At 28.8% G+C, this 436,294-nt stretch overlaps 44 protein-coding genes, 10 long non-coding RNA genes, 1 other non-coding gene and 1 pseudogene across 117 annotated transcripts; 29 read left to right on the top strand and 27 right to left on the bottom strand.

Annotated features, from left to right (window-relative positions):
* Nucleotides 1-14,857: 14,857 nt before the first annotated feature.
* On the bottom strand, nt 14,858-18,738 carry LOC147657305 (uncharacterized). Its single transcript, XR_015292692.1, has 3 exons — nt 18,468-18,738; nt 18,155-18,402; nt 14,858-15,961 (listed from the first exon to the last, which is right to left on the bottom strand). It is a non-coding gene; the product is annotated as an uncharacterized LOC147657305 (long non-coding RNA).
* Nucleotides 18,739-52,751: 34,013 nt separating this feature from the next.
* Nucleotides 52,752-55,906, bottom strand: LOC100864041 (TBC1 domain family member 14). Its single transcript, XM_003691595.4, has 2 exons — nt 55,753-55,906; nt 52,752-55,675 (listed from the first exon to the last, which is right to left on the bottom strand). Exon 2 carries the CDS (start codon nt 55,158-55,160, stop codon nt 53,304-53,306), a length of 1,857 nt encoding a protein of 618 aa, XP_003691643.1. The 5' UTR covers nt 55,161-55,675; nt 55,753-55,906; the 3' UTR covers nt 52,752-53,303.
* Nucleotides 55,907-56,428: 522 nt separating this feature from the next.
* On the top strand, nt 56,429-58,630 carry LOC100868402 (lipid droplet-regulating VLDL assembly factor AUP1). The gene is made up of 3 exons (XM_003691627.4): nt 56,429-56,687; nt 57,302-58,206; nt 58,288-58,630. Exons 1-3 carry the CDS (start codon nt 56,647-56,649, stop codon nt 58,518-58,520), a joined length of 1,179 nt encoding a protein of 392 aa, XP_003691675.1. The 5' UTR covers nt 56,429-56,646; the 3' UTR covers nt 58,521-58,630.
* Nucleotides 58,514-61,320, bottom strand: Ssadh (succinic semialdehyde dehydrogenase). The gene is made up of 2 exons (XM_003691629.3): nt 61,080-61,320; nt 58,514-60,846 (listed from the first exon to the last, which is right to left on the bottom strand). The coding sequence occupies exon 2, from the start codon at nt 60,822-60,824 to the stop codon at nt 59,313-59,315; it is 1,512 nt and encodes a 503-aa protein (XP_003691677.1). The 5' UTR covers nt 60,825-60,846; nt 61,080-61,320; the 3' UTR covers nt 58,514-59,312.
* Nucleotide 61,321: 1 nt separating this feature from the next.
* On the top strand, nt 61,322-62,895 carry LOC100868751 (peptidyl-prolyl cis-trans isomerase E). The gene is made up of 4 exons (XM_031915075.2): nt 61,322-61,464; nt 61,553-61,722; nt 62,065-62,424; nt 62,520-62,895. The coding sequence occupies exons 1-4, from the start codon at nt 61,431-61,433 to the stop codon at nt 62,835-62,837; spliced, it is 882 nt and encodes a 293-aa protein (XP_031770935.2). The 5' UTR covers nt 61,322-61,430; the 3' UTR covers nt 62,838-62,895.
* Nucleotides 62,896-63,703: 808 nt separating this feature from the next.
* Nucleotides 63,704-66,618, bottom strand: Dhrs4 (Dehydrogenase/reductase 4). 2 transcript variants are annotated; one of them, XM_003691631.4, is made up of 5 exons: nt 65,026-65,826; nt 64,731-64,908; nt 64,420-64,644; nt 64,153-64,287; nt 63,704-64,080 (listed from the first exon to the last, which is right to left on the bottom strand). In XM_003691631.4, exons 1-5 carry the CDS (start codon nt 65,136-65,138, stop codon nt 63,916-63,918), a joined length of 816 nt encoding a protein of 271 aa, XP_003691679.1. In that variant the 5' UTR covers nt 65,139-65,826; the 3' UTR covers nt 63,704-63,915. The 2 variants fall into 2 exon arrangements, with proteins under 2 accessions (XP_003691679.1, XP_086766661.1); XM_086910535.1 differs by lacking the exon at nt 64,153-64,287 and having other exon boundaries at nt 65,026-66,618.
* LOC100868523 (uncharacterized) lies at nt 66,504-76,018 on the bottom strand. Of its 4 annotated transcripts, none has more exons than XM_086910532.1 (8): nt 75,629-76,018; nt 74,040-74,321; nt 72,854-73,872; nt 72,275-72,768; nt 71,494-71,753; nt 70,923-71,321; nt 70,391-70,771; nt 66,504-70,260 (listed from the first exon to the last, which is right to left on the bottom strand). In XM_086910532.1, exons 3-8 carry the CDS (start codon nt 73,854-73,856, stop codon nt 69,849-69,851), a joined length of 2,949 nt encoding a protein of 982 aa, XP_086766658.1. In that variant the 5' UTR covers nt 73,857-73,872; nt 74,040-74,321; nt 75,629-76,018; the 3' UTR covers nt 66,504-69,848. The 4 variants fall into 4 exon arrangements, with proteins under 4 accessions (XP_086766658.1, XP_086766657.1, XP_086766659.1 ...); XM_086910531.1 differs by having other exon boundaries at nt 74,040-74,343; nt 75,629-75,897; XM_086910533.1 differs by lacking the exon at nt 74,040-74,321 and having other exon boundaries at nt 75,629-75,898.
* On the top strand, nt 67,133-68,838 carry Fitm (acyl-coenzyme A diphosphatase Fitm). Its single transcript, XM_003691557.4, has one exon. It carries the CDS (start codon nt 67,133-67,135, stop codon nt 68,309-68,311), a length of 1,179 nt encoding a protein of 392 aa, XP_003691605.1. The 3' UTR covers nt 68,312-68,838.
* Nucleotides 76,019-76,381: 363 nt separating the features above from the next.
* Nucleotides 76,382-78,067, bottom strand: LOC105734831 (allatotropin). Of its 2 annotated transcripts, none has more exons than XM_012483567.3 (3): nt 77,721-78,067; nt 76,745-76,991; nt 76,382-76,607 (listed from the first exon to the last, which is right to left on the bottom strand). In XM_012483567.3, exons 2-3 carry the CDS (start codon nt 76,984-76,986, stop codon nt 76,463-76,465), a joined length of 387 nt encoding a protein of 128 aa, XP_012339021.2. In that variant the 5' UTR covers nt 76,987-76,991; nt 77,721-78,067; the 3' UTR covers nt 76,382-76,462. The 2 variants fall into 2 exon arrangements, with proteins under 2 accessions (XP_012339021.2, XP_086766656.1); XM_086910530.1 differs by lacking the exon at nt 77,721-78,067 and adding an exon at nt 77,575-77,704.
* Nucleotides 78,068-78,992: 925 nt separating this feature from the next.
* Nucleotides 78,993-84,971, bottom strand: Strump (WASH complex subunit strump). 6 transcript variants are annotated; one of them, XM_086910524.1, is made up of 18 exons: nt 84,838-84,971; nt 84,536-84,638; nt 84,134-84,325; nt 83,443-83,657; nt 83,014-83,380; nt 82,644-82,919; nt 82,492-82,576; nt 82,351-82,434; nt 82,006-82,241; nt 81,619-81,870; nt 81,318-81,500; nt 81,123-81,248; nt 80,867-81,039; nt 80,417-80,679; nt 80,128-80,308; nt 79,832-80,052; nt 79,588-79,741; nt 78,993-79,513 (listed from the first exon to the last, which is right to left on the bottom strand). In XM_086910524.1, the coding sequence occupies exons 1-18, from the start codon at nt 84,957-84,959 to the stop codon at nt 79,360-79,362; spliced, it is 3,387 nt and encodes a 1,128-aa protein (XP_086766650.1). In that variant the 5' UTR covers nt 84,960-84,971; the 3' UTR covers nt 78,993-79,359. The 6 variants fall into 6 exon arrangements, 4 of the variants coding, with proteins under 4 accessions (XP_086766650.1, XP_086766652.1, XP_086766648.1 ...); XM_086910526.1 differs by having other exon boundaries at nt 84,812-84,896; XM_086910522.1 differs by having other exon boundaries at nt 82,351-82,576.
* A 30-nt stretch (nt 84,972-85,001) lies between these two features.
* On the top strand, nt 85,002-87,167 carry LOC100868832 (uncharacterized). The gene is made up of 4 exons (XR_015292683.1): nt 85,002-86,068; nt 86,248-86,519; nt 86,611-86,753; nt 86,919-87,167. It is a non-coding gene; the product is annotated as an uncharacterized LOC100868832 (long non-coding RNA).
* A 3-nt stretch (nt 87,168-87,170) lies between these two features.
* Nucleotides 87,171-90,669, bottom strand: LOC100864273 (uncharacterized). 4 transcript variants are annotated; one of them, XM_086910528.1, is made up of 7 exons: nt 90,072-90,484; nt 89,863-89,910; nt 89,082-89,162; nt 88,714-88,878; nt 88,235-88,449; nt 87,914-88,159; nt 87,171-87,714 (listed from the first exon to the last, which is right to left on the bottom strand). In XM_086910528.1, exons 4-7 carry the CDS (start codon nt 88,849-88,851, stop codon nt 87,456-87,458), a joined length of 858 nt encoding a protein of 285 aa, XP_086766654.1. In that variant the 5' UTR covers nt 88,852-88,878; nt 89,082-89,162; nt 89,863-89,910; nt 90,072-90,484; the 3' UTR covers nt 87,171-87,455. The 4 variants fall into 4 exon arrangements, with proteins under 4 accessions (XP_086766654.1, XP_086766653.1, XP_031770966.1 ...); XM_086910527.1 differs by having other exon boundaries at nt 89,863-90,669; XM_031915106.2 differs by lacking the exon at nt 89,863-89,910 and having other exon boundaries at nt 90,072-90,520.
* Nucleotides 90,653-92,125, top strand: LOC100869063 (microtubule nucleation factor SSNA1). Its single transcript, XM_003691560.4, has 3 exons — nt 90,653-91,341; nt 91,543-91,742; nt 91,850-92,125. The coding sequence occupies exons 1-3, from the start codon at nt 91,290-91,292 to the stop codon at nt 91,952-91,954; spliced, it is 357 nt and encodes a 118-aa protein (XP_003691608.1). The 5' UTR covers nt 90,653-91,289; the 3' UTR covers nt 91,955-92,125.
* Nucleotides 92,126-92,627: 502 nt separating this feature from the next.
* brn (beta-1,3-galactosyltransferase brn) lies at nt 92,628-94,306 on the bottom strand. The gene has a single exon (XM_012483616.3). It carries the CDS (start codon nt 94,304-94,306, stop codon nt 92,921-92,923), a length of 1,386 nt encoding a protein of 461 aa, XP_012339070.1. The 3' UTR covers nt 92,628-92,920.
* A 2,384-nt stretch (nt 94,307-96,690) lies between these two features.
* Cdc27 (cell division cycle protein 27) lies at nt 96,691-102,633 on the top strand. 2 transcript variants are annotated; one of them, XM_086910521.1, is made up of 13 exons: nt 96,691-96,833; nt 97,356-97,431; nt 97,530-97,677; nt 97,744-98,127; nt 98,199-98,493; nt 98,607-98,795; nt 98,905-99,151; nt 99,256-99,436; nt 99,511-99,736; nt 99,861-99,988; nt 100,163-100,484; nt 100,569-100,716; nt 100,850-102,633. In XM_086910521.1, the coding sequence occupies exons 1-13, from the start codon at nt 96,810-96,812 to the stop codon at nt 100,975-100,977; spliced, it is 2,496 nt and encodes an 831-aa protein (XP_086766647.1). In that variant the 5' UTR covers nt 96,691-96,809; the 3' UTR covers nt 100,978-102,633. The 2 variants fall into 2 exon arrangements, with proteins under 2 accessions (XP_086766647.1, XP_003691610.3); XM_003691562.4 differs by having other exon boundaries at nt 98,199-98,520.
* Nucleotides 102,634-103,903: 1,270 nt separating this feature from the next.
* Nucleotides 103,904-106,855, top strand: LOC100869419 (phosphotriesterase-related protein). The gene is made up of 7 exons (XM_031915087.2): nt 103,904-104,195; nt 104,319-104,478; nt 104,668-104,858; nt 105,163-105,315; nt 105,566-105,730; nt 106,273-106,493; nt 106,613-106,855. Exons 1-7 carry the CDS (start codon nt 104,171-104,173, stop codon nt 106,742-106,744), a joined length of 1,047 nt encoding a protein of 348 aa, XP_031770947.2. The 5' UTR covers nt 103,904-104,170; the 3' UTR covers nt 106,745-106,855.
* Nucleotides 106,856-111,064: 4,209 nt separating this feature from the next.
* On the top strand, nt 111,065-115,145 carry LOC105734828 (ras-related protein Rab-38-like). 2 transcript variants are annotated; one of them, XM_012483560.3, is made up of 6 exons: nt 111,065-111,344; nt 112,213-112,245; nt 113,123-113,219; nt 113,695-113,751; nt 113,844-114,088; nt 114,296-115,145. In XM_012483560.3, exons 1-6 carry the CDS (start codon nt 111,242-111,244, stop codon nt 114,415-114,417), a joined length of 657 nt encoding a protein of 218 aa, XP_012339014.2. In that variant the 5' UTR covers nt 111,065-111,241; the 3' UTR covers nt 114,418-115,145. The 2 variants fall into 2 exon arrangements, with proteins under 2 accessions (XP_012339014.2, XP_086766643.1); XM_086910517.1 differs by having other exon boundaries at nt 111,119-111,329.
* Nucleotides 114,146-124,087, bottom strand: moody (G-protein coupled receptor moody). 2 transcript variants are annotated; one of them, XM_003691598.4, is made up of 9 exons: nt 123,638-124,087; nt 119,032-119,166; nt 118,624-118,764; nt 118,187-118,357; nt 117,444-117,571; nt 117,074-117,227; nt 116,743-116,942; nt 116,457-116,645; nt 114,146-115,861 (listed from the first exon to the last, which is right to left on the bottom strand). In XM_003691598.4, the coding sequence occupies exons 2-9, from the start codon at nt 119,103-119,105 to the stop codon at nt 115,776-115,778; spliced, it is 1,143 nt and encodes a 380-aa protein (XP_003691646.1). In that variant the 5' UTR covers nt 119,106-119,166; nt 123,638-124,087; the 3' UTR covers nt 114,146-115,775. The 2 variants fall into 2 exon arrangements, with proteins under 2 accessions (XP_003691646.1, XP_012339071.1); XM_012483617.3 differs by having other exon boundaries at nt 116,376-116,645; nt 123,638-124,078.
* Nucleotides 117,567-119,000, top strand: LOC147657304 (uncharacterized). Its single transcript, XR_015292678.1, has 3 exons — nt 117,567-118,088; nt 118,197-118,392; nt 118,577-119,000. It is a non-coding gene; the product is annotated as an uncharacterized LOC147657304 (long non-coding RNA).
* Nucleotides 124,088-129,463: 5,376 nt separating the features above from the next.
* Nucleotides 129,464-137,693, top strand: LOC100866323 (G protein-coupled receptor moody). The gene is made up of 5 exons (XM_086910519.1): nt 129,464-129,838; nt 131,817-132,055; nt 132,242-132,558; nt 133,033-133,048; nt 136,576-137,693. The coding sequence occupies exons 1-5, from the start codon at nt 129,563-129,565 to the stop codon at nt 137,540-137,542; spliced, it is 1,815 nt and encodes a 604-aa protein (XP_086766645.1). The 5' UTR covers nt 129,464-129,562; the 3' UTR covers nt 137,543-137,693.
* Nucleotides 137,694-137,798: 105 nt separating this feature from the next.
* LOC100869540 (sensory neuron membrane protein 1) lies at nt 137,799-144,177 on the bottom strand. 2 transcript variants are annotated; one of them, XM_086910514.1, is made up of 9 exons: nt 144,026-144,177; nt 142,791-142,904; nt 141,713-141,870; nt 141,274-141,473; nt 140,366-140,568; nt 139,894-140,149; nt 139,451-139,662; nt 139,114-139,340; nt 137,799-139,006 (listed from the first exon to the last, which is right to left on the bottom strand). In XM_086910514.1, exons 2-9 carry the CDS (start codon nt 142,893-142,895, stop codon nt 138,805-138,807), a joined length of 1,563 nt encoding a protein of 520 aa, XP_086766640.1. In that variant the 5' UTR covers nt 142,896-142,904; nt 144,026-144,177; the 3' UTR covers nt 137,799-138,804. The 2 variants fall into 2 exon arrangements, with proteins under 2 accessions (XP_086766640.1, XP_012339100.3); XM_012483646.3 differs by lacking the exon at nt 144,026-144,177 and adding an exon at nt 143,618-143,853.
* Nucleotides 144,178-144,962: 785 nt separating this feature from the next.
* LOC100869777 (uncharacterized) lies at nt 144,963-147,924 on the bottom strand. The gene is made up of 3 exons (XM_012483613.3): nt 147,867-147,924; nt 147,001-147,247; nt 144,963-146,118 (listed from the first exon to the last, which is right to left on the bottom strand). Exons 1-3 carry the CDS (start codon nt 147,879-147,881, stop codon nt 145,619-145,621), a joined length of 762 nt encoding a protein of 253 aa, XP_012339067.1. The 5' UTR covers nt 147,882-147,924; the 3' UTR covers nt 144,963-145,618.
* A 2,311-nt stretch (nt 147,925-150,235) lies between these two features.
* Nucleotides 150,236-153,214, top strand: LOC105734840 (uncharacterized). Its single transcript, XM_012483611.3, has 5 exons — nt 150,236-150,420; nt 151,019-151,215; nt 151,362-151,593; nt 151,894-152,308; nt 153,094-153,214. Exons 1-5 carry the CDS (start codon nt 150,406-150,408, stop codon nt 153,123-153,125), a joined length of 891 nt encoding a protein of 296 aa, XP_012339065.1. The 5' UTR covers nt 150,236-150,405; the 3' UTR covers nt 153,126-153,214.
* LOC147657303 (uncharacterized) lies at nt 150,361-151,043 on the bottom strand. The gene is made up of 3 exons (XR_015292677.1): nt 150,922-151,043; nt 150,643-150,745; nt 150,361-150,494 (listed from the first exon to the last, which is right to left on the bottom strand). It is a non-coding gene; the product is annotated as an uncharacterized LOC147657303 (long non-coding RNA).
* Nucleotides 151,235-151,963, bottom strand: LOC147657302 (uncharacterized). The gene is made up of 2 exons (XR_015292676.1): nt 151,747-151,963; nt 151,235-151,576 (listed from the first exon to the last, which is right to left on the bottom strand). It is a non-coding gene; the product is annotated as an uncharacterized LOC147657302 (long non-coding RNA).
* Nucleotides 153,145-156,229, top strand: LOC100869662 (uncharacterized). The gene is made up of 2 exons (XM_003691565.4): nt 153,145-153,427; nt 153,624-156,229. Exon 2 carries the CDS (start codon nt 153,664-153,666, stop codon nt 155,209-155,211), a length of 1,548 nt encoding a protein of 515 aa, XP_003691613.1. The 5' UTR covers nt 153,145-153,427; nt 153,624-153,663; the 3' UTR covers nt 155,212-156,229.
* Nucleotides 155,671-176,891, bottom strand: Setd3 (SET domain containing 3). The gene is made up of 7 exons (XM_003691571.4): nt 176,087-176,891; nt 175,270-175,761; nt 174,972-175,095; nt 157,660-157,774; nt 157,401-157,553; nt 156,981-157,304; nt 155,671-156,876 (listed from the first exon to the last, which is right to left on the bottom strand). The coding sequence occupies exons 1-7, from the start codon at nt 176,202-176,204 to the stop codon at nt 156,751-156,753; spliced, it is 1,452 nt and encodes a 483-aa protein (XP_003691619.1). The 5' UTR covers nt 176,205-176,891; the 3' UTR covers nt 155,671-156,750.
* On the top strand, nt 167,249-174,764 carry LOC147657301 (uncharacterized). The gene is made up of 2 exons (XM_086910513.1): nt 167,249-168,296; nt 171,444-174,764. Exons 1-2 carry the CDS (start codon nt 168,156-168,158, stop codon nt 174,459-174,461), a joined length of 3,159 nt encoding a protein of 1,052 aa, XP_086766639.1. The 5' UTR covers nt 167,249-168,155; the 3' UTR covers nt 174,462-174,764.
* LOC100870097 (uncharacterized) lies at nt 176,819-186,727 on the bottom strand. 4 transcript variants are annotated; one of them, XM_012483610.3, is made up of 11 exons: nt 186,347-186,727; nt 186,146-186,268; nt 185,168-185,689; nt 184,993-185,096; nt 184,740-184,917; nt 183,975-184,098; nt 183,152-183,299; nt 182,008-182,864; nt 180,308-180,875; nt 179,663-180,224; nt 176,819-179,569 (listed from the first exon to the last, which is right to left on the bottom strand). In XM_012483610.3, the coding sequence occupies exons 1-11, from the start codon at nt 186,510-186,512 to the stop codon at nt 179,400-179,402; spliced, it is 3,522 nt and encodes a 1,173-aa protein (XP_012339064.2). In that variant the 5' UTR covers nt 186,513-186,727; the 3' UTR covers nt 176,819-179,399. The 4 variants fall into 4 exon arrangements, with proteins under 4 accessions (XP_012339064.2, XP_086766638.1, XP_003691617.2 ...); XM_086910512.1 differs by having other exon boundaries at nt 183,975-184,095; XM_003691569.4 differs by having other exon boundaries at nt 186,146-186,727.
* A 200-nt stretch (nt 186,728-186,927) lies between these two features.
* Nucleotides 186,928-190,065, top strand: LOC100870457 (G patch domain-containing protein 2-like). 2 transcript variants are annotated; one of them, XM_031915100.2, is made up of 6 exons: nt 186,928-187,535; nt 188,093-188,268; nt 188,409-188,514; nt 188,587-188,938; nt 189,039-189,241; nt 189,302-190,065. In XM_031915100.2, exons 4-6 carry the CDS (start codon nt 188,598-188,600, stop codon nt 190,009-190,011), a joined length of 1,254 nt encoding a protein of 417 aa, XP_031770960.1. In that variant the 5' UTR covers nt 186,928-187,535; nt 188,093-188,268; nt 188,409-188,514; nt 188,587-188,597; the 3' UTR covers nt 190,012-190,065. The 2 variants fall into 2 exon arrangements, with proteins under 2 accessions (XP_031770960.1, XP_003691620.1); XM_003691572.3 differs by lacking the exon at nt 188,409-188,514 and having other exon boundaries at nt 187,307-187,535.
* Nucleotides 190,066-190,462: 397 nt separating this feature from the next.
* Nucleotides 190,463-194,602, bottom strand: Tim9a (translocase of inner membrane 9). 2 transcript variants are annotated; one of them, XM_086910518.1, is made up of 3 exons: nt 194,547-194,602; nt 190,910-190,976; nt 190,463-190,727 (listed from the first exon to the last, which is right to left on the bottom strand). In XM_086910518.1, the coding sequence occupies exons 2-3, from the start codon at nt 190,955-190,957 to the stop codon at nt 190,494-190,496; spliced, it is 282 nt and encodes a 93-aa protein (XP_086766644.1). In that variant the 5' UTR covers nt 190,958-190,976; nt 194,547-194,602; the 3' UTR covers nt 190,463-190,493. The 2 variants fall into 2 exon arrangements, with proteins under 2 accessions (XP_086766644.1, XP_012339020.1); XM_012483566.3 differs by lacking the exon at nt 194,547-194,602 and adding an exon at nt 191,147-191,698.
* Nucleotides 191,649-255,888, top strand: LOC100864512 (uncharacterized). Of its 2 annotated transcripts, none has more exons than XM_012483608.3 (9): nt 191,649-191,738; nt 192,807-193,259; nt 193,379-193,463; nt 245,757-246,015; nt 246,143-246,309; nt 251,394-254,756; nt 254,955-255,000; nt 255,140-255,331; nt 255,541-255,888. In XM_012483608.3, exons 2-9 carry the CDS (start codon nt 192,857-192,859, stop codon nt 255,568-255,570), a joined length of 4,545 nt encoding a protein of 1,514 aa, XP_012339062.2. In that variant the 5' UTR covers nt 191,649-191,738; nt 192,807-192,856; the 3' UTR covers nt 255,571-255,888. The 2 variants fall into 2 exon arrangements, with proteins under 2 accessions (XP_012339062.2, XP_086766637.1); XM_086910511.1 differs by lacking the exon at nt 191,649-191,738 and adding an exon at nt 192,243-192,573.
* On the top strand, nt 194,445-196,809 carry LOC147657300 (uncharacterized). 2 transcript variants are annotated; one of them, XR_015292679.1, is made up of 2 exons: nt 194,445-194,521; nt 195,984-196,809. It is a non-coding gene; the product is annotated as an uncharacterized LOC147657300 (long non-coding RNA). The 2 variants fall into 2 exon arrangements; XR_015292680.1 differs by lacking the exon at nt 194,445-194,521 and adding an exon at nt 194,672-194,918.
* TRNAT-CGU (transfer RNA threonine (anticodon CGU)) lies at nt 200,809-200,880 on the top strand. The gene has a single exon. It is a non-coding gene; the product is annotated as a tRNA-Thr (tRNA).
* LOC147657299 (uncharacterized) lies at nt 204,086-204,845 on the bottom strand. Its single transcript, XR_015292700.1, has 2 exons — nt 204,580-204,845; nt 204,086-204,492 (listed from the first exon to the last, which is right to left on the bottom strand). It is a non-coding gene; the product is annotated as an uncharacterized LOC147657299 (long non-coding RNA).
* Nucleotides 216,021-217,024, top strand: LOC147657298 (uncharacterized; annotated as a pseudogene).
* Nucleotides 222,404-232,628, top strand: Pits (Protein interacting with Ttk69 and Sin3A). Its single transcript, XM_003691570.4, has 5 exons — nt 222,404-223,803; nt 230,169-230,320; nt 230,614-230,800; nt 231,069-231,313; nt 231,403-232,628. Exons 1-5 carry the CDS (start codon nt 223,092-223,094, stop codon nt 231,541-231,543), a joined length of 1,437 nt encoding a protein of 478 aa, XP_003691618.1. The 5' UTR covers nt 222,404-223,091; the 3' UTR covers nt 231,544-232,628.
* Nucleotides 226,891-227,704, bottom strand: LOC147657297 (uncharacterized). The gene is made up of 2 exons (XR_015292675.1): nt 227,320-227,704; nt 226,891-227,228 (listed from the first exon to the last, which is right to left on the bottom strand). It is a non-coding gene; the product is annotated as an uncharacterized LOC147657297 (long non-coding RNA).
* On the top strand, nt 255,578-258,189 carry LOC100871017 (inositol-tetrakisphosphate 1-kinase). 2 transcript variants are annotated; one of them, XM_086910515.1, is made up of 5 exons: nt 255,578-256,283; nt 256,429-256,527; nt 256,609-256,750; nt 256,893-257,029; nt 257,102-258,189. In XM_086910515.1, exons 1-5 carry the CDS (start codon nt 256,128-256,130, stop codon nt 257,687-257,689), a joined length of 1,122 nt encoding a protein of 373 aa, XP_086766641.1. In that variant the 5' UTR covers nt 255,578-256,127; the 3' UTR covers nt 257,690-258,189. The 2 variants fall into 2 exon arrangements, with proteins under 2 accessions (XP_086766641.1, XP_086766642.1); XM_086910516.1 differs by having other exon boundaries at nt 255,622-255,964.
* On the bottom strand, nt 258,088-262,145 carry crn (pre-mRNA splicing factor crn). Its single transcript, XM_003691574.4, has 14 exons — nt 261,758-262,145; nt 261,555-261,644; nt 261,287-261,447; nt 260,831-261,027; nt 260,456-260,757; nt 260,259-260,373; nt 260,013-260,188; nt 259,822-259,922; nt 259,653-259,764; nt 259,424-259,570; nt 259,255-259,331; nt 259,034-259,151; nt 258,699-258,959; nt 258,088-258,627 (listed from the first exon to the last, which is right to left on the bottom strand). The coding sequence occupies exons 1-14, from the start codon at nt 261,791-261,793 to the stop codon at nt 258,472-258,474; spliced, it is 2,049 nt and encodes a 682-aa protein (XP_003691622.1). The 5' UTR covers nt 261,794-262,145; the 3' UTR covers nt 258,088-258,471.
* A 320-nt stretch (nt 262,146-262,465) lies between these two features.
* On the top strand, nt 262,466-269,905 carry bbx (bobby sox). The gene is made up of 8 exons (XM_012483634.3): nt 262,466-263,132; nt 265,413-265,613; nt 265,860-266,312; nt 266,428-266,615; nt 266,703-266,825; nt 266,908-267,015; nt 267,109-267,446; nt 267,860-269,905. Exons 1-8 carry the CDS (start codon nt 263,106-263,108, stop codon nt 267,946-267,948), a joined length of 1,527 nt encoding a protein of 508 aa, XP_012339088.2. The 5' UTR covers nt 262,466-263,105; the 3' UTR covers nt 267,949-269,905.
* Nucleotides 269,906-270,827: 922 nt separating this feature from the next.
* Nucleotides 270,828-272,586, top strand: Yippee (yippee zinc finger protein). Its single transcript, XM_086910509.1, has 2 exons — nt 270,828-271,264; nt 271,965-272,586. The coding sequence occupies exons 1-2, from the start codon at nt 271,104-271,106 to the stop codon at nt 272,152-272,154; spliced, it is 351 nt and encodes a 116-aa protein (XP_086766635.1). The 5' UTR covers nt 270,828-271,103; the 3' UTR covers nt 272,155-272,586.
* Nucleotides 272,587-273,077: 491 nt separating this feature from the next.
* Nucleotides 273,078-278,387, top strand: smg (sterile alpha motif domain containing protein 4 smaug). The gene is made up of 9 exons (XM_012483572.3): nt 273,078-273,238; nt 274,794-275,129; nt 275,202-275,520; nt 275,587-275,831; nt 275,920-276,030; nt 276,126-276,497; nt 276,589-276,748; nt 276,857-277,109; nt 277,192-278,387. Exons 2-9 carry the CDS (start codon nt 274,916-274,918, stop codon nt 277,357-277,359), a joined length of 1,842 nt encoding a protein of 613 aa, XP_012339026.1. The 5' UTR covers nt 273,078-273,238; nt 274,794-274,915; the 3' UTR covers nt 277,360-278,387.
* A 9,361-nt stretch (nt 278,388-287,748) lies between these two features.
* Nucleotides 287,749-321,268, bottom strand: Asap (ArfGAP domain of ASAP). 10 transcript variants are annotated; one of them, XM_086910480.1, is made up of 18 exons: nt 313,774-313,971; nt 311,267-311,319; nt 299,448-299,520; nt 297,954-298,099; nt 297,570-297,824; nt 297,121-297,206; nt 296,770-296,926; nt 296,425-296,689; nt 295,984-296,211; nt 295,542-295,764; nt 295,258-295,438; nt 294,856-295,131; nt 294,657-294,776; nt 294,362-294,584; nt 293,710-294,272; nt 292,691-292,759; nt 289,455-289,676; nt 288,034-288,155 (listed from the first exon to the last, which is right to left on the bottom strand). In XM_086910480.1, exons 1-17 carry the CDS (start codon nt 313,865-313,867, stop codon nt 289,461-289,463), a joined length of 3,228 nt encoding a protein of 1,075 aa, XP_086766606.1. In that variant the 5' UTR covers nt 313,868-313,971; the 3' UTR covers nt 288,034-288,155; nt 289,455-289,460. The 10 variants fall into 10 exon arrangements, with proteins under 10 accessions (XP_086766611.1, XP_086766615.1, XP_086766606.1 ...); XM_086910481.1 differs by having other exon boundaries at nt 288,069-289,676; nt 293,710-293,876; nt 293,940-294,272; XM_086910484.1 differs by having other exon boundaries at nt 288,069-289,676; nt 293,710-293,876; nt 293,991-294,272.
* Nucleotides 321,269-321,648: 380 nt separating this feature from the next.
* On the bottom strand, nt 321,649-323,238 carry LOC100872000 (small ribosomal subunit protein eS19). Of its 2 annotated transcripts, none has more exons than XM_003691582.4 (4): nt 322,983-323,238; nt 322,505-322,574; nt 322,209-322,279; nt 321,649-322,084 (listed from the first exon to the last, which is right to left on the bottom strand). In XM_003691582.4, the coding sequence occupies exons 3-4, from the start codon at nt 322,277-322,279 to the stop codon at nt 321,691-321,693; spliced, it is 465 nt and encodes a 154-aa protein (XP_003691630.1). In that variant the 5' UTR covers nt 322,505-322,574; nt 322,983-323,238; the 3' UTR covers nt 321,649-321,690. The 2 variants fall into 2 exon arrangements, with proteins under 2 accessions (XP_003691630.1, XP_086766634.1); XM_086910508.1 differs by having other exon boundaries at nt 322,505-322,558.
* LOC100871762 (persulfide dioxygenase ETHE1, mitochondrial) lies at nt 322,846-331,258 on the top strand. Its single transcript, XM_031915103.2, has 6 exons — nt 322,846-323,187; nt 323,890-324,034; nt 328,057-328,242; nt 329,377-329,465; nt 330,699-330,909; nt 331,057-331,258. Exons 1-6 carry the CDS (start codon nt 323,053-323,055, stop codon nt 331,119-331,121), a joined length of 831 nt encoding a protein of 276 aa, XP_031770963.1. The 5' UTR covers nt 322,846-323,052; the 3' UTR covers nt 331,122-331,258.
* A 250-nt stretch (nt 331,259-331,508) lies between these two features.
* Nucleotides 331,509-332,485, bottom strand: LOC147657296 (uncharacterized). Of its 2 annotated transcripts, none has more exons than XR_015292673.1 (2): nt 332,312-332,485; nt 331,509-331,979 (listed from the first exon to the last, which is right to left on the bottom strand). It is a non-coding gene; the product is annotated as an uncharacterized LOC147657296 (long non-coding RNA). The 2 variants fall into 2 exon arrangements; XR_015292672.1 differs by having other exon boundaries at nt 332,216-332,356.
* A 1,132-nt stretch (nt 332,486-333,617) lies between these two features.
* On the top strand, nt 333,618-377,302 carry Appl (amyloid-beta-like protein). Of its 13 annotated transcripts, none has more exons than XM_086910497.1 (16): nt 333,618-333,690; nt 333,772-333,917; nt 355,797-355,850; nt 356,631-356,762; nt 358,672-358,798; nt 362,146-362,236; nt 362,969-363,099; nt 369,504-369,732; nt 370,521-370,731; nt 371,024-371,197; nt 371,968-372,039; nt 372,101-372,291; nt 372,425-372,585; nt 372,644-372,882; nt 372,976-373,122; nt 373,194-375,195. In XM_086910497.1, the coding sequence occupies exons 2-16, from the start codon at nt 333,861-333,863 to the stop codon at nt 373,302-373,304; spliced, it is 2,127 nt and encodes a 708-aa protein (XP_086766623.1). In that variant the 5' UTR covers nt 333,618-333,690; nt 333,772-333,860; the 3' UTR covers nt 373,305-375,195. The 13 variants fall into 13 exon arrangements, with proteins under 13 accessions (XP_086766623.1, XP_086766629.1, XP_086766620.1 ...); XM_086910503.1 differs by having other exon boundaries at nt 371,015-371,197; nt 372,485-372,585; XM_086910494.1 differs by having other exon boundaries at nt 371,015-371,197.
* Nucleotides 363,505-364,790, bottom strand: LOC147657295 (uncharacterized). The gene is made up of 3 exons (XR_015292674.1): nt 364,204-364,790; nt 363,734-364,008; nt 363,505-363,668 (listed from the first exon to the last, which is right to left on the bottom strand). It is a non-coding gene; the product is annotated as an uncharacterized LOC147657295 (long non-coding RNA).
* A 387-nt stretch (nt 377,303-377,689) lies between the features above and the next one.
* Hsl (hormone-sensitive lipase) lies at nt 377,690-382,673 on the top strand. 3 transcript variants are annotated; one of them, XM_086910492.1, is made up of 12 exons: nt 377,690-377,863; nt 378,304-378,563; nt 378,714-379,145; nt 379,227-379,428; nt 379,527-379,740; nt 379,855-380,045; nt 380,188-380,470; nt 380,582-380,804; nt 380,878-381,062; nt 381,214-381,539; nt 381,613-381,738; nt 381,811-382,673. In XM_086910492.1, the coding sequence occupies exons 3-12, from the start codon at nt 378,763-378,765 to the stop codon at nt 381,877-381,879; spliced, it is 2,202 nt and encodes a 733-aa protein (XP_086766618.1). In that variant the 5' UTR covers nt 377,690-377,863; nt 378,304-378,563; nt 378,714-378,762; the 3' UTR covers nt 381,880-382,673. The 3 variants fall into 3 exon arrangements, with proteins under 3 accessions (XP_086766618.1, XP_031770961.2, XP_086766617.1); XM_031915101.2 differs by lacking the exon at nt 378,304-378,563 and having other exon boundaries at nt 377,708-377,863; XM_086910491.1 differs by lacking the exon at nt 377,690-377,863 and having other exon boundaries at nt 378,207-378,563.
* Nucleotides 382,565-385,015, bottom strand: san (Probable N-acetyltransferase san). Its single transcript, XM_003691581.4, has 4 exons — nt 383,932-385,015; nt 383,266-383,422; nt 383,002-383,168; nt 382,565-382,888 (listed from the first exon to the last, which is right to left on the bottom strand). Exons 1-4 carry the CDS (start codon nt 383,937-383,939, stop codon nt 382,714-382,716), a joined length of 507 nt encoding a protein of 168 aa, XP_003691629.1. The 5' UTR covers nt 383,940-385,015; the 3' UTR covers nt 382,565-382,713.
* Nucleotides 385,016-385,912: 897 nt separating this feature from the next.
* On the top strand, nt 385,913-388,916 carry LOC100864869 (peptidylprolyl isomerase domain and WD repeat-containing protein 1). Of its 2 annotated transcripts, XM_012483571.3 has the most exons (8): nt 385,913-386,159; nt 386,524-386,626; nt 386,714-386,910; nt 386,991-387,184; nt 387,269-387,606; nt 387,684-387,873; nt 387,940-388,515; nt 388,652-388,916. In XM_012483571.3, exons 1-8 carry the CDS (start codon nt 386,057-386,059, stop codon nt 388,793-388,795), a joined length of 1,845 nt encoding a protein of 614 aa, XP_012339025.1. In that variant the 5' UTR covers nt 385,913-386,056; the 3' UTR covers nt 388,796-388,916. The 2 variants fall into 2 exon arrangements, with proteins under 2 accessions (XP_012339025.1, XP_031770962.1); XM_031915102.2 differs by lacking the exon at nt 385,913-386,159 and having other exon boundaries at nt 386,524-386,618.
* On the bottom strand, nt 388,806-390,070 carry LOC100864984 (uncharacterized). Its single transcript, XM_086910478.1, has 3 exons — nt 389,374-390,070; nt 389,163-389,304; nt 388,806-389,073 (listed from the first exon to the last, which is right to left on the bottom strand). The coding sequence occupies exons 1-3, from the start codon at nt 389,477-389,479 to the stop codon at nt 388,950-388,952; spliced, it is 372 nt and encodes a 123-aa protein (XP_086766604.1). The 5' UTR covers nt 389,480-390,070; the 3' UTR covers nt 388,806-388,949.
* An 11-nt stretch (nt 390,071-390,081) lies between these two features.
* LOC147657294 (uncharacterized) lies at nt 390,082-397,479 on the top strand. 10 transcript variants are annotated; one of them, XR_015292671.1, is made up of 6 exons: nt 390,113-390,294; nt 390,361-390,416; nt 390,921-390,948; nt 391,009-391,228; nt 391,491-391,555; nt 397,159-397,479. XR_015292671.1 is itself a non-coding variant. In XM_086910476.1 (4 exons), exons 2-4 carry the CDS (start codon nt 390,385-390,387, stop codon nt 391,499-391,501), a joined length of 351 nt encoding a protein of 116 aa, XP_086766602.1. In that variant the 5' UTR covers nt 390,082-390,294; nt 390,361-390,384; the 3' UTR covers nt 391,502-391,549. The 10 variants fall into 10 exon arrangements, 4 of the variants coding, with proteins under 4 accessions (XP_086766602.1, XP_086766603.1, XP_086766600.1 ...); XR_015292670.1 differs by having other exon boundaries at nt 390,115-390,277; XR_015292668.1 differs by having other exon boundaries at nt 390,921-391,228.
* LOC100871528 (uncharacterized) lies at nt 394,800-435,779 on the bottom strand. 2 transcript variants are annotated; one of them, XM_031915086.2, is made up of 9 exons: nt 435,042-435,479; nt 426,266-426,478; nt 425,943-425,981; nt 425,003-425,237; nt 408,652-408,863; nt 405,060-405,223; nt 397,899-397,990; nt 397,128-397,320; nt 394,800-396,047 (listed from the first exon to the last, which is right to left on the bottom strand). In XM_031915086.2, the coding sequence occupies exons 1-9, from the start codon at nt 435,227-435,229 to the stop codon at nt 395,812-395,814; spliced, it is 1,572 nt and encodes a 523-aa protein (XP_031770946.1). In that variant the 5' UTR covers nt 435,230-435,479; the 3' UTR covers nt 394,800-395,811. The 2 variants fall into 2 exon arrangements, with proteins under 2 accessions (XP_031770946.1, XP_003691626.1); XM_003691578.4 differs by lacking the exon at nt 425,943-425,981 and having other exon boundaries at nt 435,042-435,779.
* On the top strand, nt 413,381-423,137 carry LOC105734832 (non-selective voltage-gated ion channel VDAC1-like). 2 transcript variants are annotated; one of them, XM_012483574.3, is made up of 5 exons: nt 413,381-413,629; nt 414,099-414,310; nt 414,919-415,141; nt 417,149-417,358; nt 422,691-423,137. In XM_012483574.3, exons 2-5 carry the CDS (start codon nt 414,152-414,154, stop codon nt 422,954-422,956), a joined length of 858 nt encoding a protein of 285 aa, XP_012339028.1. In that variant the 5' UTR covers nt 413,381-413,629; nt 414,099-414,151; the 3' UTR covers nt 422,957-423,137. The 2 variants fall into 2 exon arrangements, with proteins under 2 accessions (XP_012339028.1, XP_086766599.1); XM_086910473.1 differs by having other exon boundaries at nt 413,422-413,718.
* Nucleotides 435,780-436,294: the final 515 nt, after the last annotated feature.

Raw genomic sequence — 436,294 nt, 5'->3', positions numbered from 1 at the left:
GAAAAATGCAAGATGCATCGCACTCGCGAATAAATCTAACATCCGATTTGTTCACGAAAAGAACAAATTCGTGGGGAGCATCGAAGATAAAGAGGCGAAGAAGAAGAAGATCGGTCCTCTCCAGAACCTTCGAATCGAAATGAGAATGACACGTGAGCAGAGTCGGCAACATTTCTCATGATCGATCTCGAGATGTCCAAGCTTTTATACACCGCGGAAAAAGGGGATCGTAATCCGCGACATTTCGTAACGTCCACCATTTCGCCTCGTTCGTGAAACGCGTCGCGGCGCAGAAATTAAAACGATCGAGCAAATTTTATTGCACAGCCAGGCTGTCAAACGTTTACAACGAGATCGACGCACGTATCCCTCGATATATTTTTACGATTTGGTACAACGATTTGGAAAATAGTCGGTTTTTGTTTATCCACGAGATTGTATAAATAGATCGATCGTGCACGATTTCTATCGCTGTTTGTACACATCTATCCGGGCTCTCCGTTTGCGCGACGCAACGAATACAAAGATGGAATTCGATGGATTCGATTCATCACCGATAAAGAATAATCGATCGAAACCAAAAATCGAGGAACCAAGAAACCAAAAATAAACGAGTAGAAAAAAAAAAGAAAGAAAGAAAAAGATAAAATCCTGGTGATTCTATTACCGAAAAAGTCGATCTATTCTAAACAGATTCGGTCCGGCGAATCCTTTGACAGGAGAAAAAGAGGGGAAAAAAAAGAGACACTGCGCGCACACGTACAAAGGAGATGAGAAGGCGAGAAGCCATAATCGATCCGGCGCGCGTTAAAAGAAAGGAGGCACGAGGTATCTCGCGAGAGGAGAGGAGAGAAGGAGGACGTGCAAGGGATGGTGTTGCGGCCTCTCTCGCAGCGGGAAGTCCGCAGAGATTCGTGCACCAGGGACTATACGTTCGTCGTTCTTGGTTAACTAGATGCCAGCCGAGATTCCACGGGCTGAAGGGTTGGACGGACCGAGGTTGGTGGAGTTGGTAATCATAAAGCTACGAGGAAGAATCGAAACGAAGGAGGAGGAGGATGTGGAAGAGTGCGAGAAAGAAGTGGGAGGGGAGAAGAGGGAGTCGAGAAGATGGCCGCAGGGCTGGCAATGCGGCCTGGAAGCGTGTCAGTAAATTTAACCTAACCGAATGCCAGGGCATAAAGCGCTTCCTTTTTCTCTCTCTTTCGCCCTCTTCCTCTTCCTCCTCTTCTTCGTATCTTCCCGCTCGCTCGTTCGTCTCGCACGTCGATCGCCAATACGAAATACGTTACCGGCGGATTACGGATTCTGAAATTTTTCTGGCAAATACGAAGATGTAGATAAGAAACGATGCTCCGTGTTCCGTGAAAAAGATCGAGATAATTTTGCGTAATCGTTCCACCGAACGATATTCCCGATATTCCGAGGAAACAAACTTCGATACTTCCTTGCCATATATATATATATATATATATTACGAAGAATGTGATCGTGGTCACGATTCAAGAAAACAGGAAGAAAATGATTCGAGTGATGTTCCGCACTCGAAGAAGATTTACAGACTAAACAAATTTAACAAAGGTCCATTGTTGATTCATTCCCTTGGCTGCCCTCTCTCTCTCTCTCTCTCTCTCTCTCTCTCTCTCTCTCTCTCTTTTCTTTACGATTCCCTCCCCGGTCGAAGGATAATTTATTCGGGTAATCGGAATTCAACCGAAACAAGAAGAATCCACGCACACTACTGCCTACTACCAGTAGTGGCGGCTACATACCACCTTCGTCTCCTTTAACCGCCTCCCTTTCTATATAACTTTTAGTAGCCACGCTCGTCTGCCGCCATCTCCAACCATCTCTCTCCCCCCCTAATGTTCTGCCTCGGCATCTCGTGTATAGATACCTCGTATATAGAAGCGCGAACGACAACGACGACCCGAATTACACGGGAGGAGAGACGACGATTCGAGGCTGCCTCGATCTCGCTCCTTGGTGGAGATCGTTATCGGCCGAGCCTGGATACTTCATCGACGACGGAGGAGGAGCGCAGGAGTCGAGGGTCGGAGGTTGAACGTTGCTCGATCGACAGCTGCCACCAAGTCACTGCCTCCTCCTCCTCCTCCTCCTCCTCCTCCTCCTCTGCGTGGGTGAGATTCCTTCGACGGGCAACATTCGTTCGATTTCGTTGGCCACAACCGGTAGAAAAACATATCCACCACCTCGTGGTCGTCGAGGTATGCGAGGTACATCGAGATCCCCCTTTCTGGCTTGGAAAATTTCTCACGGGAGACAGAAACGACGCTTTCGATTCCTCCCTTCTCGTGTAAATTATAAAAGTCTACGAGCCTTTTATCCGTTGATTCGCGTATGGAAGAGGTATTTGTATATATATATTCATATATATATATATATGATACAAAAGGTGCGTTACGCGTTAAACCCCGAATAACAAGAGAGTCCAGAGTGAATTTGAATCCACAGTTACGCGGTGATCGAGAAAGCGCGAGGACGATGTAACAAACGACCACGAGTTTTAATGAAGACGGAGCCCAAGGGTTGGTTTCGCCTCGACGACAGACCGGAAATAATTAATATAGAACGCGCCGTTTCCCCGAGCGAATAATCCGTGTATCATAGAAGAGGAGGAGTCTAGTGGACGCGTATTGTAAAAAAGAAAAGAAAGGAAAAGAAAAAGTCCCGTTTTCATTTCAATCGGTATCGATAAATATCAACAATGAGAGGAAGAGGAAGGGAGGAAGGGAGGAGGAAGAGTGAAAAGAAACGTGGCCACAAATTTCGCGCGCTTTTAATTACTTCCCGTCACAGCTCGAAAAAGCCCTATCGATTTCCGTCCTGACCGGTAATTGAGCCACCCCTCTTTCTCACCTCTTCGCCACCCTCCCCTCCTTCTCTCCCCTCTCCCTTTCTCCTCCTAACCTTCCTTCTTTCGTCCCTCCCTCGCCTCAGCCCGTTTTTTAATCCCTTTAAACCGGGCGAAGAGATAGGGTTTGCGGTTTGGCGTGTTTGCCAAATAAACGGGGCGCCCCTCCCGCCTCTTTTGATGGTCCCCGCGGGGAGGCAGCGTACGTTCCCGGCCCGTACATCGCGGTCCATTAAGCGGCTAATAAGTGGACAGAGCCGAGTTCACCGGTTACACGCGCTCGACCTTCCCTTTTGTCCCTTTCTCTCATCCCCTTTCTCACTCTCTCTCTCTCTCCACGTCCCTTTTGCAAAGCGTGCCTACCCTTTTTCTTTTTCTTTTTTTTTTCTTTTTTACACAATTTCTTCCATTCTACCTCCCTCCGTATGTTTCCAAGACGATATATCCTTCCTTTTTTTTTTTTGCTGCATACACGCGTGCATGTATTCTCGATTCCCTCTCTTCTCTTTCGGGTCAACCCCTCTTCGAACTCCTCTCCTCTCCTCGTCGGTCAACTCCACGGTGTTCCCTCTCCTTTCTTTTTCGTCCTTGTACACTCATTCTCGACTCATTCTCCGTCCTCTTCTTCTCTCTCTCTCTCTCTCTTTTCTCGTTTTAACCCTCCTCGTCGATTATTACCACCCTTCCCTCTTCGTCGAGCCAATTGTTTGCCAACCTCTCTGTCTTCCTCTTCTTCCCTTGAACAAAGTCGATATCCTCTTCGAACGGACGAATACAACGATATATATACACTCTCTCTCTCTCTCTCTCTCTCGAGCGTGCAACCTGCGTTATTTGTACACGGTGCCACGGAGGATTAGGGTGAACGTAAAAGGGGGGAGGGAAGAGAAGGGAACAGGTCGAACGAAAGCGAGACTGTAAACAGAGGGGGCGAGAAAGAGGGTGGGGAACGAGGGATTTTCGTGAGATCGTGTTTTGTTCGAGGACCCCTTCGATCCCTTCCAGAACTTTGTAACTCCTTTTGCATCCAATTAAGTCTCGCGCAATAACTTAGGCTACGCCAGCCGATACGGGCACCGGCTTCCACACAGGGCTAATATACAGGGGTCCGTGTATATCCTGATTTCGAATTTCGGCCGTACAATTGGAACTTTGCACGGTGTTAATTCCACGATTGAAAACTTTCGACTAGGCCGTTCGTATTCGTGACAGATTGGATCTCGAGGTAGGGGTGGAAAGGAATTTTTAAATTTAAAAAGTAATAATCACGTGTTCACGTGGTCGTGGGTGATTTTTTTTGTCGAAACTTTGTTCATTTTGTAAACGTTTCCGAGGTCGAGTTATTATTTTCGGGGATGGGAAAGGGATGAAGTCAAAAGGGGCGACGGCCAATATCAGGGAAGCCCGCATTTCGCACGCCCGGATAACAGATTTCAGTTCAGGCAAAAGCCGATACACAATATTCGCAAGGAAGTTAGTAGGCCAGTTATCGACACTGCCCATTATTATCGCCGTTCGATCGAAAATTCATGAATCCGAGGAAATTTCCCCTCCAACTTTCCGACAGGCTTCGAAGATCCGCTATACGCCATTCCCTTTTTCTATTCTTTTTTTTTTTCGATGGTGTTTCCACGGTGGTTCGATCGTCTGCGCGAAGAAATTATTCTGGCTTGAATTGGATACGTTTTTATTTCGATATCTTTTATTTCGATCAATACTTCGACAATCCGCACGATCTCGACACCAAACTATTCCACTTTAAATCTTTGGAATATTCGATTCCAAAGATTCCCACGAAATTGAAATTTTCGATAGACTTTTCAAAAACCCGCTTCTTTTTTTCGTTACTACGGTAGATTTCGATCAATCCATGCACGAGGAAAATTGGCGTCAAAATTCATCGAATACGCCGAATACATTCGTCCAGATGATGTATCGCAAACTTTCACTCAAACCTCGATTGCAAAGATTCCCACGAAATTGAAATTTTCGATAGACTTTTCCAAAATCCGCTTCTTTTCGTTATTACGATAGATTTCGATCAATCCACGCGCGAGGAAAATTAATTCGTCTCTTCAAAATTCACGAATTCGTCTAGTTGTGTATCGTAAACTTTTACTCAAAATTCGATTGCAAAGATTCTCAGAAAATTCAAATTTTCGATAGACTTTTCCAAAATCCGCTTCTTTTCGTTATTACGACAGATTTCGATCAATTCATGCGCGAGGAAAATTAATTCGTCTCTTCAAAATTCACGAATTCGTCTAGTTGTGTATCGTAAACTTTTACTCAAAATTCGATTGCAAAGATTCTCAGAAAATTCAAATTTTCGATAGACTTTTCCATAATCCGCTTCTTTTCGTTATTACGACAGATTTCGATCAATTCATGCGCGAGGAAAATTAATGTTACCTGATATTCGCCTCTTCAAAATTCACGAATTCTTCTAGATGGTGTATCGTAAACTTTTGCTCAAAATTCGATTGCAAAGATTTGATTTCGATCAATCCACGCAGGAGGAAAATTGTCTCGTCAAAATTCACGAATACATCGAATATATTCGTCTAGATAATGTATCGTAAATTCTCACTCAAAATTCGATTGCAAAGATTCTCAGGAAATTTAAATTTTCGACAGATTTTTTCCAAAATCCGCTTCTTTTTTTCGCAAACAGAGATGTTCGTCTGTTCAAAATTCACCGAATAGGCCGAATACATTTGATCTGAAAGTTGCGGGGAAAGCCCCCGTTCCAATCTCCGGATCGGATGAAAACTCGCTTTTCGACGTCTCCTTCGGTATTTCAATAATCCACGCAACGAGGCGGGGCCCGAACTATTCGGCCGGGCCCCGGCCGCATCGTCTTAAGATCGAAGCATTCTAAGGTTGATCGTACGGATCGGAAGTGGAGGATAGTAGGTCAATTATCGGCACCTCTGGACCGCTGTTACTACAAGCTACGGGCATAGTTGCGAGAACCTCTCGTGCTGCAGTCAAGTCTCGTGCAATAATTTAGGATACGCCGGATACCGATACTAAGAAGGGACTAACTCACTCACTCGCTCTTCCTCTCCCTCTCTCTCTCTCTCTCTTCTCGACTCCAAGAACAATATACGCTAACCGCCTCGAATCTTATCCTTAATACCGTGGCTTAATGTACGCCGGTGTACATATATCGATCTTGCTGATCGGCCAGTGGATGGTATGCGCCAGCAATCTCGTAAATTCGTGAGAAAGTTAATTAAACGACCCTCTGACCACGGGGCTACCGTAAACGGTACAGAGTCGTTCGGCTATGTGTGAAAGATTAATGACGTGTAAAGCAAGCCGTGGTGGGGGTGGAGGGGGCCAGTTGCTTGGAATCGAGCCGTTTTAGAATAAAAATGAAGTCCCAATGAGGAAGGAATTATTAAAACTCTCTCTCTCTCTTCTTGTTTTGTGAATATATAATATTCGTAAAATTGGTTTTTCATAAAACGGGATTCCCCAAAATTCTCTTGATTTAATCCAATTTACGTGGTATTTAGTTACATATCGTTTTAACGCATGAGCGGTGTATATATTTCGTTAATTAACCCTTCAACGATATTCGACGAGATTCAATGTAATTTCACTTTTGGTTATTATAAGATTAAATACGAGGATACTGTTAACATTGCTGCGGCAAGAATCCAAAACGTCAAAGATAATATCTCGAATGAATGAAAGTTAACAATCGTAAAACATATAAAAACGAACCATCCGCTCAAATGTCTAACACACACTGATTCTAACTTTTATTGAACTATTCTTTTAATATACGCTAAAGTATACCAATTTCAACCGAAAAGATTCTTCGCTTTATAACATATCAAACGCTCCCTTCCCAAAAATAGAAAATTTTACAACAATTTTACATTTGGAAAAAAAAAAAAAAATATCCACTCGACAAAGCCTCAATTTCTGGGATCCAAAAATAATCTTGTACTCGGAACACGTGTCGTATCACTCACGTTAATACATCGCGACAATTCCTCGATGTATGACGAAAGAAATCGAAGAAATTAAAAACATTGGACGAGACTCGAACGCGAGAAACACTTGTCCCAATTACTCCACCCCACACGTTTTAATCCCGGCTCCTCCACGCCCAGATTGGCGCATAATCGCCTTGCTTTTAATTATCATTGCACACGAGAGCTAAATATAGCGCGATGGAGGAGGTGGTGCAACGATGCTGGCCGCATCGCGAGGGTATGAATTCGTACGGGCAATAGGAATCGCTATTAAAGCTGATGAACGGACAACGGCTTAGCCCCGATTCTTTTTTGCTGTCAATAAAGTTGGCCGGCTGACAATGAGAGGCAACGAACCCATATAGCTGCTAACTGACCGCGAAATTAACCTCACTTTAGAAGAAGTATGCGTGCCCTGCCCGCCACCGCCCCTCCGTGTTATTTATTAACTGCAACAGCGTCCATGAAACTTGTTTAAATTGGGACAGATTAGCGTGACGTTCCTTGGAAATACAAATAAACGATTCGTGATAACGTCGTGATCCATGGGACACGCGTGTGTTTCTCCTTCTCTCTCTCTCTCTTTCGGTTTGGTCGTTTTTCTTTCTTTAAAAACGCCACGAATCGCACCATCATCGAACGAGATTGCGACGAAGATTAGGAGAAGACGAGACTCAATTTTGTTAAAGCTAAGAGATCGAAATTTTCCGATTCTAGTTTCGATAGGTAGGAAATAATAATAAGAAAAAAATTTTGTAATTTCGTTTTGCAAAAGAAAAAGTTGCAAAAGAACGTTATCGAAATAATTAATATTACCACGGAATGACATATATGCGTTAATATAATTTCGCAACAGTTTCTCGCGAAATAAAGAAGAAATTAACGAATATTGAAAGAAAGTACAAATTATTTCCCCAAAATTCACAAATTCAAACTATCATCCACCGAGTTTATCTATCCTTCTTCTCCGAAAATTAAAGGAGAAAAAGAAAAGAGAAGAGAAAGAGGTGCGCAAAAATTAAATTAAAACGGCAACGATCCTTTTTCACGGAAATTAAACCTCTCGTTTCGTTGCAAGATGCAAGAAAATCGGGACGTAAGTCATTACGTTACGTCGAACAGTATATAAATTGACAACGAAATTAATGCAGTCAGGCCCAATTTATTTGCCACTTACTCGTGAAAGCTCCTGCTGACACTGGCCGGTTGCATTCGTTATTAGAGAGGTACACACGATAATGATTAATGCGAGAACCGGTTCCACGTAACACACCTAGGAAAAAGCGGCCGAATATGGCCACTTTATACACACACACACACACACACAAAGTAATTCGAATTATACCCGCGCCCCACGGGAGCCCACCTTCCGTATCATCTTCTTTTAAGGATGAATTTTGCAGCTCGGTTAATTACTTTCACAGACGGATCAGAACCGGGTTGCACGTAACCGGATTTACCATCAAATTCGCGAATTTGTCCGGTTATTTTAATACCACAGAGGGAACTGTTTAAATCAACGCATTCCTTTCTCGTTGGATCCTCGATTAACGACTACAATTGGCTACGTATGCAGCACGTTAAAAATTTTAACTTTTATGGAATTTCACGGAATCGAGCGATATACTACGACTCGTTTGGAGTTAAGATCATCGAAATAAACGGTGTTTTCTCTTCGAGACTATCGTATCCTATTTTTCACGAAGTTGAAACACTTTTGAGAGATCGATGATCGTTTCATTTCTCACCGCCGAAAATTGCGAAATTTTAAAAATCTTATCGTTTCGTAAATTGTCTATTTATTTCGAATTATACCAATTTCGAACGTGATCAATCGCGCTTGTATTTGTATAATCTCCAAAAAAAAAAAGGAAAAAATACAAGATATGCATAGAAAAGTGGCAAAACGAGAATTGTTGCAGAATTGAAGTGATTCATCACTTCACGCCACGTCAGCCTCCCACATTCGGACAAACATAATCCGGTATACGGTATAATTCAATAATCCGCTGGTAAGATAGAACAGACGTTGTTTCTGCGTTAATTAGAAAGGCCATTTCTCCACGAGGATCTTTGATACGATCGTAATGCATGGGTGTCAGAGATGGAAACGTCAGATGGTGGACGACGTCCAATCCATCAACCGGCCATTTAACATCCGCACGATCGGATTTGTGAATCGTGAAAATTCATGGAAAAAAGATAGAAGGTGAAGAGGGATCGGTTCTCTGGCTGTTGTTGTAATTGAAGAGGGAGAGAGAGAGAGAGAGAGAGCTATTTTCCCGGTTCATATGCATAACGAGGTCATTTGGTTAAATACAGACAAAACAAAGCCCGAATGGCCGCTTTTCCTTACGAACCGCTTAACAAGAAACCACCCACTGCTTTGCATCGAAATTGTCTCCACCGTCCGTGCTTACCATTCGCCTCCTATTGGAATCCGAGGAAATCGCGCAAAATAATTCCCTCTCTTTTTTTCCTATACTTTCCTCCCCTTTTCCTTTTATCCTTTCGTTAATCCTACCATCGAGACGCGAGAGTTAGATGGTTAACGTTCTCTTATTTTCAAAAACCATTATTTATTATTTGTTCGTTTTAAAATTGGCACCGAGCGATATGATACGCGTTTTTAAGAGTAAAATTTTCCTCGAAAATGAAGAGCAAACGGTTGTTCTGAGCAACTTTCACCCTCAACGTCGCTATTCAATCAGATCCTAATCTCGTTTCGACAAGAAAATAAAATCAAAATCGAGTCGAGCAATTACAATTTCGAAATCAATATCGGGAAAAGAATGATTCCTACATGCTGAGGATGAATACGTAAACCAGTTTCCAGCAATCTCAACGCGAGAATTCCAGCCGGCTTTCGTCGTCGTCGTCTCGACCGTTCCCCCATCCTGGCAAAGTGCGCCACGGAGCATAAACGGATTAAGAAGAAGAAGTTTTGCCGCGTAAACAAGGAGATTTCATTTCACCTAACCGTTCCACCAACCATAATAACCAACACTCGTATATATATATATATATATTGTATACAGCATAAGTAGAAGAACTCGATCTCTCCACCCCGACGATCGAGGGCCTCAAACTTGTGGCTGTTCACAAATTTCCTCGCCAGCCCTGGTGGATCGTCGAGCAAAGGTCGGGTTTCCTTTCGCCAAACAGCAATGCATTTTGATAGGCCATTGTTAAAGGAACGGCGGAGGGGAAGGCAGCATCGAAAAGTTTCGTGAGAGGGCGTTTCGAAATGGAGACATAACGGTGGAGTTTGCCTTATTCATGAGCCCGAACCATGGTATCCAACCATCGTGGTTATAACTGATGGAAGACACGGGGTTGTAAGGCCACGGATGGCCGTGTACCAAAGTTGTATCAACTGAACGGCCTCAGTCCTCACCGCGTAACGATGATAATATGCTACGTGCCTCGTGTCTGAAACGACGACTACCCGAACTGAATACACCGCGCTCTCCTGTAATCATATACCCCCCCTTCCACTCCCCGCCACTCCTGCCTCTCCTCGTCCGGCCACACAGCCACCCAGTAGATATCTCGACACCCACTTCGTACGAATCTTCACCGTCTTCACCCACGACCTTTTTACGAGGCCACCATCTCTCTCTCTCCCTCTTTCTCCATCCTGCAACCAGACCAAGATGACCAGAGGTGTGCGCATGTACTCGAAGGGCGAACCAAGAAACTCGTTCGGTGATCCGTTCGTTCGTTCGTTCGTTCGTTCGTTCGTTAGCGCTCGAGAGGGAACGGTATATTACCCACGGTGGAGTTGGCCGATCGATCGACGCCGATTAGACCGAGAAATTGCTCTCGTCGTTATGCGATTCTTCTCACTCTCCACGATGCACGTCCGTTCTCTCGCCCCTCGTATCGATGCAATTACACGCGCGTGATTTTTAATGAATTGAATCCCTTGGTAACGTAACGACGAACCTTTCGAATCGAAGGTACGATCGATACGAGGAGGATCGATCTTGAGAGGCGTGTACGTATATACGTGTATATATATACACACGGTGACTTATGGTCAGAAATTAATGTAGAATTCAATGAATTTCTTTTATTATTACTGGATCTAGATTTGGCCGCGCTTGTTTAATACGGGGGAGGGGGAGAAGGATAGAGTTACGCTTAAACTATGCGCGGACTAAGCGCGGGTTAGATTAGATTGGATCCGAATTAGGACTAGGTTACTCCTTGAGCGAGATTGCACGTGTTTTAGACGTGGGAGAGGGGGAGCTTTTGACTTACAAATTAGATTAGGCTCGATTTAAATCAAGCGCGAGATAATGTCTCGTTTTATTTCTGTACCCTCTTTCCTTCCTCTTTTTCTTTTTTCAATTGTTCAACGAAATCAATGCTAGATATTCTCGATACGTTTCTATATTTCTTCCACGTCTTTCATCGTAACCTTCCATTTTTCCAATTGAACCATTCCACAGTGATTCAATAGGGAAAAATTTAAAAGTTACTTTCGATTCGATTTATCGTTCAAAAGAGCAAACGTTAATCCAACCGAGTAATTGCTACGATATAATTAAAATCCATCCCCTTTTCTTTTCTCTCCTGTAAATTTGCTCGATGGAAACGAGGATAGAAGCTGCGCGTGATAAATATGACGAAACCGCATTCGTCGAATAACGTATCGGCCCCTCCTTTGATCGCATAAAATTTTCCCAACCTCCTCCCGTGAAAAATCGTTCCGGCCACCGACGAGGCCGAGAGTCGTGCCGAAAGCCAACATCTACACAGGGAATAACAGCGTTTAGCGATTCGTATTCCAGGCCCATCTCTAAGGATTTTTAGGACGGCTCTCGGAGGTGGCTCGTTCTCAGTCACACGTCGGTAAGGGAATCGGTACGTGACATTAAGCAGTAATGCCACACGTGGCGCAGGACGACCGTCCACAGACGGCACGGGAACTTGAAATAGTATTACGATGGTTACGGCTCCCCCCTCCGCCGCCCACCACGTCACGCCACTACCGCTTTTCCTCCTCTCTTATCCTGTCCACCTTCGAACACACGGCGGCCTCATCCCGAATGTACAGTGTAATATGTCACGGGCCGCGTGACAAAGAAGGGGTGGGGAAGGGTTGCGGAACAGAAAGGGAATGTAAAAAGAAAACGAATGAATTTTTTCCTTCGCGTGAATTTTAATTGTTCGACTTGGAAAACGAGAGAACGAGTGGAGATGTATGTGTGTGTGTGTATGTGTATATATATATATATATATAGGAGATGATGGAAGAAAGAATGGAATAAGGATGGAAGAAGGAAGAATAAATGAAATAATAGAAAGGAGGAAAAAAAAAAAAGAACGTATGGCGACAAAACTGTCGATACCGGACGCGATATCCCTCCGCAATAAATTTTTTTTACCTCCCTCCTTTTTCTTTTTTCCCTCCCCCTCTTTTTTCGTTTGTTTGTTTCCATTTCACAGTTTAATTTATAGAGTGGATAACTCGAGCCTCTCGGACATACAATGACAAGTCCGAAACGTTGCAGAGAAGGGTGAGAAAGAGAGAGAGAGAGAGAGAGAGAGAGAGAGAGAGAGAGAGAGAGAGAGAGGGAGAGGGAGAGAGGGAGAGAGTGGAAGTTGTTTACTATGAAACGGGTTGACCAACCTGTGTTTACTTTCGACTACCAAGAGGGGAGGGAAGGGAGAGGAAGGGAGGAAAAAGAGTGAAAAATGGTTTTTCCAATATCGTTGAATGATCGCGTGTACAGGGAGCATCGCGTGAAATTTATCTCGTACCGCGGTGCGTCCGCAGCCTCGATAAATAGATCTCTCGATATTTCGCTCGATTTTATACGTAAATAGACCAAAAATCACGAACGCTCGACATTCTCCCTTTGGCCGAGGAAACGCGCGCGCACTCATACACGAAAATAGACGCAGCTCGCGACCTAAATAGAGGTGTACACTCATACACGCACGCACACACACAGATACTCCGTCGGCCTGGTGTACCTTGCCTAATTCCCTAGCGACAGACAAATATGTACTTCTAATTACCATCGATATTAATTACGTGTTTGCCAACGCGAATCATTTTATCAGCGTTCGGGAACTCAAGTTGAATTTTCGAAAACAAGGAGAATCGAGAGGTAGAAGAAGAAAGGGAGGATTTGAAACGATCGCCTATTTCAACTTTGATAAATGTATCTTATTATCGGTATTTATTCGTCGAGTAAATATTCGAAGTATCGCGATTCTTGTTCGTCGTTTCAAACGATTGGCCGAATTTTAAAGGGAAGAGCGTGGAAAAATTCGCGATAAACTTGGAATGGAATGGATTTGAATTCGTATGAATTGTATGTGATGTAAAAATTTATTAAAAATGTTCCATCCGTCGAAGGAAATACCTAATAAATATGCCAACCTCGTTTTTTTTTTCCTTTCCTCCGAAAATGAAAAATGGAGGGAAATAAAAAAAAAAAGAAAAAAAGAAAAAATCCGCGGTCGGCTGACGTTTTCGCAATTTGTCAGGAATTCATTCCAATTTTCGTTCTCAAAGAGACACACGGAGAAAAGATTAAAATTTTTACAGAAAGAGAAAGGGAGAGGGAGAGGGAGGGAGTGAGGGAGGGAGGGAGAGAGAGAGAGAGAGAGAGAGAGAGAGAGAGAGAGAGAGAGAGAGAGAAATTGTGAATATATATATATATATATGGATCGTGAATATTGCGTGTGCATTGATAGGGGAGCAAAAAGGAAACGACCGAATGTTGCCATCCTTTGTGAAGACAAATTCAAAAGATGCGGTTTCGAGGTTTCGCATCACTTCATAAACCGTGAGCAACGTGAAATCTACCTTTTACCTATTGAATTGTAAATAATAATCTTCCTTTCGAAATGGATAAAACCGCGATAAATTTACGTTAAAATTTACGTTTTATTTGAAAATTGTCATTTAATGTGCAAAAGAAGAGAAGAGATCGATACAGATTGAAATTGTCTCTATTCCGTCGACAATTTTAAATTTCAATCAATTATTTAACACTATTAGAATTATTAGCTTATATAATTCTGCGTATCTAAATATTAGATTATTGCACGTGATCGATTTCACAAATATGGAAAATTATTCGGAATTTAGTAATTAAATGTATCGTTAAATAATATTTGTCGCGCATCATCAGCCTGTTTGGACCTTGATTAAATATACACGATAAAGAATTCGCTCGTTTCATTATGCATAATTATACACGATACGTATTATTATAACATTTACATTATAAAAGGTACATTTTTTAACGATTTTAAACGAAAAACAAACTTTCTTCGATCTTCCAAACTTTTATCTTAAATATCCCCCACTCTGTGTTCCATCCGCATCGATATTCATAACGTTCTCCGCGCGATTACATCCATTGAATTGAATCCTGTTCAACAAGCAGCGAACACACGAGAAATGCGAGTTAAGCGACAACAGGTTCCTTCTGCAACGATTCGAGATCACCGGTTCAAGACCGATTCCATTGTGTTTTTTCGTGGTTTTGACCAAAGGTTTATTGCATGTGCCAACTTTGACAGAGGTCTTTATCCAACGGGGAGCACGCGGGGCATTTATCGCGTTCGCCCTCCGACAGTGAACAGTCTCTCCTTTTTAACAATGTCCCGGCCGACTTACGGCCCGGCCAGCTTTAACTTACAATCAGTATTCGCTTTGAAGTAGCCCGCATACTTATCGCTTTGATTGACGTCCCCCTTTTCGTGGTGCTACTAAGCGAGAAGTATATTTACATGAAAATAAATGCACCTTGCCTGTCCAGGCCGAGGTAACGACGAGGTAAAGAGGGGAGGGAATCGAATCCGTCTCGAAAATTAAAGGCAAACAACGAAAACGAAATATCGTCCCTTTCTTCGATCGACCATCTGGCGAGAATTATTTCGACTTTTTTCCAAGATGCGATCATTTCTTCTTTTATCAAATTATCGTTATCTCTTCCACCAGACCGATGAAAATACGAAGAATTTTTAAATAATTTATTTAAGAAGAAAGGTAATTTCACAAACTTTTTTTCTATTATCGTTGTACATTATAATAACGAGTAACGTTTTCATTATATGAATCTTGTATTACGTTATATTTACATTATTCTGGCACGCGTACAATAAAATAATGTTAACGTTGCAGTGTGTTGTGATTTATTTTTCACTGTTATTAAGATATACCGTTTGAACCCGACGACATAATGCTCGAAGACATAATACGAACGTCTGAAATAGAGCGTCGCAATGACTGATCATCTTTTTATCAAGATCGATCTTCGATTCGAGTCTCGAATGAATAATACGCCTCATCTTTCATTCCATCCAATCGTATTGGCCCAACCAATTATGGATCGAAAGAAATGGATTTTTGAATTTTTCATCCTATCCACGATAATCGATTCGAGTGCATCTGTTGATTTGAATTGTTAATTCGAATCCCGTATTTAATTTAATCCACATCGAGTTTTAAATCGCCGTTGAAATACATTGTGTGGTTATACAGGTGACTACACGACTCTGAACGAAGACGTTCCAGAACCCGTTATGCGGTCAGCACTTTTATCTGGCGTGCAGAATCACGCGACGAATCGATTAAACGCGTTTAACAAAGTGAAATCTACATTTCGAAAAAAAAAAAGACGTCGACAGCTTAAAAAAAAAAAAAAAAAAAATGACACAACGTGTTATCCGCTGTGTCACAAAGAATATAAGAGAAATAATAAATACAGATAAGGTAAAACGGAATTCTTCTTAACGAATGATAATTTCGAATCATCGTAGAGCAATCGTAGACCGTAAACTTAAAATATTTTGTTTCGAATAAAAAGAATTTTAAATTAATTACATTAAATATAAAATGTAAAGATTTTTTATGAATCGCTTATACCTATAAAAAATAAAAAATAAAAACACAAGAGTAAAAACTTGCGTAACGAAGAAAAAAAAACAAAAAGAATTTTTAGGAAGAGAGGATAAAAATTAATTCATTACCCTCCTGTTGTTACCCAACAATCCCAACAAATCCTCCACGCAATTGTCCCATCTCCCGCCAAGAAAAAGAAACTCGTCCAATCTAAAAACCCTGGAACCGAAAAGAAGAGATGTTGAATAAACGGTGTTGTCCTATCGCGAGATGAAGAACAAACATCACGGTTATTACGATAGCCGTGGAGGTTTCGATCCGAGTAAATAACCGGCAAACAAACTTATCGTGAAATCGTGATCGCGTTTTGCACATAATAGCGAGTCGTACGGTACGGCACTGGAAATAACGCGGAAAACCGCGTCGTATTGTCCTACAAATATAGCCGGCCGGCCCAACTTATATATATTTACATATCATTCTCGTCGATTGCATCGCGCGATACGGGGACCACGTGGTGTTCCGATGTTAATTTACGAGCGTTGATTTTACGATCGAAGTTACGCGGCAGAAAGAACGTCTAATCCAAGCAACGATGCGTGTCGCGACGGATATTTATTCCGATTGAAACGTTGGCCCGGATAACGGGACGCAGGATTTACTCGAAACGGCGCCCTCCATATATCGCGGACGGTTGTACAACTATTATAGCCGAGCGCCGTCGTTCGTTACGCGAATCGAGTTCCGCGAAATTTTAATTATCGCCGAGCATCGATTGGGCTGGCGTGAAAAAAAAGAAAGAAAAAAAAATTAGAGATACGTGCTTTACGCGTAAAATGTAAAATGACACGTAGAATTTTCGTTGCCCGGATATTCGATTAACCGACGAACTTTTTTCGACTGGGTATTTGCAATGATGCGAAGATAGACGTGTAATGCAGTAATAGGATGCGTTAGTTATTGGATTAACGAAATTGGAAATGTTTAAGAAAGTTTTAAGAAGGATAGGATGGAAATTTTAATTACTGCGGAGTATCGATCGATGTTAAAAATTAAAAGATACGTGCTTTGCGCGTAAAATGTAAAATGACACGTAGAATTTTCGTTATCCGGATATTCGATTAACCGAACTTCCCCCGTTATCTGAATTGTACACTATCTGTGGAATAGATACCTTTACTTGCCGCGGTGGAAATAAAATTTAATTTGAAATTGATATTGGATATGTCAATGTAGTACATGTAGATATAACTATTGGAATGAAATTGGAAATATTTATATTAAAAAAAAGAGAGAGAGAGAGAGAGAGAGAGGAGATTGGGCAACGTATGACGTTCGATGGAATTAAAGGGACTCGATACACACTGGTGACACACGCATAGCGGCGTTTATCAATCGAAAAATCAAATGGATGCATCGAATTAAAAAAAACGCGGATCGAAAGCTCGTGAAATCCGATGACACAGCCATTAGTCACGGTCCTTCCGAGAGGCATTAGCCACGGGCCTTGCACCACCACGGATGCGAATTTCGGAAAGGTTCGACCGGTTTCGAAACGTAAGCTCATGAAACGTCGTGACGGAGACGCATAAGTGTACCGTATGTGTGGGTGTAACTAGTGATGGGATCAAGCATATCACAAGATAGACAAGATTCGAATCTTTCGTAAATTTGTCGAAAAGAGAAGCCTTAAAGAAGATTCGAATTAATTCGAACGTACTCGAAAACGTAGTAAGAAGCTTCACTAAAAATTTCCTATTTATTTTAATAAATTAATATTGTAACGTAAAATCTGATCATATCGTAAAAATATTATTTATCAAATAGATTGCAAATAGAAGAAGATAAAATAGAAGAAGGGATTAAAATTATATAATATTCATTTTAGTCTACTACTAATAAACTTCTTACTATAAAGATAATATTCAATTCTTACGAAACAAAAGTTTTGCGTTCGATTTCACTTGGATTTATAAATACATATTGTACTTGATCCCATCGCTAGATATAACACGTGCTGACACATGCGTGCACACGAGTTGCACACACACACACACACACACACTATACATACACTAAAAGACAGAACACGACGCGAAGCTATCTAGGCTGAACCTTTCGAGGTTGACTTCTTGAGACACTGGAGCGGAAACACGAGACGTATAGCATGGGTTCCACGAGGCGAGTTAATCCCTTGAGACAACTGGGAGCTACGGTATGGAATGGGAATGCCGAGGGAAACCTGGTGGTGTATTCTCACTCGCTACTCGACAATGTTATTATTACGCTCCCCCGTCCGCATTACGCGGATAATTTATGTCGGTCTTTACGTATAGCGTAACGCGCCCAACTTGTCCTTTTCACGTGTATATGCGCATCCGTGCGCGCGTAATAAATGCATATAATACTCACCCATCGTTGTAATCATTCACTCGACGTGATAAACACTCGGATGTTTGAGCAACACTCTTTCCCTCTCTCTCTCCTTGCTATGCTTTCGTCCGCTTCCATCGGTAGCGCCACGAGCCTCTTTCTTCCATGAGCATCCGCATCGTGGAATAATTCGCATTAGAACCGTATTTCTCTTGCTAATTCGACGCAGAGGTTTACACGTGTTGCATTTTGAACGAACCCTCGCCGAGTGCAACGCTGGTCTGAAACTTAATAAGAGAAGAAAGAAAGAGGTTAATAATTTTTTAGAATATGCGCAGTAATAATATCTTACGATCGGTGGTGTAAACACGTCTGCCTCGCTCGACGATCCGCGTAAGAAAGAGAATTTCGAATTAACGACGCCTAGCGGTCACGGCACGATAATAATAATAACGGATATAACAATAGGTGTCGTAGTAACTTTCGTGCGTATTTTAAATTTTGGAATATATTTCACGCTTGGATATGCACGCTTGTATTGTTCGATAGTTAGCATATAAAAAGAAGGAAGAATATATTACACTGTCTGATGGTCACAGTATAATAATATTAAATTTTTTTCATTATTTCATTCTTATTTTAAAAAAAGTATAATTTCCATGAAAAAATAATAATACTTATTTGTATATATTTTTATATCGATTAATTTGTTATTATTTGCAAGAATTATTGTTTATAATTCGAACAAATTTTTAATTCCTTTCCCAAGAAACTTCTTTTTTCAATTAATAAAAAGACAAGAATGTTTATTTTTTGACCTGCATTCATGCAAAAAATTTGCTATACTTAAGTATTTAAAAAATTTTGTACAAAAAGAAAAAAATAAAATGATCACTTTTTGATATTGGATTAGAAAAATATAGCGGATCTAATATATATATTCGTATCAATATTAATTACATTGTTTAATTTTTCTTTTATCTGTTTCTTTGCAATTTTCCAATATATTTATTTCATTCTTGCATTCTCATTCAATGCTATTTTAAAAACTTACATAATATAAATAACTCTTTGCAATTGCAACTGCAATTCTAAAACATTCCCTTGTTCCAAATATCAAGCGTATTATTTAAAATTTTCATAAATGCACGAAATATAAAAACAAAAAAAAAAGGACAATAGATGTCGCGATTAAACACACTCGACCAACGGAAGAAACGAAACGGTCAAAATTTCTGAGAAAAAGAGAGATATTTACCGGAAAAGGGGGAGCACGGAAGAAATTCATTGTTATTCGGGGCCGTATTCCTAGTTTACCTATCATTACCCCGAATCATGCACGTACTGCGACCACGAGGCACGGATAATTAAAATTCCTCCACCGTGGCGGACTCGTGGAACTCGCATTTTCTCCATCTTTTCGTTTATTTCCTCTCTCTCCCTTTGATCCACCCCGCGCTGGCGAATTCATTCTACCATTCCACCACCACGTATAATAAGTACACTTATACACGGGTCTATTTGTGGCCGCCATAATAATTCTTATCCGAGGAGCAGCCGCCGGCTGGCACCACGCGATATTATTTCATGTGCTCAGGCGTCAACAGGATCGTAAATAGCAACGTCAGACGTACGACAACCCGCCCTCGTCGTTTTCATCGACTGTTCCCTCCTCGCGAGCGAGCGAGCAGGATCGAGGAGGCCGATGGCGAATCGACTGTTTCCCATTTCCATTCATAACCTGTGAAAAAAAAATTCGTTTTATTTCAATCTCGCGTTACACGCGGCTACAAAATTTAGGAGAGATTAATCTTCTTTGTGTCACGCGAACGAGGAATTTCGTGACAATGAAGGGAGAATTCTTTTTTTTCTTTTTTCTTTTTTTTTTTTTTGCAATTTAATCTTCCAGTTGATATACGTAATTCGCGTAAAGTAGACGTTTAATTTTTTAGGATACTTTGAGGATAATTTATGCTATACCATTACATTCTACGACGAAGATTGTTAATAGATTGTTAATTGAATAAATTTTAAATTGAGGAAGATCGAGCTTAACGTACGTTTTCTTAATAATCAGGAACGGAGAAAAATTTGCAAGGTACACGCAAATTCGTTAAAAGGAATCGATGCGGAAATTATTAACACTTTGAAATTACTCAAGTTTCAAATTTCGAAAATTAAATTTGCACATTTCTAAACAGAACTGTTCGTTCGATATTTAATAAAATATCCATTTCCCCATTCCCGATCGAAACAAATCGCAACAACAATCGTCCGTGACAATTTGATCATCCAAATCGAAGAAGAAGAAGAAGAAGAAGCGACCATCAAACGATTCATCCCCTCCTCAAGAATCGCGAAAGTTAAACCGGCCTCTTTTCGTGGCCGTATAATTCGCCCGTGTTGAAATGCAAATTTATCCACCCCCAGGGGTTACGGTGTCTACGGCACTGCGCTCGCGTGACTATGACCACGGCCACGAGCGAATTTATACCGAAACCACCAAAACGTGACAACGAGCGGGAAACGTTGCTGACGACCGGCCGAAGGAGACGGCGAAGGGGGTACCGCGGGAACGAGTCTTAAATTCACATTAAACATTCATCGGGATAGAGGTCGCTGACAGGAGGCCGATGGAACGGAGATAGGGGCATTCCTGATCGAGCTAATGCGATACTGAAAACTGGTCGAGGTGTCTAGCTTTTTTTTTCCCATCTTTCGTCCACGCTTCCCGACATTTTCACGTGGCTCGATTGAGAAATTCGGATGGAGGGTACTACTTGCTACTTTTCTCGAGCGTTTGTACATTCGTGGAACATCTTTGAAGGATCGATCGATATATCGAAAAGATCGAGGCGAATATAAAAGAATAACATATTCCAAAAGGTAAGAAAAGATAATTATTCACGGTCTGTTAAAGTTATCAGTGAACAAATATTTGTGAAACGGGGACGTTGAATTTGAGGATTGAATGAAAAGAGTGTTGCTTCAGGAAAATTGGTGCAGAAAAAGAAAAACCACCCCTTCGCGAATTTATATCCGCGTAGAACGTAAACGCGGATGAATTTCGCGGTCTGTAATTAATGCCCATCGTTGTTTCGTCGAAAATGGTAAATACGTAGCAAATCTCTTTGGATACTCGCATATTCGAAGCCATTGAACGTTGATTCGATACTGCTTTCCACCTCTAAAGTCACTCGAAACGCACACGATTCCCATCGATATTCGGGGCTACAAATATTTCCTCGAAATCAACTAAACGTTACTGTATCACACTCAATGACAAAGTGATCCCACATTCTCTGTTTTCTATGGAATAATAAAATTTAATAGCTGCGCATCTAGCAGCAAAGAAAAATTCCGCCAAATTCGGACTCGTCACGCGAAAAAAACAAAATTGCCTATTTTCATCATTCTTTTACGACCATCGAAAATGGCAAATAGCTAGCAAATCCCTTTCGATACTCGCATATTCGATACACCATTTTCCCCCTGCGAGCAGGTCAGATTGAATGAAATCGATCGATCAAAAAATAACATATAAACCGCGATTAATTTTCTTCTTATATGCGCTGCATATAAAATTCGATTGCATTACAAACGACTTGAGAATCACAAAGGACGTTCTCTCTCTCTCTCTCTCTCTCTCTCTCTCTCTCTCTCTCTCTCTCTCTCTCTCAGCGTGAAAAAAAAATCTCGCGCGATTATTTCGTCGAATCGTTTCATTCACACGTTTCATTCGCGAAAACGATACACGCGGGTAAGTCGCGATAAAAACGTTCTCATGGCAACCATCTCGAAATTAAAACCCGCGAGATAGCTTCAAAGCGATTACGCTTGGTCGCAATAAAGGAGTGAGGCGAATCTTGAGAGAAAGTAATTCTTTCGAATATAACCGAACACGATTTGAAGGAACGCGGTTCACATGCATTTTTTTGTGTGTGTGTATGTGTGCATATACGTAGCATTGTAAACTCGAAAACGATCCAAGCGGTGTTTGCAACGCCTCGCGACGATCGAGGCGTGTAATGACGAGAAGGAATCGCAAGAGCGGTGTATACAGAGGCGACAAATATCAGAGAGAGAGAGAGAGAGAGAGAGAGAGAGAGCAGAAAAAACGAGGGGCGAAACGGGCCGGTTTTCAAGCGGATAAACTCGTTGCACAGATCGTTTAGCCATCGCCCGCGGCTTTTTCTGATTGCTTCTCTCTGCCTTCTTCACCCGTGATATTATACCGAGCAATTGAATTTCTTACACCCCACTAAGTACTCCACGCTTCCATTCTTCTCTGTCCTCTTTCCTCCTCCTTTCGATATATCTCTCTTATATCCTTGTAATTTCTCTCTCCTCTTTCCCTCTTTCGCGAGTGAACGAATTTGAGGGATCGAAATTTCTCGAGAGCCGATAATATCGATATCAAAACGAGAGTTGGATGTAATTTCGAAAAAGAAGGAGAATAAAAGTCCCGCTTTTACTCGAGCCTCCTCGACGTTATTATTACTCGTTTTTTAAGCACTGATCCACCGACGTGAGATGAACTTGGTTACGAAATAATTGTTTGTTCTTTTTTTTCTTTTTTTTTTGTTTCTTTCAATCGTTTATTAACGCCTTCGTTACGAGTCTGCTATTCAACAGAATCTCGTAACAAAAGAAACGTTTTCTACTCGATGAATCGGTAGACGAATCTTAAGTAAAAGATTATTCTTGCCGATTCCTTTAGAAAGAATTCTCTTACATTTTAAAAAAGAGGATTGAAAATATACTCGTTAAACTCTTCGTTGAAGCGAACGAATGAATTTTATTTTTACAAATTAAAAATATTTTCCACTCAAAATCCTCATACTCGTGTAGTATAAATTCCTCGAGTATATGACAAAGACTCTATAATCTCTCTATCTATTTTCTACTCGTTAAATTCTTGTTCTTATTCGATACAACGGAATAAGCTTTCTGCTTTAAGCCATAAAAAAAAAAAAAAAAAAAAATAACCTCATGAAACCAAATTTCCAATTACACAATTAAAACCGCACCAAATCGTTTGCCGTTTAACCGAGCTGAAGGAACAACTGTACGCGCGTGACACGTACAGTATAATAGCTCCGTTGTAAAAATTCATCCCTGTGTGAATACATGACGAGCCGGTGTATAGCCTTCCTTCCTCTGGAAGCGTTAATCGCGGCGAGAGGATCGTATCCCATGGAAGAACGCACAAAAATAGTAACGGCCGTTCTCTTCGGGGACCATGGCGATGTTTCTTCGCGCTGGAACGCCGACAAATCGCTCGCAACGTGTTGTTAATCGCGCGAAGAGCGGGCCTCGTTCGAGATTTAGGGCCGATCCGAAAATATCCCAAGATTTCGGTGCGATCGCCACGTTATTAAGGAATTTAATCGGCCGATCGATCAATAATCCCTTTGGTAATTAACACGGTGAAGAGAACTTTTGAAATTTTTTTTTTTTATCGTTAAATTAATGGCTCGATGATTTGAATTCTTGAGGTCGAAAAAAATGTACATGTTGCAAAATCAATTCAATTTTCATAAAGGAATAAGATGAATTAAAGGGATATTAAGAGCTTGTGAAAAATAAAACTTCAGAAGAGTTAAAAAAGTTATGTTAAAATAAAGACAGTTAAGATAAAAATTTTTATCTTTGTTTTGTAAAGTACAAATTCAATGGTACAGTCCTTTGCGAATGAAACGGAATTTGGACAAAGTAAAATATTGAGGATAATTAAACATTGTTAAATACAAAAATAAGAAATAAGAGATATCGAGTTTTGCCTGGTACACTAACGAATGTGTCTAAAATTGTCCGTGTTTCTAATTTAAGTTTAATTTTTCAAAAAGAAAAAGAAAAAAAAAAGCGCAAATTAGCACTAGAAAAATCCGAAAATATCCCATTAAACCCCGCCGATAAATTTTCATCCACGTCGTTCCAAGAATCCGATGCCAAGGATCGTTTTCGAAAAGGGATTCGAAAGAAGGATCAGCACGTGTGTCACTTCCTTTACGGCTTTTTAATTAGCTTTTTCCTCGAAGCTAACGACCGTACCTATAAGCCCATCAGGTCCCTGGATACACGTCCAAAGTATGTCCGTGGAATCGTCCTGTGACTATTTTTAAATACGTTCCCTTGCACAACATGGCGCCTATTTATTTTCCCGCTAAAAGTAGTCGCCTTTCTCCCCCAGGCCCCGAGCACGTCCGTCATTTCGATCCTCTTTTCCCCTCCATCACTCTCCCCCTCCTCTCCCTCCCTTAAGTTCAAGGTAATCGAGCCTGTACGCGTATTTACGCCTCACGTCATAATTTATCGATTTGCAGGTTTTCGATCAAAGGGTGAATCCCTTTCGAACTCCATAGAAACTCCATGAGACGTTTCTTCTATTTGAATACGCTCTCTCCACTGGCTTTGATGTCACGGTGTACGCATCAAGCCAGACAAGTCGCAGTCGGGTTTATGCGGGCATTGCTATTTTGCTAACCGCGACGCTACGATAACAAACTGTGACGAGCGAATGGTTTACCGTTTCCTTCGTTACTTGGCGCCATTTCCCTTGCATAGATATTTGGAGATGTTTCAAAGGAAACAATGATCAAATGGAAAAATAACTGCTTGGAATCGTAATGATGGCGAGGTGATGACGTGTAGATGAAATATAAAATAATTTTTTATCATTTCCTTCCGAATATATATATATATATTTTGAATAGTATCGAATAGTGGCTTTCTTCCATCAGTTTAAATTTCGTATATATTCTTGTAATACGTGCAACGACGCTTTTAATTGACAAACAACGTATTGGGAAAGAAAGTAAAAATATTAAGAAAAACATGCGCAAAATTGTATACTACAATCCTTACGAATGATAGTTGAACGTTGGTTCAAATTTTCTCTATCAGAAATTCTGTTGTACTTGTCTCGTGCAAAAAGTTTGGGAAATATAATTAATTTAACCCGAATAATTTTCTATATTTATCTCGACTAAATTATATTACATTGAATTACTTACGTCTAATCGTATCATTCAACCCAGAAGCAACACCAGACCATCAATTTCTAACTAATATTGTTCCAATTGTTAACTCAATCGTACGGCAAAATTTATCGTTCGTCCGATCATTTTTAACGCCCCACTCCCCCCATCTGGACAACGTAGTCGGACAATGTAGTGACGTTGCGTCGTCAAAGTTTCAACGCCACTGCGAAGAAGAAGAAGCCCCTGCGTGCTCCTATTCTGATCGGCTTACCTCGTCACAAGGTCGCCTCTCCGTAATAATCGAAAGTTTTAGGTGCGATATGGCTTTCATCGCAAAGAAGCTAGAGTGATAGAGTCGACACAACCGCCGGCTGACAAATGAGAACGTGAAGAGAGCGACGTAGCCGCACACGTTCGAGCACACCTGCTAATTGGACGCGGTATTATCAACGAGATGCGAAAACGTAAAACGCCTCCGCCAAGACGCGGACACGTCACCCTAATTACATCCCCCCCCTCTCACCCCTCCCTTGCCTTTTACAGGCGGTGAAGGGACCGCCTGTTAAACCGCATCCATTCGCGATAAATCACCGCCGCTTCACCGCCGCTCGATAACAATCAGAGACGAACCTTTACGATGTTGCATTGAATTTATTATGATCGCGATAGGGGACGACATAGTGGGCACCTGTACGCGACGAAACTCGTACAACTTTTCGGGACTGAGGGGGGGAGGGTAAAGAGGTCGGGTTTTTAAAATCCTGTATTCTATAAAGAATTCTAACGAGCGTGTAAATAAAACTACGTACGAACTAATTTCTTTCTGGGAAGGAAAGAGGGAGAAATCGATAAAATCAGGGAGGGAAAAGGGAAGAGAATGGAGAATTGGAGGGATTGTTATATGGAAACGAAATTAATATTCGTAAAAGTCGATGGACAGATTTGTCGAAATTTTTGAAGAACGATCTTCTAAGAGAGGCAATATTTGTTTCTTTGCTTATTTGAATCTTTTTGACAAATATGCGAAGAGAATGTTTATGATCGTGTTTGAAGAGGCAAAGGAAAATCCTTTTGGTCATCGTGACTAATAAACGTTCGACTATCGTGTATTCCTGGCATTCCGCTCGACGAAGTCGAGGGAATTCCCGGATTCCGCGTGTAACCCTCTACGAGGTCGTGAAAAAAAGATGGAGTGCAGACACGAACCGAGAAAAATCAATTTTGTATTTTTCGTGTGACGATTTCACGAATGTTTGCGATCTTTAACGATTTTTCGCTTCAACTAAAAGATGTCGTGTGCACGATCCTTTGCAAATAATCTCCACTTTTTCTCGAAATGCTTATTTACTTAAATAAAAAAATGTTGTTGAAATTCACGAGAAAGATCGGTATATGTAATATTCATCGACTTGAAACAGGAAGATGAAGAGGAGATTTCTTAAAGCGCGCCGACCGGGGATCGTCTCAAGTCTTTCGAAGAGGAGGAGGCTGATTCGTGTCGGTCATTCAGGGTGTGAAAGTAAAGATAAGGCCCGGCTTCGGACCTGGACCGTAAATTTTTACGACGACCGCTCCATGTGTCAATGTTTCACGAAATTCCTGAACCCACCGGGCAAAAAAAAAAAAAAAAAGAAAGAATCGAACGAGCCAGAGAGCTGAGAGATTTCCAAAAAACTTCTCCTCGAGACCCCTTTACCCTCGATGCTTATCGAGGGTATTCCGCGATTATCTCGTTTATTAAGCAAACGGTACGTTTAATTTCGTTTCGACTCGAATCGACGGACGAACGAGGAAGGGGAACTCGAGATCGAGCCAGTGGATCTCTGCAACCGATTAAAAACTCGTGGCCGATCGATAAACCGATAATGCGTGTATATATAATTTTATATACGAGTGATGTACATCGGATGGTAATTACTCGAGAGATGAGATCGAGTTCAATATGTACAAATCCGAGTCAATTTCAACATCCATGTATCCAATAATATTCCAACTAATATTTCAACGATTATACTTGAAATATATCAAATTGATATCGAATCTTGAAACGAAAAAGTAATATTAAAGATTGGTAGTAATTTAATCGTAATTCCCAGCGTAAAAAAGTTCAAATCTACTCGCGAGACACTCGATTCCATCCCTGAGCACGTAATTAAACGTATTCAGAAATAAGATGGTTCGCGAACGATTCGAGGAAAATTCGAACGATACCGACAAGGGGGATAGGCAAAAAACGGAAGCGTCGATTATCGTTATTATTTGAACCCGATGAAAATCTCATTTTCGACGTTTACCTTTTTCTAGTGGTCCCCCCGGTAGATTTTCGGTCGGAGGGATTGCGCCATCTCGATGCTGGAAATATCAGGAGCGGCCAGTATTATTGGGCAAGATGAAGTTATTTGGGTTAGGTCGGGTTGGGTTGCGTTATTGTCTGTCCGGCTCGAACTAGTTCACGTAATCATAGAGCAAAGCTTCTGATCCTCCTACTATATATATATATATATATATATATACACACGTAAGACGCAAAATGGTACGTTTCCTTGCTCGAGGTGGCTTTTCCTTCCACGAGGCCGGATGAAATTGAAAAATGAAATTGATTCCGCCAGAGCCTTTGCAATGCCCCGTACACCGTCTTATTAGATCTATTTTCCAGACTGTATATAGTCGTAAAGTTAAAGCGATTAAGGGGCGCGCGGTGATAGGACGCGTTTAACTTCTAATTTCCACAATTTTTCGACGAATACACCAGAAAGAGAGAGAGAGAGAGAGAGAGAGAGGGAGAAAGGAATGGAAATATACCGTTACGGGAAGAGTCTATATAATAAATAATACTTAGTTAGATCTTCAAAACTTAATGATAAGGTTAAATTGAAATTAAAAAATTAAAAAATTAATATTGCGATAAGATTTTAATTTTTAGGGTCTTATTTGATCCTATCCTAGATCAACTTGATATTATAATTAAGGTAAAAGATTAATCGAAGGATTGCTTAAAATCGAGCAATAAATCACACTGTGAATTATACGTGAAATGAAAATAAAAATAATTCTTAAAGAGATATGTTTTATGTTATATTTTGATCGACATTTTCGTGAAATAGAAACTTTTGTATTTATTTGCATTTTCGATCTCTAGAAGATAATCCACGAATATATCAACATCCTGTGCACGCAAACATTTAACGATTATTCAATACTCGAGGCCGTACAAATACCTTCCTTCGTAACTGAAAGCTTAAACGGTTTAACTCGCGGTAAGTGGATACTTACCGCTAACTTACGATCGACTAAGGGGGAGAGGAAAAAAAAAAAAAGAAAAAAAGAATTTAAGGCACTCGAAACACACCGTTGATACTCGATCAATCCGTCCGAAAAGTCGAAAGTTAATAAGGGTCGATCAAGAGCGAGGAGGAGGAGGAGGACGAGAAGAAGGACTCGTCGTCAGGTGTAAAAAATAAAGGAAAAGGGGCATCGTCGTGGGACCCCGTGTAAAAAAAGCGAGAACACCGACGCGAGCGTACAAAACAATACCCTTCGAGCCAAAAGTCGAAACGTCGCGACCACCACCATCGTTCAAGAAAAAAAAAAAAAAAAAAGAAAAAAAGAAAGAAAAAAATAAAAAAAGAAAGGAAGGAAGATTGCGGTTGGCGAACATGGCAACAATTTATTAAGGTATCCTTTTCCACCGGGGCTGACATGTCTTGGACAAATTGACCGTGCGTTAACTCGATGGATGAATACATCCCTGTTGATGCGCCCTGAAGAAGAACTTCAGTGACTCTCAGCCCTGCATTAATATGCCGGTTATCTGCTCGAAGCGTGACTATCGAAACGGGATAATGATGAATTAGTGAAACGTAACACGATCGTGCTCTCGCGTCAGACACCTGTAATTGATGAGAGAGTTTCGAACGATGAAACGAGCGAAATTATGTCGGATCACCGTGTGATAATTGTCGAGGAATGAAGATGGAGAGTGTTAATTATGCGCGAATCCACACACTTTGCCGCAATTTCGATAATCAAAACATAATCTATTATCAGGGGAGAAAATCTTCGAATTGAATTTTGCGTAACGGTACGTAATTATGTGTAAAATTTTAAATAATCATTCCGATTTGAATTTTGAACACGTTTAAAAGTATCCCTTCTTCTAAATTAATATATAATATAAATTATAACTTTATTTATGATCCTGGATGACAGTGATTACAGTAGAATAAAATAATTATACTACAATCGAATAAATAAATCGTCTTTTCTTCTTTTCACTTTTCTTCGTTCGAATAATTGATAATCGAATGGAATTCATTTAATCCTCCTTTCAACAACACCGATCGACTTTGGAACTGGACTTTCCCGATTGGGATAGTAAGTAACCAAGGTGGAGAGAACACGGGTATATCATAAATCCCGGATCGTTTAGGGACAAGGAGGGACGGTGGATGGAAAAATGGGTCGCGCACGGTAGGTTTACAAGGCGCCAACGAGAAGTCGATCTCTTCCCAACGACATGTGCACCAACCCGACTCCGAATTCGAGCACCGAATCCGCTCCCGTGCAACCATCTGTCCTCCCCGTCCAGAAATCCAACGATCGCGAACAGCCGATATTTATTTCGGCGATTCCCTTTCGACTTGGAAGCCCCTTCAAAATTGAATGCCTTTATAAATCATCCCCGATAAGGGAACGAGTTCTTAATGCGAGGACATCACCGCTACCAAGACGCAAGCCGAGCATCTCCACCTCTCCACCCTCTTTCCCTACAACCCCTTTCCCGGATCTTTCCTCCTTCTTATTTCACCTCCCTCTCCCTTCATCCTCCCCCCCCCCCGTTTTTAACCGACTCTATCTGCACGCAGGATCTACCACACCTTCTATGCCCAGCGCCGGTCTTCCTTCTGTATCCTGTATCCTTCGCCGCGAGATCAGATAAAAAAAAAGGGTGGGAAACGGGAGGAGGAGGATGAGGAAGAGAAGGAGGAGGAGGAGAAGGAAGGGCGACGAGGTTTAGTTTGTCACCATCGTTTAAAAGGGAAGGGAGCGTGGCCGGCTAGGGGGGAACCGGCGAGGATTTATTGGACTTGTCTGGGAGAAGAATCAAGACTCGTTGCGCTTGCCACGAGACGCAGTCCTCCGCCAAGGAAGCCAATTAAATCGGTCGACAGTCCCAAAAGATTCTGAGCTCCCTCGAGCCTCCTCTGCGTCTTTCCACGAGCCTCCGCCGTTTTACCACCACCTCTCTCCTCCTTCTCCTCTTCCTTTTCTTCATCTTCTTCTTTCTTTACTTCTCCTCCTTCTTCTGACCTTTAATCCTCCTCGCGCTTTCTCGCGAACTTAAATCGGACGTCTTATCTCCCGACCCGATACGACATGCCTCGCGACTAATGTCCAGCCAGCCGGCACCGAAGAGGATTTCGTACAGGCGAAAGACGTCGAGAAAGGCTGGATAACTGTCCGTATTTTCGAGAGATTGATCGGTACCTCGGCAAAAAGACGAGCTTCTTCTCTCTTTCTCGTCGTTTCTCCCTCTCTCTCTCTCTCTCTATCTCCCTCGAACTTTCTCTGGTTCTCGTTTGGGCAAGAAGGCGGAGTTCCCATGGAACGAGTGCATTTCGAATGCTCGCCGGTCGAAAGAAAATGATGGGGTTCGCTCCTAATATCTCGAGAAATATATCTTTATTTTTTAGCGACCCGTCGATGGGGGTAAATTATTCGAGGAACGGTTGTTTCTTCTCCACGGAGGAACGCCGAGGCTTCGATCAACGATACCGTTTTGCGTTATAAGTGTGCTGCTAGAAAGCGGGTACTAAGCGGATAATGATTATTCGCTGTTGCATAAATCGCGGTTGGATTAAATTTATATTAAACGGAGTTGTGCAAAAGAATAAATCTGTTATAATAACGTTATATTCAACCGTCATATCATAATTCAGAAAATATACTATTTTAAAAAATTATATTTGACGTTCAATGTCAAAATCGGAATTAATAACAAGACCCTTCTCCACCACGTGTAATAATAATCAACCACCCGGAGAAGAAGAATTTTCAGAAAATTTTCCAAACGATAAATTTTTCTCTCTTTCTGTAAAAATCCGTTCGAGTAAAAAAGGGCGTTTTTCTCGAGGCGCTGTATCCTCCTCCAGTATCATCCCAGCCATTAGTACTAGGTGGTAGAGGGATACTACCTTTCGAAATCCGTTCCAGGGACAAGTTTCTCAATTTTTCATCGGTGGAACGGTGGCTCAAAGAGGCAGCCTCTTTTCACGGAACGGTAGACACTTTGCAGAAAAGGTGCGTAGATTTTTTTTCGCGAGGTCGTCGTTTTGGCGCATTCCTTTGCGTAGGCGAGAGGAGAAGGGAAGGGAGGCGTAGGGAAGAGGCCAGCAGAGAGGAGAGTCTTTGAATGCGAGACCGCGGAATAATTTATATGGAAAGTGAGAGAGAGAGAGAGAGAGAGACGCTTCTTGAGGAAGCATTGTGCTTGGACTTGAATTAAACATCACCCTCCCCTCCCCCCTTGACTGTGAGGTTCTGGCTGTGCCTCTTGGCGATGTCGTGACTAGCGAGCACCGGGATAAAGGGGGATCAATAGGGGCGGCAGGAAGTAGGGCTCTGCTACTATACAAACCGGCAAGGTATTCCTATACCTCCAACTACGTATCCCGTGGGACGTACCTGCGTAACGAGACAGAAACTACGACTTGCTTCGCTATCAGAGACCGATTTATTGATATTAGCCTCGTGGCCGTTTCCAGCCACCCTTTGGAAACAGTGTGAAGAAATATATCTCGTCTCGCCGGGAATGGGGAGAGTGAGCCTCCTCGCGTGTATCGATGGAAAAAGATTCTCGCGTAATGTTAAAATTGTTGTGGAGGTAGGATTATAAGAGAAAATACGAAGAATCGTTTCTTTTTTCGATCAAAAATTTCGAGGTGCTCGAATTTTGGAAAAGAGGTTTTTTTATATCGTGTCTTGTGTTGAGCGATTGAGGTTTCCAAGTTAAAAATAGATTCCTTCAAAAAAGAAGAGAGATCATTTAGAATAGAGATTCGTCTGAAAAACAAATTTTCCACGTATCGTTCGAATCGAAATCTCTCTATGAGAGATTACACGTTATCTTGAAAATTTTTCTTCCGAGTACAACAACAAGCGTAATCGTTCGCGGAATATCCGTAATATCAAAACAGATTTAAATAATTTCGCTCCACTTATCAAGCGATCCAACGAGCGAACTTGTATAATTCAAAGAGGTAGACCGATTCTCGTTTCCTCCAAGAGTCAAAGTCGGTCGTTCACTCCTTGTAAGCGTAATTGCATCGCTGAAAGCGTCGGTTTTATTGAAACAAAACAACGGCGAATTAAAAACCGTTCCAACAAGATTTACGTCTTTCCTTCACTTTTATTACTTGCTGAACATGAGGGCAGGATATGTGGTAAACACGATAAAACGCGAGAAAATTTCCCTCTCTCTCTCTCTCTCTCTCTCTCTCTCTCTCTCTTTCTCTCTCATTGTCGGCGCATAAAATAAATGCGCTTGATGAACCGCGCACACAATGCGCCTCGCACGAAAGATGCATTTTTCACGTTAATAAGAGATAACTCGAGTAGCGCACGTGTTTGATTTGCATTCCGCACACTTTCTTCGCTCGAAATGCTCTTATCAATGTATAAAACACGAAGCCAGTAACCGGTTGGATACTTATCGTTGACCCGAATAACAATGGATTTACGTCGCACGGCTGGCCGCAATAACGGCGCACAGGTTCGGACACGACTTTCCTCGCGCGGAACTTGTAGTCTCTTCGATTCAACAAATTCAAAAGTTCAACGTGTTCCGACATTTTTTTTATCGTTACCATCGTATTCCATAACATTTTTAACGGAGAAGCGCGTTTTTTTCTTTTTCGATCGAAACATAAATTATCATTCTTCATCGTTAAAATTAAATTCTCGGAGAAACGTAATGGAAATAATAGGAATATGGGGGAGAATTTTGATATCGTCAGGAAGAGAAAGGCACGTGGCAATCTGTAACGAAGTATCCTCGTCATATGGCGACCGATAGGCCACCGAAATAATGGGCGCGCAACATGCGCCCTCGAAATCGGCAAGTGCTCGAAAACATCGTAAATTCCTTGACCGATCGAACGGCCATCTGCCATGCCGAAAGGGGGAAAAAAAAAGGAAAGAAAAAAACAAGACACAGGTTGCCTCTTAAATTTCATTCTCCTTCGGTACAAGTGAAAAAAATAAATTTAAAGCGTGCTCACTCGTGGATCTGATCTTTTTTCGCGTGCTTCGAAAGCGACACTCCTCGATCAAACCGCCTACCTTTTACGCATAACTATGAAGGCACGAGTGCGACGCTTGACCAGACATTTCTTAAAAAAAAAAAAAAAAAGAAAAAGCGAGAGAGACAGAAAAAATATGACGCTTGGACGAAATGAACCGTGTCTCTCGAACAGAAGTTTGGAATCGTGTATCGTTGAACGGATACAGCTTTATAAATCGCTCAATATGGGTTCCTTTAGATTTACGAGACTCGAGGATTGCATTTTTTATGAAAGAAACAACCAATTCCGTTTTTATTACCATTTTTTCCTCCCTCTCCCCAAACTCAATAACGCTCCTGTCCCCCATTTACGATCCTCAACTTTTTAACGAGCAGACAGTCTCCATTTTTTGACACAGATCTAATAAGTCTAACGAAATACCAACAGCCTTCCCCCCATTCCCGAACCCTCGTGAGGATTTTCGTGAGAGCGGCGTGAAAGCGGTGTTCATCCCCGTGGCGGGATCCCTCTCCTTTATGGGTTGTTGTCGTCGGCAACCTGTTCAAATATACCCGGAGAAGGAAAGTTGACGGGGTATGACGCGTCCTCGTGGTTCTTTCCAACGAAACTAATCCATTATTCCCGCAGAGGCGAAAAAAGGCGCCAGGATTGTCGTGCGCATCCCATTGAAACACGAGTGAACAAGAGTGGTGGAAACGAAAGAAACGTCCTGAAATAATATTTGAGATGCCCGATGTTCGGAAATATTCTCTTGGATCCATTTGAGTTGGTAGGAACAAATGACCGACAAATATGTATACAACTCGAACGCATTCGGACAGGAGAGAAAGATCCGCAGCTGTCACTCCGCCAGGATTCGCATCCAGCTTTTGTATCGTGTTGCGTTTTTCGAGGAATCGCCCGGGCGCGATCGAATGGAAATAACAAAGAGCAGGTGACTTCGGGTTTAATTAAATTAAACCCGCTCGACACCCTCGACAATCTCGAAATTTTTTTCCACCATGTGTCTTGGCACGTGATATTTTTTTTTTTTTTTATTTCACCGGCATTCTCCGGTCACCATTTTTCTCCAACCACGATAGATCGAAGCAGAGTATGGTATATAGCGGTAGTTCCATCAATACTTGTTGCGAAGGATCGTGTCCACGATATATTTCAAGAATCGTCACACGAGAATTGTCCTTTTTTTAATTCTATTTCTATTGCTTTTCGTTGCGAATGAAATATTATTATCATTACACCCATACCTAGATACGTTCCGGAAAAGTTGGCGAAAAGCCGTACAACGAATCAATTATTTTGATACAAACCCGTACAAATTCAATTGGATCTGTTCCAATATTTTATAAAATAATATAGTTTTTAGTGCATTTTTTTTTTTTTGGCCGTGCAACGAAACATTGTGGGCCGTAAATCGAAAAAGTGCCATAATTAAAAAAAGAGCGTATATATAGCGAAATGACGGCCCTATAGCTATAGTATTTGTATTCGATATCCAGTTCCGATTGGAAAATTTTGATTAATTCGTCTTGATTTCATGATTTTCGTGAGCTCGTTTACTCGCTCCTCGGTCGGAGGAAAAATAAAGAATTTCCAAGATATCGTCGGATCCAATTCGAATAAGCTCCTTTTCCCCTTCGATTGATATTCTCTTTTTTTTTTTTTTATTCGCTCCTCGCGATTGCATTCGACGAACGACGCGCGATACTTGGAAAGAGCAACACACGAGCCCCGCTAGTCGAGGGGGGTTAAATCGCTCGAACAACACGAGGGGATGGAAGAATCGCGAAGTCACTGCTCGAGCACCCCCTCCCCCCTCGCGTATCCCGCGCACGGAACACGGTGGAATATAAATTTATGGAAGATAAAGTTTGACGAGGGCGATGGGAAACGGAGGGGGCGGGCAATGGTTTCAATGCGCCCCAAGGCGTTTTACTTTTCCAGGAGAACTTTGTTTTCTCACCGAAATTCCGGCTGGCAGCTGCAACAACAGCAACGAGGCTATATGCCTATCCTTTCACTCCAACTTTACCTTTATAAACCTCGGCCCCGAACTCTTCGAGGACAAAGTCCGCGGCAGAGGAATAACAGGAGGATGCAGTTTCCCACTCGTATATGGACGATTTTTCCCCCTCCCTCTTCTCTCTCTCTTTCTTTCGGATAAAAACGCACTTTCGGAAGAAATTTCGAAAGTTTACTTTCGCTAACGCGGTGCCGTGAGCGATATCGAAACGAGGGGAAACGTTGGCTAATAAGATGGAAGATTTCAAAAGAACGAAAGATTCCTCCGTCTCGAAACGTCCTTTTATTTATTTTTCTTTCTTCCTTCCCCTTCTCCCGAAGCGCAACTCGATCGATCGTAATGATCGTAATAATCGGCGAGAGAACGAATAACCGTTTAAACGGTTTGCGAAAGCGTGAAATTTCGTTAACGTTTATTAAACGTCGTCCCCCGTCGTCTCGTTCGCTCGATACATGGTATTATTATTTGAAAAGCTCTTCTCGTAATGTCGAGAACATTTGCTTTCCCGACTAAATATTTGCCGCGAGCCTCGGGACGATTTTAACATCTCAAAGCACACACACTCGCCGCCGCGCTATGACGAGGAGACTGTCTTTTTTTTTCTTTCCCTTTTTTACAATTTTTCTTTCTCGCTCCTCCTTTTTTCCCTCTTCCTTTCCTTTCTCCCTTTTCTCTTCTTTCTTCCTTTCTTTCTCTCTCTCTCTCTCTCTCTTTTTTTTTATTCGGGAAACCCTATAGCCATTGTGCGCTCAAGAATGGGTCCCCACCACGCACACGACCGGCGTACAATGCACAGGACCAACGAGCATCCATTGTTTCTATTGTTTGTCTATACGCCGCTCCGCGTTGTCTACGGATCTTTAATTTAAAACACGAATTTCCATACGGTCATTTCGTGGTTCCCGAGCTACGCATCCTATCCTTCCTTTCCCATCCTTTCCTTATATATACACACACACACACGAAGAAAGAACGAAACTGTTCATCTCCACGCTCCGTTTTCCCTCTCCCCTTTGCCCACCAGTTCCCTTCTTTCACACCCCCTATCTACGACGAATCATCCCTAAACGTAAACGAATTCCACCATTTACCGTATCGTTAAACACCTATTCTCCCCGCGTCTATGGGCGACAATCAAACCGGCAATTCGTAAACCGGGCATAAACCGGGAAATATCCATCGTCGGGCGTGTACCACGTGGCAGACGACAAAGGAGGACGAATCGAACAATCGCCACAATCAACCGGCCAAACCCCTCCTCCCCTGCTGCTGGCCACGCCGCGACGAGTCTGGGCCGCCGATTTTCCCTCCGCAGCGACCATTCTCTCTCTCTCTCTCTCTCTCGAGAAGTGCGAAAAGTTTCACCCGGCCGTGAATTATCGCCGCGGGGATCACGCCCGCGATAAAGGAAGAGGACAGATAATAAAGGGGGGGAGGGGGAGGGGAAGAAGGGGTGGCGGGTCGTAAATTATGGAGCGGCAACAATGAGACGAAGGAGGAATCTTCTCCATCTATGCGTGGCCGGCAAGGGCAAATATTTACCCCGGCAAAACTCGGAGAGTAATAGATTCGAGATGACTTTTCGTTTAAACCTGGCACAAAAGGTGGAGGGCGCGTTTAGGGCCGGAAAACTCGGAGCCACCCGCCGCGGGGACAATGCGTCTTTCCCGTGGACGATTTCCATTCAACGTTCGGAGGAAGGGGCGTGAAATGTGGGTTCGCCGTTTGTCAACTGGACGCTAATTGTTATTGCCCGCTAATTTCCTTGGATATCGCCCCCCCGTCTGAAAATGCGCGTGCCCTATCCAACGTCGCGCTGCTGTATCGATGTACGGATCGTATTGTGCCCTTTTTATTACGATAGTGAAGAAATTAATTCCTCGATAAATGAGGCATCGATTTCTTTTTTTTATTCGTTCGAAGTATTATCATCGTTTTCGGTATCGAAGCCTCGATTAATAGCAATTTTTCGGTTTCTTTCCCGTATACTCGATGTTGCTTTAACCGTTTGCACTCGTATTTATATTTAAGAAGGTCGGCACCAATCAACTCGGAATTTTTGTTCATATTCGATGGAAATGTTTTTAAATAATAAAATAAATTTTATCTGCATTTCGATCCCTTAATCGGAAAATCTATATATATATATATATATGTGTGTATCTTTTATTATCTTTATTATCTATTTATTTATTTATTTTATTGTATATATACACACACACACATTTAAGCAGAAAGTAAAAGAAAACGTAACAAGAGAATGTAATACTAATGTAAATACACGTATTTATAACAATAAAATGTAGGGTAATGACGAATGCAAAGGGTTAAAAAATAATCGATAAATGCAATTCTCGGGCAAATTGATAATTTCTCGAGGATCGATTCGTCCACGTGGACAAATAGACGTATTAAGAGGTTGTTCGTCTTGATAACGTTAATAAAGTTAATCGTGAACCGGAGAGCGGTGTTCAAAGTGATAACAAGTGTAAGGCGGTCTCCATCTACAAACACGGGGATCAAAGGGCCCGGGCAAAGGACGAGAGAACGCGTACGATATCCACTCTAAGCCACGATCCAACGCTAGCAAAGACGACGCTTTGTGAACTCCATCGCTCGTTTGTGCGAAAGAGAAACGTTAATTATTATCTCTCGCTAATTTCCCAGATGTCGTGGACATCATTGAGAGACCAATTATCAAAGGCCACGCCGCAAGAATCGACCCCAAGAAGCGCGAATTCAACCCTCGAATAAATGGCCCGTGTTTCTTTTCTGAAAAAGAAGCAACATCTCTCTCTCTCTCTCTCTCTCTCTCTCTTTCTCTCGCTTTAATTGCTGGATCACCGCCAATTTCTTAATACGTGTTACCATATTGGATGTAGCCGAGCAGATACAAAACCATCCTGATATCTATGGTGGATTAATATTTATTGGAATGTTAACAACTTCTTTTTCAATTCAGATATTGATAATTTCATGATAGATCACGAGGGAGGGGAGGAAAAAAGAATTCGTAAGGGAAAGAAAAAGAAAGGCAACGATAATGGTGAAACGAAACTTTGTCATTTATCCGTTCCGTTTCGATGAAAAGTTTCGCGATGAAAGTTCCATTTTGTCTCGCTTGAAATTATTACTTTGATTCATCGAGTATTATTATTGAAGCGGGAAAAAATCTCAAAGGATGGATGAGAATTTGTGAGGTGATGTTTTTTTTAATTGTATGCCGTTCGATGCAATTTTCGAGATTTTCGTAAGAGTTATTCCATAAAAAAAAAAAAGGAAAACGCACTTTTTTTCTTTGTCTTTCAATGCAATAACTTTTAACTAAAACTCAGAGTATCGTCTACGACGCAAATCTAAAAAAGAAACCATACATCTCTTCCATCCGAGTTCAAATTCTCCCTAACAAATAATAATAATAGTAAGAAAAAAATCGAGACGATAATCTCAACTATAAAACACCCTGTATAGACACCCTGTACAGCAAATGGCACTCGTTAATCGTTCAGAATCGCTCTTTTCCGTTCGAATCCCCCGTCGAAGGTGCACGCCACTCGTGATACATTACGACTTCCTCGAAAACCGATCGAGACTCTGACACGTGACACACGAACGTGCACGAGTACAGCGCGAGAAGAAGAGAGAGAGAGAGAGAGAGAGAGAGAGAGAGAGAGAGAGAGAGAGAGAGAGAGAGATGAAGGAAATCGGTTTCGAAGACGCGGTGGTGGAACAGCTGTCCTTGACATTGAACACACTGCGGTATGCGCTCTCCACTTCCGGTCGAGATCGAGGCCGCCACGTGGTCGCGGAGGTGGCGTGGACAGCTGTGAACTTTTAAAGGTCGAAAAAAGTGGAGGCGTCGGTGTCGATACTTTTTGCACTCGCAGCGGGGGGAGAAACATCGTCGACGACATCCTGACATTTGCCAGCCCACCGGCTTTTGTCCCTGGATTTATAGAGCCCTGGATTCTCTCTCTATCTCTCTTTCTCCCCGTTTCGTGTTCTTTTTCAGACGCTTCATACTTGACCGGCTTCCCTATCGTTGTCGCTCGATATCGTTATTGCGATTCCCCCGACGCATCATCGGCGTTGGTCTAAATTCTTAAGCCAATTACGGGAAGCTCTATCCCAGTTGGCGAAACTTCGCCAAGTTGCACGCGATTGCACGGGAGAAATTTTTATCGATAGGGATGGATTTCGAGACGATCGATACCTTCTCGAACAGAATATTTATGTTTCGAAACGGACAGACGGAGAAGGGGTTATACCGGAGAGCATAAGAAATGCTCGTAAAAAGAAATTAAATCACTCGATTTATCGATACAATCCTTCGCATAAGTCCATTTCCATAATTCGAGCCGAATAAAAAATCCTGCAAACTCACTGCCCCCATTCTGCTTCCAATTTATCCCACATCTTCCCTCGAAAATGGATCCGCGAACGGAAGTTTCGTGGTAGGAGATATCGAGGGAAAATATCGGTTGACCCATCGTGTCGTCTCGAGCGAGAAAATCCGTGTACTTGGCCTGCATAGATCCAGAAGAACAGATGGATCGAATTCCTACAGGGAGGAAGTGTTTGAACAGGACATGCCTATACAACCCCTTCCTCCCCCTTGACGTTGCTAATGGGTGCGCATGCCAGATCCGAGAAACACATACACACAGACCTTAGTCACCGTCCTCCCCGAGCATTAATGCGATAACTAACAATAACAAGGTGAACCACCCCTCCTCTCGATGGAACCCCAAGCTACGCGGCGAGAAACCATGTCTGTGTATTTTCGTGATTTCCGCGATGCCTCCGGCGCGCGGTGGATCCCTTTATAGATCGGCGGATCCCACAACGAGACGCAACGAGAACTTTGATCGTCGCGTTACACTGTGGCAAACCACCGATACGAGTCGGGGCTGGATAATCCTTTTTCGAGTAGGGGCCGAAGGGTACTTTACCTCAAGCCAGGTTTGCCCTCGTTCAACAATCCCTTCTCGACGTTCTTTCTCGCCTTAGGACACTTAGGGATACTCGCTGTTTTACTCGGGGATTTCGGTTCTCGTTACGGTAATAGACCGTCGTCCCACGAAAGCGTGGATAGCGTGACGTTTAATGGAAATTCGTAGATTTTTTTTTTCTTTCTTTCTTTCTTTAATAATAAAGTTATTATGTTATGTCCTATCGACGATTATAGATTTTTGGCAGAAGTGAAATTATCGACGGATCAAGAGAAATATCGTATGATTGGCCGCGGAATTTCAATTCTTTAGTTATCAGACGAAAATAGCGCGTTTCTCCATCCAGAATGTGAAAATAAAATCTCTGGACGAGTTTATCGCGGTTGAAACTCGACGAACGATAACGGGCGTTCAAAGTTCAAGAGTAGTGAAATCGCCAGAGATTTTTCGTAATAAGATTATTTAATTCCCGCGAAGAAAAAAAACTTTCCTTATCGTGCACGTTAATCGCACGATGGCGGGAAACTTTCGGACGCGCGTTTGCATGAAAATTCCTCCACACGGAAGAATCTCGTGCTTTGGCCTCGTGTTAGCACGCACACAATTTAATCCCCAAATGGGGGGGGGAAAAATTCCTTCCCCTCGAAGGAGGGGAGGAGAGAATCGGTCAGGAAAGAAACGTTTGATCGTCCTGTTACACTTTGGCTAACCACGACGTCAGTGAAAGGGAGAACAGAAGAAGGATAATCCCTCTTTTCGAGATTTCGAGAGAGAGAGAATCTCGACGAGGTCTTACCTCGAGGCAGGCAGGTGCTGCACGAACGCACCCCTTTTTCGGCATTCTTCGACAATCAACCACGGGGAAGACGCTCGCTCTGTGACATTGTTGACCCTCTGCCACATGGCGCATTTCGCATATGGCGCACGTTCTCCGTTATTTTTATACGGTTCTCGTTACGTTGTGAAATTCGGCACGCGGTGGAGGAGGTGGATAACACACGATGACAGATTGGAGGCTGGCCCGTTTAGAGAGAAGATTACAGCTGCGTTCAATCGGTTCGTTAAAAATGCGGAAGGAATCGTGCGCGGTGAAAAAAAGGAAAAAAGGAGACGGGACGCGTGCACGCCTAGCTACGAGGATATCGTGTATCGTCTGTAGAGATTACTAATCGAAGATGATGAGACGAAGTGAAAAGTGAAGCGAATTATTTTTTGGAATCAAGAAAAAAAAAGAAATCTCTCCTCTCGATCGTTAAATTAGAACATCGCGTTCTAAAATTTTCGCGATTTCCCTTCCGATCCGATTGATAATAATTCATTTCGATTGGACAATCATCCTTGAAAACAAATGAATAAAACGAAATTTCCCCGAACGTTACTCATCGTACAGAATTAAGAGATCCATTAAGAGATTAAAACGAATCAATCCGTTGTGTTCGGCGAAAATTCCATTACGTATACGCCGACGTATACGATCCCTCGATGCATCCTCCATTCGTTCGTTCCTTCGGAAACTGCGGGTGGAAAGGATTAATATAGGCGATGAAGAGCGTAAAGTCAATCGTGTGAAGTCTCGCGTGCTTTCGTTCATGGAAATCGAGGTAGTTTAATCAGAAAACTGCAGGGAGCGGGGCTACAACGCGTAGTGTGGTAAGTACCCTCTCCATCGGTGGAATGTAGGGGCATTTAAGTAGATGGAGGGTATAGACCCCTGTCTACTCCATTTGCTTCCAGCCCGAGGGACTTCCCCGATATATATCCCAATATTCCTGGTAACAATGATGAATCACTGCAGAGCACCTCTTGCGCAAGAAGTTGCACATCCAACGCGCTCTGCAACGTCTCTTCGTTCCCCCTCCACCACCGTCTCCTTCCATCCATTCTTCCCCGTCTCACTTTTTCCTCGCCGCGATACTTTCAAATAACCCGGTTTAATACCGTAATAATACCGTGTATCTCCAATATCCAGCGGCGGTTATGTAAAAAGGCGGTGATGTAACCAGCCGGATAAATATAAATGCATTAATGCTTACTTGAATGAAAACTTTTGCATTAGTTCCTTTCGAGAGTAAGGGGAAAAGGGGGAACGAGTGAGCGGGGAATGATTCCAAAAAATATCGAGCGACGATTCCTTAGATTTACGTGTTCGAGAACGATACGGTGGTTTTCGTTACATTATTATTATTATTATTATTATACGAATAATATTGGTATGGATTTAAAAGAAATCGTATATCGCTAGGATATGCATTTCGATAAACGTAGCTGAATAATTTCAATCTATCGAAATCTGAATTTCACTCTCGTAATGGGCACACGCGCGTCGCTTGTAATATTTGACGAGTTAATTTCTAGTTTCGATAACTGTGTATACAAACTTGGTATTGGCGCGAAAGGCGACGATCATCCGTAATAACGAAAGCAAAATAACATCTTAATCTATTCGACTCGTATAAAACAGTGTGAACATTTATATAACGCATGACAAATTCGTTCTTCCCTTTGTTTGCGAACCGTGTAATCATACACACGTATGCAATCGTTGTACCTACTAATTTCTTCCGTTTATTCCGTCCATTTTATCAGCATTTCGTTAGATCTTCGTTTAATAGCCGCAAACAGTTCATCCGACCACGCGAGAGAAACAAGGAGAAAAAGCGAAAGAGGAACGCGGCTATTTATTGGCATGATAAATCAACAGCTGAAACGCGTTCACGGCGACCAATTAGCGTTGGATGTTAAGATGGTTGGGTCAGAACCCATGTAATAATGACGAATCAGTTCGGAGCCGGTCTGGTGGCATGGCTGACTGCCTCTTATTAATAAATTCGCTTCCCATGCGACGTCCTATGAATCATTCGATAGGCAACAGGGGAGATTCTATTAAACTGATTGGTTTATGCCTCTACGGTTCAACTCGTATCTATTCGTCTTCGTTCTTAGGGCCAATAAACACATTTATACCCAATCCATCTATATTCCTGTTACCGATCCTGAGACCGATTCGAATATCGACAAGTAGGCAGCCAGATATTTGTTTAAAGTATAAGACGTCGGTTTATAATTTATTAGGAAAACAATTTATATACGCTTGCCTCTCTTTTTGATAATGGAAGAAAAGAGTGGAGACACGAAATTCAAAATATGGAGTATCGATAAACGTAATAATGTATTTTCAAGGCTCAATAAAAACTGGCGACAAGATAAACGCTATTTTTTTCTTTTTTTTTTCTTCTTGATCAATGATCGAATTTCCGTGAAAATTTATACGTATTTTTGATAAGATTTAATTGAATTATCATTACGATACATATATTTTATAACCGTAAATATACAATGATCGTTTGGAAATTAATTTAAAAATTATTAAACAAATCTATCACGATGCTTAAATTTTACAACGTACCATTTGATCGATCTAGTATAAAATTCGAGCATATTAATTCCGAAAACATTCGCTATCGATAGAACTTTAAGACAAAAAGAGGAGGCAAATAAAGAAAGGGAATTCCACAGGTCTGTTTAACGTTTGCATATAATTAACGTGCCATTCACACTTGTGATGTATGGAAATAAATAAGGTGCATTACGTTAAATCATACACCATTCTGGATAGGATTAATTCCCCTAATTTATTGACTTCGTTTCTAACTAGGGTGGCTCAAATCTTCATGACTTGGAGTTAACGTTGTTTCGGGGTAAATCTCATATGGGGATACTACGCTAAATCATCTTGTGATTAAAGCGCAAATGATATGTATACACCGTATATTTATAATTGTTAGAGACAAGATATTTTATATATACTTTGTATATATTGTCACAGAAAGAATAATAAATAAATTACTGTATCGAGAGATAATTGAAAATATATCTTACGATATGACATATTACATTAATGAATAATATAACATCGAATATATATTATATACTATATATATATATATATATATATATATATACTATGAATTGAATGCTATGAATAACCTACGATATATTTAATAAGTATATAATAGTATAAATATATATAAATATATATATATGTGTGTGTGTGTGTGTAACTTACATATAATGCTGTCCTATACCGAAGATAGGGATATCAAGGTTGAAAAATCAGATCCATTGTGTAGATAACAAACAATTAACAAGTATGAATCTTCTCCTTTTCTTAATCCTTTCTTTATTATGAATTTTCCATGAAACCTGTCAAAGATAAATTATATAAATTAATACTTTAAGAAAGGAAACTGATATAATTTGATATAACTTAAATTTATCTCTAATCGATTACTACAATTATAGGTTATAATTTAAACTCATAAGACGCGATATAATGAAATTGAAATGACGCATTGCAACACATAAATATTTAAATGCAAATATATACAATAAACATCAATCACAAAATTAGTATTTATATAATATTCGTACACTTATATAAAAAAGAAGCAAATGACTATTCTTTTAGAATTAACTATCATTTATTAACAAAAACACAATTAAAATTAAAAACTGAACACTACGAGAATATACCGGTGCACAATAACGACTGATTCGTGCGACCGTACAGCACCTACTGCCATCTATTGGATAATTTCTAAAACTTTTCGTTTCGCATTCTTTTCAATTTGACGGTACAAATTATTAAACCTGATGATACGTACAACAGGATAAATATTTGACTAAGATTTAAAATATTTTAAAAAATTATAAGCCTATTAATTACGATATATGTAAAAAAAAGTTCGAGTTAGTTATTATTTAAGACAAATTTCTATTGTATACTTTTGAAATTTTAAAATTTTCTCACTATATTTAATATATTTTCAATATTATCAAACGAAAAAATTATTAGCATTAAAATTAAATGAAATTAAAAATATGATAGAAAATATAGAATTTTAAATTATATTCCTTTAATAAAAAATTTATATAACAAAACATGTTTGGTAATAGATATTGAATAAAATTTTTTTGAATAATGAAATTGAAATGATACATAAACATATAATATCAATGTTTAAATGCAAATATACTATGAATATCAATCAGAAAATTAGTATTTATATAAAATTCGTACACTTACATAAAAAAGAAGCAAATGACCATTCTTTTAGAATTAACTATCATTTATTAACAAAAACACAATTAAAATTAAAAACTGAACACTACGAGAATATACCCGTGCACAATAACGACTGATTCGTGCGACCGTACAGCACCTACTGCCATCTATTGGATAATTTCTAAAACTTTTCGTTTCGCATTCTTTTCAATTTGACGGTACAAATTATTAAACCTGATGATACGTACAACAGGATAAATATTTGACTAAGATTTAAAATATTTTAAAAAATTATAAGCCTATTAATTACGATATATGTAAAAAAAAGTTCGAGTTAGTTATTATTTAAGACAAATTTCTATTGTATACTTTTGAAATTTTAAAATTTTCTCACTATATTTAATATATTTTCAATATTATCAAACGGAAAAAATTATTAGCATTAAAATTAAATGAAATTAAAAATATGATAGAAAATATAGAATTCTAAATTATATTCCTTTAATAAAAAATTTATATAACAAAACATTTTTGGTAATAGATATTGAATAAAATTTTTTTGAATAATGAAATTGAAATGATACATAAACATATAATATCAATGTTTAAATGCAAATATACTATGAATATCAATCAGAAAATTAGTATTTATATAAAATTCGTACACTTACATAAAAAAGAAGCAAATGACCATTCTTTTAGAATTAACTATCATTTATTAACAAAAACACAATTAAAATTAAAAACTGAACACTACGAGAGTATACCCGTGCACAATAACGACTGATTCGTGCGACCGTACAGCACCTACTGCCATCTATTGGATAATTTCTAAAACTTTTCGTTTCGCATTCTTTTCAATTTGACGGTACAAATTATTAAACCTGATGATACGTACAACAGGATAAATATTTGACTAAGATTTAAAATATTTTAAAAAATTATAAGCCTATTAATTACGATATATGTAAAAAAAAGTTCGAGTTAGTTATTATTTAAGACAAATTTCTATTGTATACTTTTGAAATTTTAAAATTTTCTCACTATATTTAATATATTTTCAATATTATCAAACGAAAAAATTATTAGCATTAAAATTAAATGAAATTAAAAATATGATAGAAAATATAGAATTTTAAATTATATTCCTTTAATAAAAAATTTATATAACAAAACATTTTTGGTAATAGATATTGAATAAAATTTTTTTGAATAATGAAATTGAAATGATACATAAACATATAATATCAATGTTTAAATGCAAATATACTATGAATATCAATCAGAAAATTAGTATTTATATAAAATTCGTACACTTACATAAAAAAGAAGCAAATGACCATTCTTTTAGAATTAACTATCATTTATTAACAAAAACACAATTAAAATTAAAAACTGAACACTACGAGAATATACCCGTGCACAATAACGACTGATTCGTGCGACCGTACAGCACCTACTGCCATCTATTGGATAATTCCTAAAACTTTTCGTTTCGCATTCTTTTCAATTTGACGGTACAAATTATTAAACCTGATAATACGTACAAGAGGATAAATATTTGACTAAGATTTAGAATATTTTAAAAAATTATAAGCCTATTAATTACGATATATGTAAAAAAAAGTTCGAGTTAGTTATTATTTAAGACAAATTTCTATTGTATACTTTTGAAATTTTAAAATTTTCTCACTATATTTAATATATTTTCAATATTATCAAACGGAAAAAATTATTAGCATTAAAATTAAATGAAATTAAAAATATAATAGAAAATATAGAATTCTAAATTATATTCCTTTAATAAAAAATTTATATAACAAAATATTTTTGGTAATAGATATTGAATAAAATTTTTTTGAATAATGAAATTGAAATGATACATAAACATATAATATCAATGTTTAAATGCAAATATATTATGAATATCAATCAGAAAATTAGTATTTATATAAAATTCGTACACTTACATAAAAAAGAAGCAAATGACCATTCTTTTAGAATTAACTATCATTTATTAACAAAAACACAATTAAAATTAAAAACTGAACACTACGAGAATATACCCGTGCACAATAACGACTGATTCGTGCGACCGTACAGCACCTACTGCCATCTATTGGATAATTTCTAAAACTTTTCGTTTCGCATTCTTTTCAATTTGACGGTACAAATTATTAAACCTGATAATACGTACAACAGGATAAATATTTGACTAAGATTTAAAATATTTTAAAAAATTATAAGCCTATTAATTACGATATATGTAAAAAAAAGTTCGAGTTAGTTATTATTTAAGACAAATTTCTATTGTATACTTTTGAAATTTTAAAATTTTCTCACTATATTTAATATATTTTCAATATTATCAAACGGAAAAAATTATTAGCATTAAAATTAAATGAAATTAAAAATATGATAGAAAATATAGAATTCTAAATTATATTCCTTTAATAAAAAATTTATATAACAAAATATTTTTGGTAATAGATATTGAATAAAATTTTTTTGAATGATGAAATTGAAATGATACATAAACATATAATATCAATGTTTAAATGCAAATATATTATGAATATCAATCAGAAAATTAGTATTTATATAAAATTCGTACACTTACATAAAAAAGAAGCAAATGACCATTCTTTTAGAATTAACTATCATTTATTAACAAAAACACAATTAAAATTAAAAACTGAACACTACGAGAATATACCCGTGCACAATAACGACTGATTCGTGCGACCGTACAGCACCTACTGCCATCTATTGGATAGTTTCTAAAACTTTTCGTTTCGCATTCTTTTCAATTTGGCGGTACAAATTATTAAAACTGATAATACGTACAACAGAATAAATATTTGACTAAGATTTATAATATTTTAAAAAATTATAAGCCTATTAATTACGATATATGTAAAAAAAAGTTCGAGTTAGTTATTATTTAAGAGAAATTTCTATTGTATACTTTTGAAATTTTAAAATTTTCTCACTATATTTAATATATTTTCAATATTATCAAACGGAAAAAATTATTAGCATTAAAATTAAATGAGATTAAAAATATGATAGAAAATATAGAACTCTAAATTATATTCCTTTAATAAAAAATTTATATAAAAAATTTATATAACAAAATATTATTGATAAGATATTGAATAAAGTTTTTTTTAAAATGTTTTATTCATCAGAATTATAATTTCCTTATAATTTTATATTACGTAAAATATTATCAATTCACTAAAATAATATCTACAAAGATAGCAAAATCTCTATTCATCAAAAAATTTATAATCATAAATAATATACATATTATGATAAAAAAAAAAATAGAGAAATAATAAATATAAATATTATATTTTAAAATGTAATTTTATTCGTATGCAAACAAAAATGATCCATATGTTGCTGGCATCATTTAGAGTATAATAACATACACGCACATTTATATAATTTCACATGTTGTCCATTATAAAAACTGTTATTACATCATTGCAATAAATAGAATTAAGTTTTATCTCTCATTTTTTAAGTTTCGAAGCAAGCACGCTCTTATATACAAAATATTTTTCATAGTATTAATACTAGATATATTCGAAGAGATATGAGTATGAAAATTCAAGAAAAATTTTAAAATATGTAATTTGTTCATTTTCGGGAAAATTAAATTCCCACAAAAGTTTCACTATGCGCACTTTTGAGTAAAAATTTCATGACAGTTCCTTAATATGTTGATACCACTAATTATAATTATAATTTTATATCATTATTGATGTTCACAATTCACAAAATAAATACTGAGTTCGATTTTTTACAAAATATATATTAGGATATCGCACTTAAGGTAAAGGTACACGATAAAACGCGTAAAAAATATACAATGAGTTCCTCTATTGAGAGGCACTAATGACAAGGAACACAGAATTGTCGCATATAGATCATACATAATTATTCGTTCATTCTCGTATAGGTATCAAATTTTGCATTCAGAAAATTTTTCTTTATCATTTATCACTTGTTAGGCATTTTAATATTAATTTTTGTTAAATAATGAAATTGAGAGCATAAGATATGTGTAAGTATAAGGATATTCTCTTTCGTATAAATATAATAATTATATGTCAATTTTTAATATATTTCAACATTTATCTACTAACAAAATTTAATTATATCAGATACATAATTTTTTTAAATATTCGATAAGACATCGAATCATTTATTTCGTTGAATTATTTTTAATACTGATAAATTACACTAAAATTGCACACACTTAAAATGATATTTAATAATTTCACTTTTGATGTTATTAAGATAAATATAATATGTGACACATTAAAGATTTTATGATTCTTCATAAAAGTTTATGATATTACATAACAAAGTTATGATATTTACATAACATTTGTAGATTCTCTTACATTATCTCAATATAATTCATACAAGCTTACAACACATTTACTTACAATACACATACATTCAATTTCTTTAAGTTAATTTAATTATTTTATTCTATAATTATAGAACATATGATTAAGAAGATATAAAAAAATAAGATTCTAAAAAAAGATTCTATAGCTTGATAATTATGATCATAGAAATTAAAAAAAAAAAAGTATAGATTATAATACAACATGTACATATTCTTTTGTTCTTTATTAATACAACCACTAAATGGTTGGCACATAATTAAATGTTTTTATAGAAATAGAAACACGCACTTATATGTTGTATTATATATTAATTTATGAATAAGAAAAAAAGAAAATATAAGAGAAGAATGTGAAAAATTACAAATAGATTAATACGAATATATTCTACATATATTTGACATATATTATAAATTTATTATTAATTTAAAATTTTAAAATATTAATATATGGCATTAATATCGAAGAAAAAATAAAATTTAAGTAAAATCAATATTAAACCATAATTTCTAGCAAAAAATAATTAAAATTAAACATTTCTTACTGTATGTCCTATATATTTTAATAACATTATATTTCAATAATAGAATTTATCAATTATATGAACGTAAATATGTGAACATATTCTTATACATAGAGACAAAAAGCAAATATAAATATGTTCATTTATAATTTCATATTACATTATTATTTTTGAAGCTTAATAATTTATTTATATATAATTGTATTTATTAATGTAAATATCTATTAGGAAAAAGGCTAAATCGTTGAGTAATCAATTAATTCGAATAGTGGATGGAATAAGAGTATTGTCAATTAAAAATTAGATTATCACGAATTTTCAAGAGATTCCGAGTTCATATATTTAATTCTCCACTATTCTTTATATTCGAATAGTGGATGGAATAAGAATATTGTCAATTAAAAATTAGATTATCACGAATTTTTAAGAGATTCCGAGCTCGTACATTTAATTCTCCACTATTCTTTATATTGTTCATTAAAATTTTCTTAAAAAAAAAAAAAAAAAAAAAAGAATATCAAATTCAAATATAATTTTATATTTTACATTGTTATTAACTATTATATATTTTATATATATAATTATTTAAATTTATGTATATATTAAGATAATTAGAGCATAAAATGTTTAAGATTTATTAAAGCATTAAGCCATGCTATAAGCAAAGTTATTGCAATGTGCTTGTACTTGGAAATATTTTTATATATAGTATTCAACACTGACATTAACTGTATAATATTCTATATAATATTGTTTTCAAATTATTATTAGTTTATAAAGTTTATAACAAAATTATTTTGTTAATATTATTTATTTAACAAAATTATGAAAATTATTTTTTGAATATTTAATGAAGTAAATATTATACAACAAGCACATACAATAAGCTTACAATAGCTAAATTATAAAAAAATATGTTTATAATAAAACTTAATAATTAGAAAAATTATAATTTCTTGAATTAGAATATATTCCTTTTATGGCTAAAGATCATTCAAATAGAAAAGATTTTATTTTATATTTTATTATATTTTTATATAAGAGCTTAACAAATAAAATATTATATGTCAATTAATGGCAAAAAAATTTATTCATATCATTTGATGATAATTGATATTAATATTGTAATTTTTAAACATTCCGTTTTTTGTGCATATAATAAAATAATCTTTAAAATATTACTTATATTATTAATTTTTATACATATATAAATAGATAAAATATAATTTGTTATAATAACAAATAATAAAAGAAAATATTGCAAATAAGATGATAATAAATAGATATTATTTAACTTTACAATTAATTTTTGAAATAATATTTATAAATAAATAACAAAGCTTTAATAAAATTTTATATTATTTAGTAAATTAATAAATTAGATATTTCAGAGATTTTATATTATTTACTTTCAGAGATTTCTGAATTCATCACATAATTTACATCACGAAAAAATTAAATTTCTTTAAAATCATAATCATTTAATAATAAAGTTTATTATTAATTATTAATTATTAATTATTAATTATTATTATTATTAATTGAATTGAAATGATTTTACATATGATAAACAAATGTTTTATATTGATAATACATAAATATTGTTAAAAATTTTTTGGAAATTTATTAATATAATTATAAATGAAATCATATATTTCTCAAAAAATATTTTAATTATTTTTTTTTTAATAATTCTATTTGCACTAGTCATTTTTTAAATTAAAAATTAAAGTTAAAATTGTATTTTTTTTGAATATATATACTACAATGTGGCACATGATTTTATATTTATTTTATATTTATTATTTTATTATTTTATATTTATGTCACATTTTTTAAATATATTTATTATTAATCTAATAAATATTTGGATATTTTCAAATAAAATTTTACTTGTTTATAATAATATAAGAATTTGACTGGTAAATATATTTAAGCATATAGAGCATTTTTATTCTGAGTATTTTTTTGAGATATACATTACAGTTAAGATAGTAAAAAGATATCTCAAAATATGTTAAGATATATTACAATATCTATATATTATAACATATTTTCATAAATGTATTATTATTTGTAAAATATATTCAATAATGAAATTGTGAAAATATTTTTAAATTGCAATTATTAAAAAAAAATCAAAAATATTTAAATTTAATTTCTGAATGAAATAAAAATTTCATAAATAAAAAAAAATAAGTTAAATTTAGTAATATAGATATTAATAATTTTATTCTTTATTAACTTTTATAAAAAGTATTTCAGAAATTACATATCTTAATTTTTAAATATAAAATATAATAAATATATATATATTATATTTAAAAATTATATATATATATTTATCAAATTTTATCCAATTATATCTTTCTTTTATTTCTTCTTTCTCATTCAAGATAGAATATAGCAGAATATATGCCTTATTGTTACATAACTTATTAAAATATGTCCATAATTTTAAGGGAAGCTCTTGCTTTTTTTGTGTTTTAAATGTACGGAACAGTACATTTTTGGTTTCATCAAATTAGTAGCATTATGTAATTTATATAGTAAAATTTAATATAAATTAATTTTTTTTTAATACAATATTCTTTTCTATATATAGATTAAAAAATCAAATTATCTCAAAAATTTCAATTATTTATTGAGTTTTTTTAGGCAGATTTTTAATATTCATTTAGAAAAACAAAATATTTATTTAAAAAGGCAGAATAAAGTTGTAAAATTGTTATGAATTTATATAAATCTTTAATCTTTAAAATTTATATAAATAATATTTAAATTTTTTTCATTGTATGTGAAAATATCTTTTATAAATGACAATAATAAAAATAGTACTTGAGATTCGTTCTTTCTTTTTTATTTTTTTGCATATGATTATTTTTCTATATTCTTCATCATAATTCACAAAATTACAATGAAGAAAATTGAACTAACATTTGTTGGAACGTTATTGTTCCAACAGTTGTAGACATTTGACTAATACTGTTGAATAAAGCTTCTGCCTGTAAAGTTTCTGGCAACCTTGTAAGAAATTGTGCTCCATGCACAAAGTCCATTTTTAATAATTCTTCTTGATATAGATGTAATACACCAAGAGCTGTTCTAAAAAGGAACTCATCTCCATCTCTAAGAAACACATCCCAGATCCTACATGCCACATCTAGAGGCATTGCCTTAGCATATATAGTATATAACCAATCTAATAAATATAAATCTGGACTAAGACCAGCTACTGTAAAATGAGAAAAAATTTTTGGTAATTTATGTGCAAGTGCACTAGAATATACTTTATAGTAAATATCCATTTGTTTCTGGTTTAATGTAAAAGCAGCTCTATGACAAGGATGATTTAATAAATTAGCAAAGCATGTAAAGGCATCTGGAGCTTCCATATTTAATGATAATACTGCTCCCACAAAACTCATACCTTGTACATAACCTACATCAGGTCTATAAACAGCATAAGCTGCTAAAATACCTTGAAGACTATTAGATAGTGGTCCACCTTCTTGAAAAACACATAAAGTAGGAAAAGTACGAGATACATCTAATTTAATTGCAGCTAATGTTTCACTTATAGGACTTGATATTGCTCTTTCCAAACATATATTATAAAGATGTGTTGTTATATTTAAATTATTTGGAATTGCTAATTTCCACACTTTACCACGGACACTAGGTGGAAGACCACGCCACCACAATTCACGTACTTTTTTTGTATTTTTAACATTTTCAAATTTAGAAAGAATATGTACATTCCAAGTATGGGAATCTTCTGCTAATCTTTCTTCTTCCTTAAGTTGTAATTCTCTTTGATGCTTACGTTCTTTTTCTTCTCGTAACTCGCGTTTTCTTGCTGCTTCTAGAATAGCACTATATTGTTTGCGATGACGTTCCTCTTCAATTGCATTTTTAGCTGGTAGATTAGCAGGTCTTGGTTGTTGAATTAAAGCTAAACTTCCGCCTACTTTATCTATGTTTCTTGATGGGCTACTAGTAGGTGTAGATTGTTGAGAATCTTTATTTTTCCATGAAAATACATTTTTTGAAAAAAGAGTATTTAATCCCCAACGCTTAGATTTCTCAGTCCTTTCTATAACTTGTTGATCATCAGAACCCAAAAAACTTCCAGAAGGAGAAACTTCACTAAGGGAAGACACTGTACTGCTACAAGAACGTGGTAAACTATTTCTTGGACTACTGTTTGCACTACCACTTTCCAATCTTATATATTTATCTTCATCAACTTTAAAGTTATCATTTAAAGAATCTTCTTTATAATCACAAGAGGAATCTAAATATTGAGATTTATAATCCGATTGTGATTCATTAGATTCTTCCAAAGAATATATTTGCTTTGTAGTGGGATTATAAGCTAAAGACATACTTTCCAATGCATGATTTAAACTAGTTCCAGCAACACCTACAGATACTACATTGCCAGCATCATACCATTTATTTTCTCGAATATGGACACATAATGCTTTAGTTTTTACAGCAGGTATTGAAGCTACATCACATGCCAAAGCTTCATTGATATTCACACTGTTACAGGATATAGAACTTCCATTCAATGACACTAATTGTTGTTTACCAATTTTTGGAATAATATTATTTGCAATGTAGCAATTAGAATCTCGTCCAGCAACTTTTAATATTTGATAATTGTTAGACATATTTCCATAACGAGATACAATACATGGAGATACATTTTGTGAAATAGAATGATTATTTCCACTTAAATGGTTAGATATAGGATTCTTCATGATTGATATCTGTTTTCTAACCTTATCAATATATTAAATACTTCTTTAATAAGAAACCAACAAGTATTCAATTTCTTATGTATATTTATGGATTTGAATTTATACATATTTTCTCATTAATTTTTAATAATATTGTATATATACATCATCAATATTCGTAAAGATAACGATGTTACGAAACAACACCCATGTACAAAATCTCATTATTTTCGTATAGCTTTTATAACATAGGAATTTTTATGGATAGATATTAATTATCTTATTAATTCTATCCTGTCATAATATTAACAAACAAATAAATTCCACTCATATATTTTCATCAAATAAATTGATTATAATGAAAAAAATATTTTCAATTTTTACATAACTTTTTTGGTTGTCTCACAAAGAATTAAAGATCAGATCTAATTTTTATACAATAATAATAACATGCATGATTATAAAATGATGTAATTCAATTGATAAATATTTATAATTAATACTGTGACGTTGTATGGATAATTTATATACACTGCCTAAAATTAACAATTATGTGTATCTACGTTCAATAATATATGTTCATGGAATACAAAATTTATATTTTTGTTCTTACTTATTTATGCAATAAAAATAATCAATATTTTCAATTGATGTTTTAGTTTTAGAATAAAAATATTTTTTTAATAATTTTAATTACTTTTAATAATTTTACAAATTATGAAGAAAATTTATCCCGTACACGATCACTGATCTTTACTATTATGACTAACGAATCACGTGATTGTATTACTTCCCATTGTTAAATTAATATTAGTAATTTATTTATTTTATTCATGAATTTATTAATATATAATATTATCTCATTATTGCATATATAATTTAATTCCTATTTATTATTTAATATAAAATAAATAAAAAAAATATTACATATATCTAATATATTTAGTGTTCAAGTTGAAATATTTTTTGTTAATGCAAATATATTACAAAAAGTAATATAAAAATAGAATATAAAATAAAAATATATATTTCTTTTAAAAATATTAAATATTTAAAAAGATGCAATTTTAATCAAATTTTGATAATCAAGCTATCTTAACTATTATTAAATATTAATTATTTTTAAGTAGTATGTATCTATACTAAATATTTTTTTTATTTCATATTTAAACAATCAAAATTAATTTTAGATATTTATAACTAGTCACATTATAAAATATATAATAAATATCATATAAAAATAAACACGTTATATATGATTTTCGTAATTGAAAATTGTACTTTAATTTAAAATAAAAATCCCTAGAACATTATGTCAAAACAGCTGATTACAGAAACTGATGAAAACGAAAATTCATATTAATTGAAAAGCGACTGAAAAGTAGGTTAAAAAAGGTCAAATATCAGTCGTGTCATTGTCAAGTTTCAATAAACGATTATAATTATTTCAGTGAAATACAATTGTCAAGCGTGAATTTTTCAACTTAACAGATGTTTATTGTAAGAAATGTCACAAATTGATATTCAGGATTTATTTGATAAAAGCAGGTAAAAATTTAAATCATTTGTAAACAATAAATTTAAATATTGTTTTATAAATAATTATAACATTTCATAACTTTTTTTAACAATAAATATAATTTAATTTTTAATAATGATATCGAAGTAAATTTAAAAAATTTTGAATAATTTATTTTTTGTAATTAACATATGGTTCCTCTATAAAAATATTTTAAATATTATTTAAACTTAATATCTTAAAATTGAAAAATATAATTTCCATGTAATATCTTAATTAATATCATAATTAATAAAAAATATAATGTTATCTTATAAACTATATGAGAAATTAATTTATACATAACATTATATTGCATAAGAATATAATTATATATTATTTCATAATAACATAGATATAAAAAGATATTTAATATTGACATTTATAAATTATACTTATTATAAATTAATGCATTAATAAAATAATGCATATAATAATTATTACATAATGCAAATAATTATTATTAATTGAAATATTTTTTTATACGTACTTACAAATATTATGTTTTTTTTCAAATATAATTAATTATTAATATATTAATAATTATATATTTATTTTATTATTTAAATATTATTATGACATTAAAATTAAATGTATTATTTAGATTTCCCAGTGGTTGGCGGCTTGTATTTATATTTTTATATACTCCAGTGGGTATTTTACTTGTATTACTACGGTTGTTAATTGCTTTACAACTTTGGCTTGTTGCAATATTATTACCTGATTGTAATACTCTTCGAACATTCTTAAGTCATGGATTTAGTTTTGCTTTTGGTATCTTGGTGAAGATTCCTGAAGGTGACGTAAAAGATAAACAATCAAGAATTATAATTAGTAATAATGTTTCTGTCTTGGATCATTTTGCTTTGTATAAAGCTACACAAGCATTAACTCCTACTATGTGGGAGATACCTACTGCCATGAACAATGCACTAGGTTTACAAGTGATGGATATGAGTAGCAAAGAAGTTCTAATTGCCAATATGAAACAATTTCTTTCTACATCAAATTGCAGCATTGCAATTCAACCTGAATTTGGTATAACCAATAGTCGTGTAGCTTTGTTAAAATTTAATTCTTGGCCATTTACCATAAAAGCATCTGTTCAACCAGTTGCAATTAAAGCATGGAGACCAGAATTTACATCTATCCATCTTACCTCATTAACATCTAGATGGTGGATAGATGTATTTTGGTTTATGTTTGTTCCTTATACAGTCTTCACATTTAAGTACCTGAAAATCAAGCAAAATCCAGATTGTGAAGTACTAGTACGAGAAGTAGAGAAAGATATAGCTACTAGTCTTGGACTTCAAACATGTTCTCATACTGTATCAGATAAAATAGAATTTGAAAAGCGCTATATTCTGGAAAGAACACAAAATAGAAGATTTGATAGAAATTCTCCAAATTCACAAGTTATACATAGTATTGAAATACAGAGAATGGTTCGACAAGTCAGTGAAGTGCTTCCATTAGTCCCTCATAATGTGATTTTAAGAGATCTTTGTATGTAAATAATTATTAATTCATATATTGTATTAATAACATTTAATCTTCAACATTCTAATTTATTAATATTTATTTTAGTGAAAACACGCAATGTTGATATTACAATTGCCAATATATTGGATGGCATAGTTACTTATACTCCAGATTCATCTCAAACTATTTCGCGATCAGCACCATTAAATCAATTACAAAAAAGCACAGTTAAAGATAACAGTAATTTAGGATCTTCTTCCTTTCAGGAAAGAAAAGCTAAAATGATAAGAGAAGCTAGGGAAAGGTATATTCAAAAACATGGACTTCAAAATTGCTGACATTCTCATTACATTTTATTCTGGTTATTATATCTTAATTATAAATATCTAACATTTTGCCGTATGTATATTTACTATTACATACTGTGAATATAATTTTATTTCAAAAATATACTTGTATATCTTTACAATTTCCTATCCTTTGTATGTATTATAAAATCTAAATTTTGGAAGACAATATTTTCAATTAATAATATATTTCATTTTATTCATTTCAAATTATTAATAATATAAAAAACAATTTTTATATAAATTCTTATATAAGAAAAATAAAACTTATTAATTATATATCAGAATGAAAATATATATCATCATATATATCAATATATCATTTTATAAATTTAAAAAAACTTTTTTTTTTTTTAATTTAATTTTTTCTTAAATCTTGATATATGAATACTTAATATATGAAAAACTAATAAATTAAAAAGAAATTACAAAAAATATGTAGAAAAATATACTATATATCACATAATAATAAAAATATACTATATATTACATATCATTACTTATAATATATTATATACAATATTTGTATATAATATAATATTATAACTTACAAACTATTGGAAGACATTCAATTTTATAAAAAAATTACTATGTTTAATTATTCTAAATTATCATATAACATAAAAGATGTTCAAAATTTTTATCTATTTTAATATTCATAAAAATAAATTGAACTAATATTTAGTATGTAATATTCTTTAAAATATTATTATACTAAATAAATTAAACAAATTGTTCTATGAAATATATATTGTATAATATATATAAAATTGTATATCTGCATTAATTCTTAAGATTTCCAATACATACATATTTTATCTCAAGAAAATCTTCAATACCATGCTTAGAACCTTCTCTTCCTAAACCTGATTCTTTTACACCTCCAAAAGCAGCTTCTGCAGTAGAAATTAATCCTTCATTTACACCAATCATTCCAACTTCTAATTTTTTTGCTACCCTAAATATTTGTGATAAATCTTGAGAGTAAAAATATCCAGCTAAACCAACAGATACATTATTAGATTTTTGTATAACTTCATCTTCAGTGTCAAATTTATATATAACAGCTACTGGACCAAAAATTTCTCGATTATATATTTCCATTTCTTTAGTAACTCCTGTTATAAGTGTAGGAGCATAAAATAATGGCCCTAATTCAGGCAATGGTGTACCACCGCAATGTAATTTTGCTCCTTTTTTTACAGCATCAGTAACTAATGCATGTACTAAATCTAATTGACTTTTTTTAGTTAGAGGACCATGTGTAATGTCTTTCTTACTACCATCACCCATTCTAATTTCAGTTTTAATTTTTGATAGTAACATTTCTACAAATTGATCAAATTTGCTATTCTGTACAAAAAATCTATTTGCAGATACACATGTCTGACCACAATTACGAAATTTGCTTGCCATAGCACCTTTTATAGCTAAATCTATGTCTGCAGAATCAAAAACAATAAATGATGCATTACCTCCTAATTCAAGGCAAAGCCGCTTTACATTTGAAGCACATTGTTGATATAAAATTTTTCCAACATTTGTTGAACCAGTAAATGATAAAACTCTTGTATTAAAATTTTCACATAATTCTTTACCAACAATAGGAGAATTTTTTTGACTTGTTGTAATTACATTTATTGTTCCTTGAGGAAAACCTGCTTTTTCTGCAAGATCAACTAATGCTAAAGCAATAAGAGGTGTATCTTCTGATGGTTTAATTATACAGGTACATCCAACAGCAAGAGCAGCAGCTGCTTTACGTGTAATCATAGCAAATGGAAAATTCCATGGTGTAATTAAAGCAGCAACGCCAATTGGTTCTTTCCATAATAAAAGATTTCTATTAGATATTGGTGCTTGCAATATTTCTCCTTCAATTCTTCTAGCTTCTTCTGAAAACCATTCAATATATGAATTTCCATATCTGATTTCATCTTTAGATTCAGCAATAGACTTTCCATTTTCTTTGGTTAAAATTTTTGCTAAATCTTCTGAATGTTCCACAATTAGATTGTACCAATTTCTAAGTAAATTACTTCGTTCCTTTGCTGTTGTTTTCTTAAATGATTTAAAAGCTTCAAATGCTGAATTAATTGCTAGTTTTGTATCTTCAACATCCATATCAGGAACATTTCTAATAATAGATTTATCAATTGGATTATAAACAGGAAATGTTTGTTGTTTTACTGCTGATACCCATTTTCCATTTATATATGCTAAATCTTTTAAAAGATGCATTGATCGATTTAATGAAGGAATATAATGTAAAATATTTCTTTGTAATATATGCATACTTAAAAATTGGAATGGTAATCTGTAATCAAATTATTTTTAAAAGTTTAAAAATAATAAAAAAAATATATATTATGCATTAATAAAAAAACATTATATAATAACATTATATATTATCTTATTAATTAAGATATGACATTATTGATACAATATATATTTTTTAACTAAATATAACATTATATTATAAAAGTAATTAATGATTTATAATTTATATATTAAAATGTTGTAGTACATGAATACTGACAAAATAGTTACCTTTAAATAAAATGGATATAATAAAAAGACAATTTATATATTTATTATTTTTGATATAACGTTCTTTTACAAATAACTAAACTTTTAAATAATGATACCAATTCATGCTATCAATTTTGTCGCTACTGATTTACTTATATAACTTACCACTACTTTATTCCGATTAAAGCTATATATGTAGTATATATACATAAGTACTTGCTTATATATTCAGTTTATTCTTTAACATGTAATAGTATGTGTACCCGGCGCGTCGACGTCCTTCAGTCAATAAAATTGTTATCAGATTTAATTGTTTATTACAATAATCACATTCAGCAAAGCAAAAAATATATAAGCATTTTATACATTATGAGTACAAATACAAAGAGAACAATTTACGTAGGTAAGTAAAAAACTATTATTATTAATTTTAATTTTAAATAAGATATAACCTAATTTTAATGCAATATTTTTTTATTATTGTTATTTAGGAGGTTTAGCTGAAGAAGTTGATGAAAAAGTATTACATGCAGCATTTATACCTTTTGGAGAAATTGTTGATGTACAAATACCATTAGATTATGAATCAGAAAAACATAGAGGATTTGCTTTTATTGAATTTGAAAGTGCAGAAGATGCAGCAGCAGCAATTGATAATATGGTACATATATAAAACAACATTATCTGTGTGAGTTATTTAATATAGTTTTATAATAATAAATTGTCATTCATTCTTTTTATTTAAATATATTATTCATATTTCATATATAATATTTTATTTTTATAAAATTTTTATAAAATATAAAATGCCTTTGCAATAATAATTATAAAAAAAATGTATTCTATAATTTTCTATTTTTTTAAAATAAAACAATTGTTATTATAAAATATATACGAATATAAATTAAAAGTTAATTTTATTTATCTAAATATTTAAATATTAATTATTTTCACACAATTTTATCCATTTTTAAATTTATTAAACTTTATCTTGAATAAACAGAATGATTCTGAGTTGTTTGGACGAACAATCAGAGTAAATATTGCAAAACCACAGAAAATAAAGGAAGGTTCATCGAAACCTGTTTGGGCTGATGATGTATGGTTACAAGAACATGCAGGTGAAACACTTAAAAATGATGATAACGCAAAATCAAATGATATAGTACAACCTAAAAAAGGAAAACAAAATCCTCAAGTATATTTTGATATTAGTATTGGAAAACAAGAATTAGGTAGGATTATTATGATGTTAAGAGCTGATATTGTACCAAAAACTGCTGAAAATTTTCGTGCTCTTTGTACTCATGAAAAAGGATATGGTTATCAAGGAAGTACTTTTCATAGAATTATCCCAGAATTTGTATCCTTTTTTTTAAGAAACTTATAAAATTATAATTATTTTATGTACTTTTTGTATTATATCAACAGATAAATAAGTTCCTTATAAAAATATAGATGTGCCAAGGAGGAGATTTTACAAATCATAATGGCACAGGAGGAAAATCAATTTATGGAAATAAATTTGATGATGAAAATTTTGAATTGAAACATACAGGACCTGGTACATTGTCAATGGCAAATTCTGGTCCAAATACAAATGGATCACAATTTTTTATATGTACAGCACGTACAGATTGGTTAGATGGAAAACATGTAGTATTTGGTCATGTTCTTAGTGGTTTGGATGTTTTAAAAAAAATAGAAAAATGTGGAACAAAATCAGGCATCCCTATTCAAAAAGTTATTGTAACAGCTTGTGGAGAATTAACTTAAACAATTTAAAAAAAATTATAAATTTTTAATAAATAAAATTATAAAAAGAAACGTAAAATGGATGATGTATTATATCATTAACATATTAAATAATATTATTAATATATTAAATAAATTTTTTTAAAAAATACAATAATTTTAATGAAATGATTAAGAAAAATTAATAATGTTAAAGATAGTTAAGATTATAATAAAAAATGTGAAAAATCTATAATTATTTATTTTATAATAAAATATTTTTTTTTATTATCAGTTTTAAAAGTAAGAAGTTTTGTTCAAAAAATCTAACCATTTCATTGTATTTAAAAATTCATATTATGATTGATCTATTTTAAATGTGCAAATATTTTTGTTGTTAGTTGTGAATAATAAATCTTTTATAAAAAAATATTATTTTGTGCACTTCTTGATAAGATTAAATAAATTAACAGATTAAATTTTACCGAATCAACAAGAATAATATATTTTTTTCATCTTCTGATAATATTTAACGAATAAAGTATAAAAATAATAATTTCGATTTTAATAATCTATAGAATTAAGAAATTACGCGAATTATATTTCACAGGTTACTTTAATTGATATAATGATTTCATTCACGATTTATCCAATTAATCCAAAAAAGAACTATTATCTTCATGATTCAATTTTCTTTTAATTGTATTGTATTTTAACTATATTTACCAATAAATACCATTATTATCATAGAAAACATAAAACATAAATAGAATTTTGATTATATAGATAATAAATAATAACTTCAATAATGCATTCTATAATTATAATAATTTTTATACTATAAATAATATATTACATATAACTTTTAAATAAAGTATATTTTTTAATTATATTCAAATTTAAATAAATTGTAATTTAAAATTGTTTTTTTTATTAATCGTTCTTTATTATTACAAATTTTAAATATATATATTTAATTAAAATATTAAATTTTAAAATATATATAAACATTTTAAGAAATAACATGTTTCAATTGTAAAATTTTTGAAAATATTTAACATCTATTTATTAAAAAATAATATAATTTTAATAGTGTGTAAAAGTTTCATATAAAATATATTTAAAGTCTACTTTGCATTCCACCAGCAGCAACAATAGTTTCACCAGTAATATATGAAGCATCATCACTTGCTAAAAATGCAGCAACACTTGCTATATTATCTGATATTCCAAATTTATTCATTGGTATTTTTGATATCATTTCCTCTGTTTCATTTTCATAAAGCTATGAAATACATATATTATATTAATATTATTAAATAATAGACTACTTATAAAAAATTACAAATATACACACTGTTTGTGAAAATTTAGTCTTTATGATACCAGGTGCTATACAATTAACACGAATTCCTTCAGGTGCAAGAATATTAGCAGCTACATGATTCATTCCTAATATTGCAGTTTTGCTAATAGAATATACACCTAACATCTTTAATATAAATTTTCATATGTAAAAAAAAAAAATTAATAAATAAATAAATAAATAATTTATGAAATTATATATAGAAATTATTTTACATTATACAAAATAAGAGACATTTTTTTAAATATAATTACTTACACCAAGTGGTAAATATCCTACTATTGAGGACATAAGTATTACTGATGCTGATTTGCTCTTTCTCAAAAATGATAAGGAATCTCTTAATAAAAGAAATGTACTTTTAACATTGACATCAAAAATTTTATCCCATGCTGATTCTGAAGTTTCAAAAAAAGTAGAAAAACTTGGATTTATACCTGCATTCAGTACTAGAATATCCAAGCCATGATATTCTTGTATGGTCTATTTACATTATTAAATTATGTTTTTATAAAAAAATATATTATAAATTCATATTATTTATAAAATAAAATAAATAAAAAATTTACTTTTTCAAGAAGAGATTTTCTATCTTCATTTTTGCCAACATGACATGTCATACCACAGACATTTAAATTTTTAGACTTAAGTTCCTTTAAAGCATTTTGTACATTTGATTCCTTACGGCTACTAATCATTACTTTAGCACCTTCTTCAGCTAAACGTTTTGCTATTGCAAAACCAATGCTATAATAAATTACATTTTATTAAATAATATAATTATTAATATAACTATGGAATAAATTTTATTCTATATTTATTTAACGAAAAAAATTGAATGTATAATTTCTATAAAAGAATTACCCTTGTGTTGATGCTGTAACAATTGCTACTTTTCCTTCTAGCCGTTTACATTTTATTTCTGATAAATTGCGATTAATTTGTTGCATAGATCGATTTATTGAAGAGCGTAACATTATAATAAATTATTTTAAAAGTATAAATATAATTTTATATAAAACCTATTTCGATTTACTGCGTCTACTTTATTTGATGATATATATTGATATATATTAATACATATATTCATATATCATTATCATTTTCATGCTTTATGGAAATATAAAAACAACAAATAAAAAGAGATAATTTTCTTTAAAGAATTATGTTTCTAAAAGCACTCAAGAGATGGCGTAAATCTTTAATTTTTATTCTGATTTATTTTACTTTTGGAGAGATATTCTTTGTATCCAAGAGATAATGTTGAATCATCTATTTTTATCTTTTTTTTTTTTTTATTTGCTTTCTTTACTTATATCAGTTTCATTTGTGGTATTTTAATGATGATTCTTCAATTTTTATTTTATTTCTATTCTACTTTAATTATTTTTTTTATCTATATTTATTTTTGGCGCGTAATCAACATAACAAATGTTGTTTTTCAAAATTATAATGATATCTTTTAATCTTTAATGTAACATGTAAATATTATATCATTGGTTTTATAGTGTATCTTTAAGAAAATTATTTCGTAAGATATAATATACTGATATATGACACAAATGATTTAATGCAAAATATCATTCGAAAAGCGATAGAATTTAAACAAATAAACAAAAAGATAGGAATGAATTTTGAAATATTCTATTAGAAAATGACACTATCACTATATTTATTGAATCTATTTTTTGCTATTTGTAATCTTCAAAATAGTTAACCATTATAAATACAAATATAAAAACTGTTATCAAATATGAATATAATTTTAATAAAAAATTATAAACAAAATATTAATTTACAGATTATTTTATAATTTATGATTTAAAATGTACAATACAAAACATACATTTTATTTTGTAATTTATTTTGTTATTTCATATATAAATTTTTTATAAATATTTGAAAAAAATTTATGTTATAAATATTATTTTAAAAAACATTGAATTCAGATATTTTGATTCAAATATTTTGATTTTAGATTAAAAAAAAAATATGATTTTATTTTTGAAAATATAATCTTCAATATCTTAATTTTTATCACGGAACTAATTTATGAAATAATATCACATCGATAATTGATGGAAATTTTTGATTTTTAAAAATATTTTATATAATAAAATGTTTAAAATAATAGTAAAATAATTAAAGTTTGTATTATTTTAATAATACAAGAATAAGAATTAAAAAAATTTGCATTATTTTCTAATATTACAATCTTATTCTGAGCCAAATCAATATTATTATTGAAAATAATACTAAAGTAATAAAAAAATCTTAATCTTAGATCTCCTGTTTTCGAGGTTATTTTTGAGAAACAAAAAAAATGCATTGTATATTAGTAGTATTGTTTAAATAAAGTTTATTTTAATAATATTTAGTTAAATTTATTAAAATCTATTAAAATTATACGATCTATTTTCATTTTTCTCCCACCACTTAGAATTTTAAATCTTAAGCTTCTTTCACATGGCAATGAAAATATCAATATTATATGATAATACAATATGATATGAATACTGATCGTATATGAGACGATCGCTAACTAAACAGTTTTATTGAATTTATAATTAAATACATATTATCAATATTCATAAAGCAATATGATAATATTTATATTGTCATGTGAAAGAGGTCTAATTGTAGACTTAATGGAGGAATATGTAGTTTTTTATAATAGTGTGAGAGAAAGGCTATTGGATGACAGAGCAAATCGATGTAATCAAAGCATACAGTGTAATAAAATACAATGTAATACTATTTTCAATAACGGGTATCTTATATCTATTGATAATACCTAAATTAGTTAATTTATTTAACACACAAGAGTTTCAGCTGCATGTAAAAGAAACGGATACAAACAGCTAAAAGCTAACCTTGACTGTGTAAAAGGAATTAATTTACCATGCAGCAATATAACGTAACTTTTAAATATTAATAACGTACGTATGATAACTCCCAAATTGATAATACGATGGCTACAGGAAAACGAAGAGGCATGCATTCATCATCCGGTAACTCCGCGATGTTCGGATCATCAACTAATAATTTAAGGTCGAGTCGTCTAAATTTTCGTCCAAATTCAAGCCAAGAAGACAGAGGCGGAACTCGACCAACAGCTGCTCCAAGCTCCATAGGTCTCATACTTGTAACGATGTTTTTACATGTTTGTAAAAAATCTCTACTCTTCGATACAAGGCTCAAAGTTACTATATATTGTGGTGCGATATTTGTAGTATCACTAATAGCAGATTTTATTGCTATGCCAAGAACTTATTTTTCGCGTTCAGATAATGCTCTTAATCAATATTTTGTGAAGTGGGGATGGGGATGGTTGCTGAGCGTAACTGTTCCATGGGTTGCATTAACTGCACATACAATTGGCTGTGGTCGTAGATCAATTTTATTAAAACATCTTGCTAGATTGGGATTAGCTACGATTGCGTGGATATTATGGATAAAATTATTTAATTATATTGAAACTAATTATGGTCGATGTCTTAGTACAAAAGATATACAATTACAGACAAAAGCAAAATGTCTTCAATCTGGTAAATTTTGGAGTGGTTTTGATATATCTGGTCATACATTTATTCTTATGTACTCAAGCTTAATTCTAGCAGAAGAAGGTTCTTCATTAGTTGGATGGGAGGGTATAAAGGATTTAATTATGCGCGAAGAACATTCGCGAATTACCCCGAATGAACCTAATACTGGACCGCTTCGAAATCTTTCGAATTCTGATTTAGAATTTTTAAAAAAAGCACATAAAGCACTTACGCCCTATTTAAGAGGTCTTTTTGTTGCAATGACGTTACAACAATTACTTTGGGATACCATGTTAATATCTACAATGCTCTATTATCATATTATGATAGAAAAATTTCTTGGAGGTGTAGCCGCCGTTTTAACATGGTACATTACGTATCAATGGTGGTATAAATCTTCAAAAAGCACATTGCCTGCACCTGGCGATGGTTTATTTAAATATAATGAGGTAAAAACCCACGACAATAGTTTAATACGATCGAGACGTAGTACATTAAATGGTACTAATAGATTTATGGGACTTCCTATTCGTACGAGTCAAGAAAATATCGATAGCGGTATTAATAGGCAATCAGATTCCGAAATAACTGTTCTGAGAACATAACAAAAATTCTAGTTTTCATATTTAATAATAGAATTGATCAATAATTCTAATACTTACGTAATTTTTTTACATGTATATATATTAAATATAAAAATGTAATATCCTGAGATGATTATATTTATTTAAAATAATTCTATAATTATTCTTTTAATTCATGCAACAGTTTAAAAATCAATAAAAATGAAATGCAGTGCTAATAAAATAATATTTTAAATATCATATATGCAACATTTTAATATAAATATTTTGAACTTTAGATAAATTGTATTTATTATTAAATAATTTTTTTGAATGAAAATTATATTTTTTTTCTCTTAATCAAAATCTAAATAAGTATATATTATTCATTGTGTAATTTATTGTTAATTTATATATAAAATATCAAACAAAATAATTGTTCTATCTTTTTATGGACTGTTCAATTAATTAGTATGTATGTGTATATAATTACTATTATGCACATTTTGTAATCTTGTTTTGTAATTTATAACTTAATAAATTATTTAACAAAATGTTATTTAACAAAATGTTTGTTTCATTAGTCGATAAAATATTTGTAATAAAAATTTTTTCTTTATTTTTCCCAAATTTTATTTTATTATTGTTATATGTATTATATATTATTTTGCAGAAAGTTTTATTCTATTAGAACTTATATGAAATAAAATATTTTTTTAACAAACGTCTCTAAATTTGTTCACTAAATTTATTTATGGTAAAATTATTTAACCATTATATATTCCATCTTTTATAATGAAAAATTTTTGTGATTTTTATAATTACATATGTAACATAAAAATAGTTATATAAAATATACACACTCTTTAATATTTTTTTTTCCTTAGATAAAAATATTAAAATTAATGAATTATTTCTCTTAACAGTCTGAATAAACTAATGATGCTAATGTTATAATAATAAATTTAATTTGTTCAAGATAAATTGTCCAAGATAAAAAAAAAGATATTGTAAAATATTTATACTAGTGCGACATTTTATTGTCGTTGATTATCATCAAACTTGTTTGTATCTATTTAAAAATGTTAAGTTTATTATGATTGTAGACATATTGTATATTTCAACAGAATTTTTTTTCATATATAAATAAATTACACGTTTTATTTACGTGTATTTGGCAGTTTTAAGACGTCGTTTTGTAGTTTATTTTTATCTTATTTCTACAAATTACTATGACCATTTAACTTTTAAAGAAACTCGAAGTTTTTACATTCACATACATGTATGTGTACATGCGTAACGAAACACGAATAGTTTTTAATCTTCAATAACGAAGAAATTATAGTAATATAATATATTTGTTCGATTTGTGTTTACATGTTAGCGAAAAAAAATTCAAAAGTTAAATATTAATATTGTGATTAGAAAAATTTGTGAAATTAGAAATTTTTATCCTGATATGAAATATCTTTTTTTTATCTCATGCTACTATATAGCAGCTAATTATATGTAGGAAATATTTGTGTTTGCGTTTGTGTATACATACATATTTCTAAAATAATTAATATATGTTGTATTATTAAACTTTTGATCGCTTACGCGCAATTGCATCTTCTACTGCTTTAAGTTGTTTTAACAATTCTTCTCGTCGTGAACTTGCTTTTTTTGCAGCTTTGGCTGCAGCTGCAGCAACGCTCGCTTTACTGTCAATTAATGGTGGTGATTCTAAGCCTCTTTTTTTTCCAGCCATTAAAGCAGATCGATCAACTTTTTTCACAGCTGTAGTATTGCTTGTTGGCTTTAATGTAAGCTTGATTTGTTGTTTAGTACCACTAAGTTTCAAAGCATCAATACCCTTGGAATCTTTTCGTGTTACCGGTGGAGTGGAACCTTTTCTACGACGTGTTTCACTGGAAGAAGAGGAATAACTCGACTCACTAGAGTCACTACTGCTACCACTGCTTTCTGAACCTGAACTACTATGCGATGACCTAAAAACACATTTTTTTTACATATATATTAAATATGTATATTATGTTTTTGTCAGTTTTATGTACTTCAATATTTTAAAACAAATATCTGTATATTTTATTCAATTGATGAATGATTTTTATATATTACCTCGATCTTGATCGACTTTTAATAACTTTTGCTACTGCAGCTGCTGCTATCGCTGCTTTGTCTCTTGCTTTTTCGTGATGACGTTGATGAGAAGAAAGTGGACTCGGTGCAGGTGGATTAAGACCAGCACGTCGATGAAGTGTACCAGTTGTAGGAGAAATGGAACCCTTAGGTGGACGAGGAGAAGGAGCAGGTGGATTCATTAACATGGCACCTCGCTGAGGTGCAGTAGCTGCGACCGTTGGAGGATTAGAAGGTGGCGACGTCACCACTGCTTTCCCTTTGCCAGCACCACGGGTTCTAGAGGGAGGGGATGGTGAACGGGACCTGGATAGGGAGTCGTAAGAACTGTAGCTAGAGCGGCTCGAGCTACGGCTAGAACTAAAAACAGCATACAGTACACTTGTTTTTCACATATAAATATTAAAAAAAAAAAAAAATTAAAAAATTCGATTACAATTTAAATAATCTTTCAATTAACGGTATAAAATATTTATTAATATTATTAATTAAAATTAAAAATAAAAATTACCTTGTTGACGAATATGAGGAGCCTGAAGAGTATGACTGTCTTCGAGATCGTCGAGATGATGTATTTCGACGTACTGTACTTGGAGACTTCCGGCGCATCCAGGGATCTGCCCATTCATCTCCTCTACTCCTTTCCTCTGGTGGTGGTTCTTCTTCCCGCCAAGGTTTTGTTGGCGGAATACGTTCTACAATAACTTCTCTTGATGGACGTTTATGTTTCTTCTCATATTTTTCATAATATTCTCGTTCTCTATCACGTTCGCGCTCTCTTTCTCTTTCTCTTTCTCTGGTATGTGGTGGTGGAGAAACAGAGTGAGGTGTTCCACGAGGTATTGCATGATAATCTATACGTTCTCTATATTCAGTAGTAACTCGAGAATCTGTTTTATAATGTACTCTCCTTAAAAAAAAAAAAATATTTAAATATTTGTTTTAGGATATTGTGAAATATATGATAAATATTTAAATGAAAACAGCAAATAGATTCCTATTTGTCCTAAATACCTTATTTCAAATAAATACTTTCAAATTATTTTATGAATTTGATGAATAATAAATATTGTAATTATTACCTATAATATTCTGGAGGAGCTGCAGGTGGTGCATAATAAGGATCAGGGTCGTCGATATATCTTTCTGGTGTAAGTCTTGGTGGTGGTATTCTTCTAGGTGCCTCTCTGGGTGGCCATCTTTCAACAGGTGGTTCTGGACTAGCTGCTCTTACATAATATCCTGCTTCTCTATCTAATTCATCTTGTCCTAAGCTTAAATTCATTTTCTTTTCCTCAAAGTCCATATCTGATTCTTTACGCTTATTTGCTTTACGCATCATCTATATGAAAATAGATAAATAAAAAATATTTTTATATATTATGTTATAATTACTTTAAATAGTGTTTTATTTTTTAATAATAAAAATATTTTTATTAATTGTGACAATATGAAAAACATATTAAGCTTTAAAGAATATATGCACTGTGAAAAAAATAATTTTTCTAATATCATTTTCTTTTGAGCTTTTACTATTTTTTTTAAAACTCCAAAATCATTTCAAAATTAAATTAATTATTAAATTATTATAAAAATTAATTATTAAATTATTATAAAAAAATTATAATTAAATAAAATAAATTATATAAGAAATATATTTGATAACTAAAAACTTAAAAAGAAAAGAAAAAATATTTTGCACAAATAATTTTTATTATAATATATATTATAACATATTCATTTTTTAAAATTGCTTATATATAAAATGTTTTTTATACAACTATATATAATAAATATTGAAAAAACAATAAATGATTTCTTTAAAAATAGAGCAAATCAAAGATAAATAAAATATAAACTTACTTCTTTAGCATGTCGTAATCCACGTTCCCATGCAGATTCTGTAGGAAGATCTTCTATTTTTGGTGTATGTGGTGGTGCTCCATATCCAGGTAATGGTCTTACTATATTTGGTCTATCAATATGTGGTCTAAATTCATGTGGAGCAGCCACTGTATGTGGTGGGTATGCCATTGGCCTTACCATATCAAACATGGTATAATTACCCTTATCAGTTACGCCTGGATGTAAAAATCTACAACTAACTCCCCATGTACATTGACCTCGATTATAAAAACGGCAAACAGGTCTTGGTTCTGTTTCTTCTGGTCGAGCATCATCGCCATCGCTAAGTTCTCCTTCTTCTAATTCAGATTCTACTTTTTCCCCATCTTCTTCTCCTTCTTCTTTATCATTTACATCACTATCTTTTAATTTCATTTTATCCTTATCTTTATCTTTTCCATCTTTTTCATCTTTGTCTTTATTTTCTTTAATAATAGATCCTTCTGCTTCACCTAAACACAATTTTTTAATTATAAATTTAATTATAATTTTTTAATTATATTTTATTTGAATTCAAGTGATTTATAAATTATTTACCTTCATCTCGTTCATCTTTCCATTGGCCATCAGCTTCAAAATCTAACTGTTCACTTTCTTCTGTTAATCCAACAGGTGCATGTTTATCTTCTTTTTCTATTTTCTCAGTAATTAAGTGTTTTTCTTCATTTTGTTGATTTTCCTTGAGTATTGATTCATGTTCAGTACCATCGACTCCATCTATACTTTCTAAATCAGAAACATCGGATAAATCTTCACCATGTGTAATTGGCGTTGGTTTTGATTTAGTTATTGATTCAGGTTCATCTTCAATATCTCCATCAGAAATTTGTTCTCCATCCAATTCATTAAATGAAGTTTTTGTTGGTGGGGAATGAGGTGGTGAATGTTTTTCTGATTCTTGATCATCCATAGGAGATGCTGGACCTGATTTTGGAGAACTTCTTCCAGACATTAATGATTTTGCTGAACTACGTCCGGATCTCGGAGATTTTGGTGAACTTTGTCTTGATTCACTATTTTTATAAGAATAGGATTTAAGAGAATTATCTCCAGATCTCTGTGCATCTACTTCCAGTTCAAATTGTTTAGGTTCTGTATCATCAAGATGTAGAGATTTAGAATCATGAGGAGTAGATGGGCATGATCTTTCATCTTGTATAGGAGAATGAGATAAACTCTGATCACTTCTTGGTGAATCCAAAGAATTATTTCCTGAATGATATGATTTTGGTGAAGTAGGTGGTGATTTTGATAAACTACGAGTCGATCTTGGAGAACCCACTTCACTAGGAGATACTAATCCAGATCTTTGAGATTTTGGAGATATTGGCGTATATCTTGGAGATTTTGAATCTCTTTCTGATAAAACAGATTCAGGTGACTTTTCTCTTGAAGAAATGGAACTTGCTCTAGATTTATGTCCAGATACAGATGAATGATGTGAAAAGTTTGGTGATGCCACATTGTCAGCAGATGTAACACGATCTCTCCTTCCATCATAACCCTCCGAAGAGGAACTTTCTGAACCAGAGTCTGACATGATGAATTATTCTAACCTGTAAATAAGTTATTTTTTTACAATATGTACAATAATGATTTGACAAAAAATGGGACCACTGCTTAAACAAATTATTAATTTCCCTTACTTGAGAAGTGAATTTTTTAGCCGAACCGACCAAATGTAGCACTGAAAAATCTGCATCTGTAGCATCGCAGGGCTTACCTGTATCAATAAGAGCCTGTGCAGTACTTGCTCTTGAAGGCACAACGCGAGCAATCCATACCGTGTCGAACATACTTTTTATATCACGTTGATAACTTTTTTACTAATAACTTTTTTACTTTATACTTAAACTGAACTTTTTTCACATTTACAAGACATACTGTTAATTTTCAAGATTTCTTGCCCCGAACTTTTTGTTTTACGTTTTAAACTTTCAACTCGAACACAACACAAACTAAGAAATACCGGTAAACCGCAAACTGTTATGTACTGCACTAGAAACTATAACGAACGGACTTTCAACCTGTAAGAATGTCTTTTGGGCATGGAAAAAGAAAGAACAAAAGGAAAAGGAAAAATTTAGGAAAAGAAAAACTAAAGCATTGTACTTATCATCATATATAAATGAAACCATATAAAACAAAAATCATTTAACTTAATATTATAAACAAATTATATAAAAAATAATAATAAACCAAATAGCAGTAGTCAGTAATAAGAAAATTAACATAATTTGATATTAATAAATATATATAAAATAATGTAAAACAAAACATTGATTATAAATTAAATATTTATATAAGTTTCTTAACTAGGAAATAGTTCTCTGGTAATATAAAATAAAAATATTTAATATCTATAAATATACTAATCCAATAGCATATATAAATTACTATCAATACAATACAGATTGCAGTAATAATATTTAAAAACTAAATTAAAGTTTATTTCATGAGAATTATCAATGTTTTATCAATATTTTATAAATTATAATCAAATTAATCTCATTTAGTGTTAATAAATTTATATATAATATTCATTTCTAAACTTAATAGTTTCTAATAATAAAATTTTAAAATCATATTTAAAAGAATTTTTTAAAGATTTTAACATTAAATTTAATACCTATTAATTATGAATAATATGATATATTGAAAATGTTAAAAAAAGAATTGGAATATAGTCCCACGTAAATGAGTGAATGTATACGCATATAGCGCGAGCATCCGTGTATGTATGTGAGTAAGCGAGTGAGTGAGTGAGCAAGAGAGAGAGAGAGAGAGAGAGGGAGGGAGGGAGGAAGGAAAGGAGGGAATAGTAATAGTAATAGTAATAATAATAATAGTAGCAATAATAATGGTGGTGGTAATTTTATACTATAAATAGTTTTCACATAACATTCATGAATTATATTTTTTATTTTATAGAATATACAAGCAATTGCTTATGATCCGTAATAAAATTTCAAATCAACACATTCACATAGGACTATATGTATACTATGCACAAATATAATTTTGAACATTATCAAATACAAAAGTAATGAAGAAAATTAAAATTAATATATATTAAAATAAAAATTTTTAATTATTTTAAAAAGCGGTTATAATCCTATAATACGCATTAGTTATTAAACTATTAAAATTCCAAGTTCCTTTAAATATTGTAAATATTTTTGAGGTTAACAATGTAATATTATTAAATATTATTGCAAACCAATCTGTAGAATTTTAAACGAGGAATGTCATAAAATTTCATATATAAATTATAAAAAATATATTGTTGAAAATATCTCGTGGAATTCTTACCTTTTGCACGTATGTCTGTGGGCCTTTCGAGACTTTAAGACTCCGAGGCTTAAGGTGGCCGGCGTCACTCAAGTATTACGAAATAAAGTTTTCGTTTTTATTATTCTTTTATTCTTTTTCTGATTTATTATTAATTTTATTCCAAAATTAAATGTTTTTACGTCTCGAATCAATTATTTATCGTAGGCTTTTAAACAGGACAATGCACAAACGAAAAATCTCATAAAGCGCAAAAACCGAAAGACCTTCTGGATTGTAAACCATTGATTATTCTTAAGATAGATAGTAGTCACACCCTGAAATATATTTTTTGTTCTTCTGCTTATTTTTGAGATTTTATTAGTTGGCAACAATGATTTAACAATATAAGTTTACATAAAATTTATGATTAAAAATTATTGAAATGTGTTGAATAGAATTTTATTTATATAAAAAATTTAACAATATAATAAATATTTACTATTTTCATTATTCATATTTCATATTTCATAACTTATATAAAATCTTTAGTTAATTTTAAATCACGAATTAGTTATTTATTAACACAATCATTGGTTGTCAAAACTTAACCAATTACATTCTAATTTTTAAATTGAATTTTTTAAATTAATTAAAAAAAAGAAAAATATTTATAAATTATTAATATTTATAAATAATACAATATATGAAAGGATCATTATTTAATTAATATTTCTTTTATTGTGTAAATTAAATTATATAAATTTTTAAAAAATAATATTAACGAGATTAAAATAGACTTTTGAATATCGCATATTTATTAAACTAGAAGATATAGCTAGAAATTGTACATAATTTGATCATATAATAAAAGATTTAATATAACCAAGTTATTCTTTCTGAATTAGAGCGATCCATCATTGACATAAAATCAGTACGTTCATTCATTAATACTTGTGTTAATTTTGCAGCAAAGGTTGGATTTGTTTTTATTTGTTGAAGTAACCATTCTATAGGAATTCTGAAATTAAATCATTTTATAATAATTATATTAAACAATTCGGTACAATTTATTATTTTTAATTATATTCATATTTTTTCATTGATATACGAAGATAATTTGATATAGTTAAATTAATAAAATAATTAAATATGTACCCCTGTGGAAAATAACGTAGAAGTATGGATAAAATTCGCTCATTTTTATTAATTTTTGGGACATCAATAATATTTTGTCTTTTTCCAAAACCATATGCTGTAGATATATATTCAGGTTTAAAACCTCGAATTACTCGTGGTCCTGCATGATGCTTTATGAAATGAGAATAATTATGATTTCTTGATGTAGCTATAACAGTCCCAATAGCAAAAGCCAAAACAATGATGATGCTCGTTCGCATATTTCCTGTATTAAAAAAAATTTATATTTATATTTATATATATATTTTATATTATTTATATTTGTAAAAATTATATAATAATTCTTATTTATTTTTTATTTCTTAAATATATAATTTATATATTTTTATTTATATATAAAATTTAAAATTATATACAAAATTTTTTTATAAAAGAAACAAATGGATTTAATAAAAACATAATTAATATAAAATAATTAATATGAAAATATAAATAATGGTTATACAAATATGATTTTATTAATTGAATTGAATAATTATAATATAATTATAATATAATATAATTATAATATTATCCATATGTTTCTTTTTCTTTTTTTTTTATTATTAAATTATAGGAACGAAATATTAAATTATATAAATTATATAAGTCAATAATTTTAAATTTAAGATTATAAAATGATTATAAGATTATAATAATATCAAAGAAGAGTACAAATTTAATATTAATATAATTTCATTCCTATTTTGTAATATTTAAAGCATAAATTATATCATTATAGATACGATGAACTTCTTATGAAATATATTAAATTGCAAAACTGAATTAAAATTCAAATTTATACATACCACGATTATAGATGAAACATAAAAATTATAATATAAATTATACTTATATGCATTTATATTTTCTAATTACTTACATCGAGTACATAATATTATTTCAAATATATATTTATATCTTTTAATAAGATTTTTTTTATTATTATACTTACATTGAAATATATATATACACATATTAAAATAGAAATAATATATTATGCAAAATAATATATATAATATATACACATATTAAAATAGAAATAATATATTATGCAAAATAATTACTAAAAGTATAATATGAAAATACATTATTATTCTCAATATTATTAAAGATATAATAAAGTATGTATGTATTTTTATATCACAACATTTATTTAAAATTTAAAAAATAAAATTTTAATTTTTTTATTATAAATAATAATATGTAACTGCACGTATGAGCAAGAAAGACTGAGCTCGAAATTTATCGCAGTCTCTTTTGTAGCGAATCACCAGCATCGCCGTTACAGCCGCCGCTGACGGCGTCAACAGCGTTCAAGCCGCCCATGTAACTATTAAACATATTATATAATTTTTTCGTTAAAGAATTTAATAAAATTTAAAATAATTTATAATATATTAGAAGAAAAATATTTTAATTTTATAAACTTTCTAATAATTACATAAATATTTTATTAAATATTTAAAATTTTGTTTTCTTTTAATTTACAAAGAAGAAAAGCGGCCGTCAACGTTTCTATTTGTAGTAACGGCCGTTTTAGCCGGCAAAAATCATTCAGATTATAACCGTTTATATTATTTATTTTATAAATAAGAAATATAATATAACATAGAATATATTATAAGATAATCATAAGTTTAGTTTGAATTTAAAAACAAATATTTTATAATATTTTAAAATAAAAATAAAGTAAAAATCATTTAATAAGCGCCGTAACGCCGCCGCTTGTAGCATGTTCAGCCGCCAATGCGTATATAAATTCTTATTGCAGATATGAGCATCTATACAATTTCATATTTGCATTTATTTGAATTTTGATGAAATTTATATTATAAGATTATATTAATATTAATAATATATGATAAATAATATTTCTATGATAAGAATTTTTCATAATTTTTCATTTAATTAATATCATTAATAATTTTTTATCTTCATTTTATTTTTAATAAAATATATGATAAAATATAAATAATTTGTTAATTATTATAATCTATTTAGAATATAATATATAAAATAATCGTAAATATTTTAATTGAAAATAACATATAATTTTATTTTAAAAATTAAAATGAAAATTAAAAAAAAATAAAAAAACTTAAAGAATTTCTTATTTTTGTACCTTAATGTTGCCAATTATAAAAGGATTATTGGAAAAATAATAATATTTAATAATTAATTTATATAAATAATATATTCAAATAAATTAAAAAATAATTATAGATTTTTATAATAATAGTAAAATTTTATTTTCCATTTTTAACAAAAACTAGTACAATTATCTATATGTAAAATACATTTACGTACAAAATATGAATCCACATGTGTATAGAAAATATATATAGAAAATAAATGACATTTATTTTTTTATTCTAATGTAATGTAAATTATTTTTAGTTAAAAAATTATATTACACTTTGTAAAATATATATATAAAATGTAAATACATGTACATGTAATTGTACATGTATGTACAAAATATAGATCCACATGTGAATATATGTACAAATTAAATGATATTTATTTTTTTATTCTAACGTAATGTAATTACGTTTTAATTAAAAAATTATATTATATTTAATTTTTATATTTTATTTAGATGTTTTCGCTTGGAAATGATCCATGATAATAATAGGAATTTCTTTAAGAATAAGTGATCGTGATATACCAGAATATTTTGTAAACAATTCTAAAATATGTAAAGTATTAGATACCTCTGATTCTCCATCACTTCCTGCTTTTACACTGTAATATGCAATAATATTAATATAATGATAATGAATATTTTTTATATTTTATATTATATGAAATTTATATACCTATCTGAAGTAACACACGAAAGAACGTATATACAAAGATATTTAACATAACGCGTCATTGCAGAAAAAGTACATTGACGTAAAACAGTTAATATTCCAATAACGAAAATTACAGCATCAAGAGGATCTTGAGATTTTTTACTCAAAAGACTTCCTGTGATCATTTTATAATTAGCATATAATTAATTTATGTTCTTTATATATTTATATAAATTAAAATTTTATGAATATTTAAATTTTTTACCTGTGTTTTTACAATAGTAAAGTTTAGGTAATTGTAATATAGTAAGTAAAAACATAATGAGAGCAATATTATTTATATTTGGCGATTTAATATAAATATTATTATGGGGATTACTTATACCAGCCCAATCTAATCTGATATTAAGTTCGCGTAGTAATTCTTTTTTTTCAATTTCACTGTGTTCATTATTATTTTGTTTATTAATTTCAAATAATATAGCTCTATAAATTATAAAAATATGAAGAATAAGAAGATTAATATAAGAAAAAAGTACTTTTTTAAGTATTTACGCATACATGTTTAATGTTTGTAGTGCTGCTTCCATATGCTTTGCTTCAAATTTACAAGCAGTGTTTAATTCATATGCTATTTTTTTCTTAAGAAGTTGATAATGCCCAATTTTTAATATCCATTCAAGTAATTGAGGACAAAATTTACTTGTTTGAGTAATAGAACTATGAAATTTTGATATATTACCTAAATACAAATATTTAATAAATGTTATTATTATTAAATGTTTATTATTATTATTATTATTATTATTTATAAGTAATGTAAATAATATATATTATAAAATAACAGTACCTTTAGGACCATCCACAGAATTCAATATTGTATCAAAATAATCAATTGTAGATGACCACGTTTTATTACGAATATTTTTTTCTATATAATGTATCATACTGTTTAGTTCAGTTATAATATAAAATGAAATAAGTTTGTCAAGACCTGTTAAACCGGGTGTACCAATTGCTTCCAATGTTTTTGAAAAAATTTTATAATTTAATACTTCTGTTTGCGTTTTAAGATCATACCAGGCAAGAGAATGTTCAATATAGATAGTTGTTCTAAAAATAATGATTATATATGATTATAATATTATTTAATAATTTTTTCGGATTATAGCTAAATTATAAATTTATATATTTAAAAAAACAAATAATTTATATTAAAAGATAAATGAAAATAATGATATTGAATGATATTGATATTGAGAAAAGATTACAATTTAAATATCTTTAAAAAAAAATATACCTAGGATCTGTAATTCGAAGTAATTCACGAGCAAGTCTACCGATAAAAGTAGTAATATTATTGTCTGAAATAGAAATATGTTTTTCTTCTTGGAAATATCTCCATGATTTTTCTGAAATCCAGGAAGAACCAATACATTCCTCTTCCACTGCATTATTTATAATATATGTTATCTAGAAATACAAAAGAATAAATCGTATATTATACATGAATTTATAATAGCATAAATGTATTAAATTTTTAAAAATTTACATACTTCTTCATGCCATATTTTTAAACTATTAATGTTTATATAATCTTGAATATACTGAAACGATTTGCGATAACCATCTATTATTGCTGCTAAATTATGAAGTTTTTGTAACAATGATATCTGGAATGACTTATTCTTAATTAATCATACATATTAGTAAAATATTTTAATAATAATCAGATTTAAATTAAAATTTACTTTTGATTTTGGTTCAAAAATAAGACCATTATCTAAAGCCAATGTTACTTTTTTCACAAGTTCTTGTCGTATTCCATCTTCCAAAAGACGATGAGAATCAACTCTTAACACACCTAATGGAACACTTCTTAAAGACAATACTCCCTTTGTAAATACTGATACAGCATATGTTAATTTAGCCATCTAAAATAATTCTTTATTATTATATATGAAAATATAATAACAAATTTAAATTCATTTTGAATTTCATTTAATTTATATTTTTAGGAAAAAGAAAATTAAAAAATATATATATATATACTTTTAATCTATCATCTAATTGTGCATAATCTTTTAATTTATCTTTTGGCAGTTTAGTAGGAATTTCTTTAAAAGCATTAGTCTCAAGATACACTATTTCAGCAAGTAAACCGAATACAGTTTCGGGTATTATTTGAAGAACGCGTCTCGCATATTTTTCTAATTCTCTGCTATAATATTGCGATACTGATGATAAATCTGCACTCCGTGCTTGATTTACTCTTAACAAAGGAGTTTCTAAAGCTGAAGCCATCTGAAATAAATTAAGCATAAATATTTGAATTTACAACAAAAAAAAGATAAAAAAAAATATACTAATATATAAATAAAATTAATTAAAAAAATATAAATAAATAAAATTTAATTAAAAACTGAAGTTAAAATTTACTTTTAAAAAAAGTGCTTTTAATTTTATCACAGTAGGAGGATTTTCTTTTATGCTAGCTTGCATAGTATCAATAAATGATTCCATTATATTCCATGCATAACAACAATCTGTCACTATATTCAAACTTATCATAGTATCTTCTGTTATGTTTCCTGTGCGTAACATATTATGCAATATTTCCCGTGTATCAGCTAAATATTGCGATATATGTAAATTATTTTCTAATTGATGAAATTCTGGAATCATTATATTTAAAATTCAATATAATGTCAACATATTATAATATGTTATTATAAATTAAAATTTAATTCAAAATAAAAAATTAAATCAATTTACAATATTTACCTTGTACTTCTTCTAATGCTTGCACCAACTGCACTATTTTTCTTGCATCTTCTTGTTGTAATGAATCAATATGTTTACTTATCTCTAAAAACCAAGCATGCAGATTTTGATTTCTTTCAATACCATCAAGTGATTTATTACCTCCAAATATTTGTGCAAGATCTGTTATACGTTCAACACATGTTTCTTTATCTCTGAGCCACTTAGTTTCTTTACCAAATAATAACTAGAAATTAAAAACAAATTTAATAAAACTTTTCCATATAATACAATGCAAAAACTATTAATCATACTTGTTTATATAAATGTTTAACACTTTGTTCAATCTGAGCAGTACTTAATAACAATTGAAGACAATGGGATATATTATATTTGCTTTCAGTTATTATCAATTGTTTAAGCATACGTGAACGTTTTGAATCTTCTAATGATATAGTTGACATTGTTGTATGTAAAAGTATCCAATGTAATGTTACATTGCATTCCCTTACTAATTTTACCAGAGAACCTATTGCATTCTCATCTAATGTCACTGCTAACTGTACTTCTTCTGTTTCAGATATTAATTTCTAAAATAAATTTTTAATATAATTATTAATATATATATATAAATCTATTTAATTATTTATTTATTAATTTATTATTTACAATCTATCTAATTACCTTCATTTTTTGACCATAGTTTTGTGCAATTACTTTTACATTTGATGATTCTAAAGTATTATTGAGAGCTGTTCTTGCTGCTTTATATGGTAACCACCAATCACATAAATTTATTACAATTCCCATATAAATACTGATTACCCAGTTATCAGGAAAAAATCTATCTACTATTTCCCTCATTATAGCTGTGTGAGTATGTAATATAATTGGTTTAAATGATAAAATTATAACTAACATTGATGCTTGATTAGAGAGAGCAGTACTACGATGTTCTGGATGTGGAAAAGCAAGGCTTTGATTATATATTTCATCAGAACGTAAACGTCCAATAATATGTTCAATTAAAGAATCATTTAATGATACTCTTCTGTAAAATTTTTTAAAGTAATATTGATATCATTATGAAATGAAAAAATTTTAAAAACTTACTTGAAATAGTCTTCAGGATAATTTACAGGTCGTTTATTAGAAATTTTAGAAAATCCTGTTGATCGCAATAACATACATACATCATCTACTCTTGTAGAAGATGAACGTTGAGCATTGTATCGATAATAGGATACAAGTAATCTCTCTCTTATACATCCTTCGAAATGATAATCAACCAAAAGTAACATAACTCCATATAAATATACTGCTTCACACTATTAACATAACAATAGCTTTTATTTTTTAAATTTAAACATAATTATTTTAATAAACTAATAAATATTTCAAAAATTTTGATATAAATAATATATAATAATTACAATATGATTATTATTAAATTTGTAATATTTTATAATATTAATTATTTATAATTTTTATTAATATTTTTTTATTAATTGTTTTAAATAAAACAAACTACTATTATCAAACTATTAAATAAAAAGATTTAATACTTAATATAAGATTAATAAAAAAAATATAATAAAAAAATATAAAAGTATAAAAAATAAAATTTATAATATATTGAAAAAGATTATATATTCTATTTTCAATTATTTATTATTTAATTTAGATTATTTAATTAATAAATAATAAGAAGTAGTATAATACAAATTCTATTCATTTCTAATTAAAAAAATAAAAATATAAAAATATAAAAAATATAAAAAATACTTAAACTATATAATAATACCATTAATTGTCTTCCTTCTTCATTAAGCATAATAGTATCTATAGATTGGTGAATATACATTCCATCTCCTAATTCATCTACATAAAGATTCAAATCTGTTATATATTTGTGCACACTTTCAAAAGCTAAATAAAATCTTGAAATTATATCAGAAAAATTGTTTCGTAATTCTTCATCTGTTTCTTGAAGTATCTACAAAATATGTTTTGTAATTAAAAGAATTTCAAATAAAAAACTTTATAATAGAAATAAAAATAAATTATATAAAAAAAATAAAATATATAAAAAAATAGATTATTATTATTAAACTTATGTTCAATTAAATTTCATTCAAAAATAAAAGTAAATATTAAATTACATATTTATAGTCAATCATATTTTTAAGATTTAATTTGTACTTACTGGATCATTTTCTATTTTTTGTTCATAAGTACTAACAGATTTAAAATATATAAAATCAATTATAATAGATCCATATTTTTGTACAATTGGTTTTGAATCCAAACTGTAAAATAAAAAAAAACGTAAAATACTTGTATAATATATTTATAATTACATACAATGCCTATATAATGTCTATATAGGCAATACTATATCATTTTAAAATTATTAAAATAATTATTATTAACATTTCTATGAATAATAATATTTATTTTATCAATAAAATATATTTTATACTTAGGTATAAATAGGGTATAAATAACCTAAATACAGGTGGTACATAGTCCTTTAATCTCATTAATTCTGCTATAATAGCATTTCCACGAGATACCAATCGTAATAAATTTTGCGCACAAATATTATTAGATGTCAAAAAATCACTCATTTTGCATTTATTTATTTTAATAAAAGCAATTGATAATTCATAGACATCGTTCTAGCAGTAAATGTCAACAATCTCGTTATGAAAGGATTAAGAAAAACTATCAATAAATTGATATAAAATATATTTAAATTTAATGCAAATTAATTAAATTATAAATTATTAATAAAAAAATAATTTCATTGAAATATTTTTAAAAAACTCTATTGATAATATATATTTCATGAATTCAAAAAATATCTAACATCGATAACATAACGTAAAAAAACAGTTTAAAATGCATAAAAATAAAAAATATTTTATTAAATATTAAATATCATTTATTAAATAAATAAATAAGTGTTTTATGTTTAATATTATACTATTATACTAAAGGATTATTAGTTTTATCAATATAAAAATATTATATTTTTAAAATGTAAAATATACTTTTTTTTTTAATTCTATTAACTTTTATAATTTTATTTAAACTTTTATAATTATTTTATGTTATATTTTTTATGATGAAAAGTACTTTATATTGTTGTATTCTATTTTCTATATCATTATAGCAAAACTTTTACATTTTATTTATTATATATATTTAAAATATATTAATTTTTTAATTCAATATATATTCTAATTTATTATTAAAATGATATAATATTATGTATTTCAAAACATATTATTATATAAAGAATAAATATTTTTGTAATTATAAATTATGTTACCATATAAATAGAATACTTAGTTTATGATATAAGGATCAATAATAATATAACCTAAAATATAAACAATATATAAGTGTACTATTTATTTACAAATTAAATTAATTTTATTTCATGAAATAAATATAATTCAAACATCCAAACAAAATAAAAGAAATATAAATTGCAAAATATAATTAAAAAAAATATATTAAAATTGTTTAAAAAAATTTGATTCGATAACTATATTTAATTATATGATTATAATTTTTTAAATATGTTTTATAGAAATGTATCAAATTCTATTTGTAAATTACGAAAATTTGTTTATCAATCATTGATACAAAATTCTAAATATAAAAATCCTATTTTTTGTAAATCTTTTCATTCTTCAACCAAATATCTATTTCAAATAAAAAATACAAGGTATAACTTTATATTAAATATTTATATAAAAAGTACTAGTTTTCAAATTATTTTGTTATAAAATGTTTAAATACTATTTCAATATATATATATACACATAATGATATTAAATTTTTAATATATTTTTTTATATTATATATATAATAAAATATAAAATAATATTATTATATTTGTTTTAGATATAGACAAAACGAAAAACAAAAAAATATAAATATATCAAATATAAATACAAATATACAAAATAATGTAATATTGTATAAGAATAATTCCAAGAAAGATTTTATTTTATTAAAAATGATTTTTTATGGATGGTGTATTTGTAATATAGTATTGATATTAAATACTTATAACCCAAAATATATGTCAACATTATTTGAAAATATATCTTGGATTGAATATATTGAAAAAAATGGACTAAATATTATATATTTTGCATATTCTATAATTTTTGGTAATTAATATTTATAACACATAAATTTCTTATGTTTAAAATTTATTGTAATGTATTAAAAATTTATTTATATGTCTATTTTAATAATCAGGGCCTCTTGCTGCTATATTAATCTATATATTAAATCATAGATTTATAAAATACATTATTTTACATAAAGGTGGTAATAATGTATCGATAATTACTAATCATATATTAAAAAATAATTATACTATGACACTTCCTATTAATAAGGTATATATTTTTATTTAAATTTATTATTAATAAAAATAATATTATTTTTATTATATTTTAGATTATTTTTATAACTCAAAATATTTTATATTTTTTTATTTTTTTATACAATATATATTTCATTAAATAAATACAGTTTCTATATTATATTTTTTTATTTTCAAGATAAAAGTTAAATTTGCAAGAGATGAAATGATAAGTTATTTACCTATGAAAATTCAAGGCACAATGTTTTATTATATTATTGATAGCAAAGGAAAGTTTTTAAATGAAAAATTATTTGATTACACAGTTGGAAAAGCAAAAGATTGGTAGAAGTATTGTATTATATATATTGTATATATGTTATAAATAAATTATTATGAATTAAATATGTATTATATGAATTAAATAAATGAATTGAATATATAATAATTATTTAATTTATACATTTTTTTATTTTTATTATTTCATATATAATAAAAAATTGTTGGAATATGGTTTTAAAAATATGGTTTTTAAAATAATGATATAAATCTTATAAATTTATAATATGTATATAAAATAAATAATAATTATTATTCTATACATATAATTAAATTTTCATTATGTTAATACAGTAGATATATATATATATATATAAATATACATTTTTTGTTTTGAAATTTATGAATTATGTATACAATATTATATAAACACATTTACATTATATATATATTGCTTTCAATATCTTTGTTTGTCATAATATTTACATGAGTATTTGCTTAAACGATCACTATATCCATCATCATGATATTTATCTTCTGCTTTATAATATACTTCAGGTGTGGATCCTACATGTCCTTGCCAATATTTTGTCCAATAAAAATCTTCTGGATTAATATCATGTGGATGTTTTGCATTTCGAAATACATGTACACAATATATAAGACTTCCTATCAATGTTAAGAATCCAAACACAAGAAACACTATTCCCAAAATCCTAAAAAAAAATCCAAAATTTTTTTGTATCATATTAATATAGTATTTTTTGATATTATATATTAATATTATATTATTAATTTTTTTTATATATGTATATATATATATATAATTAAACATTATTCAAATTTATAATACTATTTTACATAAATTGGAGAAATAGTAAAAGAAATAAATTACTTTTTTAAACATATACTTACCAAACTATCAATGGTTGAAAAAATTGAATGACTATAACAAAACCTAATGTAACAAGAATCAAACCAAGATTAAGAAGTAACATGAGACAGCAAATTCCTTTAGTATTTGGACAAAAAGGATTTGGTGTTGACATGGTTTCTATAATAATACCATCTTTTCTGTGTGTGTGAGATTTTGTAGAACCATAACTACAATGACTAGGTGCACGATGTCCTAATCTTGAACTTGGTGTTAGACTGTGGTGGCTATTGATTAAATAATAAGTTTTATAATAAATATATATACATAAAACATTACACTTTATAAATCACATTTATAACCTTATATCTGAAGTTGCTCTATATGCAGCACTTGTAACATATATATCTGAGCCATTGTCGTATATGCTACTATGTGAAGTACTTTTTCTAAGAGGATGAAGACTGTGTCTTGAAGATCCTGATAATATTGAACCACGGTTGTTATGTATATTTTGTGAATGTCTTCCTTCTTCTTTTTCATATTTTTCTGAATGATTCTTCTTCATTGATTTTACCTATAAAATTTAATTATATATATCTATTTAATGTTATAGTATATAATAAATAATATGAAATTTATATATATATATATTATAAATTAAATAAATTATTATATAGATACATATTATATATTAATAATACATATATGTATATTAAAACAAATTATATTTTTATATATAACAAAATATTTATATCAATATATTATTAAAATTAATTAATATATTAATAAAATTATATATTTACAATTAAAGATATAAATTATATATTGTAAATATTACCATTGTAGTATGATCAGCAGATACAACATATTCAGATACTGTATGATCTGATGAAGCACGATGGCTATCATTTTCATCTGTTAAATATTCTTTATTTATATTACTATGATATCCTAAACATCTTGAACTATTTGTCATTGTGATATTTATGTTTGTACAATTTAACTAAAAAAAAAAAAATCTTAAGAAATGATTTAGTATATTACTTTATTATTAATAAATAAAAATAAGTACAAAATTAATTATATTAATTAAAAAAAATATATAAAAAATTAAAAAATACATGTATTAATAAGCAGGTACACAATGCTTAAAGTCTTTGAAAATTAAATATTAAAGGAAATAGAATTTACAAAATTAAAACTTACTTAATAAATAATAAGTAATATAAAATAATATAAATTTCAAATAATCTTGATTTTATATTTAGATATTATGTGTAGCATTACCTGTAAAAATTATTATATGATAAAAAATGTTTATTAAAAACGTTTTTTCAAAATTATTATATTATCTCATTTTTTTATTAATATGTATCATGGAATAATATATTATAATTATTATTGATACAATGATACAATTATATTGATATAATGAATGTAAATATTGAATTTTTTAAAAATAATATAATGATGATAATATAGAAGTATTCTTCCTTACATATATAATATATAATATAATATAATAAATATATAATATATAAAATCACTTAATTGTAAGAATTAGAATTTTAGAATTTTTTAATTATTTGTTTCAATTCATTTGTTACGGTATTGAAATCCTAATTTAGTAACATGATGTCATTTGACAAGATCATATGCATTTTCAATCAATAATATAATGATTTAAAATGCAATTTTTATTTTTGCTCTAAATATTTTTTCATTCTTTAATTTACAATTTTTTTGATGATTAATATATACTTTTAATACTTTATATCAATGTTTAAATTTCTATAATTCGAAAATAATTTTAATTAAATAGATAAAATTAAAAAAATTAAAATTAAATAAAAAATATATTTTTATTATATTAGAGAAATATATATATTTCAAAATTTTAATATATATATTATTTATTAAGTGTAACGAATCATATGGTGCAATTTTGTATATTACGAAAATTTTGAAGGATAATATTAAAATTTACCTGCGCAAGCGCCATAAATCGTGTCATCTTAGAACCAAACGCATATTGCTAATATTCAATAATTTATTTAACATATATAAAGATAAGAATTATATTTAATTAAAAAATACATATAGAAAAACAATATAATTATTATAATATAATTATTATATAAATTACATATTTTAATAAATCGTATTTAGTAAAACTGATCTTTATAAATATCATACCTGAAGTATTCATGACGAACAAGCTTGTTAAAGATTAAAAATTTTATGTATAGAATCAAAATTTAGATTTCATGTAATTATTGTATAATTATAAATTTTTATTTATATAAAAATTTTTTGTTTCATTAAAAAATATTAATCAAATATAAAATAATATTGATACATAGTGATTTTAGAAATAGTATGATATTAATAATATTATTTAATATATTATAACAAAACACTTTATTAAAAAATTTAAGTATTAAAATATATATATGAAATGATTTTAAATGATCTAATTTAAAAGTTACTGATTTATTCACTTTCGATAAGTATAGATAAAATATAACTGTGCACGTTACTGTAGCTTTCACATTAGTGTGAAGATTCTGAGCGAAAGGTGTATTTATTGCACCTTGGTAAATGAAAACACTTCGTGACGCCTTTAAAAGGCAAGGCAAAAAGCCGTCTTGTTTTTCTTCAATATTATTTTTTATTATTACAAAACATGTTTTATATTTCAATTAATAAATGATTTTTTAAGTTCTACTTTTTTTATCGTAAAAATTAATTATTATAGATGATATTAAGGTAACAATATTTTATTATTTTATTTATTAAATAATACACATATATATACATGTCTGCGTATACATATTTTTACTATAATTTCAATTTTTATAACATATTCGATTTATTATATATTATATAATTATTTTATTAAAACATTTTTGTAAATTATAATGAGTATTAATTAATATGAATAATATTTATTAATTTATATAATTTCTTGTATTATATATTACTAATTTATATATATGATTATAATATTATAAAACGATAATCTATAATTTATTTAAAAAAATATTTATATGAAATATTTATATTTTATAGATTATTAGATATCTATAAATAATATATCAAAATTTCTAGATATTTGATAATATTCTATATAACTTTAGATCTCTTGGTGTTAGATTTATCATTAATATTTATAAATAAATTTCAATTAGGATTTTTAAATTATAATCAGTTACATATCATATCACTTGCGCATGCGTTAAAAATAATGTCTTATAAACTCCGCGCCAAAACTAAAATCTTTGTTTGGATTTATACATGTTACTAGATGTATGATTTGGAGTAAATTATTGGCGAATTTTTTAAATAGATAAATAATTTCTTATTAATTATAAAAATATTACAACTCTATTATTTGTACATGGAGGGTTTGAAATGTCCCAACACGGTGCTGCTTTACAAGCATATAATCAAGAACTTGTAAAGTGTAAGAAATATTTATATAACCTAACATTTATTTATTTATAATTGATATCACTATAAAAGATTTTTATTTATTATTAATAATTTTATAATATTTTTAAATATATTTAAATATAAAATATAAATTTTCATTAGTGTTTATAAATTTATAGGTTATGAATTTATATATTTGAATATTATTTTGTTAACTATTAACTTTGTTTAGGTTTAGAAGAAATGAAATTAAGACGTACAGAATTACAAGCAGAAATTGAATCTCAAGAAGAAGAAAAAAATTATTTGCAAAGAGAAATAGAAAAATTATCTTATAAATTAACACGCTTAAATGACAGTTTAACTAAAAGAATAGCTGTCAGAAATGAATATGATAGAACTATTGCAGATACAGAAACAGCATATATAAAGGTATATTTTTTTATATTTTAAGGAAAAACTAGATTTATAATTTGTTATATATATATATGTAATAATTTATTATCATAAAAATTTTTATGAATTTATTACAATTGCAGATTTTGGAAAGTTCACAACTTCTATTAAATATGATCAAGAGAGAAGCTACAAATTTAGATCAAACATTACTTAAAACTAATATGGATAAACAACAAAGTCAGTAATAAATGCAAAATAAAAATTAAAATGGGTAATATTGAATTTATAAATTAAAAAAAAAAATTTTTAATCATATATTTAAGGTCACATATATCTTATTAAGTTTATAGTTGTAAACAGAGGAAGTTATTATAACAATTTTATAATAATAAATATAAAATTGTAAATATTTTAAACATTTGCAATATAGTTTCTAAAATTTTAAAATTTTTTATTTATATAATACTATGTTTTATTTCTTTATAATCTATAATTTTATAATTATATTTTCCTTTTTCACATAAGGATGGTCTTATAAATAATTTTTTCTTGTTAATGAAATATATGAGATAATTTTTATATATTATTACATATTTGTTTATGTATTATATATTACATAAATAATTATTGAATTATTCAAATATTAATAATAAATTTTATAGTGTTTATATAAAAACATAATTGATTATTTATCACATAATAACTTATTGTGTACATAAAGACTGATTGTGTACATGAAGACTCTATGTATATCTATTTTCGAAACTATTTTTAAATATATTTTATAATAAATTAATTTTATAGAAGAATATATATATTAGAATTTATTTAATTAATTTTCCAATATTTTTTAATATATAAATTCATTATTAATTCTTTTCAAAGTTTATAATATAGTTTTAAAATAATTTGTACACATTTAACATTAAATATTAAGTATTATTTTCAAACATATATGTATTTTTACTGATGATGATGATAACAGTAACTTGCATAATAACAATAATAATATTTTAAATTACTAATTAAAGATTATACAAATATTAAATAAATATTATAGAAAATAAAAATAAATAAGATCTTAATTCCATTATTTAATAATATTTTAAATATCATTTCAAATATCACTTTATTACTTATTTTTTATGTATTTAAACTTTTAACTCATATTTAAAGCATTTAATAAAAATATTTTGAATACAATTAAAAATTTAGGCATTACCAAGAGCTTTTTGTTCATTCCATACATTTAATAATTCAGTTGAATTACCATATCCATGGGAAGTTATTACATATTTATAATTAAATTTTGTATAATCTTTTTTGTAAAAATGAAATTCTTCACAATGAAAAGGTTCTATATTTGCTTTTTTTGCAACTAAGCCTAAAAAAATATCATCAAATTTGAAATGCTTAGTATAAAAACTAGTATAGTACATATCTAAAAGAGCTTCTTTAGACAGTATATATGCACCAGCTGTAACATATGGTGGCCATAAATGGTATGGGTATTCACTAAGAGAAACATACCACTTAGAAGATTTATGACGATGAGGTGAAGATATAAATACAAATCCTGCATATAATCTAATATCTTCTGGAAGTTCAAAATCAAAAATTTGTTTTTTTATTCTATTCAATGTAAATTTTTTGTCATTTTTTAAATTATTTTCCTGAATAAATTTTAATTTTGTATCATTTTCGTTACTATAATTAATTTTTAAAGTTTTATTATAAGTATCTTGTTTTAATCCATATACAATATGATCTCTGAAAACTGTCTTTTTTAATTTTTCATAAACAAATAAATCCTTTTTATTAAGAATATGTATATTTTTTTGTGTAATTATATCATTTAATTCTTTTTTTTCATCATTACTTTTAATTTCTCTTTTATGAACATCAAATTTTTTAGGTTCTTTTAAATAATCAGGATAATTAGTTGGATTTCTTATAAATCTCAAAACATTTTTTACAGAAACATATATATCATCATCAACAAACATATAAAATTTTGAATTAGAGCAATATTTTACTAACCATTTAAAACTCATCATGGTTTTATATGTATTATTGTAATATGATTCTATAAAATCTGCTTGTATAATATCTTTATATTTTGCAGCTTCAATTTTTACCTTTGCTTGAATTTCATCATTATGTGGATATATACCTAACATAAAAATTGTTCTCGAAGGTACATCAAAAAATCTTTTCTCAAAACCCCAAGAATTTCTAATTGCTGATCTTCTTTCAAAATTTTCTATTGCAGATTTTACTATGTACACAACATGAAAAATTTTATGTGCAGCATCTATACATTTTTGTTGATTATTCAGTAAAAATTTATATTTATATTCATTTATAGGTTCAATAGTAGGTTTTTCATTATGTCGTAATGCATTTACAAATTCATGTACATCACCTTCATATGGATAAACAAAATTTGAGTCATATGTAATTTCAAATAAATGTGTGAATGCTCCAAAAAAATCAAGCACTGTAATAAGACCAATACAAATGCAAACATATTTTAATTTGATTTTTGACATCAAACGAAGAATTGTTTCAAAACAAGGACATAATAAATAATACATCTTTATAAAATAATTTTACATAATTTTTGTTTTATAAAAATCTGTAAAATAATATTTATATTATCTTTTTATATCCTTTTTATCTTCCTTTTTATATGAAAATAAAAAGTACTTACATAATTATTATATATATAAATTGCAAAAAAATTATTAAAATATACTTTAGTGTGACAAATTTATTAATATTTTATGCAATATTTTTTTCTTCCAAAATATATATAATTTCAAAGATGTATTTATATAAAATGTTTATTAAATACTCTTTGTTTATAATATTATTCTGGTAAATAAAATATTGCAAAATATACAATTTCGTTTATTGCTCAAATTAGTAACTTATACACAAATATATTGCTTTGAATTCATTGATTTACTAATGTTTATTAAATATTAGCGTATAAATTTTTAAATTTTAAAATAGAGATATAACATTGTTATGTTTTCTAACGTATTTTAAAATTAATATTTTATTTTATATTTTTTCAGTAAATTTTTTTCTTCAAATTTTGATTTATTACCAACCAAATATAACATAAGATTATTTAAATTTTCAAAATTTTGTTTGTTTTATATTATATCATGTCGATATGAAAAAACATAAGAATAAAGTAAATATATTAGAATATATAATGAATATATATTATAATAAATATAAACATTTTCTGTTGATATTAATATTAATAATTTTATAATTTTATTCTAAAAATTTGCATAAATATGTATATAACATGTATATAATAAATGATAAATGATGAAAACTTTATTATTTTTTTGTGTCTTTAATAAATAAATTTTAAATAATATAATTTTAAATAAACAAAACATATGAATTATATTCTTTATATGTAATATGCATTATATTGATAATGAAAATTTAATTTTTCTTTTTTGTGATTTTATATAGTTCATTGAAGAAATGAAATATTATTATATTAAAATTTATATTTTAATATAAAAATGAATATATATTTACGTTGGTAATGAAATCTGGCGGGAAAATAAATATGAATATTAAAAATTATTAAAAATAAAAATAAATACAATGTATATTATATTCGTATATTTTAATGATCAATTAATAGAAAAAAATTTTAAAATAAGATGAAATATTTTTTTATATTTAATTAAAAGTATTAAAATATAATTATTTTTCTGATATAAAAAATTGAATATATACGTTGATATTATATGTATTATATATATTTAATATATTAATGTATTTATATTTAATTGCAAAAAAGTATTCTTTTTTTCCTTCGTAGTTACATTTGAATAATATTTTATAGTTTTTTGTTCATAAATTTCATGAATTTATTTTTTTAATTGTATATTATTTCTATAAGAGTAAATAAGCTCTATTATTTCGTCATACATAATATTGTAATATTATAATGATTCATATTAAAGTTTTTTAAATAATTTATTTTTTCTTATTTAAATAAATTTATTTTCATTTCATCATTTTTTCATTGCATAAATTAAATTCATTTAATAAATTATGGATTTTTTTTATATTTCTAAGATGTATTTTTTCAGTTTTTTCTACCGTAATTTTTATATTTTATGTCAATTTAAAATGGAATTTTAATTTTACATTTATTTGTAGATTATTTTATCTTATCTAAATCATTTATTTTTATATTTTCATTTTCTTTTACAACAATTTCTTCAAATTCATAAAATTTGTCACGATGAATTAATTTTTCGGATCGAATTTTTTTTGTATTGTTGTTATTTTGTATTCTATCAAATATTTTCTGAGATTCATTTTATGAGATTTTTTTCAACTTTCAATTAATAAATAACAAATAATCATTTGTTTATATTTTTTTTGCAATCAAAAAATCGGAATTTAGATTTGAATACTATTATTTAATTTATGCTTAATTATTTATAATTTAAAAAATTATATATTTATGTATAATTTAAAAATTAATTTAATTTTACATTAATAAAACAAAATAAAAAAATATTTTTATTTTATTTATTTTCAGTTAATATAAATAAATATTTCATTTTAATTTTAAATTTTAGCTTTAAATCTTTTTATTTATAATTATTTATGAAATATATAAATGTACTAAATATTATATTTTTATTCTTAAATATGTATATTCGTATTCATCTTGAAATTTTTATTACCAACATAAATATTCTCAATTTTGTGATTAATTATATGTTATTAATTTCGTTTTAATTTTGATATTGACTATTATTTTTGACTTATAATACCGTTTGCTTTTTTGATATTTAAAATAATTTTACAATATCAAAGAAGATAATAACTCTTCTATGAATATGTCAATTTTTATACAATTGGCATCTCTTTAATGTTGGTAAACCTTTGTTGTGAAGTTAGATATTCACTTCAAAAGAATCGGAGCAAAGATGGACTCCTAAGAAATTTTTATACATAGCGGTCATTCGACTTTGGATTTTCTTCATTAAATTTTCTTGAAACGTTCGAGATTATTCTTATATGACCAAGTTTGCTGTGTAAACAATGATTGTACAGGAGCCAGTGCAGGTAAAGTTAATAGAGTTCGAAAAAAAGTTGCCACTGACGTGTGATTTTCTGTTCAAATGTATCCACACTTACTGATACTGACATAAGAAATTAAAACCATTTACGCGTATATTTATTATACAACAGATAATTGATTTTGAATTTATGTATTATTTTATAATATATTATCGATTTTATGCAATCATAACATTTATCAGGTTATCACAGTTCTTATTCATTTTATATTAAATATATTTTTCTCAAGGATTGTTTCTTTAGGGTTGTTTGCTTTTACAAAATGGACATAAATAGGTGGAGATATGATTATAAATAAGTATAAGTCTTCAGAACATTTATGAATTTTTTATATTTTGCATTTAAGTGAAGCAATTTTTATGAGTGTTAACATGTAACTTTGTATATCAATTGTTAACAATAACAAATATGAGTTACACATTTTTTTATTTGTCAAGATATAACTAAATATTTTAATTAAATATGTATACATATTATATCAATATATTGTAACATATATGATTACAGGCGGCCATATGGCATTGTTTAAATCATTATGCTTATCCAGATGCAATATTTTTAGCGGAAAGGTTGTGTGCAGAAGGTAAGTTTCTTAATTATTTCTTATAACATTTAATTTTTTTTCTATCTAATTTTTATATTTAATCATAATATTATATTATTATTTAAAATATTTTATAGTTGATACAGAAGAAACTTTATTTCTTTTGGCAACATGTTATTATCGATCAGGACGAATTAGACAAGCTTATGCATTACTTTCCAAAAAAGCACCAAATTCTGCACAATGCAGGTTTCTTTTAGCCAAATGTTGTTATGATTTAGAGAAGTAAGTATAAAATTGATCCATTTTGCCATTTTAATGTAATTATATAATTTTAAATTTTAATCTCAGATATGCAGAAGCAGAAGCAGCAATAATTGGAGGATATTATAAGCAGTTAAAAAATTTGGAAGAAATAGCAACTCAATTTGGAGAACATGCATGTTTCTCACTTCAGATTATAGCGAAGATTTATTACAAGATGATGCGTACAGCAAAAGGAAATGATGCACATAAATTGGCTTTGAAATTAAATCCATTTCTTTGGCATTCATTTGAAGAATTATGTAATGTTGGTGAAGTAGTAGATCCTACAAAAATTTTTCAGTTAGATAAGCTAGATAATTTTGCAATGTGCCATGGTAGTACACCTCCACCTACTTATACAACTGAATCTGATCTCATCGTACCTACTAATAATTCTAATAGTACACCTACTACAAATGGTACTAGTATGTAAGTATGTAATTTTTAAAGCATATAAAGATATAAATATTTAATATAAATATGTTATATATATTTTACAGTACTCCTGCACAAATGACAACGGCATCAACTATAATCAATGGTGTGGGACCTGGTATACGATTATATTCTACAGATGAAAGTCCACAAACTTTGTCTACACATTATACTAACTGTTCTTCAATATCACCAAGAGCTAAGCTTCCACGGTATCGTAGTATGTTCAATAATACAATGAGCCCTCTTACTCCAACTTTTGGCATTTTACCGTTGGAAAGTAATACACCTGAACCAACAGTTTTACCTTCACATACTACTCTTACAGAAGCTAATGATCAAAAAAGTTTAGCAAAACGTGTTAGTAGTTTAAGGGCTCATGTAGGGGTAAGATTTGAGAGTAGTAATTGTTAAATTTTTAAAAGCATATTGTATAATATACTAAATTATACATAAAATATTTTAATTTATAGCAATTAATGTCAAGAAAAGAAACTCCTTTACAGCAAGGGAAACCAGTATTTTCACAATCAGGAAATACGAGTAATAGCGCAAATATAGTAACAGTTACACCTACTACCCCAACACCAGCAGCACCAACACTACAAGGAACCAATGTTAGACGTTCATCAAGACTCTTCAGTCATAGCTATTCAGTCAAGGTAGATTTCTTTGTTTTATTGCAATTTTTCATTTTTAATTTATATTATATTATAAATGTATTAGATGTATTATAAATGCATCTAAAAGTAATCTTTTTTTTTTTGTTAGGAAAATAATAAATCTCCAAATAGAAATAAATTTGCTACTCCAAAGTCTCCATCTCGTAAAACAAAAGCTAGACTTTCAAAAACTAATTTAAATAAAGCTAATTTTAATGAGTTAAATGAAAGAAATCGAAATGAAAAAGAAAAAACTGAAACAATTACATCAGAAAAAGCTGTATCTAGCGTAAATATATTAAATAATCAAGGTAGTACTAATATCTGTGCAGTAACACTTCAAAAACAATGTGCTGGTATGTTTTTAATATAATTTTTAATATAACAATTTTGTTTTGGAAAAATTTTTTTTATGAATGTAATTTTTATACACAGTATATATAAATGTAAATTTTTTCAGAAGGTTTAATGTCATTATTACAAGAATTAGGATTGGCATATCAACATTTAAGTCAATTTAATTGTACTCAAGCTGTTGAAATATTAAGCGTTCTTCCAGCACAACATTATAATACAGGATGGGTATTATCTATGCTAGCTCGTGCACATTTTGAAATGATAGATTATAAGAAAGCTGCTAGGTTAGTTTTATTAAAACTATAAAATTTGAAATTAAATTATTGATAAGAAATTTTAATTTAATATTCGTTGATAGTTATTTTGCTGAAGTGAGACAATTGGAACCTCAAAGGACTGAACTTATGGAAATTTATAGCACAGTTTTATGGCATTTGCATGCTGAAGTACAATTGTCTACTCTTGCACAAGAACTTGTATCTGAAGATCGTAATTCTCCAGCTGCTTGGTGTGCTACTGGAAATCTATTTTCTGCACAAACAGAACATGAAACAGCAATTAAATTCTTTCAAAGAGCAATTCAAGTATGTTTTTTTTTTTTTATATTTCAATATAGATATTAATTTTTGTTTTCATATAATAATAATTATATGTTTCATATAATAATAAATTCATATTTGAAATGGAAGTTTTGTTTTTCAAATATAGGTAGATCCCAATTTTCCATATGCTTATACACTACTTGGTCATGAATATGTTTTGACAGAAGAATTGGATAAGGCAATTACTGCATTTCGTAATGCTATCAGACTCGATCCTAGGCATTATAATGCATGGTAAATTTTATATTAAATTATATATGAATATATATATATATATATGTATATATAATTATAACTTAGATATGTCTAACATTATATTAAAAGAAAAATTTAGATTGTTACAAAATTAATTTTAATAAACAAAATAATTTTATTGTTTTATACTAAAAAAATTTTTCCTTGTTTTAGGTTTGGATTAGGAACAATATTTTCTAAACAAGAGCAATATAGTCTAGCAGAATTGCATTTTCAACGTGCTTTACAAATTAATCCACAAAATTCGGCAATAATGTGTCATATCGGAGTTGTGCAACATGCATTAAAAAAAACTGACGAAGCTTTAAAAACTTTAAACACCGCAATTTCAAATGATCCCGATAATACATTGTGTAAATTTCACCGTGCAAGTATTAATTTTTCAATTGGTCGCCATATGGAAGCACTTAGAGAATTTGAAGAATTAAAAAATATTGTACCCAAAGAATCTCTAGTCTATTATTCAATAGGAAAAGTAAGCATTATTATGATTTTCTTATATTATGTTTCATATTTTATATTCTCTTTTTTATTTTTGTTCTTTTTTTTTTTTATATAGGTACATAAGAAATTGGGTAATACCGACCTTGCACTAATGTACTTTAGTTGGGCAACAGATTTAGATCCAAAGGGAGTCAACAGTCAAATTAAAGAAGCTATATTAGGTCCAGGTCAAGGAGAAGAAGAATCTCCAGCAACTCAATCAGGTAAATAGTTATAATACTTCGTACAAATAATAAAAAATACAATAAAAAAATTTTATATAAATGAAATTTTATTATAAAAAAAACTTATTGATATTTTTAATATTATTATCATATTATATCTATACATATATAGACGAACAACAGATGCAGAATAATTCAATGGAACAAGAGATTGAAAGTAATAGAGAAGCAAGTGCCGCAGGACTCGCTGCAAATGTCTCAGTTGAAGCTCATGCCGATGACAGCGACGATAGTTTATGAAGATATCCTATTGTGTGCAAGATTGCTATAAAATGAACATTATTGCGCGTCATTATTTATCTTTTGTGTTGATCGATTCGATCAATTTTTCAACTAATTTAGCTCATTGTGAATTCATATTTTTGCGTGTATTTCGTCTGAACAGTGCTTTATTATTAGACTTTTAATATTTATATTTTTTTCTTAGTTCACTTCTTGATAGTGTTGCATCTTTTTGAGAAGCTAAAAAATAAGGTAAAAACCATTCTTTGGAACATATTGGTTTATTTTTTCCATCTCTGAAAAAAGGTATTTAAATGATTGATATTCTCTAAGAGAGAAAAATGTATGAATGAGAGAGAAAGAGAATGCATGGAGAAAGGAGCGAGACAGAGAGAGAGAGAGAGAGAAAGAGAGAATCAATAATATCTATTTCATCGATTTTGTACATTACGCGTTCTACTGTATATTTTTTACGATTGCTTGTCTTACTTTTATATATATATGTTCGAATGTTTAATCACTTTCGTCGATTTACGGTTGAATATAGACTGTATTGTGTGTATGTGTGTGCGCGCATATATGGGCGAATGTAAATGTAAGCATGTCGTAATAGAAAAACGTAAATAGATAGGAAATATAATTAATTAATTGAAGAAGTATAAATGTAAATTATTATTATATTATCAATATTATTATCACCATTAGTGCTACCAGTACTACTATTCATATAATTACCGTTGCCGATTTAGTGATAACAAAAAAAAAACAATAAAAAAAATATTTTTGGCCATTTTAGTGGCCATTGGACGATCGTGCAATTCTCGTCGTGAAATAATCATCGATGGATTGATCTTCTTGAACTGGTTTGATAAAAAATAGATAGTTTCATACATGTCATTGGGTAATAGATCTAAATTATTTTGATGATCGTAAGCGAGTCAAAATCTATTTGTACTTGCGAATATTTATTAAAATCCTGAAAGTCTATACCATATCTTTATTGATAAAAATTTTATTATTGTTTTGAATAAAGTATATATTCTATGATTATGAACTTTTGCTGTACAGTAATGATATATTATGATCACTTTTAATTCTGGTGTATCTTAAATTTATTTCTTCTTTCTAATGCAACTTTTTGCTATTTTTATTGAATATTTTATAATCTTATACTTTATTAAAGATTGATATGATAGAAACACATAATTAATGTTTTTGTTTATATAAAATTATTTTATTCCGAATTAATTAGATAATTTGGTATAAATTTATGTTATAGACTTTTTGGAAGGCTTGTTTAACAATCAGATTATTTAAGTGTGTGCGAGAAGAATCTTTTTATCACGATATGATACGTTCCACGACGGTATCTGGTGTTCATGTTCATAAGAAAATACATGTGCCGTGTTTCAAACGCGTTAATGAGGCGTTGTTGTGTTACCAAATTCTATCTAAAGGTATGCAATTTTAATAACGAAAATGATTTATGCAATCATGCTGCATGAATAATTACACGAAAAGATCATAGCATTTTATATTGTATAGATACAAAGAAAAGAAATATTGATAGAAAAGAAAGAGAAAAAGAGAGAGAGATAGACAAATAATGAAAAGAATAGATGAATTGCTGACTGAAATCTGTATATATATATAATATATGTAAGCATACATATATGTGTGATATGACATCTTGTCCCTCTTAATTTTTGAATTTAAGCGTATCCCAATTTTTAAATCTTGCAGATTATTTATATATATTCAGTAAGCTAGAAAAAAATCTGTGTTATGTTTTTATTTTTTTTATATTTATAATTTCTGTATCAATTTAAAAACTCACAAATTTAAAGTATTATAAATTAATATACAAAGAAATAAGATTTGTTACTATTTTTATTTAAATTCTTTCTCTTTGTATTTAAAATATAGTCTTTGTATATAAAATATAAAAATTACATTCAGATGATTAACAAAATTATTTTATTTTTTAATTATATATTTTAAAATTATTTTATATTAAATTAACCAAAGAGAAAATCATCTAATTTTTACAATGAAGCTGACAAATTCTATAAAGAAAATTATTTGATTATTTTCTGGACTTCGAATTGAGATACGCTTCCTGATTTCGATTTTTATTGTGCTAATATTTTTTTTGTTTTCTTCGTATAATTTTATTTATTTATTCGTTTATTATCTTTTCATGTTTTTTTTTTCACATTAGATAAAACAAAAGTAACACGACTATATGAATAAATAATCGAAATTTCTTTTTTTGATTTATCCATGATTGCCTAATACACCACAAATATAAATCATAATATGGAAGAGAAATTTCGATAATTTTTCGATTTTATTATGATAAAAAAAATTTTTAAGAAATAAAAAAATAATTGAAAAGATGGCAATTAAAGTAGTTGAATAAACTCTACTTTTTCAATAAAAATTTTTTTAATAAAATAAAAAATTTTTTTTAAACATGCTATAATAAAAATAAAAATTGTATTATGAAATGATCTATAAATAAAATATGTTAATTCAATTCAAATTAGCTATATATAATATAATTAGTATAATTAAATCTTTCTAAATTAATTCTTTTGATATTACTATATAATATTATTAATAACTTATTAAAAGATGGTAACTATTATAAAATTGATAAAAAAAATTATTGACAATTAAGTAAATAGCTAATAAAACAATATTTAATAGGAAGAAAAAACTATATAATTATAAAAATAATCGTTAATGAAGTTCTGGAAAAATATGTAGTAATTAATAAAATATAATTATATAAAAATAATTTATTTTCTTGTATCAAAGAAAATTTTGAACAAATTAAAAATTTGATAGATATAATAAATGCTATTTATTCACACATCTTTTATAATAGAAAAGTTATGACGAAATAAGAAATATTTTTAACGAAAAATCTCATATCGTTATCTGTGTTAATGCTCTTAGTTTTATTATATAACTTGTAATGCATATCAGCTGCAAAACATCAGTGTATAACTAATGAAGCTAGGATTTAAATGTGTCTTTCTAATTTTATAACGAAAAATTATATTGTTTATGTTTTAACGAGTTTTATAATTAATTTTTTATATGTTTTTGGGTGTTTATGAGTCATTAATTTTTAGAAATTGAACAATTGTCTTTTGACGATTTTTATGCATTTAAAATATTTTTGTACATTCGATTCTGAACTATGGAGCATGATTATGTAGAAACTGGTAAGCATATATTTACAAAGTGATATTATAATACTATAAATATTTTCTTATTAAAAAAATACCTATAAATTTTTATTATTATATATAAATTAAGATTTCTATAAAATAGTAATTTTTTTTAAGTTCTTGGGAAGAAAGATGCAAATCAACTTGGAAGAACTCTTACACATGAACATTTATCTATGTCCTTCACCGAGTTCTATGTTCAACCCCCATCTCATTTGAAACGATTTTTCGATGACAAAATCGAACTTCAAACTGTTGGAATTCTAAAGCAATATCCGTAAGTAATAATAACAAATAAAATTCTGTTTTTTTTTTATTTTTTGTTTGTATTCTTATGTATAAATATATTCATCCTTTTATTTTCAAATTATTTAGAAACAATAAACAATTTAAATATTTTGAAAAATATAAAAAATTCTTAAATAGAAATTATATTGAATAAAACGATTTTAATTTTTCTTTACAGTTATAGTAGTTTATATAATTTAATATATAACGATCGATATACGGAAGATGCTGTTTTGGAGGATGTAAAATTATATAAAAAATTTGGTGGTGGTAGTATTGTGGAAAATAGTAATTATGGTTTAAAACGCAATATTCCATTTATGAAAAAAGTTAGTGAAACCACTGGAATTAATATCATTGCCGGGACTGGTAAAAGATTTTTATAATTGTAATCTGAGAATATGATGTCTATTCAGAAAATTACATTTAAATTAAACTTATTTAGAAAATATTTACTTAGAAAATATTACTAGAGTTTTGTATAAATATGCAAAATTCCAATGAAAGTAATTTCTTTGAAATCAGATAATTTTTTTTTTAATTATAAGTTTTTTTTTTTAATATTTAAATAACGAATAAAAGACCAAATATTTTTTGAATTGACTTTTCTATATTGCTCTTTTTTCATTTCTAACTTGTTCTTTTTTTTCTTTCATTCGTGAATAAATGAAAGGTTATTATGTTAGTGCGACTCAAACTAATGAAAATTTATCAAAAGAAGAAATGTACGATGTAATTTTAAAAGAAATGACTATTGGTTGTGAAGAATCTCCTGATGTAAAAGCGGGATTTATCGGAGAAATTGGAAGCACTTGGCCAATCACAGGTATGTAATTTATGTTAAATATAATTAAATACAATTTAATAAATTCTTAATCTATTTTTATAAAATAATTGATTTTATATTATCATTTATAATATTCTAATATTTTAAGATATTTAATCCAAAGAGTGAAAAAAAGTTAACTAATTGTTGCAAAATATATTTTTTGAATTTAATATTTTTATTCATTAATAAATCATTAATATCTTTAAGCATATTTAAATTAATCATATAATTACTTATATCTAAATAGCTTTTGAGAAACGGGCTATCCAAGCAACTGCGGAAGTTCAACATCAATTAAAATGTCCCGTCAGTTTCCATCCTGGAAGAGATTCTGCAGCACCTTCTGAGATAATGAGAATCTATCAAGAAGCTGGTGGAGACGCGAGAAAAGCTATTCTCTCTCATCTCGACCGTAAGTTTAATCTAGTATTATTAAAATATTGATTGTTATTTTTCTGTACTATCGATTTTTAAATATCTTACTTCTACCGAATTAGTTTTTCTATTAATTTTATCATAACATATTTTATTAAAAATAGAATTGTTTATATCTTTTAGTATTTTATTTTAGTATTTTAATTTTTTACTATAATATTAAAAATATTAAAAATTTTACGAATACTGATTTATTTAAATTCTTTTATCAATTTCGATATTGCTGGTCACTGATAAATTCATACTTTTTTTTATCAATTTTACATAAAATATCTCTTTTTTCATAAGAGTCGGAATATTGATAGAATTTATTGTAAGAATTTATGGAAAGAATTTATGATTTAACTTAATATTTGTTTTTTGACATGTTCTATTTTATTCTTTTTCGAGCATCTGATCTTTATCTTACATCTTATATAATATATACATATCACATATATTATTAACTTCATTTTAAAATTCATAACTTCTGTTGATTTGATTGAGTATTTTATTTTCATTTACATATTTGAAATATAGGAACTATACTCGGTCTAGAAGAACTTTTGGAGTTTGCTGATGACGCGAAATGTTACTGCCAATTCGATCTGTTCGGAACCGAATGTTCTTTTTATCAATTAAATCCATCGATTGATATGGTGTCTGATGCACAACGGATTGAGCGTGTTAAATATTTTCGAGACAATCAAAAATTGGATCGCGTGCTTTTAAGTCATGACATTCATACGAAGCACAAATTGGTATGTAATAATTAGTAGATGTATACATACTAATTAGTAATATGCTAATAATGTCTTAGAAATAAGTAATTATATTGTTTAAATTAATTTATCAATTTTTTTTTCTAAATAAAAAAAAGATAAAATTTGGTGGACATGGATTTTCTCATATTTTGAATAATGTTGTACCAAAAATGATCCTGAAGGGTTTTGTTCTTGAAGAAATCGACATGTTAACTATTCATAATCCAAAAACTTGGTTAATATCCTAATTATTTTTATTGAAATGTATCATAAAATCGAATTAATTTTTATACTAAGCGCAAAAGAATATATTTGTATTCATAAAAAATTCTACTGCAAATAAACTTTATATCTATAAACATTTATAATAAATTTATTGATTTGCTAGAACGCACTTACTCGACCATAATATGCAATAATTTTTTAAACTAATGCAAATTGAAATTTCCATGGCTCAATTTTTTAAAAAATGTTCTTTAAACTGATATTTTTAGAAACAGTTTTCCAATTTTTTATTTAATTATAATAATGAAAATTAATAAACTTATCTATTTTTTTTTTTTTGAGTTGACACATTGATAAGAATTGTTATAAAATTATTTTTTATCATTTTTTATCATTTAATACTAATTATGAGAAGTAAAAAATACTTTTCATAATTATATCATATTTTATATTTATCTTTCTTATACCGTTTTAAAATATTATACTTTTAGAAATTGCAAAAAAAAAATTATAAAGAAATATTTATAAATATATAATAATATATAAGAATATGAAAGTATATATATATATAAAATGTTTACACAGTAGAGATATTAATTTATATGCATGTTGATCTCTTGTGCAATATATACACAAAGAGTGTATGGGAAAAGGACAGAGATAGAGTAAAAATTCGGGAATCAGCGCCATCTTCAGAGTGCCGCAAATGAAACATAAAAAGAAAGGATAGAAAATAGTGTGAGAGAGATAAAAATAAATAAGAAATGATTACTGTCGCCATCTTTAAAGTACTAAGGATACTTCTTTAACGTTATCTTTTTGAAGTTCCTCAAGAGATGACACTTTTCCTTAATTCTTACTCTACCTTACCTTTGAAAAATGTTCAGAAGTTATTCAAGAATTGGCACTGTTGGTTAATTTTTTAATTCTACCTTATCTTTCTTTTCCGTTGCTTTTTCATATTTTTGCATCATAATCATTGTTTCTTATGAAAGAATTTTTTATATTATTCGTTTAAAAATAGAAAACGAAATGTAAATGCTAATATCGATCCAAATGAAACTAATCACGAAGAAAATAATAAATAAAAAAGAAAAAGTAAATGAATCTAATCCACATATAACATGAAATTATAATATAGTAGAAAATATTTATATAATTTTATACATATATAATAAATTTATATTATATATGTATGTAATTATATATATATAAATATAATATAAATTTTTAAATTTATATATATTATATTTATATCAATATAAATATATTCTCTAAGCTGAATCAAATAGATTCTATTAAGATTTTTAATTAAGAGAGATTAAACAAAAAAAATAATAAAACTAATTAAATATAGTTATCTTTAAAGCACATAAATTTGTCATAGCAAATATAGCAATGAGTAAGACAAGGAAAGCAAACGATAAGAGAAGGACAGAGATAGAATAAAACTACTGCCATCAGTGCCATCTTCAGAGTGCCGCAAATGAAACACAAAAAGAAAGGACAGAAAATAGCGTGAGAGAGATAGATATAGGTAAGAATTATTTGCTAGCGCTATCTTTGGAATAACAAAGATATTTCTTTAAAAGGAAGATAAGGTAGAATTAAAGAATTAATCAGCAGTGCCATACCTTGAATAACTTCAGATATCTTTCAAAGATAAGGTAGAGTAAGAATTAAGGAGAAGTGTCATCTGTTGAAGAACTTCAGAAAGACAACGTTAAAGAAGTATCTTTGGCACTTCAAAGATGGCGACAGTAATCAATTCTTACCTATTTCTATCTCTCTCACTCTATTTTCTGTCCTTTCTTTTTGTGTTTCATTTGCGGCATTCTGAAGATGGCGCTGATTACTGAATTTTTATCTTATCTTTATCCTTTTCTCAGTATTTCCTCTCTTTCTTTCTAAATATCTATACTTTCTGCTCAAGACGTATATCTTCGATATTTATATTCTAAAGTATGGATATTCTGATAGAAAATTTATAAATTTTGCAACAAATTACTGAAATTAGTTATCAAATATTTTTATTAATTATATTTTCTATGTTGAAAATAAATATATATATATTTATATCGCTATTCATTCATTATTTTTTGCAACAAGATTGCAATTAAAAGTCGATAAAAAAAATAAAAATAAGAAACATTTGTGTTTAAAAGAAACTCAAATTAATATTATTTTCTGTGATAAAAAATATATTCTAATTCCAATAATTCCACTTTTTAATAAGGGTATTAGATATTAATTATTCATGACTTTTTCTCATATGATAATAATAACACGTGCAATAGATGATTCGCAATCGATATCGCGATATCTTTCTCTCTGATATCTTCAAATACACTTGCGTACGAAAGACAGATTAAATAGTGCATTTAACAGTGCAGGATATAAATTATCGGATCAACATAGACATATTCGTATTATTAGATTATACTTTAAATATAAATACATAAGCTTACCTGTGACAGAATACCATTGTCACTTCTCGACAATGATTATTATGACGATGAAATGATACGTGATCTTATGGTGGCAACAAATTTATTCACTGGTAACGTATTGCACTATTGTCTTTCACATGGTAAATAATCAAAAATTAATAGAGTTTGTAATAGTTATTTTTATACAATTATTGTATACGTCACTATTTTCATGTTTTATAACTGAGTAACTTTAAAATTGTAATCAAACAGAAGAAATTAGAAATGTAATCAAACAACCCTTTTATTATTAAAATTATCCTTCTATTTATCATTTTTATATTTTACACTTTTATATAAAATATATATTTCTCGTTTTCAATATCTTCAAAAAATATTAATTGCTATAATATTTCTGATTTTTTTACAGAACACATTCATAATGTATTTATCACCTATCACCTTAAAACCTTATATTATTTTAAAAATTCTAAAAATCTTCAGTTTCTGTCAAACAATAATTTTTTTCAATTATATTTTTAAACGTTGAATGAGATAAAAGAAAAAACATAATCAAATAAAAATGTGAATTTATCGTGTATTACAATGCTTCGATATAAAAATATCAATAGACTCTTTTGTTCATCGTGAGATAATTTTTTTATACATATAAAGCACGAATTCACTCTTATTTTTTTTTTTTTTTTAATCAAATAACGTTGAAACTTTCATTGACTATCATGAACATTTGTTCGTTTTGAAATTCTGATACGTACTTATTCCAGTCTACGGGATATATACGTGGAGAGGTGCTGATATACTGATATGGTATCGATATTGATACGCGACATACGACAAACCTAAGGTGAATACTCAACGTGGAAAACGTGTTCGCAAACATTGTTCACTAATAATGTTCAAAAATATTTTATGATCATTACTGTAAAAATTGCTCGATATTCACGAATATTTATTTGAATTTATTATCTCTCAATTCTCTTTTTCAAGTTTTTTCAAATAAATATCTTTTATATTATCGAGTATATTTTGATGCTTAAGGCGCAAATTAATGATTAGGATATTTATAAGAAATGGAATTTTTAAATGTGTAAAAACAATAAGTGAGAAAAAATATAAGTAACATTAGAAATTTCTATAAATGGAACAGAATATTTTAATTATAAAGAATATAATATATATTATTTAAAATAGCCAATGAGGATTTGTTTTATTAAATAAATTCAAGATTGAACTCTCTCACCTACCCTAATTTTTTTTGATCATTTGATATTTGAAAAAAAATTCTTGACATTAAGATCAAAGATATTTTAAAGATCAAAAATACTTTTTGAATTAAAATTAAACATTTCTCAAATTTTTTATTCACTTTTTTTGATTTCTTTTTTTCTTAACGCATCCATAAATCCATTATTCCTTCACTAAATATTTTCTTTTTCAATCTTCGGGTAAATATCGCATTATGATGAGTCATAAAAAAAAGAAACGCTTTTCTTTTGTATGCGTCACTATGTTCTCAAAACCACGCGAATATTGTCGACATACACGATAAATTCACAATATAATAACCATGAATAATATATATATTTATATATATATGTATACACGATATCCAATTTTAATTTATTAATTGCAAATATTTCGACAAGCCAAAAAGAAATTTGGATAAATATATATATTCTGTTATCAAAAGTGCACTTACAAACAATCCTTTTCCGAATTGTACATTAAATAAATAAAAAAAGACGAATACCAAATTTTCAATAATGACCATCTTAAAAAAATATATATAAAAAAAGAGAGGACCAAGCGTAATACGTAATATCGAAGAGCCAAGTGTTTACCACGCACAGAACAGTAGAAGATGATAACGAGTTCGAAGCCTCGATAATACATAAAAAGGGGAAGGGGAAAAGACGCGGTATGACGACCCCTGAGGTCGAGCATCTCGCCATTCTTCGTTTGTCAGTTTACTCAGCTGAACTTAATTATCATTGACAGAAGGGGCACGAGAGCGGTGTGCTTGCTTCCGTGGAAATCGCGCGGAACATACGACGGGGAATAAGGAAGGAGATGAGCTCGAGGAAACCGAGAAGGGACTCGGACGTCCTGTTGTCCAAGTTCGGTCACAAGGAGTTGCTGTTCAAGTTCCTCGTAATCGGTGATTATGGAGTCGGTGCGTCCAGGCCGTTTTAAAAATATTTGAAAAATCTGCCGGGGGTCTGCACGGTTTTCGACTCGTTAGTATCATTATATTCAAATACGTATATTGTGAACAGTTAGGATAGGATTATATCCTCCGGTTTTCAAAGTGTTTGTTTGATCATCGTGATTTATTGTCATCGTGGATATTATTGCCAATCGATTCGCTCGAACATTTGTTATTATGGCAATGATATATCGTGCGTTGAGGACGATTCTCACGATTCTCTGTAAATTATTGGGTGTTAGAACTTCGATCGAGACGTTTCGAAGAAAGTTTCTTTGAATAAGATTAGTAAGAGAAATCGGTGTATTCATTGCGCAATTTATTCTTGGTGTAGATTCACGCATGTATCACGAGTAATTTTTCTTTTTTCTTTAATATGATAATAAGAAAAATGGGATGTATAAATATTTGGAAATTATCATTTGTTCATTCATAAAATATATCGGGATTATGTAGAAAGTGTTAATACGTTCCGAGTGAGTGGTTTTTGGAGTGAGTTGATTTTAAACACGTAAAAATGAGTATAAGAATTGGTAAAATAAAAAAAAATATCGATCGAGGTTTATTAATGAAGTTATTAAATATTTTTATTCAATACGAGGTGAGGAGAGATAGAACGAGACTTTTTTTTATCTTGCAATTTTGAAGGCAGACTTAATTGATATTAATTTTTAATTGATATGTAATGAGTAATAACACGCATGGATTAATGGATTTTGAAAATTGATTATTTTATTATCATAAATAATAATGTAATTATATTATATTATATTATATTGTTATATTATTATTATTTATAACAAAGAATAATAATTTCTTTTTATTATTGTTTCAGGAAAGACAGCATTGGTTAGAAGATACACAGAAGGTAAGAAAATTATATATAATATATTATACTTAAAAAAGTGAGAAATAAGAGATATTTCGTTCAAAACATCGTATTAAAGACGAGATTACGTCGCGAGATATCGTAATTGCGAATGTAAAGATAATTAATTTTTTATTCTTACAATATATTAAAAAATTAACAATTGTTCTACACCTCGCGTAACATTACGTAATATCCATAATATCCACAATAATGTAATTTTACTTTATCATTTGTTCTTCTCTCAAAATATTTTGAAAAATATATATCTTTAAAAAAAAAAGAAAAAGCGAGCCACAATTTTAAACATCATAATGCCATCGTGTAAAATTCCATTGAAGAATGAAACGTTACGTTTTGAGAATTGCTTCTCAATTTAAACCAGATGATCCCTAATTTTTTATTCATTTATGTACGTAAATAGCAGCATAAGTAATTAAGTATTACTTATATGAAAGTTGCTATATCCACGTAATACTACTCGTCTGCAATCGATAACCTTTTTCATTTTTACTCTTGACCTAATTTGTTAATTGTTGCTTTAATTAAACGTAAAAGAAATACAAAAGAACAATGATACACGTTCGATAATATAAGGAGAGTTAACGATGTTTATTATTTGCTTCTTCTCTGATATTCTATAAATAAACGTTTCAGATTATTATTGAGGTATTTATGGATTTTAAAAGGAATAAAAAAATCTTTTCATCTTTTTGCATTTGTTTTTAACTGGTAACATGTTATAAATGATTTATTGAATTATCATATAATAATACAATTCAATTATATTATCCATAATGTGAAAACAACGGACGTCCCCGCAAATCTCCTCACAGTAATTTTATTGGATCTGATCAATTTTTTTCTCTTCTTGCAGGGAAGTTTACGTCGAATTACAAGATTACCATAGGAGCCGATTTCGCAATAAAAACGCTCGACTGGGACCCTCTTACTAAAATAAATTTACAATTGTGGTACTGTCCTTATTTATTCTGCAATATTCTGTTCAATAAATTGTTGAAATGTAGGATTTATTAAAATATTTAATATCCAATATTTTCATTCAACTTACGTTGCTTAACAAATAAATCTCAATCGACATTTTTCATATTTATTTTAGCTCTTCAAAGAGCTGTTCCTTAAATATAATTCACAGCATTTCATTATATAATTTCTTAATAGTCTTTTTTTTAATAATGTTTGATATAATTTTCCTCTACCTTTAATAAATTTTGCTTTAATAAGGAAAATGTTCAATATTTTCAAAAAATCTTTATTATCGAACTTTTAAGCTATTTTCTCTAGATTTTGTGTATATATATGTATATATAATAATAATTTCGGAATAAAATTTATAATATAATAAAATCAAACATTAAATGTAGTTTTATGGCACTATTTTTATACGACGCATCTTTATTTCATTAATTAATTTTTCGTTTTTTTCAGGGATGTCGCCGGTCACGAAAGATTTGGATATATGACCAGAGTTTATTATAAATATGCGTAAGTATCGCAGCGACCAAGATTAAGTTATGTAAAATTGCAGTAAAACGCATTATTGTTACAAATTGATAGTTTCGGCACGTAATTTTCAGAGTGGCCGCAGCTTTGGTTTTCGATATTTCGCGAATAGCCACGTTCCAATCGATCAAGAAATGGCTGTGCGATTTAAGGGAAAAAGTCACACTTCCGGATGGTTCGAATATACCGGTAGTTCTCTTAGCGAACAAATGCGACATTCCTTGCCCCGTGGTACCGACCGAACAAATTGCCAGGTTTTGCAAAGAGAATAACATTGGCGCTTGGTATGTAACTTCTGCGAAAGAAAATACAAATGTTGGTAAGTATGTATGTAATATTTATTATTGTTAATGGAGAAAATTAAATAACTCTTATAAAAATCGAATAATTTTAATCTCAATATAAATTTTCCAAGAAAGTTTATAAATAAGAATCATTGTTCTCAATTTTTACATAATTTTTATTTTTTATCATTCAATGCAATTATCTATTTTCGCGCTAATTCATTTTCCATTTCTGTTCGCAGATGTGGCGATGCGTTATCTTGTGGAGAACGTGCTCAAAACTAAAATTGACGGAGGAATTCGTGATTCCGTCCGGCTGCGAGACAAACCTACGATCCGAGAAAAGAGCGGATGTTGCAAGTAATCATTTTTCTTTGCGATTTTCAATTAAAAATTCGTGCCATTTATTATGCGACAATATTATTTTCACAATATTCGAAAGAAATTACTTTTTAATGTGATTTTTTTTAATTAATTTAATCTGCGATGCGTATTTTTTATAATATATTTAGAATTAGTCGTATAATTTGTATATCTTAACATGTACATGTTTTACAAATACTGTACTGTTATAAATACTGTACAACGATATGAATATTTTTAATTTGCAAAGAAATTTAGAATATATTTATTTTTAGAATTCTAGAACAGATATTCGCTATTCTTTAACGATTCGAGGTTTTTATACATTTAATAATTGTAAGAAATTCTAAAGACGTTTGTCAATACATTGGATTTTACGAATAATTTTTAATAGATATTTTCCAAAGAAAAATTATATTCTGTTATTTTATTTTCGAATGAATAATATAGAGAATTATTTAAATTCATAAAGAAATTTATTTACTTTGTACCTTGATAATTTTTTATATCATATATAAATTAATACCAAAGAAAATACTGAATAAATATAAAATAAATTTATAACGTTTTAAACTACGAATCTATCTTTAGAATTTATATTTTTTATACAGTGGTAATAAAAATTAATTATGTCATTTTTATGTACACGCATATAACCTTTGGCAAAAATGTAACACTTGTATTCAAGTGTGTGTTAAAAATTAAATATACATGATTTTCGTAATTATATTTCATAATATCTAATTTATCGGTCGACAAATAACTTATTTTATCATTTATTATACAATATTTTTATTAATCCAGATAAATCTAATAACAGCTCAACTGTTTTTTCTTCTTTACTTTGTTAACTATCTGGATTAATTATACTGTTCTCAAGTTTTCCTTATTTACATTCATATTTTCTTCTTTTAATACAATCATTATCTTTTTTTATGGCATTTTTTATATTTCTTATAAAATATATATCTTCTAATAAAATATATATTTCATAATACGTCGAATTCACATCAATAGTGAATATAAAATCAATTAAAAAGTTTAAAATACGTACAGCGAATAATTAAAGAAATAAAATCTAAATATCTAAATGAGTATCTTACTTTAGGTATTTTATATACTTTGCATATTACACGTCCTCCTCCACATTTTGTACATTTAAATTTCTCATAGATGTACAAATATGAACAGTATCCTATGATGTATATTCTTAATGGACTATCTTCATCAGTTTTGTCTCCTCCATCCATTTTGCAAGTTATATAAAACATTCTAAATACTGGCTTTTATCTTCAGGAGTCGATTAATGTCTTTTATACATTTCTCTCCCTCTTCGAAAACAGTCTATTAAAATTACGGTTACTCTTCGAAACGAGAATTTCTTACAGGATTCATGGCGATTGAGACTGTGGATACCATCGTTTTGCTGAAATCTTTCGAATAATCTGAAAAAGAAAACAATACGGACGGAGATCAATTCGTAGTTCTGGTTCTCCTTCGAACGCGTACTTTAACGATTGACGTGTCACACAGCAAGGAAGCAGGAAGCTGTTAATGAAGAAAACCAATGACAGAAGATGATTCATATTCTATAGTTAGCTCGGTTGTAGAATTTTTGAATACATTTTTCTCCTGTAATTTGAAAATCTTGAATATCAAATGAAATTTTCTATTTTCCTTTTTTAACATAATAATAACGTTATTTAATAAAAATATCCCCCTCCCCCCCTGATCTTTTTTCCGATTAATAAAATTTTCTATTAATTAATTAATTTTCCGCTTTATCAAAAAAAAAAAAATAATAATAATAATATAAGAAATCTGTTGTACAGTAACATCATCGTTATCGATGAGATGCAGATATAAGCAGATACAAGGACGACAAAGAAAAAGGCCTGGAACATGCCCGCGGAACGAATCGCATTCTTAGAAAGCAGCGAATTTGTGCCCTTGACTTACGAAGAGAGCGAGGTGTGGTCGCTTAGCTCGCGTTTGGTCAGAGCTTGGTGAGCGTTACCACGCGACGGTGCTCGAAGTTACCTTGGCCGTAGTCCTGCTGGTGATGATGACCCGGTGCGCTGCTTCCGTAGGGTGAAAGGCTCGCCCTTATCCGCGAACATCCTATCACGCCCGCGTACGCTTGCCTGTATTGTTTGTTCATGATCACGTAAATAATCGGGTTCACGCAGGAGGCGAAGTAGAGCAACAGGTAACCCAAAACGTGAAATTCTGAGAGAGAGAGAAAATAATATAAATAAAATAAATATTATAACGTTTCTTTCAATTTTCTTTAGAACAGTAATATAAATAATGCGCTTGATTATACCTGGATATTTAACTTCGACGTCGGCAACTTTAACAATGGTAATTGGCAAGTAACAAGCAACGAAGCTGAGAAAAATGGCTAGCACCATTTTCGTGATTCGCCACTCGCTGCGTCTCTGTTTGATCTCCCTGGTATCCCTTCCGGGCGTATGAGGGGATTTTATCGTTGGAGTCGCGTGTTTTCGCATTCTTATCTCGGATCTAGTGAAATCAGGAGGAAGTACAAGATTTGAAAATATGATTTACTCTTATATATTTTTGATCGATTATTCTTAGATTGTGTGAACACGAGACGGAAGATATTACGATATTATGTGTCGTGTAATATTCACCTGTGGACCACCCAGAATATTTTAGTATAGCATCCGACAATGATCAGGCAGGGTATTACAAAACCTACCACGAAAAGGAACGTTTTCGATGTGTGACCTCTGCTATCCCTTACGATCGAACAAGTTTCTAAATTCGAATCGTAATCGAATCTGCCTGCAATGTGAAACGAAAATAGGCTTTTAGTAAGAAAGATGGAATTATGGGTAAAATTGTTTTTTCTCAATTGTCGAACTTTTTTAAATTTTAAATGAGAGTATTTTGGATGGAAATCGAACTTTTTTATTTTTCTAAATGGTGAGCATTCTGTCTATTTAATTTAAAAAAAGAATCACTTATATGTTATATTATGTCTCATGTATTGTATCTTACCCCAAATTCCTAACAGAGTGGGTAATTGCATTCCGTAAGAGAAAATCCAACAGAATACAATCATGAAAGCAATCCAATACTTTTTGTAAACTTTGCTGTACAAGCCATTGTGAGCTATCATAATATATCTAAAATAAGAGAAAAATTTTGAAATTTGTATAATATATAAAGTAATCCATAAGTAATCAATAGCAAAGATTCGATTGACGAATCAATTTTTCTGTCATCAAAAAATGATTCAATTGAATTTATTATTTATTAATTTAATAAAATATGAAAAAAAAATAACAAGAAGAACACATTGATATTTTAATAGTGTTATAATATTAGATACAAAGAATACAATTTAACTAACTGATCCCAACTAATAAGACCAATGTTGTGTATCAGTGGACTATTTTAGAACTAATAAAATGCTAAAGAAAGAACCAAGAAGAATAAAGAAGACGATTTGTTTGTAGAACCATGATTATTGCTTTTTTGAACGGATGATTGAAGAGAACTTGTGTATAGGGTGTGCCAGAATCATATGATACAACGAAACAGAAGATTACTCTACATGTGAAAATAAACTAAAAATTACAAATAAAATTTTTTCGTTTGAAGTTATTTGAAATTATTCGTTTGCACATTTATAAGAACGAGGTAAGGACGAGATTTAATTTTTTACATTATTAAGAATATCTCGAAGAAGCACAATTATGAAAAGAAAATGTAAATTGTAATAAAGATATGATCCATACCTGTTGATAGTGATAGCTGCAACGGAGAGAAGGCTTACGCCAACGTTTCCATATCTCAAGAAAGGTACAAGGACGCAGAAGAATCGTACGTCTGCCCAACTCGCATCTACGAATCTGATGGAGTCAAAAGGCAATACGAGAAGGCAAAATACGAAATCTGCTACACAGAGACTGGAATAGAATCAAAATTTTTATTTGATATGATCGTACGTATATGAAAATAATAATATCATGGATACATAATTATAGATGGAGAAAAATGAAGCAGATAATAATATTTTATTCTAATAAAAATTAAGTTTCGTATAAAAGAGATTAGAATCTTTTTTTAACGTAATGATGATTATCGATTTTTTTTTATTTGATGTAATAAGTTTTTTCTTATTACAGATAGAGGATAAAATATAGAAATAATTTTATGTTTTATTATTGTGTACCTTATAATAAAAGCCGCTGCAACATTGCGAACTTTGGGATATTTGCACAATGCAATGATTGTTAACAAATTACCAGTAAGGCCAGTGATCATAATTAATATTGCAATTACAGCTGCAAATGTTCTCAGCGGTTTGGAAAATCTGTGAATAAATATAATATCTTGTTTTAATAAATTTGATGATTTATTCAATTATATTTTATAGATTATACATATATTATAATTATAATTGATATGAATTATATGATATATCTTATTAATTATTTATTATTATTATTCTTGAACATATTAAAGAATAAATAAATAAATCTGTAAGTAAAAATTACATTATATGAATTGATAAAAAGAAATTGAATAAATTTCATGATTGTTTATTAATTGTTTTTAAGATTTTATTGATAAAAGTTACCTTGATATCTCGCCATCGATTATTGCGCTTTCTGTTCTATTTTCAGAACGTAACAACCACGCGAAATTGTCCATTTCGAAAATTTTCACTTTGTTTCAAGTGAAAGATTTATTAGATTTTGATCACGTCCGAGGCCTAAAACAAATAATAATAAAAAAAAAAAAATGAGACGTTCTTATGAAAAAGAAATCTAATTTAAATTGATTTTATGAAAATAATTTTACTTATCTTAGAATTAATATTTTTACGAAATGAAAAATATATATGTTTTTTAATAAATTTGTTATACAATAATAATGGAAAAAATAAATTTTTTTTCGAATAACGAAGGAAATATATTCGTGCCAAATAATTTTCTTTATGATTTTTTATGCGCTATTATAAACGCAGAACATGAATTCCCACGAAGAGGAAACCGCGACCTAAACTTTTGGCGTGATCTGCAATGCATGACGTAAAGCGGAAATCACGATGCTGCTTTGAAACAATTTCCTGAACCGAATCAGAATCAAAATCTGTTCGATAAAACGATTTAATTCGATTTCGATCTATTTACGCAACTATTGCGTAATAGGAAATTTGATAAACGGTTGCTTCGTGGAAAATTATGAGAAATCATCAATTTTGAAGAATAAAAATTTACCACGAAATAATTTTAAAATGTAATTTTTTTAAAATGTACATCTACAAAGTATCAAACATTAAGTATCGATATTTCTAGTAATATAATATAAGTATATAAGTAAGATATAAAATAGATTTTTTTAATAATATGATTCATTGACAATTAATAAATTTAAAGATCTCCCTCCCTCTCTCTCTCTCTCTCTCTCTCTCTCTCTCTCTCTTTTTAAATGTATATATTTGTCAAGATACACCTTGTGTACAGTCTAGAGTGACTGGCACAATATTTAGATATATGGTAGGTCATGCGATATCGATAAAGAAACCATGGACTGGTTCAGACTTCGCTGGATTTAGTAAACTAGGGTCAAGCTGCGGTGCATTAACCTCGATTGAGCTTAATTAAGAGAAATTAACGGACACCCGGTACTAGGCGCCCTTCGTAACAAAAAACTCGTCAAAACTGATGGCGGACATGGGAACCAACAACGGATAATATCGCCTCGTTGTTCTATCTTGCCTTTTCACGACTAAACCTTTTGTCCAACTTCTTTTTTACGATACAGATAATTTTTTCAACAGCATGCCTCTTTCGAAATAATTTCGAACGAGTAAAATCGTTTTATTTTATTTTGCACTGTGCATAAAATTTTTAATTAACGAAACGTATAAAATATATTTTACAGAGAAAACTGCAATCTTCTCTGATATTGTAAGAAATTTGTAGTTAGTTCGTTAGAATTATTTATTTGAAAATATTTAAAATTACTAATTTCACAAATTGGTAGGCAAAAATATCGATGGAAATATATTTATTAAGTCAAGCATTTATTTATCCAACACGAAACACGAACATTTTTGTACGCCAACTTTTCTGTTCGTTTCCGTCCTTTAGAATCAACCCTCGAAAGAAACTCACGAATACATTAACACCCTATTACATCAGTTCGATAACATATTATAATTCGAAGAACAAAGGAATAAATTTGTATTCGTTAAACTCGTATGCACAAATCTTCGTATATTCCATCGTGTCGTAAGGAGGAAATCGCTTCTTTTTCAGCTCCATCTATTTCTATCTCACCGATGCGTTCAACTCGAGCTACCGGCTGTAAGTAGTGGTGTAAAATGATGTACGTATTTCTCGTATTTCACCGGTACACCTTGACGCGTGACAAAACCGCGGCAAAGACGTCACGTTGTCTTCCATAGAATCGGCGGTGAACCGGCTGACGTCACCAAATGATTTCCAAGTTAATCACGCGGCGAATGGCAATGAATGAGTCAACTTGACTCACGGTGAAAGTGTCTAAGGACCCGACGAGTCGCGGGACGATCGGCACGCGTGCTGCGCTCATGCAAATCGGCTGATTATCTTGTTTATTGCCGATGTACTTTTACTCCGGGGCGATGACTGCTTCCATTCATGGGAAGACTGGATTTCGGGATGAATAATGCGTCTGGTGTGAATAAGATACGATACATGATTTGTTAAATGATTGTTTTCGAGTACATCTCGATCAATAATCGATAAAAAAGTTTGTTCGTCATGATGAAGCTATATTGTTCCTTAACTAAGATTTATCTCAAAATGTTTTATATATATAGATGCTTAATAATTAAAATACTATTATAAAGATAATTGGATATGTATGTTTTTATCCAGATAGAAAGTAATATTAATTTTAATAAAAGTCAATTGACAACTCAGTTTGTTAGTGAAATAAAATAGCAAAATCTTGTGTTATGGTTAAGATATCAAAAAAATTGGACGAGAATTATGCAACGTTTGACATAGTTAGACACGGTTTGATGAATTGGAAAGAAATCAATAAGAAATATAAGAGTAAGATTCAAAAGGGATTAGGAATAGAAATAGGGACGGGGGAATAGTTAAACTCAAAGATTTTAGGAAAAACATACACAGTGACTCAGGCTTCGTAGGGCAAAGAACGCGTTTCTCTTGTTTTAAGGATAGGAAGAAAAAATATTCACAGCGTGTTATAATATGAAAATAAAAAGAGATGGAAACCGTAAGAATTACAAAAGAGGAAAAATAATCAGGAAGGATAATGTGATTAAACACGTTCTAAGAAATAAATTCAAAGTCAGAGGTAAACACTTGGCTCGTGGTAAAAGAAACCGGAGAAGGAAACAATTGTGATACGTTATTGAGACAGTGATCGTATTCTTAGTTGTGTATTAATACTGTTAAAGCACTGGTACAGAACGCAAATTGAAATTTACAGGCGCTCGTATTTCGAGAGCAACACGTGAATGCTCCGTACGTGCATCCAGTTCAGGGAAAGCTCACCCACGCGAAAGAAACCAGGTAAACAATTACGTTTTTAATATCACGACAAGTTTTTAATGTCGATATCCTAAACTCTTACAATTACAAATTAGAGAGATGTAATTTTCAAACGAATCATTTAGATATTTCGATAATATTTAAATAATTGATCTCAAGTTTTTGAAAGATAGCGAATGTGTGTAATCATCTTCAAATTCAATTATCAATTGAATCAATTTATGGTTTTATCTTCGTACTTTATCAAAAGTAAAGAAAAGAATCAATTATATTTCAGAAATTCAAACTGTGATAAGTTACATGTAATAAGAATGTTACATAACGCGTTATATCAACTATTATAGATACAAGCTAATTACAAATGTATCTTACAAATTAGAAAGATAATAATTTATTAAAAATATAAACATCTAGTAAATGTTTCATTTATGAATGTAACTCAATCAATTTACATCATATTTTTACAATATTTTTTTTATATGTAAAATAAAATGTTAATGAATATCTATACGCTATATCAGTTTATAATTTATCATTTCGCCAAACTTGATAGCGATGATGCAAAAGTGCAAGGGGTTAATATATCGAAACAATAAGAACAAGGTTGGAAAATGGAACAGATGCTCATTGCAATTGAGGATTCATGCTAGTTTCCAAGAATTCTAGATTGCCTTTAATTGAACATTATCGCTGTTAAGTGGCGATGTTGGTTAAAATTTTTCGCATCGATAATTACTATGAGCGAAATGCTTTCTAAACGAGAGATGCAAATGTGTCTAATGTGCTTTCGAAAACATTATAAATATTTCATAGTGGGGTTTGTTAAACACAAGCAAAACAGACTTATGCAAATCAACGGATGGACAATAAATTTGAAGAAGTTGAACATAATTTCTCCATCGTTTCGAATAACAATGATTGGTAAAGCAATTGAACAGCAGTTAAAAATTTTCATATTTTTTTAAATTTAAAATTAAATTTTCAAAATTGAACGATGAATCTAATTAATTCTAGGAAGATGAGAAACAATGACGAAAGAAGAATATTAAAAAGAATCCTGAAGAATTTCATAACTGCAATTATTAAATCACAATGCAACAATGGATATCGATTGAGCAATAATAACAAAACAAATATCGTGTCAACGCACGATACACCTCAATGGAATAAGTTCGAAGCTACGATCGAGTCGTGACACATTCGAAACCCGCCCACAGCACACCACGTGCTATACCACGTCGTCTGTAGCTACACAGCCGCGATTAGGGAGACGGTGACAAAGAAATGGCACGAAAAAGGAGGAGAAAGATACATTGGCAACATGCGTATCGCGCATTGTAGTGGCCTTTTTTTCATTTCAAAAAGGTTGGTAAGGCTGTAAGGAAGCCCATGCGTCCGTTTTTTTGCCTCGATCTTGGCATTGGTCCTCAAAATGACGCACATGTCTCGGGACCGATTGCCGTTCGCTTCGTCAACAACTCTCTTCGCCAACTATCGCTTCTCACGTCAACTTGCTCGAACGACACTTGAACGACACTTGAAAATTGCACTCGACCGTCATTCTCATATTTTTCTCGATAAAAATACAAGGGGGGAAGTTATGGGATCGACGAGGATGCAAAAAAAAAAAAAATGAGAGAGAAAAACACGCGAGTTTCGATTCTGACTCACCGCATTAATTCCTTTCACGAATCATCCGTCATAGCTAGTGATTGACATTCGAAAAATACATCAAGAAAATCGTCGATTCCTCTTGCATCTCGAGCAATACAATGTTGAAAAGAAAGTACTGTTTCACCCAGTTTTATCCAGAGAAATTCACCAATTAATAATGTAATATCAACGCAATAAGATCAATCACTTATAATCAAGATATTTTTCTTTGCTCACTTATATGTATATATATTTTTTTCTTTTTTACTATATATCAAATTAACACGATGGCTAGTACGAAACGTTACTTGGAGGGATAGTTTGTGGTTTCTAGGAATGTGTGACACATCTCTATCGATAGAGATCCAGAGAACGAGAAATCGATTGTCACGATAACTGAAAGCGACGGAGCGACGTACGTACAATCGGCCTGTTCGTCACCGTTACCGCGGATAGACTGCTTACCATGGTAGATACGGGCCCAAAGAAGTTGAGAGGAGTGAGAAAGAGAGAGAAAGAGGGAGGGGAGGGGGGGGGGGGGAGGATCGGACTTAGGCGAATGACGACAAGCATAAATGCAGGCTGCGTGTTGACATGTAATGTAATCATATATGAGGAAAGAAAAAAATCCAATGTTTCTTTTTTTTGTTTTTTTTGTTTTTCTTTTTTATTTTCTAGAGAAAATATCTCTAATATATTTTTAAGTATTTTTATTTCTAATGGGGAAAAGTATAATTTTTTTTTTTTTTAAGAAAGAAACTTTAAATTGTCCAGTTTAAAATTTTATTACAGAATAAAACTGGATTTTCAAAGGATTATCGATAAGTGATGTTTCGAAATTTCGTTAATATATATTATTTTTGTTAGATGATTGAAATAAAAAATACATATTTAAAAAACCAATGATGTAACTATTAAAATAAAATTTTCTTCCTGAGGAGATTCAAAATAAGAGCTCTTTTTACATCAAAGAATTAAATCAAAAATATAATTAACTTTATAAATTGTTGTAAAAAAACGTTGTTAATTTAAAATCGACGATACTCCTTTTACTTTCTTCTAATAAACGAGTTTTTCTCCAAAACCCGCATCCGGATACCAGGAACCAAGGACACATTAATTCGTCGAGATATCGAAAGATCGATCGTATCCATACGAATTTTTATCGATTAAAATTTTCGCGATTTTGTGTACGATCGATCATTTGAATTTGTTACGGTTTAACGTGGTCGACACACGTAAAATTAAACCGATTTAGGTCGATGTTTTTATTTCAGAAAGGGGACTGAACGAGCGGTCCCTTGACAATAAATCGTCAAACGTTTGCTTTTTATTAGAGATGGGGGTGTAACTCTAAAGCTTAATCTGGGGCAATATGTACTCGCTCCCAACGAGTAGTAATACGAACGACAACACTTTAACGATGATAGTATCTACTTCAATCCGATCGCACTCTGAACGATCATCGATCTGAATCACAGTTTCTGCGAACGTCATATTCGAGGAAACGTGTCGTTTAACGGGAAAGTAATATCTGCTTTCTAATTTGTGGAATGAAAATAAATTCTTTACGAGTTATTTGCTTTAACGCGATAATTAAGTTGGATCAAAAATTCTTTTTAACGTAACGACTATATATTATTCTTATAGTAATACTAATAAAACTTGTCGAGGTTTTATTATTACTTATTTGTGCATAATCGCGTTGCGATTAACTCGTCATTTTACCAATCTCATTAAGACCTTGCTTAAAAATTACTTGCAACGTAACCATCCTCCACCCAAGCTAACACGTATAACACCATATTTTCGTTTCAGATCGAATTAAATCGACCCTCTCCTGAAAATCACTTGTCGTCACACATACGGGACACTTTCGCTTTAATTGATTAATTACATTTACCCGATCGAGCGCCCTCCTCGCCAAGGAGGAGGAGGAAGAAAAAAAGAAATAAAAGGAGAGGAGAACGGTGACACTTCCGATCTTATTAGGGGCGCGGTACCTCCTCTTCCGTTGCGGACTCGCTCGAAGACCCAACCGCTTTTTATCCCCCTTTCCACGATGCTACCACCACTAGCCCCGGTAAACGAAATGTAATTATTTTTAAAAAGGATGTAGGGACCGTGTGTGTATGCGCGCGTCGTGTTTTCAAGCGGATGGAACGCGTGCGTTCAAATAAAGCGTAGGTGCTTTAAAAGTAAGCATCGGGGATACGGAGATGCGCGACGTTTCTATAAATCATTCCTCGCACGATGTACACCTACATCGAGAAGCTTTCGTGCGGATAAAGATTGCGTGATTTGTAATGTTGGGCCGGGCCGGAAGTCTCCTTGGAAAAAGAGGGATTTACGCGGAATTTTAAGAAGACCGCACCGCGTGCCTTTTCTCCTTTTCCTTGGAACGAACGATTTTACGTAATTTTATTTGAATATTTATTTTTAACTTTACTTTTTAATTTTCTTAATTTTTTCAATTTTTTCTTTTTCTTTTTCTTAAGCAAAGGGATAAAGGAGAAAGACTTATGATCTTTTTTCTTTTTTTATAATTTAGAAAATTTATTACTTTTCTAATTTTTATCGGAATTTCTTTTATCCTCAAATCTTTTTAAAGATTAAACTTTTCTAGATTATTAAAAGATACAAGCGAAATCAACTTCACATCAACTTCGAAGCGATAATTCTTTCACGGTTCATCGTATATACAAGTTGGTTCTTGTAAACCAGACGATCTAAGCAAGACTTTTATAACGACTATTACATTTTACAAGTAAACTAATAAAGCTTTGCATTAAGCTACGAAAATGAAAGAAATTTTTGCTTAAATCTATGAATAATTTGTGATAGCATAATTGCGATTGCCGAGACTCGTAATGTATCTTGTTAAGAATCGACGCCTCCACGTTGTGGCACGTTAAACGTCGTTTGTCCAACGAGTTCACTGATTTCACTGTTGATGTCTTACCGCCCTCGGATTTGTTAACAGCTCGAGATTGAAAGAGACCGGTGTAATTCGCGAAGAAATCTTGTTAAATAGATTTTATTTATATTACCGATTGTAATCTCTACTATCTTTCATTCTACCGGTTTATCTTTAAATAATTAAATAATTAAATGATTAGAAAGAGACATGAAGTGAGCGTATGAAGTAACAGTAAATAAGTTTACATTTACATTATTTGAAAGAATATTTTTTATAAACAGATTATTGCATCGAAAGATTGATTATACGATGTAATTTTCATTTTCAACACCGTTATAATAATCTATCTATCGAACAAATTATTATATGTTCTCCAATGCGTTTCTTTCAAAGTTTTGCTCTCAAATGGATACCTAAATATTTTCATAAAAAAAGAAAGAGAGAGAGAGAGAGAGAGAGAGAGAGAGAGAGAGAGAGAAGAGAAAGAATCGAAGTGTTTTAAACGATTTTGCCAATTCTATTGTCGATGGAAACAAAATATTGAGCACGCTTCAGTATTAAATGTCGATCATTCATCAAGCGTAGTTCACTTTGCGTATACACTTCATCGCGTAAACTTACGAGATTCTCTCGAAACTCGCTAAAATAGAATTTCACGTGGTGGAATAGATGTTCCTCTTGTTCGTGAAGGACACTAACCTCACGCCTGCGCTTTATTACGATCCAGAAAGCTCATCTGTGGAAGCAAATTCGATGATCCAGTTAACCGGTTAGTCGCTTTCCGAATTCCGCAATAGATACGGATTTCTATCACGATTTTTATTTTCCGGTGAAAAATAATTTCCAGTGGAATTTTAATCGTGAAAATTTGTGTATTAAATTTTTCGATATCGAATCTCTTTAACTCCTCGTCGTTTTTATGATACACATAATTCTGTTTTTACACGTTAGGAATCGTTTATATATTTATTTTCCTTTCTCAAAAAAAATCATTGAAATGTAACGTACTATACAGTGATGAATCAGTGAAAGACTTATTTAAAAAAATAATTCGTGTTTTAAATATTTGTTATACATTTTTATTGATAAAAAAAAAAAAAGTGGAAAATTCAGTTGAAAGTAAGAAACGTGAGAAAATGAAATTCCATTGATAAAGACGGAATTTAAGTGAAATTAATAAGTGAGAGATAAGATGATGATAAAATAAAGAAGGAAAAGAAGTTTATTAAAATGTAATTCGTTATAAAAATGTCTTCTTTTGTTCGTGGCAAATAAATGATTCGTATCAATGAATCTCAGAACCAATGACATCGTCAACTTCCTACGAAGGTAAGCTCTCTTCCTGTTAGTTCTAGGTAAGGATTCGTGTGAAAGGAAGGATTGTGCTGATGATAACAGCGCGCGTTAAAACAGCTGACAAAACACGAATTCGTTGGTTCGTTTATCGTGAAATTTTGTAACATTACGCCGAATTATAAGTAAGAAATTATAATTTTCATTCGTGGTTGAATGATTGAATGATATGAAAAAATATATATACTATAAATCCATTATTATTATTTCTTATTATTTAATTAAAAATTAAGTTATATCAAATTCTTATATTTCATATTATATTTTTTCTATATTATTATATTATTATATTTATATTATTAATTATATTATATTATATTATTCTATATTATTATATATTATATTCTATATTATTTAAGGACAGTAAAAAAAAAAAAAAAAGAACGCGATAAAATCACATTAATTATTTACGATAATTAAATTGGAAAGAATAGTTGTACATCGATTGTCTCTTATTAAACGTAGTTTCTTCGAAATCTGCACGAAAATTTTGAAGACATTCTCTCTTGAACTCTGCGATCCCTTAAGAACACAAATTGAACAGAAGGTAAAATCAGACTGTAAAGTTTACTCTTAGGTTGAAAGAGTTTACCGTTTCGTGTGGCGAAAATAGATTTCTCTTCGATACTCAATGTGGAGAAGAACAAACGAAAGAACTTTGTTGTACTTTTTCGGAAATTAAGAAAAAAAAAAAATCATGTCAAAAAAAAAAGAAAGTGAATAAATATTGATCAAAGAAAAGAAAGAAAGAGCATTTTTCTAGATGAAATTAAAGATGATTTTAATTCACGTATTATAAATAGCGTAAAATCATTCTTAAATACAATGATTAAATATTTCGATAACACAAGTAAATTTTATAAACGAATTACAATATATAATTACGACTCGATTGTTTCACGTAAAATTGTGTGAAATTATAAACGTGTATCAATTGTGTGAACATAGTTGAGTAATAAAACTACTTAAAGATATGCGAATTAAGTGGGCGTGTCGTGAACAAATAGGCATGTTTCGCAAATAATGTACTGTATCGGATTTCACATCCTGTATACACATGCACATATTCGATCTTGTCACCGTAGGGAGCGGCTTTGCTTTTGCTAATTATACTATCACTTATCAATTGCTATTAAAAATACAGGGTGTTAAATATATTCGTCGGGTGTTCCTTTAATTATAGAGAACCAAACAAACACAAAAATTGATGGTTGACACTTGTTTATTATTGTTTTCGTTAAATGAAGCGAGATGGCGGTGTGACACAGATATTTCTATTTCCATTTTACTCTTCTTTTTATATAACAATTTCTCAATTTTTATTTTCGCCTCTAAAAGATTTATTCCACAAACAATTAACATCCTATAAATATATATATTCGGATATGAATGAATTCTTTGTAAGAAGATAAATAAAAAAAAAATATATTAATTTTTTATTCTCCGCTTTGTTTTCGAGAAAATTAAATTTGAAAATTCACGATCATTTCTCGATCTAACATATCGTTGATCTTCAAGTCGCTTTAAAAAATATTAATAAAAATTTTTTTAATTTTTCAACACATCGTTCATTACATTACATTCTATTAAATTTCCCATGTATAAATATAAACACATGTGTGAAACTGGTTTTTTTTAAGTCGATAAAAAAAATTCTCTTCTTATCCGTGATGATACAAGCGTCCAGTTTTTACGCTCCTGTGCAAAACGACACCTGTCTACCATGCTGTCTGCAGATGGAGTATTGGATGGCGAGCAACGAGACCGGTCACCATGGTAGAGAGGAGACAATCCAGGAGGTCCTCAGAGATCCAGGATCGGCGGTGTTGTTCGTCGGATATCCGCGATGGCTTTTGCACTTTGCTGCCGGTTGTTGCATACTTTTCATGCTCATCGGCATTCCCGGCAATCTCTTCACCATCGCCGCTCTTTTTCGCACCAAAAAGGTCAGGGTTTGTACTTTTTCATTTTCTGATTTTAAATTAAGAGATTCTCATTTCTTGTTGTAGTTTGGTAAAATTATTATTTTATTTTTGTATAATAATATTTTTTTCAAATTCCTTTTCCTTTTTGCAATTAATTTTATTAACGAAACAGGGTATTTCTTGTAATTTAATCAATATAATGAAAGATTATTTAATTTTTGCTTTTATCGTATGTATATTGTTAAGTAAGATAAAATTATCGATGGAATCTCTCTCATTTAATGATATTTTTAATACTTAATTCCAATTTTATTCTAAAATAATTAATTGAATAAATTACGATATGATTTAATTTATAATCCAATATAATAATTTGACTAAATTATTTGTTGTTTTTTTTTTTTAAATTAGGAATATCTTTATTCAAAAGAGAAAAAAGGAAAAAAATTCAAACCATTCGTTGTTAAACTATTAGATATTCAATGAAATACGTACTTATATCTATTAGATAGAAAAATATTTGCAATAAAATGTTTCATCAATTTCTCTCGTTCTCTTATTGTAAGCGTAAAAAATTTCGTACGATAATATAGCGGCAAATATAAATATATGACGAAGCTAAAAATTCCAAATGACGAATTTTTTACATGGAACAGAGCACGTTACGGTTACTCAAATTTCTACTATTCCACTTAATGCTATTCTATTCTAGATGTAGATTAAGTTCATAGTAAGTAGTTCACCTCGAATCTCGTTTTAAAACAATAATAATTTAAAAAAAATAAAATAATATAAAGGATAAAAATTATAATCTCAATTGGAAAAAAAATAAATACAGATCAATGATTTATTTTTATAATTTATTTCGAAAAAAAATCAATATCAATTTTGTCAAAATCGAAAATATCTGCACATTTTTAATAGTTGTGAAAAAATTGAAATATATCGTTTTGACGAGTTAGATAATTACAGTATCAATATTACGATAAGATAATAAATATAAACATAACACATGTGATAAAATAAAATAACTTAATGAATAACAAATTCATTCAGTATTCTCTTTTTTTTAAATACATCGTTAAAAAATTAATTTACATTCCTTTAAATTGCATTATTTTTTTTTTATGCATTTTGATATTATAAAACGAAATTTAAAATTTGCAGAAAATTTACAAGCCGTGGGAAATTGAATATGTTTCGTATATTTATGTTTCGACAAGAGTGAAACGTGTCAAATTTATAGATATATTATATACGTTTACGAACGCGGATATATGTCTGTCGAGAAAGTATATTTACAAAAGTGTTTCGATCGTCAAATAAAAGGTCGCCATACCACGATAATTTTTCATTCCCTTTTCGACGCGCGTACAAGCATGTACTCTTCTTCGAGTTTCTTTGCAGTATTGTGCAAAAGTTTTAAGAGGCCCGGGCATGATCAATAACATTGTTAATCCTTTGCACATTTATGTGCATTTTTTACAAACAAAGTTGAAGATAAAAATTTTTGTAAAATTAATATTATTAATCGTGCATTATTTCTTTTTTTTTTATCGAAAATTGTAAAATATTATTGAGAATATTATCGTAGAAAGCAATTTTACTAGTAGAATTTTAGAAGATTTTATTTATCGTACGTTTGTTTTAAACATGATGAAAGTTTTTGTAAAATTATTAATCGTGGAGATAATTTTCATTGAAAATATCGTTGTAAAATAATATCAAGAATATTATTGTAGGAGACAATTTCATTATAGAATTATTGTAGAATTTTTCTATACACCATAGAAAATTTATAGTTGATTATTTTTTATTTACAAGATCACAAGAATGAACATACCTTAATTTAAATAAAAATTAAAGAATAATTAAAAAATATATATATATATATATATTTTAATTATTCTTATATATATATATATATATTAATATAATTATTTAATTATAATATATATATTAATTATATATATAATTATTGAATTATTTCTGTTTGCAGTTAAAAAACGCCACAGCGATCTTCATAATGAATCTCTCGATTTCTGATTTAATGTTCTGTTGTTTCAATCTTCCGCTTGCTACATCTACGTTTTGGCATAGTTCTTGGCAACACGGACCATTTTTGTGTCGATTGTTTCCTTTGTTAAGATATGGCTTAGTTGCAGTAAGCCTCTTCTCAATACTGACAATTACAATTAATCGTTACATCATTATTAGTCATCCTAGACTTTATCCTAGGTAAGCAAATCGAATACTTCGATATATAATAATATGATATCTTTAGAATAAATTGAAACAATCTCATATAATAAAATAATTAATAATTGATTAAAAAATATATATTAATGTAAAAAATATTTTTATTTAAATGTAAAACTTATAATAGATTATTGAATTTCATAAAATTTATTTTTATTTTCACAGAGTGTATAAACCAAAATACTTGATACTAATGATTTTGGGTATATGGATCGCTGTTTTTAGTGTTCTCATTATTACATGGTTTGAAAGTTGGGGTCGTTTTGGATTGGATGTTGCCATCGGCTCATGTTCCATTCTTCCAGATATAAATGGACAAAGTCCAAAGGAATTCCTTTTTTTCGTTGCTTTTTTGATACCTTGCATCGTGATCGTTGTTTGTTACGCAAGAATTTTTTATATTGTTCGCAAAACAGCATTTAAAAGTAGAAAACGAAATATACATACTAGTGACGATCCAAATGAAATTAATCACGAGGTAAGTAATAAGTGAAAAAGAAAAATAAATGAATCTAGTCCACATGTAATATGAAATTATAATACAGTAAAAAAAAATTTATAAATTTATATGTATATATAAATATAATATAAATATTTAAATTTATATGAATTTATATATAGTATATTTATATAGTATATTAATATATTTATATATATTATGTATATATATATATATATTCCCTAAGCTGAATCAAATAGATTCTATTAAAATTTTTAATCGAGAGATCAAACAAAAAGAAAATAAAAATTAAATATCAAAGTTATCTTTTGAGCGCGTAAATTTTTCATAGCAAATAAAGCAATGAGTAAGACAAAGAAAGCAAACGGTAAGAGAAGGACAGAGATAGAATAAAACTACTGCCATCAGCGCCATCTTCAGAGTGCCGCAAATGAAACACAAAAAGAAAGGACAGAAAATAGTGCGAGAGAGATAGATATAGGTAAGAATTGATTAGTGTCATCATCTTTGAAGTAACAAGGATACTTCTTTAACGTTGTTTTTTCGAAGTTCCTTGAGAGATGACACTTCTCCTTAATTCTTACTCTACCTTACCTTTGAAAGATGTTCGGAAGATATTCAAGAATTGGCGCTGTTGGTTAATTTTTTAATTCTATCTTATTTTTCTTTTTCATACTTTGCATCATGATCATTGTTTGTTATGAAAAAATTTTTTATATTGTTCGTTTAAACAGCGTTTAAAAGTAGAAAACGAAATGTAAATGTTAATGTCAATCCAAATGAAACTAATCACAAAGAAAATAATAAATAAAAACGAAAAAATAAATGAATCTAGTCCACATTAAACATGAAATTTTAATATAGTAGAAAATATTTATATAATTATAAATTTATATTATATAAATTATATATATATATATATATATATATAAATTTATATTATATAAGTTATATATATATATAAATATAATATAAATTTTTAAATTTATATATATTATATTTAATTTATTATATATTATATATTATATTTAATTTATTAAATATAAATATATATTTATATCAAATATATAAATATATTCTCTAAGCTGAATCAAATAGATTCTATTAATCTAATGATCTAAGATTTTTAATAGAGAGATTTAACAAAAACAGTAATAAAACTAATCAAATACAGTTATCTTTAAAGCACATAAATTTGTCACAGCAAATATAGCAATGAGTAAGACAAAGAAAGCTAACGGTAAGAGAAGGACAGAGATAGAATAAAACTACTGCCATCAGCGCCATCTTCAGAGTGCCGCAAATGAAACACAAAAAGAAAGGACAGAAAATAGTAAGAGAGAGATAGAAATAGGTAAGAATTGATTACTGTTGCCATCTTTGAAGTAACAACGATACTTCTTTAACGTTGTCTTTTTGAAGTTCTTCAAGAGATGTCACTTCTCCTTAATTCTTACTCTACCTTACCTTTGAAAGATGTTCAGAAATTATTCAAGATATGGCACTGCTAGTTAATTCTTTAATTCTACTTTATCTTTCTTTTAAAGAAATGTCTTTGCTATTCCAAAGATAGCGCTAGCAAACAATTCTTACCTATTTCTATCTCTCTCTTACTATTTTCTGTCCTTTCTTTTTATGTTTCATTTGCGGCACACTGAAGATGGCGCTGATGGTTGAAGTTTTATCCTATCTCTATCCTTCTCTTATCATTTGCTTTCTTTATCTTACTCATTGCTTTATGACTGCGAAATTTACGCTTTATATTTGATTAGTTTTATTATTTTTTTTGTTTAATCTTTAGATTAAAAATTTTTATAAAATCTATTTGTTTCAGTTTTGAAAATATATATATATACATATTATGTATAAATATATTTATATTTATATAAATATAATATATATAAATTTAAATATTTATATTATATATGTATATGTATAATAATATGTATAAAATATAATATAATATATACATATTTATATAATTTATACAATTTTTATGTATAAATATGTAAATATATATATATATAATATAAATATTTAAATTTAAGTAAATTTAAATTTATATATATATATATTCTCTAAACTGCATCAAATAGATTCTATTAAGATTTTTAATCGAGATATTAAATAAAAAAGATAATGAAACTAATCAAATGTTTAAATTTCGTAAAGCCATATAGCAATGAGTAAGACAAGGAAAGCAAATGATAAGAGAAGGACAGAGATAGAGTAAAACTACTGCCATCAGCGCCATCTTCAGAGTGCCGCAAATGAAACACAAAAAGAAAGGACAGAAAATAGTAAGAGAGAGATAGTAATAGGTAAGAATTGATTACTGCTGCCATCTTTGAAGTACCAACGATACTTCTTTAACGTTGTCTTTTTGAAGTTCTTCAAGAGATGTCACTTCTCCTTAATTCTTACTCTACCTTACCTTTGAAAGATGTTCGGAAATTATTCAAGATATGGCACTGCTAGTTAATTCTTTTATTCTACTTTATCTTTCTTTTAAAGAAATGTCTTTGCTATTCCAAAGATAGCGCTAGCAAACAATTCTTACCTATTTCTATCTCTCTCTTACTATTTTCTGTCCTTTCTTTTTATGTTTCATTTGCGGCACACTGAAGATGGCGCTGATGGTTGAAGTTTTATCCTATCTCTATCCTTTTCTTATCATTTGCTTTCTTTATCTTACTCATTGCTTTATGACTGCGAAATTTACGCTTTATATTTGATTAGTTTTATTATTTTTTTTGTTTAATCTTTTGATTAAAAATTTTTATAAAATCTATTTCTTTCAGTTTTGAGAATATATATATACATATTATGTATAAATATATTTATATTTATATAAATATAATATATATAAATTTAAATATTTATATTATATATGTATATGTATAATAATATGTATAAAATATAATATAACATATACATATTTATATAATTTATACAATTTTTATGTATAAATATGTAAATATATATACATATAATATAAATATTTAAATTTAAATAAATTTAAATTTATATATATATATTCTCTAAACTGCATCAAATAGATTCTATTAAGATTTTTAATCGAGATATTAAATAAAAAAGATAATGAAATCAAGTGTTTAAATTTCGTAGTCATATAGTAATGAGTAAGACAAAGAAAGCTAACGGTAAGAGAAGGACAGAGATAGAATAAAACTACTGCCATCAGTGCCATCTTCAGAGTGCCGCAAATGAAACACAAAAAGAAAGGACAGAAAATAGCGTGAGAAAGATAGATATAGGTAAGAATTATTTGCTAGCGCTATCTTTGGAATAGCAAAGATATTTCTTTAAAAGGAAGATAAAGTAGAATTAAAGAATTTACTTGCAGTGCTATATCTTGAATAATTTCCGAACATCTTTCAAAGGTAAGGTAGAGTAAGAATTAAGGAGAAGTGCCATCTCTTGAAGAACTTCAAAAAGACAACGTTAAAGAAGTATCGTTGGTACTTCAAAGATGGCAGCAGTAATCAATTCTTACCTATTTCTATCTCTCTCTTACTATTTTCTGTCCTTTCTTTTTGTGTTTCATTTGCGGCACTCTGAAGATGGCGCTGATGGCAGTAGTTTTACTCTATCTCTGTCCTTCTCTAATTATCTGCTTTCCTTGTCTATCTTACTTGGCGCTTTAAGTTATAAAGCAGAAAGTCGAAATCACCGAATATCAATCAAACATATTTTTATCATTTCTCTTTCACAGTCATGATACAATTAGATCTTTAATGTATAAAATATAGGTATTATTACATATATTCTCAGCTTATAATGTGTTTCTTAAACGATTCACGTACATTTTAAATATTTTGTTTTCCAATTTAAATTTTATAACTGTTATATATCTGTATATAATATAATTGCATAGTATTTTAAATAATATATCCGTATATCACGATAAACAAGAAATTGTAAAACGTTAGAAATCGATCATTTTTATTTTTCCTCTGTCTTTCTTCGAATGATATTTTGCGATTCATTTCATTATAGAGACGATCTACACAACCAGGAACCAAGAGGAAGAACTGTCAATTTTAAGCTCGAATTGTACAACGAATGTTTTATGCCCAAACTTTTCTTCAAAATGCACTGTAACTTCGTTTAATCAACTGAACTATTCGCGCACTCCTTCAAGATCGGCGATCGAGGAAGAATCCTTATCGGAACAACCATCATGGGAACAAAACTCGTGTAGGGTGGAGAAAGTAGAAATCTCAGGATACGATGAAGAGAATGTACAAGAGATGATGGAAGCAGAGAGATGGAAGAAAAATAGCAAAGAGCAAATTAACCAATCTGATAACGATGCATCAATTAAAACAATCGTGGAAATTTGTGATAAATCGAGACCTGGTCTGATAATAAAAATAGACGATATACCATATGTGGACGATCTCGAAGCAATGGAAACAGTTTTTTCAAACGACTGTACCAAGATCAAAGAATCGACAGAGAAAAATCCGACGAATAGTGGAAATAAAGTAGATAGAACGACCAGTTCCAGAGCTTCGTTCCTCATAGAATCGGCTCTTTGGATGCAAAGATTTAATTCCAGAACATCCACAGGCAGTGATCAATACGATGACTCGAATTCAAATACACCTGATCGATCGACGAAGAAGAAACCTATAATTATTCGCAGAGAATCGAGATTTAAGAGTGTCAGAAAATTTAGGAATCCTGATGGACCACCAAGGATGAGCAATAAAGACAAGAAGTTGTTGAAGATGATTTTAGTGATATTCTCGTCGTTTCTCATTTGTTATTTACCTATCACCGTTACAAAGATTTTTAAGAATTCTATTGATTGGAGAGGATTGAACATCGCGGGTTATATCTTGATCTATTTGACCACTTGTATAAATCCTATAGTTTATGTCGTGATGAGTTCAGAGTATAGGAGCGCCTATAAAAATGTGTTGCTTTGTAAAAATGAATTTGGAACCAATCATGCAACTAAAAAATCACCGAGATGAAGGATATTTGAGTACGTTCCTGTTCGAAATATTACATAAATAATTATAATTTGTAAGTTTTATAATTTTCTTTTTTATCCACAATTTTTATATTAAATAGGAAAAATTAATTTCTATAATATTTCATTAATAAAAATATATTAAAAAATCATTATTTAAATTAAAATTTAAACCTTTTACAATTTCGAATTAATATTTAATAAATAATTTATTAATATTAATATTAGGTAACAATAGGTAATAAATAAAAAAAGTATTTCGTTAGAAAAAAATATTGTTTATTCATTCTTACGATTTAATGTACATTTTAATTACATATACAGTACCAATACAATACACATATACCAATACATATACAGTATCAATAACATTCGAGAACAAATAATAAAAAAATATTTAAAAATATACAACGTACCTATTAAAAATATAATAAAAATTAAAATTTACGATTCATAAACTATAAGAGATCTTTCATCTTCTTTATTAAAAATATTTATTAATAATAAAACAATAGGTACACTGTTTACATTTACATTACTTTACATTATTTTATCAAATTTAAATAATAATACACACAAAAGACTACAGTTAAATTAAGTAATGTAATATATCTACTAAGTATAATAAAAAATTATGTTATAAAAAAAATAATTGAAAAAATGGAAATTAATTTTTATTATTATTGCACAATTGAATTTAAATTCTTATCGATTTTTACAAAAAAAAAAAAAGAAAATAATACGCTAATTTAACCAATTTTGCTTAATTATATTAAATTTATTATATTTCAAATTATTCAATATGCAAAAAAAAAAAATAATCTTATTATTTAACGATTTAAATTTTATTTCAATATTCGATATAATAAATTCAATTGGGCAAATTTAAAGTATATTATAAATGAACTCCCTTTTCTTCCTTTCTCCTTTTATTCTCTTTCTTTTTCAATTTCTCTCCAACTTCTTTAAAATAGATCGAAATATTTGCACGAAATATGTATTATAAGTGCACCTATCACTTTTTAAGTGACTCATATCAGCCAGAATGATCTAATAATTGTTAAATCAATTCTTCTAAATATACACTATGATCCATAATTATTATTACACTATATGCAAATATTTTGAGGCGTTACAATTCAATAATGATCCGTTTAAAAATGATTCACTTATACTTATAAAACACAAGTCTTCATTCTTCTTCAAATTGTTCTTACTTTCGACAAATATGTAGAAACAAAATATATTAAATCAACGAAACATTTAATTCGCGTCGAGATTAGGCGGCACTGCTGCACTTTGTATCGTACTAATAGTCAACTGGTTAGGCCATTTCTTCTCCTCACCTTTTTGCGGTGTTACCTTTGTTATGTCGAGTTTATTTTTGTCCTTATTCTTAAAGAATAACGCGGCAGCTGCTCCACTGATGCAAGTACCACTTATTATTGTGAACCATTTCATAAATCTATAATAAATATAAAGATTTCGAGATTATAATTTAAGATTACATATACGACAAGATATTATTATTATAAAATAAAATGATAGAATAAAAAGGAAGAAGCTGGTTACCCGACTATACTTATTGTCTTGAACACAGTCTTCAATTTCTTCACGAATTCATCACCGAGCAATATTCCTTCCTCGACCCAAAATACGGGGAACAAACATTCCGGAAAGTTTTTCATTAATTTCAACTTTTCAATTTTGTGAAGATATAAATTAAATTGTAGCCTCTTGTGCGCGCTTAAAGGAGTAGCTGTCATTGGTTCGAAGTCCATGGCGATTCCGTGTTCTTCCTAAAAAAAAAAAAATCATATCTTTATAACGCACGTAACTGAATAAAGAATGCAAAGAATGAATGGAATATTTATTAAATTAATAACGAAAATAATAACGAAGCAATCACCTCGTTCGGATGAAGTCCATCAACCATTTTCAGATACTTTTCTTCCGCTCCAAGTAAATGTGGGAGAGAAGCTATAAGGGGAGCACCTACGCACTTGGTCAAATCCATGAGATTTTTCGTTAAACAAGACTCTGGAGTGGGACAGAAACACTTCTCCTCCGGATGTGAACTCATATCGCCCAAATCGGCTTTGTAATGGTACGTGTTGATTCCTGTTCGAGAAAAAAGATATCTGTAAATTATACAAATCGGTAGGAAGCAAAAAGAAGAAAGAAAAAAAAAAGAAAAAACGTTGAACCTATATTCTATATATTTTATCAATCCCTGTCTTTTATTTTAAGATAAATTTGCATCTACGTTATACGTCGTAAAAATGAATAAACGACAAGTATACTCGTATATTATTGAAAGAAACATTACGATTGAAATATAATAATATTTACCTTTGACTTGTGTGTACGAATCGAAACGAGCCCCCATGCTTCTGCAAATGTCAGGAGCAAACGAGACAATGTCGTCTTGTTCCGTGAGCAACGGCGCGAAGATCGTTGAATCTGTTCCGTTGAATTCGTTGCAATCACCCTCCCCCCAAATATCCAACTTCGTTTTTCCATTCACTTCCGTTACCTTCCCCACGTCCTTGTAATTTTTTATACCCCGCAACACTCGTATACGTTCGGGAAGAACGGTGCCATTTTTCTGAAAAATATTATATATATATGTTGAACAAGGATTTCATATTGAACATATTCTCTCTGTGTATCGATGATAAGAAAAAGCAAGGAAACAATTTTTCTCGAAATTTGCTCGATTACGAATTAAATATGATTTTATTAAAAATTATATACGAATAGAAATTCTATTTTATATTCAATTTCTGTGAGTGTAGGATAATAAAATTATAAATGTACGTACAGGGCCGAAAAGTGAGAACAAGTAACGTCCTGGTCCATCAGCTATCAAAGCGTCGTCCTTTTCTTTCAAAACGCTGCAAATTGCGCTCGTGGCGAAATCTTTTCCCGTGCAATCAACTGGTAAACCGTCGAAAAGTATTTCCCTTGCCTTCGCTCTTACGAAAACAGAACTAGGTTTCTTGAAAATACTATCCACAGCCTTATCTACATGAGAAACATGAATTTTAATTATTAATTGATTAATTAATTAATAATTAATCGTGATTATCTTATTTTCTGGAAAAATCAAATTAAATCTTTCGACAAGGATTTATGCTTTTTCATTATCCGTCGATATTAATTTTCGTGAAAATTTTTTGGAAAATAAATATATAGACAAATTCAATTTATTATCTCCAAAGCAACGCATCGTTGATACGTTATTTAAAGAAAAAAATTTTATTCATTGGATCCTTTAAAGATAAATTCTAAATTATTTATAAAATACCAATGTATACTCGTTTATCAAGCCAGAAAAATTTTTCGCTCTACTATTATCTATGTTATTAGACTATGAAACTAAAAGCATACTTCCTACACCCAATAATTTGAATCTCATACACGTGTAAAGATTCTTACGAGAAAAACACCTGGAGGAAACGTATAAGAAAACAGAAATAGACACGTACAGTAGTTAAACAAGGCGTTACGTGAATCAATTGATCCATTGGTTCAAGGCGAGGGTAATTTATTGTTACTTAGGTATAAGTAAAATCGTTTCTCTTGACCCTCTTTCTTCGTTCAACAGTCTTAAGTATTTCTCAAGTATTTTTCAAGTATTCTAAGGTAAAGCTGTGACCTTCACTTTTATCGAAATAAAGGAAATATGTTTGATGCGAATTGGATAAAAGGAATGATCGAGAGGCTCACTGAGAATCCCCATGGCTGCTGGTTGTTGTTCGAGGGTGAGTTTGGCCATGCTCAGAATAAGAACGTGAGGAACGACCAGTTCTTCCTCACCGGTCAATCCTTCGCTTCGAGATGGATTGAAGTACCATGTCGCTTTCAAGTTGTACTCCAAGCTGTCGTCTTCTTCTCGATCGACCAGATCCACCTTTTGTTTGTATTCGCTGGAACGATCGATTTTTACTGTTGGAAGTTTTCTTTTTGCATAATGTTATGGATAAAGATCTTAAAATGAAAATATAAATGTTTGCAATTTATATATATTTTCGATATATTTTGATTGATGGAAAAAGTATTATATCGTATTTTTGATTTTGATAAGATAAAATTAAAAAAAAAAAAAAAAAACGAAACTTTGAGTTATTAATTTCACAGGTCTTGTCGTTAATATATAATCACTCACTCGTAAAAAAATGGTCCTACTTCCTCGAGAATTGGTTTTTCCCCCGCTGTAATTTCCATGGGATTCGTCACGTTGAAAAGATAAATTTTAAAGTCCAAAGGAACAGGGAAATTGGACCATAATTCCCGCATTTCAGATCCATCTTTCAAGGCTATTTGCTATTAATTTATAAATTTTTTTTAATTATATAATATTTATGTAATATAAAAAAACATGTTTAGATGTAATGATAGCATTATTTCTCACATTCAATTAATGTAATAATAGTGAACAGATAATCGTTTTTGATACATATATGTACACATATGATTATTATAAGCAAAGTTCATAATATTTCCATTTTTATTAAAGTAAATATAAGCTTTAAATTTTTTTGTTTACAGCTTGAATTAGATTGAATTTTCGTTAAATTGAATGAAATTTAACAAATTTATAAATCATAAAAATTTTTTAGATAATAATCAGAATTAGAAAATAATAATTTTTGTTAATAACGTAATATCTTTTTTTTTTTTAAAATTATAATTAATTATTTTATTTAAAGCAAACTTAGATAAACTTAGATAAAAAATAAGATTAAAATCTTATGTTAGATAAAAACGAGAAGTATATAAAATGAGAAGAATGAAAAAAAGATTGATGCTGAGGTATAGATACAATTATATAAAGTTGAAAGTAACGTTGAATATAATGAATGCTAATAAATGAGAATTATTTTGTATAAAGTGCGATTAAAAATAATGACAGATAAAAAGTAGTGAAAAATTGAATGCAATAACGACGTATATATAATGTTTAGATCATGATAATTTGATACGTCATGTTTATCGTAATCATAATAAAATAATGGAAAATCGTTATTTTAATTTGAATGAATACAATAAAAAATATACTTATTTAAATACAATATATCTTAAATATGTAAATTTGAATGGAAAATTTTCGCGTTAATTAAATAAATTTTATGAATTAAAATTTTCAAATTTAAACCGTGTTTCCATTAAAATAAATTAATTTATTTTTCGTAATTATTGTGTAATATTGTTATAATCAAACGAAATTTTGATTTTTCACTCACTTTTTTCACTTGTGACTTCAGAAATGGAGGAAAGGCAATTGCACAGATCAAAATTCCAAAAGCAAGTAACGAGCCGCCGATAATTCCTAGTTTTTTCGGCTTCATAGTAACACGCTAAAACAATCACAATTATTGGCGTTAATCCATTTTATATTCATATGTAATCACTTTCCCGATCGATAGATTTAAAATAATATATTAAAAAGAGATTCGACAAGAAGAGATATAAGCAGATATAGATTATATAAAAATATAGCAGGATATTAACTATAATTATACGTTTGAGTTTTTTTTCTTTTCATTGTATCATAGATAGAAACGAGAAAAATTATTCAAGCATGAATAATTTATATAATATATATTACGATCGAAGATAAAATTTTTCGTTGTTCAATGAAGAAAGAGAACAGAAAATATAATTAAAAAAAATAAAAAAGGAAATAAAAAATTTTAATGAAAAAAAGGAGGAAAGAAAAATAATGAGATCAATGAAAAGATATAACGGTAAAAAGATATAATAAAATAACAAAAAAATATAAAATTGCAGTGTTTTTTTTCTCTGAACATTGAAAAGAGATAAATAAATTAACGAAAGAAGGAAAAAATTACAATTTAATTCAATTTATATAATAATAGAGATAAATAAATAAATTTAATCAGGTATCTATCTAAATATAGCTCATCGTTAATTCTAAAAAATATAAAACTATTTATTTTGATAATTTCAATAATTCTAATGTTAAATAAACATTGAAACGATCAATCGAAGATCGGTAATTTAATTTTCGATCGCGAAACGCGTCAACTTTGATTCAAATTTTGGAAACCTTGCATCCGGCGGGTACACGAAGAGTTTCATGAAGCTTTCTTCCGGTTGTTACAAACGATTGCAGATTCACAAACGACGAATGTAGGATAACATGGACTCCTCGATGGAAAAATCGACTAGTTACATCATATACCAATTTTTTGAAACGCATTTTCTCAAATATCCTCGAGAAAAAAAAAACGCGAACTGCTATGATTTCTTTTACATTGGAATATTACATATAATTATAAATATTCGTGCTAATTTTTCAAAATTTCTCCATTGCATTATACATTATAATTAAAAGAAGTTATTTTTCTCTTAATTTTTCCTTTTTTTTTTCTAGTTGTAATCTTTTTATCGATTTCATCACTTGTTCTTCAACTTTCAACAAAGAAGAGTTTGTCGCGCAAGCTTTTTTGCACACCTTAAAATTGTGAACGAGATTGTGGATACAGTGTCGATGGTGAATCGAGAGGAGAACGAATAGGCTTACTAGATCCTGTATCGTCAATCTTCGAGTGTTCGCGTGAAAGAACTGACAGTTTCGTGCCTCGATGAAGCTCGATGAGGACGCCAGTCACGCGTCCACTCCTGCGTCACCACGTATCGCGAATTTTTGCGCTATCTGTGTGCGAATTATTTCAAAACTTTCTAGTATAAATTTTAGACTATTTTTTTTTCGAAATATTTTTTGTTCTGATTTATTTAGAAAATAATAAAAAGTTGGTTAAGCTCTAATTTGTAATATTACATTGAGATGGCTGATTCGACAAATCATTCGTGCAAAATCATTTTTCAAGAAGTGAAGAAACGTGTAATATGAATTACATTTGTGAACTGATCGATTTTTGATAAATTTTATATAAAATTTTTTAAACTTATAAATCAATTTTTCCGGAAATTAAAATTTTCTTTGATACATAAACCTCTAAAATTATATTCAATAGTTTGATGATTATCATAATTTCTTCTTTTAATTTAATTATTTTCTATCGTAGATTCAAATGACAAAAGCACAATTCTTGTGTGACGGCTTTAAGTTTTAGTCTTGTTTTTTTTATAATACTACGTTATTCTTTGGTGTCAAGTGTAACGCCTATCGAGCGCAAAAGTGTAGAAGAATGTATTAAATATGAGCATTCTATAGATATCTCTTTATAAAACACGCTCGAATCGAAAACTTTTACATTATTAGTTGCACTTATACGACATGGTTAAGGAAATTGAATTAAATGATACGTGATATTTTTAAATATTATAATAGTCACTTTAAAGTAATGATAAAGCAAAAAATGATGTTAATAAAGGATTACGATGAATAAATATTAAAGTAAAATAAATATCAATAATATCAGTTAAAATATTTTTTAAAGAACAATTTTATTAACTTTTCTTTTTACAATTTCAAAATGCATTAAAAATTTGTTAATAGAAAAAAATTTTGGCAATGTCCATTCATGCAATATTTACACCATCTATGCAATACATCATTTTACTTGTTAAAAATACCTAAGTATGTAATTAACAATCGACTAGTAAAAATACGTATTGTTAAAGCGGACTAGTATCAAAAGAATCAAAAAAAAAAACAATCAACTGAATATTGAAATAGTGATTGAAATGATGACAAAAGTAGTACTCTAGATTAGTACTTTTAATTCTTTTGAATCTATTATATTCTTGGTATAGTGTTTCTCTATGTAAGAACTACTAACGCAGTCAAAATAATTGGTTTGTAATTTTTTTTCAAAATTACTCCAATTTTTAAATATTCACAAATATTCTATATACTATATAGATTTGCATATTATAAGTTTTCTTTAAAACTTAATTTGCCTCAAAAACACAATTTGAATAAACAAGTTTCAATTATAACATTCAAAGGCAAGTCGAGTAATAAACAAGTATCGAATAAAAGAATTTAATGAAATAAAATATCAAATTCTACACAAGATTGTTAATATCAACCGTTAGTAGTTCTACTATCAACATCTAACAAGAACATTCCAATGAAATCTTATTTGAGCCATCCATGCGACTTGTGAGCATGAATAGCAACTGGTACTGGATAAGGTTTGGGAACGTGATAAGGTACCGCTACATGGACCGGATAAGGCCTATCCACGTGAACTATCTTTTCGAAGGGAACCGGATACGGTTTTGGCACTGGGACAGGAACAGCCACTGGTCGATCCACCGGCACGTGGACTGGCTTTTCGAATGGCACTGGCACGGGTCTGTCGACGTGCACTATCTTCTCCACGTGGACCGGATACGGTTTCGGGACCGGAACCGCGACTGGTACGGGGACAGGACGATCCACTGGAACTGGAACCGCTCGATCGATGGGTACGGGAATTGGCACGTGTTTGGTCACAGGAACCGCGACTGGAACCGGATGCGGAACTGGCTGAGGCACTGCGACTGGAACCGGATGCGGAACTGGCTGAGGCACTGCGACTGGAACCGGATGTGGAACGGGCTGTGGCACCGGTACTGCAGGAACTGGAACTGCAGCTATTGAAATAGAAATATTTTAGTCTGATTAAATGCATAATGTATGCACGATGATATTCATGATTAGTGCTTTTAGAATTGTCATCCTTTAAGTTACATCTTTGCGACGAGGATTTCGCAATTAATAAGGATGCATTAATCTTGAATCGGATGAAGTTTTCGATTAATATTGAAGAAAAAGATGGTGTTATAGTCCTTTACTGCTAAGCTGGCTCACTCGTGATTTTCATATTATTATAACAAAGATACCTAGAAGTAAATATATATAATATATAATAATACAAATAATAAACCTAAAAATGAAAGTTTTTCGTTTTCTAGAAATAAACCGTAGAAATAAATTAAAAAAATTAAAAAACACTTATTGTTTATTTCCATTCGAAAAAATAAATATCAAAGAAAAATAATACCGGGTAGCTAAAGGGAATCAAAAAAGAAAATACTACTTAGAAAATTTCTTTCATCATCAAGTCCTTTGAAATAAGAACACTAAATCTAATTTATATTCCATATCTAAATTTAATTACTCAAGAACATGTTCTTAACTATAAATTGCGATAGTAATGATTCTTCTTTTCATAAACTCAAACTTTTACTCAAAAGCAATTAAGGAGTATTTAAATTTCTCATCGATGATACTTTCAAGATAATATTTCATTTACAATTCTCAACTTTTCCAACGAGCTAAGAAATATAATATTTTTTGTTTTCATCTTTCAATTCTTTAATCTGTGAAATAAAAATATATTATTCTGATCATTAATGACGAAAATAATATTGATCGTATAAAATAGTCCATCCTGTGTTCAACAAATTTGATCGTTTTGAGTATTTTTATTATGCGTTATAAAATAAAATATATAAATTAGAAAATATACTAACGAGCTGGATGCAATACAGCCGGTGGAGGAGCAACTGGTGGTATTACAGATTCCAAATGTCCACCTAGATCGGGAGCAGAAGGTTCAAAGATAGATGCTGGTTCAGGAGGATGATATGCAGGCTCAGGTAAACCATATTCTAAATTTACAAGTCCTCTTTTATCATGTTTCTTTAATAATTTATCCTTAATCTTTTCATGTTTTTCGACAGTAATTGCAGTACTGACTACCAGGAGTAATGGAAGAATCTGCAAATAAATCGAATAATTTGATGCAATTTTTATGAAAAAATTAATTCATACCAAAATTTTTTAATATAAGATTATTATAAAAAAGAAACAAAAATTAATAAATAATTATAATTCAATCAATTATTATAGATGAAATAGATATTAATATACTTGTATCAAATTTCATTATATACTTGTATCATAATCATGTTATTACAAAAATGATATAAATTTTTCTTCTTTTTTTTTTTTCTATTTAAAAATAAACCACTTATATTGCGTAGTTATTTATACTTATAAAAGGAAATATGCTTTTTTCCTTTATATTTAATCAATTTTCAATAAATTGAATAAGTATCAAGAAAAATAAATAAATTATAAATTAAAACTTTACAGCCAATAAAAGAAAATTATTCAAATGTTCGTTCAAACAATTTTATATATATATGTCCTCAATAGTTCTCCATTTCTTCGATCACTGATTTATAATTAATTTAATCACAATTTTAAAAACACTATTAAAAACAAACAATTTAACCATTACAAAAGGGAAAGAATTAAATAAAACGAAATAAAAATAACACAAATACATTAAAGATGATGAAGATTTAAAAAAATAGAACCAACGGAACAATACCAAAATAATCTTCATAATTGTTCCTTGGAAGACTCCCTAAATCTAAGCTGACAACTACGATGCCGAAGAAAAACTGCTCGCTATCGATGACCCCCATAAGTATTTATAGGGCATCCACTGGTGACACATCACACTAGGAAGAAGTATCGTCGTCGTCGTCAATGAACTTTCGCTGTTTCCTATCCTGGGTGATGGCCAAATATTGGTCGTGACCGCTTTTCTTTCGTATGCCTAACTAACATGACTATGTGCATAAGAGAACGAAAAGGATTATTCGTCCATTCAAATATTAGAACGATCGTGGTAGTACTTCACGTGATGGGAAGTTATCGTCTTAGAGATCGTTCGGATAGACAATCTATGGCTAAGTGAAAATTGTCTACGTGAAGATTCAAATTAATAAGAACAGCGATGCGCCTGATCGTGACACGATTCTATAGCAACCTGGTTATGCGACTACCTTTTTTTTTTTACATCCTGACGGAAATGTTACAACTTTAACAGAAGAATACTAATAATAGTTTCGTAAGAAATGTGCGTTAGGAAATAATATTAGATCGAAATGATGAATGACTCGATTTATGATAATTGTCATTAACATCCTTAGTGATTTAATCTTTATCGATTCTAAAATAAACTAATTTAAACGATCGAATACACCATCATTTGTTTCAATTCTCAAATCGATGCAAATTCGAAAAAAAAATCGCTTATTGATCGTGAAATATGACATTCGATTATTTTGCGAAGAAAAAAATATTATTTGTTCCTTGAATAAGAATCCTTTTTGCAAATAGATTATTCCTTTGATTGGATTTTATTTATCTGTGATGTGTTTAAATCGTTTCGATATCATTTGATTGATGATCATTATTGGAAGAGACATAAAAGAACATCATTGACTATATATAAAATTACTATCTTTTTTCTTTTATATTGATTACGTTTGAAACTTGTCTGAAAAATGAAATAAAATCATTGAAATTAATATCTTTGAAAGAATTGAATGAAAATGAATTAAAACTTAATTAAAGCCATCAAACTCGACGGTCAACTATTTCGTCATTATAGACATTGGATTGATATACACGTACAATCATGTTATGCGTTCACTAGCATTTATAACGATGAATAATGGATGGCCGGTATTAGAAGTAGCTCGTACGTATTAGAAAATGAAAGTTAAGAAAGTTCGCGGATGCGGCCAATACGGAAACAAACTAGCAGCTCTGGTGCAAGAAACGGTCCGGTTCATTTTCTTGATCTTGTTGGTCGAGTAAAGTCAATACCTCTGCGTTATAGAAACAGAAGAATGCGTACCACAAGTCTGAATCGTGATATGAATCCTGATTTATTCTATTCATGGAATCCTTCTATATATTCTCGAGAATATCAAGAATGTCGAAATAGTATCATGGAAGATATCTTAGGGCGACTTGAATTGAAATTTGAATTGAAATTGAAGTTGAAGTATTCTTTTCACTTTCTATAGTTATTTACATTAATCACATTGCTAAATCAATTTGAAATACTAATATAAATCTCTTTATTCTTTACTTTATGATTTTCATTGTTGTAAAATTGATACTTAATTTAAAAAAAAACTATTATATATGATTTTACATGATTTTTAAAATAGCATTCAATTTATTTTTTCAAGATTTATTTTTCTTAGATATAGTTTATACATATATATGCATATATATCCATATTTCATTATGGCAATTTCATTTTGTCACTTATTGCTTCAAATTGGTAATTATTATTGCTTTTACACTACTTATAATTTCGCTCTATATGTTCATAACAATAAAGAAAATAGATAGAATAATTAAAGAAAATAGGTAAACATGAGTGACTATGATATATTATGAAGCGATAAACCCATATTTAATCGATTAATTAATGATTATAATGATAAGAATATTATCTACTACTATGCAATTATTACACTATATATGATACTATTATTACGTTCATAAAAAATATTCTTTTATGTTATGTTATTATTATGATTAATGAAGAAAGTCATTATTATAATTATTTTTTCAATTTCTAAATAAAAAATTAATAAAAAAGAAAAAAGACAAAGCATAAAGAAAGATAAACAAAGAATGACAAATAAAGAAAAAAACAGAAGACACAAGAAGACAAAATTAAAAAATCCTACTCAATAAAATATTACTCACATTTTCAAACATTGGTATATTATTACCTTCTAAATTCAAAGTTTAATCATTTTAAACGATGTTAATAAAATTTGTCATAACATTATATGAATTCAAACTAAAAATTCAAGAAGGTTATATTTAAAGATATCAAATATGGCATAAACGAGATTCATTACAATTCTTGACTACTTTCTTCAGCGGAAATACAAAACCCGTCAATTAACAAGGTCGAGTTCCTGATCACATCAAACACGGGAACCTGACTTGGACCATCTGGATCAATCGATCTGTTTGTCTCGATAGACGAGAAATATATAAAGCTACCGTTTTCTCGATTCATTGAACAGTTTCTTCTCGACGAGACTACAATGTATATGATCTCGGTAAGGATAATTAACAAGTATCATTAATGATGAAAAATCTTTTCTCTCAATCTTCTTTCGGATTAATTCTTTCTCTGGAAAAGTTTTTCTAGTATGTATTGTACGTCTTCTTTTTCTTTTCTTCTTTCACTATTATATATACCGTATTTATATAACGAATTAAGTGAACTTTGTATTCAAGATACGTCATAATAATTTGTTTGACATTCATTATTAATTTACCATTTTGCTTAAAATGGAATATTTGAAAGTGATTAATAAACTCGAACACATCCCAGTAATGATAATTCTTTAATGATCATTTTTGAATTTAAGACAAATAAATCTGCAATATTGTTAAATAGAAATAAATAAACGTGTTAAATAAACGTGATAAATTGATAATAATACTGAGTTAGCAGATTTTCCTTATTCAACAATTCAAACAATCTAACTAAAGATAGATTTATTGTAGAAAAATTAAAATAATTTATCAGATAGATACATTATTTCTTTACTTACTTCATTTTTAAAAAAAATTCATATCTTTATATAATGTATATATTCATATCATATACATTAATTTTATTATCATAATTTTATAAATATTAAATTTCAGTTATTCTTAATATTTTTCTGTGGTTACGCCTTAACTGCAGAAACAAACGAAACAAAACAAAGTAAACGAGGAATACCAGAATCTAATGGATGGATTGGAATACCAAATCCTTATGGATACGGACATGGGCAACCGTGGCTAGGTGGTCCAATTTGGAAAGGATTAAAATATCCTCCTTTTGATTTAGCTCATGGAGGGTAAAAATAAATTTTGAAATTTATTATTTTAAAATTCATTAATATTTTTATCATATTTTAATTCTAAATAGTATACTTATTATATTATAAATAAATAGTTCTAATGTTAAACTTTTGAAAATAATGATACTTATAATATTTTATAGATTACATGGTGGATTTTCATATGGAAAAGCTTTTCCCATATCAGTCGGAAGAACCGAATTGTTAAAGGTTCCAGTATATATAACAAAACATGTAGTTTTGGAGAAACCAGTTCCTGTTCCAGAGCCAGTTTACATCGAAAAACCATATCATGTGCCTGTTGAGAAGGTGATCCCAGTTCCGGTCGAAAAGATCATTCATAAACCAGTACCAGTTCCTATTCCGATACCCGAGGTAAAAAATATTCTAAAATTTTCTCTTATAACAAATATTTCAATTTATTGTTCAAATGAAATTGATAAAATAAGGATGAATAATATTAGGTTGTTTAAAATTAATAATTATTTTGGAAGAAAGATCGTTTAAGAGTTAAAGGTATGGTGTTACCTTAAGAAAAAGTATAATTATATACATAATTATTAAGGTTAACTTTTACAATTCTTCTTAAATATCTCACATTCTAACCACTTTCATTCAAATTGCGGAAATACTTTCTCAGAAACTGCTAATTAATCAAATTTAATTGTTCTTTAGGCAGTTCCAGTTCCAGTGGAACGTCCTATCCCGATACCAGTGAAACACCCTGTTGCAGTTCCAGTACAACAACCGTATCCAGTTCCGGTAAAACAAGTGTATCCAATACCAGTTCCGGTTCCAGTTCCGATTCCGGTCCAACCACCGCCAATTCCGTTCCTTGGTGCAGGAGCATATGCCGCTCGATATGGTTATGGCGGTGGACACATTTATCCCGCGTTGCATGGTCACTCACTACCCGTACACTTCGGTCATAGTTTTGGCGCCGGTTTCGGACATGGTTTCGGACATGGTTTCGGACATGGTTTTGGCCACCACGGTTTTAGTCACGAATACGGTCACGGCCACGGTTACGGCTATCAACCTCTTCCGTACTCTCACGACTACGGTCATGGACACGAACATAAGAAACGAAGTAAGAATTGAAAGACTATATCTCGAAATCTTCGATAATATCGTTTGAGCATTCGTTTGAATTGCAATAAATTGAGATTCGATTGTAGAAAACTGAAATACTGTACAATTCACTTGAAAAAATCTAATTTGAGAATTTAGAAGATAAATATTAAATAGATTATCTTTGATTTGTTAGATTGAAATTTTTATGTAAATATTTCTAAGAAACATTTCTTCGCAATACATTACACCTCAATATTTAATTTGGTAATATTGCAGATATTATTAAATAATTAAAATAATTATAATCATTAAAAAAGTTAAATATTTTTATTATAATTAAAAAGGAATATTTAGAATTTACTGTTATTTATATTTTTTTTTAAGATTCTGTTTTTCGTATGTAAGATATATATATATATATATAATACTTTCAACATTAAAATAAAGATATTAAAAATAATAATTTTGTTTATTAATTTTATTTGTTAGTTTTTTATAAATGTAAATCAAATATAAATACATACATATTAAAAATATTTTCATTTTTTGTATCAATTTTAATAAATCTCAGAATCTTCTTATATCTCTATATATATCTATCTGTACAGTTATATGCATGCGTTATTTCTATGACAGTGTTTCTCAACTTCACATTTTATGTATGAAAGACAATTGATAAATATATATCGCATTTTGATTCAACGCAATATATTTTATTATAGATAGAAAATGAATTATGTAAATTTTAATAATTTTTAATGTATATAGTTAAGTATTTTAAATGATTTTATTTTATCTTAGATAAATTGCATGAAATATATAAAAGTCTATAATGGAGAAGTTGAGAAATACTTTTCGTGTCACCATCGGCAGGTCATCGGTTGGACGCGCACCGAGACGTCCTGTCAATTTTGTGTAATCAGAAAACAGCTGATCAAAGTTATTCGAATGTGAATAATGAAAACTTAGAGAATTACGAATTTCGTGGAATTTCAAAAATTGAATGAAGGATTTCCCTTGTAAATATTTTTTTTGTCCGTCTTCTAATACGTCTTTAAAGAATTCCACGCAGATACAAATCGATGTTTGCACCGCAAAGAGCGTCGTAAGGAGGGGCTACATTAAATGTCCACATGTAAGTACATTTTGTTTATCTAATCATAACCAAGATATATTCAAGAATTTATTTTAATTATTATTTCATTATGATTGGATGTTATGAACGCGAAAGATACGGTGAATAAGAAAAAGTGAGGTTATGTTCCTTCTTTGAGAACGTTTCATGTAAACAATTTGTAATCAAGAGTAATATTCTATCTTTTGTGTTACAGTAATTATCAGTACAAATCATACAATTTTTATAAATACAAAATGTTAACATTAGAAGATCCAGAATGTAAAGATTTTTCAAAAAATGCAATGGAAGATGAAGAAACTAATGAAACAAGAAATGATGGTGAAAGTTATGAAAGAGATAGTTATTTAGTAAATGGAGAAATATTAAGAACAGCACTTCTCTCTGCAGATGATGATGATATTGAATCTCAGGAAGATGATGTATCCTCTGAACTCTTGTCAATTGAAAATGATTCTGAAGTTACTAGTGAAAGTACTATTAGTGATTGGGATGATTTAAGAGCTGACTCACCTTTATCATATGTTACTTCTGTACCTAATAATAAAGAGTTTATAATAATAACACAATTAGAATCAGACAATGCATTAATGACAAAAAAATTAAATAACGAATGCTCTTTGAATAACAAGAAATCTAAAGTTCGACATAGTTCAAAACGACGTAATAAAATGCTATTACTAAGAAAACTTATACCCAAACATGAACCAATAGTTGAAATAAAAGAGGAAGAACATTCAATCATTTCTACTGATATAGATGAACGTGTGCCAACCATGGAAGAAATAGATTATGAAGAGTCTTCTATGGATCAAAATATTTTAGATTCCAAAGATCATACTGACTGGCTACAAACCTTAAGACCTTTGCCATTATATTATACAGAAAGAGGTAAACCTTATCTGAAATGTCCAGCATGTGGTGCACTGTTTTTTACTCCAAATTCATTCCAAAAACATTTATATTCTCATATGTATAAGGAAGATGATACTTTTATATGTTCCTTTTGTAATTATACAAATACTGAGCCTGGTATGTTATTCACTCATTTATCTAAACATCAAGACCAATGTGAATTTTGTAATGAAAATTTAATGCGTAAGAATAATTTTGAAAAACACTGGGATATAAGAACATCAAACTTTAGTATGAAAAGAGATCGTCGCGGAAGATTCGTGTGTACTCTCTGCAAACTAGTATTTGATTTATTACCACAATTAGAAAAACATTGGTTTAAACATGCATGTAGAAGGGAAAGAAATTATCAGTGTAAGGAATGTAGTGGATTATATGAAAGCATAGAAACACTAAATAATCATAAATGCATGAAGTGTCCTGTTTGTGGTAAAATTTATGATAGTTTACATCGATTAAAAGCACATACTATATGGACAAAGCATAATTTAAAGTGTCCAATTTGTTCTTACGAATTTATTCTTGCTATGGACCATGAAAAACATTTAGCATTACATAGACAAACATATAGTTCTATGAAAGATTATGAATATTGCTTACAAGCAGCAGATGGCAAGACATTCCAGTGCAATCTTTGTGACAAATTATTTTATGCCTTACCTTCTTTAGTTTTACATCTTCAGGAAGATCATAATGTTGAAAATGTTAAAAAGGAAGTATTAAAGGATGGTTGTAATGGAGAACAAAAGGAAGAATCCATTAGTGATATAATACTCAGTGAATTAAAAAATAAATCTGCAAATTATACTAATGGAAACAATAATGTAACCTTAGCAAACAATAAAATTAATTTGCAAAACGCGCTATGAATATAAGGTAACATTGTAATTTTACGGGAATAAAAATAAACCATAAAAGCTGTCGCTAAAAATTACTCGTAATAATGAAACTCGTGCCGTTGCTATAAATCACTCTGTAGCATATATTAAACACAATTAAATATGACTGGCAATAAATAACTTATAAATTAGATAGATAAGTACATTCGATCATATCTGATCAAAAAGTTCTAAAATAAACTGTATTCCAGTTTTACCTCTCTCTTTAAGAACAAATATATATCTGTATATTTTTTTAGCAATCATGTAAAATACAAAATCATCTCTTTCACCTGTTCAAAATACAAATATCGTCGTAAAATAAATAAAATTATTTTAACAAATATTATAATTAAGAACTTCGTATGTAATTCCTAAATAATAGAACTTTTTTGATCAGATAATAAAGGTAATTTTTTAGCAGTTTATTAAAATAATATAATCACGTCATAAATTTTCTGTGTTTTATATTAGAGGAAAATGTAATATTAAGTTATCGTGACATTTATATTTGGCTGTATCATGTCTGCCCCAATATATTGAAAAAAGCAATACACAGAGCTATCAGTCCTGCTGTAGCCATTTCTAATTAATTAATGATTATTCTATTTTATTATCTTTTGTTATACGCATGATTGAATTGATTTATATAATTTTATTTAAATACATTGATATATTTTTCTCATATACGTGTATATTTTTCTCATATATAGTTACCATTCACATAAGCATCTGCTTTTAATTTCTTTTTAAATATAATCGCATAAAATTTCGGGGGTAAACATGATACAATGCAACATTTTATGGCTGAGAAGTATCTGGAACTCGCTGTTTGTCTTATTTTTATGCATATTGTTAAAATTCGATACAATTATCGATAAATTTTACGGCATATTAATCGTTTATAAGTCTGATTTTTGTAGGCCTGTGTAATATCGCACAATAGCTTACATAAAGAATTAGATCTCTTAACTATCTCATTTGAAAAATAAATATTCATGAATAGTAACATTTTGTTTGTACATGTTATTTTTCTATTTTTTTTTTTTTTATCAAAGCTGAAATAAAAGTATTATATTTGTAAAATCTTGTAATCAGAGATTAGAGCTTAATAAGCACATGATTTATAATTTGATGAGAAAACGTTAGTTTTAAAAATTATTTGTGCTCGCGAAGTTCTCATCTCTCGAAAACAAGAGTCACAATATCATGGAACACGCAATTATTTTGCATTGTATACTTGTTAATACACATAGATATATATATATATATAGTTTGTTCAATGTTTTATACATTTTAATGTATTTTACACCATTGCTCCCTTTTCTATCTGTCCTTCATTATTTCACACATTATTTTATTATATATATATATATATATTGATCATTCTTCAAATGATTTGTATCAGTTTCCTATCATTTGAAACCACAAATCCATAAAAATTATATCTCATTGTAAAATTTTTTTAAAAATAAGAATAAAAATTTGATTCCATGATTTTATATAGATTAAAATTCAATTGTCATATTCTTAAGCTTTGATCCATTGTTCCACATATTCAAGCGCACCCTGAAGAATTCTCTTCTCTGTTACTCTTAATTGAATGGTTAATTTCTTAATTTGTGGTAAAGTCGTTTCAAGTAATTGTAGATCTTCCTATAAAACGAAAAAGAGAAAGAAATATATTAAAACAAAAGAATTGTTATTTTCATGTCGATACGACGTTGCCTTTTCAAACTAATGTTTTATTTCACTTTCACCTTCAGAGTCGTCGGATAATTAGCAATTAACAACTGCAACCTAGTGAGCAGAAATTTTCTGACATTCTCTTCAACGACAGTTTCTAATGCACAGTCCATGTGCTTTAAATCATTAACACGATCCGATCGGATCCAATGAGCCAATTCCGCTTTACGCATACTAAATACTCTAAGAAACGCCAATAGCAAGTCAGAAATCGGTTCTGTTCCTAATTTTAATAAAAATTCGCCAACTGTCGGCAAATCCAATTTATTTAATAATTCTATACGTTCTTTCTGAAGAGAATCGGCTTTGCTAATGCCGAGTCGTAATTTAAAACCATCCTATAAAAAGAAAAACTAAATGTTAGTTATTTATTAATCAATAATTAATGCAAAAATAATGAAATAATTTAAAAAGAATAATTTTAAAAAATATACTTGTTTGTTTTCCATGTAAACAAATCCTGAATGCACAAAAAAATCGGAATTCGTTCTGGGCCCATAACTAATAAATATTTGCTCCCCTTTTTTGAAATCTCTTAAAGCGTAACATTCACAATAGTTTGATGTCGCATTAAAATCAGTAGTAATCTGAAAAAACATCCATAACGCATATTTATATAATTTTCTGTACGAGAAATATTAATAAGATTCGTTTCATTTTATTATAAATGTTTCAATACATGAAGAAACTCACTCTCCCATTTTCATGATTGCACATGTCCCACATCGGTATCAAAGCATGGATCATGCGTGAACCATCTTCGCTCGGAATTAGATTTTGTCTTGTCATTACCGTAGAAACTGCCCAGCTATAACATTAATATCATAATTGCAAAATTTACTATGCTTATGTTGATGAGAGCAAAAAAAAAAAATTTCCTGAAAAATAAAACTTTTTATTGGAAAATTATTTTCCTAATTTGTTTTTTTATAAAACTGTATTTCTTTGGAATATATAAAAAATTATTAACCATTTAAATAGCAGTCATTATAACTTTTTTCTTATTTTTCAATTAATGCAGAATATATGTGCCAATAGTTGTTTTTATTAAAGTTTAGAATTAATCATTCTCTTTATTAAAATGACCTGAATTATAAATAAAACTGTAAATATAATTAAATCTCGATAATATCTTGAAATTATAATTCCAAAATCGAAATTTAGAGAAAATAGAGAAAATTTTCTCGAGTCGAAATGTATTTTTCATGTTCTTCGTAATCCAAATTTAGAAAACTTTAATTTTTATAAATCAAAATTCGATAATTACTTCTTCTAATTGGAATATTCACCATGCTTTCACCTCGAGTTAATCATCTTTCATCAATCAATTGTCATTTGTCAATCAAGTATCTGTCTGATTGTCATACGTCTCATAACTCAACTTGATTTGTTACACATTTTCTTTTTTATTTATACATATTTTTAATTACCACTTTCACGTTTACATATTTAACTGTAGATATGAATGATTATCTTCTTTGAAAAAGATAAAAGACAAAAATCTCTGTAATTCGAAAATTTTAATTCTCCCTCAAGATTCGTGTTAAATCTAAATAAATCTTTGTTAGATCTTAAATTTGTATTTTCGATATTCGTTTCATCCATACAGATGAAATTAATATCAAAAGAAAATTGCAAATCCACAATTTCTTAATTACTTAACAATTTATCACACGCAAAGATTGTGAAACTAAAATAAAGAAATTTCAGATAAAAAAGATTCTACAAAGAAGACTTTAATATCATAGCATCTATAACGTGTAATTTGTCATTCGTCGGTTAATTAACTATTAATTAACTATTAGTTAATAATTAAACTTATCATGCAACAAAACTCTGAAACTAAATGATGAACTGGGAATGATAAATGCCTCGAGTAAAACCGTACTCTACAGAAGATTTCGATGTTGCAATATCGAAAGTATATTCGGACATCACGGAAACAGTCGTTGAGAACGCGTGGAAGTAACTTTCGCCTTCGTGAGAGGCACGAAGCCTACACGCAGCAGCTGTATCTGCTTTTCGGGCAAGAACTTGACCCACAATTCCGGAAATGGAAATAAAAGAAGATTCATTGCCATCGTCCTCGTGGTAGTCGTCGCAGTGGCCGTGGTTCCCTCGACTTTCTCTCTTGCCGAGGAAAATATTTGCCACGAATCGAGCGAAATAAAAAAATCATTATTTTTACAAAGGAGACTACAGCGGGCACCATGTATGGTTGAATACAAGTTGAAGTCGATACAAAGAGTGGCAACACGAAAGTGATGAATGAAAAAAAAGGGGGAAAAATTTTAGACGTACACTTTCTAAAGTAGGCGATACACGCGCTTATGCGAAACGTATATATATATATATATTTCATATAGAAAGGTTTATATGAATTTTTTGAAGCGACCACTAGGCTTCTAGATCAATTTCTAATGTTGGAGTGAAGAAAAATGATAGAAGAAGAATGAATTTTATTTTTATCGTTTTCTCTTTTTGTACGTTATGTCGAAATGTCGAAATCGATGTTTTTTTATCGTTTTGACCGTTGTTTGAATAAATATTTACATACGAATTAAAGTTTAAATATGTATTTTTTTTTTATGCAACTTTATTCGTTGCACGATTAAAATTTTATATTTATTCTTCTCCAAGTTACGGTTCAAAAAAATTCATTTGAAATTTATTTAATTTATGTGTGTGATATATCCTACATACTTTATTTTATACTTTATTTCAAATAAATTTAGAATAATTTCTTATACAGAATGGCCACGATAGATGGTTAGAACAGGACAAAAATGAACGTTGTAAAAATGAAAACTTTGATCGAGATCGTTCTGCTTGGCTATTAGGTTACTTCCTCTTACGTAGAAGAAGGAAATTTGCCTTCAGAATAAATTTTATGATCGACAAATATGATATACGATGGCTGTTGGAAAATATCCGGCCGAAACTCATATCAATAATCTCATTATTGAATTAAACTTTTCCACATTTCTATATCAATTAAATTTATATGAAATATTACTCTATTATCTGGTATTTAGTAATTAGCAGAATTATTTATAAGAAATGACAAAATACATCGATAAATAATCTATTGATGATTATATAATTTCGCTTAAAAAGTCATATATGCAAATTATCGTCTGACATTAACACCTTTGCATAATAATACGCCAACATGTTTGCGTTTCACGACATATTTCTCAATCTTTCTCAACCTTTTATATTTATATATTTTTTTCTATGGTGATTAAAATTATTAGTGATTTTGCATGTTTGAGAAAAAATTGACGAAACTAAAATAAAAGCTAGAGATAAGTTAAGAGCGCTCAACAACACTTTCAACTTTAACGGTACCTTAGAAGAAACTTGACATTGTCATGATTGTTCTAACGAGTGTCTGATCTGTAAACTTTCACATATTACAGTTCTAAATATGAGAAATATGTGCAAAATGTCGAGGAAAGTTTGAAGAAAGTAAATATGAAGGAAAAAAAAAAAACAATTTATAATAAGAGCAAATGAAGAAATACCGTTTTTCGAAATAAATACGTAATTTTTATCAAATTTTTTCTTGTAATATCCGTCATAAGATATTAATTCACCGATACGAATTATTAGATAACAAATTATATACAACGAAGAAAAAAGATGAAAGAAAAGAAATGAGAAAAGCAAACCCGACTGTTCATTGTCAAATTGAGAATCAACGCGTAACAAGTTTTTCATCTAGCAACGATCACGATAAATAATTCATCGTGAACAGGCCGCGAGTGAAAAGAAGGGTAATGCGATTCAGCAAATCAGCTGGGAAACTTGAAGCGAGCAGACACATTTATGTGATAATAGAAAATTATATCCCGTGGAAAAAAAAACGGGAAAAGGGAATGTTAGCTTCTCGTGCGTGCCACAGCGAGAAGATAAAACCGTATGAAAGTTTCGGATTCATGTGAAAGTGCGCGGAATCTTTTCTCGATTCTGCTACACTCTTGAGAACCACGAGCATCTCGTTGGATAGCGAAGACAATTGAAAGGAGAATCGGATGAATTTTTACTTTAGACGAATTAAAAAATAATTGATACGATTTAATTCTCTATTTTTCGATTGTGAATTTTACTTATTCTAATAATTCTAAATTGAATAAATAGACAATTTTTTTTTTTATAAAATATTATAACTGTGATAAATTGAGAAATTGGAATAACCTTTTAAAATTATTCTTCACAAATTATTATGCAAGTTTAATCTTATAATTCAAATTAATAACGATTTTATTAATATTTTTATGTTTTGACAATTATCAGGTCGGTGTAAAAGAGATTTATTTCATGGCGATTAGCTTCCATATTTATCGATAATAAATTTACCTGTATCAAATCAACAATTGGAATAGAGATTGCTGTTAATGTCATTCATGAACGCGCAAGAAATTGACACTCTCTTTGACGAGTATAGTTGTATCATCGTGCCATTTTAAGAGTTCCAAGCTTCTCCAGGTATACATAAATCTGTGTTGTATAATATATCATGAGAATCAATATACCATACGAATATTTGAATTCCTGTTTGAATGAAATAATGATTCTATAAAGAGGTAAATTCTATAATAAGGTGAAATCTAATTTTTATAACTTTTGTTGTTTTTTTTTGAAAATGAAATATTTTTATATGATTAATCAAAAGTAAAAAAAATTATACTTGTAAAATTATATCGGTTAATTTAGAAAATATATATATATATATATTCTAATCAAAACAAGATAAATGTAAATATATTAAGTATTCAACGAGACAATTTATTTTCATTAAATACGATATTTGAAATAACTCATTTGCATTCAGAATAATACATGTATGTATTTGGCTTTATGTGTCAATCAACAGAAACACATAAGCACATAATCTGTGAACTGCACATAAAAGAAACAATGCTTGTATTAGTTGCGACAGCTATAAGATAAATTTATTCATTGGTCATTTTAATCTTCGAAGATCGAAACTTTCGGTTCAGCAAAATGGGTCAAAATGACTTAAAATACATGTATCGATGATCCAAAATAATCTGAAACAGTTATTACCTTGATCTAGAAACATTTATTAATATCTACATAAAATAGTAATAAAATAAAAATTGATCAATTAGAAAAGAAAAATACACATCATGCTAGATAGTTATTAATTAAAATCTAAAACTAATTGAAATATATACGAATATCGTGGAAAGGCAAACTAATTGTGCGTAAGAAATATGTATCTTATTACTTTTTTTAACAATTAAATAAATTTGTAATTACACTTAAATGATATGAAACAAGCAATTCAATAATTATAATACTCTATTTACAAATATTTTTCTACGAAAACTATCAGAATTGGCATTCAACTAACAATACTAAATTTCAATAGAACTTGGTGAAGAACTACTTGTAACGTAACTATTTTGTATATATTTAAACCATAAGTATAGAATACCTATTATTTTCTGCAATCTTACATACCGCGTAATTTTGTCCTCAGGTCCAAAGCAAATTCGCGTGACAAAAAAATATATCAATTAAACCAATTACTATATAATTAAATAATTAAACGTATAAATTTTTATTCTAGCCGATTTTATTCTTAGATATAATTTTAAATAATTAGAAATAATCGTACAATAATCTTTAAATATAAACTTCATATTTAACTCGTTAACTAGACCATTTCTTTACAAGCATTTTCAAATATAAAATTAGAAAATAATTACAATTTTAGCTCGCTATAATATAAATGAAATTGCAAATAGCGATAATTCTTACGAATTATCTTTCCAAAAAAAAAAATCTTCAGCAATAAAAAAAACAATTTGTCAAGCAATGCATAATCCAAGAATTACTTAACGAAAGCTCTCTAAAAAAAAAATATATATATCGTAAGAAAACTCTCTTAATGTAAATAAAATCTCAAATAAAACAATAATTACAGATCGGATAAATATTCCGCTAAACTTTTATTCCGTCTCTTATTTGTCAAAGTACAACGTTTGCTGCCTCACAATTCTGGCTCTCACTTTAATTGAATAACTCGTGCAACGAATAACGCATTCTTCACAATCATTTATCCTGGTATATACGCGCATTCACTCTTTTTCCATTTCATTTCACTCAGAGTATTCCATTCTTGAAAGACGTTCAAATCTAACACCTACACAAAACTTCGAGTTCCACTCTTCTTCCGTTCTATCCTTAACGTTCGTTTCATGTATTAATTTGCAAATCCATCACCCATGTTTCAAATTACGTCTCTTACGGTGTAAACATGTACACTTAATCTCGTTAATTGAATTGTCATCTCGACAATTTATTTCTTTATTACAGCCTATGATATACAGTTTAATGTATGAAATGTAATTCGCTCGGACTACTATTAAACGTAATATGCTATCATTTTCCCATAGTCATTAGATATGATCCTACAGAAGGAAAATACATATATCATTCAGAATAAAAACATTTCAACGGTATAAAATTGACGTTCCACCGTATCAATATCAATACGATAATTTTACACAACTCAAAAAATAAATTCCTCTTCGTTATTTCTGATTACAATTTTCTTGAGTAAATTATTATACTATACTATACATCTATACGAATAAAAATTAACTTTTAGATGATTCATCCTAAGCGAGTTTAGAGAAGCGGCGCGTCGTTTAATTAGAGAGGAAAGTGCGGCAGAAGCGTGGTTAACGAGCGCGAATGGAAGAGAGTCGACGACGACAACGACGACGACGATGATGATGACGACGCCGAGAACAAAAGGAAACGAGAATAAAAAAACGAGTCGCGGTGCCAGTTTCGCAATATCGCGGTAAGATAGATAAAGATCGAGAGACGAGCACAGGCGGCGCGGCTTCTTGCACACCGTGGGGATGGATGCACAGTCCACTGCACGTGGGAAGGTCGTGGCTATGAATCGAAGATCGTGAGATCTCCGCAAAGAGCGCACTTTCTATTAGGATTCACTCTACGAGGTTCACCGAGTTTGCACCGTGATGCAGCTCACGATCAGCAGAATTGTCGTTGAAATTCATCCGAAGAGAGAAAATATATTGGCGAGAATCTATCGATATATTTCGCACACAATGTCGTGATTTATTCTCAGAAAAATTGATTTTATTGAATACTTTACTACATGTTACACTTTCGTGAAATTGATTGAGTAGAAACTCCGTGCACGATTTATGAATAGAAACACTAGTAAGCTAGTGTGGATGATCGTACGGATTATTGTTTGAAATCGTGGTATAATTGAAAGATGATTCGGTTCGATTTAAAAGTGAAAAAGATATGGAATAAAATATTTTCCATTTTTTTGAGAAAGTTAAGCTTGAAAATTCTTACTTCTTTTCTAATTCTTTTTCCGTTGCATCTTTCAAACTTCGAAGAGGAAAAAATTATTGACTCGTTTATTTTCTCTGGTTAACGGCCATCGATTTCTGCGAGATTTCACCAAGTAAGTGCCATCCGCGGAGAAATTTTAGAATAATAAAATGAAACTAGCCTACTATTTTGTTTAGAAGTTTTACCTTCTTTCTTTTGCGCGATATTCGTATTTGAATGACGAAGAATAGCAATAAAAACGTTCATTTACTTTGAAAAAATTGTATCTGTCTTATAAAAATGTTAAATATCGTTGCTAAAATTTTCATTCCAAAAATTATAATGTATGAAGGAAATTTAATTATTTCTAAAATGTATATCTAAAGAAGTTGAAACATTGGATTAAATTAATATATATATATGCGATTCGAAAACAAATTATAAAAATAATTTCATCTCCTAAATTTTCCAAATAATGAAGAAGATTTATTAAATTTATTCTTGTATCGAATCGAGAATAAATTAATTATTATTCAATTACATTATTTAATTACTACTAAATAAATAAATTTAATAATTCTTCTAAAGTTTTTCACAATATCCCAGTGATTCTTCATTCGATCTAATGATCTAACAATATGAAAATCATTCTTTAACAAACGAAACTCCAATCTTTACTCATCATCGCGGAAATTTTATGAAACAGGGGTTGCACAACTTGTCGCATAATTAATCAAATCATCAATTGTATTTTTATAGTCATAACAATTGGTAATGTGAGAAAAATTCTCCTTTGTATTTTCGTAGTTGTTTTAATATACGAACGAATATGTAGAATATATTTTTTTTAATTGGAAATTTTTAAATAAAGTATCTCACATTAATTTTTACATCAATGGCAGAAGTTTTAGACGTTACTTAATTTCTGATTTTAATCTTTTAATAAAATTCTAAACTCGCAATAATATCGCAAAACGTAAAATAACGAGTATCCAATTGGATTGATTTGAAAATTTCTTAAATAATAAATTTTTAATTTTGCGATAAGTAAAAGAATATATGATTATTTGAATATTAAATATTAACACAAGGATTAATAACTCTAATATCCGGATTAATTCATGTCTTATTTGGCATAAAATTAAAAATTGATTATCTTCTCTTTAAGAGATTTTCAAATATAAGCTTAAAATTATCAGAAATTAAAAAATATAGAAATTAAAAAACTTTAACTATTGATAACATAATTTAGAATTAATTCTTATAATTCTATTCCTTCAAAGATCTACAATTTTTTTTAAATTTTTTAATTAAAACAAGATAGTTCTAAAATATTTCACCTGTAAAAATTTTTTTGCGTAAAAAGTTAAAATACACATAAATGGTAAACATTATTGTGCATAAATGAAGTTATTGCATATTCAAATCAAATCGAAAAAAGAAAAAAATATTCAAAAATATTGAATAATCAACGATCGAACGAAATAGAAAACAATAGGTTAACTTTCAATAAAACATTGAGGTATTGAGTAAAAAGATATAAATGCATGTATTGAACTTTTTATCGTTTAAAAATACAATGCAAATGTAAAAATAAAAATCAGAATCGAGAAAATAAAATGTGCAATTAAGCCGAAAGAATATTTTATTAAAAAATATAAATCTTTTTTGTATTGTATTGTAGTCTTTTTCACACGATTCATATGAAATATAAATCTTAAATGATCCTTTTTAATATATTCTGTTCACAATTAAGCGATTTTCTAACATGTTTTATTCATATTTACACAATTTTTTCCATATTGTTTTACATTTCGTTTTATAAATAAATAAGCTGAGAAAATCAATATTGAATAAAATGTCAATTTCTAAAAAAAATATTTTCAAGACAAAAATCTTAAAATTAAAAAAAAAATTAACATCGAATAAAAATACATTTTTAAAGATAGATTTCCAGGGAAAATTCTATTCTTCTTTTTTTTTTTTTTTGTTCTTTCTTAAAAATTATCAGTTTCATAATATAATCATAATTAAAATTTCACTCCTTGGTGAATTCAATCTCGTAATATTGAAATCTACGATGAGTTCAAACATAATTAAGAATGCATATGTGTCAGACAAATATCTAATCCTCCATATGTCTTGACAACATTTTGCAATACCACTTGTATTAAAATATTGCCATGAACTAAATACTCAGAATATAACCAAGATGTAAAAATATCACTTATTTCACGTCTTCTGAAGTGTTATAAAATAAGCAAATTAATTATGCTTAGAATTTAATAATATATAACTCCTTTAACTGTATGTAAAAGAGACATTACAAATTTACAAACTGTCAAAGTAAAATTAATCATAAAACTGATCATAAAATCCATAAGAAAATATGAATTCAAGTTACAACAATCTCTATTTTTTTCCTCTTTCCCTCTCTCTCTCTCTCTCTCTCTCTACTTTCTTTCTAATTACTAATTACTAATTCTGACATACTTAACATTCAAAACCTATCATCCCAACCTATCCAAAATATTCTCTCTAACCAATTTCTTTCGTCCTCGATCAAGCATAAATCTCAAAAGCTACAAAATATCCTTCCGTCCGTCGTTTCAACAATTTCTCCTCCGCTCGCGATCAGAAATAAAACAGAGAACATTCCTCGCGAAGCAACATCTTCCGGAATCCGCAATCGAATCTATCGAACCGTGTCGCGTGGATCATCCTCCCCTCGTCTTCCTTCCATCGCGAGGAGGAAGGATCTTGGGCCAAGCTGCGGCCGATCACCGTGATGAAATTCATCATCGGCCACATCCAACTGTGGCCCGTGTGGAACAGGAGAGCGTACCCCGGCCGTGCAACGTTTTGCTGGAAGACTGCTCTCCGAGTTTCACCGACTTACTTAGCACCGTGTACGGAGAAAACCGGCGTCAGTACGCGGGAACGATTTGCCGAGCGTAGAGAGGAGCGTGCCGTTTCGAAAGTAACGATAGAGAGGCCAGTTAGCAAGGATTCAGGCATCGTGATTCGAAAAAAGAAGAAAACAAAAAAAGAAGAAGAAGAAGATGGTAGATCCCGACCGTTATCCGCGAGGATGATGATAAAGTGAAATCGGAACTAAGCGAATTTTGAACAATCAACGGAGGAATTTATCATTTAATGTGATCTACTTAAAAATAAAGTACGAAAAAGTAAGAGTGTGTTCGATCGAGATTGTGGCAAAAAATAACGCGAGAGAGGGAAAAGGAAAATATTTGCAAACAGAGAACTTGGAGAAGTCGAGTGATAAATTGTCGAGCTGTTTGATCAATTTTGTGGTTAACAATATTTACACGTATATATACACGTATATATACACGTATATATACTTTTTTTCTTTTTTTTTAGAAGAATAATAGAAAGTTTTCGCGGTGAACTGAACTGAACTGAACTGAACTACTGTCTGGCAAATTTTGTGATCGAGGGAGGGAGGAAGAAAATTGAGATAGGTGAGAAAATAACAGGATAAGAATCGGAGAGCGAGGGAGGGGGAGGGGGGAGGGGGAGGACGAACAAAAGTGAATAAACCGGAAACCGTGTGAACCGGTAATTAAAAACCGCAACGAGGAGGACGATAGAGCGGTTCTGCATGAACCCTGAGGATATATTCGGTCTGTGCAACAGGAAGAACGCGATTTTCGTAATCCTGTGCGCGGCGGCGATATTTGTGCACTTGTACACGGAGGAGGTGGTGGTGGACACGGAAGAGACGAGGGTCCACGGAAACGTGGACGAGTTGAAGGAGAATTGGTGCTTCGACGACGAGGAATTGTCCGCGTTTCGATCGCACTGCAACGATGTTGAGAACATTCTATCTGCTCTTGTTGATGCTTTTCACGTTCGATTTCCCTCGCGGTAGGACAGCAGATACGGAGGCGGGCGTTCGAACGAATACGGGGATTAGCGTTAACAGAGACGACGATCATCAGAGCAATCGGGTAAGGAAATTTCTGTTATTTCTGTTATTCATCGAGCGAATTGCTTGGATCGTTTAACAGAGATTATTCGCGAAGAAAGTTTAGTGTACAGCCGATGAAAATTAGAATCGAGGCAATATTTATATCAGGCAATGAATAATACCTGAGTGTTATATCTTTTTTAAAGATAAAATAAGGAATTAATATTATAAGGATTAATAAATGATATAATTGATATAATAATATTTAATAATTTGTTTTCGTCTTTTGATTGAAAGTAATTTCACTTTTTAATTCCTTTTATATATATATATATATATATATATGTATATATTGCATATTGTTTGCATATTATTATATCGATAATTCGTACATATTTCACGCATATTCCAAACATCAAGACGGAATCAATGTAAATATTACATCAGAAGAAATTTCATTAATGTCATGTGCATACATGCTTTATACGTGTTATGTAAGGAAAATCCGTAAACAATTAAATTGCTGAATAGAAAAAGGATATGTCATTATTTTCAAAATAATCAAAAATTATCTAACATCGTTGTAACCACCTGTTTCTTTAATAAATCAAATTTTCTTTGAATATTCATGATTGATGAATATATCTATAGTATATTATTCTAATATATACTCTTGCAATTATATTCCAAATTAATTTCATTACTTTCCTCACAATAAATCATTCATGACAAAATAGCTTGACAAATAAAACAGCATCATACCAATATCTAATTATATAATTTAAAAAAACATAAAAAATTTCTCCGATATTATTATTAAAACGTCGGATAATTAAAGTATTAATAATAATTACTTAATAATTACTGCATCTGTTCGAACGAAGCGGTCTTGCAACGTCTTCTGCAACGAGCTCGTGGATACTGCTCTTTTAACCGGTCGTTTATTTCCTCTTTCTCTTATTTTTTTCCGGTGGAACAGGTATGTCGTGAAATGCTCGAGACACTTCAATAGCGAATTCGCATGCAGAATCATATCGGACGTTATTATCCTATTATCTTTGCGAAAGATTGGTCTATCTCGTGTCAATTAATTTTCATTTTGCAATTCGATGAAAAGAAGAAGAGAAAAAAAATCTATCGATCACGAATGCTCTCGATCTTAAGTTAAGTTAATTTTATAATTCTAAAACATTTCTAAAAAAAAAAAAAAAAAAAAATAAAAAGATCACGGCCGAATTTAAGTAAAACTAATTTCGAAACATTCTTTGGATTCTCGAAATTTTCACGAATCCCGACATTCTCGAATTGTGAGATATTTTCGGAATCCTGTAATTTCAAGACGAGGTTTCGACTCAAACCAAACCGACGCGATATAAATTAAATTCAATGCAGTAATCTGAATCGTAGAGCATCGTGTTTTAAAAATATCATTTCACAATAGCAGAATAGAATATATAGAAGTAGGTCGCTGTTGATCCATGTTAAATTCTTCTATTCATTACGAAATAAAGTTGTAAAAAATTTTATTATCATTATACACATTTAAAAAATAGATTTACCAATTTTAAATTGGCAATTTTAAATCAATTAATCATTATATTATCTCAAAAATATGTGATAAAAAAAAAAAGTAAGTTCTTATCGAAAGATCTATTTTAAATATTTCGGAGCAAATAAATACAGCACGAGTATGAAATAAATTTTTCTAAACTCGTGCAGAATATTGTATACCTAACAATCTATTAATCGATCATCGAAGAAATTATGAGACAAGCAATCGATATAGATCATATAGGCGCAATTTATACCGTGTTTCTGATTATTTTCTAAATAGTTTTTGCGACGATGGCAAATGTCAAAACGTGCGTCAAGATTGAAAGATTGAAAAAACACAGTAACTTGCACAGTAGCACGTGAACAGCGAGAGAAAGAGAAAGCTGGCACCGAGCGCGGAAAGTTCGAGACTTTGCAAACACTTTGTCGCATATTTCGCGTGTTTAAACAAACTTCGTCCATTCTCCGAGTTTTATCGGTTAGCGTTACGTTTATTCATGAAAGAAAGAAAATCAGCGAAAGGAAGGAAAAGAAACTTGGCGCGATTACGTTATTGCATATGAAATGTTCTCTTCAGAATTTGAAATTGGGAAATGGTTTACGAGAAAATTGATTCTTGTTCCTTTCTTTCTTTTTTCGAGGAAAAAAAAAAAAATTATTTTTTCGATAGATTTGAATTGTTTTTAATAAGATATTCATAAGTTTTTCATTGCTGTAAAATTTTTGTTATAAATATTATAATTGTAATTGTTACATCGCATTAAAGAAGAATATATATTTAATTGAAACACGAAATCGTTTGAATTTTACGACTGAAAGTGTGGATAAATGTAGTTTCTCTTGAAGATAAAAATTTAAACGATCTTGTAAGTAAATATTAATTGCCATAATTAAATTAAGCGATGAAACTTGAACCATCAACTTTATACGAACTTTACGTTACGATAACAAATCATTGCGAGACATTTCACGACGAGTTTTTAGTTCAGTTTATGCTAGAGATCCGAAAGCGTGGATATAAAAATATTTCGAAGTTAATGGAAATTTGTTCCACATTTTCTCTTTTTATAATATTATTTAATAGAAGGGATAAAGTCACGTTTGAAAGTAACGAGATTCAATTCGGAGAAAATTCCTTGCAAAAATTAAAGAGGGAAGTAATTATGATTGCGAAAAATCTACGCGAAATAATACCATTCTTGTATTATTTCTCACACGGCAGCTAGAGGGAGCATAGATTCTTTGGAAAAGTAAGCAAGAAAAAAAATCGAGCTGTTTCTACATCAAAAGACGATGCAATAGAATTAGCTGTTTGAGTTATCGAGTAAACTTATTTGAGCAATTCGGTCAATTTTCTTTGATAAGGGAAACAATTTTTTGATAAAAGAAGATAAAAATTAATAAGATTAAACTTCATTTTGACGAGCGCCAAATTATTTTTTATTTATTTTTTATAATAGAAAGTTTTCTAAATTTGGGAAGTAGAATCGAAAAATATTTTTCGTTCTCATTTCTTTTTTTTTTTTTTTTTTTCTCTAAGAAATATTTTCTAAGAAAAATAAGTCTGCTATTTTAACCTTCCACTTAAATAATTCAAGTTGGCGAGAATTTATCAACATTCAATTATTTTTAGAGGGAAACTCGAGGTCGGCCGGAAATCAGGGATGAGAACTCGGGTGAGCTAGTCGGCAAATGGCGGAACAATGGCGAGGCCTTGGAACCTAAATGGCGGGACGGTGATACAGTCCCTCTGCTTCCGTTTTCCCAATTTTCCCGATTCTCCAGGGACAAAATCGACAACGAGGAGGAAGAGGACTACGATCATCGTGGAACGAAATATCGTCAAAGCAACGGACGAGAGAATTTTCTTCGTACGAGGAACAATCATCGAACACTTTATAACGATCATGAGAATTACGAATCTATAGAGAACAGGCATGGATATCGCGAGCGGGAAGAAATATTGCCTCGAAAAAGAAATCGATCCTGGCCTATCGAGAATACGGCTACTTTTAGAGAGACGAATAATAGAAAGAAAGATCAAAATAGAGATCTCGACGAGGACAAAGTAACGACGTCGATGAGATATCGAGAGATATTTCAAGTACGTCCGAATGATTATGAACACGAATTCAACGACGAGGAATATTTGAAGCCCCGACCGAGAAAAAGGAGACCTCCGCAAAATTACGAATTTGCTTTGGTGGAAAACGAGACGTCGTTGAATGAGAAAAGAATAAATAATAATCCTGGAGCTTGGGCTCGAGGGAACGGTCAAGAAAATCCGCCAGAAACGATGTTAAAAAATGATCAATTTTTACAGAACGCTATGGAGCTAAAATCATTATTGAAGATGCAACAGGAAGAGGGTTTGAGCTTGTCAGAGATCCTACAGCGCAGAAATTTGACTCTAAACGATCTACTGAGAGGCAAGGCCGATGTGATCAATGCTTTGAAGATGAGAGACATCGAGGAATCCGAGGATTACGTTGAAGAGGCGGCGAAGATGATGACCAACTCGTTCGCGAAACTCTCCACAACAACGAAGAAACCAGAATGGATGCACAACATGGAATTTATAAAAGAGAAGGATTCTCAGAATGACGAGGAATTCGTAATTTCGATCATTCCATCGAACAGTAGCTTGCGTAAGAATCAGGCAAAGGGATCCTCGTTGACTAGAATAAATAGCGGTGAAATGTATTCAGAAGTTGGGAATGCAACGAGTGGAAAATTGATTCCCGCCAGTGTCGATCCTCCACGAGTCAAAGTTGCTATTACGACACCGATGCCGTTACCGGTTGCAACGAATTCTATGGAGCTATTGCAAGCCGACGATGCCACTGTGAAATCACGCAACAATGACGAAATAGGAGCCGAGAGTTTAGACGAGGACGAAATCATGGAATTTTCTGATTTCACCGATTACAAGAAGGGAAGAAATGGTGTGTCTCCGGTTTGGTTGATGATGAAAGACGAAGATGCAAGCAAATCTTCCAAAGTAGAAGGTATGAAAAGTCATTTTGAGGACAGAGGATCAACCTTGAGTATTGAAAAAATATTAAGTCCCACGGAACGTTCAAAATCGATCAGTAATGTATCGATTAATTCTGGAAATGAAGAACAACTTGTTAATTCCACTAATATTAAGAACGAAGATCATAGAATTATTCTAGAGCATTCTGAAAATGATTACGGTATTTCTTCTGAAAAAGAATATCAGAGTGACATGCCGATGATGTATTATGATTTGGAACAGAACACAGAGGTCAATAATTCCAGCAACCAGAGGGATATGAGTAAAATTATAATACAGGAAATAGAATCTGCGCTAGATGCAATGTCTCATAATGTTAATTCTACTATAGAAAATTATCAAAAATTTACAAAAAATCCATCTATAGATAAAAATAGTAATAATACTCTCAAAAATCATCAGAATACGAACGCAACTGAGGAAAAGAGCTATGATGATATTATATCAGAAGTGGAGCCTGAAGCTCGAGCTGAGATTTTTGAATTATTTGCTTCTGGATCAGCAGGAAAGAGATTAGAACGTCTTCTTAAATCGAGGAACATGAGCTTAGAGGAACTAATCGCATTGAGACAAAGAGGTTCTAGTAAAGTTCACTTAGCTGAAGTATCGCGATTCAGAGCTTACAAATCAAATGATGAATACAGAATGAAAAATGTAAATGTTTTCAAAGAAATCAAATCTTCGTCTAATGAGGATTTTGACATAGAAAAAGTTATGAATAATGAAAACTATGACAAAGGAATTGACAATATGTCACAATCGAGTGAAAATTTAAAAAGTGTTGACCTTTTATTAAATTCAACGAGTTCTATTCGTCCTGAAGAAAATACAACTGATCAATTGATGTCCGATTTAAAATCAAAAAGTCACAATAAAGATATAGAATTTAATAATTCTTCAAAAACAAGAAATGAAGATAATAATAGCAAGGAAGATACCAAAGATAGACATACAGTACAAATTGTTGATCTATTGACAACTTTTGGTTCTCTTCCATTTATTAAAGATATACAACGAGAGTTTTCAGATCAATACGGTAATCGAGAAGATAAAAACAAATTGCTCTTACAAAATAACAATCTTGGCGTGATGTTCATAAACAATGAAAAAACAATACATATCAATGATACATCAAATATCGTAGAATCTGGTTTTGTTAAAGAAATTGTAAAACAAGAACCAAGTTCTATTAACATTCAAACTGTATATAGCGAAACTGACAATATTTTCGATGAAAATGAAACTAAAAGCGAGAAGACCCTTTCAAGAGTGAAACCAACTATAATAGCAAGTGGCGCTATTCTTGGTGTAACTCTCGTAGTTTTCTTAGCGATATTCATCATATGCAGAATTCGACAAAAACAAAAATATAGATATAAAAACACGTTTTCTAGAGCGGTGTTTCAAGGTCCAGTAATGGCAGCCAGGAAACTATCAAATTCGAGTAGTTTAAGTACTGTAATGGTCAATGTAGTCGCCACATCAACGACAAAAAGGCCAGAAAAAAACGAAATTCAGGAATCTGCGAGAGAAGTAGATTCCAAAAGCGACATTGATAATGATTCATTAGATGCTAATGATAGCTGGGAAACAATACCTGATTATATGAAATAAATTAATTTTGATATATTTGTAATTTGTCTTCAAAAAAAAAAAAAAGAAAAAACTAAAAAACAGTATTTTTACGCTTATATTAATTTAAAATATATAAATACATATTAAAAATTTCAGATTTAGAAATCATTAATTTAAGAAAAAATACTATTAGGGATTATTCAGTGGTTATTAATTATAATTTTTTTGTTAAAACAATAAATTTGCATACTAGTTTTGCAAATATGAACAATTGTATATATAATTGTATAAAATTTCTAATAGATTATTTCGCGACAACTAATAAAATTTAATATAATTTTTACTATAAGTTTATGTAACTCAATATCATATAAAAATATCAAGATTTATTTTAGTATTCTCTTAACATCACAGAACATAATAGATTCTTCTAGTATTGCATATTCTTTAAATTTATAAATATAGAATAAGTTATATTTATTTATATATAAATAATTCGCAGAGAAATAAATTTTTATATAAAAAAATTACAATTATTTTATTACTTACCAGTATCTTTCATAAGTAAAAACATCCCTGAGTATAGCAGATACAGCATTATTATTGTTTTGAAATACCTTATTAAAGTAGGAATACTGTCTTGCAATATTTCGACATTGTTTTAGAGCAGCTTCTATAATAATAAAATTTATAAAAAAATTTATATTATTAAAGTAAAATTTTTATGAAAATTAAAATTAAATATTAAAATCATAAAATTAGAAAAATTAGAAAATTTTAAATAAAGATATTTTTAATAAGATATTTTTATATAAATATTTATTTAATAAACTATACAAACATTTACCTAATGTAGGACTGCCTTTAAGTTCAATCATATCAGCAGCGGTCATATATAACACAGTTGTATAAGTAGTGGGAAGGATATCCAAATAAGGCTTCCATTTCGAATTTTCTTTGTGTCTTTCGATAAGAAGCGCAATCGCGAGCGCCACTTGGGGCATATGCTGTATTAGAGGATCATTTTGAAGTGTAATTAATTCTGGAGCTGCATTGTGAATACTGAAAATAAGTCCCCTAGGTATCCTTAAAATTAATTCATTTTCGAGGAAATTACGTTCTGCTTTTAAACCCAAGTCGTATCCTGGAAATTCAGCAACGCTCGCTCCGTCTACATTCGCGCCATTCTCTTTAAGCCAATTTATGAATTGTCCAATCCCCTGGGATCGTTTCGACGACTCCGTCTTCATTTCCTCCAACCGTTTAACCTTCTCCAAAATCGTTGATATCTCCACATAATTGTCCCATAGTTGCGTTACATACGCTGAATTAATACTCACTATTTCAAAAAATAAAAATTATTTTTTTAACAGCATAAATAAATATTATTCATTATTTTATCAACATCGTTATATGAAAAACATATAATTTGTAAAAGCTAGCAAGGTTAAATAGAATAGCTTTTTATAAATTTAAAATATTTAACGATATTAAAAAGTTCATACGATGATTTTATATTTAACATTAAAATATTTTTATTTATTTTTCATTAATAATGTAAAAATTTAATAGGATTGTTTAATATTTTGCAATCAACTTATTAAAAAATCGTAGAATTATAAAAAAAATTTATTAAAAAATACTTTCATGAAAAATATACTCACGAACAAATAGTTTTTCGCACAAGGCATTTATCTCGTTTCTTTTTGTTAACGATAATTGCCTTTGGTGTGGAACATGTTGTTTACTTTTAGATGATCCGTGAGATTTTCTCCTGCCCATGTTTGTACTATCTCACGGCACTTTCGTGACTTCTTCTCACATTTAGATGCATTATAATGTGTAACGCGCGCCTACGACTGGCAAGAATAAACACTTTTCGCCGAAACGAAAATAGAACATCCGATGCTGTACCTTCTCAATCTCGGGCAACATAACCTCAAAAATGCAAAGCGGAGCTACCTTCGTTCTTTGTGTATCACGAACTCCACTGCACTTTATTGATTTTCAATTTCTGTCAGAGGTCACCTACTTTCGCAATTACGCCAAACGCCTTGTCAGAATCACATCTGATCATTCTTTTTTTTTGTTCCTTCGAGACATATGTCCATGCCATTTTCCTGAACAAATTTAATACAATATATTCAACAGTAAAATCCACTGTATTATTGCAAAAAATATAACAAGTAGTGACTTTATTTAATTTAGCAAATATATTATTTACGTTGATATTTTTGCGTTATGATGCTATTTTTTTAAAAACGCATATATTTACATTCGAAGTACACATATGCGTATATTAAATATTAAATTTTTTTTATATTTTTTATATATTTACATAAAATTATTTATCAAATAAATGAAGTGAAGTAGTATACAAAACATAAATAACACAATTTTCTTTTATATAAGACTTGTATTGTACAAAGTATGCAAATAAACAGATGACTTGTTAAATCTTTAAGAATAAATTTATATTGCCTTTATATTGTACTTATAAAATTATCATTAAGGAGGATCTAAAAACATAGTTAAAATAATTATTTACAAACATAAAATAAAAATTTAACTTCTACTTCATTCCTATGTTTATATATTTATAGATATAGACATATTACCTATAATAGAAAGCATATACATATTATATGCATGTGCATATTATAGGTATGTATGTATATATAAAATAACAGAAATGTTAAATTTTATAAATCAATTAAAGAAAAATTAAAAGAATAATAAAAAGAGAAAAATTAAATTTAAAAAATATAAAACTTAAAATGATAAATGAAAAAATAATTTGGAAGATCATAATTTGGAAAAAGATAAATATCATTCGTTAATAGTTTAACATTTATTAATTTGATATAAAATTATTTGTAATACTCGTATCAGGCTGACAGCCATGTATTTATCCTTAAATTTAATTCCATAATATTCACATTTTATATTTAACGTAAAAAATATTTTCTTTTATATATTTAAGTCGTTTTCTAAGAGTACATTTTTAGAACCCCCTTAATGTTTATAAATTATTCAGTTTGTGTACAACTAAAAATAATATAATAAAACAATAAGATTTTTCCGCTGCAAAGTAAGATAACTAATTATAACATTTTTTTTTACAAAAAGTAACCAAAACATAAATGGAAAAACATGAAAAGTACAACTTATTTCAAAAATAATAAATTGCTGTAACAATTAATATCAATAAATTGAAATATTTTATCTACTAACTACTATTTGCAAACGAATTTTTATATTATTTTAAAATTACGTATGAAATTTTTTTATGATAAAATTTTTCATATATGATTATTTTTATAATTTGAATATAAAATTTAATTATGTTGTACCATTTGTGACAATAGCATCAAAGAAATAAAAAAAGAAAAAAAAGAAAAAAAAATATATCGATAACAATTGATAGAAAATTCAAATATCTGGTTAAGAAAGTTATCATAATTGTATAATTTGTACTGAGTATAGATAACACACTATATCTTTAATATTATATTTGATTATGCATTATGCAGAATCATAGATATATTATACAATCTACAACATTAGCCATAAACTTCTTGATATTTCTTTGCAGCGGAAAACTCGTACCTTAAATATTAAAGATACACGTACAATTACAATATATATATCATTATTTATACAGCCTAACCTCTAAATAGAGCCTTATAGACCACATGATTTCTTCTTAAACTGCTACTTCAATAGAAAGTTATCGAAATCCATATATATCACGAAATTAAAACTATAATTTGTTTTGACTCGATGCGTTGTGTATGTCATAAATTCTACACTTTATAAAAACCGAAAATTATATACTTCATCCCCTTAATAAATGTGTGCGATATTTTCATAAATCTTAATTTTATATTATTATTTTAAACAGTTATTCTCTTTCTATAATTCTGTTCACATAGATACACATTACAGTACCAAATAATTTACGGACCATGCATTCAAAGTACTGGAGTAGTCTAAAAATGACTTTCATGATTTTTAAACAATCTGCACAAGGACACCAGCCGCTCATGAAATTTTGCTTTGTGGTCCCCTGGTTTTATCACTAAAAGATTCAAGGAAAATAGCATTTATGGTTACTGTAGAGTGTATCAGTACACTATTCAAGGGGAATTGTTAACATGTTAACTGCCATGTAAATTTTGTTTCATTTTAAAAACTATAATAGAAATTTCATTATATAAATATATATGATTAAATAAAACCAAATTCTTTTTAATAGTGCATTTATTTTCTTACTGATCACTTGCTGACTACCATATAAGTCTGTTTTTTACTATTTTCAATACATCATTATCGATGTATAAATAAATCAAATTAACTGAATTTAGAATGACATTTGCAATGTATCTAATACATGATAAATATATACAATTTATCTTCATTAAGTATAATTATTCAACAAAAATAAGGCCATAAAATTTAAAAAGAGAATCGGCAAACATATTTAATGTAAAAATTTTATTTATAATAAAGATTACGATTATTCATTTCAGTTATTCATTACTTATTTTTGATTTAAATTTTTCAAATACACTGTATCATAACATAATAAAAATTATTAATTATTGAATAATACATTTTTTATATTGTAATGTTACTTAATTATTTACATTACCAAATATCTTTTTTAATTTTTATCAATAACATTTACCTTATTTTAATTGTTTTAGAAAATATAATGCCGGTCATTGACAACCACCATGATCTCATTGTAAGAACATGTGATTACGGATGATTACCGTGGCAGTCAACATGTTAAAGACTACAAAACACATAGTACATAAATATTAAATTACTTTTCATCCAATTCGCAAATATTGGAGTAAATTGTGCAGATACTATGGAGTCAAATTTACAAAACTTCTAATTCTCTCATATCAGGTATTTTTCTTTCCTTTTTTAGTATATATATTTCATACACTTTTAATTCATTTTCTTCTATTGCGTAGCAGTATCTGAAATGCTTTGCCGCCATGTAGCATGGAAAGGAATCTTCAAGATTTTAACCCTTGTTTTAGGCAATGCAGTCAATAAAAGTTTTTGGAGTTGGGGTAATGGTAATATATCCACTTGAGGATTTGTTAAATTTGGTTGTTGTTTGTCATCACCTTAAAAATAATAAAAAGGATATAAAATTACTTAGAAAATATTTAAATTTTTTATATATATTATATATAAAAATATATTAATTTTTAAAATACCTTTTTGATTGTCATTTTCATCCTCAACGTCTTCAATTAATTTTAGACAAGGTACTGGTTTTAAAACTGGTATCGAGTCACCAGTAACTTGTTTACTCATTAAATTACATTGATCAACAAATAATTCAGTAACTCTTAATAATTCAAGTGTGACGCCCCATACGAAATGCGTCAAATTATTTGATAACTCAGTAACACCTCCAAGCACCATATTATTAGATGTTGCTGATTGAGATATGTATGTTGGTATAATTAATAACCTTTTAATATTTTTACAATTTGCAAGACATTTATCAAAACCATTCTTAACATCAAAATTAACCAATTCCATTTGACTCAAATTTTGCAATTTAGATACACCATCCAAAATATCAAATGTACAACATGAGCCTTGACCTTTTTCAAGTCTAAGGCGTTCTAATTTTTGTAACTTTATTAAAACTGTGGTACCAAACTTATCTGGAAAATCTGAACATTCACCCAATTCTAATGTTTCCAAATTCACTAAAGCTTGTAATATATCGATTCTCTTCTTCCCAAGTTCCTTAACTGATGTTAAACTCTAATAAACAAATTTAATTTAAATATTAAAAAACCATTCGGGAATTAAAATTAAAAATGAATCTAAATAAAAATTATACTTACTAATTGTGTTAATTGTGTTAATTCTTGTAATGGTGTAAGATCTTCCTGCAGAGACATTCCACTAATTGCTTTAAGCCTTAATTCTTGACAACGTTTAAGATTTCCAACTGATTCTAAATTTAAGGAGTCACATTTTATTGACATTGCACTCAAAACTTCTAATTGAGGGCAACTACTAATAACTTCTTCAACAACCATCACAGGACATTTACATAATTCTAGTTTAACAAGGCTAGTTACGCGTGGTATTACTATTAAAAACTTTTTCCAAATGCTATCAGATTCGCCTGCTACAAGCATTTTTCGGAGATCTAAATGTTGAGTACCACGCCTCTGCAATGTGTCTGCTAAACCATCCCAGTCTGTCACTTGACTATTTTTCATTCGTACAGTTTTCCACAAAGAAGGATGTGCAGCTAAATCTCGCCACATTTTACATACTCTTGCAGCTCGAAGTAATTCTTGAACCTTAAGGTATTGAAAAATACGCAACAATGCATGATAACCAGCACAAACTGAATCCATAAAATGTTGCTGAGGTTCTATATCTTGTCGATTTTGTTTCCTTCTGAAAGTGTTAAAATTAAAATATTTTTAGATAATTTTTTTTAAAAATATTAGCCTGCATAATAAGGGTATCATTTTTTTATGTATGATGTTGGTTATAATTAAAAAAAGTGAATAATTTTTAATACTGAAATTTTTATTTGATATTGATGAAAGAATATTCTAATTTTTAAAGAGGCTTTTGAAGGACCAATGAAATTTATAATAATGATGCCAACAATTTTATGTTATATCAAATAAAAAATATAAATAAAAGCCTCTGAAAAAAATTTCAAAGATCGAAATTATTATTTTATAATAGAATGAAGGTATAATAACAAAAAAACAAACATAAATAGGAGATGGAAATAATGAGGAACAAGGAATTTCGGATATTTTTGGGAAAACGCACTAAGAGTTTTTTGTGTTTCAGCTCGCACATGTCTTTATATCTGTAAATATAAAAAGTAAAAATGAATTAGATTTTTTCCACTGAAGCACTTATCAGTAGCTGTATTTGCAATTGTAGTATGAATGTAAATAATGATATCCAATTTTCTGTATATATATATACAGAATGATATATTTTGGAAAACATTTTTAATTAAAAAAAAATTTTACTTTGATACTACAATTACACAATACCTGCAAGAACTAACGTGATTGTTTTGTTGATTTTTCACACGTCTCAAGAATTTGGCCGCATTTCTAAGAAGCTAAGGCAGTGTGCTTCGATCACAAGATAAAATCAAATTCATTTTTCACCCCGAATTTTTATATTTCCAAATATAATAAACATCAGTATATATTGCATTTACAATACTATATTTATATAAATTTTGTATGATAAAAAAAAAATATTATAGCTACATATATTATTCTATCTTTTTATAATTAACATTTTATAAAATTATTTTGTAGAAATAGTTTTACAAAATTTATAAATAAAATTAAATATTATTTAATATGTATACACATATCATACAAAATTAATTATTGAAAAAAAACGTATATCTTGTAAATACAATATGTACAAAGCAACTGCCAAAACCTCAAAAGAGAGTTGCCTTAACTTATTTGGAGAAAATATTTTTAAAAAAAGGAAAAAAAAAAAAATATGTATATGCATGTGTGTTTGAGAAACAAACACTTACTTGCTACTTATTTTAATAGTACCCAAATTATTTGTCAAAGAATGCCGTGTATCTATTGTAAGTAGCTCATTATTTGTATTAATTGCATTTGAATTATTTATCATACTCTCCCTTTCAGGTACTTTACAATTTTCCAATTTTTTAGATTCTAATGCAAGATCTGTCATATTGCTCAAATTATTTTGTGATTTACTTGCAATCAATATATCAATTCTATCATTATTATTACATGTTTCTTCAATTTCCCCCATTATAGAGCAAGGTGGAACTTCTGTATGCGACATATCTTTTGTTGTATCTTTATCAATTGATTTATCAAAAGTATCTTTTCCTAGAAATTTTGTTGTTAAGGAAGTACGTGATGCAGACATAGAATTGTCAACAGCATTTGATATATCTGTAAGTGTACCATCATGAAGCACAGGCGGTTTATCACCTATTTTGTCGGGTTTTACTGTTATAGCCGGCTGAACAGCCATAGCATTATTTTTTGGTACAACAATATATCTCTTGCCTCCCATTAAAGCGATATTTTGAGCTGGTCTTGGTAAAGTTCCATCATGACTTTGTAAGAATTCATTTTCTGTTTGAGCAAACCAACTGCTTTCTTTATTATCTAAATTTAAAGAAGAATGTGGCGTTCCAGAGGATGTTTTAATTACTTTAGTAGTATTTCGCGATTGTGAATCTGCATTATCAGATTTTGGAATTCGTTGAAGTTTTGGAGGACTTAAATTTACTTGATGTTTTGATTTTGCACTTTGTGCGCCTAACATACTAATTGGTATCAATGGTGGAGGTGTCAAAGATGGATTCGTTTGAGATTGATGAGATTTGTTAGTATCCTGCTGACAATTCTACAACAAAATTAATATTATTTATTTAATATATAATTATTATTTAATAATTTTATATAATTTTTACTTAAAATATTTAAAAATGTATTATTATAATTTAAAAAATTAGATTTAAAAATTTAATATAACAGAAAACAATATTTAAATAAAAAATTTTAAAATTATTTAATTAATTAAACAAATTATATTGTTTATATACAACACTATAAAAGAATATTATTATAAACACTAATTTATTAATATGAAAACATAATTAAAGAAAAAATATCTTTTATTATAAAACCTACCTTACAAACATAATCATCACTTCCTGCAAATTCCATACCACCAACACATTCAGGATGATATAAACAGAGACACACACGACATTGTAAGCTTGGTATCAACCCCATACTTGTTGAGCATCTTATACTGCATGGTTCTTGAACTTTGGGCCTGTAAGATGTGCGTTGATTGGGGAAAGGGATTAAGGAATAAAACATAAAATTTAAATAAAGGATTTAAGGATCAAAAGGACAAAGGAGGATACAATTATGTAAAATATAGAAGGAAAAGTTTAAACTATTTCAAAATAAAATTTCGAACTCTGTAATTATATATTTGGTATGCAACATGCATTTTAATATTATGAAAATAAAATGTGCTCTAATGTATTTTTTAGCTTATAATGCAAAATGTAAAATTCTGTTTTTTATCATATTTATTAAAGAATTGTATTACTTGTATTATAATTTGAATAATATTCACAAGAATATTTTGAGAATATGAAATTTAAAATAAACAAATATATTAATTATGAAATAATAATTAATATATAATTATAATAGAATTGCAAAAAATTTTAAATTATTTAATTAATTGTTTCATTAATTATAATTATTTTTTTTTACATATTTCTGTACATTATATATCTAAAGATTATAAAAATTTTTTTTGTAAGAAAGTGTAATAATGCACATGCTATAAACATTTCATTGGACCTTTTTAAAGCACATTAAATATTATTGTTATAATAATTATAATAATTAAGCAATTAAGGATACCCTTGAATATTGCAAATTAATCAAATTAAACGCTATAGAAGGAATAATTAAAAAATTAGGTACTTACGTTAATAATCTTTTAGGTTTGGGAGGTGGTGGTTTTTCTACTGAAGAAAGCTGACTTCTTCTTGTACTTGTAGTTCGTTGAGGTGGAAGTATCTCTCTTTCTTGAGAAGGTGATTTTATATCTGCTATGCATATTTAAATAAAAACTTTCATAAAAATAATTTTTAAAAAATTAATAGTTTCTAATTTTTTAAATTTATATTTTATTTTTACTGAATTTGATTTCCTTGTTGATATAAATTATTAAACTAAAATAATAACAAAATTAAAGAAAAACTATTATTATATATTGTCAAAGTAGAAACTGATAGATATTTGATGAAAATAAACAACTCTGTTATTATTCAGTATCATATAATGAATTAAGAATAATTTCTATGAAAAATTTCTTAAAATATTCGAAAAATTAAACAGAACTATAAATAAATTAATTTTAAATTAAATTAATCGACAATTATTTTTTTTATTGAATGGGATTTACTCTTTCTAACTGCAAACTGCATACATCTCCAATTGCCAGCAGCATCAATAGTATTATTTCGACATCAAACAATGCTGCTGGATAGAATAATTTATTATCTTGTTATATCATCAGAACTTACTATATAAATTTTAAAATTTAAGACAAGATATTAGATATAAAGATATTTTAAATTAAAATAATGGAAGAAGCATTTTTTACTTGATGAATAAATCAATTTCATTAATTTTTAATAAATTAATATTACTTTAGCAAATAAAACTTTATGTTAACATTAATGCATACTTATATGTGGAGTTTTCTTTGCAGGCACTTTCACTTTAAATCCTACTGATATAGATTTTGGTGATTTAGCAGGAGTTTTTGTAGGCACTGGAGCAGGTTCTTCTATAGCTACAGCTTTCCTTCCAGGAGTACCTTTTTTATATCCTAGACCTCTCCTTGGTGGAGTTACTCCAGATCCCTATATCCAAATTCTAATTAATATTTTATAAAATTTTAATAAACATAATAAGCATTAAAAAATCAAGTTGCATACTCTTATTCTTTTTGCATCTCTAATGATTTCTTTTTCAGGATCATCAAGACCAATTGGTTCTTTGAAGAAAGTAAAATTATCAATAGTTAATTCTTTTGTATTAACTGAAAAAAAAACAAATTATATTATTACATCATTTAAATTCTATTTCTACTAATACATAAACTCAACTTACGAAATTCTGCAACTTCTCTGAAACTTCTAACTTTTTTACCCTTTGGTGTATAATAATAAATATCAGCCATTCTTTTAAGATTAGTATCAGTACTTGCTCTAAATACTAATTCTCGTTTCCAACCATATTTAAAAGGTTCTTTGAATGCTGGATTTGACATATCAACAGCTATTTTTTGTTTTCCAGTACTTCCTGGACTAGTTCCACGCAATAAACGAGTACCTTTAGACTTTATTGAAGTTGCTGGACTACTTATAATTGATGAGTTTGTTGATTTAAGTGAAGCTTCATCTGTTTTTTGTACTTCTAATTCAGACTCTATTGTATTTGGTATTCCAATTGAATCCGTTTCAGATTTATCAGATTCTTTTTCTTTCTTTATTTTATTTATATCTAATATATGTTCTGTGTCATGCATTCTATTATCATCTGAATCATCATCTTTCTTGATATCAAAACTTTTCCTCATGCTATATTCATATAAACGTCTTACTAATTGAGTTTCAGCTATTTCAGCTTCAGCTATAATAAATTATATAAATGTTTAATATTTCTCTAAAATATTATCACAAATTTTTTATATTTTAATACACATCTATAAAATTTAAATAAAATGTTTTTATAAATTAATATATTAATATATATTTATATCATTATGCATCATTATAATAAAATTATGTCAAGAATACAATGTCCCATTATATAAATATTAACAAAATTTTTAATCTCATAAATTATTATTCAATATTAAAAATGTTTAAGCAAAAATGTGTAAAATTTAAAATAAGTTCATTAAAATTCTTCAGTTAAATTATTACTTATTTTTAAATATTATATTTAAATTATTATTCTAAACAATAGATATAAAAATAATGGTTTATTGTAAACATAACATAATCTTTCAGTTGTATAATATGACATTTAATGATAAACATGTAGTTTACATTTTTAATAAAATATAATAATAATCTTTAATACCAATTAATTTTTTTAAGACATGACTTGCTGGTTCCATTTCATTGTTCTCTTGTAGATCAAACCCATTGAATCCCATAGAATCCTCTGAGCTATCATCTGGCTCTGATAGTTTCCGTTTGCGTCCTTTTGTATTTAATGTTGTATCACTTTCAATTATACTACTCGAATTATAAAACTTTTTTCTAGCATTAAATTCCGTACCCTTTTTTAGCGAATTTTTAATATCGCCGTTCACTTCTTGCCCGTCCATTATAGTGGTAGTTTCTACTTTAATTATCTCTTGTAGATCCGGCATATTTTCTGTTTTTAGGTTAAGATTCTCGTGCGCCCGATCAGCATTCCCGCCATTCACATTGGTACCGTCCATTGTGTGGTCCTTTCAGGACCGAACACCGATCCTACGTATTTTAATGACCAATGCGTAAGGAACGTTGATTTCGCGTTATTTGTCACTTCATAAAAGACTCCATGAAACGTTTCTATACATAAGCAACCACACTACAGTCCCCTCGCGTCTGGGTACCGCAATCCCGCGCTCATCTGTCTGCGAATGCGCATAACATACGCGCAGATACCACTACGCGCTATTTACACAACTGCCAAGATATCTTTTGATATGAATTCAACCAGTTCCTCATTACACTATCACATCACACTCATATTTTGAAACGATCAAAAAAACTGTATTATAACAAAAATTACTCAATTTTCATAAATATAATTTGAACTCTACAACTGAAAAACGACAAAGTCTTCGGACAGACACGAAGCGTCCGTAAAACACACAACCGGAAATGGCCGAAAAAAATATGCTAAAGACGCATTTCCAATGCTCATAATTTTCAATGCAAATATTAATGTACAATTTTGATTTATTGATACATAACATTATTTTGATGAAAATTATGATAGAAAAATTGTTCAAATAATGAAATATTTTAATATTTATATTAAATCTAATATTTTATATACCTAAAAGTAATTTATGAATTATTTAATACTTTATATTTTATATTTAATTCAATATGAATAAATAATCCATTTAATTTTTGCATTATGTATATGAATATTTCATTTATATGTATCTATAAAAATATAACTTTTTAATATTTATTCAATTTTAAAACATATCTACGTAACTTACTTGAACTATGACCAAATTATACGTTATTTCTTACGAGAATATACGGACACATACAAATACGATACCATACTATCGCAAAATAAAGAAAATAGAAAGATTTATAGCGCACAGTGAAAACATTTTTAGAATTGACAGTTTTCTACCATTCATCTTATTTTTTTTTTTAATTGTCAACAAATAAAAAACTTACTTAACAATGATATCAATTTAAGGAAAATTTATATCTTCCGCAATTTTATATACAAGGTAAATATTAAATTATATTTTTCTATTTTATAAGCGATTAAAATATGATGTATTCTAATTTTTTTTTAAATCTATTTATTTATTTTTAATAATCAAATTTTCTAAATAAGAAGATAAATATTTTAAATTTTATTATATATTTTATTTATTTATCATTATATTAATATATTAAAATTTATTATCAATTAAAATAAATAAGAATAAGATATAAGATAAGATAATAAAAATAAAATAAATTTATAAAATTTATAAATATAATACTTCAATTAAATTTTAAATTTTATATTTTTATTTTTTGTATAGTTATTAAAAATATTTAAAGTACATATATAAAAATCAATAAATATTAAGTATAGATTATTATTTAAATATAGTTACATATTTATATGAAATATATCCATTAAATTATATGATTTCATATAATATCTTTAATATTATTGTAATAATTTAAAAGAACAATATTTCAACAATAAAATTTATTATATAATATGTTTTTAATTTTATTTATTTAATACCATAATATTATATAAAATCATGTAATGTTTATTATAATTTAGAAACAAACACATCCTTCAAATGGAGCGTGTTTTGAAAGCTGTACCAGCGGATTTAAGAGTAAAAATGGAGGCACTTGTGCATGATTTAACTTTGGCATTAGAAGAAAGCAACAATAGTGCAAATGTGAGACGCAGATGGGGTATTAGAAGAAGAGCCCGTTCCACGGGCAATATTCGTAAGTATAAAATAATAAAAATATAAGGAAACATAATTTTTTTTGTAAAATTATTTAAATATTTTATATGTTAATATGTTATATAAATGCTTGTGAAATAAAGGTTAAAATGGATTCTAATCACATTTCTATGAAATTAGTTCCAGTCTACTTCTACAAGGCAGACAGAGGATTGTTATCAAGATTGTGTTTATAGAAACCATATTTCATTACTCAAAGAAGTCAAATTTTATAAATCTTTGAAAAGTAATTTTTAACACTTGAAAAATAATCAAAGAATTTGAAAAATAATCTTCAAATAATTATTTTTTATTTCAGCATCACTTCACATGAATAAACAATCGGATGACAGTTCATCTTCCATTTGTGATATCCATATTCCAAAAAATAACACTGCCTCTAAATATCAGTCTGATAGTGATGATACCAACCAAACAAAAAGATTTGCACGATTTTCTAATTCAAACAATGCTAGCAACATTGAAAGTGATTCAGTTAATGAAAATTTTGTACCTAGAGTAAATCCACGACGTAAACGAAAATTTAAAAAAATGGCTATTGATTCTGATTCTAATCCATCAACTTCTCAGACTGTTGCACTATCAGCAACACTTGCAAATAAAAAGAGAATTTTACGAAGTGATTGTAAAAATAGATATGGAACAATATGGTAATGTATATTATAATAAAATATTATAATAAAAATATCATATAATATATATATGTAAATATTATGCAATAATAAAAAATCAAATTTTTTATTGTTATAGGTGTGGAAAACGTAAGAGGTCTTGTAGAGAACGATCAACAGATTGTGATATGAGATCATTAAAACCAAATAGAAATACAAAATCAAAAAATCGTATCAAGATACAAACTGAAGATGGTATTGATTGTTCAAGAATATCTAGTTCAAGTATTTCATCTAGTGATTCAGAAACTGGACTTATGACAAATGATGAAGATCGAGAAGGTAATTAATTGTTTATGTAAATAATGAATATTATAATTATTTCATTTTTTCTTCTCTAAGGAGATGATGAACAATCAGATTGGATTGGAGAACCAAGTTGGTGGGATGATGGCGAAAGTACTAATGAAGATAAAGTTAATACTGATTCATCATTTCAAATGATGATACATGGAAATTTTGAACATACAACAATTGAAACAAGAAAAAGTTATAGAAAAAGAATTCAAAGAATTAGAGAAGGTCTCAGTGGAAGAGAAATCCGCGCTGGTCGTCGACATGTTGATAATAAACCTGGATATTCAATTATTACATCAGCTAATGAAAAAGTTTCTAGATTTTTACAAGATCCTACTCAAAATGAACTTAGATTACATCCTATGCGACAAGCTGAGAGAGAAAAACTTCGCAGACTTGCAAATTTATATAGTTTAAGTTTAAAGGGAGATTTAGGTTGTCCAATTTTATATAAAACTCGACATACTACACAAGCTATTTGTGTAGATCAAGTATCATTCAATCGATTTTCTGGTTATAAAAGACTAAGAAGAACTCCACCAAATTCACCTAACTCAGAATTAATAATGCATAATCAGGAACATCAAATTTCCAATACAGGCTTTGGTTCACAAATTATAAATCCTATATCAAATTTAGATTCATTACAAACATTACCACAATTTTCTCATTTTAAATGGGATTCAAATAGCATGGATATTGAAATTCATGGAAAACCAAAATTACATGATTTTGATCATTCAAAATCAAGTTAAAGCAAAGTTTTTTTGTTAATTTGTTTTTTGAAATAAATTATTTGTGTATATTCATATGATACTTTTATGTGTCTTTTTATCAAAATAAGTATTTTATATCTTATAGTATTTAAAAAAATTATAAAATTCAATGTAAATTTTTTATATAATTTTTGTCATTAGGTTTATATAAATATATACATTTCTTTAAAATTATTAATTTAGAAACAAATTAATATATTTATTAATCTGTTAATCATTTTTATGTCTAATGTTTTTCAATACATATATTTATATTAAAATTTAATTAAAAAATTAGATGTAATTACATACTTTACTAATTTAAAATATTATATATCTTGTAAATTTTTAGTCTCTCTAATTTTTTATTATTTTTCTTAAATTTTAATAATATTATTCATAAAATAATTGATAAGCAAAGGTAAAATATAGAAATAAAATATTAAAAATATTTAATTTATATATTTTTATTAATACAATATTTAAGACTCTTTACTATCTAATTTTTTTTGAGCTGCAAGTATATTTTCATTAGCAAGCATTTGAAATTCTTCAAACCGTTGTGATATTCTTTGATTCATCTTTAAATATTTTTCCATGCAGTTTAGAGCACAAGTTTCTTCTTTTGCTTTGACATCTCGTGTAGTAAATTCATTTATACAGTCAAGAAAACATGTTTCTATCAATTTATTATAAGATGCCACAAAATCTCGAACCTGAAGTATCATAAATCTTCCAATAATTTAAATTTTTATTGTTTATAACTTATTTTTATATAATAGAATTTAAAATTTTTTATTTTAATATTGATGAACATTAATACATTCTTCATTAATTTAAATAAATTTTATGAAATCTTTTTTATCAAGTAATATATAAAAAAATTATAGATACATACAGATTTAATTTGTTCAGGATCCACATTTGTAGGAACTTGCATAGCCATTGTAATGATATATTTTTTGCTAAAATATATTTACACAAATAATTATAGATATATTTTAATGAACTAAAGAAATTATCATATTATATAAATTAATTTAAGGTTAGATTGAGATTATTTTAATAAAGCACGTGCAGATTGGATATATATGCATATTGCATTATATATAAAATATTAAATTAATTGTTTAACCTTTGTAAGTTTTACAAGATTTTTGATAGGCTACAAAGATGTTTGATCCTAAAACTATCAGATCCAAAACTTTAGATCATCTTAAAGTTATATGTTCCAAAATTCGTCGCTACTAATTTTAATTTTTCGGAACACATTATAAAAAAAAAAAGGTCTTTTTACGAAATCTTTGAATATAAATTAATAGAAACATTTAAAAATATAATTAGAAAAATAGAATTTTAAGAATTTTAAGAATAATAGAATCATGCAAATTACATAAATTAGGAATGATAAATTATTCAATATTTATTAAAATTGAGTATTCAATATTTGTATTAAATATTAAATATCAATATAAGAAAATAATGGAAAGAATATAATAATATTATGATAATAATTATTAAGATAATAATTATGATACAAATTTATAAACAATCAATGAAATATAACGAATTCATATAAAATTATGAAATATTTATCAATGGGATTGCACAAAAGACAAAACTATAGTAGAAAACGAGCAGATGTTTCATGTTAGCAGTTGACTACGGTGTTCAGTCAAAGTAAGCTGGATCTTTGTTTTGAATGTATCGTGGTTTTTTATTAAGAGGTAAGACGATGGTTATATTTTTTTTTACATTATTTGTATAATAATTTATGTGATATGAATTAAGAATTTCTAAATATTATATTATGTAATCTTTATTATAATAATTACAATGTAAATGTGTTTATTAACATGCACAAAAAAAATAGAATATAAAAATGTACATACTAAATATATATGTATTAAACTTATATATGTATAATTTTATATTATATCGACGTCAAAATTAAGAAAAAAAAATATTAAATATAGTATTTAGTATAAAATATAATAATTCAGTAAATTATTTAATAAATAATAATTGCTTATTTATTAAATGTTTTTAATAAAATTTAGTAAAAATTTTTTTACTTATAATATTGTTATATCATTGTATTTGTCTTAAATTATGTAAAATTTTATATAAAAAATATTTTTTTTTATATTTTTTTAATTTTCTTTATAATTTATCATATTATGCAAGTATATGTTATTTATTATTAATATAATAACGATATAAAAACAGATGACAAACAGGTGTTCATAAAAGCAATAAAATGCTTAAATATATAAATTACATTACATTACATAAATCTACTTCAACATTTAGAACGTATATCAAGCGAAATTGACAGGATTGACATTTTCAATTTTGCAAATCATATCATAATTATAATAACGTTTGTTCTGTTCCAAATTTTAGTTAAATTTTACAAAAGTATAAAATGTTACCCACAAAATTCTTTTCTTTTTTATTAATTGTAAATTATAATGTTTTATTAACTTTATTATTATTCTGTTTCTTTACTCTTTTAACCACAATGTTATACCCATCACAAATTAGTCGATAAAATTATAAGTAAGTAAATAAAATATAATTTTCATTACTATTTTACTATAATATTATTTCAATAATCAAATTTGAAATTACTATATGCTATCATAAGAAAATTGTTATCGTAAAGAACATTGCTTTCTATAGATGGCGCAACGTTTCAATTTTTCATATTCTTTCATTTAATTTATTTATTTTTATCTATACATGATTAATAATTTACAAAGTAATATATTATAATAATTATATTATTTCAGAAAATTGAATAAAACTAAATAAAAATTTGATTACCATAAAATTCTCAAAAATGTCACATGATAATCAAAATGTTTCTTCAATCGGTAAAACATTGAATTCTCTAACCAATAAAAAAATTTGCCCGATTAAATCACATCTATACTCATCTACGAAAATGGCTAAAAAAAATAAAGTATTATCTAAAAAAGGAAAATGGATAAATAATTCTACAACAAGATATCAACATGCAATAAATGTTCCCCTACAAAATGAAATTATGAAAGTAAAAAAAATTGAATGTAAAGAATATATGGAATCCATCGATAATAAAAGTTATGATGATATGAATGATGATAATCCAGTTATTATGTTGCGCAAAGAAATTCAAGATTGGAGAATTAATGAAATATTAACATCTAGAACTGAAGAAAGACTTACAGGAACTCCAAGCGAACAACGTAGTTGCAGTTATGGTATATTATTTTATGTTACTATAAAATATCTATAAAATATTTTTTATAGATATTTTAGTATTTATGATTAATTATTATTATTATTATATTTATTTATATTATTATTTTATTATTTGTAGTTGCTTCCGGAGAAACAACAAAAAGACAACAAAGTCCGAACATTTCTAAGATCTCTACAATGTGTGTTGATTTTCCAGCAGTCACGTGAGTAATGACTTTTTATACATTCTTTATGCAGCTTGTACATTATTAATATAATATTGCTAAAATATAATTCTGAATCGAAAGAATCAATATAGTGAAATAATAATTTAGAATATATATTGCATAAATTGCATATTTCTTTTTTTTTTTTCTAATTTTTTTAACACGTGAATCAGTGCTATATAAAACATTTGTATCCTGTTATGTGTTATGTGTTTAAATATAAATTATCATATAAGTTTTATATATGGTTATAATAAGTGACAATAGTGTAATAAAGGTAAGTAAGAAAAAAATTTATATTTATGAAATAATATTTATATTATGAAAAAAAAAATTTTTCGAAAGTATTCTGATAATGTTTTGTGATAAGATTCGTATTTTCTCAATGTTTGATAAAACGTGACCAAACTGATTGCTATGCGTTGAAGAATCAAGAAATAAGCTCGAGTGTATCTTACGTAAGTAACTGTAAATGAAGAACGATGGGAGAAACACGATTGTGTATCTTCACGATGCATATGTACACGTGAGAAAGACTACGTCATTCTGGAATTTTCGAAAGTTTCTTCTAAACCGGTTCCTGGTTATACATGCAGTAAGACCTGTTTAGTACTCCTCGGTACTTGCATCAAGTTGAACTCTATATCTTTTAATGTAATCTTTTAATTATTTACTTTTTTTATATAGACAAATATATATAGTGACGTATTATGAATGAAATTATAGTGAAATTATAGTAAGAAATTATTATGCAATTTTATAATTAGCTGTGATTCATTTAATCATTTTTAAAAATTTATTCATCTTATATGTACATAATTTATCATATCTGATGATTAAATACATAAATGGTTAAAAATCAGCGAAACATAATTTTACTAGCAAAAAAATATTTTTTTATAGTGTTAATGTCATTTCAATTTTCGCGCGCTTTTAGTGGAGTCATCAAAGTGAACGGTCAACGTGCACAACAACGAAGTAGTTATTGAGAGGCCGTTGTAGTTCTTTAGTAGTATCGTCACGAATGAAAAATGATAATGAGTATAGTGCTGTAGGTTAGTGAGAACAATAGCCACTTACGTTAATCAACGAAGATACATGCCGCGCGCGTTCGGTAGTAAAAATATTTTCGGCGATAATTCGTGCCACGAATGAGAAACATCGAGACATTGCCGAATTTGTCCCCGACCATGAAGTCGTTCTTTCGTCGTGACTGAATTTTCGATCTTTAAGCATACGTATACTCTTGTCATTTTGCCGATGCCAAGCTCGTGCATATCGAGAAGGTTTTATTTGTCGAGTCACGAATTCCGAGGACATTTGTCTTGAATACTCTCGAATGCATCATTCCCTGTCGCGTTAATAATGAAAACGAAAAATAAAATCATACGAGTATTCAAGGTCTACGAGAAAACGAGACTTCAAGTGCAGCTAGCTCATCCGGATAATGATGTAGGTTAGGTTCCCAGCGGTATATATCGCAAAAATCAACATTCTTCGTAAAGTCAGGGTTCGCAAAAAACGTAAACCGGTTTGCCTCGTAAATGGCACACGAGCGTGCGAACGGGAGACAGACGCGATGAGAAAGAGCGAGTGAGAGTAAAAGAAACGTAAAGAAAAGAAATCTTTCAATCGTGATTTACGATATTTCAATATACATATATATATATATATTTCTATTTCTCTAAAAAAAAATTATTTCATTTTGTGACATAGTGACTTTATACTGATACTCGATAGTAATATTTTTTTTATTGGATTACAATTTTAAAATGATTTCTAAGTTTAAGTTAGAAGTTTGTTATTTTTCATTATAATGAACTTATGCTAAATTCATTATTTTACTATATAGTCGATTCATCATATGACCTTAACAGTAATAGACTGATACATTTCTGATTCGTCAGCCATGTTTTTTATGTAACGTTACGCGCAACTCTATACGTGACGTCATCTTGTATTCTCAATATTGTCAGTTAGCATCGTCGGCAGACATGAAATTCTTGTAGAGAAAGCATGCTTGAGTAGTCCCAGATACACGATAATTATGCAAGGTCATTGCTCTAAGAAATAAAAAAGAAAAAAATTGTGCTTTTCGTTGAGTAGACATGAAGATATCTTGTTATTGATTCACAACAAGTTATAATTAAAGTCACGAGAAAATATTGTAATGTGTTAATTAAGTTCAGGATAAACGGTTTTTTTTTTTTACGTAACATCGACAAACGATGTCAGAATATATAATAGGTTTGTTAATCAACATCATCAATAAACACGGAAATTTTATAGAGAAAGCATAATTAAGCATAAGATAGAATAGTGTAAGATTCAATGAGTGATGAAAGAAAAAACTACTAATACACGATATCACATAAATATAAGAACTGATTAACAGTATTTTTGTATTGTATTGTAAAATTATTTTTTTCATTTTATTTTTTTTATCTATTTTTCTATTAAAAAAATCTGTAATAGAAATAATTGCAAATTTTTGTTAGATTTTTTATTTCTATACAGAATGCATATTACGCTGCTAATACGACATGTAGAGTAAAGCAGCACGTTTTTTACGTAACGCTACGCGTAACGCCGAGGCGTGACGTCAGTATACTCGGCGTCGCGCCAGCCACCAACGACGACGAACGCCGGACGCGGAATTCTTGTGAAGAAAGCACCACCGAGAGAAGCCGAGTGTAGCCGAACGGAACGACATGGCATAGTTGCACAAGGTGGCAACGCTGTAAGCGTCTGCTAGGTTCAAGGGTACGGAGTGGAGGTTGCTCGCTCGTCCCATCGCCCGACACGACCAGGAGCTTGTCCTGAGAAACAGTTGGGCGCATGTCCGTTTTCATCCAACGGGAAACTTCTCGAAAGATGCGCGCAAAAAACTCGTACGTCATTTACTATATAGTTTATATTCGGAGAAATTCCTCCTTCAACTGAAATGTGAAGGAAGTTAAATGCTCTTAGCGTCTGACATATACGTCATGCTAACAACTATTCATCGGGAATTTAAAAGTGACTCGGCTGTTCAGAGACATTCTCGATTTATTCTTGTCTGCTTTAAATTCCCGTTTTCCTGTTTTTAAAGCGTGGTTAGGTTTTTAACCTTATAAATTTTATAAAGAAGTATTTGTTATTTTTTCAGTATATATATATATATATATATATATATATTGAAAATTAATCAACTATAAATCAAAACTATATCTTCTATGATAGTGTAAATACATAAAATACATAAAAAATATTAATTACAATATAAAATAAAAATGAGAGAGTTAATACAAAAAGTTTTCAAAGACGAAAATGTAAAATAAAAATACATATATTGTATGTAAAATTATTTGCATTATTTATTTATATACATTGTATGTAAAGTAGAGCATACAATGAAAAAATAAAAAAAATTTATATATAAAAAAAATATTTTATAAATTATATATAAAATAACGTAGAAAAAGATATTTATTATAATAATAAACAAATAAAAAATAAAATATTTGAGAAATAATTTATAAAAATATACTTTCAAGTTAAACTTGAAAGTGTTATGAATCAATAGAAAAATTGTAAAATGAATAATTATTAATATGTGAAATAGAAATGAATTATTTAGAAATGAATATTAATTTAGAAATAATATGTAAGACATTCCAATTAATTCGCCAATAATTTATTTAATTACAATTTTTAAATTACTTTCAAAATATGCATATGAATTATATATATCGTAATTAAGCTTTTTAGTAAAATCATTAAATAACCATACAAGAAGATCGCAGTTAGTAACGAGGCTATTTTATCGCGCAATAGCTGTGATCTTCTTCGAGGCAGAATCCGCTGGCAAGGATCCCAGCAATGAATAAAAACAGAAAGTAGAGAGTCATCGAGTCGACTGCGTCCTGCTGCTGGTTGACCTCGGCCCTGGCGTCGAGATCGACGGGAAACGGATTTACAACTCTGACACTCGTATTTCGCGCTGATGCATACATATATGTTCTTTTAGTAGGACTCATAGAAGCAAAGTCATTGTTATGTCTGTCATAAAAATGAGAGCAAAAGAGATGGCGAGACGGCGTTGAATTGAACTTCGATTTATGTGTAATATATTTGGATAGCAATTATGATTTGAATAACAGTTAAAAGATGAAAAAAGGAGAACAAATATTTAATATTATCAAGATATTCTAACCATATTAGTGTTAATAAAGTAATAATTTTAATTTTTTTATTATTAGTTCAATTTAATAATATAATTTATACGAATATATATATATATATTTTGGATGAACTTACAATTAAAAGAAAAAAATTTTTAATTATCCTTTTAATGTTATGTGACTCCATTTACTATATATTAATCAATAATGATAATTACAGTTTTTCATTAATATAAACATAAATAATATCAATAAGAGCATAATAATAATGAATTTTTTTATAAATACTTAAGATTATTTTTTATAATATGATAATTAGATCAAAAGAATTTTAAAAATATTATTTGAATTTTTAATAATCATTTATAGGAAGATTGATTATTCATTCTTTGCATTTTTACCTTAAATTCCAATTTAACAAAGTTAATGAAAGTATTAAAGAAATAATTATTCGAGACGATTCAATAAAATAATATTTAAAAATGATATTTCTCAATCTTTAAACATTTGATTTAACAAATAATTTTATATAATATAATAAAAATATAATAGGAATAAAATTTTATATAATATCGATTATATCGATTAATAATATCGATTTTTATTTTTTATGTATTGCAAATTTTAAATATTTTTTTTAAAAGATAAAAAAATATATTCTGTATATGAAAAGAAAAAATTCCTAATAGAAATTTTATTATAATATTAAATTAATGATTTTAATTCATATATAAATCCAGATCTATATTAGATCTTTTTATAGATACAAAAATTTATGGGACTAGATAACGTCCCATAAATAAAAATTCTGCAACAATAGCTTCAAGAAAAAAAAATATAATAAACATTAGTTATAATAAACATTTAGTTTAAACAAGTAGCAGTCTCTAAATCATGCAAAAAACCATTTTTTTTTGTTTTTTTTCAATCTACATTCATAAAAATAAAGTTGCAATCTATATTCATACTTTACAATCTACTTATAATACCAAATTTTCATCATATAGGACTTTTCTCTTGTCTATACAGAAGAACTAGGAAAACGCAAAAATCTCGAGTCTCATGTAGAAAAATTGCGTTCTTTGTTCACGATTCATATTATACATTGCGCATTCACTGAATAACATCTGCTTAATCGCACAATGGACCCACGGGTACGTTCTGTTGGGTTCTTTATTATAACGTCTCAAAGAGTAGGACGAAAAAGGGCCTGAAAAGGGTCTCCCTATCGAAATCTTTAAGAAGACGGTTTCCTAACATCTGCCCTCCATTGCTTATACATATACTTAGGCAGAGAAAAAGGAGTTTGCACGTGTCCTTTCAGGAAGGGATCTTTCTCGGTGGTGTTCATTGTGATCGACGCGCAAAACGGGAAGTGACAATTGACATCTGTCTTGCGTTATGCAGGATTTCTGGGTCGAACTATTTTTGAAACGGCATTATGACAGTCCTTCGAACATGCATGCCCGTCTGGCATAAAGATGTTTCCTTACCGATTCAGGGTACGTTAAATGGAAATAGATAATGTATTCGACCCGTTTTCCATGACGTGCGACCATGTGTTATTGGATCGTGCGTGCGTGCGTTTCAAAATAATGTCTCTTTTTTTTTTCTATTTCGAAAGGAGAAGTTTCTGACATCGAAAATATCAGGAACAGTGAAGTTAATGAAAAACTCAATGAAAAAATAATATATAAATACAAACATATTTTTTCTAAATAATATGAATTAAATAATATAAGAATATTAAAGAATATTAAATAATATAAGAATGCATATATTAATATTACATTATTTTTATTTTTGGAATTTTTCAATATAAGTTCAAGTTTAATCATAATTTTCTGGAATTAAATATTTTGTTATATTATTTATTACTTCATTTACATATATATATTTATACATAAAAAAATTGGATACTTTAATTTTAATAAATATATTTTAATTTATATTTGAAGTAAAATTTGTTTAACTTTTAATTTTTTTGCTTAAAATTACTTCAATAAAATTACAATGAAATATTGCAAATGAAATGAAATATTCCAAATATATAATGTATTCAATAGAACAAAAAGTAAATATAAATATTGCATAATTAAATATAGTAGTACATTGATTTACAACATATGAAACAGTATTTATGTATGTAAATATTTTCTTTTATCGGACGGTGAACGTTAACGAATAGGAATATAAGCAGTTTGAATGTAATTGAAATGAACGTAATTTCACTGATTTCATTATCACGAGGCGCAATACGCGTTATTTTTGTTCAGAAGCCACGTTAATCTCGTAGAACTGGTGCCGATGACTTTTAATCGCGTTTCACAGCCGCCAAACTACGCTTGCTTTAGAAACATTGTACTCGTTTGATTTCAGTAATTAATGTATACGTTGATATTGCTATGATGTGCAATTATATGTTACGTAATTTGTTACATCATTCTGGCGATATTTTATTTGTTCTGTATACTCATAATACTCATAATAATTATACACATAGGTATTAGTTAATGCTTATGTGACTGAATATTGTGCAGTACATTTCGCGTTGATAAGTTTTGTTTATGTAAAACAAAATGACATGGTTTTGATCGGTCAATTAATTAGTAAGTACAGAAATTAATTTTCATTATACAAGGAACATTAAAATAAATTGCATTTCACAATGTATATTTGGTGATGATTCAATACATAACCGGTTATCTAAATCAATTTCTTTGTTATTTCAACCAAATGCACCTATCTTTATGTGTTTTTTAACGCTGAATTCCAATCTACAATCAAATTGTTTTCATCACTCTTATTTTTTATGTGATTTATTTTATTATTTGATCTCTTATTATTTAATTGAACTATTATTGAATTTATATTTATTTTGTTAACAATAAAATTTAATTTATATGTGATATTTATATTACAAATTGAATTGATTTGAATTGTATTACAATATCAATTTTTATCATAATACTTTCTGTTATATATATATAAAATTTCCAATGCATAAAATAAAAAATAATGACCAGTAGCTATGACTAATTTTAATAGCTCAGAATGTAAAAATATTTTTATATTAATTTTTATATATATTTACAATTTTATTATTAAGATATAGATTATAATATTAATATTAGAAAATTCATTCCTAATGAGTTCTGCGAGAAAAGAGAAAAACATCGGCCTCTTTAGCTCAGTGGCAGAGCACTGGTCTCGTAAACCAGGGGTCGTGAGTTCAAACCTCACAGGAGGCAAATTTTTTTTTTTCAATATGATTTAATTTTTTTATTTTAATCATATCTTTTAAAAAAATTAGAAGAAAATGATCAAATTCTATTCCATGTTTAAAGAAGACACATTAAAACTATTAAGTATGTCGATTATTTTAATATTTAATTATATAGATATAATTATAAAAGTAGATATATATATATATGAATCATAATGAATGAATATAAAAAAAATAATGAATTATATATAATTATAATCTATTGGAAAATTACAATACTTAAAAATGTTTAAATCTGAGGAATTAATTTAGAATATTATAAAGAATAATATTCTTTCTTTGATTTTTCTATCAATTATTCTGTATGTATATTTTATTTTATATTTTATCTTACTTACTACAATCGAATATAATACAATTGTTAATATTTTACCATTTTAAATTAAATGATAATTAATGACATATTATAAACCTAGAGAAAGAAATAACAAAATAATAAAACGTTAAACAAAATATGTTTATTTAATCAAATTAACGATATATTTTGATTATACATCAAATTTCTTCAAATTGTTCCATTTATTGGTAAGATGAAAAAATTATTGGAAGTCTAAAAAGAGATTGAACGCAGTAAGTTAATTATAAGAAATCGGCCTGGAAACAATGATTTGGAATTCAGCTTGCGTTTCGGAAGCTGCGAATGCGTCCCACGTAGAACGAGAAGCTGCGCATTCTCGATATTCAGGAGTTACACCGGCCAGGAGAGCCCGTACTGTTTCCGTAAAATGTCTGTAAAGTGGGGAACCAGAGGTCGCTCATGTATACATATACCTTGATACTCATTGTCAGGGAAGGGAGTTTAGGATCGTGACGTGCAGGGTTAGAAGGAGACGTTTTTCTCCCCGTTTTCATGAGGAACACCGACGAGTCATGAGGCAAGCGAACAGAATGTTAATTCCCAACGTTAGACGCTTGCGAAGGATCTGGTTCCTTAATGAAACCTCAACCGTTCGAAAAAACATAAAAACCGTGATATAACGTCGCGAGTACTTTCAACCGCGACCACGTCGATTCTTGGCTTCTTACATCATCGCTTTCGTTTTCTACTCGCATCAGATGGAATCGTAAAGCGTTTAAATGACGTTCTTGCGAAAAATAAACGTCTAAACGAGCAATCATTTGATCAGCTAATTTTTTTTACTTTATGAATGTAACGACTACCTTTTTGTAAAGATAACTTTAAGATATAGTAATAGTAATGTAATAGTCAAGGATTAAAAGTCATATTTAATTTTAATATTGTGTTTATTTAAAAATTACATGAGCATTTACATGAGTATTAATTAATTTTCTTTTTCCAAAAAATATTTAAAATTTTTATTCAATGTTTGTTTTTCTATAGGATAGGATCTCATAGAAAAATTATTCTTATTACATATATAAGTGAATAATAAATACTTATTTTTACTTTGATTTCACAAATATATTCGCAAGAAATTCACCATATGTAGTTACGGCACTGATATATTCAAACCGGTTTTACTCGATCACGAGACTTTAAGCGATCATTTGCGACGTGGGCGAGGTAATGGTCCGTTCAACTAAAAAACAATTTCTTTACAACAAATTCACATGAAATGAAAACTAAAATCTTTTAATTAAAATTGTTAATATATTGCAAATTTTCAATCATATTTTCTTAAACATTAAGAAATTGTATCTATATGCTATTGCATTATAATTTAATTATAATGGAAGACCATCCATAGTGAACGGATGGCGCGACGTTCGAACATTGAGGATACGAAAAATTGCGAAATTGCTTATCGCGACTTCGCTAGGGCCACGTAATTTTTCACTAACTTCCGCTGACGGAAAAAGCTGAAATTATGCCGACTACGTAGGGATACGTAGACACGTTTAAACGGATAGATATATACAGGTACATACAGTGGCGCGTCAAAGCGTGAGGGGCATACGATTCGTTCGCTCGCTCGCTCGCTCGCTTGCTTGCTCGCGGACGAGCGGTTACTCGCGTTGCGGGTATTCGCCGCGCATTCTCGCCGCTAGTATTCTAGTATTCTGTGCCGTGCTCAGGGCACCCTCGGAACTACGAGACTACGTGACCGGCATTGCCAGCGACGCTCTTTCGAGAAAGGCGCCTTCCAATCCACGAATTGCAAAATATTCCACAATTACGGAACTCGCTCTGCGACTTACGTGTTGCATTTCTATAATACGCGACCAATCGCCACCGATACCATCAAATGTTTTTTACAGAGTTGAATAAAATAGGCATCTTCGATTCTTTCTATAGGTTTTTTTATAGAATATCGAAGAAAACAAATTGTAATAATATTTATTTAATTTTGTCATAATCTTAAAGTATTTCGAAGAGATTAAATTTTATAAATCGTAAATGATCTTTCTTAATTTCTTTATTATTATTTTTTTATTTATAATCAAAGTCTTTTTCTAAATAATTTATATATTTGTCTTTTGAAGCAATTGAAATTCAAATAACTTAAAGTTAGTTAGAAGTTATTTAATTTTTTATTTCATATTTAATAATAAAATATATAATATTTGAGGTATATGCTATATATGCTTATATATAGATTTTTAAGTAAATATACATATAGATAATAATTTGTCAGAAAATATATCGTCGATGATATGTCGATAATGATAGCTTGATAGGTATCAAATTTTTATATTTATTATTATTAATAAAAGATAAAAAATACTAATAATTAAAATAATATATAAAATAGTATCGTATTCTTTTAACAAATGATTCAATTAATAAATAGATTTGTTAATATATAAATTATATAATTTGTTACATATATAATTGTGTAATTATTATTACAAATATTTTTTAATATTTAAATATTATTATTATATTGTTTTTCTATTTTTTTTTTTTACGATTTTGAAAATATTTTTAACAACATTAACATCATCATATTTTTAAGTTATAATATTATGTAATGTTTTGTATTACCGATTTGAGTTTTACTGCATGCTATCTGAATGATTGTCGAAAACTATGGTTTGAATGTTATAAAATTTACTCGTTAACTGTATTTGTCACGCTTTCTAGGTAAATATTGTTAGATATTTATTATTTTTTATTTATTTAATGCTTATGATGGATGTCATGATACAAAGAACAATAAACATACAAATTAGTATTTTAATGATAGTTATAAGAATAATAAAAATAGTTTTGTAATATTTTTTTTTAATTATTTTAACATAGTTGTACATCATAAATCATATTTGTTAAGAATTTATTATATAATACTAACAGATTATAAGACTTTGTAAATTATTTTCAATTGAATATTCTCAATACTATTTCATATGCATTTATAAAATGCCCAATTATTGTCCACTAATCTCAAAAAATCATTATTTCAAACACGAAGTTATCATTCAAATTTCTAAAAGATGTTGCCGTTTAATGGCCCAGATTCATAGATTTTATTCAAGAGGGAAATTAAACAAGTCTTACTCCAGCGAATCGAATCCCGTTACTGCGTATAATTCCGTAACGGTTCGAGACTGAACGGGTAATTGCAAGTGAATAACGCCAGAAGCGTGCACTTGAACGCACGTATCCAAAACCGTTCTAAAAATATATAAAATGTATAAATGTATAAAAAAGGAACAAATGAGGAAAAAAATAAAAAAAAAACATGCATTAGTCTATCATTACAATTGACCAATTAGATGAGATCGTAGCTACGTCACGTGCTCGTGTACAAAAGACAACACCTCTTAGTTTCTTTCTTTTCGCATGCGCGCGCATGGTGTGTATCGCAATACGCACGATAAACCGCTTATCTCAGTGGCTACGACACAACGTTGTTCCACAAGACGCGGGGTGATGGAATCGGAGGGACTTATCGGTATCGACACGCGAGGGCAACGTGACTTTCCAGCCGCGATCGATACAAAAGTTTCGTTTACGTGTTGCACACTGAAATCGTTTTCCGCTTTTCCTTGATTCGTAATTGCACCATCGTAGTCGCACACTAATCACACCTGCGCAGATCTTGTACGCGCTTCTTGTTAAACATATATAGGAATACATGTGTATACATATTGACATTTTATAATATATTTAAAATCAATCGGTTTCTCATTCTGTGCATGCAACAATTCATTTCACACTGTAAAAAACGAATGAAATACAAGTCGTAATGAAATACATGGGTCAATTTAATCAATTTAACGAATTGGCGAAATTGAAGGAGAAATCGATTATTGATATCATTAAATTGTTCTCGGGTTAACTGAAGATTTTTAATTATCAAGGATTATAACAAAACTAGTTAAATTCTGTTTTAAAATTTAATTCGGATTACATATATAATATATTTTTGTTCATAAAAATGAATTTTAGAGATGTTTAAGGAAATGCAGCACTGTTGTCAGAAAAGATCCAAAATTAGATCGAATGTTTTCGTTCTGCTCTAAATATTATTTTCTGCGTAGTGCCAACGTTTTGCGATGGCTTCCAGCATGCTTGATGACGTTCGACATTTACTGAATTCATTAAATTAAACATGATACTTTTTGATATTTTAAAGTTGTTGAAAATTTATTTTTAAAATTCATTTTACGAATTAATTTTTTCATTAATATGAATAGATTGAAAATAAAGATAAAATTATGGTAGGAGTGTTAAATAAAATGCCTTTATGTATTCATTAGTAATATTACGATTGATACATATGAAATGTCGTTCTCTAGAATTTCAATTTGATGGGTCAATATCATTTATTAAACCTTGGCCTATTATTATAAACCATATTTAACAAGTAGATATATGTATTGAATTTTAACACAATTTATAATATAATATAATAAATAAATGTTAGAATTTCATCATCAATCATTATGAATAATCAATATATTCATGAAATTTATCACATTTATTTTTATAAAGAGGAAAAAAATTAATATAAATGATCATATGAAATATTTATAAATTTAAAATTAATAAAATTAAAAAAATGTGAGTAGATATAATTTTGTTATGATTATATTATAAAATCATAAATGCATTAATCGAAATTAATATTAGAAAGTATTTGTTAGAAGTATTATTGGTGGTTGCCATACATTTTATAATCATTTATGAAAATAAAGTATAGTATTTTTATAATATAATTGCAATATAATATTACATGATATATCTTTAAATATTAAATATAATATACAATTTTAAATAAATTTTCGCCTGTACATTGAAAATAAAAAACATGAGATATCAATACAAAGGAATTGATATTTAAAAATCATTTTCTTAATAATAATTAAGATAAATATTATAAAAGAAAAAATTAAATGAATAGATTTTTACAGAACTTATTCGCTTCCTTTATTTTATTATATTATGTTTCGTTTAGTTTATTTTCATTTTTCAATATGGATAAAAAAATATAGATAAAAAGAAATTTAGTATTGATGTTAGTAGTTAAATATAACTCGTGTTAAATAAAATGATAATTCGCACGATCTTAGTATTTCATCGTTTTTGAAAAACGTAGTTGTATATAACTTCATTATGATTAAATATAATCTGACATTTATTAATATTTTATCTAATAATTCACTAATTTTTACAAATTTATCATTATTATTCGAATCATTTATTACCGTTATTATGTTTCCGTTTTTTTGATATTGTGTTGAAAGTTGTTTCTGAAATTAAAGTTATTTTCATTTTGTTAAAAAAATAAAGTTTCGATGAATTCTCAAGATTTTGAAATTATCATTTTATTAGTAATTTTGAAATAAAAAACATATAAATAACTTCGTTTTACAATAATTTTTAATCTTATAATATTTATTATCAAATTCATTTAAAAAACAATAATTTTCTTACATTTTCTTATTATTTATAAATAATAATGTACAATAATATTATTACAATATTATATATATTCACATTTTATAATAAGAATTAAACAAATTTAAATTTCGTATCAATTAAACGCAAAAATATAAATTTTATTTTTATCTGAAACTGAGAAAAAATACATATGAAATATTTTTTTAATTTTCTTACACTTTTCACGAATAAACTTACACTATATGCTCATATTATATAAAAAGAAAATTCAAGAGTCATTCTTTATAATCACCGGTAAAAATATAATATAAAAATATAGATTTTTATACTTGATTGAATAAAATTTATAACTACGAACAAAATTTGGTAAATGATTAAACAATTGCAGTCGTGTAACTTCTATAATTTTCAACTTCATGCTCTTATTCATGCGGCATCCAATAATCTGTATACCAAGGCTATACATAACCGTACAACCAACGAGTCAATAATCGTATATCATTGACACTAAACATAAATCATAGATAAACTTCGGAAATTTCCTACAACAGTATGTCCATTATCTCTTTGAAGAAGAAAAGAATATTATCAGATACTTATAATAACGATGACATATTGCTAGGTCATTCCTCTTCATCCTATACGTCGATCTGTGCATCTCATTTTTTTATTATTCCGAAAATCTACAAATACTTTTATATTTTATATTCCAATACGATTCTCTTTATGTCCGTTGACGAATATAAAATAAATATAGAAAACAAAAAGAGATACGTATACTTATATTCAAAAGTTGAAGATCATTCGTTTCAAATATAAATTATTAATTCTGTAATTATTAAATTCTAACGTACAACGAATTGATATATAAGTCATAGATTAAAATTAATGATTTATCAATAAGAGAATTTTAATATATGAAAATAAAATTATCTCGCTATCCGTTTTATTTCATTTATTGCAGAATTTCTTATAATTTAATAAATAGCTTCAATCGATATTTTTATATAATAAATCTTATTATTTGTTTTGGCCGTTACATCTTTCAAAAGATCATAAATTTTTTAATTTCTTTTATCTGCATCTTGATGCAAATTAAGATGAACGATAGTTCTAGAATCCTGAAATGACATAAATATTTATCTGGCAAAGCAAAAGTTATGCTTTTATGCAATCACTCGTTGGTTTGTTTCATCTTTGCCTTGTCGTTCTATAGCTCTAGAAATGCTACTCATACGTGTATACAAATACAACTTTTTCTCACTAATAGCAGTTGTTAAAACCAGTGCTTCTGAAGCGGAGAAACCATCACGTCACGATTATTTTCCCTTTCGAATAAAACGAGTTTTGTATTTGTTTCACGGAAATGTTATTAAAGATAATTTGAAAATTTAATTCTGTAAAATATTTTATGGAATTATTTATGTGTTACTTCTGTAATTTTTGTTTCGTAATTTGTTCGTTGGTACATTTATAAAGTTTATAATATAGTTTGCAAAACGTAGTCGTGCATTATGATAAGTCATATACATTTTGAATTTTACAGTAAAGCAGTCATTGTTCTTTGAAAAATAATGAATTGGTGAATTCATATTTTATAAATAATTCTAATTTCTTTTATATTTCTTATTTATGTCATAAATATGCTATTATATCTCGTTTGTATTTAACGATAAGAAATAATGAATATGTCTTTATTTCTTACATAAATGAATCATATTTATTACAATTATAATATTACAAAAATATATTAACATCGATATAAAAAAAAATCAAATAATTTTCAGTCTAATATTTATTAATATTTATTAAAAATATGTATAAATTTCAGAAAATTCTATTTAAATGAAAAAATTGTTTAAAAGAATGGCATTAAAATCATCATTTTTATCTTGAAAAGCATTAAATTGTGAATTGACTTGAAATTTAAAAAACACGTATTCATAATATTAACAATTTCGTAATTTTTCGTTAATCCGAGTATTAAAAAAAATTTGAAATTTTGTAACTTTCCTTTCTGCGATATTTTTAATAGATCGATATTATAAGAATCGGTTTCATCAATATCAACTTTTTTTTTCTAAAATTATTTTTCCATCGATCCATGAAGTGTCATCGTGACTTTATCAATCTTATGATAATTATAGTGACGTGTATATCGTCCGACAAGAAGCAATGTTGATAAAATCCTATCACGTAATTTCTCAAGACTCGAGTGAATTGATTTTTCAGAACTCGCGCAAGATGCATTGAAGAAATGCCAACGATCGATGACTGAAGGCAGCTGTGATTTGAAATGATAAAATCTTGTCTGATATAATCTTTTTTTTTTCTCATCTAATCTAACTTTTTTGCAGCTGTTCCTTTCGTCAGTCATCGTTTTCTGTCAATAGCCAAATGTCAAAAATTTTGAAAAGATGGAACTAAAAAATGGTCTAGATACGATACGATTATTAATTTTTCTATTTAATTTGAATGATATAAATGTATGTAAGTAAACATCAAATATGTAGATAGTTTGCATTGACAGGTATCTGTACGGCTCTTATATCGTGTTTTATTATTCATAGACAATTCTCTGTAAATTTAAACAAGTTTTAAAAAAAGATAACAGTCTTTGAAAAATATTAATAATAATCTTGAATAATTTATATTCATTCATAAAACAAAATGTTGTATGTAATATATACTATAAAACTTTTGCGCAATGTTATAATTTAGTGGGAATAATCAACATTTTCATATTTTTTAAAACAATATAACATTGAAATCTATTTAAATATTTTTAGAAATAACTATATAAAATAATATTTTTATATAGTTTTTAAAATGTTACAATATTGAGAATAGTTTGAATTATTTTCGAAATAAAAAAAGAGTTCGAAAAAATGAAATATGGAAATTATTCTTATTGATAATATTTTTTTTTTTTGGGGGGGATAATGAATAAAATTTATATTGTTTTGTTTTCTGTTTTTAATCAATTGAAATTAGAAAAATAATACAATTTTTAAATATAAGAATATTTTATAATTTTAATATAAGAAAATTGTTCTTGTAATAAGTTTTTTTTAAGATGTTAAAGTGTTGAGGTTATCCTTATTTTTTATTAATAAACCTGCCCTTTTTTTATTGCATCTCTTGTACAAAAGAGATACAACATAATCTAACGTAATGATCTTGAAATAATTTTAATTAAAAATATTTCAACGATACACTCTTGTATTATTTTCTTTACATTTTTTTTTTTTTAAATACAAAAACTTTTTTACTGTGCATGCCAATATTTTTTTATTATCTTAAGTTTAATTTTATGCTAATACGTCGTTTTCAAATTAATAAAACGATAATGTTAATTAAGTCGAAAAATCGGGAGATCGTAATAGGGTTATATAAGTACATAGGGGTTGATAAAAATACTCACTACTAGAATAATTCTAGTAACTTCTCAAATTACTATATTTGTTCCTTTAGAAAATTTATTTTGTTCATATTCAAGGCCATTTTGTCGTGACGTATTACATACATGAAATCGATAAACTTGTCTAGAAGTATATAATAAGAATTAATGGAACGTAATGGAAAGAGGATGCAGAGTTTCATTTAAAAGACAATGATTAATAAATGATTAAATCTTAAACAAATTAAATTCAGCAAAATATTTTATATAATAATATAATGTTTTTACATAATATTATTAAAACAGTTTTCAAGAAATAGTTCATCTTACATATATCAGATATTATTATATATTATAATGGCGTTTTTCTTTCTCAGTAATAAAAAAAACTTATCTCAGTACTTCAGTATTTATTCTTTTATTTAAAAAAAAATTATACAAATGTTAAATCTAACATCAAATAAATTGATTCAAAATTCATAGACAAGCTTATTTATAATAATTAAAAATAAAATAATATCATATTTTAAATTACCTATTTTAAAAATAATATGGAAAATATTAATCTATTCCATTTCTCCTAATGTCACTTATCATAATTATTTATTTTAGTTATTTAATTTTATTTGTATAGCGATTTACCTACATCGTCATCGATCTCGTGATGAATCTAGTCGCTGAAATCCGGTGGCGTCGGGTGTGAAGAAGAAACGTTTAATAGAATTACCATAAAACGTTAGGTTAATAAGTATGTATATCTAGACGCGAGACTCGGCTCGTACCAAGCGAGAAATGACGACGTAGGAAGAATGCATAATCGCATCACGTTTTCGCTATTCCACTCGTAACACGTGACTGCACATAGTTTCTTGTACGCGCGACTGCATACACCAAAGATGCATACTACGTGTGCAGCGCGCACGACACGTGTCTTATGTGGAAAAAAAAGGAAGAAAAAAAAAGAAAAAGATCCGCTCGTTATACTCGTCCGCTTGATGAGAACGCTTCGAAGGACGTTTAAATCTTACTATTTCTTGCTGACGAATGAGGAATAGTATTTCCTGTTTGGACGTCTATTAAAACATCTTAATACATCTAAGATTCATGTTTCTTACTGATTTTCATGTTCAGAGAAGGAAGTTGATAAAAAAAGATCGGATTAAATTTTGCTCGAGTTTTAATTGAGTTTTTAAATATTTATAGTATTATTATTTAGTATCATAGTTGAATCTGACAAATATATAATATTTACTTCTTATTGTTTTCCAATATATTTGAATTTTATTTATATAAAAAATTTTTATGCCACCTTTTCTCAAATTATATTCTTTTGATACAAAATTGAAATTTCTGATAGTAAAAATTTACAATATTTAGTATTATACACAGACAAGAAGGGAATTAGATAGAAGGATAAAGAACGTTATAAGCCTAATACTTTCCATTATATTGCATTGAATGCAAATATAACATAAATAATTAATTAAAAATTTCTCATTAAAATTTATACAAGAAAAATTTCAAATTTTACATTTGCAATAAGATATAAGCTTAAAAATGCAGAAATTTTTAATAGAAAAATTCTAATTAAATAATTTTCAATATTGCATTTTTGATAAAAGAAAAGTATCAGGAGGTGCATAAGCAAAATTAATGCCATTCCTTTTTATCCGTGACGTCACGAATATCTCCTTGTATATTCTGTATTCCTATTAACAAGTCGAAGCTTCCGGTATTTATCCACAAGATGGCGCCACTGATACTAAATTCTTTTATTTCTTTTACTTATATTTATATGCAAAGTATATTTCGTCAACAATTTATAAGAAAAAGAAGAAACGCAGTGACAATTGTATGATGCTCAAAAATATTTACTTGAGAGATATCATAAAGCAACTTGTATGTAAATTCTGAAGTGAAAAATATTGAAAAATATTGAAGAGAAATAAAAAATATAAAGATATAAAAAATATATCACTAAAATTTATAATTTTAATTTTGTTGTTAGATTAAATTTTTATATCTAAAACTTTTGGCACACAGCTAAAAAAAAATTTATAATACTTATCAAAAAAATAAAATAAATTTAATTGATCATTTAGATATTTTTCAATCATTATTATTATATAAAATATAATCTTATATTTTCTTATAGGAATAAATAGGAATAAGTAGTTAAATGTAAATGAATATATGTTAGATAATATTAAACAAAATAATATTTAAAAATATACATATTACATATATGTTGATTCATGATTTACAATGATTCATATATTCATTTTTGTTGATAGTGAAAACTTGAAAAACAAATATTTAAAAAATAAATGTTCGAAAAATTTGCATTCTTATAAATGAATCAACTTTTTGAAAATCTATTATTAATTTGTCATGTCATACATATCTGTATAATAAATGGTATCTTTACTTTTGTAACAGCATGATACTTATATTCGATTATTATAATACTATTATAATAATCGATACATATTATAATTATTATTATAATATGAATATAATTATGTAATTATTTAATTTTATTCATCTCTTCATTGCATCACCTGCTTATATATATTAAAAGAAATATATTAATTTTAATTAACAATATGTTAATATGTAAATTTTATATAAATAATAGAAGAAATAAATATTATATATTTCTCATGAAAGAGAAAGTATATTATATATATTAGAACAGATACGTAGATAACAAAAATAAAAATTTGTCGATTTATTATGTATCCAATATAAAAAAATCTAAAATGATTTTCGGTGATTATATGCCATTCCTACAGTTTCTTGTCGTTCAAAAAAATCAGAAAAAATTCATTTCAAATTTCCAAACCATTTATTGAATAAAATCCATCATCATAATTTATAAAATCGCAAGGTTATTCCAATAGTTGATGTTAGTTCTAGGTAACCCACATTTGTAAGATAGACCGCTTTTATAACGCTTTCTCGAGTAAAGGTACCCATCTGCTGGGGCACCTGACTCGATTCACCTGCCACAAGTATGCACGTTGGTACGCGGGCCGCTCGTTCGCCTGACATCGTCAGGTGTTTCTTCTTCCTACGGCTTTAACGGCACGCCGTGTCTCGAAACAAAGAAGAGGGTGCAAACCGAACTAACATTCTCTCATTTCCCTTTTTTTTTTCCATATCTGATGAAGATCCAGTCGCGGATAATCGGCCCGTTGACTTTTTAAATTTCGCGTCGATCCGCTTCCTTAACCCACTAATAAGAAGATGATCAAGTTTCATGGCAGTTCGTCTTTGTACAGCTGTTCTGTTGCATGCTTTGTTTTTGACGTAATTGTGTAAAAGTTATACGTAGACACATTGTTGATATATATGATGTTATTTTCGAAAAAGATCAAGTCAAATGATTAATAGTAATATTAAAAAAGTGATTGAAAAAAAATCTCTAACATTTCATTAATAAATAATAGAATTGTTGTTCATTTATTATATATTATTATTATTAATGTAAACATACACTAGTTATAAATGATTGGAATAAAAAATAAAAAACAAAAAATATATTGATCCATTTTAATAAAAAGAACAACTTCTTCCTGTAATTAAATATAATATTTTAAATTAATAATGTAACAAGTTAGAATAACAAAATTTTAAAAAATGTGAAAAAAATTAAAATCAGTAAAAAATTATTATTTATAAAAAATATTAATATTAAATCTTATTTTAATATATATAATAATTTCTTTACATTATCTTTTATCTATCTAATTAATAATAAAACTTGTTTTAGTTGTTTGATATAGTATAAATTTATTATATATATGAGAAATTAATTATATAGTAAATAATATTTAAGAAAAAGTTTTAAAAATATAATAAAATTGATTATTAATTAACATAAACATAATGTAAGTTACGTATGACAACTAAAAGTTTAAATTTAAAACTCCTTTAATATATATAACATATATATGATTATAACAAATCAAAAATGAAAACATTAACATGTTAATGTAAAATATTTCGTGAATGTTCTGAAATTTTTCCTAGTTTATTTCTTTTTGCAAAAAGTATGATCGTCTCATTGTAAAATATTTTTTCATGAGTTTCTGATAAAAGAATACGCATACATCCATTTCATTCAGTAGCTGTTAAATATGTTTTATTTTTTAGATTATATCTGCACAATATGTATTATATGGAAGTTAAAAATATTCATTTTTCATACTGACCATGGCTTTTCCTTCGTACATAAATACTTACATTAATCAATATATATAAGATAAAATGCAATACATCAAAAAAATAATCGTTATACATTTTTTTTCCGAGATTTATAGCCTTTTTATAGCCTTTAATAAACTCGTCTAATCTCGCGTATAATATAGCATAAAGTAATAATCACAGCGATTGTGAGAGTTAAAGAGTTAAACTTTAGAAAGAAAACGAAGAAGCAAAACGATGTACGAATACATTCGTGCACTAAAGCATTTAGTTGAAGGATCGCGTGTAATATTTGCGACACACGCGAATACAACATAGGACACGCGACATCGCGTTCCGGTCTTTCGTTTCGTTTCGTTCCATTCCGTTCTGTTCCACTCGGTTCTGTTCCATCCCGTTCCGTTCTGTTCGCCTTACTCGCAGTGTGCGTGTGCAATGTGCACCGATGTCACGCCATCATGCCATTAACCGTCCGGTACAATATGCGCATAGACCATCGTCTCCGTCGGGCCACGATTCGTGGCATTGCCCCGCCGCCATCGTCTTTGCAATAGCTATTATATATACATATGTATGTCATATCACATAAAAATAGATCAAGTTATGAGGACATGAACAAAAAATGCATAAGAATGATTTCGATTTTTTCGATAGTTGATAATTTCAATAGTTTTTTAAGAATCACACTTACATATTAATGAAATGATAGTTTTTTTGATAAATTAAATTAACATATTAAAATAACATCAATGAAATGAAATGTAAATATTTATATATATGTATTTTTAATTCTGCCAGTGAGTGATCATAAAAAAATAAGAAATTTTATAAATCAAAATTTAATAGTAAGAAAAAAATACAAAGTGTATTAATCGAAATAAGTTTAACTTCCTTTCATATAAATGATATAAATAACCAGTTATCACAGTATACTAAAAATACATATTTGATTAACTGTTTTGTTGAAGTTTTCTTAAAACTATAAAAATTCTTATAGAATTTTGCAAACTATATTCTTTATCTTCTATATTAATGTCTTCATTGTAATATTTTATAGCATAATAAATGACATTTGTTATTTTTAAAGATATGTTTCAAAAAATACATTATAGATGCAAAAATTTTTCATTTTTCACCTAGAATAACCATATGAAAAACAAAGTAAATAACTTTTATCATTCATATATTTTAAAACGATTATTTTGATATATCGATATTTAGTTTTTATATCAATTATTTATTAACAAAATGGCAATTTTATAATAAGATATCACATCTTTGTGGCAAAAACAGGTATATGACCTGACTGATCTAACCTATACTAAAAACGAGACCGCGAATTGTATGGCATTAACGCGCACTGCGCGTAGTCAGAAAACGATGTGATATTGACCGAGGCAGCAACTGTAGCGTAGCGAAAAGCTGTATATCGAATCGCACAAACGAGACAGAGAAAGGAGAAAAAGAAAGAAATACGGCATAAAGTAGCACATCCCGCTGGATGACCGCGGAATCGCTCTCTGTGTTAATGTTTAAATGTATGTTGTACATCAGTGACGAAAGAGAACGAGAGAAAAGCATATAAAATGCAACGCTGTCGAATAGCAGTAGACGAGCAGCCAGCGATTAACTCGATCCGTTCCGTGGTTCGAGTATAGTACTTGAAAAAAGAGGAAGCGAGAATGAAATGCGAGAAAGAAAAGTGAGAAAGAACGAGTGGGGGAGGTCGGAACGGTTCGGAAGAGAGATAGGTTTGTATGAAAAGAAAAGAAACTACGGGAAGGAAGGAGACAGTCGAGGGGTAGGAGGATGGAAGGAGTTTGCACGCGGCGCGGAACCGGTTATGTTCTGTCGAGAGGTTAGGTAGGTGAACGAAGGGAAGAGGGAAAATCAGCTAACCAACGACACATACGACGATGTCACCTCGCGTGTATTCTGCATGCAGTCCACTCCATGCAGGTAACAGCAAATCCATCGACGCTGCGGCTTTCTGATGCGCGCGCGCACGTTCGCTCGTTCTATATCCCCACGTAACTGCTCCCCTCTTATCCCCTTTCCTCGCTCGGTTACTCCCGTGCAACTTGCAGCATGACGTCACGCTCGTATACGAGAAAACGAGATGAGCGACGCTGCGTAGGGAGCTTCGACGAAGGCGTACGAGAAACAAGCGAGATGCTGCGCAGTCAGAACGGCAAGGTGTCTGACACAAGGCACTTTTTCTCCCCTCTCGCTCCCTTCTCGTTCCCCCTTTCTCCTTCACGTTTACTCCCACTCCTTATTTCGTCCTTGTTCATCTTTCTGAACTATTTCTCTTTTTCTCTTTGCCTGTTTACAAACACGCATAAACTCGGCCGAATACATGACATCATCGCGCAATCTTGTGATGCCAACGAAAGAACGATAGAGAGACGACAACTGGTCCCCGTTCTCTTGGCGGCTCTTATTGCTGTTGGTTGATCGATCTAAAAGCGACCCGCCGCTACTTTCATTTTCTCACGTTTTGCGTGTCTTCGACTTAAATCGATGCTAGTTATTTAGCTTATTGCTTTCAAAAGTTTTAATCCTATATATACATGCGTAAAAACTAAGAATAAAATAAATTATGAAAACGGAATACTAAAATTCATGTTGAATAGTAATTAACATCATATTTTCGCCAAATGGATCGAATGGATAATAAAATATTGACGAGAGAATAAATTAACTGCGTGTTGTGTCACGAGAAATAGCGTAACACATAACGTAATGTAGAGTAGCACCATTATCATCCTGCTCATCTCTACAGTTTAGTCTCGTGTCACGTAGCGTCCGTGACTAGTAACAAGTAGACGAGCTATCGTGACGTCATCATTATCAGTAGGGTACTGAATTAGGTCGTATATCGCGCGCATATCCTCTTCCCTTGGTCCATTTCGAACGGTAAACATTGCACGGGGGTTGATTTAAAGGATCATTCGTATTCCTGACGATTTCTCGTCACGCGAACTCTCTGGGTCGTTGCCATTTTGATTTGACCCATTGATAAAAAAAAATTAAGCATATTTTTCTTATATTCTTCTATTGGAAAGAGAGATATTTAGATCTATAAAATTTGTTATTTTATTAATAAAATCATAATTGTATTAAATATTTGCATAAAATAAAAGTTAATATCTTACGCAAAGAATAGCTACAAAATTGTATTTAAGATATAAAAAATATATTTATAAATCTACAAATCTTAATTTTATTTTAAACATTGTATTAATTTAAGAAGCATTTCTTTTATCTGTTAATTTTATTATTAATAATAATAATTATAATTATAATAATTATTATTATAATTAAATAATTATAAAATTAAAACAACCAGGATCAAACATTTATGTATGTATACAATATACGATTTTAACTGTTTGAACTATCAATGAGGTCAAGGACAGTCAGACGATTTACAAAATATTTTTTGTAATATGCGTATAATATATACTATAGAGAGAAAAACTAAAAATACATTTACAAAAAATTTGAATATTCATCTGAAAAGGTATATGAACCTTAGCAGAAATAACCTAACGCAACCTCGGGTCAATATCGCAATGGACCCTTGAAGAATCTAGTGTTTTTGATTTGGATAGTAGCAAGCGCAACGCTTTTCAGGCAAAAGGTTAGTAGAGAAGCGCCGGATTGATTTTCTCTGGCTAGCGTATATTGTGACGTGACAGAATGATATTATCCGTTCTGAACAACGTGCTGTTCTTTACGATCGAACCACACTGAAGGTACTTTCATTATGGAACTGTGATGGGTTTTTTTTGATTGATACACTTTTCAAATTAATTAAAACAGATTAAGAAATATGAAAAATATATATGTACATATGAGAATAATAAAGTCTTTATTTAAATCGTCGAATGTTTGAAAAATAAGCAGAACTTATACGAATCTACATAGCAAGGAAAGAGGCTTTGAATTTCCGGCACATAAGGAAGTCTGACAACGCTGCATGATTTTTCGCAATGTTGCCACAATCTCGTGACGTCACAAGACATACGACTCTCGAACGAGCACGTAAAGCAGCTCGCCGGTAAAACCAAACTTACGCTCGGAAAAGTACAACGCTCTCTTTGTTACTTGATAGAAATAATCAGAGATTATATCTAACCGTTTTATTTACACTTATTGTTAGTGAAATGTAAAAATTACATCTTTTATACTTTACTTTTATACTCATTTCGATAAAGGCGTAAATTTAAGAAAAATAATATTATAATTCAACCGATAAAATTTTTAGGTCAATATGCTTCTGAAATCAAGATTCATTAAAATTTTTAATAAATGTATATAAATTATTCTTCAAATATTGATTATTTGCCGTAAATTTCTTTAATGTATTTTATTATTATGCAATTATTTCTAATTTTTTAATGTTGTTTCTTTAGCGAAATTTAAAAATCAATAAAAAATAGTAGATATAGATTATTAAGATTATTATTGCTGCAAAGTGTTGATGATTTGCGATGATTTTTTGCGCAAGAAAAAAATAAATTATCTTGTTTTTGTACGCTACCAATAGCAAAGCATTCCGTTTAAGAATTTTTAAATTCTATTATATAATGATTCAGCAGCGATAATTATACATATAATCCTATGACATATGACTTACCAGGTGTGTCCGGATATTTACTGTCATTTAAGTTATCAAATATTAATATTTAAGAAATTATAATTCTCGGCGTAATGATTGTCGTTTGCACTGGTTGGCTCTTCTATCATCAATGATAATCTAGTAAATGATATCAAATTTTTTGCAAGATTGTAAACATAAGATTCTATCACGTGACCAGATTCGTTTGAAAAAATCTTCCGTTCAAAGTAGATCGTTATCGAGTATATATAGATAACACGAAATTAATAAAATCATGTTTTTATTAAAAGATATATTTTTCGAATGTTTATCTTTTTATATATACATAAATACATGTTTATATGAAAGATTTTATTTTGTAAATTAAATATATCGCATATATTTTTTGATAAACTTATGTATTAATGTATTACGTATAACATACGTGAAATATACAATTTTAATATAATTTTAATGTAATTGCATTTGATTGTAGTCGTAATGTAGTAATGCAGACAAATTAGAAATTAAAGTATATTAAAGAAGGTGTCATCGAGCCAGACGTGTCTACCGCGTGTCTCGACGAAGCGGAAATAATTTTGCAGCGCGTCGCGCTAGATAAAGTCGCCCTATCAGACGCCCCTATAAAATATGGTAGCCTAATGTAGCTGGTACTTGTCATTATTAAATACATGATCTTTTTATAAGTGTGTGTATCATTAATATGCAGTGTGCCCTGCAAAATTGCCGCGTGAGTACACTCGGAAAAATAATTATGTAGATCCTTTGCTGACACAGAACATGGAAGAATTAATCGGTAAAATCGAAATTAGTGATAGAGTTATCAATTCTTAGTTGTAATTAAATGGATTTGATGCATTTGATATGTTCTGTAAATTTAACTGAATTGAATTATCTTGCATATAAAATCAAAAATTAAAAACAAGTTGTATTAAAATTACCAATTGATCAAATTTTTGATCGGTATATGTATATATTCAAACAATTCTTTTTATTAATACAAATTGTAGAAAATAAAGAATTAATTAAGATTTTCGATAAAATAATGATATAGATGTTTTTTAAATGCAATTTTTGAAAATTAATAAAAATATACTAAAAAATTAATTTGAAATATGCTATGATATATTGATTTTTATTGACTGCAATAGAATGATCTTTCTTTTTATTTTATACAATAAAGCAAATTATGATAATAGAATTATAGATACACAAAACTATATATTCATTTTTATTTTATTTTATTTTTATTAATAGTTATTCATTTTTCTTTGTTTCGTTTCGTATAGATTGTGTATATATGTATTAAAGTGTGTAAAGTTTTTGTTTTTTTACATCATTGCATCTAAGATTTATATTACGAAATCATATCATAGTTTGATGTTAGAGTGATGTCATTTCTTTAAACATTCAATATTGGACAATGTATTGAACTCTTAAAATGCACATCATAATATTCCTAGAATGAATAATAATAGAATTATATTTTTCAGTTTATATATATATATATATAAATATATATATATGTATGTATCTTTTTCTATATAGAATAAAATACTTTTTTTCATTACATATATTAATAAGAATACATTTAAATTAAATTTTAAAATTATGTTATAATTAAAGTTTTATTATATATGTATGCAACATTATGTATTATTTTCAAAGATTACATGAATTTTTATCGCGTTTTGCTTAACATAAGATATAAAATTGATTTCAACATCATATATCGAGTTATAGATGACGAAAAGATATTATCGTGAATACAATAATCATATAATTTAATACGTTTTCTGATAAGATGTTACTATCTTATCGTATCTTTCTTTCTTTTTTTTTTTACAATATTATTTACAGTTAATACAGAGATTAATTTTTTTGTTTAAGTCATAAAACTATTATAAAATATCTATGTAATTAATAATTAATTATATAAAAATACTATTACAAAAATAATTTATCAATGGATATCTATAAAACATAATCTGAAGTTCCATTACGCATCATTTGTTGTTGAACAATAACAATGCAATCAATAACTAAATTATCTATGCATATATTCTGAATGCCAAGCCTCCTGTTATCGCTATTTCCTTATCAGACAGAAAACCTGATAAAACGGCATGCCACTATGTGATCACCGGGTTCATATTATAGTAAGAATAGCCATTGTCATTTGGTTTAAATAATTTCGTTTGAGCACATTCTAAGATTGCACTTTACACATGTCTCATTGAATCAAAGTCATTAATCAACAGAGAACAGCAATTAAGATAAAAGAAGATTAAATTGATGCTATTAAGATTGTCATGAAAAAAATGAAAGAATCATTTCGAGAATTATATATGAAATCGTATACAATAATTGTTTTCGAATAAAATTTTTTACATTCGTTATGTAAAAAATTAATATAATAATTATAAATTGAAAAAATAAAACTTTTTATATTTCGTGAAAAAACTTTGAAAATAAGTAAGTTAGATTGAAAGAATTAGTAAAGTTTTTTATTTCTAATAATTTATATAATATAAAATAAAATAAATATTTCTAAATTTTAATTGTTACATAATTGTAATGTAATGCTAAATTATAAATATAGCAAATATATAGCAAAATGCTTAAAATTGTATACATTAAGATAGTACATAGTAAGTTGTATACCAGCATTGATATATATTTATATATTATTTTATATCTTCGTTCATTATTCTCGTCAATTAAGTATATTAATAAACATTGAATACAACTAGAGCGTAATCCGATTTTAGATTTCTGTTCATAGTCTCTTAAATAAATACAATCATATTTCTTACTAAGCCCCATTTTAATTCGAAGTCAACTAAAATTTGAGATATCATATGCAGATTAGAATGGGTGGAGCCAATTTTTCAATTTTTCTACGTGCATATATTCTATCGAGAATTATATTGTTAACATAATTAAATTAAAAAGAGAAACAAAAATAATCTGTATTAGATATTCAGTCAATTGAATAATCGTCAGTTTAACTTCCTAATAAATTATAAGATTTTATCTATATTCAGTAAAACTGAAGAGTAGTTCGTTAACAGCATTTTCTCGAGTGTAAAGTGGACCTCTCGTTGCGAAGAGTGGGTATGGAACGAGTGCGCGCGCGTATTATCGTCATCTTTTTTCTCAACTCTTTTCCCCTCTCTTTTTCTCTTATTCACTCGATCAGTGTGTTCGCGCTCAAGTCCCGGTCGCTGACTACGTGTCCCCCTAGGGCAAACATCTATGCGCATGCGCAGCTTTGCGATTATGACGTCATGCACCATGACGCCACAACGCCCGATTGGCGGAGCGCGTCGTAGCCGTCGTTGTGTCGTCGTCGTCGCGTTGTCGAATAGTGGAAGGTAAAGCGGGGCAAGGAAAAGGGAAGGATCGGCGAGGGGGAAGAGAGCGACACCCGTAGCTCCGCTTTACCGCCGCATTCTCGAGCGTTCGTCTCCGTTCGTCTCCTCGTACGGCAAGCAAGCGAGCGAATGCACGTCGTCGTGTCGCGCGCATACCATTATTTCGTGTCTCGTGTTCAACCTAGAATACGGTTTCTCTTGTATACGTATCAGCAGCGTACATCTGTGCATCAGTATTAATGACGCTTAGTCGTTAGTCAGTTTTCGATAAACGTTTATTGCTAGAATAAGTGTGGTAAAAATATCTGGCGTCCGAGTAACGTGTTCTTCTTTTTCTTTGCTCCGCCTTTACGGCGCGTCGCTCACTTCGAGCGCTAGTAATACGCGTTTGCTAAAATTTCGATGCTCAATATTTTCAAACTTTTGAACATCATTTTTCGTGGCGTTACGATACAATCCATTAGTTACGATACAAAGTGGAAAGGAAACGTGGAAGACGGGAATATAATGGGAATATATTGAGTGATTTTTTCGAGAGTGAAATTGATTTTACGTGGTGTTTATTTTTCGGAGACTAGCACAGTCTCTCATAATAAATATGCTATAAAACCGTTATCGTGCATCCAAAAAGTGCATAAAGGATATACAGAAACAGAATAATAGACGTGAAAAAGTGGATGTGAGTGATACGTTAGTACGTTGTGACAACGACGACGACTCGGCGGAATATTCGTGGACGAAGAAATCGACCAAAATGATGGGGAAGAGAACGCAGTGCTACTTGTGCGATCTGCCTAGAATGCCCTGGGCAATGATCACGGAATTTTCGGAACCCGTGTGCCGTGGTTGTGTGAATTATGAAGGTGCCGATAGAATAGATGCAGTATTGGAATCGGCTAAGCAAATGAAAAAAGCACACGGTTTCCATGAAGCTAGATCTTCTACATCAAAAGCTTATAGAACATCCGGACATACTGAACACAATGGAGGTGCTAATTTGGACGTTCTACCGATACAGAATACTGGTCAAAACCATTCAAGGCATCACAATATTGCTAGTTATTCGCAGCTTCATCATCGAAACTCCATTACCGAATTTAACTCAGGTACATCAAGACAGCAAATTTCTCGGCAACACGAGGAAACTCATGAGATTGCGAATGGCATGAGGAGTAATAACGTAAGAATCCCAAACGCCCACCTAGCTGCAGTGGCGCATCACGTGAATCTTAGCCACAACAGAGGTATCGCACAACTCAAACGAAGTATTTCTACAATCGATGAGGATGAGCATGCTGAAAAGAGACTTTCGTTGGAAGAACAGCATTCGGTCAGGCCACCATTGACTAGAGGTGATTCCTTGCCAGCTGTAAGTCTTGCCGTCAGTTATGTACAAGATAGAAGCAAGGAGAAACATCCTGTGAGAGCACCCAGCTTTGAGACCGCCACTTCATTCAAGGCCAATGGTGAGTTATACGCAGATAGCACAATGTGGATATTTGTATTGTGAATAACTTATGAATATTCCATTTTAAATTTGTTAATCTTTTCATTATTTTTGATTTTAACCTAAAATTATCTATAGATGTATTTATAGATATATTTATAAAATTATTTTTTCATATTATCTTTTTATAAGATTATAAGTAAAATATTATCTTGCAAAAAGTTAAATAGTTTGGAAGATAATTTAGATATTTTTTCCGATCTCATTCCGAATCATTCTAATATCCTATTATAATATTAAACTATTATTTATAATTGAAATATATATATTTTATCGATCATATCGCCTTATAATTAAAGTATTTTACTTTCTTCCATTTTGAACCAGATGGTTTTCTTTGCATGTTCTTATCGGCTGGTAGTAAAAATAGGAAAACGTTTAGTCGTTCGCGTGGCCATCTGGCACGAGAAAAGAGCCGCGTGCATGAGTTAAAATTCAGCCTTTGGGCTTCGAGGAATCATCGCGCACAGTAAAAGAAAATTACATCTTTCTTCTCTCTTTCTTTCTACCATATCACAATCACTCATTGCTTGCGGTTCCGAGTGAATGCTTCGAGTTCCCTCTTCGTTTCTTTCAACCAGTTCCTCCTTCATTCTGGACGAACGGCAGTCGTCCAAACGCGTATAAAGGAGACGTACGTTGAGCACGTGATGAGACGACCAAAAGATACACCGAGTTGCCGTGCCGTACCGTGCCGTGACGTCCAATCGAATGACGTCACTCAGTATATTTAGATACAATGAATGAGTTCGTTGTTGCTCAATACAAATCTCATCAACCATTGCAAATATTTTACAAATATAATTTCATTGCTAGTTTGTAATCAATCAGATAAGCAATCCCTTTAAAAAGAAAAACAGATTACAAAAGTATAAGGTGTTTTTCTTTTTAAACTATGTAAATTTCATATTCTAAAGTACCTGTTATTTATATATATTTTCAAACAGTACATAAAAAGCATAATTTTTACAAAAAATTTTTTTTTTATTAATTGAAATACTACGTTCATATTATTTCAATATTATTTCAATACTTTTGAAAACTTTTCTATTTGTACGTAATATATTTTCTTTTTTTCACGACTGCATCGTAAACGTAACTGTAGCGTAGTCTTCTTTTTATCTAGTATCTTCTTTTTTCTTTCCGTTGTACGTAGCTCATTGACGAGACGAGTTGACGATACTCGAGTTGAGATTCGCGTTTGCTGCGCCTGTACATATATGTACAGTACGTACAGTCGGGGTGACCTTGGTCATCGACCGTTATTTCGACACTGGCCACTTTCTAATTCGACCTTAACGCGCGTGTGTTTACGGTTATCGAGTGGTGGTTCGCTGCAATGACTGCGGGTTGGCCATCTGTCCTACCGTTTCGCTTCTCGCTATAAATATTTCCTGGAAAATTTTGACTGTTTCTTTTCGCGGAACAAAAATTTAGCATCATATTCACCATTCCGAGAAACGATCGTGATTTATTATTGTTTAAATCATGAAAAAGTATATTTCGAATATCTCTTAAATTTTTCGTGATATAATTAAGAAAAGTAGCGTTCCAATTGTTATCTATTGAAATTTTTAGATTATTATGTTAATTGATTTTATTTATTGATTTTTTATAATCAAATTAATATTTACATAAAAATATTTTTAAAGATATTTTAATAAAACTTATATTAAAATAAATAATTTTCCAATTTTTGTAAAAATAATTATATTCTTACAATACATTTATATTTTGAAAATTTAAGATTTTGAATTTATATTAATCATTTTTTTCAAATAACATTTATTTTTTTAAAATATTTTTAATAATATTTATTTCTTGCATGTTAAGTATAAAAAAAAGTTGTTTAAATATTATAAAAATATTCAAGCATATCTGAATTAAAGATTTGATAAAATAACGGGACAATGTCAATGATTTTATCTAATTTCAATATTTTTCGATTACGAGGCTTAATAGTTATCATTTATTTTCAAATAAAATGATTAATTGATAAATTATATAAATCATTTTGGAAAAATTTAAAATTATTAAAAGCTGTTTTATATAAAATGATCGCGTGGAATACTTGAATTAGGTAAACGGAATCAAATTGGATGAACGGAATCAGATACGCTAGAAAACGGAAAATACGTCGTAAATTGTGCTTTTAAGATATATATATATATATAAAAGATAGATGTTATAATGAAACATGGAGGTCTGGTTAACTGTTGATGATAGCTGTAAATACATTTGGATTGTGGCTAAGAAATTTTTTCTACATGGAACAATAATCAAAATGATATTTTGACTTAATTCTGTTTCTTTTTGTCTCATCTTTTTTTATTCTTAGTGATATCGTTTTCAACGGAAATATAGAATTCCTGTTTGCGTACGTATGTTTTGATAAAAATAGATTACCGCTGGCAAATAGTAGAGTCTGGAAATAAATATGAATTTTCGAGAAAATTTGTATAGAATAAAAAATTTTTCATTTCATTATTTTAATATGTATGTTGATAAGAAGATTTTATTTTCTTAATAATAGAAACAGGTTAGATTAAATTGCTATTAATTTGTTTAGTTAAGTTGGAATTTTTAAAATTTATTTTTAGTTAAGTTTGTTATTTGTTATATTTAAATTTGTGCATATTTTTTTTATAATTTTAAGTAATATAATAAGTAATATATATTTATTTTCATAAACATATAGTAGCAAACATTATAATATCATCTTTGTTTATCCTTATCGTATTAAAACAGTCGGGACAATATAATTCTACGTACAATTATCTGACCGCTCATGTGATATTTTCCCTCTCTTGCTACTTAAATTTATTGCTCATTTTACTCTGTGTGCACGTTTTATTTTCTCTCGTCACTCTCAGACTGTTAAGCAATATTAAGCACTGTTATTTTGTTTAATAAAGAAATTTAAAATACTTTCCTGTTCCTTAAACGCTAATATTTTCTATATAAATTTAATAAAAAAATATGTACATATAATTTAAATAAAAAATAATTAAAAATTTTAATTTAATATGTTCTAATATTTTTATCATTGATTATTTTTTAAAATAATATCAATTTTTGATATATTATAAATTGCAAAAAATATTTATTAATTTTTTTTATTCAAAGAATCAAATATATATATAATCATATATACTTGCATACGAAAGAGATGGATGAGAAATAATGGCCTATCAGCAACTGTAGTAACTGAGTAAACGAGAACAGTAAACCTGAATCATGTTTCGCAATGATCGCCACAGTTCGTGAGTTCTCGACTATGCTCGATCGATCGCGTACAGAGCATGTATACATTGGCTTCGTCCTACGTCACTGGGCAAGTATCGTGTTCGCATGTACGTTCGTCTCTCTTCTCTTCGCATCGTGCTGCATACAAGACGTTGCAAAATACATGAAAAACTTTACTCTCATAGAGAGAGACTATACTAAGTAAAGAATATTATATATCGATAAAAACCTTCTATCTTTATGTATATTTATATTAGTTTTACTGTTACTATTCATATAAAGTATTAAAAGAGCGATTTTGTTTTCGATTATTCGACTTTCGTCGCAAAATAGAATACGACGTAGAATATATCTTTGTCTAAGTGATAAATGTCGTCAATATTTAGATTATTTACAAGTTAAATATGTTTCCTCGTGTTATGAATAATTTACCAAGGTTAGCTTTAAGTTAGTAAGAAATGTAACCTAAACATTTCGGATCACTATGTAGAGAGACGTCAACCGTAAATGTGCGCGTTGACGGCGTCAACGACGCGTTGGGAGGGTCATACTTTCGAAACAAGGCCACTATAGCCGACCGGTTAACAACGTTATACAAAGCGCAGAGTATGACTAAGCCGACCGCCTACATGCGTGATGCGATGTCTGTTACAAAACTGCGCATGCGTTTTCTTTTCCTTCGGTCTCTTGCTTCTCTTGCTTCGTCAGCTTCTCTTCAACTTGTCATTTTCCTTCATTTCTTTCGGTATGGCAGAGTTGCTGTTACGTTTCTTCGTGTATGATTGAAAAGATAGAGAGTGGCAACGGTTTTCGCTTTATCAAAGTCGTCACGGAAAAGTACCGGTCACACATCTTCTCGATGGTAGACCACACTTTACTCGAGACCTCGATGATTTGTATAGTTGGTTATTTGTAGTGGGGACAGATACGTGCGGATGCTGCGTTGCATTGAAATACACAAGCTTGTCATGGATATACTTGACAAAGATATCGCGTGTCACGGTCCTTCATAGAACGTGACGAAACGATACTTTTTTCTTAATATCGATTCACTTATCTGTTCATGCCAGTGGCATGCGTTTCTTCATATGTGAATTTGAAAACATACAAATATTGCGCCGAGAAAAATAATGATATATGTGATCATTGAAAAAGAACATATTATAAATTTCATTGTATATAGTATATAACTGATAACATGAAATGATAGAGTATTGTCACGATTTGTAAATCTGCTTGTGGAAGTTTACCATTCTTAAATATGAATATTCAATGTGATTAAATAAATAATTTATTTTATATTTTTTACTCTCTATTTTGATAAATTATTTATGAAAAATCGATATTATTTGCATATAAAAATTATTAATATTATTTCCACGAACTTTTTAATTTGACAAATAAAAAGGATTATTGTTTATTAATTTTATTATTTTTTTATTTTATTAACTTCTATTTAATAATGTTCAATGAAGTTAATAAATAGAAACATTATTAAATGAAATAAATATGACAGAATATTTTTCTCTTATTTATTGACATTTTCTAATCCTTCAAGTATTCCATATGTCGTATGAATCTTAAATATAGAAATCGATAGTGTTTGAAAAAATTTTAATATATATATTACATATATATACATGGAATTTGTTTTTTAAGCTAATTTTGAAATTTCAATTTCAATTAAAAATCAGTTTCGATTGATAGTCCAAAAAAGCGTTCAATATTTATCTTATTTGAAAGATTAATGTTTAATAGATTAATTAAAAGAACGTTTAGACAACTATTAGACAAAGCGATATATATATATCATATTGTCAATGAAATACTATTTAATGCTATTTAATGCTAATATTTTTGTGTTAATGAATATGAAATTTAAAAAAATTAGCAATGTAACATTGTAATATTATATGATGTTTCATAATGATTTTTTATTTATTTTATTTATGAATATTATAATCGATTTCAATATTTCATTAAAATTCCAAATTATTATATTTTTATTCTATACAATATTGTTAATTGCAATTAAATTATGATTGAAATCAATTAAAATATATTTCATGAAAGTTCAAAATTTTTTGTATTATCTTTAACCAACATATCGAAAATTCGAAGGCCAGCCACTATATATATAATATTGTGATATCATGTAGTATATCGTACAATTGAATCTTTACAGTAAATAAATGTTTACGAGTAACACGTGCGTCGCATATTAATGATTTTATCGTTGAAAGTGACCTGAAATAATATATAAATAATTCGTAAACAATATCAAAATGTGTAACTTCGCAATTCTTCTGTGAGTACATTATACCAATACATTATACATTACACTAATATTGAGACACTCAATATTCGTGTATAGCAATGGTCGCGCGCTCAAACAAATAACTCACGAAAACTTCGTACACAGCTGGTGACACAGATGGCATGTCTTGTATGTCTCGTTCAGTTAGCGATCTCTTGTAGAATATCAATTTTATGATAACGTTTAACTAACCCAACTTAAAGCTGAAATAAAACGAGTTCAAAGAAAGAAATATATTCGTCTTTATACTTCTTTTTAACATTCATCATAGGTTACGTCGTAACAAGAATGAACAGGTATAGTTTGTATGGCTACTGTTATGCGTTACAATGTAATACTATGTTGAATGTTAAAAACATAAACGTTACGTCGGTTTTTTGACTATGTGGTTTTTAACGGGAAATAGTTGTCTTTTCATTCGATTCTAAATGTTTGGAAATTAATCGAATTGTCATTATTGTCTATTTATTTATAAGGAAACGAAGTCTGTCTGCCCTCGATGCAATGAATGAATGAGAAAAGTACATTCATTGCAATTAGCATAATCGGACGACGTCATCATGAAGAGAGGAAAGAATATCTATTTCTGTCTTTCAATGAATCGTTGGAATTCTTTTTGTTCCTATCTAATACTTATTGATTATTATTTCGAGTAATATTGAATTTTTGACAATTGGAAATCAGTTGATCACGTTAATGATGTATAATAAACAAAAATTATAATAACGATAGCAATGCGATAAGATTTGTTCGAATTTCAGGAGCGTATGTCGGTCCATCTATTCCATTAGCACCAGCAAATGTAGCAGCGAATGGTGGAGGGTCTCCTCTTCGTCCACGAACTAGCCCTCCACCACCGCCACCACCAGCACAAGAAACCACTAACGATAATCCACAGACGAATCATCATCAGGTAATCGAATTAAAATGTTACTGAACACATTTATAATGATAATAGTCAAAAATTCATTATTTAAACGTATCATTGGACCTTAACAATAGATTTTAGGTTTGTTTGAATTTATTTAATTTTATAATATTAAATTTTAACAAATGTTATGATATTAAATGCAGGGCATTGAGATATTCTAAAATTAAATAATTAATATTAAATTGTTATTGATTATAAAGATCCAATATTTACAATTATATTAATTATGGATTATAAATTTTTATTTGAAATAAAAATTGAAAATAATTTTGTAGGGTACAACAAATGGCCCGTCTCCAATGGCCGCGCTCATGTCGGTTGCTGATAATTTAGCATCACCAGAATCAGTGCCACAACCACCAAACAATCCAAGTCCAACTAGCAGAAGCCCACCGACTACGGCTACAAACGCTCAACAACGCAGTGCCTCCAGAGGGTCGCAGCATAGCCCGAATAGTTCAGGTAATTTTCTTTTTATTTATTTCTTTTTCTATAATTCTCAATTAATATTGTTAAGTCGTGGGTAAAAGAACATTAATTGCATTCTATTTTTATTTTTAAGTTTATTTTTATTAAGTTATATAATATAAAATGAATAGTCTAACTTAAATTTAACTAAAAATATTGTGATATTTATGATTCAACAAAATCAATTAAATTAAGTTATTATTGTATATGAAATGATTAGAAAAATATTAAATTAAATTATATGTATATTAATTATTTATAGCATCGTCGGGTAGGAGGTCCAGCGGTTCAAGGCACGTATCGTCAACGACTGTAACAACATCATCAGAGGGAGCAGTTGCTCAAGTTGCTGGAGCTGAACAAGTCTCAGCACCAATATTAAAATGCACCCTGTGTCAAGAACGCCTCGAGGACACACATTTCGTTCAGTGTCCCAGCGTACCACATCACAAATTCTGTTTCCCATGTAGCCGAGAGAGCATAAAGAGACAGGGTGCTGGATCAGAGGTGAATTTTCATCTAATATAATCTTGTATTTGGGATGAACGATTATTATTTAATATAATAACATTTTCCGTTAATTTTAATTATTTCAGGTTTATTGCCCAAGTGGTGAGAAGTGTCCACTGGCGAACAGCCAAGTGCCATGGGCGTTTATGCAGGGCGAGATAGCCACAATCTTGGGCGACGATACCACCGGTTCTGGGCTTAAAGTAAAGAAAGAAAGAGAAACTTAAAGATTCTCATACTGTTTTAAAACGGGGCTCAATTTTTGCACCCTCTTTGACGAGGGTTAATTATGGTGGAACCGTGAAGGTTTAACCAAAAAAATACTTTTGGTAAAGGTGATAAATGTTGGCGGCGATATTGCCAACATTATTCGATTCGAGCCAAAGACGTTGTCGGTGCAAATTTGGAATTAATAACGAAGTTGTTGATGTTGTTGTCGGGGAAAGTGGACGATTTTTTTCAGCGATTTATTTCGCTGAACGTTCTATTCACCGAGACAACAGACTGTTTCGATCGATCAATCGTTCGTTCGATCAATTGTTTTTTGACTGGTTTTGAGAAGAAGTCTTTGGCACTTTTTGACATACTGGCGTCGGTTCTGCATACGTGTGTATATATGGGATTATCATAGGACGGTTAATGCGCGAAGAAGTAAAATAAAAAAAAAAAAATAAAAAATAAAAAAAAAAAAGAAAAAAAAAAGATACGTGATTTCTATCGAATATATTCGAATTAACGTAGTAGAAGAAATCACGGGAGAGATTTTGTGTCCGGTTTGGGTTTGTACTTAGGCTCGATCGCCTTTCTTTATTGTTTCTTGTGTCGCGAACATTTTCGCGTTTTTTGAAGTACAACACATACAAAGGACATACACTGTACACACAATGTATACACATACAAACATGATTTGTTGCGTACACATACACAAATTACTAAACACACATATACGTACACATAAAATACATAACATGATACTATTAAAATTAGGCGGTTGTATTGTACTTTATTTTTATTCACGCTATATCGTGATCGCGGATTAACCGGAGTCGGAAGTATCGTGCTTCGGTGTTCTAAAATCCGTCGAGAAAATCTCTGACGGATGTCCTTTTCTAATCTTTCATTTGTATACTCTTTCTACTATTATCACACACTCGTTGTATGATAGAAACATAAAAAAAACATGGCGGATATATGTAGACCCAGCGTATGGGTTTTCTGTACATTGTGTATATGTGTACATACCACATTATTAATAAAACTTATGGACTAAAGAGGAATAACCATTTTTAAATGTACAAAAGAAAAATTTACATTCGTTTTGCGTGTTATTCTTATTAAATTATTTTTCTTTTTTTTTTCTTCTTTCTTCTCGAATTATTATAAAATAAACGAAAAAAAATCGTACATCCAAAAATATTTTACAAAATACTTGAGCGCATTTTGTTTTTGTTTTTTCTTTTCGTTCTTTCTCGTTTGCAAAAATTTACGAAATCTTTTTGTAAGATTTGTCTGGTGGTATCTGAAAAAAAAAAAAACTACGAGAGAGGAGAGAAGGATTTGGAAAGGAAGGAGTGGGTATCGTTCTTATCCAGTCATTCATAATAAAAAAAAAAAAAAATCGGTATCCGATTATGTAACGTCCACTTTCGCCTTTAGTTTATTTGCTAGACTTTAAGTGAGAGGGCCTTTTGGTTTTTCATTTTGCCGATGAAAAAGATGACGCCCGTCAAATAGGAACCATACACTCGCTATTGTCTCTAAAAACGTAAAAAAAAAAAAAAAAAAAAACGATAAAAAATGAAGAAATGAAAAGTGAAACAAAGCGGAAAAAAGGGGGATGGAAAGAAACGAAATGAGAAACCGAAAAAAAACGTAAGCAAGCATATATATATCTTGGTATCTAACTGGTGTCCGAGAATTTTTATCACGAGTTTTCTCCGCTCCGAATAAGAGCATTTCTCGGACACGAGCATGACTCCTTTTTGTATATATTTGTACAAAATGGATATTGGCACAATAGACTAAGAACAGAGTGACGAAATGGCGCGAGATCGAAAATTGCAAAACGATCACGCGTTTGCGTGGCTCAGATTCTAATCAAAGACGCTTCGTACTATCGTTAGACTCTGATTTCCGGTGGAACTTGATGAACTCATCGTTTCTGTTGGTCAACGGCGCTCTTTTTTCGAATCACATGCTGCTTCGATACTCATTCGAGAATCCATCGAAGCAGCCTGTGTGTAGAGGCTATCTGCGTTAGCGTAAGCAAACTTATTGTAACGAAGTAGGAGTGCAAAATTGATGCAAAAATGAGTGAGAGAATGCTGAGTGATGAGACATGGTGCGAAAGAGATATTAATCCTTTCGTGACTGTACCCTTAGTACTGAGAGTGTTCTTTTTTTATTTATGTATATATATATATATATATATATATATATATATATATATATATATATATATACATAAGTCAAAGTAACTTTTGTGATACGGAAAGAAATATGTGTACTAATATTTAAGTACAGTTGATGGAAGTGTTGTAATGAGATCATAAGATTTGTTTAGGTATTAATCCTCTATAACGTTTTGTAATTTGGAATTCAGTAACTATGTATTACGTATAAGATATTTCTTACTATATTGTACTATATCTTATAAATATATTACAATAATAATATTAAATAATTTGTTTATACCATTTATTGGTTTCAAGATTTCAAATGAAAAACCTATCGATTAATTATATTTTTTTTTTTTTATAAATAAAAGTTATGGAGGGTTAATAATCGAAGTTCGAGTTTTGCTCAGGATTGTATAATGTCAACATAGAGTTATTTCTTTTTTAATAGTATGTTTAAAAAAAAATTTTGTACATATAGTTTAGAAAACAGGTTCTGCAAATATGTTATTTTTAATATATATATAGAATAATACATATATGTAGAAATTACAATTTTGCAATGCTGCATCTACATATAATTTCGCAATAATGGCAACTATATTGCTTTTCTTTTTTATGAAAATAAGTGAAAGTATAGTTAGATGTTTGAAAAACAATTAATATAACATTTGGAGTTATTAGATTGTCTTTTCATACCAGAAATTTATTATAAAGCATAAGTAAATGAAAAAGCTATCATTTTTTTTTTAGAAATATTTAAAATAAAAATTATAAATAGAAAATACAGAGTCCAATTTAATATTCCAGAAATTCTGGGTGTGACCAATTTTGCCTTATGATACTGAGTCATAACAGTCGTTATGATAGATTATCACTTAAGAGAGAGTTACTTTATGCAATATAAATACAAGAAGCTGAAGTTAGTTTTAATTCAATGTTAATTGCTTTATATCACTAATAGATATCATCAAATACAAATTAAAGACAATGTTTCAATATTTTGCCAAGGTTTTATAGCAGTAAATGACTTATGCTCGCTTAAATAAGTGTGTAAAAAGATCAAAGCAAGGTTAACATTTTAATTTCTAACTTTGCCGCAGAAGAATTCCATTTATCTGTATACGTTACATGGACAAATAATTCATATAAATTCATGGAGTTCACTTATAAAAACAGGTTCTCCTTGTTATCTACAATTTTTATCTACAAATAATAAAAATTCATCGTTTGGATAAATACAATTAGTAGGATTTCAGTTAATCAGTTCGCATTAATCGAAATCTTATTTCAATTGGTAGAAAGTTCAGATAAATAAAATTCTACTGTATAATGCTTCCATCAACTATACTTCGTATAATTATGGTGTAACGCATATAAGTGGAAATAAAAATAATTCTATTAAAGAAAACGTGTACGTAAGATTTAACCCTTGAAAGGCGGATAATTTGATCGACTGGCTGGATACATTTGGACCTATATAACAATATATAACAATATATAATCTGCATTTTAAATAATTTTTATTATATTTGCTTTCTATATTACTGTAAATTAAACAATTATTATTCATCATATTATTAATCGAACAGGATTAAAAGCCCAATGCGCGGGGGGCCCAAAAGTACCGCCCAGGCACCGCCCAACGAGGGTTAAGTTAAATGATCCGATATCTAGGGGAGTGATGAAAGGATTAATAGAAAAAAAAAAAAGAAAAAAAAATAAAAAAAAATAAAAAATAGAAGAAAACAAAAAAAAAAACGAAGAATGCAAATAAAAAAGAACGAGAGAACGCGAGAAAAAGAAAAAGAGGGCCGAGATTGAAAAGAGCACAATTGATCGTAGCAATACTACAGAGGCTGTACATGATATTTTTTAGTCCGAGGTAGATAATTCCTACCTTCGATGTCGAAGTTGAATCGAGGCACTCGATCAAAAGGAAATTTACAATTTAATCCATCATTGAAAAAAATAATATGGATAAGTTCATAGAAAACAAGAGAAAACGAGAAAGCGGATAAAAGAAAACGAAAAAAAAAAAAAAAAAAAAAAAGATAATATAAAAGAAGAGAATTGCCAAGTTAAGTTCTTCAAGCAGAAACAACTCCTATTGTTGTATTTCGTTCGTTTCTTCTCGTATCGCGCGATTTTGCGAACCGTGTATACTCTCTTTCTGTCCGATGCGATTTCCTTTTTTTTTTTTCCCACGTTTACATTGCTGAAAATCGATTTTGTCGCGAGCTATTCAAGAGGGCCTTCGCCCTCTCGACGTATCGATACACACAACGTGTACTATTGGTCGTCGAATTCGGTCGTCTGAACGCCGATCGTTTTTGCTCTTTTTACTGTCCGTTTTGCTGTATTTTGTATTGTTCGTGCGCGATCGTTTTTTTTAAACGCTTGCTCAATTCCCAATAGTATTTTTGGACGACGTTTTACGAAATAAGAGAAAAATATCGATAGAAACGCGTTTATTTTTCTCTCAGGCAGGATGTGTGTGTATGCGCTGATACCTTTAAGCGAATATAATAGCAAAGATTTTCCCTCTTTTCTTCTTTCTTTTTATTTTATTTTATTTTATTTTACTCATTTCCTTGTTTAAAATGTCGTCCAGATGAGAGAATTTGGAAATGCACAAAGGAAACGATGTTTCGTTGAAGCAACAATATGATAATAGTGACTGTTACATTATTCTTCGATAATTATATAGCGTTTAAAAATCGTCCTTTTGCGTATCGTATTTCACGTTTGTCCAATTTCATTGTTGACGACTAGAAAAAAAAAAAAAAAAAAGAGAATCTAATTTTTTATCAAACACATTTGTCTATTTTCGTTGTTCTAAAAAGAAAACGCAGCACTAAGAACGCGCAATCTTTGTTCCCAAGACAAAATAGAAGAAGAAAAGAAAAAAAATATATATGTATGAATCTTTTCAAGCAGAGTGTGTTTTTCAACTGTACCGTGTTCATTCCGTTTGATTGATTTTTTTTTTTTTTTTTTTTTTTTTGTATCAATTTTATCTCTCATGATAGCTACACAAACAGAAGTATACAGGAAAGCGGAAGTAACGAAATAATACGTCGAATAGCAATTGTAGTAGTGAATAATGAAATTTTCTAGTATACCATACCTCGAGGAACGCGTAAACACTGTACTGTTTATCGTATGTATGCAACATGCAAAAGCAAAATATATGTGTTGATGTGTAATAATTGTGCGTTATATTTATTATTACATATCCTTTTTAGCCTTTTAGGAATACTGGTATTTACGTATAATATTATTTAAAAGTAACGTTCGGATATCTGAAATTAAATTCGGATTAAATCGAATTGAAATGGATTGCATCGAAATCCTGAAAATTTGTATGTTCAAATAGATATTGATTCGAATCGGAATTTAAAAAGTTTTCTAATTCCATAAATATCATGCTTCTGATCATTTTATTACAGAATGATCGTAAAAATATTTTGGCAATCTTTCGATTTTACAAAGAATGATATAAAGAATCAACGAGATGCATAGAACTAATAAATTTTTATTTGAAAGAAGATTGCAATTTATACGAAGAAAATTATGCAACAGTAAAAATTGAACTGTTATTAGTTCACTTCTAAAATTCATTGAAATTCTAAGAAACACGATTGAATCGAAAGGGCAAAAGAACGAAAGCAAACATGATTAATTAAATATAAATCGGAATTTTTAAAATCAACAATACTTAGTCCTTGTCCCGCGTCATATGCCACTTTCCCTCGGCAGGAAGCGGAGGAATCGTAAGTTCCGGCACGATTGGACGATCTCTGCGCAAAATTGACGCGGTATCGAGCGTATTGATCGGTTCCACCGTCAAAAGTGCATGCAACGTTGTAGCCCGGTCACAGAGAACAGTCGATGAGAGGCCCTCCGCAGGTTTCGCAGGCAGGCAGCAACACTTGCTGAACTTTGAAAATCAATGCCAATGTTCAGCTGGTGCGATAGCTGGGCCAAAAAGAGAGAAAGAGGCTCCCTATTGGGACAGGAGGAAGAGAGATAGAAAGAAAGCGGTAAAAGCAGCATATTGATCTGTCTCTTCCAGACGGCTTGAATGCCAGCCACGCTTCACTGTCTGCGCAAAGAGAGAACCCGTACACGCATTTTAAAGAGGATAGACACCGCGTGCACGAGTATAGTTAATACGTTGAGTGCCGTGGTCAATGATGATTGATTATATCTACAATACAAGTCATCGATAATTGGGAAATTTTTACTATTTTTTTATTCGGTTTTGGTTGATCGTTTTTTGAGTTTTGGAAATACCAAACTTTACAAATATTATATTTCGTATTATATAAAAATGAAATGTTCTCATCAATTAATTGATGAAGAAAAATTGTCTTTTTATGTAACATATCTTCAACTCTTTTGAAAGATTATTCTTTAGACGCAACGATTATAAATCAATGTATCAAAGGCACAGATTATCAAATAAATATTCAAACAAAAAGAAAGTTCCGGTATTATAAATAAATGAATGGTGAGGTTACAATCAAAATTATTCAATCATGATCATTAATTATAACTTTGATTATTTTTCTTATAATTTTATATTAATCAGAATCTCTGATCATTAATCAGATTACGTTTTAACCTAGGATTAAAATTCTTGCATCAATTAAATATGGTACTTGGATTTTTATTCTGAAACGAGTTATATATTTATTACAATCAAATTAATTTTCATTGATACGTTTAAGAATATATCGATATTTCAACTTTCATATTTCTAAATCCATGTGTCCACGTGTCATTTTAACACACGTTCGAAGCCATGACCTCTTTACGTACACAATGCTACGTGTCAACTCTTATCGAGAGATGTGCGCAATGAAGTGTTAATTTTTTTATACACATAATCGCACGCCATATGATATTGGTGGGTTTTAGTAAAATATCGACGTGAGAATAATCATCAATCCAATGGGCTTGTTCACGTATTGTTGGCCCAATATTATTATTCATTATTTATCTGCGCTGTAATTTTACGGGAAAACTTTTGATTTATGAGAATCGTGGAACTCTTATTATCTTCTCTTAAAAGTTGGTTATCTTGAATTGCTATTAGCATTATGAACTTTGACTTATGAGTCAAATCGGGAAATCGAGGCTGAGAAAAAAAGATGAAAAAGAGATGAAAGAAGGGAAAGATATTCGATTTATTAATCATTATTGAATTTGTGACTTTATTCTGAAATGTAAATGAGTTCATTGTATTTCGTATGCAAGTTTTTTGCCTTGGAGAATGCTAACCTTGAACTCAAGGATCTTGAACTCACGATTGGGTTAAAAATAATCTACTCCAGTAGATTTAAATTTATTTAATTTTCTTTATTTAATTATCATTGTTGTCGATAATCTAGAAGGTTTTTAAATACCTTTGTTATCAAAATTCCATCCAATGAATTGCACGGGTTAAGTTTCAGGTCAGATTAAAATTTTAATATCAATTGTTTAATATAAATATGTAATAAGTATGATAGTATGTGTTATGTGTATATAAGAATTGTAAAGTAAAAATTGTATTATACGTATGTACATATTTAATAGTATATGTTGTGTATGTAAAAGAAAATAAAAAAATTAATATTAATTAATTATAATATGTTAATTAATCAAAAATTAATATGAAGCTACGCAAAATTTAAATATTTTATATGAATGTTATTTCGTTTTTGAAAATCAATCAGTTATATTTTTATAAGGCAATTTAATTTTTACACCTTATTTAGAAACTTTTTAAAATAAATGGAGGGGAAAGTCATGGATCTGTAATTAATATCTTCAGAAATAAGATTCTTTTTTCATTTAGGGGAACAAATACATCAAAGGCAACCAGATTTAGTAACTTTCATTAACAATATCCTTTTACTGATTAAGCTTCAAGGATATATTTTTAACAATAAGTTCATCAAATTACCCTTTAAATTAGGTGTAAACTTTCGTTCACATCATAAAACATTTAGCTCTTTAATAACAAAAATCAATATTCATTAATAATCTAGTTATTGAATTTTTTTCTTTTTTTTTTTTTACCTCAATTCTTCTTCTCCGGAAAAAAATTATTGCACGACCAAAAAGATTTTTCAATTAAAATTATACTAGAACGCATTTAAAATTATGCTTGAAATAAATTCTTACATATATATATTACTAATCAATATTTATTCAATATCTTAGAATATTAGAAGCTTTAAAAAATTGCAATTTATTTTTAAACGAAAATACCAATATAAAAAGTTTCAATCCAAAAAAATAACTTCGAACTAGCATCGTATGCCGAATTTTTTGTATGCTTCTATCGTAATAACGAAAAAAAAAAAAAAATAAATAAATTCGCGAAAAAGATGGGGAAAAAGAAACAAATGAAAAAAGGAAAAAAAAAAAAAAGAAAAACGAGAGGAAAACGCGGCTGCGTGAATGGCGGCTCGAATCGATCGGTCGCTGCAACTTTTCACCAGTGGACGCGGATTTTTCCATCCTGGTGAATTCTCCCTTATTCTGCTCGTTAATTATGCATGCATGGTCCGCGTGTATCGCGATTAAGCTCGAACCCGTGCACGGTACGAGGACACTGATTAAAAGTTAGATCAATTTACTCGCCACTACTTTCAATTTTAATTTCGTTCATTCTTCCTGCCGTAATCTTTGCCTCCAATTTTCTCTCGCGATTTCTCTTCCCAATTATTATCTCAATTTCGATTTTTTCTTCTTCTTTCTTTTCTTTCTTTTTTTTTTTTTTTGTTGGAAAGAATTATAACAACTATTTATTCGATTGAAAGAAAATTATATGATACACATGTTCTTTTTTTGTTTTTCTTATTCTTCTAGCAAGAGATAAATATTGACAATGAATCGATATAGAAGATAAAAAAGGAAATTCAGTACTACAAGGCAAGGGATATTTGTTTAATAATAGATACGTGACATTGCTTGTGTCTAATCACTATGTGTTATTAGTTATTAATCTAGTCGCATGATTGATCATTGAGAGCAATTAAATTTGTTTGATATGGATGTGTGGTGATCGAACTGATGCAAGTTAGTTTGATTGAAGGATTTATTAAACGAGCGTAAATGGAACGATCAAAGGATAAGAAAAGTAAGAACAGTCGGATAAATCACTCGTGATGTGATAATTTAATCGATCATTTTTGTTCGTAAATATTTCGAGGATGAAATGTTTTCCTCTTTTCTTAATTTTTTACATTGTATAATTTAAAAGAAGAATTTAATGAAAATTTATGATTCAACAATTCAAGATTTTCGATATAACTGAAATTGTAATAAATATATCGTTATCTTCTGACTTCCAACATCAAACGATAGTTAGTTTTAAAATGAAATTTATTTTTAATTTAATATTTCAATTTAACTATACGATATTTATTTAAATTTCCCTTAGAAAAATAGAATGCAAATGCCTTCTTCGAAGGAAAAAAATGTTATTAAAAAATGTTTCTAAATATTTCTTTTAATTTTTCTGCTATTCTTTTAGATTATATATTTTTTAGAAATAATATAAATATATATATATAGAATTAATTATTTTTATATTTAAAAGTATGTTTAATAATTTTTACAAAAAAAAACTGTAATTGTATAATTAATTAATAATTATCGGACTATAAGAAGTGTAAAAAAGTCTAAAAATAAAGAAAAAAGATTTTAAAAATAATTATGATCAATATAAAAAATTTCGGTTTCTGTAATTGTATTTTTGTCACACTTTATTTTTATGATATGCTTTGTATAAAAATAAATGGATATATATAAATTAGATTAATTTTAAAAATAATCAATTTTTAATTTTGCTTTTGGATCAAACTTTCGACTATTCAATCGTCTTTTCGATCGTATTTCTTTCCACTTATTATTAGAAATAAACATAAAAAACTTAATTTTTCCGTTTCACCCCAGTATGGTAATAATAAATTCGAAAAGCGTAGCGGGGTTGAAGCACCCTTAATTGATTATTGATGTTATCGAATGACGTAGGATACTATTATGGCCGTATACGTGCCATTGGATATCAGATTATCAGAATTCTATCTTATACAGGGTGCGAGCGAAAAAAAAGAAAAGTATTGCGATCATTTTTCATTACACTAGAATTATTACAACTGGTGAAGAAAATATTAGTCTCATGTGTTATTATTAGACTATGAATTTTTATCCAAATACGTATTTTCCACATATGTTTTGCATATTTTACGTGAAAATTGTATAACGTTACGAAAAATGAATATGTTGTATCGTGTATTTTTTCTCTCGTATTTTTAGTTTTATTTTCATGATAAATATAAATATTATGAATAAATTTAAATTTAAATAATATTTTACGATTTAAATCAAATCTTATTTAAATTTAATATAATTCATTATATATCTTGGTATAAATCGATTTACTTCATAATAAATTTTTTCAGATATCAATTTAATTGAATTTGAAATTTTTGGATCATTACAATCCTTAGTTTTAAAGCATTATTAAAGGATACAATTGCAATTCTCTTAAAGTTATTATTTTTTTTACTTTTCCAAACTCTATTTTGAGACATTTAAATAGTTAAGCAGTTTCATTCATGCTGTTCTCTACGAAACAAAGCACTTCCCACACTACATCCCATTGTCTACATCCAGTTTCATGCGCGTGTAAGTACTTACTTTGAGAATAGAAAATCTTTTTTAGGAATTTTTTTTTTTCTCTCCTTTATTTTTTTCATTAAAGAAAAATGATTAAAATTGCAAACTTTCTCGTGTCTTCTCTCCAATCCTTGAAGATTTTTACTTTAAATTTAAAGATATCTACAACGTGTCCAATATAATATATAATAACATTTATAAAAATCTGTTTTTAAAAAGTTTTTAAAAAGTCTTTTTATTAATTAAAGCAAATAAATTATCCTTCAATGTTTTCTTTTATATCGAAATAGTTATTTTTCGTTTAACTTGTGATCGATCAATACAGTTTATCCTTTTGTAGACAAAAGTGGCTTGGATCCCACGCTTAGGTGAGTCACCTAGTATAATAGCATCATGCGGTGATCCATCGACTTTAAAGGACGTTGCGAATTACGTAGCTTTGACGTACTGTTATTGATCACAAAGTTTCCAAGCGTTAAAGCAAGAAATCCGATAGAAGTGCATCGACGTCACCTTTCTTCGATTTTTCGAAAATTGTTATGACTTTTTGGAAACTCGTTCGATATTTTGCTACTATAAGTAAATAAGTAGGATTAAATTTGGCAAGGGAATTTTTTGGCATTAAACTATACAAAATATTAATTAAAAAAGAATTATACAATTTTGAAAAAAAAAATGTTTATGATTAATTGATTATTTGAAAATTTAATCAAATTCTTATTTCAATAGATTTTTGTGTAATTTTTGTTTACGAATATTTATAAAATGATTTGTTTTCTGTTATTTTATATATCTCGCGATTGGCCAGAAATGGATAAGATAGAAAATTTCTGGTAAAGGAAGGAAAAGATTTATAAATTACAAGAAATTGATAATGAAATTTTTTTTTCATTATAAAGTGGAAAATCCAAGAATGTAATGTAACACTCACTCTATAAGGAATATGTGAAATGAATCGCGTAATAAATATAATAAAATATTAATTTCAAACTTGTTCGAGAAATATCTATAATATTATTTTAAATATAATTTCTACACTTCTTCATTTTCTCAACATAAAAATTTTGTTCCATCATTCAAGTAATGAAATTCTTTATGACTTAATTTCAACTTCAAAATAAAAAATATTATCATTAAACGTTTGCTTGATAATCTTTAAGTAAACATATAAAAATATTGTTAAAATTTTTCTTTTTACAATGGTCATTTCTCGCCACTTATTTTAACTTGAAAAATAAATAATTTATCCAATTAGTGTTTCAATTTCCTCTTGAATATTTGTAAATGTTGTTAGCATGTATGTTAGTTGAGAATAAGAGAGATAAAAGTACATTGTGAGATTTTTCACATGAACGTCCGTGTATATTGTTAATACATAATTACAGTAGATAAATTAATATACATAAACATCTGTTTATCTTTATATATATATATAATTTATACAAATGTTCGTTCTTTAAGAAATACGATATCAAAAAAGAATAATTAAGAAGAATGCAAAGGATACTTGGAAGATCGCAAAAGTTTTAATTGTCGAAGTAATTGTAAAAGTTTTAATAGAATTTTAAAAGATACAAATCTCCCTCTATGTTCATTTTATCACTTTATCTCGAATCAGGCGAGGTAAATTAATGATAATACCTGTAAGAAGACAAGGGAAGATTTTTATTACGTGACCACGATATCTATACATTATTCAACTAGGCAAGAATTTAATCGATAATTTTCTATCTCGATTTTTCTATCGTTGGATATGAATACGACGATAAATATTAATGCACTCCTGTGTCGAAATCGTGTTATTAAAGTCTATGAATTATTTTGAATTTTTATGCCTGAACGTTCGAGGAACAGCTTTAAAATTTTACCATTTCGCGTATTTCAAGCTCAACTTTGGAAAATTTCAATTTCAAACTCGATTCCAAAGTATTTTCGAAATATTTTTTCGCTTTTTTGAATACATTCTTTTATATTATATATTATATTCGTTTATAAATATTTGTAATTATAATAATAATTTATTATTGTTTTATGAATATTATACGTTTATTTTAAAATTTATTATCATAATTATTTTAATATTTTCTTTTATAAAATCTTTCTGATTTTATTAATTAGAAAATCCAAAAGGATTAGTTTCATAAATGGGAAAAAATATTTTTATCCTCTGTACATTTTCATCTCATGAATATTTCATACGTATATTCAAATAATACATGTCAGTGTACGGATAAATTAAAAAATATTTCCTCTCGATGTTAAAATTATGCTATTCACAGAGAAAAACATTGCGTGCATTTTATATCTATATATATATGATTTTATATATTAATCATTACGAGTTATTTTTACGAAAGCATTGTAAATATTTTTAACATATATTTTATCGTATATATTTGAAAAAAAGAAAATAGAAAAAAAATAAATTTTCAATTTGCTACAAAATTAATTTAAATGTATTAAAAATTGTTCTTAAATTTTTATTAAAATTTAATATCAAATTAACACGTTTCAAAATAAATAATGAAATTTTTAAAAAAGAATATCGCATGCTTCACGATAATGGAATTGATGAATTCGATGAACGACACGAATCGATAACGGAGAAAGGAGCTACTCTCTTTAAGGATCGATATTACTACGTATATATAGATATTTCTTAGCGTAGCCAGGAACACGTAGAATGCCTGACGACGCGACGTAATGCACGGGTCGGTTTGATTTTCTGCTTCGTTCGAAGGAAGAGGTGGAAGCACGAGGGCAACCACCCCTGTTCGAAAGAAAGAATTCATAACTTTATTGTCATCGGTTCTTGAACTTGCCTCTCTAAATGGCTTCCCGTTAGATTTCTTCTTTTTCATTGTTTCACCACTATACTGTGACATCTTACATTCTTTCTTCTTGCGAATCGAATCGTAGAACATTGTTATCGAGAGTGAAAATATGATTTGTAATTTTTTAAAAATGAAAAGATTCGTTAAATTTAAATATAATTAAAAATAAATCGATACTTTTTCTTTTTTCTTTACTTTAAATTAAATTAAATTTAAAGTTGAACACATTTGTAAGTTTAATAATTTAAGCAAATTAATAATTTTGAAATTAATTCGATTTTAAAAATTTTAATATTGTATTCAAATTAAAAAAAAAATTATTCCCTCAATATTTTATAAAAGCTTATTATTTACATTAATCAAATTATTTATATAATTTATTTATATAATTTAATACTATTTAAACAATTTTTATTTCTTCTTTTTTATTAATTTTTTCATAAAAAATAATACATTCTTTTTAAGATATATTAATAATATAAATTTCACTGATAAATACAAAAATATCTTTTTTTGTTTTATTTGCAGAAAGAAACGTGATGTTTTGGAATATTTGGATTTGTGTACGGATCCACCTGTTCGTTTGCCCGCTTCTTGTCATTCAAAAATGTACTCGCATTCGCATTCGACGTGCGATTGTTATTGCAAAACTCGCGTGCCGCTAGCACGACAAAGGGAGGAAATTCAATCCGGAAGAAGTTATAGATGTTCTGTACCTAAAACGAAGACCACCAGAAGCGGAAACAAAATTCCTTTGCTTTCTTCAAGAGTTATCGACGATGAACCTGTAAGATATTATTTTTTAATAATTTTTCGATCACTTTTAATGTAATTAATTTTATTGTAATTCATTTATATTTTTCCATAATATATATTTAATTTTTATATTTCAATATTATTCAATTATTTTTCAGCTCGATACCAAAAGATCTGTGACAACGCTTCCAGTATCTCCGATTCTTAGTCCAGAAACATTGGCAACTCTCGAGAACGTGGAAAAATTGATCAAAGATGCCGAGATTCAAATGAAAGAAATAAGCATGACTACAAATTCTGGACGTTTGCAAAAATGCACAACTATGTAAGTATTATAAATAATAATAATAATGAATGGATAAAAATAATGTATTTTAAAAATTATTAATTAAATGTTGTAGAAGATGTCTAATCTTATATACCATCTGATCGTTTTTTTGATCGACGATTATTTACACTCGTAACGAAAAATGTTTCATATAAAAATTGAATGGTTTCAAAAACAGCATATTCTGATATTATTTATAGTCTCGTAGATAAACGTGTAAGAGTATAAGAGTCAAATTATTATTTTTAAATAAAATCATATATATATTTTAATACATTAATAGATGTAAAAAATTATTCTCTATAAAAAATTATTAACTGACTTATAGATAAAAATTATTAGTTTAAGAGATATTTAATTACATTATTAATTAACTCTTAAATTAATAATTTTATGAGCTAATATTTTTTTATAGAAAATGACAAGGCACACATTTATTTATTAAAAAATATGTGATTTTATTTAAAAAAATTAAATTGAACTTGAAATAATACTTTTGCACACCTACAAAAAAGACAATAACGTCAGAAAAAAGCTATTTTGAAACACTTTAATTTTTATTTGAAGCAATTTTTAATGCAGAAAAACGATAGCACTTATTAAAAAAGGTAAGTATAAAGGTAAGTATGTAGAATTAAGAAAACTGTTGAAAAAAAGAAAAAAAATCTAAAAAAATGACTGCTGAAACAGGTAAGTATGGAACAGGTAAGTATTAAAAAAATATTTTTAAAATCCTGGCGTTAAAATTTCGGTTTGTTTACAAACATTGGTTTGTTTATTTACATTTTCAATGTTTGTTTACATTCTCGGTTTGTTTATTTACGTTTCCAATGTTTATTTTCATAAAAATTTTCGAAATTTTCGAAATTTTAAAGGCCTGGCGTTAAAATTTCGGTTTGTTTACAAACATTGGTTTGTTTATTTACATTTTCAATGTTTGTTTACATTCTCGGTTTGTTTATTTACGTTTCCAATGTTTATTTTCATAAAATTTTTCGAAATTTTCGAAATTTTAAAGGCCTGGCGTTAAAATTTCGGTTTGTTTACAAACATTGGTTTGTTTATTTACATTTTCAATGTTTGTTTACATTCTCGGTTTGTTTATTTACGTTTCAAATGTTTATTTTCATAAAAATTTTCGAAATTTTCGAAATTTTAAAGGCCTGGCGCTAAAATTTCGGTTTGTTTACAAACATTGGTTTGTTTATTTACATTTTCAATGTTTGTTTACATTCTCGGTTTGTTTATTTACGTTTCCAATGTTTATTTTCATAAAATTTTTCGAAATTTTCGAAATTTTAAAGGCCTGGCGCTAAAATTTCGGTTTGTTTACAAACATTGGTTTGTTTATTTACATTTTCAATGTTTGTTTACATTCTCGGTTTGTTTATTTACGTTTCCAATGTTTATTTTCATAAAATTTTTCGAAATTTTCGAAATTTTAAAGGCCTGGCGCTAAAATTTCGGTTTGTTTACAAACTTTGGTTTGTTTATTTACATTTTCAATGTTTGTTTACATTCTCGGTTTGTTTATTTACGTTTCAAATGTTTATTTTCATAAAAATTTTCGAAATTTTCGAAATTTTAAAGGCCTGGCGCTAAAATTTCGGTTTGTTTACAAACATTGGTTTGTTTATTTACATTTTCAATGTTTGTTTACATTCTCGGTTTGTTTATTTACGTTTCAAATGTTTATTTTCATAAAAATTTTCGAAATTTTCGAAATTTTAAAGGCCTGGCGCTAAAATTTCGGTTTGTTTACAAACTTTGGTTTGTTTATTTACATTTTCAATGTTTGTTTACATTCTCGGTTTGTTTATTTACGTTTCCAATGTTTATTTACAAAAATTTTCGAAATTTTTCGAAATTTTAAAGGCCTGACGCTAAAATTTCGGTTTGTTTACAAACTTTGGTTTGTTTATTTACATTTTCAATGTTTGTTTACATTCTCGGTTTGTTTATTTACGTTTCCAATGTTTATTTTGAAAATTTTTGAAAGTTTTCTATAATTTATTTGAAATACTTACCTCTACTTACCTTTCGTTACTTACCTTTTTACAGCTACTTTTTTTCGAAGCATTTTTTCAACAGTTTTCTTAATTCTAAAAATACTTACCTATACTTACCTTTACTTACCTTTTTATTATTTTTTTTTTTTGATTAATTGTTTTTCAACAGTTTTCTTAATTCTAAAGGGTTAAGGAATATGGATAACAGGAATTTAGGAACACAGGAATATTTAGGATTAAAGAACACGGATAATAGGAGTATAGGAACACAGGAAGATGCAGAAATAAGGAATATGGATAATAAGGAGTATATAGGAATGTAGAAATTTATAGGATTAAGAAATATGGATAATGGAGGATAGAAACACAGAAATTTTGAGGATAAAGGAATATGAATAATAAAAAATAGAGAAATACAGAAATAGGAAATATGGATAGTAGGAGTATAAGAATACAGGAATATACAGGATAAAGGAATATGAATAAAAAGGAGTATAAGAACACAGGAATAGAATACAGGATTAAGAAATATGGATAGTAGGAGTATAGAAACATAGGAATATACAAGATTAGGAAATATAGATAGGAACAGAGAAATATATAGGATAAAGGAACATGAATAATAAGGAAAATAGAAATATAGGAACACAGGAATATACGGAATTAAAAAATATGGATAGTAGGAGTATAGGAACACAGCAATATATAGAATAAAGGAATATGAATAATAAGAGTACAGGAAGAACATAAGAATATTGAGGATTATGAAATATGGATAGTAATAGTATAGGAACATAGGAATATACAAAATTAGAAAATATATATAGGAACAGAGGAATATATAGAATAAAGGAATATGAATAATAAAAAGTATAGGAACATAGGAATATATAAGATTAGGAAATAGGGATAGTAGGAGTATAGGAAGATAAGAATACAATATACAAGATTAGGAAATATGGATAGGAACACAGGAATATATATAGGATAAAGGAATATGAATAATAAGAAAAATAGAAATATAGGAACACACAGGAATATACAGAATTAAAAAATATAGATAGTAGGAGTATAGGAACACAGGAATATACAGAATAAAGGAATATGAATAATAAGGAGTATAGGAACATAGGAATATACAGGATTAAGGAATTTTAATGTTTCAAATAAAAGTTGAACGGTTTCGGGGGGTGCATATTCCTCTGCTATTAATTTTTTTTACATATAGAAGCGTAAAGGATTTATAAGAGTGAACGTTATTTTTTTAATTAGAAGCATACATTTTTTAATACTCGCGCTGATGTATCTTGGCATTTTCTATAAAAAAGTTTTAAGACATATATAGCAAAAAACTTATAGTTTAGAAAATAATTAGATTTAATTAAATATCTTTTAAACTAATGGTTTTTTACTATAAATGGTTTGATGTTTCTTTTTTTATAAAGAATACCGCGATACATCGATTGATGCATTAAAAATTATATGATTCCATTTAAAAAAAATAAGATTAACTTTCTTATGAATTCACCTATGAAAAAACTGAGGGCATCTGAATATAGCCCTTTCGAAACCATTCAACTTTTATTCGAATATTTATTATTTTTTTTTTTTTTTTTAACGTGGGGGAAATCCTCATAGGACACCCCTGCCTCCTTTGGGGGAGGAGGCCGGGGTAGTGCCGGACTTTTACCGGCTAAAACCCCCACGGTGGCCTGGTCTGGCGCGTCCAGAAGCACCGGAATATTACATAATAATGTAATATAATGTAAAACATTATTGTAATATTTCGGTGCTCTCTGCACGCTGCCCATTATCGCTATTTCTTGGTGGGGCGAACGACAATTCCCCCCACCTCATGCTTATAGCGACGCCAGAGCCACACTGGCGTCGCTACCTCGTTGGACCGCCTCTGAGTCGACACGGGCCCCCACCCGTGCCGACAGCGGTTCCGCGGCTCCCCACCCGTGCCGACAGCGGTTCCGCGGCTCCCCACCCGTGCCGACTGCGGTTCCGTGGCCCCTACTAATAAAATTGGAGTTTTGGGAAATTTTTTATGATAATCGAGTCCAGCCCGAATTTATATACTCACCTATTCTTATCTTTGAAATATTTACACTCCCACATACTGACCTATTGTATAGTCAGTTCGTTTTTTATATATCTAGAAAGTTTTTTTTCAACAGTTTTCTTAATTCCAAAGTGTTAAAAAATATAGGAATATATAGGATTGAGGGATATGCATAATAGGAATATAATAAAATATATGATTTTTCTTTATAGAGAATACCATAACACATCAATTAAGTGCATTAAAGTGTATATGGTTCTATTTAAAAAAAATAAAATTGAGGAGAATGTACAACAGTTTCGAAACCAGTCAATTTTTTTCTAAGCATTTTTTAATATTATGAAGAATAAACGAGATATTTAACAAAAGAGAAATTCCTTGAAGAAAGAAAAATTTTTATTCAAAAATTCGATTTTGTATTAGGAGAATATAATCTGATAGAAGGTGGCACATAATTTTTTGACTTTAAAATAAATATTTATCTATTTTACATTTACTTTTTAAATACTTTTTAAGTTCATGTATTGACAGGAACTTTGTTTTTTTTTTTTTTAATATTTTACTTACAATTCTTATCATTCAAAAGTAATATTCTTACCTGTATTGTACTTATCTTTTTAAAATAAAATATCCTTTTTATCATATTTTCAGAAACTGCAATATGCAAATATATATATTTGTGAAAAATATATATAAAGAAAATTTGTTTTTTTTTTATATTACCAAACAATTACCAAACATTTCTCTCTATATTTTTCGATATATTGATTATCGGTACCAATAATACGTAAAGAAACATTGTCATGGTACACATTCTATCAACCCCTTTATCCACATTAAATTGTTAGCCTATCATTTTCGATCATTCGAGTCGCTCGAAATTCTGCCAAAAAAAAAAAAAAAACTTTCATTGCCTCGCATACTCCAATTAATTAATAAAAATATTCATGCTTGTTTATTTTTAACAAAATCAATATAAAACATTGTATAAAACATTGTTTCAGATTTACAGACGAGGCGCCGCTCGACGACGAAAATGATCAATTATTATACATCCGTGAGCGTGTGGCGTTTAAATTTCAAGAAGCGAATGGATGGATCGATACCGAAAGCCAGCAATCCTCTCGCGATGAGCTCGTGGCAAAGACAAAGAGGATCGTCGATCTTTCCGCGCCAAAATTCAAAACTTCCGACGATCGTTACAAGGAATTCTCGCAGCAGAGAAGGCTCGACATTCAAAAATTGGGACTTTCGTCTTTTATCGGGGATACACGCGGAAATAACGAGAGGAAGAAAGACGAGAATCGGACACGTTCTTCTAAACACGAGACCGAGAAAGATAAAAGGATTAGCACGTTTACCGTTCAGGCTGGTCCGTCGGTGAATATAAAAGGGGAACTGAACACGCAAAATTTGGAAAATATTCACATATCACCGGATCCCTCTTTCGTGCAAGAGAATCCAAATGTTGGGACTTACATGATTTGCCACGATTTTTGCAAAAAGAATGATGGATTCTCGCCTGGAAAGAAGGAGAAAGTTGTGAGGATATCGGATGATAGTAATAGTAAAAATAGTATGAGATCTACGAATGGGAAATCGAAGAAAGGAAGCTCGAAAGATGAGGATGAGATTTCTGCAGAAATTTCTGATAAATTAGAGAGAATAGATATTGCGTCGAAAGAGTGTCCCGGCGTTTTCGTGGAAAGCGATGAAAAATTAATGGAAAATAAAACGGAGGAATCGTTAATGAAGAATCTTGAGAATAAAGAAAATCTTGAATCAACGATGAATCTTAAATTAACACAATCCATTAACGATAAATCGATTGAAAAAGTTTCAAACCTTAAACCGGATAATGAAGCTGTGAAGAAAGAGGCAATAACGGAGCATAATTCAAAAATAACTTTCAAAAATGAGCAGAAACAAATACGATTCGACGAACAGGCCTCGAAACCGAATCGAAATCGTGAAAAGGAAAAGGAAATCTGCTCTAATTTGAGACAGGATTCGACTTTAACGCGTATCTTGGAAGATAATAACGAGAAACTTAAATATTCTCTATCTTTGGCAGATTCTAAAATAAACGATGAATTGCCATTATCAAGTAACATAATTGAAGAAATATACAAGATCAACAAAAAAAGACACAAAGAGATTTGTGAAAAGCGAAAAACGGAGAATGAGGAAGAACGGTACAAGGAGATAGACAAACGTTTCAGTAGTATCGTTAAAAAGTATTGCGAAAAAGATGAGAAATTGGAAAAGTCGAAAATTGACAAAGAAAATTCTAGTCACGTTTTGTCCCCGAGTATAATTTCCTCGGAAGATTCGGAAGGATCGGATGAACTTTACACCCTGTACGAGCCTGCTGTGGACGAACTGGATGGTGTTTTGTCCTCTTACAATAAAATAATCGACAATATCGTTCGATCGACGAAAACGATCGATAAATTTCTTTCACGACCGGAACTTGAGGAGTATCAAGTAGATGATACAACAAGGATGAAAACCAGTAAAAAATTGATTGAGCCTGTATCATTGGGCGAAGAAAAAACTTATAAGAAAAGGAAATGCTCAGCTCAGTCGAGGAGCAAACAAGGAACGAAGATAAAAACGGTTAAAGATCGATTACCAGCGACGAATAAAAATATTAACAAGGAATGGGATGTGAATAAAATGAAACGGGTTAAGGGTACAATATTTACAAAAAAAGATCACGATTCGAAAAAGAAATATGCTGCTTCAAAAATCTCGAATAAATTTCCGACGCGATTGAACTCGTTAATGAAAGATGGATCGAGCGTTTGGAAGGAATTCCCGCAGCAAGAAGAAACGTCTGAATCTAACGAAGATATTAGCAAGGATGGGAAAACGATAGGAATTAATGCCTCAAAACAAATTCCTCGTCACAAAACACATTTATTTCGAATTGTAAACGATAGCTCGAACCTTACCACTTCCTCTAACTATCCTCAATCCTCCAGTATTGACATGAAAAACGGAGATGACACGAGAATAACGGAAGAAATGTCAAAATCATTGACGATCAATGACGAGATTCGCGAAAAGACAACGATTTTGAAGATAAACTCGTTGAAAGTAGATCAAGATAATGAAGTTCAAAAAGAAAATTTTGAAACGTTGCAAAATATTGTTTGCCCGGGAATTTTGAAACAGGAATCGAGAGGCTCGAAAAATTTAATCGCACGCGTTCTTTGTGAAGAAACGCGATTAATAGAAGATAAAATAAAGAATATTTTTAACGTAAATGAGATCGTACCATTGATAGTGAAAAACTTGACTGAGAATTTGAAAAGCGACGAGACGAATTTGAAATTGTTAATTGTCGAAGATTCGAATAATGTTGGTTCAAATAGAAATCAAATAGCACAAATAGTTGAAGAAAGGGAATCGAATGACGAGAAAATGAGAAAAACTGAAAAACAAGATTTGCAATTAGAACGTCTGCCAAGTGAAGGAAATTTTAGCGCGGCTGAAACTATTAAATATAACGGAGAAATTATGGGAGAAAATATTTTGAATAAATCTGATGGAAAATATTCTATTCTCATTGAATCGATTCCTAATTCGGAAGATGAATTAAAACGTAATCAAAGTATATCGCAATCTAAAAATGAAAATACTCGAGATGAAGAAGTAGATAAAATAAATTTCAATATTGATTTAAAAAAAAGCGCAGAAACTGATAATAATATTTCTAAAAGAAATAATGAAAATATCATTTCGAAAGATATTGATATACAAAGAAAAGAAATCAATAGTGAAAATTTAATTTCTACAAAAACAGTATCGAACATTGTTAATGAATCAAATGAAAATAAAAAATATAATGCAATGTATGTAAATGAAAAAATAAATTTGCATAATGAAGATACCAATTTAAATGGTATTAATAAAATATCATTGATAACAAATGATGAAAAAACTGAAAATGTGAAGCATAATGATTTTGAAATCTCTGATAAAAATCCCGATTTAAAAAAAGAAAAATCTGTTGAATTATATTCTATCAAGGACGCAGAGAAAAATGATAAACAATTTGATAATAATTTTTCACAGGCTTCATCATCTAATTCTTTACGTAATTTCATATCATTTCGATCTTCGTCAAGAAATCTTTCGAGAACGTCATCGAATAATCCAGAATTTTCACAGGATATGAACGAACTTGGACACATTAGAGAATCGAGTGTCGCAATCGATAATAAAATAAGAAATAATTTATTATATAATCTATTGGAAAAGAAAAAGATTTTATCGAATGTGTATGATGATCTGGACAAAAAATTTTCTTCTACGTATATCGATACCAATTATTCGAGTTTACTCAACCAAGAATATAGGTAAACAATGATAATATAAAATTTTTAATGTTATTTTTTAAATACAATTTTTTTTTTTTATTATTTCAATCGATCATTATTATATTTAAAATTATTTTGACTAATTAAGAAAAACTATTGTAAAATATTATTAATTATTATTATTTAAAAAAATTTTTTTCTAAACGTTATATTCTTTTTAAATTATATCTTTTACAGATTATCTAATGGTATATCTAGCATATCTACGATAGATTCAAATAAGGTAAAAAAAATTTAATTATTCGATTAACCGAGAAAAATAAATTAATTCATCTTTATTAATTTTCAGTTTTGTCTCATGCGTAAAATAATTTTTTAATTTTTTGTTATTATTAATTTACTATTAATTGCTATTGTTTTAGATCGAAATTTTATCAGATATTTCACGATCTGAAGGAGAACTATACATGCCAAGTTCCAGTTCATATTCTCTTGGAGAAGTTCGAATATTGACAAAAAATCGATCAGATGGAGAAAATACGGTTGATTTTGATAAAAACGATCCTATTTACATTACAAAAGAAATGTTAACTTCTTGGAATGAATCTTCAAAAGTAAAATAATTTCATTAAATACTACATATAAAATAATTATACACACTAGAATCATTAAAATTGAATATCATGTAAATTGAAAATAAGAAATTAAATTATTTAAATTTAAATGTTATTATAATATCATTATTTTAAATCTTCATTAAAAAAAAAGTAAATTTTAATTTTATTATATTTTTAATTATATTATTTTATTAATTTATTTTTAGTCTCTTACACAAAGCATAGGAGAAATTTAAAATTGCTGATTTGATCAAAAATCCGTCATGCTACATTCATCATCAATATGAAGTATATTGCAAATATTGCAATTGAAGATGCAACGGCGGTGACATATTCCGTAATATTTATGACTTTAAAGAATCATTAAACACATGATGAAAAATATTATTAAAATATTGTAAATAGAATTATAATTTTAGATAATTATATTATATATTGAATTATTATAAGTTTCGTGTAATTAAGCATAAATAATGTGGAATGTGCTTGTCATTGTAATATCGCTAACCTGTGATCGTTTATCATATACTTTAAAATAAATAACAATAATTCTATTTGTGCATGAAGTTTAAGTTTCAGAAAATGAATATCCTTTATAAACCGAATATAAAATGTATACAACCAGAAAAAGTACAATAATATTGTAAACGAATATTTTTTAAACGGTTCAAACATAACCTTACATTTTGGAAAAAATATGAAATTAGTTGATATAAGAATCTCGTAGAAAACATATTAATAAAGTATAGCATACTTAAGAAGATTGTTAAAATAATGTACTGTATACGCTTTAATGGATAAAAATTATATTCTATATAAGAAAACAACACGAAAAAAAATGTGCGACAAGTATGTCATTGGTTACTCAATATCTGAAAAAAAGCGACAAAAATTTAATTGGAATGATTTTTGTAGTGTTTGTGAATCTGAAGGTTTTCTATTAAAAATGGTAATTAATTTTTAAGTTTTTCTATGTTATTATTAGAAAATTATAAAATACATAAACTAATGTGAGGTTATGTACGTTCATTTTTTATGTAATATAATTTCTTATATTAAATTATAATATTTTAAAACTGATGCTTCAATTTCAGATTGATATAAATTCTGATCTTGAACCTCAGGGACCATTTCATGTTTTTATATACAAAATGACAGATAAATTAGCACATGCTGAATATGGTGATCAAAATGTATGAACAAATTTTTTTTTACATTTATTGCAACAAAAAGCACTGCAACAATTAATTATAATTAACAATTATATTTTTTAGGCCAAAGCAATTATTTCAAAAATGAAAGAATACTTCTGCCAACATCCTGAAATAATAGTTATTGATCCTTTGGATAATATTAGCATTTTAATAAATCGTTATAAATCTTATGAAATCTTGCAAGAACAGTTACAACTTAATGGTAAATAAAAATTTGTTATTTAAAATATAATTTTATTATTATATTATATTATTATATAATTTTATTATTATATTAACAAATAATTTGATAAAAAAAATTAAATTTTAAATTATAAATTTTAATCTGTATATTTGTTTTTTAGAAGTATTTACTCCAAGGTTTATAGAAATTAAAAGTAAAAATACTGTTGAAAATATATCATTATTAAAAATGGCAGGTATTAAGTTCCCATTTCTTTGTAAACCACTTGTCGCTCAGGGTTCAAATGATGCACATAAGGTATTTTATTAAATATATTTATATATTAAAACATATGTTTTATAAAAATAAATAGTAAATATTTTTTTGTAGATGATGGTAATTTTTAATGAACAGGGTGTAAAAGATTGTCAGCCTCCTTGTGTAGCCCAAGAATTTGTCAACCATAATGCAATTCTTTATAAAATATATATAGTTGGAGAAAATTTTCATGTAGTTGAAAGACCTAGTTTCAAAAATTTTTATGAAAAAGACTGTACTGCATTAAATACAATATTTTTTAGTTCTCACGATATATGTAAGAGCGGTTCCAAATCTAAATGGTCAATTCTTACGGAAGAAGACATTCCAATGACAGTAAAACCAAAATATGAAATATTAAAAAAAATTGTCAAAAGAGTTACAGAACTTTTTGGGTTACTTTTGGTTGGTGTAGATGTTGTTATTGAAAATCATACTGGAAAATATGCAATTATAGATGTAAATATGTTTCCTGGATATGATAGTTATCCTAATTTTTTTCAACAATTAATAAGTTGCATTAAAAAATTATCAATTGAACACAGAGACATACAACAACATTCTAAAAGTTATACATTAAAAAAATGTTTAAGTGATGATTTAGATTCTGGTTTTGAAAGTGATGAAAAAAAGAAGTATTCTACAAAGACAAATAAATAATATGAATAACAAATAAATTAAAGGGATTAATAATTATATCAAACTGATATTACAGTTCACTATATTGTAACAAGTACAAAGCGATATAATTTGAAAAAATAATGTAAACTTTTTTTTTATAATAGCTTAATACAATTTTGCCTTCAAAGGCACTTAAAACTTATAGCAGATCTGCGTTTTTATAACTAGAATTACTTGCTTCTTTATAAAATTTTTTTGATTGTTTGTTTATAGTATAAGCTGTCTTGGAAAAAAATTAATTTTGTTTACTATCTACATCGAAATTTTTTAATAAATTAGTCTGTTGTGGTAAGAAACGCATGACTGCCAAAGAATATTTTGTACTTTTCACTTATATACTATATTTGCATAAGTGGTTGAATAAATAACATCTGGGATTAATGTATGTAATGTATGTTTATAAATTTACATTTTCATTGTGAAGTATAAAACTGTACATTAAAAATATTAAAAATATATAATAAAAGGGTTACTGAATATTATATTTTTTTTCTTTAAACAACATTTTCATTTTATTAATAAAGTTGCTTATTTTATTTTAAAATTATTAAAAGAGTTATAAATCTCAATTTTTAAACTATTAATTTGGTTTAGTTAAGATTTATAAAATAAAATAATCAATGTTTTTAAAAAGATTTAAAATTAATCAATCTTCTTATTTTATATTTTCATTTACTCATTACTTTATTTACATACTAAAAGGCAAAAATTTATTTTTTATTTACAAAAAAAAAATTTTTTTACAAAAATAATTTTTTATTTTAACTATTGGAATCTAATTGATTATTTTCATTTTTTTCATTAATTTCTTTATTTTTTATCCAAGCCTTAGCAGATGCCAAAAATTTAAGATTAGGTCTTTGTGATTCATCTTCTGGAAATACGAAATCAAATACTTCTTCCCAACCATCATCACTCTAGAAATAAAAATTTCAAATATAAAAAAATATTTTTTAAAATAATTTTTAAATATAATAAATTTTTTTACTCCATCTTCTCCAACGATACGTCTTCTACGTTTAATTCTTCGAGGCATTTTTTCCATTATTTTAACTCGAGTTTCATCATCTCCTTTTTCATTTTCAAAATCTCTCCATGCTTCTAAAAGTAGCGCTCTGCTTTCTTTATCACCATTTTGTCTAAGAGCATCATTTCCACGTTCAAAAATTCTTCTTGCCAATACAACATTATCAAAATCATCCTCATTTGTTGAATTTGCTAATTCAAATTTAGCATATGCTATCCATACCTAAATATAATTTATATTTAATAATATAAAATAAATTTTTATAAAATGCATTTTATATTATATATTAAACTTACTTTAACATGAAGTGTACGTTCTAATAACCTTTCAAATAATTGCCTTGCATTTTCTGTTTCATCTTGTGATATTTCAAAATCAATATATGATTTCCATAGAAGTTCGGGCATATCCAATCTACAAATTAAAATAATAATATAATACAATATAATAGGAATATATTAAAAGAAATGATTTTTAAATAATTTTTTTAATATTTAAAATTTTTTTAAATATTAACCTTGATTGTGATATAGCTAATTCGTAAATAGCTCGTGCTCGTTCCACATCACCTAAGAGTGTTTCTAATTCTGCAAACTGAATAAAATATTAATAAATAATTTTTAATTATCTATTGCGTGTTTGTAAAATTATAATAAATAATAAATAATAAAATAATAAATTTATACTTTCATCCATGTAGTGCAATTCTCTGGTCCAAATTCAAGAAATTTTTCATATAAAATTCTACATCTATCAAATTCTCTCAACTGTATTTCTAAATCAATATATCCACGATATAATTTATCTCTGGGACAAATACCTAATGCCATACCCTAAAATCAGTAAAAATAAAATTATTATTATTATTTTTTAAGAAATTATTAAGTTTCATAAATGTTTTAAATTATTACTTACTAATGTTTTTCTAGCTGCTGTTAAATTTTTTTGTCTTATTTCAAAATTAGCATAATATAACCAAATTTTAGAGAAAGTAAAATGTTTGTGAGGAATTAATTCTAAGCAAGCTCTGAAAAAAATAAATAAATTAATCAAGCATCAATTTTAATAAAAAAATATTCATTACCTATAAACTTGTCTACATCTTTCTATATCTTCAGTATCAAGCTCTTCAAAAAGAGCATAATTTATCCAAAGATAAATGTATCTCCTCCAAAATTGTTTTTCCTAAAAAATGATAAATTTATATCTATTAAAATATATAAAACTTATCTATTTAAAATATATAAAATATTATTTTGGATAATAATTTCTTACTTTAGTTGGAGGTACATTAGCTACTGCACGTTCATAAGTTTCTCTAATAATATCTACATTTCCTTCTGATTCTACTAATCTCAAATAATCAAACCAAGCATCATAATTAGAAGGATTTTCTTTTACTTCTTGCTCATACTGATATTTTCGTTTACTTACTATTACATCTTCAATACCTATAAATAATAATATATATGATTATACATATATAAAATTCATTATGATAAATCTATTAAAATTGAATACCTGAACGATCTCCATATTTTTTTTCATGTATTGTATATGCTTTATAAATTTCTTGTGTTTTTTCTTTTGGGATATGATCTAATGCATATTTATAAATTACTCTAGCTCGATCATGCTATAACAAAAATACAATATAAGATGTATTAAATATTATCATTGGATATTATAATAAAATAATCTTAATATAATCTTTTTACTTCTCTTTGTCCTTCTTCAAACTTTGCAAATGCAATAAATAATCTTTCATCTAAATTTTCGTCGCCATAAAAATCAATAGCACGTTCATAAACATTGCGAGCACCATTAATAAAACCATGAGATTCTTCAAATCGAGCATATTTTATCCAATGCTTAACCTCAGGATGAACCATTACAAATCGTTCGTAAATTTGTCTAGCTCTTTGTATTTCTTTATATCTTAATTCAAACTTAATGTAAGTTTGCCATGCTTGTTCGTCAGGTTCCCATTCCATCCATCTTTCAAATACCTGACGTGCTCCTAAATAAATTCTTCAATTATTAAGTTTTTATAATATATTATTTTAAATTAAAAATATAAGAAAGAAATTTACCTGCAATATTTTCTAACATTTCTTCCATATAAGTATATTTATACCAAAATTGATTTGCTCTTGGTAATATAGTAACAGCACGATCCCACAAATTTCTAGCATGATTTACTTGACGATTTCGCATTTCCATTTCTGTATATTTGAGCCATAATGTAATATTTCTATGATCAACATCTAAAGCACGTTCATATATGGATCTGAAATTTATAAATTCATTATAAAACCTTGTAAAATAAATTTCTTTAATATTTATCCTCTTTTTATAACATTTTTGAAAGTAATATTACATATCATGCTTTTAAACATTTTATTGTTAATATAAAATTGAGAACATTTTCTATTAGTAGAAATATAATATATTAATTATAAATACATAATCATAATGTATAAACACTATGAATCAATGTGAGGTCATTTTAAAGAACTAAGAAATAAAGATAATTTTATATTTCATACCGTGCCCGTTGTATCTGTTTTTGACTTTCTTCCCATTGAGCATATTTTATCCAATTTGAAATAACCATACGATTTTTACGAATATTATCTTCAAAAGCCTTACGTTTTCGATGCTGATAATCAGCTAATTCATGAGGATCAGAGATCTTTTGCTTTGGTGGCTAAAAAGTATTTATTACATTTTTTAATTATTTTAATTTAAATATTAAAATACTAAAATTTATATTAAAATATTATATAAAAATATTTGAAATTTAAAAATTTTTACCGGTGGTAAAATTTCTAAATCCCTTTCTTTAGCTTCTCGTAAAAGCTGCTCTGCTGTTATTTGAATTTCAGCAGGTGCTTTATTTTTAACCTAAAATAAAATAAAATTTAAATAATCTTATACAAAAAATTATTTTAAACAAATATCAGATTATATGATAAATAATAATGATATATAATTAATAAAATATAAAAATTACATACCTTTGCAACTTTTGGCATTTTCTGTGATTTCTCCATAATGTTTAATTTAATTTAATTTTTTTACTTTTTAACAAAATAAATAATTAAAGTGAGTAATATATATAATATTTATTAAATTCTTAAACAAGTACAAATATTTCAGAAATACTTATTATACTTTTACTTATTTTAATTCATATTTCATATTTATGATAAAAAATAATATATATATTTTTTAAATTAATTTCACTTTAAAAATCAAAATCAAATAATATGAAATTAAAATATTGTAGCATTATTTTGCATAATAAATATATAAATAATGTCTGCACTTATTAAGAGATATGTAGTAAACATATATTAAATGTACAAGTCAAGCTTAACAACAAATAACTTATGTCTATAGATTGTGTGTATATATATATAAAATGTTATATAGTTATTTTAATCTTTTATTATATTCCATTGGTAATCATCTTTTCAATATTTTTATTATAATTTGAAAAATATTTTTATTATATACCAAATATTTTCATTTTACTTAATTTATAAACAAAAATAAAATATTTTTATTTTTTATTAATTTAAATACAGTATACAATTTTAATTTCTTTTTTTAAAAGAAATTTCCTTTTCTAAAAGAAGAAATTTTAAGAGAGAAAAGGAAAATTCCTTTTAGTAATTTTACTGTAGTTCGATTGCTAACACTGTAAAATACTTATTACGCGCGAATATCTCCCTTTTTTGAACACAATGCGCATGAAATTGAAAATATGTATCCACAACATTAATGTATTACTTTCTTAATTGTATGTGCAAATTTATATGAAACGAAGCAAAAATTTAATATTTAATATAATTGAAATTCAATTAAATATAATTAGAATTATAGTGAATATTAGAACGATTGAAAATCTGCTAATTCATTCAAGTTAATTCAAATTTTGAAACAAGTATAGGCGCGTGACTAGTTTTAATAGTGACGTTTGCACGACATTCGTGACGTTTGTACGACAAACATTTAGTTGAAAACACAAATTGCTGAAATAATAGTATTCATGTGATTTGAGTAAAATGTAATCTGAAATATAATCTGTTTTTAAAAATTATTAATAAATCTACTAGAACGTAATAAAATATCAAAACTATTTGCGAGAATTTTCTTTCACGTGGGTTACTTGAAACAAATGTAGACGAAGGTATTCAAGAAAGAAAAAGATAGAAATAGTATATAAGAAGGAGAGGTTAATTCGTGCACGGGAAAGAACCAGAGAAAGAAAGCAAGATATAGAGGAAAAGAGAGGGCACTCAGTGCCGAAGCTTTATCTTTATTATGCGCCGCTGAGTGAATTGTCAAGTGAAATCAGAAATGGCTGCCAACGAGCAACAACGCAAGGTGAGTAGGGAGAAATACATTGTATTTTTCTCGAATTGCAAAGAGCTTTTTGATACGTTTGTGTCAATGATGAATTTGTAATATTGTTGAGAGATAAATTTGTCGTTTTGAATAATCGAACGTGTAATTTTTTCGCGATGATTTTGAGTCAAAAAATGGGATTTATACAATGTCTTGAGACTGTTCATACTAAAAGGAACAACAACGTCTTGACTTTAGTTCTGGATTAATAAATATTTGACAATGAGAGGGACGCAGGAATGAATAATACAATAATATACTACCATTTTATGTGAATAGAAATTTTTTAAAGAGACATTTTACTTCATTCAAATATTTGCCAGATCATCGGTGCATAGAAAGACGTATAGATTACTATATGCAGTATTTACATTTGTACCAGCAGCTGTCAGTAGATGATCAAAAAGGTATCATGAAATCTTGCAAAAAAATACGCAATACATGATTCCCTTCAACGTTTAGTTTACGTGAAATATCTTAAAAAATTTGTTTCAAAACATTAAAAATTTATATAAATTTGATGGGAATAATACGATCAAGACAATCAACGTACAATAGCATTAACGAAAGCTGCGACGTATGACAAGCAACATGTTCTAGCAATTTTTATGATATTTTCTTTATAATTTTTTTTTTTGCCTTTTTTCTTTTCATGATTCAAACTTAAGATAAATTGAAATTAATGAAGAATTGCGACATTTACTGAAAATATTTTGGACTTTGTGCAGTCGAAGTAATTAGACAGAATACGAAAATTAACATATGCCTGTTATGACGATGAAAATCTATATTTCTTTTTTAATGAGATCTTTTTCTATTATTATTATTAATTTATATAGTATATTATTAATATGATTATAAAAAAATTACTTCTGAAATGTGACTAATGCTTCATTCTTTTGACATTGAATTCTACCAATTCAAGCATTTGCAGATCGTTCTCTTCGTTGTACCATAAATAGACGTGATTTTTTTTCTTGGATCACGAAACGAAATCTTTTTTTGGAAAAATCATTTTTTTGTAAATATCAGCAATTAAACGCATTCTTCTCATGATTTATTGACAATACTTCAATTCAAATGTTTGATTTTATAATATCGTAAAAAATATAAATTAATAAATTTACTTCACTGTTATTTCGTAACAAAGTTGACTTATCATGAAGGTAAAAATATTGAAAAGATAAGAATGAATAACGAAAAGATTATTTCTAATTGAAATTAATATATATTTACTTTTATTTTTTATTTATATGCGCGTATATATGAATGAGATATTCATGTCATATTCACTTTTACGTTTTTTTGTTATTTGTATAACATTTAATTAAGAATGGAGGAAAATAGAAATTAAAATAAGTAAAGATAATAATAAATATTATAAGTATTTTATTTAATTATATTCGTAAATTATATTACATATCATTTTTATAAAATCAAAACATTTCTTTCACATATAATAAATAATAAATATTTTTATAATTTTCTGTTTTCATATTTATAATTGATTAATTTTTTAATAATTTCTTTTAAACAAAATTATTTAGAATATTAAATTAATAAATATTATATTAATAATTTTTGCTTTAAATAATTGCTTTGTTAAAAAAATATATATTTAATCAATAACAGTAAAAATCATATGTATATTATGTATTTATTAAATTAACAACATATGTGTATAATTTTTAAAATTACTTCTGGTATAAGTACTTGGTTTTAATATATTACTATTAACTGTGAATATACAGATAAGCATATGTGACCTTACAAACTGTCAAGGTATGTGATTTTAAGGCTTCAGAAATGCTGTAACACAACTGAATATTGTTATGATGTAAAAGAAAAAAATATATCTATTAACAAATAAATAAAAAATTTAATAAAAATTAATACATCTATTAATTTGTGTAAATAATTATGAAATATTTAAAGATATTAAAAATTTAAAAGATGAGATTCTTTTTACTTATTTTTAAATATTTTTTGTTTTAATGTTTCTTTAGATTCTTTAATTTGAAAAATTATATTAATTATTTTAATTTAAATTTTAATATAATTTAAATTTTGTAATAAATATTTTATATTATTTAAAATATTAACAAAAATATTTTTATATGAAATTTTAACAAAAATAGAAGATAATTATTTTTATTTTTTATTTTATTTTAATTTTAAATTTTAATTATGCTAATTAAATTTAATTATTTATAAATATATATTGAAATAATGAATTTATAAAATTATATTAATAATTAGGAATCACGAGAATTAAGAGAACCAGCTCACCATGCAAGGAGACCAATGAATGCTTTTCTTATTTTTTGTAAACGACACCGTGGTTCAGTGCGATCTGGTTTCCCACATTTAGAGAATCGAGCTGTTACAAGAGTACTTGGAGAATGGTGGGCCACTCTTCATCCAGATCAAAAACGTTCATATACAAATCTAGCACAGGAGGTAAATTGATTGCATAATAATAAAATTAAATGTCATTCTAGTAATTATATGTTAATATAATTTTATAATCTATTGTAAATTTTATTACTATATTACTTATTTTTAATCTTAAAGAAAAATTTTCATTAAAATTTATAATTATAATATTATTATATTATATATATCTTAAATAAAATATATAAAAACATATTCTCTTCTAAACTACATAATGTATTGAAAAAATATTTTATTTTAATCATTTTTTAGTACAAAGATGCATTCTTAAATGCAAATCCTGATTTTAAATGGTACAAATTACCAGCACCTCCTTTACGTACTTTGAATACTAGGCCTACAAATAAAAAGGCAGAAACATATTCTAATGAGCAAATAGAAAATATAAAATCTGAAAATAAGTCTTCCGATTCTTCAAAATCTGACAAACAAGATGGACAATCAATTCAACCAGGCAAACTAGCTGATGAATCCCAAATAGGTGGCCTCAGTTCATTGTTTACTCCTCAAAAAACACAAGTAGCAGATGAACAAGTGACTATTAATGATTCTGTGATTGAAAATGATACTGAAGTTCCAAAACCTCCTAAAAAAAGATATTTAGATGTACCTTTTTCACCTGATAATAAGAGAGAATGTAAAGCTGATCTTTTTGATGTAAAAAAGAGAAAAAAATCTGAATCAAATAATAATGTGCATCAATATGTAAGAAATCTCTTTAATTAAAATGTTCTTAATTAATTTTTTAAATTAAATAATTAAATATTTATTTCGTTTTTTTTTTAAATTTTATATTTTTAACATTAACAATTATATTTAGGATATAGAAGATGAGAAAACAGAATTAAATAATTTTTTATCTACAAACATGCCTTCAGAAGAAAGTAATTTTAGAACTGAACGAACATGCAAAGGTTTACGTTATCAAAAGTTCCTTGCTGAACAAATGAAAAATGTTGGTGCCTCTGGACAGCAGCCTAAACGAAGAAGGCAAGCTGGAAATTATAGGTAAATAATTAAGGCATTTTATTAGATTCATATTATATGCAAAGAGTAAATTTATTATTAATAGCATGTTTTAATTAATTTATTTAGCACTGATGGCCAAGCAAATGAAAGAAGAAATTCTATTTCTTCAAATATCAGTGAGAAAACAGATTCTTTGAGTAGTGAAGGTGGAAATAATTCTCGTAGTGAATTAGAACATCTTGTTGAAAGGTGACTTATATTTGTTTATAATTAATTTTTATATTATGTATACGTGTAAATAAAAAAAATAATATATAAATATTATGTAAAGTGCTGAAGGAAATGTAGAAGCAGCAAAACCAGAAGAAACAGAAACTGAAGATGCAGAAGAACAAGTTGATTTTGGACCTTGGACTGCAAGAAAAAGATTTCGAGCTGAGTAAGTTTAATTTTATTTTATTAGTTATATATTAAAATATTGTGTATTGTGTATAATACAATGAAAATGTATTATTTTCATTTTTTTATGTAGGGATTTTAATTTAGAAAAGAAAATTGAAGCATTACCATCTTTAAGTTTAGAAGAATTTCAGGAAAAGAAGAAACAACAACGTACGAAAAAGAAAAAAATTGCACAAAAATTAACATCAACTTCAAATAATAAAAGATATCAAAATAATTTTGATATCAATGATCAAGCAAACAGTCAAAACAATTCAATAATATCTCAAACAGAACGTGAAAATTCAGAAGATGTTGAAAAACTTTTAGTTGGAAGTCAAAAAAGGAAAGCACGAAAACAAAGTATTACACGTAATGCGGCAGCTATAAATGATTCAAAGCAAATTGAAATTGAGGAACTTAATAAATGTAAGTATGTATAAATAAAACTTTGTAAATTTTTCAAATTGGAATGTTATTATGTCATAAAATTTTTTATTTAGATTATTTATATTTTCATATAATATAAAAAACTTAAAATATAAAAGTGTAAAAAAATATTGTAAAGAAAAAATTCATTTAGAAATTAAATTTCGTATTAATTAAAGCATTGATTTATGTCATGTAAAATTTTTATGAGTTAGATAACATATAATTGCATTCCAATCTGCAAAGTTTTAATATGTACTTAAGTTTTACTTTTTATTAATAATTTTGATTTAAAACTTGAGAAAATATTTGAAATTATTAAGTTAATATTATATTTAGTTTTTTATTATTATAAATATTATATAAGTTTAAATTATTTAATTCAAATTAATTAATTATACAAATATTAATAGCGTGGTGTGCATCGCCGGACTTAGAAGCACTGGCATGTCTTGCAGCAGTTGCCGCCAACAGAACAAAACTTACCAAAAATAATACATAAAAGATATATATTTTTCGTATTTAGCAGTCATTCGTGACGTAAACTTGTACTAAGTAAACCAAAATCTTATTCATTTATTTCTTAATATAATTTCTTATTAGCTGAATTATTGAAATAATTGCTTTGATTGCTGTTAAAGAAAAAAATAATAACGTTTTTAATTATTCAAAAATATGCTACGTTATTATTGTTAATATCTATGTCGTTAATCGCTATTAATATGAATATTAATACTGACTGCTATCATAATTTTGTCACTTAACGTGTAAAAATATTTTTTTTATGTTGCATAAATGTCCCACAAATGTAGTTTATGGAATATAGTTTTTTGTATAGTTTGTTAATGAATAACCTTGTTACTATTATATATTGAAGAAAGATTCTAGTTTTCACTTTGAGTTGCGTGTAATTATTAAAATATTACGTCAAGCATTCTATACTTGTTAATAAATACCTGCAGTGCAGATAATAGCCATTTTATCTAACTTGAAAATGCCCGTGTATTGATATTCATTGGGAAATTTGTGCAACTTCCAACAAAGGATGTATTGTAGTCATATAGGACCTGACTAGGTAAATATTCAAGAGAAGGAAAGGTGCATGCAATAAGAGAGTGTTAGTGAGCGTATATTATGCAATGATGTAGGCGAAGCAAGAATTTGATCTTGCAGACTAATTTTTCTAATATAAAATATTATAAAAACGATCAAGAAGAAACGGTAACAAAACCGTGAACTTTAACAAAGCCGATGAGCAGGGCATTTTATCATATCTATATGTAGTAACGATAACACGTAATAACGCAAAGTCACTTGTTACTATTTTTATTATTATCATCGGCAAACGTTTTATCTGTATTTCATTATGTTCTGTAAACATTTTATGTACATAGAAATAGGTGCAGTATTATGGAAGATATCCTTCATGATCTGAATATCAAAAAAGGATATAATCAAAATATATGTGTATAAATATATGTATATGTATATATATATATATATACATACGCAATATACACATGAAAGACCACTGTTTATATATTGTACGTGCGTACATGTAAATATACATAATAACGTCACGTATGCAAAATAAGAAATGTAAATTTTATTGTTAGAGAATGTCTGATATCAGGAAGCGTATGTATACGTATATGTATATAATTTGATAAGACTACGTATATATATATATGAATGTATATTTATATAATATTTATATAACTATTATTCTAGAATTAAGACCATGAAAAATGCGATTCTGTGCTCTGTTTGAGAAAGTAAGGGACTTGTCTGTGATTTTGGCTAAAGGAGTTTTTAATATTTTATATTTTTCTATTGATTTTCTCCCATTTTCTTTCTCACTTTTTTAATTTCATTGAAGTCTAACTCTAGACACTATTAGTAAAATGATAGGAACAATTAATGTTAGTAAATTCCTCTGTAATATGGAAATGAGTATACTGATTATATTTCAAATGTGCCTTGAAGAGATATGAACATAGATATTAAACAATGACCAACAATATATTTTCGATTCGTTTCGTAATTCTAAATGTTTTTGGCTTTTACATTTATACCTTCCACATTTTCTATTGTGGTTACGGTACATAATTATAGTAAGGCTTTTACAGCCAACGTCCGAATATTTGGAATTATAAAAGAAAAAAATAAGGGAAAGTGTTTCGAATTTTACTGCACAAACATCTATGTACCTAGCTTTAAAAATATAATTTACACGAACATATATATTATATATATATGTATTATATATATATGTATATATATATAAATATACACACATACACATACATCATGCGAACATTATATATAATTATATATATACATATATATACATATATATATACATATATATATATATCTACATTATATATATATATATATACTTGTAACATATTGTATACCGTTTATATGAATAATAAAGATATAATATTTTGATGTAATCTTGAAGTTATTTATAATATATTTTTATTTTATTTTACAATACAAAATAATATAACAAATTTTATTTTTAAAAATTTATTTTTTTTTAATATATGTGTTTATTTATTTAAAAAAAGTATTCTTTAGACTAAAAGAAAGTAATTAATTTTGTTTAAAATTCGTTTATATAAAAAAGAAACATTATTATTCAAAATCATTATTTCTAGGAAAATTTTTTTAATTTTTTATACTTCTTTTAAGATATATATATAAAAAATATTTTGCACCAAGTATGGATATTTTTAACATAAATGCAAATGATAATGATCTCTATTAGCATTTAAATCAAACGAATATTTGATTAATAATCATATATTTATGGCATTTTCGTCATTTTCCAAAAATATATTATATTTATTCTATTTATTATATAATATATTATATTTATTCTATTTATTCCGTTTTATTTCTGTTTTATTGCTTTTATACTATATATAAGTATTTAAATATAAATTTCATTTCACAGTTTAGTGATTTTTAATGCTAAGGTTACAGAAATCTATCTTAATTAAATTTTATTTAATTCATATTACATTGTTCACAATATATTTATATTTTTATCAGTTTTAAAAATAATCAATTTTAATATATAAATGATTATTAATATGTATAAATTTACATAAAATTATATATAGATTATCAACATTATATTAAAGTCATTTCATAATTATTTATAACAAAAATAAATTAAATGTACAATCATTTTAATTTGAATTAGAAATACTATCGTATTTATCGTAATTATATAAAATTATATGATTATTATTTTAAAAAATGCTTTATTTTCGATTATTTATACTTTATCTGATAATTTTTAAAGTTTTGGCTATCAGTATTTATAACATTTATGAAATTTAAATAAACTTTTAAAATTAATTCATCTACAATTTTTATATTTTTAATCCCAATCTACAAGTTTAAAATTTTTATGAAAGTCGTACCATCTATAAATTTGAAATCTATGAATCATGATTAAAACTGCTTGACAAATTCAAACGTTGGATGCTATTATTGCGTAGTGTATGTATCGCACTGTAGTGACAACTACGTCAAGTTACATGACTTGCTCGTTTGTGTAAAGCGAAAGCTGATTGCTTGAATTGTCAATCGTTTTTATTCTACAATAAACACTTGGAAAGCGATTTACGATATTTCAGGATGGGCGTAATTTTCTTGGAACATATCGGAGGTACTCGTTTATTCTCTTGCGCTTCCTGTGACACTAATCTTACAAACAGAGGTCAGCTGATAAGCACGCGTTTTACGGGCGCTACAGGCCGTGCTTTTCTCTTTAACAAAGTCGTCAACTTAAATTACAGGTATTCGCGTTTTTCCTTTGTTCTATTAAATAAGATAGTATTAATCAAAGTAACATATATACACATATATAATAAATTTATGTTTATACTTTTATATTTTAAAAATTCTTGCGCTTGAATAACAAAGATTTATTAAGGTGAAATATTATAATTTCATATATCTAAAAAAATGGAAAAAAAGATAATTAATTTGAAACAAATATTGACTATTAATTGAAGAAAGATGTGTATAAGTAGATATAAAAGAAAAAAAAAATATAATATAATATATATAATAGTTTGTAAAATTAATTATAAAGATACAACATGGCGTCGTTTTTGTTTTGATATATTTCATAACAATAATATTATTTAGATATCATTAAAAGTATTAAAAATATCAAAAAAACATTGCAAGTTAAAAATTTTAGAAAATATAAAAAATATATCTTTTTAAAAAAATTTATTGATTTCAAACAAAAATAATTTCATCATATCATTAATCATTTAAATGTTATATGTAATAAATTTTATTTTATGTTGATTATATATTACCTTAGGTATATAATTTTTCTACTTATGCATATTTAGCTTTTTAACATTATTTAGCACACAGGATACCATTCATAAATGTACAAAATCTCAGAGAAATCGTACTAATGGAATAATCTTATGTAATTATTATCTATTCATAATTTAATTTGTCTACAATGATACACAGCGAGGTACAGGATAGAGTGATGTTGACGGGTCGTCACATGGTCCGAGATGTCAGCTGCAAAAACTGTGATGCTAAACTTGGGTGGGTGTATGAATTTGCAACAGACGATAATCAACGATACAAGGAAGGCCGTGTCATCCTGGAACGTGCTTTAGTCACAGAAAGCGATGGAATGGGCGATAATATTTAATACATTACAAGAAGTAGCACGTCATAGGATAAGAATACTTTATAGTCAATGTAAAATCAGTTGTTCTTTTTCTTAGTGTTCCTCATACATTTGGAATAATTGAAAATTGTTGTAAAGTGTATGATAATTTATATTTAATATTCAATATTTTTGTAAACATAAAACATACTTTATTTTATGGTATTACATATTTCTAATGATCAGCTATTATTTTTTTAAAGTTATTTTTCATTTAAACATGTATACCACGTTAAGTCTGATTTAAAATAAAGATTCAGTCGATTATTGTGTTAATACTTTTAATACATATATAGTATGATATTGTTCTTTTATATTAGAATTTATTGTATAGAAAAAATAAATATTAAATAAATAAAAAACATTGTAATACATAAATATATCAATAAAATTAATAAATCTCAATAAAATAAATGATGAATCATTTATTATAAATAAATAATCATATTTTAATCATTATGAGTTATGATTTAATAATAATAATGATATTTTTATCATTATCAGTTATGATAATAAATCATAAAATGCATTTATTAATAAGTTTAATTAGAAAATTATAGTATTTTAATAACTATTATATCATAATTTTTATTCGAAAAAAAAATACTTCTCGAAAATAATTTAATTAATTTAATTAATAAAATAAATTCAAATGAATTGTGAATTTACAAATATATAAATAATATATTTATAATTCCACAACATATATTATAATAGATATTAAATAAGTAAGTATATATTATTAATAGAAGCAAATTTAAGTAAATTTTAAAAACATGTAAAAAAGGTAAATAAAATGATCGACATATTTGAGACACAAATGAACCGCGCCCTAAACTGTTACGTGATTGGTTGTTACTATTCGGATAAAGACCAATAGTAGAGATGAAGTTCTGTAACGAGTTGCGACGACGAACCAGTGTGGTCACGTAAGCCCACCATACCGCATGGTGGATACATGTTTCCTTTAACTCGACGTTGTATAAAATGCTATAATTGTGTATTGTTGTTATTTTGCAAGGGACACAACGATCTTGTGGAGCAGCCACCTCCAGCCTTGCATACGGTAATTACACTAATATGTAGTTATATTATGTAGCCGTAGCGCGTTGACCGATTTGAACGTACAATTTGTTGTTTGCTGTTCGGCTCAATGGCCGAGTACTAGTCGCACAGTAGCAATATATTCGCGTTACGCTTATAAAATATTTCTTCTATTCATTTTGCAAGCATTCCAACATTTGATTACTTTTATATTTTTATTATGAAGAAGAATTAATATTTGCATATAAACGGATTTTTTTTATTCTCTTGTTTTTCTTTTTTTGTTCTTCGTCCTGTCCCCTCTACTGTATCCCATGCATACAAAGATACGCAGCGGTACCGATGAAAGCGACTCAAAGAATTCTATGAAAATACAAAATAAAATTTTATTAAGAAATGTTTAATTTTATTTCATGAAATTTTTTTGATGCTTAGTAAGATTTTTATATATCATCGTATTATTTCTGACTGTAAAAAGAATCATATCTTATCAATCGTTGTTAGAGACATATAAAGTCTCATACACGGTGCCATTGCACCGCCGAATGGATCGTAACAGGAAAGCTATAAATACACACGCATCGCGGGGTAAACAAACTTGACCTCAGTGGAATTCTTATCGATGTATCTACATGTCGATGCAATGTGTACAGATATTTTGAGGTTATGTTGGTCACTAAAATTCGTTAAATGTATGAAAATCAAGAAAATTTAATCATTTCATATAATAGAATAAATATATTTTTTTGAAAGAAATTAAAATAATATCTATAATATATTTGAATTGTAAATTGTCTTTAATTATAATAAGTTATTATAATTGTTTTTATATATAATACAGCTAGTTTTATATCTAAATAAAAACAAATAATCTAGTATAATAATTTTGTAAAAATAATTAATGTTAGATGTTAAGTTTGACTTATTTACTGCATACTTTCACTGTTCTAGAAAGTTGATATGTTAATTTATGTTAAATATTAATATCATAATATCAAATTTAAATGGTGGAATTATGAGCGATTAAAAAAAATATTGTATCAAATGAATAATTAAATTTTTAATCATAACTTTTTTTCTTACTTAAATATCAAGTTAAAAAAATTTAATTCTTATTTAATTTAATAACAAATATGTACATTTTTTAAAAAATATATTTTACTTAATTATGCTATTTTCGAAATAAATAAATTAAAATATATTACACATATATATATGTATTAATTATTGTGCATAAATAATATATTAATAATAAGTTATAAATTTATTCCTAATTAAAAATATTATATATATTCGTATTTAAAAATTTTATATATATATAAAAAAAATTTATATATATATATTATATTAATATTAATATAATATTTTATTAATAAATTTTAATTAATTAATTAAAGTATTAATTATTTAATTAATTAAAGTATATTAAAAATTTTTTTAAGTATTATATTTTGTTTTTAAATACCTAAATAATTGTTTTTAATATATATTAAATTTGCATGTAAGAAATGTTTATATATTAATTAGTAAATAAACATATGTGAAATATAAATATTATTAAATTTTATTGTCTACAGACTGCTGGCATATCCTAATTTTGCTTGAATATTGTTGGAACATAATTAAATCATAATCTATATAATCAAAAAGAAATTGGAGCTTCTACTATCTGCTCCTTAATATTAAAGCACTATTAAAAATGAAGTGGTCACCTGGTGCTTTATTCTGCGAACAAGTTGGTGAACTTACTCGAGTTTTCTCACAATGGAATGAATGTGAACAAACTGTGGTTTTATATGCACTACTTCGTCGTATTCCTGCAGTTCAAGCAAGGTTTCTTGCACAAGCAGTGCAGCATTCCTTGCACTCTGTTTCTGAATTGGACACACAGGAATTAAATGCCAATAATCCAGGTAATATTTATGATTAATATAAACATATTTATAATTAAAAGTACAAGTGATTTATTAAAAACTTTGTTGCAGCATTTATTAATTCATTACTCTCAGAATCAACTGAAGTTGCTATAAATCAACTTCTAACACATTTGCCATTATTAAGGCCTGGGAATATAGAGTGCAAACAATGCTACTTGGTAGCAATACCAGAATTAGTAAGCCACTGTGTAACTACAGGACAATATACTGAACAAACTCAACAACTTTTAAGTTATTGTTTGATTCATCCAGCTATAACTAGTCAAGATAGACGTTCTTTAACACAGTGGCTTCGGCATCTTGAAGAACGTATTAGTGGTACACCACCAATACATGGTCTTGAAGAGTATACTAATACTACTATTAGGTAAGTTATAAATATTTATATGATATTTATATTCGTTTATACAAATTTTATTTATTTTTATTTTAGATGGGATAATGCTTGGCAGCGAAATTCTAAACAGCAAAATGAACAAACAAATTTGTTTGGCACACAACCCGGTACTGCCTTCAATTTACAATTTCCGCCACCTGTAACTCGTCAGCGCCGATCGAACAGTTTAACACCACCCGTCGCTCCTCCTCATCATTTAGAAGTTGTTGATCGCACGAATAATGTAAATTGCACAACTAAACACAAGCCACGTAGTTTTAGCGTATCTGGAGATCATGCAAGTTAGTTTAATTTAAAGTTATTATATAAATGAAAAAATATCAGTTATATTTTTATTTTATTTGAATAATTGTTTTGATTTTTAAATAGGCAATCTTATTGGACTAGGCCCACTGAGTCCTCAAAGTTCTTGTGCAAGTAGCGGCAGCGAAGGACGTTTAGATGAAACATCTAATCGATCGCTAGCTAGTGGAATGAGAGGTAAATGAATATAAATCCAGTTTTTATCATTAATTTTCATCACTCACAATATGAAAAAGAAGAAAAGTTCGTAATATATGCTATTTATCTTTTAGACGTTCCATCGTGGCTTAAAACTTTGCGTCTTCATAAATATAGTTATTTATTTGTCACTCTTAGTTATGAAGAAATGCTACAATTAACTGAAGAACAATTAGCAGAACAGGGTGTGACGAAAGGGGCCAGACATAAATTAGCCCTTTCTATTGCAAAATTACAGCAGCGATATACAACACTTTTAAATTTAGAAAAAGACTTATTGCAACCAACGCGTGATAATACACAATCGGCTTCGTTTTTACAAGGACCAACAGTTCTGGTCAATACGATTGATGAATTAAAGACCATTTTAGCTACACCTATGAAACCAAGTCAGGAAAATGATCCTCAAGATATACCTGCTCAATTTACCAAAGTTCTTGGTAAATGTAAGTATATTTATTTTTATGATGTTTAATTTTTATAATATGGATAATAATAATAATAATATTTTAATAAATTGTTTCTTTTTTTTTCTAGTGTGTAGTCGATTGGCACTGGATAGCGTAGATGACGGTATTTTATGCGCTTGTATTAACATATTAGAAAAAGTATTGCAACACGATTGCTTTACTCCAAATCAAAAAGAAAAAATACAACAGTGGCGCAGTAGACTTGGAAATCCACGACCAACTCCAAAGTAAGAATGAAAAAGAATAATTTATCATTTTCTGTTACAAAAATTATAATTAAGATATAGAACAAATAAATAGACATATGATTAAAATTTGCATGATTATAATTTCAGATGGCAACATAATTACGGATATAATAATAGAAGGTATTGTAATCCACAGCAACACAATAGAAAACCAAGTTTAAACTTAGGACACATTCATAATACACACCCGCAAAACAATTCTTTTGTGGTTAGCACTCATAGAAACAGTATATCTACCCCATATTTACAAAATAATCAGAACCAAAGTGTAAATCAGAATACTTTACGTCCAGTTCACGCGACCAAAAAACGACCTAGTTTACAAGAATCTAGTTTACAGGTATGTATTTTATAAAATTAAATCGTATTTAAATGAGAATTTAAATGTTAAAAATAATCTTTTTTTCTTTCTTTAATTTTAGCAATTACAAAGAACATTACAGCGCACATACAGTGCACCAAGGGATCATTTTCTTAGTCCAAGTAGCAACAACGCATCTGAAACAACGGAACCAGAAATTAACTCTCGTCTTGAATCTCTTTGTTTAAGAATGACAGAACAAGCAATCGGTGGTTTCGGCGAGGCCTAATAATTTCTTCGTTTTTTTCGTTGACTGGATCTACACAGTAAGTCCTGTTAAAAAAAATTATATACATGTCCGAGCTCCGTTCTTTCAAAGCCGAAGGCTAGACTGACTTCCGTACATGTTGCGAATATGAAGAGATTCCACCAGCAGTGATAATGCTGACAAGTTGCACGTACAAACGTGCACACATTCTCACGCTTTAATAGCCCTACCAAATGAAATGTCTAATATTTGAGACATTACACCATAAGAACTCAGTTTTGTGACGTCAGAATGACGCGTGAAGAAAAACTAAAAAAAACTAAAAAAAAAACTAAAAAAAACTAAAAAAAAAAAAAAAAAAAAAAAATATTTTTTATTATATCCGATGCAATTATTATACTATTTAATTGAAACTGACAGAATTTGGCAAGCCAAATGCTATTAGGAAGATAGATTCTTTCCTTGACTAATTGCTGCATCTATATAAATGTATTATATAAAGAATATATATATGTATACACATATGATAGAATTTTACGGGAAGCGGATAAAAAAAAAAAAACGTATAACATATATTAAAAAGAAAAAAAAGGGGACGAAAAAGGTACACCACATTAATTGTGCGATGTTTGCAATATTATTATTTTTGTGTGTTATCCATTTCCGGAAATGGAATTTCTCTGATTTTAAGCGCCAGGACACATTATGTACTAATGTAATGTTATTCATTTTAACGAACTGACTGATTTTATTTCTTTTTAACATTACCATGATAATTATCTCTCCATTCTACTCTCTTATCACCACCGCCGCTATTGCTATCATTCAAAACTTTATTCCCTATTGCTATCGTTAATTATTATTCTGGCCGATAGCTATTCACCACATTATTATTATTATGATTATGATGTTCATCATTGTCTTTACTATTTGTCATATTATTATTATTATTATTATTATTATTATTATTATTATTATTATTATTAACATCATTATTATAGTTATTACTATAATTATTACTATATAAGCTCTTATTATCGCTTCTGTTACTACTATTTCTCTGGGTGACCACTAACATCATTATCAATATGCTTTCATGCTGTTGCTATTTTTACTCTCTTACCGTTACGGCTGTCTCTATTATTATCATCTATCAGCTATTACTATTACAACTATTCTATTACAAGTAGCCCTCACCAACTACTCTTACTATTATGAGTATTGCTAATAATACTATTATACTCTCTTTACTATCGCTGTATTATTACTGTATAATTCTCCTTAGAGAAAAGAAAAATTCATATTTAAAAATGAGAAGATTTTACACACAATATCACTTCGTTACATGTATTGAGAAGCAAAAAGAAAGGAAAAGACGAAGCATTATCACTATACACGTTTTAAATTCGCCTTCGCCATGCTGGAAAATGGAACAAAAGAACAAAAAACGACATAGCGGTGTGTATGCTTTGTAGTTTGCGCACAGATCTCGTGAGTCTTTACACTCATATACGAGGGAGAGAACCAGAGGGAGAGAGAGAGAGAGAGAGAGAGAGAAAGAGAAAGAGTTACCACGTATTATTCCTTCTTTTAAAGTCGCTGTTAAGACTTAAAAGCAGAAAGAAATGATAATGATAAAAACCTTAAGGGGAAAGAAAAAAGAAGAAATGGAAAAAAGAATATGAACGTTGGCAAGAAGATTATTAATAATAAATGGAGTTTTAAAGGCCTTAAAAATAAGGATATGCGTCCCTTGTTAACGAATGCTAAGAAAAAGGGTATAAGACTAAATAATTAAATGTACACATATAGCAAAATGCGTCGAGAAATGAGAGAACTGAAGAAATGAATTTGCATCATACTTTTATGATGTGACATCGAAATCTGTGGCTTTAAATTATAAGCATACATCATACTATTCTATAAATATGCACTTATTAGCACTTTAAACGTCGCGGAATAAAACGTAGCATAATATTTTTCGTGCAAGGAAGAGAGGAAGAGAGAGAGAGAGAGAGAGACAGAGAGAGAGAGAGAGAGAGAGAGAGAAAGAGAAAAAGATGAGAGAAAAGATTGATTGGGAAAAAGATGGAATCGAAGGTCATGAAAAATACGGAGAAGATTAAATTTAATAACTAAATATAATAGTATTAGCGATAAACTGATATAACGTATCGATAAACAATACGCGAAACAAGCAAACAAACAAACAAAAAAAAAAAAAAAAATATATAAACGAAAGACTGAACAATTCACGCGCCGTGAGCCGTGTGGTGAATTTCGGACGTTTTTGCATTCGTTTAATTCTCGAATGACAGCTGCACGGCCGCGTGAATAAAAACAATTGGAAGACTGCGGAAGGAAAAACCTGTCAAAATATTAAGAATTAGAGAACGAAGCGCGAGAGAAAAAAAAAAAAAAAAGAGAGAATGAAGAAGAAAGATCGAGTGAAAGAAAAATGGATGAAAGAGTGGGAGAATAAGAATAAACGCTTGCATGTGCGTGCGTGTGAGAGTATATATCATGTTAACGAAAGAGTAATTTGCTAGCTGTATATCTAGGTTGTAACAATTTATTCTAACGATTATACTCTTATTAGGATCATGAATCTACGTAATGGCGCGCGGTGATTTCTCAATTAATTAGTCTGAACGAGAAGGATCGTCTATGCGGAAAAGATTAATAGAGAAACGATTAATAATCGATATGATATTTTGCAGTGATCATTTGTTCCCCGCACATTTCTTTTCCCCTTTCTACAATTACGAGAGAGAAAGAAAAGAAAAAGAAAAAGAAAAAGAAAAAAAAAAAAAAAAGAATGGATTTTCATAGACAATTTGACATACAAGTTCATCGTATTCATAAATATACATATACACACGCGCGCGCACACACAATCATACATACATGCATACATAAATACACATAGACATTACGTATGCAATTAGAATCCCAGAAAATGTTTCGTACATACGTACAGAGAGAGAACAGAACATGTTTCATAATTTTTCAGGAGAGACGGTCAAAAGCTAGTCAAATGAAAATACACTTTCTAATTTCTACCAGTTTTAAATGTGTATAGATATTATTTGTACATTTAATTGCGTAAAACGAAAAAATGAAGAAAAATAGAGAGATAGAGAGATAGAGAGAAAGAGAGAGAGAGAGAGAGAAAAGATGAAAGCGAAGATGTATTAAACGCGCGATTTAGAAAATGGAAAAAAAAAAAAAAATGGTAAAAAAAATAGTAACGAAAAAATGAAAATGGTTGGAAAGATTGAAAGAAAATGAATAAAATGGATAAAGAAAAAAAAGAAATATGTACGACGACTTTTGCGTCAATGCATACAAAAAAAAAAAAAAAAAAAAAAAAAGCTGAAAGACTGCTTCCAAACGACTTCAGGAAACTCGTTCAACGTAGGATTTATTATTTCGTACTGAAACGCAGTATCTTAATAAACGCGATCGATTTTAAAAAGGGCAGGACCTGAACTAGGTAAGAAACGCAAAGAGATATTATCCGCATCGAGTGATCGTATATATATACACGATGTATTAAAAAAAAAAAAAAAAAAAAAAAAAAAAAACGAAAAGTAAGAAAAGATAAGAAGAAAGTGTAACGAAAGCGTGATTCTGCCAAAGATCGACGGCCGCTAGAACGATCACGAAATAAATGAACAAAGAAGAAGGGAAATAAAATCCGATACGTCTGTCGATATCTGCCTCTGTTTAGAGAAAAATATTTATCAAGATTCTAATGGAAATGAGCGAAGTGATATGATCGTTGCAATTTTGCATAGACGATACGATTTGATGTGAATTTCCAATAATGAGATCCGTATGCATTGCATTGTTAGAAATTTATCGAAAGGCATTGGCTGTAAACGAAATCACGTCCCTCATCTACATTGAATCTAATAATAATAACGAGACAAGGCAGATTATTATACATCACGCGTAGACGAGACACGAAGAAAACATTGCGCTTATAGTACTTATGCTGTCGTTATATATCGAGCCTACTGTTTCGTCGTAGATGAATTTCCACGAATTTCCTCATAATATATAATGTGGAATGAACTGGTACGGTGGAATCGATGGCTTTCGGCAGAAACACAGCTTATTGCGATTCGATAGCATCGAATGGATAAGAATTATATTCTTATTGTCGAAATTCGGAGGCTTTCGGGTGTAACCTTTTTGAAAGAACGATTTGTTAGCGTTACAAAATATTGTTAGTGCGTATAACGTACGTTGATATACTTAATGAAAAAAATTTTGTGTAAGTACTTTAACTACTTTTATGCTGCACAAGTGATTTCTCTTGAAAAATATATATTTTGAGAGAAAAAAAAAATTCTATAACTTCCATCTTTGTCTTTATATTTTTCACATTATTAATATATATATATATATATGTATTATTGTTGATCCTAATTTTAATACGTACTATTATAATGAAGAAGTATATAGAATGCGTTTGACTGTAGTCAAATATTGCAGCATAAAGGTTGATATTCCAATAAAATTGGAATATTAAAAAAAAAAATAATAATAATAAATAAATAAATAAAATAAATAAAAAAAATTAAAAACTACAATTTTTGAATCACCAAACAACATGATTCATGAAAACATGTAAAATGATACATGAGAGGTGACTTGAAGAGTTTCGATATATTTGATTAATTTCAATATTTAAACGTTCTGATTCAAAATTACACTACATTTCTTTCATTTAAGATATATTCATAACTTTTAGATTTCTAGCTACATAACTTGGTCAGTATGTCATGAAACTTCTGACAAAGTTAGTTGTGGCGTTAAAAAAAATTGTTCTTCCAAAAGTATTTTTTTAATCCGCGCAAAGTACTTCGATAATTTCGATTGGTAAGAATTCGGTTCGTAAAATTCCTGCGGAATCTTTTGTTTCAATCGAAGCTGTGGCAAATAATATCTCGTCACGTGATGCCTTTCGTTGCACGGGACTTGATGATCATTCAAACTATACTTATCCATTCGTTGCGTTTGCTTTTAATCCGCTTCAGAGAGGAGAACTCTCGTATCGCGCGGGGATAAGCGAGTTATTAGAACGCTATTGTAGCACAGGATATTCTCTTTGGCCGGATGCTTGCGTTTCAGGTGATCGACTACTTAGAACACATAGTAGTATATCAAGAAGCGCGAGAGAGAAAATGAGAGATAGAACGCGTAGCGAAGAACTCGAAAAAAACGAACATAATGGGAGGAAAAATTTCATTAACAGCGTATATATTAAAAAAAAAAAAAAAAAGGGAAAAAAAAAGAAAAAAAGAAAAAAAAGAAAAAAAAAAGGAAAAAGAACAAAAGCAAGTTTCCGGCCGAAATAAGCATCGTTGATGATAACCCAGATAGCAAAAAAGTGACCATCGACTGAGATTTGCTTCTATGAGAGAAGAGCTAAACAAACGAAGAAAAAAAAAAATAAAATAAATAAATAATGCGTTTTAGAATGTGTTTGTGAGGAACAGAAGTAGTTAGAAAAATAGAAAAACGATCTGTGTGTAATTATGGAATATAATGCCTCCTCGTCTCAGAGGGCTTTTGCTCTGTTTTAGGTGTGCTTTGGCCGGCAAACGTGACCATTCGACACCGTTATTTAACAAATCCATATATTTCGATATTTTATTCTCGTAATGCGTTTATCTTTATCCACTATTTAGCTATATCTTATCGATTGCATTCGATTCGGTCGTATTATGCATTACGGTTCGAATTGCAGAATATTTTCCTGATTTTGTTTTCTTTTTTTCTTTTTAATTCTTTTTTTTTTTTTTTTTTAACCCTGTCGCGAAAATAGGATACAAATAATTATGCGTATGTAACGAGTCGAATGAGATCGATCGGTCAAGTAGGAAATTTTTAGACGAATCGTTTAGCGAATCGTAAAACAAATATCTACATCATTGGGATATTAAGATGAAAATAAAAAGAGTCCGTAAATGATAACGTTAACGATAGATGCATCAAAGATAAATTTTTTAATCCACCTATTTATTAAAGGAGGATTCCATTTGAGACTGATATGTTGCGTTTTGGCCAAAGAATACCTTTGCTATACACGGCGCCTTCTGTTAATTATTAAGAGACGTAGCTTTTGAATTGTCAGATTGCTAACTGGGATATTTTAGTCACGTAAGCTGGATAACTTGTAAAAATGCAATTTTTGTACTGTTATAACGTTAAATAGACGAAGGTATACTGACGTTGTAGCGTGAAAGAACATTTTTCAATAAAAAATTTTTCATACGCAAATAATGTTTTTTTTTTTCTTTTTCAACAACATCATGATCAAATTTTATATAATATTTATATATAAATATAAATATTTTTATTTCAACTTCAATTTAACATAAAAGAATGATACAAGTAAATAAAATTATTTACTGAAGAAAAAAAGGTATCGTTATCATAGTTCTCTAAATGATATTTATTTGATACATTTCGAAGTTTGTGAACTCGTATAGAGACAATTCTGTTTTGCGATTTAGTCACAAAGAATACAGTAAATGTTAGCACATTACCGTCATATAATATCAATATTTAGACCTGCTTCGATATTGTCGGAGGTCGTATTTAAACAAGATGTTTCATTTGATGAATTTTTTTCAATAGCACGGACATTAGGTACATATACACGTAGACTTATTGTTAATAATATAACAGCGCATTTCCAGATTGCATCTGCTTCTTAAAATACCAAATATTCGAGAAATTTATTTTATATCTTTGAATCGTCTCGTCTCAAAAATTCATTCTTTGTAAAACACTTTTTGTCATCAATCTCCTTTCATATAGTTGAGTTAACGTGCGTTTTCGTATCTAGTATAAGTAACTACATAATAGTAATAATAAATACTTATCATCTACTTAAAATGCATAAAGTATAATAAGTTCAAAGGACAAAGTGTATGCTTGCAACTCCTGTCCTTCATTGAGAATTGCGTTGATGTTATATTGACTTTTTGTTATCGAAGACTGGACCAATATAATTTTATTACATTATAAATATTATGACTATTATAATGAAATGGTAAGTTAATATCTTGTTCATGTAGTTTGTAGCGAGTAATATATGTTTGATTTATTAATTGTGAAATAAATATCTCCTGCATGTTGCTTTAAATGATTTTAGATACATAATTCTGTTTGTGAAATTATTTTACAAAAATCTTAAAAACAAGTTATAGTAAACATTATAAAATATAGCAATTTATTTAAAACAAAATTAGTTTCTTTTTAATAAATATTTTTTAATAATCTTAATTATCTTCATCAAAATTATTTATCTAATATCGTGATTGACATTTTTATAAAGAAAATGTTATTTTAAATTTAATCATTTTGCTTGAGAAAGATTTTTGTTTAGATTCTTGTTTTTGATTGGATTTATTCATAAGAAATGAGTATTAAATGAGAATTAAAAATTATATAAAATACAACAGGAAGTTAAATATAAAGAATTCATATATCATAATACAAAAAAATATATTTTAAAGTAGATTAAAAAAATTAAGTAGTTGTTCAAAATTTTCAACTTTATCACTTTTATATCATAAATAAAAAGCAGAATATTTTACATCATTTTTGGCAGCTAGCTCTGACTATTTTTTTCTTTTTCTTTTTTTTTTTTTTTTGCATTCAAATCATTAAATCCTGCCATCTACAATAATAGTATAATATAACTTTCCATACGACTTAAATAATCATTTTGCTTAACATTAATTATGGTATACAATTCACAACAGAAGTTTCATGCAAGGAACAGGAGTCATTTATCAGTTATCGATGCTGTTCGTTAAATATATTCATATAATACATACTTAAGATATTACATTATTGTTTATTATACGTTTAATAGTATAAACATCGACTCTTTCATTCTTCGTCCGCTCATTTATTCTATATATATATATATATATGTACATTGATCAACGGCACGATCCTCCACATTGTTTCAGCGTCGACGAATGATATAAAATATTCGCAATTGATGCATCAAAGATTGCGAAGAATATATAAACAAAATTAAAGGCAGCTTAATGCTAAATATATTAACTGATTTTTCTAATTCAGTGTTTCCCAACTTTTTTGGTTAGCAACACATTTTAAGACTAGTGTTTGTGGTTCATTTTGAAACTAATTTAGAATTTATATCTATTTTAAAAAGTAAAAAATATTTTTAAAATATTTTATCATTATATATAACAATATATTTATAATATTAATTGAAGTTCAGAGCATTTCGATCGAGTTAATAGAGACAATAATTTGTGATTAATAACGATTTTTGATTGATACATTAATTAACTTGCTCATGAATTGTATTTCTCAATCTTATTTATATATTTTTATGTTTAGTAAAATTTTAATGAAATTTTCGTGATTTATTAGTGTGTCGTGATACATCGATTGGAAAACAATTTTGTCATTTTTTTTTCTTCTTTTTATTATAGATTGGCATTTAAATAGCGATGTAATTTGAAACTTATATCCAATCTTGTTTTTTAATTTTTCATTCATTAATTTCTCATCGAAAATGCATGTTTTAGAGAATATTTTCGATAGGAATGCACGATTATGAATATTTTAAGTTATTCACCGGATTATTCTTAAGCAGAATGCATTTATTATAGTATCATAATTACTATATTAAATAGATGTAAAATAATTGGAAAAAGATCAAGTGAAGAATCCATCAAATAGTATTTTTGAATGATTCGAATTTTACAAATTTATCGAAAACGCATTGATCGTCATTTTTATATAAAAGCTTTATCCATTTTGATGAAATAAAACAGTGTTATTTAAACGTGTTGAGCTTGGTGTATAATTACATCTAGGAAATAATATTGTATCCTACTTTGTATGTAAAAACAAAAAATAAAAACGTTTGAAATAATTCTTAATTTAAGATTTTTTTTTTATTTTCCATTATATATTATTTTAAAAATTTGATAGATTTACGAAGATTATCTTTAGATAATATATTTTTAAATATCTTAAGAATAACTTAATCTTTTATTTTATTGTCACATGATTTTATGACAATTGTTTTGATTGATTTATCTTTTTCGTTTAATCAATAATTTATTAAAAAAACATATAAAATTAAAATAATTTTGACGAAGAAAAAAAACAATCTTATTCTCCATAAGATACAAAAAAAATCACATATAGATTTAACTTTGAATTTCAACTCGATGTAAAGTAAATATCAGTATCGAAGAAAGAAAAAGAGGGAAAATATAAATAGTATCCCGATTTCGACTAGGCAATGGACACAGTCCAATATCGATCCTTGGTTTCATTCTTCGCGATTTTTTTCGTGGATCTCTTATATTCAAACTGATTAAACGATATGAGTACAGAATGCGTAAGTAGCATATTCTTTATATAATATAGGTATATAATTATAATATATTTATTTGGTAAAGTTTTCCGGTTAAACATTTTAAATACAAAAGAGAGAGAGAGAGAGAGAGAGAGAGAGAGAGAGAGAGAGAGAGAGAGAGAGAGAGAGAGAGAGAGAGAGAGAGAGAGAATAAGTATGGCTCAATATAAAAAATAAAGCGAACAGTAAAAATTTACAATCACTTAAGAAAAAAATTACAGTTCCCTTTAATATACATTGAGCTAGCAGGCGTTTACAGTTCTCTCACTCGCAAAAATGTTTTCTTTGGTTTCATATATGTTGTGTGTTTCAAATAACAATATTAAAAAAAACAAAAATTTCAATTCGCTTCCGGCGCATAAATCTCGGTTGAATCGCACACGTATGTTCTATTATTCTTTTCTTTCTTTTATATTCTTTCTTTCCTTCTTATTTTATATATATATATATATACTATATATACTTAATGACTAATAAATCTCTAACTTCATAATTCTATTTCACAATATATATATATATATATATAATTTTATATATATATTTACTAACAAATATAATATGGCATTACAAAAATGTACATACGCTCGTAACCACGTGATCTTTAAGAGTCGAATACGCTAATAATACTATCGGTCATGCAATATTTTAATGTCATATCGTTCTTTTTTTCAGGAGATAAAGACACCCCTTTTTAATATTCTATATTTATGTTATATTTTTTTTAGCGATCGACGCCATTGGCTGTATCTACCACACCCATCACGAAAATGTTCTTCTATTAATTTCTTTTTGTTCTATTCGCCTGGAACGCAATTGCATATAGAATATATTCAGCATTGGCAGTACAGAAAGAAGTGTGCGCCAGATACTTAAAGACATGCAACAAATTACAGAATTTGTGTTCTGTATTCTTTCTCTTGTTTTCTTATAATTATATGCATACAAACATGCACACATTCATACACGCATACATACACTTATTTTTTTCTTTTTTTTTTTTTTTTTTTTTAAATCTTTATCTCTGTATACACGAAATTGTGCACATTTACCAAATATGATTAGTATTTCGATCGAATACGTGTTGCTCTACGTAGTAGAATTGATAATCAACAGCTAACAAGATAAACCAGTATCCTCTGTTAGTTGTAATTTAATACGAACGAATATCGTAATTTATGATAGATTTGCTTCGATTGCAACGCTCTGTTCGATTATCATAAACATGTATGATGGTTTTATTTTATTAGCGTATGGTTTTTCAATTTTTTTTTTTGTTGAATCCGATTCATAATACTAATAATTTATACTGAAATATATTTTATATCACATTTTCTGTTTGTTTATCGTCGGCCTTCAGAACGATCCAGTCTTCGATTTCTTCATCCTGTTCGAAACAATTGGTGTTCAACTTATTCCTGTTCTTCTGCCATTGAATGTATTTTTATTGAAATTTTTAAATTGTAGACTTGTATAAGATTTTTCTTTACGTTTGAGTATCCGACTCGAATAGGCACGTCTAGGTACAGCAGATGAAGTATCAAAGCTATAGTCTGAACAATATTAATTGGTTTCTTAAGCTCTTTTTTTTAAGATTATTAAGAATAAAAAAAATTATTATATACTTTTAACTATACTTAATAGTATAAATTTGCATCATAATAACTTCCTTTGTATAAAGTTTTTATATGTTTTAAATTTTTACTTCATTTCGTTTTATTTTATAAAATAATTCCTTCAAATTATTTTTTTTTTTTTGTAGTTTTACTACATGTTTTAAATATGGGATATTTAAAAATTATGATCATTAGAATATTTGTAAGTTATGTTTTTTAAATTGCATGCAATTTATAGCATAATGAGAGTTTGTCTATTTGTAACTTTATATAGCCAATTTATTTTGCTCAGGCTATAGTAACTACTTCTCTTCTTCTCCATGATGTTTCTAACGATTCTCAAAGACAAACTTTAACTTTTTCAACATTCATATTGATTTTTTAGTCAGATATTATTTTTTTTTTAATGAATTCTTCAATGTTTGATTTCCTTCTCACAAACTTAAATAAATATTTTTTAGATTAGAGTATTTTCTCATATAATAATTATTAAAATCTCTTTTAGAAAATCAATATGCTTCTCTGGAATTGTTTGAAGTTATAAATTGAAGAACTATTTCAAATTTCTAAAACAGAATTAAAAATAATAAATAAGTAAATCTATTGTAACAAAATAATGAAACTAAATAATATAAAGAATTTGTATCAACAAAAGCATGATGAAGAAGATTTACTCTCTTAAGCATGTTTCCAGATTTGATTGAAACGTAACTATTTGTTTACAACAAATTGCACATACGGACATCTGTATTTCGCTTGCATAGAAACATGTTTAAGACATTCAACTTTTTCCGTTAATCACGTGCAACAAATCATAGAAATTCATTATACATTATCTTCTCCTCAAACAATAAAGACTTCACGTAAAATTTAAGACCTAAAATTAATATTGATAGAGAGAAAAGAAGTACCAAGAGAAGGAACCCACGATTTTTTAAAAATTATAGAACTGAATGCTTGATCCTTTGTATTCAATCCTTCGGTTTCCTCGTCCAAGATTTCCTGCCGAGACTAGCGATGCTCACGGAGCTGGCAGTACTGGAGACACTTGCCAATGAGTTCAGGCTTACCGAATGTTAATCTTGCAACATGTGCACGAAACTAATCGGGAACATTCCTCTTCTTTCAGGTGCTCGTTCAAGAGCGCCTTCCATCCAGTTGTCGTCGTCGGTTTGTTCATTTGTTACGATGATCACCTCTCCTTCCCGGAACGACAGCTCATCCTCGTTATCTGCTTCGCAATCGTACAATGCTCGACAGCGTCGTAACCCGCTTAAGGTCGATGAAGTTGGCTAAAAGGAGATCGAAGAAAATGATGGTTAGTCGTAAAATGGTTAATTACATGGACAAATGACACATCGAATGTCCATTTTTGTATGTATTTTTTCTCTTTTTTTTTCTTTTTCTTTTTTTTTTTTTAGTCTTTTACAGATGAAGCAAGCACTGTTTAACGAACTCATGACAGCATTGATCGTGAGTCGAATTAGGAGCAATATGAAGAAGTTTCCTTGGATCGCAAGGATGGTTAAATTGGAAATTCTAGAAATGGAAACGAGAGAAGGAGGACAGCTTTTTTCAAGACTTTATGCAGATCGTGCACGATTAAATATTTTTCTTTTTTTTTTTTTCACTATTATTTTTGGTTCTTTTTTATTTTTATTATTATTTTTTTTTATATTTTCTTATTTATCATAATATCAGATATCATGCATGAAAGGAATTATAGTTTTAAAATCTGTAATGGAATACTAACACATTGCGTACAGCATTTTTTAATTGTTTGGTTTTGTAAAATGATTATTATTCTTGCAGATAAAGATAAAAATTAAAATTTTATTTGTATAGATATTCAGTAATTTAAAAATATATAACTTTCAAATATTGTAGCCATTGTAATTGAAGAAAAGTTAAAAGAATACATTACATAATTTTAATATGAAAAATATATTATTCTTTCTGAAATTTTTTTTAATAAATTACCAAATATCTATACAAACTTGTATAAATATTATTTATATATAATTTTGTCTCAGTATCTGCATATATTATTATAACATTTAATTAAGACATCACAACAAAAATTTTTATACATATTATGCAATGTTAGTATGATATCAAAACATACTATTTTAAGTTTCAGAATAAAATATTAATAAAAATTAATGATGACCTATAATTGTTTCCATTTTTTTGTTTCATTTTAATAAGTATTTATGAATGTGTTTACAAATGTTCAATACAATATAATATAATAATAATTTATTTATTGATATATTTAATATAGAATTTGTACTAAAAAATTTTTGTTAATATGATTTATGATATAATGATTTCATAAAATCGGTTTCATTAAATATTATTTGTTCAGAAATAGAGGAATAATGAAATTTAAACGATAATATGATGTGAATTATAAATAATATGATAAAGCTGATCTTTTGCAATCTACTTTTTACTAATGAACAATTCTTTTTGCTTCCCGATTTACATTTTAACATGCATTTGTTTTGAAATATTTTTCTTACGACATACTGAAGCTGCATCCTATTTAACTGAAACTATCTTATAAATTTCAACAGGCATTTAGCAAATACATTTTACAATTCTTTTGCAAAAATTTTTGTTGCAAATAATTATATAAGCCGCATTATATTTAGATTAAGTTATCTGAAATTTAGCAAGCAATTAGCATTTAATAAAAAAAAAAAAAAAAAAAACCAAAAACCAAAGCGAGATACTTCATAGCCGTACGCAATATGTTGTGATATGTTTGTTTATAAATTTAAAAAGAGACTTTGTTTATATAGAATTGCAAAATTATAAATTGTAAATACTGTATAAGAATTACTATATATATAATTGTATATAAATAATATATATTATATATTATAATGTTCATATTCATGAAACACTTTTTAAGGTTTAATTTTAGAAATCAAAACAAATACAAAGATTAATATACAAAAAATTTGATTGAAACTTATTTTTTAAATTTACATTAAAATAAGTAAAACAGAAATAGGATAAAACTGCAGTATGACAAAGATGGAACGATCTCTCTATCTTCCTCTATTTAATAAATGCAAATTTAAATGTAAACTTAATAAATAAGTTTTAACAGATATTTTTGTATATGAACTTTTATATTTATTTTTTAGAAGAATCGACTTTTCAAAAGTATCTCATGAATATATTAACATTCTATATCACTTTATATTTCAATAAATATATAATTATAAATACTATATATAATATCAAAATATCTATGTAAAATCTTATTATTATGTAGTAATCTACATTATACTTCATTTCTCTATGATTCATGATATTAACCATTAATCTTGCCTCTAATTTCATTCATTTTGAAAGCTTATGAGGTAATAATGTATCAGAATAATTTAAAATTCAATGCGCTCAAAGTACCATTATCAAACATAAATTTGGGAAAGCTCATGCGAAAATTAAATTCTAAAGCACATAGATACATTCCTAGCATGACATATCTTAATTAACGAAAATGTTACATTCACAGTTAGCATTAGGAAAGCATGAACGTTTATCAACAGAATCATGTTAACGATCCAGTGTTAGATTTGTCCTAATTATATATTTCACTGCCAGATAGATTAGAATTGTAAATATAATAGAAATTCACGAAATAAAATACTTTTATATAGAAATTGAAGAAAATTGTTAAACATAAGTATGATCACGATAAAAATTTTAATGAATTAATTTAAACAAAAGATGTTATATTTGTATAAATTATACCTAGAGCACTGACGATGATTACGGATACGATTGATCATGCAGTGTTACTACACTTGAAAAAGATATTCAATGACACTTTTGTATTAGTAATTTTAACTATTTTAATTAAATTCATTGCATAAATCTGTCTGATAATAAATTTTTAATGAAAGATATATTAAAGATACAAAAAAAGAATTTAACAATCAATTTAACAAGCTGTAATATATACATTCTTATATTAAAATTTAAATATATAAATAAGGAATAAAACTTAAAATAATATATATATATATATATATATATATATATATATATATATATATATATATATATATATTTAAAAGAAATAAAGTCACAAAGATATGCAAAGAAATAAATAATAATAATAGCAAATAGTATGTTCAAGAATGCTTATTTTCAGCTTTTGATTAATGATCAGAACATTAAAAATATAAGTTTTTTTGTTATATTTTTTTTTATTGGAGTATTATATAGAAATAAGAAGAGATATTTCAAGTGTAGCAAGCTGTAATGTGGGATGGCTGATGTTTACCAGATTCAGATTTGGGAGCAAAGATGAAGGCTCCTCTGCGTAGCTCTCTAGTCTGGCCCGGTCCCTTCGCTGTACCAACAATGGTTAATAACAAACCATAAAGCACTGTCTTTGAGATACATGCAGTGTCTAATTACCAATTCAAAAATTATCAATTAAAAAAAAAGAGATTATATATTTTGAATTTCTTTTTTTTTATTTTTAAAAATTTTGATAAAAAAAGATTTAATATTTAACACTAATATTTTAATTAAATAATAAAGAATCATTTAGTGATTTTTTTTATAAGAATATTATATGATAGAAATTTTAAATAATTCTTTAAGTAAATTTTTTGATTTGTTTTTAAAATTATTACATTATTATTTATATTTTGCTCTAGTTATTTTTTGAATGAATGAATACGAATTAATGATTTATGAATTATGCAACATAGAAACAAATATGAATATATATTGTTGCAAAAAAAAAAATTATATTGTTTATCATTAATAAAATTTAATAAAAATATAATTTGTGAACAATGAATATATATATATTATATTTAAATTATAGGTAGGAACATATATGATTAGTACGATATGCAAAGTACCAAAAGATTTTAAAAATAAGAATCGAGGAAAAGTTATTTATTATTTTCTACATGGGAACAATGATAGGAATAATATTGTGTTAATAATATTTTTATAGTTAGTACGATACGTTAAAATTAACGATTGTTACATATGAACGAATGTTTATATGTACATACGTATGGTGATGAAAGGTTATGTTAGATATCTATTGGTATCGATGTCTGATAATGCGCCAAATAAAATACAAATAAAATATCATTCGCCTTAGCGTGAAATAATTGAATGAACACGCAATACATAGTTGAAAATAATAAAAAAAAAAAAATTATAAGTTATTCCTCGATTTCTTTGATTCGGTGTTTTATACTTTTTCTCGTTAAAAGAAAAAATTATTCTATTTCCGTATATAAATATTCATATAATTAAATAAAAATAAGAACATACCTTACGTGGAGGTGGAACAGGATTACCCAAACCATGATCCGAACACATAGAACTCAACGACTCGCTGCTACGTCCATTACTCAATCTTGAGGAATTGATACTAGATGGAGCTGGGGGAGGAGGATTCCTTGGTCTTTGAAGCGTCGAGCTGTTTACTTTGTCCGTACCTAACAACAGACAAAACCGAATAAATTTCGAAAACAAAAAGGATCGGAAAATTCTAAATTTACCCGAACTAGGCGACAATTCGTAGAGGAGTTTGCGTGAATTTTCAAACGCACCGTGTCCCGTTGAAGAATCTCCACTGGGCGATCTTTTATGATGTTGACTGTTTAATGTATTTAACGCATGTGGTAGAGTATGTAAAGAATGCCCAGCTAAGATAGGTTCGCTCGTTGTACGGCTATGCGTTGACGCTGCTAAGGACGCGGACGAAGGTAGTGTACCGTAATGAGAGGAAGGTATACCACCTGTACTTCCAGCCGGTGGTGGTGGGGGCGCTACACGCTTCTTCAACGATCCGTGAATATTGACCGAAATATCTGGCGCCATGGGTGCAGGTACTGAAAATAACAAAAGGATTTTGTTATACAATTAAGGATTTTAATTTACAAATAAAAATATGAACTTTTATAATAATAAGATATCATACCAGCAACAGGTTTCCTTGATTGAGGTGGCGGTGGTGGAGGCATTTGTTGTCTATTCGTCGAGGAACTTGGAGAAGAACCACTTTGCAAACTGTCACACGTACTACTTCGACTACGTAAAGTCACTGGCGAATCTCCTGATCCAGCACCACCACCACTACCACCGCCACCCACATAAGAAGGTGGTCTACTACGAGATTTCTTCTCAGGTGTTAAACAACCATTCTAATAAAATGTATATCAATTAAAACAACTGATTTTAATAATTTTATTTTATTATCTCTATTTTAAACATACCCTATCTTCTATTATCGTTTCGTCATCAGAAAAATCGGTAGATCCTTCGTCATGCGAGAGATTCCAGTCGATATTAACATTGTCAAACAATGTCTTTTGTCTTTGTAAAGCATGACTTAACTAAGGACAATGAAACGGTTAATATATTGTACGATATGCTATTGTTGTACAAATTAATCAATAACTATAATAGCATTACCAGTTCTTTACAAGTGTGATGTCCCATTTCCTGTGCAATATCAAGCGGAGTTTTATCCTGCTTATTTCGATGTGTTGGATCAGCACCTGCTCGTAGCAAAAGCTTCATTGCTTCTGCTCTATCGTGTCTTGCACAAAGATGTAAGGCTGTTTCTCCGTCGATAGTGGTCCTGTCTATACCACCTGTCGACATATTCTGTACTAAGAAATCTATAATATGCAAGCTGTTTCCCATCTCACGTAAGATTGCTAAGTGCAATGCTGTTTCGCCCAGATCCTAAAAGAAAGATAAATTATTATAATTTTTCAAATTATTACAATTTAATTGAAAATTTATAATAAAATAAAGCTTTATTTGTTTTATCCTTATAATTGTATCTTTATAATTAAATTAAAATCATACCGATGTAGGTAATGGTGCTGCTAAATCTACATTTTCTGCATAAACTTGCAAAAGTTGTTGGAGATCACGATTATTAACTGCATGTTCTAAGTCAGAAAGGAGATCTCTTTCATCTGCACAAGTGTTCATCACGTATCGTTTATCCACATATTTAGCTCTTATAAATTCATATCTTTCTTCCCTACATTATATAAATAAAACATATTTAATCACAAACAATCTATAAAATGAATAATTTATATAAAATTTAAATTTATACAGATTTAAATAAATTTAACGCATACATTGTGGAAGTTGGGGTTGGTTTATGATTATGATGCAACGTAGCTTCCATTACTTCGTTAAACGCCTGATTAGTCATGTGTCGTGCAAGAAGCAGTTGAGCAGTGCCTACATTATCCAGTGTCAAGGACTGTATTCTAGATATGTGCACTCCTAAATCACGGTGAATTCCACTGCATTCTATACACACGATTATGCCAAAATTTGTAGAGAGCCATGTAGCATCTATCAAAAAAAAAAAAAAAAATCAATATTTTTTTTATATATGTTTAGATTTAGATATTTATTTATGATATATAAAAATGATCTACATTTCAAGTGTTTTTTAACATTATTTTGAAAATAGTATCAATAATAAAATTTAGTTAAAGTATAATATTGTATAATTTGAGATCAATAAAAAGAGAAATATATCTCTCTTAATGTTTTATTCTATAAATTTACCATTTTGCGAAGAACAGTCGCAGCATTGATCGTTTCCAGGTAACCTCATGACACATCGTATAACAGCCTGTTGAAGTTCAACTAAACTTGGATTTCCTGTACCAGCTTCAGCCTTGCCACTTGCGTCGAATGCTCGAAGCAAAGCACGTTCCTTGCAGTTTACTAAAACGGACATCCATGCTCGTTGATCTGCTTCGTCTTCCGCTTGAAAGTGATACGTTCTGTTGTCTGCAATCATAAAAATCAAATACGTTGGTGATATTTTTTATTTTTAATATTTAAATTATTTCATTAATATTTAAGTATAATTACTAGTCTTTAAAAAATAATTGCACATATATCTCCTTACTATTATTTTTTATATTTACTGTATCTGTTTTTATTTTATATTATTGATATATTATTAAGCCTCAATATCAATGGGTTAACAATTCAACTTACAACTAATTAGATCGAAACCCCGTTTGTCATCCGGTACTAGCTTGATTTGACAAGTTAATAAATTTACTCTTGTTGGTGGCTTATTCTCGTCCGCGTGACAAATGTCCAAATAACCTTCGGCTTGAACAGCACACCGTCTCTTTTGCCAAACTCTCCTCATTTTTCCCTCGCTTTTCTTCAACAAATGACCGGATCTAGTAACACCATGCTGCTTATCCCCTTGCAATTGGTGAAGCGAATATCCTGCATTCGCATTTACGTTTAACTGGAAATCGCATAACATTAAATAGTTGTAGTTCAAGTTGCGAAAAGGACCATGCTATACGAGTACAGTGGATAATTTACCTCTTTGTCGCAACCTGAGCTTCTAAGGAGATTTCTCAGTTCTGTTAATCGTCTTCTTTCCTCGTCTTGCGTTTGCCTGATCTTTTGTAATTTTACACTGAGATCAGCTACGTATGAGCCAAAGTGTTCAATGGTTTTTAGGCCGTCTTGAAAGTAACTGTGGAATACAAAAAACGATACGAAATGTATTTCATGAAAAGAAATTTGAGAGAGAAAAATTGATATATTTATTATATATTTTATATGCATATATTTGATCGAATCAATCTCTTTCACATAAAAAGATAATATTCTTATTTACAGATAATTCATAATCAACAACAATTTAATTTAATTTTCACTCTTGCTTACTTGGTTTGTGCATGATAATATTCGACTAGATGCTGCAGCAGTTCAATTCCTTTCTTCGTTTTAATTTCGTTCACTTTTATAAGATACTGGAAAAGATATAAAAAAAGACACGATTATTTATTAATGTTTTTAATTTTACATTAAAACTCGAAAAAAAAAATCAAAATTTTCAACATTCAAATTTTAATCTTCAAATAATATATTCAATCCGAATAATCCTTTTGCAAAATAATCAAAGATAAACGTGGTTCTTTTCACAAAACAGAAAAAGAGAATCTGTACTATAAATTACACCAATCCTCCCATAATAAGCACATATTGAGAACAGAGAGAGAGAGAGAGAGAGAGAGAGAGAGAGAGAGAGAGAGAGAGAGAGAGAGAGAGAGAGAGAGAGAGAGAGAGAGAGAGAGAGAGAATCATTCGTTCCAGATTCGTTTCGGGTGCCTCACCTCGCACATTTGCAATTGAAACAATCTTCTCTCTTTCTCCATCTCGTCGGCGATCTCGGCCGGCGTCACTTCCGTTCGAATGAGGCCAGCCTCTTTTGCGTGTTGCTTCTTTTCCTTCTCGATTTTCGCGTATTTAGCCTCGTAATCCTTCCACGCCTTTTCGAACGGCCTTTTCAAGTCACCTTTCACACCTCGTAGATCCCCTTTCAGCACCGAGTCCAGGGGAAACATAACGATGTTGTTGATGTTCTGCATCTATTAAAAAGGATTTCTAATTAATTGAATAATTTTTAATTAATTGCATAACTCGTCCAATTTTCACGTAATAAAGGTAGGATAATAATAAGTAAATATTTTTAAAACGTTTATTTCTTTTTAGTTTACCAGAGTCTTCATCAGAGCACTCAATTCTTTTGTGACGACCGCAAATTTCAAGAAGGCAGCGCCGATATCCGGTTCCTGTTCTTTCAAAGCGGCATCTCCAAGCCTTTCCAGCGCCCTTCCAAGATAAACCTCGTTATCGACGTGAGCTGCAACGCGAAAAATATAAGAATAAAATTAATTAAAAAAGAATTGGTTTTTTTTTTCATATTTTTAATTGTTATAATTCTAAATTATTTTATTTTGTTTAATTTTTTTTTTCTTTGTTATCTAGTAACTAGAGTTTTTAATTTATTCCTACATTATTAAAAATCTGAATTTTTGTTACCCAATTAAAAATTATTTGTTAATTATATCGGGATATTTAAATTTAATATTTTTTAACTCCATAATTTTTTTAAAGAATCTAATTATGATATTTAGTAATTGCTATTTTCTACTCAAACAAACATTTTTCTTAATTATTATTTTTTTCGCTAAAGTTTTTGAAATAACTATTATTTGATCTTCCGTTTCTTAATGATGCATTTTGTGTACTTCTCCAGTATACATATATTTTGTATATTTCATAATACACTTGCATTATAATTAAAATACAAACATAAATTTTCCAGCTTAATTGTACACCTGCTTTAACTTGAAAAATATGATATCGTTAAAAAAAAAAAAAAAAAAGCGAAAAACGAGAAAGAAACGAACTTTAATGCGAATTTATCACGAAAGACCGCTTGTTATCGGTTAACTCGATCTCGTTATTATGTTAATGCACGATTCTAATCTGTAAATATCCAAATTTCATAATTCCTATTACGCTTTTTTCTTGAAACATATACGTTCATTTGAATAATTATTGAGATCACGAAGATTTTGAACAATTAATGGATTAATTAACGAAACCTGTATAATAATCTGTGAGAATAATTATTTCACTCGAATTAATTCGTTAAAGTTGTGATTATAGAAAGTAAAGAAAAATTGTATCCTTGAAACTAACTATATTTAGAAACGTGAAATATAGGACACAGTGATCGATCACAGTGACGAAAAAGAGATAGGATACATTATAATATCTTTCTAGTCACTTTCAAATCCGTGAATTATTATGAAAACAGAATGTATTATTTAAATAAATATTAATTAATGCATGACAAAATACATAACAAAATAATATTTAAACAAGCAATCATGGACTGATCATCGGATTAAACGTTTACTTTTTTTTTAGATCCATTATACTGCACTATACACTTCAAAATGTTAATGTAATTTACAAATATTTTTCATATATTTCAAATATATTTTTCTATCTGTTACAAAAGAAACTTGAATTTTTATTATTTTACCTTTGAAAACAACTTGATTTCATTCACAAGCCGGTATACAAACTTAGCAAATTAACAAATTTTCATTCTATGCTATTTGAAAGAAAAAGAAAAAAAAAAAAAAAATTAAAGAATAGTAATAATAATGACAAATAAATGATCTCGTTTAACTCACCGTTTCCAGAATTGTGGATGGCTTTGATCGCTTTCTTCAGCTTTGTCAATCCATCCCTGTCGAAGTCCAGCGTCTGTAACAAATATTACGTAAAAATTAGGTAAGCTCTGCGTGCGCAATTTCTACTCGTTCTTATTCCAGATTATATGCGATGGGGATCGCATACAGCCAAGTGAAAGGGGATATACGTATATGCGCTTCTGCTTTATAATCCTCGAATAGCGGAAACAGGATTATACTCGATTCATACTTCATTGTACTTGATTGTGCATTAAAAGTCAATTAAGACTGACACCGTTCGTCTTGAATCTTTCAAGCTGCTTATTAAACGAGGATTATTTACTTTATAGAAAACGTAACAAGATCGCAGGATCAATTTGAATTTAAATCTTGGATTAATTGTATGTTTGTATTTATTCAATGACGCGTTACATCTTGCAAGATTATTCAAAATAATTCTTAAAATTAGATCTATATGAAAAATTACGTGTATTGTGATTTGAACTCCTACAATCAAAAATAAGAGAAACGACAAATAATTGGATAAACGGATATTTCAAGACAATTTATTATAACATTTAACATTTACATTTAGCTTGGTTGAAATATATGAAAATTCATTTTTAAAATACGACATTCTAGTTAATAGATTCCAATTATCTTTAACCGTTTTTAACTAAAACTCATTTCCATATTTTTGAATTTCTTATTACTTAGTCTTTTCTAAAAATAGAACTTTTTTATATTATGCTATTTCAGCATTGCATAAGAAAAAAACACTGTTTTCTTTTTCTTTTTTTTTTTTTTTAACACAATCGTTCATCAAATATCAAATATCAAAATTATCTACTATCTTATCATTATTGACTCCTGTTTCAATTTCCGGTGGTACTTCTTAGATTAACCTCTTTCTCTTTTCCAAACAATTTTAATATTTTTCGTACAATATCACTTTATTTTCGATCAAACCAAGTAGTTTCTCGAAAATTCTTCTTCGTATTTATTATATGCGAAATATCCAATTTTCTCGCGATTTCTCTTAATGAAATACCTTCTTCGTATTTCACTTTAATAATGGCATACCCATGTCTCTTGTGCTAATTCTTTCCATTGAATTCTACTTTGAATTCTTGAATTATACCTATCCGCCAACTATTAACGCTAACAGTTAGTCTCCGAAATTTTATCGACACTAATAATAAATTCAATTCATTATATAATATCGATTGAGGATTATTTATTAAGTTAGATGAAGCGAGAAGGAGAGACTGTTCTATCTTTCTCACGCTCATTCTATCTCTCTGTCTCTAATATTTCTTACATATAAACAAGCCTTAAAGATCTTTAAATATCTTTAAAAATGTTTCACGAATAACATCCTGATTTTTAATATTTTAAAGATACAGAAAATATATTGAACTGATGAATACAAGTTTGCTTGGGCAATATTTAATTACAATTTCTTTTTTCTTTGGAGAAGAGGAAAAGAATTTTTTAAATAAAATTAAAATATACGAAAACAACGCCCCCAATTTTTGAACAACAATATAGATCTCTTGCAGCGTCTATCATTTCCCCATTTGAGAAACGAGTTTGTTGGGAATTCTGACTAACAAGGCATTCTTCTTCCTCCTTTTCTTCTTCGCCAATTCCTTGTATTACTACACCAATTACGCGATTACAATGCGCAAGACGAAATTTCAAAATTGCGAAACGTATAAATATACTTGCCAATATCATACATTCTTCCCTTTTCCATCTATCTATCCTCTCGTTAGCTCGAGAAACTAACGAAGATATAAAAATAAATGAACCTTCGTAAATAAGAATCGTTTCTCGCATCGAATTAAATCAAAATAGAAAAGATCTAGATAAAATCGGCCCATGCAATTACAAGAATGCCCCTCTAAAAGAAACAGATGCGTGATCGAAACTCGGATTCCCCGCCAAGCAACAAACGTCTCGTTCGATCAGGAAATTGCACAGGCTTCCACTCCTCTCTCGTGAGCGGCTCGCGAGTTATATCGCCGAGAGTAAAGTGCCTTATACCAAGAAACGCCGCGAAAGGCCTTGGATCCGCGTAGGAAAAGCAACAACAACAACAACAACAACAACGTAGGAAAAGGAATTCTTGAGCGGAGCAACGATACGTTTTATCGGCTCACGCTTCGCCGAGCGGAAGATTCGCCTGTCTTCTTTCCTTTTCTTATCCGAGCCGATTTTTCCGTTTCGCGCGCCGCGCTTTCACGATTTTCAATAAAACGCGATGGTCGAAGCGCGCTCGTGGAATCTTATCGATCGCATACGGGAGTGGGTTCAAAAAGGAGAGAGAGAGAGAAAAAAAAAGGGGGGAGGGAGAGACGGAAGATGGCAATTAAATCTTCGATTTTATACAGCGTGTGTGTGTGTGTGGGAACGAGCGATGAATTTCAGAGATGAATACGTCGCTACGCTTGTGAGAGTGGTATATGGTATCTGAAATTGAAATCTCGTTCCTGAGTCGAGTTTCTCTCCGGTTCGAACGATTCTGGTGACATCTAGTGATTTTCAGAGAGGGAATCAAATATACTGGTGATTTTTAAGATAAGACTTTTGTCAAGTTTGCGGAGCCGAATGAGGGAAGTTCGGTGTATTTCGTGGACGAAACATTTGATTTGTTGAACGCTTAACGATAATTCGAGATTTGATCTCGGATGGAAACATTAATGAAATTGCATCGATTGGCTTATTACAGGGTTTAAGTGGTATGCGTTCGAAAGGGAAACAATGCTATTTAATTAATTCAACGACTTCCTGGTTGGCGTTAATTAAACAAGAAAGCCGTTTAAGCGATCGCGTCTTCAATTACCTATTTTAATTGGGTCGTGGCGCTATAAAAGCCATGATGAATGACGCGTCGATCGTTAAATAACGAATGGTATCGTGTTAAAAAATAAATTAGATAAAGGGTAAAATCGTAAAATTTTCTAATTATTGCGTGGCTACGACAGTTTTGTGACAATATGTTAGGCGTTGAAAGAGGAAGATTATTATATTTTCATGGAATTTAGAAATCTTTATAACACTTTATAATAATCAAATTCGTGAATTGTGAACAATTTTGCCTAAATTTTTTTTTTTTGTAGAGAAATATATCAATTCGAGCATTTAAAAAGTAAATAGAAGATATAATAGATAATTAAAGCAATGCATTTGACGAATAAATATATGTACGTACAAGTACAAGTACAGGGCACTGGTAGTTAATGGTCACGTGGCGCTAGTGTCGTGTCATCAGACAGAATAGCTCTATCTTCGCCATGCCCAGTCTCTCGTTTAACGCAAACTTAAATTGCTTTATAATTACTGCAAACAAACCTCAATTAAACTTTTTATATACTAATTTTCGTATTTATTTCGGCCTCTGGATTCGATCCTCCAAGATGAATATTATTAACATAATCCGTTATTCTTTTCATTAAAATTTTTAGGTATAACAAATAAATTTTCTTATGAAACAACGTACAAAAAAAACAACCTCCTCTATAAAATTACTTTACTTTAAAAAGAACATTACGAAAGGATATCGTAACTTTAATTAAAAAAAGAATAACATTGGTAAACACTGGTACGTACGAAACGAACAGTAGTCTATCATAGATCAGAGTGCACTCATCGGTGAAAAGAGGGAATTCCGGAAGGAAGAGTTGTTGAGTAAAGCCGTATCAGCGTAACGTGTTTAACGACGGTCGTGGTGGTGAAATCTTGGCGCGATCTTGGGGGGCACACCTCGAGGGGAAAAAAGAAGAAAAAAAAGGCAAGGGGGAGGGAGGGGCCCCCGTTACTTGTGAAATACGCGTGTTCCTCATCGCCATTGTGCGTCGACTTGCTATCAACCGGTCTGATATTTATCGTCGTACACCTCGTGTCGGCGGTTATTCAATTCAACGGTGCAGGGGAGAACACGTGCAACGTTTAATTACCATCCTACGCGCTCTTATTGTTGGAAACGTGGTGTCAACGAGGCTGAAACGATTGAATCGTACGAGAGATAGGATTTGAACGTTATGAAAGATTTAAGAAAATATAATATATAATTATATAAATTAGATTTTCTATCTTTTCTATTCTATCATTAAATGTCACAAATAAATATTTTTTTTTTTACGTTTATGGTAGAACTTTATTCAACAATTGATGTTATATTCTTCGACTATTTCTAGTTTGAAATATTTTATAAAATCCAAGTATATATCGGATTGGATAATAAATTGACGTTTTAACATAGCATTTCTTGAAAGTATACATGCCATCGAAAACTTAACGAACTTTCATTATTTTATTCAATAATGAATATGATCTTCCGTTAATCGTGTTAAAAGGATTGTAAAAAAATAATCATTTACAGATAGATACAATTAAGCAATTTAATTTCCTTGAATCCATTAAAAGAAACAATTGTATCGACACTTTTAAATCTTTCTCAATCTTTCTCAATTTTATGCAATTGCAAACGAATAAATATTATTTCTTTTCATAAAATGATTAATGAATATTCTTCGAGCGAAAGAATATCGCCTGTCACTTTGTATAGGATGAAACCAACGAATCGATTGGTAAAAAAATTTCCACGAAAGTCATTAGTAAAACTGACATAAAGCTTATTTCCGCTTGTGCCATTTAGACACAACGGTACTTTTTAATTTTCTTCAATCGCTCATTCACAAATATATATTTCTCCACTTTTTAAACTGCCATACGTTATTTTTATTAGAGTAATTATTATGATGTTCGCGTATTATATTAATTATATTAATCTTTCTGCCGTTTAGTTTCGATTTTTCGGTTTTATTTTAAAAGTTTCTACAATTTTATATTTTAATATAATTCAACACATGTTTAATACAAAACACTTTTCAAAAAAATTCACGACCCAATGAAAATCTTTCGAAAGGCGTTCGCGTCGTTTTCAAAGAGATAAAATATTCAACGTGCACCCGTTGACCTTTGATCTGACATTTGAAGAACGATATCTATTTGCACTTCTGTTTGTATTAAATGCACACACGTGTATCAATCGCGTTCAATTTCGTCGTTTTATCGCACGATCTTCATAGAAAAAATGCAATAAATGATTGCGATTATATTATACTCGAGACATAGGTTGCAAAACGAAAAAGAGATGCGACAAAATTATGTATTTTATTTAGAAAAAAATTATTTACTCCATTAAAATTCAAACACGTTTAATAAAAAAATATTTTCACTAATCTGTTCAAGTTGATCGAAATAACATTTAGATCGAAACGACGCAAATATGAAATATTTCGTAATTGTACAACACAAAAGAAACACGCGGTTGTTAATCGTATAAAGCCGTGCTCTAAGAATTTGGATAAATAAAATATGAATCGAGAAATATTCGTGAAAAAAAAAAAAAAAGAATTTAATCGTTTCAATATGCAGCATGAATGTACTGATAATCTCGTTTTTGATCTTCAATTCAATTTCATTCCCTTGTCCTTGATCACGAATTCAATCTCGTTTTTGATCTCCAACGGTAAACTTTAATCTCGTTTCTTTCAAATTAAAACTTTTCCTTCCAATATTTTTATTCGTTATTACATCTTTCGCGTTCTTTCGATATTAAATATGAAACTTTTAAATAGCAAATTGTTAGAAGAATCAAAATATTACAAATTTCTTGAATTACCAAATAAAACTTCTTTAAATATTTATAACAAAAATTTAAACTTTAGATACATCCATCTTACGATTTTGCAAGAATTAAAGTGTCTCACACACACACACGCGCTCACCTCTGACTGTTTTTACATTATTTGATAGAAATTTACATCTTTAATAAAAATTGGAATCACAGTAGAGACGCAAGAGTGGGAAAAAATTTGCAAAATTAACATTCTCTCCAATGCAAAATAGAAACTCGTTCGATAATAATGAAATTTGTTCAATCGTGATTTAACAGACTTGTCAATGCTAGGGGAATTAAATCGGCGGATTTTCCTTTCCTTCTTCTTACATTATCTTCGAAAGACAATCGTTTACCGAACGAAGACGCCACTCGAGGTATACGTATAACTATTAACTATAACTGGAAAGTTGGAATGAAAACGTTCTGATCGATGAACGTCCCTATTGTTCGCAACGTTCGCGACTAGCGCTAGCACGGAATACAGGATCGGTGAACAAATTGAATAAAATAGAAGGATAGTGTGACGATAATTCAATCGCTTCCGTTTCTTCGTATATGAAACTTCGAATTTAAAAGATAAGAAAGATTATAAGTCCCTACTCAATTTCGTAATTTTATCGTTCTCCTCCATTTTGAAAAATGGAAATTCTATTTATAAATAGATAACCTATATACAAACTTGATATTAATTAGGAAAATTATGGCGAGTAATGAAATTCCTACAAATTGTTAAACTGTAATTGAAGTTATCTTTTCATGATTCTCATGATATTTCAATGTTAACGAAAGAAAAAAAAGGGGGGGGAGGGGGAATTGGAATTCCTTTAACGACATTGGAGTTAAGCATTTAAGTAGATTAAAGGTAACGCATTTCGTTGAATCACATCGGATTGAATGGATTAAAACTTCTTATTATGCGAGCTAAATACCTCGACACGATCCCTTTTTGCTCGTGGTTGGATCACTATTAAACCAGGCCTGACAAACGCGATCACATTTTCTAATTTTAGTTGGACGCGTGCGGGAACGAATATTCTCGCGCGGACAGACGGTTTTCCCTGTTGCACGAGACGTACGATAATAGCACACGCATCTCGCGTTATTCTGGTAACGCGAAACTGTGCCGTGTCGGACACAACTGGAAAGTCAGGACATTCGATGAATGTGAAGCTGGTTTGTATAGAATCTGCGATACAGCCGATATTGTAGTGTATTTTGCACAATTGCTTTTCAACGTTCTGCCTTCTTTTACACAATTATGAAGTGCAATAATCGTTCAATGTGAAGTGAAATTTTTATAAACGTCGATTCATTATTATTATTATTATTATTATTATGCAATCAATGGTTTGTGATTTCGGACGAAATTAGTATTGGATAATGGAGAATATTATATTAAGGGTTTTAATTAAAAGGTTTCTATAAAAGATTTAAATTATAAATAATCTGATTGATTTAAAAAAAAAAAAAATGTCAGACTATTATTAAAATAAGGTCAGATTGCTAAAATTACAATTTAATTTTATAAAACTGTGTAAAAATAAAAAGAAAACTTTACATCATTACAGCGTTTATTAATCCTTTCGTTGTTAAAAATAACGAAGATTATTTACTCTCTTGTACTCTAATAATAAAGACGACTATGATTCCCAGTCGTTTTATTATAATTTCTTCTGCAAACTTATTCTGCTTACGTTGATACGTTACACTCAATAATAAACATGGAATAATATTACATGACAACTGAAGAGTTGTCCAATGCATTGATTCCATGAAAGAGTTGATAAACCGATATCAACAAAAATCTTCTCTAATATCAAAAAGAATACACATTGGGGAAATATCGATAATATCGATTGTATTATAATATTTCTACGAAATGATGAAATTTAAAAATTATTATTTTTCAAGTAGGATAAATAATTTTTTTACAACAATTTTGTATTTAAATTGTCGAATTATAAATTCGATTTTTAACTGGATTTCTTCCTCTTCTTCACGAGGAAAATAAATTACACGTTTATGATCAATTTTAAACGAGATAATCTACGTATATATGTGCATGTATTTACACGAACTATTGATAAATATTATCAATTTATCGAACTGAACTTTATGTTGTAAAATAATTTTCCATCTAATACACTCAATTCAATAAATTCATACGATTGATTTTTATTTCATTAATTAAGCGAACAGAAATTACTTACAAAGAATGTTAAATTAAGGTTAATTGAAGAACGACACTTTTTGATTTTAGAAGTAAAAAAAAAAAAAAGATAAATAAGTCCCAATCGATTTTTTTCACCTTTGTTTTCGTTTTAATTTTTAGAATTGATCAAAAGACGAATATAATATCATCCTATATATTTAGTTCGTTCGTTTCTGTTCTGGTTAAAAGTGCGCAGAGAAATTGATAACCGTGGCCCACCTCCAGAACTGACCTACCTCCCTTACGGTTGCTACCACGCAATAGTGGGGATAAAACCGATGGAAACAGGTTTTGCGCTATTCTCAGCCAATGAACCTCGTTTACTCATATATTGTGCGTGTGTATGGGCGCGTGGGCCAAGGATTTTTGCGAAATTTCGCACACAATCGCGGAAATCATTTATGCCAGCCGTGTAGGATTTCCGGTAGTTCGCGAGGCCTTGATTTTTCGCGGGAAATAAAAGGCAAATTGGCCGGTGGTTGAGCTTGAAATGGAAAAGTGGGTTACGTAGAAATTCAAAACTTGAGCGAGGATTGCAAAAATAGACTCGATTTATTGTTCGGGGATAAGTTTGATAAATTGAAATAAAATGAAAATTGCGGAACTTAATATAAAATATTATGAATAAAATTTTTGTGTGTACGAAAAATATGTGATTTAACAATGCATTCTTTTTTTACTTCAAATTTTAATATTTAAAGATCGGATGCTTATTCGGGCAGATCTGGATTTCCGCGATAGGAGACGAGTGTAAATCAGATAAAAGAATGGTTAAGTCTCGTTTGACAGATAATTTCATTCGACACACTTATTTCTCTAAAAGTATTATTTTTTGTTTCGAGAAATTGGTGAGAATAACAATGCACGTTAAAACGCGTATTATATAAAAGCAGACTCTCCAGATTCAATCTCATAAATGGATTTTAAAAATCAAAGACTCAAATTCATTAGACAATTCCGGAAATTGAATTACATTCTTGCATTATTCTGCAACGTTCTACTGTTTAAGCGAATTATACAGGATATCCCAAAAACCGAGAGTTTCGTGAAGTAGTTTCATTTCAACAACATTTTTCTTTACAAAAATTTTCGTTACTGTATTATTAGCAAAAAAACTAATTAATTATGAAGCACGTAGATTAGGCAAAATAAACGCGAGGATTGGGTATGTGCCATATCAGCGAACAAGTTCAAGAAATATGAAAAAAAAAAAAAAAAAAAAAAAAAAAAATTATATCGAAATTAATTGATATTCGTATTCCTGCTCTTTTTATTATCATTCTTCTCCATCTTCTTCCTCGTTGTTTATCTATTCCATCTCTTCTATTGTTCTAATTTCTCCTCTTCTAACTTATCAATTCGTTTTTCTATTCTGATATATCAATTCTTCTTTATCAATTCCTTTCCTTTTTTAAATTCAATTTATTCATGTATATAATAAATAATTAATTACTTTATACATTGATAAAATATTATTTCTATTCTAAAATATTTTTCACATTAAACAGTTTTCTCTTTTTATTTGAACTTATTCGTTGGTGGTTCGTACCCAACACTACCGTCACGGCTTGATTAGTTTACGTGTTCCGCGATTGGTTAGTGTTTTTTTTCTTAATAACTTGTTAACAAAGCCATAAATGACAATCTTTGCACAGGAAAATATCTCACGAATTTTCAATTAGTTTCTATATTTTTGAGATATATATGTATATTCCTGTCTCTGCAATCTTTTCAATTTAAGATAATAACACGTTTCTTTTAAAAACACAAAATTATCAATGGAAAAAGGATTAAAACTGCTTAAATAAAAAAAAAAAGAATTCTCTTGTAAAAATAAATCCCAAAGATATATTCTACATTTCGACCAAACACGATTTAGAAAAAATCGATCTCTTTTCTACACACACACACACACATATATATATATATATATATGCAAGTAAATGACAATTAAATCGTGGCATCGTCAATTCTCATTCCAGTTATAATGGATTGTACGAGGAGGAAAAAGAGATTCAACCGCAGAAAGGTGCTTCAACGAGGCTAGCCGCGAGCAACGAAGCAAGCTTTTCTAACTTGCTCTCCACTCGTAAGAACTGCACCGCGAGCAGTCGTCGAGGAAAATAGGCTTTTCTCTCGACGAATGTTTCCACGTGAATTCCATGTGTTATTCATCTTTGTGTTAAAGGAATGCACCGTTCTAGAAACACGTATACATATATATATATATATACACGTGGGCATGCACGAAAAATTTTTATTTTCCGATATTGGTAATATTGGCAGCGTATCTATTAGACCGTGTTATCGATAATGTTATCTACTATTACTTCAAATTTCACGATTATATTATACGTAGTTAGCATACGGCAACAATCTTAACGAATTACTTGTTTCCAATCGTTTTTCTTGATGGCGAATAAATATTAAGCAAAACGATCCGTTTCTTTAATTCGACATTAATTAAATTGTTCTTTAAAAAAGATGATTGGACAAAAATAATTCTAACCTCTTCTCGTCCAAAATTACAATAAAAATAAAATGCTCTCCCGAAATTTCTCTAATACTTAGGTATGAAAAAAAATTATCCTAAAAATGGGAAATGTAATTAATAGAATGTAATAATTCTCGTGTCACGCGTGTCACGAATAAAAAAAAATGAAACGAATCATCACGAAAGTGTTTAATTAAGTTGAGAGACACAGGTCGATAGGCTCGTAACAAGCGTGCAATAAATGTTGACACGAAAAAGCGTATGAGTCACTGGAGGACCGTGGAGGGACCAGAATCGAGCACACACTTTAGACCACTAAACCAGCTTCACCTCCACCTCTCTCTCTCTCTCTCTCGTCCCCCCTTTTCTTTCTTTCTCACCGTCCTTCTCCATCTTTCGACCGACAACCAGGTGAGGCGACTAAGAACGAAAGGAATTCCTGGCCGCGCGACCTTGGTAGGTCGTTCGTATCCGAGTCGTTTACCTGGACCGATTTGCAAACGTTGAGAAGAGGCAAATGCCTCCATCCGTGGTGGTGAAACACGATTCACTCCTCCGAACGAGGCGTATCGAGGCGTGCACAGGGAGGATGGTAAATTTAATCCTTTGTATTTCCATTCGATTTCTGCGCGGAGGACATTTTCTACGGTTCGCAATTCAGCTTTCGTTTTCTTTCCAATTCCAGTTTAGTTGCAATGTTTATTACAATCGGTCCACAAATACTTTTTTCAGTTCTGTTCAAAATAAATTATGTTAATTTGGATTAAATTTGCGTATGAATTGTCTCGAATTCGAAAAAGATCTTTGTTTTTGAAAGAAAGGAGCACGTATCGAAAATCAGTAATTTCGCAATTTCTACGCGCTGAATAAACGCTGATATAGGAGATGCAAAATTTCCACCGATTCGATTAAAATGCTTATTTCTGCTAGAATGTTTCGCGATAGACTCGCGATAGAATTGAATTTCAACGGGTTTGAATTTTCCAGACACGTGATATGCTCGATTTAATTATTTAATCCCATTGATTATACGCTGTTTTACTTGGAATAAAAAGAGAATTCTTTCTTTTTCTTCTACGATAATTATCCACGTCTAACCTTACGATTTTTAATTTTAAAAATTTGCCATACACAAGTGATAAATGAATAAGGAATGCTCTCGTGCAATTTAATTTGTTATCAACATATCTATATATTATTGACATGTATGTATATATAGACGCCGGGTAAATATAGATCTGAGAGAATAAAAGGAGCAATCCAGGAAAGAATCCATGCTGTCAAAGAACCCTTCGAGCCGGTTGAACAATTATCAAAAAATTATATGGAGCGTGTTAATGCATTGTACAACATGTAAACGACCGGTTACGCAAAATCCAATATCCATGCTGGTTGAATCCACGCCGATGATATTAGCTTACCGGCATTCCTCTACCGTCTTTGAGGGTAAGCACACGCAACATGCTTCCTGCAACTATTTCAATCGATAAACCGCACTCGAGTGAAAATCTTGTGGAAAGTTGGTGCCGCGTTTCCGCTCGAAATCGTTCCCTCGATCACGCGGTTTGGATCGTCACGAAACCGAATTTCTATCGGATGCGCAAGATACTTTTCACGCGGTTAAAAATATTATATCTCTTGATTATAATTTTTGATTCTCTCTCTCTCTCTCTCTCTCTTTCTTTTCCCGTTGATTTCCGAGAGAAAGAAATTCTTCAAGGAACGCGAATATAAAAATGCGAGAGCGTGATTTAAAAAAGTGATTTTATCGATGAATAAAATTTAAACTTGATTCTCTTCATTCCTCTCAAAGTTGTACGCACAGTTATTCTTCAAAGAATAGTCGGACACTGATTAATAAACTTTGATCTCTGTGTGTTATATTTAATCATTTAATTAATATATCTTTAACGTATCTGATTAAAGAGTGAAAAAAAGAAAAGTGAACTTTCACTTTTATACACAGAAATAATCGGATTGAGATAAAAAATTATTTATGGAAACAACTTTTTCATTAAAGTTTAATTAGTTCGATATTTCATTTTCACGAATCAGATATTTCAAATGCTTTATACGTTATACGTTCTTCTTCTTCTTTTTCTTTTTTTTTTTAATCATAAAACATTAATTTGAAAAATTCGATTCGATTTCTTTCCCCTTGAACCAGAAAGAACGTTCAAATTAATGCGATAATTTAAATATCGCATCATTTTGAAACGGAAACACGATTGGAATGTGATTCCAATGTGGTTGGTTTTACTAAATCAAAGGCATAATAACGATAATTATATGAGCATATGCAGGATTCAACTGAGAATGGAATTAACATTCCATTCTCCGTGGGTTCGCCTTTACTGGAAAGCTCATTTTTAATCGTTGCTCGTGGTTATCCACGAGAAGTATTGAATTTCCGTTTTTAGATACCGAGAAGCTTATTCTCGAGACAGTTCCTAGCTTCATTTATAATGAAACTTGGCTTTCCAGAGTTGAGAATATGTTTGCGCGGCGGTAATAATTTAAAACGTGGATGGGAAAGGAGGAAATTCTATTGGCTCTAAGACTATCGTGAAATATTTCTTATCTTTTGAAAATATGGAAATTCTAGAAATAAATGGATACGTGTCGGAACTCGAAATAAAATATTATAATAGAGACGAAGGTCAATTTTAAATCGACGATTAAGATAAAAAGGTTTATTAATGTTTTAAAAAATTGGGGAGTAAGTTATTTATTATAGTGGAACGTCGAATTATTATCCTCTTCTTTTATACGGAATGAAAATTTTAATTTTAATTTTATCGCTATCTGTATCAATGTGTTATTATTAGCAACTTCAAATTGCACGAGTGACTCACGAGAGTCCTCCTTAATACTGACGTTCTTTCGAATCAGCGTGGGTTTAATTTATTGCATTACAATCTCCACGTTTGCGATACAGTATAGACTATGCATTTCACACTGTTCGAAGATTTTTAAATTCATCTATTTATTTGTGTTAAAATGCGAAATTTAATTGCGAAATTGTACGTAGATAAAGGTGGAATAATTTTATTTCAATATTACAATCTCTAATTATTGAATTAAGATCACGTGCACAAATTTTTTTTTTTTATTTGTGATACTATAATCAATATAATGAAATACTTAATATGTATAATAGATTTTATTATATACACATATATTGATATAGAACACAAGGACAATTATTGCGCCTTTTTACATCTTATATATGAGAAAGAGAGAGATAGAAAATTACTACCAATCATTATAAATAAATCTCTTAATGGCAATCTAACGGTATAATAATAAAACACAATCATGCAACTTGTGAAACACAGACACACGATTGAACTGATATTTAAATTACGCGCCATCGCATTGCTAATTTTTTTAAATTTTTATGCACAATAACCCATGAAAAGCATACATAACCTACAAGCAGACTCTTACGCAATAAATCAACAATCCTAATGTCTTATAGGAAAAAACGAACTTTTCCCTATCTCACTCGCAAGAAATACTTTTTTTTCCTTTCACATTTTCAACGAACCGGTCGCTGAAGCGAACGACATAGAAAAAAAAGAAGCTGCCAACAATTCTTAGAATATCTACCTCCTCACACAACTGACACTTTCCAATTCTAATCACGTGACACTTAACCAACCATTACTACATATCCAAAATGCTTAAATCATATCATATAATACTTTCGAAAATTTAATAAATCGATTAACATAAAAAAAAAAAAAAAATTATACGAAACTTTCGAACATTCAATTTTGAAAATCGAATTATATCATATCCCTTAGAATCCTAATTTAAAATTAAAATATTTAACTTTTCCTTGGTGACAAAGAACGTTTGTTTCTGAAATTGCAATTCCCTTTCGATCGAATATCGAGATAATAATCGAATTCTCGCAATTTACCTAGATAGGGAAAATCGAAGAGGCGTTTCACCGTCGCGATGAAAGTCGTCATCGTGCTGCCCGACTTCTCGTCGCCGACGACGTTCCCCGGCATCGAGGAGATCGAGGATTACGAAATCGAGCGCGAAAACAGCGGTCGGCAAGAAACGTTGGAAGAATGAGCCGGCGGAATAGGGACGGAAGATCGTCGCTTCCTTCCGTAGCACGTCGCAAACGAGAATAGACTGCGGTCGCGGCGAGTTGAAAATAGCCGCGTGGAACGTAAATTTTGATCGCGCGCGCGCTTGTGTCGTAAGTCGCGCCGCTAAAGCGGGAAAGTGGGTGACTTACACAGCTCGTTCAGGGTCAAGAGTAAACGAAGAAGACGATGATACTGGGTTAGGCGAGTTCCGTGACGGAGGAAGAGTGTTCAACTCTTTCGATCTCGTACGAACTACGAGATCATATTTTTTTTTTTTGAACGGCTTTTTTCGAAGGAGAGGGGTCTTTTTGAAGTTTATGGTTATTGTGAGACTCTTTTTATATCGAGACGAGAGAAATTAAAATGGCGGATTTCATGTTTTTTGATTGATGTTGAGAATATTTTTTGACGAAATTAATATTGTAATTTATTGAGAAATAGAATTAGAAATGTAATTATATTGTATATCTACTTATTTTTAATCGCAATTATTTATATTATGTATAATAAATAGTTAGATGCTATAAGGCCGTTGTTCTAGTGTTGATATATAGAACGAGGGATGAATCGCGAGAGGTGTGTCACGCGATTAGAAATAAAAATTGTTAGGATGGATTTGAAACTTGATAGAAGCCAGATTTAGAAATGCTTCTATTTCATATTTTCTCGGATAAAGTTTAATCTAAACGAAGGTAAAATGTTCTTCTAGCAGAAAAAGCTTACAAGGTATTGTGAATTCTTTTTGAAATATTGAATTGAAGATAAAGAAGAAGTATTTTGAATGAATGAAAATTTTTGTAAATGATCGTATCTGTCTTTGAAACGAAGTTGGAATTAAAAATGACGATGTCAAAGAAATACTCGTTGTGAAATGTTTTATTATAATTACTGATAACAGATCAGTTATATTGTATTATTGTACTATAAAACTGCACTGCTTACATCATTCATTTTATTTCATCAAAGATATCTATTGTGCCATTGTCATATAACTTTTTATTCTTTTTCATTTTATTTTTAATTATGCATTTGATTAGTAAAAATTGATTAAATTAAATTAATTAAAATAAAAATGTACAATAAATAGTTTTCATTGTTATTCTGAATCTACATATTTGTATATCCTTGAGATTTTCATATGCAATATAATTTTTCATTTACTCACATTAATATATTAAATTAAATTTTCATCCGTGTTATTTTTCATATTTCATATTCACAAAAATGATTGAAAAGAAAAAACCGGTATGAATAGGCTACACAGTGAGATCAGCTCTTTTATTGTCACTTTTTATAGTAGACAGACATAAGATTATGTGATTCAAGTCGAATGTGCATACGTTGAAGGTGACCATTTAATGCTTATTGCACTGGAGGACTTCTTATTGGTATACCGATGTTGCTTGATTAGAGATTTAAATAGATTGAATTTCTTATATAGGCACGAAGATAAAAATTATATATTTTTTATGATTAGATAACTAAGGATTTTAAATAAATTGCACAATTGAATCAAAGTCTCTTATCCTTATTCCATTATTAATAATTTTTGTAAATATATATTTTTCAAATATGCAAGTTCAAAATATATATTAAATTTTTAAAAAACATAAAACTGAAGAATCTCTTGCTTCTTTCTCTACCATTAAAATTCCACATTTCTTTAAATCTTAAAATCTCAAAATAAAATAAACCATCTCGATTTTGAAGAAAAATTCTTCAAGAAGTAAATCTATTTCCATTTTTATGTTAAGAAAAAATTACTCGAGAAACAGATTGCTTTGATGATCACACGCAGCCTGTGGGAAGTCCTCCAGATCGTTAAGGAGAAGCAGGAGAAAACGAACTGACCCGGAAGCTGGTGGCGCATCAAAGCAGAAGGAAGTGGTCGAGTATAATTTGCAAGAAAGCACCAAGTCTTGAATTGCATCGTAAAAGTAACTTGGTATAAGTGTACAGGTATCGACTTTCAAGGCAAAAGTAACACGCACACACACATACACACATACACGCGTTATTTTCTCGAAGATTTTTCCTTTACTTCGTGCACTCCATTGGAAAGCAATGAAAATCGAATTTCCATCCATGTGGAAATATTTTTGAACGATAATATTGTTTTAAAATAACTTGAAAAGTTTGTGCTTGAAGAAATGTCTATGAATTCCTGCTGTATTGCAATATTTATTTTGAATTTGAAATTTTATAGATTTGTGAAATTTATGTTATTTAAATTTACATTGGTATAAATTCATTTTCAGAACTTATACCACTTAAACTTTTTATTATTCTCTTATGATACATATTTCGAAATAATATTTTTACATAAGTTAAAGAAAGCAAACAGATTCTGCTCATTGTATTTACTATTGATTCATCGAATATAATAAATATACATCGAAGGAACATTATTTATTGCCATGATAATAATGTTGCATTTTACGACCAATTGTGATAATTTATCGTTTCATGTTCATGCTATTTATAAATCTCCATTTCTCCGTTTTATACTTAAGATGACTTAAGTACAAATTAAATTAAAAATCGATTTTTTTAAATTATCTAATAGAATATTAAATACTCGTAAAATTAATAATAAATTTAGAAAATAATAATTTATAAAATCTTGAAAAAGGAAAAGAATAGAAACTTATTAAAAAATTATATTAAAAAATTTAACATATGCATATTTTACACATATTATGGAAATTTTCCAATCGAGATTCTGTTTCTGATTCGATTGAAGATTAAAATGGAATGCTACTTGAACTATAAAATTTTTAAAATGTAAAAAAAAAAAAATATATAAATTGCAATTTTACGTTTATCGAAAATTTTATTTGAAATTTATTTCATAGTTATTATAACTTTGCCAATAATTTACGATTGTCTTCTTTACAAATAACATATTTTAGAATATCGAAAGGGTATTGATTATTGCATTAAAATCATTCGAATAAATAATTCCCTAATTACTTTAAGCACCGTTCTTACCTTCATTATTATCGCCATGAAGAATACTTATTCTATTAGCATCATTACTATTATGGCGTTCCATAAATCAAGTCGATTAAATAAACGACAAAAATATTACCCTATCCTTAGAAGAAGAAAAATAAAATATTGTAAAAAAAAATATACGAAGTTTCTAAAAAAGATCTGCTTAATGTGTTTCCTCTCGTATCAATTTGTATGATTTTCCATTCGCTCCATGTGATTGGCATAAACTGTTATCAAAACTAATAATTTTTCTTGCAAGTGTTGTTAAATATTTATACATAAGAACAATACAGTGATTGTTTAAAAGAATATTATAACGGAGAATTATAAGTATTATAAAATGATTAAGAAATATTGATAAAAAATATTTATCAAATATTGTATGTCTTAATTGATATTAATGAAAATTTTTCCATTTATTTGAAATAAATATACTTTGTTTAATCGTTTATTTACGACAGAAACTAATTTAATTATAAAATTCGAAAAACTGTTGTAAAACAAAAATTGACATTTTTGAAACCAATGCGAAATATTTGATATGAATTTAATAACGAAAATAAATAATTAAATTAAATAAAAATTCCAATAGATATAGATGATATAATATTAAATCACAATCGAATCACGTATTTTTATATCATTACAAATGAAATATAAAATCTGATATAAAGATATTTTGGAAAATAAAAGTACGTGCATTTTTTCTAATGCATTCTTTACATTCTTTAAAGCTGTATTTTATTAATCTATATATTATTTATATTATATCATCTATTGCATTTCTTTATCACAATATTGTTTTTTTTTAAACAAATTGTTAATTATATCAATTATTTATTTCTCATTTCAAGAATATAATAGAAAATGTAATAAAAAACATTAATAGAAACTAATTATAATATTATTTTTTTTATCAGCAAAAGAAATTTTATATCTGTAATAATTTTAATAAACTTTGCAAAAGTAATTATTCACTCGATTAATAATAAATAAACAAGTGAACAAAGTTTTTTGCATTAGTTTCTTACACACACACACATATAATATGAATATACTTGATATGATAATACTTACAATATTTAATTGATTTATAATTTTTTATTTTTTTATGTTTTTCAATTCGATATAATACATATATTTATATATTTATAATTATTTTTGTATTTTATAAATAACTGTTATTTAATGTAATACTTTGTTATAATTTTTAATATTTATCAAATATTTTATTGAATGAATATTTTACGCTATTGGCTTTAACACCAATCTAGTGTTCTTTTGTAAAAAGAAACTTCGAGTTTAGTAATTCCATGCATAAATTCCACTTCCGACTGTGCGGCACACTTTCCGCGCCAAGTTTCATATCTACACTTATTACAAAATACGCCCACGTTTTGATAATATGCAAAGGAGAGGTGTTGCAATGATAAAGTTTGCATTATCAGTGTTTATTGATTGTAATTAAACCTCACGCGTAATCTAATCTAAATACATGTAATATGCTCACATTAATATACAACGACCCAGTTTTTTAATAAAAAAAATTCAGATCTCATGTCTCAAATAAAAAATTGTTTTAAAATAGAGTAACATATCTTATTAAAAATTAAATATTTTCAAAAAATATTTGGAAAAATTTTCATTATACACGATATTTTGAATAAAATAATCTAAATTTATTGTAATTTTTACAATAAAATTACGAATATCTATTTTTACATTAACATAGTTATAATTTCTTTTATATTGTAAAAAAATATTTATCGAAATAAATTCCGTAACCTACAATTCAATAATATTCAATGCTAGGAAAATATAAAAATGAAAAAATTTTTTTTATCTTTAGAATTAATATAATCTTGTAATTATACAATAAATTATCATAAATGTTTAAAAATAATTTATACTGAATGTAAAAAAAAAAAAAAAAAAAAAAAACGAAATCTTATCGTAAACCATTGACATTAAAAATTATAGCATTTTACTATTGATTTTAAATATATTATAATTATATTTGTAAATATTAATAAAGCAATTTTCATGTATTTTCTATATATAAATTAAAATAAAATATTTTTTATAATAAAATAATTCTTAAAACGCGTGAAAAAAACTTAAGCTATAAACAAACATGGTGGGCAATCGAAAGAATATGTCGATAACGTCTATGCGTGGAACTGCATAAGCGCTTCGATTCGAACAGCCATCGGTGAAAATTTTCATGACCTCGGATAACTTGGAAACGGATGCCATAGTTCAAGCTAATATACGTTACTTTTGCTAAATAGCGCAAACCGCAAGAATTATGGTGGCTTTTAAATTACAAGATTCTCGCAACAACATTCCTCACCGATAATTACGTTGGCACATTACGATTTCTTATTACAAAAGTTCTATTATTTGCATCTTCATGAATCGCATAAAAAAATTTTTTTTTCTAACGAAATATATTTAGGAATATATTTGAACACCGCCCTATTTTTGAATTTGTATATAAAAGAATTTGAAATAAAAGATTTATTATAATTTTTAAATACATGAAGAATTTCTTTATTATATTGAAGAAATTATAATTAAATGTATCGAAATGTTTAAAATGTAATTATCAAATAAAAAAGCTGTAAAGTATGAAACTTTTTTTTTTTTTTTACAAATATTATATACAAAATATGTAGTTTTTCATGATATCTGAATTTTAATATATTAAAAAAAAAAAAAAAAATATATAAAATCTAAATTCTTTAAAAAAAAATTCTATTGTAAAAAAGAAAGATTGTTATTTAAGAAAAAATATTTTATGTATCTATTTATAAATTGTAATATATGAATAGTTTATATTTTCATGTATTATAAACAATATGATATTTATATATAAAAAGATTATAATAAATAATCTTTTTAAATACAATGAAATAAATTAAAAAATAGTATGATATTTGAAGATTGTTAATATAATTATTATGTTAATATATATTTTCATTTTATAAATTCTAACGCGCTTTCGTTATTCTACCAATTAATCCGATTCAAAATACGTAACGTTTAGTCATAAGAAATGGATGGACGCAATACTGCGAAAATACACTGTCATCGATCAGTAAACCTGTATATATATTGGTCGAGAAAATAATAAACACTTCTTGTTTCCGGCAATCTGAACGATATAATGCGTGTACGATTAAAAATTCCTTTTAAATCACTATTTTCTTCTAACCTTACGCGGATGAAATTCAATAATGACGGCATGTCTGCGTACGTTACCTAAACTGGAAATTGCGAATCGACTGTAAGCGATATTTACATCATCAATATGTGGAAACTGATAGATATGCAAGGCAAAGAAATTACAATAAAAGTTGCATGCACTATTGAAGAGTTCCGTAAGAATTGTAATGTAAGGCGTATTATATCAAAAAATCATTACATCAATCACATTTATATCATAGATATATAAAACATATCTATGAAGCGATTGTGAAACGCCCACGCATTGAAACACGCGCTCGACCACCGATCAGAACTTCTGTAAGGTTACGTTTGGAGATGCGAAGTAAAAGAAAATTCGGTTCGATTCGTTCAAAAATCATGCAAAAAAGATTTACCTCCTCGAGAGATGTGATTGTCTGTCTGCATTGTGGCATCCGCGAGACGAAGGTAGACGTGGTGGGTGAATTATAATCCTCCCTCGTCTCCTCGACGAACTCGCTTACGGCGATTAGGCCCGGCATTTTTTCTCTCTTTCCACCTATATTGGCCGGAATGATGGAGACCCCCAAAAATTTTTTCACCGGTCTAGCACTTAGTGCCGTTACACTCACTTCACTCTAACACTACTCACTTCACCGTTTCTCCCGTGTGCACCATAAATTCCGTGGGAGGGCTGTCACCTTCTGTCTCCTCCCAATGCCGTTTCCCGTGACGCACGGTAAACGTCGTCCCGGTGCGACGAACGGACCCAGAGAGGAGCGTCGACGGGAGGGGGGAAGGACACAAAGAGAAAGAGAAGGAAGGGGGTTGAAAAGAGAAAGAGAGAGAAAGAAACTTCAAGCACACGATCTGTCTTCTCTACCAGCGAGAGACACTTGCGCGACACGATTATTTCTTTAACATTTTGGTCGCTCGAAGTTTCCCGCAGTGGCCGCGAGGAAACATATTTCGCATCTTTTCTATCTTCGCGCGGCTCACGCTGCATACACACTTTTACGCGCGTACGCGGCTGCGTCCTATAAAAATCTCTTTACACCTATTCGTCACTCGATCTAAAATCAACCTGATCGGTGCCGAAACGTTTTCGTTCACGGTCAAAGTTTTACTGAGGCGGCGCTGTATACACTTATACCTTCACCATTAAATTTACGATTATATAGAAAGTCATTCGCATCAAATTCGACAGTGCTGCTATCTTACGATTTTATTGCAATTCATATTTTTGTTTATGAATATCGCAATATGTATGCATATTTACTTATATTTAGATTAATAGATACATTTAGATATAAAATACACAATTATAAATTTATATTTATAATATTACTTTATCTATTTATAATTAAAAATTTTTGTCAATTATGATAATTTATAAACAATTAAAAAAATAGCACATTGTTTTGTGACATTTATGTTATTTGTTATCACTAAATTATTTAAAACTTCTAAAATTAACTTATAGAAGTAGAATAAATAAAATTTGAATATAAATGTACGATTTTTTAATTTTTATTATAGAAATAAAGAAATTAGAGAACAAGAGTTTCTTGTAACTTAAGTTGTTTTTTGCTTTTTGCTTTGACTTGGGCAGCAATGCGATCTAAATCTCTACGGCCTTGACTGGTAAGTTTACGTCCACCAACTGGAGATTTTTCAATGAGTTTAAGTTGTTCCAAGCTCTGAAGAGCTTTGCGAGCAACACCACCTGCTGATCGACAGAAATGGCTAGGATGAGTACCATTACGTTTGCGTCCTCCAAAAATTTTTGTTACTGCTCCAACACCAATTGGACTTCGAATATAAATATGACGAACTAAAGCAGCACATCTAATATAGTACCAATCTGGATCATATGGAGCAAGTTCCTTGAATCGTGCAGATTTTACAATATCTACCCATTCTGGAACTCGCATTTTACCTGTCCTAAAATTTCCAATAAATTAAATAGTTAGATATTTAAAAAAATTGAGAATATATCGTTATTTCGTTATTTATTCACAACACTTTTTAAGGTTATGTATTCGGTACTATAAAAACAATTGCTCACTTTTTCAAAAACGCGGCAAAAGCTTTTACGAATTTGTGCTGGTCAACGTCTTTAAGCGTTACGGAAGGCATCTGAAAGAAAAGTTATAAATAAATTTAAGATTAATATTGCAAATATTGTACACTCATATACACGTGTATTAGAATAACAAATATAACGGAATTGAATCATCGTGCACATAAAAATATGTATACATATTGTATAAATTGTATTAACTATTTTGAATCATAATTTGTACTATCTTTTTTTTTAAAATAGTATTCTAAAATAACGTAAAAACTAATTAAAGTACATACCTTTCTTCGAAAGCTAGCCGGAAAGAGATAGTTAAAGATGGTGCTAGAAGCAAACTACAAAATGGCTGTACTAACAGGAAATGACCAAAAAATTTTAATACATAGAAATGTATCTTGGTTAAATTATATTTATCATTTATTTATAATTATATGGAATTTAAGTATTTATTTATGAATATAATCTTGATATAAAATTTATAAAGTTTATTATTTTTTATTGTTACATAATATAACAAAAAATAAATTATAATTTAATTTTATTTTTATACATGAAAATACTGCATTCATTTTTCATTTCATGTATATATATATATATATATATATATACACATATATATGATGTCATATGTTATATACGATGTTATATATACATTAGTAAAAGATAGACTTAGTATCTAATCAAGATAATATAATTAAGAAAATGATTTTTGTTTTTATCGTTACATCATTTTAATATTAACAAGCATCAAGTTCTTACAGTGTTATTGATTGTGATGTGAGGATACGTTATTTTCGGCATAAATAACGTAATCATTTATATTTTGAATATGTTGAAGAAATTGTGTCAACAATACCTAAACTTTTCAGTTGTTAAAAATAATTTAATTATTATGAATTCTTGTGTTAAATGTGCACCGTTAACAGAACCAATCCCGTTTTCAAAAGACTTTTTGTTTCGTCAAGTAAGTCAATAACTGCGCAAGTAACGTTCCAACACTTGTGTATGTATTTGTGTTCATGTATTTCATTATCACAATTATAGTGACATCTAGCGATTTATTACATAAATACTTAATAATATTTTCAAGAAATCAATTTTTATTAATTGCGTATTTTTTTCTTTTCTATTCAATTAATTTATAATTTATATAAATCATGTTATATTAAATGATAATATTATACATTATATCAAATTTATTATATTAATTTATTTTGATATTAATAATATATGTATATAATTAATATTTTTATGATATTAGCAATATTTTTAATAATATTGAAAAGTTAGAATATTTTTTAATATAAAAAAAAAGATAAGATAAAATATTCAACTATATAATTGCAATTATAATTTATCAAATACATTAGATTGTTTAAACTTGTTTTGGAATTATTCCAACAGTTAATATTATATTTAATATTTCGTCGTGAGAAACAGAAAGTTAACGTATTTTGGTAATAATTTCTTAATAATTTAATATGTTATCAAAACATATATTACTATGAACAATTATATTTTATTAATTTAATAATAACATATTGTTTAATAATTATTAATTAATTTAATTTTATTTAATAAACAATATTTTTCTTAATAGCATAAAACTCATAAAAATCTTTTTGATCTTTTTTTTTTTTTAACAAATTTTAATTAAAATTCTTAGATGTTCGATCCCACATCCTGTACATACACTTATCTGTTGGCCGATATCAACGATAAAACAGCGATTTTAATTGATCCAGTCATTGAATGGGCAGAACGAGATAAAACCATTATTGAGGAATTGGGATTAACATTAAAATATGCTAGTAAGTTGAGAATATAATCACATTTGCGCAGAAATCATTCATTCGTTGTTGTTTGAAATTTGTGGGAAATAGGATAATTTTTTTTCCTAAAAAAATAAAATGAATGTATGGAATATATTTTTTCAAGCGAAAAAAATTTTCAAAAAGAAAAGAAAAGAAAATTATTCAAAGATGAATATACTTTTGCCTAGAATAAAATTTAATCTTTTTAAATTTTTGTTATCATAAATTATTCTGTTCTTACGATACATGTTTGAGATAAAACTTATTTTTATTCTTGAAAATAATAATTATCTAAATGTTTATAAAAATGAAGATATACTAACGCAAGATTATATATTTTTAATTTTCAATATATATACCATTTATCCAAAAATGATACAAGTGATATTTTCGAAGTAATTGAATTTGATGGCCATGTAAATGATTATATTATCATTTTAATTAATCATTGTGATATGCTCTTTTAAATTATGTCGATATATGAATTTACATTCATTTGGTGTGAATGTATACTAATATTAGAATATCGTAATGAAATTTAATCAGTTGAAATTTAATCAAACATTATCAAATAAATCACATGTTTTCGTTTTAATGAAAAATGATTTCTCATATGTTTAATAAAGAAAAATATTTACAATTGAGAGATGAAAAAGGAGTACATGTAGAATATTTCCAATAAATAAAAATTTCTTTATATTCAAAACAAATGAATAAATATATGAAAGGAAGATTAGATAATAATTTTCAAAATATCAATTATCATATCAATTATTATTTCATATTATTTTCTTTTTCTTATTTATTATATTTCAAATTTTAATGTCTCATATCAAAATAAAAAGCAATAAATCAATAATTAAATTTATTTAATGTAAGATGTGATAAAAAAATGATAAACAACACAAATTCTTGAAACTTTAATATTAGTTTTTATCATCTTATTAAATTAAATTATTAGTTAAAATATACACTGTATATATAAAATAATATCTTAAGAAAATTATTTTTCTTAAAAATTTTCTTGTAAGTTTATAATATTATAGTACAATATATATTTTTTATTAAACATCTCAACTTTACAAGTTTTTTAACATTACAACCTCTACATTTCTTCTTAGTTACTAAATAATTCTCAACAAAATTTTCATTTTATTTTATAAAAAAGCATACTATATCTTAAAGTTTGTTTTAATAAATTTTAATAAAACAACATTTTAATAACAGCATGTACCAACAGAATCTATATTATTTATCAATTCAAATAATTACAATTCAATATTGCATTTTTTTTTTAAAAAATTACTTTTTGTAAAACTTTTGCTGTAAATTTACAATATTGTAAAATATGGTCTATTTTCCACCGAGTCCAACAATCTTATATTTTAAAGCTATATTTCTTCCAAAATGATTATTCTGATAATCTTCCAAAATCTATGTTAATCTTATCGTGATTTTTAATTTATCTACATTGATTAAATTATTTTCAACTTAATCACGGTTTTCAGTTAATCTTGTATACGCAAAAAAAAAAAAAAGCGCAAATCGCATCAAATCTTATTTGTAATGTTAAAACCATGCGCATAAATATATTATCAATGGATTCGTTTTGACTACATTGAACAAACAACTAAATTAATCATCAATTGTTTCAATCTAATTACACAAAAGAAATATAAATTAAAGAGCTTGATGAAATTGGAGACTATGCCGATTTAATGTAACGGGTTGATATATCATCCCATACAATAGGGTCAAAAACGTTCTTGTCGGTTAAAACTTCTTAACTGGGGTCTATTGAGCGCGAACACATCGATAATTCAATAATTTAATGAAGTGCAAGTATTATTAAGGAAATCGTGCGCTTAATTGTTCAAATTGCCACTCGAAGTCTTCCATTCGAAGTAAAGCGTAAAAGTCCACTTGAAAACATTAATTATATGGCTATCGGTTTATTGAAAAAAGTCAAAGCGTAGTTTATACACATACAAGTCGTTTCGTGTAATTGGGCGAAGCAATGTGTATATTGATAAGAATTTAAAGTAAAAAGAAAAGCTTAAAAGAAGAAAATTAAATGATATTATGTTTTCCTGTTTTAAATTGTTTTGTGAATATTGAAGTTTTGACATAGTTGTAAAGCGCAATTGCATTCAATGGTTTTATTTAATGGAATTTTTCCATGAATTCATTACCATTTTTCGTGTAAAAGCAGTCGCATATTGGGATTAGATTAAACGAGAAACTGAATAACTTATAATATATTTTAACTTGTTTAATAGAGTTATAATAAGTACTTTTTATCTTTACAGTCCTTTTCACGCTTCCAAATAAATTTTAAAGTATAAAATATTGAGAAAATATTCAAAGAATTGTTCAAATATTTATTCTTATATATTAATTAATAATTGAAAATTAAAATATAATATTATATACACGTCGAGCAAAAAGATACGATGATCATGGCGAACATATTGATCTTCGATCCAACGATTATGATAACCTTTATTTAAATAATTTGTAAATATCTTGTAATTATCAACGGAATTTATCATGGAATTTAATTCAATTTTACTCTTACAGATAATTAAATTTTCTAATCGGACGAGAGAATTAGTGCTAATTTAATTAATCGTTGTTTATAAACATAATACAACCGTTATGAAAACAGGGTCGTTGTGATAATGAAGTGCTCAGTGATATCTATATTTTATTAATAAAGTTAAAATATCGTATTATTTTATTTACATGTATATATTTCGTTACATGTAAATCCATTTATCATAAAATAAAATCAATTTATAAAAAAAAAAAAAAACACTTAGAACGTATAAAAATGATATATGAAAATGCATATGATTTGAAAATTTTTTTGACAGAAAGATACAAAATTTTAAATTTCTTTTTATGAAGAATTATCTGAATGTACTTAAAATTTAATCAATACATTTAAATTCATCTAGCTAAGAATGTAAAAATTAATGTAAAAATTAAAAACATAATACAGCTTAATTGTATAAAACATTATGTTATGTAACACTTCTGTTCAAAAGTATGACGACATTCACCATTCTCAATCATATTTTGCTTTGAAAATTGTGCTTATGAATGATCGCTTATTATTATTTTTTTTTTTTATATATTTTAATATGCTTTAAATATTCTAATCAATATAATTAAATTATTTAAATATTTAATTTAGTTGCTTATATATCTATGATGCATCTTCATTGTACATAATTTCATTTTTACATCTCCAATCCGCTTTTCAGGCTTGATTTTCCTCATTGCGCGATGTCTCATATGTCTGCTGCCGTATATGCTTCTGAGTTTTCTTTGTTTATTATCCAAATTTCCAAATACAGTGATAAAAGATGAATGTATATATAAATGAAAAAAATATGTTTATTATTCATAGCATAGGTAAGATATTTTATGGATTATTTATAAAATACAAATATACTTACTCGTTGATAAAAACAAAATATGAAGTTTAAGGAAATTCATTAATTGTTTCATAACTTCTTTCAGATATTATTATAATCAAGCAAATAAAGACCCTAGATGAAAAATTTGATAGGTCTAAGATTCCACTATATAATAATTTTATTTCACACACATATAGATATATATAAAGATAAATAATCATTTATTATATTTAAAATTTGAAAACGTGACATTATTAAATCTTTCAATTGTCCTCATGCTTTTGAACGAGGTTTTTACATAAAAACAAATATTTTCTTATTATGTGCAACATTTCTTCCCTCATTTTGCAAAGCGCGTGTCACGATTTAATTGAAAAACTTAATCGAAATAATTCTCTCTTATTCTTATTTACGTTATGTATTATTAACGAATATATTAATGAAAATATCTAAAAGCTTTGAATGCGAGAAGCGAACTTCCACTGAGTAAAATTTTAATATTAAAATGAGTTTTGAGGAGGATGGCCACCGGCCAATGAAAAGCATTTGTGATGACCGATAACCTCTCCCCGTATGGGTAAATGCCTTTTGCAGTAAATACGCATATGCACGCTGATCATATCACCGGAACAGGAAGGCTCAAGTGTTTGTTACCTGGTTGCCAGTCAATGATATCACGTAGCAGCGGCGCTAAGGCTGATATACTCTTGAATCCGGATGACCAAATATGCTTCGGCAGGCATAATTTACAGGTGCTTCCTACACCCGGACACACCGAAGGTCAGATATTTTTTTCTTTCTTTTTTTTTTTTTTTCATTACATTAGAAGTACTTATTCGTGTGTTTAAGAATGTCTTATACAGAGTGTTGATATATACGTGGAACAAATTTGAAGAGTCTTTTCTAAGAACCTAAAACAAAGATAAAAACTGGTTAGTAAAAAATATCAATTGAAATTTATTTATTATAAGTTGTAAGCAATTTAGACCCGCGTTGAATAAGAGGATAGAGAACGAGACAGAACGGTCTCACTCTCTTTCTGTCACATGAATATATTAACACGTTGTACATACATTGTTGCTTATAAATATATCTCGTCCTTTTGATTTATTATAATAATGATAATATATATATAATATAATATATATATAACGATAACAATGATACATTAATGAAATATTAATAAACAATATAAATTAATGATGAATTTATAATTGAAAATAATAATTAGGTGTAATATCATTTCATAAAATTAATGTTTTATAATCAATTTATTAATTAAATTAATTATAGGTAATTATTTTATCTATATTGAAGCATATTAATTAAATTAGTACAGGAAAAATTTGCTTCTGATATTATATTATTACATTTTTAATAATAAATATATAATATAAGATATAAATATTTATTAGAAAAAATAGATATCTTTTTATTGAATCAATATATTTATTTATTATCATTAATTTATTATATTTTTTTTTGTTTTTAACATATAGATAAAATATTTCTTCATTTTGATATTTTGGTAACATTATTGTATTTTATTAATGTTACAACATGATGCATTATTGCTATTTCTAATATTCTACTATTGTATATTTCATCTGCAACAATGTGATATTTTATATTGGTGATTTATGAGTTTGTTTTTACTTTATTTGTGTTTATTTATGTTTTTCTTACTTTTACCTTTAGTTTTATCATGGTTTTATCATATTCGAAATATTGAATTACATCAGAAATGATGTAAAAAAAAACAGGAACTGATCGATAAAACTTGTATCATTACATTTATATTTATTAAATCTTGTATTTTAATATTTTACATTTTAAATCGTCAAATTTTCAATGAATTTGTTTTTCAGTATAATACCATGTAAGCTTATAATCAATGAATTAATATTTTAATAGGTTGTGTTACTTATGTCTGCTACGAACAAGGCATTGCATTTACTGGCGATGCACTTTTAATACGTGGATGTGGACGAACAGATTTCCAGGTTTGTATATAAAAAGATTTTTTTACAATAAATTTAAACTTGAAAAAAATATTGCAAAGATTTTATTGAAAATAAATATAAAAATATATGGAAATATTCTTTACTCTATTTAATTAATTTTTTCATAAATTATTTTAAAATAAAAATTATTGTAAATAAAAAAAAAATTTAGAGAGAAATTTTAAAAAATTTTTTTCTTCGAATTCTATAATTTCGAAGAAAAGTTTTATTTGCGAAACTAATATTGTATCTATCTATTATATTTTTATAGATTTCATTTTATAATTATTATATGTATATTTATATTCGATATATTTCATTGACGCAATCGTGAAGAACGTTAAAAACGTTCTAAATATCGTATTTTACGGAACATTTAATTTATGAACCGCAAGGGATGGTAGAGAGCGTTCAATCTTAAAATCTGGCGATGATGGATACTTCATACGAAAAGTGCTGACGTAAAATTATGTATGTTCAATATTGTATGTGATAACTTCTACGTATTATGCATCATTTATTTAGAAACTAATAATTTTAAAAGTGTCACATCATTGATATTTATTTAAATAAAATATTATATTTTTGAATTATTTTTTCATTTTACAGGTTTATTTATATTATATCAGTGGATGATATTTAATTAAATTTTCAAAAATACAGATTAAAATATATAACGGCAATTTTCTAGATTAAATTGCATTTCATTAATTTATAAATTCCAATTATTTTAAATGAATTTGATTAATTATTGATTTCTTAAATTTATATAAAAATATTATATTTTTTAATAAAAAAAATAGAATGACTAAAGTGAAAAGCTAAAGTATTCACAGATGCATCCAATCTTGCCAATAATAAATATACATACTATTATTACAGAGAAGATAAGATAATTATGAAATGTCTTCCCAAACAAACTTCTATCTTCATCATTGGAACTTGTGCAATTATTATAATTAAAATCTTTATTCATTTCAATCTTTTTATTTTATTTTATTTGTATTTCTTAATATGAATTTTTTAGACTAATAGATAGATTGTCTGTCCTTTTCGAAAGCTGTATTAAATTTTTTCCATATAAAAATTTAAATTTGAATAAAAAATAAATATAAACGGAATGCTTAATCACTTCTCAATCTATTAATAATGTTTCTAATATAATTTAAAATTTAATTAATTCTTAGTATAATTTAAAAATAAATTAATCTTTATTATTTTTGTTTATTACAGGGTGGATCGTCGGAGATTTTGTATAAATCAATTCATACAAAAATCTTTACGTTGCCACAAAATTTTAAGTTATATCCAGCCCATGATTATTGTGGCAGAACGGTAACTACCGTGGCTGAGGAGAAGATTCTTAATCCCAGATTATCTAAATCACTAAATGAATTTGTGAACATAATGAATAATCTTAATCTGTCTTATCCAAAAATGATAGGTATGTTAATTCGTTTACGTATTATATATTTAAAGCGTTATATAATTTTCAAAGTTTTATTTGAAAATCACGACAAAGCTTGATATTTCTGCAACTACTACTACTTTTTAAACTTTTATAAGCATAAAATTTTGTTTACCCTTTTAGATAAAGCTTTACCGGCTAATAAAGTTTGCGGATTATATGAAGTTCACGAGGAACAGAAACCATGAAGAGATGAACTCTTCTGTGGTATTTTTACGTTTATCGATCGACCGATGTTAATTCAATTTTTTCGTTTTATGTAAAATAATAGTTTATAATAAAAGGAATTTAATTATATAATAAACATACAAAAAATTTAAGAAAAGCGCGTGTATATTATTTTTAATTGATACTCTTGCTTTTTTTATGTTTAATTTTTAAATTCGCGCTATTATTAAGATTAAAATTTCACATTGCGAAATACGAGATTCTTTTTACATGACCTTTTCATTTTTATTAAATATTTGTCCTGTTTTCTAAATAATTATCCTAAATTTAAAAAACTAATTAAATTTGCGCTTATATACACATATAGAATATCTTGTATTCATTGTTGGGATATTTAGATCTCTGTATCAACCAGTATAATGCATTTATTTTTCAACTGAATATAATATTGTTCCATAAACATCTTTCGTATATTAAAGAGGATTTTATATTAACATAAGTAAATACGCTAAAAGAATTCCGCCTATAAAAGCGGAAATCATCGAATCAAAAAAGTAATTCGTAATAGTTCCAAATTTCGCCGTTAATTTCACAGTGTCCCCTAACCTCAAACATCATTCGAAGAACTGAATTTTGTGAAGTACGCGAAACGAAATGTAAGACGGTAATAGAGATGGAGGTTGGTGTAATCGGGTAGTTTAAACGGGCTGTCTTGTCGAAACTCGGGATGAAGAGACCCCCATGGTGTGCCGCTGGTTTCTACTGCATAGCTGAGGGTTGAAATCGATACCGTTTCCAGGGTAACCAGTGGGTACGGTGGCCGACACACGGGCAAAGGTATGGGCCAAGGCTATCTGCTCGTGCGTTTTCATGCTTTCCTGAAAAAAAGAAAGAGATGAAGGTATGTATAAAAGGAGAGACAGTGAGGTTAGGGGCGCGGGGAAGAAGAAAAACAGATGAAACCACGCGGAATGTGTAATTTCCCTGGGTCCGGTGGCTTAGACGAAAAATAGAAAAGTCAGACTAGGGTATGCGGTTGTTAACAAAACGAAATGCCCAGAGACTTTTGATAAGATATATGTGTACGTTTCTCTAAATCGTAAAAAATGAGTACCGAAAGTAAGCGGATGCAACGATACAGTCTCAGACAATTTGTCAAGCTTAAAAAGTTTTTAATATAATATGCTGCTCACGATATTGCATTGTATACCGTTTGATTTCGTCTTCGTCTCTTCTCTCTCTCTCTCTCTCTCTCTCTCTCTCTCTCTCTCTCTCTCTCTCTCGTCAATCCCTCTCTGTCTCGTCTTGATTGCGTATTACAGCGTGGTTAAGTATTAGAGGCGAATGTAAATGATGTCATAGCGCGGAATATTATTCTTTCTATATTCATACCGTTATACGGTGTGTAATGGTGACTATATGATAGATAAGTACATCTATAAATCGATCGAATGAGATTGAATACTTTCGACAATGTTTTCTTTCGATCGTGAATGGATATATTGTTAGGTTTATTTTATTTTATTTTTTGTTGGAAATCGAAACGTTCGAAAGTGTCAGTTGACTGCGACGAATCACGCGCCAAACTTTATCATCGATTGATATTAGGCTTTCTATACGTATGTTGGATATTTTGGTTGCCTATATCAAATGCGTGAAACCTTTGAAATATAGATTAAATTTATCATTTAATTGAATATTTATGCAATTATGCGTTGTTAATCGTGTTTCGATTCAGAATGGTAATCACATACGATTCGATTAACATTTATTACATATGTTAAAGCAATGATTATTATATAGATAATATTAAATGTTTTCATTTTAGAATATTATTAATCATATAAAATTATCTTCATTATAATGTAAATAATTGCTATTTTAATTGTCATTCTGTCTGCTATTTTTCTTCCAATAGTTTTTTGAATGATTTTTAGTAATATTTTAAATGGACAAAGAAAAATAAAGAAATAAATAATCTGACATCGAAACAATGATTTGAGAACAATAAATAATACTTATATTTAATTTTTTTTATATTTTTATGTAAAAATTAAATTATATAATATATTATATAATATAATATAACATATAAATTTATTTAAATAAATTTTATTTAAATACAATCAGTTCGAATTGTTTATCTTAAATGTAACCTATATAATTAAATTTAGATAAAGAATCTCCTAGAATTTAATATATAAATTTATATAAATTTTAATTTTTATGTTTTAAATTATCTTTTCATATAAAAGCTATTTTATTGATTAATACTAACATATTTGAATAGAATAGCCGTCAGATGTTTTGTTGAAAGCAACATTTCCGCCGGAAAATCTGTCAAAAGTTGACAATTACATAGCACGGTGAAGTGTATCATTTAAAATCACGATATTCCCGCCACATTATCGACTGACCATTGCGCGCATGTGAACGCACCCTCCGGCGCGGTCATCTAGTGACAGCTTTTGATTGGTCGAATCGTTTCAGCGGCACCGGCGCCGCGCTTCACCTCCATCTTGATTTCTCGTAAAGCGACCCACCCAGCAGCAGTGTCACAGTAGTACGCTGTGCTCTCGTATACGGCGGGTGAGTGGTGTCTTGCATATAGAAATTTGTTCTGCAACGTTTCTGGCGTTTGTTAATCAGTGCATCGTCGTTTCTTCGTAGAAGATCGAGCTAAGCCAGGAATCATTACGAGAGGAATCCAAACGACACATCGTGCAGGAGTTTTACGAACAGTCAATCAAGGAAGAAAGATGAAGGGGATGCTGGTGCCCGCACTGCTGGGCGTCTTGATGGTCTGCCGGGTTCAAGTAAGTACCGTTTCGATTCAAAAGAGAAAAACAGGAACAACACGTTAGACATGCAACCATCGCGAATCGATCGTCTCGGACAATTTCTTCTCGACTAGTTTCGATGACAATTTTTATTTTTTTATCCTCTCGGCGAACAAGCGGCAAATGTCACGCGCAACGCGCATCACGATCGATGTAGTGACCACAGTGTACTTGTTTCGTGAAATTTCTCTTAAATGCTTGCCAATTAAACACCGTGTGCTACCTGTCAAACGGTTTACAGGACTCGATCGATGCACCGCGATACGTTCATTTAGAGTGCATTATACTGTGCGGCTGTAACGATCGACAGCTTACGTACACGTACATTCTCGACAAGAATGTTTGCTTTCGTTCGAGGACTACACGATCAACCGCCTACTAGACTCCAACGCTCTTTCCATGCGACCGAGCGGCATTAATCGAATCTGACGTTATATATCACACAATATCCTGTCCTCGCTACTTTGCTGGCTATTTTAATCGTTAATGTCATGTATCGTAATACGATTATACCAATTGCTCTTTTTTATTGGTTCACGTCACAATCACAGATTCTTGATTAGAAATTAGGCCTCTTAAGATTTTCACTAAATTTTTAATCATTAATGGTATAATACAATAATTGTCTTTTGTTATAAATTCATATCATTATCACAGATTCTGGATTAAAAATTACGTATTGTGAAGTGTAAATTTTCATAAATTTTATTTCATTAATGTCTAACATACTATAATATAATGATAATTAATTAATTAATCTTTTTTTTTTTTATCGAAAAGAGCACGAATCTTTATTAGAAATTTCTCAATGTATATGTTTTCTAGAGAATTTTAAAAATTGTATAATTATCGTTCTATCATATCACGTTATAATTACGTCGCGATTCTCGTTGCAATCGAAAAAATATCGATAAAAGGAAGGAATCGATTATAAATCTTCGATTAACTATCACGTTTAAAATTTTTGTCAAACTTCTTTTTCGTAACATTCGAGAATAAATGATTCAACGTTGAATCAAAATTTTCGTTCGCAAAGTGTTAACGGTGTTCCAGCGATGCCGTACAAGTTTCGGTGTGTTCTTTTTGTCGGGAAAAAAAGAAGCACGGTCCTTAGGAAGCGCTCGCTTTTAAAACGTTTCAAAGCACACTATCCCGGGGGAGTAACCTTGTGTATGCGCAAATTATCACGCACGAACGAACATAGGCAAAACTCCGGAGGCACAGACAAAGCAAAGAGATTGCAAATACGTAAGTCGCAAAACGGATTTGCGAACGATTTTCTCGTTAACGTTAATTCCGTGTGACAGTTCAATTTACGTGCTCGTTTCTCCCATTACCACGAAATAGAATCGCGTCTAATAGATGGAAAAGTTCGTTCTGGAAAGGTGCACCACCATTTGGGCATAGAATATGAAATAAGAAAGATCGTCGACTCGACTTTATTGTGCTTATTCTTTTCTTTTTTTTTTTTTTTTTTTTTGATTTTAATTTGTCAAGAACCAATGTTGTGACGTTTTCTTTGCAATTTTTTTTTTAAATTAATTTATTTTATCGAATTTTTAATGTAGAAAATAAAATAATCTTTATTTCAATCTATATTTCAACTTCTGAACAAAAAAAGTTTGATTTGATTTACGTTTTTATCTCAATACATTCATTCATCTCATTCTTTTCATTTTGCTATAACTTTTTGCACTTATGTATTCTCTTTTTTTTTTATGATTTCTATCTTATTTTATTTCATTCCATTCTATTCTTTGTTTTTAATCAATTGTTATAACAAAATAATTTAAATTATAAATTCATTTGGATTATAAAATTATTAAAAGAATTTCCTATTTTTGTTATTTCTTCAATTATTTTACTGATTCTAAAATTTAAAGAAACGAATAAATCTGAAAAAAAATGATGATATTTTGTTTGTAAGTTTGTAAGTTTCTGTTTATTATGTTTACTATATTACGTATTATGTTACGTGATACAATAATTAGGTTGTTACAGTTGCAATTTTGTAGTAATTTGCAAGTAATTTTCTATCATTAAATTTTTTTTTTCTTTTTCAAGAAGTTAATTTGAAAATAGCGCTTTTTTCTAGAATAAATGAACAATAAGAATTCCCTCGTGACAGAATAAGTGTTCAATCTAAAAAACTATTTCAAATAATATTGGATAGAATTTTCACTTGAGAAATCCGATATACAATATACACTTTATAACATGAAATTAAAATAATTTCTATAATTGCCAATAATTTTTAAACGGTGATATAAGTTATTTTACAATTCGATATCAAAATACCAACAATATTTTTCCATCTTCTAAACATGACAACTTCTTAACTTGAATAATCAGAATTAAATATTCAGTTATAGTTAAAGAAAAAAGTTCTTGAATAAACGTTGGTCCCGTTTTCTTCTCGATATTCAACATTTAAGCACAAGTTTTTGTACTTAAACGCAATTACGATCTTCACCTAGATTTAACCATAGTTAAAGGAATGCCGTGTCGCATGATTGAAACGCACAGTTAAAGGTTTTCCGGTGGCTTTCGATGTTTCCTCATTTCCCGCGGTCCCATTTTTTCCGTCGTAAAGCCGCCGTTTTCACGGAATAAAAAAAAAAAAAAAAGGGAAAAAAAGATATTTCGCCGCTTAAATGTGGTTCCTTGTCCCCCTCCATGCTGGCGTACGAGAAAATGCTCTGGTAATGGAGCACGGAGTAAATGAGGACGAAAGAGTTTCAATGCATTTTTCATTTTCGACGCAGATTCTTTTAAGGTCATCTTTCACACCGCTATCTTCTTTCATTCTCTTCTTTTTTCCCCTCCCCCTCCCCCTGTTTTCCTTTTTTTTTTTCTTTTCCTTTTCTTTTTCTTTTTCCTCGCTCTATCCCCTCTTCCCCCTTTCTTTCTTCGATCGTTCTCTTTTTATTATGCTTCTTCTTCTTTTTTTTTTTTTTTTTCAATCAAACTGCACATTAATCCGATAACGAAATCACCGCTTATAAGAGCGGTTATTACGAGAGTGGAAACGAATGCAAATGTAAATGATTTACTCGCGCCAGATACAGAGATAACGTCAGATATTCCAGAGATAATTTAGCAACGATTGCTGATCGAGTGATTCGAAATAAAAATCTCGTGTAACCTGAATCTATCTTGTAGATGTGCAGTGTCCGAGTTTGGGAGAAATTTTTTTTTTTTTTTTTTGTGAAACGAGCGAAAGAAGACGAATATATCTTCTTGAAAGTGATTAATCGTGATTCATTGATTCGATAAATTAAGAGTATAGCGGATACATTCGTACTTTTTATTATCTTTTCTTATTTAAAGGAGAAAAGAATATTTCTTCGTACGTAATAATCCGTAATTACCCGTATCTTAATGAAAGTGGAAAAAGTTAAAAATTATTGGAAAGAGAGATTAATTTAATGTAAATGAGACATTTTATTATATTGCGGCAATATCTCGCCGTAAAATCGTCGTAAAATATTTAAATCTAGCAATATATAGTTGTATATATATATGTATATGTATATATAGTTGTATTGTTCTTGGAAAATATGCAATCTCGAGAAGAATTATATACTTGAATCTCTACTTCTATCTCTAGTAATCTTCCCCTACAACTATGTACTCGCATCGAGTACACATGGATACAAAAGGCTGACTTACAATGGAGGAGAAGTAGGATATAGAAGTGCTATCTAGTGTCTTCTTCCATTTTTTTTATGGATATATATAAAGTTTAAAAAAAAAAAAAAAAAAAGATATCTTTCATCATTTTAATATTATTCGAAAAGTAGTCGAAGAATAAAAATTTCAATGAATTAATCGATTATAATTATTTTGCGTCCAAATTTTTTTTAAATATTTCAATTTTCCATACACGTTCGTTTTCGATATATTTCGCATGCGTTAAAAATGAACTGTATTAAAACATCGTATCCTCGTTTCTTCGACGAATGAAAGACTGCACGACTGAAGAAATAAAAGAGAAAGAAAGAGTGTATATCATCAACTCTCACAATCTCATTTATATATCCATTCTCTAATCATTTTTAAAATATCTTTTTCCTTTTCTTTTCTTTTTTTTTTTTCTTTATTTCTCTCTTCCATCATAAAAATCCGACAAAACTTTCTATTATTATATAATAAACCGGCTTTCATCGTCAATCGATGATTTATAACAATTAAAAAAACCTTTCACAATTGATACAAGGTAAAAAACACAAATGAAAAAGAAGAAACAAAAAAATTCACATTATTCCTTTTGATCCATGTTATATCCATTGTATCCCGAAAATCCTGTTGGAGAAAGGTGAAAATCGATTCTCAAATACCTCGTAGTTATCAAGTTCCTGATTGCTCGGTTGTGTATTCCACCCATGCATGTATGGAACGAATCGATAACAAGTTGTAGCGAAGAATTATCGAATGATCAAATTATTTCAATTGCGTGTTTACCTTAAACAACGCTTTCACAACACCTTAACACTTTCTCAGACGAGGTATCTCGCGAATTAATTTTCCCGTTCAATTTGCTTTCGGGGAGATATCTATTTACAATCTGCCATTTATTAATACCGACTGATTTGATTGAATATTTTTCATTCCACTCGTATATTTATATTAGTTCTTCTATTAATTCGTTTAAACGAACAAAATTGAATATCGTCACGCACTGTCGATCACACGTAAAATGAGTTTCGACACTGAAAAATCTAATTTAAAAAAATTGAATCTCGATTTGGGATTTATCTTGCAAGGATTGGACAAATTGAGGGTATGATAAATACAAATATCTGCAAATGCTTGGGAACGAGAGTTGGGAAAAAAGTTTTCGCAAACTGGAACAATTTATCTTCGCACGTCGTTAAAAAATTTGATGAATATTCTTTTGATGCAACTTCGTGATAACAATTTCCTCCGTTCTACTTAATTTCCATCCGTTCTGTTCGACGGCTTCCACGTATATCGACGACTTTCGACTCTCAACTCTCCAAATTTGGCTGTCGAGTTCGATCATCTGACTTTTGATTTCTCAGATCGCCTGCAAACTTTTAGTTAATTACGAAATACTCTTCTGTGCAGTATTTCTCCTTCGATTCCTTACTTTTCCTTACAAACATCTTACCTCCTCCAGTAATTAAATTAACCGAGTGAAATGAGAAGAGTATTCGTATGCTCTCCGGAACTAAATCTATCGCTTTAGAAGAAAATTACGTTTTCGTACATTTCAAAATTCTTAGACAGCATATCTAGAAAAACGTCCTCTTCATATCATCTAGAATCGGGGAAACAAAACGATCAATATTAAATGACCAAACATCCAAGGTGTCGAAATTGGGCCAAGCGAGATATTGCGCTGCAAAAAAAAAAAAAAGAAAGAAAAGGAGAATTAATTCCAGATAAACGAGAAAACTTTGCGAGATGAAGGAACTCGCGGGAGCGGGTGATAACAGATTTCGCGGGGAGATTAACGAGCGGCGATAATTCCTCGTGGAGAGAGGTCGATTTCTCGGTGGTTATTAGTTTTCGAAACGGAGCCTGGCTACGGCCTTTTGCACGCCAACAACCCGAGCTTTCCTTTAACAATACAGTGTTAATAAATCGTCCGAGTAGCTCGTAAGGGTCATTCGGATAACAGACGGTGACGTGGAATAGTTGCACCGGTGCTTTATAAATTAACAACTAGCCTCGAACGATCTCTGGACTCCGTTATTTGTATCTTAATTTTTTAAAAGAATTTCGAATCGACGGCGAGCTTTCTCGCTTTTGTTTTATTGGATTAGATTTATTTGGAACGATTTCGACGAGTTGCAAGCGAGATGTAACGATTCGTTTGTAAATTAAAATTCGTGTTTTCTGAATTTCTAATTAATTTTGTAAAGTGTGTCGAGGTGTGTGTAGATATTTTATTAGAAAAACTAATCATAACAATTATTTACCTGTATATTTGTTGTGATTAATTATTTCCAATGTTAATTAAATAATTTACGTATTCATCCTTAATTTTACATTACGTAGGATTAAATGCACGTGTAATATGTTAATAAGTTATTTACAATTCCATTCAAGTAATATTTTCACTAATATTATTATGTAACGCTTTACATAATGAAAGCCATTCCTTCTTCTACGGTGTTAAAACGTAAAATAAAAATTATTATATATCTCTCACTAGTTTGGTCAAATATTTCTTTCATCCTGGCATTTTATGAAAAAGAGATCGTTCGAGCATCATTATCGAGGCTGTGACCATCGATTTCTAAAATCGTTGGAGTAATTATGAGGGATGATGGGTGAATGAAAGTGCAGGTTTATAGGGTACACGGGTGTTGCATTGTATTTTGGCGGTGAAGCACTTTCGCCAAGAGGAGTAGGAGGATAATTGCAGGCATTATCTCAACTGTCTTTCGTATCATGTACCGCTGTTTTATATTAGGTTACTGATGCGAGAAGAGTATCATATTCTTCTCTTATGTAGGCTATTTTACCTACTTCGACCATTTTAAATGTACAAATTCCGATGCAAATATCGCATTTGTCCCAATTACTTGATTAATTAATCTTCTTTTCATTTCAATAACGATTCTAAAAAAATGATCGTATCGTAAAAAAATAGCTTCATCTCTTGGATTTCTTGAATCTACATTTCCTTCTCGATTAAAAATTAATCGAGGAAAAGGAAATACGATAGAAGAGAAAAAAATTTGAAGTTTGTCCGAATTTCTGACACTACAAAATACATTTTATATAAATATACGACTCGATAAAAGTCAACATTAATCTTCTGTAAACCGTCTGTAACGGGATTGATATTTCTATTACTAAAAATATATTTCAAGTATTGATTTAAATATTAACGCAATATCCGGTATGAACCTGTAGAATGGCCTAATATAGTTGTTCCAGTTTTATATAAATTACGAATGCACGGGCATAGATAAGGGGACACGACGTACGATAAAATAACCGGTAATATTTTTCTTCTTTCCACATTATTATTTCTAATATCCTTAGGTATTAGAAATTTTATATCTTCACGTTAAAATCACGAGAGCTATAAATATTTATCTTTTAATTTTCGCAATGATGATAGAACAGAATCTATAAGTATGAATTCTAGTGTGTGCGTATTAATGTGCAAGTTGCATTGCAAGAGCATAACAATTAGGAAACATGACGAATGCACGTGCGTTATACACTTTAGATTAAACCCACTAATTGCTTACGTTTCAGTGGTACAATTATGATACGATAATCGTAACAAGCCGTGGCAACCGTAGAATACAATCATTGTTTTGTAATAAATTGAAAATAAATTCAACCAAGAAATATTTCCTTCTTTGCTCCATTTTTAAATCCATTTATTCGTCGAATCATTTTATCTAACAAATCTTTTCTTACCGTTCTAAAAAAGAACATCTATTTTTACTTATTCATTTATTCAAAATAATAGAATTTCTTTATGGGGGAAATTTTCTATTTTTCTCTTTACCCAAAAGTTTAAACTTTCACTCTATTTTTTTTCTTTCCCCTATAATAATCGTTTCTATAATACAAAAAAATATTAATAACTTTTCTAACGAAAAAAAAAAAAAAAAATGAAAGATTTTGGATTTTAGATTTCGCATTTCTTTCTCGTTTCTTCGATCGTGTTTTTCTTCCACTTATCGAAAATTAATATCCAATCTCGTCGAAATGTGTGTTAATAGTCGAACCCATCCTCATCCGCTCCGCCGGAAACCGAGAGCGGCGCATCTCGGTCAGGCTTCCGGCGGCCATCGACTTATTTGCAGAATGGCGCCGGTCGTAGAGCATCTTAAGAAAGGGAATCGAGGGTCGCGTTTCGGTGTGTCAGCATCTGAAAAACTCTGTTCCATGCGGTGTCGCGTGTGGCCGAAGCTCCTTAAGGCTGCGGTCAGATTCGCTTTAAGTGCATTAAGTAAATCCACTTAGATCGAATCTTATATAAAACATGGGCTAATCAGCTTTAAAGGGCTGCGCTCCCGGACGCGTGTTCAAAGGAACACCATCTCACTCCGATCATCTGCCCTCCTTTGCATTTTCGACACCTCGATTGATGATTCGTTTTTCCGCAATTGTGATCTTTCGTTCAGATTAATTCCGTATCTAAAATGTTCACCTTCAAATGGTAACTTCGTAATATGGTGTGTACGACACACAATTCATCTTATTTTTCTCTTTGGATTTTTAACTTCGTTTCTAAAAAGTTTCCATTGATTTTTTGGAAATTTGCTCGAGTAAAATTCCTCGTCTTTTCCTTTTTTGGAGAAGAATGACACGATATTAATGATTAATAATGATTTGAACTCTTGCCGAGTAATATGATGACTTATATTTGAGCAAGGTATCATTCCATTGAACAATATAGTCTCAATTGCAGGAAATTATTTATTGGAAACTTTTAAAACAAGATCGAATCACCATAACTGTAATTTACGTTGAAGCATTAAAACGGATAACATGCATCGTTAAACGGATAACACGAGAATAACTTATATTAGCGAACTGTAAAAAAAAAAAAAAAAAAAAAAAAGAGAGATCGTACATTACGATATTCTCCTTATATATATATATATATATATATATATATATATATATATATATATATATATATATATACAGCGAAAACTGTACTCGTAAAATTTTTTAATTAAATGAAGTTTGTTTGTTAATTTCATTTCCATGTGAATTATTCTCTTATCCTATTTCATTCTTTAAGCTACATCTTTCCTTATAATATTCAACTTGTTCCACCATATACGGTATTCAAACAATATGTTCTTATATGAATTCTAAGACCGATTATCTAAACTTCAACTGAGCTCCTATTATCCGAACATTGTCACTTATATCTACATCAAGATGTTGATGTATTCGTGGAATACTTTCAGAGTGTCGAATATAAAATTTCTCTGTTTAAAAAAGTTCATACGTAACTCGCTACGTCAAATAAAAGATAAAACGAAGATAGAGCGAGATCTTCTGTCTCTGTCACACCGCCATCTCGCTCCATCACTGCCTCCCTTTATCCAACGCCGCAAACATAAATTATAAGTTAATAAATAACCAACATTTCATACCAACCTCCCGTAACACATTATTGCAAAAATATTTCGCATAAGCAATCATCATGTCCGCGAAATATTCGTCTTTATATAACCTATCCATCTCGAAGAAACAGGCCGATAGAATTTTTGTTGAAAAAATTCTCTCGTACAAAGAGCGATCGCCATTCTTTCTCCCTCCCCTCCTACTATTTTCCAAGGTGTTGGAAGAGAGAGAGTGAGAGAGAGAGAGAGAAAGAAATACCGTTGACACTTGGACACCGTGCGAAATATCGTCGATAAAATCGGGGGAGGGGGGGGGGAGAGAAAAAAAAAGAAAAGAAAAGAGATCGATCGATGGCACAATCGATGCAACACAGGCATGGAAACGGATTGGAAACGGGAACAGAGAAGAGAGTTGGACGGCCCAACTCTCCCCTCCCCTCCTCGCTCTGTTCTGGTGTTTGAGAAAAGGAGATCGGTAAAAGCCCTCTTCCTGAAACGCGCGCACGTGAAACGATGGATTCGCGGATTCTGCGTTCGAGGACGAAAAGTAGCGAAAACGTTGGTGGATCGATGGATGGATGGATGGTGGAGTGAGCGGGCGTGTAAATGAAACGGCCGGAGATTCGAGGCCCCCCCCCCTCCTTCTCTGGATTGGAACCGTTTGAAAGGGAGCAGTTGAGATTGTTGGACGAAGTAATGGTTCGGGAACGCGCTTGTTTGAGGATAGTTGAATTTTATATCGATCGTGCTCGAGCTGTTGCCTCCTATCCCTCCTCCGCATTTTCTTCCGCGTGACGGAGCAGGGAGATGGAGCTAAGTTGGATAGACGCGACGATTGATACGCGAGGAATGATTAGTTTCGTGTTTTTCTTTCTTTTTTTTTTTTAATCGTACGTGAGAAACTAGGATTTGAAAGAAGCTACTCATTGGAAGGCAGTTCACAGCCAGTAATAATTGGAATTTTCATTTGGGACGTAATGTATCGTGAAATTGAGGATTTGATAGATGAAGTAACTTTTCAAGTAACGATTGTAGAAACAACGAAATATTTTTGTGTGATTTTAAAATTTCGTTTGAAAGTTGACTCGATGCGTTTCAACGTTGGAAAAAAGAAAAAAAGGGAAAAGAAGAGAAGAGAAATGAGCGAAAGAAAATGCATTAGGGATTAAACCGGGTAATTTGAATATCGAGGTGATTGAATTGTTCGGGAAAATTCTTCAAATCGCCCCTATTATTCAGACAGATTGAGATCGTTCGAAGAACTTGCTTAATATAGTTTGGCTAATAGCACAAATCGGTTAGAACCACTCGAAAACCAAGTGACCCGTAACATATTGAGCCATTGTATTAAGTTGAAGAATCTTTTTCTTCAAAAAGAATAGAAATAGAAAATTGAATCTCGTTGAGATATGGGATACGTAGATCTTATTATTTGTATATTCGATAATTTCTTAATATTCATTCAAGTATTAAGTATTATTATTGAAAAAATTCAATAATTTTATATTGTTCCATGTTCCATAATTCGATTCTTTGCAAAAGAATTAAAATAATTCATTTTTTTTTAAATTGTTCTTGAGCCTTGTGCTTTCTTCACAATCTCTTCATTTTCAGGAATACAAGATCGTAAAGAATAAAATGTATATGAAAAATACGAAAGTAACGAGATGGTTCCCCTCGTCATGCACATCGCTTAACTCATGCAGAACTTATTTGTCCATTTTCTTTACTTTTCCTATCTGGGTCAAGTAACGAATAATGGCAGACTGGTTTAGTTTCATATAAAACAGTATATATATCTCTCTCTCTCTCTCTCTCTGTTCACGAGAATTACTTTCAATAAAACTCTTTCGAAACGTCATTCTTGATGGTATTTGGATTATTCTCTGTTGAAAGACCGATTTGAATTGAGATCTTGAATTTCATCTAAATAGAAGAAAATTCAACTATCTTAAAATTTACATAAATTTTCCTCGAATACGAAAGTTTATTCTTTCGGTGAATTTTTTTTTTTTTTTGTTTTAAAAATATTTTAAATTCAAAATTTAAACAAAGAAGATATCGATTGCATTGATCGTAACTTTTTGGTAACTTTTCTTATAACTTTTTTTTTTTTTTTTTTTAAATATCCAATATATTTATCATTTTAAAGTATATTTAATAAAATGAACTTCTTAAATGCCAGATTTTTTTTTATGCCAGAGTAGCACGCGGAAGAATCCAAGGTTCTTATAATTATCAACCATCTATGAGAGCAATCTGTTGGAAACCGTATATCTGAGAGTTAAATCGAGACCTGTTACTATTTTTAACCCTTTCAAAACAGATTTTTCTCTTAGCAAAGACTTGTTATGTATAATTTATTTAAGAAGAAATTTTGCATATTATAAGCTATGTATAAATAAAGAGTAAACAATTTATTATATTTTTGGACTATTTTATTGATAATTAATTAAAATTAGTTTACTAGCTTGGATTTTGTTTATTGCAATAAGAATGCAGATCTTATTTTTTGCATGTAATCAAGAATAACTCCAAATTATAAAAATTCATAAAAAATTGAAATAAAGATCAACTTGATAATTATCTATTATTGTATGAAAGTGTATATTTCTTCAATTTTTTTTTTTAATTTTCCTAAAATTCTTATAAATGATTATTCAAAAAATGTGGTATTTATATTCATTTCAAGTGAGATATCACGTTCCAATAGGTCTCTTGTTAGTAATATCGCAAAAATTATAACAATAAATTTCTACAATAGTTACTTTGGCATTTGTTATCCTATTAATCTCAAAAAGTTTAAATTCTATATGGTTATCAAAGGATTGTATTGCATTTATCTATAATATATTGATGTATAAATATCTGAAATCTAATTATGATATTTTTCCTATATTTTTAACTGACCTACAATTTAATTTCTATAATCTAATCCATTTAAAAAGTTTATTAGAAAATTCCCAAAATTAAAACTCTACAAATATGTTAAAATTCATATCTATCATCCAAAGGATATCCAATAAAATAAACACACTTCTAACTGCATAGAACAAGAGCCACCAAGCAATCAGAACGCAATCAAACTTATTTAAAACACAATAGAAGCAGAACTCAGGTAGAACTCAATCAAAACATTTAGATTTCAAATCAAAACTTGCATATAACTCTATACTCAATATACAAGTATTATGTATACATCTATATCTCAATACGTATGATTTCAATTTCGATATTTACCATTTCCTTTATTAAACACGAAGTTAAAGAAAATTATTTCAATACGAGTGAAAATTATTTTCTATATCTCTTCCTTATTTTTTTTTTTTTTCTATACCATAAATAAAACAAGAAAATTTACTTGTTCATCTAATATGGATATATTACAGATATGATAATTAATACAATAACACGATACGTAGACACGTATCATCCTAGATACATATTTAGAAACTTGCATATACAATTTTGCATTGCAGTAACGCATGTTCAATATTAATTCTCGATTATGGAACTCGTTATATATATATATATAAGATAATATTATTCACAGGCTGGTGTAATTACGATACGAAGCTCATTACACGGTGTTCGTGCGTAGACTGAACTTACTAATGTTTACATCTTACAACAGATTATTATTTCAGTCGATCTCTACATCACTTCGAATAATTTTATCTCGATCTGTCTCTATATATGATAATATACATTACCTTTGTTAATATTTGTACGAACATCTGAGTGAAATTTATATAAAATTTATTAAATAAAATTATATGAAATATGTATCGCAATACATATTTATATATTATTTTAATATACAGTAAAATAATGAATTTCATCTGGTATTCTAAGTGGTGGAAATTCAGCGTTGGATTATAAAATATATGTTGGATTATTGGAGGTTTCGTTTTTTTTTAAAATTTGTGAATGTTTTTTTGATTCATCGATCCAATTATAATAAAATTTAATTAAATTTTCGAAACATGAATTTATATTAGAAAAATATTTATTATTTTTTATATAGATCAAATAAAAATAGGCATATTTAGGACAGTTTTATATTTACAAAATAAATTATGCAGTATCGACAATGAGAAAGTTAGATAAAATAAATCTCTTGAGAGCCTATTTTTATCGTTTAAATTTTAACAGCATGCGTTCCAGTATTTTTGTGAATAGAGGAAAAAAAATATAATCTGGATTTTCCTCATATTTTGATAAGCCCTGTTTTGAATATATATATACATAATGTCAATGGCAGAAACGAATAATATCATGTTAAAAGTAAAAAGGAATATTAAAAATAAAAAAAAAAAATAATTGATATCCTATATATAATTGTATATAATAAATAAATCGAATAAAAATATGTTTTAAATTTACGAGAATATTTAAATATATTAGAAATTTATTACGTTAAATTGGACGGGTAATAATTTTTTTATAAAAATATGATTATGAATTTAGTTGATCGTAGATGTGTTTGTAAAAAACAAATGATAAGTTTTCATAACAACAAAATAAAATGCACAGCATCGGTCGTTAAACAATTTTTAATATGTTAAATTATTTAAAATATTTTATTGAACACACTATGTATCTTATAAATTTTATAAAAATTTAATATTTTAGTTCTTTTAATTTAAAAAAAATTCCAATGTAAATATTAAAAGAGTTTTCAAAACTTTCACGAAAAAAAAAAAAATTAAAAGTTTATAATATCAAACAGGAGATTATTAAAAAGTTGAAAAACATTGAAAATACGATCATTAACAACGAAGAAAAATTTTTTTGCAAAGAAACTCTTTTTACAAACTTTCATTTTTAAAAAGTACAAATTACATACCTTTTCTAATTATTGTACGAAATATCCAATATTATTCTAAATATAATAATATTTTTAACAGAATTGTTTCAAATCTAACAAAATTTTAATAAAAATTTATAAAAAGTTTATGCTATAAAACTTATTGTTTAAAGACAAAAAATTATTGAACTTTGAACTGTTCAATTTTTTTCACCTTTTTTTCCATTCAAGATATAAAAAAAATTTATATTTTACATCTAAAAAATATTATTGCGCAAAAAATCGAATTTTCCATAATTCGTTTTACATTAAAATTATTTTCAATATCCGAAATTTTCGATTATACGCGAGGCACGTCCTCTCCGTTCGGCGTTTCGGCAACGAATGTTAAACGTTTATTGATATCTTCGACCGTATTCTTCGACTACATTTATCGATATCGACCGTGTTTTCGTTTTCTATATTACGATTTATATTAATTTTAATGTTATAAATCGCAATAATATTAATTTTAATATTAATTAATAAATGCATTATATTTACAATTGCATAAATTCTTGATAATTTGCATCATTTTTAAAATAAATATAATATAAAACTCAATTGTTTTTATAGCAATAAATATGACGATATCATTATATATAATTTTATATTATTTTTTTTTCCCTTTTAATACGAAGTAGTAATTCGCGCAAATTATTATTCATAGAATAAATTAATATAACAAAATTAAATCAAAGTCATTAAAAAAAAATAAATATTAATTTTATTATTAAATAGAGAATATATATATATATTCGTTTGTTCATTCATTTCATATCAGATATACGGAATCATAATTTTTAACTAGTTTAATAAATTTTATAAAATTTATTCCTTAACTTTGTGCGTGAATTCAGATATTATTTAAATAAATTATTTTCACTCGATTTTAATATATCATATTTTAAATAATTTATTAATAATTTATTAATTTAAACTTTAAAAATTTTACTATTATTTATTACCACTATACTATACCTTGTACCAATTATGATTAAACAAATTTAAAATTTATTATAATAATATTTTATCATAAATATTTATTTGAAATAATTATTATTCGAAATCATGAGAATGTTCTTACTTAAACTCGGAATAATATAAAAATCAACTCGTTCCCTGTGCTAATCAAACACTGCGATTATTCACTTCCTCTTAAATAAATACTTTAACAGATATATATCTCCGAAAATTGCATTCCTGACAGTTAGTTAATTGCAACAGCTTACTCAACAGCAGAGATTCGCATAATCGATTCGACCTTTAAACTTTATTGTTATATCGGATCAAGCCAAAAATTATACAGATCCATTTTTACATCATTTATTACGACATTCACGATATATCTTCATATCTGCATTCTGAAAATATATCTTTTTTTATTTTACAAGATTCAAAAGGATAGAAAAAATGAAATTTTCTGCGATGCTATTAAATTGATTTGATTTAAGTTTCTATTTTTATACTTCTTACAAAAATTTTACATTTTCCATTTTGTAAAGAATTTAAAGAAGAAATTGTAGGAATGAAATTTATTTTAATTTACATTGGCATTAAAGAGCATGGAAAATTCGAAATAACAAATCGAAATAAAATTAAAAATAAAAACTTACGAGTAACAAATTGAAAGATATACGTTTTGATAATTTTAAAATCGAATTTTAAAATCGAATATAGATTGGTGAGAAATAAATGACCGATTGACGTTTAAATATCTAATAATTCGTTGTAATTCGTGTGTTTTGTTTTTCATTTATTTTTTCCACGAAAAAATATTGAAAAAATAATATATATATATATATATATTTTAATTCCCTCGAGTAAATAAATTTTTCGAAAGTTTTTAGTTATTACGATTTTTATAGAAAAATTTTTTTGCCTCGAAAAATAACCGACATATTAAAAAATGTAATAATGGCGCAATATATATAAAAGATAAACGTGGAAAACGAGTAAAAGCTCGCTGAACTTTGCATATCGATTCAATCAGTTTTTTCCGTAATAATTTTTTATATGCAAGAGCTGGCTTTATTGTTTATACCGAATAAATTTCAGCTTAGCCTCAATGAATTTATTTCAAAAATATAATATAAATCAGAATACCATATTATTCTGCAAAAACTATTTTTTTCTATTAATTTTACAAAATCTGTATGTAATGTAACAATCTTTGTAATAGAAATAGATACTTTTATATTGTTATATAAAAAAAAAAATAAATAAATATAATTTGCTTTAAAAATAAAGATTGTCGATCAATATATAATCAATGTGTGACAATAATTAAATCTACAATTTCATTTTTTTTGTTATATTATGAACTTGATATTATTAAAATTTATTTAATATATATATATATATATATACATATATTGTAATAAAAAAGTAAGATATTTTAACTTTTATTTAAAAAATGTATTAAATTTTATCTTTGCTTTATAACTGGTCTAAAATATTTTATCAACAAAATAATAGAAAAATAATAGAAAGAATATAATCATTTATATATCTGCATAAATATTTATAAAAAAAAAAAAAAAGAAAAGAAAAATTAGATTAAAAAGGATTTTAATCCAACTTTCATGTCGCAGTTATTTTTTACTTCACGTCTGAAATTATTTCAAATTTTACCTTACTTTATGCTATTCTAATTTTATGAGAAGAACCAAGAATGGTAAAAACTCAGTTTACCCAGTTGTTATTCCCAGATATTTATCTTGCTTTTGAAAACGTTTCGACAAATGAAGCACAGACAGCACAGAATGAAAGTTGAAGAGTACTCTCTTTCTCTCTCTCTCTCTCTCTCAAAAAGAAAAAAAAAAAAAAAGAAAAATAGACGCAAAAAGGTTAAGTAAGTCTGAAGAACTCATGCAAAGAAATCAAACAGCAATCTGCCGCTGACTTTCAATTTCTTGTACAATCAAAAAACTCGATAATCCACGTAAAAGAATCTGTGTATAAAAGTTTCTACACGAGGAACGTGATTCTTTCAGCTCGTAATTCGTTACGACGAGATAAATTTCTAACAGATTCCAATTTTAATAATTTAAACAATCCGTATGGACGTTGAAAATTGCCAATAAAATTTAAATTAAATTTTATGTCTTTTATTTGCTCGATTAAATTCACAACAACCCATCGAAATTGGAATCGATCACTTCTATTCCCGTCTACGTAATAATTTAATTATTAATTAAATATTATTCAAAGAATGTCGAAAGCCTCCTTCTATAATTACAAACACACACATCACAATTTCTTTTCTTAAAATCATCCCTCTAATAAATGTATTATAAAATTCCGCTTCCGTTAAGTATTACTTCGTGTACACCTATTGCTTCCACGCATTCATTAACCGTAATAAATCAATCTTAATCTCATCATCATTATCATCATCCTTTACATCTTGATAAAATATCCAACATAAAATCATCCTCATTTATACCCGCTCCAATTATATCGAATTTACGCTGCTTGCCTCCAATAATCCATTCATTTTCGAGAAAAGAAAATCAATATAAAATAACGTTGAGAAATATATTCTTAGGCGTTAATAATCGTTTTGCCACGACTCGTGATCCGAGCATCACCGTGCAATCTGGATCGGTGGCTAGGACTCCCGTGGAGCGAGACCGTCTACTCTTGTTACCTCTCTCGAGAGAATGCAAAGCGAGATGGTGACGTACACCCCGATGTAATTTCCAACGACGTATATACACCGCATACAACGAGCTAGCCACACCTCTGCGAATGCGTCGCGCGTACAATTCGAGTGCACAGGATGATTCACTTAAAGTGTTACGCGACGTCTTTTTCGTTGCAGATGTTTCTTTGCTATTCCAAGGTTTCTTTGCAATTGTCATTTTTTTCTTTTTCTTTTTTCTTCAATTTTGTTTAGAAGATCGTGTCGATTTTTTCCAACCTTCGACGTGGAATTGAAGAAAAACATCTTCTTCTTTCGTTCAAATGAAATAATGCAATTGTCATTTTTTTTTTTCAATCCTATTGAAAAGTATATCGATTTTTTGATAAATCTTGATCTGACGATCGAATGATTACGATCGTTATTCTTTATTTTTGTGCATAAAAATTCTACGTTTTGCCTTCAAATCTGTTTTTAAATACGTTACACATTTACAATTTACGGGTTCGCGTTTGTCAACGTTGTTTGATTAAAATTAATTCATCAATTATTGATTTCATATTCTTAAAAGAAAAATTTCATTAAGAAACGACCTGGTTAACAGAATTATATATATATTCCCTTCGCAATAATGGAATTAAATTCTTTTTAATACAAATATATGCACGTATCGTTAATTAATGATGATGAAAAAAATAAAAATTTTATTCTATCATTGAATAAAAAATAGCATCGACGAGAAATATTTTTACAAATCGATTGTTTCGATAAGAATTATTAACTTCTTTGTGTTCTTTTCTATTATTATATGCCATATGTTTTTATTCCATAATTTTTGATTACTTCCTTAATTTGATTTTCTCAAATTTCGTTAATATTATAACTTTTATAAGCTTGTATCAAAGTTAGAATTTCCGTAAGAGAACCATTTCAATTCAATATAATATTCATAATTAGTTTCGATACACGGTAAAACAATTAACAAAGCACGAAATAATATTGTTTTCAGGTTCTGAAACTTTAAATTGTTCGCGTTTAATAAATATCATTTAACGAAAAATTCTAGCCAAATTGTGAATAATTTTAAACGTATGCATATAACAGGATCGTCGCTTCAATATCTAATAATTTAATATTTTCATTATTCGCCATTGATTTATTTTTATTTTTCCAAAAAAATCTCATCATCCTCTCTCTTCCATACAAAATTTCAATTTTCTAACATTTTATTTCTATCTCCTTCCAATTCTATTCCAATTTTACCGTGCATTATTTTTTCCAAAAATCTTATCCTTCTTCTTTCAAGCAAAATTTCAATTTTCTTGTACTTTACTTTTCCTTTTATCTTTTATTCTACGTTTATTTCTCTCTCATTTTATTCCCCTTTTCCTTGGTTCAGTACAAGTGATTGGTACAAATAACGTTATATTACAAAGCGAATGAAAATATCTTCTTTCTTTGCTCGTCTCCTTTACTTACAGCGACGATTTTATTCGATTTTTTTCTATTTATTTGCAACCAAATCGAGATTCCAAGCAAAATGATTATTTTTCACAAAATCCCCTCTCGATGGCAAACTCTCTTCGTTCCCTTTCAACTCTTTAAAAATATTATACAAACGCAATATTTTTCTTTACTTTTCGTAAATAAATAAATAATTCCCGCGTAAAAAGTTGGATATCGCGATGACCATGAAAACACTTCCTATAACGTTTTACGCTGTTGTGTGCTGACACCGGTCTGATACTCGTGTATAGAATTTGATCGATACCACCTACGTCACCCTTGTATCTATTATGGTCTGAAACGATATTAGGCTTCTGTATATGTTGCCCCTGTGATCAATTTTAGTGCATCGCTTCACCATTTACAGGAAGTATTGTACATCAATCAGGCGAATAAACAAGTCACAATTACAAGTATACCACAGTGTGAATATTGAAAGGGTTAAAGAGGAGGACATTTGTTTGCAATTGTTGTAATTATTGTCGGTCCCAAAAGTATCGGGAGATCGATATATTCTAATTGGTTCATTTTTGTAATAAATATACCAATGATGGAGGATAGGAAAAAATGTATCACGTTATATTAAAATATAACGTAGCATGCAGATTCTAAAAATAAATGAACGATTGATTTTTTTACGTAAGGTTGTGTAATAATGTGAAAAAAATCCGAGAAAAAGAAAAAGAAAAATGCAAAATTTTACGCCACAAAAATAATAGGAGGGAAATTCGATAAGATTTTTAAAAATTGGAAGAAAAATTTAATTTCTTTTAATATTTTTTTTTTTTTTTTTTTTTTTTCCTTTTAAATCGATCTATTTTCATAATACTTTGAATACGAATTAATTTTTAAGTAAAATTTAATAATATAAATAAAATAGTGCAATTATAATTTTTATTTTTATTTTTCGCTACTTTTAATTAATTTATTAAAAAAACGACAGAAATAAAATTAAACATACAAAAGAGCGATTATACAAAAGTTTTCATTCGGTGATTACAATTTTAGATCGAAGATATGCAATGTTAAATCAATGATCGTAGATGCATTTTGCAATAACAAGTTAATTTTAAAGCTTAATTTTAAATTTTACCGAAATAAATCATATGTAAATTATTCTCCGTTAAATTGTATATTTTAAAATAATATTAAAATAACACATGCATTTTACATCAACTTTATATAATAAGAATAAAGAATGATTAGCTGAATTAGAAAAATAATCAGAATAAATTACTCAACAATTAATGTAAATAATGTTGTAAAAATTACACCTTCATATTTTCTTGATAAAGAGAGAGAGAGAGAGAGAGAGCTTAGAGAGTTAATTGCAAGATATAAGGAGCTTCAACCAAGTCGTAAAATCAAGCAGGCGTTAAAGTTTACTTGTTCGAATGTTTGAATGAGCGAATTAACAGAAACCCGAGAGAAGATAGAAGGCCGGAACTTTACCTAGACTTGTTCTAATTATTCCTCAACTTTGCTCCATTCCTTATTGGAAATTAACGTGGAACGTTTGTAAGAAGAGTTTACACAAGAAACTGACATAATATTCATAAAGTATTCAATTCTTTTTCCCCTCTATCTTCCTTACTCGAATATACTCGATATCGATCCAATTTATACAACGCACAAATTTCATTGGTAGGAACGATCGATGAAACCAGTGTTCGAATAATCAATTCAATTCAATTCGGATCGTCACATCTTCGATAAAGAAAAAAAAAAAGAAAAAAAATACTTTGCCCCCACAAAGCTCGTGCCCCTTTTTACGTGTCACGAGAGGATCCTATAACTGTTCAATAGCACGTTAAAACGTCATTAAGCCCGGGGCGAGATGACTGAATCGAACGATACAACCGATTAGCCGGTCAGGATCTAATTCCCCCCTTCCCCTCCCTCCCTCCCTCCCCCTCGTGTTCGAGGGCGGACGTTTCTCTTAAAGGCCGCCATTATATCGGTGAAAGGTTCCACGTATCGCTCGCTCCTCGAGAGCCCGATTTTAGGGATTAGGTAGACCGGAAGTGGCGTGATTGCACGGTGTCGGGGACGATTATTGTTTGCCCCTGTTTGTGTATAGGGGGTTTATTTTTAGCAGATTCGAGGAAGGGGGGATTGAAGGGAAGATTGGTGGTTCGGAGAGGGTGGCTCTTTGTCGGCGGTGGGGATTTGAAGCGGATTTTAAGGAGATTGGTTTGGTTATTGGATTCTGAACGGTTTATTGGCTTTTTCACATTCGAGTGTACAGTGACCCGTGTTATTAATCTATTAAGTATATCAGGAGAAGGGAGGTTTAAGATGGTTTTGTTTAAATCCAAAAGTGAGATATTTATTCTTATATCGAGGGAAGGTTAGGAGACGAACCTTTTTTATGGGGATTCAATTTCGATTTCATTGGAGTTTTTCATCTGCGCCGATGTTGTGGATTGTTGGTTACGTTCTTGGAAAATGGTTAAGATGTTCGTTTCGAGAGAAATCATTGCCATTCGAAAGAAATCTTATTCGTTCATTATTAAATATCAACAAGATTATATAGTATAACAACACTTTTATGCGCAGATTTTATTATGATATCCCTTTAACTAAATTTCTCTTAAATCACGTAAGAACAACGAGTCTCGGTAATCCCGACTCTTCTTACACGATAAAAAAAGAGAGAGAGAAATTTTTATGAATGAACCACGTGAAAAATTCCTCGGGATCAGCGACGCTATAAATTCTTCCTCGCATAGTTTCACGCGAGTTAAATTTTCATCGTGTTTTCTGCATTGCAGGCGGTGTCGGAGAGGCTCGAGTTGGCACCCGCTGGAGGAAGATCAGAGCCGCAAGTGAGTACCCACTTGAAAATGCACGCTTCCTTTTCCTTACGAATGCCATCAAGGCCGTCGTATGCCACTTGGCGAATTTCGCATCACCGTGAAATCCAGCGATGAACACGAGACGTCTGATATCATCGTGTATACGACCGGCCTTTCCATCGTTTCCATCTCTGCGGAAATGCTTCTTCCCACTGTGGAAATTCCTCCGACAGAAATGTTCAATTTTCTTCGCGGCCACGGTTTATTTGGGATTAAAACTCGTTTTTCATCGAGAAAAAAGAAAGAGGAATAAAAAAAGCTTCTGCCTCGGCTTTCTTCCTAATTCTCTGAAACGAAACGCAACGAATTTACGTTGGTAATTAGGTATAACGAATGTATCTCTTTTTCCGCGTGGAAAATTCGTTTTATTTCGGAGGATTTGTAATTTAGAAGCGGTGTTTCTCAAAATTTATTAACTTTCACGTACTTTTTTTCTCACGCATTATTTGAAATACTTATTTCAAGCGTTTTTAACTTGATGAACAGTTACATTCGATGATATTAATCTTGATGTAACTTTAAATACTATTTTGGATACGTCTAGCATGTGTTAAATTTCCGTGGAAAATAATCCTGCTTGGATCTTATATTTTTGAAAATTTAAGGGAGTTGTCTTCAATTTCAAATTTCAAATTTCCACTTCCACTTTTGTTAAAATCGATCAAATCGAAATACATTTTTACTCGATTAAAATGAATTCATCGATTCATTTGTCTAAAGAACGAGTGACAAAAGATGAGTTTTGCAAAGGTTGCCACACTGTGCGAGGCTGGAGAGGTGTATCTGGCGCAACACATGGGAGAACAGGGACGTTGGGTCTCCTCGACCGACAAGAAGAGTTGCATGACCGACAAACTGGAGATTCTCGAATATTGCAAGAAGGTAGGTCTATGGAAAGTTGATTCATACGTTATACACTCTGTTGACGTTTATATCTGTGATTTTTGCATGGAATCGATTACCGTTAAGAATACCGTTTGGAGGTTAAAGATTTTCGCCATTTTCCTTTTCTTTCTTTCTTTTTTTTAATATCAATGTAAAATTTATTTCGTTCGTTACGAATTTTTCTAGGCTATTTTAAGGCTTTTCAATTCTTTTCTTAAAGAATTCGTATTTATTCATAGAGGTCTCTCGTGTTATTGTCTAATAAGTTAGAATAATCGAAAACGAATTCTTGTTAAAAAAGAAAGAATTTTAATTGACGAGATCCATAGCTTGCATAATCTGATTCAAATAGATATATATAGTAGTTTTTCTTTAGGGAAGAAAAGAAAGAACAATTCTTAATAATCGATGAATAAATTTTTTTACACGAGTTAGATTTCAATTGATGTAGAATGGCCTTTGTTGAATTGTACGGGAATATATTGCAATTCCGTAGAAATACTTGCGTTTTATGAATTTAAAACCATTGTTAATCCGAGTGCAATTGTGCGAATTGTACGATGGCACTTTTCGATATTGATTTATATATTGCGAATATGTGTATGATCATTCGAATCGTTAAAAAAAAAAAAAAAACCTTTAACCTTTAAATAATATCGAAAGTGTTGCTTTTTTCATTATCAATGAAAAAAAGAAAAAAAAAAATGTAAATTTTGTTTTAAAAAAAGGCTTCGTTATCAGAATTTATCTTAATTTCAAGAGAATAAATTTTTCAAGAACTTCGAAATAAATATATAACGATTAATTTAAATTGTAAGTAATTCTTTTCTCTCTGACTTCTCCTCCTTGTTTTTCTTAACCACTTTTATTTAGGCGAATTCTTATTCACCTTGTTTAATAAATTAATTAGTTTCCCTTCTTGAAAAAGCTTCTCTCTAAAAATCATTTTCTTCTCTTCTCTTTCTTTTTTAATTCGTTTTGACCCATTTTCTCAGAATCTAAAAGAGCGTATCCAATTAAATTTTTTACGCCGATTCATAACAAGTTGCTAAATGTACTTTGTAAAGAACTTTGAAAAATAATGCTTACGTTGATTGAAAAAGATCGGCCAGTCACCACTTTTCGGAAAACTTTTTTCCCCTATAACTGTATATACAATTCCTCTTGACGTGTTTATTTACGAAATCAAACGTTCGATTTATTTTCTATTGTTGACGGATTACACACGTACGTGTGTTCCCATCAAAGTTTGATGGAAAAGTTTGATGGTCTCAAAGGGAGGAAATGGGTCATCAATTTCTGAATACTAGCATTTTAGCGTCTATCAGAATTCGATCGTGCGTTTCCTTAAATTGATAGAATGGCCCAAGACGTTTATGATTAATTTAAGCCTCTGTGAAGCTTTAATTGATTTCAATTATTGGCCGAATTACATCGAGCAAATTCTTCGAATATTCAGATAATTGGAATTGCTTACCGTTCGAAGAATTTTTTTCAACTTTTCGCGAACGATCAAACTATTTCAATATCGTAAATTTACTCAGCTCGGCTCGAATATTTAACTTTGTGCCCCGAACTTCCAACATCCTGGACAAAATGATTTTTATTGCTGATAATGAACGCGAGACCGTCTACTGAAATGATAAAATGTTAAAAATTACAGTGAAACTATTCCTACACTCGTCATCAATCGTAATAAATCGAGGCGCGAAGAATAAAATAAAATAAAATAAAATTTTAACCAGAAATTTATCTTTTATTGCAGTGAAGCAATAACAAAACGATAAACTTTTGTTGATTGTACGAATATAGACGAGTATAGAAGAATTATAATTGAAAGTTAATTAAATGCTTGTATATATAATTGTTGTACATATTTCAATCCATATAATATTCGTGTTCTCAGGCTTACCCGAAAAGAGACATCACCAACATCGTCGAGTCGTCGCACTATGTAAGGGTGAGCGGATGGTGCAAGCCAGGAAGAACCAAATGCAAATTGTCACGTTGGGTCAAGCCGTACAGATGTCTCGGTACGTATTAGCATCAGAATTGCTTCTGTGATAAGTAATCTGGATAGACAGTGTTTCAGTTTTCATTTAAAACTCCGCTAGCTTGTTTCGGTTTAACAGAGGTTGACGTCTCTAGAACGAATGAAAAATTAAATTTTTACGCGAGAATTGAATTTTAGCAGGTATGCAGATTTGCAGTGATAGATCTGTGAATTGATTCCTAAAAAAAAAAAAAGGAAAAAAATTGAAGACCGCTAGTTTTTTTTTCCACTCAAAGTTTCGCTTTCGTAACATCGAATCGGGAGAAAATGAAAAGTTGAAAATTGAATTTTTCTAAAGGCAATATAAATTCGTGTCCACAGAATTGAATAATATTTAAAGAAAAGTTCGTTAAAATTGGAAAACAAAACTTTTTATATTTTTAAATACGAGAATTTTTTAAAATTTACACAGATTTATACATTGTCACGAATAGCAATCTTTAACACGTGAAAGTGAAAGGACGAAAGTGTTAATACGTATGCCTGTTAATTCATGGAAAAATTAGTATACACAAGAAATTAGTAAGAGTATATACTTTTACTATCACCAGCCTTTAATTAAAGTATAGACGAAAAAATAATAAAATTAATTTCGATGAGAAAATAAAGTCGATGATTTATATAGTGAATATATTTTTTTCACATGTATTGATATATATTATTTTAAAACATTTTGATAATCAATATGTAACACAATTACCGCTACATATTATACGTATTTCGGACAAAATTTATGAAAATACTTGAATTTAAATATGTATGAGCATATTTGTGTCAAAGTTTATCCGCGTACGTTCACCAACTACAGCGGTCATACGTTTTAACGTTAACCGAAAGTATATATTCTTCTTAATAAATATGATTGGTTGCGCTCCTAAGTTATTATACCATTAACAATCTCGCGATAACTGAAATGACTATTCCTTGCTTTTAAAAATTTAATATGATAAAATCTACCATAAACAATCTTAAAGATAAAGTATAAATTACGCGTTTCGTAATTTTTCTGCGTCTTCAATCTTTCTTAAAAAAAAATGTTTTTTTCCTCTAAAATTACAATTACCCGACACAGTTATTAATTTCTTTTACTTGTCCACATGATGATTTTATTACACAGAAGAGATCTCTCTCAAGACAAAAAAAGAAAATCGACTATTATTCCATTTCACAATTTGTTCTCTTCAACCCTTTCACGTTATTGAATTATATATATACACATATATATATATATATATTCGTGGTTTCTTTCATTTTCCGGATTCGATGACTTCCCTCGTTAAATAAAGAATTGAAAATGTCACTTTGACGCGTTAAACACTGATGAAACGGAAACACTGTGATCCGCTCGCTATTATTGAAATTCTTCCCCTTCGAACAAGAGCATAAATTCAAACGCAGCTACGCACGCAATAGGCGCGCGTTAAAGCGCGCGTAAAACTTTTACATTCATTGTCCTAATTAAGAGGATATTTGAACCGTTAGTACGTGACACGGTAACTCGTTTTACGGGCGTTGCAACGGATAAAACGTATTCCGCCACGTTGAATGTCGCAGTGTGCGTTTCGCAACCTCGACGCTTGTAATAATCGTTCGTTCGAGTTTACTTCTCCTTTGAAATGTCCTCTCGGATTTATACACGATGCAATTTGTGTAATGTATTCGATTTGAAATTGAAATCATCCCCTCCAAAGATGGTTCGATTCTTCTTCCCGTTATAATATAACAACGCTTATAAACCGTTAATACTACTTTTACCCAACTTCGTTTATCGGCAATCGATGTTAATTCCTCGCTCGAGGATCATTATTTAATCCGTAGCAAGAAATATATATTTATGTAATTGAGATTTTTATATCGAATTTTATCTCCGTTTATATATCTCCGGAGAGTCGATTTTAAATTCGATAGGAAATGGGTTGAGTTTATCGATTATAATTGAATTTTTATGCTAATGATGCTAATTAATCTGCTCTTGAATCGTGTCAGTTATCCGTGAACGATATGTGGATTTGTTTCGCCATTTCACCATGAATGACACAGATCTTTTATTTTTAAATCGTGTGTTCAGTAACCGGAGGTACAATAAAAGTGATTTATTTAAACGTTTACTTGCCCCTTACATTTTTTATTCCTTTTTTTTTTTTTCTATTCATCATCGCGAATGAAATTCGTCGAATTTTTAGTTCGATTTTTTTACGTTGTAATTGTCTAATAATAGTCTTGAATAGTAAGAGAAATTTCACTTTACTACCCCCTATTGCACTTCTTACGCTCAATAAGGAATTTTTTTAATAATCCAAATTGTTTCAGGATTTGTTTTATCAATGCAAATTGTCCAAATATTGATATTGATCAATTACAAATATTATAAAAGATATATATTCAGGATGATTATTTTTTATTTTAATTCGTATAAATGGAGCTTCATTTTATTCTTTTAATAATATATAATAATTCACATTAAACGTATTTTATCGTTTAAATTAAATACAGTTTGAGGAATCGGAATTTTAATTTCAATAGCAGCAGCATTCATAGGTTATGTACTTCCCTCATGTCAGATATCATACTGAGGAACAACTGTAATTACAAATTTATTATCACCTATTCCATATATCCGTGAGAAATTCTTTGAGACGGATTTTTTAATTAATAACACAACTTTTAACAATAATCGTAAGATCTGAATAAATCGGTTATTTACAAAAAGAGTTATTATATTTCTCTATACCTTCTTTCTCGATTTCCAATTCGCACGAAAATTCAAAAAATTGAAAACAACACCCTATATATAACTTTCGATCCACGAATACATAATAATTCGATATTGTGACCACAATTTTCAATCGCACGTAGCGAACGATTAATAATCAAATATTCCCATGATCCATTACACTTAACGATCGCTCCCTTCTCTAACTTTCAATCTAACGCAGCAAACGTTTAATAATCAAACATTCCCGTACATACATACGTAGCTGCACGTAGATACAACGATTCGAAACGAACGAAGTCCCGGGAGAATCGTGGAAATACCATCTTAGAAACATGGTAATACACGAGAGAGCAAGCCCAGAGCGGAGTCACTCTGATTTCCAGTTTCTGCCGTATTGATTCCTTCGGGTTGTGTCGAGTGCCAAGCGTTAAGGGGTTGAGTAGACAACTATGGATCTATACGCGATTTCTGCATTTCTCTCTCTCTCTCTCCACGATAAATATAGGCGTGTCCGCATGCACTTGATTTTTTTTTTCTCTCGACCTTTTATTCTCACGTATCGACACGTTTTTTTTTTTTTTTTTTTTTTTTTTCTCTCTCCTTTGTTGCAGAGGGGCCGTTCCAAAGCGACGCTTTGCTCGTTCCGGAAGGCTGCCTGTTCGACCACCTTCACAATCAGACGAAATGCTGGGAATCTCACAGGTAAGCAGACGAGAAAGGTGGAGAAGACGAGGCAACGTGAGAGTATCGATTTACATGCTCGCCACAGCGTAACTCTATCCTCGGCATCGTTGGAGCGCTCGGTTCATGGGGGTTCGATGAGTCGCACTGTGCCTCGGGAAAGAAGTCTCTCTGAGTCAATGAATTTTCTGGGATTTTTTTTTTAAATTTTTCTTTCTTCCTTCAATCCGTTTCGCGATGATGTAATTTTATTATCTCCATCCATGTTGACCTTGTTGTTTCATGGATGATTTCTCGGTTTGTTCGTTGGTAAAAGTGCCGTTTTACGAGTATAAAGTTTCAGGAGGAAGGATTTTTGGAAATTTTTCTGATAAACCTGACTTTTAAAATCTTAAAAATCTCATCTCGTCTCCAATTCTACAATTTATCTCGAATAAGACGTATTATTCCCGTCTTAATCGAATAAACACGAATAAAGCGGAGATCATAAATTCATGAAACAGCTGGAAATACTCTTCGACCGACAGACACTCGTTGATCGACCTCGTTCGATCGTTTACCCTACCACTCCAGAAATGAATTTCCGTCTAAGAGGATTGAATCCCCGTTACGATTCCTCGTTACGGTTTCTCTTTGATGCGAATCCCTACGGCCTGTACAAGTTCAACACAGAGGGAGGGAAGGGGAAAAAAAAAAAGAAAGAAGGAGAGAAGGAAAGAAAAAAAGATTCAATCCGGAAATTCACTGTTCCAGGTGGAACGCGACCGCGGCAGACACCTGCAGAGAGAGGAATATGAATCTGAGGAGCTTTGCAATGCTGTTGCCCTGCGGAATATCCTTGTTCTCTGGCGTCGAATTCGTGTGCTGTCCGAAACACCTCAAAGGTACGTAACGTACGTACATTCTCTCATATCATCATTCACATTCATTCATCGACGAATATATGACGTGTGGAACGACGGCATGCACACAGTGAAACATTCTCCAACGTATCGTTCTCGATCTCGTGAAATTACGTACACTTTTCCATTTATCGTTCCATCGGAGATTCTTGATTTGAATAGAATTATGCATCAAATAATTATAAATCGCGTGTTAACAAACGATCCAAATACTATGTCTATGTAATAATACTTCGTGTCGCAACTGCGAATCGTCGCATTCGATCAAAGTGGCGGAATAAAACTTTGATTTTTCCTATAAAAAAAAAAAAAAATGTGAGAGGAAACTTTGAAATTTTTGCCATCGATCGGAGAAACGGAGAGGAAACAAATGGCATTGAACTTACCTTTTTTGTTTTATCCCGATATCTCGATCGGTCGTCGAGATACAACCACTTTTTCTTTGTTGCTTAAGACGGTGCGAATATTATGAATGGATCCATCGACCTATATTTTTTTCTTGGAAATGCGTATTGTTATGTTTTTCTACGAATCGTGACGAATCTCTTTGCCTGGATAATTTTGGGAGATAGATCAGTGAGCGATAAGGATAAGAAGATAGATAATAAAACCTTACCTCTTTCTTTACACGTCGATATATCAGGAACAGGAAGTCGTATCGAGATAAACAAAAAACCGTTTTAAAGAGCTGGTGGTTTCCAACGTCGTTCATTCGTTGACCGGAAGATAATCATTTTACAGCGATTCAAATTTTAATAAGATCTTAATCAGATTCAACGATTAAGAATTACCTTTTTTTCTTTTTTCTTTTCACCGATCGAAAAGCCGTATCAGCATAAACGGAAAAGCACTTTAAAGAGCAAAGTTCCATCCTTCTAATGATTTTTCGTCCTTTAAAAAGTAATAATAATAGTTTTTAAAGTTTTCTTAATTTTAATGGGATTTTATCGAGTAAGGATAATCTGAATTAACTTGAAGAGTTTGATTAAAGTGAGAGTGGATCTTTATTTAATCAATCGAATTTGAATTTAATTATGCTGATTAATCAAACCGGTTTGAAATGTTCCGTAACGTTTTCATACTTACTATCTTACTATCTTGATATTCTTTTCAATCCCTCGATCGATTTTATCTCCTAAAGAAAACCTAGAATGGTAATATATTTCACTGTGTGCATACCGCGTTATGTAGCACCTTGCGTTTTGCACGTTGCAGCAGCTAGTAATGCCTCACATTTGCATGCTCACGTTAGAAAAAAGTGGGAGCAAACGCGAGGAAAACTGCGAGTTAAAATTAGCTTTTCGCTCGCGTAGTTATTGAATTTTCGCAAGCTTTGTAATGTAACAGCACGGAAAAACATTTAGACGAGTCGATAATTACTCGACCGGTATTCGATAAAATTGATCAAATTTTAACCAATATCTGTAACAGCTCTTCCATACACGATAAAGAGTGTTTATAATCTGTATATTAATATTAAATCTTTTCCAAAAATCGTTCATCCCCTTTTTACATCCCCTATCGGAACAGATTTTCAAAACTATCGTCTGTACGATACGAATTTAACCAAACTGATAGATCATTTTATTCTACAGTAAAATCAACGATAAATCCAACACTGATAATATTGATAAATTCTGCGTAATTATCGACTCATCCACGTAACGGCAAACACGATTTGAACGGCCTCGAGAGTCGAATTTCCGCATCGATCGTCGACTCTCGAGGCAAAGGAAAACATGTTATTGTAATTCGATCGAGATGGAAAAGCAGGGAGAGAATATTACACGGCTCGACATATCCGTTTTAGGTAAATAAAACGTCGGCGTTACCGCGAAAACGCGTCCTTTGTCGCATTCGCTTTTAATCGGGCCTTTTCCCGCCTCGAGTATACTTTTCTGGAATCCATCGAGTCGCATAATGCCATTGAATCGTTTCAACGGTTCTCCCTCTCCATTGTTCCGTTAATCATCGATGTATGTAAATGCTTTTAACCGATCCACAAAGGAGACTCGACGTTTGGAAAAACGCCTCTGTGACGTGACGTGTTCGCAAACCGTTTAAGAGGACCTCGAACAGAGACGTCTCGAATAAACGAAAAAAAAAGAGAAAGAAATATCGGAGTATTAAAATTTATTCAACGTTTGTTCCTGTATTTGCTCGATATCGAGTGGGGAATAGGAGATTTCCCTGTCTGGCAAGGGAAATCTTTCTGGATTTAATTTTCAGGGAATCGGGTGGAATTTCATTTCAGATTAAATGTTTAAGAATTTTTTTCCCCCTCCCCCAACAATCTTTGTTTAAATTTTGCATTTGATCCGATAATCTCCTTATTCTTTAATGCAATTTGTAAAAAAAAAAAAAAAAAATAACAGTAACTTTCTCTCTAAAATTCCTTTAATCTTTATTTTGACAGTTATCTCTCTCTCTCTCTCTCTCTCTCTCTCTCTCTCTCTCTCTCTCGAATCTAGAAAAACGAGATGTGAATCGGTAAATTAATTTCACAAACAAGTCATCGTGCTTCATTTGCTCGAATCGAGTTGACTTTTGAAACAACAGTTTCGAAAAGAGGGGGGAAAAGAACGAATGAGAAGGCAAGAGAAAAAGAGCAGAGGGGGGTGCATTAAGAAAGTGGGTATATTTCGATTCACCCTCCCCCATGACGAGGGTAGTTTACCCTTGCCTTGCTTCTCTATCTTTCTCCCTCGTGCAATCAATAACGGCCGCCGACGACTGCGCAACGTAACACGCTATGGCTTTTCCCTCCGTTCCTGCGCATCTTTTCTTTTCAATCCACGGATACCACGATAACCATGTGTGCCGCTAATAAACTACGGACGGGGGGCGAGTTCCGCCATACAATCCACTGTGGTGGCCACACTGTCTGCTCTGCCACCAGGCTTGATTCGCGACACTGCCTTTCCAACCTGATCAATAGGGAATGACCGATGAATCACCCGACGAAATTCCGACCTCCGCCACCGCAACGATGATGGTCGAGCAGGCATCGCGCGTGCCGCTTCGGGGGGTTTATTATGCACGGTTGTTGACGAGTTTGCGGCGCGATGTCTGATTCATAGAGGCGGTTTTACAGGGATGAATACGTTACGGGGGGATCTGGCCGATTTGTTTTCTCTTTCTTTCCTCACGATTACGAAAATGGACGAATCGCGATTACTACGTGATCTATTTTGTTGCGATGTTATATTATTTTATAAAAAGTTGGTAGAGATATGAAAAAGCGGGTTTGAGATTTTTTTTAGGGAGAGAAGTAAAAAGGATAAATTTTTCGATTAGTACATTTCACGAGTAGAAAAGCAATATTTGTTAACATTTATCGTTTCGGGCAACGATATGAACACGATATGCGTGTGTATATATACATGTATGTATATCTAAAGTGTCGATACACAATGTTGGACAACTTGTACATAAAATTCAAACTCGGGAAACGTGTAATTCGTGTATGCAATAAAATATAAACAAATGGAGTCGTGTTCAGTTTATATGTCCGTTTTATTGCGGAGACAAGGATGGAGTTATTCTGATAAAATATGCGAATAATTGATCGATGCTAGGAAAGATTGATATTTAAAGGGGGGGAGATTTCTTTTGTTCGTTATATATTTTATTTCATGAATTTTTATCATCGATAAATTAATTGTAATATCATCCGCACAGAGAGATCGAAACCTCGATGCTTTTATTTGCGTTCAATTCGTTGCGAAAAGATTCGTTTATGATATCGAATTCTCTTGTGATAAAGGGAAAAATAGAATTTCAAATGGAAAGTATTTTTGAGTCGTATATCGATCATATATTCGTTCGTATATATAGAAAAGTCCTTTTCATTCTTTTCATTTCGTTCCGTTTTAAAATTATAACCTTGAATATATATTAACCCTTTTTAACCCTCCACATCTATAGACATGATATCTTTTCACGTGATGACGTCCACACGATGCTTTGAATTACATGTCTCGCGTATTTTCTTATCAAGATTCCCACAAAATATCTCGTCTAAAGATTCGGTACAGAAATCAGATCGCAAGGCGTATACGAAAGAGTTAAAAAATGCCAAGCATAGCACACGTTTTACAATTTTCATCTTATAAAATCGCAGACTTAATAACAAAATTAATTCGTATTTCTGAAATTTAATTTTCGATTGTCATTTCAATCAAAATCCTTCAACATCGATTTATACATTTTTCATTTTCGACAACAATAATGATTCGAAATAAAATATTTGAATCATTTTTATATTGAAAAAAAAAAAAACAAAAAAAAGACACGACGAATCTTCAACGTCGATGCTCTCGACGCATCTTCCTTCGCGTTACCCAGTTCACCGACACGTAACGCAACTTGAGTATCGTTAAACTCTTCACCAACGACACCATAGTAAAGCTACTTGTTTGCACATTTTGTTTATGGCGCTATTTTTAAACAGAGAGGCAACCGTCGTTCACAGTTTTCAGCGGCGGCAATTTTCACGGACGAGCTGGCAAAGCGTTCGTCTTCCCTCTGTGTCCGTGAAAATACGCGGAAAACCGTCCACCTTGGATATCGCCAAGAGTTTTCTGATCGTTCCTTTCGGTCTATCCATCGCTCATCGAATCTTGATATCCTTTTTCGCCCACAATCTCGAAATCGAGGGATGATATACACGTTGGAAGCTTGGTTCGATACGTGCAATAAACGTAACGATATTCCGGTGGAAAAAGTGCCAACACAACCGCCGCGTGACCCAGATAAAAGGATAGCGGCTAGGATACGACGACGGGCGAAGCTTTTGTCTGCCTTTGCACAACTCGAGAAGTCAGCTCATCAGCGTGTCTATTCTCGGAGAATGGGACATCTCGAGAACCTAGTTAGTCAAGACGGCTGTCCTCTTCAACATAACAGAGACAAATTAGAGTTTTTCACGGTGCAGAAGGGACGCGAAATCGCGGATGGCACGCGGTGGTTGCATACCACTAGGGGGCGGATTTCGAAATGCGCGCCACGCGATTTGCATTTGTTCCACGCCCAGTATCATTATCGAGGAAGCTTTTTACCTTTGCTATGCAAATTAAGCCCTGTGTCTTTTTTTTTTTTTTTTTTTAGAAAGAATTGAAGTTTGTTTCTTTTTAATTTATTTATTTTATTATTAATATTATTATTTTCTTTTTTTTTTTTGACTATGCACGTATGCATTTGAATGCAGTATGAATTTATATAAATCTTTGTCGAATGGAAAATTGATCGTTAGTCGAGGTTTTCTTGTATCTTGGATACTGTTAATTGAATTGTTTCAAGCGACTGGAAGAGATTTGTGTATGGTTTAAAAACATTAATTTTGAGATAAATATTTTAAATAAAAATAAATAATTCTGTGGTTTCAGATATATTGGATAAAAAAATGATTTAATTTTAAGTTATTTCATCATTTGAATGAAACAATGGAATAATTTTCTTTATTTGATATTTTTTTTATTATTATTTATTTGAATAAATAAAAAATTATGTGAAATTTATTTAAAAATAATACGATTTAAAAACAATATTTTGAGATAAATTTCCTAAATAAAACAAATTTGTTTTATTTATTATATTTGATGACATTTCCTTTGTCCAATTGATTGAAACTGAACAAATATTTGTGAAAATAATAAATCAATAAATTACTCATTTGAAAATATAAAATATATATTTTAATTAAAATTTGTACTTTCGATAATATTCAACAATGAACGAAAATTGAAATGAAATTAATTAAAAACGTAGTTTTTAATCTAATAATTGATATTAATAAAATTTTCTAATTATATTTATCATTTTACTAATTGTAATTTATGTACTGTTACGTAAATATTTTTTTGAAATTATTATGAAAAAACAATATTTGAATATATCCAAAATAATTGATAATATATTTTCTATTTTAGTTAAAAGCGTAAGTATATATTTATATTAATATTGTGAATATGTTAATGCTTTTGAATATTTTATATGTTAGTTTTTGGCTTAATATCACATTTTATCATTGATTTTAACTATGATACTTTATCATCGTGTCATTCATCAAAATGTCATATACGTTAAATATTAATAAAATATTCACTCTCTTAAAATTTAAAGTTTTTTGGCATTTTTTCTAAAATTAATAAATGTAAAATTGTAAAATTGATTGGAATTATATTATAAATAGGAAATAAAAATTATGTTATTATCATGTTATTATTAAAAAAAAAAAACTGAAAAAAATATTATATAAATTCTTAGTTATTTTTTTTTACACTTCTATTCTTTAGAGGATCCTTTTAAAAATAATAAATGAACAGAAAATTAACAATAAATTCAATAATTATAAAGATCTATTAATATTTACCTACAATTTGCAGAAAATTTGAAAGCCAAAAAACCGATCGACTTGCCGATTCCAAAGGGTGTTGACGAAGATCTCGACGAAGATGAAGATGACCTCGAAGACGATGATGGCTTGGACACTGATGCAGATGATGAAGATGATTCTGAAGCTGATCCCGAAGATGGACTCAATGATCAACCGGATGATGATGAAAGTGACGAGGAATATCTCAATGATGATTACAATTACGACACTACGACAAGGTAAAAGATATTAATTCTTGATCCTTAAATTACATGTTGAGAGGAATAATGATGATAAAATTATATTTATATATTTTAATACAAGTTTTAACAATTAAACATTACGGAACAACTTTAAATTATTTATATAAAAATATAAATTATTATAAATTATGTTAATGTAAAAAAAAAAAAAAAAAAAGAATCTTTATGCGAGAATATATCCGTGTTATTAGCTGTACTGGCTTGTACAGAAGGAATTAAAATCGCAAAAGAATGGAATTTATTAGCTACGTTTAGTTATTTTTAACACTCAGAAGATTATATAAGCAATTTATACTTTCACTAGGAACAGAAATTACAATCTTTCGTATGGAAATAATTGCATTAAACTAATCCTGAATTATATTTGATATTTGATTTTCTATATCCAAGTGGATAATTATTTCGATTACAATAATTCAGATAAATATATATTATTTCATATTTCTGCAAATATTAGTACATCCATCTATGTTAATATTATTGTAATCCATTAATTTCATATTTTAATTAAATAGTACTTATAATATTAATGCTTAATTAATGCTCTATTAATGAGTATTTATTGTTTGCATAATTGCGATATAATATAATTTATAAAATATACTCTCTACGAGGATTCCTATCGTAATAACTCTCTCCAATTCATTTCTCCATATTTTTGATCAACAATTATTAATTAGCATTTTATTTCTATTTAAATTCAAATATTTCTTACGTTATTTACGATACAATATAAATAATCGTATAATGTTCATTTTGTCCAGTCGATTATCAACAACGGTTTCAACCACGGAAAAACCGAAACAAGACGTAACTGCAATGCCATTGCCAGTTAGCACGAGCACACAACAATCTTCGCAGTCACAGAGCACACCGGATCCATATCTAACTCATTTCGATCCTCGTTCCGAGCACCAGAGCTACAAGCAAGCACAAATGAGGCTCGAAGAGGTGCACAAGGAGAAAGTAACAAAAGTAAGCGGGTGATACCATCCATCTCGTTCTAATTTCTCTTACTTTTTACACACACACACACACAAAGTATTATTTTTATTAATTATTGTTATCTTCGTTTTTTGCTTGTGTTGATTTTATTTTAGTTTCGTTGGATCATTTTAAATAATATGATTTTCGAAGAAAGCGAGTTGAATTTGAAGAAACAGCGTTATAAAAAAGAAGACGTAAAATCGAGTTTCGAGAGATAGCTATTATCTCGCGGGACACTAGTGTCGAAATCTTTGTGCTACAACGTTTTCAGGTGATGAAGGACTGGAGTGATCTCGAGGAAAAGTATCAGGATATTCGTGCCCACGACCCAGTTGCTGCTGATGCTTTCAAACGATGGATGACCGCGCGATTCCAGGAAACTGTTGCTGCTCTAGAAGAGAGCGGTGCCGCGGAGAAGCATCAGTTAAGCGCTATGCATCAGCAAAGAGTACAAGTATGTGATTTAGAATAATGGATGCAAGTGGCGAGCAATTTCTCGTTTAAGAAAGAAAACTTTTATAGATTTAAATAGGATGAAAGATACGTTTGGCGTGCGAATCTCAAAGTGTTTTCAAAATTGATAATATAAATTAAAAAAAAAAAAAAATGGGGAATAAGAAAGTAAATTGAGAACGATATTGGTAAACTGTATTTAAAATGATTTCAATATGCACACAAAAGAAGAAGAAAAAGATATAAGCGCCATAATGATATTTATTAAACGTTATATACTGGTATTATAATATTGGATATATATTTAAATTTTCAATATTAATTCGAATTTTGAAAAAGTGTCATTTCATATTTTCCATTTAATTTTTCATATAGATTTATATCTTTCTGAAATACACTGTACAATTGGAATCTTTTTGATATTTATGAATATTGCATTTGTCTTTGAAGATAAAAATTAAGTATATTAATTTTATTGATTTGTTAAATTAGTTTAGTTTGTATTATATGTTTATTTTATATATATATATAGATAAGTTTAGTTTGTATATATATTTTTAAATGTTATATCTTAAAATTTTTTAAATAATTTTCTTTTTCTGCAACATTGAAATTTTAAAGAAAATTCTAATTTGATTGAAATAAAATAATGTATAATTTAAAAATTTTGAAAAAATTTTCTATTTTTCTTATTATTTGATTTTAATTATAATTTATATATCATTTATACAATATATACAATATAATATTTATTATATTATCAATTTATAGGAAGCTGTTAAACAAAGGAACGAAGAAGCGATGTCATGTTATACAGCTGCTTTGAACGAGACACCACCAAATGTAAGTTTTTCAAGTATTTCACCGCAATCGCAAATAATTTATTATATTTATTTTTATTTAGATGCATCGCATTCAAAAATGTCTCCAGAAGTTGCTTCGTGCTCTTCACAAAGATAGGCATCATACTATTGCTCATTACAAACATCTGCTGGACAGCAGTTTGGAACAAGCTCAACGCGAAAAGCCAGCAACCTTGGAGCACTTGGCGGAAATCGATAGAATCACCAATCAGAGCCTGTTGATGTTAGAACGGTAATGTGTCCGTCGATAATAGCGTAACGTCAACGTCTCAGAATACTAGATTCCAGATTTTGACAGAGCAGAAAGAAATATACTTTGACTTAATTAAGAATACTATATGGAGCATTTCATTCATTATATTTAGGTATCCTGATTTAAGCGCAAAAATTGGCCGCCTTATGGATGATTACGTTTTGGCCCTCAGGAGCAAAGATGAGACTCCTGGACTGCTGTTAGCGATGACACGAGAAGCGGAAGCAGCCATTTTAGATAAATATCAGGCCGATGTTACCAGTAAGCAACAAGGTAAATTTAATAAATGAAAAGGAAATACAACAAAAGTATAATACCGACTACATTTAAGCGAGGTCCATTGAATCTGTAGAAAAAGAACATCAAAAACAACTGGAACGAGCACGCAAGGAGCAACGCAAAGCTGAACGTGGTGAATTACGTACAGAACAGGCACAACAAGAAGAAAGCGATTCGATAAATGATAACAAAGATATTCAACAACAACCAGAGCAACCGGCAGCTATGCACAGCGAAGGACTTGTTAGGGCAGCTCATAGTTTGACACATGACATTTCCCATTCTGAACCGGTAAATATAGTTGGATAACAAGTCGCTAGAAAAAAAAAATGATATTTATAAGAAAGGTATAAAAAAAATATTTCTATTTTATTTATGACATAGGGTTACTCTGTAAGAAGGGAGATGTATCACAGAGAAAGTCGATCCGTCTACTTTACACTTGCATTTGCTGGAATTGCACTTATGGCTGCAGCAGTAGTAGGTGTAGCAGTGTTCAAAAGACGCAGTGCAAGAAGCCCTCATAGTCAGGTATGCCTAAAAATAAAAATTTTAATTAATTAGAAATTTGATAATTAATAATAATTATTATTATCAAACAGGGATTTATTGAAGTTGACCAAGCGGCCACACCAGAGGAGCGGCATGTTGCAAACATGCAAATCAATGGATATGAAAATCCTACATATAAATATTTCGAGATCAAAGAATAATTTAATCACCTCGGTCTACAAGAGATTTTATTTGAAATTGATCTTTAATTGTCCGTTCTCGCGTATGTTCTTCAAGAATCTCATAGTATTTTGTTAGTGTAAGATACCTTTCAGGTTCGAGGTTCTTCCGAAGATTCCGAAAATATATAAAATCTATGTCTTAGTGATATATGGAATAAAATCTGTCCATAGACGAATAGGTATTGCGATACGATATCATTATGTGTCACGTCTCTTTATAATAACTCGCGACGTTATACGAAACATAACGATTTATGATATATGTATAAAGCAATTTTCATATAACATCTAGTAGATAGAAATGTTATGAGTCGATTCGTATACTCGTATCAGAATTATCTACAAGACAATTCGAAAGGGAAACAACATGCCAATGTGCCATATGGGAAGGGCGTAATGTTGTCTTCGGAAGTATCTCATACACGTTGTTTTCGTTTGTCATACATGTTATTAACAAAATAAATAAACACAGGAAGGAGCGCTCATAATGATAAACAAATTTAAAGGAAAAAAAGAAAAAAACAAAAAAAGAATCATCACTCATTAATGTTATACGCGATATCCTTCAATTAGAAGGCTGTGGACTATGATCAATTACGGACATTGTTTTTTCAGCAATAGGAAATGCGTGTGCGTTAGAAGAAACGTATCTCGTGATGACGCATTCATAATATGCGTGCTGTTGCGCTCTTTGCTGTATATTTCTAAGTTCTGATATTTTTCGAGATAGTAAATGGCAATAAAAGTAAATGCAGCTTAAATAATACAATGAAAATAAGAAGAAATGTTAGCAGCGGTAGCAGCTTACACAGCATAAAAATATAATCCGATTAAAAAAAAAAAAAAAAAAAAAAACATGATAAGCATATTACATAGCACTATGCAAAAGTATATGCTCGATACGATACTCTTAAAATATCAGAACAGCGATCAATGCACGTTCACCTTCGTGATTGCAGCTGTTTTTTCATCTCCGTTCGATTCCCACTGCCTGATTTTTTCAGCGACCTTTTCAGTACTTAACGTCTACTTAGATTATACAACTTTATACTTATAAGAAATTGAATCATGAATCACGTATCTAAAGTTATTATGAGAAGCAAGATATTTTATCATTCCATAACAAATGTCCACTATCTTATCGAGGTGCTGCCTGAATGTATGCACGGAAAATATTCGGTAGCTTTGTTCGATTCGGCCGAGTTATCGTCGTGTTTCTCAGTGAAAACGGACGAATCGAAAGAATCACGTCGAGGTTGCCGAATAAGAGGAACAGTTCAACACAGGAGTTTTTTTGAGTGGCATTAGTACCTCAGATTTAGGTCGAATAAGTGGCGAATGTTAAAAGCAAGCGTGTTTCTGTCTTTTTTTTTATTTCACCAATTTTTTTCTTTTTTTTCTCTCAAAAGATGGTTCATACAATAACTATCTTAGGATTATTAATTATATATGATGACGATAATATATTACACGTTTAATGCTTATATATTTGTATATGGTCAAAAGATAGTAGGCTGCGCTTTAGCCAGGGTCGCGTGGGAAAGCATAGCTTTCGTTTGTTTTAATAAATATTGCACGTTTTTTTATTTATATTATATTTCTTTGTATCGATAAATTAATTATATTAATATATATATATATATATGTTATATCATATTAATATGATATATATATATACATACATCATTTGATAAGTGTTATATATAATTATAACAAGGAGTAATATTAATAATTTTAGTTGCGCAAGTGTTATTATGTTATTAATGATGGTTTAAAATGCTTTTATTTAGATACTATTTATATCAAAGAATTATATTTTCCTTCTCACTTTCTTTTTATTACAATAAAATCATTTGTTTTATTATGTTAATTTTGCTAAAATAAATTAAACGAATGCGCAAACCGAGGACATTGAACAATAATCCTTGGATTCCTAAGCGCACGTGAAGCAGCTGCCTTCCTATTTAGCGAACATAGTAGATGTCTCACGCAACTCCGGTGGAAGAACGAGCCAACGAAAAAAGTATATACACAGGCACACACATTCGCGCATCGCTGAGTGTTAAAAATATTATTTTAGATATATTAAAATGATAGCAATTAACCATATGTCTATGGAGATACAACAAAAGCATAGCATCAATGCGTTAATAATAATATAAATATCTATATATATATATAAATATATATGTTCATGTGTGTATGTGTGTGTGTGTGTGTGTAATATATGAACAGTATATATACATAGATATATATATATACATATGCATATACATGTACACCTATCAAATTAACTATACATTATGTACCTATAGCATATAGTCGTTAAATGAGAAGAAAAAAAAAAAAAACATTGACACGTCGCGTAATAAAAAAAATTTGACTTGATACGGATTCACAGATGTTGATGAAGAAAACATGTTGTTGTCTCTAAAAAGAAAAAAGGAACACAAAAATACTATTCTTTTTTTTTTTTTTTTTAATTGTAATAATCATTCCAATTATAGTAATTTTTATTTAATATAAAATAAAAAAAAAAAGAGAATGAAGATGGTATGCGACCATATGACAATTGGCCTACGTTGGCGGATGTGCTGTTGTTTATCATATATTATATTTGTCAAAAGATATGATGCGAATAGCACCTGTAATGCTTGCCAAATTTATCTCGTGTACCATCTTTTAAATAACATAATTATAAAAAATTTGGATTAGTACTAACAAAATTTTATACATGCCAAAAAAAAAAAAAAGAATATCCAATTCCAATGGTGTTTTGATACTCGAGCATTTGATACGAGAACATATAATATTATTTTGATTATAATTGTATTGAAAAAATGATCAAAGAATTTAAAAAAAGATCGATCATTAATATTTGAGATTAATTTTTGAAAAGTGGAAGCATATCAGTTTTTAGTCTGTTCTAGTTTTGACGATAGAGCACCCGTGTCATTTTTTCACTTCAAGATATTGTGAATTTGCATCGAGTCACTCTGTATAAGTTTAAGAATTGATTTTTGTAAAGAGGTAATAAATATTTACCGTAATTAATTAAACTTTAGCTTAAAGAAAAGAAAAATAAATGGAAAAAAGACACGTGAGAAGTGAGGAAAAGAAAGAAGAAAAAAAAATAAGAATGAACAAAAGAAAAAAATAATACGTCCTTTGCGTAGCGGTTCGGATTTAGAAGTTGGCGAAAATGGGAATAATAACGGAACTAAACTTTATTTTTGCAGTTCTTTCGGTATAGATCGATTCTTACGATTTTATCGCGTCTTTGATGAACTTTAATATCGTAATAATGATGAGATACAAAAATCCGATTGTACGTGCAATATATCAATACTCGTGTATTTACACGCCTATACACAGCGCTATATATAGTTTTCGATCTTACGTCTTATACATTCTACTTATACGTTATTACATTTAAAACAAAGTGACTTTATGCTTAAATCAAAGTTCTATTCGATATCATCATATTTTTATATTATTTTGTTTCGTTGTTCATTATTGTTTTAGTTATCGGCAATTGAATCACTTGAATCACTTAAATAATAAAATATTTGGTTTTGTATAAACCGATTGATTGACGCAAGTTGAACTTAATCAACGTCGGATTAGATAAAAATTGATATTTTATAAATATCGCTGATTTGGTCGAAAATAAAAATATACAAATGATAGAAAATGATACGTAATCTAAATCGAAGAAAAATGATGAACATTTTAAGTTGCTTTTAATTGTAGGATCGGAAACTTCACGTTTACTATAAAACGTTTCTATGACGAATAGAAAAATTATTAACCGGAGGATTAAACTAACTTCCTCGTCTCCCTTTTTCTCTCCATTACACAAAGATTTCTCCTCGCCACTCACAAATTTTATCGCATTAATACACTCCGTGAAAAGAACGTATTGTGTTTGTGGATATATGTAATTTTACTTATCAATAAATAAATTACAAAGATAATTACTAATTGAATGTCAATCATTCTTCAACATCGATATTAAATGAAATATTCTTATTCTGTTCAACATTTTCTTATAAATTTTTCTTATGGAACAATAATTGAAATTGATTGATATTTAATTTAATTGAATAATATAATTATTGTTAATATTAAAAAGTTATTTTTTTTATAAATTTAAAAAAATTATTGAATTTTAAATAAGATCATATAATGAATTAAAATATGTAATAGTTAATTTATGTATGTTATATATAATTTTGTATATAAATCAGAAACACTTGGTGTTTATATAAATGTAATATAAAAATATGTTTTACACTAAAAATCTTAGATAATAAAATTACTAAGAATCATTTTCCATACTTAGATATCGTTAATATATCTTTATGATTAATTCATTTGTCGTGACTGGTTGCTTAATACACAAGAGTCACGACCATTGAATCACAAATTGTTGTTTGTCATTCAGCAATCTGACAAAATTAGCATTGAAACGAATGTACGTTACTTTCGTTTCTTTAATATTATAAATAACAGTAACGTCCGGCAGTATATGTCCGGTAAGTATTTTTTTTTTTTATTAGTTATAAAACTATATAACTTATCTATTGATATATATTAATTGATACTTTATCATAATAATTATTATTATAAAATATTATAATCGGTTTGTAATAAAAATTCATAAGCATTTGATAAAATATTGATAATCAACATTTTTATTTTTATTAATATGATGCATTAATTAATAATTATGTCCGATTGGTTGATAACAAATTTGTTCTTTATAAATGTGCACTTATAAATATTATATTTAATTTTGAGTTAAAATTAAACGAAAAAATTAATTTTCATTTTAATACAAATAGAATAATAAGCGAATTTTAAGTTCTACTTACAACTATATGCATGTATACTCTTTAAGCAATTTGTTACTAGTAGTAGTTATAGTTCATTGTTGAACACATGTGAAAGTCAATAACATTTAATTCGTACCTAGTGTATGATATTATAAGATTGTATTGTGAGATAATACTATCGATCGAAAAAACAATATGGCGACCACGATAAATATCTAGGAAATGTCAAATCCAAAATAAAAATCAACATTGTATTAAAGTATGATGTACACAAAGATTTTAATAATGTAAACATAATGTAGTGCAAATCAGAAGATAAAAAATAATTATAAGTGACCTGAATGTCTTTAATATCTTTAAATTTGATAACCTTATACCTTAACATGATGAACTTTGAAAGGTATTAATATTTACTATTAACTATAAAGATATTCATTTAAATAATTTTTATGTATTTTATACTTAAATCATTGAAAAATAGTATTGCCAAAAAATATATTATTAATTTTTACCAATAGATAGCATAAATGTGATTTTTTTACTTTTCTAGATTCTACAATTATTGTTTATTTTAAAATAATTAATTAAAAATTTGCTAAATGAATAAACAAGACACAGCTCAGATGTCACTTGATGATGACTTTGATAGACCATTTGAAGATGTGGAACCTCTACAATGGGGAGCATTACGGGAATTATGTCATGCTAATGCAGAATACTTCATGCCACATCAAGATGAGAACAGTATTAGAATTAGAGCTGCACTTATGGCTATATTAGATCATTTGATACAATTGCAACCATTATATAAAGAAATTAGTAGAATTGCACCAATGTTTGATCTTGATGTGCAGACACCTGGTAATGGATATAGAAGTTTTTTGGTACTAATAGATAAATGTATTATTCATTCTCGTTCCATCTGTCATCAAATATATTGTCAAAAAGATTCTATATTTTTTCGTAAAAGTTATCACATGAGGTAATTATGATTTGTTTTAAAGAATTATTAAATATTTGTATCTAAAATTATATTAACAATAATAAGTACAAATATTTATAGGGAAATTGAGGCTTGCTCACAATTGTTGGCATCTTTGTGCACTTGCTTAGAACATTTACAAACTCTTTATTCATGGAGTGAATATATAAATGATGGAAAACCATCTCTTTTTATAGGTGATAATCATAATCCTCATGAAATTTTAAATAAAGTAGAAACCATAAATCAATATTGTTTTTATGGTAGATGTTTAGGATTTCAGGTAATGATGAAAATATATGTAATTAATGATTCATTATTTTTTGTCATTTTCTAGTAAAAATGTGAGATACATAAATATGAAAAAAATATTGTTTTCAGTTTCATGACAATTTAAAACCTATTTTAAAGACTATACTGGTTTGTATGGCAACATTCAGTGAAGCATTTTATGCTAATGGTACATTGCTAGCAAGATGTGCTAATTCTGTCAAATATATGTTAGATCCCGAAATAAGAGCTCGTCGTATCGTCGATGTATCTCAACGTGCTGACATTTCATTTTGTCAAGCTTTTTGGTTTCTGAATGAGACTGGTAATATATGTGATTTTCAATCATAACATATATATAATTTATTTTAAATGTAATAATTGCTTGCTATATTTTGATAATTGTTTTAATATATGCTATATAAGTTATATATTTTAGATATTGCACGGAAGTTGCCCGCTATAACATCTTCTTCTTTGGCAATAAATCAAGTAATTTCTATTCCACCTGAAGAATTGACACTTTCTACATTAAATGGATCAACTATATCAATTCCTATACCAAATAGTCATATCGGAAAAAAGCCGATACATGTTAGACTGTTAAGTTCTAAACGTCGTTTAGGAATGGTAAAGAGATGACTTACTTATTTTATATAAATAGCACTATTGTTATTTTTAGTTATTATTTTCCTTTCCACATTTCCTTTAATAAAGTAGAAATTTTTGTGAAACATCAGTTTCACTCCTGTGCAGTACATGCTTTTCTCAGGTTGGTTCAGGTGGAGTAGGGGGAGAATTGCATGGATTGTCCAATGAATTGATAATTCATTGTCATGGTGGAGGTTTTGTAGCACAAACTTCTTTATCTCATGAAACATACTTACGTGGTTGGGCCATAAGTCTTGGTATACCTATTTTAAGTATAGATTACAGTTTAGCGCCTGAAGCTCCATTTCCTCGTGCGCTCGAAGAAGTGCTATATGCATATGCATGGGCTTTAAATCATGCAAGTACATTGCTTGGAAGTACAGCTCAAAAAATACTTCTTGCTGGTAAGATGTAAAGCATTGCATGTTATTATTTTCTTAATATATCTTTATGCACATTTTTTTTTTTTTGCATATATTTAATATTTGCATATAAATAATATAATTTTTTAATAGGTGATTCTGCTGGGGCCAACTTAAACTTGGGAATTACTTTAAAATGTTTACAATTAAATATTAGAAAACCTGATGGAATATTTATGGCATATACACCAGTACTTGTTGATTTTGTATTATCACCTTCGCGATTGCTTTGTCTGTCAGATCCATTATTACCTATGGGATTTCTTCTTCGTTGTTTGAAAGCATATATTCCTTCTGATAATAAAAAAGTTACACGGTAAATATTATATATAAGAATAAATCATACAATTATTTTTTATTTCATTTTCTTTTTTTTTTTTATTTTTTAGAGAAAAAGAACATGATGTTGCTGAATGTATAAAATCAGATTCAGAATCTTTTGCTGAAGTAAGTGAAAGTGATTTAATAGCATTAGCTCTGAGTCCTAATGGAGATGAAACAAATGATGCACATAAGTTAGCATCTTTACCATCTGATTCAACTTTGAATTCTGTTACTTTAACAGAAGCTGATGGTAAGTAAATGAATAATGCAAATATAAAGATATAATTAAATGTTATGATTTAAACACAATATAATTTTTATATCATTTATTAATTTTTTATTTTAATTGTTTTTTAATTGGTTTTATATAAATATTTTTTGTATATTCTCTAATATAACAGGAATGGAACATCTACAAGAAGAAGCAAAATCTCAAGAATATATTAATAAATTTTTTGAACTTTATCGAAATTGTGGAACAAATACTTCAACACATATTGGAAATGGTACTATTAGTGAAGATAATAATATTTCAAAAAATGATAGATCGTGGTCTTTTTTTGGATGGTCTCTCAGTGGAAGGCACAAAGAATCCAGAGAATTAGATACAGAAAATATAAAAAGTCCTTTGGAAGAATTTATATTCACAGTACCCAGAGATCCATATTTAAGTCCTTATCTTGCATCGGATAATCTTTTAGCACAATTACCACCTGTTAAAATGCTTGTAAATTCTTAAATCTTAAATTTTTTATAGAATATAATATGAAAAAAAAATTATATATATAAATATTTTATAGACATTAGAATTGGACCCATGCCTTGATGACTCGGTTATGTTCGCAAGAAAACTTCGATTGCTTGGTGTATCAGTCACGCTTGATATATTGCCAGGTTTACCACATGGATTTCTTAATTTAACACCAGTAATTATTTTTTTATCAAATAAAACAATAACATTACATTATATTCAATTAGCAAGTTATTTAAATTTATAGGTTTCAAAAGAAGCAAGTGAAGGATCAGATCTATGTGCAAAAAGATTACAGGAGTTATTGGCATTATAATTATATGCATGGAGCAAATATTCGTTGAAGATTAAATGTTAATATGCAGGAACAAAGTTTCTTTGCTATAATCGTTCTTTTAGATATCAATTTTAATTAATTTTTTTATGTACAAAGACTAAAAATAATTTGCAATATTTCAAAAGTTTTATGTTTTTTGATATGTGAATGTGAATGTGTTTTACTATCTACATTTTATATTATATATTTATATTTTATTAATAATATACTATGATATTTAATATCTAATTTTTAAAATCATGTAATCTCAAGTTATTGTACTTAAATGATAATGTCAAAATGTTAATATCTTTGTATTATGTTCACTGAATATGCAATTGCGAAAAAAGCAAAGAAGCTTTCAATTTTCTAAAAAAAAAAAAAAAAAAAAATAAAATAAAATAAAAAAAAAGAAGTTTAAAGAATAGGGACTACAAATATGTTGGTTGCATAAATTATTTTAAATTGTTTGTTTTCAGCATTATAATGCTGTTTAATATTTTATGCAGCTGATACAAGATATTAAATATATTAGGCATAAATAAAGTATTATAAATGTGATATGTTTAGTAAAATAATATGTTTTAATAATATATATAATATTGGCAATAATTGAAAAATTAACTTTTTTGTTTTGAGTATTAATAATTTATGGAATTGTTAAGTTATATTTTTTACGTCGATATACATTGTATTTGTCAACTTTATTAAATTATTTATAAAACTCTATTTTATAACTTATATAACACACTGGGAAGTACAATAAAAATAATTTTATTACCAGACTATGAAAACATGTAGTTTTTAAGATGTGATAAATTAATGATTAATGATTTATTGATTAGTTTGTTGATTATTTGTTTGATTTGTTTTGGGACGTAAAGTTTTTTGTAATACATGAGCATCTGCAGGTTCTATTCGCTTATAGTAATGTTCTTTTGTTTCAACTATTTCAAATCCAAATTTTTTATAAAAATCAATGGCTCCTTCATTACTTATTTGAACATGACTGTAAAAAAAAGTATTCTTAATTATAGAAATATAAATTTTTGTTTACATATTTATAATAAATATTTTGCATGTAATAAATATAATTAAATATTTAAGTATATTAATACTTACAGAAAGATTGAATCAAAGTTTCCATCTTTATAAACATAATTTAAAACATGTTGCACCATTACAGTACCTATTCCTAATCTTCTATAGGGATAAAGACATCCCAATGTCATAATATATAAACGTCTAGAATTTTCAGAAGTATCTACTCGACAACAAACTGCACCAACCTAAAATAAGAATCTCTTATAAAATCTCTTATTTGATTTAATTATCATTCAAAATTGATATATCTTTTAATAGAATTTGTCCATGAATATAACATACCACTATATCATTGTAATATGCAAGTTTTGCTAGCTCCCCAGCTTCTAAAACATCTTTATAAAATTTTTCATTATATGAGACAGGAAACACCACCTGATTGAGAAGTTTGAGTTGTTTTATGTTATGTGGTGTTACATCTCCTAGCTCTATTTTTGATCTGTAATTTTAAATTTTGTACTTTAATTAAATATTAAATTAATAACATTATTCTTTTTTATATTTTCTATTTTGTATATTATTGAATGTTTTAAAATAATATATTTGTATTTATATACACTTATCATATAAATTATTTTTTTTTTTATTTTTATCTACAAAAACAAAAAATTTCAAATAAATGCGAAATTATAAAATATGAATAGAGATATATCTTATTGTTTTTAACAATTTTTTAAATATATTATTCTACTAAAAAATTATTTTTACATATAATTTACTTTCTTTATAATGTTTATATTATAATCTAATTATACGTTTTGAAATAAAAATGTCCTTGAGAATAAAAATATTTAAAATTTCAATTTAAAAATAGTCATTGTAAGTCATAAACAAAATAAAAATCGTATAAATTTAATTATAATATACTGGAATAAAACAATTGTAATTGCTTTTAGAATGTTTTGATTCGTGATATAAAAATATAACCTCAAAATTTTTAGATCTTACCTAGTCATATTAAGAAATACAACAGATTTGAACGTTACTTGAATAAATAACAATAACAACTTTTAATATGAATTGCTTTCTAAATAAATTATAAACAAATAAGCCGTATATATAACACAATAACGTCACACGGCTTCGTACTTTTTATACTGAAATTATATTAGTGGAGTAGGTTAAATATATTCCTGTTTCTTCATATTTTGATAAGTTTTAGAATACACAAAAATTAATTAGAAATAATAAATTCAATTGTAAAAAATATTATATATAAAAATATTATTTATATTTATATAAAAATAATTTATACTTTTACAAATTATACATTCAAAAATTCATATTTTCGTAAAATTTTAAAGAATACAATATTTTTTTGATCCAGTAACATGTTTTATATTATTTCAAATTTATTTATATTTATTTTTATTATCATTATATATTTTATTATAATATTAAAGTCTAAATATATTTAATTATAAATAGAAAATAATATAAATATTTAATATAAATATAAATACATAAATTATGTATTGTATAATTAAAATATGAGTTTTTATTATATGTAAGTTATTTAGATATCCACAACTATGCAATATTTTTTAATATATTAAAATTATTAAATTATAATATATTTTTAATAATTAAAATTCAAAAAATAATATATAAATTATTTAAAATAAATTTTAAATAAAAAAATATTGCATATATATTTTGTCTTTCATAAATAAATTTTACAACAAATTTCAAGTTAAAATATTTTATAAATTAATGATTTTTTTATATATATGATCTAATATTTATTTATAGAAAATGACTAATTGAATCGATTAATATATTCAAATTATATGATTTCATTTAAAAAAATCGGCAATCATTATATATATTAGGATATTTTAAATTTTGTGAATTGTCCTAGATATATATTAAAATATATTACAAGTTAAGTTAATTTTTGAAGAGAAATAATGAAAATATATCTAATTGATATATATATGATCATACTAAAAAAAAAGTATAAACAAGGACAGTAAATAATAAGACAAGAATAGAAATATTGTAAAAATTCAAGAATTAACGCCATTTTTAGAGTGATACAAATGAAACACAGGACAGAAAATAATGGCAAAAAGTTAGAAATAAGGATAAGAATTAACGTTCATCAGCGTTATCTCTGAAATATCAAATATATTTATTTAAAGAATTATCTTTCTAAAACACAGAGTACTGGTCTTAAATTCTTATTCTACCTTATCTCTTGTTTTTTGAAGAGGTGTCTTTGATACTTAAGAGATGATATAATCAATTCTTATTTTATATCTATCTTTATTTTAGTATTTATTTTCCTTTTTTAATTAGTTTTACTTTAAAAATGGCTGAATTCTTACTCTATCTTTGGATCTATCTTCTATCTATTTGCTTTTAATGCATGACCATAGATAAGCAAATAAATACAATATTAATTCACAATTTATTTTTATAGTTCAAGATTTAAAATGTATCTAAAAATTTCTGTTATGTATATTTGTATTCCATCATTTAATTTTTTAATTTGTAATCATATATTAATAATTTTTAAATATTTGAAAACATTTTATTTTGAAAAAAATTAAATATTAAAATTTAAAAAGATATAATTTTATTTTTGGAAATCAAATCTATTATAAATATATTAATTTCATGGTATTAATATATGAAATAATATTGCATTGTAATAGATACATGGTATCGATTCTAAAATACATTATAAATAAAAATCTGATAAAATTTGAAATAAATTATAAATAATAATATATAAATTTATTTCTAATTTTAATAATTTTTTTTAAAACAGCTTTTTGTAATTAGAAAGATTTTTTAATTTTAAAACAGCTTTTTGTAATTAAAAAGATATATATAATGGAAATTGAAAATGATAAATTAAATAAAGAGATAGTATTTTAAAATATAGGATAGAAAATTGAATATTGAATATCAAATCTATTATGCAGTTTATCTATGATATTACGAGATTTAAATTCAAAATAAATATATATATGTATATACAACAGTAAAGCTAAGAATAGGGTTGTACATTGTATTATATTAAACATTAAGTATTACTTTTTTATATCATATATTTTTATTTTTAATGACAATGTCATGTAATAAAAGAGAACATAATGAAAGTGATAATGAAGAAGATTGGATTGGTCCATTACCTTCAGAAGCTGTACCTCAAAAAAAACAAAAAGGTTAGAATATCATAATCTTTATTTTATATTTATTCTTTCTATTATTTTATGAATTAAATAAGTTTTTTTAAATTAGTTTTTTATTTTTTATTCTCTCTTATGTACAAAATTTTATTAATATGATTTTAAATTATAAAAAAAATATTGATATTTATATGAAAAAAATATGAGATAACCTTAAATTATTATATTATTATTTAAATTTATATTATATTTTATATTAATGATAAATAAATAAATACTCAATAATATTTGAATTTCTTTTACTTTGATAAAATTATGAATTTAATAAAATTTTTTAAACATTGTATGTATTTAATTATATTAAATATAATCTTCAGCATTATTTATTTAATTTTTACAGTTCTGGAATATGAGCAAGTATACATAGATAATTTACCATGTTGTGAATGTTATGAAAAGTCTTATATGCACAGAGATGTAATCACTCATATTGTGGTAACAAAGTTAATATTAATTTATATATAATAATCTTGATAATAATAATTTCCAAATTGTAATATAATTTTATATTTATATTTATATTTATACAGATCAAATTTTATAATAACGGGTAGTTGTGATGGTCATGTTAAATTTTGGAAAAAACAAGAAGAACTTATAGAATTTGTAAAACATTTTCGTGCACATTTAATGGCTATACAATCTATGGCTGCTAGTTGCAATGGTGTTCATGCATGTACCGTGAGTTTGGATAAAACAATTAAAATTTTTGATGTTATCAATTTTGGTAAATAACTTTATATATATATTTAATAATTTTTTATATATAATTTAATTGTTTGTAAAATGTTAATAGTTTTATTTTAGATATGATTAATATGATGAAACTAGATTATATACCACTTTGCTGTGAATGGATATATTCTCCTGGTGATGCAATATCTGCAATAGCAGTTTCTGCTCAAGAATCTAATAAAATTTTTATTTATGATGGACAAGGGACTAATACACCATTACATGTTTTTGAAAAATTACATACTAAACCTGTAGTTGCTATGAAAGTAAAAAAAAAAAAAAAAAAAAAAAATAGCATAATTAATTGTATTTTGTGATTTTTATAATCTTATATAAATTTTTATTTGTAGTATAATTCGATATATGAAACATGCATCTCTGTGGATAAAGCAGGCATTTTAGAATATTGGACAGGACCTAAAATGGAGTATAAGTTTCCTAAATGTGTTACATTTGAATCTAAGTTAGATACAGATTTGTTCGAATTTGCAAAAAATAAAACTTATCCTTGTGGATTAGCAATATCTCCAGATGGTAAAAGATTTGCTTCTCTCAGTGGAGATCGAAAAGTTAGGGTTTTTACTTTTCGTACTGGAAAATTGTATAGAATATTTGATGAAACATTACAAAGGTTTTCTGAATTACAACAAGTGACGCAACAATTGCCGAACATGGAATTCGGACGAAGGTAAAATTTTTTTCGAATTAAATTAGACTATATTTAAATCCTTTTTTATTAAAATTTTAACATTATATTATGCTTAGAATGGCAGTAGAAAGAGAGCTGGATAAAACAGAAACAAATTTAGGAAATATAGTTTTCGATGAGTCGGGTTATATAGTTTTATATAGTACAATGTTAGGTGTAAAAGTTGTAAATTTGTATACAAATCGATGTATTAGAATTATGGGAAAACCTGAAAATATTCGTCCTATGCAATTAGCCCTATTTCAAGTATGTACAAAAGAAATTTGTAAATATTTTTATTTTAATACTAATTTATATTTTAAAAATTTATAGGGAAAAGCGAGAAAAACTACAGCTGCAGTGACTGTAGAGATGGAAGCTGCAGAAAATCCTACATTAGAAATGAATCGTCCTGATCCAACTCTCTTTTGTACAGCTTATAAAAAAAATAGATTTTATATGTTTACAAGAAGAGAACCAGAAGATACTAAAAGCCAAGAATGTGATAGGGATGTTTTTAATGAAAGACCATCAAAAGAGGATATTATTTCCTCTACAGAAGCTACAAATGTACAAAAGATTTATGATCAAGCAATTATTCATACTGCTCTTGGAGATATTCATTTAAATCTTTTTGGAAAAGATGTTCCGAAAACAGTGGAAAATTTTTGCGTTCACGCAAAAAATGGTTATTATAATGGACATATTTTCCATAGAATAATTAAAGGATTTATGATTCAAACTGGTGATCCTACTGGAACTGGTACTGGTGGAGAAAGTATATGGGGAGGAGAATTTGAGGATGAATTTAAATCTCATTTAAAACATGATAGACCATACACTTTAAGTATGGCCAATGCTGGACCAAATACAAACGGCAGTCAATTTTTTATCACTTTGACACCAACTGTAAATTGAAATGATATTTTTCTTTTCTTTTTTTTTTTTTTTTAATAATATTATGTGTAATTTTTAATTAATATATATAACTATTAATTAATATATATATATATATTAATTAATATGTATTTTATATTTGTTTCAGCCTTGGTTGGATAATAAACATACTGTATTTGGTAGAGTTATAAAAGGAATGGAGGTTGTACAAAATATTAGTCAAGTAAAAACAAATCCAAAAACTGATAAACCTTATGATGATATTCGAATAGTTAGCGTTACTGTGAAATAAAATTTCAAAATTAATATATAAAATATTTTTATATAAATTTCTTTTTTGGTATATGTACTATAAATAATAAATATAATAAAAATAATAATAACAATAATAATAATAACAATAACAATAATAATAATGATATAATAATAATAAATCCTTAAAATCCTTATTCTTGTTCCTTTTGCATATGATAAAGCAATCCTCTTATAAAACTGTACGTTCCTGTACAGCATACAAATGCATTTACACTAAACAAATTGTAATTTTTTGGTGTGATAACTAGGGAATATCTAATGGATAAATAATACGATTTTTTTATTATTTAAAATAATATATACACATATATCTTTGAGAGAAAATAATACTATTTAAAAAATACCTAGACCATATAGCGCCAGTAATCATAAGACTTGCAGTTTGACTAAGAGAAATTGTTTCTGGTGGTCGTCTAAGATCTCCAATTCCCGCTATTACCAAACCCCATTTAAATGTAGGTGCCCAGAAAAATACTGTAGTTGGTCCTGTATTAATAAAAATGTTAATAATAATTACAAATTTTATGTATTTTATTCATAAAAATTGATTCAAACCTGCAGGGTGTAAAAAAATTGGAGCGAATCTTGAAGGAAAAACAGAGGCTATTTTTATCATAAGTTGTTGATAAGGAGTCTTTTTCTTTTCTTCTGGTGGCTGCATTATATGCTAACAATAAATTTTTAGATCGTAAAATAAATAGATTATAAAAACGTTTTAAAATCGTTTAAAAAAAAAAATTATATATAGAATAATTCAATATAAAATTGTAAATGATCATCTAAATAGTAAAAGATTGACAAGTGGTATAAAAATATATAGTTGGTGATGCTTATAAACAAAATTTATTTCAAGGAATAAAAACAATTATATTTAATTTTTTAATTCCAATCAAATTATTCATGAATGCATATTTATGATTATTATTATAAATATTAATATTATTATAAATATTAATATATAATATTCAATTTATTTTAATTGTGAAATAAAAAAATATTTTATAAATAATTATATTTTATATATGAAATAAAAAATTACACTAGCATATTAATAACAAATTTAAGAAAAATTATTGAAATAAATATTATCTATATAAAAATTCTTTTGAATATATAATTTTATTTTTTTCTTTTCGTTATTTTATTTTGTTAAATTATTAGTTTATATTTTCAAATTTTTATTTTTCTAGAAAAAAATTTAATATAAATTAAAAAATACTAAAATATAAATAAAATATCTAAATTTTTGTTTGGTATTTTTTCATAGTAATTTTGTATGTTTAAACAAAAGATTAAAGAATCCTTTTTGGTAACTTTTGTTTGCGATTCGAAAATTTTTAATTATTTTATTTATATTATATACAAAACATTATAACCAATTTGATGTAACAAAAAATTCAAAATTGTATTTTATATCATTATATAAATATGTAATTCATTAAATTTCTCTTTTAAGAAGGTCTCTACGAAAATATTGTAAATATTAAAATATAATAGAATATCTTTCATATTAAATTTAAAATGAGTTGCAATAAAACGCAGGGAACATGGAACAATTTGGAGGAAATGAAATATTTGCTTTGCGCTATTGAGTGCTGGTACGTTTATTTTTCCTATTATTCTTTAGTTAAAGATTCAATCTCTTATAGTTATAAAAAAAAAATCTTTGCGAAACCGAATGTTTAAAATTAAAATAAACTTTTGAAAAACACTTTTTTTTTTACAATAACGTAATTTTTCTTTATAATTTAAACATTTAAATAAAGATTTTAATAAATTATAAAACTGAAAATAAAAATATGGCACATTTTTATTTTTCTTTCAATTATTTAATTTTTCGCCAACAAATTACATATTTATTACCTTTTTTTAATTCTTATTAAATTCTACATTTCAATCTTGAAAACTAATATAAATCTGGAACGAAAAAATATTCTATATATTTTTTTTATTTTTTCATCAAGTAATCATTATCTCTTTTATTCTGTATATAAATAAACGATAAAGAGAAAATGTAAGCAATAAATTTAGAAAATAAAATCTTAATAATGAAATAACGAAAAAATTACCTTATTCTCAAACTTTTCAAATTTATTTTTCAGCAAATGCCCATGTATACCACCCCCACCTGTATGTTCTGTTCTATTACCACCTAGAATCGAAGAGTTACCTGCATGTACGCCTGTTCAGAGACCCTGTTGTCCTCCACCGGTTTGTCCACCGATGCTTTGTTGTCCATCACCACCAGTTTGTCCAGTTTCGTTTTCTTCTTGTGCGGCTTCACCTCCTTCTTGTCGGGTACCGATAGTTCCTAGTCCTTGCATTCCATGTCCTCCAATTTGTCCTTCAAGGGGTCCTCCTCCATTGCGTATAGTACCATGTTGTCCAACTTCATTACCATGCTATCCAGGTGAACTTTGTTACAATATATATTTAGTTGAAAAGAGTTGAAAAGAAAAATAATATGAAATGGTTCCAAATATGATAACTGAAAAAAAAAAAAACAGATTTTCTATCAGAATTTTTTTTCTTGTTTGAGAAAAAGAATTTTTGTTTAATTAAAATATTAAATACAAAAGAATTGTTTTTAAAAACAAATTTAATGATTTTTCTATGCTATTATGAAATTATGGAAAATCGTTACAATTTTATTATTGTTTTATATTTTTCAGTTTCTTATTGATGACATATATAAGAAAAATAAAATTGTCTTTGAAGAATTAAGAGTCTATGAAAGGTAATGAAATTGATTTCATCAAAATAAATTGTTTTTTTTTTAATGCTATTGTATAATTGTAATGATATTTTAATTTGGTCACGTGTCAATGTTGTATACTACAGGACGATTGTATTGAAAGATACTTGGATTATTAATCAAGTATGAAAAAGGACAAAAAAATTGTAAAAATATTATTTGATATATTTTCTCGGTAATCCTACATTTTAAAACTTTACCGTGCAATGATAATTTTAATGTAATGTATATAATATACAATGTAACAAAAAATATGAATAACTTTGAAAAAAGATTGAGTTTTATTGAGAAATAAGAATCAATATTTCTGTTTCTAACTGCAAAGTTTAATTAATAAGAAAAAAGTATATAAAAATAGGAAATATTGAAATTATGGATAAGGTCAGTAATTCGAACAAACGATAAGACATCGTACACAAGAATTTTATTCGTACGTCGAATACGGTCCCATGATTCGAAGCTTAAAATAAGCATACTCGTCTCGAATCGATTTACAGGATAGAGAATCTTTTCTAAGGCTTAAACTGAAGTCTAGCATACAATAAATCCACGAAACTTTTAATACTACAATAGTAATAGCTATGAGATATCCACTATCTTATAGCAAAAGCTTAAAAGTTAGTGGAAAAGACATAATTACTATTTTTGAGACGCAAAAATCGATGAAGTCAATTTAGTTGGTCACGGATAATTATCGATCACTTACCGATAAATTTATGTATATTATGATACATACTCTATTTTCTCGCTTCTTTTCTAAAATAGATATTTTATTCTCACTTTTTCCGCTTCTTTTTCTTTCTTATATATAGATAGTTGGAAGGATATTTCCACTTAGGTGTAGAAACTTTTTCAGAAGAATAAAAAATTCTTTAATCGTTGCTTTCGTCTCATATACAGGGTGTATTATTTTAATCTTCAGACGCAATATATTATAAAATCTTCTTGAAAATCGTGTCAAATAAGATTTTGAACTGTTATTAAACTCCAAAAATACTAGTCAAGTGAAAGATCATTAGAATCTTATCCTTTAAAACAGTTTATCTCGATACAATTTCCATTGAGAGATTTCATGAGATATCCTCATATAAAAAAAGAAATAATTTTTCATCAATCATTTACTTTGAACTTGATTAAACTCTATTATAAAATTGGACAAACTTTAAACTGTTGTGACTCCGAAGTGACTTCCAGATAACGAGTAAACGATCATTTTAAAAGCGTGAAGGAACTTTCCCCTTTAAAATGCATTTTTATTTATCTCGATACGACTTTTGGTTACTAAGATTTTGTTGTGTAAAGGAAAGAGTAATTTTTAATCTTTATCCTTAGTTGTTCACTCGAATCTCTCGTTTGCACTTTATTTCATTGATTATTCTCTTCCAAATTCCAGACAAATGATAGACGCGATTCCTGAAAAAGTAATTTTCGATTCTTAGAAAGATATAGCACGCATTTTCCAGAAATAATCCAGGCCAGAATCGCGAGCTCATTCATAATTTCGCGTTATATTATGAATGCTTTGAATCTTTATATCTCGGCAATCAATTGAGATATCGCAAAATTTGACAAAATTTTTAGTTTCTTCTAGTTTTTTTTTTTTTACGCGAGAAATCGAAGTTTCATTTGTGATTCTATATGAATGCGATACAAAGAATCTAGGAATATAATTGCGTTTGAAAATTAAAATCGAAATATTATTCTGTACAATCTTTTTAATCTTTAAAGATATATTTATTTAATTGAGTGATAAGTTAATTTTTTTTATTAATCTTTCGTAGTATATTTGAATCCGAATACTTTCATTATATTTTTATCGATAAAATTTTTCGATTAGTTTAAAAATTTATTGTATAACAAGATAGAAATGATAATAAATAATTTTGAAAATTTTCAGATTTTTTAAAAAAGTTTTTTATTTTTCTGAAAGAGGTCCGAATGAATAAGACGGACTCAAAGATATTACAAAAGATTAACGTGTTATCTGTGTACTATAGAATCAGCAAATGTTAAATATTATTATATATTATCATGTAATCTTATGTTATATGAAAAATTCTTTGCCTTCAATTTCTGATTGCTTAATTTTTATTAATTATTAATTATATAAAGAATTCTTTTAAATTTATAGAAAGATTCATTATTTATATGATGCCTAGTCAAATATTCGATGAGTATATAAGTATTAATCGATAAATAGATGAAAAAATTATCTAATTTACAATATTGATGGGTATTTTAATAAATGGCATAAAAACATTTATAATTTGTTTATAAAATTAAAAAGAATTCAATATCATGTCAATTGCAACTTACGATTAGAAAGCTTAAACTTGTAAGCTTTTTTTTAATTTTCGACTTAATTTACATACAAGTTCGATATGCCTTGCTTTGGTTATTGGATCATAGGTCAATCACAACAATATTCCAATTAATTTATTTAATTTTTGGAGAAGAATTTAAGTATAAATTTATCTAGAATTTGTAGTTATTAATACTTTTGCAAAATAAAATTAAATATTTTATAATATTAAAATTAAGTAGCAGCTTAATTTCATAATTAATAATTCATTATACGTATATAATAATTAAATTTAAAATAACTAATTTTAATATAATTACTGTAGTCACCAAGGATAATCCAAGGATAATCAAAATTTATTTATTGACGAAGATAAACTTTCATTTAATAAAGAATTAATTACGACTTTCTTTGATAAACAAGAATTATAATTAATGATAAATTAAAAAGAAAAAAATTCTATTTTTATTTAGGAACGAGGAATTCCATAGAATCTTAATCTCTTTAAAACCATCTATTGATTCTTAATAATAAACTTATATTTTAAACTTTTCGTCGATTTTCTTTTATTTCCATAAAATCTTTCTCATTATTTGTAAAATTGCACATTGCAAAAGTAATCACAATTCACTGTTAATTATTACTTGAATAATTTATTCAATTCTCGATATTTATAAGTTCAGAGTTACTTTGTTCCCATAAGAAATTAGTATTGCACAATGTGAAAGTTCTTAGAAAAATAATTTTAGTTTTATTGAAATAAATTTTTTTCTTTCAATAAATGGAAAATGAAATTGTTGATTCGTTCCAGTTGATTACAGATCTATGCGTTAAATTCGTTTTATAAATCTGAAATTTGAAATAAATATTTTTTATTTTTCTGAGAGAAAAATAATGTTATAAACAGTATTCAAACAACATTGGTCTTTTTTTATGATTTTTATTTCCTCATTTTCGTCTTCCATTAAACTAAAATCTTCAACATAATTTCTTTTTTAAAATAAATATACAATGAACATATGAAATAATCAATGCCGAAGTAATTTAATTTGCATTAAGAATAAAGTTTGTATACACCTCTGATATGGTATCATAAACTTCATTTCCTTAATTCCTAATTCTTAAATCGTATCTTGAAAATTTTTATCCCAATATTATAATACTGTTTCACGAGGTATCTAATAGTAAAAACAAAATTTGCTACAACATTCATTCATTCGATAAATCATGCAGAAAATCTGCATCAAGTGTATTTATATAAATTTATATTTTCTCAATCGTGTTTTCCATTTGAAATCGGATTGATATTTAAAATTAAAAATATATAAATATATACACATGTATAATTTTTCCCTAATTTTTCAGATTCATGTCAATGAAGATATTTTTTTGTTCAATTTATTCACATCGATTTCGATATACTCGAATCGATTTAAAACATACGAATTCACTCCTTAAAAATATCTGGAATTCCTCCCCATCCACTTTGAAAAAAATACAATCTATCCTCCAATAAATGATACTCTTTAAGGTTCGTTCAAATTTTTGGAAAACAAAGAAATTATAATAATGGAAATATTCAAATATTGATAAAAAAAAAAACAAGATATAGCGAACCCTGATAAGATATCTTTTCAAAAAATCTAAGAAATTTCTTTATTAAATAATATCAATTAAGAAACACTTCACACACATAATTTTGTGTGGAAAATTATATTTTGCTATCCGACTGATATAACGTGTCAAAATTTAAATCTAAATTTTAAATTCTTTAAATTTTAATATTTATCTTAATTTATATCCAGTTTTCTCCAAATTTTATCTCTCTTCTGCTATACATTAAATCAACTGTAGGTAAAAAAAGAAAAAGAAGAAAATAAATAAGAAACAATACGATTGACGAATCTTTACGTCATTATTTCAAACCAGGGAAACGTTAGAGAACGAACAAGTCCTCGCAGCTTTTCGTTTTCCTCTTAAAACCCAACAGGTGTTTCAGAATCCTCCTGCGATGCTTGCTTCTTCTTCGTCTGTTTGCTTGGTCTCGATCTCGTTGAGGATTCAACTTAATTTGCGCCAGAATGCCGACCAGCAGCTCGTCTACGTGATGGGCAAGTCCTGATGATGTTTCGATGAATTTACAACCACAATTGTTTGCCATACGTCGACCAACTTTAATAAAAAAAAAAAAAGAAACAATTAAAATAAAAAAATTAGATGTTTTAAACGATGACAAAGCTTAATTGACGATTTCTGAACTGATTTCAAATAATTTTTTCCTTTGCAAAAATTTTCTTAATGAATTATTAACGAAAAATATTGGCCAATCACGTACATTTGTCTCGGTAGTGTTGGGTATACGTTGCTAGTGAATCACTAGATTTGAACAAATAATTAAAGTAACATTTTAAAATGATGAATATTTTTATATACACCTTATGTTCGAATAATTGATCACTTGATTAACTGAAATCCAATAATTAACCTTTGGATGATAATCGATATTTTACTGTAGCTTAATTTCTTTATTTGTAGCTAAGATTTTAAGATTTTTCCAAATCGAAAAACAAAAACATTCAATAATAATTTTGAGCATTAAAATACATGTAATTAAATATTTATGAATTAAATAATGATAAAAAAATTAAATTTTAAAAAATACCAAAAGTTGAAATAGATTATTGAATATACGAAAGGTAAATTCCTTATCAATTCATATTATCATAATATATACTTTCATTTAATTTCATTTAATGCTTAAAAGCACGAAAGCGTAATTACGTAGAGCAATTATCACGCAAAATGTTAACTGTCTACTCTCATTAGAACGACTGGTTAATCGAGCAAGAAGTTGATAAGAATAACAGCCTTGACGACTACAAAAATGAAAATTAACTTAATTTATAAATATGGTTTGTAATTTATTCTTGATCTTTTCTGTTTATAAAAACTTTCATCTCGTCAGAATATCAAAATATAATTATACGAGGTAATTTCTAGTAATTAGAGTCAAACGAGATTAAACGAGATTGGTTATTTCATTATTTTTGCGACTTTTTCAACTTTTTAGTAAATAAAAAACGTTTGCATTTCTTAATTAATAATCTTATATTAATTGTTTATAGTATATATAGATAAAAATAGAATAGAAAAAAATAAAAGAAGAAAAGAAATTAAGAAATTTAAATTGAATTTTCTTTTTTTCTTCTGAAGATTACGAAATTTATTTTTTATTATTAATTATCTACCCACCGACAGATGGAACCTCACGTTTCCGTTCCAGATCAACTTTGTTCCCAACAAGAATAACACCACGGCTAGCCATGTAATCGCTCTTCCATAGATAGAGCAACGTCTCTTCAGCCATTTTTAAGCTTCGTCTGTCCACTACCGAGTAAACTACTACGAAAACATCTGGATTGTATGTCGAACAGAATGTTTCAACCTGTGATGAATAAAAAACTTGCTGTTAACAATATTTTGTTAACGAAACTTTTATTAGAAGAAGCTTTACCACAAGTTTAAATTACCTTTCTATGGTTTTATGATTGTTATATTAAATGCTGATATAATAATTGAATTATTAAAATAATTTAAAAAAGAATATTTAAAATTCAATTATACTATTTTATCTATAAAAGAAAAAGATCTTAAGACGAATTAATGTTAAACGAAATTGTTTTTTTAAAAAAAAAGAGAATTTCAATTTTATCAAGATAGATACACACACACACATTTTTTGTCTAACTTTTTTTCATAAAATTTAAATATATAACGTGTATTTTCAAACAAGATAAGCATAATGCAATGGTGAGATAAATTCATTATTTTAAGTAAGCGAGCTAATCCTTTTGCTACAAAAATCCAAGTATAAGAACGTCTGTATGATGGATACAAGGATGGAAAACAAAAGACTGGTTGAAAAGAAAATGAAGACTAAAAAAAAAAAAAGAAGGAAAAATGTTTGCATAATTAAATTGTTAATGAGAATATTGACAATTATATCAATTTATTTAAACTTACCGACATCTCTGCTGCAGGATGATCTATGATCTCCAATTCTGTTTCTTGGCCATTGAGCATTACGGATACGCTTTTCTGTCCGTATTCCTCATCTGAAACAAATATAAATAATAAAATTAGTTTTACGATATGCAAAAAAAAAAAAAAGGAGAATTCCATTTAAAAAAATAGTAATAAAAATAACTTTCATTTTAAAATCTAAAAATATTAGAGATCATTGAACTCGATCATTGAAGAATTTTGTACACTTTTATTTTTATTTAAAAATAAAAATTTGTTAATTTCGTTTCTACCGCGTTTTATGAAAAAGAAAAAAAAAAGGAAACAAAAAGAGAGAATATGCGCATAGCTATCCGTTTTAAAGTTTAAAATTGACCCTATCACACAGGTTTTACATCTTTGTTGAATAATAACTGGGTCCTAAAGTGCCTTTAATTAAAAAAACATTTCGATCGGACCGTTCATTTATTTTTTAAAAGTTTAACTCGAAATTTCGCGCAGGATTGAACATGTTAATCACGATCACACATCGAACGTTTCAAAGATGACCGGACTGGTTTATAAAAGTAACGCTTTTCGATTAAGAGTTAATTAAATGTCGCGTGACAAACAATTGTTGTATCACGTGTGACGTGTTTGAGAATAACGTTTGATAACGTTTATATAAACGTTTTTATAAACGTTTAAGACATGATTGAAATATTATTTCAATGAAATATCTTGTTTGCATAAATATGACGTTCGATTAATATTTTAGAAATATATTAGATAATATTTTATCCATGTAATTGTGTTCCAGTACAAATTTGTGAGAAAGAGAAGCAAAAGATTTCCATTTATGCAATATTTCTATTTTTAGTTTTTTATTCCATTTTTATGTTCCGATAATAACGTGGAATTATTGTTAAATTTGCCTTGTTGTTTAAAAATACAAAGCTTTTGTTGTTGTTCGTATATGTTCTACGTTTTTTTTCTATTTTAATATTTAATATTTTAATATTAAACTTTTTGTAAAATCCTTTTATTTCTAGTAAAATGAAAAAAAAAAAAAATGAACGTGTACAAAATAATTTGCCTTTTCTCGTTTTGCATTTATTGATTGTTGGTTTATGTTAAAGGGGGAAAAAAAAAAAAGAAAAAGAAAAAAAATTACATTCAATATTTCTTTGGTTTTAAAAAATGAGTCAGGAAAAATTTAATATTAATTAAATGAGGGAATATTTAAATGTTTAAAAATATATAATATATTTTGAAACAAAAATGAATATGAATTATAAAGAAAAAAAAGGCAAAAATTTGAACGAAAAGGATAGTAGAGAATATATAAAATATTCGGTTGAGTTACTTCAAAAATATAAAATAAGAAAGATAAGATAAGATCATATCGACGTGAAAGTTTTCTATTTAACTTCAAATAGTTCTGATTCTTGAATTGAAGAAGATTATCACGTTGTTGGAAATTTCTAGATTGCGTGAATATTTCATTTTATCATATACGAAACCTTTCGTTCCTTTTTTTTTTTCCAGATTAAAATTCTATTTCACTTCCATCGAGTTGGAAAATATTTTTTTTTTTCACGAGTTATCTCGAATTACTTTCCACTTTTGCAGGAAAAATATAAGTCGATTTGTTAAAAGCTCTTCTAATTGAAAATTTTCAGAATCTTTAAGTTTAAAATATGCAAATAAACAATCAAAAATTTCGAGTTATCGATATTAATTTTAAATAAATATATAAATATAATCATCTTTTAAAAGTAAAATTATTTTTATTTTTACTCGACGGTAAATGGACATTCTTAAAAAATCAGGTCACGAAATTCTGTGATAAAATGGAAAAATAGGTTAAGTTCGACAAAGCGATTTTTTGAGAGACAAAACAGTTTTGAATTTTTTTTTTTTTTTTGCAATGTTTTGTATATCCGAGTTCTTTTTAATTCTTTCCTTTCTTTTCTTTTTTTCTTTCTTTCTTTTTTTTTTTTTTTTTTTTTTTTGCTTTTTTGCACTTTCAATGTCTTTTACGAAATAGAAAGAGAATTTTTTTTATGAATTTTTCATTACTCGTTGTTTGTTTCTTTTATATGTATTGAAAGATTTGTTTATTTTCCATAAAAATGTTATTTTCCACTGAAAATTGTTAGAAAAATAAAAAATAAATAAAATAATAAAATAATATAATAATAAAATAAAAAAAAAGGGATATTTATAAAAATAGATGGTACAATTCGAAATAACAGAAAAAGAATTGTTAACAGAGAGGTTATTATTGATATTTCAATCAAAATGTCGCAAGATATTAAATCTGCGTGTGACGATGAAAATTGGAAACTTTCTTTCGGAGTGCGGATAACACAGATGATCTTTCACTTATAGCCAGAGTTTCCAATGTTTAAACGAATTGGAAATTCGATCTAACAAATACTTGTTAGACAATAGACTCTTGTTAGTTATTCGAATTTTATGATTTGTTAAATCTGTTAAGATGAAGAAGTAATCATTGTTTAAAAAGTAAACTGAAATTACTTTACCTTTAGTTTTATACATACGAAATATAGATATTTTAACATTCGTATGAATAATAAAATAATTCATCGAAATTCTTTTTTCCTTCTCTATACATAAATGCAATAAAAGTGCAAAACTGATTGCAAATTTATTGCAACTTATCGGATTGAAATTTTTTGAAGATATTTACTATATTATATTTATTATATTTATAATAAAAGTATAATTAATTTAAAAAGGAAACAAATAGCTCGGAATATTAATGATTGTTCTTATAATTTAAAAATCATTCATTCGTAAATAAATACTTTTCACATTTTTATAACTTCCTTCAATTTTGTTCCTTCAATAGGAAGCACTATTGTAACGTTGTTTCCCACAAGAATTCAATTTTCATTTTTGCCATTGTTCAAAACTTCGTTCAAGGGAAATTAAACGAAAAAAGAATCGTTACCGTGACAAATTTGATTCTCTTGTACCTTTAAGGCAAGAACTTTGCCAAGTGAATATCGATATTTCAGTGCCTCAAGTTCTTGGTCGTTTACGTTTGAGTGCCAAGATAAGAACTGCCACCACTTTCTTCATTATTGTTTCGATAAAAAATTTTTCTTGTCACGCAATGCACATGTACAATATATCAGATTCCATATAATTAACTAACGACTATACATACAGTTTATGTAATAAATGGTTTGAATAGAGAAATGTTTTATATTATTGTTATTATTATTATTGTTTGAAAATAAAATGAATAATCTTATAAATTTTGAAAAATTAAATATGCAAATATGTTGTTAATTTTTAAATATTTGTTTGTTAAAATTTTCATTCATATTTCATGTCCTATTAATTTCTGAATACATTTAAATAAGATGAAAATGAATTACATTTTCGTTTACATTGAACAAAAATTCTATAAATAATCAAATCTTTCTTTATTTGTTCGATTTTCTATAATATAATAATCTTCGTCATCAAGATTGCTCAATGTAAGATATGATAATAAGGGACGCGATTTTCATAGTTCTTATTATTTTATAAGACTATGATTTTACACTTACAAATTGTTTATTATCATACCATTTCATTAGTAAAATACACAATTAAAATAAGAGTGGAAAAATTATGAATGAATAATCTAGTTTCAAACTTTTGAATACGAGTGCCACGTTTATCGTGACCATCTTCAATGAAGCCAATTTTATTAATTTTACTACTCCATGCATAACAATAAAATTTTGAACTAAAATATACTTTTTTTTTTTTTTTAAATTCTCTTAACTGAAAAAATACTTATTTAATGTTAAACGTTCACATTTTACTACTTTCTCCATCATCTATTTTGTTCTAAAATATATTTCTAGGCAAAATTTTTCAAAAATCTAAAGAAATTCTCGGTGATTCTCGGATATTAATTTTCAATCAAGTAGAAATACTCGAAAAATATAACTAAATTTAAAATGGCTGCACATAACGATGACAACACTTGTGCTGAACGCATACGCAAAAGATAAGCCAGATAACTCTTTCTTCAATCAATAGGACATCTTTATGTCTCGTATGTTGCGTCACTGACATTGATTGTATTAACAATTAACAAAAGTCCAAGTTGCACAAGAGCGTATCGACAACTAAACTATTTTAATGCTAATATTACACCGTGAATTGGGTGACAGCTTTTATACTTTTTATCGATTTTCTCATTTCTGTCGTTTTCTCTTCATTAATGCAACTGATAAAGAAACATCAGGACTATGGATCCGTAGCAAATAATTTATTGTTATTCCGCCTACGGCCAATTTCTACGCTATCTATCGGCTGTGTACACTATAGCGGCCATTTGAAGCGCAGCGGTAGTTCTGCAGGATGGCCATTATGACAGCCATTGAGATAAGTCTACTATAATGATCGTTAGCATGTAGTAAAATATTTAAACACGCAAAGTCCACTATTGTGAGGCATAAAATTAATTTTTTCCATCACGTTATTGCACTTTTTTGACGAGATAAAATACTCCTCATCCACATGGATACAAGGGTGTTAATTTCCTATACATTATCACACAATGCTATTTGCATACATGTGGGAAGTCTACTACTGTTTGAAATAACCGCTCGATATTGTGAAACAATATGTTTCTTTTTTATCGTGCATCGTATATAAAATTTTTTGCCCAAAGTTTTGAAGATCACTTTATATTTTTTGGAAAGTGGAGTACAAGTATATAGCATTTCTGCTATAAAATGACTTTTTTATTTTTTTTTTTTTTTCGAAAGAAAAGAAATTTCCATATGAACATTTCATTATCCTCGCAATTAAATAAATTTTAAAAAATAATAAATAAATATCAATGTTTTCGATTTCTAGTAATTCTTTCGGATCAATTTAAAATAAAAACAGATATAATGGTATGCGATATATAAAGGAAAAAATGCAAGATGGAATGAAATGGAAAGCCAAAAATTTTTCGCATTTGTTAAATTTGTACGCTTCGTCGAAAATGAAAACTGATTGAAATCTAGCAATCTCATATTCGTCATAAATTACGTATCGAAATGTAAAATATTGCTTATATTACGTATAGCAGATATCGAGTAGTGGTAATGAAATTTAGAAATAGAGCTAAAGAAAATTACGGTTTTTTGAAATGATTACTTCAAAAATTTACTCTATTTTATATCTTGATTATTTTCCATAAAAATATCTGTGAATGTTATTGAATAATAAAAAGATTCGGTATATATTTTTTGTAAAAAGATGAAATGGTTTTAAATTGAAAAATAAGAAAGAATGTATCTCGCAATATCCTCTTAACTGGATAATTCTAAAATCAAACATCTAAAATAACAACTTTTATATCGTCAAAGGAATAAAAGAGAAAAAATCCAATACAATCGTCTGAAGATAACCATTGCAAAATATTGTTGAAAGGAACGATCGAGGAACATTACCTCAAAAAAAAAAAAAAAAAAGAAAAAAAAAAGAAAAAAAAGAAATTCAACTACCGGTTATTGCATATACGAGTGAAAAACGAATATGAAAACCACTATTGCTTTTCGAGGAAACGATGAAAATGCTACGGGATGTGCATCTTAAAATGTATATGAAACTCTCAATGATCGTAAGGAAGAATATTAAGTCAACATTTAGAATATCCTTTCCACGAGAAAAAAATTGGTTTTATTTTTGTAAAAACATTTGAGCTTGTATCTTGGAATAAATATCGTACAAATATTTTTCATATGCATAACGTTCAACATGTATGCACGATATTGAATAATTTTTTGTAAGAGAGAATGTTTATATTATTTTATATTTTTCTCTTTAAAATATATTTCTTGAATGATTGATTTTTTTATATAGATATATTAACGTGTATTTACAAAGCAAATATTTATCAATTTTCTTTAATGTTTGAGAAATTTCTATTTCAGTTTTTTTTTTTAATTTCATAGATTTTCCTATTTCTTCAACGCATAATGATTACAAATGAAACATCGAAAATTCAAAAATAGTGTATAATTTATGATCGTATTGTAATCTCTGCAACTTTCCAGTATTAACAATCTTACTATATAATCTCACATATCATCGGTTTATATGTTCACGTCTTTCACGTTCCATATTTATTACCGAGTTTTATGCGCACCACTGTTTACCTTATCATTGCGTCATAAAACTTACGATGTAATTAAACCGTAGCCAAGATAAATAAAAATCATTGTAAAGACGTTGTTCGTGTATATCTATAAATTTTCTTTATACGATCGTTTCAATGATTTGAACTCGATAATTAATTCGTATCATCGTCGTCAATTGACCTTTACGCGTGCATCTAGAAAAAATGAAAGAATTAATAAGATAACAAGAATATACATTCACATATAAAATCATTAAAATTCTATTCAAATAATGAAAATTAAAATAGATAATAATATTTACACGAAACACATTACATTTACATAATTGTTTTACCATAATTGCACTATAATACGTTGGATTCAAGAAGAGGTAAAACGACAATCTTCGGTTATCTTCAGTTCTTTAGAAAAATAACAATTGTAATTTCTTCAGTTTTGAAGACACAGCAATGAAAGTTACAAGATATACATATATATAAAAAAAAAAAAAAAAGAAAAAAAAAAGAAAAGAAACATAAAATTTAATTAAATCCACTCAAAAAAGAGCCGAGGCTCTTTTTGCATCCAATCACAGTTGGACGAGCGCTTCTATCAGTAAAACTCAATTCCCCTGCGGCGAATTTCCCGCAGGAGGAGAAAATGTGACGTCATATTATCTCTCCTCTCCTCTCAACATCACATTAGGCATCAGCTTAAGCTAAGCATAATGCCACGTGACGTATCTCTGCCTAATATCACGTTGCCCCCACGCTATTAAATTACGTCACATGAAATGATGCGATGCGATACAATACCGATTTTAATGGATGCCCGCCTGATCACGTGATGTAGACCTCTGCCAAAGTCGTAACGTGACGTCACATTTCCTTCTCCTGTGGAAATTCGTTGCAAGAGAATCGAGTTACTTTTTAACTTGTTACCACTCGTTCGGCATCCAACGGTACAGTAATTGGATCACTTTCGTTATATCTTTCGAATTATCAGATGAAAATGAAGATACGCGCGATTCACTCACCCAGAGAAGTGTCGTAAGCGCAAATGTAATCGCTGGTGGTGAACTGCGCTGTAAGGGCGGTTTTCCCTACCCCCGATGCACCCAGCATGCCGACTTTGTAAGTGGCCACTCGTTCGTTGCTCGTGTCCTCCTCCGCCTCTATCCCTGAAAGCTGTGACGCCGAGCTGAAAAGCAAAAGTCGTTTCAAACGTGTGGCTGACTCGTATCGATCTGAGAGGAACAGGATTCATCGCCAGACATTTTTCTCGTCTCTTATCGGCATTCGTATTCTTATTTGTTTGTTTTCGTTTCCTTGCAAAATGGGAGGCGAAATCGGTTTACGTTTCGGGGAGGGATTTTGATTTTATCGGCAATTTCGTCGGGTAATAGTCGAAATATGGATTTAAAACTGGAAATATTCGCGAGACGAGGATTGTTTCATTCTCACGGATGGAATTTTATCGGCGAAGAATATTAAGTAATGAATAATTTGAAGAAGAGATCGTTTATTCGTAATTGTTTTGTAAAATTTTTTTTTTTAAATAATCTTGCAAAAATTAAAGCAACTACTACATCTTGGTAAATATTTTAGATCGTGTTAATGAGTTCTTAATGGGTTTTTTTTTTTTTTTTATCACAAAATGATATAATTCTTATAGTTCTCAAGTGGAACGGTAATATCTTTAATCGGACGGGTGGTCTGATTAAAGCAATTTCATTTCACTTGTTTGTCACGAATAAAAATATATGGTTCAAGAAATATTTTTGAACGGCTTCAATAAATTAAATGATTGTTCAAAGGAAGGAAGAAATTCAAAATTTGTATAAGAAAATGAATATATATCAAGATTTGCAATAACATCGAGTAATAAATTCGAAGTTAACAGCGTCAGTTGTTCGTTTTATCGCAGTCTGTTCTATTCCTATTATCATCCTGCTTTATCTTTTACTTTTATGAAACTGAAACGACGTCAGTTTGAATTTATGCGATGTATCAACAATATACTATCTCTTTTTTATATTTTATATAATCCCGCTAAATATTTACCTTTCTCTTTAATTAATTTTTCAGATTGAATGAATATGGATAAGAAGATTAATAAAGACGTCCTCCAAAAATAACAAAATTTCATGATCATTGACTTTTTTTTTTTACTACAAATTTTAAGTAAGTTTTATAACGATCTTTCAAATTTTTAATAAGTTATAAATTAAAATATAATTAATCTATATCTAGATAATCTAGATCAATAATTTTTAAAATATTCCTTTTAGAATTTTTACCATTTTTCACTTATATTGATATAAGTATACTTTTTATTTTTTTTTTTTCATCACCAACGTTTAGATTCAAATCGTCGAAATTTGATCGTGTCCATTTCTCTTTCGCAACGTCAGCGAATTCTCCGATAATTTTCCGGTTTTGAGGAAACGGCATTGCGGACATTTAGACTTCCTGTCCGCCTCGTGTGGCAAAGAAGAAAAACCATCCCTATTTCTGACAAAATACGAGAAGATTTCCTGTCAGCTTTCACAATTTTCCGCGTGTCTTATTTCGATTTTCTCGCTCTCTTACTCTCATTTCCCGAACATTATTTCTACTTCTCTTTAAGAATTAATGTTTATTACTGTTCTATTCTCTTAATTTGCCATTTTTCCATCTTCGTGTAAAATGAACATCTTTCCGTATAATTAATATAGAACGATACAATTTAAAGAAAGTGCAACGCTACAAGTTAGTTTTTTTTTTTTTCGATTTAATTTGTTTCTTCGTCAAGTAATATCGTTCACTATTCTTTCTTCTTAAGAGAATGCTCAATAAGATTCTTGGCCTTTCTTTTCACTTACATACTTTCACAATTTTCTGTTTGATCTTTCCCTATGCAACTTCATTGACCTAGAATGAAACGAACTGTAAATGCTGTTAGGACAATCAAATGAAAGGACAAGGTCAAGGATTACAGTGACCTAGATTTGTGCCAAGTTATGTATAAGTTATAAATAAGTTGCAAATATGTATTATAATAAAAATAAAATAGGAAGAAGAATTTAATAAAATACAAATTGAACCTATTTCAACCGTAAAATCTTTTTATACAAATATTGCTTTTGATTGATCGAAAGATCGAAATCGAAATAAAAAAATCGAACTCTTTCGTGAATTTTACGAATTTAAATGAAACACCCATAATTCAAAATCAAGTGCAATAACAATCTGAACTAATGAATTATTTCCATCAATTGCAAATATTTATTATACAGAGTAATTCCTTTCATTTCGAAATTTGGAAATGTATAATAAAATATCTATGTACATAATATCTGATATAATAAAAATAAAAATAAATCCTAAAAAAAGGAAGAACGCATTCGTCTCATTCAAAATTACCTTTAAAACTTGCTTACCAAAAATTTCTTAGAAAAACACGTTACACTTGTATTAATTTTTCCTAAATTTTCCAATCCATGAAAATTCATACATACATACACTTTCCTCGTCATTTCGAGAATCATTCAAATGATTATCGAAAATCTAGCAAAATTTAACATTCTATTTTAACATCAACATTCGTTCACACGTGTTTATCCTTCTGGAATGAATTCTTCCATCCTTTCTCATCCGCTCTACCATCTCTCGCGAAAGAGCACTTGCCGAGATTACATCTTGTTTCATCGTTCACACGGTCGTGGGATAACCTTTTGGGATTCGAGAAACATGGAGACATCGTGGTGAGAAATTGTATGAGACAAGAGAGAAAGAGAGAGAGAGAGAGAGAGAGAGAGAGAGAGAGAGAGAGAGAGAGAGAGAAACGGAAGGAAAAGCCTTTAATCTGTTAAGTAGAACTGGAGGAGAATCTTTTGATCTCAAACGTCTTATTCGTCAACATCGCATTCGAAGAAATTGCTCGATAATTACGAGGATTTTAATTGCTTCGAGAAAAGAAGACGAGCATTGACATCGAGGCCGAAATATTTCGTGATTGTAACGCTTGAGAACTTCAATCAGACTACTCCCAAGATATGAATTTCGCGATTATTAAATGTTTTTATGTTTTAAATGTTTTAAGTGCACATTTGAACTTGGGGAAAAGATTCTTCTTCTTTCTTTGGTAAAACATTTGTAGAGATACTTATGCGCGAGTACAAGGAAAACGGGAAAACAGAACGAATGATTTCCATCCAGAAATCTCGTTCTGTATCTTTATCTAACTTGAATTGCTTGCAATTTAATAAATAAGCTACAAATGAAATTTTTATGCAACAACTTTTGTGTTCATTTACAATTGACTCTCTAAACGTATATGCACAACATTTAAAAAATATGAACGAAGAAAGAGAGAGGGATAAATTCGAATTAATTAGCTCCTGGCAAATTAATTCTAGCAAATTATCCACTTGATTTAAACGAAACGTAATATTTTTAAAAAAAAGTCTACACTACACATTTTGCATTATCAAATTTTTCTTCGCTTTATCTATCTATCTACAAAAATTAACACATACCTATAATTCTAAAAATATGGCATGGATTATTAAAATTTCCAAGTATAAATAAGTATAAATTTAAAATTAATTTTAAAACGCACTTTACACAATACAATTCTATTCTCACCTCAATCTGGCCTCTCTGGTGCTGCTGCAGCTGGTGCCAGAGGACGTGACACTGTTGATACTTTTGCTTCGTCGGCTTTTCAGCGAATCGCCGAGGTTGTAGACCCCGTTCGCCGTAATGGAGAACGACCTGAGCCTGTAATATTCCACTCCATCCTCCTCACCCTCATCGGCTCCACCAGCGCCACCGCGTTTCGTTTCGACGAGCATCGGCTGCAACAAAAGGAAACAATTCTGTTAATTGATGTGCAAGATTCCCTCTGTGGAATTCTTCTTACAGATTTTATTTATTTTCATTTTCTTCCAGTTGATTTGATACGAATGAGGAGACGATGAATCGTAGAGAAAAATAACGGAGAAGATCATAAGTCAAGGAATAACGAACGAATGGAGAATCTTTTTTGTGAATTTTGTACGAAATAATTGAATTGACATAATTGAATGAGTGTACAAAAGAAGGATTTACGTTGTTAATTATAATTAACGATAAAATTTTCAGGAAACATTTTTATTAAAATTATAATGGGAATATAATAAGAGAAATAAAAAAGGAGAAGAGAAATGAAATAATTATGTAGCATTATTTTCGTCTTTTTATTTCGTGTTATCGTGTAATTCATTTATTAACAAGTGAATTAAAACAAATCTATTTTTTTTCAGATGGAATAATAATAAAATTTTGTTCATTAAATTTTCCCAAAACAAAAAAAAAAACCTATCTACGCGACAGAAGTGACAGTTTGCGGCCTCCAACGTAGTCATAAGTTGAATGCAAACGTAATTAAGCTAGATGTTGGGTGTTCTCAGAGAAAACCACAAACTGTGTATATGTATATACGACAAATAGCAGTTAGCAACTCAAAATATAACTGGCTACGATTCAAGACTAAATCTACACGTGTGGCCAACATTTCCTCATCATTTTTCCATTCTTTGAAATAATGAAAATTAAATTTTAAAAATCTATATTTAACTTTATATCATTTCTATATAATACAATTCCATATATGATCGATTGAACTGCAATTTTATATACAAATTATTACAATATCATATAACGTATTAACCGTTTATTATAATTTTAAATCTTGTTTCATGTATCTTATTCACTTCCTGTTGATACTGATTCATTAAATTCAATTAAAATCGATGAGAGTCACACTTAATTATCCCTCGTCAGACTGTGTAAAATAATTATTAACTTGATTTATTTAATACAATAATTCTCTGTGAGAGTTGATTGCAAATAATATAATAATTAAAAAAAATATATTATCACGAATAATCAAGAAATTGTATTACCATGAAAATGAACACCTTATACACGATATGCACCGTGAAAGCAGAGTTTGCCAAGTGAGAACAGTTTCTCGTTAATTATATTCCGTGTGAATTGTTTCCACAGAAGTTGAAGTCGGGCCACAGATTCGGAAACGTCCTGAATTATCGCGATTAGCATGATTGAACTCGATCGGACCACTCCTGGAAACGAGATTATTCTTTTGAAAGAAACTTGAGGATTGAGAAGAATCAGATCTGAAATAACATGGGATGGAAAGAAGATTGGCGCTTTTCACGTGAATAGAAGTCGGCTTTCAAACGTATACTCCTCGCATAGTTTGCAAGTGATGAAGGCATGTGTATTACAGTTTACATTGCTAGAGAAACTTTCGTACGATAGGGTATATTACTTTACTCTTGTAGAATACGTCTAAGCTATGCTGGAAATTTACATAGATTTGTTGGTATGGTGTATTTATTAACTATTTATTAACTTTAGCACGTCTACAGTATTTTTCTGAATAAGAGTATAAAAATTTATGTTATTCTGACGAGATGGTAACAATATTTTTTTTAATAAAAGGAGGATAATTTACGTGATGGACATTTTTATGTGTTATTACGTAAAAATCTTTTGATTTGAAAATTTAATAATTCCAATCAAATATCCAACTATCCTTAATACGTTCAATAATCGATATTTATGAATAAATGTATACAATATTTAATCATAGATATGTAATACATTGCTATCTAAATTATAATAATATATTATTACTACTACTAATAATAATATTGATTCTGGCTCGAATACTCTGTGTATAATTTAAGAGAAATTAATTTTTTAATTGAATTCAGTTGGATGGAAATGATTGGACGTTAAAACGATTCACTTGCAATAATCTTTTAGTCATCGATTAAAAAATACATAGAATTATTATTTTAATGTAATTTAATTCATAGATACAATTGTTTGAATTACCTATTGTTTTATATATCATATTCGATAGATTATAGATTTTTATACGAAATCAAATTTTTATGAATATAACGCGCATATTCTATAAGTTTGTACACATTAAAATTTTACACGAACGCGTAAAATATCAATAATCAATTAAGACAATTACAATTCTATTCTTTCCTAATAAAACACGTACTTCGATATTAAATAAAATTACTCTTCACAATTTTAACAATCTAGAAGAATCGAAGAAACGTCTTGATTTATTTAAATCAAGTGATCGACAATCGAAATCGTATCATTTTAATTTGATTGGATAATTCTATTTCCATGGATCGAGTTAATAACTTCATTTCCACGTTTCATTCGTCGAATCGTTTTCTCATTTTCCCATACAGGTTAATATCGCACCACGTGCGTTTCATCGAGGCGAGAGGAACCGCGTTTCGAATGAAATCTGCTGGAAATGGTAGCCGTAGAATGGAAATCCTCGATGAATTTATGCACGTGATACTCTCGAGTGTGAGCATCGATTTGACACGGTTAAATGTCGAATTTTTCGTTCCGCTCTTGAAATTTTCGACTTCGATGCCTTTTGACGTGAAATGTCGCGGAACGAGAATTTCGTTTTATTTTGTTTTTCGAGGGGAAAATCTGTTTGCAATAGCAAGTAATCCGATTAGCCAGCCGATTGTTATTAAATGATGGAAAGCTATTTGGATCAATCGTGACATTACGTTATTCTGAAATGTAAATATGATATATTCGATAATCATATGTAAATGATATTGATCCGTTATTATTTTAAATTATATTGGATGATAAAACACGTCTTCTAGAATAATTTATTATATGTAAAAAAATGTATAAATTTTATTAATTTCTAAATTTCATTGAAAACAAATATACGAATATTGAAATTGAAAAGATTGTTTCTTCAATACTTCGTTATCCATTCAGAAATATTAGATCTATCGTTTAATGAATTAATATTTGATTAATCATGACCTCGATCAAATTAATGCTTCAAATGTTAGAGATAAGAAATGAGCGATCTGGCGGATGAATAAAGATTAGGGTCAAAGTGAATCCTCGCACATCGGTGTGCCCATTACGAGAATTAAGGGTATTGTTGTAAACTGACGTTTTAGCCTAATTCCTGCGTGAGCATGAAATTCAGCTGACATCAAAGTTTCTTCCTTATAATTTAATTCCTTGAGAAATTTTCAGGTCACGTGCAAATTACATTTTCTAATTTGAAAAGAATTTTCAAAGAAGATTTAAAATTAAGATGTTAAAAATTTGTGAAACGTGTGAGATATTTGTAATTAATATTAATATTTCTCGATCATTGTATTTAAAAAGAATTATCCAAGAGATTATTTTCAATGGAAAGCAAAATATATTAGTTACATAGATAGATTTCTAAAAAAATAATTTTTTAATGTGGCAATTAACAGAACATCAACAGAAAGCTTTTACCAATTTGTTTCCAAGTATTATAATTAAAATTATTAAAAAAAAAAAAACAAACGTTTTATCATAAAAATTTATTTATAATAGTATTACCGATTTTATTATTTTCATATAAAATAGAATTATTTTTTCTTTAAAAAAATCTCAACTAATCCATACAAATTAATAAGAATTAATATACTTCAAATACATTTTCAAACCCATTTTAATACATAATTATATACAACATCGTTACATTTAATCATCACATTTCATCTTATAAAAGACAGCCACCTGTCATCTATCATATATCACCATTTCAAAGAAACAATTTACCTAACACGAAAATCCGATCCGAGAATACTTTTTCTTTTTATCTCCATCCTTTCAAGTCTCTTCTCAAACTCCCCACCTCTCTCCCTCCCTCCCCCTCCGGAAACAAGCGTCAAACTTGTGAACCCGGGAAAAGACATCACCGATCTCTGGCAATCTCAGGTTTCGTTTCGACGACGTCCTCCTCGTCGGAGGACGTTTCGCGTGGACCGGATGAAAAATCCGATTCCACATTGAAAGAGTCGTCAGCTCGAATTATGTCGATTCGATCCGTGGATGGAGAATCGTCCCTTTTCCACCTTTCGACAAATTCTCCCCGACGGATTCCCCGTTAATCCTACTGTTCCTTAATCCAACTTGCCACGGATCTCGATTTTCTTCCTTTTTCGTGTAGTTAATTCGATCAACACGAATGATGGAGAAACGAGTTGATCTGTCGTTAGGCTTTGGATAGATACGCGTTGTAATGGGATGGAATTAAAAAATTAAAATTAAAATTATTCTTATTCATAGAGTAGGGCAGAGTATTTAATTAAATGGTTTGACACGCGTAAGGAATCGTAATACTCGCATAATTGTTATTTTTAATTTTTATTTTCTCAGATCAGATCAGATATATCTTTATATTCTATGCAATTACTAAATTTTTTTTCATTATCCGATTTTCGAAGTGATTGGATCGATGTGAACGAGATTTAACATGTTGACGAATCACTGCCTTCCTCGATATAACTCGTAATGCTTTTCGAAACGTGAAAAATGTCAATGGCCGTATCGTCTAATTCCTGTCAAAACCGATAGAAAAAAAACCTGTAACAGTAACTTGTCCCTATTTCTCGGCAAATAACCCATCGTTTCAACGAAGGTTAAAGACGGCGATGTTGCACACGATCGAGAGGATCATCCCGTTCATCGTCGAGTCCAGTTACATCGACGTCTCGATTTGGTGAATGCCGTTTAACCCTTATACATAATAAATTATCGCATTCGTGACAAATTTTGACAACCTTGGAATTGGAAAAATCAAATATCCAAGTTGTGTAAATATGATATTACGAGTTGTTTCGTAATATAATTACGAAGTAACACCGTTATTTATAAAATATCGTAGAGTCGAGGAAGGAAAATGTAAGATTTTAAAAATATTTTTTTTTTTTTATTTGCTGGAAAAGAAAAAGAAGATGAAATTGTCAAGAGAATAGCGTTTAGGGAATAATCTACCGAGTCAGTTAATACTTACTATCATAAATTAGAAAATAAAAATATTCTGGGCTAATCTATCTGTTGAAATATATATTTTTTTAAGTGTTATTGATTTTTATAATAATAATAAAAATTATTAGTATTAACACTAATATTTTATTATTATTTGTTTGTAGGTATTTATCCTATATAAAAATGGCCATGTTTTACAGTTAAATTGTTCGGTGTCCGGGAATTTATTCGTCCTTTTTTGAAGTGACACGTCATGACTGCGCCGAATTTTAAGGATCTGGGCAAATCTGCGAGAGACGTATTCACAAGTGGCTATCATTATGGCAAAACTCTTATCAAATTGGGCGTTAAAGCGAAATCTGACATACTTGATATGGGCAGTGATTTACGCTTGATTTGCGACACATCAAAAGTAATTTTCCAAAACATTTCCTTCAAGTTTTTTAATTCGTAAAAATAAATTTGAATAACTCGTATCGCGTGTAAATAATTTCGAGTGAATTTTGAGAGAATTGAAAATCTACAAACGATTTAAGTTCGAAACTCATTTTTGCGATACTAAGCAATCGAATGGAGTTTGATTAAAATTCAAAATCACGTTGGGAAAAACAGCGATACGATTATTTATCGTTGTGCGTGCATTTAATATGCAAATTTCGAACGTAGAAAAACGTTTAACCTCGAAATCCAATAATAGATTTCGTGAGCAACAGTTCGACTACTGCTTTCATCCTTATGAAATATTTGAAAATTTTATTTCCACACTACTTCTATCATTTATAATTGTAAATCGATGTTATATTTTTTCTTAATTTTTTTATTTTGCATCTCGTTGTTAAAATTTCTTCAGTATTTAATCAAAATTAAATATTTACGATCGAATCGCTGATGATCAAAGAGTATCCAAATATCCACGCATATCTAAATTAACGGATACTAAATATTACTTGTATCGTTAAAAATACCAATAACTTTTAAAATTGGACCGACGGATTAAAATGATCCATTCGCAATTAACAGTTGACCGGTACCATGGATTCGCAATACAAAACGAATTACGGAAATTTTCTGCAAAAATGGACGACGGATAATACTGTTACATTGGGCCATAGTATTGACGATCTCCTAATCCCAGACGTTGGCGTGCAATCGGAGATTAGTTATAATCCAACCACAACTGCCAAATTGCTAAAAATTGGTACCAAATGCAGCAAGGAGCTGTTCAGCGCGTCGTGTTCGATCTGTTAGTCGATTTCATTGTTTAACATTTGTTAAATTTACAGTCGAGATAGATAAATGATTCTAAAGATGACTATTGCGCATCTCACAGATGTCTAATTTTAACAATTATGGTGTATACAGAGCTTTCAACTTCGTTCAATTCGTGGAGCATTGAATGGAAGAAAAGCAGATAATAATTGTTTGCCGATATAAGATTATTTTAATAACAGTTTGCGATGGTTATTTTGATTTATATATTTTTTCAGGATTAATAAATAAATGAAATAATTTATTTTATAATCATAAATTATATTTTGATAATAATTTAATCGTTTCTATCTTTTTAATTTAATATATTTTTTTAATCATGTTATAATAATTTCAATTTTTTCTGTGATTCGCATTAGAAGAGTATGGTATAAAGTTGAAAATTGTAAAACTTGTTCGAGAGTTCAGGATAGTTTTTCCAAGTTTAGAAGAAAATTAATAAAAGATTAGCAAGAAACATTTTTCTTTTTTAAGATTCGGAAAAAAATTCTTGAAAGATTCTTATTCTAATTATCTCATAAATTTCATAAATAAAAATAGTGATTTAAAATATTCAGTTAAAATATACAAAAGAAATCAACATATACTATCATTAATGAAAACTCACGAGTTTGAAACAAAATATTTTTATAATATCATGTGTGTAACATTTCAATATTCCAATTAAAAGAGATTTGTGCATATAATCTCTTTTATATGAGACACTTTGTATGTTTATTCGTCCAAAAATAGAAGTGTTCATATTATAATTTAAATAAATAGAAAAGCTTATTTGATATTGTCTAATCCAGAAAAATTTATGATTGTTTATCTAACATGAGCTATATTTTACATCAATATATGAACATTAATAATTTAATAATTTATATCTTTCGCTAATGATGAAAACTTTTATTGCCCAAAATGTAAATTTACTTTTTTTAAAGATATTTTCAATTTTACAAAAAAACATAAGTTAATGGATTTGAAAATTTTATATGAGATCTAAATTTTTATAGATCTTTTTAATCTAAACGTTCATTCATATTTACACGTATATTTTGTTCAATTCTTGAACCAAAGACTAACTTTAAAATTAAAATACGTCATTATTTATATATACCAAGCAGTTAAAGATATTCTTTCCTCAAAATGAAAACTTGAATGATACTTTTAAAAGAATAAAATATTCTAATATAATTTTCAAAAATATAAAACGTTTGCATTATAAACTTAATCTGCTATCCTGAAACCTCAAATATTTGATTTCGTTGCAAATTAAAAGAAATAACAAATCTAATTTAATTTTAGATATTTTAAAAATTTCGCATTGCTCTGGAAAATTTTATGTACTCATCCACACAGTGTATCATCCATGTAGATAAAAAAAATTAATCTTTGTAAAAAGAAACAATTAATCCATTTCAACTTCACATTATCAAAATTTCCTTCGTTTCAATTATTTCCAATATTCGTATTAATTCGTCCTCTAATTAAATGCATATACGTTCAGATTCTTACCTTCATACACGTGATTGACATTTGTACTTCCACCAAAGTAGGAGTAATTCAATGACACAACTGATATTACCGATACTCGAACGAGATTGATATTAAATGAAAATCTAGCTACGTTTGATATAACGAACGTGGAATTTTGAGCCTTAACTGTGTATTAACTGCGGTTTAACGGCGTGGTATGAAGGCCATGAGTGTTGAATTTAAACTAACGTTGAAGGTTGAGGCATTCCGAATTATGGAACGTTTGGTGTTTACCAACGAATTGCGTAAAACCGCAGGGATGAATTGTTTATATTACGAGTTACATCTTTGTTATCGTGAAGACTGGAAAATTCTGAATCATTGATTTAAAATTCTTAATTCGAATTATTAATAATTAATTTATATCCTGCATAATTTTATTAAATGGGAAAATGATCGAATTATATACTTCCATTTGTAATTATTTAACAAATTTATAAAAATATTTTCCATTTCACAGCAAGCGACATACAATTTAACGTAGATGTTTTGGGCTCCGTGGTCGCCGCAATAAAAGGTTTCCTAATCGGTTATCAAGGTGGCTATAACTCGGGAACGAACAAAATGACGAAGAACGATCTAAGTATGGCTTTCGATTATCAGGACTTCGGTTTTTACTTTCGATGCACCTCGATACCATACGAGTATGGATTGTCTCTCATGTACAAAGGTTACAAATTTTATCTAATTTTTTTAAAAGATCAATTTATACATCAATGCGAAATATTCACAGTGAAAACGGTTTAAAAATATTTATGAAGATGGCGTCCAACCTTCATTTATATCTATCTTCCGGATATCTATTTTATCTAAGTGCAGAAATATCTTCTTTTAAGAAAAAAATATTATGAAAAAAGAAAATTCGTACGAAAATCTTTATAAAGGTATACGTTATGCGATATTAATAAAAGTTTTTCTTTTATAAATGGACGTAAAACTCGAATCTACTTTTTTAAATGGAATTCATAATTAATTCATATTTAAACAAATTGATCGTGTCGGTAATTTTTTTATTGTTATTTTAACATGGTATATTAATAAACTCTTAATAAACTTCACGTGACCACAATAAATATTTCGTGTAATGATAAATTTTCAAAATACATAACAATCGTAAACGATTTATAGATATATCCATTCTAATTCATGAAATTTTTGTAAAAACTATGTATCATATTTCCTATATTGAATTTTTATTTTATTGTTTGAAAAATTTCTTTTTTTGTTGCAACAAATTCAGGATTTACGAAAAATTTGATTCAATAGATAAATGTGCAGTATTTTTCACGACGAAAATTTCTATGTGAAAACACAGATGGAATTTTTACTGTCATCGCGAATATTTCATTCTGGCTTTGTGAATATTTCGTATTGATCTGGAAAATATTTATGATTGATATTTATGATTTATATCAACGTGGAATTTATCATCTAATCTCGAGATAATTCAGTATAAATATTATTACGTGCAATTAATGCATATTTCTAAAAGATTACGAATTAAAGAACGATGAGAATTTTTTAACAGATTTTCTTTTTCATCGATGAGAGGAAATCAATGAAATCGATTTAACTTTCCTCGAATAGAATGTAATTTAGTTATTTAATTTTGGAGAAGAGATTTAAATAATCGTGATGGCACTAACGTTGGAGATTCGAATAAACGTAATGGTATTTTCGTTGACAATTCGCAATGTAAAACGATTTCAAATTAGTATGGATCTGATTTAACACGTGGAAACACATTGGATTAATATAATTAGTGACATTAATTTAACGCGCATATTTAGTCCTGCTTTTATTGATTGATTAATATCAATGTAGTTAATTATGGAATTAAATTTGATTTTCTTCGAAACATTAGAGAAGAAATAGTTAATAATTTATATAGTTAATAATTTTTTATTTAATAAGATAATTTTATCTTTTCTAATTATAATGATTTTTTATATCATATTATAAATTTATTTTATATAACATGAAAATTTTCATATTATCAAGACAAAGTAAATATTATTTATTGCAGTTCTATTTAAATCTTTTTTTACGACCAGTTTTTAATTATCTTCACCACACATTTTATTTTGTTCATTAGCATATATCATCGATACATTGATTTTACTTCGATCAATTTAAACTTAATCAAAATCCAATTTTAATTTCTAACTATTTTCCATATCACAATTTCTCTTGTTCCATCCACGAAATTTTATATATATACGTTTTATTGACTTTGAATTATTCATCATCTATATTTAATTTAATCATATGCAAACTAAAATATATTGCATTGCATATTATATTGCATCTTCCTGAAACAAGATAAAAATTTTCGAATAAAAAATTATTCTTCCAATCTTTCGAAATTCATTTCTACGTCAATTCAAAAAAATATTTCTCCACTCTTCTTCTGAAATTCATTTCTACGTCAATTTTCATTCTCATTCGTTCAAAAAGTAAAATGATCGTAGCAAATTTCAAAATTCGTTTCTCTGACAATGATAGAGATATTTTTCTTAAAGCAACATTCAAAATATCGGCGACTCGTTCCTTTAAATTCGATGGTTTCCGCTCGAGCAAACTGTTCTCAAACTTTAGTCCGTACACGGTTAAAATATTGCGAATATTGTGCGAACAGAGGGATAAAATTCTCATAAAAGAATTTATTGTAGGAGAAAATGGAGAAAGGAAGGTTGCAGTTCCATTTCACGTGTACAATCGTGAATCTTTTCTTGAGAAAGAGTTGTAAAATGTACTAAATCTGGTCACTTATTTTTCAATTATTTTTTTATTATTGCAATTAATTTCAGATTGTCTCTTAAATTGTAATTCTTGTTAGTCTCTGTTTCAATAGTACAAGCTTACAAAAGGTTGAAATTTCTAAATGAGAGAAATACCTTTATAAATGTAAAAATTTATTTTTAAATCAATTTTTTCTTTATTTGTTTTCTGTATTTTAGCAATACTATTATTTCAAACGATTGGAATTTTCGAATAAAAGAATAATTTAAAACTCTGTCCCAATGTCGATAATTTTTCGAAGTGTTGAAATTTCCAAACTGTTCCATTTTTCAATTTTTTTTTTTTTTTTCAATATTGTTTTTCAATTGTAATTCTCCGTTTCGACAATATGCTCCGTCAAGAGATTGAAATATCCAAATAAAAATAAAAATCACTTTGACATATAGAAATATTCGAAATTTTCGCTTAATTGAAATCTCCATTCTAGTAATACGATTTGTCAAAAAGTTGAAATTTTCAAATAAAAAGAATCAAATGGTTTTTTCAGATTTAATCCTTGAAATATGTGATTTGTACATTTGTCGCCTAATTTCATATATCCATCGCAAGAAAATTGTCATAAATCTTAAAAACTCCATCATTTTTCAAGGATGTGGAAAAAGTTGATTTATTATATGATATTTTAAACATACATATATCAAACAATGTGACAGTGATGCTATCTTATACTATATTTTTGTAAAAAAATTTCCTATGTTCTCGTAGATTCTACTTTAAGATGCACATATGATCTACATCATATATCACTAGACAATTCAGAGAATAGATCCCTAGTTGACCTAGTAATATCGATGACTTGTCCTCTCTCACAATTTTCTGTTGTTAAATCATTAGATGAATACTTTTCACTGGATTAAATTTTTATACGTAAAAGTAAATACGAAAAACATTACGTTTCTCATTTATTTTTTTCACCTAAACTCATCTTTTACAAGCAATTTTTCTTTTTCTTCTTCTTCTTCTTCTTTTTCAATTATCTTACTTTTTCATCATTTTCTCTACCACTTTCGAGTTTCTGAAAGAATTTATTTCCTAAAAAACTCTTTCAAAGATTTTTATGATAAAATATTAAACCAATACTGTCAAGGACAACTTCTTCCTCGAATTTACTATCGATTAAATCGCGAATTTCTAAACTTCCTCCCGATTATCCATTATGGACGAAGTAAACGTCTAAATGCAGAAGTTGCCGAAAGCTCTTAGATCGGGGGATCTGCGAAACACAATGTTAAAGTCCATAATCTTCGGCCTTCATTGTCGAAGGATTATCGAGTTTAACCGTTGAATTCATACCCGTGTTTCCTTTGGCCAAAGATAAAACAACAACATTAACTTCAACCCTTGTTTCTATATACGACGAGAAAAATAGAAAAATTCGTTTTCTCTCTCGATTCGTAATTCATATTAGTTACAATGAAATAACAATAATCAGTTTCCATAATGTATAAATATGGAAGCAATATTATTTATCTTTAAAGTGAATTTTTCAGGTATTACATTTTGCGAACCGTGCAATATTTTAAATCGTATTATTATCATCCATAAACTGTAAACCATAAATGAAACATTTAAAACTGATTGTAGAGATTAACATTAGTTATTTTTAATAACTCACGTTGTATGTACACAAAAATTTGCACGATAACTAGAGTGACTATGATAATACGTTCATCGCTTCCATGCATATTTTATAATCCGTCATGTTTACGCTTTGCACAGTCCTGGACGTAATTACTGGGTCCATCAAGAGGAAAATAACCATTCGAGCAACAGCTGGAAATAATGTTGGGTTAACGACTGTAGTTGGCTGGCAAATCTCTGCCTTTCTTCCCTCCAATTTTCCCTTATTCCGGTTTTGATAGCACCGTGTTTTTCTTTTCCTCGATAGCCGAGGAAGGTTAGATTCGATGAATTTGACGGCATGGAAGGTACATAAGTGCCTCCACCGCTTCGTACACCGCAAATTTTCATCGATTTTTCTTGTTTCCTAAGTTGCTGTGCGAGCAACTTGTCGAGTGGCCGAGATACGAAAAGGTTTCGTGAAAGTTTTCGTTATGAGCTTCGTGGCAGAATTTTTCTACGCGAATATCCAGTTCAAAGGAATTAGGTTTGCAATATTTGATATTGGATAACGATATTTTTATTTTAATCTTTCAAATGTAGGAGTTAAGAATTTCGATGATCGTTAAGAATTTGAATTAATTCATCGAAATTTCTTGAATTGTGTTATGTATGTATGTATAACTTGCAAGTTTTATTGTTTATCTGGAAAAATATCGTGTAAATAATTAATTTGAAAATTTGAAAAATAATTTCAACAAGATTTTTTAAGCAATTGTATATCATTTATCGATTCTCTTTTTTCAAATGTTTTAGCAATGAAACGAATGGATTATCAATTGTTGTTAATAGGATAATGGCACTCAATTGTACTTTGTCATGTTTATAAGGATTTCATTTCGTAGATTATAATTATAAGATAACTGCAAGCTTCGTTGTGAAAGCTCTAATTTTCTCAACAGTATCAGAGCTGTGAAGGTGTGTATATATATATATATATGTATATATGCACGTAATTAAGCTAGTACAAACAAACTCTGTTGTATATACATACATGTAGTTACTAGGTTGCTTAATTAGCAGCATGTACGATAGTGAAAGTTGTTACAGAGCAGCGTGTTCTGTCGCAAATTTTCGCCTGGTAATAAAACTTTATGGATTTTTTCCAAAATCAAATTCTGCATACAAAGAAATGCTATCTTGCATTTTCGAATAATTTTTTTTTCTTTTTAAGAAGAAGAATTAAAATCTCTCACCACTTTTGATGATACACCTTGCACGTAATTTTCACGTAAAATTTTTTAAGATTTATAAAAAAGATTAATTAGAATTAAATTTTTTAATCAATTAGTACACAAGCTAAATTTCGAACGAAATTTAATAATTTTCCATATTTATAATCTCTCCACGTTAGAATCCACGTTGGAAATGTTGGATTTATTTAACTAATTTAATGCTCAATTCTTCTTATTATATTCTTATATTAATCTTCTTACGATTTAAACATCAACCCCTCGATAATCAATTTAACGACCATATAAAATTCAATATCATAGAGTGAAATAAATCGTTTTATTTCCTTAAAAGGGATGCACGTTAAAGACAAAGAGATGTAACGATATTTTTCGTAATTTTTCAAGTGACCGAAGAATGGGACACGGCCGTTAACAGTATTGTATGCAGAAATGGTGGAATGATACAATGGATGGTCGGCGCTGCTGCTAAATGGAAAATCGACGACACATCGACGTTCCGTTTTAAATTCAACAGCGATCTTCAACTTGGTATGAGTCTACAGCAGAAACTGGACGACAATGTCATGTTAACCCTGTCGTTTAACATCGATTGTATAAACCCTCTGAGAGGTGGCCACAAAGTCGGTCTGGCCCTTGATATCGAGGGCTGAACCATTAAATGAATCGGGCATTTCGAATTTTCTTTTTTATAAAAAAAATGCTCTTTGACACCTTTAATTTTTTTAGTGCACTTGTTTCTCGTTTATATATATATATATATATACATATTGTATTGTGTTGTGATATTAAAATGTCCGATATTATTAATATTAAAATAATATTTGCAAGTGATTCGTCCTTTCGATTTATTTGCATTTTTTCAACAATCATTCGAAGATAATGAATTTCTTAAGTTTTCCTTGTTACGATATTTTTTTTAAGTATTTTTATTTTGTTTTTTTCTAAGAAAAATATTTTATTTTATTCTCTTCTTTTTTTTTTTTTTTGCTATATGAATTTTTAGAAATTTCTTAAAAATCAAAAGATAAATGAACGACAGATGGCTGATAAAGTTTGTAAAAAAAAATAAACATTTCTATATGTATTTTACAGTTTTAACGATTGTAGTTTCTTTATGTCACGATATTTTTTTTTTAATATGATTATAACATTATATATCAAGGTTCAAGGATTTTGTAAGGTTCTCCAATTGTTGAAAGAAGTTCTTTGCATTATATTCTGGAAAAAGGAGGTCATCGTTTGTTGACTGAATCCTCGCAACTCTTTTTAATTGCCATATTTAATCCGACAATATTTGGAAAAATTTCATTATCCGATAGAGATTCAAGACGGATGAATACTCGTCTCGAAGATTAAATATTAATTTATAAATACGAACTTCGGAGACGATCGTCAATTAAAATTAATTGTAATTGCAATAATGCAATGTAGCAATTTACCACGTTAATGAAATATTTTTCTCTCATCTCGTAGAAAACGATTTAAATAATTCCAAAATCAACAACACACGAATTAACGAAATCTTTTATCTACGAACGATAGGAAATTATTCGCCCATAACAATTCAGAAACATCGATTAAATACAACAATTAAAATGTAATAATTTATTATTAAAATTATGCGTGATATTCGTCTCACGAAATATATAAACCCACGAAACAATTCGAGGCGTGTTTATCGAAATTTCACACGAATATAACCGCGCGTTAATTTCCACTTTACTCGATTTCAATCGTTGAAGTAGCACGTATCGCTCCCTCGTTTCGAATAAGTGAGGAACGTAATAATTGATTTCACCGCCTGTTTTAATAAATGTCCACGATGACTTGGTGCGCGTAACATATTCCTGAAGGATATAACGGATATTTTTCGTTCCCCGGTGGCAACAGAATCGGAAATTAATGGGGCCGGAAACGTTATTGATCTTGTTGCTGACGCGTAGCGATCTATTGTTAATGAAAAAAAAAAAAAAAAAAAAGCAGCTTGGTCCATTCTTTTCCACGGTACGGATGAAAATTTGCCAACTTAAAGGGGATCGTTCGAGCTTAAGACGGCTATTCAAACAGCGAAATTGAAAGGAAGGATTTGTCTCGGATTTCTCGAATTTGTACACGATATTGCACAATAGTTATTCGTTTAAATGAATTTTAAACATCGGCCTCGAATCAAAGCTCTGTCGAAGCTTTTTTTCCAAGAAATTTTTTTCTTCGATATATTAACTCTTTCCTATACGTGATGCATGTTACGATTTTTGCTTTAGAATAAACGTGTGTTATTTTAAAGGCACTTTTATACATTACAAGCAACGACAAATTATCTCATCACTCATCTGGTATTGCGATATTATTTATTTCCTTCTTACTTTTTCTCTCAAAATCTTTTTTATCCATTGATAAAAATTGTTAATTGTTAAAGAGTTAATATTTATTTCCGCAACATTATTGTTATTACCTTAAAAATTCGTAAAATTCGTAAAAACAAGTTTTCATCGTAATTCATCCCCACTGCTCCAATCCAAAAACGTCCATCGAAACTTTCCCAGAAATTGGAAATTTCCTAAACGTTACGAACGTTAAACGGCTGTCAATATTCGAAACGTGGAGAAATTAATTGCTCGTGCAACATAATATCGTATAATATTCTCTGGAGAATTAATAGAGACACGGACGGGTGAATAATGAAAACACTCTCTCACCTTGTGTCGAGGAACCGCTGGCATACTGCTCGTTCTTCCACGATACTGTCTTGGCCCTGGACCTCGAGATCCCGTTGGACCAGCAGGGCTGGTTGGGCTTGGACCTCCTGGACTCGCTCCTGGACTCAAATGAGACGAGGCAGACACTGCTCCAGGGCTTATTGCCGGAGTTCTGGTGGGACTTCTCGGCGAGGGCGATAAATGACCCCAAGGGCCGGTTTCCGCTTGCAGAAACCTATTGTTGGGATGAGAGGAATTTAGAATCGTATATTACGCTTGGGTTTCGATGTTACACGTGGAACGAGCTGCATTAACGGTGCATACGACATTCGTATATGTCGGGCGGCCAGGTCAGAGATTTTCATCTTTTTCTCTTTTAATGGAAATGGAAAATGAGTTGTTAATAAGTTGTGAGGAATCGTTTGGTGATGGAAATGATATTTTATTTAAAGAAATAATAATGTATTGTGACGATTTTTTTTTTTTAATCGAAATGATAACTGTTAATTTGAATAGGTTGATATTGTTTTGGGAAGAGTTGGATTCCGTTTTGAAGGAAGTTATTATTATTACTATAGCTGCTACTCGAGATTTTTATTACAAATATTTAAAATATGAATATTAATGTTCGATTTTACATTACAACGTGATTCTACTTCGATTCGATTGTTGTTATTCTAAATAAGCAGATAGGATATAAATAATATAAATTTACCACATGCGAATCTTTTTAAAAATTAAAATAATAACTCGTTTTTACTAAGATATCTAATAACAACAAAGAGCTATAACGAATAATTCGAAGCATAATAATTTGAAACTTTTTCAAAATTAAGAATAATTATTCTAATTATTTGAATGATAGGAAATATACTACTGTATAAAAAATCCTGTATTAAAAAAACAAAACTGGGTAGAAGTAGTATTTAACAAACTTAACTGTATGATACTGTTGTTTAAAAAAGGCCCAACCAATTTCCTTTAAAAAAGAAAATAAAGAATATTATTCGAAAACACAAATGTTTACACGTTCGCTACCAATGATATTAGTTTCGAATCCACAACAAAATTAGCAAAAGATTCGGCACAAATCATTGTAGAACTAGAATGAACATTATTTGCAATAATATCGAAACGCACACAGTAGTAAACGTGTATATATTAACATCTAAATAAAATTTCCTATCAGACAATAACAAAAAGAGAGAGAGAGAGAGAGAGAGAGAAAATTAAAAACGGACAATATCGATATCAAAAGCTTACCTGTGCAAGTCTGGTGTTGGTCTGGCGACTGCTATGCTTGAACTACGACGTCTCGAGGTGGTCGGTGATTTCGGACCATCCACGCTCGAGTGTCCTTGGGATCCTGTCAAAGAGGTACGGTGCAGGCGAACCTCGACCTCGCTGCTCCTCCTCTGGAATGCCCTTTTGCTCCATCGTCTGCTCTTCGAGTCGGTGTTCGATGCCTCCTGCTTTCTGAAAGTACCGTCTTCTGTTAGCATAAAACGTAATTGGACCTTTATTTTTGCCGCTGGAGGGAAGAGGGGGGGGGGAATTGTTTCGAACAGGTCAAGTGATTTTCGACGTCTTTTCGCTCGTGAAAAATAGGGAGAGCTTACTTGGCCAGATCTCTGGCCGAGATAAGTTCGTTTCTCTCTCGGTAGATGTTCAGATAGTATAAAGGGTAGGAACATCTTAAGTAAGGGTTTAAGGTAGAAGGATTAAATTTCGTTGGTGTTATTTATTTGGCTAGTCTCACGCGTGAAATTAGTGGTTTAATCATTGTTCTCTTTGTGGATCTTTTCTGTGATAAGATTGCTTGTTTCTTCTGAGTGTTTATGATTGAGAGATTAAAGTTGATGTTCGTTGTTGTTAGAAGGTATTAAGATATAAATATGAAATTATTTTCGTATTATTTTGTTTTAATTTTATTTTTGATATCGAAGAATTGTTTTCTTTAAAATTGTTAACTTTGATTTGCCATTTTTTTTTTTTTTTTAGATTTAATGGTTAATAACATGCGATCTTACGTTTTATCACGTTATATTATGCACGAGAGTTAATATTTCCTAATGAAAGATTTTTTAATCCTGAAGAATAATTTGATTTATTGTGAAATAATTCAAAAAAATATATATATATATATGCAGGTTTTATGTATTTTCTATATAGCTTCACGTATGTTTATATCAATGTTCTCAATATCGTTTAACGTTTTTTTTATTCTTTATCAGCTATTGTTTGTGAGAGTGATATTCCATACCGATTATTGATATTCCATGAATCACCGAGTTTTATATTATTAAATTTGAATGATTCAAATCGGAAGAAATAATGCAAACTTAATATAAACTATATTTTTCGTCGTATAATATTCTGCTAGTTCTTTTTTTTTAAAATTAATAACAAATTGGAATAACAATAAAAATATCTACGATTCTATTTTAATAAAATTTCTTGCTCGTCTTTATTTCAATTATTTATTTCATGCTTCCTTCAAAATAACCTGTAACCTTTCATCCAGTCAAATTATTCAATAATTAATGAACTATGACATACAAATAATATAAGCGTATTATTTAGTTACTTTTTATGTGTATTTATGTCACTGTCTTAATAAAATATTTATTGATAGATCAATGTACAGTTGAAAATATCTGATAGAGATAATTTATTTCTAAAAAAAAAAAAAATGTTGCCAAATAAAAATTTCATTTTATAAAAGATTAAAAATATACAGGATTATTAATATATTCATACACGTTCGAGTGATCGATTCTGAAGATCAACTTTTGTATTTGTATTTTAGCTTCTAGAACAATCTACAGCAAAGATGTCCCACGAATACATTACATCCCCTATCAAAGCCATAAAACAATTTTAATTTAACTTCGTGTTGGCAACTAATAGAATGGCCTCAAGAACTTAAGTCTTTAAAAGTAGAAGCATAAAAAGAGGAGGAAAAAGATAAAATAGAAGAAATTAATTGTAGAGAAGAAATCAAACTAAACTTGATAAAAAATTGCGAGAGAAAAAAGTATGAATAAATATTTTTTCTTCGAAACACTAATAAAGAATACAAATATACAAGTATTTCTGACAAAGATAAAATAATTAAATTAAAAGCTAGAATCGTTTACAAGTGATCTATATTTCAACATATTTCATATTTATACGAAAAGATACGCGAAATAAAATATACGTAAAATTTTATTTCTAAAATAAAAGTAACAAGCCAAAAACTCGAAATAATTGATCACCTTCGTTTTATTCCAAATAAAATGTGCTCAAACTCGTCACGCGATTAATTAACACACGCTTAAATCATTCGATAGGGATCCTTGGCCGACTTAGCCAATTAAATTAGCGGTGTCACGCTGGATAATTTACTATTTCATCCTATTTCGTCCATATCCCCAACATTTATCTGTCATGTATCAGGCATAAAATCGCTTTAAATCCCGAATCTGACAGTCTTCCGCTCAAAATGGCTTCCATTCCGCATGAAAGACAGTCGCTCGTGGCAAGTATCGCACACTTGTACGAATTCGAAGACACACGTGAGGAAGGAAGCTGGAACGAGACGCACGAGACGCCACAGAAATGTGATTTCACGATTCTAATGTTCTGCATAGCGTGGTCTATTTTTTAACGCAATTGTTCCATTTGTTACAATTGTTTCGCAATTCCACGTGGAACGATTCCGTACATGAAATGTTCATAATAACGTGTGAAAGAATTATTTTGAAACTAAATCGATTTATGAATATTTTATTCGAATCGAGAGGTATTTATGAAGAATTTATCTCGATATTTCATTTTTGAGATATCGATAATGAACAATTTATTTACTTTTGAGAAGAATTTTGATTTAGATACAGCTTCTTTTCTAGATTTTCAATTTCAAATGATCAATTTTCAATTGCAAAACGAATTTTACAGTATCTTATAATAAATTTAATGTTGTTGTATAAACAATTTTTTGTTTGACATATATATAGAATAGATAATTTTTCTATTTTCGCAAAAATAAATTAACACTGTTTCAGAAATCTTTGTGTTCTGTGAGGGATCTTTTTCGAGAAAATTGAACTTTTGAAAAATTGTAACTATCGTACTGTTGCGCGAGATTCACGGAAATTGCATTTTTCGTCTTAGTCTGTTGCAATTTCCTACGAGAACTATTTTCTTTATTTTGTAACAGATACGTGCTTAACTGATATTGTTCCAGTCGAATTATTTTCTTTTCTCTCGTTTAATTTTAACGAGATTGAAAAAATGCATATAATTCAACATTGCGTTCTTTTCGAAATGTTGTAATTCAAAAATCACGTTTAATTTAATTAATCATGTAAAATATTGCACGTACATAATTGTTTCGAATTATCAAGAAAATAATTCTATTAAAATTATTTACACGTGAGGACAATTCGAAAACGATAAAGATTCAACACAAATAAAATAAAGATTTAATAATTTCTCGCAAAAATTACGGAAAAAGAATTAAAAATTAATCTTTCATCGATCGAAATTCATCATGCGCAATTTTTTTATCAGTACAAATTTCTTACAAATTCGCTACAAATTAATTTAAATTACGAGACAAAAGATATAATTTGATATTAAAAGAAAAGAAGAGTGGAAAGATAATTATAAGAAGAAAGAATCAATAATTGCAGCATTATTGCCACTTCGTTCTTCGATTCGTTCGAACGAGCTGGAATAAAAATCTAGATAGTGAGTCATCGTTATTAGTTACCCTTTTGAAGGAGGAGACTTATTAAAACTTCGACGATACTTATTCTTTTAGGAATGGAGAAGAGGACACAACCGGCGCGTGTAAATCAGCTATGAAAGAAAATTAAATTTCTTCTCTGTTAGTCACTAATACATCCATTTTCTCTTCAACCAACTGTTAATATTTCTCTCTCTCTCTCTCTCTCTCTCTCTCTCTCTCTCTCTCTCTCTTTCTTTTTTAATCGTTAACGAGCAACGAATGGTCGAGTGGAATTTCTCGAAATGCGCGAGAACATCGACCTTCATCGACTGATTCCACACGTTCCCTTTTCTGCCCTTTAAATTGATGAAACATATCGAAGCGTATCCAAGTATCGATTATACGTACAATACACGAGAATAAAAATTTTTAAATAAACTTTTCACTAGGCGTATTTTCGAAAATTACATTTAATTTCAATGAATAGATTAATTTTAATTTTTGGAGTTGCAAAAAGCAAGAAGAAAAGTTGGCATGCAGAGATACTAGTCGATGTTTATTTAAATTATAAAAAATATAATTTTACGAAGAGAGAGATGAAGATAGAGACGGGAGTGATGAATATTTCTGTGTATCAAATTACAAAGTTTTCCATTGAACGTATCTTCTTTTCAAATAATATAATAAAAATATTTTCAGAAACTATATTTTGAAAAGTTAACGTGGGACGATAGATATTTTACGATTTAGATCAATCACTGCCAATTTAAACAATTACGCCTTACAATTTAAATAAGGAACTATAAATTGTCAATTCATAAGTAGTGAATAGTAGAATTTAATATGATTATAATACACCTTGTGTACTATAGTTACACAACGCGAACCAGGATGAACAAAGCAAGCGTGTCAGTTGCAACACAGAGAATTGCATATTACCTTGACGAGTTTGTTTCACGAGCCTGTGTATACAATAATATCATTCGACTAGTTAATCCCTTAATCATCAAATACCATAATATCAGTCGTACAACAATTGTGAATTATCTTGTCAATCACGAGAATAAAGATATTTTCAAATTCTGAATTAAACGAAAGCGGATGCTTTGTCTACTCGATATTGTCGTTTGAATGATATCAAATGTATGCATGATGGTATGCACTAACTAGTATGCATAATGCATGGATGACAGAGTATTTGAGATATAAACAATGGCAAATGGTAGCTTACTATGCATTGGTTGTGATATCTCGATCGTCATGGTTGATTGAATTAGTTCTTTCCAAAATTATATTTATTATGCAAATTTAGATCAAGATGTATTTGTTAATTCAATTATTATGCATATTATAATCGAAGAATTTTTCGAGTAAGTTATTTATATCTAGGAGTGGAATAAAATTGGAAAAAATTTTATTCACAGTCTTAGGAATTATTTTTATGAAGGAATTTTATCGATAAATTTATTTTTAGTATAAATATTTTGCGTTGTTGTTATAGCACGCAAGAAAAATTATGCGTTTATTGTTGATTTATTGCGACGCATAACAAGCTTAGAAAATTTCACGAAGAAAATATAATTATTAATTATCTATTCAAGATCTATTATTGAAATGTCACAGTCGTTAAAAATTACATAATGCATAATGATGATTCAATATTTAACGAACGTGACATAATATCTTCAAGTTCTAAATTTAATCAGAGTAAAAATACACTCTTGGTCGTTAGAGGATAATATTAAAAGTTATTACATTTTTAAATTTACATAAACATAACTTTATATTAATATCTCATAAGTAATCTCATAAGTAAAATATTTTTCAGAAAAGTTCCTCGAAAAATTGTGTTTTATATTAGAAAACAATCTAAAAATATTATTTGACAAGATAAAAATAAATGTTGATGTTGAAAATTTATAAATAAAAAAAATTCAAATTAAGTAATTCAAAATAAACTAAATAATAATTCTTCCAGCATTATGCTATAATATATTGTAATATTGTATAGATTTGATAAAATTACTCAATATTAATTTTAATATAAATATTCCGATATTATAATTGGAAACAAATTGAAAAAAATTTTACTCAAGATTGTTCACTATGAATAAAGCTTTTCTTATAGAAAATTCACTACTCTCTGAAATCTTGGCACAAAGAACTAGCCAGACCATATAAAAAATTCACCTTGGCATCTGCTAAGCAAATAGGATATTTCAGGAAATAGTTTCAACGTCATGTTCCCTTTGATACTGTACGACTTTTATATATATATATATATATATGTATTTATAAAAGACTTTTTCATAGAATACATAATTTAAAAGTTATACAGAATGGACAAATATGATTCATCTCATATACAAGAAACAATGTCTTTGAGCTACAAAGTTAAAACTATTCTTCTTATATAGAGAAAGAAAAAAAAAATAGAAGAGTTTTTCAAGGAGGAATAAAAAATTCATGTAATCAACTATCTAATCTTTAAACTTCATCCTGAAAAATATAAAAGTTTCTCATATCTGTTAAGAAAATCTTTATGGATTCTATAATGAATGGAGTGATTTAAATCTGTTATAAGAGTGGAGCAAATTTATTTATATCAACTTTAGAAAAGTTCAACTTTTAATTTAAAAATAATTACTTTTTTCAGAAAAATTTATTGATTTATTGTTGTTTTATTAATCTAAAAATATTTTCTTTTATATGCAAGATAAAATTTGTTAAAATTACATCATCATCTACATTTAGTTTATATGATATCGAATTCTTGCATCACAATTTACACAACAAACTTCTCAAATATTATAATAACAGAAAGTTTCAGATTATTTTTCTATCAGTTTTTACGATCGAATAAATCAGATCTGAAGCGTCAAATTCAATTTTATCGTCTTTCGTTCATGCATTTGCATGCATCCTATTAAGGATGGAGTAGAAATAAATTTACTGCGATACTTAGACACAATACGTTTGTAATTAGATCGATTTAATCGGATCTTCTGTTTCGCACTTATCGTTCAACAATTCTGACTCAATCGAGAAACCATTCCATTTAAATTCCATTTCTGCATTATTTCTCGTGAAACTTTATTTCTTCCTTGACATTTTTCAATTTTACTTCTTGCCATTGTATATTTATTGTAAAAACAAAATATAAGACAATCCAAACTTAAACAATCCATTTAATAAATTTTTATATACAAGCGAATAAAAGATCAATTACATAATTTATAATTTCACAAAAAGATCACAAAAATCTTCATATGCTGTTGTACAAAAAAATTCACGTATTTTGAAAAATTTAATTTTAAAATTTGTGTCCTTATTGTCTTTATTTGATGAAATGTCTCGAATAAAATTCAACTTCTTCACAATTTGGAGCGATTTCAATTTGAACTTTAGATTATCTTTGTTTCGTATTTTTCATTGTTATCGTATATGTTGTGTTTCATTATTACTGCAAAATTGTATCGTGTAGAGGAAATTTCGATCTACAAGGTCTGAAGAGAGAATTGGAAAACGAATTTGAAGAGTGACAGAACTTGGTTCGTTAGGTTCTGTCGATTTTTAGATTGGTTTTTATGCCACGCATCAACCTCGACAGGATGTTTAACCTTTTCGAGATTGACGAGCCAATACGGTCTGAGATAATTTTTTAAAGAATCATTGATATTAAAATTTTTCATTTCTTTTTATTTTACAGAAAGAAATAAGGAAAAAAAAAATACAAATGATTTTCTTATACTTGAGGTTATTAAAAGAGAAGAAATAGATATGTTACAATCCTTCTATTACGTTTGTAAAGATTTGCTAAGAATTATTTAATGTATTCTTTTAAATCTAGTTCAAAAATTCATTCAATGTTTTACAAAAATTTCGATTCTAATAAAATTTAATACAAAGAAATTAAATATATTAATTTAAAGATAGAAAAGTGAAATAAGACAATTTTTTTAAACAATAATCTCTCATCTAAAAAAAAATTTTAAATATTTAGATTTTTGTTTGTTCTAAAGTAAAATAAAAAAATAAATAAATAAATAAAAAACAAAAGATTCGATCGAGACGAATGTAATATAGAAAAAAAAAAAATATAAAATCTGTAATATTTTAGAAATTTTAAAATAATTGATATTGGAGGATATATAGAATGATATTGCTGCTTATAGGTTTATGAACTATATGGCTGATTGACAATCCCCATAAATCCTCATACGTGATCTATCAAACTTGTATTGGTTAACAGCTAAATAGGACGAAACACTTGAGCTTATCAATAAAGCTTGTTACGTGGAAAACGTGAGTAATTTTTCTTTACCTCGAAGTAATTTATTAAAGCTATTTTTATTGTATGGATTGTATGGATGAAATATATCTTAACTTATTAATATCATAGAGTATAATATTGTAAAATTTATAGCATGTTATTTTTTAAATGGATTATCCATTACTTAGTTGTACAGGGTATTCGAAGGAAGAATATAAAGCCTTACAACACATAAAAAAATGATTCATCCATTGGAGATTATAAAATCAATTTTCAAAGGAATTGATTAAATTTTATATATTTTTTTTTCTTTATGCTTTAATATAATTGGAATTATAATTATACTATTTATTACTTACGTTATATTATAATTGTGATGTAAAATATTGAAGAAATAATTAAATCAAGTTACAATAATCAATAAAAATACGTGTATAAAATAAAATAGACAAGATTCACATTTCTCGTATGTCAATGATAATTAAATGTAACATTTTAAATATCACTTCTTGTGAAAGAGAAAATAAAATTCTACATCCTACTATTATTCTCTTTTAATTTAAATAATATTATAATCTTTGTAATCTCATTTACTTTTATTTATAGAAATTTGGAATCAATTTTAAGTTTCAATTTGTATAACCACTTTTTAGTCCTTTTAATTAGCATCATAATTCTTTGAAGCTATTATATAATTCTGCTTTTCAATATCTATCTTGTGTTTTATTATCGTAATAATAAATCGCAATAAGACACCTACACATTGTTACGATTTAAACTCTTAATTAAATTCTATTAAGAAAATCGAGAAAATCAAATTAAAATCACCAACGACAATTAATTTGCGAATGCTCGAACGAAAATTTAAATGAAAAATAATACAAAACAAGGCAGTCATTTTAATTCAACAAATCAAACGAAACATTCTATTTTGCATAAATAAATTCTTCGATTCTTTCTCTCTTCTAAAATATAAATTTTGCATAAAAATTTGCATTTGCGTCTTGCATAACGATAATCACATGACAGTTCAAGACGAGAATATTCACCTGGGTATTAACTTATCCTCGAGCATGCTTGGCAAATCGTCGGAATCTTCGTTGAGGGCGGCAAAGAAATCTTGAAACTTATCCGGGAAACTGCTTGGCGGGCAACTGTTCATGGAAATTCTATCAAGAAGCTCCGTGGAATTTTTCTCGACGGTCTCATGATGTTCTGACACGGTTGACGTTGCCATATAGTAAATCACCTAGTCTAGAAATCAGTCTAACCGCGTAAAAAATTTAACTAGCCTCGAATTGTCGAAATCTCCTTCTCGTTGTCTCATCCATTCGTAATCACAAAACTTCACCGAATCTTTGAAACTTCGAACAATTTCACGAAACTTCTCCAATAAATAATTTTCAAAAACAACGATAATCTTCGAATAATTCACAATATCCAAATTTTTAAAATCCACAAATTGTTTGAAATGAAATTGAATAATCACAATATTCAAGTTTTCCAAAATAATTAGCTCCTCCTTAATGAAATTCAATCACAATATTCAAATTTTTCAAGGCCATGGAATTACATCCGTCTTCAGATCCTCTTCAGATCGTCTTCAGAGAAATCGAAAAATTACTTATCCTCCAATGATCACAATATTTTCCACGAAATTATTAGATCGTCTTCGAAGAAATGGGAGAGAATTATTCTTCCAATTAAGCTATAAGAAGAGACAAAGGATGCAGCATTGTTTCTCACGTGGGTGGAGAACAATAAACAAGAAATTCCAACGAAATTCTTCTCATCGTTTCTAACGATTCGCTCGTCGAGCCAGGGTTCGAGGATGCACAAAATACGCGACGAGATAAAACGTACGTTGTGTGAAAGAGAAGTCACGATTTTTTTTTCGAGAGAAAGAGAAAGAGCGACGATCGTTCCGCTCCTTACAAAGACCTGATGAAAACTGAAGCTCGCATGGTTGTTGCGCCTCGTTCTAGCCTCGCTAAGTGCACGAGGCTTGCGCAAACGTGACTCACCCTGAAAGCTCCCTCGAAACGATGATAACTAGGTAAAAATGATCACGCGGCCTGCAAATGTTTCTTATTTTCGTGTGTTTGAATGCGTTTGAATTGTGAGAGGAAACAGAGTCAAAAATAATCCAGGAATTATAATATTGTGAATAATTAAAAATTTGTAATCGTTATCGCAAATTTTTAACGTACAGAATATTCACGTTGTTTCAGCCTTCAATGTTTTTTTTTTCGTTTTTTTTTTTGAAAGTGGTATATTTTAGAAAAAAATAAAAGAGAAAAGG

This window comes from Apis florea, unplaced genomic scaffold, assembly GCF_048593485.1.
Source record: "Apis florea isolate Af1SG1 unplaced genomic scaffold, ASM4859348v1 contig_3193_pilon, whole genome shotgun sequence".
Taxonomy (NCBI): Eukaryota; Metazoa; Arthropoda; class Insecta; order Hymenoptera; family Apidae; genus Apis; species Apis florea.
This window is presented reverse-complemented; position numbering and strand designations above follow the sequence as displayed.

What these genes read in the sequence shown, in the direction of transcription:
- LOC100871762 (XM_031915103.2), top strand. Translation starts at nt 323,053, where the DNA reads ATGTTGAAGAAATTGTGTCAACAATACCTAAACTTTTCAGTTGTTAAA. An exon ending in TACACCCGGACACACCGAAG is followed by an intron (nt 328,243 to 329,376) that starts GTCAGATATTTT and finishes ATATTTTAATAG; the next exon opens with GTTGTGTTACTTATGTCTGC. An exon ending in GTCTTATCCAAAAATGATAG is followed by an intron (nt 330,910 to 331,056) that starts GTATGTTAATTC and finishes TTACCCTTTTAG; the next exon opens with ATAAAGCTTTACCGGCTAAT.
- LOC100869662 (XM_003691565.4), top strand. Translation starts at nt 153,664, where the DNA reads ATGTTAACATTAGAAGATCCAGAATGTAAAGATTTTTCAAAAAATGCA.
- LOC100870097 (XM_003691569.4), bottom strand. Translation starts at nt 186,512, where the DNA reads ATGGACGGTACCAATGTGAATGGCGGGAATGCTGATCGGGCGCACGAG. An exon ending in AAAGAAAACTCCACATATAA is followed by an intron (nt 184,099 to 184,739) that starts GTATGCATTAAT and finishes AAATATGCATAG; the next exon opens with CAGATATAAAATCACCTTCT. An exon ending in TGAAAATGACAATCAAAAAG is followed by an intron (nt 179,570 to 179,662) that starts GTATTTTAAAAA and finishes ATTATTTTTAAG; the next exon opens with GTGATGACAAACAACAACCA.
- LOC100868402 (XM_003691627.4), top strand. Translation starts at nt 56,647, where the DNA reads ATGTCACAAATTGATATTCAGGATTTATTTGATAAAAGCAG. An exon ending in GATTTATTTGATAAAAGCAG is followed by an intron (nt 56,688 to 57,301) that starts GTAAAAATTTAA and finishes TGTATTATTTAG; the next exon opens with ATTTCCCAGTGGTTGGCGGC. An exon ending in TGTGATTTTAAGAGATCTTT is followed by an intron (nt 58,207 to 58,287) that starts GTATGTAAATAA and finishes TATTTATTTTAG; the next exon opens with TGAAAACACGCAATGTTGAT.
- LOC100866323 (XM_086910519.1), top strand. Translation starts at nt 129,563, where the DNA reads ATGATACAAGCGTCCAGTTTTTACGCTCCTGTGCAAAACGACACCTGT. An exon ending in CTCTTTTTCGCACCAAAAAG is followed by an intron (nt 129,839 to 131,816) that starts GTCAGGGTTTGT and finishes TTCTGTTTGCAG; the next exon opens with TTAAAAAACGCCACAGCGAT. An exon ending in CATCCTAGACTTTATCCTAG is followed by an intron (nt 132,056 to 132,241) that starts GTAAGCAAATCG and finishes TTATTTTCACAG; the next exon opens with AGTGTATAAACCAAAATACT.
- Pits (XM_003691570.4), top strand. Translation starts at nt 223,092, where the DNA reads ATGATGGGGAAGAGAACGCAGTGCTACTTGTGCGATCTGCCTAGAATG. An exon ending in CACAGACGAATCATCATCAG is followed by an intron (nt 230,321 to 230,613) that starts GTAATCGAATTA and finishes ATAATTTTGTAG; the next exon opens with GGTACAACAAATGGCCCGTC. An exon ending in GCATAGCCCGAATAGTTCAG is followed by an intron (nt 230,801 to 231,068) that starts GTAATTTTCTTT and finishes AATTATTTATAG; the next exon opens with CATCGTCGGGTAGGAGGTCC.
- smg (XM_012483572.3), top strand. Translation starts at nt 274,916, where the DNA reads ATGAAGTGGTCACCTGGTGCTTTATTCTGCGAACAAGTTGGTGAACTT. An exon ending in CGTATCTGGAGATCATGCAA is followed by an intron (nt 275,832 to 275,919) that starts GTTAGTTTAATT and finishes ATTTTTAAATAG; the next exon opens with GCAATCTTATTGGACTAGGC. An exon ending in GCTAGCTAGTGGAATGAGAG is followed by an intron (nt 276,031 to 276,125) that starts GTAAATGAATAT and finishes TTTATCTTTTAG; the next exon opens with ACGTTCCATCGTGGCTTAAA.
- brn (XM_012483616.3), bottom strand. Translation starts at nt 94,306, where the DNA reads ATGTATTATTTATTATGTCCTTGTTTTGAAACAATTCTTCGTTTGATG.
- LOC100870457 (XM_003691572.3), top strand. Translation starts at nt 188,112, where the DNA reads ATGGAGCGTGTTTTGAAAGCTGTACCAGCGGATTTAAGAGTAAAAATG. An exon ending in CCGTTCCACGGGCAATATTC is followed by an intron (nt 188,269 to 188,586) that starts GTAAGTATAAAA and finishes TTTTTATTTCAG; the next exon opens with CATCACTTCACATGAATAAA. An exon ending in AAATGATGAAGATCGAGAAG is followed by an intron (nt 189,242 to 189,301) that starts GTAATTAATTGT and finishes TTCTTCTCTAAG; the next exon opens with GAGATGATGAACAATCAGAT.
- LOC105734832 (XM_012483574.3), top strand. Translation starts at nt 414,152, where the DNA reads ATGACTGCGCCGAATTTTAAGGATCTGGGCAAATCTGCGAGAGACGTA. An exon ending in TGATTTGCGACACATCAAAA is followed by an intron (nt 414,311 to 414,918) that starts GTAATTTTCCAA and finishes CGCAATTAACAG; the next exon opens with TTGACCGGTACCATGGATTC. An exon ending in CAGCGCGTCGTGTTCGATCT is followed by an intron (nt 415,142 to 417,148) that starts GTTAGTCGATTT and finishes TCCATTTCACAG; the next exon opens with CAAGCGACATACAATTTAAC.
- LOC100864512 (XM_012483608.3), top strand. Translation starts at nt 192,857, where the DNA reads ATGTCACATGATAATCAAAATGTTTCTTCAATCGGTAAAACATTGAAT. An exon ending in GAGTTATCGACGATGAACCT is followed by an intron (nt 246,016 to 246,142) that starts GTAAGATATTAT and finishes ATTATTTTTCAG; the next exon opens with CTCGATACCAAAAGATCTGT. An exon ending in CTACGATAGATTCAAATAAG is followed by an intron (nt 255,001 to 255,139) that starts GTAAAAAAAATT and finishes CTATTGTTTTAG; the next exon opens with ATCGAAATTTTATCAGATAT.
- LOC105734840 (XM_012483611.3), top strand. An exon ending in TTTGATTTAGCTCATGGAGG is followed by an intron (nt 151,216 to 151,361) that starts GTAAAAATAAAT and finishes AATATTTTATAG; the next exon opens with ATTACATGGTGGATTTTCAT. An exon ending in ACACGAACATAAGAAACGAA is followed by an intron (nt 152,309 to 153,093) that starts GTAAGAATTGAA and finishes ATTTTATCTTAG; the next exon opens with ATAAATTGCATGAAATATAT.
- LOC147657294 (XM_086910474.1), top strand. Translation starts at nt 390,340, where the DNA reads ATGAGTTGCAATAAAACGCAGGGAACATGGAACAATTTGGAGGAAATG. An exon ending in CTTTGCGCTATTGAGTGCTG is followed by an intron (nt 390,417 to 390,920) that starts GTACGTTTATTT and finishes TTTATTTTTCAG; the next exon opens with CAAATGCCCATGTATACCAC.
- san (XM_003691581.4), bottom strand. An exon ending in CATATTACAATGATATAGTG is followed by an intron (nt 383,169 to 383,265) that starts GTATGTTATATT and finishes TTCTTATTTTAG; the next exon opens with GTTGGTGCAGTTTGTTGTCG. An exon ending in AACTTTGATTCAATCTTTCT is followed by an intron (nt 382,889 to 383,001) that starts GTAAGTATTAAT and finishes TTTTTTTTACAG; the next exon opens with TCATGTTCAAATAAGTAATG.
- Hsl (XM_086910492.1), top strand. Translation starts at nt 378,763, where the DNA reads ATGAATAAACAAGACACAGCTCAGATGTCACTTGATGATGACTTTGAT. An exon ending in TCAAAAAATACTTCTTGCTG is followed by an intron (nt 380,471 to 380,581) that starts GTAAGATGTAAA and finishes ATTTTTTAATAG; the next exon opens with GTGATTCTGCTGGGGCCAAC. An exon ending in TACCACCTGTTAAAATGCTT is followed by an intron (nt 381,540 to 381,612) that starts GTAAATTCTTAA and finishes AATATTTTATAG; the next exon opens with ACATTAGAATTGGACCCATG.
- Setd3 (XM_003691571.4), bottom strand. Translation starts at nt 176,204, where the DNA reads ATGGGCAGGAGAAAATCTCACGGATCATCTAAAAGTAAACAACATGTT. An exon ending in TAAAGGCAGTCCTACATTAG is followed by an intron (nt 175,096 to 175,269) that starts GTAAATGTTTGT and finishes TTATTATTATAG; the next exon opens with AAGCTGCTCTAAAACAATGT. An exon ending in TTTACATGGAAAACAAACAA is followed by an intron (nt 157,305 to 157,400) that starts GTATATTTTTTA and finishes TTCTTTTTATAG; the next exon opens with GATGGTTTTAAATTACGACT.
- Tim9a (XM_086910518.1), bottom strand. Translation starts at nt 190,957, where the DNA reads ATGGCTATGCAAGTTCCTACAAATGTGGATCCTGAACAAATTAAATCT. An exon ending in ATCCTGAACAAATTAAATCT is followed by an intron (nt 190,728 to 190,909) that starts GTATGTATCTAT and finishes ATGATACTTCAG; the next exon opens with GTTCGAGATTTTGTGGCATC.
- LOC100868523 (XM_086910532.1), bottom strand. Translation starts at nt 73,856, where the DNA reads ATGTCAGACTCTGGTTCAGAAAGTTCCTCTTCGGAGGGTTATGATGGA. An exon ending in GAAAGATGAACGAGATGAAG is followed by an intron (nt 72,769 to 72,853) that starts GTAAATAATTTA and finishes AATTGTGTTTAG; the next exon opens with GTGAAGCAGAAGGATCTATT. An exon ending in TCCTCATATTCGTCAACAAG is followed by an intron (nt 70,772 to 70,922) that starts GTAATTTTTATT and finishes TGCTGTTTTTAG; the next exon opens with TTCTAGCCGTAGCTCGAGCC.
- Cdc27 (XM_003691562.4), top strand. Translation starts at nt 96,810, where the DNA reads ATGATTGTACAGGAGCCAGTGCAG. An exon ending in GTTTAAGGGCTCATGTAGGG is followed by an intron (nt 98,521 to 98,606) that starts GTAAGATTTGAG and finishes TTTAATTTATAG; the next exon opens with CAATTAATGTCAAGAAAAGA. An exon ending in ACTTCAAAAACAATGTGCTG is followed by an intron (nt 99,152 to 99,255) that starts GTATGTTTTTAA and finishes AAATTTTTTCAG; the next exon opens with AAGGTTTAATGTCATTATTA.
- LOC100864984 (XM_086910478.1), bottom strand. Translation starts at nt 389,479, where the DNA reads ATGCAGCCACCAGAAGAAAAGAAAAAGACTCCTTATCAACAACTTATG. An exon ending in AATTTTTTTACACCCTGCAG is followed by an intron (nt 389,305 to 389,373) that starts GTTTGAATCAAT and finishes TTATTAATACAG; the next exon opens with GACCAACTACAGTATTTTTC. An exon ending in ACTGGCGCTATATGGTCTAG is followed by an intron (nt 389,074 to 389,162) that starts GTATTTTTTAAA and finishes TTTATCCATTAG; the next exon opens with ATATTCCCTAGTTATCACAC.
- LOC100869540 (XM_012483646.3), bottom strand. Translation starts at nt 143,770, where the DNA reads ATGCGTTTCAAAAAATTGGTATATGATGTAACTAGTCGATTTTTCCAT. An exon ending in GTAGGACCATTTTTTTACGA is followed by an intron (nt 141,474 to 141,712) that starts GTGAGTGATTAT and finishes CGATCGTTCCAG; the next exon opens with CGAATACAAACAAAAGGTGG. An exon ending in TTCGTACACACAAGTCAAAG is followed by an intron (nt 139,663 to 139,893) that starts GTAAATATTATT and finishes TTTCTCGAACAG; the next exon opens with GAATCAACACGTACCATTAC.
- LOC105734831 (XM_012483567.3), bottom strand. Translation starts at nt 76,986, where the DNA reads ATGCGAACGAGCATCATCATTGTTTTGGCTTTTGCTATTGGGACTGTT. An exon ending in CTACGTTATTTTCCACAGGG is followed by an intron (nt 76,608 to 76,744) that starts GTACATATTTAA and finishes ATTTAATTTCAG; the next exon opens with AATTCCTATAGAATGGTTAC.
- LOC100864041 (XM_003691595.4), bottom strand. Translation starts at nt 55,160, where the DNA reads ATGAAGAATCCTATATCTAACCATTTAAGTGGAAATAATCATTCTATT.
- LOC100869063 (XM_003691560.4), top strand. Translation starts at nt 91,290, where the DNA reads ATGTCCCAACACGGTGCTGCTTTACAAGCATATAATCAAGAACTTGTA. An exon ending in TAATCAAGAACTTGTAAAGT is followed by an intron (nt 91,342 to 91,542) that starts GTAAGAAATATT and finishes AACTTTGTTTAG; the next exon opens with GTTTAGAAGAAATGAAATTA. An exon ending in CAGAAACAGCATATATAAAG is followed by an intron (nt 91,743 to 91,849) that starts GTATATTTTTTT and finishes TTACAATTGCAG; the next exon opens with ATTTTGGAAAGTTCACAACT.
- LOC100868751 (XM_031915075.2), top strand. Translation starts at nt 61,431, where the DNA reads ATGAGTACAAATACAAAGAGAACAATTTACGTAG. An exon ending in AAAGAGAACAATTTACGTAG is followed by an intron (nt 61,465 to 61,552) that starts GTAAGTAAAAAA and finishes ATTGTTATTTAG; the next exon opens with GAGGTTTAGCTGAAGAAGTT. An exon ending in ATAGAATTATCCCAGAATTT is followed by an intron (nt 62,425 to 62,519) that starts GTATCCTTTTTT and finishes ATAAAAATATAG; the next exon opens with ATGTGCCAAGGAGGAGATTT.
- Asap (XM_086910480.1), bottom strand. Translation starts at nt 313,867, where the DNA reads ATGCCGGGGAACGTCGTCGGCGACGAGAAGTCGGGCAGCACGATGACG. An exon ending in AAGACGGTAGAGGAATGCCG is followed by an intron (nt 299,521 to 311,266) that starts GTAAGCTAATAT and finishes TATTTGTTACAG; the next exon opens with ACGCTGGACTTCGACAGGGA. An exon ending in CTGTTCCACCTCCACGTAAG is followed by an intron (nt 292,760 to 293,709) that starts GTATGTTCTTAT and finishes TTGTTGGTACAG; the next exon opens with CGAAGGGACCGGGCCAGACT.
- LOC100869419 (XM_031915087.2), top strand. Translation starts at nt 104,171, where the DNA reads ATGGAGCATGATTATGTAGAAACTG. An exon ending in GCATGATTATGTAGAAACTG is followed by an intron (nt 104,196 to 104,318) that starts GTAAGCATATAT and finishes ATTTTTTTTAAG; the next exon opens with TTCTTGGGAAGAAAGATGCA. An exon ending in GGAATTCTAAAGCAATATCC is followed by an intron (nt 104,479 to 104,667) that starts GTAAGTAATAAT and finishes TTTTCTTTACAG; the next exon opens with TTATAGTAGTTTATATAATT.
- LOC100864273 (XM_086910527.1), bottom strand. Translation starts at nt 88,851, where the DNA reads ATGACAAATAGTTCAAGATGTTTAGGATATCATAGTAATATAAATAAA. An exon ending in AGAGCAACTTCAGATATAAG is followed by an intron (nt 88,160 to 88,234) that starts GTTATAAATGTG and finishes TTTAATCAATAG; the next exon opens with CCACCACAGTCTAACACCAA. An exon ending in TTTCAACCATTGATAGTTTG is followed by an intron (nt 87,715 to 87,913) that starts GTAAGTATATGT and finishes ATTTTTTTTTAG; the next exon opens with GATTTTGGGAATAGTGTTTC.
- moody (XM_003691598.4), bottom strand. Translation starts at nt 119,105, where the DNA reads ATGGACAATTTCGCGTGGTTGTTACGTTCTGAAAATAGAACAGAAAGC. An exon ending in GCAGCGGCTTTTATTATAAG is followed by an intron (nt 118,358 to 118,623) that starts GTACACAATAAT and finishes ATTCTATTCCAG; the next exon opens with TCTCTGTGTAGCAGATTTCG. An exon ending in GCAGCTATCACTATCAACAG is followed by an intron (nt 117,572 to 118,186) that starts GTATGGATCATA and finishes CTCTTATTTTAG; the next exon opens with ATATATTATGATAGCTCACA.
- LOC147657301 (XM_086910513.1), top strand. Translation starts at nt 168,156, where the DNA reads ATGTTGAGAACATTCTATCTGCTCTTGTTGATGCTTTTCACGTTCGAT. An exon ending in ACGATCATCAGAGCAATCGG is followed by an intron (nt 168,297 to 171,443) that starts GTAAGGAAATTT and finishes AATTATTTTTAG; the next exon opens with AGGGAAACTCGAGGTCGGCC.
- LOC100871528 (XM_031915086.2), bottom strand. Translation starts at nt 435,229, where the DNA reads ATGGCAACGTCAACCGTGTCAGAACATCATGAGACCGTCGAGAAAAAT. An exon ending in ACCAGAGAGGCCAGATTGAG is followed by an intron (nt 405,224 to 408,651) that starts GTGAGAATAGAA and finishes TTTGCTTTTCAG; the next exon opens with CTCGGCGTCACAGCTTTCAG. An exon ending in ATCCTGCAGCAGAGATGTCG is followed by an intron (nt 397,321 to 397,898) that starts GTAAGTTTAAAT and finishes TATTCATCACAG; the next exon opens with GTTGAAACATTCTGTTCGAC.
- Dhrs4 (XM_003691631.4), bottom strand. Translation starts at nt 65,138, where the DNA reads ATGTTACGCTCTTCAATAAATCGATCTATGCAACAAATTAATCGCAAT. An exon ending in GTTACAGCATCAACACAAGG is followed by an intron (nt 64,909 to 65,025) that starts GTAATTCTTTTA and finishes AATTTATTATAG; the next exon opens with CATTGGTTTTGCAATAGCAA. An exon ending in AGACTAAATTTTCACAAACA is followed by an intron (nt 64,081 to 64,152) that starts GTGTGTATATTT and finishes TGTATTTCATAG; the next exon opens with CTTTATGAAAATGAAACAGA.
- Appl (XM_086910494.1), top strand. Translation starts at nt 333,861, where the DNA reads ATGAAGGGGATGCTGGTGCCCGCACTGCTGGGCGTCTTGATGGTCTGC. An exon ending in AATTACGACACTACGACAAG is followed by an intron (nt 369,733 to 370,520) that starts GTAAAAGATATT and finishes CATTTTGTCCAG; the next exon opens with TCGATTATCAACAACGGTTT. An exon ending in ACATTTCCCATTCTGAACCG is followed by an intron (nt 372,883 to 372,975) that starts GTAAATATAGTT and finishes TTTATGACATAG; the next exon opens with GGTTACTCTGTAAGAAGGGA.
- LOC100869777 (XM_012483613.3), bottom strand. An exon ending in GGCTGTATTGCATCCAGCTC is followed by an intron (nt 146,119 to 147,000) that starts GTTAGTATATTT and finishes CTATTTCAATAG; the next exon opens with CTGCAGTTCCAGTTCCTGCA.
- Yippee (XM_086910509.1), top strand. Translation starts at nt 271,104, where the DNA reads ATGGGCGTAATTTTCTTGGAACATATCGGAGGTACTCGTTTATTCTCT. An exon ending in GTCGTCAACTTAAATTACAG is followed by an intron (nt 271,265 to 271,964) that starts GTATTCGCGTTT and finishes AATGATACACAG; the next exon opens with CGAGGTACAGGATAGAGTGA.
- LOC100872000 (XM_086910508.1), bottom strand. Translation starts at nt 323,039, where the DNA reads ATGATTACGTTATTTATGCCGAAAATAACGTATCCTCACATCACAATC. An exon ending in ACATCACAATCAATAACACT is followed by an intron (nt 322,559 to 322,982) that starts GTAAGAACTTGA and finishes GCCATTTTGTAG; the next exon opens with TTTGCTTCTAGCACCATCTT. An exon ending in CGGCTAGCTTTCGAAGAAAG is followed by an intron (nt 322,280 to 322,504) that starts GTATGTACTTTA and finishes CTTTTCTTTCAG; the next exon opens with ATGCCTTCCGTAACGCTTAA.
- bbx (XM_012483634.3), top strand. Translation starts at nt 263,106, where the DNA reads ATGGCTGCCAACGAGCAACAACGCAAG. An exon ending in ATACAAATCTAGCACAGGAG is followed by an intron (nt 265,614 to 265,859) that starts GTAAATTGATTG and finishes ATCATTTTTTAG; the next exon opens with TACAAAGATGCATTCTTAAA. An exon ending in AATTGAGGAACTTAATAAAT is followed by an intron (nt 267,447 to 267,859) that starts GTAAGTATGTAT and finishes AAATATTAATAG; the next exon opens with CGTGGTGTGCATCGCCGGAC.
- Ssadh (XM_003691629.3), bottom strand. Translation starts at nt 60,824, where the DNA reads ATGCATATATTACAAAGAAATATTTTACATTATATTCCTTCATTAAAT.
- LOC100864869 (XM_012483571.3), top strand. Translation starts at nt 386,057, where the DNA reads ATGACAATGTCATGTAATAAAAGAGAACATAATGAAAGTGATAATGAA. An exon ending in TTTTGATGTTATCAATTTTG is followed by an intron (nt 386,911 to 386,990) that starts GTAAATAACTTT and finishes GTTTTATTTTAG; the next exon opens with ATATGATTAATATGATGAAA. An exon ending in TTATCACTTTGACACCAACT is followed by an intron (nt 388,516 to 388,651) that starts GTAAATTGAAAT and finishes TATTTGTTTCAG; the next exon opens with CCTTGGTTGGATAATAAACA.
- Fitm (XM_003691557.4), top strand. Translation starts at nt 67,133, where the DNA reads ATGGCTACAGGAAAACGAAGAGGCATGCATTCATCATCCGGTAACTCC.
- Strump (XM_086910522.1), bottom strand. Translation starts at nt 84,959, where the DNA reads ATGAGTGATTTTTTGACATCTAATAATATTTGTGCGCAAAATTTATTA. An exon ending in ACTATGGTCAAAAAATGAAG is followed by an intron (nt 82,920 to 83,013) that starts GTAATTAGATAG and finishes AATTTATTTTAG; the next exon opens with AAATTAATATCTGAAACAGA. An exon ending in AATTAGATGATAGATTAAAA is followed by an intron (nt 81,501 to 81,618) that starts GTATATATATAT and finishes GAATTATTTTAG; the next exon opens with ATGGCTAAATTAACATATGC.
- LOC105734828 (XM_012483560.3), top strand. Translation starts at nt 111,242, where the DNA reads ATGAGCTCGAGGAAACCGAGAAGGGACTCGGACGTCCTGTTGTCCAAG. An exon ending in GGTTAGAAGATACACAGAAG is followed by an intron (nt 112,246 to 113,122) that starts GTAAGAAAATTA and finishes CTCTTCTTGCAG; the next exon opens with GGAAGTTTACGTCGAATTAC. An exon ending in AAAATAAATTTACAATTGTG is followed by an intron (nt 113,220 to 113,694) that starts GTACTGTCCTTA and finishes CGTTTTTTTCAG; the next exon opens with GGATGTCGCCGGTCACGAAA.
- LOC100871017 (XM_086910515.1), top strand. Translation starts at nt 256,128, where the DNA reads ATGGATAAAAATTATATTCTATATAAGAAAACAACACGAAAAAAAATG. An exon ending in AGAACAGTTACAACTTAATG is followed by an intron (nt 256,751 to 256,892) that starts GTAAATAAAAAT and finishes TTTGTTTTTTAG; the next exon opens with AAGTATTTACTCCAAGGTTT. An exon ending in GTTCAAATGATGCACATAAG is followed by an intron (nt 257,030 to 257,101) that starts GTATTTTATTAA and finishes ATTTTTTTGTAG; the next exon opens with ATGATGGTAATTTTTAATGA.
- crn (XM_003691574.4), bottom strand. Translation starts at nt 261,793, where the DNA reads ATGGAGAAATCACAGAAAATGCCAAAAGTTGCAAAG. An exon ending in AAATGCCAAAAGTTGCAAAG is followed by an intron (nt 261,645 to 261,757) that starts GTATGTAATTTT and finishes ATTTTATTTTAG; the next exon opens with GTTAAAAATAAAGCACCTGC. An exon ending in CTAATGTACCTCCAACTAAA is followed by an intron (nt 259,923 to 260,012) that starts GTAAGAAATTAT and finishes ATCATTTTTTAG; the next exon opens with GAAAAACAATTTTGGAGGAG.